At 36.9% G+C, this 576,716-nt stretch overlaps 1 pseudogene; it reads left to right on the forward strand.

Annotated features, from left to right (window-relative positions):
• Nucleotides 1–27,835: 27,835 nt before the first annotated feature.
• Nucleotides 27,836–30,296, forward strand: LOC133750730 (actin-related protein 3-like; annotated as a pseudogene).
• Nucleotides 30,297–576,716: the final 546,420 nt, after the last annotated feature.

Genomic DNA, 576,716 nt, shown 5'->3' on the forward strand with positions numbered 1-576,716 from the left:
AGTTCCACATACTATCCAGATAGTAAACACCAAAAACACTTTTGTTCATTGAAGATATCCACGCTCCTTCAGCAGCCCAAATACACGGAGATTCTTACAAACTATTTGTTGAATGACTGCATATCCACTGGATATGTTAATTACTTTTCCTGTGCGTTAGTTAGGTAATGGTACTCACCTCACTGAGTTTTTACAAGAATTAAGTAAGATAATACACAAATACACTTAGCAACTCTTTTAGATGAATTTGAAAGCACTTGATGCAATCATTCAGAATTCGTTTTGGGAGAACTCTTTGTTGAAAGGTTTTAAAAATTTGAGTTTGGGCTCCAGGTTAGACTGTGATAAGGTAACAAATCTGGGCACAGTTTTTCCTGTGGACTTTGAAGTAATAAAATAAAATGCCTCTTCTGCTTCTAGCCAAAGATGAATCCTAGTGAAATTTATGAATGTTAATGAGTTAACTATGTGATGGGAATTGTTAAGTACCTTACCAACAATAACAGTTTTAATTCTCCTTTTAAAATTTTTAGTATATGCCTTATATGTGCAAAAAATTAAAATTAGTTTAAAGGATGTATCCTATTTAAGTCAATAAATTGAACTTATTATTTTAATATTAAATCAAGTGATTATTGATATGTCTTATGTTATGTTGAACTTGCTCTTGACAGTATGTACCTGCAAGATATTTCAATTAAGATGCTAAAATTTCATGAGGACATAATTGATCTGCAATTAAATTAAATTAAAAAAATCTTACCATATGTATTTGCTGAGAAAGCAAGAACAAGGTCTCAGCAGAAATTGATTCTTCTTGGTCATTCAGCTGATAACACAGAGGTAAACTTCAAGAAAGATAATGGTTCATTTACTTACAATTTTTAAAAAAAATTCTTAGGCATTAAATTAAAATTGTTAGAGTGTTGTTAGACACTGTAAATTACAACTACAAAATGTCTCTTCTATGCCCGGTCTGAATACCCAAATCTTTCCAGTTTTGTGGTTTCCTATAAGCTACTTATCCGCTATAATTCATTTTTCTCATCTACAAGATGGGACCAATGCTAATACTATTAATGAAGCAGATTAAATGTGAAACTAATACATAAGCTAGTTTTACTTATAGCTAACATTTAATACATATTTATTAAATGTCTGGAATAGCCATGTGGAACAGTGAACAAGTTATTAGATAAGGATGTCTGAATTCCATATTAGAACTCATGACTGGCTGAGATTGGCTAAGTATTGGCTTTTCTGCTTATGATCCAGCTTCATACTAATGTGCTGGGAGGCAGCATATGACGGTTCATGTAAATGGGTCCCGGACACCCACTTGGGGGATCTCCATTAAGTTCAAAACTCATGACCTCAGCCTGGTGCAGGCCTGGCTGTTGCGCGCATTTGAGATGTGAACAGGTGGATGGAGAATCTCTCTCTCTGACTCTCTGTGTCTCTCTATCTCTCTGCCATTCAAATAAAATTAAAACAAATAAATACAAATTTTTAAAAAACTCTCAAATTAGGCTAAACAATTCAAAGGATTATTTCATATGATTCTAATAGTATGTATTTTAACTAGAAAACTCATTTTAAAGGAGAAAATGCACAATTTTAAAGTTTTGTGGAGAGCGGCAAGATGGCGGAATAGGAAGGGAGCACACTATTAGTCTGGGCGAGAGACAGGTTAATAAAAGTGGAGATACTGCAGGGTCAAGGAAGAGTAGGGGAAGAAACAGCAGAGGAAACTCTTCCGGAACTAGTGATTCACAGTGGACCTGCGTGGAGAGCATGGGAGCCCAAGTTCGGGACACCAGCAGCAGACTCAACACACCAGCGCTGGAACGCGAGGTGAGCCGAAACCTCAATAGCCCGAGACACCAGCGGGAAAGCAGAAAGAGGAGACTAGAGGGAACGAGGCTTGAAACTCCGTGGGGAAAAGTTCACCAGGCTAACTAGAAGAGAGAGAGGAAAAAAAAAAAGCGACCGATATGGACACGAGTTTCTCTCTCTCCGCTCACCCCTCAAAGGCAAAGAAGACAAAGAGCAGGCGCCATTTTGGTCATATGTCATAAGCAAGGCGACCTCAGGTCTGCACCGGCCCTGAGCCTAGCAGAAAAACCTGACTCTGGGGGGAGGGGTGAAATAACAGGAGATTAGCATCCAACTTGACAACCCAGTGGGAGACAGGAGGAGAATTGGAGCCCACACTGATGGCAGCACAGATTCCCTGTGTGGTCCTTGGGAAAGAGCTTCCAATCTCTGGCTCCTGTGGGTATATCATTTGCCTAACTACCTCCAATTACGTTCAGCTGTGCGGAATTACTTCCCTTTTGAATCAAAAAAAGAAAGAAAGAAAGAGAGATTTACCACACCTAACCTGGGAGTGTCATCTTTGACACACCCTCAACCCTGAGGAACCAAACACAGCTCTCAGTCCACACTCATCTCAAGCCTCTAAGGCTCCACCGAAAGCAGACAGTCCACTTAATATAGAGCCATAGTGTAACAAGAAAAAACACCACGGTGAAGAAACCAAATATCTCCAACATGCCAAACAACAAACGCAAAAACCGAGGTAACAAGAACAAGGAAGATACTATGACACCCCCAAATGAAAAAGACACCCCAATTCAAGATTATGAAGATGATGAGATAGAAGCAAAGCAAGAAGCGGATCTCAAAAAATTGATAAGAACATTAAGAAGTTCTCAAAAACAAATTCTTGAACTACAGAAATCCTTAATGGACAAGATAGAAAATCTCTCTCACGAAAATGAAATATTAAGGAGGAATCAAAATGAAATGAAACAACTAGTGGAACAAAAAACTGTGATAGTGACGAGAAATCATAATGAAATGAAGAATTCAATAGATCAAATGACAAACACAGTAGAGAGCCTGAAAAACAGAATGGGCGAAGCAGAAGAGAGAATATCAGACTTAGAGGACAGAGAACAGGAAAGGAAACAGGCAAACCAAAGAAAAGAAGAAGAAATTAGAAATCTAAAAAATATTGTCAGGAATCTACAGGATACTATTAAAAAACCCAACATTCGGGTTCTAGGAGTTCCTGAAGGCATGCAGAGGGAGAAAGGATTAGAAGGCATTTTCAGTGAGATACTAGCAGAAAATTTCCCAGGTTTGGAGAAGGACAGAGGCATCTTAGTACAGGAAGCTTATAGAACCCCCAATAAACATGACCAAAAGAGATCCTCACCACGACATGTTGTAATCAAACTCACCACAGTGAAACATCAAGAAAAGATCCTAAAATGTGCAAGAGAGAAACGTCAGATTACTCTTAGAGGATCTCCAATTAGACTCACAGCAGACTTCTCATCAGAAACCCTACAAGCTAGAAGGGAATGGTGAGACATAGCCCAGGTACTAAGAGAGAAAAACTGCCAGCCCAGAATATTATATCCTGCAAAGCTCTCATTTGTGAATTAAGGTGAAATTAAGACTTTTCATAGCAAACAGAAACTGAAAGAATTTGTTGCCACTCGTCCAGCCCAGCAAAAGATGCTTAAAGATGTGTTGCACACAGAAACACAGAAACATGGTCACCAATATGAAAGAAGGTAAAGGAAGGAAACCTCACAGCAAAAGATCACAGGAAGCTCAATTTCTCTTTGACATAGAATTAAACTCTGATGCTCTGTTAAAGCAATGTGTTAAAGTAATCTATTATGTTCTCTTGATGTCTGTTAAATTCTAATTGTTCAAAAACAGCTGAATTTTTATTAAGAGCTATGGGTTATTTAAATATGTGCTTATTTTCAAAGATTTGAATAATTACCTGTAACAATGATCAAATTTGGTCTATGTTATGTCATGATTTTAAGGAATCTTATTTCAGCCAGATATTTTGGATTTTGAGATTTCTTGGCATTCTTGACAGGCATTCAAAAAATCAAAGTTTCAAACAATCTGGTCTCTAAAATTTCCAGTAAATCCTGGACTTTGGTTTTTCCAGTTTGGGCCCAACTGAAAAAATCAAAGGACCTATGTCTCTCATCTTATAGAGACACCAACTAATCAGGCTATTTGGATTATATTAGAAGGACTGTCAAGATGTGATGTGGTACCAAACTTTAAGTTTCTATAATGGAAAATGCTATTAATACAAATGTTTGAGAATTAAAAAGTCTAATGATCTTGTGTTACTAGACATGATAGTTATCTTAATGAGAAAGTCCCAGAGGCCTAAAGGGTTAAATAATTGTAAAATCCTACAGGTGATTTCAAAAATACTGTGAAGTAAGCAAGTGCCCCTTGTTGGTTGATAAGTTTATAATTTTAAACATGGCGGCTTAAAGTCTTTTGTCATCCACAGTTATATATGATTTGCTGCTCATAAAACTAAAGCGTTGTTGGTTCTGTGTTTAGCTGTCCTCCTATAGGTTCCTATGGACTTTTTCCAGCCACTTCTATTGTATTCAGTACTTTGGGATGGCTCTGTAAACAGATGAAGCCAATAATGTATTAATAGTACCAACTGAGAGAAAGTATGGTTAACTGAGGTTACTAAAAAGAAAAAGCAATTCAAATCAATTGGCAATCTACAAAAAGAGTTAAAGATTTTAAAAGCTATCATTAAAATTGCTATATTGGTCTATTATGATATGTTATATGTGTGTACATACTGTATGTCCACATGGGGAAATTTTATTAAGAGTTTTATTTTAAATGGCTTATGGATAAGATTGTCCATAAATTTAAGCTGCTAAAATCAAACAAAGATACATTTTAATTTGTGTGACCTGAATCTGTGTATCATATGTTTTAAACGTGTTGGTAGAAAGAAACTAAAAACATTTTATATGGTTGTGCTTAAATTTACTGGTTAAACAAACTACACCATGTTAGATATTTAAGAGGTGTTTTCAAATACATGATTCTTAAAATTTATAGAAGGCATTGGACTTTCTGGTAAATGTTTTCTTAAGTTGTTATCTAATGGTTGAAACTGTTTGCTAAGTATTCATGTGATATTGCTAATATCAGCAAGCGATCTAGGACTTGCTCCCTCATTTCTCTATTCTAAGCCCAACTTGTTCTTTCATTTCTGTATTCTCTTCAAGGTAGGAAACTAATTCTATTATGAAGGAATCTGTAGGACGCACAATTTAATCTTTAGACCTTATAAAAGAGATGGCTAACATTTTCCTGTAATAGCATAGCCAAAATAAGAACTTAAATAATAATCTCATAGCTAGATTCACTTCGCCATCACTGAAGTATACAGTAAGTAGAAAAAACCTCCCTTTCAGCCCAAAGGGAAAGAAAGTTTTAAAGCGAGAATATAATTTTCCTCATGGGCATTGTCTACCTTAGAAAAACTACTACAGAACATGCCTGTGACTATAGACTTGTAGTTCAGGCCACTGAAGATTAGAGATGGGATAGGGACACTCCCTTGACTTGCATCCTCTGGTCTGCTTGAACACAAACCAGGAGGAAAAGAAAGCTCGGTATCAGAAGCAATGGGTGGCAGGCCTATTAATGGCTGATCTGTACAGTGATCTGCCCTCAAGGAGACCCAACAGGCCAGTCCACTGCAGTGGCTTTCAATGTGGTAAGCCTGGGCTTCAGCAGAAGTCAGCTTGTGAAGAGCCCTGGCAGCTCTGCCAAGAGTTGGATCACTGGAAATGGACCTGCCCTGGAGTCGAAGGATGCCCAGGTCAGAGCCACAGATCTTATTGGCTCTAAGCTGAAAAGCCCTTCACTCAGCCCAACTTCCAAAGTGACCACTGCAGCTGAGGGGACAGCCAAGTAGGGTCAGCAACATTGCAGTTAGAACTGTAAATTTCTTATTAGAGATGCCACCTGCCTTTACCTGGCCAGCTCTCCTCCCAGGCCAGCCAAGTAATGAAAGTCAACAGAGTGCCTTCCCCTAGGAAGTTCACACCTTCCTTAGGATATACCCCATGTGAAGAGATAGATAGGTCTGGGCCTCTTAACTTACAAGGCCTAAAGCCCAACAGATTATTATCAAGCCCCTTCTGTGAGGTTCTATTTGCCTCTCAATCAGAAAACTTAATTGTAGCTTAGACAGCACCTTTCTTAGCTCCTCTAATAATGACTCTGTCCTTTGTTCTAGACCCTGTCTAGTGTACTTGGGCCTCATTCCTTTGTAATCATAACCTCTACTCTACCACCAATGGCTCTACTCCCAACCTGTGTGTACTGATGGTCCTCTTCCCCACTTAATGCTGTATAATTGTTCAAACCTGGTAAATGCCACTCTTAGGATCATTGGTTACTATCCTCACTCTGTCTTTTATGACCTTGTCTAAATATGATCAGAGTCGGCAAACTTGGAAGGCTTCCATAGCCTTGGCAACTCATGACAACAGCCTAGGATGGTTACTGGCGCCATAAACTAGAGTGTCAATTTGTTGGGTCAACAACAGGAGCCACAGTGCACTTGCTCCTCATGTGGGATCTCTGTCCTTAATGTGCTGTCCATTGTGATTTAATGCTATAACTAGTACTCAAACAGTATGTTTCACTTTGTGTTTCTATGTGGGTGCAAACTGTTGAAATCTTTATACTAAATTGATCTTCTGTATATAAAGAGAATTGAAAATGAATCTTGATGCAAATGGAAGGGGAGAGGGAGCGGGAGAGGGGAGGGTTGCGGGTGGGAGGGAAGTTATGGGAGGGGGAAGCCATTGTAATCCATAAGCTGTACACTGGAAATTTATATTCATTAAATAAAAGTTAAAAAAATAAAAGTTTTGTATTTTCCCGAAGCCAAAAAGTCAATTAATGGTAAAGTTAGTATTCAGCCAAATGTAGTGGAATTTCAATTTCCCTGTCTTCAACATCCTATTATAAATACAATAAAGACTTGGTTCTCTGTGTGTAATATGCACCCATTCATTCTGGTAGTAATTTCCATTATTTTTTTTTGGAATGTTTCCTTTGAATATACATTCAAGAAAAATATATAAAATCACAGTATCATTGATGCAATGAAAAAATAATGTTAATAATACTTTTTCATAGAAAATATTAGATTATTTATGAAATTTTGCACTCTCTTTTGATGCAAAACAATTCAAGTTAGACACTCAGAAATGCTGTAAGCTCTTATGAAAATGCAGAGGATAATTTTTACTGAGTTTAGTTTATGAAAACTTAGTTTTACTTGAAATTATAAGTAGTTTGCATAAAAACATATTTTTCATGTTATTTGAAATGAAGACACACACACACAGAGAAGAGTGGGCAGAGAAGAGAGAGATAGAGATAGAGAGAGAGAGAGAGAGAGAGGTCTTTCAGCTACTGGCTCCTTCCTCAAATACCTGCAATAGCCAGAGATGAGCAAGTCAAAGCTGGAAACCCAGAGCTCCCTACAGGATTCCTATATGGGTGACAGGGACACAAGTACTTAAACCTTTAATGCTGCCTCTCAGGGTGCCCATATCCAGGAAGCTGGTTGGAAGTGGAGGAGGGCGGATTTGAACCAGGAACTTTGACATGGATGTGGGTGTCCCAAGCAGCATCTTAACCAGTGCTCCAAAAGCTATCCCATTATTTGGAATATTTGGTGGTTAATTTTGTGTGTCAACTTGACTAGCTAGATGCTAGACACTCTTGCTTCTCTTTTTTCTTTTTTTCCATGAAGGTATTTTATAGATGTAATTAACAGTTGTCATCATTTGAGTCTAAATAAAGCAGAACACTCTGTGCATATGGATGGTCCTCACCTGATCAGTTCAAGGCCTTACAGTGAAAAGTAAGGTTTACCTAAGAAGCGGTCCTGCCTCAAGGCTAATGTAGAAATCCTGTCAGTTTTTTCCAGTGTACCAGCCTGCCTTCAAGTTTCAACTTTTTCAATCAATCGCACTCTCTCTGGAGAACACTAATATCATATGTAAGCATACTTTATATATAGAATCTCACTTTCAAAAAATGATATTAACTCTTGTTAAACAACTGCAAAATTTACTTCAGAAGCAAAATAAGACAAGTGATAGGAAAGGAATGCTTATAAACTATCTAGCATGTTAACTTACTTTACATAGTTCAATAATGTTGCATAGTACAAGCGTCTGGATTTTTTCCTTATTCTTTGCTGTAGAGTTTTAGGGACACTCAATAGAGGCACATTAGCACAAGGGCTTTGGCATTTTACTGTTAATTTTTGTACTATATTGTTTTCACTTTTAATTTTTTTTTTCACAGGTAGAGTTATAGACAGTAAGAGAGAGAGACAGAGAGAAAGGTCTTCCTTCTGTTGGTTCACCCCTGAAATGGCCGCTACGGCTGGCGCTGTGCAGATCCGAAGTCAGGAGCCAGGTGCTTCCTCCTGGTCTCCCATGTGGGTGCAGGGCACAAGCACTTTGGCCATCCCCCCACCCTGTTCTGCCAGTCCACAGCACAGAGCTGGACTGGAAGAGGAGCAACCGGGACTAGAACCTGGCACCCATATGGGATGCAGGCACCCCAGGTGGAGGATTAACCAAGTGAGCCATTGCGCAGGCCCCTGTTTTCACTTTTAAGAAGAGTGAAATTGCACTGGAGGACTCGTAGGAAACTGATACTAACCTCTGATAATCACATATGTTCGGTTTGGTAATGACAAAAACAATCATTTTGTATTAATATTAATCACGAGTATTGACTAACTATGAATCCTTACTTTGTGTATGTCTGAAAAATTTACGTTTGTTTCCTCAAAAAATAAATGACTACAGAGGAGAAAACTTAAAGTATGTTCTCACAAAAATAATAGGAACGATGGAGCTGGTTAGAAGAGAGGAGGGAGGAGGTATCATTATATACATACATTATATAGGAGGTATCATTATATACATACATTATATACATACATTATATACATATGAAAAACCAAGGAAGATAAATATAATGAAATTTTTCCAGGATCATTTCTATTATATAATAAATAACCAGATATCAATGCCATGTTCTAAGAACTTCCCATTTCTTCCTTTACCTTTTCCTTTTCATTATTGCACAAATTCTTATTAAGGTCTAAATCATTGTATATAATAAAAATAGAGATAAAGGTATCAACTTTTAGTGACAGTACAATAAAAACTAATAATCCAATTATGACATCAGGGATTCAGATAGTGCTATCACAAATTACAAACTGGGAAAAATAACAATATGTATTTAAAATGCAACATTATATTATGAATTTGCTCCTAGTGGCTATTATACTTAACGGTCTATCACCATTTCATTCCAAACCCAGTAAGTGAGATGCATGTAACTCATTTTAATCATCCCTGAGTTGAAACTCATTAAACTGGTTATACGCCGTCTTCCAGATAGATTCAGAAACTTTTCTCATCCCCAAAAACATTGTATAAAAATTAAAATTTAAAAAAGATCCCAAAAAAGGTTTTTCATGTGGCCTTACTGGTTTTCTGAAGATTTTAATAAGTAATAGAAAATATATTTGAAAACATGACTATGCTTGTTATTTGCCCAATCAAATGAACTGGTTATAAAATGCAACTGACAATGAATTTTAAAGGCAATGTACCTTCCAGAAAGGTACTGTCAGACAGCCAATAGATAATTGTGCTTGTTTGTTTTGAGAAGGTATAAAAATATTGAAAATATGATATAACATTGCCAGCAAAATAAACAAACTGAAAGATGCCTTAAGGGAAAGGTCTGTTGTTTTGGGAGAAATATACTATACAACTGGAAGGAAGAGAATTGAAAGATATTTGAAAGCTGTGTGCTTTGAAATAAAGATTTCTTTTGAGAAGGATATACATTAATTTCATAAATATCATTTCATAAAATAATAATTTTCTCTAGATCACCCCTTGTACACTAAAACATTATTGTTTTATAACAAACTTAATCATTATTACTATAAATTTTTTAATTTTAATTATTGTTCTGCAGTTAATGTTACAAAACATGAGTAATGTATACTATACATTGAAGCTGATATCTTCAAATACATTGCTAAACAAATAGATCAAACTTACTGAACAGGTTTCATCAATGATGTCTTCTTCCCAGTTAAGAAGTTTTCATATCACACACACAAAATTGTCCCTAAAGTATCATTATTTAATTCTACATGATTCCATAGTTTAATGTCAGTCTACCCCAAGACTTTAAACTGACATGTATTTTAAAGGGAGAAATTTAATCTCAATAATTAATGAAAATGGTATGATCAGTATTATTTCATTAAATGTTAGTGAATGATTTGTATTTTTCTATAACTTTATTAGGTAAATCAATAGCAAAGATCTAACAGGAGTCATTAGCAAGCATGTCAATCTTCCTTTTACTCATCTGCTGTTATAACCTGTCCTTTCTGTAATTATTTTGACTTATTTTCCTGGCACTTGGGAAATAACTCCAGTTATACGCTGCACACTTCATTGATGACTACATTTAAGTGGAGACATTTTTATTTTCAAAATTTACATTCGGGATTATAACTCTTCTTAACCGTATTCAATAAATTGTCACCTCCTCTCTTTTCTATCTTTGAAATAGTTACAATATGGCCTTTTCCAACTTCACAATGCCAATGAAATTCAGATTTGATCTTTGGCTTAAATTTCTTGGATACACTTCTAGCTGATTTCGTGTCTTTACAATACTTATTTCTATAATCTCTTTCAAAAATAAAAAATATCTTCATAATACATGCACACAATCATTTATTCTCACTTATAAAAATCACTTAACAACTATCAATCACTTCAGAAGACAAGAATTTTAGATACATATAAATTATGTACCAAGTTACCATTTCCACCTAATTTTAACCCTAGCCCACAAAAATGTACTTAGTTAAGATGCAATTGACAAATAAAAATTATAAAATAAGTGATGAATGACCTAATGTTTATATATATATATATATATATATATATATATATATATATATATACACACACACATTGGGGCTGGCACTGTGATGCAGTGGGTTAATGCCCAAGCCTGAAGTACCGGCATCCCATATGGGCACCAGTTTGAGACCTGGCTGCTCCTTTTCCGATCCAGCTCTCAGCTATGGCCTGGGATAGCAGTGAAGATGGCCCAAGTCCTTGGGTCCCAGCACCCATGTGGGAGACCTGGAAGAATCTTCTGGCTCCTGGCTTCGGATTGGTGCAGTTCTGGCCCTTGTAGCCATCTGGGGAGTGAATCATCGGATGGAGGACCTCTCTCTCTCTCTGCATCTCCTCTGTGTAACTCTGACTTTCGAATAAATAAATAAATCTTTAAAAAAATTTGAGGGTGGGAGGGAAGTTATGGGAGGGGGAAACCATTGTAATCCATAAGATGTACATTGAAAATTTATATTCATTAAATAAAAGTTAAAAAAAATGTATACATTGTAAAATGGTTAAGACAAATTAATTAAGGGATTCATCAACTCAAATATTATTTTTTTGTGGCAAGAGCAATTAGATTCTACTTTTGTAACAATTCTCAAGTACTCAAATATTATTGACTATAATTATTGTATTGTACTGTTGGTCCCCAAACTTATTTTCCCACCTGAAAAAAGCTCTCATTCCTGGTATTGGCCTGGCCCAGCCCTGGCCATTGTAGCCATTTGAGGAGTGAATCAGTTGATAGGTCTCCCTATGTCTCTCTCTCCCCTCTGTAACTCCGACATTCAAATAAACAGATAAATCTTAAGGAAGAAAAGTCTTCTTTTTTAACTGATACTTTGATAATCTCCATCCTCCAATAATCCATACAGCCCTTTGCAACCATCATTATACTATCTGATTTTCTGAGTTCCAGATTTCTAGACTCATATATAAGTCAAATAATGAATATTTATTTTTAGTTGCCTAGTTTATTTCTCTTAACATAATATACTTCAGGATCTTTAAATGATGGAATTTGTTTCTTAAGAAATAATTGTAGGGCCGGCACCGTGGCTCAATAGGCTAATCCTCCACCTGTGGCGCCAGCACCCCGGGTTCTAGTCCCCGTCGGGGAGCTGGATTCTGTCCTGGTTGCTCCTCTTCCAGTCCAGCTCTCTGCTGTGGCCCTGGAGTGCAGTGGAGGATGGCCCAAGTGCCTGGGCTCTGCACCCGCATGGGAGACCAGGAGGAAGCACCTGGCTCCTGGCTTTGGATCAGCGCGGTGCGCCGGCTGCAGCGTGCTGGCCGCAGCAGCCATTGGAGGGTGAACAAATGGAAAAGGAAGACCTTTTTCTCTGTTTCTCTCACTGTCCACTCTGCCTGTCAAAAAAATAAAATAAAATAAAATAAAAAAAGACATAATTGTATTTCATTATAAATGTCAATAAACAAACACAAGAGAACTTCCAAGGGTTTGTGAAAATATATTTAAAAGGTAAGTTTATTTTGGTTCAAAGAAATTTAGAAATTCATGCACTTTTTCAAAGCATGCAATTTCATAACATTAACTTTTTGAAGACCCTTCTATGCATGGATTTCAAAAATTTTTGCTCCAAAATAAACATTTTATTTACATTTTCACAGACTTTTTAAGGTATTGTATGTGTATGTACATGTTTCTGCTGATTTTAGCATAGTCTTTGATGGACACATAGGTTGGTTCCATATTTTGGTTATTACGAATGTTGATATGAACATGGGAGGACAAATACATCCTTAACATTCCTTAATCCAAAGAGATTAAGAAATTTGGATTACTGCATATATATATATATATATATATATATACACACACAGTAGTGAAATTGCTGAATCATGTTTTAGATCTAGTTTTAATTTACAAAGAAATATTACTTTTTTAAAACAAATTGTTTCTATTTCCCCAGTGGTTTGGCCATGCAAACAAATTCTGGCCAAGGGAACATGAGCAGAATATTTGGATAATTTTTAGCCCAACTTATACAATTTTTTTTTTATTTGACAGGTAGTTATAGACAGTGAGAGAGAGAGACAGAGAGAAAGGTCTTCCTTCCGTTGGTTCACCCCCCAAATGGCCGCTATGGCCGGCGCTGTGCCGATCTGAAGCCAGGAGCCAGGTGCTTCTCCTGGTCTCCCATGCAGGTGCAGGGCCCAAGCACTTGGGCCATCCTCCACTGCACTCCAGGGCCACAGCAGAGGGCAGGACTGGAAGAGGAGCAACCGGGACTAGAACCTGGCATCCATATGGGATGCAGGCACTGCAGGAGGAGGATTAACTAAGTGAGCCAAGGCTCCGCCACCCCCCCCCCCAACCTATACAAATTTAACAATCATTGGTAAGGGCTGGAGCTTCTAGCAATGACAGACTCAATGGATAAACTAACATTTGTGTTCTCAATCATTGACTAGAACAAAGTCCCTCTAACAAATAGCATAAACTGAGTTTAAATACGTATTGCTTTATTGTACTGTGTTAATGTTTATTGTGAAAATTAGTTAGCTTACCCTGAACCATACTTATGCCCATTGCCAATAGTTCATGGGTGACATATATATTTCATTATCCCTCTATATGAACTCATGAATATTGTGGCAACAAACTGCAGTAAACACAAACTATTGAGACCATTTATTCATTTTTTCCGCATCTATCTAGGATCATCTACTTGTCATTTACCTATCAACGTATCTCTTTCTGTATTTACATCTATTATGATCTATATCTGTGTCTATAATTGTACTCATCCTTTATATAGTTATAATTTGACTATAGACTAAAATACATTATATAGACATTAATAATATTTAGTATATGAGTAATAATATTTATATTTATAATAGGTTTAGTATTAGGTATTTAATGAACTCTTTTTTTAAGGATTGATTTATTTCTGTGAAAGTCACAATTACAGAGAGAGAGAAGGAGAGATCTTGTACCCACTGATTCACTCCCCAGTCGTCCACATAGGCCAGGGCTGGGCCAAGCCAAAGCCAGGAGTGTCATCTGGGTATCTCAAGTGGATGCCATGGCCCAAACACTTGGACCATCTTCTGGTGCTGCTTTTCCCAGGCCATTAGCAGGGAGTTGGATAGGAAGTGGAGCAACCAGGACACGAACTGACACTCAGAGGTATGCCAGATTCACAGGTGGTAGCTTTATCTAGTATGCCACAATGCTGGACCCCATAATGAATTCTTAAATTACAGGTTAAATTTCTCTGTTTGCTTTAATTGTGTTTAACTTAATTTAGAAAGGTTTGTAGCATAGCGATAAGAGCATGTATTTGATTTTGAGAATTTTGTTTAAATTTATAATGCCTCAAATTCACCAACCTTAAAATGATTATGTAGATTTGATGAAGATTATTCATATATGAAATAAAAGATAGACTGGTCACTAATTTTCTAATTACTTTCCGATTTATCATAACTACCTTTACTTTAACTACATAACCTAGAAGTTATTTCCAGATGAGTGACTACTTTGATAAAAATAAACAGGTTTCATTATAAATATGATGTAAAATAAACAAACAGTATATGTATTATCAAGCCTCAACTGGTATGAAACATTGATTATCAGTTTAAAAGACTTACCTTGTTCCAAAATACAGCTTTACCATCTACACGTTTCTTGAAACTGATGTTTAATCATTCTTACTTAATTTTCCTCAACTAACAATATTTATAACAATATTTAAATTTCAGATCCTTAGATGTAAAGTTATTTGAAAAACACTGAGCATATCTTTGTATCCCACTCACCTCCCAAACTGAAGCTCTTTGACATCACAGGCCTCCTATTCCTTTCCAGAGCTAATTTCCCCCAATTGTTTCTCACTAACTGTTCAACATAAAAATTCATATTATCTAAATATCTTGATTCCAAGTAACACCACAGAAGAAAAGTACTCTACAAACTTATAGTTCTATGAAATGGAAATATTTAAAAACCAGTTAATGTATTGGCCTTTTATGCCTGTACATGGAGGACCTATTACTTACTAGGTCAAATTGCCTTTAATGTCATCTCATGGCTAAATCTGTAGTCACAACAACAACAACAAAAAACCTAGTACCTTAAGCATTTTTTATGTGTAAAGCATATTTCTAAATGCTTTTCATTTATTGACCTATTCAATTAGCCCCTCACATCCTCTGAGATCAGTAAAGCAGACTCAGTTATTTTTTAATATACTGGCAAGCCATTCTACATGCATTGAGTAAAATAGTAGCTGGTTAAATTTTAAACATCTTTTTCCATAGATCAGCTAGCTGGCATGAAAGTAAGGGATAAATAATTATGCTCCTAAATGAAATGAATCTGGCAATACCAGAAGGCAAACACAGATGCCAAAGCTGATTCTCAGTCTGAGGATTTTCACTGAACCCTGAATGAATTAAACTTCTGTTGGATGACTGGTTTGGAATGGGAGATAGAATTCAGGGATACCCATGCTGGGAAAACTAATAGGGTGACACTAAATAAAACACAATTTCTTGAGAACAAAAATATTATGTAAGGATAAGTAGGAAATTAATCCAGCTTCAGGGAAGAGGAAAAAAGAAACCTGCTTCTCTTCTTGGCATTGAATAGAGGAATCTATTTGTATCGATAGCTATATATATATATATATATATGTATATATATGTATATATATGTAACTGTGTTTGAATGTATATATGTATATATATAATGTATATATGTGTATATATGTATATATGTATATATATATGTAACTGTGTTTGAATGTATACATATATAAACAGACTGAAAAATCATTTACAGAATATCGTAAATTCACGAAAAAACCATGTAGATCAAAATAAAAAAAAGGATATCCATCTTTTAAATCACATTGCTTGGCTGGCATTTGATGTAGTTATTAAGATGCAATTTAGGACACAAGCATACTGTATTGCAGTACTTGAGTTTGAATTCTGGCTCTCTACTTCTCTCTCTCTTTTAAGGTTTCTTAAGTAATTAGAAAGACATACAGACAGAGACCCACAGAGAGATCTACACTGGTTCACTCCTCAAATGACCAGTATAGCTAGGTCTAGGGCAGCTATGTAGACAGGAGCTTGGAACTCCATCCTGGGTCTCCTGCATGGGTAGCAGGTCAATTTCTCTACTTATTCACCATGCTATATTGATAATGTTTAACTTCAAGTACAAGAATTATGATTCCAAGTTGTCAGGTTACTTTTTGACTCTTTATGTTTGAATTATTCATTTTAAATTCCTCCCTTTCTTTTTTTTTTTCTTTTTTTTTTTTTTTACAGGCAGAGTGGACAGTGAGAGAGAGACAGAGAGAAAGGTCTTCCTTTTGCCGTTGGTTCACCCTCCAATGGCCGCCACGGTAGCGCGCTGCGGCCGGCGCACCGCGCTGATCCGGTGGCAGGAGCCAGGTGCTTCCTCCTGGTCTCCCATGGGGTGCAGGGCCCAAGGACCTGCGCCATCCTCCACTGCACTCCCTGGCCACAGCAGAGAGCTGGCCTGGAAGAGGGGCAACCGGGACAGGATCGGTGCCCCGACCGGGACTAGAACCCGGTGTGCCGGCGCCGCAAGGCGGAGGATTAGCCTAGTGAGCCGCGGCGCCGGCCAAATTCCTCCCTTTCTTTCTTCCTATTCTTTTACCAGTATCAACTCAAATATTCTAAGATTCATATATGTTGGGGTCAACATTGTAACAAGGGGTAAGTTGTCACCTGTGACACTAACGTCCCATATCAGTCTCTCTTGCCCACCCTCTGTCCTGTTTCCTGCTAATGTAGATGAGCAGGCAGCAGAGGATGGCCCAAGTATTTGGGCCTCTGACAGCCACATGGGAGAAACAGATGGAGTCTCCTGGATTTGGCATGGCCTAGCCTAAACATATGGGGTATGAAACAGTGGATAGAAGACTTATTTCTCTCTCTCTCTCCATCTCCCTCTACCTCTCTCTCTCTCTGCCATTCCCCCTCTCTCTGTAACTGTCTTGCAAAAGAAATTTGAAATTTCAAAAGAAATAACTCATATATACAGATTTCTATTAAAGAATGTCTTCTCAAACTATTTCTTTAGAATACCTCGTATATAATTTCTTATAACAGAAGATACTAGAAAAAGAATATATACCAGCATGTATGAAAACACAGAAAATATGAAAATAAATATGAGTGTGGATTTTGGCAACTGCTAAATCAGGGTATCCACTAAACAAACAAGTTATATTTGAACTGCAGAATGGATTCAGAGGAATTGGTTTCTTTACACATATTATCAGAAAATAAGGAGATGTAATACATTATAAATTATGAAACAAGCACTGGTTTGAAAGTGACATGAGCTGTGAATTGTGTTTGAGGGGTGTAGATTGCAATGAAAGGCTGTATGCCATCACTTGGGAGCACAATGGGTGTTCTGATCATTCAGGTCAATTTAGTGAATTAAATGCAGTAGTGAAACTTCCTCATTGTCCTTCGGACAAGGCAATATTCACTACAGTGCATCCCAATAATACCAAGAACAAGGTTAATGTGTTTGACCCATATTAGTATTATCTCTTGTTCGGTCTATATGTCATGGGATCCATTGGTTAAGATCTAAATTAAAGTTGTAAAAGCAAAGCATACTGGAGTTTTTTTTTTTTTCTTTTTTGAAGCAGTTCTAAGAAAAGTGTCTATGTGGTATATTTTGGGTTGATATTAATAAAATATTAATAAAATATTTTGGATTGATATTAATAAAAAAATAATAAAAATAATTAATGTCTTCTTTGAGTAGCTGAAGGAAATGAGTTAAAACTTATTTTTGCACAACACTTTAATATTTGCAAGTGATCCATAGATTATAAACACTTCATGTGTGTAGATTTGATATTCTTTTATGTTAGTTTTGTAATTTAGGGATTGAGAGTTGGAGAGTTTTAAACTATGAACCCATGATTTATGCCTTTCTCAGCACTGAAGTAGTCAAAATAAATTTTTTAATAATGTATAGTTTCAAGTACTTTGACTTGCCTGCCTTTTATCTACCTAATTTGTAAATATTTCAGAAATATTGTTATTTTGAATATTTAAAACATTTATTCTATAGTTCTAATGGGTAGTGGGGTCAATGTTTATTTCACTGTATTTGTTAACTATTATATGACTTTCCTCTTTTGGAAACTATTACTTAATGCATTAAACATTCATAGCATTTCTCTGAAATTTGTCATAGCCTTACTGGAGCTACTTTATATGAAATTAAACTGTATTTTACCTCTGATTTGGAAGAACATGTGTTATATGTATTATATTAGAAATTAGCCTCCTTGGAAATGTCTAATACAGTTAAAATTTCTATCTATCTATCTCTTGGATGTATTACCAATGCTTATAATTGATGTTTCCTCATGTTTTTGCTTCTTGTTAAAAATGATAATATCCCAGATTATTTTTGTACTTTTTTTTTTAAGATTTGACTTATTTATTTGAGAGGCAGATTACAGACACAGAGGAAGAGACAGAGAAAAAGGGGTTCCATCTGCTGTGTCACTCCCCAAATGGCCACAACAGCTGCCACTGGGCCTATCCAAAGGCTAGGTGCTAGAGCTTCCTCTGGGTCCCCCATGTGGATGCAGGGCCCAAGCACTGGGCCATCTTTCACTGCCTTACCCAGGCAATAGTAGAGAGCTGGATCAGAAAAGAAGCATTCGGGAGATGAACCAACGCCCTTATGGAATGCTAGCGGCACAGGTGGAGGCTTAGCCTACAATGACTATAGCGCCAGCCCCTATTTCAGTACTTTTTTTTTGTAAATAAAGATTTACCTTATTTGAAAGACAGAGCTACTTACGTACATGCATGCACATACACACACAGACACACACACATACATACACACACACACAGAGAGAGAGAGAGAGAGAGAGAGAGAGAGAGAGAGAGAATCTTCCATCTGCTAGTTCACTCCCCAAATACCACAACCACTGGAGTTGGGGGCCAGGCCAAAGCCAGGAGTCAGGAGCTCCATCAAGGTCTCTCATGGGGGTGAGGGAGCCCAAGCTCTTGAGCCATCATCCATTGATTTTCCAGACAAATTAGAAGGGAGCTAGACTGGAAGTGAAGCTGCAAGAACTTGAACGGTCACCCGTATGGGAATGCCAGCTTTGCAGACAGCAATTTAACCAGTTATGCCACAATTTCAACCCCTATTTTAGTACTTTTATCATCAGTACTGAGAAGTAGAAAAATTTGCTACTGAGTTAGTAAATTTTAAGTGAACAACTCAATGTATATGTATGTATGTACTGTATGTTACTAGTAACTGTGTACTTACTAAAAATAACATAAAGTCATTGTAAAAATGAAAATATCTATCCATTCTTCATCAATAAGTAATCAATATGAAGGATAGACAGCTCTCATTTTGCTTGACATTGCAAGTCTGTAAAACAGGCCAGTCAGCCTAAAAACATGCAAAATTATCTTAAAAGTCAATGGGAAAAAGTATAATCATTTTGTTATTTTTGAAAATTTTAGTCCAGGAATCAGCATTATGGTACAGTGGGTAAAGGCACCCCTGCAGTGTCGGCATCCCATATTGGCATTGGTTCTTACCCTGGCTTTCCACTTCCAATCCAGCTCTCTGCTGTGGCCTGGGAAAGCAGTGGAAGATGGCCCAAGTCCTTGGGTCCCTGCACCCACAGAAGCTCCTGGCTCCTAGCTTGGGATGGACCCAGCTCCAGTCATTGTGGCCATTTGGAGAGTGAACCAGCAGATGAAAAACCTCTCTCTCTCTCTCTCTCTGCCTCTGCCTTTCTGTAACTCTGCCTTTCAAACAAATAAATAACAAAATCTTAAAAAAAAATAGTCAATATTAAACTCTTATTGCTGTTTGTAAATACATAAGGAAATGAAAACTAGTAATCTAATATTTGTTTAATGCAATGCTTTTTGAAATATTAGCAACATTGAGAGTTAAACAAAGTTTTTTATGTGTCTTCAAAAACGTTACGAAGCTTGAAGGTGTTGGCCATCTTGTTTTGTAATACATGATACAGAATGGGCATCTTTCTTATGCCTTAACCAGGTATTACCCTCTTTCAAACCTGAGTCAGTTTCCACCATCTGATTTTTTGCGCTCCAACATTATGCAGTGTCCCCATGAGATCTTTTAATATGAAGCATTTTTCTGGAATTGCTTCCTCTGAGGTGTGTTCTCCCCTTTATCACAGTTTCTTTCCTAATTTGTGTTGACAAATTTACTTTATGTTTCTCTATGTCCATATGTAGGCAGCAGTGCCAATGTCAGTTTTATAAAATATCACATGGGTTTCTACTGAGAACTGGGAAACAACACAGCTAGATGCTTTATTGTTTATGTATAAACTAAATTATAGTTTGAAGACTGTGAAAAATTTTATTTTTTGGTCTTTATGTTGTACATTTGCTTTTACATAATAACTTTGGACTACAAGTCAATAGTAAAGTTTGAGATTGTTGAAATTAATTAATATAACATGATGCCCAAAATGTGAACCTTCTTTGGGGGACTGGTGTTATTTGCCTGAACCACTAAACCATAGTAATGGAAATCCGCATGTATTGGGACTATGAAAAATAAAGCCTATGGAAAGTTCTGCAGTTTGCTGTGATGCTCTTTTTTCTTTATTGATTACCTTAGGCATATATATTGTAATGCTTTTCTCCTGAATGACTTACCTATTTACATTTTTAAAATTTACATTAGTAAAGGAATTTGCCCATATCCCCTGAGATCATCTGTTTGTTAGATAAGTGGTAACTAATTCAATTAATGTGACAAAAAAAAAAAAAAAAAAAAAACTTCAGTTCAGACTTAGTAATAAAAGAAAACCCATACACTATTCAGTTGGTCAAAGAAAAGGAATGGATAATTTTTTCTCTAATCAATGTACTTCATTACTCCAAGTAGTACAAACACTGATTCAATGATTCTTGCTGAGATAAACGTATTTATATTTATTTCTTTACTTTCGGTTATATTAAATGTTAATGCTTATCAAATATTTTATTTGAATGAATTTATTTACTTTTTTTTTCTAACTTTTATTTAATTAATATAAATTTCCAAAGTACAGCTTATGGATTACAATGGCTTCCCCCCCCATAACTTCCCTCCCACCCGCAACCCTCCCCTTTCCCGCTCCCTCTCCCCTTCCATTCACAACAAGATTCATTTTCAATTCTCTTTATATACAGAAGATCAATTTAGTATATATTAAGTAAAGATTTCAACAGTTTGCACCCACGTAGAAACACAAAGTGAAAAATACTGTTTGAGTACTAGTAATAACATTAAATCATAATGTACAGCACATTAAGGACAGAGATCCTACATGAGGAGTAAGTGCACAGTGACTCCTGTTGTTGACTTAACAAATTGACACTCTTGTTTATGGCATCAGTAATCTGGGTCATTACCATGGTTTGAACTCATATCTCAAAGCGAGAGGTTTTTACATTGTAGTTCCTTTTATTGAAGGTAACAGTAAGTCGTCCAAGATTAAATTGTTTTTTGCCTTACTCATGTTTCTAACTTGTTAAATTGCTATTAATTGATTGACTTGAGAGACAGGTAGAGAGTAAGGAGAGATATCCTATCCACAGGTTCATGGACCCAAAAGCCCATGGCATCCAGGTCTAGGCATTTAGAACTAGGCCTATCACATCCAGGGCTAAAGCCAGGAGCTGAGACTTCAATCTAGATCTCCCTTGAGGGTGTCAGGAACACAAATACTTGAACCATAGCTGCTGCTTCCCAGAGTGTATATTAGCAGAAAGCTAGAATTAGGAATCAGAGCCAGGCAATGAACCCAAATACCCCTGATAAGGGATGTGAGCATGTTAATCGATGTCTGAATTTCTAGGCTAAACATTTGCCTTCATTGGTTCTTTTGCTCTAAATGCAATGAGAAATGATTGCCTATTGCAAGCAGATTGATTGCACCAATTTAATCAGATGGTTTCAAAATCACATGCTGCATCATAACTTCTATTTAAAGGGTATCAGGCCAGCGCTGCGGCTCAATAGGCTAATCCTCCACCTGCGGCATAGGCACACAGGGTTCAAGTCCCGGTCGGGGCGCCGGATTCTGTCCCGGTTGCCCCTCTTCCAGGCCAGCTCTCTGCTATGGCCCGGGAAGGCAGTGGAGGATGACCCAAGTGCTTGGGCCCTGCACTCCATGAGAGACCAGGAGAAGCACCTGGCTCCTGGCTTCAGATCAGCACGGTGCGCCGGCCACAGCACAGCGGCCATTGGAGGGTGAACCAACGGCAAAAGGAAGACCTTTCTCTCTGTCTCTCTGTCTCTCACTGTCCACTCTGCCTGTCAAAAAAAAAAAAAAAAAAAAAAAGGTATCAGTATATGAGAATCTGTCTTAAGTGCTTTCTTCACTATGATCTATTTGCTCTCTTCAAGAGCTCTCTGAAGTGGAAAACTTAATATTATTTATATTCTCCATGAAAGGAAACGGAAGCATAAAACATTGAATAACAGGACCAAGTTTCTTACATTGGTAAATGTGAGTGTTGATGTTATCCTATGCTTCCTAATCCCATAGTCTGTGCAGTATTATGTCTGTCCATCAATGACATTAATGACAATTTGATTTTATAATGTGCAATAAAAATGAGTAATGAAAAACACAGCAAATATAATATTTAGTCTGGATTTCAGTTTCCAGACATTTTAATAATGTTATTAAAAATAGATTGTTGTAATCTTGCTGAATGGAAAGGAAATTTAAAACATTTCTCTTCTTTTGGATAATCTCAAATATTCTTTAGTGTCACTAGCATATTAGAGTCCAAGTTGTATAACGTGAATGTTATCCATGAATTAAAATGCATGTAAATAAAATTGGCAGAGGTACGAGTACACTATATTGTTTAAGATAGTGTTTGAGATGTTCACATTTCATATCAGAGTTCCTTAGTTTGAGTCCAGGCTCCTCTATTGATTCTAATTTCCTGTTAATGTTTACTCTGTTTGAATAGAAGGTAATGGCTCAGGTTTTTAGATACTTTCCTCTATTCCCTTCACAGAACACCCATATTGGGTTCCTGCATCCAGGGCCAGCCCCCGACTGGCTATTGTGGAATTTAGGGAGTGAACCAGTGGCTGAGAGATCTCTGCCTCTCTCTTTTTGCCTTCAAATAAATAAAATTTAAAAGGAAAAATAAATAAAATAAAATTAGTAAATTGCAAAACTATTTGGTTTTTAGAAAGGGTCAATTGCATGCCTAAATATTTTTGTAAATTTTCCAAAAATGTAGGTTTCTTTTGTCTATTTAATAACCTTGTCAAAAGGCTTTTAAGTTATTCTGTTTAACCACTCTTAACAGTTTGCTAGAAATCTTCTGAACTGCTTTTTAAATTTATTTATATAAAGGTAACAAATTTCGTGTATTTCTTAGATATAGTTTTAATAGCATAATAATACTTTCTGCCCTACCCTCCCTCCCTCCCTTAGTCTCACCCTCTTTCCTCCTCGTTCCTTATTTTTCTTTCAAAAATTTGTAAAAAAGTAAAATGAACTACTATAAAAGGAAGTAACTGCATTGTGACTTTTAGTTGCATTTCCACATTTTTTAATTAAAACATTCGGATAATAATTCATTCCAGTTGTTGGAGCAAAGTTTGCTACCTAGACTAAAATTAATTAGAAAAAACTTGATCTTAACTCCATCACTTCCAATGAAATAAGTGATAGATATAGAGTTTGCTTGAATATAGGAATTGTTGGTAAGAAAAATATGATAAAAATATGATAAATCAAGAGGAGCACATTTAGAATGTTGATGAGATTGGAATGTGTCTTGGGATGTATAGTGAATATTCATTCAGCCAAGAAAACTCATCTAATCTCCATCTAATAATTCAACATTCCAATTACATGACTGCATTTGAATTAATATGTTTACCAAGGAGATGCATTTTAATTTTACTTAACCCCATCATAATTTGATCCAAAAACATGAATGATTTTAATCTTCTACTGAAATAGGTAGCCACTTTTTGCCTTTATATAAATGGTTAGAAATTAGAAATCAACTTTGGATTTTGAAGCAAATCTCATCTCTGCGTTGTTTTTAAGTCTTCATGTAGTAATATTGTAAACAGATTTTTGAAATATTATAAAACAGAGTTGAAACATCAGTTTTAGTCTTTAATAGAAGCTTTTATTACCAGATTCCCAAAAACCATACAATTTTTGTAATACTAGATTTATAGATTTATTTTCTATGAATGGAAATACATAAGCAATAAGGTAAACTTATAATAGGATATCAAAAAGTATAGAAAATGGAATTAAACAAGTTTACTTTGGTTACCAATATTTAAAATTCATTGATTTATTAAATATAAATTTCCATGAACTTTTTGAAGACTCCTAATAGTCATGGTTTTCATTTTTTTACCAAATTAATCGTATTTTAATTCCATTTCTCATGTACATTCATACCTGAAGATTAAATTAAAGAGAATCTATATAATTGCCAATAACTTGGTAAAGGAAGGTGAGTACACTATGACCATAATCATAAAATTAAATCTTTCTCATTACATATCATTAAGTCTTATAGATTTAGTATTACACTTGGACAAAAATAGTAAAACTATACATGTGCTTTCATTTGTGGCTATCCATGGAACTTCATGAACATAGATTTCAGCCATTTTTCCATGCCAAACTGAAAGGAGATTTTTGTATATCAAAATTATTCTATCACAAGAAAGAACAATGTTTTCAACTATGTTATCATGCTTCAGTTAGCCTTTATGCCTTCAGAACTAAATACATAAGCCAAGCCCCAGATCTATGCCATTTCCTAGTATTCCCAAATCCTTGGTTTGCTCCTCAGCAACTGAATTGTTTCCTAGCCATAGACAGATAAATCATTATGATTTAAGTATGATTATTTATATTTCAAAAATTGAGTGGAAATCGGCCGGCGCCGTGGCTTAACATGCTAATCCTCCGCCTTGCGGCACCGGCACACTGGGTTCTAGTCCCGGTTGGGGTGCCAGATTCTATCCCGGTTGCCCCTCTTCCAGGCCAGCTCTCTGCTATGGCCCGGGAAGGCAGTGGAGGATGGCCCAAGTACCTGGGCCCTGCACCCGCATGGGAGACCAGGAGAAGCACCTGGCTCCTGGCTTCGGATCAGCGCGGTGCGCCGGCCGCAGCGGCCATTGGAGGGTGAACCAATGGCAAAAAGGAAGACCTTTCTCTCTGTCTCTCTCTCTTACTATCCACTTCTGCCTGTTAAAAATAAAAGAAAAAAAAAAGAGTGGAAATTGAATAAGATTTCACTGTTATTATGAAAAGGAATGATAATATTATTATAAGAAACAATCCTACAGTGCAAACTGTATTTTATAATTGAAAATCCTTGCACTCTTTGATACTTACCACTGATAATACCTAGACATTTTTGTTTCTCTATCTGCATCATAGTTTGAATACTATTTTCATTCATTCTTTTGGTCTTTTAGTAAATGTTGCATTTTGAAATCATGATGTAAGCTATAACCATTGTGCAACCAAGAAATAATTTCCAATTACCTGAATACAATTTTCCAAATGGGGCAACTCATGGGATAAATGCAAAAAATGTATATAAAATTAATATAATGCTCAAAAAATCAAATATTATAATTTTATAGCAGTTCATTGAGAATGAAGATGACCAAAATAAAGGATTAAATTTCAGAACAGTCACATTAATATCATTTGTATTGTAAACTCAGGCTGGTTTATTCATTTGTCATTGATTCATCTAAACCATATTTATCTTTTTAAGTTGAGCCTTAAAATGTTCATATTTTTATGTATTTCTTTCTATTAACGCACTGGATGAATTAATGATATTACTCAACAATTTATGGAAAGGTTTGGATATTCAATAGTTCCAGTTGATAATCATTTTTCATCCTTAGAAATTTCTTTTTTTTCCATATTTGTTTAAAATGTTGTATGAAACATTACAGTTTTCCTGTCTCAGGCTTTGAAACAAATGCTATTTATGACGGGGCAGTGTTGCATTTTATTAATACTGTTATGACTCTATCTTATCACCCATTTTGGTGCAGTTGGTTCATTTAATTTATGCATGTGTCTTCAGTATTAATAATTTAACAAAGTATTAAAAATCAATGATAAGTTCAAATAATATTCTAGAAAAAATTCTCTTTGTAATACAGGAAAAGGTCAATTCCCTTACAATAATTTTTACAATGGTTATTACACTTTAATCCTAGATGTCCTTTTGAATAAGCTACCTGCCTGTCAGCCTGGTTTACCCAGGCACAGAATAACATGTTTATACAAATTATACAATGTGTATACACTTATATACAATGTATACATTGTATACAATTATACCTTTAACTCAGCTGCCAATTGATTGCCTTTTCCTTCATAACCCATTTTGATTGCTGTGCTCATTACTGTAGGTTAAAAAGATTTTATATAAAGGAAATTAAATTAATGTGAGTTTTGCATTGTAAACTTCATTAAGCACTTCATAAGCTAACTGAATATTGGTACATGGAATTATTTTATATTTTATTATATTCATGATATAGAAAGCAAAATATTCAGATACACAGTTTTAGGGCTGTGAGATGTTATATACAAACAATACTTTTAAGAAATTGCATTTATTGCTTACTTGCATGGGAAAAATAGTTTTCATTACCAGACATAGTAATGCATAAGAGCAAATTTTGTCTTTCACTGTTTATCTCTCCTGGTTCCACAGAATCTCATATCATTAAAGTGACATGATAGCAACTCCTTTTACTTGGATTGATATTTTCATGTTCACGGCACCACTCTGAAAGAAATACTACATTCTGTGTAAATTGGAAGCCTTTCTGAGAAATAGAGCTAAGCTGATTCTCATTCCCTCACACGTTGCTTGTGACACTTTGAATGTACACATATGACTTTGGGTATTCAGAAAAAAATTTCTATTTTTACCTAAGTTAAATATATATTAAGGTCAGTGCTTTCAGTTGATCTCAGTGGCGTGACTGAATTTCAACTTGCATAATTACTATTTACCTATGCAAATCATCACTTCAAATAAAATTACTTAATACAGCTCTGGTTTCCTAATCTAATTATGCCATTTTTAATCATTAAACTTTATCAAGAAACAGTCATTCTTATGCTACTAGAGTTTCATGAATTTATTTATAGCTTATGTAACTGATGAATTGAGAGGCCCAGCTCCCATTCTGATGCAGCCTGTTTGTACATGTTATCCTATGATGATATAAACACACTAGTTTATATCAGAGTAGAATAGACAAAAGACATCTGTCATCTATATCCCTATCCTAGCCTCAAATTTGATACTTTTGCTTTCTTTTAAAAAAATGTTTAGTTATTTATTTTCATCTACTTGACAGGCAGAGCAACACAGAAAAAGAGGAATAGAGGGAGAGGGAGAGGGAGAGGGAGAGGGGGAGAGAGAGAGAGAGAGAGATCCATAACTATCAGGGGTGGGACTGAGGGACTGACTGAAGCCAGGGGCCCAGAACTCCATCGGGTCTAAGTGGTGGCAGGGACCCATGCCACCCCAGATGCATTAGAAGGAATGTGAATGGGAAGCAGAGGGACTGAAATTTTATCTCAGACATTTGGAAATAGGATGTGGGCACAGCAGGCAACAGCTTAACCTGCTTCAACACTTTTTTTGTTTTCTAAGTGCTTATTTTGTCAACTTTTTATAGAAATAAATTATTTATTTAAATAGACTATGGTAGTGTTATGGGTTTACTTAATCCAAAATTTAATATTTCGGGTTCTTGCCGTTTCCTTAGATAAGAATTCTAAGCACTGGCCCAAATGAGACAGGCAACATGGTGAAGTCCAGGATTGATTTGGAAAGTGAAGACTTTATTTAGGGAAATAGGTCAGAAAAAATAAATGGGGACTTACATACCAGCCTTTTCCAGGGAGCAGGCCAGACAGCAAGTGAGAGAGGGCACATGGGCAGGAGAGTGGTGGCAGGTGGCAAGATGGGCAGTGCAGGAGAACAAGCACGGGTGGCCAGCTGAGCCCTCTCCAGCCTCTTATCCACTTCCAAAAGGCGAGTGGTTACATAGTCTGATTGACAGGTGGTTGGATACAGGTGAGATCTCCTAGGGGTAAATTCAGTCGCCTCCAGCTCATTGACCTAATCCTATCTCCCTGATTATTCCCATATCAATAGAAGTAGGCTAATTTTTAGGATATTATCAATCTATTCTTCCCATTATTATTCTGAGAAAGTACTACAAAAGTTTCTGGAAAAAAGGAATTGAAAGATACCTTTATTTTGGTTAAAAGAGATCTGAATTTTGGTGGAACAAGGATGTGAGCCTCAGCCATTTTGGACCACTGCCTTTTATTCTTTTTTTAAGATTTATTTATCTTTTGAAAGTCAAAGTTACAGAGAGGCAGAGGTAGAGAGAGAGAGAGACAGAGAGACAGAGACAGACTGCCATCCAATGGCCAGAGCTGGGCAGATCCAAAGCCGGGATCCAGGAGCTTCCTTCAACTCTCCCACTGGGGTGCAGGGGCTCAAGGACTGGGGCCATCCCCTACTGGTTGTGGCATTTCTGTTAGTGTGGAGGAATCAATGCAGTTGAGGAGAGGGTTAGCTCTGCCTGAGGAGGTTATATTTTGGCTGTTGACATCTCTAAGGAAGAATGCTGGGAATTTCAATGTCTCCCAGTAAGGTTGGAGATTGAATTTTGAGTGTTAGACAAGCACTGACAATATTCTAGTCAGAAACCTGAAATTTTTTGTGTTCATCAAACTCCATTTGTGACTTGTGACCAGACTCAATCAGAACTCTGTTTTTCGTATGTGCTCTTAACTGTGATAATGCAAAACACATTGGTTTACTTGTACCATATGTAACCAAATTTTCCCTAACTGTTGAAATCTTGTACATAGCATTGGAGTCACATTTGCTGTATACAAGAATCAGAATTCAGTTTCTGTAGCTGCTCCTTTGTTTCTACTGCTTCAGCTTGCCAGCTTTCCCCACGACGGAGGAGGCGGCCTGCCTGTGGATGGTTAGATAGTACCCATCTCCTGCCACCAAGCCTTGGACTCAAACAGCACAGAGCAGAGGGTGGCAGCAGCAACAGCAGCAGAGGAGGAAGATGGCAAGGCGGCCGCAGGCCTGTGTGTGGACTGTGGCACAGGGTATACAAAACTAGGATATGCTGGAAATACAGAACCGCAGTTTGTCATTCCTTGCTCTATCGGTATTAAGGAGTCAGCAAAAGTGGGTGATCAAGCACTAAGGAGGGTGATAAAAGGTGTTGATGACCTAGACTTCTTCCATAGTGATGAAGCAATAGAAAAACAACAAAGCGGTCAATTCACCATGGTATAGTTGAAGATTGGGATTTGATGGAAAAGTTTATGGAACACATGATCTTTAAATATTTAAGGGCAGAACCTGAAGATCCTTATTTTATATGGACTGAAACTCCATGGAATACTCCAGGGAATATACTGCTGAAATAATGTTTGAGTCTTTCAATGTTCCAGGCTTGTAAATTGCTGTGCAGGTTGTTCTTGCCTTAGTTGCATCCTGGACAGCAAGACATGTAGGAGAACGAACATTAACTGGTACGGTAATAGACAGTGGAGACGGTGTCACTCATGTCATTCTTATGGCTGAAGGGTTTGTGATTGGCAGCTGTATTAAACACATTTGAGTCACACAATGAGATATAACATACTTTATTCAGCAACTGCTGAGAGATGAAGAAGTAGGAATCCCTCTAGAACAATCCCTAGAAACTTATAAGGCTGTAAAGGAGCGCTATAGTTAATTCTGCCCAGATTTAGTGAAGGAATTTAATAAGTATGACATAGATGGGTCAAAGTGGATTAAGCAGTATACTGGGATCAATGCTATCTCTAAAAAAGAATTTTCCATTGATGTTGGTTGGGAGAGATTCCTGGGATCTGAAATCTGTCTTCATCCAGAGTTTGCTAATCCAGATTTACACAACCTATCTCAGAAGTTGTAGATGAAGTAATTCAGAATTGTCCTATTGTTAGATGCCCTGTCTACAAGAGTATTGTCCTCTCTGGAGGTTCAACCACGTTCAGAGACTTTGAACTTTGTTGGCAAAGAGATTTGAAAAGAACTGTAGATTCCAGGCTGAAATTAAGTGAAGGATTGAATGGCGGTAGATTGAAGCCAAAATCTATCACTATACAAGTCATTACACATCACATGCAATGATATGCAATTTGGTTTGAAGGATCCATGCTGGCTTCCACACATTAATTCTGCTAAGTATGCCACACCAAAAAGGATTACAAAGAAATTGGACCTAGCATTTGTCATCACAGTCTAGGGTTTGGAATCATGTTGTAAAATTGACTTCATGGTTCTTGGGGTTAGGGAGGTGGAAAAGAGAAAATCTTTGTGATTATCTATTTTGTCTGGATAGTTGGTTTTGAGGTTGTAAACCTGACTTGAAATAGTGAAGACCAAACAGGTTTATACAGGAATATTTTAATAAGTGTATCAACATGCACATGTAAAAGAGAGCCAAAATGATTGTTTTTCTTTATATTGAATATTTGAATCTTATGTGTAACAAAAGAAGTGGGTTTTAGTGTTGGGAAAATGGCAGTTTTATCTATGGCGCGATCTATACCCTGACCCCATCCTAGGCTCTAGCGCCCGCCACCATTGCTGGAAGTCAGGTGGCCACATGGCCTAATCACTGTCGTCAAGCTCCACCCCCATCCTAATGGGATTCTTTATTCCTACTTCCCTGACCGCCCCCTGGAAAAGGGATATTAGACCCACTTCCCAGACATGCGCTCTCTTGTTACATGTGACTCTCTCTCACTCTCTCTTTGTGCTCTCTGCTCTCCTCTTCTCTCCCCCTCTCGTCTCTCTTCTCTCTGCTCTCTCTCTTTTCTCATCACTAGCTGCTCTCCTCTCTGTCTCTCTCTTTCTTATACTTTCCTTTTCTCTCTTTTTTCCCTCTCCACCCCTTCCTTCCCATCTGCTGGGTTTTCCCCAATAAACCCTTTCCCTTACTCTGGTGTTTTGTGTGTTTTGTGATGGCCTAACATTTAGTTTTCTGTGCCCTGATATTTTGTATATTATTAAATAATCCAAGATTTGATGGGTTTTATCAGTAGGTAGATGGCTCTATAATACTTGAATTGCACACTGCTAAATGTACAATGTAAGAGCTTGTTAACATTTCATACTTTTTATACTTTGAGGAAAAAAGTCAAAGAAAAATGGTAGTATTTGAGGAAAAAATTGACCAAGTAAAGGATAAATTTAAAAAATAACCTCATGAGACTTTGTGTACACACTGATGGGATTCCAGTTATTACAAATTGCTCCCCTCACCTTATCCATTCCTTCCCCATAAGTGGTTTTCTTTGCAAATGCTATTGGAACTAAGAAGCTGTATCTTCAATTAACTGATTCCTGCTAGTGCTTTTTAATACTTGCATTCTGTTTCTTCTTTAAAAGAAAATACAAGACTGTCAGAACAGTAAAAACAAACAAACAAATAAAAAAACAAAGAATTCAGTTTCAAGGAATTTGAGCATCTGAATGTGTATAGATAGTTTAAGCAGAAATCAATTTCTGAGGGTATTAATTCAATTACAGAAAATGACAAAGGGAATAGACACAGATGGGAAAACAAACTTGGATGAAACAGAACCAAGACCACAAAACAAAAGTGGGTATAAATGGCATCGCTCTTCCCAAAACAATTCTCAGCTCATTCAGCAATATTATGACACTGATGTTGGCTTTATAACCAGGACTGTTTTGCCTCACATTTCACTTCTCATCTAATTCTATTTGATTGCAAATCAAAATCGCACCTGCAACTTCAGGCAGTCAGGAATCTAGGAAAGGTAAGATTTATCATTTTGACTTCTCCAGAAGAGCAGAAGGAAATTAGAAGGAGATATAAATTGACATTGAATGACACTATGAAATCATTTAAATTTCAATAAGTACACTCAAATGTTATTTTAGATTCTCCAACTTTCTACACAATAATCAACAAGTATTTCTTATAACATCATCAGACACTTCTATTTTATTCGTGTATTCTAAGTTCTCTCTCTAGGTGCTGCTTGTTTCACAAAGCTTTTGTGATAACTGAGTTTTGCAATAAAAAGGCAAATATTGTTGCTTTCATAATTGAGTCACTGTATATAATTTTTCAGAAATCTTTTCCTTGGATTCAGCTATCTTGTGCTTATTATTGCTAAAAAGTGCTAATGATCATTTTCAATTATCTTTATATATAGAAGACCGATTCAGTATATACTAAGTAAAGATTTCATCAGTTTGCACCCACACAGAAACACAAAGTGTAAAAATACTGTTTCAGTACTAGTTATAGCCTTACTTCACATTGGACAACACATTAAGGACAGATCCCACATGAGACATAAGTACACAGTGACTCCTGTTGTTGACTTAACCATTTGACACTCTGGTTTATGGCATCAGTAATCTCCCTAGGCTCTAGTCATGAGTTGCCAAGGCTATGGAAGCCTTTAGGGTTCGCCAACTTCGATCTTATTCCGACAGGGTCATAGTCAAAGTGAAAGTTCTCTCCTACCTTCAGAGAAAGGTACCTCCTTTTTGATGGCCCAGTTCTTTCCACTGGGATCTCATTCGCAGAGATCTTTCATTTAGGTCTTCTTCTTCTTCTTCTTCTTTTTCTTTTTTTTTTGCCAGAATGTCTTGGCTTTCCATGCCTAAAATACTCAATGCCTTAAGGACTGATTCTGAGGCCAGAGTGCTACTTAGGACATCTGCCATTCTATGAGTCTGCTGTGTATCCCGCTTCCCATGTTGGATTTTTTTTTCCTTTGTGATTCTATCAGTTAGTATTAGCAGACACTAGTCTTGTTTGTGTGATCCCTTTGACTCTTAGACCTATCAGTGTGATCAATTGTGAACTGAAATTGATCACGTGGACTAGTGAGATGGCATTGGTACACGCCACCTTGATGGGATTGTATTGGAATCCCCTGGCACATTTCTAGCTCCACCATTTGGGGTAAGTCCGATTGAGCATGTCCCAAATTGTACATCTCCTCCCTCTCTTTCTCCCACTCTTATATTTAACAGGGATCATTTTTCAGTTAAAATTTAAACACCTAAGAATAATTGTGTGTTAATTACAGAGTTCAACCACTAGTACTAGAACAAACAAACAAACAAAAAAAGCAACTTGGTGTTACATTGGAAATTGCATGGAAAATTAATCAATTTTTTAAAAATATCATGTAGGATCTCTGTCCTTAATGTGCTGTACATTGTGATTTAATGCTATAACTAGTACTCAAACAGTATTTTTTCACTTGGTGTTGCTATGTGGGGGCAAACTGTTGAAATCTTTACTTAATATATACTAAACTGATCTGCTGTACATAAAGAGAATTGAAAATGAATCTTGATGTGAATGGAAGGGTGGGTGGAAGGATGTGAATGGAAGGAGAGAGAGAAGGAGTGGCAGAGAGAGAGAGAGACCTTCCATCTGCTGGTTCACTCCCCAATTGGCTGCAACAGCCAGAGCTGTGATGATCTGAATCCAGGATCCAGGAAGATCTTCTTCCAGGTCTCCAATGCATGACCAGGGGCCCAATGACTTGGGCCATCTTCTATTGCTCTCCCAGGCCACAGCATAGGGCTGGATAGAAAGTGGAGGAGTATGGACTCGAACTGGTGCCCATAAGGGATGCTGGCACTGCAGGCAGTGGCTTTATCCACTACACCACAGCACCAGCCCTGATGGATTCCTTTTAATAACAGATTTATTCTTGGGAATTGGCTTCTTTGGGTTGGTGGAGTGTCTTACACATGCGCTGGAGTTGCAGGAGTATGTGCTGGGTGGAGACTGGTAGCTCTGGCCACTATTTGTGTGGGTGGCAAAAGTCCCATGTGGCACTCAAGTTGGAAATGGTATAGTATCTATGGCTACCTTCAATAGGAAAGAGGGATATTGGAGCTGGCTACTTTGTTCAAAATCCTAGCCCTTTTGCATTCCAAGGTGAGCCAGTTGAATCACGGCATAGATGAGCTCATCATGCTAAGGCTGTCCACAAACCCAGACATCCACACCACACAGAACCCTCACCCACCCAGTTATAGAATCCTGGGGTGGGAAAAATCCCTTTGTTACAACAGGCACCAGAGACAGTTGGGGATTGAAAACAGTTTATTAATGCCAGCGGGCTCAGTGGCAATCATTTCCTGAGAACTGAGGCCTGAGCCTAGGTGTCTTTCCATGTTTATAGGTTCTTCAGTGTCATACCTTAACCATTACAACATTTGGTGGGTTTAAATTGCAGCCTAAGTGACTTAGGACCACACTTCCAGGGGTTGGTGGGTCTGGTATATTTATAAAAGAGATACCTGGGGCAGATTTATAGGACAGGTTTATGACTGAAGTTACAGCAAGCAGAGCTTAAGACATCTTCCCTTCCTAGACAAGATAACAGCTCACAGCTACTTCACCAGATAATTGGGGGCAGTCACTTTTCACGGTTTGTGTTGGGGATCCACTTTCCTTCCTTTATCTCTGATTGTGGCTTTATATACTCTACAACCCAAGTCTTCCATGAGGTGTGTCCCCATTGTCTAGGGAAATCTGAGTTTCTTTTGTGATTCCACATGGGTGCACAGGAACCCTGCCACAACACATGTCCCTCTTAGTTCTGTGGCCTATGCCAAGGACTCTCACACAGAGTGCAGTGGGTGCACTCTCCACCCTGCAAACTGCCCCATCCCTAGCTCAATCTCAAGTCAGCATAGAGGTGAGCTGCAGCTCCAATACAACAAATTGAGACTGGTTAGGGTGAAGGGGGAGAAGGAAATTTGTCTTCCTGTAGGGGTTAAGTAGTTATTCCATGCCCTGTGAGTTCCCCAGGCCCAACTCAAAGTCCGTGAGGACTGTCAAAGTCACCCATGGTATAGGCCATGGCAGAATCCCATCACCTTGCATGGTAAGATGGCACTTCTTAGCTGGGCACCAGGCATGTATATGTAAGAATTATTTACAGTACATGAACAGCTTCTGTATTCTGTCCTCCCCCATCACTGCTCCATGGAGTCTCTGTTCTGTTCTATTTTTGGTTGAAAATTTCTTTGCTTTAGGCCCTGTGAATGTAGTCAATTCTTTGATTTTTCTGGTGAACTTTTCTGTAGCTGGTGTCAATCTGACTTCCATCTACTGAACCTTCTTGGATCTCCAAAATTGCTTCTATTTGACATTGCTTTTGATCAAAGTTTGGAGATTCTCTCTTCTATTTGTTGTTTCAACATATACTAGGTTATTATGAGGTATAATATACTTACTATGCTATGTAACATTACAAACTCATTCCTTGATAGGACACTAATTTGATTACCACCATCCAAACTCCTTCTATCCCCCGCCCCCCGCTCACACCCCAGTCTCCATCAGTCATAATTGACTGTTCTATTGGCTGAGTTTCAGTTAGCTCCCATGTATGAGACAGAATATGTTACATTTATCTTTGTATGCCTGTTCTATTTCACCTAACACTATGTTTCCTGTTTCAACCATTTTGATGCAAATGATAAATTTCATTCTCCATGTGAATGCATAGTATTCCTTGTGTGTATGTGTGTGTGCATTTCCTTCATCCATTTTATCTGATGATGAATGTCTTCATTGATTCCATGTCATGTCTAATGTGAACAGTGCAGCATAAATATGGTAGAGTGAGTATCTCTTTGATACAACGAATTCATGTCTTTTGAGTATATATTAAGTTTGGATACGTATTCACTACATACTTTTGATCTGTTCCTAGATCATTTGAAAGTTCCACTTCTAATTATTTTTTACCAATCTCTGTACAATTTCACTCAGTGGCTAAATTGATTTACATACATGCATGTATAAGAATCCTCCCTTCTCCACATACTCACCAGCACTTATTCCACTCCATCTTTTTAATAATGGCCATTCCAACAAGGGTGTGTTAATATGTCATTTTGATCTTGCTTCATATTTTCTGTATCGCTAGTGATGTTGGATATTTTTCCATATGTTTATTGACCATTTGCATTTCTTCTTCTGAGAATTGTCTATTCAAGTTCTTTTCCCATTTCATCTATAGTTGTATCTTGAAGTGTCCTCCCTGTGATTTCTTCTAGCAATTTCAGAGTTTCAGGTCTTACATTTAGGTCTGGTATCCATTTGAGTGTATTATATATGGTGAGAGGTAGAGATTTAATTTCATTCTTCTACATGTTTATATGCATATGTATGTGTAGTTTTTATAAATTTATTTGAAAAGCAATAAAAAGGACAGAGGAGATGCAGAGACAGAGAGACATCATCCATCTGCTGATTCAGTTATTATTTACTTTGATTAGTGCAGATTGAGGCAGGAAATTAAATTAATGATATCATGTATCAGTGTAGTACACATTTTTTATGTATGTATGGTTGAGTTTTCTTTTTGCTTACACAAGAAGCATCTCATATAGATTGTTATGTTGGAATAAACCAGTCAATATGAGAATCGAAGTCAATACATTACAAATTTTCTTATTTTGAGACTATATACACTAAAAGAGTGATAAAAATAAATTTCTAATAAGACATATGCACCAGTATTAAGCATTTTAAAGTTTTATTCATTTATTTCATTTAGTGCAGTGGTAGAAAGACAGAGAGAGAGAGAGAGAGAGAGAGAGAGAGGGAATATCTCTCATCGACCAATTCATTCACTAACAGCTCACAACAATAAGAACTGGTCCAGGTTGAAGCCAGGAGCCCCAAATTCAATCTGAGATTCCCACATGAGTGACATCATCTTCTGCCTTACAGGATGTACATTAGCAGGAAGCTTTACTCAGGTACAGGACCAGGATTTAAAGCTAGGCATTCAATATGGGATGTGTACATAACATGCAGCATCTTACCCACCTCATCAAACCCCTGCCCCTAGTGATGAACAGTATCATTTTTGAAGCCATCCCAGGCAATGTCTTAACTGCTAGGCCAAATCACTTTACACCATACCTTTTGAGAATTTGTTACCTTTAAAATTATTTAGCATTGAATTTTTAAAATTGTAGAAATTGTAAGAATTGAATATATTTATTAACTTCTAGATCTAAACGATATGCTGACACTTCAAATTAGTAGTAGATAGAAGTTAAATGAATATGGAACACAAAGTGCAATAGATTTCTGTTGGTTACCTACAATCCAATAATAAATAGACCATATAAAATGTTCAGATAGTCTTGACATTAAATTGAATAAAACACAATGACAACCAGACTTTTACTTTGTTAAGCTACTGATACAACCCCTTAATTACTATCTTGAATCTCCTCATCTTTCCATTCTATTTCTTTCCTTCTAATTTCATTTAGAGGGGTAATGGATCACCTTTAAAAAGTGAGAGAAAACTAAAGGCCAATATGCTTATCTGTATACAAGCTCCATTTCTAATAGGGTTATCTATCTCCACAAGTTCTCTTACTACAAGGAAGAGAATGAACTTAAAAAGTTCATTGAAAATGTGTATTATGAAAGAACTATGAATGAATTGCAAAAACAAAATTGTACCAAGATGAATTTAAGTTCTATTGTTCATGAAATTTTTACATGAAACACCTTCATATAATACAGTGCATAGGAGCTGAGTTAATATACAGCTGATCTGATGTAACTGTTATGTCCAGGGATTTATGGAACTACTGATCAAGAGAGCACTGAAATGTACTAATATTGATTTACAATATATTACTTAAAACCCTGAGACCCTGCTAAAGATTTCCTAACCAGATTGTCTAAGTTATTTATTCACTATGCATAGAAAAAATTGTTCTATATCTTGTTATGACCTGTTATGCCGCAGAGCCTAGAACAGTTAAACCCACACCCAGTAAAATCAGGTGCATAAAGGTAATCTAAAGGCTAGTGGAATTTTTATTGCAGAGCATAGACTCTGACTTGTGACATTCCAAACTGTGACGACAATATGTTGGAAATAAGTGACATTACCAAGAAGCCTTTCATCACATCCACATAATCTCCCCAGTAAGTGACATAAGTAAGCCAATGTCCTCTGCCCAGGAGACTGGACATTCACTTTAGCACTCACATCCAATCTCCAGCAGCCTACAGTCCTGTCCTAAACTCCACTATGCCATATTTTCTAGAATAAAAGTCTTAAGTACTTTAATTGGCTGCCTCTTACTTTCTTTTTTTTTTTAATTTTATTTAATGAATATAAATTTCCAGTGTACACCTTATGGATTACAATGGCTTCCCCCTCCCATAACTTCCCTCCCACCCACAACCCTCCCTCTCCCGCTCTCTCTCCCCTTACATTCACATCAAGATTCATTTTCAATTCTCTTTATATACAGAAGATCAATTTAGTATAAAGATTTCAACGGTTTGCACCCACATAGAAACACAAAGTGAAACATACTGTTTGAGTACTAGTTAGAGCATTAAATCCAAATGTACAGTACATTAAGGACAGAGATCCCACATGAGGAGCAAGTGCACAGTAGCTCCTGTTGTTGACCCAACAAATTGACACCCTAGTTTATGGCGCCAGTAACCACCCTAGGCTGTCATTATGAGTTGCCAAGGCTATGGAAGCCTTCCAAGTTTACCGACTCTGATCATATTTAGACAAGGTCATAAAAGACAGGGTGAGGATAGTAACCAATGATCCTAAGAGTGGCATTTACCAGGTTTGAACAATTATACAGCATTAAGTGGGGAAGAGGACCATCAGTACACACAGGTTGGGAGTAGAGCCATTGGTGGTAGAGTAGAGGTTATGATTACAAAGGAATGAGGCCCAAGTACGCTAGTCAGGGTCTAGAACAAAGGACAGAGTCATTATTAGAGGAGCTAAGAAAGGTGCTGTCTAAGCTACAAGTAATTTTTCTGATTGAGAGGCAAATAGAACCTGATAGAAGGGGCTTGATAATAATCTGTTGGGCTTTAGGCCTTGTAAGTTAAGAGGCCCAGACCTATCTATCTCTTCATATGGGGTATATCCTAAAGGAGGTGTAAACCTCCTAGGGGAAGGCACTCTGTTGACTTTCATTACTTGGCTGGCCTGGGAGGAGAGCTGGCCAGGTAAATGCAGGTGGCATCTCTAACAAGAAATTTACAGTTCTGCCTGCAATGTTGCTGACCCTACTTGCCCGTCCCCTCAGCTACAGTGGTCACTTTGGAAGTTGGGCTGAGTGAAGGGCTTTTCAGCTTAGAGCCAATAAGATCTGTGGCTCTGACCTGGGCATCCTTCGACTCCAGGGCAGGTCCATTTCCAGTGATCCAACTCTTGGCAGAGCTGCCAGGGCTCTTCACAAGCTGACTTCTGCTGAAGCCCAGGCTTACCACATTGAAAGCCACTGCAGTGGACTGGCCTGTTGGGTCTGCTTGAGGGCGGATCACTGTACAGATCAGCCATTAATAGGCCTGCCACCCATTGCTTCTGATGCCTAGCTTTCTTTTCCTCATTTTAAGTTTCTATAATGGAAAATGCTATTAATACAAATGTTTGAGAATTAAAAAGTCTAATGATCTTGTGTTACTAGACATGATAGTTAGCTTAATGAGAAAGCCCCAGAGGCCTAAAGGGTTAAATACTTGTAAAATCCTACAGGTGATTTCAAAAATACTGTGAAGTAAGCAAGTGCCTCTTGTTGGTTGATGAGTTTATAATTTTAAACATGGCGACTTAAAGTCTTTTGTCATCTACAGTTATATATGATTTGCTGCTCATAAAACTAAAGCATTGTTGGTTCTGTGTTTAGCTGTCCTCCTATAGGTTCCTATGGACTTTTTCCAGCCACTTCTATTGTATTCAGTACTTTGGGACGGCTCTGTAAACAGATGAAGCCAATAATGTATTAACAGTACCAACTGAGAGAAAGTATGATTAACTGAGGTTACTAAAAACAAAAAGCAATTCAAATCAATTGTCAATCTACAAAAAGAGTTAAAGATTTTAAAAGCTATTATTAAAATTGCTATATTGGGCCGGTGCCGTGGCTTAACAGGCTAATCCTCCACCTTGTGGCGCCGGCACACCGGGTTCTAGTCCCGGTTGGGGTGCCGGATTCTCTCCCGGTTGCCCCTCTTCCAGACCAGCTCTCTGCTATGGCCCGGGAAGGCAGTGGAGGATGGCCCAAGTTCTTGGGCCCTGCACCCGCAAGGGAGACCAGGAGAAGCACCTGGCTCCTGGCTTCGGATCAGCGAGATGCGCCGGCCGTGGCGGCCATTGGAGGGTGAACCAACGGCAAAAAGGAAGACCTTTCTCTCTGTCTCTCTCTCTCACTGTCCACTCTGCCTGTTTAAAAAAAAAAATGCTATATTGGTCTATTATGCTATGTTATGTGTGTGTACATATTGTATGTCCACATGGGGAAATTTTATTAAGAGTTTTATTTTAAATGGCTTATAGATAAGATTGTCCATAAATTTAAGCTGCTAAAATCAATCAAAGATACATTTTAATTTGTGTGACCTGAATCTGTGTATCATATGTTTTAAACGTGTTGGTAGAAAGAAACTAAAAACATTTTACATGGTTGTGCTTAAGTTTACTGGCTAAACAAACTACACCATGTTAGATATTTAAGAGGTGTTTTCAAATACATGATTCTTAAAATTTATAGAAGGCATTGGACTTTCTGGTAAATGTTTTCTTAAGTTGTTATCTAATGGTTGAAACTGTTTGCTAAGTATTCATGTAATATTGCTAATGTCAGCAAGCGATCTAGGACTTGCTCCCTCAATTCTCTATTGTAAGCCCAACTTGTTCTTTCATTTCTCTATTCTCTTCAAGGTAGGAAACTAATTCTATTATGAAGGAATCTGTAGGATGCACAATTTAATCTTTAGACCTTATAAAAGAGATGGCTAACATTTTTCTGTAATAGCATAGCCAAAATAAGAAGTTAAATAATAATCTCATAGCTGGATTCACTTCACCATCAGCGAAGTATACAGTAAGTAGAAAAAAACCTCCCTTTCAGACCAAAGGGAAAGAAAGTTTTAAAGTGAGAATATAATTTTCCTCATGGGCATTGTCTACCTTAGAAAAACTACTACAGAACATGCCTGTGACTATAGACTTGTAGTTCAGGCCACCGAAGATTAGAGATGGGACATGGGCACTCCCTTGACTTGCATCCTCTGGTCTGCTTTAACACAAACCAGGAGGAAAAGAAAGCTAGGCTGCCTCCTACTTTCTTTCAACTGTAAAAAATTCAAAAACTAGCATTTGATAATGAAGTTCAGGACATGAGTTAGAGGTGACAAGTCCATGGAGGGCCTCCACCTCTCCAATGATCCTTTGACATGCCATACCAGTCACAATCCTGGGAAGGAAGTTGAGTTCTTTTGAATCTCATCTGGAGAGCCTTGCTACATTTCTGTTCCATCCATCTGTTTGTTCTGTAAAGTTCTGTCTCCCTCTTCCTTTAGTTTTTGACTCTCTGGAACTTACCCCTACTCCCTCTCCATGTGGAAATTTCACACTCATGGCTTCCTGTGTGTCTCTTTCATAACATTAAAACAATTAAGGCAAAGAAATACATATTTTTCTATAATTCAGTTTGACCACAAGATAAACCAGATAGTAGTCAGTAGTCCAAAAATGAGACTTTTGACCCCTGAATTCCCTGAGAATTATATAACCTCATCAATCACTATATAAAATGGCCTAAGACTCTGTATGTACAGGTGTTTTTCTATATCTGTCAACTTCCCACACTATCACACTCTCCTACTCAGGGAAAAGATAAACACATTAAAACCTAAGTCTCATGGAAAGGATTTGAAACCTCTAAAGCCTAAACCTCTGAAGTCTGAATTGGAGATGACCCTCCAGATCATGGCCCCACACCCCATTCCCATCCACCTCCTTACACCACCTTGGCTCCCTCCATGGAATCTTTTTCACCCTTTGAACTCTTGTCCCAGTCTCTTCATCCCTGCCCCCTCCCTCTTGCTGTCTCTTTCCCTGTCACCTGTTAATCCCCCAGCAGCCACTCTAACAGGTGTTGTTCTCTCTTCCCAAAACTTTTTCTCAGTTCCCTTCTCAATGTCTTCTTTCTTCTCTCCTCCTATCACCTGACCATGCTCACAATACCTCCTGCTGCTCAGATCCTGCCACCTGACACTATCATGCCTCTCTGTGGGTGCTGATGTGGAGGGTATCATTAATATCCATGTTCCATTTTCGCTCTCTTTTTTTTATTTATTTATTTATTTTATTTTGACAGGCAGAGTGGACAGTGAGAGAGAGAACAGAGAGAAAGGTCTTCCTTTTGCCATTGGTTCACCCTCCAATGGCCGCCACGGTAGTGCGCTGCGGCCGGCGCACCACACTGATCCGATGGCAGGAGCCAGGTGCTTCTCCTGGTCTCCCATGGGGTGCAGGGCCCAAGGACTTGGGCCATCCTCCACTGCACTCCCTGGCCACAGCAGAGAGCTGGCCTGCAAGAGGGGCAACCGGGACAGGATCGGTGCCCCGACCGGGACTAGAACCCGGTGTGCCGGCGCCGCAAGGCGGAGGATTAGCCTAGTGAGCCGTGGCGCTGGCTCATTTTCGCTTTCTAGTATGGCTCAAATCAAAAATGTCTCAGCTCATACACCACAGACCCTGCCCAGTAAGCCAAGGAATTCTTTACCTTATTTACTCCTAAACATTACTTATAGGATGTTTATTGTTTCCTCTTTAACTGGGCTGTCACTATGACCAGTGCCAATTCCTTTTACACCCAGAACCCATACCAACACTCTACTAGAGCAGATGAAGTTTCCCTTAATGATCCCAAAGCAAGTTATAAATCTGGTTCTAGGGCCTGAGGCAAAAAGGCCCATTTTCTAACCTGTAATTTGAGGAAATTATAAAGGTTGCCCTTAGGGCTATAAATTATGGTAAAATTCAAGAGGTCAGAAAAAGCCTCATGAAAACCCTGCAGCTTTTCTGAGCCAATTCATGGAGGCAATCCTCAAATATACCTACTTAGATCCAGAGTCATAAGTGTGGAGACTGTATCTCCACACTTGTTTTATTTGCTAGGCATCTCCAGACATCAAAATAAACTCTGAAAATTAGAAGATGGATCACAAATCCCTCAAAAGGACCTCAAAAGAGCTACCTCCTAGGTCTTTAATAATAGAGAGGAGGTATAAAATACCCCAAATCTTAAATAAGTTCAGGTTAAATACCAACTACCTGCTTCTGCACTTCAAAGTGGGCAGAACAAAAACCAGAGATGATGTACTTCAGAGCCTCTGGGGCCTTGTTTCAAGTGAAACAAGGATAGAGCTTGACCCAATCTCCTGTCTCCACTGCGGCCATGCCTGGCGTGTAACACAAGAGCACCGTGAGAGTTAGAATGCCCCCTCCTTTCTGGAATCAAGGTCACTCCTTCCCATTCCAGACCTCAGCAAGAAGGGCCTCTTTTTAACCTTCTTGGACTGGCTGTCAAGGACTTACTAGGCCCCACAATCACCATCACCAGTGTGGAACTCAAAGTGTGACTCAAGGTAACAGGTAAATCGATCTCCCTTCTATTAGACACAGGGACAAAATATTCAATTTTATCAGAATGCAGAGGGCATTTTGTCCCCTTGTCTCCCTCTGTTATGTGGATCAAAGGTCATATTTCAGAGCCACTCAGGACACATCTCATCTGCTCAATAGGATCTACTCTCTTCACTCACAACTTCCTTGTCTCACCAGCCTGTCTGATGTTGCTATTTGGGCTGGACATATGACAAACAACACTTTGTCATTTCCTTGTAGTCTTCCAACCATTGTTTGCATACTCTGCTTTTGCTATCCCTTCCTCTGAAGCCCAAACACCTTTTACCATCTCTGTATATCTTTTCCAGGTGAGTAGACCCCTTTATCAAGAACACTCAACAACCCTCATCTACCCTCCACCACAGCCTCTAAAATATCCCTTAAAGACACCCTCTTCATTCCTTTAAAAATTTCAATATCCCCTCAACCCACAAGCCTTGCAAGGATTTCAATATACAATCACTAGATTTCTATTGTCTGGGATATTCAGGCCAGATAATTGTTTTTATAATGTTCCAGTTGTTCCTGTCAAAAAATCTTATGGAAGACAGTACCAGATTTACATATCATAAATGAGGCTATACTACACAAAGTTCCACTTGTCTGTAACCCATACACCATCCTTTCTCCTATTATCTGCACATTACTCAATTCATTGTTATAGAAATTAAAGATGTTTTCTTTACTATTCTTCTTGATGCTTCCTCCTAAGATCTTCTTGCATTTACTTGTACAGTTATATACTTTTGTACTGTACAATACAAAAACAAACTACTTACAAAAGACCACATGTTCTAGCAGTCCATTAACTGGAAATGTAAAGAAAAGGAAAATATGTTAAAGAAAGTATATTTCTGGTTACATAGCTCTTGAGGGAATGGCCTTGAGGGATGTAGGATGGAACATTAATATGGATGAAAATTATTTTTAGACTGATGTAAATGTTATAAAATTATTTATATGCAACTCTATATAAAATCTTGAGGCTATTTCATTATGTGAATTATGTTAATTATTAAAAAGTAATAATTTATATTTTTATAACTATTCTGTAGTATTGCTTCCAGAGTTCTTGCTAAAATTAACTAACAAAATGCAAAAAAAGGTATATTTAAGCTATGATAAAGAAAAATACACGGATATACCCCATGTGAAGAGATAGGTAGGTCTGGGCCTCTTAACTTACAAGGCCTAAAGCCCAACAGATTATTATCAAGCCCCTTCTGTCAGGTTCTATTTGCCTCTCAATCAGAAAAATTACTTGTAGCTTAGACAGCACCTTTCTTAGCTCCTCTAATAATGACTCTGTCCTTTGTTCTAGACCCTGACTAGCGTACTTGGGCCTCATTCCTTTGTAATCATAACCTCTACTCTACCACCAATGGCTCTACTCCCAACCTGTGTGTACTGATGGTCCTCTTCCCCACTTAATGCTGTATAATTGTTCAAACCTGGTAAATGCCACTCTTAGGATCATTGGTTACTATCCTCACCCTGTCTTTTATGACCTTGTCTAAATATGATCAGAGTCGGCAAACTTGGAAGGCTTCCATAGCCTTGGCAACTCATGACGACAGCCTAGGATGGTTACTGGCGCCATAAACTAGAGTGTCAATTTGTTGGGTCAACAACAGGAGCCACTGTGCACTTGCTCCTCATGTGGGATCTCTGTCCTTAATGTGCTGTACATTGTGATTTAATGCTATAACTAGTACTCAAACAGTATATTTCACTTTGTGTTTCTATGTGGGTACAAATTTTTCAAATCTTTATACTAAATTGATCTTCTGTATATAAAGAGAATTGAAAATGAATCTTGATGCAAATGGAAGGGGAGAGGGAGCGGGAGAGGGGAGGGTTGCGGGTGGGAGGGAAGTTATGGGAGGGGGAAGCCATTGTAATCCATAAGGTGTACACTGGAAATTTATATTCATTAAATAAAAGTTAAAAAAAAACAAAAAAAATAAAAATAAATAAAAAAAGAAAAATATACTGTATAGAAACAATGTTATAACTAATTGCATAAAATATGTAGCTGATAAAGGTTCAGCTATTCTTTTTTATATTTTTCACTTTTAATATTAGTTTTCCATATAATGATTAACACATTGATTCAAAATTAGAGAACTACACACATCAAGTAATGGATAATAAAAACAGTGGAATTTAATTTAAACTTATCTAGTTGACAGAAGAAAACATACCAAGTGTTTGCCTATTAAATTCCCCTATATGTGGATCTGAGCCCATTTTGTTTTGGCTAAGAGAACAGAAAAAAGTCATGATGATTTCTAGAGTCCTGTATTAAATTATGCAGAGTATGAAGCAGCCTACATAAGGGTTCACTACCTGTTAAAATAATCTATACCCAGAGCTCCATGTCTCCTTTGTGCCTAACAAATTTGACTTCTACTTAATAGTCAGAAAGAAGTATTTGTAGACAGAGACAGTTGAGAACACTGCTGGCAAATGTTTTCAATTATGGAGTAAGAGAAAAAAAGTGAAAATCATTAAACGCTTGATATAATCCTCCCATGGGACTGCTTTTACAAAAATAAAACAAAACAAAACAAATAAAAGATCTTGTGTTAAGGCTATTTGTTCCAAGTAATGCAAAGCTTTTAAATAATATATTTTCCTTTTTATTATCCTGAAAAGTCCGTTATTCCTCAGAGGAAACTCAAATATGCATATTTGTTTGCCACCTGCCAATATAGTTATATAAACATCAATGCCAATGAAGCACATTTTAATAATACTCCTGATAAGTTAAATTCTACATGTCTTTCAAAGGTATTCACTTTTTCTCATTAAGAATTTCAGGTAGTTTATATTGAGAGTAGTTTAGAAATTAGCCTTGGGACCAAATGGTGAGCTATTTTTTTGGCTAATATATTTATTCTTACATTAATTAAGAGCATAATGTGTATTGCTCTTTATTTCCCAAGTTTTACTTTTCTTTTTAATTTTAATCAATATTAGTTAAAAATAGAAAATAGATATTAGTAAAATAAAATAGACTTACCACTTACACAAATACATCACAAACATAGTACAGATGGTAAACTTTAATCATCTTGGTGTGTACATCCATACAGCCAGTTAACTTGCAATCATGTAGTAACTTGATTTCTCATTCAAAAATATAAATTTTACAACTTACACACATATATATATTCTTTATTATTTCAATAGTCATCAAAATTTCATCACTTGTTGTATATACAATTTCAGCCAAACAGTTATAGTTGAAAATATAGATCAATTTTGGAAATCACGCAGAGAGTCTATTATAATCTCATTTTACTCGGTTGGGTCTCTTATGTGGTGGGTTGGTCCTCTGCCTGTGATGCCAGCATCCCATGTGGGCACCAGTTCAAGTCCCAGCTGCTGTACTTCTAATTCTAATCCACATCGGTGCACTGGGAAAGCACCTTTGCCCATGTGGGAGACCCAGAGGAAGCTCCTGCCTCCTTGTTTAAGTTCAGCCCAGCTCCAACTGTTGCAGCCATTTGAGGAGTGAAATGGCAGATGAAAGATCTCTCTCACCTCTGTCTATAACTCTGCCTCTCAAATAAACAAATCTTAAAAAAAAAAAGAATCTCATCTTATGCCAACACTAAAGATTCTACAATCCGGATTGCATAATTCACTACAAAAGAAATATAAATATTCATGAAAGCCAGGAAAGTATTTCTGGAAGCATTGTTAATATTTCAGTATTAATATTTTAAAATAATAAAAATACATAATTTCACTTAGATAATTAGAAAAATATTAGATAATTAGATCATAAGACAGTTTTGGCAAAAATTGAGAAGAAACTCTATGATCAGTTATGCTGTAAGATGGAAATTTCTTTAATATTTTGAAGGCTGTCATGAGTATTTTAAGTGATAATATCAGTGCCATCTTTTGACAGTCATTAAAAGGGATTGTCAAAGAGGAATGATTAGTAAAATTTATGAAATTGTGAAGATAACTTAAAGAGCAAGTAGGTATTGTGAAGCAAAGCTATGTTATATCTAGGATTGAATTAACTAGAGATGCAATACCACATCGTGATTAGATTAATAAGTCCTGAAGTCAGTTACGAAAAAGTTCAGTTTTACCATTGTGAAAGTCACTCACTGACCCACTCAGTAGCCATTCCTTCTACTTTGTTCTTGCAAAGATAGCATTCATAGCCTTCACCTTCTTCCTGGTCTTTCAGGGCACATAGGACCTCTTTCTTTCCCCAGTAGTAATTCTTGATTGATCTAAGCCAATGATTTTCAAGGAGTGAAGGTGGGGGGATGTGACAGTGCCTGAGTCATTTTAAAAAGGATGTGGTGAGGAAGCGAAGACAAGGACATACAGTAGTTTTAGGTGCTGCTGAATATACTACAAGGGACAGATAAATCCAAAAGACAAAGAATTATCTTTTCCAATACTTAAATACTGCCTAAGTCAGGAAAATCTATTCTAATTTACCATGAAAGTCTTAATTTTTTGGTTTGTGAGTAGATTATGCACAGACTTTATCAAACATTTCTGTCCACTAGAAATAAGGATAGTATCTTGGGGGTTTCCTCTAAACTTTCTGGTCACTATTAGAATTGGATGTGAGAGATGAGCACCACTTGTTTTCCTTTTGACATAGAGGTGAATTGCAGCTGCAAACATACTTTGATCAGGAAAAAATAACAAAAGGAATTTAAAGAGCTTGAAGCCTGGAACTGTGGTCATTCTGCTTCCCCATATTATTTATCTAATCAGACTTGTTACAAATACATGGAAATTGAACAATATACTCTGGAATAGTCAATAAATGGTTGAATAATTTAAAAGGAAATTTTAAAAAATAGAAAAAAAAAACCCAAATGAAAACACTATTAAAGTCTATAAAATACTGCAAAAGCAGTATTAAGATAAAAATATAGCAATAAATGCTTATATTTAAAAATAGAAAGATATAAAATAGTCTAATGATGCACCTCAAAAACATAGAAAGGCAAGGAAGAAATCAAACCTAAAATTATCAAGAGTAAAAAATCATAAGGATCAAAGCATAAACGAATGTATTCAAGCTAATATATCTAAATGAAGAAAATTAAAGGGTCATTTTTTAAAAGATGAACAAAATATTCATTTAGCAAAACTAACTAATAAAAAAGAAGGAAAATCTCAGAAAAATAAAATTAGAGATTAAAAAGAATACATTAAAATAATAACACAAAATATACAGAAGCATTCAAAATTACTATGAACAAGCAATGTGTCAACAAATTGGAAAACCTTGAAGAAATAGATATGACATTATAATTAAAGTAATGACAAAGTAATTAAAGTAATCTCAAGTAAAATACAGAACCTGATGGTTTTTCCTCTAAATTCTACAGAAAACTTAAAATGGAACCCACTGCAGTATTTTTACCCAAATAATTCCAAAATATAGGATAGTATGGAAATCTGTGAAACTCTGTTAATAAGCCAACATTATTCTGATACAAAACTCAACCAAAGATGCAACACAAAAAGAAAACTATATATTAATATCCTTGATAATCATAAATTCAAAAATATTCTCAACATTGTAGCAAACCAAATCCAACACTACATCAGAGAGATCAAACATCATGAAATGAGATTAATCCCAGAGATGCAAATATGGCTCAAAATTTGTAAATCGATAAAGTAGTAAATCACTTACTTACACATAACAAAAGACAAAATACATATGGTAATCTCAATAGACATAGAAAAAGATTTATTATAGATTCAACATCCCTAAACAATAAAAATTGTAAAGTATGAATCATATAGGAGACATACTTTCAAATGTTAAAATCTATTGAAGGCAAATCCATGGCAATATCGTACTAAAGAGGGTAAAATTGAAAGCTCTTCCTCTAGGGTCTGAAACAAGACAAAGATGTCCATTTTCAGAAGTCTTAGTCAATATAGTATTGAAATTATTAACAAAAGCTTTCAGAAAAAAGAAAAAATGGCTTCAAAATAGGAAGAGAATAAATAAAATAACATGATGTTATATATGGGAAAACCTAAATACTCCACCAAATCTGTTCAAACTGATAGACCATTTCAGTAAAGTTGCAAGATACAAAATCAACATACAAAAAATAATATTTTATACACTAATAATGATCATTCAGAAAAGGAAGGAAATCAAAAGAGAAATCACATTCAAAATAGATTTGAAATTAAATATTCAGAAATCAAATTAACAAATAAGAAAAAGTTCTCTATAGTGAAATTTATCAAACACAAATGATAGAACTCATCGTGATTCAAAACAATGCAAACAAATTTCTTGTTCATGGATTGGAAGAATCAATACTATAATAATGTCCACACACTAAAATAATTCACAGACTCAATGCCATTTACATAAAAAATTCAGTGATGTTCTTTATAGAATTAGAAATAAATCCTAAAGACCTAAAGACCTAAAATAGCAAAAATGATCCTGATAAATAAATAAATAATACATCAAGTTATTGGCATTAAAATAACTAATTTCAAAGTATGAAAGCTATAGTAATTAAAACAAAAACAAGATGACATAGGTATAAAAGCCAGCACATAGGTCAACAGAACAGAAAAACCAACCCAGAATTTAATCTATATATATACAGCCAACTGATTTTTATTAAAGGTGCCAAGAACATGCACTGTACAAAGGACAGTCTTTAAACAAATTGTCCTGACAAACTTGGTATATAGGGGCTGGGATTGTAGCATGAAGCCACTTAAGTAGCCTTGTTGGAATGACAACATCCCATATCAGACTGCCTGGATTTCATGTTGGATTGCCAATTCAAGTCTTCACTACAACTCTTCTTATCCAGCTTTCTATTAAGAAGTTTGTGAAGGCTGAGGATGATGGCCCAAGTACTTGGGCCCCTGCAAGCCATGCAGAAAACCAGAATGGAGTTCTAGGCTCTTGGCTAGTATGGACCAGTCCTGGCTGGATGGACTCTTGGTGAGTGGACCAGTTGATAGGAGATGGCTCTCTGTCTCTTTGTCTTTCAAATATATGAATGAATGAATAAATGAATGAATGAAAACAAAGATATCAATAATTGCTGGTGATAATGAAGAAATATTTTATGTTAATTAGCAATACAAAAGTACTCAATAAAGTTCTTCAAAAGTGTGAATTATTAAAATTTTCTTCATGAATTCCAAATTGTTTTGACAGTAAAATCAACTTATATTTCATGAATTTTTAAAGTACCTTTGTATGCAAGTATAATTATCCCATCAAGACTGATATTTATCCTAGAAACAATAACAGTTTTGTTATCGCTTAATTTAAAATGGAGAATGTATTTTCCTTAAGGATATTTAATAGATTTATGAAATGATAGAAAATAACTGTAAAAGTATGTATTAACTCAATTGTGTAGCATTTCTACTATTTATTTGATACATTATGATTTCTATATATACTAAAGCAGCTACTGAATGCTTTTATATTAATAATAAAAATCTATGCAGGTAATTACCTTAAAGTCTCATTTAAATGCAAATCAATTCAGTTGAGATAAAGGGCATTCAACAATTAAATACTACTTTCTGACAAGGACTTTATTCTGATATAATTCATTCACTACACATTAGGGTTATTACTAGGCTCTGGTAGCCTGAATTAACAGCAGGATTTTAAAGGCATTAGCTGTGTTTCTTACCCCATATATTATTTCCATTTCTTTTTAATCTAAAAAATAAGAATTGATTTCTACTTTTACTTATATAATTAAATTTTCTGAAATAGCACAAGATTAAAAATGTATATTTAATTTATTTTTAAGAGTTTTTATACTCCTCTGGAAATTTGATAGTTTCTCCCAATCATGTATGATTTGACCATAAAGAAACCTTTTCTCCCCTTGTTTTGGGCCAAATTGAAAAGTGACCTCAGATAATCCGTTCCTGTTAGCCCCTTCCTCCTGTACTATTCTCCATAGGACCCTCCTCAAGTCACAGTACTATTTTACTTACACACACACACACACACATATATTAAGTTTTATCTCATAAGAAAAATATCACTATAGATATGCTAATATATTTTAAGCATTATACATTGTAAATGCACTGACTTAAAGAATTAAAGTTACTGGTGGCCCATATGTTTAAAAGATGTCAGTACTTCCAAATATCTTTAAGCCAAATTATCTCAGTGTTTATTACTTCCCAAGTAATTTCATCCTTCATAATCTTCAGAATGCGAGCCTATTAAATCAAAATTGGTATCGCCAAAGAATCCTGAAGTAGTTCTTACTTTTTTCCTTAAAATTTAGAGACTTTAGATAGAATCTGAATCCAAATGTGTTAGCTATAATATAAGCAGCTATACATAGGCCTGATCAGACATCGGTATTGATAGGTGCAAATCGGCAAACGCTCTTTAAATATATAGCTATTTCTCTTTACGTACCTTGGGGCAAAGAGAAAAGAAAGGGCCAATGGACATAATTACTATTGATTGCCCAACAAACTGTATCCTTCTTTATTATAATGTTTCCTTTTTCCCTTCTGGTAATAGTGTATTGGAAAATCATTTGAAGAATACAATAGCTCTCTGGAAACTTGAATATGAGTTTAATTCCCTGTGGTGAGAATAGGCATATACTTCCAAGAGTTTTCATTTTCTTTAAAAATGTTTGATGAAATTTTAATTGCCATTTTAATCATTATTTTCTTGCACTGGTTCTGTAGATCTGACAGTGGAGTCAATTCTGTTGGGTGTTGAGATTGGTTGACAACATTGGATGTGATTGCCAACTTCTGATCTTGTCTATATTCCCTACATTTTCTTACACATTCAATATCCCTAATTTTTGAGTCTAGAAAACTATACTCAAGTTAGTCCCCTGAAAAATAACCAGGGAAAATCCCAGAGACTGGAACAAAGTTATGTGTGTATGTGTGTGTATTTTTGGATACCAACATAGATAGGTTGAAAGGATATGGGATAAACAATAGTTGTTTACCAGATAAATTTGAAAAATCTATTTTTCTGGAAGTTAAAATTATATAGTAATCAGGATCCCACAAAATTTAGTTATAGAAAACCATGGTACATAAATGACAGCACCTGAATAACAAATCATATGGTGCTCATGATCTAGAAACTAAGAGTCAAAGGACATATAGAACTACAAAGCACTGAGATGACACAACAGTCGACAGTAGTTATGGTTCCCCACTCTGCTCCTCCACAACTGGTAATCTCATGCATAATGTAGAAGAAATATTATGTGACTTGTTATATTACAGGGTTTCAATAATTGATACTTTAAATGACTTTAAAATGATTTAGGGCAGCGAAGGAAGTGTTTTGCCTTCCTGTCTCTCCTGATTCCAGGGTTCTTACCTTAAGGTCCTGTATCTGCTGAATTAATTACTATTGGTAATGCTACAAATCACATCATCTGAATTTCATTCTTTTCTGTGGCTGAGTAGTATTCTATAGTGTGTATACACCACGTTTTCTTTTTCTAGTCTTCAGTTAATGGATATATGGATCTAACTGGTGTACTCTATGAATTTTTCCATGTCCTTCTTATATATTTGTATCTATTTTAAGTTCCTCTACCTGCTTTCTTTTACTGTAAGCAAGATTCTTGCCAGGTTTTAACTTCTAACCTTGGAATGCCTGCATCGTATTATTGTGAAGGATGATCATGTCCTTATTTGAAACTAGCAACAGTATAGCAATCAGTACAAATAGTGTGGACAGTTTTGATGCAGTAGCAATCTCATAAGTTTCACAAACACTACTGAGAGAGAGAAGCAGATGTTAGTGATGGGGGAGAAAGATATATATATATATATATATATATATATATATATATATTCATGTTTAATCCTACCTCAACTGGAAAAGATATATATTACTCCTAACCACATTTCCTTGATGAGAATTATGCACATAATCCTATCTGAAAAGAAGTGAGAAGAGAAATATAATGTTCTATGTTAAAGAACAGAAGAATGAATTATTGTTCAGTGTCATTAATATTCTTCACAAGACTCTGCACATATCCCACAAAGGTACTTTGTTTGTAGTTGGCAACAAGTTTATGACATAAGATATAAAGTTGGGGCCGGCGCTGTGGTGTAGCGGGTAAAGCCACCAGCTGCAGTGCCGGCATCCCATATGGGTGCTGGTTTGAATCCTGGCTGTTCCATTTCTGATCAAGCTCTCTGCTATGGTCTGGGAAAGCAGTAGAAGATGGCCCAAGGACTTGGGCCCCTGCACCCACGTGGGAGACCCAGAAGAAGCTCCTGGCTCCTGGCTTCAGATTGACACAGCTCCGGCCATTGCAACCAATTGGAGAGTGAACCAGCAGATGAAGGCCTCTCTTTCTCTTTCTCTCTCTTCTCCTCTCTGTGTATAACTCTGACTTTAAAATAAATAAATAAATCTTTTAAAAAGGATGTAAATTTTACTCTTGTACATTTAGGAGTTTTCTTATACTCTAAATCAGCTACCACAAATTAGAGAAAACATGATGTTTGTGTTTTAGAGTCTGGCTTATTTCACTAAGCATAATGGTCTCCAGTTGCATCCATTTTCTGTGGCTGGGTAGTATTCTATAGTGTACCTATACCATATTTTCTTTACCTAGTCTTCAGTTTATGTATATCTGGGTTGATTCCATATCTTGTTAATTGTGAATTGATCTATAAACATAGAGATATAGGTAAATCTTTTATATGCTGATTTCATTTCCTTGGGTAAATTCCCAGAAATGGATGAGTAGGCCAAATGATTGATCTATTTTTGGATTTCTGAGAAAACTCCATATTTTTCTCCACATCCTCACCAGCATTTATTGTTATTATTATTTTATTTTTTTGATGACAGACATTCTAACTGGGTTGAGGTGAAACCTCATTGTGGCTTTTAAAAAAAAGATTCATTTATTTCATTGAAAGTTAGACTTACAGAGAAAGAAACAGGGCAAGACAGAGAGAAATCTTCCATCAGCTGGTTCATTCTCCAAATGACAGCAACGACCAGAACTGGGCCAATCAGCTCCTGTGTGGGTGCAGGGACCCAAACACTTGGGTCATCTTCCACTGCTTTCCCAGGTGCATTAGCAGACAGCTGGATCAGAAATGGAGCAGCCAGGACTTTAACCAGCACCCAAATGGGATTCCAGCACCTGGGTGGCAGCTACTAGCTATTCCACAGTGCCATCCCTTCATTGTGGCTTTTATTTGCATTTCCCTGATTGCTAGTGATCCTGAACATTTTTTCATGTGTCTTTTGGTCACTTGTATTTCATTCTTTGAAAAGTGCCTGTTTATTTCCTTTGTCCATTTTTTAAGCAGACTCTGTTTTGTTGTTGTTTCTGTAATTCCTTATATATTCTGTATATTAAACCTTTATCGGATGCATAGTTTGCAAATATTTTTCGCAATTTCTCAGTTGCCTTTTCAGTTTGTTGAATGTTTCCTTCACTGTAAATTGTTAGCTTTATGTAATTCCATTTGTCTATTTTTGCTTTTATTCTCTGTGTTTGTGGCATTTATCCAAGATGTCTTTTCCTATGCTAATGTCTTGCATTATTTCCTCTGTGCTCTATACTAGCAATTTGAAGGTATCAGTTCATAGAATAGATCTTTGATCCAATCAGATGATTTTTCTATAATGTGTAAGGTAGAGGTCTTGTTTCATATTTCTGTATGCAGAGATCCAGTTTTCCCAGCACCATGTCGAGGAAACTATCCTTTCTCCAGAGAGATATTTTAAGTTGTTTGTCAGCCAGTACCTGGCTACTATGATTATACTGTCCTGTATGTCTTGCAGTCTAGTACTATGATTCCTCTGGCTTTGGTTTTGTTAATATTGCTTTAGCTACTTGGAGTCTCTTGTATTTCCAGATGAATTTTAGGATCTTTTTAATATTAATTTATTTATTTCAAAGGAAAAGTTACAGAGAGGTAGAGGAGAGAGAGAGAGAGAGAGAGAGAGAGAGAGAGAGAGAGAGAATCTTCCATTCTCTGGTTCACACCCCAAATGGCTGCAATGGACAGGACTGGGTCAGACCAAGGCCAGAGCCAGGAGCTTCTTCAAGGTTTCCCACATGAGTTCAGGGGTCCAAGTACTTGGGCCATCTTCCACTGCTTTCCCAGGCACATTAGCAGAGGAATAGATTGGAAAAGGAGCAGCCAGGATTGAACCAGAACCCATATGGTATGCTGGCACCGCAGGTGGCAGCTTTACCTGTTATGATACAGTACTGGGTCCAGGATTATTATTTCTAGATCTGAGAAGAAAGGCCTTTGTATTCTTCTTAAGATTGTATTGAATCTATACAATGCTTTGGGTAGTATGGACATTTTGATGATACTCATACTTCTGATCCATGAAAATGGAATTTTTTTTCATTTTTTTGTGTATGTTTTCTTGTATTTCTTTACTGTTTTGTAATTGGCATTGTAGAAATTAGTCACATCATTGGTTAAATTTATTCCAGTATATTTTTGTGGCTATTATGATTGTACCTGATCTTAAGTTATTTCTCAGGCCTGGTATTGTTTGTGTATACAAATGCTATTAACTTAATATGAATATTTGACTATCTCCTTTCCAATTTGTATCCCTTTGAATCATTTTTGTTGCCTAATGGCTCTGGCTAAAACTTACAGAAATATAATGCTCTTATATATGTGTTCAATATTTACATGGTTTACCTTGGTTTTAATTTTTTGATATAATTCTCTTTAAAAAATTGGCCAACATAATTAAGAAAATCCCTGATAGTATTTTATAAGCATATATTTAAATCATAGTAAAAATCAAATGAACTTAAATGCTTCTCACAGAAAAGCATTTCATAAGTTACAGATTATTTAAGTGACATATAAGGCAAGAGACTCAACAATAAGAGGAATTCCTCATTATATGTTTTTTTCATTAAACCATAAGATGTCCCATATTAAAGAGCCTAAGCTTTGATAACAGATATCATGAGCCATGTAATTTATATCCATTATCTAATTTTTCACTGAATACTTAAACAGATGAAAAATATAATATTATTTCTGTAGATGCTATAAATTGTTCAGAATCATATACCTAATAAATGGTAAAGCCAAAATTTAAACATGGGGCTGCCAGATTTCAGAGCCTACACTTTTCTCATGATAGACTGTTTCCCTTGAGAAAGTATATTTAATGACCAAATTCCTACAAAATCAGCATTCGTTTTAATTAAGGAAATATTTATCTGCATTTCAGAAAAAAAGATGCAATATTTTTCATGACAGAAAGCAATTGATGATTTAGAGGATAATAATGTTACCTATATCACAAAAAAATATAATCGAAGTATTTATATTAGAAAGTTTCTAATGAGTAACTATTGTCTTTGGTAATAAGGATATTAAAATATAATTTTAATCATTTTATTTTGTGTCAGATTTGTCCAATTTGGGTTGAAACAATGAAAATTCATAAAATATTTTAATTTTATCTAAAACTCTAATTCATTTGAAAATGTATCTTTAGCATAATTGTGTCATTAAATCACAAAATGGAAATTTCATTAACAGCAGGATGTTATCTTTTATTGAGGGCAAACAGCAGGGTTCCTGCTAATGAGAACATCATCAACTTATCAGCAAAAGGTCAGCCTAAAGGGCTCTTTACCCAACATCTCCTTAAGTAGGTTATTTTTTCCCTTTGATGGCATACGGCACAGACAAGCTGGACTCACACATGGCTATGTTGTAATGAGTCAGTCTCTCTTATGACCAGAGTTATATAATTGCAAGACGATTGAGGTTTGTAAACAGCATTCAAATTTAATTTCTTTCCCTATAAGGGGTATTATAATTATTTTCCATAGCATTGTTATTATAGTTCATTTATTTTTAACATTTTGAAATTATTTTTTTAAGTATTATGGGTCTCCTTTTAAAAATTAGAAGATGTAAAGGTATTTTGAGAAATGAATAAGGGCATGCATTAGTGTAAGATAGTTCAGATTCACCTCATTTTTCTTCTAATTCTACTCCTTGCTTTCTCTACAAATGAGACAATAAACTAGTACTCAAAGTAACAATATTATCGGTTACTTTATTTTTGCCATGATGTACTCTTAGTGTTTTTATATTTACTTTTTATTTTAAATTTATGAAGAGGTTGTAACAATTACAATGGTTAATTTTGTTTGATTTTCTGCAGATATTTGATAATTGTCTCAGAACTTCAAATGCAATTCAAACATCTCAATCTTCCAACCCAAATTTCTCTATTGCTTATGTTTTAAAATGAATGAGTCTACAAAATTGGACAAAATGCTTATACATACTTAAAGAGAGAAAACCAATTCAAACCTCACTTTTCTAGCACTGTGAGGGTTTATTTTATATATCAACTTGGCTTGGCTATGGTACCCAGATATTTGTTTCAAAATAAGCCTAGATTTTCTTTTTAAAGATTTATTTATTTATTTGAAAGTTAGAGTTACACAGAGAGAGAAGGAGAGGGGGAGAGAGAGAGAGATCTTCCATCTGCTGGTTCACTTCCCAATTGGCTGCAATGGCCTTAGCTGTGCCAATCTGAAGCCAGGAGCCAGGAGCTTCTTCCAGGTCTCCCACGTGGGTGCAGGGGCCCAAGCACTTGGGCCATCTTCTACTGCTTTCCCAGACTATAACAGAGAGCAGGATCAGAATTGGAGCAGCTGGAACTCAAACCAGCGTCCATATGGTAACCATGGCCCCGCAAAGCCACAGCGTTAGTTTGACTTTAAATAAATAAATTACACAATCTCTATAATGTGGGTATGCCTCATCCAATAATCATTTGAAGAAGTTCAGAGAAACATTAATGTCTTTTGAGAAAGAGGGAATTGGCACAGTAGAACTATCTTTGAACTCCAACGTCAATTTTTCCAAAGTTCTCCAGCCTGCTGCACAACCTTGCAGATTTGAGACTTGCCAGATACCAAAATTCAATTAGCCAATTCCTTAACATAAACTCCCTCTTCATTATTTGCTCCGTTTCTCTTTTCACATATATGTTCACACACACACACATACACATTTCATTGTCTCTGTTTTTTCCCTGGGGAGTTATAATAAAAATGTATAACACAATCTATAATGCTAACAATGACAACACAATGTTTTTCTGGAGATTTGTGAACTGAGAATTATACCTATGTGATTTCGGACAATAACCTCATGAATTTGGGCACAATTTTAAAGAGAAAAGATACATGTGGATGTTCCAGATATGAATATCTTCCATTAAATGTGGCTATTTTGATAAAATGTTTAGATGCTTTTCTTATTAAGTGTAGGCTTTAAATAAAAATTTGCCCAATCTTAGCTATTTAACTAATGCTTTTTATTGGTCTAAACTTGTTAGCTTGAAATGCTATGGATAAGAATTATTTGTATAATGAATGGACAGATATTTAGCTGCCATTCTCTTAGATATCCTGTTACAGAAGTTCAGATTGTTTCTTAATGAGAGGTTTCCACTAACATTGGACAGATGTAACACTGATTCAATACTGAAATAAATATAACTTATCAACAGGAGGCAATTTTGATTCACCGTTCCCCTGTTGCAAACAGAAACAGAAATACAGGGCTGGCTCAGTGGCATGACAGGTAAAGACAGGACACTGGTTCTAATCTCAGGTGCTCTATGTCTGATCCAGCTCCCTGCTAGGTGCCCCTGGAAGGGCAGCAGAGTATGGTCTTCGTGCTTGGTCCCCGGCCACTCACGTGGGAAACAGGGAAGAAGCTCCTGGCTCATTTCTTTGGATCAGCCCCGCTCCCGCCATTGCGCCCATTTTGGGAAGGAGCCAGAGGATGGAAGATGTTTTTCTTCCCCTCTCTGTCTCTCCGTAGCTCTTTCAAATATTTAAATATATCTTAAAATATATATTCTTTTAATTCAGAAAGTAGAAAATTGATTTCACAGCAATGTGAAATATTTTAAAGAGTCGATTATTTAAGTTTAGGAAAATTTATATTGCTATTATTGAAAAACTAGAGTTTCCCTTTCCTTATTTAGTATTTTGAATAGTGTTATTGTTACAGTTGAGTGTTTCTCAATTCATTATTTCCCATTAGAAACACATGGAGTTGTTATTGTTATTATGCTTTACATTCTACACCTATAAGAATAACTAAAGTAGCTAAATCAGATTACATATGAATTGTACTCAATATCATTAAAATAACTGCCCACATGATTCTACCTTGAAGCCAAGACAGACCTGTTGTTCTATGGCCTGTCTAGGAAGGGGACAAATGTTAACTGGAATTTTTGGGACAAACTACTTTAAAAAATTCATAGGAAGTCTAAGTTCTTAATGACTAAGGACTGTACAATCAAAGGATTTCAAGAAATTTTTTGTATGGCACTTGCTATGAGAGGCCACGGACATATTACATATTTGTGACATAACCCCACTATTAGAGGGAAAGGAGACTTCAAGAAGAAAGGGATGTTTAGGTAGATATCAGGAGGATGAATAGTAATATTGATAATCATGTGTCTTATAATTCACAAACTCCAGTCAGTGTTCAAGTGTCGTACATGTGTTAACTCAGTTAGTGCTCACCAAATAATGGGATACTCTCTCTTTAAAAGTAAGATATTCACAGTGACCACAGATCCAAAGGGATAAAAAGGATGAAGGAAAGGAGAAAAAAGTACTCTTGATGAGGCGATCAGAATGGGTAAAATTACTGAGACAAGAAACAGCAGGGCAGAGTTCAGCAGCTGTATTCAACATGCCCTGATGATGGTAGCTGACTTTGTGTTTGTGTGTGCTATGCATGTACTTTATTTGTGTTTTAGAGACTGCAGGGGCAGGAATACTCAGTGATATTCAATGAACCTGGCAGGAATCCTAATGCTTATATTTTGGAACTGTATAATAAATTTGCTAATTTTAGATTATAGAGATTTAATATTTTATTTATTATATCTTGCATCCTGGTTTTTAAGAAAATTTCATAGTGATGATCTGTTTATATCAGCAATTTCCTCTTCTGTATGTGAGTATTATAAAGAAGTACCACCTACATTGTGCTATTTTCATGAGGATTACAGGTAGTGTTTTAGAGACATTGAAATTGCTTAATAGTGTCACATATTTATATTAGAAAATTATTTTTATCACTCTCTTTTCGGTACATGAAGCTTGAAATAAAGAAAGCTTGTCACGTGTTGACTTTAGCCACACATTAACTGGCTTATTACATATTATGAATCTTAATCTGTCCATGAGATGCCTTTTATGTAAGACTCAATCATACATACGTAAAAAATGTGTATCACACTGATACATGATACCACTGATTTAATTTCCATTTAATTAGTTTTGGACTAATCAAAGGAAAGAATAACTATCCTTCACTCTGATGAAAATGTTAGTAAAAATGAAGGAGGCTGTGCTTGAATTCAGCATTTTTCTATGGGAGAGCACTGCATGATGTATGTTTCTGTGGTAGTGCAGCTCTCACTTTGTGTATAATTTGTGTGATATTCTCTGCCCATGAAGTTTCACAAATGAGCCTCTGCCCTAACAGAATATTCAGAATTTCATTTCAAAGATAATTGCTCTGTGAAAAAATAATTTCTAACCTTAAAAAATATGAGATAATATCTTAGTTAAAAGGACTTTTTATAAAAATTGTATCAAAGTTTATGCCAAATCAATGACTACATCATATAAGAACAGGTAATATGCTCTGATTCAAAGACCTTAGTTCTGCCATACATGTCAAATTGAATTTCAGCTTGATAAGAGATATTAAATCAGTTGGAGTTTAATAAATAAAAATAAGAATATTGTGCACATCTTAGAATCACATACCATATATTTTTCTTTGTTTTATTTTTTCTTTTTATATTTTTTTAACTTTTATTTAAAAAATATAAATTTCCAAAGTACAACTTTTGGATTAGAGTGGCTTTTCCCCCTCAAAACCACCCTCCTACACACAACCATCCCATCTCCCACTCCCTCTCCTATCCCATTCTTCATCAAGATTCACTTTCAATTATCTTTATATGCAGAAGATCAATTTAGTACACTAAGTAAAGATTCCAACAGTTTGCACCCACACAGTAACACAATTCCTGAGATAACATACTTTAAAGTCCATTATAGTCAAAGAGTTGCAGATTGAAGATTAAGTCCTTATATTGTTGTTGAAAATGTAAGGATTTAATCTTTCATCTGAAACTCTGTTGCACTAATAAAAATTATATTAGTATGCTTTTCAACCATCTATCTATATAGCTCCAAAACAAGATTTACAACCAGGAATGGTTAGAGTAATTGAAAATTTAGGAAAAATATGTCTAACATAATCTATTACATTCTTAATGTAGATATTACTTATCTAAGTAGTCAATGTTATAACCTGACAGTAAAGACCTAAATACTACATCATGTTCTCTCTAATCTAACCAATGTTAATATAAAATCACAAAACACTACTGGAAAGAATTTCAGAAGTTGTGGTCAGGCCGGCACCGCGGCTCACTTGGTTAATCCTCCGCCTGAGGCGCCGGCATCCCGTATGGGTGCTGGGTTCTAGTCCCAGTTGCTCCTCTTCCAAACCAGCTCTCTGCTGTGGCCCGGGAGGACAGTGGAGGATGGCCCAAGTGCTTGGGTCCCTGCACCCACATGGGAGACTTGGAGGAAGCACCTGTCTCCTGGCTTTAGACCAGTGTAGCTCTGACTGTGGGGGCCATTTGGGGAGTGAACCAACGGAAGGAAGACCTTTCTCTCTGTCTCTCTGTCTCTCTCTCACTGTCTAACTCTGCCTGTCAAATAAATAAATAAATAAATAAATAAATAAATAAATAAAGTAAGTAAGTAAGTAAGTAAGTTGTGGTCAAAACACTGATGCAACTGATTTCTTTGATGCTTCTCTCGTCTGTATTACATGTTTTGCCTAGTCTAAAGCAATATACCTCCACAATGTGTAGACCTATTTCAGCCCTTGGCTCTATGTTACTTGGTCCAGACAGTGAAGCAGAAGTAAAAATAGCAGTGCTAACCCTAGGATTTAGAAGATAATCCATGCATTGGGTTTCATTTGCTCTGCCATTGACTTGTGGACATGACTAGGAAATTCTGGTGTCCTAGAGGAGAACCTGCAACACAGGGGGAAAAGCCGAATTAGGCCAGCGGCTGGCCTAGGTCAGCCAGATTGAATAGCTTGATTTTTCTGAGGAAGTTTTTATTTTCCAATTAACAAAAAGGTTCTCTGTAGCTATGAATTTGCTTGTTAGCTATAGACAAGTCAGTTTATCCCAATGTATACAACTGTGACACCTGAGGACCCAGATAAAATTGAGAAGAAACTTGTCATTTATACAGGCAGGAAACATAAACAAGCCACATGAAACAGTTTGGTCTGCTCTTCTTCTTCTTTTTTCTTTTTTTTTTTTCTACAGGAAGGGATATACTAGGGCTCTGTTCTAATAGAACCATTCCAGAATTTTTTCAGAAGGAAGAATAAGTAATATTTGGAAAAGATATTGTACAAAAAGGGATTTGGTAGTACAAGCCCTTCATTTTCAGATCAGCCACTATTTAGATGTGCTTCATAGAAAAGTGTTTTGATCTTTACCCAGGAAATCAGGCAGTTTTTCAAAGTAATGTGGATCTTAATAATCTTTGTGTAAACATCATTATCTGTTTTTATTTTATGGGAAGACCTTTCTCCCTTCTTCATGTGTGAAAGGAAAACAAACATTTGAAATTCCTACCTAAGGCAATAATTGCTACCTACAAAGTGTCAACTCATTTGTGAGCTGTTTTATATGCTTGTTGACATAAAAGAGATATTTAATAATATCTAGGAAGGTTGCACAGATGATCCTTCTCAGCAAATTCAAGTACCCACCAAAACTGACTTAGAATATTAGTATTGGCATTGCCTTTTTTTCTTATTTTTTTCTTGTTTAAGTAAAAGTGTTCACTGTGGTTTAGATTCACCTATGTATTATATGTTGTTGAGGAAAGTTGTGCATTTATGTGATATGACTCCAGATGCTTATTTATTTGAATATGAATACTGTTCCTGCTTACATTATCATTAACATATTGATGACACATTATGTGAATGAAAAAGTAGCAGCTAACCTAATATAATTGGGCAACTATACAATAGCAGAATTTCACAAATAAGTATATAATACTTATTAACTTCCAGGCATTCATTTTATGTTAATAATAGTACAAATTCTCTCCTTTACAAGTAATTAAATTCTGGTTAGAACTTTTTACAATTAGCATGCATTTTTATGATTATTTAACACATGTGAAGCTAGACACCATCTTAAGTCCCAGGTCTAAAAGCAAATTTAACATAATACTGGATTCAGAGGGTGTAAAAGTTTAGGAGGAAAGGACGATGTTTGAGGATACAGACCCCATAAACAAAAGAAGCACTAATATTCAAGAATCATAACTTGGGGCTGTTATTGCTGTGCAATGGGTTGAACAGCCACTTGCATACCATATGAAAACCAGTGTGAGACCTGGCTGCTCTGCTTCTTGTCCAGTTCTTTGGTGGTGTAACCAGGAAAGTATTAGGCGATGGCTCAAATGCTTGGGTCCCTGCTGCCTATGTGAGAGACCTGGATGAATCTCCTGGCTCCTGTCTTCTTTCCGTGATTTGCTTATTTTGTTTGGCTTTATCTTGATTTGCATCCCATCCCATTCCCCATTAGGTGGAATACTTGTATTACCCATCAAAGCAAAAGTTGCTAACGGTATACTATAACACATAATAAATCCTTTCTATTCATAACATATTTGAGGATATTATTTACAATAGATTGAATTTTGGATGCTGTACTGTCTTCTAGAGTTTATAGTGAAGTGTGAGCTGAATTCCATTTCCTTGAAGAGATAACTTATTCTGCTGCTTAAGATTCATCTTCCTTAACATCTTTTATTCAGTTCAACTGAAGGACAGCATGGAATGAAACACATAATGAGCTGGCTGTGCATAAGACTAACCTTTTTGAATAATAATAAAAAGAGTACATTTGTTCCCTTAGGTTGTCTTTCAACAGAAAAGACATGTATCCATGTAGTCAAAAGCCAATGTTAAGGAGTCTCTAAACATTAGAAGGAATGATTCAGAATGTATTATTGTTATAGGGAAAAGAAAATATCTGGCTAATGTGTCTGTAGGAAAGATTGCATTACAGTACTAAGAGAAAGCGGAGTACTTCTGTGCATTGATGAAGTAAAGAATTATCATAAGAGAAAAACACAGCAGTAATTGATAGTCTATCTTAAATTTTAAATAATAGATCCTAATTCACAATAAAAACTAGAGATTGATTAAATTACTAGATAGGAAAACAAAAAGAAAACCAGAAAATGGACCACAGATAAAAATAGTGAATTTCTTACACAACATCCCCAAAAGGGATTTGTTTAAACATCCACCAAATGTGAATATTCCAAGAGTAGTAGTACAGTATGAAATATTTAGTGCAAAAATTTATAATTAACTGTGTATCTATTTAATTTAAAAGTTATTTTTAAAGTATTTACTTGACAAAGAGAAAGGCAAAGAGAGAGAGAGATTCCCAACGTCGGTTTGCTTCCCTAATGCACACAATGGTCAGGACTGTCTGGTCCAAGCCAGGAGCCAGGAACTCAATCCCAATCTCCCATGTAGGTAGTAGGGACCCAGTTACTGGAGCCATCATCACGGTTCCCCCAGGGTCTGCAATAGCAGAATGAGGAGCTGGAGCTGAGTATCTAATCTTGGTAGTCTGATGTGGGAGGCAGGCACCCAAATACCCACCTTTGTATATGAATTATATAATTAGTAATACATAAGTATTGTATTTTAAAAGTGGCATTCATTTTTTCCCCTAAAACTGACATATCTCTTAATGTTCATTATGTGGGCCATTAAATTGAATTACAATGACTTTCTTAGATGTACTATAGAAACTAAGCTACTGTCAATCTTTTTGTGTTTTTAATAAATGGATTATCCCTAATTTAGTTAAGTACTGAAATGACAAATAGTCTTAGAGCTTAATTATGTGATAAGAAGGAATAACAAAATATACTTCTTTTTAAGAAACTCACTGTTTCGGAAATGTTAATGTTAAGGAAGGATTCTATGGAAGAGAAAGTCCTTTCACTGAAGGTCAAATTATCACTAAAAATATTAAAGAAAAGGTCAGGTCTTCCAGTTGTCATTTTGCTGCTTCTTGATAACACTCTTTGTTCCTATTTCTTTTAGTGACTATGAATGTGAATAATTTATAAATTTATAACTAGAGAAAATATCCACAATGAATAGTGCTTCCTGAACTTAAATTAGAAAGTAGCTGAGTTGATTGTGTTACAGTCTTGAAACAATTAGCACAGCATTCTATGAAACTGCTTTTCACTTGAGAATGTCTAGAATAAAGGAAAATTGAAACAGATATGAAATCTTAAGTAACTCAATTTTATGTAAATTTATGTATGAAACAAAAAGCAGCATGGCAATGAAATCTTCTGGGCTTTAATTTGATTTGAGGTCTGATACATATTTTGACCATCCTTCCTTCATGCAAAAAGGAAAATACTCCAGACAGAGCAAGTCATTGACTGCCTAATGTACATCAATCAAACTTACTAACTTATGATGTTTCTCAAGGGTATTGGCTCTTTGGTAGTCATCAGAAATATAAATGGACAACGTAGCATGGGTGTGCTGTGCAATGGAGCAGAGAGGCGTGATAGTCTATGTGCCATATCCCTTCACTTCCAGCAACTAATTAATGGGCTGCTATATATCCTGTTTCTCAAGGGTTAGAGGTATTGTTAAGAATCCTCAATGTTGCCTGTTTAAATTAATAGAGATGACAGACAGATTCATCTAGGGTGTTAAGCATAAAGGAAGATGAAGTCCTTGTCTGGAAAGCTCCTGCCAAAGAATGTGAGCCCCAGAACCCAAAAGAATGTTCCTTTTAATAAATATCATCACTAACCTTTAACCCCTTAAAGACAAGACCAAAAGTAGTTCATTCACAGAAAATAATTAATTTGATATATTTTGCCCGGGAAGCCACTTGGCTGAATCAATTTGCTGATTAAACCACTTGTAGTTTAATCAACAGAATATTTTAAAAAAGAAATTACATTATTGGGAAAAATTGAGTTATCCATTGTAGTTTTCTTTATTTTCTTTTTTATAGCAAAAAGCACATTATTAAGAGAAAATGAAAGTATTTAAATATTAAAGTTTAGATTCTATAAAAAGAAAATTGATAAATTTAGGTCAGAGAGCATTCATTAAATAGGGTTAAATTCACAGTGAACTTGGTTTTTACCAGAAATATAAATTTTGTGAATGAACATATTTAACCATTTTATTCTTTTGTGTATTAAATATTACTTTTAATTTATAATTTTAAAAATGAATTTATTTGTTATTTATATCAGTGGCAGAGAGACAGAGAGATATCTGACATCTACTGGTTTACTTCACATATGTCCATAAAAGCTTGGACTTGCCCAAGCTGATGTACAAGCCAGGAATTCCACACAGGTCTCCCACAGGTGTTAAAGGAATGCAGCTACTTCAGCCAATACCTACTCACCCCTAGGGTGTGCATTATCATGAAGATGGATTTGGAAGTGGAGCCAGAGTCAAATCTAGGCATTACAATATAGTATGCAGATGACCCAAGAGATGTCTTGTCATACCAAATACCTGCCTCTTAAATATTATTGAAAATTTGGATTCATTCATCTTTTTCCTGCTTGTATCATCAGGATTGCTCAGTATAGAGGTAGCTGGTAGAAAACTAGAGATGAATGGGCTTCAACAATAAAATTAATGCTACAGACACCTCTCTTCCATATTAGGCATTCTTAATGCTGGAATTAAGATGTTGTTTATGTTTTATACCAATGACAAACACAATGTAACTAGTAATACATACACTTATATAATTATAGATGACAAAATTATAAATTGCCTAAAGATAGAAACCAGATTAAATAGCGTTCTCAGAAAGCCTTTGTAGGAGACAACATTAATTAACAGCAAGAATAAAAGCAGAAAGACAAATTTCTGCATTATACAATGAGATCACATTATGAAAGCTTATGTGGAAACTGTCCTTCAAATCCCACTTTTCCCTGCCATTTCAAATCAAGTAGCTTACTGGGAATGTTTTTGAAATTTCTTCTAATTGGTGTTTGTGCCAAACCAAGGCTTCATGCTTGCTTACCTATTCTATTTGGTTGTTATATTATTTGCTTCCACTGAATGTCACATTCTAAGCAGATATATTTGCATGAGAGGAGTTCTAAAAGTTTGTGGGGAAATGGAATTACAAGATAAGTTTATTTGATGCAAAACAAATTTAGAATTCTCTAATAATTTTAATACTACACATTTTCCATGAACTTATTAATACCCCCAATATGTTTTCTTATTTAATTTGCACATCAATCTAGCAATGTGTAATTTTCACCATCTTGATAGAAGTTTCAGAAAGTTTTAATTTATACCATAATATAGAGCTGTCAATATAAAGGAAATGAGTGAAGAGCCAAATTCAAATTTGCAAACTTTGTTTTCTGTTCTTTGATTTTCAAGTTGTCACATCGGCATATAAGAAATACAAAAGTGATTTATCATATAATGATTTTATTTTCAGTTAACTTACTGAGTATTCTGATCACTGATGTTTTATAGGGATGGACGAAATCACAGTGTCACCATCTGGGTAATAAAAAAGTTCAATGTCTCTCTCCTTTTCCTCCTCCCTCCCCTTCTCTCATTTTGGGAGCTATGTTAAAGATCATCTTTTAAATTATGGTATCTAATAATATATTGCTAGCATGTAGAAATATAATTGAGGTTTTTGTTGTATTGACATTATATCCTGCAATTTTCTAGACTCACAGAGTGATTTCTTTTGTAGATTCTTTTGAATTTTCTATGTAGTTTGTTATATCATCTATAAATATGGATGATTTTTATTTTTTAACTTATTTTTGTTTTTATCTTATTGCACTGTCTAGAACTCCTAGTAGGGTGCACAAAAGTAATCTCAAGTGTGTATATTCATTTCAAGTCCCTAAACATGAGGTAGGGGAAGGGTTGCATTCAGAATTTCATTATTTGTATATTGTTAGCTGTTACTATTTTTACTGTTGTGTTTGTTTTGTTTTATTGATTCTTTTTTATTTAAACCAAGTAAATTATATCCCTTTTGCTAATTGTGCAGGGAAATTCAATTATTTATGAGGATTTTTCTTAATTTTTCCTACTCCATTGATGTGATCCGCATTTTTTTCTTCATAATTTTAATGGTATATTACATTGATACACCATTTGACCAACTTACAAAGCAAAAAAAAAAAAAAGACCCAAATTTATGAAATCAGAAATGAAAAGTAAGATGTTACAATGGATACAGCATAAATAAGATGAATCATTAGGAGCCTCTACAAAGAGTTACATAGCCACTGATTGAAAAATACAGAAACAATAGATTTCTGGATATACACAATCCACCATAATTGAGTCATGAAGACATAGAAGACCTAAATAGACTGATAACCAAGGTGGAGATGAATTAGTTATGAAGTCCTTCTCAACAAAGTAAAGCCCAGGACTGGATGACTTTACTGCTGAATTCTACCAAACTTTTAAAGAAGAACTGTGTCTAACTATTCTAACTAGCCCAAACAATTGAAAAGGAATCATCCCAAACTTTGTCTATGAGGTCAGCATCACCTCAATTCCCACACCAAAAGAACTTACCACAAAGAAAGAGAAGTATAAACCAGTATCCCTGTTGAACATAGATGCAAAAATCCTCAACATGCTAGTCAATTGATTTCAACAACACATCAGAAAGCTCATTCATCCAGATCAAGTGGGATTTATCTCTGGTGTTCAGGGATGGTTCAACTCATTCAAATCAATAAACTTGATACATCACATTAACAAATTGAAGAATAAAAACCAGAATGTTATCTAAAAAAATGAAAAGAAAAACTTTGTTAAATATAACATCCTTTCATGATAAAAACTTTAAGCAAATTGAGTATTTAAGGAACATTCTTCAACACAATCAAGGCAATTTTGACAAACCCACAGCCAGCATCCTATTGAATGGGGAATAGCTGGAAACATTCACTCTAAGATCCAGATCCAGACAATGATGCCCACTCTCAAAATTGCTATTCACTATAGTGCTGGGCCAGAGCCATTATACAAGAAAAAAGAACTCAAAAGTATACATATTGGAAAGGAGAAAGTCAAATTATCTCTGTTTGCAGGTGGCATGATTCTCTATGTAGGAGATCCAAAGATTCAACTGAGAAAATATTGTAACTCATGAAAGAGTTTGGTAAAGTTGCAGAATATAAAATTCTCACAAAAAATTATTCTACATACAAGGAAATAAAAAATATTCCACTAAGAGACTGTGGAACTCATAAGAGAGTTTGGTAAACTTACAGGCTATAAAATCAACACACAAAAATCATTAGCATTGAGAGATTCCAAAATGATGGATTAGGGAATAGCATACTGCACTAGGCTAAGGGTAAACAGTAAAAAAAAAAATGTGTAAGAAGTGTACTTTCTGGGGAAAATCAGAGAATTGGAGAGAAAACCACACTGGGAATCCTAAAAGAGGAAGGGGAATGCTGTGGTCTTGTGTGGAGAGTGTGGATGTGCAGACCTAACATGAGCAGTGGTTGAAAACTGGGATAGGTGGGATGTTTGGAGATAGAGGTGAGGCAGGACTGGTGATATAGCTGGAAGGAGAGCATGACATCGATACAGATGGGAGCCCTGGGGGCTAGTGGCTGCTAGTGGGTGCCCACGGACCTAATGAAAATTAGAGAGGGCAGGCATGTTTATATTGCACAACCTTTCCCACAATAGCACCAGTGCCCCAGATGAGACATAATGGGTGCCATTTTAGGATTAGTCATAGGAGAACTCAAAAGCAACCATTAATATCCATAAACTAAAGAAAACCATACATGACATGAATGAAAATTTTCCCATGAATGAGATTTTAAAAATAATTCAAAATGAAATATTAGAAATTAAGAATGTAATAGATCAAATTGAAAATGCAGTGGAAAGCCTTAATAGCAGACTTAGTGAGGCAGGAGAAAGAATATCTGAACTAGAACACAAATCTTTGAAAAACTTACAGTTGGACCAGAAAAAAAAAAGAAGAAGAAGAAGAAGAAGAAGAAGAAGAAGAAGAAGAAGAAGAAGAAGAAGAAGGAAATAAAAAACTTAAAAACACTGTTGGAGATTTATGGTATACTATCAAATAACCCAACATATGGATTGTAGGAGTCCCTAAAGGTGTGGAGAGAGAGAATTGGCCAAAAAGCCTATTTAGTGAAATAATTACAGAAAAGTTCCCCCAAAAATATGAAGAAAGGGACATCCAAGTAGAGGAAGCCTTAGAACTCTTAATAGACTGACCAGAAAAGATCTTTACCAAGAGATATTAGTCAAACTTGCCACAGCAAAACATAATAAAAGATTCTAAAATGTGCACCAGAAAAATGCCAGATTACTTTCAGAGGTATCCAATTTGACTCAGCTGTGAGTCAAACCCTACAGTCTAGTATGGAATGGTGAGACATAGTCCTAGTCTTAAAAGCAAAATCTGTTGGGGCTGGCGCCATGGCACACTAGATTAATCCTCCACCTGTGGCTCCAGCATCCCATATGGGCACCTGGTAGTGGTCCTGGTTGCTCCTCTTCCAGTACAGCTCTCTGTTGTGGCCTGGGAAATCAGTGCAGGATGGCCTAAGTGCTTGGACCCCTGCACCTGCATGGGAGACTGGGAGGAGGCACCTGGCTCCTGGCTTAAGATTGGCGTAGCTCCGGCCATAGCAGCCATTTACATTAACATTACATTAACAACAGAGTTAATCAATACTATGGTCCAAATGGACCTAACAGTTATCTACAGAACTTCTTACCACACAGTGGCATAATATACATTCTTCACACTAATCCATGGAATTTTCTCTATCATAGAACATACACTAGGCCATAAGGCATGTCTCAGCAAATTAAAAAAAAAATCAAAAGCATACTGTACATCATCTCTGACCACAATGGAATAAAGCTGGAAATCAACAACTCAAGAATCTCTAGATCCTATGCACAGTGAGACCGAACAACACAGTCCTGAATGAACAATGTGTCATAAAGGAAATCAAAAGAGAAATCAAAAACTTTCTGGAAACACATGCTTTGATGTATCCTGTTAGTTTTGATATGATGTATGGTCATCCTCATGTGTTCCAGGACTATATTGAATAGTAATGGTGTAGTAGGCATCCTTTCTTTGTCCAGATCTTAATGGGAATACTTCCAACTTTTCCTTCTACAAATTTGCTGTTTGGTTCATTGCTGTTTTTTCTAGGTCCTTTTGATGCATTGATAGCTCATTTATTTGATGCCTTACTGAAAATAGATCTCTGTAAAAATTAAGAATGGGAATGGGGGGAAGACTTGGAACATGGGCAAGAGGGAGGGTGGGGGGAACTGCCACTATGTTCCTAAATCTGTGCATATGAAATACATGAAACATGTATAACTTAAATAAAATTGTCCAAAAAAATCAGTAGCCATTTTATATGCAGACAATGTCATGGCTGAGAAAGATCTTATAAGATCAGTCCCATTCACAATAGCTCTATAAATTTTTAAATTCCTTGCATTAAATTTAACGCAAGATGTGAAAGATCTCTACAATGAAAATTATAAAACATTTAAGAAAATATAGAGGGGCCGGCGCTGTGGGGCAGAGGGTTAACACCCTGGCCTGAGGTGCTGGTATCCCATTTGGGTGCTGGTTCGAGTCCCAGCTATTCCACTTCCCATCCAGCTCTCTACTATGGCCTGGGATAGCAGTAGAAGATGACCCAAGTCCTTGAACCACTGCACCCTCGTGGGAGACCATGAAAAGTTTCCTAGCTCCTGGCTTCGGATGGGCGAAATTCCGTCTGTTGTGGCCAATTGGAGAGTGAACCATCGGATGGAAGACCTCTCTCTTTCTCTGCCTCTTCTCCTCTGCATAACTCTGACTTTCAAGTAAAATAAATAAAGCTTTTTAAAAAATGAAAATATAGAAAAAAATGGAAAAATCTTCAATGTCTGTGGATTTGATGAATAAATATTATTAAATGTCCATACTACCAAAAACAATTTACAGATTCAATGATATCCCAATCAAAATACCAACAATATTCTTCTCAGATCTAGAAAAAGTGATGCTAAAATTCATATGGAAACCCAAGAGACCCTGAATAGATTTATCATCATATATGAAATCAACTTTGTATTCATTGTATAAGCAAGATCATGATGTATTTTATTTTTTATCTGAAATGTTTTAGAGAGGTATTGTTTGAGGATTTTATTTTATTTTAATCTGGAATATCTGTGCACATAATGAGATATCTTTGGGATAGGAATATGCCAAAGCACAAAATTCATTTATGTTTCATAGATACCTTATACACATTGACTGATTGAAATTTTATTAAATATTGTTTGTGTATCTATTTTTCACCTTGATTCATCACATGAGGTCAGATGTAGACTTTTCCTCACTCTCTTGCTCTCTCTCTCTCTCCACACACACACACACACACATACATAAACACACACCCACACAACACAGAATTATACATGATTCACTGCATATATTCACACATATGTACTTTGAGTCAAAGTAGGTAAAATAAGAGGTTACTGAATATAATTATTATTATTATGCATTAGTATCTGTTCTTTTAATTGTTGACAACTATTTTGACAAATTGCAAAGGATAAGAAACTTTCAAAATTAATCAATTGTCTGCTTATCCTCAGTATGTATTCATAAACATACATAGATTTTGTATTTAGAAAAATTACTAATTATGTTGTTAGAAACAGGACTTCATACACAAATATCCTTGAAAATAATGTAAAATTACACAAATTTTTTTGTTATTGTAGTTCTATAGTTTTTAAAAGTAAATTTATTTTGTCAAAGCTCCTTTTATTTACATAGGCAGTAGCAATGGTGAATTATAACACCGTATTAAAAATACTCCAATGACACTGAGATCCAGAGATTACCCATGAATTTCATGTATTAGATTCAACATTGTAATGAGGTAGTTACATATGGAGAAGTACAACTATCTGAAAAAAAAACGAAGAATTTTTCAATTTTTGTTATTTTCACTAGTGTCATTGAATTTTACATGCTGTGCAAGTTTAAGTTTTCTTAGTGACCTAAAGGAATTACAAATAAATACACACAATTTTAGTATATTTTATAATGTTTTATAAGATTGCATATATGGACTGGCATTATCTATGTATCTTAATGATTATTGATGACTTATAAGTCTAATTAAAGTGTCAAGAAGCTCAAAGATACAAATGAAGATAAATCATCCATGACTTTATTTCTGGGACCATAGAACCCTTCTTTTCTTAAGATTATGAATATTTTATGATCTTGTCATGGTTAAAAAATAAAACAAGGAATTACAAAAGTTTCATTGATTGGAAAGAAAACATACATGTGTACATTTAATATTTAATCTTGTGAAATCTTGTTCAGACCAGAGAAAAAGCAAGTCATATTAAATTTGCTTTGAACTCAACCCTCTCAATCTCTGACATTCTTCATTTTACCACAAAGACAAATGAAGGAGCAGACATTGTAACATAACATTGGTCATTTTATCACTGTCAACTGCAACCAAAATCATTTACTTAGAATAGGTTTTCAAAAATATTTATTTTATTTTTTATCTTGCCTATTAATATCTCACTGTAAAAATGTTTTCTGATGGTAAAGCTATGTCAGATGGATAAATCATTTTACATTAAGTGGATTTTAAATATTATTCTTGAAATCCTTTCTTCACACAACAAAGATTAACCTAATGAGTATTATATGTATACACTTTTTATTTAAATGGTTACTTATAATTCATGCTTTATTTTGTAATAGGCAATGCCCTTCTATATTACAGCTGATAAAGCATTTGTAAAGTGGTTCTGAGAAGGAAGCTTTCAGGGACAAGATTTCCACATAGAATTTTCTTGTAGCTAAACATTCACCTCATTTTTCAGATTCATTTAATACTATTTTAATAAAATTGAGATTTTAATCATTAAAATTGTATTAGAACCATTTTGAATAAGAGCATTAAGGAAAGTCAATTATATAAACACATTCAAATATTGAAGAAAGAGGTTTTGTTTTTTGTCTTAATGGAATATCAAAATTCTTTTGCTCCTTAAAGGATGTTTCTAAAATAATGGGCTGAACTTCAGTATAGCAGTTAAGACAGTCATATCCCACTTGGCAGTACCTGAGTGAAAATAGCTGCTTTGTATCCCAATTTAATCTGCTGATACAGACTCTGGGAGTAGGAAGTGATGCCTCAAGTACATGGGTTACTGCCAATCAACTGGGAGAGTTCACTACCCTTGGACTCAGCCCAGCAGAACCTCTGCCATTGCAGGCATTCAGGGAGTGAACCAGTGGACTGGAGCTCGCTCGCTCTCTCCCTCTCTCTCTCCTCCTCTTTCCTTCGCATGTATCTATCTGTCTGTCAAATAAATGAAGTTTTAAAATTGTTTTCACTATTTAATATTTTATATTCTACATTCAAACTCAAAAACTTTTGAGAATAACTTGTTATAAAATAAAATGAATATATGTAAATCTATATTTATGATCTTAAAGGTTGTGATGAATTTGGATTTCCTAAAAGGAGAGAGATCTTGTTCACATCATTCATTTTTGATAAGGTTGTACTCTGTTTATTCAGTCTCTGTCCCCGTGGGCTCCTCTCTTTTTAAAAACTACATTTATGGGTGCTGTGGCGTAGCAGGTAAAGCCACCGCCTGCAATGCCAGAATCCCTTATGAGTGCCAATTCAAGTCCTGTCTGCTCCACTTCCAATCTAGCTATCTGCTGTGGCCTGGGAAAGCAACAGAAGATGACACAAGTCATTATATTGGAGAAATTCCTGAGGCAAATCCATGGCCATCCTTCCCTGCATGTGCATTGTTTTTAAGATTTATATATTTATTAAGGCAGAGTTGCAGAGAGGCAAAGGTAGTTACAGTGAGGCAAGTGCAGAGAGAGTGAGAGAGAGATCTTCCATCCACTGGTTCACTCCCCAAATGGTCATGACATGGAACTGAGTAGATCTGAAGCGAGGAGCCTGGAGCTTCTTCTGGGTCTCCCACAGGCGTGGGGACCCAAGGTGTTGGACCATCTTTTGCCACTTTCCCAGGCCATGGCAGAGAGCTTGATCAGAAGAGAAGCAGCTAGGGCTTGAACTGGCACCCATATGGGTTACTGGCACTACAGACGATAGCTTTAGCCACTAAGCCACAGTGCTGGCCCCTGAAAGCGAATTTTTTCAGGTGATCACCTGCCTTGATTTTGGTGTTTTCTCTGAACTCCTCACTTGAGTTCCAAATCATTTTGCTGCTCTTTGTTACTCACTGATGGACTTTTGAAACTCATCACGTCTCCTGTTCCTTGTTTTTCTTGACACCAGCAACTTCTATAACGTAATTCAGTGTGTGCTGAGCTCTTAGAGCGATGTTCTCTTCAAAGGTGAGCGGTGCCCTCAGGTATCCTTCACCTGTACTGGGTACAATTTTCTTCCACTATCTTTAACTCCCAGCTCTCCCTCTTTTCTTCATCTTTTCTGCTGTCTTTTCATTTCTCTTCTTCCTGAGCCTGAGAACCTGTTATTAAGATTCTATTATTGCTGGCACCACAGCTCAATAGGCTAATCCTCTGCCTTGCAGCGCTGGCACACCGGGTTCTAGTCCCGGATGGGGCGCTGGATTCTGTCCCGGTTGCCCCTCTTCCAAGCCAGCTCTCTGCTGTGGCCAGGAGTGCAGTGGAGGATGGCCCAGGTGCTTGGGCCCTGCACCCCAAAGGAGACCAGGATAAGCACCTGGCTCCTGCCTTCGGATCAGCGTGGTGCGCCGGCCACAGCGCACCGGCCACGTGGCCATTGAAGGGTGAACCAATGGCAAAGGAAGACCTTTCTCTCTGTCTCTCTCTCTCTCACTGTCCACTCTGCCTGTCCAAAAAAAAAAAAATTCTATTATTTTCCTAGACTTACAACTTTTGAGTAAAACTAAAAATCTATTTATACATGGACATTTCATTGAAAAATATCATAATGCATCAGCCCATATTCTATCTTTAATACTGGACTTACTTTTTATATATATACATCATAGAAATCCCTATACTTAATTTTAAAAAGGAAAAAGATCTTACAGAAGTAAAGTGCAGTTATCTTATTTATACAACTCAATACATCTTGACAAATTTATAAACCAATGTAAACATAGATCACATTGAACACATAAAATTACATTGCCTGAAATTTTTCTTTTTGCTCTACTCCACTTAATTCTACCTATTTAGAGACCTAGACAATCACTTATCAACATTCTGTCACTATGTTCATTTATGTGCATAGTTTATTTTCATTTAGCTAAATGTTCTGGTGATTTATTAATGTTTTTCAATTGTCAACAGTTTGTTTTTTTTTTGCTTATTAATAATTCATGGAATTGATATAATACAATTTGCTTATCCATTCACTTGCTGATAAAACTGTAGATGTTTCAGTCTTTACCTGTTTAACAAAAAGTTACTATAAACATATGTAAGGAAGTGTTTATGTTGATAAACTTTCATTTATTTTGAGTAAGTGACAAAGGAAGGAATTATTTGTTCTTACAATAAGTGCATGTTTACTCTGGCCTCAGAATCAGCACTTAAGGCATTCGGATCTGGCTAAAAAGCCCATGAGAGTATTTCAGGCATGGAAAGCCAAGACACTCTGGCAAAAAAAAAAAAAAGAAAGAAAGAAAAAAGAAAAAGTATGACCTAAATGAAAGATCTCTGTGAGTGAGATCCCAGTGGAAAGAACGGGCCATCAAAGAAGGAAGTACATTTCTCTGAAGGGAGGAGAGAACTTCCACTTTGACTATGACCTTCTCTAAATAAGATCGGAGTTGACGAACTCAAAAGGCTTCCATAGCCTTGGCAACTCATGACAAGAGCCCAGGGTGATTACTGATGCCATAAACAAGAGTGTTAATTGTTAAGTCAACAACAGGGGTCACTGTGCACTTACTCCTCATGTAGGATCTCTGTCCATACTGTTTGTACTATGTGAATTAATGGTATAACTAGTACTCTAAGAGTACTTTACACTTTGTGTTTCTGTGTGGGTGCAAACTGTTGAAATCTTTACTTAGTATATACTAAATTGGTCTTCTGTATATAAAGATAATTGAAAATGAATCTTGATGTGAATGGGATGGGAGAGAGACTGGGAGATAGGAGGGTTGTGGGTGGGAGGGAGGTTATGGGGGGGGGGGAAGCCGCTATAATCCAAAAGTTGTACTTTAGAAATTTATATTTATTAAATAAAAGTTAAAAAAAAGACTATTTAAAAAGAGCCACTATAGGGCCGGCTCCATGACGCAGCAGGTTAATCCTCTGCCTGCAGTGCCAGCATCCCATATGGGTGCCGATTATAGTCCCAGATGCTCCTCTTCCAATCCAGTTCTCTGCTATGGCATGGGAAAGCAGTGGAAGATGATCCAAGTCCCTGGGCCCCTGCACCCACATGGGAGACCTGGAAGAAACACTTGGCTCCCAGCTTTGGATCAGCACAGCTCCAGCCGTTGTGGCCATCTGGGGAGTGAACCAACGGAAGGAAGACTGTCTCTCTGTCTCTCCCTCTCACTCTCTGTAACTCTACCTCTCAAATAATTAAATAAAATCTTTTAAAAAAATAAGTGCATGTTTGATGATACAAGAAACTTCAAAACTCCTGTCCAGATTTTTACTTAATGATAGTGATGTTTGAGCATTTTTGTTGCAATTTGTCCTCACTAATGTTTGCTATTTTTTCAGTAAATCTTTCACATAAGCAGAAATATATATATTGTCCTGATAAATAATAAAATATCTTAGGTTTTCATAATATCATTGTAGAATTTAAAAAGAAATGTATTTGGAAAGCTAAGTAACAGAAAGTGAGAGCCATACACATTCAGAAACACTGCAAACTCGCTCCCCAAATGCCTTTAACAGCCAGGGCTGGGCCAGGACAAAACCAGGAGCCCAGAACTCAACTGGGTCTTCCATGGAGATGGCTGGTACTCAAATACTTGAGCCATCAGCTGCTGCCTTCCCAGCATGCCCATGTGCCTGAGAAGGCAGCAGGTGACGGTCCCACTACTTGGGTCCTTTCAGCCACGTGACAAAGATGGAGCTCAAGGTTCTTGGCTTTTGCCCTGGTTCAGCCCTGGCCTTTGCAGCCATTTGAGGAAAGAAACAACAGTTGAAAGATATCCTCTCCCCTCCCCTCTCCCCTTGCTCTCACTGTTACTCTCTGCCTAATACATAATAATTTTAAAAGAACAAAATAGTGGTAAATTCAGAATAACTTTGGGTAATCAGGCATTGGAATGCATGTCCTTTACAGAGATCTACAGAGCTGTTTCCCTTTTAAAACACAACTCTAACAGCTGATTCTTTGTTTGGCATTATGTTTTGTAAAGTCAGTTTACAACAGCTATCACTTGACTACATTCTTTCTTGAGATTTTTTTTTTTTTTGGAATTAAAAGACAAGTTTATTTTATGTAAAAAAAAAAAAAAAGAAAGAAAGAAAAATCCACACCTAGCTTTCTCATAATATGCATTTTCCCTGAACTTTTTTTTTTCCCAATTCCAGTTTTTTTTTTCATTTATTAAACTTTTATTTAATGAATATAAATTTCCAAAGTACAGATTATGGATTACAATGGCTTCCCCCCTCCCATAACTTCCCTCCCACCCGCAACCCTCCCCTTTCCCACTCCCTCTCCCCTTCCAATCACATCAAGATTCATTTTCAATTCTCTTTATATACAGAAGATCAGTTTAGTATATATTAGGTAACGATTTCAACAGTTTGCCCCCATATAGCAACACAAAGTGAAAAACATACTGTTGGAGCACTAGTTATAGCATTAAATAACAGTGTACAGCACATTAAAGATAGAGATCCTACATAATATTTTTTAATTAATTAATTTTCTGTGCCATTTCCAATTTAACACCAGGTTTTTTTTTTCATTTCCAATTATCTTTATATACAGAAGATCGATGAGAGACAATAACACATTATTTTCTACTCACAATCAAATAAGATTTTATATATATATATATATATTTTATTTTTTTCAGTTATTAAACTTTTATTTAGTGAATATAAATTTCCAAAGTACAGCTTATGGGTTACAATGGCTTCCCCCCTCCCATAACTTCCCTCCCACCCGCAACCCTCCCCTTTCCCACTCCCTCTCCCCTTCCAATCACATCAAGATTCATTTTCAATTCTCTTTATATACATAAGATCAGTTTAGTCTATATTAGGTAAAGATTTCAACAGTTTTCCCCCACATAGCAACACAAAGTGAAAAAAAATACTGTTGGAGTACTAGTTATAGCATTAAATAAGAGTGTACAGAACATTAAAGACAGAGATCCTACATGATATTTTTTAAAAAAATTAATTAATTTTCTATGCCATTTCCAATTTAACACCAGGTTGTTTTTTTTTTTCATTTCCAATTATCTTTATATACAGAGATCGATTCAGTATATAATTAGTATAGATCTCATCAGTTTGTACCCACACAGAAACACAAAGTGTAAAAATACTGTTTCAGTACTAGCTATAGCATCACTGCACATTAGACAGCACATTAAGGACAGATCCCACATGGGATGTAAGTACACAGTGACTCCTGTTGCTGACTTAACAATTTGACACTCCTGTTCATGGCGTCAGTAATCTCCCTAGGCTCTAGTCATGAGTTGCCAAGGCTATGGAAGCCTTTAGAGTTCGCTGACTTTGATCTTATTCCAACAGGGTCATAGTCAAAGTGGAAGTTCTCTCCTCCCTTCAGAGAAAGGTACCTCCTTCTTTGATGGCCCCGTTCTTTCCATGGGATCTCACTCACAGAGATCTTTCATTTGTGTCTTCTTCTTTTTTTTTTTTTTTCTTTTCCATGGTATCTTGGCTTTCCATGCCTACAATATTCTCATGGGCTTTTTAGCGAGATCCGAATGCCTTAAGGGCTGATTCTGAGGCCAGAGTGCTGTTTAGGACATCTGCCATTCTATGAGTCTGCTGTGTATCCCACTTCCCATGCTGGATCCTTCTCTCCCTTTTTGATTCTATCAGTTAGTATTAGCAGACACTTGTCTTGTTTGTGTGATCCCTTTGACTCTTAGAGCTATCAGAGCCATCAATTGTGAACTGAAATGGATCACTTGGACTAGTGAGATGGCATTGGTACATGCCACCTTGATGGGATTGTATTGGAATCCCCTGGCACATTTCTAACTCCACCATTTGTGACAAGTCCGATTGAGCATGTCCCAAGTTGTACATCTCCTCCCTCTCTTTTTCCACTTTTATATTTAACAGGGATCACTTTTCAGTTAAAATTTAAACACCTAAGAATAATTGTGTGTTAATTACTGAGTTCAACCACTAGTACTAGAACAACAACAATAACAACAAATACTAAAAACGATAACGTATTACATTGTGCATCTAGAGTCAGGACAAGAGCTGATCAGGTCGTTGTTTCTTATAGTGTCCATTTCACTTCAACAGGTTTCCCCTTTGGTGCTCAGTTGTCGCGGATCAGGGAAAACAAATGGTATTTGTCTCTTTGGGACTGGCTTAATTCACTCAGCATGATGTTTTCCAGATTCCTCCATCTTGTTGCAAATGACCGGGTTTCATTGTTTCTTACTGCTGTATAGTATTCTATGGAGTACATGTCCCATAATTTCTTTATCCAGTCTACTGTTGATGGGCATTTGGGTTGGTTCCAGGTCTTAGCTATTGTGAATTGAGCTGCAATAAACATTATTGTGCAGACAGCTTTTTTATTTGCCAAATTAATTTCCTTTGGGTAAATTCCAAGGAGTGGGATGGCTGGGTTGTATGGTAGGGTTATGTTCAGGTTTCTGAGGAATCTCCAGACTGACTTCCATAGTGGCTTAACCAGTTTGCATTCCCACCAACAGTGGGTTAGAAGATCAAACACATAGTCTTATGCATTAAACCAAGTGCTGAACACTCAGTATTTACTATTACACTTATTAATATTCAAGTCAAATAATTTTGGGGGTGGCACTGTCGTTTAGTGGATAAAGCCACTGCCTGCAGTGCCAGCATCCCATATGGGTGCCAGTTTGAGTCCCAATTGCTCCACTTCTGATCCAGCTCTCTACTGTGGCCTGAGAGAGCAGTAGAAGATGGACCAAGGCCTTGGGACCCTGCACTCACATGGGAATCCAGGAAGAAGCTACTGGTTCCTGGCTTTGGATCTGTGCAGCTCTGGCCTTTGTGGCCATCTGGGGAGTGAACCAGAGGATGGAAGACCTCTCTCTCTGTCTCTGCCTCTCCTTCTCTCTGTTTAAGTCTGAGTTTCAAATAAATAAATAATTTTTTTAAAAAAGTTAATTTTTCAATTTGAATATTCCATCTTTGTAATAAAGCTTATTTTGGTGATTGTTTTATGTTTCATTTTCCTTTTGTTTCTCCTATAATGTATATTTTCTATATATAGTATATAATAAATTTTCACTATGTACAATATTTTTTATTTAAAATCGTTTGTATTACTTTGATACATTGATATTCAGTAGCTTTTGAGTCATAATATTATGCACAGTAGTGAATTTAAAATATATTTACATATAATTTGATTTTATAAAGTTTTAAACCTTTATAAATATTTTATTAACTAATGAATAAATCTGGAATTTATTTTAGCATGTTGTATAAAATAGAATTTTAGGTTGTTTGAAAATTTATTCATTGAATAATATCTCTGTTCTCTTAATGCTTTTTAATGCTCTTCTTTTCATTCATATACATTCATATATATATATATATATATATATATATAATTCTTTCCTCTGGAAACATTCATTAATTTCATTATTCTCTTTAAAAAAATATTTATTTATTTGAGGGGCCGGCACCGTGGCTCACTTGGTTAATCCTCCGCCTGCAGCGTCGGCATCCCATATGTGTGCCAGTTCTAGTCCAGGTTGTTCCTTTTCCAGTCCAGCTCTCTGCTGTGGCACGGGAAGGCAGTGAAGGATGGCCCAAGTGCTCAGGCCCCTGTACCCCCATGGGAGACCAGGAGAAGTACCTGGCTCCTGGCTTCGGATCGGTGCAGTGCCAGCTGTAGCGGCCAATTGGGCAGTGAACCAATGGAAGGAAGACCTTTCTCTCTGTCTCTCTCTCTCACTGTCTAACTCTGCCTGTCAAATAAAAAAATCAGTGTTTTAGAGAGAGAGAGAGAGAGAGCGAGCAATTTTCCATCAACTGATTCATTCCCCAAATGTCCACAACGTCAAGGAATGGGCCAGGCGAAGCCAAGAGCCAGATACTTCTTTCAGGTCTCCCAGGTTGGTGTAGGGGCACAAGCACTTGGGCCACCTTACACTGCTTTCCCAGTCACATTAGCGGGGAGCAGGGTCATAACTGGAGCAAGAAGGCCATAAACCATTGCCCATATGGGATGCCGGCATTGCAAGTGATAGTTTTACACCCTACGCCACAATGCTGGACCCAATTACTTTATTCTTAAATCATTACTGACATTCTTTTATGGTAACCAATGTGTCTCTTTATTTTATTGTTAAGAAACCTATGATACATTCGCTTTTTCTTTTAGTAAAATAATTCTTAAGTATTTTTCCAAGTTCCAAAAGTAATTTTACTGTCATTTTATTTTAAATTTTCATAAGCGCTTAATACAAATAATAGGCTTGTGTATAATAAATTTTTCTCACAGGAACATAGTAGATTTATCTACTTATGTACATGTTTTAAATATTTTATACATTATTTGATTAAATCCTCAGAAGAAAAACTGTTGGGAACGCCATCAGTAGCAGCACATAGACCTTTGCTTGCAGGGTTGTGTAGAAGCTTACCTTGGGCCTAGAATGTTTCCTTACCTGGAGAAAAGTAGCCCCCAGAATCAGTACTGGGCATATTGCCTTGTTTAGAAATATCATTCCTGGCCGGCGCCATGGCTTAACAGGCTAATCCTCTGCCTTGTGACGCCAGCCCACTGGGTTCTAGTCCTGGTTGGGGCGCCGGATTCTATCCCGGTTGCCCCTCTTCCAGGCCAGCTCTCTGCTATGGCCCGGGAAGGCAGTGGAGGATGGCCCAAGTCCTTGGGCCCTGCACCCGCATGGGAGACCAGGAGAAGCACCTGGCTCCTGGCTTCGGATCAGCGAGATGTGCCGGCCGCAGTGGTCATTGGAGGGTGAACCAACGGCAAAAAGGAAGACCTTTCTCTCTGTCTCTCTCTCTCACTATCCACTCTGCCTGTCAAAAAAAAAAGAAATATCATTCCTTGTTTTAGATTTGATGTGAGCTTCCTAGTTCTGCCTAAAGCACAACCGTCTTAGGACATTTTGCCAGCCCCTCAGCTCTGTGTATTCTGGCTGGGAGGGAACAAGGAAGGCCCTTCTCCAGCCACCGGAGATGGGTACATGCTGCCGTGTGTGAACAGTTGGATGAGATACATGGCATGGTAGATCAACACTCACTGCTGAAGCTCAGCTTACTCTGCCTCTTCTCCGTGTGAGTAGATCGCTGTTCCAGCCAGTGCTTATGTGAGTGTTTCTTGGTGACCACAACACTTACAAACCATCCTGTAGCTCGACACCCTGAAACCTCTGCTCCTGGGGGTGGGGTTTGCTATGCTCTTATTTATCCTCTTTTCATTGGAACTTCTTCTCTGATTGTAGTGACAGCTGGCACTTGCTCCACAAAGCCTATATATTACTGTTTTTTTTTTTTTTCAAATTTATTTATTTGAAGGCAGAGTTACAGGGAGAAAGAGACAAGGAAGAGAGAGAGAGAGAGAGAGAGAGAGAGAGAGAGAATCTTCTATCGTTTGGTTCACTCCCAAATGGCCTTAATGACCAGAGCTAGGCCAAGACAAAGCCAAGAGCCAAGAGGTTCATCTGAGACTCTCACGTGGGTGCAGGGGACCAAGCACTTGGACCATCTTTTGTTGCTTTCCTAGGCACGATAGCAGGGAGCTGGGTGGAAAGTGGAGCAACTGGGACTCAAACCGGAGTCCATTTGGGAAGCCAGTGTAGCAAACGGCAGCTTAACCTGCAATGCCATAATCCCGGCCACTAGTACTATTACAACATCCATTTTACAAATAAATTAAAATTATTAATAACCATCCAATATCATGAAGCTATTACAAAGTGTTTTTTTCAGCTTCAAGTCCATTACTTTTTGAATCAAATTGTCATTATACTTCCCCTTTTACTTGAATAACTGTGGTGCAAAGATATTCTGCTTATTTTTTCTTTCCATAATGTTGTGGCTATTGTGTGTATTGCCTCTATATGTTTTCTTTTAGAGTACATTAATGAATAAAAATCACTAGGTAGAAATATGGAGGATGGTAGATGCATAATTGACTGTGAAAACCTAAATGACAGAAATTAATATTTATATTTTCTGAGCAATTGTTAATAATTGGAATTTTGGTTTTAATTGCATAAAAGAGCCTTGCTTGGGTCACACTAGAAATGAGATAATTAAAATAAGTTCAGACAGAATTTTAAAACATTTGCCTTTTTTTCTAACCTTGCAAAAATAAGATTGGATATCTCATCAAATTGTTCCTGTCTTATATGAAACTACTAATATCCAATCTGAGGAAAGTGATTTATATATGTAAGGCAGTTTAAAAGAGAATAAAATATGAATAGTGTGATAAAATGAAAATCTAAAATCTTGCAAAGAGATATAAAGGTCAAAGAAGTAGTCCTAGAAAGGACACCAAACTTTCCCGGTAATGTGCTCTAATTCATAAACTATAATTTCTTAATAATGTCATAACATATAATATGACTCATAAATCAGAATGATTTTTGAATTATTTATAAGATTAAAAACTTTATTAAATGAGATTTCAAGTGGGCTATTGTCTCTAATCCATTGCTATTAGTACACAAGAAGAAATGATGCATAATTATTTTCAAATTTGAATAAAACTGAAAAATACAATAATATTCCAAGAACAAATAACAAGTATTTCTGAAAGGGATCTATATATTTTCTGTACCATATCAGGGAGTTACTAAATGATCAAGAATCAGCTGTTTCTTGTCCTAACTTTTCATCTCAAAATTAAAATAATGGTGCACATATCTTGCTTTTATTTATTTATTTATTTTTTAAACTTTTATTTAGTAAATATAATTTTCCAAAGTACAGTTTATGGATTACAATGGCTTTTTTCCCCCCATAACTTCCCTCCCACCCGCATCCCTCCCATCTCGCGCTCCCTCTCCCATCTCCCGCTCCCTCTCCCATTCCATTCACATCAAGATTCATTTTCAATTATCTTTACATACATATAAATTGTTTATGTATATAAATACATATATTTTGCTTTTAAACAGGCCTTGATTTCCAATAACTTTTGAGTTAACTAAGTGTCATGGGAAACCCTGAGTTGATACCTCTTATCTATGTGATTTTCTGGTAATATGCATGCCTGAAAGAAGAAAAAGAATCCTTTTAAAGGTATATGAAGCCAAAAAGTAAAATGACAGAATGCAAAACAACTAATGTTATACTCACAACTGAAGATCCATTTTGTATCATTTACAACAAATACTTTAGTTCAGTGAAGTGTTGACAACTGGGAGCCAGTGTTGTGGCACAGCAGAATGGACCACTGCCTGCAATGCCAGTGTCCCACATAAAACGCTGAGTCAAGTCCCTGTTGCTCTGCTTACAATCCAGCTCCCTGCTGGTGTGCCTTGAAGGGCAGAACAGTATGGTCCAAGTGCTCAAGCACCTGCCCTCAACTTGGGAAACCAAAATGGAATTTCAGACTAGGGGCTTCAGGGTGACTCAGAGCTGGTCATTGCCGCCATTTGGGAAATGACCAGCATGTGAAGGATTTTCTTTCTCTCTCCCCACCCACCTCAGGCTCTGTCTTTGAGATGAATAAATAAATCTTTTTTTTAAAAAACATGTTGACAACTGGGGCCAGAGCTGTGGCGTAATAGGCGGTGCCAGCATTCCATGTGGGTGCTGGTTCCTGTCCTGGCTGCTCTTCTGATGCAGCTCTCTGCTTAAGGCCTGGGAAAGCACTGGAAGATGGCTCAAGTGTTTGGGCCCCTGAGCCCATGTGGGAGACCGGGAAAAGGTCCTGGCTCCTGGTTTCAGACTGTCCCAGCTCCAGTCATTGTAGCCATTTGGGTAATGAACCCGCAGACCAAAGAACTTTGTCTCTCCCTCTCCCTGTCTGTTAAACTACCTCTCAGATAAATAACTAAAATCTTTTAAAAAATGTTGACAACTAACGAAAAATCAAAGGCAATAAATCAAAGTCTAAGGCCCACTCTTGAGGGGCCAGCACTGTGGCATAGTAGGTAAAGTCCCTGCTTGTGATACCAGTATTCCATATGGACACTTGTTCGAGTCTTGGTTGTTCCACTTCTGATCCAGTTCCTTGTTAATTATTCTGGGCAAATACCTGGGCCCCTGCAATCAAGTGAAAGTCCAAGAAAAATCTCTTGGCTCTTGGCTTCAGACCAGCCCAGCTCCAGCTGCTGGGGCCCTTTGGGAAGTGAACCAGCAGATGGAAGATCTCTCTCTCTTTCTCTCTCTCTCTTTTTTTTTCTCTCTCTCTCTGTAACACTGCCTTTCAAATAAATAAATATTTAAAACAAAAAGAATCAGTCTTTACTGTCAGGTAGACTTCTATTTGCATAACCATTCTCAAATGAAACTTCACTAAGCTCCTGTTTCCTTCTTTACAATACATACTCCACAGGTAGGCTAGAATCATTAAACAGTACATTGCATATTTAGGTTTAATAGATTCAAATCACTCATTAGCTGTACTGTATTAATTTAAGAAAACATATTGTGTTAATACGTAAGCACGCTCTCAATTATGACACTACTAAGTCATCCACAAATGTTTATAAAAATGTGCAACCGGAAAAAAATGAATTATTGTCTCAGGAATATGTTGATGATAGTTCACAATTTAGTGAAGGGTTTTTGCCTGTTAAGCTTTTTATTTGGTGAAGTATTAGGCCTTTTTAACTGTAATGTGATTTAAAAATGTTATCTCAAAATCTAAAAAAAAGTTGAAACAAAAGTGGAAAGAAGGAGAGTGGAAGAGAGGGAGAGAATAACATGGTGACCTTAGACTTAAGTGGATAAATCATATTGAAATCTGTCAAAAAGTAATCATTTAATTAAAATAAAAATGAAATAAAAAATGTTCCTTAAGGTAGAAGATCTGAAACTGAATTGAACTGATAAAAGGCATGAACTTAAAAAAAAAAAATCTATTACTTAGTAGTCTATGATTAAGTGTAAGTGATTGCTACCCTTGGAGTAACTTTTCAATAGAAAAGATTATAATTAAATATTATTGATAGAAATAATAGGTTGGAAGTTGAGGAATAATCTCACTGAGTGGGCTAATGATTTTGATAAAGGACAAATTCTCACCATATCCTACATAATGGTTATACAAATTTACCGTATTCCAGTAATGAGTAAAACAATCATTCATATTTGAATAACCCTAGGTAAATACTTGTAATTATATTAATAATTTAAATTTTCATTTAACAATTTTACTGCTATCGTAGCTGTATAAAATTGTGTAAGACTTTCTAATTTTGAAACTCAAGGCCTTATTCCAATCCTTTTCACCCCAATCACAAAGTCAGTAATAGAGAATTTTTAAAAATTGACTCTACTTCATTATAATTTCATCTGGTAAGCAATTAATATAAAATTATAGTTTATCATATTCAGCACAGCATTTGTTTCAACAAATATCATTATGTAATAAAACCCGGTTGGAAGAAATTTACATCTGGATTAATATGAACCACTATTCTGTTCAAAATTTTATTGAGGAAATTGGATAAAGAAATGGTAAGCATCCTCTGGTGTTTTATAATGTGTTACTTATAAAACATCCCCTTGAACTTTCTTGTGGTCACTTGTTCTTACTTTATGTTTATAAATAACAAGGTGAAGTTTCTGAAATTCATCCACATTCCCAAAGTAAACACAGTACATACAAATTGGCACTAATGAAACCTTAAACTAACTTGCCTTTATACTGAGAAAATGCACATTTCAAATCTGACATTATCAATAGTGCCAAGCTATACTAATTTAATTCATCAAGGAAAATATTGACTCCATCTTTTAGTTTACTTGAATTGCTACATTCTACTATATAGAAAATTTTTATTCTAGATATTAATTATCTGCTTTTTTCCTTTTAATTTATTATACCCTGTCTTGTTTCAAATTAAAATGGAAAAAATACCACTCTCTTCAAATAACTATAGCTTTTTATGTAATGATCTGATAAATTAGTGCTTGCTTGATGGGTATATGTACTGCCTTTCCAAACTCAATAGGAAGTTGCCAGTGCTTTTATGGAAAGGCAATATTTTCTCTTGTTCTGAATTTCTCAAAGGATCAGCAGTTAATATAGTATTTTCTGTAACAATTAAATTAAAGTGCTGGAGATTTGTTTCCCCATATGTTCAATTTTTTTGATTAAGTAATGCCTTAAAGGACCATTTTAATACGGTAAGTGCACTACCTCCATGTGCCAGACTTCACTTGTTAGATGATGAGTGGCTTCCTGCCATGATATTTTCATACAAAAATGATGGTTATATCAGCAATATGTAGCAGAAAAAATATATTTGTCTTTGTAGGTCAATCTCAAATACAAACACCAAAAGATTGTTTTCATTGGTAAACAGAGAAACATTAAAAATTATAGCTAATAAAGAGTAGTAGTAAAAATAAAATTGCAGCATTTATGAAGTTAAAGGTTAAGCAGGAAACGTAATATTTCTGAAATAAAAGTTTGCTTAACTTGTCATTTATTTGCCAATTCATAATGTGATTTCCCTGAATTTGAGGAGATTTCTATTAAACAACATCATGAGTAATACTCACTTCACTAGATTACAGGAGACTAATTTTGAAATCCAGGCTAAACTAGAAAGTCAACCAAAGGCTTTTATAACATTTATATATTTTCTTGATTCAATTCCAAGAAAATGAAGCATAACAAGATTTAAAAGTTTTCTAGCTGTGAACATAATGTAATTCTTGGCATCCTCCTTACCTCCGTCTGTGAGCATTTAGAAACCTGTAAATATAATTTTAAAAATCAATTGATCTTAGCATATTAATTCCTCAGCAAAAGAGTTTCCTTAATAATTACTCAATCATATGACTTCCTTGAAGATAATTTCTAAATAACAATACAGGACAGCAGGCTTGCTGAATTGAGGAGACCATCAATATATAAGAAGGTAGACACACCTGTAGTTTGCAAGGCAGAGGAACACTAAAGAAAAAGTAAAAGAGAAAAAAAAAAAAAAAAAAAAAAGGTCTGAAAGCTGGATGAATTTCTTCTTGGATTTGTTTCCCAAAAATAAGCTGCAAATGAGTAGGATGAAACCTCATTATGATAAGCAAAGAATGACTTGGGTAAAATGAGGTGAACAGTTCTAAGAATGAATACTGGACTAGAGAGCAGTCTACTGCTCTGATTATTCAGAATACAGAATCCTCACTGAACACCTGCCATATTTAATGGGTACATGATAATGATCTTAGTAAAACTGACATTTTCCTGGAGTGAAGCCTATGTTTATCTCATCATATATGTATGTGTTTATATATATAAGTGGTTATATATATATACACAGACACACACATACATACACATATTTGAGAGGTAAAGTTACAGACAGAGAGAGGGAAAGACAGAGAGAAAAGTCTTCCATCTGCTAGCTCACTCCCTAGATGGCCTCCATGTTGAAGCCAGAAGCCAAGAGCTTCTTCTGTGTCTCCCATGTGGGTGCAGGGGTCCAAGCACTTGGGGAAATTTCTACTTTCCCAGGCCATAGCAGAGAGCTAGATTGGAATTGGAGCAGTAAGAATTCAAACCAGTACCCATTTGGGATGCCAATGTCACAGGTGGAGGCTCGGCCCCCAGTTTATCTCATCTTAAAAGAGCTGACGATTGCTCAGTGACATAACTGCCTTTCAGAAATAAATTCCTGTATTCTTCAAAGAGAGACAACAACATCTAGCACTGGATACTGTAAACGTTATTGCATCCTAGCCTACTGTCAATAACTACTAGATTTGTGAATGTTTTGGTCAGGTTAAGTTGAGAAAAGCTTCAAGACAAAGTCACTCTCACTCTGAAAGTGAAAAAATCTAAACAATCTACAAAATATGTTTTGAACAATGAGAATCACTAAGAGTGCAAAACAGTAGGTGAACTGATTTCAAAGACTGATGAACTACTGATAACAGAGGGAATATATAAACATATGGTAGACCATGGAAGAAGCAGGTACCAGTCTAAAAACAACATGTATCAAAAGACAATAGTAACATTGTCTCTGTTGATATGAAAGTTCATAAGCTTTCTTTTTTCTTTTTTGACATATTTAAAAATTTTTTATTAATATAAAGAGAACAGACTTCATGTATTTCATAGGTATAATTCTAAGAAGATAACCATATTTCCCCTCCCTTACTCTCTCCCTCAGTCAACAATTTATTAGTTGGTTGATTGGTCTTGGTGTATTTTTATGTGTACAGCAAAGATAAATAAATATTGTTTTTCATAACATTAATTTTACACTGATTTGTTAACATTATTCTGGATGAATTGGCTGTGCATGCATGGATTGATGGAAAAACACTGGCAATAAAACAAATATTAGGAAGCTACTGAAATGATTTAAATAAAATGTTTTATGAGATTACATTAAGTAACAGCATAACTTACAGTGTAAGTAGACTACCACAGAATTTGAGGTGGGCATCCAAGCAGATTTATACAGTTCTTCCTTTAACAGTAAGAAAACATCTTCTCTTAGTGTTTCCTATTCTTAGATTGATATCATCTGTTTATGATTCCTCAGGCATGGTAAAATGTCATTTATTTTCTGTGAGTCTTGACTTAGTATGATTTGTGTTATTGCCTAAGAATTTTCCATATGCTGGTTTGAGTCCCCTGGGAAATAAGTAGTGCTCTAGTTGGACAATGTTGTCAACAGAAAGGGATCAGTGATGCACATAGCTGAAGAAAGTAAAATAAGAAAGTCCTCTTGACTGTGTTTTTATAACAAAAGACAGTAAAGTTGACAATTGCTGCAATTACCTGGATACTGATTCAAATAAATCACTACACTACTGAAAAAAAGATTGTGTAAGTAAAGCAGGGTACAGGTTTCTTAACTACTAAGGTAGAAGCAGCAAGGAAACAAAACACTTGTTATTTGAGTTTTTAAGAAAAGATAATCAAAAGGATGTGGGAAATAGAATGAAGTAAATGAAAGTTGAAATTAAAATCACAGGTGGAGGGGGCTGGCGCTGTGGCTCAGCAGGTTAAAGCCCTGGCCTGCAGCACCAGCATCTCATATGGGCACTGGTTCTAGTCCTGGCTGCTCCACTTTTGATCCAGCTCTCTGCTATGGCCTGAGAAAGCAGTGGAAGGTGGTCCAAGTCCTTGGGCCCCTGCACCCATGTGGGATACCTGGAAGAAGCTCCTGTCTCCCGGCTTCAGATTGTCTCGGCTCTGGCCACTGCAGCCATTTGGGGAGTGAACCAGCAGATGGAAGACCTCTCTCTCTCTCTCTCTGGCTCTACATTTCTCTATGACACTGTCTTTCAAATGAATAAAATAAATCTTTTTTTTAAAAAAAAATCACAGGTGGAGTAAAGGAATGAAATATTTCTCAAGTAGTACTAAAGCATTATTTTTTTCTTTCAAAATCCCTTTGTTATATTCAGTCTATTTGGAATTTTATCAGTCTTAGGATGTCTTGTAAGATAAAACATTAAATATTCTTATATGTTAATTAAATTTTAAAACCCTACTCTTTCCAAATAGCAAAAATCTGCGATTAGAATCATATAAGTTAAATATTATTAAGCACATTGTCCATGAAATAATATATTTTTCATCCTAAACAAAGCACAAAATCAAAGAATTTGAAAGCTGACCTTGACAGGAATTAAAATAATAGTTTTGTAGGCTGGCGCCACGGCTCACTAGGCTAATCCTCCGCCTTGCGGCGCCAGCACACCGGGTTCTAGTCCCGGTGGGGGCGCCGATCCTGTCCCTGTTGCCCCTCTTCCAGGCCAGCTCTCTGCTGTGCCCGGGAGTGCAGTGGAGGATGGCCCAAGTCCTTGGGCCCTGCACCCCATGGGAGACCAGGAGAAGTACCTGGCTCCTGCCATCGGATCAGCGCAGTACGCCGGTCGCAGCGCCCCAACCGTGGTGGCCATTGGAGGGTGAACCAACGGCAAAAGGAAGACCTTTCTCTCTGTCTCTCTCTCTCACTGTCCACTCTGCCTGTCAAAAAATATATATATATATAGTTTTGTGAAGATAGCTAGTTAGGTGGCTTTTATAGAGTTAATATGAGTATCTGTGTGCTTCTAAAGTTTGATAGGTAATGATCTCATCAATAATATAAATTTTATATTGAATCTTATGTTTAAATTAATGTAAAAAGGAAATCAACAATTTTAATAATAAACTATCAAGAAATCATGAGTTTCAAAGTTAAGAAATCTAAGTAAATCTTTCAAAGAGGCTGTCAAGATGATACTTTTTCAAGGAGATTATCAAGGTTAAAGTTTTTAATATGTTTTTTAAATTTAATTTTTTTATATAGAAAAATATAATTTATTTGCACTAATCCTTATTCTTGAATTCTTGAGGTTCACAATATAATGTTTAAATGAATACAGCTTTATGCAGAACGTTTCCCAATACCCTTTTAATTATTCTTGAATGTTTATTTTTTTAATTTTTATGTTAAACCAGAGAAAGTGAGAGGACAGAGAGCAACCTTCCATGTGTTGCTTCACTTCCCAAATGCCTGCAACAATTAGGGCCTACCCAAGCAATGTCAGGATCCCACCACTCACTACAGTTTTCCTGTGTGGATGCCTGGAACCTGCCTCATTCACCCATCATCTGTCACCTCTCAGGATGCACATTAGTAAAAAACTGCCTTGAATGTGAAGCTTCTAGAACTTGAATCAAACATAGCAGTCAGGGATAGCATCTTAACCACTGTGCCAAATGCCTACCCCTCTTTCATTTCTCTATCATTATGTAAAACTTCCTTTCACTCTCTTTCTCTGCCACCAACTTCTCTTCCTTATTATCTCTCAAGAGACTAAGAGCTAATTTACTCATTTATATATTTATTCATGTTTATCTTAGTCATAACTTGTGCACAAATCAGAATAGTATTTTATAAATGCATGTAATAATTAAATTGACTTTGCAATCAATCTTAAGAAATGGGTGACTTTTTATTTGCATCATCTTTTTTTTTTTTAATTTTTTTTTGACAGGCAGAGTGGACAGCGAGAGAGAGAGACAGAGAGAAAGGTCTTCCTTTTTGCCGTTGGTTCACCCTCCAATGGCCGCCGCGGTTGGCGCACTGCGACCAGCGCACGGCGCTGATCCGATGGCAGGAGCCAGGTACTTATCCTGGTTTCCCAAGAGGTGCAGGGCCCAAGCACTTGGGCCATCCTCCACTGCACTCCCGGGCACAGCAGAGAGCTGGCCTGGAAGAGGGGCAACAGGGACAGGATCGGCGCCCCCACCGGGACTAGAACCCGGTGTGCTGGTGCCGCAAGGCGGAGGATTAGCCTAGTGAGCCGCGGCGCCGGCCTATTTGCATCATCTTTTCAAAAAGCTTCATGGTGCTATGGGAATCATCTACATATCCTAAAACACAGCCAAAAAAAAATTGACTCAAATATGACTTATAACTAACACTTTCCTAAAAGCTTGCTATGAAATAATAATTTTTGGCTAGATGGCACATTACCTTCACTTAAAATTATCATATTCCTTATATTATGAAGTCAAAATCAAACTAAATATTTAAGAAAAATAGCCCAAGAATTCTAGAGTGGTATGAAAAATAAATTCCTCCCTAACTGTAGGGAGTCCAGAATCCCTGAAATATGTTGTTACAAACCTCCCATTGAATTTTATCAGCAAAAGAAATCAAGTTTCTGACTATTTGAGGGTGACTTTTTTTTTACATGTTTTGGAAATGAAAATTATTTAAAAGACTCCTTTTTGGGGCCTCTGTTTTGCAAAATTTAAGGGGAATATTTAACTAGCTTGACCATCAATGAGTCAATCACTTTGACCAGTAGACTGAGGGTGCTCCTGACAGAGCTTACATAAAGGCTATCACTCTCATTAGGACAACTTGGCTAGAACTAACAAGGCCCTGTTCTCTAAATACTGAAGGGATATTTCTAAAGAGGTGATTGTATTAGAGTGAGAAATTAATTTATGCCAATCTATAAGTTAATTTATAAGTTTTTCACATATATGTTGACCATGGTTTTGAATATTACTACCGTTTTTAAATAAATGGGAAAGTGTTGAGCAAAGTCTCTTATATTTGAGAAAGAGACAGAGAAAAGAGTGCTCCCACTGGCAATGCTGGAATTTAGGTTGCCAGGGAACAATCTAAGGTGTGACTACTCCTTGATGATGGCATAGAGGCATAGGTTTATGATTTACAGCTCCAGCCAAGCTAAGTTTTGACAGCTCCAGCTGAGCTGGGTTCTGACAGCTCCACTCCAACTATTGCTGGAAAGTGACTCATCAAATTGCACAGCTGTCAAGACCACTGTTGACAGCTCCTCCCTGACTCACAGTGGTCCTTTATTGACAACTCCAGGCCATTTTTCTTTTTCTTGACAGCCCTGGCCAACTCTCAGCAAGACAGCTGCCACAGCCCCAAATAACTGCTTAGCCCACCCCTCACCCCCAACTGTCCCCCTTCTCTGTACCATCCATGCTCCCCTCCTTTCTAGTGCTTAGCCAGGCACCCCTGTCTGTGCACAATGTAAACTCACCTCCCCCCAACACACATGATCAAGCCCCCACCTGTTTCCAAGTAGCATAAACCACAAGCTCCACCATATGGTGAATTTGCAGCCAATGCTAGCTGCAGATATCCAACATGGCTGCAGAATGCAGCCCCTCCTGACCCTTCGGTCATTAAATATTATTTTAATAATAATATTACATTTTATTGGGCCTAAGAGGACTACCACTACAAAAGGATGGGTAGACATGCTCACTGCTGTCATTCACCTGACACCAAGGCACTTAGAATATTTCATAAAATAGGCACAGATATAAACAGTGATCAAACCCCACCCCTAACTCTATCCCTTTTGAATAGTCAATTGCATTCCACTAGGGCATCACCCCATATTCCTTGGGAGAATAATAAGTGTAGACCTAACCTTATTGGAGAGAATTTTTCCTTTGTTGAAGGCTGTTTTCACTGTTGGAAATTTATCTTTGGAGATAAATTTTTTTTTTTGTGCCTTTCCATTTTTGGCTGTTTGTACACACATGAATTTATTCTTGAGCTTGCAATTTTGATCCAAATAAATCTTGCTTTCATGTACTTCTTTATGACTATACCTTTGAATCCTTTCACAAATGGAAAGTGGTTGCACGAAGCCACAGCCCCGATTCCACAACATTACTTCACTCCCCAAGTGCCCACAATGGCTGGAACTAAGCTGGGATCAAATTGGTAACTGGGAAGACAATTCAGTTCTCCCGTGTAAATGGCAGGAACCCAATTCCTTGAGCCATTATCTTAGCCTCCCAAGGTCTCCATTAGTAAGAAGCTAGAGTCAAAAGCCATAGCTGAGAATCAAACCAAGGTACTCTGATGTGGGACATTAGCATCTTTGCTGCTAGGCTAAATCCCCTCTCTTAGCAAACTCATAAAGAAAAATATATGAATGTTAGTGAATAATAGAATTGTCAAATATACATATCACAATGAATTAAAGTATATATGGTATTAATAACAGCTCCAGTATTTGACTTTAATTATATTACCCAAAAACAATCCATGGGAACAACCTTGAAATTTTGTGTTTGTTTTCTTATGTAGCAAAGGACGTCATACCAAATATAGCATATTGCTACTTATTTCTATACTTATTGTAATAGGATACTATTTCAATTTTATGTAATAGAAAGCATCTTAATACTTCTGGAGCATTTCAGATATGAGAATAAAAAAGTAATTATACAATGTACTGATTCTGTATATTTATTTTAATTCCAATATAAAATGCTTTTCTAAAAAGATTTACCTATTTGAAAGAGTAATCAACTAAGAGAGAGAGAAAGAGAAATCTTTCATCTACTGATCCTGTCCTCATTGGCCATAACAACCAGTTATGGGTCAGGTGGAAGCCAGGAGCCAGGAACTCCAGCCTGGTCTCCCATGTGGTGCAAGCAGCCCAGGAACTTGAGTCATCATCCACTGCTTTCTCTGGCACAACAGCAGGAAGCTGAATCTGAAGTGGAGAATTTGGCACTTGGACTAGCACTCTGATATAGAATGCCAACATTGCAAATAGTGGTTTAACCCACTGCAGCACACTGCTGGCTCCCAAAGTAACATCATAAGGGAAATCTTAATGAACAGCCGTACTGGTTTTTAATGATGCTTATGTAATTATTATGTATTTCTCAGCTCAATAATGAGTAGTTACTGAGTAGCGGCATTTGGAGACACTTAAAATAAAATACTTTTCCAAATTGTCTTCCAGGAAATTTTGAAATCATTTACATGCCAAATATTATTGGAATAAGTCAAACAGGAAAGATTTTTCCAGTATGAACTTAAAACCATCAGCTTCAGGGGTGGGTGTCTGGAAAAGCAGTTATGATACCACAGGGGGTGCCACATTCTATATCTGAATGCTGAGGTTCATGTCTGGCTCCACTCCTGATAGCTTCCTGATGATGTTCACTATTGAAGGCAGGAGATGATAGCTCAAGTGACTGAACCCCTTCCACTCACATGGGGGACCCAGATTGAGTTCTTAATTCTTGGCAATTTAGGCCCAGGCCTGGGTGTTGTAGGCATTCAGAGACTGAACCTGTGTATAGGTGGGTGAACTTTCTTTTTCTCCCTTTCAAGCAGTTAAAAATAAATAAATATTTTAAATCAGCTTAAAAAAATCACACATCAAAACTGCATAATGATCCAATGATATTTGTCTAACTCATTCATTTTCCTCATCTGTGCAAAACATATTCCATGTTAGGGTATTTGGTTAGGATATTTGGTTCAGTGGTTGTGATACCACTTAGGACATCCACATCCTGTTCCAGTCAATCTTGGTTTAAGTACTTTCTCTATTCCAGCTTCCTGCTAATGTGCCTGTGAAGGCAGCAGCAGAAGTGCTTGGGTTCCTGCCATCCACATGTAAGACCTACAGAGAGTTCTGTGCTCCTGGGTTTGGTCTGGCCCAGCACAGGATGTTGTAGGCCATTGGGAAGTGAAATCAGTGGATGGAAAAATCTCTCTGTGTCACTCTGCCTTTCAAATAAAGTGAAAATAAATACATACTTTTTTTTTTTTTTTGACAGGCAGAGTGGACAGCGAGAGAGAGAGAGACAGAGAGAAAGGTCTTCCTTTTGCCGTTGGTTCACACTCCAATGGCTGCCGCGGCTGGCACGCTGCGGCCGGCACATCATGCTGATCTGAAGCCAGGAGCCAGGTGCTTCTCCTGGTCTCCCATGGGGGGCAGGGCCCAAGGACTTGGGCCATCATCCACTGCACTCCTGGGCAATAGCAGAGAGCTGGCCTGGAAGATGGGCAACCGGGACAGAATCCAGCGCCCCGACCGGGACTAGTACCTGGTGTACCGGCACCGCAAGGCGGAGGATTAGCCTATTGAGCCACGGCGCCGGCCCAACATACTTTTTTTTAAAAAGAAGGGGCTAGTGTTCTAGCATAGCAGGTAAGGCCACCACCTGCGATGCCAGCATCATATAAGGGCACAGGTTTGAGACGCAGCTGCTCCACTTCCAATCTAGCTACCTGCAAATGTGCCTGGGAATGCAACAGAGGATGGTCCTGGTGCTTGGGCCCCTGCCCCAATTGGGAGATCTGGAAGAAGCCCCTGACCCATGGCCTTGGCCTGACATAGCCCTGGTCATTCAGGCCATTTGCAGAGGGAACCAGAGGATGAAAGATTTCTCCCTATCTCTCCCTCTCTATGTATAATTCTGCCTTTCAAATAAAAATAAAGATATCTATTAAAAAAAAACAATTCTACATCTTCTCAAAACTATGACTTTTTATTTTTGCTTTATGTCCAACAGAAAAGTTCATCAACTTCCTACAGAAAATCAGAAAGAATTCTCTCAAGTCCCTGCTTTTCTAAATTCAAACTAAAAAAAAAAAAAATGGGACCCATTGATCATTGCTTTTGTTTTGCTGTTGTGGAAGATCTTTCCATCTTTCTAATATCACTATGTGTACTTTGGACCTTAGTTGATCAAGTCCTCTCTAGAAAACTAAGCAATTGAATCATTATCTGACTTGTTTATTTTAATAATCCCTCTTTACTGGAATATAACTTTATTTGTTTAGATATGTTTAATTACTCGCTACTAAAAACTATCTAAAAATGTAACCGCAGTAAGAGTAGTTCACTATGTATTGCTGGCCAGTTATATCTGAGTCTAGTGAGACAGAGTACACTCACACACGTTACATGAAGTATATTTATTACTGGCAGATAGGCAGAAAGGGACAAAGGAGCCTAGATCCCTTGTGAGCTAGAACTCCAAGGCTCAATAAACCTACTCTTGATGGATAAAGTATTGACTGTGTATGCCCCATTTGCCCCATAACAGAGAGTCACTGAAGGGTAGCCCACTCTATGTCATATGCCCAGGGAGTCCACAAGGCATTGGGCAAGCATTGGAGTACATCTTGTTTCCAAAGGACAGAGGAAAAAAATTTCAGGTTGTCTCTGGCATTTTTACCTGGATTCAAGATGTTGTATCCCCTATGATGGACAGGAGCTTTCTATCTCAGAAAATTGCATTTCCAGGACATTATATATTTATTCTTGACAACTGCAAGCAAGAAAAGAACACAAGTCATCAATTCAAAATCAGAGAATTGTCTTGTAATCCACCCACTTTCCCAGATATCTCCCTTAGCAAAGCCAGTCTACTTCTCCAACTTGTCTGGATGTGGAGCTGAAAATCCATCTTTTCAGAGAACACATTGACTGACACAATTTCATCATAACATCATTGAGTAAAAACCAGAATACATTTTATTGGGCCTAGGATGACTACCACTTACAAAAGGATGGCTAGACACTCCCAAAGTAGTAGCCTATACCTGAGTCTCAGAAACACAGAGAAGATATTTTAAAAGAGTTCAAATAAAGATATTTCTGGTGGCCCCAGACTCTGAATTTAAGTATCTGCCAGAGTTTGGGAGGCAAATTATATTCAAAGTACAACACCCGGTCTTCATAACAAGGTAGTTTAGTAAGAACACTGAAGGCTCATACCCATGTTCAAGTCACTTTCTCCTTTATTCTGCCTCTTTAGCTGGATTATATCTTTGCTAAGACAATAGTCACCACTTACATATTAAAGCCTCACACAATATTCAGTCTCATAGTACCACATGTTTTTTCATCAGGACAGGAATCATAGCTGAAAAATTGCATTGCCTCTGTTAATAGCTACTAATGATTTTCCTTTCCTGAAGACTATAACTTTGCTGAAGGCAGGTAGCACATCACTTTTTGTTAAGATTAATTCATTTATTTGAAAGGCAGAGTTAACAGATGGAGGAGGGGACAACAAAAAGAGAGATCTTTCATCCACTAGTTCATTCCCCAAATGCACAATGGCCATGGCTGTGCCAGGACAAAACCAGGAGCCTGAAATTCTTATAAGATCTCCCACATAGATGGAAGGGGCCGTTATATGTTGCTTTCCCAGGCACATTATTAGGGAATTGGATCAGAAGTGCAACAGCCAGGACTTGAACTGGTATCCATATAACATGCTGGCGTTACAGACTGCAGCTTAACCAGCTGAGCCACAGCTCCAACCCAGGGTCCAGAACTCTCAATATTGTCCTCAGTATTTTTCAGTATATGTGGGACATTTTAGACAGTCAATAAGTATTTGTTGAGTAATGAATCAATAGAAAATTCCCAGTGCCCATTTACTCTCCAAAAGTAGTACTTGTTGAAATCTTGGTATGTATGCCACTGTAAATCATCTCAAAGTCATTAAGTCCAAATATGTTTTATTATTATGTCCATCCTTCTTAATCCTGAATAATTTCTAGTGTCCTTGTCTCATACAATTAAACCAAAAACTTAGGAGTCAGAATTGATGGCTTCCTCTTTTAACACCCAATATTAAAATTTGGCATGAAGTTCTACCTACATTTTCTCTTACATACTGCATTCCATTTCCACTAACACTCTTGTTTATGCTATTACTATCTACTTTGGTACTAATATTGTTACTTCTTGAATCTAGTGTCCAATTTCTAGGAAAGTTGACATTTTCAAAATTTAAATTTAGTTAACATGTGCTTACATATTTCAGAAACTTTACATTGCGCTTAGGGTAACTATCAATTTTCTAATAGTAGATCTAGTGCTTAAACCAGTACTTATATTTATTTTTTAGATTATAGGACTTTTCTGTAATGCTTTCTTTTGTTAACCTTCTATGAGTGCATGGATACTTTCAATTTCTTACATATTTGATGCTTCCTCCATGTAGAGTTTTTGCACATTCTGATACATTTTCTATAAGAAATCATGACTTCTTTTGTACTCTCATTTTAAGGAAGGAGATGATCAATAATAAGTGATCAGTGAATGTTTGGTTAATGGAAGAAAACTGTGTCACATAGTGAGAAAGAAAATTTGAGGATATGAGCATGGTTTTATGTAACATAAAACTTAAAAGAAATACAGTGATAGATGTAAGAAGGAGAAACATAGCTATCAACTATTTTACAAGGAAGAAAAGGGAGGAATGAATCAAAATTAACATTTTGATCAAAACCATGGTTTGGTACATAAAAAAAGTTTAGCTAAGCATGGGAAATGAAGATGATGATGGGGACTCTACTACTGACCGATTTCATATAACTCTCTTTTCGAAACTGTAGCAAAGTAAACTATATGACTGAGAAGGCATTTATGCTGTGGTTGCAAATGTATCACCAAGGGTTAGCTGTTGGATGTACTTCCCCTCTGCCAATATGGTTGCATATTTGTTACCCCTTCCTCCACAATCTTCCAGAAACAGTTACTTATACATGGACCTTTTATGATTCTGGTAAAACTTCAGTCTTCCAACTTTTTCAATACTATGGATTCTGCAGAAGAAAGGACAGATTTGAACTTTGTGGAAATTAGTTTTGGAACGCTTCTAATCCTCATTTAGATTCATTTCAGCAGCTTATCTTCCAACATTTCCTTCAAATCACTGAAGGCATGAGCCAGATGTCCTTTAAATTCTCTATTACCACCTCCATTGTTTATGCCTTATCAATACTGTTCAGTCTATGACCAAAATGAAGATAATGTCACTATTAGTAATAAACTCAATATCACTATTGGAAGTAATGGAATTAAATGGACAAATACAAAGAAAGACTGAGGGGGAGTTAGATCAATAATGCAATGTCTAGATTCATCTTGAGCACTCAAAATGCCCTGTCACAATAAACTAATTGCACAATAACATCATAAAATAAAATACTTCACAGATGACTGTGATGGTCAGTCACTGGGCTATTATCCTTTCTCAAAGTGAAAGCCATTCTCCATTGTTTTTCCTTTGACTCTATAATATCACAAAATGCAAACACATCCCAACTAATCCCACATTAGAAGGAAACTATCTAGCTATTGACAATTTTTTGTCTTCTTTACATAAAAGTTCTATAAAAGAACTTTGCATAATTTCTGTGTCCTATTTCACTCCTAATTATTTTTTAAATCCTTGTATACACATTTGCTCCCTACTTTTCTAATGGAAAAAAATGCATGTGAAGATGCAACTCAAAATTGAATTACTATTCAGATTTTCTTTGGATATTTAACACTGATAGAATCAGCCAATTCCTTTCCATTTTTCTGTCAATGCAGTGAGGATGTTAAATCAGATAATATTTAAAGCTAGAGATTTAATATTATATGATTATAATACCTTGATTCTATGGTTGTAATATATTTTATAATGCATTTTGATGGCTTTATCTTCCATTGATATTTGCATTAACTTCATTAACAAAATACCAAATATATACACTTTCTTAGGGTTATAATCCTGATTTTTGGGGCTTGCACTGTGGTGTACTAGGTAAAAAGCCACTACCTGCAGCACCAGCATCATATATGAGCAGTTAGAGTCCCAGCTGCTCCACTTCTGATCCAAATCCTTGATTATGCACCTGGGAAACCAGTGGAAAATGGCCCAAGTACTTGAGCCCCTGCACTAATGTGGGAAACCTAGAAAAATCTGGATCCTGGCTTCAGATTGGCCCCGCTCTAGCCACTGCAGCCATTTGTGGAGTGAACCAATGAATAGACAATCTGTGTCTCGCTCTGTCTCTCCCTCTCTCAGTAACTCCGCCTTGCAAGTAAAATAAAACTCTAAAAAATTCTGATGTCATATGAAAAAGACAAGAAATCAAAATGTCTTCTACAAAAATTCACAGTGAAGGAATTTAATTAAAATATATCTAGGCCGGTGCCGCGGCTCAATAGACTAACCCTCCGCCTGCGGTACCGGCACACCGGGTTCTAGTCCCAGTCAGGGCACTGGTTCTGTTCCAGTTGTTCCTCTTCCAGTCCAGCTCTCTGCTGTGGCCCGGGAGTACAGTGGAGGATGGACCAAGTGTTTGGGCACTGCACCCGCATGGGAGACCAGGAGAAGCACCTGGCTCCTGGCTTTGGATCAGCGTGGTGCACCGGCCGCAGTGCACCGGCCGCAGTGGCCACTGGGGGGTGAACCAATGGTAAAGGAAGAAAGGAAGACCCTTTCTCTCTCTCTCTCTCTCTCTCTCACTGTCCACTCTGCCTGTCAAAAACAAACAAACAAACAAAAAACAAACAAACAAAAACACAGCCACAGATGTAGCCTCATCTTTCAAGGAGACAGTTTAAAATAAATAAATAAATAAAATATATCTAGATTACCATTTTAAGCTTCTAAGAGTCTCATTACCATCATGTGAATTGCTACTTTCTATATTTTAAAGTGTTAATATTATAGATTTTCTTTAATTATTATCTGTGTATATTTATCAATGCTGACATAAGGGTTCTATGTAAAATTATACAACTTTTTTAAGCTTCTGAAATTCTGCTTTTTATTTAAAAGAATTAGCAAAAATATGAATAATTTTCTCTACTTAGTTCAAATGAATATAAAGGAAATACTCCTCTGTATAAATAATACCTCTGAGATTTGTGCTTAACAAGAGAAAATTGAAAATATCAACACAGACTTACTGGATTCTTGGTATTATCAATCAATGCCCTTGTGAAAAATACATGGCAGTAAATTATAAAATATTTACACTATAAAAATAACATCTTAGATCATCGAGTTCAATAAGGAACCAAATAACCTTATGATGTTAACATGCACATTTTGTTTAATACTAAATTATTTAATGTATATGAGCAATTCAAAGAATGTTAAGTAGCTATGCTGTTCCTCTGTTAATTTAAATTGTATTGATTCTGCTGCTATTCAGGTAAAGCTAGTCATAGATGATGAAGTGTTGTTTATTGTTCATCTTTTGCACTTTTCTCAAAAGGGCACAAATGAACCAAGCATCAATATACAGGGAAGAAACAAATTCATGTCTTTTAGTTACTCTCAGTTTAATTTACAGATTCCCAAATATTCCAAATCTCAGTTTTCCCCTTTGTTAAAAACTGAAGAAAATAGAACATTTTTTGTTGAATAAATTCAGTACATCATTTTGAAGAATACTACACTCTGATTTTCTAAATTATTTCCAGCCTTATTCATGTTTTAACAGCTGTTGCTTGATCTCTCACTTGGTAAAAACAGTTTATTCAAATTGTATTTTTAATTTAGTCTTACTTTCTATGTCTAATGAACAATAGGATTAAATTTTCATCTTTATTCTTTACCCTTAATAATTTCATTCTTGTCATCTCATCCATAAACAAATACTCTCCCATTCCCTTTAGTTTTTCTACATTTCAAAATCATTAAAGCATTTCAAAATCTGACTTGATTCAATTGTAATAGATTTTTGTGTTCATTTGAGTAAGAATCATTTATTCAAATCACAGTAATAATAATGATGTGTAATAACAAAAGACTAAATACCTAGTTTCTTCATAAATTATTTTAAAAAACTGTTTGAACTTTGTATATGGCACATATCTCACTTTATCCTCCCCACATCATTCTCATACTTCAAGTCCTTTCATCAATAGCTTTATGAATCATTATTGAAAAAATGATAAATTTCCAGAACTAGAAACAAAATTAAATATCTATAAATGGACCCAAGCAGCCATAAAGCAGTAAGGGAGCTTCTCTGACTTCATATGGAATATGAATTTAGGAATTAAGTACATTATCCACTTGAAGATCTCATACTACTATCCTAATTTCCTTTAGATATACCTGTAAATTATTTTTCCAGAAAATCCTTTAACACAAAATTCTGCTATTTTATGCATTATTCAAGGTAAATATTTTATTTTGTAGCAATTCTTGCAGTTAATTTTTTATATTGTATCTCCAACCAAAATCCTATTGAGCTTAATTTACAATTTTGTATTTTTATTCATTTAGTGACTTTATTCTCCCATTTTATATATATATATATATATATATATATATATATATTAGTTTTAATGAGTATATTAGGTGCAAAAACAACAATGTGTGTATTTCAGAGTAGAACTACAGGAACATCTGGGCTTTGCTAAACTACTAAGATAATTAATGTTGAGAGTAAAATTTCTTACTGCTTAAAGCAGATGATTCTGTAAATAATGCTGATAGTCATGGTAGAGAGGAAGTGTATTATAAATTATTTATTGAAACAGTATAGGTTTTGAGATTTTCTTCAATATGGAAAAATAGAAAATAGTAAGAGTTTATCAGAACAACTCAAAGGAGGTTTCCTTAGATGGGCGTATGTGCCTAGATAGTGTTTGGGTGTGAGTTGATGGACTACACTTTAAAGAACTTGACAAAAAGTAATATACTCACAGACTATTAATGCAATAGACCATAGTTTTGCTTAAGGGCCCATGATGAATTTCAGAGAAGATAGTGAGAGATATGGAAATCAAAGAAAGATAGAATATTAACTTAAATTAGATATATGAAAGAAAAAAGAGAAATAAAAATCTGATGTTTGATCAAAAAACTTCATAATTCAGATTATAAGTTAAATAATTATTGAAAGTGTGGTAAAATTTTTTCGTATCCTCTTTTATGGTTAGCAGAACTCTCTTGGAGCCAATTTCTTACAACTTGTGAAGGAGGACTGGTTGAGAACTTGGGAAGGGGAGAACAGATAAGCCAAGAAGTTGAAATCTACGACAATCACATATATTTGTCTGTGAGTGATGTTATCACGGGAAAAATCTTCTAACATTGAATCTCTGAATATTTAGTTTAAAATCAACTGTATTTGGGATTCTATGAATTCCTTTTGTAGACATGAAGTCAATGCTAGTAAACACTGATTAATGATCAATAAGTCAAGAATACCAAGTGTTTCATATACTTCTACCAATGTTGTAGGAGAAAACTGATTGGAAACACTTATATGTCTCAATACGATTCTTTCATGAAGAAATATAACAAGGAGAGAATATAAATAGTTCTACCTTGTGTTCAGGCAAAAACAAAGTGCCTAGTTTATTATTATTTATTCCCTTTCTTTTACTCCTTTCTTTCTTTCCTTCCTTCCTTCTTTCCTTCATTTCTTCCCCCCTTATTCCTTTTTTACTACCCTTTTATTTGTATTTTATAGATGATATCAAGTTTAAATAATTATTTTAAGGATGGAAAAGTATCATAAATATCTGTTGTGGAGTGGTGTGATTAAAATGAATAGTCATGAATTCATATTTTGAAGATCCTTGCTAAAATGTAGATGTGTGGGGACAGCACAGTGACATAGTTAATTAAGACTCCTTCTGTGGTGCTAGCATCTCAAATGGGCACCATTTTGGGTCCTAGCTGCTTTGTTCTGATCCATCTCCTTGCTAATGGCCTGGGAAAGCAGTTGAAAATGGCCTGTGTGTTTAGGCCCCTACACCAGTGTGAGAGACTGGAAGAAGCTCCTGGCTCCTGGCTTCAGATTGGTTCAGCTTGGGATATTGTGGCCATTTGGGGAGTGAACCAGTAGATGGAATACCTCTCTCTTTATCTCTTCCTCTCTTTGTCTATAACTCTGCATCTCAAACAAATAAATAATTCTTTTAAGAAATGCAAATGTGTTACTTGGGAAAAGCAGAAGCCATACCTTTTTTGTTCATTAGCATTTTAACTTGAATTGGTTTGTCAGCTTAATCAAAATTTGTGTGTTGTAATCATTCAGGATGATAGACTAACATGATAATTTTAAAAGTTTTGAAAAAATGACAAAAATAACAAAATAAATATAATGAGTGTTCTGTCCTTGAAACTTTTTCATAAAGTGTTCATTAGTGCTACGTTTTTCCTTATTTTCCTTATAAATACATAAGAAATAAACTATCACTTATCTAGTATTTAGATGCCTCACGCAAATTTCTGAATACTTTGTTAGCATTGAATTCATTAATTTATGAAGCATCCTTGAGAAGGCTGTATTTTTGTTTATATTTTACAAAGCAGTTATAAATACAGCTAAGGTAAATGTGACACAGGTGTGAATGAGTAAATTTGAAGCCACATATCAAAACAGCCAGGACAGGGCCAGATTAAAGCCAGAGCTAAGAACTGAACCCACATTCTCCCAAGTGGATTGTAGGTGCCTAGGCACTTGAGCCATCACCTGCTGCAGGATGCATTAGCGGGAAGCTGGATCAGAAGTGGAACAGTAGGGACATGAACTAGCACTCCAATATGGGATACAGGCATTTCAAGTTGTAGGTTAATCCATTACACCACACATCTGCCCCATCTTATGTATTTTAAGTGGTCTTAAGATAGCCTGTAGGCATTGGTACCTGCTGATGTTTGCCCTAAATATAAAGAGGCAGAATAACGTTCTAAAGTTAATGTTTTTATTTGTATTATCATAATTTATACAACATTAATAGCAAAAAGCACTCACAAATAAGCATTTCAGGAATTTCTTCACAATGTACATATGGAGGATACACAGCATCACATAATAACCACCAACTAGAAACTAATATTTATTTTAGAATATTATCATATGATAAAACTTAGTATTTCATTTCATTTCTTTCATTTTTCTCTTTTCCTTTCTTTTTTAAGCTTTTGAGGATTGCTAATTACTTTGGCTGCTAAGATTGAGTAACATTGTCTAAGTTCATCCTCCTGCTTGAAATCTCCACAGACACAACATAGGAAACAATGATATGCAAGATGTTAGACACTAGATATTGAAGGAGAGTGATTCCTGAGCAATGACAAATGAACAAGGTGGGCTCTGCTATTGCCCCGGATTCTAGCCTTGAGAAATTTTCAAATATATTGCAGAGACTGGACCACACTGAGTTGAGAGCACATTCTGCAAATGTCAGGAACAGAAGGTAATGAAAGTTTGTTAGGTATGATATTGGAGTGGAGAGAATTGCCCAGAAAAGAAACTCTGAAACATAGTATTCATGTGTTGACTATGGATTAACAGATGAGAATGGATAGTTTAACCAAGACTAAGGGAAAAAACCTCCTGAAAGAATGATAGGAATCAGACTTGACTGGAAAAAAGCCCTATTCTCTCCAGCCATACTGGGGAGCACAAGATTCCTGAGGTTTTGGAGAAAGTGTACAGAAGAGTCCTCCCCTGTAGTAGAGAATAATGGTTGGCACTTATAGCAACCGCAAACATGATTTGGGAATTCAGAATCTCAGGCCCTGCTCTGGATTTACTAAATTTGATTTAGCATCTTCCAAAAATGTGTAGCTAGTAGGCATGAATGTTAAATGTTGAAAAGTACAGATTTATGCATTATTTCCTTTGATTTACTGGGCAACATGCATTAGGGTAACATGCCTAACTTACAGGGACGTACGATGAAATGTGAGATGAAAAAACAGGGGAAAGGAAGGGATTATTGGAGATTGTTTAACAATACTAAGTATAATGAACAATGAGAGGATAAATTTCAGAGTGATAACCAGAACCAATAGAAGTTTAGCTAAACATTTTAGGGTGAGAAATGGATCCCTTATAGTGGCCACAACTATTTCTTATAATGTATACCTTTGTTTAAGTTTGAAAACTTAGTTCATCTTTCATATTCAGCACTAGAGGTTGGTTAAATTCCTATTGTATGATGTGCTAAGTAAGTGTTTAGTATATTAAAGGATAGCAGTATTTTATATATTTTATCATTTCAGGATTTATTTTTCTGAATGGACTACTTAATGATTCTAAGAAAATATTAAAAATCAAATAGTTTAGTTTAAAGATGTCATTGGTTGTGCTGGTGCTGTGGAGTAGCGGGTAAAGCTGCCTCCTGAGGTTTATCCCATATTGGTGCCAGTTGAAGTCCCAGCTGCTCCACTTCTGATCTAGCTCTCTGCTATGGCCTGGGAAGGCAGTAGATGTCCCAAGTGCTTGGGCCTCTGCATCCACGGAGGAGACCTGGAAGAAGCTCCAGGCTTCTGGCTTCGGATCAACTCAGCTCTGACCATTGCAGTCATTTGGAAAGTGAAAATGGAAGACTCGCATCTCTCTCTCTCTCTCTCTCTCTCTCTCTCTCTCTCTGCCTTTGCCTCTCTCTAACTATGCCTTTCAGATAAATAAATAAATCTCAAAAAAATATGTCATTGATTAAAGTGACTTTGGGGTATTTTTAAACTTATGATTATAGTGTTTGGGCTCTGCGCCCCATGGGAGACCAGGATAAGCACCTGGCTCCTGCCATCGGAACAGCGCGGTGCGCCGGCCGCGGCACGCTGCCGCGGCGGCCATTGGAGGGTGATCAGCGGCAGGGGAAGACCTTTCTCTCTGTCTCTCTCTCTCTCTCACTGTCCACTCTGCCTGTCAAAAATTAAAAAAAAAAAAAAAAGAAAAGAAAAAACATAGTCTGATAAGCTTTACTGATACTTTCACTTGTTCAGATAAAATATGAAAACATATCACTTAAGAAGCTATGGTGTATGGGGCTGGTGCTGTTGTTGCAGGTTAAGCCACTGCCTGCTAAGTCAGCATCCCATATGGGCACCGGTTCAAGTCCAGGCTGTCCCACTTCCTATCCAGCTCCCTGGAAAAGCAACAGAAGATTGGCTAAATGCTTGGCCCTCTGCACACACATAGGGTACCCAGACGAAATCCCTGGCTCCTGGGTTAGGCCTGGTCCAGGATGGTAGTTGCAGTCAATTGGAGAGTGAACCAGAGAAAGGAAGACCTCTCTCTGTTTCTCTCTGCTTCTGCCTCTCCCTTTCTGTAACTATGACTTACAAACAAATAAATAAATCTAAATAAAAAAAGAATCTACAGTGTAGTCAACATTTGTATGTTATGTGGCTAACTTCCTACTAATAATAAGCTTATTAGTACTTAAAACTATGATCCTCATTAACACTTATTATACAGCTTAATGTTATTCTGTAAGCAATAATATATGAAATTAATGCAATCTTTTAAAATTATATTTATTCTATTTTAATTTTGGAACAATATGTATCATATACCTTATCTTTCAATCTTGCATTTCCCAGTGCACTCATTTTGCAAGCAGAACAGCTGTTTTTTTTTTTTTTTTAGATGTGTTGTTTATTTATTTGAAAGACAGAGTTACAGAGAGGCAGAGGCAGAGAGACAGAGAGAGAGGTCTTCCATTTACTCCCTACCTGGCCACATGGCCAGAGCTGCACCATTCCCAAGTCAGGAGCCAGGAGCTTCCTACGGGTCTCCCACATGGGTACAGGGGTCCAGGGACTTGGGACATCTGCTGCTTTCCCAGGCCATAGCAGAGAGCTGGATCAGAAGTGGAGCTGTTAAGTCTCAAGTCGGCGCCCATATGGGATGCTGGCACTGCAGGCAGTGGTCTCATCAGCTAAACCACATTTCTGGCCCCGAATAACTGTCTCTCTACATAAAACAATTCTACCTATTCATGTGAAGGGAAGTAACCTATGTAATACAAAGCAGAAGCTATTCTAGGGACATGTAAGTTACTAAAAAAATGTTTATTGAATACATAAATAAGTACATTCAGAATAAATTAATAGATATGTAGCCTATGAAGTCTGTGCAGTAGGGGAAAATACAAGTAGTGAATTTCTTTTTATGGGTTGGTAAGATTTTATATTGATAATTTTTATGATAATCTGATTCACAAATGATCATTTCTTACTGTCACTCATTTGAATAGTTGTTGATTAGTATTTCAGATATGATAAAAATATGCTACATCTACTAATTTAAAGAATGAATTTATGTAAAATAATACTTCACATTTACAATGCAGGCCTTTTCGCTTTTCTTTTTGTTTTCCCAACTAATATTGCTATCAGTTTATTATGTATAGCCTTTAAATAAACAATAAATGCAAAAAATCTCTCCTAAAGTCTGTGCTGCGTATGTGGCAGGTCATACATAGTTCACAATCAGAGTGAAAAAATAAAAACAATATTATAGTATGTATTTCTCAAAACACTTATTTTTCTAAATATCTTAAAACCGGGTCATTATACTTGATATGATTAATATATGCATTGAAATCTTATATGTAATTGTACATATAAATTTTCCTGAACATATGTTATGCATGCAAAAATCATGGAAGGTCAACTTATTACTTAACGAGAACTAGAGATAAAAAGCATATCTTAGTGGGAAGTGAAGAATACACGTTATTGAGTGTTTTGTCCATTGAGATTTCCCTGTAAATCAATATAGTTTCTTTAAAATGTACTTTTGTTGTCTGAAAAGCATAAAGATTTATTTCTTCATTTATTTTCTACAAGACAAAAACCTTATTCTTGATGGGTTGTGTGCAATAATTATTATCTGTTATCACTAGAGTTGTTTTTTGAATTTTGTTTATGTTGTCAATTATGCAATTTTTTTGAATTACTTTATACTTTCCAGTTTTAATCTATTTTGTTTTTGAAACTAGTGTAGTAATAATCAAATTTACCGGAGGTGACTGGTGATTCATCCTTAGGAGAGAGACCCTTAAATTAAATAAGTATATTGCTTTTAAGAGAGAAGATAAGTTTAAAGTTACTGACCAAAGTATATTGGCTCTAAATCACCCTTAAGTGAATGCCATGAACAATGTCTTGGCCTGCAGTATGAGAGACTTATCATTCAAAATACCATGGCAGATAGAATAGTGAGCTAATTATTGAGCATTACTGGGTACTGAGCTTTCTGGCATGTATTTACCTTATTTTATCTACTTTGGCCTACACCTACAAAGAACTACATAAAAGAGATATTTTACTCATGAGAAATCTCTAGAAAGTAACTTTTGCAACTCACTAACAGTTTGAAAACAGAGCAAGCAAATGATAAAGGCAAAATGGATTTACAATTATGAAACTGAATATTGGTTCCAGATATAGAAATAGATCCACAGAAGAAGTTGTAGTTGATACAAGTTTTGGGCTGGATGTAAATATCATTAGCAAAACATCTAAAAGAACTAAATGAGAACAAATAAATCTGTGTTTACTTATGCACTTCATTTTGCAAGCACTTGTGGAGTGCTTACATGGTGCAAAGCATTCTTAAAGTTCTTGAACTATTAATTCATTTAATCATTGTAACTGACATATGAGGTCAGGGCTTTTATTATCATTATCTTGTTATAGAAGAAGAAATGTAGACTCACAAGGGAGAATGCAGCAAGTTTCTAAGGTCTTATAGACATAAGGGGTCCAAACTCTGACAGTTTTGTTCCAGAGACCAGACTTCCATGCATCAGGGTGCAAGCAACAGAATTTTTAGTTAAACTTTACTGGAGATTGTAAGGCGTGTTGCAGAATAGAGATAGTCAGTCTACTTCCTAGTGTCTACACTGCTTGGGATGTAGGGGAAGGATTTCATCCCATGGGGAATAAGATCGAAAAATAAGAGGTGAGTGTAGGATGCTCTGGTACCACAATGCAAGAACTTTACTTCTGAGGAGCTAAGGTGCAATTCTCAGGGTGAAAGAGTGAGCTTCCTTATGAAAGGCTGACCCACCAAGGGAGGGGAAAAGTTAGTAGTAACTCTGCATCAGAGATGAGCTATTCATCTGTTGAGATACAAAATAAACAATAAAAGGGATAAAATTTGTTCAGAAAGCAGAGTAGTCTGCTATAGGAAGCAGCACAGCCCCAAGCACAACATGATAGAAGTATGAACACCTATTAGGGTATGGTATATCAAGAATACACTGCGCTAATGTACACCACAGCCAGGGTTGAGACAAACAAACTCAGCAGCCTGGAAACCAATACAGGCCTCTAATGTGGATGACAGGGACTTAAGTACTCTAGTCATTATCTCTGCCCCCCTATAAGGTGTACAGTAACAGGAAGCCAGATTAGAAGCAGAGTAGCCAGGATTTGAACCAGATATACCACTATGGAAAGCAAACATCCCAAATGATGTCTTGATTTACGTGTAATTTCTATAATACCATAAACTTAACAATTATTATATGTTTGATCTGGTTTTCAATATTTTATTAGGAATTCCACAGTTTTATATTTTTGCCAAAATTCTCTGAATAGAGAAACTAGATATTAAGTAGTATCTTTATTTGAAATGTGCATAGATTGTGATAACCATATTACAGAAAGGAAAAATCTCAAAAAATCTTCATAGGATGTTAATGAATGTGCTACATGTGAAATCATTCAGATGATTTTCTATCCCTTGATAAGATTAAGAATCAGAGGGCACTGTGCAAATTATATATTAGAGTACCAAAATGGAAGAGTTATTTCCCAGCCCATGTATGTGACTTCATACATATATTGCCAAGAATATGAATCAAAATGTCAGAGAAGTGCAGGTGAAGCCAAATAAGCAAGTTGTAGATTCACTTCATACATCATTGATCAATGAATGTTATCAATTTTTGCACAGCCCAGGATCCTGATAACTTTCCCGTTGAGTGCGTAGCATAAATTTTAAATGACCTAGGGCTCACCATGAGGAGAATTGCTAAAAAGCACTCTCAGTGCTCTAAAAATATTCTGAATCACTACTCCACATAATGGAGGAGACTTTTAATAAAATTCTCAAGTCACCTAAAATATAGAGAAACATGCTTCATGTTTAAATTTTCTAAAATTTCACTTAAAAATAAATGTTATGATAATGTAGGTAATTAAAATGTTTATTCATAGTTGATTACCTTGAAGTTTGATACTCTGTTAAATGATGATTAAAGTGAAAATAAATTGAGATTACAATGACCCAAAAACACTTTCTTGTATTTCATTGTGTTTTGAAGACAGAGGTAATCAGTAAACACTATGAAGATCATTCAAAAAGTTTGGAATTGAAATATAATTTATATTGGTGCGATCAATTTTTCATAATATGCATTATCTATGAGCATTTTAAAACCAACTCCTTATATAGTACCTGCCTGTCTCATCCCATCCATCTACCAGCAGTTGGAATGCCTTCCTAAGGTTCACTACAGTCAAAGAGACTGTCCTTATCAGATCATTGAAACCTGTTTTTAGATCAGCAACCTGTTTTCCCAACCACCAGCTCTACTCTTTTACAGGAAAACTTAATGTGTAGATGATAGCTTGCTTCTTACTATGTGTCATTCCTGCATAACTTGTTCCATTAGTGATTCCTGCATAACTTGTAGTTTATAGCAACACAAAGTGAAAGAAAAAATACTGTTGGAGTACTAGTTATAGCATTAAATAAGAGTGTACAGCACATTAAAGGCAGAGATCCTACATAGTATTTTTTTAAAAAAAATAATCAATTTTCTATGCCATTTCCAAGTTAACACCAGGTTTTTTTTTTTCATTTCCAATTATCTTTATATACAGAAGATCGATACAGTATATAATTAGTAAAGATCTCATCAGTTTGTACCCACGCAGAAACACAAAGTGTAAAAATACTGTTTCAATACTAATTATAGCATCACTGCACATTAGACAACACATTAAGGACAGATCCCACATGGGATGTAGGTACACATCCTGTTGCTGACTTAACAATTTGACACTCCTGTTCATGGCGTCAGTAATCTCCCTAGGCTCTAGTCATGAGTTGCCAGGGCTATGGAAGCCTTTAGAGTTCGCTGACTTTGATCTTATTCCGATAGGGTCACAGTCAAAGTGGAAGTTCTCTCCTCCCTTCAGAGAAAGGTACCTTTCTCTGATATATAACTTGTAGTTTATAAAACTTACAGAGTGAAAAGAACATCCAGGTATTCCCTAAAGGTATCAGGACTCCTTTACAAGGTAGCAAATGAATGTCAACACTATGGAGTCTACGCTCATTCTACTTTGAATGTTTTACTCATGATTTTTTCCTGTACATGGCAGCGTAGAATCCTTTCTCCTGTGTCTGTCCAAAGTTAAAGTCTTTCACTCCATTATACATCTAACTTTGTTTTCCATTTTTCTATGAGTTGCAAAAAACCCTCATGCAATAAAAATGCAGCATAATGAGGTGGTTTTTTTTTGTTTGTTTTTGTTTTTGACAGGGAGAATTAGACAGTGAGACAGAGACAGAGAGAAAGGTCTTCCTTCCATTGGTTCACCCCCCCAAATGGCTGCTAAGGCTGGCGCACTGCACTGATCTGAAGCCAGGAGCCAGGTGCATCCTCCTGGTCTTCCATGTGGGTGCAGGGCCCAAGCACATGGGCCATCCTCCATTGCCTTCCTGGGCCAGAGCAGAGAGCTGGACTGGAAGAAGAGCAACTGGGACAGAACCAGCGCCCCAACCGGGATTAGAACCTGGGTTGCTGGCGCTGCAGGCGGAGGATTAGCCAAGTGAGCTGTGGCGCCAGCCGCATAAAGAGTTTTTAATAAGTATGTTAACTTTTCTTTTTTTCTTCTTTTAAAATGTATACATATTTATATAAAAGAACAAATTTCATGTATTTCATACATACAATATTAAGGACATAATGACATTTCCACCCTCTCTCCCTTCCTCTACTCTCTCTTTCTTACATCCTTTCTTATTTTTCTTTTAATTTTTGTAATAGCATAATTACAAATTAATTTATAATCAGAAGCATAATCCTCCATTAACTAGAGAATTCAGTAAGTAGAAAATGGAGAGACTAGTGTCCCTAGTAGAGACAAGGGCAATAAAGAATAGTTAAATATACAATATGAATTTCTTTAATGCACATTGCTTTATTTGTAGTCTATGTAAAAGCTCCCACATAACAGAGAAAACATCATATTTTTTCTTTTTGAGGTTGGCTCATTTCACTAAGCATAATGTTCCCCAATTGCATCCATTTTGTTGAAAAAATACAGGATATCATTATTTTTTATGACTATTATTCAAACATATATATGTATATATATATTTATTTATATTTACAAGTATATATATTTTCTTTATCCAGTCATAAGTTGCTGTACTTATGGTTTGATTTCATATCTTAGCTATTGTGAATTGAACTGTTATAAACATGGGAATATTGATAACTCTTTCATATTCTAATTTTTTTTTTGGAAAATTTTTGGAAGTGGGATGGCTGAGTCACATGGTAGATCAATTTCAGGTTTCTGAGGAATTTCCAGACTGTTTTTCACAATGATTGCATTAGTTTACAGCCTCACCAACAGCGTATTAGTATATATTTTTCTCCACATACTCACTCGCCAGAATTTGTTGTTTTCTGGGAGAGTGAGGTGAAACCTCATTGTGATTTTTATTTGCATTTCCATGATGGTAAGTGATCTTAAGCATCTTTTCATGTATCTGTTAGCCATTTGTATTTCATTCTTTGAAAAATGCCTGTTCATATCATTAGCCCATTTCTTAATTGGATTATTCATTTCATTGCTGTTGTGTTTCTTGAGCTTCTTATGTATCCTCGATATTAGTCCTTTATCAGATGTATACTTTGCAAATATTCTCTGATTTTGCCAGTTTTCCTCTTCACTTTGTTGAGTGTTTTGCAATGCAGAAGCTTCTATCTTGATGTAATTCCATTTGTGCTTTTGGGATCTTATTCAAGTTTTTTCCTTGGCTAATGTCTTCAAGTGTTTCCTCTATGATTTCCTCTCCTTGATCTATTTTAAGTTGATTTTCATACAGACTGTAAGGTAAAGGTCTTGTTTCACACTTTTGCCTGCAGAGATACAATTTTCCCAACATCATTAGTTAAGAGGTTGTTCTTTTCTCAGGCAGTGATTTTAGCTTGTCAAAAATTAGTTGATTGCAGATGTATGAATTCATTTATTGGGTTTCTAATCTGTTCCATTGGTCCGTCTATTTTTGTGCCAGTACCAGGATGTTTGGATTATATCTGCCCATAATATGTAGTGAAAATCTGGTATTAGGATACCTCCAGCTTTATTTTTATTGTTCAAGATTGCTTTATCTACTCTGAGTTTCTTGTGATTCTATATGAAGTTTGGTGTTATTTTTTCTATATTTAAAAAGAGCACTTGATATTTTATTTCAGTTTGCAGTGAATCTATAAATTGCTTTAAGTAATATGGAAATTTTGATAATATTAATTCTTCCAATCATGAACATTATCAAAACTATTTTAATATCTCCCCTTAGATTTGCAATATTTTATACTTTGTTTTTCCTTGTTGGAGAACACAGCTTTCTGTCTAGAAAAACAAAAGGCATATATATAGGTGTCAATAAGATTAGAAAGACATAAAACTTATTCTCATTAAACTTTACCTGATTGATTTCAATCTGCTATTAGATAAAAATTTAAGCAATCAATTGCTCAGAGAAATGTGCTTTAGACCATAAAGACTAGAATTCTCTATCATCTCATTAGTACATAATTGTATGCTTATAAAGTAACCATACTATTTTGTGTGTTACAATGATATGCTAGCTTACAAATTCTATGGAAACTGAAATGAGAGATTACTTTTATCTTATTTTCTTTAGTATCCATACTTAGAAAACTGCTTAAATCATTGCTAGTGCAATTGATTACATATTTCTCAGTAAACACAATTGATATTTAATGTAGTGAAGATTCATTTTTTAAATTTTTTTAAAGTTTTTTTATTTATTTATTTTTTTTATTTTTGACAGGCAGAGTGGACAGTGAGAGAGTGAGACAGAGAAAGGTCTTCCTTTGCCTTTGGTTCACCCTCCAATGGCCGGCGCAGCCAGTGCGCTGCAGCCGGCGCACTGTGCTGATCCGAAGGCAGGAGCCAGGTGCTTTTCCTGGTCTCCCATGGGGTGCAGGGCCCAAGCACTTGGGCCATCCTCCACTGCACTCCCGGGCCAGCAGAGGGCTGGCCTGGAAGAGGGGCAACAGGGACAGAATCTGGTGCCCCGACCGGGACTAGAACCCGCAAGGCGGAGGATTAGCCTATGGAGCCGCAGCGCCGGCCCATTTTTTTAATTTTTTTAAAGATTTATTTTATTTATTTGAAAGACAGAGTTACAGAGAGAGGTAGAGACAGAGAGAGGTCTTCCATCTGCTGGTTCACTCTCCAACTGGCCGCAATGGCTGGAGCTGTGCTGATCCAAAGCCAGGAGCCAGGAGCTTTTTCTGGGTCTCCCATGTGGGTGCAGGGTCTCAAGGACTTGGGCCATCTTCTACTGCTATCTCCGGCCATAGCAGAGAGCTGGATCAGAAGAGGAGCAGCCGGGACTAGAACCGGTGCCCATATCGGATGCAGGTGCTTCAGGCCAGGGCTGCGCCACAGTGCCGGCCCATGAAGATTCTTATTCAAATCCTGAACCTTTAACATAAATGTCAAATGTTTTGAACAAAGAATATCGGTGTCCAGAATCAAATATTTCAATTGCATTTAAGCAATTGACCAAAACATAAATGTCTCCTCATATAGTTAAAACTTTTTTCTTTTATGTTTTAGCATGGCATTTAAATATCCCCACTTTACAAAAGTTAAGTATAGTCCACAAATTAGTTTTAGTTTTATTTGCAAAACTAATTATGTTAGCAGACATATTTATCCTTTTGTACCTTCACTTTAATCTCTTTTGAGACAAGGCACAGATTTCATGTTGTTCTTGTTTGGTTTGGTTGTTCGTTGTTTTATACCAAGCATGCAGCAATTGCTCAATAAAAATTAATTGCTTCTTCTAAATATCTCAAAGCTCCCTTTAAAATTTATTCTATAAGCTTTTTAGCAGCTCATGTTTCTAGAAAAATGTTTGTCCTTTTTTCTTATCTATAAGCCTGCCGGAATGAAATGGAAGGTTCAATATCACACAATAAAACAAAGGTGAAATAAAATGTAGCCATCCTTAATCTTGGCTCCCTACTCCCATCACAACACCAAATTTCCTTGTGGAATAATAATGGGAAACCGTATTATATCTTGAAAGCCAACAATAACTGAGATCATAATAGAATGCATAGCTCCAAAGAAAAACGCCAAATGCATCAGCAATAAACCAGTATAGATCCCTGAAATACTGCTTTCCTTGGGATTCAGAATTTATATTCAAAACATTGCAGTTGCTGTGAGACACCACAATAACAATTCTACAGCACAGTTTCAAAGGTCTAATAAATTAGATTCTTCCTTGGCTCAGTCAAAAATACTGTGTTCAGCAGTTTCAACAATAGAAGCCTCCTCTAATTAAATTAAGTGCTGTAGAGGCTCCTGCCAGCACACTACCTCGAGCTGATAGCCTCAGGTTTGCAATATTGCTAATCTGGCGTGCAGCCACCAGGATGATCATAGACATTGAGCCAACAATTCGATCTTAAGTAACTGAAAGACAAGGAAGGCGTAATTTGCCTTTTAATGGTAAAGCAGTTCTTACATGAAAATTTATACTTAACCTCTACCATATAGCTAGACAATTTTTTGAAAGGCCTATTTATTACTAAATTAGACATTTAATTTTTAAAAAGACTGTGAGCTCATCAGTATTTTAATGTGGTAGATAATTTTCTTCCAAATACATCTGCATTGAAGATAGTAAATTTTGCTTAAAGATTCAGTTTTTTATACTGATAGTTCTCAGAACTATGGATGATTTACTGCTTTGTTTCTTGTGGGTTTGCTTTTTTAAAACTTATTTTTGCTTGCTGGTGTGTTTGTTTTGATAGTTCAAAGGATAAAATTCAAAGTAAAATGTCATGATTATAATATCTAAGTATTCAACTAATTTACTTACTGTAAATTAATCATCCATATGGTGATGTTTCCAATTCAGAAACACATTATATTTTTATTATCTTAAAGCACTGTATATTTTGGTGACCATCTGTGTTTATGAAGTTTTATTTTCAAAAACTTATAATATAGAGTTATCCAGTATTTTATTATAATCAATAATTTGATTATATTTAAATCATTGTTTATTACCAAATTACTGATTTGACCTCTAATTTAATTAAGGCTGATTAGAGAATTGTGAATGATTTGTGCTAAAATAAGTATATTTTTATACTCATTCATTCCACACAAGATCTAACCAAATTGCCAGAGTACATAAAATAAAGTAAAAGGCATAGTCCATAATCCATTACTTAATGAGATTAATGATAAAATAAAGGGGTGGAAATATGATAAAGTTGTCACTGTAGAATAATTAGTTGCCTGAAATCTTACTCTGGGTTTTAAAACACACAAAAAATATAAAGTTTAAAAAGGAGTCAGGAGGAACCTGTGCATTGTTGGCACAGATTGTTAAGCCTATGCTTGGGATGCCAGCATCCCATAGCAGAATGTGTGTTCAAGTCTTGGCTGCTCCACTTTTAGTCCAGTTTCCTGCTAATGCTATTGGGAAGGCAGTTGCCGCCTGTGTTGGAGACTGGGATGGAGTTCTTTGATCCCCATTTCAGCCTGTCATGATATATTGAGGAGTGAACCAGCAGATGGAAGATCTCCCTCTTTGTGTGTGATGCTGTCATTCAAATAAAGTATGTATATGGCACCAAACAATCTAAGAAACAAATCATGGAAAAATGTGTCAAATATGTGGAGCTTCTTGAATGTCAATGCAAAAGAGTAAACCATTAAGCACGGGGATAACTTTCATTAAACCCCAAGATTCAGGAAAATGCATGAAAAGATTTTGATGCTATTAATTAGAAATGACTGTCATGTAAGAAAATTGAATGCTTTACCATGGCATATAGTGACTGGACAACAAGCAAATCACACTGAAAAGGTCAAGTATCAGTGAATTTCAGAGACAAGGGCAGATAGAGTGGAGTCATCTTAAAAATGTTTAATATCAAGTTCATTTGAGTAGCATTCATAGTTGATTGGTTTAAAAGTTAAAGGTGGGGAAGCACAAGATTATGCAATGTCTTCTTTAATTTAATAGAGTATGAAATCCATTATGACAGCATTCAAATACTACCATTTTCATATTCATATATTTAAGAATGAATTAATTCTTTCAACAAATAATCTAAAATTAATGTTAGTCTATTTGTTGTTACATGGAAACACGTGGCACCAAAGTGAAGGAAAAAAAAATGGTCAGATACGGGAGATTGTTTAACAGTAATAAATGCACTGAAAGTTCTTTCTCTAATCAGTGCTTAATGCATCGTTATCCTATTTTATTGAGACAGGCTATATCACTATATAATTTTGAAGGTTCACTGTACCGAGATGAGTCATTAGGAGGGTTTTTGATTTAATACAGTATACTTTCCAAATAGCATACTTTAAATGGTTCTTCAGATATTAAATCAAGATGGTAATAAAAATGGCCAATTCTATACAGCTTGATGACCAAACCAAAAATTGAAGAATTAAGAAAAATATTATAACAGTATTTAAAGTGTACTTGAAAAAAATGTTAGAATTAGTGTTGATTATCATCAAGGCTATTGTCCCTTTAGGGCTATGGAAAAAAAAAAAAAAAGCCTGACACCTGCCTTGTTGATCACTCCTCTTTCTTCAGGCTCCTGACCAAATAGAAATAGATGAGTAACGGTAGAATATAGGTATGAAAAATAGCTTCTTGTAGAAATAGTAAGATTTAGATTGAAAGATGCTACAATCTGAATGTATTGTGACCTCCAAATTCATATGTTGAAACCTAATTCCAATGTTAAGGTCGTATAAAGGCATTTGATATTGATTATGTTATGAAGATGCAGCCCTCATGAATAAGACGAAGTCCTTCATAAAATGTGCCCTCGGGATCCCTTGTGCCTTCCACCATGCAAGGATATAGCTGGAATACACCGCTTAGTGACCAGTGGATGCTCAGCAGACACTAAGCCTGCTGCCACCTTGAACCTGGACTTCCAAGTGTCTATATTTGTGAAATATAAATTTATTTCATCCATAAACTGCTCAGATTCTAGTATTTTGTGATAGCAGCCTAAACAGATTAAGAGATTAGGCACCCAAAATACTACAGCCTTCATATTCCTTACCTCATCCTAAAGTGCAGGGCTCTCTGATCAACACTGGTTTGGAGAGTATGGTTTTGCAATTAAAATTCAATAGAAGTTTCCTTCCTGATACAAATGTTTCTGCTGAAATACACAAGTAATGGAATGGAAAACAGTGAGCATGCATGTATATCACACCAATGACCTTCCTTAAAAATAGCCCAATCCATATCTGAGTTTATGCTCAAACATATTAGCCACATCGCCTTCATGAGGGCACTGGGGGAATGTCAGATATTGATGTATAATGAGTTCATTCTGCATATATACATCATAAATCATTAGTCACATACACATTTGCCTAGCTACTCAAAGCATGTATTTCCAAACTTGAATAATTAGTGTTGAAGATATATTTTCCTTCATTCTAATTATTCAGGGAAACAGTTTTCTGTAAAAGATGTTCTTATACCATCTAAACCTTCTGTTATATGTTTAAATGTCATATTGTTTTATTTTATTTTTTTTTTTATTTTTGACAGACAGAGTGGACAGTGAGAGAGAGACAGAGAGAAAGGTCTTCCTTTTGCCGTTGGTTCACCCTCCAATGGCCGCCGCGGTAGCACGCTGTGACTGGCACACCGCGCTGATCCAATGGCAGGAGCCAGGTGCTTCTCCTGGTCTCCCATGGGGTACAGGGCCTAAGGCCTTGGGCCATCCTCCACTGTACTCCCTGGCCACAGCAGAGAGCTGGCCTGGAAGAGGGGCAACCGGGACAGGATCGGTGCCCCGACCGGGACTAGAACCCAGTGTGCCGGCGCCGCTAGGCGGAGGATTAGCCTAGTGAGCTGCAGTGCCGGCCTTAAATGTCATATTGTTATCTAAATATACAATTCTATGGGGCCAGCATTGTGGCATGATGGGTGAAGCTGCTACCTCCAATGCACACATCCCATGAAGGATCCTGTTTGTGTCCCATCTGCTCCACTTCCAATCTAGCTCCCTACAAGTGGTCTAGGAAGAGCAGTAGAAGATGCACCAAGTGTTTGGGTCCCTGTCACTCATGTGGAAGACCCAGAAGATCTTGGATCCTGGTTTTGGCCTGATCCAGGCCAAATCTGACTTTTAAATGAATAAATAAATCTTAATGAATAAATAAATGGATATATATATATATATATAAAATTCAAAATCTTTTTTTTACAAATTTGTATCAAAAATGAGAGGCAGAAACATATTTTAAATGTAAGTACATACTTATGTTTCCAAGTGCTCTCAATGAGAATTTTATCAATAAAATAATAGTAAAAAATTTCAAGTAAATGTTGTTATAATAAATGCATGTTAATTATAATATCTTCACAAAGAAAAATTCACATTCTTTTGCTAAACATGGACAATATGCTAAAATGCTAAGGAACAAATATTGGGTTAAAATACTAGCATATTTTAAATAATTTAATAATGGTAGGCTATAAAAACTAGAAAATATAAAAGTAATATGTATGACAACATAAACTGTAAAATGAGGAATATTTCCCCAGAATCCAGGAAGATTAAAGCATGTAGACAATGAGCACAGAAAAAATTAAGCTGACAATTTGAATTTCACGTAAAATTGATATCATGAATTCTTTTTATAGGATTATGAATTACTTAGATATATTGATGAGACAGCAAAATTATTGAAATGAGAAGCTCAACAACATCATAGGGTACTCACGTAAACAGAAAATGACAAAGAGTGTGTTTTAGTTGGTGTCTTCAGAGAAACAAAATCAATAGAATAAGCAGAATATATAATAACCTCCCTTCTCTCTGGAGAAAGAGAGTGAGGTTTCTTTTATATATTTGGAGGCTATCAAATTTGAAATATTGGGACAGGCTTGAAGTTCAGGTAAGAGCTGAATAGTGCAGTTTTGAGTGTAAATTATGCTATAAGGCCATCAGGTGAAAATCTCAGACATAATTTCTATGTTTCAATATTTGGACACATTAATTATTATTTTGGAAATCGCAGGTTTTACTCTATAGTCCTTCAGCAGATCAAATGAGACTCACCCAGCATTTGAACAGTGATCCGCTTTATTGAAAGGCTAGTGTTTATAATGTTAATCACATCTGAAAGATATCTTCACCGAAATATCAAAGCATATAATGCTCAAATAATTAGGCACCACAGTTTAGTCAAATGGACACAAAATGTCATCTATCAGAAACAGAAAAAAATGTGAGGAATGATTAAGAAGCACAAAGATATCATAAAAGTTAAACTTATATATGATAGCAAAATAAATGCAATTGTCATAATGGTGCTGTCAACATTAAACTACTGTTTAGTACAGTGAATGCTAACTCATGTTGGTATCAGAAAATTGAACAATTCCATTTTTCCGGAAATCTAAAGAAATATGACTCAATCTCTTATACAACACGGACATTGGGATGAAAGACTTCTCATAATGTTGATATCTGTTGTATAATTGACAGAAAGTATAAATTATAAAACTATTGTGAGAAATTATTTTTGTTAACGGAGTGTAATACTTTTGTTTGATGGCTCTTTTCTATTCAGTTCATTATTCCTGCTCCAAACTATGTAGCCTTGAATTAATAGACAAGTAACCATATCTTCTTAATACAGCAACAATTATAATCATGGTATATAATGAAGAGAGGCAAATGATTTCCTGATTATTAGGAAATCAGAGGTCTAGCAGTAGACAGTAGAATATGTAGAGGCTTTCTTTCTATCTCTGTTTAGTTCAAATAATTATCAACTATAATTTAACTGAAGAGTAAAGTTTTTAGCTCCTTTATCAAAGAGAAGTTGATTGTAGATGCTTGAGTTGATTTCTGGAGTTTTATTTTGTTCCATTGGTCTATCGATCTGTTTTGTGCCAGTAACAAGCTATTTTGATTATAATGCACTGCAGTATGTCTTGAAATCTGATATTGTGATGCCTCTGGCTTTGTTTTTGTTGTATAGAATGCTTTAGCTATTTGGTGTTTCCTGCATTTCCATATGATTTCCAGCATCATTTTTTCCAATATTTAAGAGGACTGTCCTTGATAATTTTATTTGTATCACATTGAATCTCTAAATTGTTTTTGGTAGTGTGGATATTTTGGTAGTATGGATATATTGATTCTTCCTAATCCATGAACATGGAAAATTTTTCCATTTTTGTGTCTTCTATTTATTTCTTTAATGTTTAATAATTATCATCATAGAGATTTTGACATATTTGGTTAAATTTGTTCCAATGTATCAATCCCTGGAACAATAGTCTCTTCAATAAATGGTGCTGAGAAGAAGAATGAAGCAAGAACCCTACCTTACATCTTACACAAAATCCACTCAAAAAAGATCAAAGATGTAAATCTACAACCCAGCACCATCAAATTATTAGAAAAAAAATGGGAAACCCTGAGAGACATTGGCATAGGCAAAAATTTCTTGGAAAAGATCCCAGAGGGACAGGAAATCAAAGGCAAAATTGATAAATGGGATTGCATCAAATTGAGAAGCTTCTACACTGCAAAAAAAAAAAAAAAAAACTCAGCAGAATGAAGAGGCAGCTGACAGAATGAGAGAAAATATTTGCAAACTATGCAACTGACAAAGGATTAATATCCAGAATATATAAATAGTTCAAGAAACTTAACAACAACAAAACAAACAACCCAGTTAAGAAATGTGCAAAGGACTTAAACAGACATTTTTTCAAAAGAAGAAACCAAATGGCCACCAGACACATGAAAAATTGGAATAGACATTAAATTTATAACATGAATATGTGTTTATGTATATGAACATATGTAGACACAATATACCCATAGGCATGTACCTGACAATAAATTTTTGTTGATCATTTCTATTATCCGAGCAGTATAAATTGTTTTCATATGTAGAAGTAACTCATTTAAATTTTGCAGTGGTACTTTTTGGTAATGGCTATTATTATGCTTTTTTACTTCCCTGATGAAGAAATTGAAAGAAAGAGAGCTTAAATTATTCATTTCAGAGTCAGGCAATTGATACACCTTTAGTCAATGTGAGCTATCTCCTTCCAGAATGTGCATCCTTGGTCATTCTACAATCCAGTCACTGCTCATTCATTCCCACTTTAACACAGATTCTGATTCCTAAGTCAATTTAACAATCTGCATTAGTAAACCTCATCTAATTTGACAGTTTATACATATAAACTTTGAAAATATTATGTTAACTATCTTATCCTCAAACAACTAATTTCTTCATCTAAATATGTTTGCTTAATTTTTATCACTTATTAAGAATTCAATTTCACATGTAGATATTAATCTACCATAGTTACCTTGCTAAATATATTGTAATTATGTCTAAATTTTTTAGTTTAAATTTGAATTTCTAATGTGCACAATGAGTAGTTAATGTAGCAATTCATGAAAAATATTATGTTGTTATATTTTCATGCAAATATATGAGTGTATGATGTTGAATGACCAAGCAAAATATACTTATGAAACATGAAAATATTAACACTGTTTAGTGACAGGCATCATATTCCATTTGAAGTGTCTATGGGTCCATTGTTTTATTCTGTATCAAATTGTTATTTTATTTAAATCTAAATCAAAAAACTGTAGGAGTCTGAGATACTATAAAGCAAGTGATGAAAAGAAATCAAAATTGCTATAAAACTAATAACAACAGTCAAAACCACAGTAAGAACAGAAGGTAATGACTAAATTGAAAGTTGAGTGAAAATGAAAAAAAACATTAAAAAGAAACACTAAAAAGAGTGAATAAAGGGGGAAACCTATAATAGAGAAAACAGAACAATTGTGAGCATTGAAATAAATTAGGATACAGTTCTCCTTCCATGTTTATATTTCATTTTATCTATAAAATGTTTATAATATTCTAAGACAATCATTTTTCTTTTTTTTAACTTTTATTTAGTAAATATAAATTTCCAAAGTGCAGTTTATGGATTACAATGGCTTTCCTCCCCCATAATTTCCCTCCCACTTGCACCCCTCCCATCTCCCGCTCCCTCTCCCATTCCATTCACATCAATATTCATTTTCAATTATCTTTATATATAGAAGATCGATTTAGTATATACTAAGTAAAGATTTCATCAGTTTGCACCCACACAGAAACACAAAGTGTAAAATACTGTTTCAGTACTAGTTATAGCATTACTTCACATTGGACAACACATTAAGGACAGATCCCACATGAGGAGTAAGTCCACAGTGACTCCTGTTGTTGACTTAACAATTTGACACTCTTGTTTCATTTTCTAAAGCTGACTTTCAGGTGAGGGTTATGGTGCAGCAAATGAGGCCACCACTATATCTGAATATAAAATGGGATGGCGTCCCACCTACACTTGCAAAATAGTTTCCTTTCAATGCACCTGAGTGACAGTTCTTCCCTGTTGAAGAACCAATTGGAATACCAGGTTTTTTATTTTGGCCTCTCCACTCCCTGCCCCCATCTGTGTGTGTGTGTGTGTCCCTGTCACTCTGCCTTTTGTATAAATAAATAAAGATTTTAAAAGTAAAAATATTCTACCAATTCCAAAAAGCTCTAAGAAGTCTTCGTAGTAGGGAAGATTTTACACAACATTTTTTCACCCTCCAAATATCATATTTAGGTTTAGGAAAGTCGGCATACTGTCATTAAACATCCTACATGCTATACTGGTGAAGAGTAATATTGTTTATTGTGTTTGACATGGCTAAAGAAGATACAACTAAAACTAAAACTGTATGATTGCTTTATCATGTATTACTAGTAATTGATAGTTATCATATATTTTAATGTTAATTTTTTCTAAAATTCCCATCAGTATGTATGTGTTGAAAATAGGCTACAAAGCTGAGATTACCACTTCTGTACTTCATGTAGTCATAAAATATTGACTCACCTTCTCAGAAAGCAAAACATTACTAAATTAATTTTTCATATAAAAATCATTTAATAAAAGTACAGGCATAATTTTTAAATAACCTACATATTACCAGAAACGAAGGGTACCCTTGAAATAATTGACATCAAACATTGATGAATGTCTACTTCCTGTGATTAATTTTACAGTGAAGACTCTATCAGACCATTACACTATTGCTTATAATATCTTCTTGGTCTGACACAGCAAGGTTGTGACATATTAATGCCAAGCAGGCTCCATCCTCCCTGGCACAGGGTAGCTCTTGCCTAATACAGAGTGAATCTTCATTACTGTTCCAAGGCTCCTGTGACCCTGCAATGTGGATCAAGTAGGGAACACACACACACACACACATATATATATATATATATATATATATATATATATATACAATCTTAAAAGCAATGATTTATTTCAAATGACTACATTTATTCTATGGCAGAATTGAAGCAAAAAACTAAATGCCTTCCTTTTCTGTCCCTCAGGCAAACTATACTGAAATGCATTTGTGCAAGTCTTCTCAGATCTTTCGATAACATCAACTGCCACTTACATGTGGCAGCTTCAAAATGCAAAGTGGATCATACATCCTCCTTTTCTCCTTTATTTTAGTATGTTCTTGTTCCTCACTTACCATTCTTTGGGTCACTTTCTTTTTTTTAATATTTTAATTCAATACAATATACATACCAAGAAATGCATATGAGTGTACAGATAAATGAGGTTTTTGTTCTTTGATGACATTCATAGCCAATACCACAAGTAAGAAGAACAAAACATTGCTAGTACAAGAGTTCTCACTATCCCCATCCCTATTTCTTTCTTTGTTGTTTTTTTTTTAAGATTTATTTATTTATTTGGAAAGCTGAATTACAGAAAAGCAGAGGCAGAAAGAGAGAGAGAGAGAGAGGAAGAGAGAGAGAGAGGACTTCCATCTGCTGGTTCACTCCCTAAATGACTACAATGATCAGAGCTGTGCCAATCTGAAGCCAGGAGCCAGAAGGTTCCTCAGATCTCCCACATGGGTGCAGAGGTCCAAGCACTTGGACCATCCTTCACTGCTTTCCCAGGCCACAGCAGAGAGCTGGATTGGAAGTAGAGCAGCCAGGATTCAAACTGGCGCCCATATGGGATGCCGACACTGCAGGCAGCAGCTTCACCCCTATGCCACAGTACAGACTCCTCTTTCTTTGTTTTCAAGGCTCATTATTTGAAAGAGTTACAGAGAGAGGAAAAGAGGGAAAGAGAGAACAAGAGTGAGAGGGAGAGAGAGAAAAATTCCCATCCACGGGGTTACTCTCCCAAATAGCTGTAACAGCTAAGGCTGGGCCAAGTCAAAGCTAGGATCCAGGATCTTTATCCAGTCTCTACATGGATAGCAGGGACCTAAATATTTGGGCCATCCTCTGCTGCTTTTCCAAGGCCATTAGCAGAGAGTTGGATTGGAAATGGAGCAGCTGGGGCTTGAGCCCATATGGGATGCCTGATACACAAGCAGCACCTTTACTAGCTAGACCACAGTGCCAACCTTCAATGTTTATTGTGGAAATGGAGAAAAAATGTGATATTCATCTTTTGGGGTCTGGCTTATTTTACTAGCATAATGATGTCTAGCTGCATGGGCTTTATTGCAAATGTCAGGATTTCATTCTTTTTTAAAAAAATCTGAGTAGTAGGGCCGGCTCCGTGGCTCAATAGGCTAATCCTCCAACTTGCGGCGCCAGCACACCAGGTTCTAGTCCCGGTCGGGGTGCCGGATTCTGTCCCAATTGCCCCTCTTCCAGGCCAGCTCTCTGCTATGGCCCGGGAGTGCAGGAGAGGATGGCCCAAGTGCTTGGGCTCTGCACCCCATGGGAGACCAGGATAAGTACCTGGCTCCTGCCTTCGGATCAGTGTGGTGCGCTGGTCGCGGCGGCCATTGGAGGATGAACCAACGGCAAAAGGAAGACCTTTCTCTCTGTCTCTCTCTCACTGTCCACTCAGCCTCTCAAAAATAAAATAAATAAATAAATAAATAAAATTTAAAAAATCTGAGTAGTATTCCATAAATTGTACATACCACTTTTTTCTTTTTAAAATTGTATGTTTTATTTGAAATGGGGAGAGAGAGAGAGAGAGAGAGAGAGCGAGAGAGAAAGAGAATGTCTTGATATCTCCAAATAGCTGGGTCTGGGTGAGACTGAAACCAAGGGCTAGGAAGTCCATCAGAATCTCCCACATTGGTGAAAGGGAAATAAGTACTTGAAGCATCATCTGCTACCCACAGGGGTACACATTAGCAGGAACTTAGATCAGAAGCACATACAGAGTGGCTGGTGCTGTGGTGCAGCGGGTTAATGCCCTGGGCCTGAAGCGCCTGCATCCCATATGGGCGCCGGTTTGAGATACGGCTGCTCCGCCTCTGATCAAGCTCTCTACTGTGGCCTGGGAAAGCAGTGGAAGATGGCCCAAGTCCTTTGGCCCCTGAACCTATGTGGGAGACCGGGAGGAATCTCCTGACTCCTGGCTTCAGATCAGAGCAGCTCTGGCCGTTGCAGCCCTCTGCAGAGCGAACCAGCGGATGGAGGACCTCTCTCTCTGTCTCTACCTCTCTCTGTAACTCTGTCTTTCAAATAAATAAAATCAATCTTAAAAAAAAGAAGCAAATACAGAGGTGGGATTCTATTCCAGGAACTCAAATGTGGAATGCAGTATCACAAGCAATGGCTTAACCAACTGTGCCACAGTGGCTGTGCCTGAAGCACTTTTTAAATTCACTGCCCATAAACAGTCTTTTATTGTGGGCTCAGCTTTTCAGATACGTAGATATAAAGTACATATATTTTCATATACATGCATATGAAATAAATGTATTTTAAATGTATTCATGAAAATATATTGACACATGTGCACATTTATGTATAAATATGTGATTACATATATATATATAAAAATTTTCATTTTCAAGTATTCATTTCTTCCATGCTTTCTCTCTCAAATATTTTCTTTCTTATGGAAGCGATGAAAAATACCATCTCAGTAAAAATTCTTCCCATTTCCTATTTGGAATTATAAAAGTCTTAGAGCAATATGTCTTTGTAGTTTACTGACTTTGTGCTTCTCTTTCCTGAATGCTGAATTTTTCTGGGTATGACCCTCTTTTGACAGTCCATCAGATAAACCATCAAAGGAATCTCATAGATGTCATGAAAGAGCTTTCTCTTTCATTACCAAATTTAAACCTTTTCAATTTCAGGCTTATTTATATATAGTAGAAAGCAGTAGCTGAAATCAATAAACCCCTCCATCAAGCTATGAAATAACAGCACATCCTCAGACAGATGTAATGGAGTTGGGAAGGGTCACTATAGGGCAGCAAGAATGATGAAATGGGTGAAGTGGCTTTCATATGAGTTTAAACTACATCATCTGATAATAATATGACTTAGGTATAAGTTTTTCTGGAGCCAAAAGTCTATGCAAAGTTAAGACTTTTCAAGAGTACAACACATTCTCTGAATTGTTGTCAGAATTTTAATTGATGCTTCAACCATTAAAATATACATCTTGAAAATACATTATTAAAAGTGCCTCTTAACTTACAACTTGTGTAGTTATTACTATCTCAAGGGGATCTAGCTATAGGAAATATTGATGGGAACACATTAAATTTTGGCTGAGCTTTCTTTAACTATGTAATATAAGAATCTGCCATCTTGAATAGAATATCATGGACCATTCAGATTGTTTCCATGATATGCAATACACATTCAAAATGTAGTTTGGAGAAACTGGTAGGGAAAGAATTTGAGAATACTGTGTGACATTGGTGGGCTATACTCTGACAGACAAAAACACATTGACTAGCGATTGTATTGAATCAAAGTCAAAATCATTACTTAAAAAAATCTGTTTATATTTCACTTATTTTCTTCAATTTCAGATGCTGACTATCAATAGATTTTATCTGGAGAAAAATCAGAGTTCCTCCAAATGAAAGAATTCTATCCTGGCATTTTAGATTCTGTAGATTTTGGGAGCTGTAACTTTATGAAGTGTCATGAGTGAATTGTGAAGAGGGAATAAAAGAACTAAGATGAACTGTTATAGAGTGTTTTACCCACTGAATTTTGAGTGTTTGGTAAATCTAGTTATCATTTGGTGAAACCAGATGGACTATGTTTTAAAATAAATCGGATCCTAGATTGTATCCATTTATACTTCACTGACAATTTCAAGTCCATTTTAGGAAGGATGAAAGAAGAAATTTAATGAGGTACCCAAATAGCAATTGCAAATTATTTCTCAAATATAATGTTCATATCTAAATAAAATATTATATGCATATTGGACCCAGCTACAATATTTTGTAAGTCTAATTTTTTGTGGTCTGTGCATTCATGTGTTCCTATCTGAAGGCAACTGATGTTCACATTGTGCACTTCACAAGTTCATTTTATGGATATACAAGACACTATTTATTTAGTTTGTGGGGTTTTCGTATAATAACTTAGAGACAAGTAGTAGATTTTTCAAACAATCTTAAACATTTTTCTATTTTACTCATTCTCTGAACAATAAGGAAAATTAGTGTATTTTTTATCCCTTTTCTTTAGTAATCAATTATTTTTCATAGTATTGACATTTGGTATTAAGGTAATTATTTATGCGCACATCAGGAAAAAATCCTCTACAGTTTAGTGCAACACAGGTTCACTTCCCACACACACAGAGATTGATGGAGTTTGTAAAACCTCTTTCCATCTGGTAGGGGCACCATCTGGAATCTGTGGCCTCCAGGGACTGTATCCGGTGAAAGAGAAAGATGGAAGACACTAGCTCTTAAGAGCCTCAGCCCAGAAGTGACACCTGCTACTTCTATTCATTGTCTTTTCTGCTTAAAACTCTCAAAGTACCTGTAAGGCAGGCTGGGAAATTAGAGGGGAGCAGGTAACAGCATAAACTATCTTTGCAACAGATTTACATTACTGATGTACTTACAACTTTACTGTATTGGCTTTATTTTGTTGATGTTTATTTATTTACTTATTTGTTTGGGGGGGGGAGAGAATCTCCCTTTTGCTGGTTCATTCCCCAAATGTTCACAATAGGCAGGACTGGGCCAAGTCACAGCCGATAGCCAAGAACTCAGTGCGTGTCTAGCAGTGACCCAGTTACTCAGGCTATCCCTTGCTTATCCCAGCTCCAGGAGGCTGGAGTCAGGAGGTGAAGCTGGATATTAAACCTGAGTTCTCTAGTGTGACCCAGTTGTCTTCACCAGCTTCTTAATTGTTAAATTTAAATGCCCACATATGGTGTCTTTGTAAATTTGTGTTTGTTGAGTACCTAAGTAGCACAACTGATCTTCATACATTGCTGTAGTATTTAGTAAATTTTTCTAATGATTTATTTTCTTTTTTAATAAATAAATATGTAATCATATTTGTAATAATGTCACCTTAATTTTATTTCTTCCTAGTATCCAGTTTTTAAAATCTATTTTCTTACATAGCTGTATTGGTTGGCAGTTACAGTAAAACTATCATCTCCACTTTTACATAGAAAAAAATCAATATTTCTCTTTTAAATCCATCTTTTCATAAGAAGAAACAGAACAAAGTTAGTATTTTAAAGGTCATTTAAGAGTTTGCAAATTTTTGAGTATACCATAAGGAATGAAAGCAACAGTCTGTATCCTAGGACTTAGAGAACTGTAACCAGACCTAGGTCTCATGAAGCCATGAAGGAAACTGCTTTCTGAATTCAGGGTGATAGACCTAAGTTACAAGTAACCATCACTTTTGACAGATGACCCTCAGGATCCCATAAAGTTGGGATAGGAAAGAGGCAATTGTGGCATTAGGAATAAATTCTGTGAGTGTTTTGACTTCTTGTTAGGAAATTTACTAGTGCTTTCTGGTCAAACTTTCCCTTGGTCTTTCATATTTCAATTCTTCAGAAGAAAAATACTGTTTGTATCTAATTTTATGGCTTAGTGGATCTTGGGAATACTCATTGGGTGTCCCTCTATCAAATATTCCATTCTTCCAGGAAACAAGTAACAAGTTGGGGGCTGCTTGATAAGAAAAAAAGTTTGGCATAGAAGTGTGTATGCCACAAATTATTATGTTCTTAAAACTGTATATATATGGCCGGCGCCATGGCTCAATAGGCTAATCCTCCACCTGCAGCGCTGGCACACCGGGTTCTAGTCCCGGTTGCGGTGCCAGATTCTGTCCCGGTTGCCCCTCTTCCAGTCCAGCCCTCTGCTATGGCCCGGGAGTGCAGTGGAGGATGGCCCAAGTCCTTGGGCCCTGCACCCCATGGGAGACCAGGAGAAGCACCTGGCTCCTGGCTTCGGATCAGTGCCATGCACCGGCCACAGCGCACCGGCTGCAGCAGCCATTGGAGGGTGAACCAATGGCAAAGGAAGACCTTCCTCTCTGTCTCTCTCTCTCACTGTCCATTCTGCCTGTCAAAAAATAAAAAAATATAAAAATAAATAAATAAATAAAACTGTATATATATGAAATACATGGAATTTGGTCTCTTTATATAAATAAATTTATATTTAAAAATAATCCAAATTTTTATAGTTTCTTCTGGAATTTCATTTTTGAAGCTTATCATAGGGTGACATAGAACATCGTTGTGCGGTACATATCTGAAAATATTGGGTTTATTGCACATTTCATGTTTGGTGAGATATCTAGCACTGAAGGTAGGTAAGGGAGATTTGGGTTTCTCATTTGCTCTCAAAACACCTTTTAATATAGGTAGTATTAAAGGTTTTTCCAAATGTGATAAATTTCGCCATCAAAATCCTAAACCAGCCTCCTTTTTCATGGTGGGCAGTGCAAAATTCATCAACTTGTCTCTCACTTTAAAGGTAACATCGCAACATGCTACAAAACACTGAAGCCTTGGCAACTTAATTAATCTGTCCGACTGCTGCAGGTTCCTGGGAATTAGCTCGTATCCTCTGTCAGACATGTATTTTAGTAGAGCCTTTAAAGTGTTCCTACTTCCTTCTCTGTAGGACTTAGGTAATCTCATCAGCAAAATGGATTTATACTCTGAGATATGTATTAGCAATCAACTTCTCTTCAGAATGTGTTGTAATGGAAAGCAGACCTGGAATTCTCCTGCTGAACATATATGAAGGCACACTTTTGTCCTTACTACAGGAAAGCAAATTATTTCTCATTATTGTTCCCAGTAGTGATAAGAGAATAAACCAGAACACCAACTGCATTCCTGGTTCCAAAGTCGATTGGATTTTCTGTAACAAGTATAACAGTTCCTTAGCATAAGGTTAAGGTAGTGTCACAAAATGAAGGGGTTTCAGTAATCTATAGAAATTTTTCCCATAACCCACCTGATTTTTCAGTAGCATAATAGTCAAGTTGATTAGGTACTTAAAGAATTGAATGATAGTACTAAATTCTGCAATCTACTCCATGGATATAGAATTGTACCTATTATCTAGATTGAGGGGGTGATATTTTAGGTTCTGTTTCCCCATCCTGTCATATGTGGGGGTCAGGAAATTGATGCAGGGATTCTGGCAGTTATAAAGAACATTTCTTCATTTATATCCTCTATAACTGGAAGATACACCATCAGATAAATTTCTGCATCCAGAAATAGAGAGGAAGACAGACTCTCCATGAAAACATGAACTCAGTAAGTCCTCTTTTAGTGGATATTGAGTGGACCAGTTAGTCTAACACTGGAGTAACTGGGTTTGATTTCCAACTGCAGCTCCTGACTCCAGCCTCTTGTCAATACAGACCCAAGGGGTAAGTGATGATGTCTCAAGTAACTGAATTCTTGCCCACCCATATTGGGCATCCAGATTGTGTTCCAGCTTTAGCCATGGCCCAGCCCCGACACTGCAAGTAATGGGAGAGTGAACTACTACATGGGACAACATTCTCTCTCTCTCTCTCTCTCTCTCTCTCTCTCTCTCTCTCTCTCTCTCTTTCCTTTTTTCTCTCCCTCTCTCTCTCACCATCACCCTCCCTATCTCTATCTCTCTCCACCTGTCTCTTTGACTCTCAAATAGATACATTCCATTCCTTGCATTAATGAGACACGAGGAAATATTCATGTCTTTTTTATATTAAGCCTTTTGCTTTGAAATAATTGTAGAGCCCTTTATAAATCAGGGCTCTCCAGGGAAGCCAAACCAATTGGAGATACAGATTAGAGATAGACAGAAATACATGGAGAGAGAGAGAGAGAGAGAGAGAGAGAGAGAGAGAGGAAAAGATCTTGTGAGATTGGCTCACTTAATTAGGCAAGGAGTCTGATTATCAGCCTGGAGGCCCAAGAAAGCTGAAATTTTAGATCCATTGAAACCTGGAGGATTGAGAACTTGGAGAGCAATTCTGCATTTTGTTATTTGTGGCCACTTAAGTATATTTTTCTTTAGCTTAGTAGTAACCAAATGTTTCGATTGAGTTTCACTAAATACCTGGATACAAGAAAAAAAAAAAAAAAATCAGAAGTTGTTACTTCTAATAGGATAAAGAAATTAAAGGAAATTGTTAAAAGGAGGCTTGTTTGTTTATTTGACTTCAATTATTCATCCTTTTAATAAATCTTATTCATAGGTTTTGTTAGCAGTCCTTTCATGAATGCTACACAATCAAACTTCAAATGTAGCATATTGGCTCTGTATGCAAGAAGCACTATTTTACTGCTCAGCCATCAATTAATTGTTTCATAGAACCTGATGTTTCTATCAAGTCTTTCCTATGCACGCTGCTATCCCTACGCATGCAGGTGAGCTTCTCAATTCCTTGATCATGGATTTTTTTTTTTTTTTTACAGGCAGAGTGGACAGTGAGAGAGAGAGACAGAGAGAAAGGTCTTCCTTTTTGCCGTTGGTTCACCCTCCAATGGCCGCCGCGGCTGGCACGCTGCGGCCGGCGCACCGCGCTGATCCGATGGCAGGAACCAGGTGCTTTATCCTGGTCTCCCATGGGGTGCAGGGCCCAAGCACTTGGGCCATCCTCCAGTGCACTCCCTGGCCACAGCAGAGAGCTGGCCTGGAAGAGGGGCAACCGGGACAGAATCTGGCGCCCTGACCGGGACTAGAACCTGGTGTGCCAGCACTGCAAGGCGGAGGATTAGCTTAGTGAGCTGCGGCGCAGGCTGATCATGGATTTTTTTTTTTTTTTTATAAAACCTTTAATCACCCTGTATCATCATTCCTAATCTCATTGTCCCAGTATTTGCGTGAGTGTGTGTGTGTGTGTGTGCACCTGTATGCATTTTTGTCTTGATGTTGTCTCTTTCTCCATTGATCCAGTCTTTATAGCTAATGGCAGCTCCATGAGTGCTTTAAGTTGTACAAAACTATGCCTTTGTGCAATTCCTTAAGGAAGTATCCAGATAAGTAGAAGCAGAGCACCATAATATATATATATATATATATATATATATATATATATTTTTTTTTTTTTTAAATAAGCTCTGTTTTGTGAACTGTGCTTTTCACCGCCTACGCTGGGCGTGAGGCTGCTGTCTTCACGGCTGCTGCCCATCTTGGTGGAGGAAGATGATAGGCAAACATTTTATTAAAAGGCAAAGAGCTCTGACCGAGTGCATCCATGTGCTTACTCTTTAACTTTTTTGTGGGTTGTTTTCATTTCTGAGTGGATGCAATAGTCTGCAGAAGTTTATTCTGAGGCTTTCTGCTCACTAGGTTGTTTTCGTAAAGAAACAGTCTTAGGATTCCTAGCTCTGCCATTTTTTGCAATATTGTTCTAATGCTCACTTTTAGTTCTTGACTTCTGCGTAGTCCAGTGAGCGTTGTGATGCTCAGAAAACATTGCCATTCCTTTTGTTTTCTACCACATTAGCATATTTTCATTTTTACCAATTCCAATTCACTCAGGCACTGTTACTATTTACATTAGAAAGTAAAATAAAAGATCATTACAATGGAAAATCATATTTTTAGCTCAGCTTGCAGGAAATAATTGTAATAAGGATAAGATAAGCAGAATCTATAATTCAAAATAAGATAAAGTGAAAATAAAATGGTCAGGTGATTTCATCAGCAAAATATAATTCAAAGATTGCATTATACATTGACTTTGCCTGTACTAAATTTAGTGTTCCCTGTACTCAGGTCTTGAATGTTTTTTCAACTGATATCAAATTTCCCCAAGGTTAACTTCATGTTAGAAAATGCGTTGGAAATTAGTGCTGATATTTCTTTGGAGTATTACACTTATGTATGGAGAAATTACATGATCTACAAAATCAAAACCAATTTCACTTGCAATGGTGTTACTTCTGATAGGATAAAGAAATTAAAGGAAATTGTTAAAAGGAGGCTTGTTTATTTGACTTCAATTATTCGTCCTTCTAATAAATCTTATTCATAGCCTTTGTTAACAGTCTTTCTTGAATGCTACATAATCAAACTTCAGAGAATTTAAAAGAACTTTAAATTCAAATTATTTTATAAAATGTAAAACTATATAGTATGCAATTATATAATATTTTCATAATTATAAGTCAAAATTAACATTTATTAGTGCTTTTTTTTAAATGAAAGGGATGGATGTTACTAATGTTTTCAAGGATAAATATTTTTATCTGACTACATTTTATGGTTGCCAAAATGCTATTCTAAATTTACATTGCCTCATTATTTTGTCAATTTCAATTAAAAATAAGTGTATAATTTCTTGCTACTGTAATAATATGGAAACAGAATTTTATAGTAAATTTTACCAAGAATTTTGTTCCTGAAATGTGATTCATTAATGTCACCATATATTTGATATTATTTCTTTCATGAGCATTCTTTGTGAAGTAAGAGAGATAAAGAGCTTTGAATGGTGAGAATGATCTTTTAATTTTTTCTCTTGATAGCTTAAGAGAGGATTCTCACCTCACAATCCTGATTATCAAGATACAATGTCATCTAAATAAATACTAAATGAATGCATAGAGATTTCCTCTCAATTTCTAAAAGCTATTGTATATATTCCTACCAGAGTAGTTAGCCATCAAGCTACTGAAGCACAGCCAAGGAATAAGCAAGACCCATTTCCTCCCTCCCTCCCTTGTTTTATCCCGTGAACCACCTTTCTTTTCTCTCTCTCTCTTTCTCTCCTCTGTTTCTGTCCTTTTTCTCTCTATTACTCCAATTTCCTCAATTTCTGTTGCAGTTTCATGCCAGAGTTTTTGAGAAATTCTCTACTACCAATCAGCCCTGGAAAAATCATCTTCTGTATTTCAGTACTGTGTTTGGTAGTAATTTAATTTTTATCAATATTATTTTCATGTTGAGATCTATAGTTGATTTCAAACATAGAAAATGGATTTTTTGAGATTAATTTGAATAATATGCATGTATTTATACTTAAGTTTTATTCTGGGGCTTCTCTTATAGGAAGTTTATTTAAGATATAATTGAACCATAGGTGGCATTTTGGCTAATATACTAAGCCAGCACTTGCAAAGCCTGCATCCCATACCAGAATGTCTGGTTTGTGTCATGGCTCGTCCATGCTTCTGATCCAGCTTCCTTCTAATACCTCTTCCTTCAAGCAGGTGATTGCCCAGATGCTTAGGTTCCTGCCACCCAAGTGGGAGACTCAGATGGAAATCTTAGTTCCTGATTTTGGCCTGACCCAGCCCTAGCTGTCACTAGCATTTAGAGGATGATCTCATACTGAAAGATCTCTCTGCCTCTGTCCCATCCTTTCTCTCTATGAATTATATTCAGTCTCTCAAATTAAATAGATGAATAAATACATTTATGAGAGAAGTAACTAGACTATAGGGACCATTTAGTTTAGCAGTTGAGACAATGGTTAAGACACAGCTATGTTCCACACCAGAGTGCGGGGAGGTTTCCAGCTTGGCTCTGGCTCCTGATTCCAGCTTCCTGTTAATGTACCCTCTGGGATGCAGCACTGATGAGTCATGTAAATGCATTCCTGCCACCCACATGGGAGACTGAGATTGAATTCCTGGCTCCTGACTTTGGCCTGGCCCCTGTCCCAGCCATTACCAGACATTGGGGATTGGGCCAGAGTAGGGTTTCTCTTCTCTTCTCCTCTTTTCTCCTCTTCTCTCCTCTTCTCTCCTCTTCTCTCCTTTTCTCTTCTCTTCTCTTCTCTTCTCTTCTCTTCTCTTCTCTTCTCTTCTCTTCTCTCTCTCCTTTTTTCTCTCCTCCCCTCCCCTCTCTTCCCCTCCCCTCTCCTCTCCTGTCCTCTTTCTTTCTCTCTCCTTTCTTTTTTCTCTTTTTCTTTTCCTTCCTTCCTCCCTTCCATCTTTCCTTTTCTTTCTTCTTTCCTTTCTCATTCATCCTCTCTTATTCCTCATAAATAAGCATATAAATAAATATTTTTAAAATAATGGCATAACCATTTGAAAATTGGAGAGAATTAAATATAAGATAAAAATAAAGAGAAAACAGCATCATCAAAAACAAAGATTAAAAATAAAATTTAATAGAGAGAGAAGAAATATAACCTGAACATCAATTAGAAATACTGTGTTGGCTTACATATTACGGTCAGCTGATTGGCTGTTGGGTAGCAAACAACCCAAATTGTCTTGTCTTTCCTTAGTGGACTGAATATGGAAATCAATAAAGGAATCCCAACTGATGTGAACATTCATCTCGGATTCTTAGATGTCTAACATTCTATACTTTTTGATATTACAAATTTGTTTCCACTAATGTTTTCACCTTCCTGTAATATTACACACTCTCCCCTCATTGAGACTGTCTTCTAGATGAAGTCTGATGCTTTAATTGTTTTTCAGCAAATTTTCACTGCTTCTTGAATTCACTGTAGGCTAAGTATACTTCTATTTCCAATTGTGAAGTTGAGAATTGAGTGGCATTAATCAATAACATTTTCTCTGAGACTAAAGTTTATTTCATGAAGAGGAGGGGAAGAAAGAGACTGGAATCATGAATTTGGAATTACTCAATGTGTTAGCTATTTATCACTGTAATTAAATACTTGAGATAGTCTAACATTATAAAGGAAACAGATGTATTTTGCCTTGCAATTCTCGAGGTTCACCATTGAAGAATGGGTGGATTCGTTGGTTCAGCCTCTGGTGATGATATTTTTCATGGCACAATCAGAAGGAAGCACAGAACATCATGTGACAAGAAACAGCAGGGGCCGGTGCTGTGGCGCAGCAGGTTAACGACCTGGCCTGAAGTGCCTGCATCCCTTACGGGCGCCGGTTCTAGTCCCAGCTGTTCCACTTCCTATCCAGCTCTCTGCTATGGCCTGGGATATCAGTAGAAGATGACCCAAAGCCTTGGTCCCCTGCAGGAATGTGGAGACCCGGAAGAAGCACCTGGCTCCTGGCTTCGGATCTGTGCAGTTCCGGCAGTTGCGACCAATTGGGGAGTGAACAATCAGATAGAAGACCTCTCTCTCTGCCTCTCCTCTCTCTGTGTAACTCTGACTCTCAAGTAAAAAATAAATAAATCTTAAAAAAAACTCAAAATAAAAAAGAGACACAGCATCCATCTGTCTATATTTGTGTGATCCGTTATAAATTCACCTGTATTCAATCATGAATACTCTCTCCTAGTTATCTGATCTAAATTAATTATTTTCAAAGGTCTTATGTTTAAATATCATGCTTGGATAGTTTCCACTCTTAGTACAATTTTTAATACTTTGTGGATCACCTATTGAATTCAGGGGGAAATATTTAAAACATAGTACTTGATATCTTAGGTTAGGGCTATTAAGAGAAGAACTTGACACTGGAGTTTTGTTCAGATAACTTATTGTCAGAGTGTAGCCAAGAGAAAATTACTTAGAAAAATAATGTAAGATAAGGACAAAGAAAAAAAAAAACAGGAGAGAAGCAAGTGTGTGCTTCCACTTAGTGTCTAGTTCCAGCTGGATAATATAGAATGCTTTGAAGTATGAATTATACATTGAGGAGGTCACACATTGAAACAAAAACCTCAAGACATTTATACCTGTATGCTAGGCAATCCCAACCACCACTGAGAATTATGTATCACAGCTTCTCATTTGCACATTGAAACATTATTAATTCATGTTAAAGACAGCAATGTCATAACTTCTGTTTTAAGATTGATTTTTAATTTATTATAGTGGAATAATAAAAAAGTATATATTTGTGTTGCAGAGCAAGATGCTTTGAAATGTGTATATATTGTAAAAAGGCCAAATCATGCTAAGCAACATATTCATCATTTGACATTTATTTTTATGGTAAGATTATCTACAACATATATTTTAGCAATTTTCTAGTGTACAATACATTAACTATAGTTGCAATGTTGCACAATAAATTTTTTTTTATCCCTACTTTGTGTTCTTCGAGTGACATCTGCATGGACTCTGAAAACCCCAATTCTAATTTCTGATTCTGTGAGTTTGTCTTTCTTAGACTCCACATATAAGTGAGGCCGTGCAGTAATTGTCTTTCTGTGCCTAACTTATTTCATATAATGTAATGTCCTCCCAGTTTACCTATATTGTTGCAAGTGATAGAATTCCCTCCATGCCATATCAGAAGCCCAGCCACTATATGCTTTGGAAGCAGCTCTCTAATAATGAACCTATGGGGCAATGGATGTCTTAAGTGTTGATACACTGTCTACCAACTTGGAGGCTCTGATAAAGTTCCAGGGTCATGATTTACAACTGACCTAGCATAGGCTGTTTTGGGCATTTGGGAAGTGAATTAGAGAGTGGGATCTCTCTCTCTTTCTCTTTGTCTTCTCTTTCTCTCCCCTTTTCTCTCTCTCCTTCTCCCTGACAGTACCATTCAAATAAATAGATATTTTTAAAAAATAATGAGTACTTGTCTCCTTTTAGCAATATGTAAAATTATGACTCTTGAATGATACACATAGGAGAGATGCAAGATGGCTCAATAGTGGGATGATGCACTAACATCAACAGTGAAAGTCAAGTGATACGCTCGATTCCATCTAAATCATATACTCTTCTCCAGCAAAATTTACTCCACAAAGAAGAAACTGTTGTACCAGATGTATAGATGTCAACCTAGGGAGACAGGACATGAAGAAGCAATATAGCAAGACACATCCACAAGAAGACAATAGAGCTCCAGAATTAGACCCTGATCTGAAGCAAATCTATGAAGTTCCAGAAAGAGAATTAAAAGTAATCATTGTAAGGGAATTCAATACAATGCAAGAGCACACAGACAGACAGCTCAGAGAAATGAGAAATCAATGGGTAAATTGAAAAATTTATTAATCAGATAGAAATTAGTAGAAGAACCAAATAAAAATTTTGGAGATGAAAAATTCAATCAGTGAAATTAAAAAATATGCTTGAGAATTTCAACAAAAGCTTGGACTAAGTGGAAGAAATAATTTCTGGCGGAAATTCTGGAAGATAAAACCTTTGAAATTACCCAATCAGACAAAAGCAAAGATTGAAGAATGTCTATGTGGAGTACTGGGTACTTTTCTGACCAAATACTCATAGGGATCCCAGGAGGAAAAAAGAAGGAAAAAGTCATTGAGAACTTGTGAAATGAAAAAATAGTTGAAAATTTTCCAGGTCTTGAAAGAGACATGGATGTCCAGATGCAGGAAGTTCAAAGGACTCCAAACATACTCAACCAAAAAGATCTTCTCCAGTGTTAAGGACAGGAAAGAATTCTAAATACAGCAAAGGAAAAGTATCAAGTTAAATGTACAGGAAAAAATTAGACTTCTTAGCTGAGACCTTACAGGCCAGAAGGGAACTTCCAACTATGAATATTATATCCAGAGGTCAGCATTATGGCAATAATGTGTTAAGCCTGCTTGGAATGCTGGAATCCCATATGGGCAGCAATTTGAGTCCTGGTTGGTCCACTTCCTGCCCAGCTCCTTTCAAATGTCCGTGGGAAAAACAGCAGAAGTTGGTCCAAGTACCTCGGCCCCTGCACGTGAGAGACTTGGATGAAGCTCCTGGCTCCTGGTTCCTGGCTTCAGATCGGCACAGCGCCGGCCATAGTGGCCATTTGGGGAGTGAACCAACGGATGGAAGACCTTTCTCTCTGTCTCTCTCTTTCATTGTCTATATCTCTACCTGTCAAATAAAAAAAAAAATTCAAGCAACACTATCTTAAAGTATTTCAAAGATAAGCAAACACTGAAATTATTCATTACTATTAGACCAGCCTTACAAGAAAAGGAAGCCCTATGTTAGAAGAACATATTATGAATACATATAACTCTAACAAATTCACTAATAGAGCAAATGTAATCAGTAACCAATTAGCAAAATGATAGGTGTTGTTTCTTATTATTTCTTACCTATCAATACTATCTTTGAATGTAAATGGATTAAGTTTCCTAGCCAAAAGATTTAGGTTGGTTGGATGGATAAAAAACAAAGATCCCACCACAGGATACATACAAGAAAATTATTTCATAAATAAAGATACACATACACAGAAAGTGAAAGAATGGAAAAAAGATATACAAAGAAAATGGAAACTAAAAATTAGCAGGAGTAGCTATACTAAGAACAGACTTTAAATCAAAATCTTTATAAAGAGACAAAGAAAGATGATATATGTTGATAAAGTAATACATACTGATAAAGGATCTTCCTCAGCACAAGGACAGTAATAAATCTGAACACAATCAAGACAAGAATACTCAGAGATACAGAGCACATACAACTACACCTAAAGGGAGAGATAGACAATACAACAATAATAGAGGGTGACTTCAACATTCCACTCTTATCAATGTACAGGTGATGCAGAAAAGCAACAAAAATACATCAGAGTTGAACCATACTATTGAGAAGATGGATTCTTCTCATTAGCACATGTTCCAGAATAGACCATGTATTGGACCACAAACCAAGTCTCAGTAGATTTAAAAAACTGAAATCGCACCATGTGTCATCTCAGATCACAAGGAGTAAAACAAGAAATCAACAGGAAGCACAACAGAATATTCACAAATAAATGAAAATTAAACAACATGCTACTGAATGACCAAAGATGCATTGAAGAAATGAAAAAAGGAATTCCACAACTTTCTTTAGGTCAATGAAAATGAAAATACAACATATCAAAATCTGTGAGATTCAACAAAAGTAGTATTAAGAGGGAGGTTCATAGCACTAAGCCCTTATTTTAAAAAGAGAAATGTCTCTCAAAAAATTACCTAATGATTCATCTCAAGAATTTAGAAAATTGAGAACACACAAACCCCAAAACAGAAGTAAGAAATAATAAGGATCAGGACAAAAATAAATGTAACTTAATCTCTCTATATACATATATATATACACATATTTCTGAAAGATCAACAAAAACTAAAGCTTATTATAATCAAACAGATAAAATTATAACCAGAATAACAAAAAATAAAAAGAAATAATCTCAAATAAATTCAATTAGAGATGATAAATGACATGTTACAATAAACATCACTGAAATATAGAGGATAATAAGAAATATTATGAAGGAATATATTCTAACAATATGAATAACCTCAAATAAATAGATACATTTCTGGATACATATACCCTGCCAAGATTAAATCAAGGACATATAAGAAAATCTAAACAAACTCATAACAAGAAACAACATGGAAACACTAATTAAAAGCCTTCATTGGGGCTGGTGCTGTGGCACAGTGGATTAATGCCCTGGCCTGAAGCTCCAGCATCCCATATGGGTGTCGGTTCTAGTCCCAGCTGCTCAACTTCTGATCCAGCTCTCTCCTATGGCCTGGGAAAGCAGTAGAAGATGGCCCAAATCCTTGGGCCCCTGCACCCACGTGGGGGACCCAGAGGAAGCTCCTGGCTTCGGATCAGCACAGCTCCAGTCATTGCGGACAACTGGGGAGTGAACCATCAGATGGAAGAACTCTCTCTCGAGCTCTCTCTCGAGCTCTCTCTCTCGAGCTCTCCCCCTCTCCTCTCTCTGTGTAACTCTGATTTTCAAATGAATAAATCTTAAAAAAATAAAGCTTTCATTAAGGTAAATCCAGGACTTTATGGCTTTACTATTGAATTCTACAAGACATGCAAAGAAAAGATAACTTCAAAAGATTTCAAACTATTCCAAAATACTGAGCATGGAACTGTGCCAAACTGTTTGCATGAAGCCTGCATCACTCTGATACTAAAACCAAACAAAAACACAGCATAATAGAAAACTATTTATCTATATCTTTGATGAACATGATAGATATATACTGCTATTCCAGGGTCATAAGAGGGAGCTGGATCGGAAGTGGAGCAGCCAGAACTTGAACCTCTAAGATCATGGAACAGTAGGAAAAGCCCTTGGAAACAAAAAATGAATGTGAGTTGCTAAAAATCTAAGGTAGTAAACTGATGCTGAAGATACTGTTCAACATATAGCCCTCTCCCTGTAACAGCATATAGCCCTCTCCCTTTGTTAGAATACTTCGTCTTAGATAAAAGCTTCACATTGTAAGGAAGTATAAACTTATAAGGATGAACTGTGGCTAGGCACCTCAGCTACCAGCTAATATACCAGCTGACAGCCAGTCTGAAGCATGGAACTGTGAGTGAACAGACCTTCAGAGAGTATTGGCTACAAGGCTTGGAGTCACCACAGTTTACAGCAAATAGAGCAGAGGAGGCTGTACCCACTGAGCACTGCTCAAATTACATGTTTGTGTTCCAAGTAAATGCTGTTGCTTTCAGCCAATATTTCAGTGTGATCTCTCTTTTAGACAAGAAGAGAAAACTGACAAGTTACACAAAGAAGACTTTGGGGAAAAATGCACTCTACTGCTACTATAATTCAAACTGTGTAATTTCACCAGAACATTTTAAAATAATATAACCTCAAATGAATCATAAAATAAATATTCAAAATAAATGTGAAACTAAAATATGGTATGTCAAATACAGAATTAAAAAGAGATAGTTTAAAACAAGGACACTTCAAGATTTCCTTGGAATGTTTTTCTACATACTGCTTGAAGGACTACCATATTTCATATTTTTAGTTGATTTATCAAGCAGTTTTAAATAGAAAACAATTAAAAAGAAAACAATATAGAAAATTTGACATACAAACATACCTATATGAGGGGTGTTTCAAAAGTTCATGGAAGTGAAATGTACTTATGAAAAAAAATGCACAGATTTCAAATTTTTGCACCAAAATAAACTGATTTTTAATTTCATTCTCATTAACCTTTTGGAATACATTCATATATCCAAAAATTAAAATGTCTTTAATTGTAGTTATCAGTCAAACAAAATTTGGTTTCCCAAACAAACCACCAAGCCTTGTGTTCAGTTAATGGATTAATGTCAATTATGGATGATTTAGGATTGAGACTTGTTCTCATTATGGTGGCTAGAAGGTGGAGGGACTGGAAATTTTTAGGGCCTGAGGGTCTTGCCCTGAGAAGGTAGTTCATCTGAGAGAGTTGGCCAGTGAAGCTGAGCTTGCCCCAGCTTCCGTTTACTTTCCCAGCTCAGCAAACCATTATTTTGTGCCCATGCTCCACCATTACCAGCCTCTCCAGTCAGCAGACTAATAGGTTCATCTAATCCTAACGTGTGAATCTCCAAACTATAGGCTAAAATTCTTTGCCCCTCCAGAAAGCTGCTTTGATTTTTTTTAGTTGAAGTCACAAAAGACTAACACAGTTCTCAAGTTTGTATGAACTTCAGACCAAAAAAGATCATATAGAAAACTTTTTTATAATTGTTTAACTAACTGTAATGAATTATGATACAGATTAGCATATCTAGGTTTATCATATAATAATTGATAAATCCCTTGCAATTGAAATCAGCAATACCATTCTGCTAAAAATTTTACAAATCACCATTTAGATATTTATAAGTAGCTGAAATTATGATCCTAATTATAATATATGTGCAACAAAAACAAAAATGCTGCATTGCTTATTTGTGGATTACAGGTTAATAGGCACTTATAGGGATATGTAAAACCTCAAATGGCAATTTAGGAAAAGAGGGTTTTAACAAAAAGTTTTTTAAATCCAATTTTTCATATTTTTGAGATAACTTTTCTGACTTTAAAATTTTTTCATAGGTACAATTCTAGAAGATAATCATATTTCCCTCCCTCCCCTTCTTCCTCCCCCAGTTCCCCTCTATTGTTCCTTTCTTTTCTTTTCATTAATTTTTGCAGATATATTAATCCACTCTATAATCACATGCTTAATTTACCAGTAACCATACTGTTGTACCTGAGCGGGTGCAAACAAAGGAGCTCCACACATAGATAAAATTTGATGGTCCTTTATTGCTGGTGGTGGAGAGTGGGCTCATGCCCTAAAGAACTCTCGACCCTGAAGCCCAAAGCAACAGGGTTTATAAAGGCAAAACCCACAAAATCGGGAGGGGAATTCATGATTGCTAGGAACGGGGGGAATACATGGTTACTGGGTCAAGCTGACCTAAAACCTATGGGAAACTAGTATCAATTATAATCTTGACAATACCAGTTACAATCTTAACAATTCCAATTATAAGCTTGACGTTAATCCAGGTATTGGTTTTAATAATATGTAGGACATAGACAAATTACATTTTATCATTAACCCAGGTGCAGCCTATCCACTTCCAAGCTTGAGTGATCATGCTAGGGAGTTTCTATGCTCTGCCAAGTGTGATGTAGTGGACTGCTATTGTTCAACTGTTTTAGATCACAGTTTCAAACCAGAGTCTCATGGTGTGTGTGTGTGTGGGGGGGGGGGGGTGGGCAACTTCCCAGAATGGAATCTCAAGTGCTCCAAAATGGAGTCCCTACTGTCAAGGTGTTATTTCAATATTACTCAACAAGTAACAAGTAAGAAGACCACAGTTTCACAAGGCTAAAAAATTTTAGCAAAGGCTAAAAATGGCAGTCATATCACAAGATGTTTACTTCATTTCTATAATTTTTTTGTATTCTATATTAACTGCACGTATCAGAGAAAACATCTGATATTTGTCGTTTTTCAGACTGTCTTATTTCAAAAAGCATAATGGTTTCCAGTTGCATCCATTTTGTTGCAAAATAGGATTTCTTTCTTTTAAAAAGTATATACTATGGGCCGGTGCCGCAGCTCACGAGGCTAATGTTCCACCTGCGGCCCCAGTACTCAGGGTTCTAGTCCTGGTTGGGGAGCGGGATTCTGTTCTGGTTGCTCCTCTTCCAGTTCTGCTCTCTGCTGTGGTCCTGGAGGGCAGTGGAGGATGGCCCAGGTCCTTGGGCCCCGAATCTCCATGGGAGACCAGCAGGAAGCACCTAGCTCCTGGCCTTTGATCTGCGCAGCGCACTGGCCATAGCAGCCACTTTGGGGGTGAACCAATGGAAAGAAGACCTTTCTCTCGGTCTCTCTCTCTCTCACTGGCTAACTCTGCCTGTCAAAAAAAAAAAAAAAGTATTACTATGGAATACTACTCAACATAAAATTTAAAAATACTTCCTTAATTCATATCAATTATATAGTGGAAAAAAGTTAACAAAGCTGAGGAAAGAAGTAGTGAAATCAAATATTACAAGTGAATCTTCAGCCGGCGCCATGGCTCACTAGGCTAATCCTCCCCCTGCAGCGCCGGCACACCGGGTTCTAGTCTCAGTTGGGGCGCCAGATTCTGTCCCGGTTGCCCCTCTTCCAGGCCAGCTCTCTGCTGTGGCCCGGGAGTGCAGTGGAGGATGGCCCAAGTGCTTGGGCCCTGCACCCCATGGGAGACCAGGAGAAGCACCTGGCTCCTGCCTTCAGATCAGCGCAGTGCGCCGGCTGCAGCGCACTGGCCGCGGCGGCCATTGGAGGGTGAACCAACGGCAAAGGAAGACCTTCTCTCTGTCTCTCTCTCTCACTGTCCACTCTGCCTGTTTAAAAACAAACAAACAAACAAACAAACAAAAAACCTGACATATTTATAAAATATATTCAGAAAACAAAAAGTAATGAAACAGGAATATCTTCTAAATTTTTATAGTATTTGAGTCAGAAGGTTTTTATTGAATATACACACACTTACATAATCAGCATCAGACCAAGATAACTGTTTTTCCAAAGAAACAGGAAACATAAAGTTATTTAATGACAGCTGAAATTCTAGGGATATCGCTGAAGATTTTACACAAAAATATATTATACATGAAATATAAGAACGTTTTTATTGATTTTAACATTTGTCACATTATATATATATATATATTTTATAACCATTTGTAAACTGAACATATTCAGATGCACAACATCAATATGTAAATATTTTAACTTGGGCTGTGACATTATACTCTGGATTTCAGTTTCAGTTTTCATAGTTTACTCATTCTATTATATAGAATTACTGAGCATATTTTTAAAAGTGAGGATTTTTCTGCAATTTTTACACAAACCTATTTCATAGAAAAACTGACTTTCTTTTCACACAACAAAATAATTCAACCTAGAAACTCTCCAAATGCACACAACAGCCAGAGTTTGACCAGGCCAAAGCCAGAGGACAAGGTCTCCTGGGTGGCTGGCAGAGACTTGGGTACTTGAGCTATCACCTGCTGCCTCCCGGGGTGTGTGTTAACAGGAAACTGGAATTGGTAGCTGAGCAGGAAATCAAATTCAGGGACCCTGACATTGGATGCAGGTGTTCAAAATTGTGTCCTGTCCAGTAAGTCAAATAACCTGCCCCAGGGTACAGATCAATTTTCCCTTCATGCACAAAAGGACGCGTGGACACAATTCTGTGTTGTTCCCCTTCTGGTAGCTATTGTATAATCAGGCTCACAAAAATCAAAAAACCCTTGAAATCAGAACAACAAAAAAAGAGAGCTTAGCTGACAGTGAGTCAAAGTTTCAAGACTATTACACCTGTTGTGTTGGAGACGGGATGATTCCCACAGCTACTTGTTTCTAGGCATGTTCATCGACCATCACTGCAAGTTCTCAGGCGACTTGGCGGAACCTCTTATGTGAGAAATCTTTGGATTCCTCACAATTGTTATTTTATGCTTAATTTCAAAGAGGGAATTATTTGCCTCCTCATGTCTTGTTTTAGCATAAAAGAGAAAATGCACATACATAAAATATATTATTCACAGTTTTAATCTGTGAATCTTTGAATAAATAACATTTATGTTTACAAACACCCTAACATTTATGTTCACAAATCCCCAAATGCATTTTGCAGAATAAGAATTCTCACTAGAAAATATAAGAAAGCCCTACAAGTCAGTTGGGTTGAACTATGAAAATTCTTCCAGATTTTTTTCCATTGGTTGGGTTCATTTACTTTTTTTTCAGTTTCCAAAATCATTTTTAATTTGGTTTATCTTCATGTTATTTTCAATGCTCTATCTCTTCACATATTTTGTAGCACATTCTTATATTTTACACAAAGCATTATAATGTCCTTTGAAAAATCTAGAATTAATAGCAATTCCTAGCATATATTCTTTAAAAATCATTGTAATCAAAAATACTCCACATCTGAGTATTCATCACATAGTAATTTCTTTGTTAATTTCTTAAAGTTTCCTAAATAGAAGTCAGTCTTTTTTGCATAATTTTATTACTTATATATGCAATTATTCTGCTACACAGATATTCTGATCATCGCATCTGAATAAAATGAATTTGCCTTTAAATTATACAGGAGGGGTTTCTAATTTGCAAAACCTTTCATGAAATAAAAGAATAAGTTTGACTTATTATCATCATAACCAGGGGCAACAAATTCAAAATACGAGTTGAGAGAAACTGGATTGTTTTGCAAAAAGAATAAACAATAGTGCACTGATGGTATCTGCAACCCGAGACTAGAATTATGAAAAGTCCCCGAAGCAAAATGACATAATTGGATAAGAGGACAAGGCACTAAAGGAAACAGCTTGGTGGCTGGCTACATAAACAATGTTCCAAATACTCTCCTAGTGGGCTGTCAGAAAGTGGATCTAGAGCATGGGAAGAAATTCCTTTGGAAACTACTCCAAAATATTTAGTCAGGAGGACTGATACAATATTAAAGAATACGTAGAGAGAAATAAAATCTGGTTGGTCGTTTATTCTTTTTTTCAACTTTTATTTAATAAATATAAATTTACAAAGTACAGCTTTTGGATTACAGAGGATTTTGTCCCCCCATAACTTCCCTCTCACCCACACCCCTCCCATCTCCCGCTCTCTCTCCCATTCAATTCACATCAAGATTCATTTTCAATTCTCTTTATATACAGAAGATCTATTTAGTATATATTAAGTAAAGATTTCAACAGTTTGCACCCACACAGAAACACAAAGTGCAAATACTGTTTGATTACTAGTTACCATTGATTCACATAGTACAACACATTAAGGACGGAGATCCTACATGGAGAGTAAGTGCACAGTGACTCCTGTTGTTGATTTAACAATTGATACTCTTGTTTATGGCGTCAGTAATCACTCTAGGCTCTTGTCATGAGTTGCCAAGGCTATGGAAGCCTTTTGAGTTCCCTAACTCCGATCTTATTTAGACAAGGTCATAGTCAAAGTGGAAGTTCTCTCTTCCCTTCAGAGAAAGGTACCTCCTTCTTTGATGGCCCATTCTTTCCACTGGGATCTCACTCACAGAGATCTTTCATTTAGTTTTTTTTTTTTTTTTTTTTTTTTTTTTTTTTTTTTTTTTTCCCATAGTGTCTTGGCTTGAAATACTCTCATGGGCTTTTTAGCCAGATCCAAATGAATGAAATAAGCCAGTCCCAAAGGAACAAATATCATACGTTCTCCCTGATTGGTGACAACTAACCGAGCACCAAAAAGGAAACCTGTTGAAGTGAAATAGACACTTTGAGAAACAATGGCTTGATCAGCCCTTGTCCTGACTGTCGAGGAACAACTTAATACTTTATCCTGTTTAGTATTTTTTTTTTGTTCTACTTAATACTATTGGTTGAACTCTTTAATTTTCACACAATTATTCTTAGGTGTTTAAATTTAACTGAAAAGTGATCCCTGTTAAATATAAGAGTGGGAATAAGAGAAGGAGGAGATGTACAGTTTGGCACATGTTCAATCGGACTTGCCCCAAATGGTAGAGTTAGATATGTGCCTGGGGACTCCAAATCAATCCCATCAAGGTGGCATGTACCAATGGCATCTCACTAGTCAAAGGGATCAGTTTCAGTTCATAATTGATCATAATGATAGGATTAAGAGTCAAAGGGATCACACAAACAAGACTAGTGTCTGTTAATACTAACTGATAGAATAAAAAAGGGAGCGAACGATCCAACATGAGAAGCAGGATACACAGCAGATCCATAGAATGGCAAATGTCCTAAACAGCATTCTAGTCATTTATTCTTTGATCAGATTATATTCAGGCACATTTCTACCTATGCACATCGGATTACTACTGTTTCTATCATACATATGGCACTTTATAGGCAGAATATTATTATCTATATTTTGTGAATATTAATTCATTTAATCCTTTAACAAATTATATGAGGTAGTTTTTATGAATATGGGCCGAAGTACCATTTAATTCTTTATCTATTGTATCCACTCATTTACTTAAAATTGTAATTTGCCATTATATAAAAATGCTCCCCAAACTGTTACAAATTAATATACATATATATGAATGGTAACAAGTTGCTCACTTTTGGTGTCCTGTATACAAAATTAGACATGTAATCCATTTACATGTATTCCTTTTGTTCAACATCTCTGTTTATTTAGCTTATGGGCAGGGAAATTTTCCAAATAACCATTAATATCTGCTGGCAGGAGCTATGATTTGAATGTTGGTGCCATTCAACATCAGGTTGGAACCTAACCCTCTGTATGATCCATCTAACTAAAATATGGGGCTTTCACGCTGTGATAAGGCCATGAGGGTGGAGTCGTCATCGATGGATCAACACCCTTAGAAAGAGTTTTGAGAGATTGTTCACATCCTTAGTGTAAGGACACAGCACCAAGCCATCATCTTTGAAAGGACAGCCATTCTACAGGACACTAAATTTTCTGTGACTTTAATGTTGAACTTCCCAACCATCAGAACCAGAAGTAATCAATATCTGTTGTTTATAAATCCCCTAATGCTTGGTATTTTGATACAGCAGTGTCCATGGACTAAGATGGCAGTTAAGGGGCCGGCACCGTGACTCATTGGTTAATCCTCCACCTGCGGTGCCCGCATCCCATATGGGCACCGGGTTCTAGCCCCAGTTGCTCCTCTTTAAGTCCAGCTCTCTGCTGTGGCCCAGGAAGGTAGTGGAGGATGGCCCAAGTGCTTGGGCCCTGCATCCGCATGGGAGACCAGGAGGAAGCACCTGGCTCCTTTCTTTGGATTGGCGCAGGGCCAGTAGTGGTGGCCATTTGGGGGGGTGAACCAATGGAAAAGGAATACCTTTCTCTCTCTCTCTCACTGTCTATAACTCTATCTGTCAAAAAAAAAAAAGATGACACTTAAGAGGACTTCTGTTTGTATTGAAAAAGTAAATGTTTTTTGCAATTTTGAGTGTTTTATTGTATTTGCATATGCTTATGTGCATGTGCATACATATATATATGTGTGTGTGTGTGTGTGCAGCAGTCTGAGCCGGAAGTTAGGGGAGACAAGGATAACGGAGGAGACAGCACTTCTGCCAGTTTTTGATCTGAGGAAACTTTCTAAAGTCTCACCACAGAGCATTGACGTCTGGCAGCAAGTTTAATGAGTGCATTTGTGATCTAAGGTGAGTCCATTTGGAACCAATGGCACAAACAATAATTCCAAAGCAGACAACAAGAATTGTGAACAGGAATTTTTTTTTCCTTTAAATTTCCCTGCTTTGGTGAGCTGTGGGCCCAGTTAGTTCCCTGGGAAAGCCACAGCTTGTAGTAGACAGGTGTGAGTATTTATGGGCAATAGTGGACTGAATTTTTTTTTTTTTTCCATAGGGCACTTGGAGCCATGGAAGCAAACAGTCCCTTCAGGTGAAAAGCAAATCTTTAATTACAAGACTGAGACCAAATAACATGATATCCCCAGTTTCCAACAAGAATGATTGGGGAAAATTAACTAACAAATTCACTGAAGTTCAAGGTGTGGCAAGGGCAATGTGTGAACACAATTTGTTTGAAGTTAATTTTACCTCTTATCTAGTAGATAGGAATAAGTCTGTGTACATTTGGGTTACAGTTCTAAGAATTTAGTCTTGTGAACAGTAATAATTAAAACATCCGATATACTCAATTATATTCCATTATTTTTCAGAATGTAAATTTTTAAAATTAAATTTGAGTTAGCCAGAAAAATATAATACGGTAGGATTTTAAAAAGCACACCAGCTTGCTGAATGTTTGAATGTCCTTTCTGACGACTAAGTGATTTTCTACTATTAGATTGTAGGAACTGCAAAGTGTGTTATGTCTTCAACTCTCCACAGCAGACATGTAATTCAGTATGACTGTTATGTAAATTAGTTTACACTTTGAGCCTGGTTCGATAAGTGTCTGTATATTGTTGCTTTTATTAAAGAGTAGTTCCAATAAAATTGGAGGTTCTCTTTTCTAGGCAGTAGCAACAGCATTTAGTGTAGTTTGTGTTATTATCCTTTTTAGAACAACACATCAATACATTACTTACTGCATTTGACCGTAAATTAGGGATCAATTTTTTACCACTTACATCATTGCACATGTAGAATTTGGAAAGGAAAGCAGTCAGAATGCATATCTCAATAATCTATAGCAAAACTCAGTTACTTTCCCATTCATCTTACATTATTAATAAAAATTCACATCAACAAATATGAGAAAATTGGAACATTTATGACATTTAGCAGTTTCAATTTCAATTATGTTTTTCTTCTCTTAGTTTAGGAGACATGAATGGTCTCTCTCTCTGGCTCTCCCTCTTTAAGCCAAAATATTTACATATATTTGCATGTCTATGTGCTTTACTTATACACACACACAATATATATATATATATATATATATATATATATAGTTTCTTTTTCTAATAAATTCTATGCTTTTAACTAGAATATAATGTGAAGTAGAATGAATTTAACTGCAATTTTTTCAGGTATACAAGAGCCTTGAAAAATGTCTCTTATTATCGGCAACATCATTACATAGATTTTAACTGTCTTCCCTCCTTCCTTCAACAGATGTTACTGTGGACTGAATGCAAGATAGTCTTCTAGGAACATAAGCATTACAAAGATATATTAGTAAAACAATTATTATCATAGACCTCTAAAACTTCAAGTGAAAAATCCGAATCAGAAACAAAATCACCATAGCAAAGTGTGATATGTAAAAATTTATAAAAATATATAGGAAAGGGTAATTCACTAAGTTAGGACAAAGAAGTCTACAGAATATCATTTTTGAGGAACATCTGAATTATTAACAGGGGGTAATCAGGCAGAAGCAGATAGAAAAAGGCATTCTGAGATGCCAGGGGATGCCAATACAATCCCATCAAGGTGGCATGTACCAATGCCATCTCACTGGTCCAAGTGATCAATTTCAGTTCACAATTGATCACACTGATAGGTCTAAGAGTCAAAGGGATCATGCAAACAAGACTGGTGTCTGCTAATACTAACTGATAGAATCAAAAAGGGAGAGAATGATCTAACATGGGAAGCGGGATACACAGCAGACTCATAGAATGGCAGATGTCCTAAATAGCACTCTGGGCTCAGAATCAGCCCTTAAGGCATTCGGATCTGGCTGAAAAGCCAATGAGAGTAATTCAGGCATGGAAAGTCAAGACACCTTGGCAAAAAAAAAAAAAAAAAAAGAAAAGAAAAAAAATTACCTAAATGAAAGATCTCTGCAAGTGAGATCCCAGTGGAAAGAACAGGTCATCAAAGAAGGAGGTCCCTTTTCTCTGAAGGAGAGAACTTCCACTTTGATTATGACCTTGTGTAAATATGACCAGAGTCGGTGAACTCAAAAGGCTTCCACAGCCTTGGCAACTCATGACAAGAGCCTAGGGTGATTACTGATGCCATAAACAAGAGTGTCAATTTGTTAAATCAACAACAGGAGTCACTGTGCACTTACTCCTCATGTAGGATCTCTGTCCTTAATGTGCTGTACATTGTGATTTAATGCTATAACTAGTACTCAAACAGTATTTTTCACTTTGTGTTTCTATGTGGGTGCAAACTGTTGAAATCTTTACTTAATATATACTAATCTCATCTTCTGTATATAAAGAGAATTGAAAATGAATCTTGATGTGAATGGAAAGGGAGAGGGAGTGGGAGAGGGGAGGGTTGCAGGTGGGAGAGAAGTTATGGGGGGGAGCCATTGTAATCCATAGCTGTACTTTGGAAATTTGTATTCATTAAATAAAAGTTAAAAAAAAATAAGTAAAAAATAAAATGAACCCACATGAGGAAAAAAAAGGCATTCTTGGTACACTGGAATACAAGTAAGATACACAGGAGTAGGAGCATGAGTTAGGTTTTCGGAGATAAAATTCAAATGCGTACAGGTGTGTGGGGCAAATGGCTGGAGCTAGGTTGCAAAGGAACGTTTTCTCAGAGACTATCAGTGACGTTGCATGCTGTGCAACACCCCTATTAATCTCACTTTCTGAAATAAATTTATCTAAATTCATCTCTCCTATCCTCACTGGATTGTCTTTTCTTAAATCTGTTAACTTTTAGACGCTTCAAACATTATATAGCACATGAAAATTGATCACTTCAAAGTGGTAAAATAATGTCCTCCATTATATCAATTCTGACATACTTAATTTCTATTTTATGGCTCTCATAATGTAATCACTTGTTTCTATAATCTCTGCAACATGTAACATTTTTCTAAGCCAGTATATAGATGGAGATAAAATAGCCCACACATTGAACATAAAAGGCTCTCAGTAAATATCTATAGTGTAGAGACTTCCACTAATTCCCATGTCATCATAACTCAAGCAATTTAGCAAATTAAAGTGCCTAGGTCGTGATAATCATGCTCAGTAGCTTTAAATGCAGCCTTGCAATTTCTGGCTATCTTTCTCTCCATTGCTATTCAACACCCTTGCTTTATAGCAGCGGCATTGTCAGCTGCTGCTCACGTATATAAGAATGTGTACTCTGGAGCCAAGAACATTTGACTCACTTGGCTTTCACCTACATTATCCCATTTCTAGGCACAAAGAAGAAGTTCAGCAATGTGCTCACATATTTTGTGAAACATTTAACAGGAAGATGATGACTGCACTCAGTTAAGACTACTTCTTCATATTCTGATTTTCCTTCTGTCTTGCTTTCAAACTACCTGGTATGATAGAAGCTACTGCTGAAGTTGAGTCAGTGGTTCATGTAGTTTGAATTCTGTGTCATATATTTTAATGTCTCAAAATCTTTATTTCAGTTATGTTATTGCTAAACATCCTCCTAACAATAGAAATTGATCCAAGAAAAACTTCTAGCACTGTTTCAACTCCTTGTTTGTTGTGAAGAGAAGTTGCAGAGTAGGAGACCGTGGCTCTCACTCTGGACTGCAACATTCGGAATGCAAGATTATATTGCTGGTCCAGGAGGTTCCACCTCTTGTCCATGTTGGCCTCCATGAGTTTCTACCAAGTTAGGACCTAGCCTTTTGTTTTTGAATATTACATTTTCCTCTCAGCTCATAGCCCTAATTCTTTTACTCTCATATAGTAAATCTGAGTTGTAAAGTTATCATTGTGGTTATTCTTATTGAACCGAAGTTGAAAAAGATATGGTTTATGGGTATGAGTGATTCAATATGCAGAAATAAAACTAAAATTGGAAAATATTGACAGATTTAACAGCATTGCGTCTTCTAATGCAATAATGGTGTTCATTTCTAAAATTTCAGAGCCTTTTATTTATCATGTAAAATGTCACAAATGAAATAAGAATATTTATACTTGTTTAACATAAAACTTTATTTTTGGACTCCAGTCAATAGGTTGCAAAGTTAGATATAAATGTTAACTACAGAAATTTATTGGTAATGATTTAAGTTTTCAAAATTAATATTTCCAGATATCTACCTCAAGTTATGAGTTTTTTTTTCGTTGTTACAGAATCAGATATTTCCTTGTTAGATTGTAAGTTAGAAAGAAAGCAACGAAATCTCAAGTGTGTCTGTTCTGTCTTTCCATTCACAAGCTTATCCACCAGTCAGCAATATGGTCTACTCTGTTCTTTATGATTATTAAGATGAAAACTCTAAAATCATTAAATTTTTAACCTTAACTTATTTCTTCTGCATCAAATATGTTTGTTTTAATATTTTCAAAAATAGAAAAGAGTAGACCAGCATATCCAGAGCAATTGAGGTTGATATCTTGTCTCTTCTTTGTCTCCTATCATCCACATCTACCCTGCAGATTCTGTGAATGCCGCATCAAGCTTTTTGGTATTCATGAACGTACTCTGCCCTTTCACTTTCCAGAGATGCTTTCTCTTTCTTACCACAAATACAATGTTTGCTCAACATTCATGACCAACACTAAAGGTCATCTATGTGAAAACATTTCTATCTTACCCTGGGAGATTTCCCATTCTTCTTGCTCAACATCAGAGCAAACTGTTATATTGAATTGTTTGTTTAGATGCCAATCCTTGCCATAAATTATATGCTATTTTAGAGCAAAGGCAAACTTCTCTACAAAGACTTTTATATGGGTTCTTGCACTTTTGTGGGTACTTAATGAATGCATACATTCTTTCTCCTTCAATGACTTCCAATCCAGCTATGCTTGTAAAATTTTTCCTACTCACATAAGTACCCTAAGTTTTTAGTTTCAAGATAGCATTTACCTTTAACTGAAGTGTAGCAGGCATAAGGAAAGGAGGAAACTCTGTAAGTTTTTTACCTCCATATTTTGTTAGCTTAATTAATCACTTAAGCATTATTTCCAGCAATCACTTTGCTGGATTATGAGTGGCTAACATCAAATAGCTGGCATTAAGAAGCTTATGATTGATAGATGGGGCAAAATGGCAGCTGATTCAGACTGTATTTCAATTATATTGCATCAGAGGCACCAGCTTGAAAGGCTATTCATTCTCCAATGATCTGGGAAGCCTGGTGAAATACCACAGTTCCTGGTTTTATGATAAGAAACAATACACTGAAGAAAGAATGAAGGGAAGCATCACCTCTCTCCCAACTCCACACTTCTTGGAGGGTAGAAAGAAACATCTGCTTCTTGGGAGAGGGAATGGAAGTTCAGATCAAGTCTGAGTTCTAGGCCAGCATCAGGCCTGCCCAGTGAGATTCAGTGTTGGGCAAGAGTACCATGCTCATTGCCCCCAGACCATTACTCAAAATCCGAACCTCTGGAATCAAATCATAAAAACAAACACTGTCTCTGCCACCCATTCCGCAATCTCAGGCAGCATAGTGCAGAGAATTAGCACATTCCCTTTAGGGTCAGGAAAGTGAATTTAGAACATATAAATACATGGTATTCATGTTAAGAAGGGTGCTACACACAACATTTGCTGTTCACCTCTCTAGATCAGTTTTCTGAACCATGACTCAACCTTACAATTATTAAGTAAACTGAAAATAGATCTTTGTAAAAATTAAGAGCGGGAATAAGAGATGGAGGAGGAAAAAGAATTGGAGCATGGGGCATGAGAAGGAGGGAGTATAGGGTGGGTATCATCACTATGTTCTGAAATCTGTATTGTGAGTGTGTGTGTGTTTATAAGCAGGAATATCTTTTTTAACATTGTTTTAGAAAACTGTATCCATTTTATGATTTGAGAAGCAAAAAGTTAGTTCATGAATTTCAATTTTACTCTTCAGAAATATTTGCTTTGATTTTATGAAGGCTCAACTTACCCTAAGTATTTTTTCTTGTTTTTTAATTTTATTTAAGGTACACAGATTTCATGTATATTCATGTATTTCACCAACCATGTCAGAGTCACAGGAAGAAGTTAGATGGAACACTTTTAATGACTCAATTTCCTGTGCCCCCCTCAAAACAGTTGTATAACCCCAGGCAGCTCCACTCAAGTTTTTGCTTCCTTGGAAATATCCAGGATATTTTGCCCACTCACCCTTGGGCCCAGGAAGCAACCAGTATCCTTACCCACGGATCTTCCCTAGAAGCAGTGGGGTGGCCTTGCCCACACAACAATTGAGAAGGCTTCTAGAAGCTCATACCATTAACATGATAAGCAGAATTTTCAGCTCTTTCTAACCTGTCATTGGCACAGGAAAGCAGCTTTGCATAACTATTTGAGCATGTTGTCCTATGGAGACTCATGACCTGACCTGCACATCCTTTGGGTATGATGGGATCTGGTCCCCATGCAACCCTCAGATATTGACAGGTACTACACTCTGCTATCGGGTATAATGCATCACACCTTTTTTTTTTTTTTTTTTTTTTTTTTGACAGGCAGAATTAGACAGTGAGAGAGAGAGACAAAGAGAAAGGTCTTCTTTCCATTGGTTCACCCCCCCAAATGGCTGCTATGGCTGGCGCACTGCATGGATCTTAAGGCTGGAGCCAGGTGCTTCCTGCTGGTCTCCCATGCGGGCGAAGGGCCCAAGCACTTAGGCCATCCTCCACTGCCTTCCTGGGCCACAGCAGAGAGCTGGACTGGAAGAGGGGCAACCAGGACAGAACCCGGCGCCCCAACCGAGACTAGAAACCGGGTTGCCGGCGCTGCAGGCGGAGGATTAGTCAAGTGAGCCAGGGCACCAGCCACACCCTTTTTTGTCCGCAGAGGTGACTCTACTTTCTCTTGACACAGAGAATTTGATTAGCACTCCATACCTTCAGCTTGGCAAACCACACCCCATCTGCCAGCGAAGCCCCCACACTTTGCCGAGCTGCATCCCCACTGGCATTGTAATCCCACTACTGGAACCTAAGCCATGGAACTGTTAATGTTGGTTACAGCTGGAAAAACTCTACAGTGAGTACAGTAAACATTTCCACCTGGAATCAAAAATACACAAGCATGTCTGACCAGAACATTAAGACACATCAGCCATAGGAAGTCTTTTACCACTAGAGTGACCCTTAAAGTTTGTAGGAGACACTGATATATAAGATGAACAATAGTCAATTTAGTGACACAAGAAGAAAGAAAAAAAGTAACATGACACTTTTAAAATTAATTAGCTACTGTTTAATTTTTATTTATTTGAATTACAGAGAGGCAAAGACAGAGAGACAAACTGAGGAAAACTTTGATTGCTGGTTCACTCCTCAAATGCCCACAATAACAAGGTTCAGGCAGGCTGAAAACAGCAACATAGAGTCCCATCTGGTCCTCTCATCTTCATGGCAGGGATCCAGGTAAATATGTCATGACCTACTCCTTCCCAAGGTACACATTAGCTGGAAGTTGCAATTTAAAATGAAGCTAGTATTCCAATATAGGCACTGTGAAATGGGTTGTAAGCATCCCAACAGACATGTATCCCTAATGTGATATTCCCAAAGGAGTACAGTAACTTTGTAGCAACAGAATACACATCAAAAAAGGAACCTGGTGAGCTGTGTGAGAAATAATTCAAAAGAAATATATCAAGGGAATTTAATGAGATGTAAAAGAACACAAACATTATTATTTAAAACTAGGAAGATGATTTATACTATGAATGAAAAATTCAGCAAGTATGTAGAGATCATGAAAAAGGCCCAATCAGAAACACTACAGAGAAGGAATTCAGTAAATGAAACTAAAAGTGTAATTGAGGGACCGCATTGTGGCATAGAGGGTAAAACCACTGCCAACAGTGCAGGCATCCCGTATGAGTGCTAGTTCCTGCCCCAGTTGCTCCACTTCTGAATCAGCTCCCTGCTAATTGCCTGGGGAAAGCAGTGGAATATGTCCCAAGTGTTGGGATCCCTGCTACTCACATGGAAGATCCGGATGAAATTCATGGCTCCTGGCTTTGGCTTGGCCCAGCACTGGTCATTGCAGCCATCTGGGGAGAGAACCAATGGATGGAAGACCTCTGTCTCTCCCTCTCTCTCTGTAACTCTTGCCTTGCAAAATAAATAAGTATTTTTTTAAAAGTGTAATTAAAATTTTCAATGGTGGAATTCAACAGGCAGAGAAGGGGCCGGCACCGTGGCTCACTTGGTTAATCCTCTGCCTGCAGCACCAGCATCCATATGTGCACCAGGTTCTAGTCCCGGTTGCTCCTCTTCCAGTCCAGCTCTCTGCTGTGGCCTGGGAAAGCAGTAGAAGATGGCCCAGGTCCTTGGGCCCCTACACCCACATAGAAGACTGGAAAGAAGCACCTGGCTCCTGGCTACAGATCAGGCAGCTCCGGCCATTGTGACCATTTGGGGAGTGAACCAATGGACGGAAAACCTTTCTCTCTGTCTCTCCCTCTCACTGTCTATAACTCTACCTATCAAATAAACAAATAAAATCTTTAAAAATAAAACAGGCAGAGGAAAGAATTTCTGAATTTGAGGAGAGTTCTTTTGAAAAAAACTCAGACAAAAGAAAGTTGGAGTAAGCAAAGAAAATCTACAAGACTTATGTAATATTATCAAATATTTCCATTATAGCATTTCAAAAAGAGAAGGTAAAAATAAATGGTTAATTTGCATAATGAATCATAGAGCTGGACCTATTTAGGCTGGAGAAGTTCTAGCTGATAAGGTCAATTTAAAGTGAGTACCACATGATTCTACACCAATTTCTAACTTACATGTTGAAAGAATTTACAAGCACAAAAACATTAAAATTACTTTAAAAATGTTCCACATTGCAAATAATCTCCAAAAGAATTGCTCCCTTCCTTGTTGACTATTTTGATGAGAGAAGATTTTTTGTTTTTAATTTTGGATTCTTCTTCAGGCACCTGGAAAGTGATATTTAGTCACTCATATGATTTAAAATGATTGTTTAGAGAAGGAAGGAAAAATGGTATTCAAAGATATTTGAAATTTAAGATGCAATCAATGTATGAAAATGTGTTGCAGCTCCGGATCCCTTCTGCATTTGCTGTGTGACCTTTCTCCTCTGGTCTGTTACTAACATTTTCAAACCAATTGCTGAGGTTGTTTTATTCTAGGAAGATGAGGCCTCGCGTTCTAGTGATTGAAAGATACAAAACAGGATATTATAGTTTGCATCTGATTCCTGATCTTAGATTAGACTTGAAATGTGGATGGTAGAAGTAAAGGAACAATATAAACTGCAGGGGATGGCGAAGAGGGTGTATAGTTCTCGAAAGTGTAATATCAAGATTTTCTCTTAAGAGAACTGAGGAATAGAAAAGAGAGGCATAATTCTAGATCTTTCATTTCTGTTTTCAGCTAAGCAATCCACATTTGATAAATATAGATACTTGCTCCTCCTCAGTGTGTGTGTGTGTGTGTGTTGGGAGAAACATTTATTTTCAATAAATCCATAAAGGAAAAGCTAAATGGATAAAGTGGAACTGAGTATAACCAGTTATCCAAGCAGCAGTGGGAGTTTCCTAGTGTTGGTCTCTGTTTCCCTTGTGTTTTGATGTGGGGAGTAAACTCAATCACTATTGGGGTGTCACTAATCCATTTGCCCTCCAGAGGTGCCAAATATCAGTTTTGGAAAAGAAATGTTAAAGAAAACATCTATCAGGCTACCTTTGTCTTGTGGACAATTTGTTTGCTGCATCCTTTACTGAGAATTTATGCAGAGCTTCTCAAAATTAATTGTACAAAATTACATATGCATTAACCAAACTCCTTTATTTCTAAGAATCTATTCACGGTAAAATGAAATAAAGCTGAAAAAGTTGTCTCTACATTCCCATTAAGGGTGAATAATATTATCTATGTTTATTTAATACACAGGCATACTTGTAAAGGTTATAAGATTTCTGTGTTCCTTTAAGACATATTTCATCTACAACATGTTATTAATGATCATCACATAATTGTGAATGAAAAAATGATTTCAATATGTCTCATAAATTTTGCCTGATGTTATAAAATCTCCTATGTAATCAGTTATAGAAACAAAGTTTTTTTCTATATACTTACAAAGGTATCCATCTAAAAGAATGAATAAATCCAACTTTGTCCAGAGTATGAAGTTTAGTTCAAAACACAAGCCACATAGTTCTGTCAATGTCTATTCTTATAAAATACACTATCCTACAATTGTTTCTCCATATGTGCGAGTTAAGCTGAGAACCTTTAATGGCAATGTTTCTTCCTTTCATACAAAGTGTCAGGCTTTGTAATTCTATTCATCCTACATGTGGCACAGGAATAATATAAAATGATTTGTTGATATCTTCACAACAATCCTGCGTGAGATTCAGGGTATAATTTCTGGATTTTTTTTTTTTTTGTAGAAAGAGAATCTGTCAAGAATTCCTAACAATGATGAAGTGAGAAGAATGACAGAAAACTCCGTAATGCACTCATTCCCCTTGCCTTTCTAGTCTCACCCTTTCTACTTCCCCTAAAACTGACCTCAGCTTGAATTTATTTTAAATTAATTAAAAATTCATTTGAAAATGAATTCATTTTAAAAATTCATTTTTAATATTTGAATTCATTCAATATAAATGAGTTATAAGTCAAACTTCCTGAAGGTAACGTGTATCACAAGAAAAGAGTGTACTATCTAAAAAGGATTTTTATTTATTTTCAATTTATTTGAATTGTGTGTGTGTGTGTGAGAGAGAGAGAGAGAGAGAGATAGCACTTATACCTACTGTTTCCATCCCCAAATGCCTGTAACAGCCTGGACTGTTTCATGCCAAAGCCAGAGAGCCTATAACTCAATATTGAGCTCCTATGTGGAAAACAGGGACCCAAGAACGTAAGACATCATCCAATACCTCCTAGGGTGTGCATGAGCATGAAGCTGGATTGAAAGCAGAGTCAAGACCTGAGCTCAGGCACTGTGAGCTGGGATTCAGCAATTCCATGTGGTGAATTAAGGGCTGGGCTAAATGCCCACCTCCCAAAAAATAATTTTTGATTTACCAAATTTCTGAGTCAGAATTTGGGGAAGTGTCATATCTTATGCTGTTGCCTAATCCAATACTATATATTTTTTAATGTTCTATAACCTCTATTCTGTCAGGAGAGCAAATAGAAATAGATACATTTGGCTACACCATAAACTTGTTTTCATTTACCAAGCACCAATTTTTGTTTTACTTATTTCTCACTGATTCAATGTGTATTGAGTTCCTGCTTTATACAATAATACACAAGAATACCTCTGGAATTATGAATGTCCAACTGAGTTGATTCCTTTTTAACAGAGCTTATACACAGAATTTCTCTTTAGTATGAGTGGTATTATATATACCAATTATCCTCACTCAGATGACACAGATGTATGCTTAAGTTAGTGCAGAAGTAAGGATTTTCAGTTAGGTTTTATATTTGGTTGGATGGTTACTGTTATGGGTTGAATTGTGTCTCAAGTTCAAATATTGAAGTCCTAACACCCAGTACCTCAGAATATGACTATACTTCATGGAAATGTTCATTATTTAAAAACAATGCAAATATTTAAATACAATTTCGCATCAAAGTAAACATCTTTTAATTCAATTTTTCATTTCAATCTTTTATTTCAATTTTCAAAGTAGCCTCATATTAGTATACAGAATCTTCAAATAATTAAGTTAACATTAGGTCATTATGTTGGGTTCTAATGCAATATAATTGATATGCTTATATGAAGAGGAAGATTAGAGATAGTAATGAAGACACAGGGAGAAAATAGTTAACTCTACGGGGAAGAAGCCTCAAAAGAAGCCAAATTAGATCCCCCATTGACCTTTGGATTCTGGCCTTCAGAATTAATGAAAAAGCACTTCTGTTGATTAAATTGACTAAATAATTCAGTCTGTGGTGCTTTGCTATAGTAGCCCAAGAAAACAGTAATTCCAAAAATCATCCATGTCCTCAACTCTGGAAACTGTAAATGTGACTTCCTTGAAAAAGGCTATTTGCTGTTGTAATGAAATTAAAGTTCTCAAAATAAGATCATTATAGTTTTAACATATGAGCCTTAAATACAGTAAATAGCCTTAAAAGAAGATAGGCACACATGGAAATGAAAAAGACGGCCATGTGAAAGCAGAGACAGGGATTGGAATCATGCAGTCACAAGACACTAGACACTAGACATTGCAAGAGGCGAGGAATTGTTCTCCCCTGGAGAAATTACAGGAAGTCTGAACCTGAAAATACCTTGATTTTGGACTTCTCGGCTCCTGAACCACGAAAGAAATTTTGTGGCCATGTGCTACAGCAGCTCTGGGGTAAAGAATGTATTTGAAGAATGCTCCTTTGGACTGCAAAGCCTGAACTCCACAACACTGATCTTCCTTTTAAATCACTGCAAGGTGCTTGTTGAAATTTCTGAGAAGATATTATCATTGAATTGGTAAACTGCCAAGTGTGATTGCTGCTTTTATATGTGCCTATAAAGCAAATTTTATTTCCTAATGTACTTTGTTATTTTAATGAAATCTTGGTTCTGTCATTTCTTCAACTGTCAAAATCTTCTAATGAGTCTGAGCAAGAAATAAGCCTGTTATCACTGAAATTAGATTAAAAATTATTTAAAAAATTTTTCTGAGTGGGGCCGGCATTGTGGCATAGCAGGTAAAAATATTTATGAGTCTGCAAACAATGCCTTATTCACTATTTGCAGTTCCCTTCACAAATTTGCCCTACCAACTCAAATATTATTTTGTATGATGATACCAATTGTACTCAATCATAAAACAAAATATTTCAGATTCTAAATCCAGAGAGTGTACTCTGAGGAAACAAAGGCATGGGATGAAAGAAATGTGAGGAAGTTTAATAATGAGTTATTTGACCACTTTTCTTAATGCTCTAAAGAGAAATCAAATAGAAATAAAGGAGAAAAAGTAATCATATTCTAATCTAGTTTATTCTCTGAGTAGAGAATATTAGAGTCTTTATGACCAGAAAGTTTAAATGAATTGACTGTGGTTGAGTAGCTCTTAGTAGAAGAGCAGTTACTGGAATACATCACCGTTATGGAAGGTAGCACCCAAAATTTAGATGTTAAAGACCAGAGAGAAGGGCTCTGGTTTACAGCCCTGATTCATATGATCCAGACAGGGCAGTCAGCACGAGGACCTGGCTTGCTGGAGCACTTCTTAATGGATTTGCCTTTAATTGAGGATCTTGTCTTATTGAAATAAGTAAAGTAGGGAAGGAACAGTCATGGACAGAAAGACAAATACTGCAAGTTCTCTCATATCTGTGAGTTAAAATTGAAAAAGAAAAAACCCTGTGTGTATCAGTATTGTTGTAAATATAGTTTTATTAAACTTTGTTTTCTGTCTTTGTCAAGAAAATGGTTAAGAATGATATACTACTATTGTCTTATGCTGTGATTATCTTTAACATTTATTGTATCTGAAGGAGAATATGATGTTTTATTTTAAAATAAGAGAATGGATGGAACTAAGTAGTAGAAAATAACAAAAATTTTGTAAACAACTTGTCATGTTAGCTTTACCATTAACTAGCTTTGCAACCAAAGGCTATCTTACTTCATTTTTTCCCAAGCTTCAACTTACATTATACCTATTTGAAAGAACTAGAATTACAGATTCCTGGCCAGCACCGCTGCTCAATAGGCTAATCCTCCACCTGCAGCGCCTGTACACCGGGTTCTAGTCCCAGTCAGGGTGCTGGATTCTGTCCCTGTTGCCCCTCTTCCAGGCCAGCTCTCTGCTGTGACCCAGGAGTGCAGTGGAGGATGGCCCACGTGCTTGGGCCCTGTACCCCATTGGAGACCAGGAGGAAGCACCTGGCTCCTGGCTTTGGATCAGCACAGCGCGCAGGCAGCAGTAGCCATTGGAGGGTGAACTAACAGTAAAGGAAGACATTTGTCTCTGTCTCTCTCCCTCACTCTTCACTCTGCCTGTCAAAAAAAAAAAAAAAAAAAGAATTACAGATTCCCAAAAGACAAAGAGAATGCCTATAAATGCACAAAAAATAAAATTTTGTGATACAGTGTCATTGAGGACTTAACTAGATGATAAAACACTGTCACTGTCAAACTAAAGAAGACATCAACAGGTAACAGTGATTGGATTTCTATTTTGTCACTTCTCATTTTTTTTCATGATAATGGTTACTTTTCTTTTTCTTTTTTTTAATTAAACTTTTATTTAATGAATATAAATTTCCAAAGTACAGCTTATGGGTTACAATGGCTTCCCCCACCCAAAGCTTCCCACCCACCCACAACCCTCCCCTTTCCCGCTCCCTCTCCCCTTCCAATCACATCATGATTCATTTTCAATTCTCTTTATATACAGAAGATCAGTTTAGTATATATTAGGTAACGATTTCAACAGTTTGCCCCCATATAGCAACACAAAGTGAAAAAAATACTGTTGGAGTACTAGTTATAGTATTAAATAAGAGTGTACAGCACATTAAAGACAGAGATCCTACATAATATTTTTTTTTAAAAATTGATTAATTTTCTATGCCATTTCCAATTAACACCAGGTTTTTTTTGTTTCATTTCCAATTATCTTTATATACAGAAGATCGATTCAGTATGTAATTAGTAAAGATTTCATCAGTTTGTACCCACGCAGAAACACAAAGTGTAAAAATACTGTTTCAGTACTAGTTATAGCATCACTGCACATTAGACAACACATTAAGGACAGATCCCACATGGGATGTAAGTACACAGTGACTCCTGTTGCTGACTTAACAATTTGACACTCCCGTTCATGGTGTCAGTAATCTCCCTAGGCTCTAGTCATGAGTTGCCAAGGCTATGGAAGCCTTTAGAGTTCGCTGACTTTGATCTTATTCCGATAGGGTCACAGTCAAAGTGGAAGTTCTCTCCTCCCTTCAGAGAAAGGTACCTCCTTCTTTGATGGCCCTGTTCTTTCCACTGGGATCTCACTCACAGAGATCTTTAAGCAAGACCCATACCTTTCACCTTACACAAAAATTCACTCAACATGGATTAAAGACTTAAATCTACGACCCCAAACCATCAAATTATTAGAGAGCATTGGAGAAACCCTACAAGATATAGGTACAGGCAAAGACTTCTTGGAAAAGACCCCAGGAGCACAGGAAGTCAAAACCAAAATTAACATTTGGGATATCATCAAATTGAGAAGTTTGTGTACTTCAAAAGAAACAGTCAGGAAAGTGAAGAGGCAACCGACAGAATGGGAAAAAAATATTTGCAAACTATACTACAGATAAAGGGTTGATAACCAGAATCTACAAAGAAATCAAGAAAATCCACAACAGCAGAACAAACAACCCATTTAAGAGATGGGCCAAGGACCTCAATAGACATTTTTCGAAAGAGGAAATCCAAATGGCCAACAGACACATGAAAAAATGTTCAAGATCACTAGCAATCAGAGAAATGCAAATCAAAACCACAATGAGGTTTCACCTCACCCCGGTGAGAATGGCTCACATTCAGAAATCTACCAACAACAGATGCTGGAAAGGATGTGGGGAAAAAGGGACACTAACCCACTGTTGGTGGGAATGCAAACTGGTTAAGCCACTATGGAAGTCAGTTTGGAGATTCCTCAGAAACCTGAACATAACCCTACCATACAACCCAGCCATCCCACTCCTTGGAATTTACCCAAAGGACCTTAATTTGGCTAATAAAGAAGCCATCTGCACATTAATGTTTATTGCAGCTTAATTCACAATAGCTAAGACCTGCAACCAAGCCAAATGCCCATCAACAGTAGACTGGATAAAGAAATTATGGGACATGTACTCCATAGAATACTATATGGCAGTAAGAAACAATGAAACCCAGTCATTTGCAACAAGATGGAGGAATCTGGAAAACATCATGCTGAGTGAATTAAGACAGTCCCAAAGAGACAAATATCATTTGTTTTCCCTGATCGGCGACAACTGAGCACCAAGGGGGAAACCTGTTGAAGTGAAATGGTCACTTCTCATTTTTAAAGAAACAGAGTACAAATAGTGATAAAAGGTCTCCTCTCTCCCAATATTCTTCCCATAACACCAGTTACACTTCATTATATTTTCTTGTGTAAGTTAAAATTCAACAATCAGGAGAAAATTGGGCATGTCATAGCTTTGATTAACTGATCACCAACTGCAGTATTACCAAAAGGAAGGTCAATAGGGTTGCACATAATTCAGCTCTCACATCTTAAATACATGGAAACCCTTTTATAAAAACACTTCATAAACAATATCTCAGGAAGCTGACAGCCTTGAGGCACGAAACAACCCTTTGCAAGTTTCCTGGAGTATAAATTAGGATGGAGAAAGGTCAAAACTGCAAAACTAGAGCAGGTAGCAATTCAACGTATTCCCAAATGTGAACCAGGGTGCCATCAAGGAATACAGTAGAACTTGACAATCTCCTCAACTTTACATAAGCCAGTAACGTTAGTTTCCAATGACTGGATGTTCTAAAAACCTTCAGAGTTTCTGACATACTGAGATCATGATAATGTCAATGTCTTTATATTAAATATATGCTCATTTTGAATACACATGCTAGGGTAATGTTGAGAAACTCTTGGAGAGAAATCAATATATACAAAATTTCTATGAAGTACACCTAAACTCCAATTTAATATTTCACTTTTGTTTCTAATGACAACATTCAGAGAACAAAATGACAAGATGATTCCAGAACAAAATGGTTCTGACATCAGGTTCAGTGTTAACTTTATTTACTTAGTGATTTATTTATACAAATATTTGTAAGAAAATTATATTGAATAAATATGAAAACTGGCTTAATTTTTACTAATATTTCAAGTCTTCGTAAAATAATCTCTTTCTTGTTATTTTGGTACCAATCATCAACCGTACCTGAAAACAGCAACAATATTTGAAGGGATTAAAATTGTCAAACTGATTCCCATGTTAAAAATATTTAAATATAAATGTATTTAACTTTGTTTAAAAAGTAGCAGTCATAAAACAGCAATTTATTATTTATACTAAAATAACTAAGTTAAATAAGTAAAACTGCTTATTTATTGAACACTGAAAACTTTGTTACAAGTTGTTAAAGTTCATGTAATAAGTTCTAAATATAATGAGTTTTGAAAGATGAACATTTTTTTTCCTGAAAACACTTTGTGTAAAATAATGATAATTCAGTGAGTCACTGTACTAAAACCATGAAATAAAAATGATTACAATAAGAAAATATACTTCTACTTCAATCTGCATTTATAACCCCAGGAATAAATTCCACTAAAACAATCAAGAGGCAATGGAAAAAAATAAAAGAATCTTAGTAGAAAGTTAAAATCTATCTTTTCTGTTGAAAATAGCAAATCCTGAAATATCAAACTACAGACTGCAACAATTATAAATGAAAATCTGGGCTTTTTCTTTGTGCTCATTGATTTTCCAACATCCATTGGTCCCTTCAACTTTTCTTATTGTTGTTTTTGCTGCAAGATATTTTGACCTCATTTAAGAGATTTCCTGATTGACAGACGTATCTGTGGTTTGGAGAACACCATTCAGCACAGACGCATTAGGGGATTCAGTGAGCAGGTGTTAAGCTGATTGCAGAGAACATTTCTCTTTATCAACCTCTAATCTTCTGACTTCAGAATTTTTAAACAGATGTTTTAGACAGATTTTTCTACACTTTTCATGTTTCCATGGGGTTGTTTCTCACCTGCTTAATTGCATCTTTGCCAAATAAAGGAAAACAAAAAGATCATGGAACACACATCTTAACTTCCCCAGTGAGAAGAAAGTCGACTCATTTTCACACTTTTGTTCACTATTCTTTGAAAGATGAAGCATTAGTATGAAGCTGAAATGAGCTTCCTGACTTCATTATAAGATGCTTGATTCTAAAATTTATCAACGCTCTCTCCAAGCCTAATGTTTCTTCAGTTTTTGCAGGGTCTTTTGTACAGCACAGATCTTAGCTAAAAGTCTCTCCTTTGTCCAGCCTCACAACCATAGATTTTATAAGATTCATGTCTAGCAGCAGACTGGGAACAAGAACCATAAGTAGAGACACAGGGCTGTGACCACCTGGTTTATGAAGCGGATATTTGTATGAAAGGAGACATAGGGAATTAGATGTCATGAATTTAAATTCCTAATTTGATAACACAGAGACATAACATTTTTATGCCAATGTGATACACTTGTAGACTTGCCAGAATATTCTACATAAAATATAAAGTTTATATACAACACACACATACATATGTACTATAAATATATTTGTATATAATATGTAACTATAATTATGCAAATTTATATAGAGGAAATATATAACCTTGCATATACTTTGAATATAAACTTTGTATATAGGGGTACTTTCTTTTACACTGCCTCATTCTATAGTGCTTTGAAGATGTTGCAAATTTTTAGCAACCCTGTATTGAGCAAGTTTGTCAGCATGATTTTTCTCCCAACAGCATTTGCTCCATTCCTATTTCTATGACTCATCTTTGTGCAACTCCAATAATATGTTGAATTGTTTCATTATGGTTACATCTGATGTGACCTGTGATCAGCGATCTTTGATGTTTCTGTGGTAATTGTATTTGGATACCATGAACTGCACTCCTAAACATGGTGAACTTAATCAAAATGTATTAATGTGTTCTTACTGCACCTGAAACCAGTGGTATTCTTTCTTTCTCTCTCTCTCTCTCTCTCTCTCTCTCTCTCTCTCTCTCTCTCCCCTTCCCCCTTCCCTCCCATACTTTAGGCCTCCCTATTTCTTAAGATAAGTTAATATTGGCATTAAGCCAATTAATCACAGTATAATGGATTCTTAGGGTCTAAGGAAAGGGAAGAGTCACACATTTTTCACTTCATATCAAAAGCAAGAAATAATTTCAGAAACAGATATCAATAGCCAGAATAAGTGAAAATATAGACTTTGGCACAAAATGCTTAGCCAATTTGTGAATACAAAGAAAAGATATTGAAGGAAATTCAGAGTGCTACTTTTATCAACACATGAATGATAAGAAAATAAAATAGCCTTATTGATGACATGGATACAGTTTCAGTGGTTTGGGTAGAAGATCAAACCAGCCACAACCTGCTAAACTAAAATGAGAGACAAACTATTCCTCTAACACCCTTCATTAAGATGAACAAGCTCCTGAGATGGACTTAAAGTTCTTAATGACCTATTCTCTATGAATTTCAACCTTTGTAAATAATAATAAATGTTATGTACATTTTCTTGTTTAAAAAAAAAAAAGAGCATTCAAGATTCTAACAAGAAGGTCAAATAGCAATGTTAGCAGCTGTTTGGAATAAGTTGATCCAAACTCTCATGGAAGACTTTGAGGATTTTTAAGACTATAAGGGAGGAATTAACTTGATCTCATGGTAGGTGGACCAGAACTAAGTGGAAGTGAAGCTTAAAGATAGAACAGAATTGCTGGAAATTCAGGACAAACTTTATTAGATGAGGGATTCCTTTTTGGGTTTAAACAAAGGAATTCATTTCTTGAGGGGGAATTTGTTCCTGCTGAAGGTGTTGTAAGCATTATTGAAATTACCAAAAAAGATTTAGAACATCACATAAACGTTGTTCATACAGCTGCAGCAAGGTTGAGAAAATTGACTCCAATTTTGAAAGAAGTAATTCTGTGGATAAGTACTATCAAATAGCATCGTATGCCACAAAATAATTTTCCATAAAAGAAGGAGTCAATTGATGTGACAAATATCAGTGTTGTTATATTCTAACAGATTGCCACAAGCACCCCTTCCTCCAGCAACCACCACCTTGAGCAGTCTGTAGCCATCAAGATCCAGGCAAGATGTTCCACCAACAAAAATATGACACTTCTCCCAAGATCATTAGCACTTTTATTTTGTAACTTTTATTTAATGAATATAAATTTCCAAAGTACAGCTTATGAATTACAATGGCTTCCCACCCCCATAATTTCCCTCCCACCCACTCTCTCTGTGTAACTCTACCATTCAAATAAATAAATAAATCTTAAAAAAAAGGAATATATCGAAGGGGATAGCACCTACATTGAAACCCAAGAAACATGAACACAGAAGGCAATATAATTCTCCAAAAGGAACCCAATAATGCATTAATATTGGACTATGAAGAAGGGGAAATTGAAAAAATGCTTGAAAAGGAATTCAAAACAATGATTATAAGGTTACTCAAGAACATAGAGAAAGAGCTACATGAAATAAAATTCAAACATGACATTGATGACAAAATCTGCAAAGACAGAGATGTTAAAGAAAAAAAATATAGAAGTATTAGAAAAGAAATATTCAGAAAGGCAAGCAAAATACTTTAGAAAGCCTTAACAACAGAGTTGTTGATGCAGAAGAAGGACTATATGATCTGGAAGCCAAGTATTTTGAAATAATGTTAGTCTGACTAAAAAAGAAAAAAGAAAAAAAAAGAAAATATTAGAAAGACTGAAAACAGGCCGGCACCGTGGCTCAATAGGCTAATCCTCTGCCTGCGGCGCTGGCACACCGGGTTCTAGTCCTGGTCAGGGAGCAGGATTCTGTCCCGGTCGCTCCTCTTCCTGTCCAGCTCTATGCTGTGGCCCGGGAGTACAGTGGAGTATGGCTCAAGTGCTTGGGCACTGCACCCGCATGGGAGACCAGGAGAAGCACCTGGCTCCTGGCTTCGGATCAGTGTGGTGAGCCAGCCACAGCACGCCAGCCGCAGAGGCCATTGGAGGGTGAACCAACAGCAAAGGAAGACCTTTCTCTCTGTCTCTCTCTCTCACTGTCCACTCTGTCTGTCAAAAAAAAAAAAAAAAAGACTGAAAACAGCAATCAGGATTTATTGGATAACAACAAATGACCAAATATATGAGGATCAGGAGTTCCTGAAGAGATGGGAAATAAAAATTGCTTAGAAAAAGCTTATTCAGTGAAAACACAGTAGAAAGTTTCTCAAATTTGCAGAAAAATTTGGACATCAAATTACAGAAAGAACATAGGACACCAAATAAACATCACCAGAAAATCTGTAAACACATAAAATTATAGTCAAACTTTCTTTTTTTAAGATTTACTTATTCATTTGAAAGGCAGAGTTACAGAGAGAGAGAGAGAAAGAGAGGCTTATTCACTCCCCAAATGGCTGTAACAACCAGGTTGGGCCAGGTTGAAGAGCCAGGAGTTTCTTCTCAGTCTTCCACATGCGTGGCAAGGGTCCAAGGATATGGGCCATCTTACACAGAAAAATGGATCAGAAAGGGGACAGCTGGGATTTGAACCAGTGTCCATTTGGGATGTCTGCACTTCAGTCAGTGGTTCAGACCACTGAGCCTCAGTCTCCACTCACTACAATTTGCAAAAGAAAACCAAAGTCAATTTTAACGTAACTCCCTTCAGATTGACAGTAATTTTTTTTTTAATAGAAATGCTACAGGCCAAGAGAGAATGCAGAGATATAATCTGAGAGAGAGAAACCTACCAATACAGAATAATTTGAACAGTTAAGGGCTCATTGCTAAATGAAGAATTAATAAGAACTTCCAAGAAAAACAAAAATTAAAAGAACTTGTTACCACTTAGCAACCTTACAATGATACCTAAGAGTGTACTACAAACAGAAACAGAGAAAATTACCATTAAGAAAGAATGTGATGGCAAAAAATGTTCTAGCAACAAAGCAAAGGAGAAACAAATAAAAATAGGAATACTTGATATTTGCAGAGAAATGGCAAAACCAAGTCATTACTTATCAATAATAACCTTGACTGTAAATAATTTAAATTCTCCAATTAAAATATATAGACAAACATGACCCATGTATATGCTGCCTACAAAGCATACTTCTTACCAATAAAGATATCCACAAACTGAAATGAAAGAATGCAAAAAGGTATTCCATGGAAATGGAGGTCAAGAACAATCAGCAGCAGCTATACTTATATCAACAAAATAAAGGGTTTTTTTGTTTTTGTTTTTTGTTTTTTGTTTTTTTTTTATTTCTTTACAGGCAGAATGGACAGTGAAAGAGAGAGAGAGGGGGGGGGGGGCTTCCTTTGTTGTTGGTTCACCCTCCAATGACCGCAGCTGCCAGTGCAAGAAGGCAAGAGCCAGGTGCTGCTCCTGGTCTCCCATGGGGTGCAGGGCCCAAGCACTTGGGCTATCCTCCACTGCACTCCTGGGCCACAGCAGAGAGCTGGCCTGGAAGAGGGGCAACCGGGACAGAATCTGGCACCCCGACCGGGACTAGAACCTGGTGTGCCGGCACCCCAGGCAGAGGATTAGCCTATTGAGCAGCAGTGCCAGCCTACAAAATAAAGTTTAACACAGAAACTGTTATAAGTGACAAACCAGGTCATTATGTAATGACTCAGGGATGTGACCAAGGTAAATGTAAACACACCCAATGCCAAGGGATCCAGTACAATAAAACAAAATGTGAATGGATAGAAAGGCAGATATAAACTCCAATACGCTAATAATGGTGACTTCAACATCTCACTTTCATCAATAGACAAACAAAATAGACAAAAAATCAATAAGGAAACAACAGAACTAATCTACATTAGAGACAAAATGAATCCAAAAGTTATTGATGGAATACTTTATCCCACAGCTGCAGAGTGTACATTCTTGTCATCAGTGCATGGAAAATTCTCTGGGGTAGATCATATACTAGAAAATAAAGCAATCTCAACAAATAAAAAAAAAACTGAAATCATATCATATATCTTTTCTGATCACAGTGGAATGATGCTTGATATTAACAAGTGAAGAAACTGGAAAATATTTGAACACATGGAATCTGAACAACATGCTTCTGAATGAACAATAGGTCCTATAAAAATCAAAATGCAAATAAAAATTATTTGAAATCAGAGAAAATTTAAATACAACATAGTAAAACTTATGGGATAAAATGAAAGCAGTATTAACAGGAAAGTTTACAGCTTTTAGTGCCTACATCGGGAAATTGGAAAGGTATCAAAAGAATTAGCTTCAATACATCTCAAGGAACTAGAAAAACAAAAACAAATCAAACCCAAAATTAGTAAAGATATCCAAGATATCAGTGAAAAGAAGAGTTGTTTTTTGAAAAAAAAAAGTGAAAAAACAGAAAGCAAATTGATAAACTAAATCCCAAATAACCCCCCCAAAAGGAAGAAGACCCAAAATAACAAAACCAGAGGGGCTGGCACTGTGACATAGCAGGTAAAGCCGCCACCTGCAGTTCTGGCACACTCTTTGGGTGCCAGTTTGAGTCCTGAGTACTCCACTTCTGATCCATATCCCTGTTAATTTGACTGGGAAAGCAACATAAGATGGCCCAAGTGCTTGGGCCCCTGTACCGACATGGGAGACCCAGAAGAAGCTCCAGGCTCCTGGTTTTGGATTGGCCCAGCTCTGGCCATTATGGCCATTTGGGGAGTAAACAAGTGGATGGAAGAGCTCTCCTTCTCTGCATCTGCCTCTCTGTAACTCTGCATTTCAAATAAACAACTAAATCTAAAAAAAAAAAAAAAATCAGATGAAAAAAGATGTTAAAACTTATACCATATGCCAACAGATTGGAAAATTTAGAAGAAAAGGGTAGATTTTTGGCTCATAAAATTTACCAAAATTGAGCCCTTAAAACAGAAATCCCGAATAGATCAATAGCCAAGACTAAGATTGAATCAATAATAAATAGCCTCCCAATGAAGAAAAGTCCAGTGATGGGTTCACTGATGAATTCTATCAAACATTTAGGGACAAACTAACCCAAATCCTTTCTGAATTATTTAAAATAATTTTAAGGCCAGGAACCATTTCAAACTCATTCTATGAGGCCAGCATTACATTAATTACCTAGCCAGAGAAAGATACAACAAAAAAAGAAAACTAAAGACCAATATCCCTAATGAATATAGATTCAAAAAGCTTCAAAGTGAGGGGAAACATAATCCAACAGCAGATCAAAAGGGTCTGTTGCTGTGGATTCATTCTGAGAGGAGAAGCATGGTAGGGGCAAGAGGTGCAGAGTCATGACACAGACACCAGGATTCAGGTGAAAGCGGGTTAGAGGCGAGCAGCTCGCAGACTTGTTTATTTCAGTTGGTGCAGCAGCTTATATAGCCAAGACAGCCAATCTGGTCAATGGGCAGTTTACACTATAACCAGACACTGCCTGTTGCCAGGCAGGCTCCTTTGCCATGTGGGTTCCAAAGCCATTTCCTGAGTAATTGACACTCGCTTGCCAGCACCATCTTGGCACAGCCTTCTCATTCTACCACAAGAGACCTCCATACAGATGAAGTGGAATTAATCCCAGGGATACAGGGACATAAAAATGAAGAATATAAACCATATGGTTATCTCAACAGAAGAATAGAACGCATCTGATAAAATACAGCATTCTTTCATGATAATAACTTTAGGCAAATTGAGTACCGAAAGAACCTAACTCAACATGATCAAGGTAAAATATGACAAATCATGGCTAGTGCTGTGGCATAGTGGGTAAAAACACCATCTGCAGTGCTGGCATCCCATATGGGCACCAGTTCAAGTCCTGGCTGCTCCACTTCCTATCAAGCTCCCTGCTATTGCCTGGGAAAGTAGAAGAAGACAAGCCAAGTGCTTGGGCCCCTGCACCCACATGAGAGTCTCAGAAGAAGTGCCTACTCTCACCGTTATCATACAATGTATTTCTAGACATTTTAGCCAGAGCCATTAGGTAATAAAAAGAAATCAAAAGCATACAAAATGGAAAGGAGGAACTCAAATTACCCTGTTTATAAATGGTGTGGTTCTTTACATAGAGGAACGCTTTATACTGAAAGACTATTGCAACTCATACAAGAAGTTGGCAACTTTGCAGGATACAAAATCAGCACAAAAATCAATAGTTTCACTTCTCTCACTGAGAAAGAACCTATAAGATCAATCCTATTCACAAAAGCTACAAAAACTTTAAATACCTTGGGATAAATTTAATCAAGGATGTAAAAGATCTCTACAACAAATATTATAAAGCATTAATGAAAGAAACAGAAGCCACACACAAAAATAGAAGCATCTTTCATGTTCATAAATTGGAATCATTAATATCATAGAAATGTGCATACTACCCAATAATATACAGGTCCAATGCAATTCCATTAACAATACCAAGGACATTCTTCACAACCTAGGGAAAACAATCCTAAAGTTCATGTGGAAACACAAATGATCGCAAATATCCAAAGCAATTTAAATAATAAAAGCAAATCCAGAGGCATCAAAATACCAAATTTAACAACATTCAGTGCTATAGAGGCAAAAAAAAAAAAAAAAGATATGTAGACCAATGGAGCAGAATAGAAATCACACAAATTATTCCACTCATCTACATAAAACTAGTATTTGACAAAATGAGCTAAAATCTCTCCCTGGGTGAAAGTCAACCACTTAAACAAACAAATGATGTTGGAAAAATTATATTTCCACATGTAAAAAGTTAGAAATGAGACCCCCCACCTTAAACCTTATTCAAAAATCAACACATAATGGATAAAATATAGAAACCCAAGACCTGAAAACCTTAAATTACTAAAAGAAAACTTAGAGGAAATGCTGCAAGATTTTGGTGGAGGCAAAAATTCTTGGCAAAATATCACAGAAGGACAGGCAAAAAACCAATGGACAATAAAGTAAAATGGAATTATTTCAAGCTAAGAAGTCTCTGCACATCAAAGGAAACAATCAAGAAAGTAAAGCAACAACCAGCAGAATTGGAGAATATATTTGCAGCTATGCATCAAAACACAACTATGTCAAAAAAAGCAATCCAGGTAAGAAATGGGCGAAGGATATGAACAGGTATTTTTCAAAGGCAGTAATACAAATGGTCACGAAAAACATAAAAACCATGCTCCGGATAACAAGACATCAGAGAAATGCAAATAAAAACAATTGCATCCCATTTAGAATTGCTATCCTCCAATTTTTTTTGTTAAATTGTGGAATATTTTTGGAAGACAGTATGGAGATTCCTCAAAAATCTAAAAATAGTTCTACCATATGACCTAACAATTCCTCTCCTGGAATATACCAGAAGGAAATTAAATCAGGATATTACAGAACTTTCTGTATCCCCATGTTTGTAGCAGCTCAATTCACAATAGCCAAGATACAGAATCAACTTAGATGTCTGTAATATGATGACTGGATAAAGAAAATGTGCTTTATATACTCAATAGAATAATATTCTACCATTAAAATTAATGAGATCATTACAGTATCAACAATATGGATATATTTTGAGATAAATATGCTAAGTGAAATAAGCCAGAAACAAAGAGCAAATATCACATACTTTCTCTTATTTGTGGCAGTTAATATATAGAGATGATAAAAATTGTATGGGTGTCAGATCATTTGGGATATAAATGTTGCTTCACTGAATCATTCCATGTAAATGACATTGTATTTTGTTTTGCACATGAAAAAGAAGAAAGGGTGATGGGGTCATAGTGAGGACTCTTGGGGTATTAGTAATTTCTTACTGTTAATTTGAGTGTTGATTATTAAGGTGATAAGAGAATAAAAAATTATTGATGACTAAACTAAAGTACATTTTTGATATGTATATTGTATTTTAATAAAATGTTTAAAAATGAAGAGAAGATACTGATTATCCTGTTTTGATTAATACACATTATATACCTTTATTAAAATATCATGGTGAAACCCATACCTATGAATAATTATTGTTAAGAAAAACACATCAAATTCTTGATCTATGTCTCATATGATTGATAACAAATTATCAATGGCCTAAGACAAATGTCATGTTTCTCTAATATGTAGCAGTTAATATAGAATACAAAAAATGTTTATTAATGAAACGAACATTTTGTGTTATGACTGTTTTTTTGTTTGTTTGTTTGTTTGTTGTTTGTTTGTTTTGACAGGCAGAGTGGACAGTGAGAGAGAGAGACAGAGAGAAAGGTCTTCCTTTTGCCGTTGGTTCACCCTCCAATGGCCGCCGCAGCTGGCGCGTTGCTGCCGGCGCACCGTGCTGATCCGATGGCAGGACCCAGGTGCTTCTTCTGGTCTCCCATGGGTTGCAGGGCCCAAGCACTTGGAACATCCTCCACTGCACTCCCTGGCCACAGCAGAGAGCTCGACTGGAAGAGGGGCAACCCGGACAGGATCGGTGCCCCAACCGGGACTAGAACCCGGTGTGCCGTCACAGCAAGTCAGAGGATTAGCCTGTTAAGCCACAGCGCTGGCCGGATTGTTGTTTTTAGTCCTTGTTTATACTTTTGTGAAACTGTGATCTCCCAACATTTTACTTGTAGAATATCATGGTTTGAGTGAATTATGCCTGTGATTATAGAGGAGATTGAAATTATATCTTTGCAAGAATTTAAGAAACAAAAGGAATGAAGGAGGAGGGGGGAACGAGGGAGGCAAGGAAATACAGTTATAATATTAGAACTGTACATATGAAATACAATTTTTTTGACAGGCAGAATGGACAGTAGAGGGAGACAGAGAGAAAGGTCTTCCTTTTGCCGTTGGTTCACCCTCCAATGGCCGCCGCGGTAGGTGCGCTGCGGCCGGCGCACCGTGCTGTTCCGATGGCAGGAGCCAGGTGCTTATCCTGGTCTCCCATGGGGTGCAGGACCCAAGAACTTGGGCCATCCTCCACTGCACTCCCTGGCCACAGCAGAGAGCTGGCCTGGAAGAGGGGCAACCGGGACAGGTTCGTTGCCCCGACCGGGACTAGAACCCGGTGTGCCGGCGCAGCCTAGTGAGCCGCGGCACCGGCCTGAAATACAATTTTTGAGGGGGCCAGTGCTGTGGCATAGTGTTTAAACACATTGCCTTTGATGCCAACATCTCATATTGGCACCAGTTCATGTCCTGGCTGCTCCATTTCTGATCCAGCTCTCTGATAGTGCCTGGAAAAGTAGCAGAAGATGGCTCAAGTCTCAGGACCCCTGCACCCATGTGGGAGAGTTGAAGAAGCTCCTGACACCTAGCTTCAGCCTGGCCAAGACCAAGCTGTTTGGACCAATTGAGGAGTGAACCAGCTAATAGAAGAAACCACCCCTCCATCCTGTCTCTTCCTCACTATCTGTAACTCAGATTTTCAAAAGAATAAATATTTTAAAAATTCTAAAAATTGGGGCCAGTGCTGTGGCACAGTGGGTTAACACCCTGGCCTGAAGCGCCAGCATCCCATATGGGCACCGGTTCGGTATCCCCTGCTCCTCTTCCAATCCAGCTCTCTGCTGTGGCCTAGGAAAGCAGTGGAGGATGGGCCAGGTCCTTGGGCCCCTTCACCCATGTGGGAGACCTGGGGGAGGCTTCTGGCTCCTGGCTTCGGATCAGCCATCTGGGGAGTGAACCATTGGATGGAAGACCTCTCTTGCTCTCTCTTTCTCTCCTCTCTCTGTGTAACTCTGACTTTCAAATAAATAAATAAATCTTTAAAAAAATTCTAAAAATTTTAGGCTGGGAATCATATTCATAGAGTTTTATTTGTACTTGAAATGAGTAGAAAACAAAGTTGTCTTTTGTTGAGTCCTTGATGTTTGGAGATTTTTAGTTCAACAGGTGTTATTATTGACAGTCTCTAATTCAAATAAAATACTAATACTAAGAAGAATGAATTCAACCAAGAAATCTTCATATCCAACTTCTCCTCTTTGTTTACATCATCTTATTAACATTTTTTACTAACAATGCAAGTTCCTAAACCATGAAATGTATTAATCATGTATCTTATAAAAGTTCTCATGTCTCAAATAGCCTAAATGTATAATGACTGTGATGCCTATGTTTGAGAATTTTGTAGGATTAAAGATTATATACAGGTTAGATTCAATTTCCTGATTAATTATATAGTGGCTATAATATTTATTTACTATAATGTAATGTTATATAAATAATGTATAATATGCATAAATTTATGTATACTTCATAGGTTATATACATTTACATATGCAGAGTCTGCAAATATTTCAAGAAAAATAACTATTATGAGAAAGCTCCACATGGATTTCAAAATTTATTTTGATGCAAAATAAGTTCATACTATTTATAACACTTTGGTACAGTATCTAATCTAAGGCATCAAGAATTCAGATATCCATTTGAAAAGAAAGTCTGTCAAAGCTATACGAATTCTGCTGAAATTGAAGCAACAACAAACATCAAATTTTCTGTGAAGTTTAGGTGTCAAGAGTGAAATCACTGATGCTTTATGAAAATAATCATAAGAACAGTGCACCCCTCAAAACCAGTGGTTATATATAAGTAACTCATTTTAAAAAAGAATTAGATAATGTTTGATGATGAAGACCACAACAGAAGATCCTCCATATCACTTTAGGAGGGAAAAAGTTCTCTATGTGCTCATTGAAGACGACTGTGAACAGCAGAAACAATAGCCAACAACATAGACATGTCACCTGATTCAATTTACACAATCTTGACTGAAAAATTAAGACAGCGCAAACTTTCTGCTCAATGGGTACCAAAACACTTGCACCCAGATTAGCAGCAAAAGTTGAGCTTTTAATAGAAATTCTAAATAGTAGGGTAAAAATCCTAAAGTGTTTCTTTGCAGAATTATGAGCGATATGCCTTCATTAATACATCCAGGAAGACAAAGCACAATCAATGCAATGCTATGAAGAGGTGAAATTGGTCAGGTTAATAAAAAAGCAGATAAATCAACAGCAAAAGTTATGGCAGCATTTTTGGGTAAAGCTCAGGGAAGCTTGATGGCTTTCTGGAGAGCTTAGGAACAATAACATTCGCTCATCAGGAGAGAGTTTTGAGGAGGTTAGCCAAAGCCTTAGGAGAAAAATAAAAGCTTTGTACCACAACAATGCTTTTGTTTATCCCTGCCATCAGGCAAGGGCAATTTTATGAAGAGAGTTTGAATGAGAATTCCTTCAATATACATTATAGTCCTGAATTGGCTCCTCCTGTATTCATTTTGTTTCTTACTGTTAAAATGCATTTAAAGTGAAACCATTGTTTTTCAATTAATTATGAAACAAAGACAGCATTGAAAATTGACATGTTTAAATTCCCAGAAGCCTCAGTTGTTTAGATACAGATTAAAGTGATATCACATACTAAAGTGTCTGGAATTTGATGGAGATTTGGTTTAGAAATAAAGTTTATATATTTTTTTATTTTTATTATTTGTTTCTATTTTCCTATGAACTTTTGGAAGTATCATCATATATATATGCATATATAATAGAGCCTCAAGGAATAAATAATTGCGGCCGGCGCTGTGGCTCAACAGGCTAATCCTCCGCCTTGCGGCACCGGCACACCGGGTTCTAGTCCCGGTCGGGGCACCAATCCTGTCCTGGTTGCCCCTCTTCCAGGCCAGCTCTCTGCTGTGGCCAGGGAGTGCAGTGGAGGATGGCCCAAGTGCTTGGGCTCTGCACCCCATGGGAGACCAGGAGAAGCACCTGGCTCCTGCCATCGGAACAGCGCGGTGCACCGGCCGCAGCGCGCCAACCGCGGCGGCCATTGGAGGGTGAACCAACGGCAAAAGGAAGACCTTTCTCTCTGTCTCTCTCTCACTGTCCACTCTGCCTGTCAAAAAAAAAAAAAAAAGGAATAAATAATTGCAAGAAATACACTAGAATATGAATTCTGTCCTGTGCTGCTTATTATAGATGGAACTAGATATTATTTAAATATATCTTTATGATTTTTACTTCTTATGAAATATCTCTATATTGTATACAATTTATGAATATCAATGCAGTGCCATTTAATATAGAGTAATTGTTTTCAGAGTTTTATTGTTGCTTGCGTGTTATTTCTATCATTGTATACAATGGGCAGTATAATGGCCTCCTGAAGCTATCCATATCCTAACATCAGACACCTTGAATATATAATGCAAAAATAATGAAAATTGAGAATTGGAGATTATTCTGTATTATCTGGTACATCCAATCAAATCATGTGTGTTGTTAAGATAACCTTGGTGGACAAGTTCAGAACCAGAAAACATGTGATTACTAACAAATAGACAAATGCAACATACTGGATTTGAAAATTGAAGAAGGCATAGGTAATCCAAGTATGTGGATGATTTCTCCACTCTGCAAAACACCAGGACACCATTTCTTTCTAGACATTCTAGAAAGAGAAACACAGCCTATTGACCTCATAATTTAATCCTAGCAGAATCCATCTTAGACTTTTACAGAATGTAACATAATAAATTTGTGATACTTGTAATCTGCTACATTTGTGAAAAATTATGGATGCACCAATGGAAAGTTAACAAACTGATGCAAGGACTTTTATTCAGTCCTGACCACAATATGATCTAAATAAGGAAAAATTTTGGAGATATGATAGTGCTTACTGCCATGTATCCTCTCTGCTTTAATTCCCAAGACAGAAGAGGAATACATTATCTGGCAAAGGAACTACATAAAACGAAAAGATTAGAGAGTGGTCGTGACAACTAAATGTGAATTCCATCTTTTAACAAATAGATTTACCAATTTTAGTTTTATTAATTATGTTAGGTCTCAAATTCATATTTGTGTCTAATTTAGTTTACCCATGAGGAAACACTTATAATAACTCCAATAAGAAAATATCTACAACTATAACATTCTGCTATAACCATATACTTGATAAAACCTCTTCTCAACACTTTAGAAGCCATAATCAGACATGGCAAAGGTCACTCTATCTCTAACAAGATTCTGGATAAGTGAGGATCTCTTCAATTTCTTAATATTCTGAGTTTATTATTTTTAACAAAAGTTTTAAGATGGATAAGAGAATAATGGAAAATATTTTTGTTGGCTTGACTAATCAGAGTTCTCAGAAAAACAATACCAGTAGGATATAGATGGACAGATAGATAGAAAGATAAGAAGGCAGATTTATTTATATTATGAAGTTAGCTAATGTGATTTTTTTTTTTTTTTAGCTAATGTGATTTTGTAAAAGCAAAATCTGATGAGGTCAGATCAGTTGTAGACTTTGGAAATAGTTGCAATGCAAGTCTGAGCTAAACAAGGCCAATGTTGAAGATAATATCTGAACGTAGTCCGTGGGACATTTGCTCATTTGGGGTGACAGCAGTCTCTTGTTCAAGTTAGGGCTTCAACTGACTGTGTAAGATCCACACACATCATGAAGGACCTTCTGTTTACTCAAAGCCACCAACTTAAATGTGAATCTTATCAAAATCATCTTCATATAGTCATTCAGGATAACAGTTAATCAATTTTCTGGGCACCGTGGCTCAGCCACATTCATACATAAAACTCATTATCATTATGATCAATAGTTGCTATATTGACAGTTCAAGAACAAAGGGATAGGCCGGCACCATGGCTCAATAGGCTAATCCTCCGCCTGCAGCGCCGGCATACTGGGTTCTAGTCCCAGTCGGGGCACTGGATTCTGTCCGGGTTGCCCCTCTTCCAGGCCAGCTCTCTGCAGTGGCCTGGGAGTGCAGTGGAGGATGGCCCAAGTGTTTGGGCCCTGCACCCCATGGAGACCAGGAGAAGCACTTGGCTCCTGCCTTCAGATCAGTGCGGTGTGCCGGCCCCAGTGCACTGGCCGCGGCGGCCATCGGAGGGTGAACCAACAGCAAAGGAAGACCTTTCTCTCTGTCTCTCTTTCTCTCACTGTCCACGCTGCCTGTAGAAAAAAAAAAAAAAAAAGAGGGAATAAAATTTCTGCCTTATAAAAGAGCATTGCCAATGATCTGAATGACAGTCCAATATTATTTGTTATTATTCATTAATTTGAAAACGCTCTTGGAGCACTTTCAATTAAGAGCTTGCAAGGATACTTTAAAAGAAGTAAAATTCTCTATTCAGCTTTGCATAACTTCATCATCATTGCATTGTTTCAAATCACATAATCTAAAGCATTGCTCTTAATGAAATCAGTACTTTTGACCTTTTCTGTTTAGATTATTTTCCACAGTGCCAATTTTGTTGGCAGTGCATTGTCTTTCTTAGAAGCAGCTGAAAGTGCAGCAATTAATTACCTTTCTTTTCATTCTAGTTCACAATGTTTTTTTCTTTCCTTTCATAACCTTATGCTAATTTTCCACTTCAGTGACTGTAAGACAAAGTGAATTTTTCCTTTCAAATAGATGAAAATTAACCCAATACTTATTTTAGTAAAAGACAGAAGCACTTTTTCATATATGTAAGTTATTATATTATTATAAATATAAAATCAAATTTCAGACAATAACTCATTTATTATTTGCATTTTTTGTCACCCTGTATCATTTCAAGGACTGTTCTTTTTTTAATTAATCAGAATTATGAAATTCCCTATAATCCTCATGCAGCCATGACGAGATAAAGGTGGTGGTTAGCAAGACCAAGACTGCCACTAAAGGCCCAATAGAGGTCAATTTCTTGATGTAATCACCTAGCAACAGCATGTCCGTTCCAGTCCTCATGTAACAGATCAAACACTTAATACTATTCAGATCCAAAAATTGCAGAGCGTTTTTCCTTTCTTACTGTCAAGGAATATCATATCTTGCCAATTTTGGATATTAAGGAAATATAAGCAGGCTGTGCTGGAAATTGAGTATATCTACTTTTGAAAGGTGACAGAATCTGGAGCTAGAGTTTTTGTGCACCCACTTCATCTGTAAACACAGAATCAGAGAGTGTGGCGTGAAGTTTTTACAGATGGTGGAGAAACCTGCTCACTCATGTATTTCATATACACAGTTTTTAGAGCATATGATACTTCCCAATGTTGCACAGAAAATAAATCACTGGGTAGCATGTGTCTGCTAGATTCATTCTTTTTTCTTTGAATGAATACACTGAGTTATCAGTGTCAGGTATTGGGTCTTTGTTATGGTTTTTCAAGACCGTATTATTTTGTTATAGTTATAATGAAATGCCACAGCTAGGGTGAGCCATCTCATTTTGATATTAAAATTATTTAAGGTTTTTATCTTAAAATAATATCTTTCTCAGGTACTGGGGATTATATCACCAGCATGTGAGTTTAAGAGAATGGCCAGTTTATCATAGTAGTCAAGACTCATTTGGAATACCCACTTGTTATGTTGGAGTGCTTGGATTCAAGACCCAGCTCCACTCTTGACTCCAGTTTCGTGTGAATGTGCATCTTAGGAGGCAGTGATGATGTTTCAAGTTCTTGATTCCTTGTCATCCACGTGGGATACACAAATTGAGCTCCAGCCTCTTGGTTTCAGCCTTGCCAAGCCTCAAGCTGTGGCAGGCCTTTGGGGAGTGAACATACAGATGAGAGATCCCTGCATGTCTGACTCTGTTTCTGTCTTTCCCTTTCTATTTCTATCTCTATTTCCTCTCTTTGTAGTAAAAAAGATAATAATTTTAAAAGGGATGTAAAGCAGAGAGCATTTGTTATAGATATCCCATAATATCCCATGAGACTCCCTGTTTAATAAAAGTCATCCTTCTTCAGGCTGGGTTGGATAGTTGACATAAGCAAAGATCTAATCAAAATGAATAAAACTCTATATAACAAAATTCAATTATAATTTAAACATATTATTTCTATGAAGTTGGGAGTGATACTACTGACCAAAGACATTATAAAAAAATAAGTTTGGGCATTTTATAGAAAAATTTAGTTGTATCACTTACAATTAATGATCTACACATCCTAATAATCCTATTAACTGAAAACCACTAACAAAAATTTATATTGATCTATAAAAGAAAAAGTAATAAATAAAGTCTTGCTTAGCAAATGGTGAGTCATTGTCTATTTCTTCTTTAACCGTAGCATATTCATATTATAAAACACAAGGCAAATGTATGGAACGTAGAATGGAGTTACTGAGTTGATCATAGTTGGAGATGTGGTCAGAGGTTTAGGAGTTAAATGCAGGTGGTGAAGTCAAGCAGAAGCATGTAAGGGATTTCAGCTTAATCCTACAATGAAAACCCCATGTCAGCATTTAGCAGATAATAGTGACTGCAGAACTCTTTGTTTAACATCTAAAATAATAATTCCAATGCTATCAAATACTCATTATTTGAAATGATAGAATTTAGTAATTAAGCAGGTACATAAAATATAGTAATGTAACAATATAAACGTGTATTACTAAAGTACCTTCTATAAAGCCATTCAAATCATCTGTTAAACAATCATGGTATTGATAAACCAAACTAGCAGGTATCAAATTTGTAGATAAATTAGTCACAGAAACAGCTTGAGTAAATACATAAGATTGACACAATCAGAAGTTAAAGAAGAAATTCGGAGGGTCAAGATGCTGGGGAAAAGACCGAAAATATCATGCAAGGAAGGTAAAGCTCTGAGGTCAGGAAGCACGCTCACACCCTTGTAAAGGTGAATTCTGAACCTCCAATACTTCAGATGGTGACCTTATTTGGAAAAGGGGCCACTGTAGATGTAATTACCTAAAATAAGGTCCTCCTGGAGAATAGTTGGCAACTAATCCAACATGGCTAGTATCCTTATAAAAAAGATTATGGGTCGGTCATATGAAGATAAAAACACAACGAGAAGGCTGTATGATGACAGAGACAGAGGTGGAGTCGTGTGGCTGCAACCCTAGGAAGAGCAAAGGTTGCCAGCAAAGCAGCATAGGCTGGGAATAAGGAAGGGAGGAAGGATTATCCTACACGTTTCTCAGGGGGTCCGGCCCTAAAGACACCTTAATTTCAGGCTTCTATCCTACCGATTTGTGAAATAGCTGGCCTAGGAAAATAATGCAGAACCTAAGATATTTCTCTAGGGAGTGCTTAATCCATTAATGATGATGTTTAGGTAAGGGGAGTTAGCCACATTTCTGAAACAGAATTGTTTTCCTGTGGGCCCAATTTTAACTTCTGAAGGCAGCACTGGTCTAGGAAATGTGTGTAGTGTTACTTGCAGTGGTGCTGCTACATGGATCATGGGTGAGAGAAGAAACAAAAGAGTAAGGAAACTGCAGAATCATGTTCACAGCGATCTCCCCTTATCAGTGATTCCACTTTCTATGGTTCAGTTATCTGGGTTCAACTGTAGTATGAAAGTAGTATGTAGTATTAAAGAAATAAACAATTCGGAGTTTTAAAAAACTGTGTGTTAATTCATTTTCAGTTTATTTCATTTGAAAGGCAAAGAGACAAAGAGACAGAGAGACCTTGCATCTGCCAGTTCATTCTTTCAATACTCACAACAGCCAGGAATGGGCCAAGCCAAAGTCCAGAGCTCAGAACTCCATCTAGAGCTTCCATATTGTGGCAGGGGCTCAAGCACTTGAGCTATCATCTGCTGCTTCCCAGGATTTGCATAAGCAGAAAGATGGATTGGAATGGCCAGAAGTCAAACCAGGCATTCCAACATGGGGTGTGAGTGTCCCAAGAGGTGACTTTTCCACTGTATCAAAAGCCCACTCCAATTTATAAGTTTTAAATTGCATAGCATTCTGAGTAGTGTGATGAAATCTTGTGCCATCCCACTTAGGATAAAAATCACACAATTATCCAATTATCCATGTTGTTTAAGCTACCTGACTGTTAGTCACTTAGTAGCTGTGTTAGTTATTAGATCAACTGTCAAGGTACCACAATGCCTGTGTTCAAGTCATTTATATTTTGCTAAGTATTGGCAATGGTCCTCAAACACAAATTTTATTATAGTATATTGCTATAATTATTCTATTTTATTGTTATTGTAGTTAGTTATTGTTGTTAATCTTTTAACTGCTTAATTTATAAATTACAATTTATAATAGTATATATGCACAGAAGAAAATATGGTGTATAAATAGGGTTTGGTACTATTTTCAGTTTCAGGCATCCAATGGGGGTCTTGGAACATACCGCCTATGGATAAAAGAGGTGCTATCGCTAGTTGGAAATTTTGAGCATAGTAAAAGAAGCATCTCAAAATCGAGGCGTCTTCATCGGTTTTTGCAGTAATTGATACTTACACAACTAGGTAGCCATTCAGAAAAATACTAAATATATTTAACACATTATACCAAAATAAATTAAATCTATATCACAGATTAAAATGTGAACAAATGCTATAGAACTGTGAGAGTTTTAATTTAATACACCAAAAAAGCAGTCTATTGAGTTATAAGAGAAAGCTTAAAAACCATAAAAAATCCTGATGAATCTGATGAAATTACAGCAAAATCCAGGGTAAATATTTACAGAAAATTACAAATTAAAAAAAGAGTGGGATACACAGCAGACTCATAGAATGGCAGATGTCCTAAACAACACTCTGGCCTCAGAATCAGCCCTCAAGGCATTCAGATCTGGCTGAAGAGCCCATGAGAGTATAGCAGGCATGGAAAGCCAAGATATCATGGAAAAAAAAAAAAAAAGACCTAAATGAATGATCTCTGTGAGTGAGATCCCAGTGGAAAGAACGGGGCCATCAAAGAAGGAGGTACCCTTCTCCGAAGGGAGGAGAGAACTTCCACTTTGACTATGACCCTATCGGAATAAGATCAAAGTCAGCGAACTCAAAAGGCTTCCATAGCCCTGGCAGCTCATGACTAGAGCCTAGGGAGATTACTGACGCCATGAACAGGAGTGTCAAATTGTTAAGTCAGCAACAGGAGTCACTGTGTACTTACACCCCATGTGGGATCTGTCCCTAATGTGTCGTCTAAAGCCAAGTGATGCTATAACTAGTACTGAAACAGTATTTTTATACTTTGCATTTCTGTGTGGGCGCAGACTGATGAGGTCTTTGCTAATTATATACTGAAGTGATCTTCTGTATATAAAGAGAATTGGAAATGAAAAAAAAAAAAAACAACCTGGTGTTAAAATGGAAATGGCATAGAAAATTAATTAATTTGAAAAAAAAATTATGTAGGATCTCTGTCTTTAATGTGCTGTACATTGCTATTTAATGCTATAATTAGTAATCCAATGGTAGTTTTTTCACTTGATGTTGCTATATGGGCAAAATGTTGAAATCATTACTTAATGTATACTAAACTGATCTTCTGTATACAAAGAGAATTGAAAATGAATCTTTACATGAATGGAAGGGGAAAGGGAGCGGGAAAGGGGAGGGTTGAGGGCGGGAGGGAAGTTATGGGAGGGGGGAAACCATTGTAACCCATAAGCTATACTTTGGAAATTTATATTCATTAAATAAAAGTTTAATAAAAAAAAATAATAATGAAAAAAAAAAAAGAGTGTAGGACACTGATGCTGTGATGCAGTAGGTTAATCCTCTGCCTGCGATGCTGGCATCCCATATGGGCACCGGTTCTAGTCCCTGCTGCAGTCGAAGATGGCCCGAGCGCTTGATCCCCTGCAATCACGTGGGAGACCCAGAAAAAGTTCCTGACTCCTGGCTTTCGATTGGCTCAGCTTCCGCCATTGCGGCCATCTGGGCAGTGAACCAGTGGATGGAAGACCTCTCTTCTCTGTCTCTCCCTATCATTGTCTGTAATTCTACCTCTCAAATAAATAAAATCTTTTTAAAAATTTAAAAAATAAATATAGTGGTTAATTTTATGTGTTAATTGATTGTGCCACAGGATGCCCAGAAATTTGATTAAATATTATTTTTGGGCCAGTGCCGCAGCTCACTTGGCTAATCCTCCGCCTGCGGCGCCGGCACCCCAGGTTCTAGTCCCAGTTGGGGTGCCGGATTCTGTCCTGGTTGCTCTTCTTCCAGTCCAGCTCTTTGCTGTAGCCCTGGAAGGCAGTGCTTGGGCCCTGCACCCATGTGGGAGACCAGGAGTAAGCACCTGGCTCCTGGTTTCAGATTGGCGCGGCACACCAGCTGCAGCGGCCATTTGGGGGGTGAACCAACAGAAGGAAGACCTTTCTCTCTGTCTCTCTCTCTCTCATTTTCTAACTCTGCCTGTATAAAAAAAAAAAAAAATGATTTCTGGATCTGCCTGTAAGGATGTTTTAGGTGGTTAAACTCATTTAAAAACATTTGAATTGGTAAACTAAATAAAGCAGGCTGTCCTTGCAATGTAAGTGGGCATTATTTAATCCATGGAAATCATAAATTGTTTAAGAAGAGTGAGTAGGAACACATTTCCTCCATCTTTAAACTGAGATTGTGATCTTTTGCTTCAGATCAGACACAGACTGAAATGTGTATCATTAATTTTCCTAGTTTTGACGTCTTTAGACTTGGACTGTAACTAAGCCACAGATTCCCCTAGGTCTCTAGCTTGCTACCTGCAGATCACAGGACTTCTCAGCTAAATGCTCTAACCATGTAAACCAATATTTTTAATAAATCATAAGACATATGAGCATATGTTATATATCTATGTATGGGTGTTTACAAAACTATCATATATACATATTTGATAGGATATGTATGCAGAGGTATTTCATAAAGTTTATGAAAATGTGTTAAAGGATAATCATATTTGATGCAAAAAACTTGAAATCTATGCATAATTTTTCTTAATATATGCTTGCCATCAGCTCTTTGTAGTAACTAATAGCACACATGTTAATACATATATATCAATATTGATATATTGAATGTATATATATATATATATATATATCTCCTACTAATTTTCTTAATCTGGAGAATTCTAATATATTTTAATTAGTTTATTTATTTGAAAGGCAGAATTATTAGAGAGTGAGCTTTTCTATCCATTGGTTCACTCCCCAAATGGCCGCAAAAACTGGAGCTGGGCTATCTGAAGCCAGGAGCCAGGAGTTTCTCCCAGGTCTCTCTGATGGGTGCTGGGATGCAAGCACTTGGACCATCTTCCACTGGTTTCCCAGATGCTTTAGCAAAGAGTTGGATCGGAAGTGGAGCAGCCAGGACTCAAACTGACACCCAAATGGGATGCTGGAACTGCAGACAGCTGCTTAGCCCACTATACCACAGTATTGGCACCAAATTCTAAGATTTTAAGGGATGAAATCACAGAACATAAATGTCTTATATATAAAAGTTTCTATAAACCAATGAGAGATAAATCATACAGCCAAAAACAAAGGATCATAACATGTAAGCAATAGAAAATGAAACATAAGCATTTTAATCACCTAAAAGATGCCCCATGTTCAATTCCCTACTAATGCACCTGGGAAAGCAGCTGAAGATGGACCAACTTATTAGGCCCCTGCCACCCAAATAGGAGACCCGGATAGAGTTCTGGGCTCCTGATGACGGCCTGCCCAGTCCCACATATTGTGTCCAATTGGGGAATGAAATAGCAGATGAGAGATTTTCTCTTTCTCTCTTGTTCTTGCTCTCCTCTCTGTCTGTAAGTCTGCCTTTCAAATCAGTAAATAAGTTTAAAAATTAAATTTTTAAAAGTAGGAAAATATTGGAAACATCTTAATTGCCCATCAATTTAAAAAGTTAATCTGTTTACACAGCAAAAAAAAAAAATGGCATACTCTACAGCAATAAATAAAGCAAGAAACAACAAACAAAGCAGAGTGAAGAAAATTCTTAAAATTAATATGGGACACTTTCCAGGTTGTTTTTTATCATCTAAGAAAGGGAACATATGCTACAGCATGTACACTTTATGCTATTTATAAGAAAGGATACAAACCTCTCAACATGCATATTACATATATCTATACATATATATATTCTTCTAAACATATGTATGTATGTACGTATGCACAAATATATGTACAAATTAGCTTTTACTTGCTTATATGTTTCTTTGTTTCTGTTTGAATGTTTAAGAAGTAAGCAAACTGCTAACTGTAGTGTTAATCTTTCTATAATGTGAAGTCCTTGGGCTGAGCAAAAAAATACAAAATTTTCTTTACCTTTTCAATTTTTGTGACATCTATAAGTATTAAGTATTCTAAAATTAGAATTTTTTAAAAGATTTATTTATTTATTTGAAAGTCAGAGTTACACAGAGAGAGAAGGGCAGACAGAGACAGAGAGGTCTTCCATCCAATGGTTCACTCCCCAATTGGCTGCAACGGCCGTAGCTGCGCTGATCCAAAGCCAGGAGCCAGGAGCTTCTTCCAGGTCTCCCACGCGGGTGTAGGGGCCCAAGGACTTGGGCCAGCTTCCACTGTTTTCCCAGTCCATGGCAGAGAGCTGGATTGGAAGTGGAGCAGCTGGGTCTCGAACTGATGCCCATATGGCATGCTGGCATTTCAGGCCAGGGCGTTAACCCACTGTGCCACAGTGCTGGACACTAAATTAGAATTTTTAATACAGAGTAAATGGTGGGATTTTTCCTCTCTTAAATTCAGAGCCCAGTATTTTATACTCCTCAAATGATTAGGGTTCTTTTTTCCACTTACCTGGGCATGAGAGCATTAGATCAAAGAAATAAAGAACAGAGTAATTTGAGATTCTAGAAAAGTATTTAAACAGAGTCTAATTACACACTGGCTTGTGAAATACAGAATCAGCAGGTGACTTTTCTTGTAGGAATATCAGGTTAGCTACAACGACACACATGTTCAATCCTATCTGTTCTGGCCTTGAATAATTCATAAATCTGGTAGAGAAACTAAGGCATGTATTGGTAAATACTAGTTAAAAGAACAGAATTTAATTCTTGTTCAAGAGAAATTTCTTAGAAAGAAGAGTCAAAATGCCATGTCCTGGATTAAAACTGGTACTGTTATTGCCACTTTTCCCATTAAGATTTGAAATTTATTCCCTTTAATTTGAATGTGGACTTGCTCTGTGAATACTTCACAAGTGAAATGTGGTTAAAAGAACCAATACAGTTTGTCAAGGGGATTGCAATGTTAGATTTTTCCATCTTAGCATATATGTTCTTGGGAATGCCACCTTTGTGGGAGTCTGGGTGGGGGAGAGGGTAGGGTGGAAATTATTACTATGCTCCTAAATCTGTAACATAATTTTTGATCTTAAAAAATGAAAAAATAAAAACACAAAAAGAAGTTTGGGAGCACTAAAAGTGACATGTGTTAAGGAAACCTTAATTAGTCACATAAAGAGGCCAGAGAATGGGGCAGGAGTAGGACAAAGAGGAAGACAGGAGACATCCTCACATCCCAGATGTTCCAAGAATCCAATATAAGCTTGAAGTCTTGTGAATAAAGAACACATCTTGCCGGCGCCGTGGCTCAATAGGCTAATCCTCCACCTTGCGGCACCGGCACACCGGGTTCTAGTCCCGGTCGGGGCACCAATTCTGTCCCAGTTGCCCCTCTTCCAGGCCAGCTCTCTGCTGTGGCCAGGGAGTGCAGAGGAGGATGGCCCAAGTGCTTAGGCCCTGCACCCCATGGGAGACCAGGAGAAGCACATGGCTCCTGCCATAGGATCAGCGCGGTGCGCCGGCCACAGCGCGCCAGCCGCCGGCGGCCATTGGAGGGTGAACCAACGGCAAAAGGAAGACCTTTCTCTCTGTATCTCTCTCTCACTGTCCACTCTGCCTGTCAAAAATTAAAAAAAAAAAAAAGAACAAATCTTGCCTATCCAACCCAGTCTGATTTTATAACAACTCCAGCCCCATCTGGCATCTATCTGAGAGACCGTGTGCACGAAGCATCCATCTGAGCCAATTAACTATAAGAAACATGAGAAATTCTGACAAATTGTTGTTTTGAGTCACTAAGTTTTGGGAATGGATTGTTAAAGAGCAATAGACAATCAGAAAAGAAATTGACTTATGAGAGTGGATTACTATTGCAATTTTTAAAAAATGAAAATATGCACAATTGGTTGAAAATGTGCAGCAGACAGATGTTTTCAGGACTTTGAAAAGACTTTCTGAATGATGAAATTATAAAAATTTATTATCAGGCTGATTTAAAAATTGTGGCTTTTCTAGTGGAAAAATTAGTCATAATCTTAAGGGTGTTAAAGTGACAGTGGAACGCTCTCTATTGGATTTTTGGATTTGGCTAAGTAGGTTTCCTGCAGATGCTTAAAAGGGCTACCTGGCTAATCTACAATCCTTATCCTTCCCATGAAAAATATTATTAAAATAAGAAATGCCTTCAATGCAGTTCAGTATTCAGAACTTCCGTCATGTTTTCAAGAGTGAAACTTCAATACCTTAAATTAGACTCTCAGAAACATGTGGAGAAGTGGTTGAGTAAACTAGGACCCTCGGGGCAGTGGCCTCTAGTATTTTGACTCTCAGGATGAATATCAGAAGAGATTTATGAGGGGAACTTATCTAATCAAGTGGGTTACACTTTCAAGTAATTCTATTTACAATAAAAGAATGGGACAGAGAGTTGGAAGTATAATGAGGTGTTTCGGCATCTAACATTTTATAAGAAAAATTAGTCAAGGGTAGCTACTAAAGAAGGAAGGAAAGAATTAAGGAAGGGAGAGCGGGAGAGAGGATAAAGATGGAGAGAGACAGAGAGCAAAGGAGTAGAAGGAAGAAGAAAGGACTATGGTGTAAATATTGGTATCCTCCCAAGATTCAACCTGAAACCCAACCCCAGGTTGGTAGTATTAGGAAGCAAGGAGTCTTTGGAGACAAATTAAGTCATAAGAGCAGAGTCTTTAGTAAGTGCCTTATAAAATAGGCCAAAGAGGATGCCTTATCCTTTTCTACGTGGAAACATGGGGGAAAGACTACTATCTAACACTATATCTTGAACTTCTTCTCCATTGAGAAACAGTATTTGCTGCTTATGAGCTATCCAGCTTACTGTATTTTGATATAGCAGCCAAGTTTAAAGAAAGACAGAAGGGAGAGGGAAAAGGAGGGAGAGAGGAAAAAAGAGAGGGACGGAGGGAGATCTGAAAGACAGAAAAAGAGGAAGCTAATCACCTTTTATTACAATAAAATACCTCAGCAACTAACTTTGTAAAGGAAAATGTCTTTTTTAGGTCACAGTTTAGGAAGTTATGTCCAAAAATCAGGAGCCACCATTGATACTGACCTACACCCAAAACCATTAAAAATCAAGGCTGAATACAGACTGGGCTCTCAGTTCTTTTATTTATTTTTTGAAAGGTATAGTTACAGACAGAGGGAAGGTCAGAGAGAAAGTTCTTCCATCTGCTGGTTCACTCCTCAGTGGTCGCAGTGCTGGAGCTGAGTTGATATGAAACCAGGAGCCAGGAGCCTGCTCCAGGTTTCCCACGCAGGTGCAGGGGCCAAAGCACTTGGGCTATCTCTCACTGCTTTTCCAGGCCATAAGCAGAGAGCTATTATCAGAAGAGAATCCAGGACACGAACCAGCGCCATACATGATGCCAGCATATCAGGCAGAGGCTTAGCCTACAACATCACAGCACCAGTCCAGGGCTGGCAGTTTTTAATGAGAAGACTGTCTCGTCTGTCAGGTGTACCCTTTGCCTGGTAGAATCTTGTTTTCTTCCTTTGATTGTCTTGAGAAGATTTTACAAAGACACATGTGATTTTATCAGTTCATCGGGTAACACAGAGTATTCTTCCTTATCTTAAATTCCTTAAGTTAATCACACATGCAAAATACATTCATCATATAGTCTCATACTGCTAGGATAATTAGGTATAGATTTCATTTTTTTAGAGGGAAAGCGGAATGCTCTAGTCTACCATACCATCTGAGGCACCAGACATGTATGTGATGTTAGTATGCAAACTATTTTGGCTTATTCGGCCAAACTTGACCTTTTGCAATAATATAACTTTAACCTCTATCTGCCGGCAAACTCATTTCACATCATAAACAAGAAATATTTAGTTTAGTACACTTCACAGAACTGTGAAAGTTAAAGTTAAAATTTTGTTTTAAGCCTAAGATTAATATTGTCTTTTTATTTAGCAATAATAACCATAAGTCTATTACTGATAAAACTAGAATTTCTTCTCTATGAACCAAGAAGAGAAGTAAGGCCTCATACTAGGTCTAAGTTAAGCTGATTTCAGAGTGGAGAACAATATGCCCTTGAGATTCTGTATGCTGGGACTTCATAAATCATTTCAGGACACTGTGATAAAGCTTGCAGGGTTACATAAGGGAATATGAGGATATGCAGCAAAAGTAAGCAATCCATACAAAAATCGGTAACATGTACTTGGAGGAATGTTGTTGTTATTCCATTGACATACTACCATTGAGGTGTACAAATGAATACATGAAAAAAAAAATGTCACTGCCACCTCAGTGAACTTGGTGTGTTGCCTCCCTAACCTGTACTAATTGGTCCTGCTGAGTGGAAATGCATGAAAAATACAGACTGTGGAACACACAGAACACTATAGATTCCTTTCAAAACTGCTTCTTGCTCTTTAATATCTGTCTTTCCATTTTACTATAATGATATTTGAAGGCTGGACATATACCTACCTATGGACTACATTTTCCAGGCTCATTGTATAAAATGATAAAAACTGGATTGATACACCCTACTTCTGAGTCTTGGTCATAACACATGAGTATTCTTTTAAATTATTTTTTCTATTGTAGATACATATGCATATGCATATGGAAGCCACATGTGAGGAGAATGTTCATTATTGAGATAAAATAAACTAGGAACTTCAGAGATTTTTGAATTTGAGCTGAACTGTAAAACAGAGCCATTAACTTTTAGACTATAAATGAAAGAGAAAGAAACAAGTTTCCATCTTATTTAAGCTATTATATGGATGGGCCAGGTCGAAGCCAGGAGCCTGGAACTCCATCCCTTCCATCCATGCAAGGGATGAGGACTTCAAGCATCTTCTTCTGCTTTCCCACCCACAGCACCAGGAACTGGATGGGAACTTGAGCAGCCAGGACTCAAACCAGCCCCAATATGGGATCCCAGCATTGCAGGTAGCAGCTTAACACACTGTGATACAACGCTTGCTCCAAAGCATTATATTTTATAATAAGTCAGTTTTAAGGTAAAATGTAAGTAATGTAAATGTATAGTAACTAATCTAAAAGCTATTTAAGCTAACTGCTGGCAACTACAGGGAAGATTTGCCAATTATTATTATATTCTTGAAGAAAAATAAGTATAAGACACTTTTAAAGAAATGATGACTGCAGTCATCTTTTAATATATCTTGGTTTAGCTAGTTTCCAGGAGCAATTAAATAAAACTACTAGAAGAAAATAGTAGTCATTTATCTAGTTATGGCAACTGTGACTGTATCAGTTTTATGTTATATAAAAAATTACTCACGATTTATCAGGTTGGATCAACAAAGATTTCATATCTCTCGACTTCTGAGTGTCAGCAACCCAAACACAGCTTAGTTGAAATTCTCTGATTTAAGATCAATCATCTCAAAAATTTACTGAGGCTGAAGACTCAGCTTCCAAGCTCACTCACATGACCATGTGCAGGCTGTGTTCCAGGCTGTTGGGCTAAGGCCTCACTATTCTATTTTGACTTCCTACAACAATAAGATAGCTTACTTCTCTGAATGCTAATGAGAAAAATGAGAGAAAGGAGCATTTAAGCAGAATCCACTGTACTTTTGGACGTGATATCAGAAATAAAATCTCATCACTTCCCCTGGATTCCTTAGAAGACAATCAATAGCTCGGCCCAGTGTCCACTGGGACTTCTCTCAGATCTACCACTTGCGATTCAGTGCATAGTAATGGGACCCACTGATCTCAGCAGTGGAGAATCACGCTCAAATGGAATCCAATATTCGCAAGCCTTCTGACTTCTCATTTTACAATTAGTATAGAGAAAATTCTACATTTTAAAAGGATTACAAGATTGACTAAGTCAGGCATATCCAGATATTCTCCCTATTTTAAGTAGACTCATGGCATATGAACTAATCACAAGAGCAAAATTCATCAAATTCCAAATTCCAGGGGCTATACAGGGCAAGTTCAATAGGAATAGGAGACGATGGTATAGGTCCCTTTGAGTAATGCATGTAACAAACTATAGCAAAGGAAACAAAGTAAACTACTCTTCTACTTTTCCCAAATTGTCACCAAAACAAGCCAAGGACTTAGATTTTAATGACTTGAGAAACATATCCTACAGCCCAAAGAATGCAAAGCAACACAAAAAAACTAAATAAGTGAAAAAAAGGAAACCAATATTTATGTTTATATCACCTAAGAATTTATTTATGTTTATATTACCTAAAAGGAATTAAATTAGCATTTTATTACTCCATCATTCAAAAACTAATGGCAGGGAATGAAAAACTAAAACAAATGCAACACAAAATTTTATATAATAAGCTTGGGAAAGGAAACAAGTACTTCCTTGGATTGATAACTATGATACGATCAATCTAAGTCTACATTTTACAAAGGAAGGTTACTGCTTGAATGTTTCTCAGAGGATATAGTTGAAATGCATAGAGTAAAAAAGTATTGTAAAACTGAGAGAATACAGAAACACTTTTTTGCAAAACATTTTATTAAGGTTTTATAATTTTTTCATGACTAACATATAGAATGCATTAGCCAAGGAATTCTCTTGTGATTCAGAATCCCAAACTGTGCCTGTCATCGTAAAGTAATTGCTGCTGTATGTTCCACTGCCATGAAGAGCCTAAAAATGTCCAGATAAAAGTGTAAAGATTTTTAAAAGGTATAGCTAAGCATGCTTCTTAGTCTACTCTGCTGCTATTCCTTGTGTTTCTTGTGAACCCCAAAGAATTATGACTTAGTCCCTGCCCTACCATCCAAGATTCATATCCAAATTCTCTTCCATCTCTGCCCCTCCTTCCTGGGGAAACCCTCATCTTTCAAGAGAAACATAATAAACTCATTTTAGTTGATTATGTAATTAAAAGTGAAAACCCTCAGAAAAAAATCTGTCCCTAACTTCCTTTTGACTCCAGGTACTCAGATAACAGTCACTTTTTTATTTGTTAAAAGCAAATTTCTCAAAAGGATTGTTTCCACATTGCTACTGGGTACTAAATGATAAGGTAGATTAAGCCATTCCAAGCTACCTAATATACAGGAATAGAGGAAGAACTATAACAAATATTAATTATCCATCATGCATGAAGTATTAGATTCTAAAGATTAAAATAAAGACTATAATCCACACTCTCTCTCGATTAGGGAATGGATTTTCATCCCACATGGACGCAGCCCTGTCCTCTGTGTGAGGTTGAGAAGTATCAGGCCCATACAGGAAGAAGACATGACTGCCTAGTCACAAGCGCTAACTGGCTTTGGCTGGGAACTCTGTCCCCTCAACTGAATGAACAGTAGAAGCCCCAGATGCTGAAGATGGAATACACACACATCAAAATAGGCCTGCAAGTTTCTGAGTGTCAAAGGGACCACAGTTCACAAAACCTGGCCAGGGTCTGTAAGATACACAGGATGACAACCTGCACGTATTAACAAAATTTCCAGGGTAAAGTGGAAAATCACTCACTATACCAAGATTCAAGAAAATCTCAACTTCAGAAAGAAAGGATAATCAACTGTAGCCATCAGTGAAATGAATTAGAAAGTGGAAATATTTTTCAAGAGTTGTAAAACAACCATAAAAGACTTCAACAACCAATTATAAATTCTTTAAAAAAAAAAGAAATCTCATGCAAAATTATAAATTCGAGAACGGACTCAATTGAAATTATCTATGTGAAAAACAGAAGTGACAAATAACAGAAAACTTGAAACTACATTAATTGTAAAATGATTGTAGAGAATAGAATAAGCTTTTTTTGTTTGTTTATTTGACAGATAGAGTTAGACAGTGAGAGAGAGAGACAGAGAGAAAGGTCTTCCTTCCATTATTTTACGGAAGGAAGTTCACCCCACAAATGGTCACTACGGCCAGAGCTACGCCTATCCGAAACCAGGAGCCAGGTGCTTCCTCCTGGTCTCCCATGCAGGTGCAGGGGCCCAGGCACTTGGGCCATCCTCCACTACCTCTCGGGCCACAGCAGAGAGCTGGACTGAAAGAAGAGCAACCTGGACTAGAACCCGGTGCCCATATGGGATGCCGGTAATGCAGGCAGAGGATTAACCAAGTGAGCCATGGCATCTGCCCTATAAGTTATTTTTTGAGGTTTATTCATTTCTTTGAATGACAGTGTTACAGAAAGAAGGAAGGACACACACACACACACACAGAGAGAGAGAGAGAGAGAGAGAGAGAGAGAGAGTACTTTTATCCTCTGATTCACTATGCCAAATTGTGGTGGAATGAGAAGGCTGTGCCTAGATGGCCACTGGCAAGCAAGCATAAGTTACCCAGGAATAGCTTCGGAACCCACCTGGCAAAGGAACCTGCCTGACAACAGGCAGTGATTGGTTAGGGCATAAACTGCCCTTTGACCAAATTGGCTGCCTCGGCTATATAAGCTACTGTACCAACTGAAATAAACGAATCTGCGGGCTTCTCGCCTCCTGCCCACTTTCACCTGACACCTGGTGTGGTGTTTGTGTTGTGACTCTGGGCCCCTTGCCCCACCGCGCTCCTCCTCTCAGAACGAAACCACAGCAACACCAAATGGCCACACAGTTTGGGCTGAGTCAAGCTGAAGTCAGGAGCCCAGAATTTCCTGTAAGTCTCCCATGTAAGGGCGTCAGGGGCCCAAGCATAAGCACTTGGGCCATCTTTTGGTGCTTTCCCAGATGTATTGTCAGGGAAGTGTACAGGAAGTGGAGCAGCTGTAGTTTGAATGGAAACTCATATGGGATGCCAGAACCACAGCTGGAGAATTAACTCAGTGTGCCTCAACACCAATGCCAAATAAAGTTTTTTTTTTTTTTAATATATATATATATCAGCATAATTAGCCTAATCTGAACTACATAGGGAAAAGGCTGAGAAAAAACAATAGAACAGAGCCTCCAGCACATTTGGGGCAACAACCAATTTTCCATCATTTATACCATCAGACTTTTAGAAGAAAAGGTGACATATAATGTAACAAGAATGAGTATTCATGGCCGGCGCCGCAGCTCACTAGGCTAATCCTCCGCCTTGCGGCGCCGGCACACCGGGTTCTAGTCCCAGTCAGGGCACCGGATTCTGTCCCGGTTTCCCCTCTTCCAGGCCAGCTCTCTGCTGTGGCCAGGGAGTGCAGTGGAGGATGGCCCAAGTGCTTGGGCCCTGCACCCCATGGGAGACCAGGAGAAGCACCTGGCTCCTGCCATCGGATCAGCGCGGTGCGCCGGCCGCAGCGCGCCTACCGCGGCGGCCATTGGAGGGTGAACCAACGGCAAAGGAAGACCTTTCTCTCTGTCTCTCTCTCTCACTGTCCACTCTGCCTGTCAAAAAAAAAAAAAAAAAAGAATGAGTATTCAAAAAAACCTCTGAATTCCCCAAATAATTTAGTGATTAATAAGAAGGCAATAAAGAAGCAAATTTATTCATAATAATCAATACCTGTTAACAATCCTGGTGTCTTTCAGTCAGTGAATGGTTTAGAAACTGTGGTATATCCATAATGGAATACTAATGTGTGTGTATATATATATATATATATATGTATATGTATATATAACACATATACATGTGTGTATACATATGTATATATACATATGTGTATATATAAATATATACATTATATTTACATATTTTATCACAATTTTGGAGGAATCTTGAAAAGTCACTACCTTCATGTAGTTACTGATTTATTGATGCCATCATTTGTTAAACAAACATGTATTTCCCACCTGCAGGGCTCAGAGCACAGTATTGTGACAAAAGACAAAAGTGAATCAGACATGGACTAGATCCCTAAAGACTAGAGCAATAGGTACTCTTTAATTATATATACTGTATATAATCTTTATATAATAATATATAATAATATAATATATAATATAATAATAAATTTAATATATATAATCTTTTATAAACTTCCAGGGAGCTATGCTGGGTATCAAATCAAATCACTAAATCTTAATTATTGTAAGATTCTATTTCTGTAACACCATCAACATGACATTTTAGAAATGGAAAACAGAGTAATGCATACCAAGAGTGAAAAATGCATAGAGATGTGGATGAATCTTTCAAACAGATCCTCGTGATAATGGCATAAAATGTATTTTGAGTGTATCAATGTCAGTACTCTTATTGTGGCTTTGGATTTTTTTTACAAGATGATTATTCACATGGGAGAAACTGGATAAAGGATATACAGGCCATCACTGTATTATTTCTTTACAACTGAATGTTTTCTTTTAAATTATGGAGTAATGTATACAATTATCATCACCTCCCAAATTTTCCACGGGTTGTTTTAACTTTCTGTTTCTACCTCATAGATGAACAGTTCAAACTGAATATATTCACATATCCCCTATGTGTGAAATGAAGATTATTCTGAATCTGTTCATAAAACTGCAAAAGCTATTGATTTTCCACAAAGAGCTTAAAGATGCCATCTCAAATCCCTGTGGAAAAGATGCCTGGAGACCCAAGTGCAATTTTCTTAAGTCCAAACATTTGTTGAATCGAGGTTATTCTGTGAATTAAACATGAAGTCTGACTTCTCTCAGCTCTCAAGTGAAAATGTTATTTTTGAAGAGAAAAGCATATCCAGATGAAAAATATAGATATGAAGACCTAGAAAAGACACAGAAAAAAAAATACAGAAATCATAAGTATCTCATAGTCTATAACGTTTCACCTAAAATGAATTTATTGTAAATTTCACAAAATAAGAACATGTGAATTGTAAAATATTTTCTTATTTTTTATGAGAAGCATAACTTAGTAACCTGCTTCAGGATTGATCAACTTCATCATGCCCATCAGTTTTAAGTTAATCATCCATCTAGTAGCAAAACCTGAGGACACAGCATAGATTTGAATTTCCATATTAGGAAAAATATGTAAAATATGTCTAGTGATATATTCAAGTAGTCAAAAACATACCAAAAAAAGTTCTTTGAAAATACATTCCTATATTACATACGTGGTGATAATTAATAAGGCTTGACAAGGAGGTGATCCACTCAGATAATATTTTTTTTTGACAATGGACATTTTAGTGATTTCAGCCATTTCATTATGTCACAATTTTGGAGGAATCTTGAAAAATCACTACCTTCATGTAGTTACTGATTTATTGATGTCATCATTTGTTAAACAAACATGTATTTCCCACCCGCAGGGCTCAGAGCACAGTACTGTGACAAAAGACAAAAATGAATCAGACATGGACTAGATCCCTAAAGACTAGAGCTATAGATACTCTTTAAAATAGCCACACATTTACATATAATTAATTATATAAATGAAAATCCTATTGGAATTTAAAGGAACAAAGAGTTTTTTTCTGACAGAAGGGATGATGGATGATAAGGAAGGGAAGGTTTAATTCATTTTAAAAATAGAATTTAATGGGACTAGGACCCAGAACAATGCCATCCACAGGCTACCATTTGCCACAAGCAATTACTAGCTTTAGAAGGAATCTTGGGAAGAATATTCACACAAAATCCCCTCTATTGGAATCTCTGAAAGATAAATTTACAGACTAATGCCCTCAAATATTTGATTTACATAAAACTATATACCACTTTACATGTGGAGGTACACACGTAAAATGTCCAACAAAAATATATTTATTGTGCAATTTGCAAATATGTTTATAATTATGTGAAATTAATTATGTAAAAAAAGAAGATGGCCTGCTAATTACTGAGCAAAGAGAATTCCTGAAGACTGTAAAGTACACACCATAAAATGTCATTATAAATGGTGTGAAAATCTACAGCAATTATGTGTTAGCTTTTGATACTGTGGAGGAAATGTCTACATTTTTCTCTGTTTCTTATTAAGATAGAAGAAATTACAGGAAATGTTAGCCTTATTTAACAAAACTCCATTACGAGATGTTTTTATTTTTAGAATGGTTTAAAAGTTTGTTGCACCATCAAAGCCAGCATTCTTTAGTAATATGGATCTTAATACATTTTTCCTTAATGTTAGTTTAAAAATCTTGATGGAATTACCTAAGGTATGTTTATGCACAAAGAGCAACATGTTTTTTAATCTATTATTTGAAAATTATAATGCAATGTGCATTATTCCAACTCTTTCCCCCATGACTACCTATCTAAATTGGTTTGAAATGAAAAGGTAAAAGAAGTTTAAATGGCTTTTCTTGTTCAGAAATTTCAAGAGATGCGGCTGCTCCAGTTAGAGCAAATGATTATGATTTATTAGTGTCAATCAAAGACGTGATTTCCGTCTCCTGATTAAATCTATACAAAAGAGCTTTAAACGCGCAGTTCAGCTGCCACCAAATGACAAATCAATCAAGAAAGACAATGCAAGTGTGTGATTAGGCTGTAGGGAAAGACAATAGTGTGTGGGTGGCATTTCCCCCCTCATTCCAAGGCCTGTTATTAATCAGAAAATGGGAGTGACCATTTATTGACTTTCATTTAAATATTAAAAGGTTTCAATGTGAACTTTTGGTATTCTGCAACATAGAAACAACAAAGGAAAAGGCTTCAATGGCTTTTAAATCTGCTTTAGAAAAGAACGCTTTTGAAGGCATTCAAAAAATAGGGTTGGTTAGCAATTGTTTTGAAGCAGAGCAAAACAAAACAAAACAAAAGCTCCACAATTCACATAGCTAACAAAATTGTCAGGTGCGTTCATGTTTTCTAGATTGACTTAAGACTCTTATCAAGCCAGTTATCCTAGCAATGGAGTTTGGTTTCTACTACTGTAGTCAAAAGACTTCAGCACCAAGGCAAAGGAAACTGACAAAATGCTGGTAACATTGAATTCACAGAGAAACTATGATTTTAGGAAATTAAGTATATGTTGTAAAACATCTTGGTAATAATCTTTGAAGAATCATTATCCTTCTGACATATTTAAATTTAAATATATTTCAATATTTCAAACAATCTGCATATGTGTTAAAAATTAACTAGTTTTAGTACAGATTTGTCACTCAGATATATACTTGGGTGCAAAAATTTTGAAATATATGCATAGTTTTTCATAGTCCATTTTTTGCTAACACTACTGCTTTTTGTGATTTTTTTACATATAATATATTGAGGGGCCTTTATATATAAATGTACATATATATATAAAATTATTTTTGGCACAAGTATGAAATCAGAATAATGCTGCACTATTAGGAGTAGCTAAGCCTGCATATTAGTAATACTATGAGATAGCTCATTATTCTCATTTTACAGATTAGATCTATAACCTAAAATAAATTATGTAACCATTTCAGAGTTAAATAGCTAACTAACTAATTTTCCAAGACATTCACAGATCTGTTTTTAACATACAAAAAGTTCCTAGGGATTTTTCTAGAAATGTGAGCAAGTAAGTGATACATATGAATAAATGTGGAAACACAACTGAATTTTTTTCATATACATAAAAGGACAAAAAATCCCCATATTATTTGATATGTCCATCCCTTTACCTATTTTTTTTTTCTGTGACAGGCAGAGTTAGACAGTGAGAGAGAGAGACAGAGAGAAAGGTCTTCCTTCCATTGGTTCACCCATCAAATGGCTGCTATGGCCGGCGTGCTGTGCTGATCCGAAGCCAGGAGCCAGATGTATCCTCCTGGTCTCCCATGCGGGTGCAGGGCCCAAGCACTTAGGCCATACTCCACTGCCTTCCTGGGCCACAGCAGAGAGCTGAACTGGAAGAGGAACAACCAGGACAGAATCCGGCGCCCCAACTGGAACTAGAACCCGGGGTACCAGTGCCACAGGCGAAGGATTAGCCTAGTGAGCCGCGGCACCGGCCCCTTTACCTTTTTCACAAATGTTTTTATTTATTAATTTTTATATTATTTGAAAAGCAGAGAGAGACAGAGAGAGGGAGATTTTTTTAATTTGGGTTTTTTTTTTAATTTTTATCTATTTGAGAGGTAGAGTTATAGACAGTGAGAGGGTGAGACAGAGAGAAAGGTCTTCCTTCCATTGGTTCATTCCCCATACAAAGCCAGGAGCCAGGAGCTTCTTCTGGGTCTCGCATGCGGGTACAGGGGCCCAAGTACTTGGACCATGATCTACTGCTTTCCCAGGCCATAACAAAGAGCTGGATTGGAAGAGGAGCAGCCAGGTCTAGAAGCAGTGCCCCATATGGGATGATGCCACCACAGGCGGAAGATTAACCCACTGTGCCACTGCTCCATGGAGCCAGCCCCAAGAGAGTGAAATCTTACATCTACTATTGCATTGCCAAAATGGCTACAATAGCCAGGCTGGATCCAGGAGCCAGAAACCCCATCCAGGTCTCCCAATGGCCTGAAAGGACCCACCTACACAAGCTATCATCTGTTGCTTCCTAAGGTATTTATGAGCAGGAAACTAGAAAGGAAGTGGAGATGGAACTTAAAACACCAGTTAGCCTCCATATAGCAAATGTGGGCAACCAAAGATGAGATTTAACTACTGTGCCAAATGTCCACCCAGTCATTTCCTTTTCTAAAAACTGGTCTGTAATATGACCAATGTGAAACCAAGCAGATTCATCCACCACTGACCTAGGTAACCACTTTTACTATTTTTGCCTGCTTTGAAGAAGAAAGTGAAAAAAAAATTAAATCCAATTTGTTCAAAATTCTCCCATGCCATTATGATTACATCTCTTTGAAATGTCCTTATTTTTCTTTTCCCAGATGAAATATTAGGAAGTATTACTAATATGAATTTCTGGATTTTGTAGGCCCAGAACATGAATGAGTCTTAACTACTTGTTTGTGTGTATGTGTGTGAATTTGTGCACCTACATCATGCACAAAAAGTGTCAGTGTGTTCTGATCACAGAATGACTGCCCTCTTAACACTATATTTTATAACATTTTATTACAATATCACATTGAAAACTTCAACTTATTATCTACTTTTATGTAAAGTGTATTCAGCACATAGTTTACTGAGCTTATGCCTTATAGTATATACTTAAGTGAAGATAGCTAATAACATGAAATTTTCAGTTCCACCTCAATGAACCTATATTAGCAACAATCACAGTTCTGGGCCAACTACTGATTTATTATTTAAATACTAGCTAGTCTTAAAAATAACTGGTAGAGAAAACACTTCCACTCTCCATAATATCTGCTTAGAATTAAATATCTTTGGAAATCTTATTATTTATCTTGTATGTGTACCATTTATTATAAAGAAAAAATATTTATACTCAATTTTTGGATCAAAAAATAAAACAAATATTAACCTGGATCACTGAAGATTTAATATTAGGTTTTTGTGATAGATTATCATTTATTTAAATATCTCCTTCCCTTTCTCTTAAGCATTTTTTAATTCACCACCTATTGATGTTGGAGCTGGTAATGTAATGTGATCTGTAGTATGAGAATTCGGAGCAGAAATTTTCAAGTCCATGTATTAGTTCCACCTTCTCTTTCCTCTGAAACATGGTACATGCAATGCTCCAGGTAGAGCCAGCTATTCTTTAGCCTCAGCCTCCAGAGAAAAGAATTACAGCAGAATCACAGCCTTCTCTGCATAGACATATTTTTTTGTTGTTGTTGGAAACCTCTGAAGTTTGGGGATTTTGAGCTAATATATGACCCTGATGTCTACTGAGTGAGTGACACAGCCAAAAAAAGGGGGGGGGGGATTTTTAATTAAAATACTTATTATTTCTAGGCATTTAAATTTATTTTGTCTTAATAATACACTCAAATTTATATTGTCTAAATAATGAAATAGCATTTGGTTCCATTGACCAATCACAGCAGTATGTATTTGAGTGCCTACTACTTGCAAAGAACTGGGCTAAAAATTCAAATGATATGAAAAGCATAGACAGTGGTACTTTTATACAGGACATAACAATGCAATTTGGTTGATAAGACATGATCATGAACTATAGGAAACATCACAAGGCAATTTGTGCATCTTTGCCTATTAACTTGGAAAAAGGAAGCCTCCAAGGGCTGGAGAATTGCTGACAAAATATTCCTGAACATTGTGGGAAGTGAGAAGGAATTTAAAGGATGGTAAATTTTTGATGCAGAGTGCAGAATGCATTGAGTCACCAGCAGAGTGAAGAAAGGCCCAACAAAGAGAAAGAATGAGGCCTGATCAAGGCTAAGTGGGGGATTCTACGGGACAGGACAATAATTGAATGCAAGACTGGATACTCTGTCTTTGTTCCTTGTTTCCCTAGTTGTTCTACTAGATAACACTGTTCAATAAATATACTCCAAAATTAGTTTTGTGATTCAATTATTTCCTGAAATATGAATATAGTGAATACTTTTATTTAAACCTAGCTTTTCAGAGCATTCAATACACTAATACAAATTGTGAATCTCTAATATGTATAAACAATGTTCAGTTTTCCTTAAAATTAAATGACCATTAAGAGTTCTGTGCATTATATATTCGTTATTTTTTTCCCTGAAACAACAGTATTTGAAATCCAATTTAGGAATTTATTGCTGCACAATTGTCAACATCATACTAAGAGTTCTTGGATACTTAATTCATTAATAAATATTGGCTTTTGAAATTTCAAGGATGTGGATTTTTTAATAATGAAAAGGTTCATGTACTCCATAAAATAGTAGTTGTACTAGGTGTTGATTAAAAGTATTAATAGCTGAACTGAATTCCTGGTTTGAAGTCCCAATTTATTACTTACATGATAAGCAACTCTGTGAAGTTGTTTAATCTCCTTTTACTTTACTTCCCAGCTGTAAGTTGAAGATAGCAATTGTATCTATATATTCATTCGTGTGTGCTTACATGTTTGTTGTGGAGTGGATGCATTTGTAAAAGCGTCTGTGCAGGTATGTGTGTGTATTTTAGGAATAGAGATTAAACTATGTAATTGCTACTCATGCCATATAACTGCTCAAGAATACTAGCAAAATTTATTGAGAACTATGTACAATCTTAAAAAATTAAAGCTAAACAGTATTGTAAGTTGATATGTAATTAACGGTAACACATACATTTGGGATAATGTTGAATCTATCTGTTCAGGATATTTATTTAGTGCACCATCAGTACAAGGTGTCTATGGATTTACAATCCTCTGTGACACTCTAGGGAGTAACTGCTCTAGGCATTGCAGTGAGTGAAGGCTTTGGAAGAGAGGAGTGACAGAAAGAAAGGTGTATTTTAGAAGATAAATTTTGTGAAGAGAATGTAGTAAGTGGATTCAGGCAATGTGAGAAAGGTGGCAATGAGATCAGTGAAAAGACTGCACTATTTCCCAAGGGCTTTGTGCATGCTCCCATTATTTCACTTACATAACAATAAATGGCTTCCAGGCAAGAATTTTATCATATGATTTAAAAATGCTTAACTCTTCTCAGCATAAGTGAGATAAATCAGAGAAAGTTTTATAGGAAATTACAGATAAAGAAATGAGAGACAAAGTTATGAGGTATCCAATTCCTGACATATGCAACCAGTGCTGAAACTAGTCCTCACTACTGCTGTTGCATTCATGCCCCTGTAGTTGGAGTACTGTGGTCCTATGTGACCCATATTCAGGCCAATAATTAAAACTTGGACATGCATTGAAAAGGGAGCAAAGACTTCTTAAGGCAAGTTTGTTGGAAAATCAGTTATAATCAAACATATTTGAACACAGGATATGTGTATCATATCTAAGTTTAGTAGTTTTTCAAGACATCTTTCTAAAACATAGAATTAGTGCATTGCCAACTTACATTTGAAAAAAGAGAAAAGGGTATGAGTAGAACCTGTGTGCATTTTTGCTGAATCATGGATTGCAGAGAACATATTGAAATTCATAAAACATCTTAATAAATGAGATTAACACAAATAATATAAAAATATACAATTTCTCAAAGAAGAGAAAACAAAATGCTTATTGTTGCCTCTCTAAATCCCAGCTTTGTTAATTGACAGATAAAGCAATCTACTTTGATTTCATTTAATTAAGATAACTTAGACTCTAGGGTATTCTATATTGTTGAAAAAAAAAAGGAGAGGAAGAATAAATAAAAATGTTAGGGGAGATAAGTCTCTTTTTTTTCTTATAGACATTTGTTAAGATAATAGATTTTTAATTTAAGCATTTTCATTAGTAATTCAATTGAATGATTTAATATAAATTGGAAAACACCTGGAAGAATGGTAATTTTATCCTAAATGTTTATTTGGAAATGTAAACACATATACTTTCTTTTTTTTAAAGATTTATTTATTTACTATTTGAAATTCAGAGTTACACAGAGAGAGAAGGAGAGGCAGAGAGAGAGAAAAAGAGAGAGAGAGAGAGAGAGAGAGAGATCTTCCATTCACTGGTTTACTCCCCAATTGGCTGCAACGGCTGGAGCTGTGCTGATCCGAAGCCAGGAGCCAGGAGCTGCTTCCACATCTCCCATGTGGGTCCAGGGGCCTAAGGACTTGGGCCATCTTCCACTGCTTTCCCAGTCCATAGGAGAGCTGGATTGGAAGTGTAGCAGCTGGGTCTTGAACCGTTGCCCATATGGGATGCCAGCACTGCAAGCGGCAGCTTTACCCGCTACCCATTATGCCACAGCGCCAGCCCCTATATATTTTCTACATTATTATAGTGTGTTTAAATTTATTTAACAGAATTTTAATTGCTTTTATTGCATCAAAATAATGACATTTGCTGACAGTGCAAATGTGAGATTTGTTTTAGAATATTCTATTGCAAGCAAGCCATGAATTTTCTTGAGTTACCTCCAATTAGAGGAAACAATGCATCTGCAGAGAAACTAAGAAAAGTACAAATTAACATGTCTCATAACAGAAGACATTCTAATAAATAGAACTAGGATTTATAGAAATGGAAACTGTTCTGGAAAATGATGCAAAACTAAAGCTCTATCTTTAATAGGCCTTTTTTATAGCTCTTATGTTAGTCTAGCTATATTGTAAATGGCTTCTTATGACTCTTCCTCATTGACCCTTTTCATAAAGTCATCACAATTGCAAACATGGTTGGGTCTAGGTGGGTTTGAGCCATGGCCTGCAGACTTTTAATTTAATGAACTCTGCAGTAGTTTTAGTAGAGTCATTTTCCTCAAATGGGGAAACAATCCCATTTGATATACTATATATATATATATATATATATATACATAGTTTTCAAAGGTGATTAGAAATATCTTCTGCCTTTATTATACTTGCAAAACACTCTAAGGTTTTAACACTCCTTAGAATGCCTCCAACATTCCTACTGTGGATGTAGTTCCTAAACCCTAGAATCGCAGATTTTTTTTTAATGTTCTATCTTATTACAAGAGAAACCCAAAAGATAACTTATTTTACAAAGACATTTTAGCCCAACAAATAAAACATTTTTTTTTTCAGAAATCAGTTTTAATTCAAATAGAAAATGCACCTGCAAGTAACTCAAAATAGATATTCAATCATTCATATCTGGTTTAACCTCTCCAAAAAAAAAAAAAAAAAAAAAAGGAAAGAAGAACACAAAGGAATACTATATGAAAACCTGTCATTTTCAGCAAAGTGGATGGAATTGGAGGACATCATGTGGAGTGAAATGTGCCAGACACAGAAAGACAAATATCACGTGTTCTCCTTTATATGTGGGAGCTAAAACAAACAAAGAAATGAAACCTCAATGTGAGCACAGAATGTTGATTTCTAGAGGCTGGGATGGATGAAGCAATACAAGATTTTGGAAAAAAAAAAGGGGGGGATGAGTGTGGTTCATTAATTGAGACAAAGATACTAGTATAAGATTGTAAATAAGGAAAATGGAGTGTGGAGTATTTGAGAACACTTTGTATTACTACTTCACAATTTCTGTTTTAATTTTAAACTATTCTCAAATAAAATGTTAAATGGGGGAAGGAAGGGGGAGGAAGAAAGAAAGGAAAGAGGGAGGGAGGAATAATGGAAAGTGAAGAAAGTGAGAGAGGGAAGGAATGAGAGAGAGATAAAGAAACAGAAGAGAATGAGGAAAGGAAAGGAAAAGAGAAGACAGCAAAAAAAGGTGGATAGGTGAGAGACAGAGAAAGAGAGTTGGGGGGATGGATTTTGGTTCATTCATTTTAACACCATAAAGCAGGAATAACTCTCAGAATAGCTGATGTAGTGTCTTTACTTCCAGGTTTAGAGGAATAGAAAAAGAATTTGCAATTATTTTTGGTAAATTGTTCTAATATTTTCAACTACTACTCAACCATAAAGAAATGAATTCTCATCTTTTGCAACAAAATGGACGCAGTCAGAAATCATTATTTTGCTTAGTGAAATAAACCAATTCCCAAAAGACAAATATCATGTTTTCTCTGATATGTTGTAGTTAACATGCAATAAAAAAGAAAACAATGTATAAGAATGAAACAGACATCCTATGATTTGATTATTATGTATAGCTTTCGTCTATATTCCTGTGGAATAGTGGTCTTTCTACTTTTTACTTGTTGATAATGGTTAGTGGTGCATTAAGTTTGTAATTAAAAATAAATTGAAATTATGTTATTATAAAAATAAAAGAATAAGGAAGAAGGGGAAATTGAGTGGGGAGGGAAGTGTTTTTCACAAATTGTACCTATGGAATACATTAAATCTTTTCTCTTTACATTAATAAAATAATTTTAAAAAGAACCTTGAAAGTATTTTGTAAAAAAAAAAAACTATTCTTTTAAACACTAAATTCAGAAACAAAAAGAAAAAATATTAATAATACATAGCAGAGGGGATCATAAAATGTCATTTTGATATATTCCTTGAATCAGATTCAGACAAAATAAGTTACTCATCACCTGTGTTGTTTCACTGATCCCAGCATTTGGTGATTGCTTTTCTTTTCAAGCCTCACAACAACTCTACCAGTAAGTTAGTTTTCTAATTTCATAGATGAGAAAGCTAAGATGCAGGCATGTTTCAGTTGCCAATATCATGAGCTGGTGTGTGGTGGAGCCAAGACTCAATGTGAAGCCTGTTGTCGAAGCCAATTTTAGCTTCTTTGTAACTTCTTTTTCCTAAGACATGTTGGTGGAAGCAGTGAGGGGTTTGTAAACAAGGCCCATTATTCTGTTTCACAGGAACTTCTTATATAGAGAAGTAGAAATGAGTACTTAAAGTCATAAAAATACTGTATATCGTCAGGGAATATACCACAATTTAGCAAAGTGTATGCTCAATTTGGAGACCCAGGACATTTTTTAAGATTCGAGGAAAACCTATAGTTGTTTTATTTTATTTTGTCTAAGGCTTTATATATCAAATAAAGATATTTCTCAGCCTCTGAGAACCACTGTTTGTAGATATACTTGTTAAGAGTTAATCAAGGTTACCTAATAAGATGAGGTAGGTAACAGGAGCATCTCTAAGACCACTGATAGATTTAGACTTTTTATTGAGGAAACTGTTCTGTTCTCCCTTTTGCACTCACACACATATCATCTCACAGAGAAGGATACATCGATCTTCAGGGTGAACTCTGGCTGTTTCTGACCTGTCTTGGAAGACGAGGACATTTTACTGTTAATCGTTCTGTAAAATCACCGAGAATACAGAGAGGGTGTTGTCTAGCAGTTAAGATGCCTGCAACCCCCATGAGAGTTCCTGAGTTCAATTCCTTCCCCCTCCCCAGCTTCCATATCCTGCAAACCCTGTCTGAGAGCATCTGATGGGAGACCCGGATTGTGTTACTGGCTCCCAGCTTCACAGCCCCGCCCTGGTCAGTGCAAACATATCCAGAGAGAACCAACTGATAGGAGTTCTGTCTCCTCTTCTGTTTCCATGCATGCCAAATATTTAAATTTTTTAAATAAATAAAAAAAAAAACTGCTGTGTCTGTCAAATCTCTTCTAATTATTATATGGGAAAGTTGGCCGGCGCCGGGGCTCAATAGGCTAATCCTCCGCCTGTGGCGCCAGCACCCCGGGTTCGAGTTCCGGTCGGGGCACCGGATTCTGTCCCAGTTGCCCCTCTTCCAGGCCAGCTCTCTGCTATGGCCCAGGAAGGCAGTGGAGGATGGCCCAGGTGCTTGGGCCCTGCACCCGCATGGGAGACCAGGAGAAGCACCTGGTTCCTGCCTTCGGATCAGCGCGCTGCGCCGGCCGCAGCAGCCATTGGAGGGTGAACCAACGGCAAAAAGGAAGACCTTTCTCTCTGTCTCTCTCTCTCTCACTATCCACTCTGCCTGTCAAAAAAAAAAAAAAAAAAAAAAAAAGAAAGAGATAAAGAAAGTCTTATTTCTTTTGTCAAATCAGTGCGGGTGTGGAATTAAAGACAGGGCCCAAGGGTTTGGAAGGTATGGCATAGAACAGTAATGCACAGAGATGGGACTGCCACTATCACCATTTGGTGACTGAACTGAACTGGCTCATGAGAGGTTCACTTTCTCTCTCTCTCTCTGTTCCTTTCTCTCTTTCTCTGTTTGTGTTTGTATGTGTGTGTGTTTCCTTTCCTCTCAAATACATTCATAAAAATTTTAATGCACAATATTTTATTATTGTGTAATATTCCATATATGCATTGCTTATTTTGATGCTCTTTGTGTTCTGTAGAGGTTCTAATTGCATGGGCTAGGTGGAATTAAGTTTGATTCTATGCACCCAAGGTACACAGCTATAAAGGCAAGCAATATTCTAACCACTCCTCAGGTGTGTTAGCTGCAGTGCCAATTAGCATGAGGTCCTTGGGGGAAGAAGTCTTGGAATTATAGTTAATATTGCAAATTTCAACATTTGGTTACAAAATTGAGTGCCACTTTTAATGACAAAGAGGAACTATTTTATAAATTTTTCGTATATTTGAGAGGTAGAGAGAGAGAGAGAGAGAGAGAGAGAGAGACTGCCTATGGCTTTCTTCCTAAATGCCCACAATGGCTGAGTTTCGAGCAAGTCGAAGCTGGAAGCACTCAATCCAGACCTCCCACTAACTTGCAGGCACCTAATTACTTAAGCCACCACCACTGCCTCCCTGCTGCAGTCAGGGGCAGCATTTGGTAATTGAATCTTGAAAATCTGATGCAGGATGTATGCATCTTAATCTGTAGGCTAAATACCTAAACTAAATGATACTCTGTTGAGGAAGATGGCAGTGTTGTTCACATCTAAAGTGGCCAGTGTGTTCTGGAAAATCAAAATTTCACATTGCTTTCAATGTGTGTCTCATGCTTTGCCACATTCAATCCCGAGTCTTCATTAATGAATGAGATATTGTGAAGTATTTCCAGTGCTAGAATAATATATTTCATGAAAGCACTTAGCATCATTACATTATTTGTCTTTAAATGATGTATTTTAAAGAAATATTTTTACAGCCTAGGATTGGTAACCTTGGGTAAAGACTTTCTTTTAAAAACAGATTTTAGATGGGAATAATATGAGGCTCATTCAGTGTCACTACAGGATTCAGAAAACACCAAAGGAGCACTATGTGCTCAAAAGGGTTCCCCTAAATTTTTAGTGCCAAAATAAGCTACTGGAGGAGCTCTTATTTTTTGAAATTCATTTCCAAGTTTTGTTATGCAGATTTAGAATGCTCTGAAGCAGCAGCTGGAGATTTTGTTTTCATAGACACCTAAACTAGACAGATCTGACTTTGGAAGGAGCTATTGACTTTCTGTATCCCAGGCAGTTTCATATTGATCTTGAGGCAACTCAATTACCTCCACCTGGAAGAGGCAATGAATTTGAATAGTGTTCATGGCTTTTCTTATACATCTTTTTCCCCCTTTGTGAAGGGCAATGACTTACACTTTGCAAAATGAATCAGCAAGGAGATACTCTTGTTCTCTTCTTGAATGTAATAGAAAAGCAACTTTAAGATAAAGCACTTTTTAGTCAAGTGTGAAGATTATTTATGAACACCTATTCCATTCAGTTTCAAGAGGCTAAATGATTAAAGAGTTTTCATTTTAAAATAAATATATATATATATATATATATTCTATACTAGCTACATGTTAAAGCTCAAATAGTTGTGGTTTAAGGAGCAATTAATGCTTCTTTTTTGAAAATTAATAAAAGGAAAAAAAGCATTACATCCAGAGGAGAGGAAAGACCTATAGCAATACAATTGAATTACTTTTTATAGAAAAATGACTTTTTTTCTTTTTTATATAGAGAACTATAGAAATTCAGAGGTGGAATGCCACTAAAGAGTGGGTTTTCAAGTAAGAACAGGGTATCTAGGTATGAATTCACCAAATCTTATGGATCTGATTGTGTCAGGTAAGTTATTGACCCTGTGAATCAAGTAAATTCAGGGCTCCCAGAAACAGTGTCATATAACCTGATGAATTTTAAAATTGTATTTTAAATCTTGGCTTTGCTTTAACCATCTGTACCTATTACCCTTTTCTCCATAGCTGATAGACTTAATCAGGAACACCTCTGGTTCTTTCAGCACTTCGGTCACAGAATTCACCACGCTGAATGGCCATGATATATATAAGTGTGTGTGTGTGTGTGTGTAAAACCATTTTCTCAAATATTGAAATGTGATCTATGGGAAAGTCGAGCCTGTTTTCTTTACTCTCAACAGTCAAAAAATGTTTTCTGAATGGATGAATCAAACAGAATTATTTTTCCCTTAAGAATGAGAAGCTACCCAGCATAACAAGAGTACAAAAGAAGTTAAGTGGAGGGGAGTTGGGGGCAGAGGGGAGAGGAAGACCAAAGACCAAAACTATAGTAGTCTAGGTGCAGGAGTCAGATTAAGGGAACAGTTAATATGTTGCCTTGCAAAATGACATATAAGTACATACCCAGTAGGAATTGTCCTGAGAGAAGAGAAAGAAGGGCAAAAGTATGAAAGAATCTAAGCTGCTAGTAAGAAAAGCGTTGAAATGGCTAGTTTGGTTCAATTTTATCTTTTAATTACAATATTCTTATCTATTCAGTATGTTTGAATGAATAATATTGTTCAAATATATTTTATAAATATTAGAGCTAACAAAAGTAATAATCATGCAGAGAAAAACTTATGAAAATAAAACTTTACAAGGAAATTTTCTAAGAAGCTTTGAATAGAAGCTATGATGCCCTCTGGTGTACACATGCTTTAAAACCAGCCCAATACATATTTTATATATAAATTTTCTCTAAGTACTAATTGCTAAATAAATTCCATTAGAAAGTGCAGCGACTTACAATATGCTTAATTTTAAAAGGCCCAAAATACTAACATGAAGCTATTTAATGAATTTTTAAATATAAATGCAAATAAGCTTAGTGTTTTTGTTTTTGGGTGAAGGTACTAATTTCTGACTAAAATGCCGAAGCCTTAACTTCTCCAGTAAGCTTGTCTGCAACTCATCAGAGGATTATGAATAAACATGGCTGGAGGAGTATGCAGATTTCCTAATAGAAAAGCCATGAATGTTTTAAAACCCAAGGGTTCAAATTATAATAAAGGGATAGCACCTGTCACTGGAGGCAAACTACAAGATCACCTTTGCAATCCCTGGAGCAATTAAATCACTGACAATTTAGCCTTTCTCTGGCAAGTAGAATCTCCAAAGACATCCACGCGTATATAGATTTCAGAGTGCCATTTGTATGGAAGTTGCTTTAAATTTCAGCTGCTCAATTTTTATGAGCACTCTTTTCCACATTTCTATGGAAAGGCTTTCTCCCTCCCAAGGATAAGGTAATTTTCTGTATTTTATTAAATTATGAGGGGAGAAACTTACATGGCCTCTTCTGATCATCATAGTTGATCACAATCTGATATGCCCTTTCCACTTCATCAAAATGACTTTATGTAGTATGTGAACAGATGTGGTTTCTCTATTGATTCTGTTATTGAAATGTTTCAATTCATTTATCTAATGATGTATTTACATAGAAAGAAATACAGAGATTATATTCAGTGCTCTGGAGGAACTATCCAGTATGTTCATTAGGTATGTGCATCCATTTGAGAAAACGTAAGCACTAGTCATGCTTACAGCGGGAGTCTGAGAAATTACTCAGGCAGACTCTCCTATGTTTTTGACATCGACATGCCACCGTTCTGACCACAGCTTCATGTTCTAGGGACTTGTGGTATAGGAGGAGCTACATGGTATTGAGTCTGATTCCCAACTTCTTACCAACTGATGCTTGAGAGGTATGAAAACCAAGAATGCAGAATTCCCAATGCCTTGGGAATTCAAGACAAAAAGATCCAGGGAGTAAGCAGAAGCACTGAGATAAACACAAGAAGAAGACCCATAGAACAGGAAGGAAAACACAAGCAGCTTAAACAGTATCTGGTGGAGCACTGTGTTGGCTTCCAAGGCAATTCTAGGTTGCAGTAAGGCACCTGAGCTTCTGAAATATGACCTACACTACTGATTTTATCTTGCAAAGCCTACAAAATGTATTTGAAGGGAGAGGAAGAGGAAGAGGAAGAGGAAGAGAAAGAGAGAAAGAGAGAGTGAGTGAGCGTGAGAGAAAGAGAATCTTCCATTCTCTATTTCATTCCTCAGATACTGCAATGGCTAAGGCTGGATCAGGCCAAAACCAAGAGCTCAAAACTCAAAACTCAACCTGATTGTCCTACATGATTGACAGGAATCCAAGTCCTTTACCCATCATCACCTACTACCTCCCAAGGTACACATTAGCAGAAATGTATAGTTGGAAGCACAAATAGAACTTGGACCCTGACACACTGATATGGGATATGGCCTCTCAAGGGATGTCTTAACAGCTGGGCCAAATGCCCTGACATACACTAATTTATTCAGTATAACCTCTACTCCCTGAGATCTGGTAGGGCAGCAACACAAATGGTTTTCTCTTTATCTTACTCTCCTCAGTAAATTTACCTTAACTGAAGTTTACATTAGCAACTGCATTCAGTTGCATCAATTCTTTATAGCGTAAAATGCCTACAAACAGTATTTCCCTGTTCTCTAGTGACTGCATTGGTTTGCATCATATATTCAGTAGTGTCATCTTCAAAGATGGAAAATTATGATGAAATAAAAGTGTTATGAATACCAGAAAATTAGTTCTGTGAGAGCATGTACTTAATCATATTTCAAAAAACATTGAGAAATACATTTTTAAACAATGCAGTGTTGCTTAATTTATTATATGTGATGGAAATAAAAAATAAGAATCAGGAATTTATTTGCCACAATAAACATTTTTAAAACTCTTCTTATGCATTAAACTCCTTGCATTAGCTACTAAAAAATCTGAAATATTGTGAGATGTAATACTCCATTAAAATGTTTTATTCAGGGAAGGTGTTTGGCACAGTTGTTTTGGAGCCACTAAGGGTGCTTGCATCCCATATTGGAGTCCCTGGGTTCAAGTCCTGAGTCTGATACTAACTCAGTTTCCTGCTAATGCACATTGTGGGAGGTAGCTTTCACTTATCAAATACTTGGATCAATGACACCCATGAAAGAGATCTGCATTAAATTCTGGGTTACTTGCTTGGGCCCAAAACCCACTATCTATCTATTTATCCACCTTTCAAAATAACTAAATAAATAAATAATTTTTTAAAAGTATTATTAGTGGAACCATGATGAAGTAATGCTAAAAGCGATATATAGATGTGTCTTTCAAATATACTAAAGATACAGTCTATTAAATCTCCATATACAGAATAAAATAAATAAATATATAATTATATTGTTGAGTTGTTTTTGCCTAAATTTGTCTCCACAGTTGAGTAATAAAATATGTTCAAAGCAGTATCTGTACATAATGCACTGTACCCTATCATCGTGTGTATCCTTGTAATCAAGCAAATGAATCTCAGTTAAATTTAGCAGTTGTACTTGTGACCATTCATAGGCTTAACCTGTCATAATATAACCATGTAAGACAAATACCAGCTGCAACCAATCAGGGTTTTTCCATTTATATTTCCTTTCCTGTGTCTGTAAAGACAAGATATACATGGGATACAGCAGGCACCAACTTCTACCAGGAGTGAAGCAGCTTTGATCATTAAGGCTGCCTGTCTCTAGAACTGCTTTCTCACACAAATAAATTTAGCAAAATGTAACTCATCTTGGATTTTTCTTTAACTCATCTTGGATTCTTGATACAGTATATAATAATGTAGACAAGTAACTTATGCGTATAAGTGACATTAGAGATAGGAGAGTTGGTTAAACATGTGCAGGCATTCATAAAAAAGCCCAGTGGGGTGCTTTGGCAACAATGGATTTGCAGGAATTCTTCATTTTGATTGAATTAAAGAGTGGTCCAAGATCATCCAATAATAATTAACATAACTATCATCATAAATCTTTGCAGACATCTACTAAAAATGTAGAAAGATATTGACTTTCTCCTGCTGTTACTTTGCTAACCATTATCATATGTGTTACTCCTTTTGTGCTGCTGAAACAAAACACTATAGGCTCAAGAAATTTTCATTTCTTGCATTCTTGTAGTTGGGAAATCCCAGATCACAGTGACCAGTGGATTTGGAATATTCTGAGGGCCTACCTCCTCATAGACCGCCATCTTCTTACGTTAATTTCACATGACAGAAAGGGAAAGGAATCTCTTCTGACCCTCTTTTTAAAAACACATTTATTTATTGGGTGGGGGCACTTTCATCTCTTGATTAACTCCTTAAATGCCAGTAATGGTCATAACTGGGCTGGGCTGAATCCAGAAACCTGACTCAATCTGTGTGGGTGGCAAGAACCCACCTATCTGAGCCATCACCTCTGCCTCGCAGAGCCTGCATTATCAAGAAGGCAGAGTTGCTCATGCAGCACAAGAATTATGACATGAGAATGGGTATCTTAACTGATATATTAAGATTATATGATCATATGGTCATGAAGCACTTGACTTTCTTTTATAAAGGCAATAGACTTGTTGCCAACACTGTGGCATAGCAGGTAAAGCTGCTGTCTGCTGCGCTGGCATCCCATATGGGCGCTGGTTCGAAACCTGGCTGTTCCACTTCTGATCCAGCTCTCTGCTATGGCCTGGGAAAGTAGTAGAAGATGGTCCAAGTCCTTGGGCCCCTGTACCCACATGGGAGATGTGGAAGAAGCTCCAGGCTTCTGTCTTTGGATATGCCCGGCTCCAGCCATTGCGGCTATTTGGGGAGTGAACCAGCGGATGGAAGATATCTCTCTCTCTCTCTCTCTCTCTCTCTCTCTCTACCTCTGTAACTCCTCTTTTCAAATAAATAAGTTAATCTCTAAAAAAAAAAAAAGGCAGTCTCATTCATGAGGACCCTGCTCCTATGATCAAATCACTTCTCAAAGTCCCCATTTTCTAATGTCTTGGGAATGAGGATTTAGCATATGAATTTGAGATGACCCAACATTCAAACTCTAGCACTGTACTTATAATTGTACAGTGCTAATATTTAAGAATGCTAAATTCAAGTTTAATTTGTTAAAAAATAAGAGAGACCTCAGGGTCAGTGTTGCAACATAGAGGGCAAAGCCCCTTCTACAGCATCGATATCCCATATGGGCACCAGCTCAAGACCTGGCTGCTCCACTTCTGATCCAGCTCCCTGCTAACGCAGTTGAGAAAGGTCACCCAAGTGCTTGGGCCACTGCACCCACATGCGAGACCTGAATGACACTTTGGCTCCTAGCTTCAGTCTGGCCTACCCCTGGCTCTTAGGACCATTTGTGAGGTGAACTAGTGGATGGCAGATCTCTCTCTCTGCCTCCACCCTCCCTCTCTGAATTGAATTTCAAATAAATAAATAAATAAAAGACCTAGAATGATATTGACAAAAAGAAAAAAAAAAGACCTTAGATTCAGTAGTTTTTCAAATTAACATAATCTTTTTCATCATTTATTTATTTTTAATATGCAAGACACTTAGGTAATGGCAATTGCTATTATGTACTGGGTGTTTTCATTTTCTAGCTGATTTGTATGTAGGAATTACCGCTTTTTAAGTATAGAAGCTGGACCTACATACTATTTTTAAAACATTTCAAATATTTTAAAACAACAGTCCAATAAAATAGTCATTAAGAATAAAGCCTTGATCTAAAAACAGCAGCCCATATGTGTATATATATGGATATACACATGTATTTGTTCCTATGTGTTGGTACATGCATGCTGCAATGAAACAGGTTCATATTTAATGTCTGTTTAGTAGGGAATTAAAGATTTTGTTGCCCTGAAATGATAGTTTAGTTGAAAATGTTTAGCTTTTCTGGTTGTAAAGCTTAATAATTAGGAATTAATAATGCACATATTACAAATTATCTCATCAGAATGAGTATGCCAACTATGTCATTAAAGCAAGCTAATTATAGTAGGATTACTTAAATCATTGCATCATTACAACAATCATAAGATGCCCCTTTTCTGGGTGCTAACACCTACCTGAATGAAAATATTCCAAGAAAGAATCATAAATGTGTATTTGGAATAATTTCCTCAGATGAGTTCATGCTGTGATAAAATTGGGAAACGTTTTTCTAAGAGACAGTGACGCATGATTACATTTATGTTTTCTTCTTTGGTTAGCAACAATACCAAGCAGGTTGTATTCAAAAAGGAACCTTATTATTCTCAAACCCAACAGCTTATTAGAATCATTTGGGAAGCCTTTTGAAACCTAATTTTCAGGGCTCTAGTATAAGTATAACGTATAAGGGGACTTCGAGAATTTCATAGAAAAGCAGAATTAAAGGTAAGTTAATGTTGGTGTAAAATAATTGAAATCCATTCATATTTGGTTCATAATAAGCATTGCCCATGACATTTTTCAAGAAACCTTATATTAAGAAAAGAATCTTCATCAACTCAGCACTTGCTCACTAATTTATTCATTCATTTTGTTTTTTTTCCAACAAAGACTTATTATCTACTATGGGCCAGGCAATGTTCTGGGTGCCACCTACTGCTTGGTAAACAAAACACCAAGCCCAAATTCTTATGGCATTGTATGTTTAGAGGCAGGAAATGGAAAATTAATTAAACAACATCAACACATAATGAACAAGAATTATAACTATTTTCATCATTCATTTAGTATGGTAACCAACTCAATTATAGGCACAGTATTTAATGTTTATGGAATTCTTCTTTTTTATTATTATTATTTTTATTTATTTGACAGTGTTAGACAGTGAGAGAGAGAGAGAGAGGGAGAGAGAGAAAGGTCTTCCTTCCATTGGTTCACTCCTCAAATGGCCACTATGGCCGGTGCTGCACCGATCCAAAGCCAGGAGCCAGGTGCTTCCTCCTGGTCTCCCATGCGGTTGCAGGGACCCAAGCACTTGGGCCATCCTCCACTGCCTTCCCGGGCCACAGCAGAGAGCTAGACTGGAAGAGGAACAGCCGGGACTAGAACCCAGCGCCCATATGGGATGCTGGCGCAGAAGGCAGAGGCTTAACCAAGTGAGCCCCGGTGCCAGCCCCAGTGTTTATGGAATTCTAAGGAATCTATAAAACAGTAAGACTAGGGATTTGTTAAACACCGAAATTAAATGGAAACATGTGTGCATGTATACATGTTCAGAATTTTGGCAAAGAACATTGGTCTCTGCTGTCAGATTGTTCAGAGAGGTTATCTGTCCCCAAATGTTGAAGTATGATCATATAGAGGAACTTTTTACAAATTAAAAAAAAAAAAAAAAAGATTTCAGTTCTTAGTCCAAGGATGTCTTGTTTCCTATCAATGTCTTAACCAATTGTCATGAATTTAGTGATTTAAAATCACATAAATTTATTCTCCTACAACTCTTGACATCAAAATTCAGACTCAGTTTCAGTGGTTTAAAATCAAAATGTCAGCAGGCTGTTTACTTGTTAAGGTTTCAGATGGATCCTATTTCTTTATATTTTGTGTCTTCTAGAGATCTCCGGTATCTGTGGCTTGAGACTCTTCCATTTTACAGATCTCTCTCCTTATATCTCATGATTCACTCTGATCTTCTGCTTCTGTCTTACACGGACACCATGTGATTGCACAAAACCCCCCTGGATAATTCTCTCCACCTCAAAATCTTTCAGTTAATTACCCCTGAATATCTCTCTCTCTCTCTCTCTCTCTCTCTCTCTCTCTCTCTTATAAGGAAATATTAACAAGTTCTGGGGGAATTAGGATGTGTACATTGTTTTGGAGTGGGGGAACTTTTACTCCTCTACCATGGGGTGTAAGAGATGTATTTAGGAAAGTTAACTATGTAGTTTGTAATTGCCCATCTCCTCCATTTAGATATAAAGTCATCTGGTACCTTCTCACAAAAAAGCTGACAGCACAAAAAGGACAGCACACTTTTTCTATAAACTATTTTGGGCTTTGTGGGCTGTATTATGTCTGCTGTAATTCCTCAATCTGCCATACTATTGGGAAAGCAGGAAGAGGCAGAGAGAATCTGTAAATGAGTGAGCAGGGATATCGTAAAGCAAAATTTTATTTACAAAAGTAGTCAGTGAGCTGGGGCCGGCGCTGTGGTATAGCGGGTTAAAGCCCTGGCCTGAAGCACCGGCATCCCATATGGGCGCTGGTTCCAGTCCTGGCTGATCCTCTTCCTATCGAGCTATCTGTTGTGGCCTGGGAAAGCAGATGTCCTTGGGCCCCTGAATCCACGTGGAAGACCTGAAAGAGGGCCTGGCTCCTGGCTTCGGATTGGCTCAGCTCCGGCCGTTGCTGCCACTTGGGGTGTGAACCAGTGGATGGAAGACCTCTCCCTCTGTCTCTACCTCTCTCTCTAACTCTTTCTTTCAAATAAATAAAATAAATATTAAAAAAAAAAAAGCAGGCAGTGAGCAACAAGTGACCTGTAATCCCAAAGTGGCTGAACCCTGGTTAGGTAAGTATAAATATAGTAAACATCTATTTATGTGAGATTGTTTAATAGCCTGGTCTATGAACACAAATAGCCTTGGGTTCAAATCCCAAGTCTGTCAAAAGCATGCATCTGTAAAAAGTAACATTTACTTACTTAGATTGTGTGTTTAAGATGTGATATTATATATAGATCCATGTCCATAATTTTGCAAATGTTAACACTCAATAAACTGATTTTATAGTATATGGAGATTTATATGCTGGATTATGAACATAATTTCACTGGACTATAGTTATATCCTACATACTCAATCAACAAGAAAGAGTAAGTATATTATGATAACCATCAGATAGATGTTAGCATTAAAGTTATTTGTGGTTCATATTTAGCTGCATGCCTAAGTTCTTAAATTAGGTTAAACATTGCTTAATAATTTCTAAAACCAAAAAAAATTCCCTGGAGTTTAAAAATATATACCACCTAGTAAAAATAATAATTTTGTAATTCTGGTTTATGAATAATTGAAGATACATACACACTTGATTTAAAGCCTAAAATTTGAAGCTGCATATATTTTCGTGGCTTAATAATTACAATGACATTATGTAGAATGGACTTTAAAAACACTTAAAAGTCAGACCATCTATCCTTTTATGATAATTGAAACTATTCAGACACTCTTTGTGGAAGATTTTATTTGCACTAGACAGTGTTGATAGGTGATTTGGTATTTCAGTATGTATTCTTCTCTAATTCAAATGTCACAGTCCACTTATTCAAATTTTGGCATTATTCATATCACTCCCTTTTCATATCACTCCAAATTAAGTGAAAATTTGACAATGCCCAATTGTTTTCCTACATTTGTAACGTTTAGACTTCCTCAGAAAATATTCACTTTTTAATAATATTTGAAGTTGTTTTGGCAAAATCATCTAAAATATGAAGACTTAAGAAAAAAGGACAAATAATTCCTACATCCCTACTTAAAATAAAATATTATTAAATTTTTGTCATCATTTATTCAGTAGCTGTAAAACAAATCAGAATATTGCAACCTTACGTTTATGAAGCATTTTTCTTTATAGAAAATTACCATCTTGTAAACTTTGGCTTGGAACATAAATGGTGTGGAGTTTGGGTTTTCTCCCTATTTATTTTTGTAAATGTTGGCTTACAGGACTTCATATGTTTTTTTGATCCCTAGCGTTTCAGATGCTATTGATAAAGAATTCTTCATTTGAAAATACTATAAAATACTATAAAAGCATTTGTTATAGCTTGGGTCCATTTCAAAAATACATTTAAGCATAATATAAGGGATAAATCATTTTATTATATGTTAATTCTGAAATCTCACTATATTTATAGTCTAATAATGAGACATTAATTTTTATCTAAAGAAGATATCATTGGAATTTTGTGCCACTCAATTTTTTTTATTTTTATTAAATATCACTAATTCTAAGCATGCAAAGATTTGTAAAGTATAAGCTATTATTTTGATATTTGACATTGTGGATACCAAAACTCAAGCAAGCCATAATTCTTTAACTTAAGTCAAAAAGAATATAGTGTGGTAATGGAAATAAAGTTAAGTAAAGTAGTATTTTTCACTCATTGTCAATGCTAGGTGAGGGAAAAGAAAAAAATAAAATAAGAAAACAGCATTTCCTCTTGTTACAATTATATCCTAGGTAAAAAAAAAAACATTAGTACATGAGAGGTACATTAAAGTGTTATGAAAATAATTCTAGGAATGTTTCATACATATGTGCTTACATATAAGCAAGTGTATGATACAGTAAACTGTTGAAAATTGTAATTTTTTTTAATATGTCACTGAAAGATACATGTCAGAGTTACACTTTGATATACATACATATTATTGTATATATACTTATTTGTATATACACATCAAAAGTATACAAAAGTACTTCAAAAGTTCATGGGAAATGAAATTATATTTGGTTATTTTACTTGATTTTTTTAAGATCAACAAATACAGAGGATATTCCAAGTTAATGAAAAAATGCAAAGATTTAAAAAATACTTTGCACCAAAGTAAGTTTATCTTTTAATTCTATTTTTATGTGAACTTTTAAAAGTGTTCTCATATACATTGCAGAGAATTTTGCATGTTGCAAGGATGAAGTGGCATTTGAATTGAGTCTTAGAGAGTAGACAGTATTCTTATAAACCAAAGTGAAAGGGAACAATAGAATAAGTAAAGCAATGAAAATGAAGACAACAAAAGGGGGTCAAGTTTGAGGTAAGGTAAATGGATCAACTTTATTTGAGTGCATAAATATGTAGTGTGTCCTCAGTGTACACTGTGTGAACTCAGGACAAAGGTGATTGATACTGACACAATTTTGTACTTTATTCCATACAGATGGGCAATTCTCAAATTTTTGTGGGCAGAAATATGATACAGAAAGATTACTCTGACAACATTTAAAAGGATGGATTACAGAGTGACAGAACTCAGAGATGAAGAAATGATTTCAAAACAAGGTATAAATACTTTCAAAACAAGCAGAGAAAAAAAGAACAGAGATGCACAGAGTTGGATAAAAAAGAAAAGTTGTGAGGACGCCTCAGGTTTCAGCATCTCTTGGCAGTTAAAACAATCTTGGAGGCAGATAGACCTTTGTCCAGGACCTTAGTTCTTTCATTGACTCAGCTTAGGGAACTTTAGATTTCATTTTTCTCTTCTGAGATCAAAAACTACTAACAGAACTTAACATTACAGACATGGGAGCATGACAAGAGATGTTGTGTGTTTAGAAAGTGTTCAGTATATATTATTTCTTCCAGCAGGTGGAAGTGTAAATAATATTAGACTATGTAGTGACAGATTAATGGAAAGGGAGAAGCAAAAATAAAAACAAACTGAATGCACTTGTAGTTGCAAGTATGTAATTGAGCCATAAAGCAAGGAGAACTAAACAGATAATTAAAAATCTCTACCTATTCTATCAGCTTGCCTTATTAGTTCTCATCATGTGTCGCTTATTTTTTTATTTTGACTTTGGTATAGCATAATTAACGGATGAAGTACGTTATTCTAAATTACAATTGTTTTTATTTAAAACTTCAGTGTTTGACCTACTTTTACCACTACAAAGAACATTTGGCTTGCTTCTGTCCACACAGGTTTACTGGTTGTTCATCACCTTTTGCTTTATTGATTAAGTGACTTTTTGTGAATTTGTATTCAGTTCAACACCTTCCTTTCTAAGAGGTAGGACCAAGAAAAAAAAAATGCAGTTTATGGGGCCAAATAGATTGTGGCACAGCTGATGCCCTGTTCAAAATCTATACTGATTGCAATAACTGGATCAATCACACAGCCATCTGCATCGATTTGTAAAAGTGCTGACAATTTGAATGGACTGTCATTTTGCATGTAAAATCATTGCCAAAACCTAGATAATTAAAACCAGCTTCTAAATAGAGGGCAAAGGAAAAACAAACAAACAAAACAAATCAGGGTAGTTAAAGGATACTATCCATGGACAAGAAAAATAACACCACTTTATCAACATTGGAACTACTAAAGAAAATCATTGCTAAGCCAATGGCATTGTTTAAGGAATTTGAATATATTTTAAGAAAGATAGTTTTAAAAATATGGAGATAGATAATAGTCTTTATGAAAGGTGGTTAGAAATATAAAGCTCTACAAAACCACATACAGTGAAATATACACAGCTAAGGATACTCATTTATGAAATAAAAATGATTAAAATAATTTTAAAAAGCATCCCAGATGTCTTAGCTTTGCTTTTTACTAATAGCAAGTGCATGTTCTACCTGAAAACTTGTATAAATTTCTATCTCAATCCTAGTGGGCAGAAAATAATTTTATATGGGGCGATAAACTCCAGAACTAAATTCTTGGAAAACAGATTCATATCTTGTATTCTGTTAATATTTGTTTATTTATGAGGGGTGATAATACATTTGTATCAGTTAGCTTTTCATTTCCCCAGGCAACTAACTGATAAGAAGGAAAGTCTCTTTTAGTTTAGTTTTGGAAAATTACAATCCAGTTAGTTAATGCAGGCTTTGGCAAGGACCCAGGGTGGAGGTCACAGACTATGTGGAGGAAGGATCAAATAATAAGGTAAGAACATAGACAGGCTGGGTGGGGCCAAACTCAGGCTTTTTGAACAACCCTCCAGCAATAGCTGCCTTGTTAGCACTCACTTTCAATGATCTCAGGACCTCCCAGTAGGTCCCATCTCCTGAAATGTCCACCACCTCCGGAAATACCTACCATCCTAGAAAACAAGCCTTTAACCATGGCCTACTGAGGGGCATTGGAATTATATGACAAAGCTAACTCTATGAACTAAAAATTAGTATTAATCATACTAGAGGCTAGTGTGGTTTTAGTTTTAGGGATATCAGAAGTCGTTTGTGGACAATAGGACTACTATTATATGCTGTTTCAAACAAATTTCCTTAATTTCTTGCTCACAATTCAGATAATATTATCTACTTCTGAGACTAGCAAGTTTAAAATGTCTATATTTACCAAGACATCTTTAAAATAATTAGAAATTTTATTCAAAAGTACAAATTAAGTTATTTGATTTTATTAATTCATCTCTGATTATGATATTAAAGTAAATGCTTTACTTATTTACTTCTTAAAATTTTTCCACAAGTGTTTTGATTTGTCTGCAAATTGTCTGTGCATATACATATAATAAATCGACTACCTGAGTGTAATTTAAGCTTGTAAATGTTTTGGTTGATTGCATCAAAGATTCTGTACTTTAAAATGTCCAATGTTATTTAATCAATATTTTAATTTTAAGCAAAGGAAAGCCATCATTGCTCTTTTTAAATTATGACTGAGCAATACAAGATGCATGTCATTAGTAGCTTATAGATTTTATTAAATAGTAATTTGAAATGTTAAAATGTGTAATGTACAAAGAAATTAGTCAAAATTAACAAAGGTCATATTTGGTATACAAGATTAGGTGAAAATTTAGGTTTCAATTTCTATTTAATTTATTTCTCTCCTTTCTTTTCTCATGAAGCTTAATTCAATGAGTGATTTCAAAATTCAACCACATACTTTCAATCCATTATGAATTTAAACTAATCAAAGGTTTTCTGTAGACAGCCTTGTATTATTTTAACTTTTTAATGATGAACATAATCTAAATTAAATATATCATTTCTAACATTCAGTTTTCATAACATTTTTGAAAAACAATTTAAATTTGAAGGAAAACCACTCTCAACATATTTATATTTATAATTACAGATTATGAATGACTTTCTAAAAATGAATTTTGTTTTTCTGGGTGAAAATAACCAGCATAAAGAATACAAGAATATGTACGATCAAATTTTGCTAAGCCTGACAAAGTGTGAATGTCACAACTTATATATTCATATATTCTATCATGTGATCTTCTGTTGTAAACAAGCACTATTAAATACTTATATACACCTTATAATGAAAGAGTGTTTCTCTAGCATCTGACAATTAGATAGAACATAATTTTTATTAAATATTTATTAAAATAATATTCTCTACACTTGTGAATTTGAAGCAATTTAATTATACAAAGATAGCCAGATACATTTTAAAATCCAGCAGACTGAATTGATAGACATGAGGTCATTCCTATGGTTGTCAGATCAATAATATTCACTAATGCCCCTCATTAAATAAGAACAAACAAAACACAGCATAATATAAACCAAATGAAAGTATTTGAAATTAAAATAAATGCATGTATTCTTATTGAACTTCATATTAAATTTAAAAATCTTTATTTCAATCATAGTGAAAAATCACTGTTTGCATGAGTCGATTTCTTTCTTTTAAGTATAATTTTTAAAATGCTTAATAAGATCATTTATATAAAAGTATTTTACAATTCCAAAATTCACTCTGTCCTCTTCCTTTTCTTTTCCACATACAAACACACTCATATGTACACATTATTTTATCTATGTAAGAGAAGTGCAATTATTAAAATTAAAATCAAAACATTTTGTTCAGTTCTATAAAATTAGAAGTTATAAAAACACAGGAAATACATATTTATTATAATGAAAATAACTTGTTACAGATATAAATGCATAATTGTAAAGAAAACAATTGAAAAATAAATTGCAGAAGGTGATGAAGATAGATTACAGAATGTTCACATGTCTTTTCTTTAAAAACCATTCACTTTTTTAATTTATGGGAATTTTTCGTTCATAGCTAATTCCACCAAACAAATTTTTCAATTTAGTTTAATTTCTTTTTTTGGTTGAGGGAGCACATTTCTCTTCACTTTTGTTCCTCAAACTGAGAAAGCAACACACATTTATGGAAAAATATACCTAGGATAGTAGTTTGACTTTTCTTCATAGTAGGAAATGAGTGCCCTCTGCTGTCGATTTGTAGATTACTTTAGCCTGTGTGTTCCTTTATCTCTGAAAATATTCAGAAACGAAAAATTCCATCCTGATGTTATTTATAATGCATTCTATTATAGATACATATATTGTAGTATGTATGTAATAATATATGCATATATATTATTAAATATGCAAAAGATCACAGGAAGCTCAAAGTATATATTAGAAAATATCTTTGGCAAATGGCAGGGCAAAGTTACTACTTATCAATAGTCACATTGAACGTTAATGGCCTGAACTGTCCAGTTAAAAGACACAGATTGGCTGATTGGGTTAAGGAACAAAACCCATCTATTTGCTGTTTACAAGGAACACATCTTTCCAACAAAGATGCATACAGACTGAAAGTGAAAGGCTGAAAAAAGACATGACAACAGAAATGAAAAAAAGCTCAGGCTAGAATTTGTGTTACCTTATTTAAAATGTTATCCTAATTGTGTTACTAGACATGATAGTTATCTTAATGAGAAAGCCCCAGAGGCCTAAAGGGTTAAATACTTGTAAAATCCTACAGGTGCTTTCAAAAATACTGTGAAGTAAGCAAGTGCCTCTTGTTGGTTGATGAGTTTATAAGTTTAAACACGGCAACTTAAAGTCTTTTGTCATCCACAGTTATATATGATTTGCTGCTCATAAAACTAAAGCGTGGTTGGTTCTGTGTTTAGCTGTCCTATAGGTTCCTATGGACTTTTTCCAGCTACTTTTATTGTATTCAGTACTTTGGGATGGCTCTGTAAACAGATGAAGCCAATAATGTATTAACAGTACCAACTGAGAGAAAGTATGGTTAACTGAGGTTACTAAAAACAAAAAGCAATTCAAATAATATATGCATATAATATGTTGCATTATATAGAAATAACAATATTTAATTTTAGAATCAATACATTTTCCAAAATTAAAATTTGGTACTAACACATGGAAAAGGGCTTAGCCCAGGAGCTGCATGGGGGGATGCATACATTGCATGCACTTGTTTACTCAGGAGCAAGCATAGAAGATACAAGCACAAGCACAAAGCCTACAAAGTGTATAGCTTATATACATAATGAAGACTTTTTTTTCTCATCGTTTAATTTTCAGATTTCCAAATGTATTTTTAGTCTTTCTATTTACTTCAAATTACAATATAAATAGGGAAATGTAATGCAGAATCTGAAAATATGAACTGGTACAAAATCCAAATCTTTTTAAGCACAAATGAGATGCCACAAATAGAGAATTTCACACCTGATCTCATGTACTGGTCGGTAGGCAAAATGAAGGCACGCTAAAAATATTTCATAAAATTACTTTCAATTTATGTGAATAAGGTGCACTTAAAATTTGTTTAGACTAGAATACCAACCACATGTTATATGTGTTATCAGGTATACACAAATATATATATATGTTATCAGGTATACACAAATATTCTCATCTCATGATTATCAGAAAAAGTGAAATGAAACCTCTATAACTAACCAACAAAGCTCACATTTAATGATATACTGTCACAAAATATTATGTAAATATATTTAAACAGTTGTCCCCTATTAAATATCCATTTTTTTCAAGCACTCATATATTTATTCAACAGGTTTTTATCTATCTGCAAGCTAATTGTTCTGATAAAATCTATACATAAAGCTATGAGTTAGTCAAGAACCTGGTTTCAATAAGCATATGCAATATTGTTTATTCATGCTATTTAAAATATTACCAGCCACTGTCTATAAAAGATTAGAATAATATTTAAATAGGTACAACACAAAGTTCTATTTTTCACCTCAAAGTGACTTCCCCTCCAGTTGTAAATCTATTAAAGATGTAGATAGGTGATAGATGACAGATACGGATAGAAAGAGACACAAAGAGACTGAGATATAAATAAATGTTTTTAAAGTTTTATTTATTTATTTTAGAGGCAGAGACAGAGAGAGGAAAAGAGAAGGAGAGAGCATGTACTCCTGCCTGTTGGTTCATTCCTCAAATGCATGCAATGGCCAGCACTGAGCCAGGCTGAAGTCAGGATCTGGGAACACAATCCAAGTCTCCCTTGTTGATGGAAGGAACCAATTACTTCAGCCATAGTCACTGCTTCCCATGCTCACCCTTAGCAAGATTGTCAGGAACAGAAGCTGAGAGTTCAAACTGCATTTTGATGTGGGTGTGGACCTCCTAACCAGTGCCTTTACCCCTAGGCCAAACATTCACCCCTGGGAAATTATTTTTGAATATACCATTTTGCCATGAATCCAGAAACTTGAAATATGATAATATATTCAATATCCCAATGTTTATTCACAAGATTAAAAAGGATTTTTCAACTGTTCCTATGCAGCTTAGGAAGAAATATTCTCATCTCCATAATGATCTAAAATAATTTGTCATGCTTTCTAATAAATAAGCATATCTTCAATGATTTATTTCTTTTTAGAAATATTACACTTTCTGAGACTTTTTTCTTAAGTCAGGAAGAAAAGAAACTATGTTTCAAATATGAATTAATTCAACTCTCTTTTGTGTTTATTAAGAAAAATGCCTTCAAAATTCACTGCCCATATACTTTGATATCCTTTCGCCTTAAGGGACATTAAACTCAATATACCAGGATTTCATGCACTGAACAATTCATTTTAGAATTATGTATTCTGAATAAAAATGTTTCAAGCAAAAATCATTTTAAATAAATCTTTGTATGGCAGTAGAGTGAATTTAACTTTTATAGTAAGTTTGCAGTGAGTGATGTATCAGCAGAAAGTATGATAGTCTACTGGCAAAGAAATTCATGCCTTGGAAGTGCTAATTAGCAGTAATTTAAAGATGACATAATCTTTAAAAATAAAAGTATTTTGAAATGCAAAATTTAAAATAAAAATTATTTTAAAAAGTATATGACAGTTGCCTTCGCTGTGGCTCAACAGGCTAATCCCCCGCCTTGCGGTGCCAGCACACTGGGTTCTGGTCCCGGTCGGGGCGCCGGATTCTGTCCTGGTTGCCCCTCTTCCAGGCCAGCTCTCTGCTGTGACCCGGGAGTGCAGTGGAGGGTGGCCCAAGTCCTTGGGCCCTGCCCCCTATGGGAGACCAGGAGAAGCACCTGGCTCCTACCTTCGGATCAGCACAGTACGCCGGCTGCAGCGTGCCGGCTGTGGCGGCCATTGGAGGGAACCAACAGCAAAAGGAAGACCTTTCTCTCTGTCTCTCTCTCTCACTGTCCACTCTGCCTGTCAAAAATTTTTTTAAAAAAAGTATATGACAGTTAAGAAACTGGTTGAAAGCCACATTCATATCTGACCACCTTCGTTGGCGTTCCAGCTGTACTCCCCAACCCAGCTTCCTGCTAGTACGGATTCTGGGAGGCGGCAGGTGATGGATGGCTCGAGTAGCTGGATCTTTGTTACCAACAAGGATACCTGGATTGAGTTCTTGACTCTTGGCTTTGGCCTGCTATAGTCTCAGCCATTGTGGATATTTGAGAAGTGAATCATCAAATGCAAGATCTGTATCCTGTCTGTCTGTGTTTGCTAAGTGTAAATCACAACCAAACAATAAACACACACATTATAGCAATCTTCCAGTACATATATGGAACTAAAATTTTATTTTAGTGTGATTATTTTTAGTAAGTTCTCTGAGAGATATATTGTATTTTCATGTGTTTCTATGTCTTTCAGGAAGTAGTCATATTTTTATTTAATTCCTTGATATTACTTGACATAACTATTCTTTTATAGTATATAATGAAAAATTAGTTTCTTCTTCTTAATTTAAACTGATTTCTAAGTTCTCATCCAGTCTCTTCCAACTATTATGTATCTATTTTGTTCCTGGAACATTAACCATGAAGTACATTAAAAAATAGGTTACTTATTTTTTCCATTTCTAATGATTATTATAGTACAAAGGGAATTTTACAAGAATATATTACCTCTTAAAATGCATATTTATTTATTTTCATATACTTAAAAAAGGCAGAGTGACAAAGAAGGGGAGAGAGAGAGAGAGGAGAGACATTGTCATCCACTTGTTCACTCTCCAAACACCTTCCACAAGAAGCACTGGACCAGGCTAAAGAAAGGAATACAGAACTCCATCTGAGTCTTCTATATGCATATCAGGGGCCCAAACATTTGAGCCATCATCTGATGCCTCCTAGAACACATTAGCAAGAAGCTGGATCAGAAATAGAGTAACCAAGACTCAAACCAACATTCAGAGATGGTTTACAGGTATTCTAACTAGCAGCTTAATTTTCTGTGACAGAATGCCTGATCCAAAAATATTATCTAATGCAATATCTTAGGGTTATCAGCATTGCTTTCTACAGCAGCAGGAGTTAGAAGTAGAATATGGCTCAAATTGTCATTATTATATATATATATATATATATATATATATATATATATATATATATTTTACAGGCAGAGTGGACAGTGAGAGAGAGAGAGACAGAGAGAAAGTTCTTCCTTTGCCGTTGGTTCACCCTCCAATGGCCACTGTGGCCAGCGCGCTGCGGCCGGCGCACCGTGCTGATCCGAAGGCAGGAGCCAGGTGCTTCTCCTGGTCTCCCGTGGGGTGCAGGGCCCAAGCACTTGGGCCATCCTCCACTGCACTCCCGGCCATAGCAGAGAGCTGGCCTGGAAGAGGGGCAACCGGGATAGAATCCAGTGCCCTGACCGGGACTAGAACCCGGTGTGCCGGCATAACAGGAGGAGGATTAGCCTGTTGAGCAGCAGTGCCGGCCCTATATATCCTTTTAAAAATCAGTATATGATGGCTTCAAAACACAAAGTTTCATGTAAAAAAGGGATATTTAGTACTAACATTTTCAAATATGCCTACCTTTCCAGCAACTTCTTCAGTTTTACCTTAATCTCCCGTGATCCTGCATTGGTGTGTTTGGTGGCCAAGATAACAACTGTGAATCCTTATAAATCAAAATGCAAAAAAATTACAATCTTGAGAGAAAGACAATGTCACTGAGAGACCCAGGACCTCTCCTTAGCTATATTACAAATAAATAATGGAAACAAGAGACATTTTGAGTAACTGTTAAGTCAACCTGCTCCAGCCCAGTAGCTGTGTACCTTGGTTCTATCTTGCAAATTATTCCCTCTGCACTAACCTTCATATATGATATCTATCATCGTATCATATCTACAGCAGAAGCCAACTGTCGATCCCAAAGCTTGAGAACTATAACAAGTTTTACATGCAAATTTACCATCCTTAGCTATATAGTGATATTCAGAAGTCCTCAGATCTCAACTGCCAGCATCAGAATCCTAGCTCAAATTTTAATAAATTTTTAAACTTTTATTTAATGAATATAGATTTCCAAAGTACAGCTTTTGGATTACAGTGTTTTTTTTTTCAACTTCCATAGCAGTCCTCCCACCTGCAACCCTCTTATCTCCTGCTCCTTCTCCCATTCCATTCACATCAAGATTCATTTTCAATTATCTTTACATACAGAAGATCAATTTAGTATATATTAAGTAAAGATTTCAACAGTTTGCACCCACACAGAAACAGAAAGTGTAAAGTACTGTTAGAATACTAGTTATAGCATTAATTCACTTTGTACAACACATTAAGGACAGAAATCCTAGATGGAGATGGAGTAAGTGCACAGTGACTCCTGTTGTTGACTTAACAATTGACACTCTTGTTTATGGAGTCAGTAATCACCCTAGGCTCTTGTCATGAGTTGCCAAGGCTATGGAAGCCTTTTGAGTTCGCCAACTCTGATCTTTTTTAGACAAGGTCATAGTCAAAGTGGAAATTCTCTCCTCCCTTCAGATAAAGGTATCTCCTTCTTTGATGGCCCGTTCTTTCTTCTGGGATCTCTCTCGCACAGATCTTTCATTTACGTCTTTTTTTTTTTTTTTTTTTTTTTTGCTGGAATGTCTTGGCTTTCCATACCTAAAATACTCTCATGGGCTCTTGAGCCAGATCTGAATGCCTTAAGGGCTGATTCTGAGGCCAGAGTGCTGTTTAGGAATCTGCATTCTATGAGTCTGCTGTGCATCCTGCTTCCCATGTTGGATCCTTTTTAATTCTATCAGTTAATATTAGCAGACACTAGTCTTGTTTATGTGATCCAATTGACAATCTTATCATTAAATAAAATTCAACCAACCATGAACATATTTAACCTCTGTGAGCTTCAGTCATTGTTTAAAACGGAGATATTGTGTAGTCATTCAGTGATATCCTTTGTCTAGTGCTCTTGACACACAACAGCAATATACGTTAAATAGCATTAACTATGGCTTTTATTGGCCTTTGACAACTGAGAAAAGGAGTAACTGAGTCAACTGAGGAAATTATTTAAATTGTAAATATGTGGTAGAGCGTATTATCTTTCTGAAATGTTGCTTATGAGAAATTACAAACTAAAAGGAGGCAGCATTAGAACTGTGGTGCAGTGGCTTAAGCCTCACCTTGGACACTGGTGCATCCTGTATCTGCATGTCATGGTGAGTCCTGACTGTTCTACTTCTTAATCAGCTTCTTGGTAATGAGCCTGGGGAAGCAGCAGATGATGTCCCAAGTACTTTGGGTCCCTGCCACCTTCTTGGGAGACCTTGATGGAGTTCTTGGCTCTTGGCTTTAGCCTGGCACAGCTCTAATTGTTGCAAGGGCTTGCAGAATGAATCAGTGAATAGAATATCAATCTCTGTCATTCTGTCTTTCAAATAAGTAAAAACAGAAGTAAGTATATACATATTTTTGAAAAATAAAGCACAAGGAAGCAATAAGTTTTTTTTTTTAATTTGTTCATGAGGTTTGTGTTAATAACATTAAAAGAAAATAGTTGGACATGTCTTAGGATAGAAGTCAAAATAAATGAGTTTGATTTGTACTATTCTGGGTTTGATAGCATCATAGAATGCTGAGAAAGTTATCATTGTTAAACATTGAAAGTATTGGCTTGGACCTTATGAAATGTCCCTTTAAGTAGACTTTAAGAGAATTTCTCATGGTAGGTAAGTTGCTTTCTTCTGTTACACTAACAATATTTTTTGCTTAAATTTCTCCCTCATATCCAATTATTTGTAAGAATTTTATGTTGCTATTTATAAGAAAAATCTATTTTACATAAAGCACTTGTTTAAATAAAGCCCTATTTTACAAGCAACCCAACTATCCTCTAAGTTCCACCTCTTTTTACCTGACACTATACAATTGTTAAGAGAGGACAGCAAAATGTTCATTGAAGGGTCGGTGTTGCTGCAAGGTGGGTTAATCCACTGCCTGTCATGCCTGCATCGCATTTGAGTGCTTGTTTGAGTTCTGGCTTCTCCACTTCCAATCCATTTCTGATCCAGCTTTCTGCTATGGTCTGGGAAAGCAGTAGAATATGGGCCAAATCCTTGGGCCCCTGCACCCACATGGGAGACCTAGAGGAAGCTCTTTGCTCCTGGCTTCAGGTCAGCTTAGCTCCGACCATTGCAGCCATCTAGGGAATGAACCAGCAGATGGAAGACCTCTCTCTCTGTCTTTCAAATAAATAAAATAAATCTTAAAAAAAAAAGAAATTCTGTCTCCTAGATTCTGCCTGGTCCAGCCTTAGCCATTGCAGCTGTTTGGGAAGTGAACCAGCAGATGGAAGATCTTTTTCTCTCTGCCTCTGCCTTTCCCTCTCTGAACTCTGTCTTTCAAATAAATAAATAACTGTTTTTAAAAAAAAGTTTATAGAAAGTAAAGATAATTTTTGGAAAAATATTTTTTTTTGAAATCCCTACGTATTCTAATTTTTTCCCATAACATTCGCTTTCTATGAACTTTTTGAAGATTTCTCAAATGATCAAATCTCTCTAGGACTCCAACTAAAGGTTACCCAAGGTTATGTTTGAAAGTCTCTAACAGCTTCATCTGTCACTGTGAAGACATTGGCTTAATGAACATCCACTCTGTCTTACTTTACAAATCTCCAAATAATGCTGCTTTTGACCATGTCAACTGTAAAGTAATAGTTCTGTCACAAACTGTTACTTCTAAATTCTCAGATTCCAAAACTGCATTATGTCTTAAGATTGGTTTGTTGAGAAATGGAAAATCACTTTCTTTATAACTCAGTGTCACAGTTTGTCCCCTAACTTCTGATGCATTACTGTTTAAATCCATACTCATAATTTTTTTTTGACAGGCAGAGTGGATAGTGAGAGAGAGAGAGAGACAGAGAGAAAGGTTTTCCTTTTTGCCGTTGGTTCACCCTCCAATGGCCGGTGTGCTGTGCTGATCCGAAGCCAGGAGCCAGGTGCTTCTCCTGGTCTCCCATGCGGGTGCAGGGCCCAAGCACTTGGGCCATCCTCCACTGCACTCCCAGGCCACAGCAGAGAGCTGCCCTGGAAGAGGGGCAACTGGGACAGAATCCGGTGCCCCGACCGGGAATAGAACCCGGTGTGCTGGTGCCGCAGGCCATACTCTTATGCTTTTTAATGACTACATAAGTTCATGGTCCTAAAAAATTCTCCAAACACATTCTATTTTCAGACACATTCATTTATTCAAAAGATATGTATGGTTTATAATGGTTCCTAGTCTTTGATATTTTCTGGTTATACAATAGTAGCCAAAATACAAGTATAATACTTCCTATAGCTGTGGAGATGATCACACAGATGTGAAAACCAATGTTAAAAAGTAGTAATTAAAGACATGTGTTTATTTCCTCAATCCATGTAACTAACATGTTTTCATTTCATTCAACAGATATTCAGCTCCTAGGTGCAGCTGGATTCTATCCCTAAAAAATATAAGTTCTTAATAATGAGATTATTTGATAAAACAATATGAAAGAACTTACATTCTGTGATAATAAAATGTCGTGATGTCTACATTGCTTAAAGAAGTTACATCAACTTCTATCTTATCTAATTATTCGCATTTAATTAACAGCATCTCCAGATCCACACCTGGCATGAGAATACAGTATGTATTTATCAGTTAAATCCAAACACACAGTCACGGTCCTCTGAGAAAAAAAAAGCCTGCTCCACCTGTTTAGACACAAAATTCTATTTGAGCCTTCATTACGGTGCATCATAAGTATCAGTTTCCATGTTTGGAGGCAGGGATAATTATATCAGCACACAATGGATGATAGCTAAGAGCTGTTAATACCTGAATAGCCAATGTGTAGAAGGAAAGGAATCTTCCCAAAATCATCTTCGCTGTAGTTTGAAATGTGATCTGATGTAGCTTATTTGACAGTAGTGAAAGAGTCCTACTCAAAGTATCTCTCATTATGACTTATTATTTAGTGGATCTCTCTGTTTTTAAATATTATTTGAAAGGCTCTTTCTCTCCCTTTTTGATTCTATCAGTTAGTATTAGCAGACACTTGTCTTGTTTGTGTGATCCCTTTGACTCTTAGACCTATCAGAGCCATCAATTGTGAGCTGAAATTGATCACTTGGACTAGTGAGATGGCATTGGTACATGCCACCTTGATGGGATTGTATTGGAATCCCCTGGCACATTTCTAACTCCATCATTTGGGGCAAGTCTGATTGAGCATGTCCCAAATTGTACATCTCCTCACTCTCTTTTTCCACTCTTAAATTTAACAGGGATCACTTTTAAGTTAAAATTTACACACCTAAGAATAATTGTGTGTTAATTACAGAGTTCAACCATTAGTACTAGAACAAAACAACAACAACAACAACTAACTGATAGAATCAAAAAGGGAGAGAAAGATCCAACATGGGAAGTGGGATACACAGCAGACTCATAGAATGGCAGACGTCCTAAACAACACTCTGGCCTCAGAATCAGCCCTTAAGGCATTCAGATCTGGCTCAAGAGCCCATAAGAGTACTGTAGGCATGGAAAGCCAAGATACAATGGAAAAGAAAAAAAAAAAAAAAAGAAGAAGAAGAAGACCTAAACGAAAGATCTCTGTGAGTGAGATCTCAGTGGAAAGAACGGGGCCATCAAAGAAGGAGGTACCTTTCTCTGAAGGGAGGAGAGAACTTCCACTTTGACTATGACCCTGTTGGAATAAGATCAAAGTCAGCGAACTCTAAAGGCTTCCATAGCCCTGGCAACTCATGACTAGAGCCTAGGGAGATTACTGACGCCATGAACAGGAGTGTCAAATTGTTAAGTCAGCAACAGAAGTCACTGTGTACTTACATCCCATGTGGGATCTGTCCTTAATGTGTTGTCTAATGTGCAGTGATGCTATAACTAGTACTGAAACAGTATTTTTATGCTTCGTGTTTCTGCGTGGGTACAAACTGATGAGATCTTTACTAATTATATACTGAATCGATCTTCTGTATATAAAGATAATTGGAAATGAAAAATAAAAAAAAAACCTGGTGTTAAATTGGAAATGGCATAGAAAATTAATCAATTTTTTTAAAAAAAATATTATGTAGGATCTCTGTCTTTAATGTGCTGTACACTCTTATTTAATACTATAACTAGTACTCCAACAGTATTTTTTTCACTTTGTGTTGCTATATGGGGGCAAACTGTTGAAATCGTTACCTAATATATACTAAACTGATCTTCTGTATATAAAGAGAATAGAAAATGAATCATGATGTGATTGGAAGGGGAGAGGGAGCGGGAAAGGGGAGGGTTGTGGGTGGGAGGGAAGTTTTGGGAGGGAGAAGCCATTGTAACCCATAAGCTGTACTTTGGAAATTTATATTCATTAAATAAAAGTTTAATAAAAAATATTATTTGAAAGGCTAACCGGCAAAGTGAAAGAGAGTAGACATACATACACACACAGAAAAAAAAATGAAAATATATAGAGAGAAATCCTTTCTACTGGTTCATGCCACCAATGCCTAGGAGCATTTCGGCTGGGGCTGAAAGTGACTGCTGAGATTCGATTAAGATCTCCCACTTGGTGGCATGAACACAATTATTGAGCCATCACCAGTGCCTTTCAAGGTTTGAAATAGTAGGTAGCAGGAGTCAGGATCTAGAACCAAGTATAATAATAATATTTTAGAAATTAATTTACAGAATAGGAGGCTATGGTCATACTTTTGAGTATAAGCACTGCTACATTTTGACTATTAATCAATTGTTTTTACCTTAGCCCTACTGTCTCCTATGTTCTTCTCATCAAATATGGAGTGTTTTCCTTAGCTGAAGCAGAAAAGACATTTTCTCTATGCTGTCACTGGATAAAGGAGCTGGCTGTAGCTTCATGGAGCAGATGTGAGAATTTGAGATTCTAACTGATGTTTAAAAAAACTTTGACCCAATCTTTTTATATGCATATCTTCCTCTTTCAGAAGTGTTTAGGGACTTCATTTTCCAAAACATTCCATTGTTCTATATGTGAATAAGGTTGCACTTTTGGACACCTGTTTGCAAGCAATTGCCTTCCAACTTTCTTTTCCCAGCTAAATAATTATTGTGAGCAGGCTTACTAATTATCAATCCCAAGAGAGTACTCCCATTGAGTGGAGGATAGAAGAGCTCATCACTATGCCAACTATCAGAAAAAGAAACCCACATCCATATGCCCACTACATCCTGGGTTACTATTTAGATACATTGTGCATAGATGGCCTATTTAACTAAATTCCTTGAAATAGAACACATTCACAAACAGGTATGAAAAAGCAAAAGTATGACTTACAGTTAGGCAGCAAGTAACAAAAATGTTCCAATCATTGTGAGCCATTTCAAGGCTCAAGAAAGCTGCCCAAGATGTATGGAATCTTGACTGCAAGTGCCTGTAAAACTTTGCCCCAAAAGTGAGTGATCCAAATGATAGATCACCCCAGGTTCTATGTTCCAGTGAACATTGGCTCATTGGGAGAAGCTTTCTTAAAGTCCATTTTTTGAAAGATTTATTTATTTATTTGAACGGCAGAGGCAGAGAGAGAGAGAGAGAGAGAGAAAAGTCTTTCATCCACTGGTTCACTTCTCAGATGGCTGCAATGGCCAGAGCTGGGCCAATCTGAAGCCAGGAGCCAGGTGCTTCCTCCTGGTCTCTCATGCGGGTGCAGGGCCCAAGGACTTGGGCCATCCTCCACTGCCCTCCTGGGCCACTGCAGAGAGCTGGACTGGAAGAGAAGCAGCTGGGACTTGAACAGGTGCTCATATGGGATGCCAGTGCTGCAGGTGGCAGCTTTACCTGCTACACCACAGTGCCAGCCCCCACAGTAGTTTTTTTTTTTTTAAGATTTTATTTATTTATGTAAGAAGCAGAGTTATAGACACAGAAAGGGAGAGATAGAGAGAAAGGTCTTCCAGCTGCTGGTTCACTCCCCAAATGGCCTCAAAGCCTGGAGCTGGGCTGATCAGAAGCCAGGAGTCAGTAGCTTCTTCCAGGCATCCCATGTGGGTATAGGGGCCCTAGAGCTTGGGCCATTCTTCAATACTTTCCCAAGGCATAAAAGAAAGCTAGATTGAAGGAGGATCAGCCGGGACAGAAACCAGCACACAAAAGGGATGCTGGCACTGCAAGCAAAGGCTTAGCCTACAACCCCACACCACTAGCCCCAGGCTGACTCCATATAAAGAGAAACAAAAACATCAAGGCAGACAAATTCAAAACATGTCTCCTAATGTCTACAAAGGCATTACTAAACAAACCCAAACATACCACCAATAAAAAATAAAGTCACACCCTGAATCTGGACCATAACAGGACTAAGGGTAGACATTTTTCACAGCAATTAGGAAAGCTGCTTGGGACACTTGCATGTCACATCAGAGTTCCCGTCACAGCCAATATGTACTGATTTGCAGAACACACATGCTATGACTCCCATGACCCAGACATTGGTAGTGGAGGATGACCCAACTCATCTGACTTCCTTGCAAGACAAGGACCAATGTCAGACCTTTCCAAAGACTCTCTCTCCCTCTCTTTCTCTATTTAGGTTAAGGATATAAATTAAGCATTATGCATATAATTATTATTACATATCTAGTTGATGTACATTGGTGATTGCTGATTGCATGTACCTTTTCAATTTGATTCAGCAACTATTGAATGAAATGGGGACTATCTGAGGTCATTGCATACTCAATGAAGCCTACATAGCTCACAGCTAAATTAATGTGTGGTTTACTAACAAAGCTTAGCATTGTGTGAAAACAAAAGTGTAGATGACCTGTTTCTTATAAACAGCATCTACTTATGACAATCTGATTCGTCAAAAATGATTTTTAGATTTAAATAATATAATGTCACTTTTAAGTAGAAAAATTGTGTCTGGATAAGTTCTCAGAAAATTTTCTTGGGGCCAGTTCTGTGGCATAATAGGCTAATCTTCTCCTTACGGCACCAGCAACCCATATGGGTGCTGGTTCTAGTCCCGGCTACTTCACTTCCGATTCAGCTTTCTGCTTATGGCCTGGGAAACCAGTGGAAGATGGCCCAAGTTCTTGAGCTCCTGCATCTGAAGCTGCTGGCTCCTGGCTTTGGTCCAGCACTGGCCTTTGCAGCTACTTGGGGAGTGAACCAATGGTTGGAAGACCTCTCTCTGTGTCTCTACCTCTCTGTCTGTAACTCTGCCTCTCAAAGAAATAAATCATTTTAAAATTTTTTGTTAAGGTATTCTCAAATTAAGATTTGCATTAGGGACTATTAAACATATAGAATTTATTTTAAAAATATGCATTGACTCTGAAGAAATGTTTGTTCAGGATCCTAATAGGAAATAAATGACATAGACAAGCCTTGTGTTTGAAGAAAGTTTTTTTTTTTTTTTTTTAAATAGCATTACAAGTATTTGAGTAGAGGGGCTGGCGCTGTGGCACAGGGGGTTAATGTCCTGGCCTGAAGCACTGGTATCCCATATGGGCACCAGTTTGAGGCCCGGCTGCTCCACTTCTGATCCAGCTCTCTGCTATGGCCTGGGAAAGCAGTAGAAGATGGCCCAAGTCCTTGGGCCCCTGCACCCACAGGGGAGACCTGGAAGAAGCTCCTTGCTCCTGGCTCCCTTCGGATTGGCCCAGCTCCAGCTGTTGCTGCCATGTGGGGAGACCTCTCTCTCTGGCTCTACCTCCCTTTGTAATTTCAAATAAATAAAATAAATCTTTAAAAAAAAACACAAATATTTGAGCAGAGCTTAGAGAATTTAAGAAGAAAAACTTCAGAACCATCACCAGGAGGTGGTTTCTTCCCTCAGTTCAGAAGTGGCAAGACTATGAGCTGGTCTCAGAAGGAAGGTGTATCTGGAAGGAGGCAGTTTGGAAGGAGCCAGACCCACATAAAGGAGTGTAGTCTGCAGTGGCTTAGTGGAAAGGGATCTGGAGTACAAAAACCCTACCTCGCTGTCCATCAGTCTCTTGTTTCCTACCAGTTCCTCCCATTGTCTGTTCTAACTAGGAGCCTGCCTAGAGTCCCTTCTAGCTAACCTTCAGAAGTAGACAGCAAGATGGCAAATGATTCTGAGTGTATGCAGAGAGGGCAGACGTTAGGCACAGCTGGTTAAGCCACCATGTGGGACCCCTGCTTTCCAGATCAGAGTGTGGGGTGGAGCCCCACTTCAGCCCCTGCTTCCGAGTCCCTGCCATCATGTGAGAGACCTGCACGGAGTACCTGGCCCCTAGGTGAAGACTGGCCCAGCCCTAGCTGTAGTCAGCTGGGGAAAGATCAAGTGGATGGGAAATTTCTATCACCTCTGACTGTCTGCCTTTCAGATAAATAATGAATAAGCAACTTTTTAAAAAGAAGGTTTGTGGACAGCAAAGAGAAAACATCAGCAAAAGCTCCATGTCTAAAACCCATGTTTACAGGGAATTCAAATCAGTGTGAAACAGTAGAAAAAACAAGGGCAATGTAGTCCAATAAATCTGGTTTTCACCCCGGGTCACCACTGGCTCTCCTTTTTTTTATTTTATTTTTTTTAGTTTAACCCCTTTAACCTCCTTATATTTTCGATGGGTATTTAAGATAGCACATGTAGAGCATTGTGCTCAGTTAGATACCTAATGCATGTCAATTGCTCTAATTATTTCTGATTAATGAACACAATCACAATTTAAATTGCTTTTATGTAAATCCTACTTATTCCTTTGCCAGCACATTTACTTGCAACACTGAAATAACATGAAGATGATGAGTACAACCTAGGGTAGTGATTTTGAAACTAACACTGTAAACAAAACTATGAACAAAAAATTTTATATAAGTACATCAAACCAAATACCATTACATTTACAGGAAAGGAAAACGAGAGATAGTTTCAATGAGATTTTCAGTTTCTGTCAGCCACCTGCACACAATGAATAATTGTCATGTCTTCCCTCTTTTAGGCACTCTGATAAGGTAACGTTAGGATTACCCAGATGGATTTAAGAGGAAACTGAAGAACAAATCTCAAAGGAGCATATGGAAACTATTTTGTGCCAGGCAAGGCAATGTGTGTGTATATATAAAATTTTATGAAAGTGGATTCCCTTAGTGATATGTGATTATAGGTTTCTGTCATTTTCATGGTCACTATTTTCTGTTTTTTCCCAGCCCTGTTTTTGTGTAGCTGGCAACGTTCACTATAGATTCCACATATAATCTAACTGAAGAGAGGCCCTACCTTTTTAATACACTGCCATGCTTTTGTCACATAATAAAGAAGCATAGAACTGCAATATGTTGCTTCTGGTGATCCTTTCCCCTACAATTTACATAAGGTGATTGATAACACTAACAGGCATCTTTATTGTGGCATGGTTAAGATTAATAATATCAGTTTAATAATGAATTCCTTAGTGTGGGTGTATTTGAGGGAGATCATCGTAGACAGAATAATTCTCAGTGAAAAAATTCCTAGAACATCAAGATTGTAAGTATTGCAAATCATTGAAAACGTATGACTGTTACAGTTTCATAAAATTTATTGTAGCATTTTACTCCAATTAAAATGAATACAAAGTATTCAAATTTTTTTAGTGTTTGTAGTAGATAATTAATTGATTTGTATTCATTTTTATCCATTCATCATGTGCTTATTGGGCACTTAAGTAATAATAGAGATATAACCTGTAGAATACAATAAAAATTAAGGAGGCTAAAATAAATAATAATTACAATACCTTACATGCCTATGATACATACATTTTAAATGTGTTATTATATGTCTATACAATTAGGTATAGTCTCTCACTGTCTATCCCTCTCTATCTGTAACTCTGTCTTTCAAAGAAATAAATTAAACATTACAAAAGAAATAAGCAGAAAATCACTGATACACTTTATTTCTAGCATCACAAGTACTATTTTTTTTTATTTATTTGACAGATAGAGTTAGACGGTGAGAGAGAGAGACACAGAGAAGGTCTTCCTTCCATTGGTTCACTCCCCAAATGGCCGCTAGGGCCAGCACTGCGCCAATCCGAAGCCAGGAGCCAGGTGCTTCTCCTGGTCTCCCATGTGGGTGCAGGGCCCAAGCACTTGAGCCATCCTCCACTGCCTTCCCGGGCCACAGCAGAGAGCTGGACTGGAAGAGGAGCAACCAGGACTAGAACCTGGAGCCCATATGGGATGCCGGCGCCGCAGACAGAGGTTTAACCAAGTGAGCCATGGCACCGGCACCACATTACTAATTTTTTTAAAAAAAATGGATGGGGGGATTTGAAGCAGAGTAAGGTTTATATGTCTGTCTTTGTAATTGTTTGACTTACGATTGATGGAAATACATCAAGGAGCTAATTAATCATGTCAAGAGTTGTAGTTGCATTATTTATGCAATTTTCAGGAATATCTCCATATATTAAAATTATGATTCTTTAATTATATTCCAGATAAATTAGTGCTTTTAGAGTTTTATGAAAATACCTTTGCAAAGAATATTATTGGCTGTTTTTTATATAGGAATTTGTTCACTAGTACTTCACATCTTCTTTTTTTTTAATTTTGACACAATTTGTAAAATGAACCTCTACAATATATTAATATCCCCCCAAAGAGAAAATAAGGATTTTCATGGAACTTATTTTCATAAAACAAAATTATAGAATACGTGAGTCAAGAAAGGTGCTTTTATGACCTTGTCTAAATATGATCAGAGTCGGCAAACTTGGAAGGCTTCCATAGCCTTGGCAACTCATGACGACAGCCTAGGAAGGTTACTGGCGCCATAAACTAGAGTGTCAATTTGTTGGGTCAACAACAGGAGCCACTGTGCACTTGCTCCTCATGTGGGATCTCTGTCCTTAATGTGCTGTACATTTTGATTTAATGCTATAACTAGTACTCAAACAGTATGTTTCACTTTGTGTTTCTATGTGGGTGCAAACTGTTGAAATCTATATACTAAATTGATCTTCTGTATATAAAGAGAATTGAAAATGAATCTTGATGCAAATGGAAGGGGAGAGGGAGTGGGAGAGGGGAGGGTTGTGGGTGGGAGGGAAGTTACGGGAGGGGGAAGCCATTGTAATCCATAAGCTGTACACTGGAAATTTATATTCATTAAATAAATGTTAAAAAAAAAAAAAAAAGAATACGTGAGCCAGTGCTGTGGTGCTGCGGGTTAACGTCCTGGCCTGAAGTGCCAGCATCCCATATGGGCGCTGGTTCAAGACCCGGTTGTTCCACTTCCAATCCAGCTCTGTGCTATGGCCTGGGAAAGCAGTAGATGATGGCCCAAGTCCTTGGGCCCCTGTATCTGCTTGGGAGACCTGGAAGAAGCTCCTGGCTCCTTGCTTTTTATTGACGCAGCTCTGGCCATTGTGGCCAATTGGGGAGTGAACCATCGGATGGAAGACCTCTCTCTCTCTCTCTCTCTCTCTCTCTCTCTCTGCCTCTCCTCTCTCTGTATAACTCTGACTTTCAAATAAATAAATAAATAAATCTTTTAAAAAAAGTATAGGGTAGAATAATTGTGATCTACTGTGACAAAATCTAATAAAGAGAAACACAGTCAATTTGATATGCAGAAACAAAGAAAAATAGTTCAAAATACATTCATGAAGTTTCAGGTGTTTTATATGGCAGTTAAGAGGCCACCTGGAATTATCACATCCCCTACCGGGATGCCTGAGTTGGAGTCCAGGCTCCACTCTCTTTCCAGATTCCTACCAAAAATGACCACACTAGGACATGGTAGATGATGTGTCAAGTATCTGGTTCCCTGCCTTCTACATAGGAGAATCAAATTGAATTTTTGGCTCCTGGCAACAGCCCAACCTTGGTTGTCATAGCTATTTGGGTAGTGAACCAATGGATAAAAACCACTTCTCTCTGTCTCTCTCTCTTTCTCTGTTTTCTCATTCTTTGTGTCTCTTCTTTTCAAGTAAATAAAATTAAGACATTAAAAATATATAATTTTAAACTACTACCTTCTGAAGCATTATCTACAAAGAATACAATACAAGAAAATTAAATTTGACATTAAACTCCTTAGATTAAGGATGTACTAGGAAAGAAAAGAATGGGAAGGGTAAATGCTTCTGAAGGTTGGCAGATAAAAAGCAAGTGCTAATTTCAGATCAACTCAAAGAGGACTTGAACACACTCAAGACTTAAGAAGCTGAAGGAGGGCCCAAAACTGTGGCACAGTAGGTTAATCTTTCTCCTGCAGTGCCGGCATCCCATATGGACACAGCTTCTAATCCCAGCTGCTCCTCTTCTCATCCAGCTTTCTGACATGGCCTGGGAAAGCAGTAGAAGATGACCCAGGTGTTTGGGCACCCATACCCAAGTGGGAGATCCAGAAGTAGCTCCTGGCTCCTGGCTTCAGATTCACACAGTCCCAGCTTTGGTGGCCATTTGGAGAGTGAACCATCAGATGGAAGAACCCTCTCTCTCTGTGTCTCTACCTCTCTCTGAAACTCTGTCTTTCAAATCTTAAAAAAAAAAAAAAAAAAAAAAAAAAAAAAAGTTGAGGGAAACAAAAGTTTATCATAGATGTGATACAGTATTAACAATAAATAAGTTGTTGTCTTTTCTGGAATATTACTCATGCTAAATATATACCTGATTATATGGAATGACTAAAATTGCAGAGAAGGTTTGGTGCTGTGGTGGGTTAAACTGCTGTCTGCAGTGCTAATATTCCCATATGGGCACAGGTTCAAGTCCCGGCTGCTCCACTTCTGATCCAGTTCCCTGCTGATGTGCCTGGAAAAGCAGTAGAAAGTGGCCCAAGTGCTTGGGCTCCTGCAACCAGGTGGGAGATTTGGAAGAAGCTTCAGGCTCCTAGCTTCTGCCTGGCCCATCGCTGGCCAATGCGACCATTTGGGGATTGACCCAGTGGATGGAAGACCTCTCTCTCGCTCTCGCTCTCGCTCTCTGTGTGTGTCTTCTTCTTTCTCTGCAATTCTGACTTTCAAATAAATAAATCTTTTTTAAAAATTGCATAGAGAGAAGCCATGCTTTTTTCAGTGAATTTATAATTAATTTTACTCATAAACAATTTTGCTTCTAAAATAGGTTATTTATTTCTTCCTTTCACTCAGTGCTCTTTCCTAAATATCTCTGTCATAGCTTGAAAAAAAATTGTTGACTGCAAAAACATATTTTTATATTATAGCTGATGTATGATAATAATACAGTATTCTATTCATTCTAGCTAAAAATAATGATCTTTGAAATATAAATTAAATTTTTAATAATTTCTTCAATGCTTGTAATTACAATGAGGCTACATATATTATCTTTACCTGACTTTAGGCTTAGTATCTGTAAGACCACCACAGAACACACCAAACACAGGAGTTAAGGGAAAGGTTTATTGTTGGGTGGGGGAAACCCAACAGGCCAGAGGGAGAGGGCAAGAGAGCAAGGGAGAGAGGGAGCATGTACGTGGGAAGCACATCCTGTTATTCTCTTGCAGGAGTTGGGAAGTGGGCCTAAATATGTATGTTAATAGAGTTATCTTTTTTCTATAATTTTGTTTTTTGGATGTACCTTTAAGAAGCAGAGTCAGAATAAATCTCTGTAGTGAAAAAATACCAATCAAATATTTCAAAATTTTCCTCCCAGAATACTATAAGCATGAGAAACTTGCAGATCATTTTTTTTTCTTTTAAATTTCACAAAATAAGGTTAATTGCTAGACTAACAAAACAAGGAGAGGCAGTGAAGAGTAATAATAATAGAAACCCTTCCAGAGATTGTCATTTTACCAAATGATTTGTAAATTACAGAATCTTTCATTATCAAATGTATTCACTGCATGTCCTGGGGCATGCTGTTTGAACACAGTTGCTTTTCAGTGTTTGCCCTGTTGGTGTCATCCCTGCAATCATAGAAAAAATAAACACCTCCTGTGATGAAGAACCCTAAACAATATATTTCAGAGAGTTGCTTTGGAAAAAAGAAAAAAAAATGAGGAATTTTATGTGAATATTCAAGAGGGAACAATGATGCTGAAAGGTTACAAAGAGCAAAGAGAGGAAGAAAGGAGAACTTGAGAATGCTAATGAAGGACTTTCTAATTTGCATATTCTGCAGAAACTCTACCCAAAAGATCAGCCTAAAGTGCTGTTACTTGCACACTTCTGATTGCCATTAGTCTGGCTCTGGCATCACCACTCACATCAGTACACAGATGGCCTAGGAGAATGGCATAACCAATTGCTCATATGAATATGGCCATGGCTGATCTCTCTTAATCAGACCAGTGGTATAATTAAGATAATGCCCCTCCTGCCATGGCATCAGCTGTTATCTGGCAAAACTTCTCTGATGTTGCTATTTTCACAAATTAACCCATGTTAAAAGAAAATGGAGATTTTATTTATTTAGAAGACAAAGAAAGGAATATTTGCCAAGGTTCACAAGTCCTGATGCTTATTTCTGGGTTAAAATTTTCCTAATTCCTCATATTCTCTCCCTTTCTCTCTGTCTCTCTCCCATCTCTCTCTCTCTCTCTCTCTCTCTCTCTCTCTCTCTCTCGGTCTGTCTCTCCCACTCTCTGTATTCTCTATCTCTAAGTATAGATACACAGATTCACAGAAACATACACCTACATGCTCACACACACAGACACACACACACAAATGCACATAGCTATTCTACATTTCAGAGCATCGATTTCTAAAAAGTGAAAGCATAAAATCACTTCCTATGCCACGTCCTGTGAGACTTAGTCATAGTTGCTAAAATATACAGCAACACCATTTGGATGTAACCTGTTATTTCTGTCTGGAGGCATTTTCTTTGAGTGTCACAAATGAATTATAAATGATTGAGTATTTTTGCAGGTGTATTTTTTAATTACTAGCAAGTAAAATGATTTATCAACTCACTAGGACACCTACTCATTCATTCGTTTCCTGGATAGTGATTGATTTGTACTTTTCAGCCACTGTGATTGGTTTTGGGATATACAGATGAACACAACAAAGGCTATGTCTCCGTGGAACTAATACTTTGGACAGACAATAAAGAAATAAGTATTTGCTGAAGTGTCCACTAGTTACAAATACCGGTAAAGCAGGTTAAAATAGTGATAACCTGGGATAATAAGCTAGGAAGAAAGACCCCTGCGAAGAGGAAGAGAAAGAATTTGAAGAATTGAAGCTCTTAGGTAAAGCCAAATTATGGGATGTCATAGAGTTAAGTAGAACTGCAACATGTCTACCACTAAAATAATATTCATTGTGTGATACTTGTTCCCAGTGTAATATTTATAAAATATGAATTATGTGAATAGCCAAATGCAGAGTTCCAAAATATGGAAAATATTTTATGTCATTTAATTTCTCCTGTTATCCATTGATGGCTTCTTTGTCAGATATCAAGAAGTATTTTACATAGAGTGCAATTTTTATTTCTTAAAATACTTTCTTGATTATTATTGTAATACTAACCACCAACAAAAAATCATTAGTCTATATACAGTGATACAAAATCAACATAATTCTATTTTTTTAAATATTTATTTTTTTGAAAGTCAGAGTTACACAGTGAGAGGAGAGGCAGAGAGAGAGAGAGAGGTCTTCCATTTGATGGTTCACTCTCCAGATGGCTGCAACGGCTGGAGCTGCACCGATGCGAAGCCAGGAGCCAGGAGCTTCTTCCAGGTCTCCCATGCGGGTGCAGGGGCCCAAGGACTTGGGCCATCTTCTACTGCTTTTCCAGGCCATAGCAGAGAGCTGGATCTGAAGAGGAGCAGCCAGGACTAGAACCGGAGCCCATAAGGGATGCCGGCACTTCAGGCCAGGGCGTTACCCCCTGCACCATAGTGCCGGCCCCACTATAATCCTATTTAAGAAGATTTGTGATACTGACAACTTGGCTGAAAATACAACTTAAATATAAGGTTAATACATACTGTTAAGGAATTCAGAGACAAAGGTAGTAAAATTTCTTGGAGGACTGTAATTGATTATGGAGACTGCAGATGAACTTTGGAGGAGATGTCATTTCAACCACGTACTTGGAAGAATATTCAGTAGTTTTCCCAATTTGTGCATTACTGTTCTCATTAGAGAATAATCTAATTCCTTTAAACAAGTGTTAAAAGTCATGTCTATTTTTATTTCCCAATGTCATAATTTTGTCCTCACGTTATAGTGACACCTTTTCAAAAAATTTAATTCTCTATGTTCAATATTATTTATATACTTAGAACTGCTTAGACAACTTCAGTTTTCTCCAGCATCAATAATTGTTAAAGAGTCTGAAATAGGCTTATATGCAATCTTCCTCCCTTTTACCCTCATACATCCAAAGTATTGACTCGGTAACTATGAGCACTTGTTTTTTACTTTCTTGATGATTTGAAGTTGAATTGTCAAGTGGTTTACATATATGTTCAAGCTTGTGTGTGCATGTATGCCTCTGTATATATGTACATGTGCAATATGATTATGTATATTAATATTTCTTGACTTACAGTGGTATTACAGATCAATAAACCCATCATAAGATATTATAAGTCAAAAAAGTACTAAAAACATGTATATATATATATCAATTTAATACATATAATCTATCAAATTTAATACCTTATCATAGTCTATCATGCATGTGCTCAGAACACTTTATATTAGCATACACTTGCAAAAAGTTCTTTAATAGTCTATAGTGATGTGTTGAATATCTCCATATAGTTTATTGGATGTTTTTCTCTTGTGCTAATTCCAAAACAATCAAAATTTAAAATTCAAATTATAGTGTCTTCCTTGTTCTTGTTAGCTCGGTTTTTGCGTTTGTTGTTTGGCATGTTGGAGATATTTGGTTTCTTCACTGTGGTGTTTTTTCTTGTTACACTATGGCTCTATATTAAGTGGACTGTCTGCTTTCAGTGGTGCCTTAGAGGCTTGAGATGAGTGTGGACTGAGAGCTATGTTTGGTTCCTCAGGGCTGAGGGTGTGTCAAAGATGAGACTCCCAGGTTAGGTGTGGTAAATCTCTCTCTTTTTTGATTCAAAAGGGAAGTAATTCCGCACAGCTGAATGTAATTGGAGGTAGTTAGCAGGCAAATGATATACCCACAGGAGCCAGAGATCGGAAGCTCTTTCCCACGGACCACACAGGGAATCTCTGCTGCCCTCAGTGTGGGCACCAATTCTCCCGCAATCTCCCACTGGGTTGCCAAGTTAGATGCTAATCTCCTGTTATTTCACCCCTCCCCCCAGAGTCAGGTTTTTCTGCTAGGCTCAGGGCTGGCGCAGACCTGAGGTCGCCCTGCTTATGACGTATGTCCAAAATGGCGCCTGCTCTGTCTTGCTTGCCTTTGAGAGGTGAGCGGAGAGAGAGAAACTTGTGTCCGTATCGGTCGCTTTTTTTTATTTTTTTCCTCTCTCTCTTCAAGTTAGCCTGGTGAACTTTTCCCCACGAAGTTTCAAGCCTCGTTCCCTCTAGCCTCCTCTTTCCGCTTGCCTGCTGGTGTCTCGGGTTATTGTGGTTCGGCTCACCTCGCGTTCCAGCGCTGGTGCGTTGAGTCTGCTGCTGGTGTCCCGATCTTGGGCTCCCACGCTCTCCACGCAGGTACACTGTGAATCTCTAGTTCCGGAAGAGTTTCCTATGCTGTTTTATCCCCTACTCTTCCTTGACCCTGCAGTATCTCCACTTATATTAACCTGTCTCTCTCTCCAGCCTAATAGTGTGCTTCCTGCCTATTCCGCCATCTTGCCCTGCCAAGTAGGGTCAGCAACATTGCAGGCAGAACTGTAAATTTCTTGTTAGAGATGCCCCCTGCCTTTACCTGGCCAGCTCTCCTCCCAGGCCAGCCAAGTAATGAAAGTCAACAGAGTGCCTTCCCCTAGGAGGTTCACACCTCCCTTAGGATATACCCCATGTGAAGAGATAGATAGGTCTGGGCCTCTTAACTTACAAGGCCTAAAGCCCAACAGATTATTATCAAGCCCCTTCTATCAGGTTCTATTTGCCTCTCAATCAGAAAAATTACTTGTAGCTTAGACAGCACCTTTCTTAGCTCCTCTAATAATGACTCTGTCCTTTGTTCTAGACCCTGTCTAGTGCACTTGGGCCTCATTCCTTTGTAATCATAACCTCTACTCTACCACCAATGGCTCTACTCCCAACCTGTGTGTACTGATGGTCCTCTTCCCCACTTAATGCTGTATAATTGTTCAGACCTGGTTAAGGCCACTCTTAGGATCATTGGTTACTATCCTCAACCTGTCTTTTATGACCTTGTCTAAATATGATCAGAGTCGGGGAACTTGGAAGGCTTCCATAGCCTTGGCAACTCATGACGACAGCCTAGGGTGGTTACTGGCGCCATAAACTAGAGTGTCAATTTGTTGGGTCAACAACAGGAGCCACTGTGCGCTTGCTCCTGATGTGGGATCTCTGTCCTTAATGTACTGTACATTTTGATTTAATGCTATAACTAGTACTCAAACAGTATGTTTCACTTTGTGTTTCTATGTGGGTGCAAACTGTTGAAGTATTTATACTAAATTGATCTTCTGTATATAAATAGAATTGAAAATGAATCTTGATGTGAATGGAAGGGGAGAGGGGGCGGGAGAGGGGAGGGTTGCGGGTGGGAGGGAAATTATGGGAAGGGGAAGCCATTGTAATCCATAAGCTGTATACTGGAAATTTATATTCATTAAATAAAAGTTAAAAAAAATAGAAAAAAAAATAAATAAATAAAATTCAAATTATAGCTTCTTTTTAAAAAGAATTAATTTATTTATTTGAAAGGCAGAGTTATAGAGAGACAGAGAGACAGGAAAAAATCTTTCATCCACTGGTTCCCTCCCCAGATGGCTGCATGGCCAGAGCCTGACTACACTAAAACGAGGAGCCAGGAGCTTCTGCCAGGTCACCCACATGAGTGCAGGTGCCCACGTACTTGAGTCATCCTCCACATCCTTCCCCAGCACATTAGCAGGGAGCTGGATCAAAAGTGGAGCAGCCGGGACACCAAACTGGTGATTTATTGGATGCTAGCACTGTTGGCAGCGGCTTTACTCACTGCAAAACAAAACCAGCCCCTACGTTTTCCTGAAGAGTCCTAATAAATTCCAGCATTTCATCATAGTGTTATTAGAAGTAACATTCTAAAACAAAATTTCTAAGGTGTCAGTGAATTTCAGATAGTCAAAATATTAACAGATCATGTTTTGAGAATAAAAACTAAATGAGAACATAGTTATTGACATAAAGAGCAATTTTTGAATGCTTGAAATTCTTTAAAATTTGAAACCTGAAATGCCAAGATTACTATAATAAACCAGAGATTTTGGGCAACATATTTCTTTATATATACGAAACTAGGTATAACTATTATATTTGGATATACCTACTACTAGTTAGCTAAGTCAAATAGAAATTCTCATCAAACAAATATATAGGGTAAGGTGTTAAGCATAATGGTTAAGACATTGGTTAATATATTGCTGTCCCATGTTGGAGTGCCTGGATTTGATACCTAGCCCCAGATTCTAACTCCAGCCGCCTCCAGTGTAGATCCTGGAAGGCAGTGGCAATAGCAGAAATAATAGCATTCTTGACACCTTTTTGAAAGACCTGGATTATCCTTCTCCCAGCTTCGACCCAGTCTAGCCCCAGCTGTTACAGGCATTTGGGATTTGGGGAGTGAACCAGAAGATAGAAGCACCCTCTGTGTGTGTGTGTCTATGAGTCTATCTCTGACTTTCCAAAAAAAAAAAACTATTAAATATACTCAAGTCCACGTAGTGATAACATTGTAGTTCCCAAAATGTATGTGGACCCTAGCGTGAGAAATTCTTTCAATTAATTTACTCAATTAGCAAAAATAAATTGTAAATTTTTACAATATGCAGAATCTAAATTTCTATAGTGCTGACTCTAAACAAAATGAAAATCTAAATATTTCAAGGCTGTGAATTATATATATTTGACAAAATATCCCATTAAAGTTCTTCTCTTTCTCTCCTATCACTAATAAGATAATTATAATTGCTGAAACCAGATATTTCCTAACATTTAAAATGAATGTAATTTTACTGTCAAAAATAGTTATAGAGTAGTATTATTCATAAAGATGTGACTATAATTGTAAAAATGATTAGAGATCGAATGACATCTGACCACACTAACATGAACAGTATGGCAGAGAAACAATGAAAGAAAAACAATATGGTAATCTTAAAGGCCCTTTCTATCACAACATGTGAGTCAATACCTCTGTGTAGTTAAACTTCACATATTAAATGAACATTTGCACTTCTAATGTACTGAGAAATCCAAAAATCTAGACATTTTGTAAAAAAGTGGAAATATATTTGTGTTATTTTATTAGATGCATTTTACCAATAGTAAAGAAAAATAATTTTTTCACCATTTTTTTCTGTTGCTAATAGTGTTAAGGGCATAATATGATTTTAATTACAGTATCAATATGAATAAGGACCATGATCCAACATTTTTTCTGTTTAATTTTAATGTGGCATAGATATCACTTTCCAGGACATCATGATGCAAGAAATATAATTTGACTAAAGGTCTTATTATTTATCTTACATATGCTATAGAAACTATTTAATTTGCTTTCATAATCTACGATGCTGATAGAAAATTAGCAATGAAAATTGTCAGCATGGGTCTTCTAAATATGAGCATTATTTTTAAAAAGAAATTATATTCTAAGTACTTTGGAAAACAAATTTATCCCCCTTGGTTTTCTTGGTAACAGCTAACAAAACACATTTAAGCACATATTTCTGGAAGCAGTATATATCTATGGGTGTGATAAAGCAAGCTGCAGCAAAGAGATACATATTTTAATAAGGCATTTAGATTATATTCCCATTGCATACATACAAGTGTTTGCCAAAGTAAATTAAGCGGAAGGCTATCTTTTTCTTGTTACTGATAGCATTCATCTATATTCAGTTGTATTTCCTTTTTAATATACGTTTTATTATCAAATTTCTTCAATCTCATTCCATCCTTTGGACTAATCTTCCTTTACTCTCTGTCATTATAATGGCTTTACGGTGTAGAGCATATCTTATGAATACTTACAAGAGGACTGAGCATGATAATAAACTTTGTTTTTTGCTCCCAAATGTTGGTGGGCGTTTTAATAAACATAAGCCCAATATTAGGTTTTATTGTTTTAATTATTTAGAATGTCCCAGTCTTCTGCATGTCCAATTAACAGCTAATGTCAGAGCCACATTATTTTTGAATTCTAGTTGAGTATTACAAACACCAAGAAAAATTATTAATATTCTGTATATAATAAAACATTTTCACAGGTTTTCATTTACATCTCTTGTAGGATTTTCATTTATGTGCTTCATACATTGCCATCTGTGATTTTCTAATGAAAAAATAGTAAGTTATTCATAACTGATATCACCAGGGATATCCATGTTTAATACACAGGAAGTATGTAAAAATTTTGTTTCATTAAATGGGTGGTGAACAGATGGATTTATAGATGACCACAATTAAGTCTCCAAAAAAGAATTTTTTTGAAAACTACATATAGACATGAAAATACTTTACATAATGTATATTGTCAGAGAAAAATAATGTAATAATACTTAGCATAGATTTGATCCACATTTTTCAGCATAGAGAATAATTATATATAGTAAGGCATCTGAAATATTTCTGAAAAACAATCTAAAATAAAATCATTTTATTCACTTATGTCATAATTTGAAAAACAGCACTTAACATGTAATTACATAAGTCAATCACTTATATGAGGAGAAAAAATCATTCTGTGGAGGCAGAAAATTGAAAGGAATCAACAATTAACTTTATTTTACCTATTCAAACATCTTAGGTATTGAAATATAAGTTATCACATTTTACAATACCATTTGAAAATTACAGTGATGGCAACAAGGAAAAAGAACAATCTTTTTTCTCTCTATTCATAAGTATTGAAAGGAAGAACAGAAATCAGAGTCAACTGTAGTTCTAGAAGACACATTTTGGCTGACCGCTCCACTGTCTTTTATATCCCTTGAATTAATCTCTCATTCACTTTTATCCTTGTTTCCTTGCTCCTCATGATGTGACTATAAGCAATGGTCTGACATTTGTGACAAATATGATTTCTCCATATTGGCCAGCAGAACAACCAGGGAAGTGTCCATTTAATAATGGCAAAGGAGAATGACTAACCCACTTTTATGTCAAAGTCAGCACAAAATTCTCATTATTTTGCTCTGTACCTCACAGATTATAATTGGCTTCCACTGCTAAAAGTTGCATATACACCCTCTCTCTCTAGAAATTAAAGAAAGTTCTATAAAGTTTGCCTGGAAGATTAATTAGTGAGGAAGTTGATGAAACCTTTTCACCCCAAGATGTTTTTTCAGGGAGGTAAACAAATGTTCTTCTTTTCTTTAATATAAAAATTTCTGATGCAATTCAATTCATGGGAAAACTAATTACCAATTAATAATCACATATACTTCTGTAACAAATACTTAATGTGCTAGGCACATTGGAGTTTACATTACTCTGTCACCATGAGGTGAGCACAGACAGTGAAATCAATACACAAAGAAAGTATCAGATACTGATCTGTGTTTGTTTGGAAAAGGGAAAATAAGAGTACACTGTCTTTGACAAAGACAATGTGCAAACTGCGTTAGAAAATACAAGATCTCTCTGCCCTGTCTACAAGTGACTTATTCCTAGACATATTTGACCATCAGAGTTATATCTCTCACATGGACAAAAAGAGTTGAAAAGGAAGAGGTGTATATTAATGGCAAAAGCCAGAATTTGAGTCTCTTCAGGCTCAGGGATGGAGAAAACGTTTGGGTAAAGAAGTAGGGAGGCAGCCAAAGACCTTACTGAGATATCCTAAAGACTAGGAAGGCTGATGGATTTAACTAGACTAAAAATACTCACCTGTACGAAATAAGGATATTTAGGCTGAAAAATAAATACACAAAAGACAATGTACATCTTCAGAAGAGGAAAGCCATTTCAACAAAGAAACTTAAATGTGGAGGCATTTGGTAGGAATAAAATGCAGAAGGTTCCAGAAATTTAAAGACCAGTGTGTCTGTGGTGGTAGAAAGAAACTATACGATATTAAAATAGGATAGAGAGTTGTAATATGTCCAGGCACCACGATAAGTGGCTAAGATACCATTCATGATGATCAGAATCCATTGGATAATTTTAAGAACAGCTGTGACATAACATTACATGATATCAACAACATAATAAAGATCATTCAGGATACCATACATGAACTGGATCAGATTGGAATGAAGATGGAAGCAGGAAGGCCATAAGGGGACTACATGAAAGTTCTAGTAAGAACTAATAACATAGTGCACATCCTATGTACATACTGCATATACTATGTACATACTGCGCATACATGGCATTGATAGTTGCCATTATTGATGCAAACACTGACAGACAGTGTATAAAACACGGAGAGAGGACAGACCTGGAATGAGTCGTGTAGTGTATGATGCTCTGCATGGCATTCGTTAGCTATCACAGCTACAATAAATCTCCACAAACTTAATGACTTAAAGCAATACAAATGTACTTTCTTAAAATTTTGGAGCTTACAAATGTAAACTAGGCAAGCAGAGCTTCTAGATGCTATAAGAACAAATTTCCTTACATTTTGCAGCTTCCGGAGACTATTCACATTCCTCGATTCTGCATTGCTCCTACCTCAGATTACATCATTGTATCTCTGCTTTCCTTCCTCTTCTTTCCTCCCTCCCTCCCTCCCTCCTTCCTTCCTTCCTTTCATATGGTCCTTTATAACTAGATATGACTCACCTAGATAATCGACCTCAAGATATTTAATTCAATCACATATATAAAACTATTTTTCTGCATAACATGTTCACAGGTCCCAGGAATCCAGATATGGGTGTCTGCAAGAAGAGATCATTTTGTCTACTATGTGCAGACTCATCCTGTGAGGCCCACACTGTTGGGATAGTGGGGTGTTGGCGTTCTTTGACAAGAATCACTGGAGACAAGTTTCAGTGAACACGTCCTTTTATTAACAATCAGGCACAAGCTTTTAGAGGGCACGGGAGGCAGAGTAGCTAGTTCAGGTAGGCCACACTAATTCTGTAGGATAAAGCAGATACTGGGGCCTCTACGTTTCTCCAATCAGCTTGAAGGTCCTGTAGCCTACATAGCTTTTCAGGTGCTCCTTATTGGTGTGGGCCACGCCAGGGAGCTGTTTACCTGATTGACAATTACAAGGCCCTTCAACAGGAAGGGAAATGTGTAGGGGAAATGTGCCCAGGGCTCATGCCACCTGCCAGCAGTCAGGTCATAGGTTCCTTCCTGGTAGACACAGGCAAAGTGTGCCATGCCCTCTTAACTTCCTGCATGGGCTGCACCAGCAGTCTCCCAGCCAGGCACAGGATCGCCCACAACTATGGGCGTGCATGCACTGTGCCCTCAGACCCTAGATATGAAAGCCTTTCTAGGCATCAATTATTTTTGGAAATTTTTATGGACTGAGGTAACATTTGGAGGAAATCATTTTAGTGAAGAGTAGTATATTTGTAGGATTCTTAAATTGAATGAGATATTAAAGGTCATCTGAAACTCAATATTCCTTGTAAAGATGAGAGACATAATAGCAAGAGAAATTACATGAGTATAAGAGTCAGTAATCAGAGCTGGCACTGTGGAGTAATTGGTAAAGCTATCGCCTGCAGTGCCAGCATCCCATATGGGTGCTGGTTCGAGTCCTGGATGCTCCTCTTCTGATCCAGCTCTCTGCTATGGCCTGGGGAAGCAGTTGAAGATGGCCCAAGTCTGTGGGCCCCTGCACCCACATGGGAGACCCAGAAGAAGCTCCTGACTCCTGAATTCGGATTGGCTCAGCTTTGACCATTGCTGCCAATTAGAGGGTGAACCAGTGGATGGAAGACCTCTCTTTCTCTCTCTCCTTCTCTCTTTGTGTAACTATGACTTTCAAATAAATAAATAAATCTTAAAAAAAACAAGAGTCACTAATTAATGATTAAGATAACACTTAAATCTAAGTTATTTTATATGCACTTTAGTATACTCCCCTCTAGAAAACAGAAACCTAGTTTTTAAATAAATTCATGTTAGATTTTAGAATACCATTTGACAGGCTGCTTGGGCTTGAACTTTCAGCTTCATCATTTTTTTTTAAGATTTATTTATTTATTTGAAAGGCATACTTATTTTTTTGTTTGTTTGTTTTGTTTTGTTTTTAAATTTTATTTAATGAATATAAATTTCCAGTGTACAGCTTATGGATTACAGTGGCTTCCCCCTCCCATAACTTCCCTCCCACCTGCAACCCTCCCCTCTCCCGCTCCCTCTCCCCTTCCATTTACATCGATTCCTTTTCAATTCTCTTTATATACAGAATATCAATTTAGTATGAAGATTTCAACAGTTAGCACAGAGTGAAGGACAGTGAGGCCATGAATAAGATAACCAAGCAATTTGTTTTCAGTACATCTTGGCATTAAAAACATCTCCTAGGCTGAGGTCCTGAGCTGTGGCTCAGTGGGTTAAGCTGCTGCCTGTGATGCTGGGATCCCATTTGGGCACTGGTTTGGGTTTCTTACTCAATGTCCTTTCCAATTTATAACTTTTGTGATATGTTCTCTTTTTTTTTTTTTTTTTTTTTTTTTTGACAGGCAGAGAGAGTGAGACAGAGAAACAGGCTTCCTTTCCCTTGGTTCCCTCCCCAGATGTCCGCTACAGCCGGCATGCTGAGGCTGGCTCCAAAGCCAGGAGACAGGTGCTTCCTCCTGGTTTCCCATGCGGGTGCAGGGCCCAAGCACTTGAGCCATCCTCCACTGCCTTCCCGGGCCACAGCAGAGAGCTGGCCTGGAAGAGGAGCAACCAGGACAGAATCCGGTGCTCCGACTGGGACTAGAACCCGGGGTGCCGGCATCACAGAAGGAGTATTAGCCAAATGAGCCACGGCGCCGGCCTTTTTATTCAATTTTCAACATGAATTATGTTTCAACAATTTAAATAACGATTATTTTTTATTACAGAAATACTTAAATTGAACATAAGTATTTTAAAGTCACTTGCTGTATTTTGGCAAATGAATTCTGAAATATCAAGCATAAAACAGAAGGATAGTAATGAATCTAGTATATTTTCTAATGTGTCAAAGTATTTTTTTGTACAATAAAAATGTACTTGAAAATAGATGCTTTTGGAAAGCCAAGATACTGTGGCAAAAAAATGACCTAAATGAAAGATCTCTGTAAGTGAGATCCCAGCAGAAAGAACAGGCCATCAAAGAAGGAGGTACCTTTCTCTGAAGGGAGGAGAGAACTTCCACTTTAGTTTTTTTTTTTTTTTTTTTTTTTTTTTTTTTTTTTTTTTAATTTGACAGAGTTATAAACAGTGAGAGAGAGAGACAGAGAGGAAGGTCTTCCTTCTGTTGGTACACTCCCCAAATGGCCGCTATGGCCAGCCTGCTGAGCCTATCCGATGCCAGGAGCCAGGTGCTTCTTCCTGGTCTCCCATTTGATTCAGGGGCCAAGCACTTGGGCCATCCTCCACTGCCTTCCTGGGTCGCAGCAGAGAGCTGGACTGGAAGAGGAGCAACTGGGACTAGAAACCGGCACCCATATGGGATGCTGGAACCGCAAGGTGGAGCCAAGTGAGCCACGGTGCTTGCCCGGAGAACTTCCACTTTGAATATGGCCTTGTCTAAATAAGATTGGAGTTGGTAAACTTAAGAGGCTTCCATAGCCTTGGCAGCTCATGACAAGAGCCTCGGGTGATTACTGATGTCATAAATAAGAGTGTCAAAATAAAAATAAATAAATAAAAAAATAAGAGTGTCAGTTGTTAAATCAATGACGGGAGTCACTGTGAAATTATTCCCCATGTAGGAACTCTATCCTTATGTGTTGTACTATGTGAATTAACGGTAAAACTAGTTTCCAATAGTACTTTATACTTTGTGTGTCTGTGTGGGTGCAAACTGTTGAAATCTTTACTTAGTATATACTAAGTTGATCTTCTGTATTTAAAAATAATTAAAAATTAATCTTAATGAGGAATGGGATGGGAGAAGGAGTAGGAGATTGGTTATGGTTATGCTATAATCCAGAAGTTGTACTTTTGAAATTTATATTTATTAATAAAAGTTATGTGTCTGAAAAAAAGAGATGTTTTATCTCCAAAATAATTACATTGGCCTCTCATTTTATGGAACTATAGAATTTCTTAAATATGAATTTTACCATGTGGAGCTTCATGCATTCCTCAGTACCTGTGTGGTTTTAGGCAGAGATATTCACAGATCACTAGTCAAGTGCTTGCTCACATTTCCCGTCTCCACTTGGAGTTGTGTTGGGGCAATGACACCAGGTTTGGCTAATGAGTGAAGAGCAAAACTACTAAGGTGAGTTACACAGGAGCTATTGTGTCACTTACACCATGTATTTTCCATGGCTTTGGTGACTAAAACTGTCTTCAAATAAGAATATTTTTAAATTTTTTGCATTAGTCTAGTGATGTCTAACTTGTTACCACAGCATAACATATATGAAGTTGGAATCCTGGTAATTGAAAAATGATTAAATACAACAATTTCACATGTTACATCCTATTAATGTAGTCAGATGAATGTAACATCTTACATTATTAAGGAATGTTTAAGAAGGCATTTAATATAATGAAATGCTAATTAGTATACTAGTAGCTGTGAAATTGGTTGCATTTAGCTATTAATATTGTGGTTCCACAAGGGGAGAGGGAGCAGGAAAGGGGAGGGTTGTGGGTGGGAGGGAAGTTATGGGGGGGGGGGAGCCATTGTAATCCATAAGCTGTACTTTGGAAATTTATATTCATTAAATAAAAGTTAAAAAAATATATTGTGGTTCCACAAACATGAATCTTAAAATTATTATTTTTTCATCTGGGTTCTTTTGAAAAGAAAAGCAAAAAGAGAGAAATAAATCATAATTATGGAAAAATAAAATAATGTGGAAGACACGACTCCATGGCTACTTTTCTTCCTGAAGGTAATATTACTAATGGAATGTTAGTATTCCTTATTACAGTGTGGTGACTTGTGTCCTCCATTATTGTGTTGCATAATATGGAGCTAGTATTAGTCTGGATATATTTTTTTTCCACCTGATGTATTTTTTCATGTTAATATGATATTATTACAAAGAGAACAATTCAATGTATTTATAGATATAATTCTAAAAATATAATGTTATTCACTTCCTCTCTCCCTCCTACCAAGTCTAGATATATTTTCTAGGTGGAAATATAATACAAATCAAAAGGCTTAGAACTAATGTCACCCAGAGGATGAAGCTCTTTGAAGCCTGTTTTCTCAGTACATCGTTGTTCCATATGTCTATATAGCCTGTATTTGGGCATTTCCGGGAAAGGAAACTTAACTGTGTAAAAAACAACTTTCTCACTTTGGCCAGTATTCCATGGCACAGTGCTTAAGACAAGGCTTGGATGCCTGTTACCATGTCTGAGTTCCTGGATTAAATCTTGAGTTCTCTTCAGATTCCAGGCTGCTCACCCTGAGAGATGGCAGTGAGGGCTCCAGCACTTGGTTCCCTGCAACCTATGGAGGTGACCTGGATTGAGCACAGTTGTCCTGACTATGACCTGACCTAGCACAAGCTATTGCAAGAATTTGCATGGAGAACGCGTGGATGGCAGATCTTTGTCTCTCTCTGCATTTCAAATAAAAATTTTTGAAAAATTGAAAATCTTTCCATTATTCAAAATCAGAATTATTTTACCTTGTTTCCATAGATCCTATTTTCACTCCTTGCAAATACTTAGAATAAATGAATTCTTCCCATTAATTATTTGTAGCACCAGTGAAATAAGTGTGACTAAGTTTATCACAATATAAACTGGCACTGCGTCCATTTATGAGTGACTACATAATATCATGAAATCATCTAGTTTTCACAAAGAAGCTCCAAGCAAATATCAGCTCATTTTTCACTTACCAACTAACTAGAAGGTCAGAGTTGTAATGGCAATCTTCCACTAACAGTACTTTTATCTTTTAGGAAATAGAAGAGAGCATTCTGCCTTTTCAAATGGTAAAGACACCAAAATAAACCAATATAAGAAACAAATAAATGAAAATTTCAAAAGACAGAACTGAGATAAAGAACCATAAGTAAGGCAAATTCATGAATTAATTTGTTTTTGGCTAAACTACAGCCCTGCTCAAATCAGTCTGAAGCTGTTTGCACGGCAGGGCGTTTCACCTACTAATGATTTCGCAACTGGCACACACGTGGCATCAATGTTTATTGGCATCCTCCATGTCAGTTATTTTTAAAAAGCTCTCTTCTAGGACTCTGAATAAATTATCTATCAAGTGCAGCAGTGCATGGCAACACCCAAGACACAATTTGCAGTCTTGCACAGGCTCTCATTATTTGGTGTAAATGAAATCCCAAGTCATTAAACTTTTTTAAAAATGAAGGAAACTTGTATTAAAAATAGGAGCAATTGAAAGACCTCCTAGGTCATTCGCTCAGTCCATCACATGCATAGTAATGAGCCTGGAAACAGGTTCAGTCCCTCAGCAATTGTTTACTTTCCTTTGAAAGACAAAAGTTGTTTTCTGTCAAGCACATCACAGGAAAAGTTCAAGCAGGCTAGTTTCATCTGTTCTACAGGGAATACTCCTAGAAAATTGGCCCAGAGAAAAGAGAGTACAAGCAAAGATGGTAGGAAATAACGTAGGCTGGAATTTATAAAGTTATATGTTATAAGCCACCAAAATGTAATTCAGCCGCCACTGAATAACTGCGCTTGCTTCAAACTCCTATGTCTCTGAAGTCCCCTACCCCTCCGAGCACACCTACACACACACACACACAGTATAAGCTTTAAAAATATATTAAGGAGATGGAAAAATCTGGTTATATGGGTTTTATCAATTCAGGGACATAGGCAATACTTTTTTGACAATGAGTTTAAGCCTATCTGCAGTCCCTCCTGCTGAGTTGACTATGAATTTTGATGATGCTTTACATAAGCCTCAGAGCTATTTGAGGTTGCTATACTTTTAATCCATGAACTGAGATTCACAGCCCATCAGAAAACATTTAGTCACAAACCAACATAGAATAAATGTTATCTATGACAGTTTGCTGTGTTGTCGGTTTACCAATGCAATAAACACAAGAAGCAGTGTTAACATCTTTATGATGTGAATGTTGAGGAAAAGCCGTAAACACTCCCTCATGAGTTAACCAAGCACAGATGCAAATTCACTGTGCAGTACCAATCTGTTATAGACACAATTTAACCTATGTATCTGAAACTGTGCAATTAAAATAAAATAATAACAATAATAAAGGTAGTATTTGATTTGTCCAGAAAATGAAATTTTATAAAGTTCTCTGGATGCAGACAATTTCTGTTTTTCTTCATCAACATATTTACATTACTAAACATATTCCAGGCCTATTCAATATACAGCAAGCATTTGTTAAATGAATGCATGAATAAATAAAATTAACTGACATTTTAATTCTTGGGACTCCCTGAATTCAAATGACAATGATAGAGCTGAGGTTATTTTGAAAATGTGTCTTTGGGTGGACACTTGGCACAACAGTTAAGACACTGTTGAGAAGTCCATATCCCTGGGGCTGGCATTGTGGCAGAGCCAGTAACCCTGCCATCTGTGCATATAGGTGCTAACTGGAGTCCAGGCTTCTCCTCTTCCAAGTCCAGCTCTCTGCTAATGGCCGGGGAGAGCAGCAGGGGATGGTCTCTGTGCTTGCGCCCCTGCACCCATGTGGGAGACCTGGAGGTAGTTCTGGGTTCCTGGCTTCAGCCTGCCACAGCCATCTAGGGAGTAAACCAGTGGATGGATATCTCTCTCTATCTCTCCCTCCCTCAGCCCTTCTCTCTCCTATCTTTCTCTGTCTTCCCCCCTACCCTTAACTTTCAAATAAATAAAAAACAAATTAAAAAAAAAAAAAAGAAGTCTGCATCCCCTAGGGGTTAGTTGAGTCTGAGTTCTAGCTCCACTTTGGAGTCTAGTCTCTTGCTAATGTGCACCCTGGGAGGCAACAGGGGATTGCCCAAGCACTTGGGTGTTGGTAGAAACAGATTGAGTCTCAGGGTCCTGGCTTTGGACTGGCCCAGTCCTGGATGTTGTGAGCATTTGGGGAGGGAAGCAGCAGGTGTCTGTATGTAATTTCCATCATCCTGTCTCTGTCTCTGCATTTCAAAGTGCACACACACACACACCCCTATCTATCTATGTATCTATCGATCGATCTATCAATCCATCTATATGAAAATGTACTTCACAAATAATTGCTACATGTCTTTGGTGTTTCAAATATTGTCATGAATTTTTTTAAAAAAATATTATTTAATTGATGGAGAAAAAAGAGAGAGAGAAAGAGCATCCTCATCTGTTGGTTCACTCCCTCAAAAAACTGCTGCAGCCAGGGCCAAAGCCAGAAGCTCAGAACTCCACCCAGGTCTCTCAGGTTGGTGGCGGAAATCCAATTTTTGCCTGAGACATCACAGCTGCCTCTCAGGCTAGGCATTAAAAAGAAGCTGGAATCAGTATCAAGAGCCGAGAGTCAAACCCAGGTACTTCAGTGTGGGATATAGCCATCTTGATTAGTAGGCAAAATACCTGCTTCTGTGATGACAAATTTAACAGAACATACACTATAGAGGAAAGAAAATTGGAGCTAATGTAGTGTAACCCAGAATAGTCTTTACACTATCTGCAACTGCAGTAGGCAAATTCTGTGATGACCCCAGCATCTTGGTATTATCGTTCATGAAAATTTCCTTCCCTGATTGGTTTCCAAATTGGCAACTGTGATGGAATATCACTTCTGAGATCAGATTGCCAAAGCAATGCCTCAGTCTCTCTCTTTTCATGCATGTGTGTGATTCTATTATGCATTATTAACATGTTTTAGAGATAATATAACCTGTGGTACATCTGAACTTGCGGATTTAATAAAACAAAGGAAGCCAAAAGCTCTTACTCTGTAAGAACCTTTTCTTTTTCTCCCATTCATCAGACAAGGAGAAATTAACTACCATATTTGAGTAGCCCCTTAAAAAGTACATGGGGATTGGTCCCAAGCTCTGGGAAAATTATAGCCTGAAAGCAGCCATGTGAGAGGGTTTAGAAGTGGATTGTCCATCCCCAACCCAGTCTTGAGGTGACCAAAGCTCTGGCCTAAAAATTGTCTGCAAATGAGATCATTCAAAATGGTCCAAACTGCACCAAGATTTCTGCCCCATAGACACTAGAGCATACTGAATTAATGTTGTTAACAGTCAATGAAATATGAGCAGCTTTGTTAACCACCTCAGTAATAAACTGAGTGTATGATCTTTACTCTCAGTGTAGTCATAGACTAATTTAACAGTCAATCTGATAGGAACTCCTGGATATAGGAGACCCCAGCTAAAATAAATGTCTTTTTTAGTTTCATAATTTTAATTTGCAGTATGCTACCTTATTTTTTCATACGTTGGTTCCTAAATACTAGTAAGACACTGACAGATAAATTGTTCTTTTTTTGAAATATTAAAGTTTGTGTTTTCTTAAGAGAGTAAAGATAAGCCTGTCTGAAAATAAATAAAATAATTACTGATTTTTTAATGTTTTAGTAAGGAATGGGCAAGATAAAGGCATGGTAATTTTAGAGAAGGGATGTGATCAATGAAGACATCTCTGAGTAGTTTTTGTTTGAATTGGGTTTTAAAGGATAAGAATGGGTAAATCATGTGAAGTGCTGAAGAAAGACTAAGTACAGAAAATGCTGCAAAACATAAACTATCGAAAAGGTGAGAAAAGGCTTGATAAGGCTTGAGGAATACAAAAATTCATGCAGGTAGAAGCATAATGGGAAATGAGACAATTGTTATGGATAAATCAGGTTCTAGGATCTGGATATGGTTTGATTTTGTGTCCCAAAGGTTCACAGATATACTGGAGTCTTGGCCACTAGTGTGATGGTGTACAGGTGGTGGGCCTTCAGGAAGTAGGATCTAGGTGGAGGTAATTAGGTCCCTGAGGAAATCATCCTGAGACAAAATTAATGAAGCTGTCATTGGACAGGCTACGTCAAGAGATCCTTGCACTGCTCCTCAATCCCTCTTCCATATGCACTGCTCACCACATGTGCACACATTTATTGAGACACTCCTCACCAGAGGGGAAGAAATGCCAGTGTGGCATGCTCTTGAACTTACAGAACTATGAGCTAAAAACACCTCTTTTCTTTATAAAGTATCCTGTCTCGGATATTTTGTTATAGCCATAGAAAATGGGTTTAACCCTAACCCAGTATGAATATTTCACAGGGATAACATATTGAAAAGCTGGGTTATTCAACAAAAGGGGTTTAACGCAACTGAGCCATTAAAACATTTTGATCAAGGCTATCAGAACTTTCTTAAAACCCTTACACTTGGGTTAATTCAGGCCTTATTAAGACTATGCCTACGTATGCATTCGACTATCACAGTATCAGTACCCAAGAGTTAGCACTAATGAGTAAGTACATAAAAATCAATAAATTCACTGTTATGGTTGGTGGAGTAATTTCTGGCTCTCTTTCCGTAAAGAAATTTCAGTCAGCAATATGAAAGAAGACCCTGTCTAGCGCACTTGGGCCTCATTTCTTCGTAATCATAACCTCTACTCTACCACCAATGGCTCTACTCCCAACCTGTGTGTACTGATGGTCCTCTTTCCCACTTAATGCTGTATAATTGTTCAGACCTGGTTAATGCCACTCTTATTGGTTACTATCCTCACCCTGTCTTTTATGACCTTGTTTAAATATGATCAGAGTCGGCAAACTTGGAAGGCTTCCATAGCCTTGGCAACTCATGACGACAGCCTAGGGTGGTTACTGGCGCCATAAACTAGAGTGTCAATTTGTTGGGTCAACAACAGGAGTCACTGTGCACTTGCTCCTCATGTGGGATCTCTGTCCTTAATGTGCCGTACATTTTGATTTAATGCTATAACTAATACTCAAACAGTATGTTTCACTTTGTGTTGCTATGTGGGTGCAAACTATTGAAATCTTTACTTAATGTATACTAAACTGATCTTCTGTATATAAAGAGAATTGAAAATGAATCTTGATGTGAATGGACGGGGAGAGGGAGCGGGAGAGGGGAGGGTTGCGGGTGGGAGGGAAGTTATGGGAGGGGGAAGCCATTGTAATCCATAAGCTGTACATTGGAAATTTATGTTCATTAAATAAAAGTTTAAAAAAAAGAAAAAAAAAGAAATATCAGTCAAAATATCTTGCTTATGTTCTGAAAGAATGGAGAGCTCCTCTCAGAAATCTCTTATTTTAAAGCAGGCTCTTAAAAAACCCGTTATGGCAGTCTAAATTTCTATGGGCTGAGGAAGTACTGCAGAAGTAATCAGCATAACATCGAGAACATAAAATGAGATACAGGTAACAGACTGTGTCTCCAATAAGTGAAGAATTCTGAGCCTGGCACTTGAAAATATCGGGGAATCACCACACAGTGTAGAAGGATCTGTACATTTCAGAGGTTTCCTTGGATTTCTCATATCACCTTCTTAGACTTCACCCAACATGAAAAATAGGCTATAAAGTTAATGTATCTGGGTTTATTCATTAAGTTTTGCTGTGTTAAAATGACATCAGGAACATACATATGTAATAATAAAATACAGGTTGGATAGAGCACCTCTGCTTCAGGCTGTAGTCCAACTAGACCTTGTTTCAGACCATGTGCCTGCTCCATGTGTCCCCTTCTGGGTCTAAGTTCAGAGGATGAAAACTCCCTAGGCAGCTTCTCTTTGCAAAGGTTGAGAGAAGTAATCTGATTGCTAAGTGAAACAAATCTTAATAATTGAGTTCATAACATTGTGTTGTCCCTTGTACCCATATTTCTGTGGCAACCAAGATACATGGCAAATTCTACATCAGCAGTGGTGAACAGTATCCTTCACCTATGGACAACTAGGTTGAGGAAGGAGTGATTAATTTCTGAACACTAACCTAAGAACACTACAGGTAACCCTTGTTAGACCCCAATAGGAAAATATGATCCAGTTATAATAAACCTTGAAGTGAATATAGGCAAAAATTTTAGGCTGAAATCTGTACTCTGAAGGTCTTCAGGGCCCCACAGTCACAGTATTCATTCTGAACTCCTTTCTTTCAGTCTTATTATACAGTTCTCTCTGTTAAGCTGTCAATTATAGCCATTCAAATGGTTCATTCCTTATACCCAACATTTGTTACATTCTGTATTATGTATCATGTCAAAGACACCTGCAAAGACAGGTGAATTGCTGACACAGGTGAGCAAATATACCAGTTACAAAGCTAAAATAAACAAAAAATAGAGGCTTGTGATGTAATAATTAGAGGCTCTTCATCATATGGAAGGAGGAGGTGTCTATGTGCAGGGCAGAAGGAGGCTCAGCTTGTGTAGTGATCACACTGAGACATGCTCCACTGAGGAGTTAACTCACTGCCTTCTTTCCTTCCAGAAATATGCTGGGATACTATTGTTGCTGCATTTGAGCTTGGTGCCGTGAGGAATGAAAGGGTGTTTACTACCTTTGACAAGCAGACATCTATGGTATTTATGTGGCTTCTGACACAAATTAGATATATCTTTCCCTACACATGCATGACTGCAACTTTTTCAGCAACTCTTTTTATTTTCAGAGGAGATAGTATTTCGGGGCATTTTTAAGCAAATTGGACATGTTTTCCTTAGATGCCAAACTATAGCTAAGCCCTGAAACTTCTGTTTTAAGTTCATAACCCAGTAACAAAAAACATACTGAAATATCTTACCTGAAAGTATATCTTAATGTGTAGAATAACTTCCTGCTTATAGAAAGTGAAATTCCATTTTATGTACTTTATGGATACATCCTGTAAGACTTTGATAAGTCAACCCCATCTACTGTTTGGTGGCCACATATATAGTGCACAGATATGAGAAAGAGCCTTTCAAAGATCTATGAAGATATCATTCCTCTAAAATCATTTATGGCATCAGATAAACATGCCATCCTAAAAGCCACTTACTTGTTTCTGAATACTTTTGAAAGAAACTTTTGTCTTATTAGGTTTATTTATTTTATTTGAAAGGCAGAATTTGAGAGAGAGTGAAGGAGAGAGAGAGATTTCTCCCGTCTGCTGGTTCATCCTCCAAATGGCCACAAAGCCAGAGCTGGGCCACAGAAAATGCCAGGAGTTTCTTTCACATCTCCCACGTAGGTGCAGGGGCCCAAGCATTTGGGCCATCCTCCACTGCCCTCCCGGGCCACAGCAGAGAGCTAGAATGGAAGAGGAGCAACCCGGACAGAATCCGGCACCCCAAAGGGGACTAGAACCCAGAGTGCTGGCGCCACAGGAGGTGGATTAGCCAAGTGAGTTGCGGTGCCAGCCCTACCAGTGAATTTTAAAGAGAATTGGCTTATATCATGCAATTACATAAAATGTTCAAGGGTGGGAAACGTCCAGCTTGCAGGTCTATTAGAATCATTTGGCATGTCCTGGTCAAGGGAACCTGATATAAATCTCTAGCAGGCTAATTTTAAGGTAACAATTTTGTACGGACCGTGAGTGATGTTATAAATATCCAACCAGTCCTTGGCAGAAAAAAGTTTCACCATCCCTGCTTTATGCAATTTTATCTGGCATCCATCCTGTGTGTAGTTTTATAAAACATATTTTGGAATAGAGAACCTAAAAGGAAAACTGGTTAACTGAAATCGACACTTTGAGAAGCAATGACTTGAACAGCCTTGTCCTGTCAAGGAACAGAGTTTTTTGTTTTTTGTTTTTTGTTTTTTTTCCTTAATGGAGAATGGGATTGGGAATGGGAGAGGGAGGAGGAGGAGGTGGGGGGTGAGAGTGGGGATGGGAGGGCAGGTGTGATGGGAAGAATCACTATATTCCTAAAGTTGTGCTTAAGAAATTTGTACTAATTAAATAAATGGTTTCTTTAGGGGAAAAATAAAATACTTTGGAAAAAAAACTATTTAGATTTTTATAGATAGCTTAATTGACTTTTTTGTCATTTTATATATTTTTTATGGGAAGAAGAGGTTTATTTCACTAAACTTGAAAAGTTTTTTTTTTTTAACTTAGATTCTTAACTTTCAATTTTTTTTTAAATTTAAAAGAATATCTTTCTACATTGGAAACTCTAATGTTGAAGAATAAAAGATTGTGAGTACTGATCTTAATCTTATTTTTAGGGGGCCGGCGCCATGGCACAGTAGGTTAATCCTCTGCCTGCGGCATTGGCATCCCATATGGGCGCCGGTTCTAGTCCCGGTTGCTCCTCTTCCAATTCAGCTCTCTATTGTGGCCTGGGAAAGCAGTGGAAGATGGCCGAAGTCCTTGGGCCCCTGCGCCCATGTGGGAGACCCAGAAAAAGCTCCTGGCTCCTGGGTTCAGATCCTTATGGCCATTTGGGGAGTGAACCAGCAGAAGGAAGACCTCTCTCTCTGACTCTCCCTCTCACTGTCTGTAACTTTAACTCTCAAAAAAAAAATTTAAAAATCTTTTAAAAAAACTTATTTTTAAATATTTTATTTATTATTTATTTATTTTCATCTTATTTTAAATGTTGATAGGTCCACAAAAAGAAGCAAAAACAGATACACACAGAGGAAAACTGACCTTCTGGTGATTCACCTTGCAAATGCTCACAGTAGTCAGGGCTGGGTCAGGCTGAAACCAGGAAACACGTCTCTCACATGGGTAAGAGGCATCCCTGTACTTGAGCCATCACTACTGCTTCCCGTAGTGCACATTAGCAGGAAGTATAAATGGAAGCAGCGCCAGGATAAGAATGATACAATGGTACAATGATACGAGCTTAGGTTTCTCAAGTGAAGTCTTAATGGCTGCCACACATGCCCAACCCATGAGCTTAATCTTAAAGAACACATTTCAATGACATATTACCAAAGAGGAACAAGTAGAAGAAATAAACTAAATGGCTTGGTTATGAGCACAGGCCTAGATCCCAGGCTGGAACCAATGGAAATTGCTCATCCATTATCCTCTGTTATTTCAATTTCTCTGTGGATTCTTTGCTATTTCTTTTTCCCCACAACTCTGGTATCAGTTTCAAATATATCATAATGTTCCCTCACATTGATTTCACTGAATGTCCCAAGTATTCTCAGTTTTATTGTCTTCTTCTTTGTGCCTGGGACACAGGAACTAATATCTTAATCATAATTATGCTATTTATATAAATTACTGTCATTTTTCTATGGTTACCTTTTATTTCTTTCATGCCACTCCTTTTTAAAATTTTTATAAAATTGTTACTAATATAAGGAGAATGAGTTTTATGCATTTCATAGATACAATTCTGAGTAGATAACCATATTTCTCCCTTACTCACCCCTACTCCTTCCTTGCTTTCATTTTTTTCCTTTAATTTTGGTAAAAACATGATTTTAATCCACCCCATATTCACAGGCTTAATGCACCACTACCCATAATGTTAACAAAGAAAAAAATAGAAAGACCACTGTTTCACAGGATTACAGACAAGACTATGAAAAATAACCAAATCAAAAGATGTCAATTTCACCCTTTTTTAACTTTTATTTAATAAATATAAATTTCCAAAGTACAACTTCTGGATTATAGCAGCTTTTTCCCCTCATAACTTCCCTCCCACCCGCAACCATCCCATCTCCCACTCCCTCTCCCATACCATTCTTCAAGATTAAATTTCAATATCTTTATATACAGAAGATCAATTTAGTATATACTAAGTAAAGATTTCAACAGTTTGCACCCACACAGAAACACAAAGTGTAGAGTACTGTTTGAATACTAGTTATACCGTTAAGTCACATAGTACAACACATTAAAGACAGAGATCCTACATGGCGAGTAAGTGCACAGTGACTCCTGTTGTTGATTTAACAACTGACACTCTTATTGATGGTGTCAGTAATCATCTGAGGCTCTTGTCACAAGCTGCCAAGGCTATGAAAGCCTATTGAGTTTGCTGACTCTGATCTTATTTAGACAAGGTCATAGTCAAAGTGGAAGTTCTCTCCTCCCTTCAGAGAAAGGCACCTCTTTCTTTGATGGCTCGTTCTTTCCGCTGGGATCTCACTCACAGAGATTTTTCATTTAGGTCAATTTTTTTTTTTTGCCAGAGTGTCTTGGCTTTCTATGCCTGAAATACTTTTATGGGCTTTTTAGCCAGATCCGAATGCCTTAAGGGCTGATTCTGAGGCCAGTGTGCTTGTTTAGGACATCTGCCATTCTATGTCTGCTGTGTATCCCCCTTCCCATGTTGGATCATTCTCTCCTTTTTAATTCTATCAGTTAGTATTAGTAGACACTAGTTTTGTTTATGTGATCCCTTTGACTCTTAATCCTATCATTATGATCAATTACAAACTGAAACTGATCACTTGGACTAGTGAGAGGGCATTGGTACATGCCACCTTGATGGGATTGAATTGGAATCCGATGGCATGTTTCTAACTCTACCATTAGGGGTAAGTCTGATTGAGCATGTTCTGAACTGTACATTTCCCTCTCTTATTCCCACCCTTATATTTAACAGGGATCACTTGCATTTTACATTAACTACCATATATCAGAGAAAATACGTGATATTTGTCTTTTTGGGACTGGCTTATTTCACTAAGCATAATGATCACTAGTTGCATCCATTTTGTTGCATTGAAATATCCAGAATAGGGGCCAACACTGTGGCACAATCAGTTAAATTCTCCACCTATGGTGCAGGCATCCCATATAGGCACTGCTTCTATTCCCGGCTGCTCCACTTCCCATCCAACTCCCTGCTATGGCCTGGGAAAGCAAAAGATGGCTGGAACACTTAGGCCTCTGCACCAACATGGGAGAACTGGAAGAAGCTCAGGGCTCCTGGCACCTGGCTTCAGATTGGTGCAGCTCCAGCCATTGCAACCATTTGGGTAATGAAACAGAGGGTGGAAAAACTTTCTGTCTCTCCTTTTCTCACTGTCTGTACATCTACCTCTTAAATAAATATTTTTTTAAAAAAGAAATATCCAGAATAAATAATCTGAAAAGCTGCACCTCTTGGCTCTATAGTATCTTTCTTTTTTTCTCTTATACACACACACACACGTACACATACATGCACACACACAAACACAAAACAAGAATTACCAGATCCATGTTTATTTTTTTAAGATCTATTTATTTGAAAGGCAGAGTTACACAGAGAGGTAGAGCCAGAGGCAGAGAGAGAGAGAGAAGTCTTCCATCCACTGGTTCACTTCCCAAATGGCTGCAATGGCTGGAGCTGCACTGATCCAAAACCAGGAGCCAGGAGCTTCCTCCAAGTCTTCCACATGGTTGCAGGGGCCCAAGGACATGGACCATCTTCCACTGCTTTCTCAGGCCATAGAAAAGAGCTGGATTGGAAGAGGAGCAGCCAGGACTCGAATCGGTGCCCTTATGAGATGCTAGCACTTGCAGACAGCGTCTTTATCCACTACACCACAGCTCCAGCCCCCAGATCTATGTTTATTAATAGTCCCCATATCCTTTCTATTATCAAGCTTGCAATCCTGTTCACTTTGACTGTGTGTCCCTTTCACATCTATCAATTAGTTATTTCTGATAATTGACACAATTTTGTCTTCTTTATCCCTATAATTACTATGTTAATCTAGTAGTAATTTGTCACTAGTTTATTGTGATATATTTTAAAATAATCTATTATTTTGTAACCTCTAGTATTTTAACACATCAATATTTTAAAAAATATTTATTTACTTATTAGAACGGCAGAGTAACTAGAAAGAGAAAAGGAGAGTTTAGGAGAGAAAGTGAGAGAGAGAGAGAGAGCACACTTTCATCCACATCTTTGCTCCCCAATAAGCCACAGCAGCTGTGAATGATCCAAGCCAAAGCCTGTAGACTGGAACTCCATCAGAATACCACACATGGTTGACAGAGCCCAAGGACTAGGATCATGTCCCTCTGCCTTCGCAGGTGCAAAAGCAGGGAGCAAGATTGAAAGTAGAGCAGCTGGGACTTGAACTATCCCTCATATGTGATACCAGCATCACAGGCAGTGGGCTAGCCTGCTTGCAACAATGCTAGTTCTTTAACAGTCTTTTTGAAATATATTTGCGAAGATATTACTTTCTAACCTACCAATATTCACTTCTCTGTGTACTGTGAAATAAAATCCAAACTTCCTGAAATGACTTTGAAAGATTCTCCAGTTGAACCTAATTCATCTTGCCAACAATTTTCTAATTTTAACCTTTTCTTTTTGTTGGTGATGTACACTATGTCTGATTTCACACCGCTATATCTAAATTTACTGCTTCTGCTTCGCCAAGTGTATCTGAAACAACTCTCCATTAATCTCTATCTTCCCATTGTTCCCCACGTGTTAATGCCCAGAAAATATGACATTTCCTTGTGATTCTTTCTCTTATATGTTCTGTGGAGCTCCTCTGTAATCTACTATAATGTATTAGGTAATGTATTATGTATTATCTCTCATTAGGGCATATTCTATTTGATATTCCTTCTTGGTAGATGTTCAAATATATCCTAAAATATCATTGTTCAGTGAATGAGAGAATTAACAAAATTTTAGATTTATAATTCAAAATAAGTAAGATTCATTTCAATATCAATTAAAATAAAACATTTTTGAAAGAATTTTTGATGAAATAACTCTCAATCCATAATTTACTCACTACATTTTCTTGTTCTTATGTTTTTAAAAATGCATTATTATTATGCATCAGATTTTATAAAATTGACTCCCACTAATTTTCTACATAATTAAATGTATATTAGGTAGTTCTAACTGATAAGTAATTTATTATTTCTTTCTAAATATAAAGAAGAAAATCTCATATGATTCAACAGAACTTGTTCATCAGAAAAAATATGCTATATGATGCTCTTAGATTGATTAACTCTGAGTTTTTCTCATACCAAACATATCATAGCAATGTGATCATCTGTTACAAATGTCTTGAACAGTAATACAAAATGATCCTATGCTCACTTTTAATGAGTTTTATTGGAATATAATGAACATCACATCCCACTAACCCAATTAAATCTCAGTATATTTAGTATATTCACGGATCTTTGCAATCAATCAGTTGATTTCATACCATGTTATTCATCTTAAGAAGAAATGCTGGGAGCTGCTGCTGTGGCTTACTGGGTAAAGCCACGGCCTGCAGTGCCTGCATCCCATATGAGTGCCGGTTTGAGTTTCAGCTGCTCCTCTTCCAATCCAGCTCTCTGCTATGGCCTGGGAAAGCAGTAGAAGATGGCTCAAATCCTTGGGCCCCTGCACCCATGTGTGAGACCTGGAGGAAGCTCCTGGCTCCTGGCTTTGCATCAGTACAGTTTCAACTATTGCAGCCATTTGGGGAGTAAACTTGTGGATAAAAGAACCCTCCCTCTCTCTCTCTCTCTCTCTCTCTCTCTCTGCCTCTACTCTTTTTGTGTAACTCTGACTTTCAAATAGGTAAATAAATCAATAAAAAAGAAGAAATACTGTTCCCCAGTTATCATCACCTATTCTCAATTCTATCCAGTCATAAACATGCACTAATCTTCTCGCTTGTCTCTGTAGAATTGTGTATTCCATATATTTACAGGGGTGCAATTCTACAATATGTAGGTCCTTTGTGTTTGGCTTCATTTACTTAGCATAGTTATTTCAAAATCCATGTGTGTTGTGGTATGCATCAATAGTCCATGTCTTTGGGTTATAAAATAGATTCCTTTATATGGCTTTTCAATATTTTATTTATCCATTCCTCACTTGATGGCCACATTACCTCATTTTGATTAGGGACCACAAAGAAAGTAACAGCAAAAACAATTGTTTATAAGTGTTTCAATGTTGGCATTTTAAATTGCTTTACTTACTTTCAAATGTTATGTGTAGGCCTTAAAAGCCTTTGGTTCCTAGACAAGAAAAACAGAACTGATGCTTCAGTTTCACCTTCGATTGCTAAGTTACCGGAATAATTTAAAAATGGAAGCTGATTACAGTTGCTACGCTTCTGAAAAGTAGAGAAACAACAGAGGGAAATTGTAGGCAGCCTTTGGACAAATCAAGGCCGGTCTTGGCTTGTGGAGTTCTTGGGATAAGAGACCTCACAGCAAAAGATCACAGGAAGCTCAATTTCTCTTTGACATAGAATTAAACTCTGATGCTCTGTTAAAACAATGTGTTAAAGTAATCTATTATGTTCTCTTGATGTCTGTTAAATTCTAATTGTTCAAAAACAGCTGAATTTTTATTAAGAGCTATGGGTTATTTAAATATGTGCTTATTTTCAAAGATTTGAATAATCACCTTGTAACAATGATCAAATTTGGTCTATGTTATATCATGATTTTAAGGAATCTTATTTCAACCAGATATTTTGGATTTTGAGCCTTCTTGGCATTCTTGACAGGCATTCAGAAAATCAAAGTTTCAAACAATCTGGTCTCTAAAATTTCCAGTAAATCCTGGACTTTGGTTTTTCCAGTTTGGGCCCAACTGAAAAAATCGAAGGACCTATGTCTCTCATCTTATAGAGACACCAACTAATCAGGCTATTTGCATTATATTAGAAGGACTGTCAAGATGTGATGTGGTACCAAACTTTAAGTTTCTATAATGGAAAATGCTATTAATACAAATGGTTGAGAATTAAAAAGTCTAATGATCTTGTGTTACTAGACATGATAGTTATCTTAATGAGAAAGCCCCAGAGGCCTAAAGGGTTAAATACTTGTAAAATCCTACAGGTGCTTTCAAAAATACTGTGAAGTAAGCAAGTGCCTCTTCTTGGTTGATGAGTTTATAATTTTAAACATGGCGACTTAAAGTCTTTTGTCATCCACAGTTATATATGATGTGCTGCTCATAAAACTAAAGCATTGTTGGTTCTGTGTTTAGCTGTCCTCCTATAGGTTCCTATGGACTTTTTCCAGCCACTTCTATTGTATTCAGTACTTTGGGATGGCTCTGTAAACAGATGAAGCCAATAATGTATTAACAGTACCAACTGAGAGAAAGAATGGTTAACTGAGGTTACTAAAAAGAAAAAGCAATTCAAATCAATTGGCAATCGACAAAAAGAGTTAAAGATTTTAAAAGCTATTATTAAAATTGCTATATTGGTCTATTATGCTATGTTATATGTGTGTACATACTGTATGTCCACATGGGGAAATTTTATTAAGAGTTTTATTTTAAATGGCTTATAGATAAGATTGTCCATACATTTAAGCTGCTAAAATCAATCAAAGATACATTTTAATTTGTGTGACCTGAATCTGTGTATCATATGTTTTAAACGTGTTGGTAGAAAGAAACTAAAAACATTTTATATGGTTGTGCTTAAGTTTACTGGTTAAACAAACTACACCATGTTAGATTTTTAAGAGGTGTTTTCAAATACATGATTCTTAAAATTTATAGAAGGCATCGGATCTTCTGGTAAATATTTTCTTAAGTTGTTATCTAATGGTTGAAACGGTTTGCTAAGTATTCATGTGATATTGCTATTGTCAGCAAGCGATCTAGGACTTGCTCCCTCATTTCTCTATTCTAATTCCAACTTGTTCTTTCATTTCTCTATTCTCTTCAAGGTAGGAAACTAATTCTATTATGAAGGAATCTGTAGGACCCACAATTTAATCTTTAGACCTTATAAAAGAGATGGCTAACATTTTTCTGTAATAGCATAGCCAAAATAAGAACTTAAATAATATTCTCATAGCTAGATTCAGCGAAGTATACAGTAAGTCGAAAAAAACCTCCCTTTCAGACCAAAGGGAAAGAAAGTTTTAAAGTGAAAATATAATTTTCCTCATGGGCATTGTCTACCTTAGAAAAACTACTACAGAACATGCCTGTGACTATAGACCTGTAGTTCAGGCCACCGAAGATTAGAGATGGGACACGGGCACTCCCTTGACTTGCATCCTCTGGTCTGCTTTAATACAAACCAGGAGGAAAAGAAAGCTAGGCATCAGAAGCAATGGGTGGCAGGCCTATTAATGGCTGATCTGTATAGTGATCTGCCCTCAAGGAGACTCAACAGGCCAGTCCACTGCAGTGGCTTTCAATGTGGTAAGAATGGGCTTCAGCAGAAGTCAACTTGTGAAGAGCCCTGGCAGCTCTGCCAAGAGTTGGATCACTGGAAATGGACCTGCCCTGGAGTTGAAGGATGCCCAGGTCAGAGCCACAGATCTGATTGGCTCTAAGCTGAAAAGCCCTTCACTCAGCCCAACTTCCAAAGTGACCACTGCAGCTGAGGGGATGGTCAAGTAGGGTCAGCAACATTGCAGGCAGAACTGTAAATTTCTTGTTAGAGCTGCCACCTGCCTTGACCTGGCCAGCTCTCCTCCCAGGCCAGCCAAGTAATGAAAGTCAACAGAGTGCCTTCCCCTAGGAGGTTCACACCTCCCTTAGGATATACCCCATGTGAAGAGATAGATAGGTCTGGGCCTCTTAACTTACAAGGCCTAAAGCCCAACAGATTATTATCAAGCCCCTTCTATCAGGTTCTATTTGCCTCTCAATCAGAAAACTTAATTGTAGCTTAGACAGCACCTTTCTTAGCACATCTAATAATGACTCTGTCCTTTGTTCTAGACCCTGTCTAGCACACTTGGGCCTCATTCCTTTGTAATCATAACCTCTACTCTACCACCAATGGCTCTACTCCCAACCTGTGTGTACTGATGGTCCTCTTCCCCACTTAATGCTGTATAATTGTTCAAACCTGGTAAATGCCACTCTTAGGATCATTGGTTACTATCCTCACTCTGTCTTTTATGACCTTGTCTAAATATGATCAGAGTTGGCAAACTTGGAAGGCTTCCATAGCCTTGGCAACTCATGACGACAGCCTAGGGTGGTTACTGGCGCCATAAACTAGAGTGTCAATTTGTTGGGTCAACAACAGGAGCCACTGTGCACTTGCTCCTCATGTGAGATCTCTGTCCTTAATGTGCTGTACATTGTGACTTAATGCTATAACTAGTACTCCAACAGTATGTTTCACTTTGTGTTTCTATGTGGGTGCAAACTGTTGCAGTCTTTATACTAAATTGATCTTCTGTATATAAAGAGAATTGAAAATGAATCTTGATGTGAGTGGAAGGGGAGAGAGAGCGGGAGAGGGGAGGGTTGCGGGTGGGAGGGAAGTTATGGGATGGGGAAGCCATTGTAATCCATAAGCTGTACACTGGAAATTTATATTCATTAAATAAATGTTAAAAAAAGTTAAAAAAAATTAAATACAAAAAAAAAAGAAAGTCACATACTCCCATCCTGAAGGAGGATGATAATCAAGAACGCTCTGTTAGAATTGTCTGTGTTACCGGAGGCCCAATAAGTTGCTTACATATGTTGTTATCTTTTGTGCTTCTTTGTGTTTCTTTGTGCTGGTTATGTATAAATACCACCGAGACATTGGAATAAATGAACCTTGATCAGCCTTGTTGTCTTGGCTCCATTCTCTGTGCCCTTGTCTCTCTTTTCATATCCGCTCCCTCCTTCAGGTTCCATTTGACTCGTGCGGCAGGCCCGCACAGCAAATTCAATATAAGTAAGTATTAATTTTAATGTACCATTTCCTCCACCAATCTCTGCATTTTTGTGAGTAACACAGTTATGTATATTCCCTATATTTTTAAGTTCTTTCTAGGTTGAAAAAAAAGTGTCAAAAAGAATACATTGTATATTAGAAGTAGGCTGACTTTTATGAATTTGCTCTTGTTGTGCATGAAAAAATATTATCTAATATGTTAACCCTAATTAGGAATGCATGAAATGCATAGTAGGAAGAAATGCTTTTTTTGTTTACCTTTCTATATATGGTGGATTGATATTTAAATGAAGGAAATATACAAGTTCTACTGTTATAATAAATATCACATAAAATCGCATTAGAAATATTCAAAGTGTTTTTTTCTCCCTATTTTTTTCTGGGAAAATTCACAAGCATACTCCTTTGAAATTAGAATTCAAACTTCATGGTACTCAATTCTGCTCAACTCTCCAAAAACTTTGATTACATAAATACAAATTGGCTAATTTATAGGCTGGTTGGTGACTCAGAACATATAACATTGGGTAAACAAATTCACTAACAAAAAATTTAAATAATAAGAAAGTGAATTTAAAAAAACCTCAGGCAGGAAACAGGAAAGAGGAAATTAGCTCAAACTCAGACTCTATTATAAAAAGCCTATTTCACCATCTCTGGAGTCTCATAAGAAGTTTATGTATCTAAAAAGTAAATCTACATTTTCTTATTGATCCTTAGATACAACTCTGCGTGAGGTGTATAAATGGCATAGGCAAAGTCTATTTTTCTTTGATTGTCAGTGCTTCTGTAGTATTATCCAAGAAGACTTTGCCTATGCCATTGTCTTGCTGAATTTCCCCAATGTTCCCCTCTATTAATTTGTTCGTAACAGATCATAGATTCATGGCTTATAAAGCAGAATAAGAAAACTCAAGATTTTTAATATTTTATCAAACTTAAGTCTAAAGAAAAACAACCTCAACTTTCAGAAATGGCCAACACAGTTCACTAACTTGTTTCAATGACTCACAAAAAATGTTAAAATGTTTTCTTTAGAAAGAAGCATTACTCAGAGAATATTTTATTTTATGAATTGAATGAATAATTGTGATGTGCTTTAAATAAAGTAATTAAGATTTTTCTTAGTACAAAACTTCCAAAACTTTCCAAAGATCCCTTGTATGCATGCATGGGTTATGAAATTTCTCACACCAGAATAAACTTATCTTTTAAGTCCATTTTCCTCAACACTTTCTTAAAATATGTTTATTTATATAAATATTTATTTATTTATTTGAATGGTAGAATGACAAATAAAAGTGAGAGGGAAAGAGAGAGAGAGAGAGACGATAGAGGGGTCTTCCATCCACTGGTTCATTCCCCAAATGGCCACAACAGCCAGAGTTGGGCTAATCTGAAGCCAGGAAGCAGAAACTTCTTCCAGGTCCCCACTCAGGTGCAGGGGCCCAAGGACTTGGGCCATCCTCTACTGCTTTCCCAGACCATAGCAGAGAGCTGGAGTGGAAGTGGAGCAGCCAGGATTCAAACCTGGGCCCTTATGGGATGCCGGCACAGCAGGCAGCAGCTTTAGGTGCTAGGCCACATCACCAGCCCCTGAATATTTAACCTAATTAAAATAAAAGTTCATAGAATTCAAATAGTAAAGAGAAATGCAAAATTACATGCACTTTATAACTTACTGTCACAGGAATAGTTCCTCAAAAGGAAGAATTACAGACAAAATGTAATATTGACAGGGAAGTAGTGCTTTATAATCTCACAAATCAATATAGTATATTCAGATAATTTGTATATAGCCCCTGTTTTTTTTTTTGTTTTTTATACCCAAAATTAATATTTCCTATTCTCTGGATAGTCACTCTCATGTGATAAAGACTGACCAATTGTGTATTTTTCTTTGATGGCCAGTGCTTCTCTAATATTATCCAAGAAGACTTTTCCTATGCCATTGTCTTGCTGAATTTCCCCAGTGTTCTCCTCTATTAATTTGTTGGTAACAGGTCATAGATTCAGAACCTTGAGCCACTTAATATTGATTTTTGCATAACATGAAAGGTTGCAGTCTTGCTTAATACTTCTGCACACAGAGATCCAATTTTCCCAACACCGTTTACTAAAGAGATTTTCCTTTATCCAGGGATTGATTTTAACTCTTTTGTCACAGATTAGTTGGTTGTTGATGTGTAGATTGATTTCCAGAATTTCTATTCTATTCTGTTGGTCTCCATCTGATTACAGCAAGCAAAGATGCTTCTGCTCTGCAAAGGTATGACTCACCAAAATGAATCGGCAACCAACAGAATGAGAAAAAAAATATTTGCAAACTATTCAACTGATAAAAGATTATTATCCAGAATCTATAAAGAGCTCAATTAACTCAGCAACAACAAAACAAATAATCCAGTTAAGAAATGGGCAAAGGAATTGAATAGATTTTTTTTCAAAAGAGGAAATTCAAATGGCCAGACACATGAAAAAATGCTCAGGATCACTAGCCATCAGGGAAATGCAAATGAAAACCACAATGAGGTTTCCCTTCACCCCAGTTAGAATGGCTTACATACAGAAACCAACAAACAATAACTTCTGGCAAAGATATAGGGAAAAAGATAACCTAATGCACTGATGTTAGGAAAATAAAGTAGTATAGCCACTGTGGAAGACGGTATATATACACCTCAGAAACCGGAATATGAACCTACCATATGATCCATCCATCCCACTCCTGGGAATTTACCCAAACCAGAATAAATCAGCATATGAGAGAGTTATCTGTACCCCTGCATATATAGTAGCTCAATTCACAATAGCTAAGATATGGAATCAACTCATATGTCCATCAATTGGTAGTCTATATACACTATGGAGTACTACTCAGCTGTAAACAAGAATGAAGTCCTGTCTTTTGCAATAAAATGGATTCAACTGAGAACCATTATACTTATTGAAATAAGCCAGTCCTCCCCACCCCCCTTTCAAAAAATACCATATGTTTCGCTGATCTGTGGTAACTAATAGAGTATAATGTGAAGGAATGAAATTGATGTTTTGATATTTGATGAATATTTACAGCCCTGTCTCTACTGTTCAGGAACTGTTTTTTTTTTTCTTCTTAAAAAAAGAAAGGCCCAAAGGAATATATGACTCAATAAGGCATTAAAAACAAGACTCTCTTATCTACACACCTGTTCAGCATCTCAACTTCCCTCATCTCATTTTTTGAAAATATTTATTCATTTATTTGAAAGTCAGAGTTACACACAGAGAGAAGGAAAGGCAGAGAGAGAGAGAGAGAGGTATTCCATCCGCTGTTTCACTCCCCAACTGGCTGCAACAGCAGGAACTGGGCTGATCCAAAGCCAGGAGCTTCTTCCAGGTCTTCCACATGGGTGCATGGACCCAAGGAATTGGGCCATCTTCTACTGATTTCCCAGGCCATAGCAAAGAGCTGGATTGGAAGTGGAGCATCCAGGACTTGAACCAGCATCCCATATGTGATATGGGCACTGTAGGCAGTGGCTTTACCCACCACATTACAGCACCAGCCCCAACACTCACTTCATTTTGAGGAAGAGTGTCTGCCTCCTATTAAAGCTAAATTGTCCTCACTCCAAACTGTTGTGAAAGGATTGAAGTGCTTACAGCTGTGATAAAGCAGGAGCGAAGCAATAATAATAATAAAATAGTAGGTGGGGGAGAGAATCAAATAAGTGATTTTGCAGAGTCTGTGTTACTTTATACTATGAAAACCTAGCTCTGGAAAGCTTTTCATTAAGCAATGTAGTCAATTTTATTTTAACTAGTTTTTAGTTTATTAATGAGGCACATATATTTAAAATAATCTGTGAAACATTGTTGAATAAGTGAAGTAAACATTTTCAAACCCCAAATTTTAAAGCATGCAACCTGAGGAGGGAAAAAACAAGCCGAAAATGAATAATGATCAGTGTGGTATCAGGGTAAAGTGTACAAGGCATAACTTTATTCCACGTACCAGAAAGTAATTTCAAAGCATCACTGTGAAAGATTTAGTGTTTAATTGTGCTGCAGGCTGCAAACACTGACTAGAATTTTCCTTCCTATTTATTCAGACAATCTATTGTTTGTGCACTAATCTATGAAATTTCATAATGAGTTTGCATTTTTCAATCATGTTAACTTCCTGTGTCTTTTTTTTAAAGTGCATCCAGCCAAGAAAAACGACAGCTGATGAAAGGAACACTGGTGTGATAATAATGCCTTTGCACATACCCACTTTTTAAAGCTTGAAATGGACATAATGAAAAGACGAAAAAAAAATATTGCCATTTTCTTTGAAGAAAATTCTTTCAGAAACATTTAAAAATCATCCCGGCTTCTTTTCCTGAAATTGTCTGAACAATTGAAAACATCAATAGAGGGCACCAACAGGCTGTTCTGTAAGACTTTCATTGTATTGCTTGTAAGAGTGAAACCTTGCTGGAAAACTTGCAGTGTCTTACAGCTGCATAGAGTTGAAGGTCTGATTTTAGGAATAGCAAAACACAACACAACAAGCCAAAACAAAACAGAAAAGCCAAGCATCTATCTTATCCTTGACAAAAAGTTAAATCCACAAACTTATTCATTAATATGTTATTCACTTTTCCTGGATCAGAGCTTATCTACTAGTTCTAAATAGTTTCTTTCTAAGGTCTTTATTTTTGTCCATGTCCCTTACAAGCTGTAGTTGTCATTGCAGAGAAGTAAACTCAACCCAAGAGAATAGTAGGCATACAGTCAAGCCACAGTGATGTGCATTGATGGAAGTCTACAGGGGTTTTCCCAAAGAACTGTCCACAAATAGCTAGGATTGATATCCTCTCACTATACTTTGTTTTTGAGGTCAATTTTCATATTTATTCTAAAAATATAGAAAGAAATTTTAGATGTTAAATAAGTGGTAAAAGTGATATAGAGAGAATTGTTTAACAATTGTGGCCTGAAAATGACACAGGGAAGGTAAAGAGCAGATCCTGCTCTACAGGATGTAATTTCAGGAACCGAAGGGAATTTTCACTTCCTTTTTAACCAAAACAACAAACAACTCAACTCATTCATATCCGGTATTTCAACTGCATTGTTTTCTCCTGTTACCTGAATACTTAGTCTATTTGTAAGAAGCAAATTTGTGTTAGAGGAAACCAGACTTTCTCATTTTCCTTAACCAATCCCTTTCTGTTTATCTCACTTCAAAGGAGCAGTTGTCTGTATTAAGGAAAGAAGAATGCATATGAAGCCTCAACTGTCTCATGGGAGGGGATGGCAAGAAGCAACTTTTATGAAGAACAAGTATGGTTAGGATAGTACAGTAATGAAAAATATATTTTTTATATTTGTAGATTCTGGAAAGAAGGAGCAGAAATGAAATACTTTACAGTGTATATCTAAATTATGTAACCCTCAACATTAATTAAATAGAAATATATAATTAAGATACGCACTCAAAATCTGGGATAAACAATAATAAAAAAGATTGGTTCATGTCAGTAAGAGAGACAGATGTTATTTATAAACACAAACTTTCAAACAGATAATGAAATCATATTGTTATTTATAATGAAGGACAAGAGTAATTGATTAATTTTAGTAGGGATCTTTTAAGGCTCTTTGCAGAGATAGATATATCTAAAGTTGGATACTGGAGGTTTTTTAAGGGAATGGCATACAGAACACTGAGTTCACACGCAGAATAAAGTACTTTGTGCAGCAAGTCATGCACAAATACATGGCTGGTTTAGGCAAAAACAGGAACCTGACTTTGTAAGAAATCAATAATTGGTTTTGGGTTACAGTAGGGAGTGAAGTTGAAAAGTGGTAAATCGCATTCTCAAAATTTCATATATGTGAACATTCTCAAAGCATTGTTTAAAATATTCATTTCCTACAATTTGTGCGTCTTAATTTTTATAAAATTTGACAGTGTGTTATGCAAAAAAGTTAACATATTCAAGCATATATTTAAACAATTATGAAAAAGTTAATATTTTCTTTTCATTTTGCTAGGATTGTTTTACACAGTTATTTTTTCTGTCTGATTTCTAGCATTTTTTTGTATGCACAATTTACAAGTACTATACATATATATTAATTGCTGTGTTTTAGCTGATGATGCTTCATAAATAAGTCCTGAATTTTTTTTTTTTTTTTGACAGGCAGAGTAGACAGTGAGAGTGAGAGAGACAGAGAGAAAGGTCTTCCTTTTGCCGTTGGTTCACCCTCCAATGGCCGCCTCAGCTTTTATTAAACAATAAGCCTCAGTTACTTTTCATTGATTATAGGTCTTGGGATTGCCTGGATTTTGACAAATTTTGCCTGGTCAAGATGGGGCTCAACTTTAGTCTGTAAATAGATTTTTAAAATCCTTCTCAAACCTCAATCAAGATCATGTCATCTATGTGAGCATGTCTTGCTCCTTTCTATGAGAAAAGCTCAATAGAATAGCTGCGAGGCCGGCGCCGCGGCTCAATAGGCTAATCCTCCGCCTAGCGGCGCCGGCACACCAGGTTCTAGTCCTGGTCAGGGCGCCGGATTCTATCCTGGTTGCCCCTCTTGCAGACCAGCTCTCTGCTGTGGCCAGGGAGTGCAGTGGCGGATGGCCCAAGTACTTGGGCCCTGCACCCCATGGGAGACCAGAAGAAGCACCTGGCTCCTGCTATCAGATCAGCACGGGGCGCCGGCCGCAGCACGCCGGCTGCGGTGGCCATTGGAGGGTGAACCAATGGCAAAGGAAGACCTTTCTCTCGGTCTCTCTCTCACTGTCCACTCTGCCTGTCAAAAATTTAAAAAAAAAAAAAAAAAAAAAAAAGAATAGCTGCGACTTCCCAAAGATATTTAAAATCTGTTTTCAGAAAGCATATGCTTTATGGTCCTTCAAATAACACTAATTAAAGCAAGTTGTTTGCCCATGCCCAAAGTAATACAAATAGTCCAAAAAAGTAGAAAAGGGAAAACATTTATAAACACATCATTCTATCACAAGACTGTGAATGTTTTCTTCCAATCAGATGTTTATGCTGTTATTTTATACATCTTTTAACTGATGCACTCCAATAATCTGTTTCTTAATAAACTGAGTTTTGTGACTTGCTTAAGCCATCATTCTGATGATTAACATTGTTCTATATCTTATCTTAATTCTATTTCAGCATTGCCTTTTACATTTGCATTCATGTTCCAATTGGAATTTATTGTATTTTTAAGAAAAATAATTATATGATCTAATTTTTCTTTGCAATTATTAAAGCATAACATTTACTAGCATATTTCCACATAAATTTAAAATGATATCTAATCTGTTTGCTGAATTGCATATATAAGTTGGTTTCTTTTTGCTTTTTTATTTTTTCTATTAAACTACTTCGGTATCATTGCACCCAAAACACAAAATGAGTTCTCAGTTCTACAGCTTTATAAGATGTTTCACATAGTGTTTAGTCAAGTATTAGTTAATCATTTTTTAAAAAAGTTTTTGCCCATTTTTTACACCTTTCTGTATGCTTTCTTTTGTGGCAGATACAAAGACTAAGCCATCATTATTCAATTTAAAAATACTTTTGAAATTTTGAAAGAACATATATTTAAACTGAACAATGTTAAATTGCTAATCTCCTTTTAGACTCACACACAAGTCAATCAGTTGTGAGCAAACTAACATATAATGTCAGTTGAAAGATGATACAGCTATGCAATATTGATTTTCCCAATCAGAATTATAATATCTTTTCCATTAAATAATTGATTTCATTTGGTTTCATTTTCATCTAGTCTTTCTTCATTTTTAGATGTATTTGTTATATCTATGAAGTTTAATTTGCTATTAATGAATATCAATTGCTTTCCATTGTATTTTCCATCATGTAAAATCATCACCAACACCTAAGCAACTCTTAATCTTCCCACTGCCTGTGTATTTTTCTGCTCTGGACATTGCTTATAAAGAGCACACTGTGATTGCCTTCAGATTCCATCCAAGTCACAGCATGTATAAGCACTTTCTTCCATTTTATGGCTGAATAATAAGCCATTGTACAACGACATTTTGTTTATCTATTCATCAGTTGATGGATACTTGTTATTTATACCTTTTGGTTATCATGAATAATGTTGCTGTAAAAATTCATTGATGAGGTTTTATTTGGTAGTATATTTTTGTTTGTTTGTTTTTTTTCAATATACCTAAAAATGGACTTGCTGGGACATATATGACAAGGTTTCAAAAGGTTCAAGGAAAAAAGAATCAAAGGCTAATGCAATTTTTCTTGGAAAATCTTGAAGGCCCTCATTAGTAACTCCACATTTAAATCACTGGAAGAACTACCAGAATATTGGCCAAACTGGCTGTGTCATTGTCCATTCCTAGTAGCAATGCGAGCATCTTCTCATTCCCCACATCTTTTCCCTGTTTTAATTAGTTCTAGCCATCACAGTTGATGTAAAATAATATATTTCTGGAGTTTTTACTTGCATTTTACTGGTGGCTAATGATAGTAAACATCTTTTTGCATACTTATTGGTCATTTGTATAACCTCATTGGAGAAATCTCTATTAAAATAATTTTAAATGGATTATCTTTTCATTTATTGAGTTCTAAGAGTCCTTTATACAATCCATAATATAAGCCCTTATAAGATATGTGATTTGAAACTGTGTTCTTTCAAAATAGAAATAGTAGAGAGAGAGAGGGAGATCTTCCATTTGCTGGTTCACTCCCCTAAATGACTGCAATGACCAGCCCTGGGCCAGGCAGAAGCCGAGAGACAGGAGCTTCTTCTGGGTCTCCCACATGGGTAGCCGGAGTCCAAACACTTGGGCCATTTTTGCTGCTTTTCTCAGGTCATTAGCACAGACCTGGATCAGAAGTGGAACAGCCTTTGCAAATCAGTGCCCATAGGGGAGGGCTGCTTCATAGGCGGTGACTTTACCTGCTATATCAAAACACCAGCCCTGAAATTATATTCTTACATTCAATTATGTTTTTGGTTCCTTTCCTTGATAGTGTCCTTTGAAGCAGAGAGGTTTTTAAAAGCAATGTTCCCTCTTTGCAGTTATTCTGTTTTATGTTTGTAAGTTATTGTAGCACATAGATGCTCAATAGATAGCTAGGGTTGCCAATTCAAAGTGCCGTAAACTACGCACATACACAGTAGAAATTTATTGTCTTGCAGTTCTAGATACTAGAAGTCCAAAATCAAGGTGTCGATTACTTTTGAGTATAAGGAACAATTTGCCATATCTTTCAGCTAGAATCAGGAAGTTTTCTGGTAATAATTGGTGTCCTTTGTCTTTTAGAAGCATCACTTTAATCCCTGCTTTCAGATGCATTATTCTTCTGGGTGTCCTTATCCACATTGTCTCATTTTTTAAGGACATCAGTCATTTTGAAGTGAGATGAGTTTACTCTACAGCAATATGAACTCCTCTGTACTTAAATACTAATACATGCAATGACCCTGATTCCAACTAAGGGCACATTTTGAGGTACCTGGACTTTGAATTTCAATATAGTAATGTTTGTGGAGGAAAAATTCAATCATGAAACATGCATTGTCAAAAACAAATGTTTAATTTTTAGATGAAACTTAATCAGATCTTAACATTTATATAACTCTCAATATTTTCAAGGTGTTTTCCAAGCATTGTCTTATTTAATTTCTTTTTTTAAAGATTATTTATTTGAAAGTCAGAATTACACAGAGAGAGGAGATGCAGAGAGAGAGAGAGAGAGAGAGAGAGGTCTTCCATCTGCTGGTTCATTCTCCTGTTGGTTGCAACGTGCAACGGCGGGAGCTACCCTGATCTAAAGCCAGAAGCCAGGAGCTTTTTCTGGTTCTCCCACCTGGGTGCTGGGGCCCCAGGACTTGGGCCATCTTCTACTGCTTTCCCAGGCCATGGCAGAGAGCTGGATTGGAAGTGGAACAGCCAGATCTCGAACCAGCCCTCATATTGGATGCCAGCGCTCAGTCCAGAGCATTAACCCGTTGCACCATAGCACCAGTCCCAGTCTTATTTAATTTCTTATAACTACCTGGTATGGTAAGCGGTAATTATATTTGATCCCCATTTATAGGCAAAGCAACTGGCATCCAGGCAGATGACCAACTTGCCTGCATTTATTAAGTTTTTATGTCACAGAAACAGAGGTATGGTCTCTCATTCTGTGTTCTCACCTGGTGTTTCACATTCTTATGGACATTTCTTTGACTATAGCCACACATTTGAAGGAACTGGCAACACCAATAACAGTTAACAATATTAATGACATTCTCTGAATATGTAAAAAATAAGCGAACTATAGTAATGGCATAATATTTTATATTCCAAGACTTGTGCTTATTTCTATGAATTATATTTTAATTGATAACCTACAATATGCAGAATAAATTTAAAAAACAATACATCCACTTTAATGTGTTTATGATCTTATAGGTACATTAGATAATAAAATATAAAATAGTGAATGAGACAACAAGATCAAAGAAAATAAATGAAGTGCTAAGTATGTGATTCAGATGGTGAAAGTAGACTTTGGGTAGGTTGGAGTATTCCAACCTACCTCTGAGTAGGTTGGAGTAATTTTATCGGAAAACTAGAATTATTTAAAGACCAATAAACAACAGAGCCTGAAGTTCTAGAAAGTAATGAGCATATGAGATAAAAAAACAAACATTTTTACCAAAGTTTCATAATCTGTTTTGTCTTGCTAAAAAAAATATCTGAGGCTACATAGTTTATAAAGTACAGATGTTTGGGGCCAGCACCGTGGCTCACTTGGTTAATTCTCCGCCTGCGGCGCCGGCATACCATATGGAAGCCGAGTTCTAGTCCCAGTTGCTCCTCTTCCAGTCCAGCTCTCTGCTGTGGCCCGGGAGTGCAATGGAGGATGGTCCAAGTGCTTGGGTCTCTGCACCCACATGGGATACCAGGAGGAAGCGCCTGGCTCCTGGCTTCGGATTGGCTCAGCTCCGGCCGTAGTGGCCATTTGGGGAGTGAACCAATGGAAGGAAGACCTTTCTCTCTGTCTTTCTCTCTCACTGTCTATAATTCTACCTGTCCAAAATAAATAAATAAATAAATAAAGTACAGATGCTTATGTGACTCATGATTCTGTGGCTGAAGGGTTCAAATAGTACGGCACTGGCATCCTGGTGAGGTTGTGTCACTGTCTGGTTTAGAAGAAAAGGAAGCTGTTGCTTGCAGAATGGTCAAATCACATAGACTACCTTACTCTTTTAACAGCTCACTTTTTTAAAACTTTTATTTAATAAATATAAATTTCCAAAGTACAACTTTTGGATTATAGCTTTTCCCCCCATAACCTCCCTCCTACCCACAACCATTCCATCTCCCACTCCCTCTCCCATCCTATTTTCCATCAAGATTCATTTTCAATTATCTTCATATACAAAAGATCTATTTAGTATTTACTAAGTAAAGATTTCAACAGACTGCACCCACAAATACACACAAAGTATAGAGTACTGTTTGAGTACTAGTTATGCCATTAATTCACATAGCACAACACATTAAGTACAGATATCCTAACTGGGGAGTAAGTGCACAGTGACTCCTGTTGTTGATTTAACAATTGACACTTATTTATGATGTCAGTAATCACCCTAGGCTCTTGTCATGAGCTGCCAAGGCTATGGAAGCCTCTTGAGTTCACCAGCTCTGATCTTTTTTAGACAAGGCCATATTCAAAGTGGAAGTTCTCTCCTCCCTTCAGAGAAAGGTACCTCCTTCTTTGATGGTAACAGCTCACTTTTGAAAGAACGGTTCCAGTCACATGAGATCTAACCACTCACTCAAGAGGGTGGTCAGGGACCCATTGTATTCCACAATGGTCCATCTCAATACTGCTATATTAGGGACAAAACTTCCAGCACATGAAATTTTGGGGGACTTGCAATATCCACCCACATCACAAGGCAATGAATTGGAATTGTGCAACTTCCTTCTGATTGAACAGGACAGTCCAGATTATACTGTCTGAAAAAAAAAAGTAGTAATTATTACCTTAATCATAATTAACAAATAAAGCTTATCATTCTGCTTTCATTATCAAATGTTCATTGACTATTTAATGACTATACTAGTGGTATACAAGTTTTTGTTGATTTCAAAGAATCTAACAAAAAGAAAGTGGTTCTCAATAATATCAACTTTTTGATTCATGATCTTAAGAAAACGTAGATCATATTAAAAGTAATAGGTTGAAATCGCTAGTACCTTAAATGCTTCATTAGCCTACCTACGAAGTAGGTACGGAAGAGTGTGGGCCAGGAAAGAGCAAAGTTCCCCTCTAGGGAAAGTCAGTTCTAATCTGGAGGGTTAGTACTTTAACCTTACAGCCCCTTCAATCCATCTCTATTTTTCTGGAGCTGCCAACAAGGATGCCAAATGTGATCCATGCACTTGTCCACTAGAAACTGAATGGGAGTCATCAGCTCGTTTCACACAGGTCAGCAAGCAGCAATCAAAGGCTAATGGCTTTCTGTCACCACCAACCCTGTCCAGGTGCAAAGGTCAACCAGGAGGTTAGAGGCTCTGCATCCAATTACCTATCCCAGGAGCTATCTGGTCCCTTTCTAAAAAGTAATTTGCTTGGTGCAAAATTGAAAGTATTACCTGATTTGCTGTTTTCCCAGTGCTGCTTTCAAAAATGCCTGCAAGTTTCCAATGTGGCAGACCTTAAGGGCCAGGCTCTTTGTTCAGTATTCAGGAGGTTTGAGGAAGCAGTGATAAGAGAGCTTATAAAGTGAAAAATCAAGTTATGTTGTTTCAAGTAGTGAATCAAACTTCAATACATAATAAAAACTCATGGGATAAAATCCAAATACAAACATTGTTAAGTGCAAAATATATTGTAACCACAGGTAAGCTCTTACAAAAGTCTTTTACAAAACCACCATTAAATGATATTAATGATTAATGAGATTAATTAGTTGAAAATAATCACTTTTTTGGATACAACTATAGCTATTAGGAATTGTATAATATGTTGTTGACTTAAAATATTTAGGATAGTATATTATAATTCCAGAAATGTTTGTTTCCAGAAATATTTTGTTTCAAAATGTTAAGGGAATGGACTCCATATGGCTTGTTTGAGGTTTTAGGGTAGCATTGGCTTAAAATTAACATAAAAATCATCAAAAATGCAATATAAAAGCTAATAAATTAATATACTCTGCAGTTAAGCTCCCGGCACCCCCAAAATCATAGGTGATAGTCAAAGCTATAGTAGTTTTTTTTATTCACTTTATTATTTCTCTTCAGGCACAAAGAATTTAATGTACCCCAATTAAGTGAGTAATAAAATTACGAATCTATCAAAGCATACACACAATATGTGTAACTATGCTTCTTGAAATCACCAAAAAACTTGTTCAAACAGATTCCCCTCTGTGGGCCTCTGGGGGGAGACACAGCCCAAAAAGTCACTGCAGTGTTTTCTCATTCTTGTTCCCATGGTAACTACACAGAGACACACACACACACACAAAGGCAAACACCAATTCAAACATAAAGTTAGTGAAAAAACAGATACTAAGATCCTGAAATTACTCAACAGTTCTACTGAGAAAGAAATCTAAACTATCTAAATCTTGTTCAACTAGATGTCTACTTGCATTTAGTACGATATATAACACTGCATATACTTACACAGAAATCACATGTCTTTGAACTTTAAAAAATTCTAACATATCCAAAATATTTCATAGGGTGAAATAATTTTCATAATTCAAAAGAATTACAGTATTCTGTATTATTTACTTCATAAGTTATTTCAAATAATAAGAATTAATCATAATCATTAACTTTCCTATAAATTGTGTATGTGTACTCTATTATTCAAAGTTAATTCTGGGGGCCGGCGCTGTGGTGAAGCAGGTTAAAGCCCTGGCCTGAAGCACCAGCTTCCCATATGGCGTGGTTATAGTTCCTGCTGCTCCTCTTCCAATCCAGCTCTCTGTTGTAAACTGGGAAAGCAGTAAAAGATGGCCCAAGTGCTTGGGCCTCTGCACCCACATGGGAGACAGGGAAGAAGCTCCTGGCTCATGCCTTCGGATCAGCGCAGCTCTGGCTGTTGCGGCCACCTGGGGAGTTAACCAGCAGATGGAAGACCTCTCTCTCTCTCTCTCTCTGTTTCTGTCTCTACCTCTCTCTGTAACTCTTTAAAATATATAAATTAAAAAAAAAAACGTTAATTATGTGTGGCTGCTGCTGTGGCACATCAGGTTAATCCTCTGCCTGTGGTGCCAGCATCCCATATGGACAATAGTTCTGGTCCTGACTGTCCCTCTTCCAATCCGGCTCTCTGCTATGGCCTGGGAAAGCAGTAGAAGTTGGAGGGAAGACATTTCTCTCTCTCTCTCTCTGTTTGTTTTTTTTTTTTTTTTTTTTTTTTTTGATAGGCAGAGTTAGTCAGTGAGAGAGACAGTGAGAAAGGTCTTCCTTCCATTGGTTCACCCCCCAAAATGGCCCCCACGGCCGTCGCACTGTGCTGATCCAAAGCCAAGAGCCAGATGCTTCCTCCTGGTCTCCCATGCAGGTACAGGGCCCAAGCACTTGGGCCATCCTCCACTGCACTCCTGGGCCACAGCAGAGAGCTGGACTGGAAGAGGAGCAACCGGGACAGAATCTGGCGCCCCAACTGGGACAAGCGCCTGGGGTGCCTGCGCCGCAGGTGGAGGATTAGCCTACTGAGTCATGGCGCTGCAGCTGGAAGCCCTTTCTCTTTGTCTCTCCTTCTTACTGTCTGTAACTCTACCTCTCAAATAAATAGATAACATCTTTTTTAAAAAAGTTAATTATGTATCACCAGGAACAGGCTAGTCATCTTTTCACCACATTGTAGAAATCTATTTCTAAAATATTTTACAATTTATACATATATATGTATATATATATATATATAATAGCTCAGATTCAAACCAATGTTTAGGAGTATCTTGAGCATTTCAATTGAAAAAACATAAAATTTAAGTTCTAAAATAACTTTCTTTGAAAGGTACTCTTTTGATTCATACATATATTTTAAAGATACCCTAATACACTTTTGGTGGGAAGATAAACTCGCACAGCTATTGTGGAAGACAGTATGGAGATATATAATAAATCTGAAAATAGATCTACCTTGACTCAGCCATTCCACTCTTGGGAATTTACCCAAATGAAATGGAATCAGTATAGGAAAGAGTTATCTGTACCCCCATGTGTATGACAGCTCAATTCACAATAGCTAAGATATGGAATCAATCCAGATGTCCATCAACCAATGATAGATAAAGAAAATATGGTATATATACACTATGGAATACTACCCAGCCATAAAAAATGAGTGAAATCCTCTTTCAAAACAATATAGCTGCCCCTGGAAACCACTGTACTTGAAATTAACCAGTCCCCAAAAAAGCAAACATCATGTTTTCCCTGATCTGTGATAGCTAATAGAATATAAAAATATGGAATATATGAGTAAAATTCACATTTTAAAACCTGATTATTATTACAGCCTTTGTCTCTATTTTTGAGGAACATTTCTTTCTTACTATTTGTTAAATCTTTACTTAGTGGAGGGTTAAGGTTATGATTATTAAATAAACTGAAATTACTCTATGTAAAAATTGAAAGGAAGAATAAAAAAGATAGAAAGGAGGGTGGGAGCATAGGCAGGAGGGAAGGTAGGGTGGGAAGTATCACTATGCTCCTAAATCTGTGTATATGAAACGGATGAAATTTGTTCACCTTATACAAATTAAAAAATTAGAAAACACATATTATTTTAACTACTTTTAGGCTTAGAGAAAAATCTAGAAAAAGTACAGAAATTTCTTGCAATTTGAATATCACTCAATTTCTCTTTTATGTATCATCAAAGAACCAATTAAAGAGCTCATATATTTAGTTTTTGTCCAAAGATCCAATGTACAATGCAACATTATATTTAGGTTTTGTCTCCTTACATTACTCCAATCTGTGAGCTTTACAGATTTTTTTTTAGTCTTTCATTCAACTGTTGCTTTTTTAATAGGACTTTCATTTATTTTCTGAAGCAGGAAAACAGATTTATTTTCTCTGTATATTCACTGAGACAATATTTTAATAGTATGCAAATCATTAAGTTAAAATGAAAACTTCAATAATTCTGGAAAATATGTAAAATATGCGGATGATATAGAAATAAATCTTTTGAACATATACAATGTGTAGGAATTATATGGTGTATCTTTCTGTTACCTCATTTTCATTATATCTGCTAGAGCTAAGTATTGATGCATCTTATTTTATGTGCACTGAAATCAGGGCTCAGAGAAGTCCCTTGACCTAAAGCCCTAAGTACATAAGTAGCACATGAGGATTTTTCAAATGATTTTTACAATTACTATTATTCGTGCAATCCATATGTTATAGACATTCTGTAGTGCTTGAGTTTTGCTGACAGGTACATATGATTATATCTTTATAGAATGTAATTGTGGAATCCTCAAGAACCTATTCCTTTATCACCTGTCTTCACAGTTTCAAATGATGACTCATAAAAGATTGTGGAACAGCTCAATAGAAGTGTTAGCTGCCAAACCTTGTGTGATCAATAGATCCTTAACTTTGCACTTAGCATTTACATTATTCATTAAGTAGTGACTCTCTTACACACACTCACATACACACACATCATCTGGCATGGAGAGTAATTACAATCTCTATTTTCTAAATGAAATAAAGATAATCCCAAGAAGTTAAATAACTTACAAAAAGGTACATGGTTAATGAGTGCTAACAACTTGATTTAACAATAGAATTCTGTTGAGGGACCCAGTATTTGAACAAAGTTGGATATGATAAAGTAGACAACTTAATGATCATTTTACTCTATTGATTTGTCTCCTTATATTTCACATGATAAGAATTAATTCATTATGGTCTTCAGAAAAATTGATTACATATATTTTAATCTTATACTGATAAACATATTAAAAATAGAAATAACTCAAGAGACTGTTCTTAAGGGAAATATATGATTTCAAAAAAGAATTATATTTATGTATGCACACACACAAGGTGAATTTTATCAAAATCCTTAACCAGTTTAGAAAATTGAAGAACCAAATAAAAATTGGATTTTCTTTTAAATATCAAGCTTTAACCAAAAATAAAAATGAAATAATAAAGATTAACAATATTAAGAATTGCTGGCCATATTTTTATAAGATTTATTTATTTATTTGAAAGGCAGAGTTACAGAGAGGCAGAGACAGAGAGAGAGAGAGAGAGAGAGAGAGAGAGGTCTTCCATTTGCTGGTTCACTTCGCAGATGGCCACAATGTCTAGAGCTGCACAGATCTGAAGCCAAGGGCAGGGGCTTCTTCCAGGTCTCCCACATGGATACAAGGGCCCAAGGACTTGGGTCATCTTCTACTGCTTTCCCAGGCCATAGCAGAGAGTTGGATTGGAAGAGGAGCAGCTGGACTGGAACCGGTACCCATATGGGATGCCGGCACTGCAGGCAGCACAGCAGTGCCAGCCTCATGACCATAATTTTTAAAGCCCGCGTAAATATAGCTATTTTCTAACTAAACATAATAATTAAGTTTTTATTGAAACATAAAGAAATATTGACAAAAATTCAATAGTTTCTTGAAAGGTATTGTTTTACAATTCACCTTAACTTTAAAGATTCTATCACCATGTTTTGAATTTTTTTTTCCTTTCAAAAATATATAGGTTTAAGTAGCATCTCTGTGTCAGTTTTGCAAGTTGAATAAAGGTAATAAATTTAGAAGAGTAATTCTAAATTTAATTCTAAATTCACAAATATTTGTGAATACTCTTCTTCATAAAGAGTATTCACAAATATTTGAATAGCAAATTTCTTCTTGTAGCATCATTAATTATCTAATCAGTTATATATGCATCATAATTTTCCACACCATTGCAAACTAAGATTTAAAAATTTGTGTATTGAGATTAAGTGCTTATAATGTATCACTTTTCTTCAGAAATTCAACCCTTTTTACATTAACTTCATTTATAATCCTACCTATATTTACCACCCGTAAGAAGTCTAGTGTGAATTCTCAGTACATTATATATTTTTGCACAAAGATATTAGCAATATTTCTGTAGCAATAATACTGTTTCAATAATATATTATTAGTATCCTATAAATCATGCTTTGAATCATAATATGAATTTAAAATACTTTTTTTTCATTTATTAAACTTTTATTTAATGAATACAAATTTCCAAAGTACAGCTTATGGATTACAATGGCTTCCCCCCTCCCATAACTTCCCTCCCACCCACAACCCTCCCCTTTCCCGCTCCCTCTCCCCTTCCATTCACATCAAGATTCATTTTCAATTCTCTTTATATACAGAAGATCAGTTTAGTATATATTAGGTAAAGATTTCAACAGTTTGCCCCCATATAGCAACGCAAAATGAAAAAAATACTGTTGGAGTACTAGTTATGGCATTAAATAATAGTGTACAGCACATTAAAGACAGAGATCCTACATAATATTTTTTTAAAAAAATTAATTAATTTTCTATGCCATTTCCAATTTAACACCAGGTTTTTTTTTTCATTTCCAATTATCTTTAGATACAGAAGATCGATTCAGTATATAATTAGTAAGGATCTCATCAGTTTGTACCCACACAGAAACACAAAGTGTAAAAATACTGTTTCAGTACTAGTTATAGCATCACTGCACATTAGACAACACATTAAGGACAGATCCCACATGGATGTAAGTACACAGTGACTCCTGTTGCTGACTTAACAATTTGAATTTAAAATACTTTCAATGAAAAATGATAAAACAAATCAAGACTGTAGGTGGAGGATTAGCCTATTGGGCTGTGGTGCCGGCCTTTAGAATTATCTCAAAAATAATTTTGTCTATGAAGATAAGTACTATTCAAGCAGTTAAGAGATATGAGTTTTGATTTGCTTCAACTTATAATACATGCAACACCTGTTATGATATCATTCCTTTTGTCATCATATCTTCATTGGTAAGTGAATAATTTTTGATTAATTATTTTTATCAAAAAATTGTGACTCATTTCTTGCAAAGTTTGGCTAAGGTTCTTTTTCTATATACTGAACTTAAATACAAAATTATCTTCAAACCAGTTAATTTTTTTATAATTTCAAACTATTACCAAGATCCAAGAAATATAGTTTTCTCTTAATTTTTCAGAAAACAAATAAGATCTTCTAAACCATTTTTAGAATTTTCAAGAAACTGTTATCTTATTTAATCATTTTTGTACCATGTTTTCCAATTAAGTATAGTTTTACTATAACTTCTTTTCCCTAAAAAAGTGATTTTAATTGGGTTGTTTTCTTTCAATAATCTGTAACAATTATTACAATATATTGAGGATTTCCAATGTAGAAATTTTAATGAGCACCCTTTTTATTTTTTGTTTTGAAAAACATTGTTCTAGATTTTATTTCCTCTCATTTTTCTAAAGATTTTTCTAAGAAGTTCAACAGATATCTATTTATAACTAACTGACACAGAATTTTTTGACATCTTAAATTATTTTAATTTGGAGCAGTGAATCATGGAAGTATAACTGGATAGAAAAGCTGTTGTGTTTATTTGATGAAAGGTGGAGAAACCAAGCATTTTTCCAAAGTGCTTCTATATATCTTACATGCATATTTCATTACAGATCTGAGTTTAACTCATTATTGGAGAGTACATTTGAATAAAAAGGAATCTAGTTTGGAGAAGGCACTGGATAAATCGTGATGAAATAACATTGAGGCTTCTAAATTATTTTTCTGCCTGCTTTAATGTGAATATGTGATACTTAATTCATTTCTCTTGATAATCTAAATGCAAAGTGGTATGCTCAGTGAAGCTTTTACCAACACTGAGCACTGCTTGGTTTAGAATTATCAGAGTTTATATTTTACAGAGTAGGTAAAACCTCACTAGTAATCATTTATAACATGATATGCTATCACATACATTTATGTGGTAGTGTGAAATTAATACTGAATTTATCTTTGCTGGGAGTGTTTGTGTTTAATCTAATAACTTTTGGATGAATAAGAAGATTGATATGTGGGCTATGAGTACACAGTATGAGAAGGATTTAGGTAGACGTTAGAACATCTTAGATGCCCTAAATTTAAACTATGTATCCCAAATGTGTTCTACTTTTAACAATTGTGCTTATTTAATGGGGACATTTGTTGAATTTGTATGAAAATATTTTCTATGGCTGCATAAAACAACATCAGTCAGAATAACTTACAAATCATCTATCACTTTTCCTCCTCCCATTCGTCAACAAGAATTTCTCTCAGTTCTGTGTAACATCTTTCAGTTGAAAGGACATTTATGGAAAAATATGTACATGCCATAAATTTCAGAATTCACCAAGAAACAATCTGCCTTCATAATTTAGTGTGCAGGCTAAGTTAAAAACAGAACCTCTGGTGAATTACTGCTCCCTGGAGTCATAATGTGCCTTGTTTCACTGCTCATAAAACAATATGAAAAGTGGTACTGTGATGGATTCAGCAGTTATACCATATGCCAAGATATTTTCCCGGAAATATCTTCCCTTAAATATCTAACAAAACAGGTAGCTCATCACAGGCTGACACAAACTGATGCATATGCAAGTTTTAAGCATTTGCTGCATACTTGAGAAGGCCCTAGAGGATAATAACTTGTTAGTATTATTTCAATTAGCAAATGATCAGGAAGTTAGATAATGTTACTTGTTAGATGAAAGAATATAATTCATAATCAAGTAATCATATCTTGCTGTATATGTGCTGGCAATTTTATTAGGGCTGTTTGCTAATGTGCCATTGGTGCCAATAATTCTATAGTTTGTCAGATGTTTAACATTTAGAGTAAGTGCAACTCTGAAACAATAGTAATATATTCTAAACTAATACAATCTTTGAAAAAGAAACCCCTTTATCACAGAATTAGCCAGTCATAATAAGCAAGAAAAAAAATCTAAGCAAGAGCCTGTTGTTGAGGTGATAATTCATTTTTCAATAATGGCTTCATAACAAATATTATACAAGGTCTGATGCAACTTTTCTTTAGCCTCACTCTGGAATTCAGAGAAGACCACAGTAAAAAGCTAGTAGGTGTTATGTCCTCAATAATCACCCTCAATAATTGATGAAAAACTCAAGTAAAATTTTCCCCATCTCTTCTTCCCACTATTTTAGCTCCACATAAAACGGAAAGCCAGATCTCCATGAAAGACTCAATTAGTAGACTTCAAAACTTGAATGAGTAAATGAATCAAATGTTTCCTATCATTAAAAACGCTTTTAAAAGTATTTATGGACAGACAGACAGACTCTTCCATCGCTAGTTTACTACCCATATGGCTGCAATGACTCAGTTAGGCCAGGCCGATGCCAGGAGCCAGGAGCTTCTTCCAAGTCTCCTACACAGCTACAAGGTCCCAAGTACTTGGACCATCTTCCATTGCTTTCCCAGGCACATCAGAAGGGAGCTGTATGGGATGTGGGGCAACTGGGACTCAAACTGGTGCCCATATAGGATGCCAGTGCTGCAGGCCATGGCTTTAACTCATTACACCACAGTACCGACCCCTAAAAATCCTTTTTCTAAAAAACAAGAATACCTCCCAATTGTTTCAAGACCTTCATTAAACTGATGCAATCTGATATTTCTTTTTCTAGTCTTATCTAATTTTCTATCATTTCTGTATTTGTTTGTTTTTCTTTCCCTCTCCACAGTCTCTGTAAACAATTGGTGGAGAAAATCTGAAAGGATAGCACTTGAAATGTTTTATGCATTAAAGAAATATGGTAATACAAATATTAGAGTAATTCAACTAAATTACTATATTTCAGATTTCATTTTAAAATCCTGTGTGTCAGCTGGCGCCGCGGCTCAGTAGGCTAATCCTCCGCCTTGCGGCGCCGGCACACCGGGTTTTAGTCCCGGTCGGGGCACCGATCCTGTCCAGGTTGCCCCTCTTCCAGGCCAGCTCTCTGCTGTGGCCAGGGAGTGCAGTGGAGGATGGCCCAAGTCCTTGGGCCCTGCACCCCATGGGAGGCCAGGATAAGCACCTGGCTCCTGGCATCGGATCCGCGCGGTGCGCCGGCAGCAGTGCGCCTACCGCGGCGGCCATTGGAGGGTGAACCAAAGGCAAAAAGGAAGACCTTTCTCTCTGTCTCCCTCTACTGTCCACTCTGACTGTCAAAAAAAAAAAAAAAATCCTGTGTGTCCATGTATTAAATTTAGATGATTGCTCTTTGTAGAAGAAAACATCTAAATTTTTGCTGTAAATATACTATTCAGGTTTTCTTTGGAAAATGTATAAAAAGTGGGAAACAAACTCGAACATCTTAGTTTTATTTTTCTAGTGTTTTTAGAAATTTTTAAAAAATGAATAAAAGAGAACAGATTGCATGTATATTATAGAAACAGTTTTAAGAAGATAACCATACTTCCTTCCCTCCTTTGTTCCCACCCCTAGTTCTTTCTTCTTCAATTTTTGCAAAATTGTGATTTCAATCCACTCCATAATCACAGGCTGAATGCAGTACTAACTGTAATCTTCAACAAGTCAAAAATAAAAAGACCACAGTTTCACAGGTGTATAAACAAGGGCCAGAAGCAACAATCAAATCACAAGATGTCCATTTCATCCTTCTACATTTTTTGTATTCTATATTAACTACCACATATCAGAGAAAACATGCGATATTTGTCTTTTGAGACTAGCTTATTTCACTAAGCCTAATGGTTTCTAGTTGCATCCCTTTTGTTGCAAGACAGTATTTCTTAGTTTTTTGTGGCTGAGTAGTATTCCATGCTTTAAATATACCAACATCTTAATTTTAAAACTTTATTTTGATTGTACTTCCATAGGAATTAAGGTGATGCTTGGTATATAAAATAAGGACTTCATATTTTAAAATTGTGAGTAAATGCAATATTAATTTCAATATGTATATATTTATTTATGATGTTAGCTCACAGTACATATTCCCATACGCTTAAATTTCATCAAAATGGTGCACAGTTATCAGTCCATTGTAAATGTAATATGGAGCAAGAGATTTGAGTTGAGTCATGTCCCGGTTGGTTGCGTAAATGTGGGGAATTCACCTAAGTCTCTCAGATTTTCTAATTTTAGAAGAGCAATATTATCAATATGTTCTTCCAGAACAACTGTAATGATGAGGAAGATAATGATAAACAACTCTGTCTATCTTTAAACTGCACAAATACATTTTACTGAGAAGATATGTATGTTTACATTCTTGGGAAACTTGGTCAACACTGCTTAAGATAAAAGAGGTTCTTGTCTAATTTCCCTGAGATGATCTTACGCTTACCCAAGAGAAAAACATAAACTGAAACCTGGAAAACATAGTATAACAAGGCTTGGCCAAGTCAATCTCCAAGAGGTAGAAAATATGACATATTGGAAAGCCTGATATATTCATAAAGTGTTTATATCCCATTTTATGTTGTGATAGATCCTGGAAGCTTGCTACTTTGTAATACTTTTATAGGACATTAAGGAAGTTGTTTTTGTCTGCCATCAATCCATGGAAACCAAAAGGATAAAGCAAAGGATGTAATAAACTATCAATCACTTTGGGTATAAAAAATAGTGGCAAGTGACTTCACTCAGAAAAACAGCCAGTATATCTTGTACCTACAATTTTTCAACAGAGAATCATTTCATTTTTGTCCCTGCTAAGACAGTATAAGAGGAGTCTTTCTAGTGCTTATAAGCTTGAAAGTTTTGAATAAATTTTTTTCTTAGTAATCTAAACTATGAATCACTGTGTTCTTTAGTAGGAAGTCAGTTGGCTTTGTTGAAAATGACTGTGACTGATTTTTCTTCCTCATAATGCTGAACATAAGACTTCCTGGAAAAATACATTTAGTAATTGTCAAGAAATTGTCATTTCCAAATGATTGAAAGTTTCTCTTCATTTCACAGGGTGATAATCTTGTGGTCAACATTCTTGCAACTGCACATTATATGAATTAGATCCTGATCTCTTTTTTTAAGTATTTTTTTAAAAGATCTAGTCATTTATTTGAAAGTCAGAGTTACATAGAGAGAAAGAGAGGCAGAGAGAGAGAGAAAAAGAGGTCTTCCATCGCTGATTCACTCCCCAGTTGGCTGCAATGGCCACAGCTGTGCAGATCCAAAGCCAGGAGCCAGGAACTTCCTCCAGGTTTCCCACACAGGTGCAGAGGCCCAATGATTTGGGCCATCTTCTGCTGCTTTCCTAGGCCATAGCAGAGAGCTGGATAGGAAGTAGAGCAGCTGGAACTCAAACCAGCCCCATATTGGGATGCTGCCATTGCAGGTGACAGCTTTACCTGCTGTGCCACAGCGCCTGCCCCTTTTTAAGTATTTTTAAATTTATTTATTTACTTGATAGAGTTATGAAGAGAGGGAAAAAGGGCGGGAATGGGGGGTTGGAGGGAGAGACAGAGAGAGAGATCTCATCCACTGATTCACTCCCCAGATGGACATAACAGCCATGGCTGGGCCAGTCTGAAGCCAGCAACCAGGAGCTTCTTGCTGGTGTCCCACGTGGGTGGCAGGAGCTCAAGCACTTGGGCCATTTTGTGCTGTTTTCCTAGGCTCACTAGTAGGACCTAGATGGGAAGTGAAGCAGCCAGGATCCAAACCTGCACCCATATTTGATGCCGGTTTCACAAGCAGCGGTTTCACCTGCTGTTCCACAATGCCAACCTCTGATCCTGATTTTCAGCTTAACATTTTTCCAGGTTTTCAAATACGTCCACAGTTTAGGAGGATTCCACCTTTGTTTATTTCTTATTTGAACTGATTTCTTTTTCATGAATTGTGAAATTAGTTCATTGTTGAATTAGACTTTATGTGAGGGTTTCTTATGGACATAATAGGAATTAATTAATTTTTTTTCCCAATGTGTATAGGACCCCCAGTTAGCACCATGTCTCAACCTAGCTGGATATGAAGATAAAATAGGAAGCAGTTCTAGTAATTTTATTTGTCCTATACAGCTGCATATTTACAAATTAAGTTTTGCTGGGCTTGCTTGTAGTGCTCATTTTAATTTCAGACACAGAGTACTTCACTTCTTTGTTATAAAAACAGTCATTATAGAAACATGACTTCTAGATATTTTGAAAGACACCTACTTCTCTTAATAATAGTCATTTTATTTTTTTTGGCCTACTGAGATTCATCATTATGAGGACACTTAGAATTATTAACAGCTGCAAATAATGTATCTGTTACTTCTAATAAATTACTTTACTGTAAGTTAATAGCTAGTTATTATAATAACTGAAACATTATGAAGTAAATTTTGTGATGCCAAAAAGCACAATGAATGAGATTTATAATATACATATTTGGTTGGGGAATAAGTATGATATATCATTGCAATTTATGTGCATGTAGCTGATTAAAAGCAATGTTCAGGATGATTATTTCTGATGTCCTTATGCATTTGGGTGTTATGGAAATTTGATTTGAGAAGTTTCAAAACAAATACTTTATTTATCTTCCTATTACCTTTCACTAGCCTTCTTGAAATGAATAATATTAACATTAAAAGAAACTACTTGATTTTCTAAATTGTTTTATTATAAAAATATTACTTCCTATTAAAAAATACCAGTGTCATTTGTCAACTTCTTAACATCCTGGAGGTAGATTGATTTTATTTTGAAAATTAGCAGACAAATTCAAGAATATTATTCATAAATGCATTTAATATACATACAAATGGTCTCTAAAGTATATTTTCAGAAAAGCGTATTTATCCACTTCCACTTTGTAATGGAAGCTCCACTAATAATTCAAATAATTCTAAGAGTTGGTCTTGTGTCACAGCAGTTTATGTGACTGCTTGCATTGCCAGCAACAGATATTAAAATGATGGTTTGAGTCCCAGCTACGCTGCTTTCAATTTCAGCTCCTGCCAATGTGTGAGATGGCATCAGATGATGACCCAAGCACTTCAGCCCCTATCACCTGTGTGGGATACCAGGATGGAGATTCCTGGATTCAGGCTAGCCCGACCCTGGCTGTTGTGGCTACTTGGAGAGTTAAGCAATGAATGGAAGCTCTCTCTATCTCTCTTTCTCTCTGTCTCTTCTTCTCTCTCTGTTGCTCTGCTTTTCAAATAAGTAAATAAATAGTTTTTTTACATTTTTTTTATTTGACAGGTAGAGCTATAGACAGTGTGAGAGAAAGAGAGACAGAGAGAAAGGTGTTCCTTCCATTGGTTCACTCCTCAAATGGCCGCTATAAGCCGGTGCACTGCGCCGATCTGAAGCCAGGAGCCAGGTGTTTCTTCTTGGTCTCCCATGTAGGTGCAGGGGCCCAAGCACTTGGGCCATCCTCCACTGCCCTCCCGGGCCACAGCGGAGAGCTGAACTGGAAGAGGAGCAACCGGGACTAGAACCCAGTGCCCGTATGGGATGCTGGCGCCACAGGTGGAGGATTAGCCAAGTGAGCCATGGCACAGGCCCCCTACATGTTAAATTAATAGAACACACCCTGGTTTACTGACTTCTCTCTGTCACTAGTCACTCTGGGAACCTTGAGCAAGTTACCTACCATCTATTATGTATTTCTATTTTTAGATAACCAAAATTTCTAAGGTAAATATTGTTTTTCCTTCTCCAGCATTTTTTCAAAATGCTGATTAAAACAGAATAAGCAAAAGAGATTGCTAAATTTCAAGATGTGTGGGAAGGAACAAATTTGCCCACTCATTTGAAAAAACAAATCTAAAGAAAATACAAGAAGCAATTCTGTACAGATTTGAACATTAGTCAAAAAAGGAAGTTACTCAACAGAGGGGAAATTATCAAAATAAAGAAGCACTATCATTGTTACTTTTTAATGTCTAGTGAGTCTTCAGTTGCCACAATGAAGGATTATTTTGAGAGGGACTGACTATCCACTAAGTTGAGAAAATAGGGTAATGATGTTAGCAAACTGTGTGTGAGAGGCCTGATGAATGGCTAGAGTTTGAGAAGTACCAAAGAGGAGAAAGAAGCCATGTTAATTAGAGAGGGTCCTATCTAGTCCTCAGTTAAATAGTCACCTATTCCTATATGTGAGGAAATTACATGAACTTGAGGTAAGAATCACATGAAGGAACGAGAGAGAGAAATCCATAGTTTTTTACAAGGGCTAGAAATAGTTGGTGATTTCACTAGCAAGTGGAAAATCATCCTCATATTTTATAGGGTATCAAATATTTATACAGGCATCACCTTTTTATCTGGGGAATATTCATACATGACGAGGGGCTGCCTCAATCCTGCCTAACTAAGTTAATATGTAAGTTTGAAAAGATCAACCCATTTCAAGTAATTTAGTCCCCAAAGTAAAGTTTAAAATTATTTGTAGTACAGAAATATTCAGAACCCAACAAAGTAGAATTCATTGTATTTTTCCATCTGGAAAAAAATTACAAACTTAGTAGGGAAGTAGTACTTTAAGGGGTAGACAAATCCACTCATGGATAGACACAGAAAAGCAATAGATAATGGATTTAGTAGCCAAGAAAGTTACAAAAGCTTTCTTATGGATCATTTGTTCAAAAAGACTTAGGAAAATAAACATTTTAAGTAGAAACATTGAAGATATAAAAATGTTTAAAATCAGACTTCTAATGATAAAAATCACAATGTCTGAAACTACAAAAATAAAAATACACCAGGAAAGATTTGGTAGATTAGACACTGCCAAACAAAGATCAGTAAATTTAGAGACACTGTGAGATAAACAATTCAAAGTAAATTATATGTGGAAGAAAATGTCTATGAAAATATCATCAGAAACTCATACACTGAGGATACTATTATACTGACATCAAAGCTGAGAAAACTAAATAAAAGTAAAATATACACCATATCTCTCTTGAATACAGATGCAGAAGTCCTCCATAAAATATTCCCAAGCCAAATCTTACAACATGTAAATAGTATAATACATAATGACCAGTTTACCAGAGCTAGGAAGTTAAGCATGATCTAAAGATCCATTGTAAATGCACGGGGTGATAAAGAAAATGAAAATAAAATGTAGAAAACAATTCTATTAGCCATAGTATATAAAAAAGTAATGAGAAATATACTTAAATATAATGGAGAGAGTATATAAAAAAACTACAAAATATTACTGAAAATTTTTTAAAGAATATAAATATTTGAAATTATATTGGGTTTTCATTTATCCAAAGACTCATTATAACTATAATGGAAATTATCCCCAAATTGACTGAAGATAATACCTTTAGAACTCTCAGCTTGCTTTCCTCACAGAAATGCACCAGGTAATCTTATGATTTTTGTAGAAATTAAAAGCAACAAGCATAGTAAAAAGAGATTGACAAAGCTTTAGATTACATACTTTCTGATTTCAAATCTTTCTACTGGCACAAAGGCAGATATAGTTTAATTGAGTGAAATTTTAGTAAAGAAATAAACCTTTATATTTGTGATCAATTATTTTCTGACAAAAGTGATTAGCAATTCAAATGGCAGAAATATATTTTAAATTTGACTCTGGGACAACTGAATGTCCACAAGAAACAGATAAATTGACACTCGCATGATACAGTAAATGTATTTAACTATGACTCAGGCTTAAATATAAGTTTTAAAACTATGAGGCTCAAAACAAAGGGAAATATTGTTATGACTTTGGTTTAGGCAGATACTAAATATAACAACAAAATATAAGTGGTTGAAAATTGAAAAGAGTGGCTGGCGCCTTGGCTTACTTGGCTAATCCTCCACCTGTGGCGCCGGCACCCTGGGTTCTCGTCCTGGTTGGGGCGCCGGGTACTACTCCTGGCTGCTCCTCTTCCAGTCCAGCTCTCTGCTGTGGCCCAGGAGGGCAGTGGAGGATGGCCCAAGTGTGTGGGTCCCTGCACCTGCATGGGAGACCGGGAGGAAGCACCTGGCTCCTGGCTTCGGATCAGCTCAGCGCCAACCGTAGCGGCCATTTGTTCTTTTTTCACCATGAGAATTCTTAAAATACAGACCGACCGCCGGTGCCGCGGCTCAATAGGCTAATCCTTCGCCTTGCGGCGCCGGCACACTGGGTTCTAGTCCTGGTTGGGGCGCCGGATTCTGTCCCGGTTGCCCCTCTTCCAGGCCAGCTCTATGCTGTGGCCAGGGAGTCCAGTGGAGGATGGCCCAAGTGCTTGGGCCCTGCACCCCATGGGAGACCAGGATAAGCACCTGGCTCCTGCCTTGGATCAGCGCAATGCGCCGGCCGCGGTGGCCATTGGAGGGTGAACCAACGGCAAAAGGAAGACCTTTCTCTCTGTCTCTCTCTCTCACTGTCCACAAAACAAAAATACAGACTGACATGTAGGTTACTCCAAATACCAAGTATATCATTCCAAACTATGCACTCACCCCAGGAGAAATGACCACTGGACAAGTTTACAGGATTTGAGGACACACTATAAGCTGGATTTTAGCCAAGATTCCAATTTTTACCTATGCATTGTGGACCTCTAACTTAATAATCAGGTCAAAATTATTTAAGTATCAAAGAAACTAAATGGTCAAGGAAGTATCTAGGTTGTAACATTTTTCCTTGTCTCCAGGGACCATTAATCTCAAAAAGTAGTTGGAGGTCCTTTTGCAGAAGGATTCTGGGGAACAATCTTGGTTTATATTCAGTGCAGTCTTGCACTGGTCTTTTTATTCTTGCTTAGTACTTTAGAAAGTTGGTAGTTTTTTTTTTTTAATATTTGTTTATATATCTGAAAGGCAATTACAGGGAGAGGGAGAAGACAGAAAGACCAAGAGTGAGAAAGCAAGAGAGCAAGAGCAAGAGAGAGGAGAGAGAGAGAGAGAGAGAGAGAGAGAGAGAGAGAGAATCTTCCATCTGCTGGTTCACTCCCCAAGTGGCTGCAATGGCCAGTGCTGGGCCAGGCTGAAGTCAGGAGCCAGGAGTTTCATTCAGGTCTCCCCAGTGGGTTCAGGAGCTCCAAGACTGGCAATCGTTCGCTCTTTCTCAGACTCATCAGCAGGGAGCTGAATGGAAAGTGGAGCAGCTGGGACAGGATTTGAACTGGCACCCATATGGGATGCTGGCACTGCACATGGCAGCGTTACCTGCTGTGCTACAGTGCTGGCCCCCAGGACGTGGTTTCTGAATGTGAAAATTTGCTCATATTTGAGACGTTAAAAGTCATTGCTGAAAAACAATTTGCCCAGAGCTCTAACATTTTTATATGCAACATGTAAAGATGTTTTCTGTATTGTAATATCTTCTCAAGGGTGTTTCCACAGAAAATGGCCTTTCAAAATAGAGATGTTTCCCTCTTCAAACCCCAGGGTTGATTGGTTACCCAGGTCACCAAAACACAAACTTTCTTGTATATGCAGGTGTCACCTAGGTTTCTTGTTATCACAGCACACAAATTAGGACTTGGGGAAAAAATCTCCAAAATGCTTATATTCTTATTATTACTATTGCTATGAGTAACATTATTACTAGTGATCCAGAAATATTATATCTTGTAGCAGCTTGTATAGATCTGTAGTAGACTGATTTGTTATTGTGCAATTGTGGTAAAATATCACATTCTTTATACTTCTTAAATGTTGTAACCTTTTTGTTATGGAAACAACTTTACTATCTTGCTCTACAACTCTTTTTTTTTTCTTTTAATTTTAGAAATCAAGTAGTACTGTTGTTGCCATGATATTCACACCTAGAGTGACTTTAAAGTAAGAGGTAAGGTGAGGAGGTGTGACTGTTTTACCAATTTCTTCACTTACAATGGGAAAAAATATTAGTTTCCTTCTCAAAAAGATTTAATTCACTAAATAGTATGCTAAATACAAAATAATGAGTCAAGCATGTGCACTTGTGAAAGGATTAATGTAGTATTCTAATCATAATTATTTGTAATATCAAGTATAAATTAATACATTTAGGTTAGTTAATAACCGCTAATGCTGTTTATTATATATTATGTGTACACATTAAAAAATCTAAAAAGAATCTAAGGGTTTATCTTCAGATAAAAAGTAGATGATATTTTTAGTCAAAGTTCCCATAGCCAAGTGTGCATTAATAATTTTCCCCTTTTTTGTTTTGAATAATTGTCATCCAAAAAAGATTAATGAGAATTTGCATTAAATTCAAAGTGACATATGATTGTATGAGCAACGTATGAGAGAACTGTAATAGATAAAATAATTAAATATCTTGTCAACTTTAATTTATTAAAACAAATGTGACTAGATGTGTGTATGACTTAATGCTGGAAAATTAATTTTATTTCTGTCATTATTCAAAGATAAACTGCATTCTTCCTATGTTTCAGTATCAGTGCTTCCTGAAGAATAATACAATGGATTAAAAAGAGAAGTAAAATGAAAGCAAATAGACATATTAAATAGTAAGACACTCAGTGCATTCTTCCATCCAAGTTGTGTTTTTCTCCAGCATTATTGATTTTGGCCCAGAGATAAACCCAGTCACCGTGAGTGATAAACTATCACCAAATCCCATTGACTTTTTTCTCTTCTTGCTGAAGTTTTTGTCAGGTCAATGAATTATCCTTGGCTTCTACTTTGTTCTCTAAGGCATAAATCAAGATTTAAAAAAAAAAAGGTTGGTGCCTCACAAGTTTGGAGGGATAAAGGCCAAAGAAAGACTGAAAAGAAAATATAAGCTTTTGTTTACTTGATATGTTGTTGCTATAATTCTTAGAATGACATTTTCATTGCTATTTATTAATTATTAGAAGTAGACTATTTTCATCAAATTTTAATGTTAATGAAGAAATGTTTGGATTTCAGCAGTATTGATATAATACGATGATTCATATGATTTGGATAAGCAAATATTAAACAATAGAGTTACAACAGTATGAGCAATCACAAACTATCATTAAATTTTAGTTTTTGCCAGATGCTTATGAAATACTATATGTATATAGGTACACCTATTTATCATTTATTTATTCATCCAAAATCCATCCAAAATCATTACCTTTAACTCTAAGAAGTAGATAGCTGGTAGTATTATTTATGTTTTGTAAAATTCAAAAACCCCATAACTTATTCAAGTCGATAAACCTAGCATGTGCCTATGTAAAAATCTGAGTCTTGGCAGTCTTGTGCACCTGGTAGGTACGGTGGAAATCTCATTTCACATCTTGTTGTGGCTCAGGGTCCTTGAGAGCCAGTGTACATGGCCAATGGACATCCTTTCCTTCCGTGTGGAATCCAGGAAGTTTTCCTTTGAGACTTGCAGCTCAGGGTCTGAGGGTGGCAATGCATAGGCCCCAATAGTGTCAACGGTACTTACCCCAGGTTACCTTGGGAAGGCTTTATGTGCATTTATCAGCTTCATGCTCATCACTGCAAGTGCACAATCCCAGCTATAACCCACACTCACCCCACGGAATCTCAGCAAATTTCTCTTCCTGTTGTGAAATACTGGGACTATGGCAGTAGGTTTTTCAAGCCCCAGAGCCACCCACAATTACTCAGTGGGTCTTTCCTCAACATACCTCATTCCTGAGCCTGCTCCACCTTTGATGGGTTGGTAGAAACACGAACCTGCCATACTTTTAGGCTCAGTATTGTCATGACCCTTGCACAATCACAAGGATCTGCACAACTTTGCTGGATTCGAGAGAACCCCCAAACAATCCCTGACTTTGCTGCCATCAAATGCAATGGAAGAAAATATAGGGGAAAAAATTATTCACTGTCCAAATGGAAATAAAGTCAAAGTAGCCTACCAAACACTCAGATACACACCTCTAAGAAAATTTAATCCATGAAAGCCATTCCTTAAAATAAAGATGGTTAATCTGCCAGATGTACAAATATCAATATAAGGACACCAGAAGAAGAAAAAACAAGATGATATGATATCATGAAATGAACAAAATAATATTTTAGTGCCAGGCTATAAATAAAGGAAGTTTAGTGAAATTCTTGATAAATGATTCACAAGAAGCATTACTACGATACTCAAAAGGATAAAAAAGAATACACAGTTAAATAAGGAAACTCATGTATAATATAAAAGAGCAATTCAGCAAAGGGACAGAGATCTTGAAAAGGAATCAAATGATATCTTGTAACTGAAGAACTCAAGAAATGCAATTTAAAAAAAAAAAAAAACAACTTAAAACCCTCAACCTAAAACTAGGTCATACAGAAGAAAGAATAACATATTGAAGACAGATCTTACAAAATATCATAGAAAGTTTCTAATTTTGTCATGAGAATAACAAGCAATTAGTGATGCCAATCTTTTGAGTTCCTAAATTTATCATGAGAATGGAAAGAAGTTACCTATCCACGGTCCCAGCCCCGGGGAGCGTGCGCGGGCACTGCAGCGGCGGCGGCGGCGGCAGCGGCGGCCTGAGCGCCTCTCTCCACGGTCCCAGCCCCGGGGAGCGTGCGCGGGCACTGCAGCGGCGGCGGCGGCGGCAGGGGCGTACCGAGCGCCTCTCTCCACCGTCCCAGTCCCGGGGAGCGCGCACAGGTACTACAGCGGCGGTGGCGACAGCGGTGGCGGCAGCGATCCTGTGGCCCGGCTGGCCCTAGGCGACAGCGCCTAGGGAGGAGGATCACGGGAGAAGCCCCAGGTGGTGCCTTGGATCACCAGCTGAGACAAGGCTTCAGGAAAAGATTCAAGGAAAAAACTGCAGAAGAAACGCTTCCAGATAACCAACTGCGGGAGACGACCCGCAAAATCTACCCAGCGCGCTTTTACACAGCCTTAAACCTCAAGAAACAAGCATAGCTCTCTGGCCACACCCATCACAGCCCCGAAGGCTCCAACAAAGCAGACAGCTCACTTAGAGGCATAGTATAACGAGAGAAAAAAAAAAAAAAACAAAAACAAAAACACCACAAATTATCTCTAACATGCCAAGCAAGAAACATAGAAGCGGAGGTACCAAGAACAAGGAAGGCACTATGACGCCCCCAAGTGAACAGGACACGCCAATGCAAGATTATGAAGACGAAGACATAGAGGAACTGCAAGAAGCAGATTTCAAAAAATTGATAAGAACATTAAGAAGTTCTCAAAAACAAATTCTTGAACTACAGAAATCCTTAATGGACAAGATAGAAAATCTCTCCCGTGAAAATGAAACATTAAGGAGGAATCAAAATGAAATGAAAAAACTAATGGAACAGGAATTCTCGATAGTGACAAAAAACCACAATGAAATGAAGAACACAATGGATCAAATGGCAAACACATTAGAGAGCCTTAAAAACAGAATGGGTGAAGCAGAAGAGAGAATATCGGAATTAGAAGACAGAGAGCAGGAAAGGAAACAGTCAAATCAAAGAAAAGAAGAAGAAATCAGAAATCTAAAAAATACTGTCAGGAATCTACAGGATACTATTAAAAAAACCAACATTCGGGTTCTAGGAGTTCCTGAAGGCATGGAAAGGGAGAAAGGATTAGAAGGCCTTTTTAGTGAGATACTAGCAGAAAATTTCCCAGATTTGTAGTAGGACAGAGACATCCTAGTACAGGAAGCTCAGAGAACCCCTAATAAACATGATCAAAAGAGATCATCACCACGACACGTCGTAATCAAACTCACCACAGTGAAACATAAAGAAAAGATCCTAAAACGTGCAAGAGAGAAACGCCAGATTACTCTCAGAGGATCTCCAATTAGACTTACAGCTGATTTCTCATCAGAAACCCTACAAGCCAGGAGAGAATGGCGAGATATAGCCCAGGTACTAAGAGAGAAAAACTGCCAGCCCAGAATATTATATCCTGCAAAGCTCTCATTTGTGAATGAAGGTGAAATTAAGACCTTTCACAGCAAACAGAAATTGAAAGAATTTGTCGCCACTCGTCCAGCTCTGCAAAAGATGCTTAAAGATGTGTTACATACAGAAACACAGAAACACGGTCACCAATATGAAAGAAGGTAAAGGAAGGAAACCTCACAGCAAAAGATCACAGGAATCTGAAACCAGATATTAGAAAATATCTTTGGCAAATGGCAGGGCAAAGTTACTCCTTCTCAATAGTCACATTGAATGTTAATGGCTTGAACTGTCCAGTTAAAAGACACCGATTGGCTGATTGGGTCAAGGAACAAAACCCATCCTTTTGCTGCCTACAAGAAACCCATCTATCCAACAATGATCCATACAACCTGAGAGTGAAGGGCTGGAAAAAGATATACCATGCCAATAGAAATGAAAAGAGAGCGGGCGTAGCCATCTTAATATCAGACAACATAAACTTTACCACAAAAACTGTTAGGAGAGACAAAGAGGGGCACTATATAATGATTAAGGGATCCATTCAACAGGAAGATATAACGATTATCAACGTATATGCACCTAATTACAGGGCACCAGCTTATTTAAAAGACTTGTTAAGGGACTTAAAGGGAGACTTAGACCCCAATACAATAATACTGGGGGACTTCAATACTCCACTCTCAGAGATAGACAGATCAACAGGACAGAGGATCAACAAGGAGACAGTAGATTTAAACGACACTATAGCCCAAATGGATCTAACAGATATCTACAGAACATTTCACCCTACATCTAAGGACTTTACATTCTTCTCAGCAGTACATGGAACCCTCTCTAGGATTGACCACATACTAGGCCATAAAGCAAGTCTCAGCAAATTCAAAAGAATAAGAATCATACCATGCAGCTTCTCAGACCACAAAGGAATGAAATTGGAAATTGGCAACTCAGGAATCCCTAGAGCACGTGCAAACACATGGAGATTGAACAACATGCTCCTGAATGAACAATGGGTCATAGAAGAAATTAAAAGAGAAATCAAAAATTTTCTGGAAGTAAATGAGGATAACAACACAACATACCAAAACCTATGGGATACAACAAAAGCAGTGTTAAGAGGAAAGTTTATATCAATAGGTGCCTACATCAAGAAATTGGAAAGGCACCAAATAGATGAGCTTTCAAGTCATCTCAAGGATCTAGAAAATCTGCAGCAAACCAAACCCAAACCCAGTAGGAGAAGAGAAATAATTAAAATCAGAGAAGAAATCAACAGGATTGAATCCAAAAAAACATTACAAAAAATCAGCCAAACGAGGAGCTGGTTTTTTGAAAAAATAAACAAAATTGACACTCCATTGGCCCAACTAACTAAAAAAAGAAGAGAAAAGACCCAAATCAATAGGATCAGAGATGAAATGGGAAACATAACAACAGACGCCACAGAAATAAAAAGAATCATCAGAAATTACTACAAGGACCTGTATGCCAGCAAACAGGGAAATCTATCAGAAATGGAAAGATTCTTGGACACATACAACCTCCCTAAATTGAGCCAGGAAGACATAGAAAACCTAAACAGACCAATAACTGACACAGAAATTGAAGCAGTAATAAAGGCCCTCCCAACAAAGAAAAGCCCAGGACCAGATGGATTCACTGCTGAGTTCTACCAGACATTTAGAGAAGAACTAACTCCAATTCTCCTCAAACTATTCAGAGCAATCGAAAAACAGGGAATCCTCCCAAATTCTTTCTATGAAGCCACCATCACCTTAATTCCTAAGCCAGAAAGAGACGCAACATTGAAAGAGAATTACAGACCAATATCCCTGATGAACATAGATGCAAAAATCCTCAATAAAATTCTGGCCAATAGAATGCAACAACACATCAGAAAGATCATCCACCCAGACCAAGTGGGATTCATCCCCGGTATGCAGGGATGGTTCAACATTCGCAAAACAATCAACGTAATACACTACATTAACAGACTGCAGAAGAAAAACCATATGATTCTCTCAATAGACGCAGAGAAAGCATTTGATAAAATACAACACCCTTTCATGATGAAAACTCTAAGCAAACTGGGTATGGAAGGAACATTCCTTAATACAATCAAAGCAATATATGAAAAACCCACGGCCAACATCCTATTGAATGGGGAAAAGTTGGAAGCATTTCCACTGAAATCTGGTACCAGACAGGGATGCCCTCTCTCACCACTGCTATTCAATATAGTTCTGGAAGTTTTGGCCAGAGCTATTAGGCAAGAAAAAGAAATTAAAGGGATACAAATCGGGAAGGAAGAACTCAAACTATCCCTCTTTGCAGATGATATGATTCTTTATTTAGGGGACCCAAAGAACTCTACTAAGAGATTGCTGGAACTCATCGAAGAGTTTGGCAAAGTAGCAGGATATAAAATCAATGCACAAAAATCAACAGCTTTTGTATACACAGGCAATGCCACGGCTGAGGAAGAACTTCTAAAATCAATCCCATTCACAATAGCTACAAAAACAATCAAATACCTTGGAATAAACTTAACCAAAGACGTTAAAGATCTCTACGATGAAAACTACAAAACCTTACAGAAAGAAATAGAAGAGGATACCAAAAAATGGAGAAATCTTCCATGCTCATGGATCGGAAGAATCAATATCATCAAAATGTCTATTCTCCCAAAAGCAATTTATACATTCAATGCAATACCCATCAAGATCCCAAAGACCTTCTTCTCAGATCTGGAAAAAATGATGCTGAAATTCATATGGAGACACAGAAGACCTCGAATAGCCAAAGCAATCCTGTACAACAAAAACAAAGCCGGAGGCATCACAATACCTGATTTTAGGACATACTACAGGGCAGTTGTTATCAAAACAGCATGGTACTGGTACAGAAACAGATGGATAGACCAATGGAACAGAATAGAAACACCAGAAATCAATCCAAACATCTACAGCCAACTTATATTTGACCAAAGATCCAAATCTAATCCCTGGAATAAGGACAGCCTATTCAATAAATGGTGCTGGGAAAATTGGATTTCCACATGCAGAAGCTTGAAGCAAGACCCATACATATCACCTTACACAAAAATTCACTCAACATGGATTAAAGACTTAAATCTACGACCCGAAACCATCAAATTATTAGAGAGCATTGGAGAAACCCTGCAAGATATAGGCACAGGCAAAGACTTCCTGGAAAATACTCCAACAGCACAGGCAGTGAAAACCAAAATTAACTTTTGGGATTGCATCAAATTGAGAAGTTTCTGTACTTCAAAAGAAACAGTCAGGAAAGTGAAGAGGCAACCAACAGAATGGGAAAAAATATTCGCAAACTATACTACAGATAAAGGATTGATAACCAGAATCTACAAAGAAATCAAGAAAATCCACAAAAACAAAAGAAACAACCCACTTAAGAGATGGGCCAAGGACCTCAATAGACATTTTTCGAAAGAGGAAATCCAAATGGCCAACAGACACATGAAAAAATGTTCAAGATCACTAGCAATCAGAGAAATGCAAATCAAAACCACAATGAGGTTCCATCTCACCCCAGTGAGAATGGCTCACATTCAGAAATCTACCAACAACAGCTGCTGGAGAGGATGTGGGGAAAAAGGGACACTAACCCACTGTTGGTGGGAATGCAAACTGGTTAAGCCACTATGGAAGTCTGTCTGGAGATTCCTCAGAAACCTGAACATAACCCTGCCATACAACCCAACCATCCCACTCCTTGGAATTTACCCAAAGGAAATTAATTTGGCTAATAAAAAAGCCATCTGCACATTAATGTTTATTGCAGCTCAATTCACAATAGCTAAGACCTGGAACCAACCCAAATGCCCATCAACAGTAGATTGGATAAAGAAATTATGGGACATGTACTCCATAGAATACTATGCAGCAGTAAGAAACAACGAAACCCAGTCATTTGCAACAAGATGGAGCAATCTGGAAAACATCATGCTGAGTGAATTAAGCCAGTCCCAAAGAGAAAAATATCATTTGTTTTCCCTGATCGGTGACAACTGAGCGCCAAAGGGGAAACCTGTTAAATGAAATGGACACAATAAGCAACAATGAACTGATCAGCTCCTGTCCTGACTTTAGATGTACAGTGCAGTATTTTATCCTTTTTAGTATTTGTTGTTATTGTTGTTGTTCTAGTACTATTGGTTGAACTCAGTAATTGGCACACAATTATTCTTAGGTGTTTAAATTTAACTGAAAAGAGATCCCTGTTAAATCTAAGAGTGGAAAAAGAGAGGGAGGAGATGAACAATTTGGAACATGCTCAATCGGACTGGCCGCAAATGGTGGAGTTAGAAAAGTGCCAGGGGATTCCAGCACAATCCCATCAAGATGGCATGTACCAATGCCATCGCACTGGTCCAAGTGATCAATTTCAGCTCACAATTGATAGCTCTAAGAGTCAAGGAGATCACACAAACAAGACAAGTATCTGCTAATACTAACTGATAGAATCAAAAAGGGAGAGAAAGATCCAACATGGGAAGTGGGATACACAGCAGACTCATAGAATGGAAGATGTCCTAAACAACACTCTGGCCTCAGAATCAGCCCTCAAGGCATTCAGATCTGGCCGAAGAGCCCATGAGAGTATAACAGGCATGGAAAGCCAAGATATCATGGGAAAAAAAAAAAGGCCTGAATGAAAGATCTCTGTGAGTGAGATCCCAGTGGAAAGAACGGGGCCATCAAAGAAGGAGGTGCCCTTCTCCGAAGGGAGGAGAGAGCCTCCACTTTGACTATGACCCTATCGGAATAAGATCAAAGTCAGCGAACTCTAAAGGCTTCCATAGCCCTGGCAACTCATGACTAGAGCCTAGGGAGATTACTGACGCCATGAACAGGAGTGTCAAATTGTTAAGTCAGCAACAGGAGTCACTGTGTACTTACACCCCATGTGGGATCTGTCCCTAATGTGTCGTCTAAAGCCAAGGGATGCTATGACTGGTACTGAAACAATATTTTTATACTTTGCGTTTCTGTGTGGGCGCAGACTGATGAGGTCTTTGCTAATTATAGACTGAAGTGATCTTCTGTATATAAAGAGAATTGGAAACGAAAAAAAAAAAAGAGAGAGAAAAAAAAAAAAAACAACCTGGTGTTAAAATGGAAATGGCATAGAAAATTAATTAATTTGAAAAAAATTATGTAGGATCTCTGTCTTTAAAGTGCTGTACATTGCTATTTAATGCTATAATTAGTAATCCAATGGTAGTTTTTTCACTTGGTGTTGCTATGTGGGCAAAATGTTGAAGTCTTTACCTAATGTATACTAAACTGATCTTCTGTATGTAGGGAGAATTGAAAATGAATCTTTACACGAATGGAGGGGGAGAGGGAGCGGGAGGGGGGAGGGTTGCGGGCGGGAGGGAAGTTGTGCGAGGGGGGAAGCCATTGTAACCCATAAGCTATACTTTGGAAATTTATATTCATTAAATAAAAGTTTAATAATAAAAAAAAAAAAGAAGTTACCTATCCAATCTTTCTGATTTCCTTTCATAATGAGCATGATAGACAGCATCACAAGTCTGGCCTTCTGATGGTTTTTGTCTCCACCCTTTGATTGTTTGTTCCCTGTACTATGCTTAAAAGATTCCATTTCAACCAGTTTCTTGGGACGTCCTCTCTTGGAGTTCCTTTCCTGGCTGCTGTAGTAGGAGATTTCTCACTTAAATAAATCTGGTTTTGCTTACAGCCTAAATAAATAAAATAAAGGGAGAATATCAAGGGACTGCAACACAACAGTTTTGCCAATGGACAAGCCATCTTAACAAAAAACTCAAAATATAAACATCAGAGAGAAGATAAAATATATCTATAGGACATTCCATTCAGCAATGGATTAATACACATTCCTTTCATCAGCACATGAAACACCCTCTGGAAAAGATCATATATTAGTCAGTAAAACAAGTCTCAACAAATATGAAAAATTATAAATCACATCATATATTTTTTCCTCACCACAATGGAATAAAACTAATAATCAACAACAAAAGAGAGTCTAGAAATCATACAAATATGGGAGACAGAAAACCTGTTCCCGAATGACTGTTATCAAAAAAATCAAAGGAAATTTTTAAAAAATTGTTGAAACCAATAAAATGAAAATACAACATATTAAATTTATTAAAGCAAAGACTGTAATAAAAGGGAAGATATAGAAATATGTGCCTTCCTTCATCAAAAATATATCTATGTTACACAAAGAAACACAGTAACATCATATCATTATGAAAGAATGCCAAGGCAGAAAATCTCCCAGTAAAAGTAAAAGGGAAATCCACAGTAAAAATTGGAATATTTATGGAAAAATGGCAGGGCCAAGTCATTACGTAGCAATAGTCACTTGAATGTGCATGGTCTCATAGTTGAAGAACTATGCAATCCTCAATATAATCATGGCAATTTATGACAAACTCATGGCCAGCATCCTATGGAATGAGGAAAATTAGAAAGCATTCCCACTAAGATTCAGAACAAACAAGGATGTCCACTCTCAGTGTTGCTATTCATTATAGTCCTGGACGTTTTACCAATGGTAATTAGGAAAGAAAAGGAAATCAAAGGGATATATATTAGAAAGGAGGAAGTCAAACTATCCTTATTTGCAAAAGACATGATTCTATATATAAGGGATCCAAAAAAACTCCATTAAGAGACTATTGGAATTCATAAAAGTGTTTGGTACAGTTGTAGGATATAGATTAACAAAAAAATCAATAGCTTTTGTATACACAGACAATGCCATGCCTGAGACAGTATGTCTAAGATCAATCACATTCACAATATGTACAAACATAATTAAATACTTTAGAATAAAGTTAACCAAGGACATCAACAATCTCTATGATGACAATTACAAAACTTTAAAGAAAGAAATAGAAGATGACACAAAAAAATGGAAAAGTTCTTCCATCTTCACAGATTGAAAGAATAAATATTATCAACATGTCCATAATACTAAAAGCAATTTGCATGCATAAGTATGAAGCAAGACCCCTACCTTACACGTTATACAAAAATCTACTCAAAATGAATCAAAGACCTAAATCTATGAACCAATATTATCAAGTTATTAGAGAACACTGGGGAAATCCTGAATGACATTGGCATAGGCAAAGATTTCTTGGAAAAGGCCCTAAGAATCACAGGCAATCAAAGCCAGAATTAGCAAGTGAGATAACATCAAGTTGAGAAGCTTCTGAACCGCAAAAGAAACAGCAAAGTGAAGAGACAACTGAAAGAATGGGAGAAATTATTTGCAAACTATCCAACTGATAAAGGATTGATATACAGAACCTATAGAGATTAAGAAATTCAAGAATAACAAAACAAACAATCCTTGTAAGAAATGGGCAAAGGACTTAAATAGGCATTTTTTCAAAACAGGAATTTCAGAAGGCCTACAGACCATGAAAAAATGTTCAGGATTCCTAACCATCAGGGAAATGCAAATGAAAACCACAATGAGGTTTCACCTCACCCTCATTGTAATGACCTTCATCCAGAAATCAACTAACAACAAATGCTGGTGAGAATGTGGGGGAAAAGTACCCTAATCCACTGTTGGTGAGAATGTAGAGTGGTCCGGCCACTGTGGAAGACAGTATGGAAATACATCAGAAATCTGAATATAGATCTATCATATTATCTAGCCATCCAATTCCTGGGAATTTACACAAAAGAAATGAAATCAGGCTATGAAATAGTTATCTGTATTCCATGTTTATTGCAGCTCAATTCACAATAGCTAAGATATGGAATCAACCCAAATGTCGGTCCACTGAAGACTAGATAAAGAAATTATAGGATATGTGCACCATGGGATACTACACAACAACAACAAAAAAAAATGAAATCCTGTCATTTGTAGCAAAATGGATGCAACTGGAAACCATTATACTTAGTAAAATAAGCCAGTCCCCAAAGACAAATACCATAAGTTCTCCCTAATCTGTGGTAGCTAATAAATTACCTAAAAGGTAACCTACAGATGTGAAATTAACAATCCCATCAAGGTGGCATGTACCAATGCCATCTCACTAGTCCAAATGATCAATTTCAGTTCACAATTGATGACTCTGATAGGTCTAAGAGTCAAAGGGATCACACAAACAATACTAGTGTCTGCTAATACTAATTGATAGAATCAAAAAGGGAGAGAAAGATCCAACATGGGAAGCGGGATACACAGCAGACTCATAGAATGGCAGATGTCCTAAATAGCACTCTGGCCTCAGAATCAGCCCTTAAGGCATTCAGATCTGGCTGAAGAGCCCATGAGAGTATTGTAGGCATGAAAAGTCAAGACACCATGGGAAAAAAAAAAAAAAAAGAAGAAGACCTAAATGAAAGATCTCTGTGAGTGAGATCCCAGTGGAAAGAATGGGGCCATCAATGAAGGAGGTACCTTTCTCTGAAGGGAGGAGAGAACTTCCACTTTGAATATGACCCTATTGGAATAAGATCAAAGTCGGTGAACTCAAAAGGCTTCCATAGCCTTGGCAACTCATGACTAGAGCCTAGGGAGATTACTGATGCCATGAACAGGAGTGTCAAAGTGTTAAGTCAGCAACAGGAGTCACTGTGTACTTACATCTCGTGTGGGATCTGTCCTTAATGTGTTGTCCAATGTGAAGTAATGCTATAATTAGTACTGAAACAGTATTTTTACACTTTGTGTTTCTGTGTGGATGCAAACTGATGAAATCTTTACTAAGTATATACAGAATCTATCTTCTGTATATAAAGATAATTGGAAATGAAAAAAAAACCCTGGTGTTAAATTGGAAATGGCATAGAAAATTAATTAATTTTTTAAAAATATCATGTAGGATCTCTGTCTTTCATGTGCTGTACACTGTTATTTAATGCTATAGCTAGTACTCCAACAGTATTTTTTCACTTTGTGTTGCTATGTGGGGGCAAACTGTTGAAATCTTTACCTAATATATACTAAACTGATCTTCTGTATATAAAGAGAATTGAAAATGAATCTTGATGTGAATGGAAGGGGAGAGGGAGCAGGAAAGGGGAGGGTTGCGGGTGGGAGGGAAGTTATGGGAGGGGGGTAGCCATTGTAATCCATAAGCTGTACTTTGGAAATTTATATTCATTAAATAAAAGTTTAAAAAAAACACTTTGAAATGCAAAGACTTTTTTTTAAGATTTATTTGATTTATTTGAAAGCTTTTTAAAGAGAGGTAGAGACAAGAAGAGAGGTCTTCCATCTGTTGGATCACTCCCCATATGTCCGATCTGAAGCCAGGAGCCAGGAGCTTACTCCAGGTCTCCCACGCGGGTGCAAGGGCCCAAGGGCCCAAGGACTTATTCCATCTTCTACAGCTTTCTCAGGCAATAGCAGAGAGCTGGATCAGAAGAGAAGCAGGTAGGACTAGAACAGGTGCCCATATGGGATGCAGACACTTCAGGCCAGGACTTTAACCCGCTGTGCCACAGTGCCAGCCCGGAGATTCAAAGACTTTTAAAAGCCCTTGTCTCAACTCTTGAGGAACAGCTTTTTTTGTTTCCAAACTATTTTTTAACTCTTCATTTATTGTAGGGTTAATCATATCTATATAAAGTTAATTGAAAATTGATTTTAGGTAAAAGTAAGGGAGATAGTAGAAGAAGGTAGAAGGGTTGGAATGTGGGTTGGAGCGAGAGTAGGCTGGTAAGAATCACTTCGTTCCTAAATTTGTTTTACGAAATGCATGAAGTTTGTATACCTTAAATAAAAAGTTTCTAGGGAAACAAGTTAGTATAAGAAAAGAAATAATAAAAATTAGGGTAATAATAATCCTAAATATAATAAACCAAGCCAATGAAAGGAAATGAGGTATTTTTAAAATGGTATAATCTATAAACTTTTATCTCTATTTAGAATAAAAAGAGAAGATTCAAATGAAATAGAAGTGAAAAATGAAATATCTCAACTGATATAATAGAAATATAAAGGTCATTAGGGACCGTTATGAATAAGTATATGCCAACAAATGGAAATACTGAGAGGAAATGAATACATTTCTGGATACATATAAGTTATTAAAATTGAACCACAAAGACATAAAAAATCTAGGCAGACCGATAATGATAATCAGATTGAATCAGTATAAAAAGTCTTTCAACAAGGAAAGGACAAGGTTCAAATGACTTCATTGCTAAATTCTATCAAACTTCCAAGGAAGAATTTATGTTAATTCTTGTCAAACAATTCTAAATAATTGAAAAGAACAGAGTCTTTCCTACCAGGCAGCATTACTTTGATTCCAAAATTAGACAAGGACACAACAAAGAAAATCATAAGCCAATTTCCTGAATGAATATACATGCAAAAGTTCTCAACAAATTCCTAGCAAATTGAAGAACATATTTAAAACTTCATTTATTATAATCAACTGGAATTTGTACACAGGATGCAAGGATGAACATACATAAATCAATAAACATTATATCACATCAACAGAATGAAATATAAAATATCATATGATTATATCAATAGATAAACAATAAGTATGGCCAGCGCCATGGCTCACTTGGTTAGTCCTCTGCCTGCAGCGCTGGCATCCCGTATGGGCGCTGGGTTCTAGTCTGGTTGCTCCTCTTCCAGTTCAGCTCTCCGCTGTGGCCCCGGAAGGCAGTGGAGGATGGCCCAAGTGCTTGGGCCCCTGCACCCGCATGGGAGACCACAAAGAAGCACCTGGCTCCTGGCTTCGGATCAGTGCAGCTCCAGCCGTAGTGGCCATTTGGGGGGTAAACCAACGGAAGGAAGACCTTTCTCTCTGTCTCTCTCTCTCACTGTCTAACTCTATCTGTCAAATAAGAAAAAATTTAAAATAAATGGATGATGACACAAAAAGTTAAAAAATAACATTAATACGGGGCCTGTGCTGTGGTGAAGCAGGTAAAGCTTCCCCCTGCAGTTCAGGCATCCCATATGGGTGCTGGTTCAAGTACTAGCTCCTCCACTTCTGATCCAGCTCTCTGCTATGGCCTGGGAAAAGCAGTAGAGGATGACCAAAGTCCTTGGGCCTCCTTCCCTCATGGGAGACCCAGAGGAAGCTTCTGTCTCCTGGCTTCGATCAGCCCAGCTACAACGGTTGAGGCCATTTGGGAAGTGAACCAACAGATGGAAAACCTTTCTCTCTCTGCCTCTCTGTTAACTATCTGCCTTTCAAATAAAATAAATTTTTAAAATGTTAATACTTCTCATATTCATGGAAGAATTAATAATATTAAAATATCCACATCACCCAAAGTGATTCAATAAAATTCCTATAGAAATATCAACTGGAATAAACAATCTTTAAAAAGATGTGAAAGCAAAAAAATCCCCCCCAACGTTGAACAAAATAAGCATAGCTGGAAACATCGCAATGCCTACTATCAAGATTTACTATAGGGGCCAGCACTCTGGCATAGTGGGTTAAGCCACCTCCTGAAGTGCCGGCATCCCATATTAGTGCCAGTTCAAGATCCAGCTGCTCTACTTCCTGTCCAGCTCTCTGCTATGGCCTGGGAAAGCAGTACAAGATGGCTCAAATCCTTGGGTCCCTGCACCCATATGGGATACCTGGAAGAAGCTCTTGGTTCCTGGCTTTGGATGGGTGCAGCTCCAGCCATTGTGGCCAACTGGGAGTGACCCAGTGGATGGAAGACTCTTTCTCTCTCTCTCTCTCTCTCTCGCTCTCTCCCTCTGCCGCTCCTCCTCTCTGTTTGTAACCCTGACTTTCAAATACAATAAATAAATATTTTTTAAAAAGGGATATACTATAGAGTTTTGTAACCATAATAACATAAAAAGAGACATGCAGACCAACAGAACAGAGTAATTATCCCAGAAATCAGTTTCATCTACTGCCAACTGATCTTCAGCAAAGGCATTAAATGCATACAATGGAGAAAAGATGGTTTCTTTAATAGAGGGTACTGGGAAAATATATTCACATGAAAACTGAATTTTGCCCCTAGCTCTCATTCTTTTCATAGTTATCTTTGAGTAGTTCAAAGATCTAAATGTTATTAAATATATGAAATAATGGATGATATTTATCCTAATTTGATCACTAACATGTATGCACATATCAAAGTATTACATTGTACCCCATAAATATGTACAATTATTGTTTGTCATCAAATACAAATAATCTTACAAAAGATCATGAAAACCAAAAAAACTAAAATTGGATTTAGGCTCAACATTTATACATCAATGACACAAACATTAATGCTTAGGATTGTTATAAATTTTAAATGAGATAAGGGATATGCATGATATACTCAGCTTAAAATTAAGAAAAAATCACTAATAATCAAAGAAGTATGCTTAAATAAGTGGTTATGTTTTATTTATCAAGTGTACTTTTACTGTAGTATGTAAAATATTATGTCCAAATATTCTATTTCCAGAATATTTTAAGATTAAAAAAACAAAACAATCTATATGCTTGTTGAAATTTGATGCTCATAGATATGAAATAATAATACATGCAAGGATATAGCATGTAATCATTGAAATTATGATAAATTATTTTAAGCAACATTGTAAAATTAAAAGCATAAAGTCTGAGGTAGTATTTAATATATTCTGTTTTTTCTTAAAAATAGAACTCAATAGAAATATTTTTGTTGTTAGATGGTCAGAGAGAAAAGAAATGGTAAGTTTAACAGTATTCTCTTTTACTTGTGGAGACTTATGCTTTTAATTTTGCTTGATTCCAAATAGATTCTCTACATTGTATAATATGCTTCCTGCATAAAGACACAAGATTATTGCTAGTGACAAAAATGAAAACATTTAGTACAATCTTGCAATTATTTTGATACACATATATTTCAAGTAAATCTTTATGATAATATTGTATATTAGTGAATATTACTAATCAAGGGTCAGTCAAGAAAAGTTGTGACTTGTTCAAATTTATACATTTAGTGAGTATATAATATATATGACTAAAATTATTAAAAATGTAAATTGAAAACATAAAACTTGTTTTCCTTTAACAATAGTCAAATTTTAGATGAAAATATGAACTTATATTTTTCTGCCTCAATATATAATATTTTCTTGCATGTCACATCATTATTTGAGGTTACAATAAAGTAAACTATTTCTTTTTTAGAAAAGATTATTTACTTGAAAGTCAGAGTTACACAGAGAGAGGAGAAGCAGAGAGAGAGAGATCTTCCTTCCAATGGTTCACTCCCCAATTGGCCTCAGTGGACGGATCTCGAACCAGTGCTCATACAAGATGCTGGCGCTTCAGGCCAGGGCATTGTTAACCCACTGCGCCACAGTGCCAGCCCCTAAAGTAAACTATTTCTACAAGCTATGAGAACTCCAAAAAAATAGACATCCAAAATTGAAAGTAGACAATATTTTGTGTAACAGAACAATATTAATTATTTTTGTAAAGTTCTTTCACATTTCTTTTATGCTGATATCTCTATTTATTATTTCATTGTTAAAAAGTAACAAATTGCATTAGAAATTTTAAGTTACCTGAAAAAGGTCAAATGCATTTTATTTTAAGATACTTATATTCTTGGCTAAAGTTAGTGTGGTAATATATGGTGAGGATGAATTGAAACAGATTATGATCGCCTGATATAGCAAAAAACTTCCCAGAAAGATTGATGGGATGATGAAATTTCTAAAAATGCAAGGAGCAGAGATATTTGTCTAAGTTACATAGAAAGCAATTTCATAGTCAAATTGCTAGCACTTCTCTTGATTTCTTTGTTCCTAGTAAATAATATATTTTTAAATGCAAGCAAGAGAGATTATGTTGAGAATTTACATACCAAGTTAATTTTTGGTAAGATTTTTTAGGTACAAAGTGTAAAACAGAATTAAAAATACATTATAAAATTCATGGAACTCTTATTTGATAGTGAATTCCATTTCAGTTCAGGCAGTGGGATAAGTGCCAGAGATAGGAAAAAAAAAAAAATGACAATCTTTTCTAAGTCCACCCATCCTGGCTTGAAATAGATAGATAGATAGATAGATAGATGATTGATCAATAGATACATAAACATATTTTTCCAATATGTTTTGGTAGATTCTGCAATAGAGTTTCTATCATGATAAGATGGCAACATGGTTCATCTTCTGTGATTTGGATACTGAAAATTATATTCAAAAGGGAGGTTTGTGCAATCATCTAAAATAGTTTTTTAAAAATTAGGATTGATGTAAGGAGAGAGATATTGAGATTGTAACTGAGACTAATGCTGATAGTTCAGTTTTTCCTCAACAGAAATAAAAGCAGAATCAAATATTAGTGGTGGTGGGGGCGGGGGGTGGCGCTGTGGCATAGCAGGTTAATGCCCTGGCCTGAAGTGCTGGCATCCCATATGGGTGCTGGTTCTAGTCCCGGGTGCTCCTCTTCTAACCCAGATCTTTGCTATGGCCTGGGAAAGCAGAAGAAGATGGTCCAAGTTCTTGGGCCCCTGCAACCATGTGGGAGACCTGGAAGAAGCTCCTGGCTCCTGGCTTCTGATCAGCGCAGCTCTGGCCATTGTGGCCAACTGGGGAGTGAACCCAACAAATGGAAGACCTCTCTCTCTCTCTGCCTCTCCTCTATCTGTGTAACTCTGCCTTTCAAATAAATAAATAAATCTTTAAAAAATATTAGTGGAGGTTTGAAACAGATGGTTATTTCTACTTTCATTCGGTACAAATAATCTTCCTTCTTAGTGCAAATGTGGATAGAAGGTCAATTGAATCCTTTAGTAATACAAGATGTACCCTAAATATTTATGATTCAAGCAACACACACTTTTGTGGTCATAGAGCATAGCTCTTTTTTTAAAAAAAAAATTATTTATTTCTTTGAAAGACAAAGTTAGAAAGAGAGGGAGAAACAGAAAGGGAGAACTTCCATCTACTTGCTCACTTCCCAAATGGCCACAATCACCAGTGCTGGGCCAGGCTGAAGCCAGGAGCCTGGAACTATATCTTGGCCTCCCATATGGGTTGGCCCAAGTACTTGGGCCATCTTCTGCTGCTTTACCAGTTATATTTTCAGGGAGCTGATTTGGATGTGGAGCAACCACAATTTGAACCATTACTCATATAGGTTGCCTGTATCTCATGCAGCAACTTAACCAATTGCACCACAATTACTGGTACTGACTCTAACTCTTTTAAGAGTTAGAAATTCCATAGTCATGAGTTATCTTGATTGAAAGTTGCAATCCCTCAGAGGAGCAAACATAAGAAAGCATTGCGAGGCCTTTTCATAGCTAAGAAATGATTTTGCTAGCATGTACTTTAGCAGAGTTCATTTATCAAATCCAGCTGAAGTTTTGCATACAAAATCTGGGGACTTTTTTTTTCCTATAAATTGAAGTAGTAAGCAAATTGTTTAAGGAGCTGAATCATATAAAGTGTTACCTATTAATAAACTTTCTTTTTTTATAAGATTTATTTATTTATTGAAAGTCAGAGTTACACATAGAGAAGGAGAGGCAGAAAGAGAGAGAGGTCTTCCACTTGTTCACTCCCCAATTGGTCGCAACAGCTGGAGTTGCACCAATTCAAAGTCAGGAACTAGGAGCTTCATGTGGGTTTCCCAAATGGTTGCAGGGACCCAAGGACTTGGGCCATCTTCTACTGTTCTCCCAGGCCATAGCAGAGAGCTGGATCAGAAGTGCAACAGCTGGAACTCGAACCAGTGCCCATATGGGATGCTGACACTGTAGGGGGCAGCTTTACCTGCTACGCTCAGCTCCGGCCCCTCCTATGAATAAACTTTCCAGTTATCTGTCTTTAGAAATGAGATGGAGACATGTGATTGTGTGTATGCGTGTGTGTGTGTGTGTGTACATTCACACATATATGTCTAGTGTCTGAATATTCTTATTGGATGTTTATCATTCTAACCTGTGTGTCACAAACCAAAGCAAATCACTATAACAATATGAAATACATTCACTGTAGAATATAATTTTAAAGTTGAATTTCCATCCAATACCTACTAAAGGTTCAGACACACACATAGACACACACACAAAGTGCCCGGTGTTAGGCATTTAAGAACTCATGCCTCATGTGGATCTTAGATAAACATAAATCAAAAAAAAAAAAAGACATTTTCTGCTCAGAGGTTTAGGAGACTTTTATCCACAATTTTTTTTTTAATTTATTTGACAGATAGAGTTAGACAGTGAGAGAGACAGAGAAAAATGTCTTCCTTCCGTTGATTCACCCCCCAAATGGCCACTATGGCTGGTGCTGTGCCAATCCGAAGCTAGGAGCCAGGTGCTTCTTTGTGGTCTCCCATGCGGGTGCAGGGGACCAAGCACTTGGGCCATCCTCCACTGCCTTCCCAGGCCATGGCAGAGAGCTGGACTGGAAGAGGAACAACAGGGACTAGAACCTGGCACCCATATGGGATGCTGGCACCGCAGGTTGAAGATTAACCTAGTGAGCCACGGCGCCAACCCCATCCACAAATGTTTTGGAAGGCAAACATCAGGATGCCTTAGGCTTGTCTGAAAAATAAATATTTTAACTAAGATGTATCATGTCTAAGACCACAATAATTTCATCATCCAAAGAATTACATAATCATCCTCATGTTAAATCTCTCTCAAAACTCGGGGGAGCGGCAAGATGGCGGAATAGGAAGGGAGCACATTGATAGTTCAGCAAGACACACAGGTTAATAAAAGTGGAGATACTGCAGGGTCAAGGAAGAGTAGGGGAAGAAACAGCAGCGGAAACTCTTCCAGAACTAGTGATTCACAGTGGACCTGCGTGGAGAGCGTGGGAGCCCAAGTTCGGGACACCAGAGGCAGAATCAACACACCAGCACTGGAACGCGAGGTGAGCCGAACCTCCATAGCCCGAGACACCAGCGGGCAAGTGGAAAGAGGAGACTAGAGGAAACGAGGCTTGAAACTCCGTGGGGAAAAGATCACCAGGCTAACTAGAAGAGAGAGAAGAAAAAAAAAAAAAAGTGACCGATACGGACACGAGTTTCTCTCTCTCCGCTCACCTCTCAAAGGCAAGCAAGAAAAAGAGCAGGCGCCATTTTGGAAATACGTCATAAGCAGGGCGACCTCAGGTCTGCACCGGCCCTGAGCCTAGCAGAAAAACCTGACTCTGTGGGGAGGGGTGAAATAACAGGAGATTAGGATCTAACTTGGCAATCCAGTGGGAGACTGCAGGAGAATTGGAGCCCACACCGAGGGCAGCAGAGATTCCCTGTGTGGTCCTTGGGAAAGAGCTTCCCATCTCTGGCTCCTGTGGGTATATCACTTGCCTGCTAACTACCTCCAATTACGTTCAGCTGTGCGGAATTACTTCCCTTTTGAATCAAAAAAAAAAAAAAAAAGAAAGAAAAGAAAGAGAGATTTACCACGCCTAACCTGGGAGTGTTATCTTTGACACACCCTCAACCCTGAGGAACCAAACACAGCTCTCAGTCCACACTTATCTCAAGCCTCTAAGGCTCCACCAAAAGCAGACAGTCCACTTAATATAGAGCCATAGTGTAACAAGAAAAAACACCACAGTGAAGAAACCAAATATCTCCAACATGCCAAACAACAAACGCAAAAACCGAGGTAACAAGAACAAGGAAGACACTATGACGCCCCCAAATGAAAAAGACACCCCAATTCAAGATTATGAAGATGATGAGATAGAAACAATGAAAGAAGCGGATCTCAAAAAATTGATAAGAACATTAAGAACTTCTCAAAAACAAATTCTTGAACTACAGAAATCCTTCATGGACAAGATAGAAAATCTCTCTCGTGAAAATGAAATATTAAGGAGGAATCAAAATGAAATGAAACAACTAGTAGAACATGAAACTGTGATAGTGACAAAAAACCACAATGAAATGAAGAACTCAATAGATCAAATGACAAACACATTAGAGAGCCTTAAAAACATTATGGGCGAAGCAGAAGAGAGAATATCAGACTTAGAAGACAGAGAACAGGAAAGGAAACAGGCAAACCAAAGAAAAGAAGAAGAAATTAGAAATCTAAAAAATATTGTCGGGAATCTACAGGATACTATTAAAAAACCTAACATTCGGGTTCTAGGAGTTCCTGAAGGCATGGAGAGGAAGAAAGGATTAGAAGGCATTTTCAGTGAGATACTAGCAGAAAATTTCCCAGGTTTGGAGAAGGACAGAGGCATCTTAGTACAGGAAGCTCATAGAACCCCTAATAAACATGACCAAAAGAGATCCTCACCACGACACATTGTAATCAAACTCACCACAGTGAAACATAAAGAAAAGATTCTAAAAGGTGCAAGAGAGAAACGTCAGTTTACTCTCAGAGGATCTCCAATTAGACTCACAGCAGACTTCTCAGCAGAAACCCTACAAGCTAGAAGGGAATGGCGAGATATAGCCCAGGCACTAAGAGAGAAAAACTGCCAGCCCAGAATATTATATCCTGCAAAGCTCTCATTTGTGAATGAAGGTGAAATTAAGACTTTTCATAGCAAACAGAAACTGAAAGAATTTGTTGCCACTCATCCTGCCCTGCAAAAGATGCTTAAAGATGTGTTACACACAGAAACACAGAAACATGGTCACCAATGTGAAAGAAGGTAAAGGAAGGAAACCTCACAGCAAAAGATCACAGGAAGCTCAATTTCTCTTTGACATAGAATTAAACTCTGATGCTCTGTTAAAGCAATGTGTTAAAGTAATCTAAAAACAAAAAGCAATTCAAATCAATTGGCAATCTACAAAAAGAGTTAAAGATTTTAAAAGCTATTATTAAAATTGCTATATTGGTCTATTATGCTATGTTATATGTGTGTACATATTGTATGTCCACATAGGAAATTTTATTAAGAGATTTATTTTAAATGGCTTATAGATAAGATTGTCCATAAATTTAAGATGCTAAAATCAATCAAAGATATATTTTAATTTGTGTGACCTGAATCTGTGTATCATATGTTTTAAACTTGTTGGTAGAAAGAAACTAAAACCATTTTATATGGTTGTGCTTAAATTTACTGGTTAAACAAACTACACCATGTTAGATATTTAAGAGGTGTTTTCAAATACATGATCCTTAAAATTTATAGAAGGCATTGGACCTTCTGGTAAATGTTTTCTTAAGTTGTTATCTAATGGTTGAAACGGTTTGCTAAGTATTCATGTAATATTGCTATTGTCAGCAAGTGATCTAGGACTTGCTCCCTCATTTCTCTATTCTAATTCCAACTTGTTCTTTCATTTCTTGATTCTCTTCAAGGTAGGAAACTAATTCTATTATGAAGGAATCTGTAGGACGCACAATTTAATCTTTAGACCTTATAAAAGAGATGGCTAACATTTTTCTGTAATAGCATAGCCAAAATAAGAACTTAAATAATAATCTCATAGCTAGATTCACTTCGCCATCACCGAAGTATACAGTAAGTAGAAAAAACCTCCCTTTCAGACCAAAGGGAAAGAAAGTTTTAAAGTGAGAATATAATTTTCCTCATGGGCATTGTCTACCTTAGAAAAACTACTACAGAACATGCCTGTGACTATAGACTTGTAGTTCAGGCCACCAAAGATTAGAGATGGGACTTGGGCACTCCCTTGACTTGCATCCTCTGGTCTGCTTTAACACAAACCAGGAGGAAAAGAAAGCTAGGCATCAGAAGCAATGGGTGGCAGGCCTATTAATGGCTGATCTGTACAGTGATCTGCCCTCAAGGAGACCCAACAGGCCAGTCCACTGCAGTGGCTTTCAATGTGGTAAGCCTGGGCTTCAGCAGAAGTCAGCTTGTGAAGAGCCCTGGCAGCTCTGCCAAGAGTTGGATCACTGGAAATGGACCTGCCCTGGAGTCGAAGGATGCCCAGGTCAGAGCCACAGATCTGATTGGCTCTAAGCTGAAAAGCCCTTCTCTCAGCCCAACTTCCAAAGTGACCACTGCAGCTGAGGGGATGGTCAAGTAGGGTCAGCAACATTGCAGGCAGAACTGTAAATTTCTTGTTAGTGAAGCCACCTGCCTTTACCTGGCCAGCTCTCCTCCCAGGCCAGCCAAGTAATGAAAGTCAACAGAGTGCCTTCCCCTAGGAGGTTCACACCTCCCTTAGGATATACCCCATGTGAAGAGATAGATAGGTCTGGGCCTCTTAACTTACAAGGCCTAAAACCCAACAGATTATTATCAAGCCCCTTCTATCAGGTTCTATTTGCCTCTCAATCAGAAAACTTAATTGTAGCTTAGACAGCACCTTTCTTAGCACATCTAATAATGACTCTGTCCTTTGTTCTAGACCCTGTCTAGCACACTTGGGCCTCATTCCTTTGTAATCATAACCTCTCCTCTACCACCAATGGCTCTACTCCCAACCTGTGTGTACTGATGGTCCTCTTCCCCACTTAATGCTGTATAATTGTTCAAACCTGGTAAATGCCACTCTTAGGATCATTGGTTACTATCCTCACTCTGTCTTTTATGACCTTGTCTAAATATGATCAGAGTTGGTAAACTTGGAAGGCTTCCACAGCCTTGGCAACTCATGACGACAGCCTAGGATGGTTACTGGCGCCATAAACTAGAGTGTCAATTTGTTGGGTCAACAACAGGAGCCACTGTGCACTTGCTCCTCATGTGGGATCTCTGTCCTTAATGTACTGTACATTTTGATTTAATGCTATAACTAGTACTCAAACAGTATGTTTCACTTTGTGTTTCTATGTGGGTGCAAACTGTTGCAATCTTTATACTAAATTGATCTTCTGTATATAAAGAGAATTGAAAATGAATCTTGATGTGAGTGGAAGGGGAGAGGGAGCGGGAGAGGGGAGGGTTGTGGGTGGGAGGGAAGTTATGGGAGGAGGAAGCCATTGTAATCCATAAGCTGTACACTGGAAATTTATATTCATTAAATAAAAGTTAAAAAAAATTAAAAAAAAATTAAGAATGTTATTTGAGGTTGAAGAGCAGGGTTACATTGTTTGGAAGGACTTGACATTGACTAAAAGCCAAGATGCCCATTCTGAAATTCTCAAAGTGAGTCTTTCACTTAATTCATTATAATGCAAATTTGAAATGAAGAAACTGCTTTTCTAATAAATGATAAATTACTCTAAATTAAAAAAAAAAATCTCTCTCAAAACTCCTGAATACTGTCCACATGAGTATGAGTAGAAAAAGATGGCAGAAGATAAGGAGATGTGTGTGAAGCCTGGACGTTCATATGTGCTGGTGGAAAAAAATCCTATGAGAAAAAAAATCATCTCTCTGATTTCCAATTGTCGGGAATTCTCTCATGGTTGTGAGTTAAAGTTGATAATTTACTTTTGCTGACCTTGTTTTACCTACTGAAAAATGTTAGATTCAGAGAATAATTACATCAGTAATCAGCAGATATAATGCCCTATCTAATTAAATTGAAGGAAAACCAAACAGAAGCCTATACAAAAATCTTTAGGCAATTATATTATTGTTCTGTATTAAAGCAAATATCAGCTAATGAAGAAAACGAGTTAAGTCTGCTTAGTGTTCTTATAATAATTAACACTAGGCCTCTTAGAATTGGCATTATACACCAATATCTAGTTTATAGAAAATCTTGCATATTTGTAACTTGCATTTCTCAGAGCATCTATTCTTTTTGTGTGCAAACGTAAATTTTCATCAAACAAATTATCAATATATTTGTATTTAGAAAGAAATATTTTGACACAATATTTTAAAGGTTTTTTTTCCTTTCTATTATCATTTTATTAAGGAAAACTCATAAATTTAATTAACAAGTTAAGTTTTAATTTTAAGGTAATAATTGGATTTATTGATCTGGCATTGTGTGACATTTTGATCTGCATGTGCATTACTGAAAGAGTAATTCAATCTAATTAATATTTGTATCACCTGACCCATTTGTAATTTTCATTTGGTGAGAATAAAAATATATTTTAGCAATACTGAAATATGCAATACATTATTATCAATTATGGTCCCTATATAGTGAGATCACAAAAATATGATCTTCCTATCTACCTCTCTCCTTTAATCAACATTTTCACTTCCCCAACCATCTCTTTCCTCTCAGCCTCTGGTAACCACCTGTATATACTCTGTTTCCATGAGATGGACTTTATGATTTTCCACATACAATTAGATTATGCAACATTTTCTTTTCCATGCCTGGTTTATTTCATAAAGCATAATATCCTCTAATTTCATGTTAGCACAAATGATAGAATTCTGCTTTAAACAGTTTGTGTTTGTCATTATATAATATATACATCACATTAAAACATTATGTTTTTATTTGAAATGCAGGGTAAGAGAGAGCAAAAGACAGAAAGAGAAGGGGAGAGAGAAATTGTCCATCTGCTGGTTCACTAGCCATATGGCTGCAATGGCCTGGGCTGGCCCATGCTGAAGTCAGAAAACAGAATCTTCATATGGGTGGCACTGGCCAGGTACATGGGCCATCTTCTGCTGCTTTCCAAAGTGCATTATCAGGGATATGGATTGGAAGTGGAGTAGATAGGACTTGAACTAACACTCATATGGGATGCTGGTATTGCAGGCAGCAGCTTACCCAATGTGCCATGACACCACATTTTTATATATAATTATTTTATTTTTAAATTTTAGCATTAATTGTACATTTTATGGGGAATATTCCTACATTTCTCTATATATACATACATAAATACACATATTTGTGCATATACACATATAAACATACACATACATACACACATGTAAGTGTGTATATACACACAGAGAGAGAATAAACTAAGCATACCTGGCAAAGCCTTTACATTCCCTTTTATTTTCATCGAACTTGGAGCCTATCAACTCTTGTTGACCAGGTCTGTAATCAGTATGAAATTCATTGTCATGAACAATAGACATTCCAAGTGCTATAGAACTCCAGAACCATTAAATTGTGTTTTGGTACCTACTATTTAATTCCCCCCATCTCTTTTCTGCTGAATCCTCAAACTCTACTAATTAGTATTTTTAAGTTCAGATGGACTATCATCTTTAAACTTCCAAATTAAGAGGGAGCATATTTGGTGTTAGTCTTTCTGTGCCTGGCTGACTTCCCTTAACAATAATGATCTCCAGCTCCATCCGCTTTACTATAAATGTCAGGATTTCATTATATTTGCAGCTAAATCATATTCCATTTTTTTATATTTATGTATTTTGTTATCAATTCAACCAGTGATTGACACCTCGGTTGATTATGTATCTTCAATAGTGCTGCAATATACATGAGATGCAGGTATCTCTTTCAAATCTTGATTTCATTTTCTTTGGATATATATATACCCAGAAATGGGATGTGGTAGATCAGTTTTTAGTTTGTTTAGTCATTTCCATACTCCTTTCCACACTGGCTATACAAATTTGTCTTCCTACAAACAGTGTAGTAGGGTTCCCTTTTCTCCACAATGTCACCAATATTTGCTGGTTTTTGTCTTTTTGATAATATCTATTCAAATTGAAGTGAGATTGTACCTTATTGTGGTTTCTGTTTGCATTGCCCTGACACTAGCAATATGGAGCATTTTTGACATATTGGTTGGTCATTTGCATGTATAGTTTTGATACATGTCTGCTCAGAACTTTTGCCCATTTTTAACTATATTGATTGCCTTTTGTTGTTGAGTTTTTTAATCTATTCTGAATATTAATCCTTTGTTATATGAGCAGTTTTCAAGAATTTTCTCCAATTCTTTCCATTATCTTTTCATTCTGTTGATTGTTTACTTTGCTATGTATAAATTTCTTAATTTGATATAGTCCCCTTGTCTATGTTCATTGGTTGTGCTTTTGGTATCTTATTGAGAAAACATAATTCTTTATATTTTTCTTCTACTAGCTTAATTGTTGATTTCTTTGTAGTGTGACATTCAGAAGTCTTTCTTCTAGCTATTTAGAAAACTGCAGTATGTTATTGATAACTATTATTACCCTACTGTGCAATAGAACACCAATAGTGTTATTTTTACAATAAGAAAAAAATTAATTTTTAATTCAATAAAAACAAACTTTTCTGAGGTTTAATTTATGTATTTTTGAGAAAATTAACTTGGATGAAGAAACCAAGAGTGGTACATCATTTGCGAGCACTTAGACATTACTGTAGCTTATGAAACACAGATAATATCCTCCAATTAATACATTAAAATGAGGTAAATCTTTGCAAACAAGTTTTCTTATTAACTCTCATGATGAAACTCTTTGAGGACAGAAGGCCTGCATGAGAAATTAGTGAACAGTGACTGTTGCTGTTAACTTAACAATTAACACTCTTATATATGATGTCAATGGTCAACCTAGGCTCTTGACATGAACTGCCCAGGCTTTGGAAGATTTTGAATCCACAAACTCCTTCCACATTTAGAGAAGGCCATTAGCAAAGTGCAAATTCTTTCCTCTTTTCAGAGAAAAGTGTATACTTCTTTGATGACTACTTCTTTCCACTGGGATCTCACCCACAGAGGTTTTTCATGTAGGACATGTTTTGACATAGTATTTTGGATCCCATGCCTGAAACACTATTGTGGGTTTTTCAGAAGGACCAGAATGCCTTAAGGGCTGATTCCTGTGTGGGAAGATTGGAATAGCGACTGGGACAGAATCTGGCGCCCTGCCCGGGACTAGAACTCAGGGTGCCGGTGCCGCAGGCAGAGGATTAGCCAAGTGAGTCCACAGTACCGGCCTCAAAGTATCAATTTAACTTCTAACTGATGATCTTTTAGGTGTTCTATTAGTTATTGCAGGTCAGGGAGAACATATTTTATTTGTCCCTTTGGGGTGAGCTTACCTCTCTAGGTGTGATATTTTCCAGTTTCATCCATTTTGTTGCAATTGACCAAATTCCATTTATTTACAACTATGTAGTATTGCATGCTGTACTTATCCGATAAGTTCTTTATTCAGTCTTCAGTTGACAGGCATTTGGGTTGATTCCCTGTCTTAGCTGTTATGAATTCAGCTGTAATAAACATGGGTGTACAGAAACACGCTGATTTCATTTCCCTTGGGTAAATTTCCAGGAGTGAGATGGCTGGGTCATATGGTAGGTCTATATTCAGATTTCTGAGGTATCTCCATACTGTCTTCTGTAGTAGCTTTACCAGTCAACATTCTCACCAATAATGTATTAGGTTACCTTATCCCCCACATGCTCTCCAGAATTTGTTACTTTTTGATTTCTATATGAAAGCCATTCTAAAAGGGGTGAGGTAAAACCTCATTGTGGTTTTGATTTGCATTTTTCTGGTGGCTAGTGGACCTGAGCATTTTTTCGTTTGTCTATTGGCCATTAGGACTTCCTCTTTTGAAAAATATGTGCTTAAGTTTTTGCCCATTTTTTAACTTAGTTGTTTGTTTTATTGTTGCTGAGTTTCTTAATCTCTTTATATATTCTGGTTATTAATCATTTATCATTTTTATAGTTAGCAAATATTTTCTCCTATTCTATCAATTGCCTTTTCACTTTGTTGAGTGTTTCTTTTGCAGTACAGAAGCATCCCAATTTGAACAGAAGTATCTCATTTGCCATTTTTTTTCTTTTATTGCCTGTGCCTCTGGGGTCTTTTCCAAGAAGTCTTTGCCTATGCCAATGACTTACAGAGTTTCCTCAATGTTCTCATATAATTTGATGGTATCAAGTAGTAGATTTAGGTCTTTAATCCATTTTGAGAGGATTTTTGTGTAAGGTATAAGGTAGGGGTCTTGCTTCATTCTTATGCATGTGGAGATCCAGTTTTCCCAGCATCATTTGTTGAAGAGTCTGTCCTTGATCCAGAGATTGGTTTTAGCTTCTTTGTCAAAGATAAGTTGTTTGTAGCTGCTTGCAATGATTTCTGGCATTTCTATTCTGTTCCATTGGTCTATCATCTGTTTTTCTACCAGTACCAAGCTGTTTTGATTATGACTGCTCTTTTAGTATGACTTAAAATACGGTATTGTGATGCCTCCTGGTTTGTTTTTGTTGTACAAATTGCTTTAGCTATCCAGGGTCTCCTGTGTTTCCGCACAAAATTCAGCATCATTTTTTCTGTATCTGAGAGGAATGTTCTTGGTATTTTGATTGATAATACATTGAATCTATAAGTTGCTTTTGGTAATAAGGACATTGTGATAATGTTGACTCTTCCAATCCATTAACATGGCAGATTTTCCCATTTTTTTTGTAATTTCTATTTCTTTCTTTAGTGTTTTGTTGTTCTCATCCTAGAGATCTTTGAAATCCTTAGTTAAATTTATTTCAGGGTATTTGATTTTTTTTGTAGCTATCATGAATGGGATTAATCTTAGAAGTCCTTTTTCAGTCTGTGTATACAAAGGCTGTTGATTTTGTGTGTTTATTTTATATCCTGCTACTTTTCCAAACTCTTCTATGAGTTCCAGTAGTCTCTTGGTGGAGTATTTTGGATCCTCTATAGAATCATGTCACCTGTGAATAGGGATAGTTTGACTCCATCCTTCCCTACTTATATCTGTTTGTTTCTTTTTCTTGCCTAATGGCTCTGGCTAAAACTTCTAGGACTATGTTGAATAGCAATGGTGAGAGTGGGCATCCTTGTCTGCTTCTGGATATGAATGGGAATGCTTTCAATTTTTCCCCATTCAATAGGATGCTGGCCATGGGTTTGGCATTAATTGCCTTGATTGTGTTGAGGAAATTTCCTTCTATATCCAACTTGCTTAGAATTTTCATAATGAAAAGTTATTGTGTTTTATCAAATGCCTTCTTTGCATCTACTGAGAAATTATATGGTTTTTATTCTTCAGTTTGTTAATGTTATACATCACATTGATTGATTTCTGAATGTTGAACCACCCTTGCATACCAGGGATAAATCTCATTTGGTTCAGGTCTATGATCTTTCTGATGTGTTGTTGGATTCAACTGGCTAGAATTTTATTGATGATTTTTGTGTCTGTTCATCAGGAAAATTTGCCTGTGGTTCCTTTCTCTATTGTATCATTTTCAGGTTTAGGAATTAAGGTGATGCTGGCTTCATAGAAAGAATTTGGAAGATTCCCTCCCTTTCCATTGTTTTTGAATAACTTGAGAATTTAAAGTTCTTTTTTAAAGTTCTTTAAATGTCTGGTGGAATTCAGGAATGAAACCATCTGGTCCTGGGCTTTTCTTTTTTGGAAAAGTCATTATTACTGATTCAATTTCTGTCTTGGTTATGGGTCTGTTTAGATTTTCTATGGCTTCATGGTTTATTTTAGGTGGGTCATATCTGTCCAGGAATCTACCCATTTCTTCTAGTTTTCCCATTTTGCTGGCATATAGCTTCTTGTAGTAATTTCTGATGATTTTTTTTTATTTCTGTGTTGTCTGTTGTTACATTTTCTTTTTAACCTCTAATTTTATGAATTTGGGTCTTCTCCCTCCTTTATTAGTTGATTGGGTCAATTGTGTGTCAATTTTATTTTTTCTCCTTTATTAGTTGGGTCAATGGTGCAACAATTTAATTTTTTCACAGAAATAGCTCCTTGCTTTGCTGATCTTTTGTATTCTGTTTTTGGTTTCAATTTTGTTTATTCCCTAATTGTAATTATGTCTTTTCTCCTATTAGTTTTGCGTTTGGTCTGCTGTTGTTTTCTTAGATCCTTTAGATGCATTTATAACTCATTTATTTGATGGCTTTCCAATTTATTGATGTAGACACCAATTGCTATAAACTTTCCTCTTAACACTGCTTTTGCTGTGTCTCATAAGTTGTAGTATGTTATGTTGTCATCTTTTGTTTCCAGAAATTTTTTGATTTGTATTTTGATTTCTTCTATGATCCACTGTTCATTCAGGAGCAGGTTGTTCAGTCTTCATGTTTTTATATGTTTTATGTGTTATAGTTTTTATATGTTCTTTTTTTTTTTTTTTTTGACAGGCAGAGTGGATAGTGAGAGAGAGAGAGAGAGAGAAAGGTCTTCCTTTTTGCCGTTGGTTCACCCTCCAATGGCCGCTGCGGCCGACGCATCTCGCTGATCCGAAGCCAGGAGCCAGGTGCTTCCCCTGGTCTCCCATGCGGGTGCAGGGCCCAAGGACTTGGGCCATCCTCCACTGCCTTCCGGGGCCATAGCAGAGAGCTGGCGTGGAAGAGGGGCCACTGGGATAGAATCTGGCGCCCCAACAGGGACTAGAACCCAGTGTGCCGGCGCCGCAAGGCGGAGGATTAGCCTGTTAAGCTACGGCGCCGGCCTTTATATGTTCTTGAGACTCATGAGTTGTCGATTTCCAACTTCATTCCATTATGATCCGAGAAGGTGCATGGCATGATTTTGATTTTTTTTAATTTGCTGAGACTTGCTTTATGGCTTAGCATATGGTTAATCATAGTATGAGAAGAATGTGTATTCTGCAGCTGTATGATGGAATGTTCTGTAGATATCTGTTTTGTCTATTTGGTCTATAGTGTTAAGTAATGCTTTTTCTCCCTTGCTGATTTTTTTTTTTTTTTTTTTTGGACAGGCAGAGTTAGACAGTGAGAGAAAGAGAGAGAGACAGAGAGAAAGGTCTTCCTTTTTTTGTTGGTTCACCACCCCCCCAAGTGGCTGCTATGGCCAGTGTGTTGTTGCTGGCGTGCTGTGCTGATCCGAAGCCAGGAGCCAGGTGCTTCCTCCTGGTCTCCCATGCAGGTGGCAGGGCCTAAGGACCGGGGCCATCCTCCATGGCCTTCCTGGGCCACAGCAGAGAGCTGGACTGGAAGAGGAGCGACCAGGACAGAATCTGGCGCCTCACCCAGGACTAGAACCCAGGGTACCGGCACCGCAGGAGGAGAATTAGCCTAGTGAGCCATGGTGCCGGCCTCCTTGCTGATTTTCTATCTGTTAATCTCGCCATTGCTGAAGGTGGGGTATTGGTGTCCCCCATTACTATATATTTGAGTATATGTCTCCTTTTATATCGCTTCAGCATTTATTTTAAATAGCCAGATGCCCTGTAATTAGGTGTTTATTATAGTAATTTCTTCCTGTTGAATTAATCCCTTAATCATTTTATAGTGCCTATCTTTGTTTTAACAGTTTTTGCATTAAAGTCTATTTTATCTGATATTAAGATGGTTATACCAGCTCTTTTTTGGTTTCTGTTAGCATGGAATACCTTTTTCCATCCTTTCACTTTCAGTTTGCAAGTAGCCTTCTTGGTGACATGTGTTTATTGTAGGCAGCAAATAGATGGATTTTGTTTTTTAATCCATTCAGACAGTCTGTGTCTTTTAACTGAAGGCTTGAGAACATTTACATTCAAGGTGACTATTGGTAAGTAACGATTTTGTCCTGCCATTTTTCATAAATATTCCTAATTTTTACTTTGGATTCCCTTTTTGCTTTTGCTGAGAGATTTTCTGCCTTCACCTTCCTTTGTAGTCTTTATTTCATATTAATTCATAAATGGGAGCTTTTCAGTGTACAGTATTCTGGGTTGACAGTTTTTTCTATTAATACTAGGACTATACTTGTTGAGTTTCTGATGAGAAGTCTACTATGAAGGGAAACTGATGTTTCTCTTGTGCACATTTTAAATTCTTTTCTTTATATTTTATTGTGGAGTTTAACTACAATATGTCATGGTAAAGATCTTGTCCATTGAGATTTCTATGTGCTTCCTGTATTTAGACGTTCCTTTCTTTTCCAAATTAGAGAAGTTTTTTGTTACTATTTCATTAAAAAGGCCTTCTAATCCATTCTCTTATCATGTGTTCAGAAACCCCTAAGACCCATAAGTTGGGTTGTTTGATGGTATTCTGTAGATCTCCAACAGTGTTTTTCAGCTTTCTGATTTATTCTTCTTGTTTTTTATCTGAATGTAAAACTTCCAGAGATTTGTTTTCTATCTTGGATATTCTTTCTTTGCCCTCACTTACTCTGTTGTTAAGATTTTTCACTGCATTTTTTATTTGATCTATTGAATTTTTATTTACTTAAATGAATTTCATTTCTAGTATTTTATTTTGATTTCTTTTTAAAATCTCAATTTCATGTGAAAAATTTTCATTCATACTATATATAGTTTTCTTTATGAATTTACTTCTGAAAGCTTCTGAGCAATCCAATAATTAGTTTTTTGAATCCCATTTCCTGCATTTTCTTAATCTCTCCATCTTCACATTCTAACATTGAAATGTTGTAGTTCCCTTGGGAAGCTCATAGTGCCTTCTTTATTTTTGATTTTTGCATTTTTGTCTTTCTTTTTCTAAATTTGTAGAATTTTTTTCTCTGTGATTAGATCTGTGGTCCCCAAGTGCTCAATGTAGCTGCCTACTGAAGCCCCACTCACTTCTCAATTGTGCTGGGTGGGTTGCAAGGACCCTCAGCCAGCTCTTCACCTCTGGAGAGGCAGAACCTCCTCTCTTCCCATTGCCAGGCAACTGGAAGATTGCATTTAGTGCAGGAGATGGGGCAGTTGCCTGCTACCTGTGTCTAACAATGGTGTCAGCTCTACCCTTGCTGGCCACAAGTCTCTGCTGTAATGGTGATGGGGAAAGGGAGAGAGACACAAAGGGAGAGAGACACAATTTACTAAGTTTTCTCTTCTGTTATATCAGCAGTGCCCTGGACCAGTTGTATCCCCTCTCACCTAGCTTGCCAGGGTGGGTGTCTTCCTCCCTGAGTCCAAATTGATGTATCTCCTGTTTTGTTTTTTGTTTTTTTTTTTCCTCTCTCAGCACAGTTCTGACCTCCATTACTGTGGTTGAGTCTCCCACCGTGGTTCTTCCACAGTTTTGTTCTCAGAGTGTACTCTCTCTTTTGTTTTAAATATTAAATTTTATCCCTTGTAAATCAGACTGTTCTGTCACTATTCCACCATCTTGGAACCCAATGTTAAATTTTTATGCTATTAAATAGATTAAATCATTTTTGTTGCTAGCTAAAGATGTATATGTATGTATTTCAAGTTCTATCTTGTGGAATTTCTAATTTTATGAACTTCCATGGGATCTAAGCTATTGGCACTTTTAATATATTTTCAAGTTAGTTTCCCCCTTCACACAAATAGTCCAAATCCTGAATAATCACTGCCCTAAATCTGATGTTTTTAATCAAGATGTCAATAGGATTAAGCATTTACTACTACTACTAATAAAGTTAAAGAGGATTTGATATAGGAACTGACCCCCTAAATTATATACAAAAATATGGCCCCTTAAAGTTCCCCAGAAATGCCATTTGGGATGTTACCAGAATTGTGGGTGTCATGTGATATCACCATATGCTTATTAATAAATCTCTAATATTAATAAGCCTGAAAGCATTCTTCCAGTTCACAAACCTAATCGATTTTAGCCTGTATGCTTGCCTACTTCATTCCCCCCTCAGAGACTCCATCCCTTAATCCGAAGGGAAGTTGATGGATGTCTAATCATCTCTTCTGTAACAGCTTTCTGCTTATGAGGAGCGTAGTGCAGGCCCTGCCTATCAGGGTCTGGAAGTCTCTGTCTAATCCTATCTAACAAATTTAATTTTTGAGCTAGAGTAGTCTCAGTCATTGCCAATGTCTGTGTCCCCTGCATGGTCAGTTACTCCCAGAAGTTATGAAACATATACGTTCGTTAATTAGTTCAACTGGAGCAAAACCAATTATAAGTGGAGTGCCCCTTTAGATGGAAAGAATGTATCTTAACAGATTCCCAGAGAGTGGGTAGTGAAAGACTACCCTTATACAGATTATAAACCCCAATTAGCTTGAGCATAAAGATTCATAATACAAGAATTCATTAGGTAGATTTATTACCAATAACAGTTCCCAGAGATAATCAAGGAAGCAGGTACAGTATGTTTGTCTTAAGGTGTAGCAGTCTTGATGTGACAAAGATAAAACTTTACTTATCTTTTTTGCTTTGAGAGGTACTTAAGGTTTCTGATTGGCTTACAGGAATAATTAGGCATGTCTTTCATATTCACCTGTGAAGACTTAAGAAGTAGAAGTTTAATCCTAATTTCATGGAGGTAGTCGTGCTCACTAGCACCTGGTAAGGTCCCTTTCATTTAAGTTGAAACTGATCTGAAGAGAATCTTCTTATGAATGGCTTGCTCAGGAATTTCTAATGTTGGAGTTTTTGTCAAAGACTCCTTGATTCCTTGGGACGCCTTTTGTAGCTCCCCTGTCCAGCACAGTGTCTGTTTCAGAGGCTTTTAAGCAAACACAAGGCTTAGAATCTAAATCCTGGAATCCGTAACAACTTTTGTAGCTACCCTTTTCAGTACAGAGTCTGTATCAGGCCCTCTTTAAAGCTATATTCAAACGTTTGGAATCCAAATCTTGGAATCCAAATTCCATAGAATCCTGTCATCAGCAATTCCCAATACCGGAACTTTAGTTCAAAGCTCCTTAGTTCTCGGGAACAACTTTTGCAGCTACCCTTTTCAGTATGGAGACTGAATCAGGGCTCTTTAAAGCTGTGTATAAAAGCTTTGAATCCAAATCTTGGAATCCAAAGTCCACAGAATTTTGCCATTCTCAGATATCTCCTTGGCTGCCTTTAAATATTTGACCCTATGTTAAAACATATGAAATAGGAATTTCACAGAGAGACATGTATCGCAGATTTTACATTTGAGGTACTTAGTAAACTTTAATGAAATACCTAGGAATACAGGAAATGGAGTCAAACACTTAGAAATAACTAGAACTTGGAGGAATCTGGAAAACATTATGCTGAGGGAAATAAGCCAGTCCCAAAGGGAAAAATATCATATGTTCTCCCTGATTGGTGACAACTAACTGAACACTAAAAAGGAAACCTGTTGAAGTGAAAGGGACACTATGAGAAATGGCGATTTGATCAGCCCTTGCCCTGACTGTTGATGAACAACTTAATACTTTATCCCTCCTAGTATTTTTTTTTTTCTACTTAATACTATTGGTTGAACTCTGTAATTAATACACAATTATTCTTAAGTGTTGAAACTTAACTGAAAAGTGATCCCTGCTAAATATAAGAGTGGGAATAAGAGAGGGAAAAGATGTACAATTTGGGACATGCTCAAGCTGACTTGTCCCAAACAGTAGAGTTAGAAACATACCAGGGGATTCCAATTCAATCCCATCAAGGTGGCATGTACCAATGCCATCTCACTAATCCAAGTGATGAATTTCAGTTCACAATTGATCACACTGATAGGTCTAAGAGTCAAAGGGATCACATAAATAAGACTAGTGTCTGCAAATACTAACTGATAGAATAAAAAGGGGAGAGAACAATCCAACATGGGAAGCGGGATACACAGCAGACTCATAGAATGGCGGATGTCCTAAACAGCACTCTGGCCTCAGAATCAGCCCTTAAGACATTCAGATCCAGCTGAAAAGCCCATGAGAGTATTTCAGGCATGGAAAGCCAAGACACTCTGTCAAAAAAAAAAAAAAATGACCTAAATGAAAGATCTCCGTGAGTGAGATCCCAGTGGAAAGAACAGGTCATCAAAGAAGGAGGTACCTTTCTCTGAAGGGAGGAGAGAACTTCCACTTTGACTATGACCTTGTCTAAATATGATCAGAGTCGTTGAACTCAAAAGGCTTCCATAGCCTTAGCAATTCATGACAAGAGCCTAGGGTGATTACTGATGCCATAAAGAAGAACGTCAATTTGTTAAGTCAACAACAGGAGTCACTGTGCACTTAATCCTCATGTAGGATCTTTGTCCTTAATGTGCTGTACATTGTGATTTAATGCTATAACTAGTACTCAAACAGTATTTTTCACTTTGTGTTTCTATGTGGGTACAGACTGTTGAAATCTTTACTTAATATATACTAAACTCATCTTCTGTTTATAAAGAGAATTGAAAATGAATCTTGATGTGAATGGAAGGGGAGAGGAAGCGGGAAAGGGGAGGGTTGCGGATGGGGGGGGGGAAGCCATTGCAATCCATAAGCTGTACTTTGGGAATTTATATTCATTAAATAACAGTTAAAAAAAGAAATAACTAGAACTTATGATGCATAATATCACACAGTAGAACAAAGTAAATCTTTGGGATTAAGTCTTACCATTAAAGTTAATACTGTAGCTCTTTTGAGAACAGAGTTCCTGCATGAGAAGTTAGTAAACAGTGACTCCTGTTGTTAATTTAACAATTAACACTCTTATGTGTGACTTCAGTTATCACCTGAGGCACTTGACATGAGCTGCGTAGGCTATGGAAGCCTTGAGTTTCACAAACTCCATCAGTATTTATACAAGGCCATATGCAAAGTGGAAGTTCTCTCCTCCCTCTGGAGAAAAGAACATCCTTCTTTGATGGCCACTCTTCTCCACTGGGGTCTCACCCAGGGAGGTTCTGCATGTAGGGACACTTTTTGCAAAAGTGTCTTGGCTTTCCACACCTGAAATGCTCTTGAAGGTCTTTTTAGCCAGACCAGAATGCCTTTAGGCATTTGAGGTCACTGAGTGCTACTTAAAGCAATTGTCACTCTATGAGTTTGCTGTTCAGACTCCTTCCCATGTTGGAGCATTTACTCCTCTTTAATTTTATTATTAGTAGTTAACACTTGATTCTATTGACATGATCACTTTAGCACTTAATCTCACCTATATGATCACTTTAAAACTTAAGATGTTACCATTACCATCCAGCCCAAGGGGATTTGTGATCCCATAGCAAGTTTTAAACTGTCCCCTTAGAAGTAAGTTTGTTGGAATGCATGTAGAGCTATACCGCTTTACAGTCTCTCTGTAGGACCTGAGAAAATAAAAACAGACACAGCTCTTCACGAGCTTAGTTATTCTTAAGCATTTTACATGGGTACATTGTGTTAGCTATATTTTCTTAATCCCATCTAGTCGAATGGTCTACCAATTATTAAGTGTAGATCTTTCAGGGAGTCTCCAAAGGAGTAGATGCAGAACTACTCATAGTTAAATCACCTTGTAACCTGAGGAGACAGGAAGTGCAGCTCCCTGTGGGTCACCCTCTGGTGGACCTGAAACAGATTCGCAGCCAGCACTGGGCTGAAGAAAGTGATGTGCCCTTTCCCAGCAGAGTCCGTGAGCACATCCCCACCAGGGTGGGCACTTTGGAGCCCAAAAGTGGCTGGGCGCACAGGGAAAGCACCAACAGAGATGGAAGAGGGAAAGTGTACAGGTAGAGAGATAGGGTCAGAAGCCACAAGAAGTCCACTCCCACCATGCTGCCTAGTTTTAAAATTTCTTAAAAATTAATCTCTTTAAAAATTTTACGTGCTGGCCGGCGCAGCAGATCACTAGGCTAATCCTCCACCTGTAGCGCTGGGACTCTGGGTTCTAGTCCCAATTGGGGAGCAAGATTCTGTCCCGGTTGCTCCTCTTCCAGTCAGCTCTCTGTTGTGGTCCGGGAGTGCAGTGGAGGATGGCCCAAGTGCTTGGACCCTGCACCTGCATGGGAGACCAGGAAGAAGCACCAGCTCCTGGCTTCAGATCGGCGCAGTGTGCCAGCCGTAGTGGCCATTTGAGTGATGAACAAATGGAAGGAAGACCTTTCTCTCTGTCTCTCTCCCTCACTATCTAACTCTGCCTGTCCAAAAAAAAATTTGTTTTACATGTTAAAATCCCTTCGAAAAATTGTAAATCCCTTTGTAAAAATTTCATGTTTTATGTCCCTTCATGGTCACCATATGATATTAGAAATGAACCCATAAAATCTATGCAAAAATGTGGCCCCTCAAAGTTCCCCAGAAGTGCCATCTGGGATACCACATATGTTACCAGAATTTGGGGTGCCATATGATATCACCATATGCTTATTAATAAATCTCCAATATTAATAAGCCTGAGAGGGTTCTTGCCTAACATTTAGAAAAGAATTCTAAATACCGGCATCAATAAATGAGGCAGCATCTTACATTTTAAGCTTTATTTAGTGCGAAAGGTGCATAGGAGAGTGAGAGCTTTATCTAACAGAGAGAGAGGTAAATCTCAATTCATACCGAGGACCAGGAACCAGCCATGTGGAGGAGCATCTAGGCCAGGAAGCCTAGGGTGGGTGCCCTGAAGGCCACGTGCTCTGGAAGTGCAGGGCTACAGCAAGCCCCCTCCTGGCAAGAGGCCAGGGAAAAGAAGAGAAGGACAGGACACATTGTGTCCTAGGCTTTTAACCCACTTTCCAAAAGCTTGTGGTTAATTAACCTGATTGGCTGGTGGGCACTCAGGTGTGGCCAGGTAGGGGAATGAGGTCACCCAGGGGCATGGTGAAGGCATGGTCTTCCAGCTCACAATTCTAATTGATTTTAACCTGTATGCCTGCTTACTTCATAGCCACAGAAAATCTGAAAGTTTTAATGAGAGTGGTTTTGTAAATATCTCAGAAAAAGGTGAAGTTCCATTAAATAGTTTCCTAAAAGCTTTCAGTTACCACCTGTTACCATGTCCATTTGTCCATTCTGTATTTTTAAGAGTTTTTTTTTTTTTTAACTCAAAATACTGGGTAAGTAAAATATGGTAGTTATTTAAATTTATACATGAAATAACAATGGTTGGGGCTGGCGCTGTGACAAAGTGGGTTTAAGGCCCTGGCCTAAAGCACTGGCATCCCATATGGGTTCCGGTTTGAGAGCCGGCTGCTCCACTTCCAATCCAGCTCTCTCTCTGCTATGGCCTGGGAAATCAGTGATAGATGGCTCAGGTCCTTGGGCCCCTGTACTCATGAGGAAGACCTGGAAGAAGTTCCTGGCTCCTGGCTTCAGATCAGCACCGCTCTGGCCATTGCAGCCAGTTGGGGAGTAAAGCATTGGTTGTAAGACTTCTCTCTTTCTCTGCCTCTCATCTGTCTGTGTAACTCTGACTTTCAAATAAATAAATAAATCTTGTAAAAAAATAACAGTGGCAAAATAGCAAAAATCCTTTTTAACTGAAGTATTTCAATTATTGTGGACTTGAGATTCTTACTGAGTCACTGACCTTACAGACTTCAATGAACAGGTTAAAGAATAATGGGTTAGGGAACCTAGTAATGTAATGTATTTAGAAATCTCCATAATATGTTAGAATAAAGCCAAGATAGATTTTATCAATTCTCAATGATTTTCTCAAGGATACTTAGACAGTTAATGACAGAGGTATAACCAGGATGCTGGACTTATGGTATCTTTTTTAAAGGTTATCATTTTACAAATTATTACAATACTTTTAATTCAATTAATATGGTGTTTTAATATATCCAATGCATTTTCTGAAAACCAGTGATGTTATTGAAATATTTGGGGAACTTAAATATACGTGCTTACTAGAATATTTACTCCCTTATCCTCTCTGTTTTTTTTATAAGATTTTCCATTGCATTCCATAATATTTTTCTTACTCCAAAGTAGACTCCAATATGTTATTTGAAATTTTTCTTTTGAAATACATTATAGGCCGGCGCCATGGCTTAACAGGCTAATCCTCCGCCTTGCGGCGCCGGCACACTGGGTTCTAGTCCCGGTCGGGGCGCCGGATTCTATCCCGGTTGCCCCTCTTCCAGGCCAGCTCTCTGCTATGGCCCCGGAAGGCAGTGGAGGATGGCCCACTGCACCCGCATGGGAGACCAGGAGAAGCACCTGGCTCCTGGCTTCGGATCAGCGTGATGCGCTGGCCGCAGCGGCCATTGGAGGGTGAACCAACGGCAAAAGGAAGACCTTTCTCTCTGTCTCTCTCTCTCACTATCCACTCTGTCAAAAAAAAAAAAAAAAAAAAGAAATACATTATAATACCATCTCACCTTACGTATTCTTTCTCCTGCTTTGTTTAATTTTTCTACTGCTTCTTGCTTATTCCATATATATTTCCCTTCGATTTTTCATAATCTTTGAATATCGGTTTATTTTCCAAAATTATATGAAGGTCCCTATGTAAGTCATTTCTAAATTTATGTTGTTTTCTGGGTTAGAAATGCTATTTTGTTTTGCTTTTCTTCCTTAAGGGCATATTTTCTAGGGACTCATGTATTGCTCATTGAATTCAGCATCAAACGAGAGGAGATAGCCAAAGCTTACACTTCTAGTGGACACGTTGAATGCATCAGTCACAGTTTGGTCATTTTTGTTATTCAGGGGTCAACTACTTACCACTGATGCACGTGTCTTTCACTCAAATTTCCACTTTTCCCTGAGAGTCTAAATCAGTTTTTCCAGACTGAGATGGGAATTTATCCTGTATGTATTATAGGGATGAAACTTTACAAATTCCATATTCCTCACATTTTCTTTAATTTTGTGTTTAGCTTTTAAATTGTAGATCCTGTATTTTTAAAAATTGCATGCACAATTCCTCTTACATGCCTCTTCAACTTCCAGTTGTGTTTTTTTTTTTTCCAGGTTTTGCTATTCTTCAGAGGATATGGAGAGGCTACTAAAAGGAGAAAGAAGAGAAGGTACTAGTTATACGGTTGCCTCAGTGAGGCTACATTCATAAAATAGGAAGTTTGGTTTTTGATATAATGTTTAAGGCAAAATGATTTCTTCTACTCAGAATAGCTAAGAAGCTGTAATCTATCAATGGTTCGTTTTACTTAACACAATAATATTTGTATGATTCCTTGATAGAATTACAAAATTCTGGAGAAATATAAGTAATATTTTAGATTTTCTTCTTTTTTGTTTTTATGATGGTCATAATTACGTTCATACTAGTACGATGTTTTTATGAGGTTTTCATGAACACATTCAAACAAAAAAGTATTTAAAATGAAGAAAGAAAAAAGGGAGAAGAGAGTACCAGAATCATTTCTTAAACATCCTCAAATATGTGCCTTAATCTTTCTTCCTATAAATCTGGTAACATATTCTTTTTCTTAAAGCATCAGCATTGACAGAAAAAATTTGAACCGTTAAGTAGGCCATTGAATATTTAGATGATTCAGCCCCCACAAAATTGGCCAATTTATCCTTCTCTCCAAACTCCTAAATGACCAACACATAGATTTATGAGATATTATATTTAGTACTATGTTCTTCCATTTTTTTCTATATGCCCTGGTTCAGTATATATCTTCCCATGTAGTATTTATATTGAAACTCTGCTTGTCTTCAAGTCTTCTTACAGATGACATACATAATGGGAAGGCCTTTTGAGTTTGCTAATTAATGTGACTCTATTCCCTGTATATGCCATATCCTGATTCTTGTAACACTATTCTGTACTATTCACAAATTAACACTGATTCCAGTGCATATCCTCATTAATGAGTTGTTCTTCTCCATCTCTACAGTAGTTATTTTAAGAATCTCACACTTGTCAAACAGCCTGTTCCACTACTCTCCATTCAGCTTTGGAAAAAACAAAATAACAGAGATGAGATAGGAACTACATTTATTCTCAAAACCTTTACTTAATGTAAATCTGTCTTCTTATCTCTAAGAAAGAAACTTCCGATTTTACTGCCAAATGCTAATACTTTACTAATGTTTTAGGATCTATCTACTCTCATTATGTATTAACATTATTAAATAACAAGTAGTTCATTTTAATAGGAACCTTTTCTTTTTAACTAGCTGCTCAGTAGTTTTTCAAAAACTTAAAATCTCCTATCTTACCCATTATTCTCATCATGTCACATAATAATTTATTAATACAAAAGCATACTTAGTGTCTATAATTTTCTAAATGTATAAATGTAATAGATTATTTTCCATTTAATAATTCTTTTATGACTACCATGTTAAAAATAGTGAAACATAATTTTTTGTCCTTCTGTCTCTCTTAAATTAAAAAAAAAAAAACTAACAGGGTCTCTAATTTTTCTCCAAAACACTCAAATGATTCTTCTAATTGTGTTATTTTTTCAAAGTCTTTAACTTTAGTGAATACAGACACAATCTACCCCATTGGGAAAATTAGAAACTTGTCTATATTATTTGACTTTTCTTTCTTCCTCAACACTAGCTCCCAATAATCACAAAGCCCTGTTGTTTCCTTAATACCATCTTTTCAGACTTCTCGCTTCTCTTCTTCTCTTGCTTATGGTTGAAAACACCATAATTCATCATCTGAATGACAACATTCTCCTAAGTATTCTCTTTGCGTAACTAAAATATATAATTTACAGACCAACTAGAGTGATGTTTCTATGTTACAAAACTAGCAGTACTGGCTAAAAACCTTAACATGTGTCAAAGTCTCATTGCCTTCAGAAAAAAATCCGAATTCCACAGTGTGGTACAGGAAGCTTTTCCTAACAAGAAACTTAATTTCTTCTGCAGTGACTTGTACTTTCAGATGGTCCCTGAAACCTATTTTGAAATTCTTCATAATGACTTTCATTTGTCTTTTTCATTGTTTGCCTTGGAGATGCACAAGACCCAGTGGACACTTCAAGGATTCTAATGAATGGCTGAGCCACAAAATGGGTATAATAGACAACCTTTAAGTGATTGGTAGTGAGAAATATGAAAATTAAAAGGGTGTGTCTGTGTGTGTGTGTAGTCACCAATATATAGTATTTATTTGTTAGAGAATTTGCTAATAAAAACTTGTTTTGCAACATGTAAGTTATACTACCATAACTAACACATTTAGGAGAAGAATTTTGGTTGCAAAATATTCAATATGTGTGGTGATTAGCATACCAGACTAGATGAAAAGAGGATGTTTTTGTCATAAATGCTGCAAGACAAATACTCCCAAAATTTAGCACAAAAATAGAAATAGATAAATTTTATGAATTAAATGCTAACAGTGATGGAAAATCACAGATACACTTACATGAATGTAAAATTACAAGTTAGCTTGGCATTTAAGCTTGGCAGTTAAGTCACCTTAATATTTCCTGGGATTCAGTAGTAGTTCCAGCCCTTGGTTCCTGTAATTATTTCACTGCAAAGGGCTTCTAAGCCATTCTCTTTTTCCATACGTTCAGGAACTCCTAAGACCCATATGATGGGTCATTTGATAGCATCCCATATATCTCCAACATTGTTTTTAATTTTTTAAATTTCTTCTTCTTCTTTTTTTGATCTAGCTGAAAAATTACCAAAGATTTGTTTTCTAGGTCTATTGCACAAGATGTCGAATATAGTTAGTCACCATTATAGCATATTTTGTTCTCACTACAAAACAGATGTAAGGTAATGCTTATGTTAATTACTTGACTTGGTCATTCTGCAATGTGTACAGTAGCAAGATGTCATGTATAAATGTACTTAATTTTTATTTTTCAATTATAAATAACAGATTTATACAAAGCTATTTCAATGAAGAATTAAGCTTACTGAAATAAAAGATGTAAGTTTTTAACTTTAAGACACATTCTTCTATTAGCATTGCTTTACATCAAAAAAAAGCAAACACTTGTACTATAATTTGAGAACTGTCTCTGAATATGGCGAAATAATTAGAATTTGGCAGGTGTAAATTTAAAAACATTTTACTTCAAACAACAATGAGATCATGTGTTTCACTTTATAAACTTCAGAGTATTTTCCCATTTACATAGGATTTCTTTACAAAATCAATGAGAAATATATGGTTTGCTTACTGACATTGTGTTGTCTGTTTTTACAAATAAAGCCCAGGGCTGGTGCTGTGGCACAGCGGGTAAAATCGTGGTCTACAGTGCCAGCATCCCATATGGGCAACAGTTTGAGACCCAACTGCTCCACTTCAGATCCAGCTCCCTGCTAATGGCCTGGGAAAGGAGCAGATGATGGCCCAAGTACTTGGTCCCCTGCACCTGTGTGGGAGACCTGGAAGAAGCTCCTGGCTCCTGGTTTCAGATCAATGCACCTTCCACCCCCACCAGATATCTGGGGAGTGAATCAACAGATGGAGGACCTCTCTCTCTCTGCCTCTGCCTCACTGTATCTCTGCCTTTCAAATAAATACATAAATCTTAAAAAAGCCCTACATTTTAAACAATAAATCGTATGAGTTTTTGCATTTATAGGATACAATTATTGGATTCATAATTAAATATTCATAATTATCAGTAAAAATATCACTAGAAATAACATTCTGCTTTCTGTTTATGGCATATAAAACCAATAATAGTTGTAACCTTCAATTTAAGGGAATAAACTGTTTTTGCACTGATATAGAAGATTTTACTTGTTTTTTTTAAACTTTTTATGAGTGAAGGATTTGTGATTAAATGGGAATAAGGAATATATTTCATATCTATGGAACACACAAAAATGAGTATGTTGATTCTTTTTTATGTCTAATATGAAGATCTTTTTTGCCATTAATGTTTTGGCCTTTATAAACATGTGACATGAGTTCCAGCAATTGAAACAAGTTTTTGTGCAACATAAATCCTAGGGTCTCTATCGCTACAGCCTGTTTTCTGTTGTACAAAATTTCATGACAGGAATGAGTAAAATGATATTTGATGACAAGGAAGAAGATGAGGATATTGTTGCGCTAAATCTATACCCTGATATGTTCTTTTAGGGGAAAGATCTGAAAGAAGATAACTAGTAGAGTTATCATGACATCCATCAGATGCAGGGGGGTAAAGGTCATGAAAACATGTAACTAATGGAGCCTAACAGAAAAGATTCTATTCAGACACAGAGATAAATCCTAAAGCTAAGACATAAACACAACCATATTTATAATATAGTAGAAATAAATAATATTATAGAGAGCTCTGAAATAAAAAAGAGAATTGAAAAACTAATCATGTCAATTTGAAAGATATTATCCTCTAACATTTATTAAACCTAAACATTTTAAGGAAAAAAGATCAATGTTAGAAAGAACTAATGCATAACTTAGTAATTTACCATTTTTGAACAGCTACCTTGACCAGTGTTCATTTAAGCAGGCAATAATTGTGGGGAGGGGGTAAAATTATTAACAAGTTGATGATCACACCATTAGTAAATGGTTGTGTTACACCAGAACCAACATGCTTAATTACTATAAGGAATGACATCACCAAATGGGTGAGTGTAGAGGATACTGCCTAAGTGTTCTCCAAGGGGCTATTGCCCCCTGGAATAGGGCATGGTGACAGTCCTGTCTGCTCATGGAAACCAGGTGAGGGCACACCCTCCCAATGGAATGTGGCAGCAGTGGGCAGAAGGGAAATCATTTACAAGGGTGCTTAATGAAAAAATGCAGGTTTCAGGAACCTGTGATAGTAATCAAGATGATTGATTGGGATGATGATATCATTCTGGTCACAGAACATGGAGGCCTAATTATCCTGTATCTCCTTTCTAATGATGTATGCTTGTTAAACTTTTACCTGGTCTATTTTTTTGGTCCCGTGCACCTGTTTTTATTCACCTCAATAAAAAGTGTTAGTCAAGAGCTAACTGGTGGTGCTCTTCTGATGGAGACTCCCGTGTCTTGTCTTTTCATTTGAAAACTAAACAGGTGAGCAGTTGTATATCACCTCTTCAAATGATTAAAAAGTAATTTAAGTGATTTGTTAACATTTTCTAGATAGTTTTGAAGATGTCATATTGTGTGATTTATTTTCTTTATATTTAATCTTTCAATGAAACTTTGAAGGTTAGGTGAATGTGGCAAAAAGATATTTGTTGAACTTACCCAGGAGCCTGAGCAGTGGCAGGTTAAGCCACTGGTTAAGCCAGTGGTAGATTAAGCCCCTGCCTGCAGCACCAGCATCTTATATGGGTGCTTGTTCTAGTCTGTGCTGCTCCTTTTCTGATCCAGCTCTCCCCTATGGCCTGGGAAAGCAGTAAAAGATGGCCCAAGCACTTGGGCCCCTGCACCCATGTGAATGACCTGGAAGAAGCCCCTGGTTCCTGGCTTTGGATCAGCCCATCTCTTGCCATTGTGGCCATTTAGGGAGTGAAACAATGGATAGAAAAGCCTTTCTCTCTATTCCTCTCTCTCACTGTCTATAATGCTACCTTTCAAATAAATAAATAAAAATAAAATATTTAAGAAAAAAAAGCAATGGAGGATGGCCCCTGTGCAGGCTTGGTACCCTTGGGCCCCTGTACCCACAAAAAAAAAAAAAAGAAAGAAAAGAAAAGAAAAGAAAAAGAAGAAGAGGGAAGGGAAGGGAAGGGAAGGGAAGGGAAGGGAAGGGAAGGGAAGGGAAGGGAAGAAAAAAAGAGCCAGGGACGTCCAAGATGGCTGAATAGGTATAGCCACACTAACTTCAGCTGCTCTGGGATATGAAAAGAACAAAGAAACAGGTGTCTGACTGATGGAAATTTTTGGCAAACAAAGTGAAAAAAACAACAAAGATGCTGTGGAACAAAAGGAGAGAAGACAAAGATACTAATGCACCCAGCAGCGTGGTCCAGCCAGCTGCCCGCTGTGTACCACCATCTTTCCATGTCAAACAGGAAGAACATGCTTCCCCACCACTAGCAGTTTTAGCTGAGAGAGAATTCCCCAGTCACCCACTTTTGTTTCAGCCTGGGGAGCTGACTGGGGTCTGAGCAACTGCCAGGTTTGAAGCAGGGAAACCGACTTGCTTTCTTTTTCTCACCCACTCCTGCAGAACATCATACTCAGCAGCTAAATGTTGGGTAGTCAGGAGGAGAGCCCATCTTCTTAGAGAGAAGTGAAAGGCATCTGTGATACGCTGTGTCACTGCTGACATTGCCTCAAGGAGAACCTTGCAGACTACACTGACTTTTAGTCTGGCCCAGAGCATGGGAGGGAGGAAGGGTGCCCCTTTAACCCCATGAAGAAAGAGCACATTGCATGCTTTCCACCATCAGCACCCAGCAACACACAAGGGTTCCAAGGGAGGAGGTGCCATCTTGATAAGGCGAGCGCAAGCAGTTGCAGTTTTTGCACATGGAAATAGGGGATTTTATCTGAGGGATAAATCCATGGTCCCTACTGACTGAGTCTGGCCTGGAGGGTTTCAGGGGGCAGGGTGCCCACTTAAGCCTGCAGGATACTACTCTTCCCTAACTCTATCATGGGAGACGATATTCAAAGTGCCAAGGTGAAACACTGACAGACATTAAGCTCTGGCAATGCCTCGGCTTTCTCCATGGACACAGAAGGCCCACAGGGATGATAGGATCCCCTGCTCTCTGTGACTGTGAGAGCCCTGCACACTATGACTGTGAACATTCTGTGACTGCACAATAGGCTGAGCAGGGGGGAAGGGTCTCTGGGCAACCACTGTATCTGAATTCAAAGGCTCACCCCATATGGGCACCAGTTTGAGTCCCGGCTGCTCCACTTTTGATCCAGCTCTCTGCTATAGCCTAGGAAAGCATTAGAAGATGGCCCAAGTCCTTGGGCCCCTGTGTCCACATGGGAGACCTGGAGGAAGCTTCTGGCTCTTGGCTATGGATGGGCACAGCTCCGGCCATTGTGGCCAACTGGGGAGTGAACCAGCAGATCGAGGACCTCTCTCTCTCTGCCTCTCCTCTCTCTGTGTAACTCTGACTTTCAAATGAATAAATAAATCTTTTTTTAAAAAAGTATAATTATACTCTTTGATCCCTACATATGAGGGATCGGTGTTGTGGCCTAGTAGGTTAAACTGCTGCCTGCAGTGCCAGCATTCCATGTGGGCACTGTTTTGAGTCCTGACTGCTCCACTTCCAAGCCAGCTTCCTGGGAAAACTGTAGAGGACAGTCCAAGTGCTTGGGTCCTGCATCCATGTGGGAGTCCTGGAAGAAGCTCCTGGTTTCAGCTTGGCCCACCCCTAGCCATTGTGGCCGTTTGGGGAGTGAACCAGCAGATGGAAGACCTCTATGCCTGTCTCTCCCTCTCTCTGTAACTCCATCTTTCAAATAAATAAAATAAATCTGTACATATAAATATATGAAATGTTTGAAATGTTTTCACCTTATATAAATAAAAATAATAAAATGTAAAAATTATCTCGAATTAAGCAATAGAAGCAAACAGGTACAAGAGGACAAAATCAAAGTTGCTCAGTTTTCAGAAGAGTGATTCAAGTGATCTGGGGTTTATGTTAGAGAAGTTGAAAGAGTTGTACAGAAGGATGTAATCACAGGAGCAATAATGTTAGTTATACTTACAAATTTAAAAGTTGGAAATGAAGCATATGTGGTTGATTTAGGGGTGTGGTCTCTGAATAAGTAGCAGAAATTGAATGTGCTGACCCTAAAATACAGACCCCCAAACTTAGGACCAACTCACAGCAGAGCCAGAGCTATAGTTAGAAAGGGGTCTATCCATCAAAGACAAGCTTAGCTTTGCCTACATTAATAAAGCTCCATCTCTCCTACAAATATTAGTTATGAGTGATTCTTATACAGAATTGCTACAGCAGAAGTTAGTTGATAAAAGATCAATAACAGTAGTGTTACATAGGTTTCAGTGGATTTGGTACCTAATTGGGAAGTCCAAGGAATTTCACAAATATATTCCATCTTACGAAAGTATGGAAAGATGGCTTGGGTGAACTTTAGTGGGAGAACATTGTGACCAAATGGTATACACTGTCAAATATTTGGCAAATTATCATTCACAATAATGTATAATGCAAAAATCCTACACAATGAAATTGTTCCATTGAAGTAAAAAATCATGAGGCACTATGTTGAAAATTTGAACTGGTTGATTTTAACTGAATGTGATACTTGACGGTAAGAACAATGAGTCCAGGGGGGAGGAACTGGTTTTTGGTAATAAAAAAAAAAAATTTAGGCCAGCGCTGCAGCTCACTAGGCTAATCCTCTGCCTGTGGCGTGGGCACCCCAGGTTCTAGTCCCAGTCAGGGCACCAGATTCTGTCCCGGTTGCTCCTCTTCCAGGCCAGCTCTCTGCTGTGGCCTAGGAGTGCAGCAGAGGATGGCCCAAGTGCTTGGGTCCTTGCACCCGCATGGGAGACCAGGAGGAGGCACCTGGCTCCTGGCTTCGGATCGGTGCAGCGCGCTGGCCATAGCAGCCATTTTGGAGGGTGAACCAATGGAAGGAAGACCTTTCTCTCTGTCTCTCTCTCTCACTGTCTAACTCTGCCTGTCAAAAAAAAAAATTAGAGAAAATATAAAATACTTAAAGCATTGGGGTTATCTGCAACTGGATTAAATTTCTAGGGCTATCCTGACAAAATGCACCACACCAGGTGATTCAGAACAACAGAAATTCATTAACCAATGTTCCAAAGACCATTAAGTCTAAAATAAATGTTTTGGAAGAGTCTTTTTTTAACTTTTTAAATTTTTTGTAAAAATTTATTTTGTTTATTTGGAAGGTAGATTTACAGAGGGGAAATATGGGGAGAGATCTTCTATCCAGTTATTCACTCCCCAAATGGCCACAAGAGGTGGGGATGTGCCAAGCTGAAGCCAGGAGACTGGAACTTCTTCAAGGTCATCCAAGTAGTTAAAGGGGCCCAAGGAATTGGGCCATCCTCCACTGCTTTCCCAGGTGCATTAGAAGGAAGTTGAATGGGAAGTGGAGTAGCTGGAACTCAAACAGGCACTCATGTAGGATTCTGGCATTGTAGGTGGTAGCTTTGCCCATTGCACCACAATGCCAGCCCCGAAGATATTAATGTCATCAATGCAGAAATGGGTGATTGCTCATGAATCTGGGCTTATTTCTTATTTGCTTGTTCTTTCATGCTCTCTTGTCTTCAACTTTGCACCATGGAATGACACAGTACAAGGCCATATTATATGCAGTCCCTCAACCCTGCACTTTCCAGCCTCCAAAATGGTAAGAACTAAATCTCTGTGTTCTATAAATTTCCTAGTTTCAGGTATAGTCATAGCAACAGAAAATGGACTAAGATGCCATACTTGCTTCCAGCTTCTGGAAGACCCCAGCGTTCTTTGATGTCTAACAGCCTAATCCCAATATTCATATGGTGTTCTTTACATCTGTTTTCATGGTCTTCTCCCTGTGTCCAGATTTCTCCTGTTTAAAAGCACATCAAACATATTGGACTAAGGTTCGACCTAACGGCCTAATTTTATCTTGAAAATAATCTCTGTAAGACCTATGATGATCTTGAAAAAGTTCATGAAAAATGTGTGCCGAGAAGAAATGATAAATGAATTACAAAATATTCTTCAGTCAAGAAAATGTATATTTTAATTCTATGTTCCAGAAAGCTTTTTGAAGCCTCACTGAATTTCCAGATAAGGTCACATTTCAAGGTACTAGGGATCTATACTTCAACTTTTTTTTTTTTTTCTTGGAGAGACACATTTCAACCCATAATATCAATGTTTCCAAATAGGGTAAGATTTCATCTTACTAATATCATACAGAAATATTAACAGCATCAAGTTATACAATGTAGTAAAAACATAAACCTTTTATTTAAAAAATCATTCTACCTTTGTTAAGATTTCTTAACAAACACTAAGGTGGCCTCTATTAGGGACTGTAATTGGGTACAATCTATTTATAGATAGATTAAAAACATAGTCCGACCAGACTAATGTGCTCAAAATATCCATACTCAAGTTTATACAGAGAGGAATATCCTAGAAAATTATGTGATTACTTTGCAATAGCTAATACAAATACTTGAAAAAATGTAAAGCTTTTGAAATAACTATATTGCAAAAGCACGGCAAACTTTCTATAAGAGGAAATGACATTAACATAAAGAATTCTGACACCAAAGTTTCTATATCAAAGGAAACAAGTTGAGAGGCAGTTCAGATTACATAGACAATATGATTTGAAAATGTTTCAAATGTTACTAAGTGAGATAATTAAAAAACTTCCAGACAGAAGGGAAATGCACTATGGAGAAAAATGGATTAAGGAGAATGCAGGGTTGACTGACCAACATATCCTCACTGAAGTATTGGACTTGTAGTAAAATATTGATTTCTATGGTCCTCCCATTTTTTCCATCCATAAAACAAGTATTATTATTATTAATTTGTTTTCTCTATTTCAGAATTTTACAGTATTTTTAAAGATAACAATTTTACTTTAAATAATAGGCCGTCACTTCAAAAGTAGCACTATAGTTTGGATAATTCTTATCTCAACCTCACTAGTTTACTTCTCCAAGTTTTGTTAATACTCCTAAGAAGGTGGGAATACAATCCAATTATGGTGAAAACTTTAGGAAGTGGGCCTATTGTGAGGCCTTTAAGTCATCAAGGGTTCTCATAAAAGGATTGTTGTTACCAAAGGTCTAGTGTTAACAGTGCTAAATCAGAGTAACAAGTACATGGTTTAAGGATAAAGGGAAGAGAAAGTTTAAAAATCTATCCAAAGGTGCCTTGTGGCTTAGCTTAAGCCACTACCTGTAATGTCAGTATCCCATATGGATGCTGATTTGAGACCTGGCTGTTTCGCTTCCTATCCAGCTCCCTGTAAATGTGCTTGGGGAAGCAGCAGAAGATAGCTCGAGTGCTTGGGCCCCTGCACCCACACGGGAGACCCCAGAAGAATATGCAGTCCCTGACTTCTCCTGGCACACTCTTGGCCACTGCAGCCATTTGGGGAGTGAAGCAGTAGACAGAAGATTCATTTCTCTCTCTCTCTCTCTCTCTCTCTCTCTCTCTCTCTCTCTCTCTCTCCCTCCTTCAGGCTATCACAAAACCCACTGAAAACCAGAGTTAAGGGAAAGAGTTTAGTGGTGGAGAAATTTGGCCAGAGGAAAGGGGCAAGGAAGAAGGAGGGTGGGGTTTCAGAGAGAGAGAGAGAGATTAGGAGAGAGAGCACATGTGCTGGAAGCAGGTCCTGTTATACCTTTGCCGGGGAGCAGGGAAGTAGGAGCAGTGAATCCCATTATGGTGGGAGTGGAGCTTACACATGTGGTTGGGCCATCTGGTCACCTGGCTGCCAGCCATGGTGGCAGGGACTAGAGCCTAGGATGGTGTGGACGTAAATTGTACCACAGACAAGACTGTGCCATTTTACGAACAGCCCCCCCCCCTTTTTTTTATAAAGCAGGTGTCATATGGATTACATTAGCCCCCAAAGTCCAGGAGGGGTGGAGGGATGATGATCTGTCTTTAGAGCTACTTCCTGCTGACATGGGGCGATGAGTTACTCTCTGCAGGCATGCAGTGATGTCTCAAGCTGTGATCTCCTGGGTGGGGAGCCGAGTATATCCCTGTAGCAGCATTTGGTTGACCACCTGGTTGGTGAAGGCTTTGGTTTGTTCCATTGTCACCTCCTGTAAACACTTAAACAGACAAGATAGTATAAAAGCCAGAGTGAGAATAGCAGCCAATGTTCCTTATAGTGATATTAACCAAGTAATGAGAGGATTTTATGGAGAGGAAATGAGGGACTCTGTGGACCCTAGTGAAGACTATTAGATGGATGTGGTTTTATGTGGCCTGATTTGTTAACATAATTAAGGTCAGTCTGCTCTGTAGTACCACGCCTATTAGTGAGGTGATATGGCTTTGGAGATGTCAGGTGGCATCAGCTGAGGTCTCAGTGGATCTACTGACCCCGTCTTGTAACTGCTAGAGCTGTTTTGGAGTTGGGATAATGTTGTGGTCCAAAGCTGTTCCTGAGATCACTACTGAGGAGAGAGAGGCTGCAAAGCTTATCCCAACCAAGACTTGGAGAAAAGCCACTCATCTCTTATGGGTAGAGGGGTTTTCAAAAAAATTCTGAACAACCATACAAAGTTAAGTGAGGGGAGAGGACCATCAATACAGATGAGTCAGGAGTAGAGCCATTGATGTTAGAGTAGAGGTTATGATTATAAAGGAATGAAGCCCCAAGTGGGCTGGACAGTATCTAGAACAAAGGACAAAGTCATTATTGGAGGAACTAAAAAAGGTATTGTCTAAACCTCGAATAAGTTTTCCCATGCAGAGGCAAATAGAAACTGACAGAAGGGGCTTGATAATGATCAGGTGGGATTTAAGGCCTTGCTATTTATGAGGCCCAGATCTGTCTATCTCTTCACAAGGGGTACATCATAAAGGAGGTGTGAACAGCCTTAGGAAGGCACCCTGTTGACTTCCATACCTGGCTGGCCTGGGAGGAGTGCTGGCCAGGTAAAGGCAGGTGACATCTCTAACAGGAAATTTACGGTTCTGCCTACAATGTTGCTGACCCTACTTAGCCATCCCCTCAGTAGTGCTAGATACTTTGGAAGCTGTGCTGAGTGAAGGGTTTTTCAGCTTAAGCCCACAAGATCTACGGCTCTGACCTGGACATCTTTAGATTCCAGGGCGGTTCCATCTCCAGTGATACAACTCTTGGCTGGCAGAGCTGCCAGGGCTCTTCATAAGCTGACTTCTGCTGAATCCCTGGCTTTCCACATTGAAAGCCACTGCAGTGGACTGGCCTGTTGGGTCTACCTGATAGCAGATCACTGTACAGAGCAGCCTTAATTGGGCTGCCACCTATCTTTACATTGTTTCTCCTGCCTAGCTTTCTGTTCCTCTGATTTGTGTTTAAGCAGACCAGAGGAAACCTTTAAGAGGATGCAAGTCAAGGGGGGGCTCAAGTCCCATCTCTAATCTTTGGTGGCCTAAACTAGAAGTCTATAGTCACAGGCATGTTCTAATAGTGGTTTTTCTGTGAGGTAGACAATGCCCATGAGGAAAGCTATGTCCTCTCTAAAACTTTCTCTCCCTTTATTTGATCTGAAAGAGAGGTTTTGTGTGTTTACTGTACCCGTGGCAAAGTAAATCTAGCTGTGAGATTATAATTTAAGCTCTCCTTTTGGCTATGCTATTGTTACATAAAAATGCTAGCCATTCCTTTCATAAAGCCTAAAGTTCAAACTGTACATCCTGGGGAGTCCTATAGAGTCAGTTTCCCACTTCAAAGAGAATAGAGAAATGAGGGAGCAAGTCAGGCTTCCCAGATTACTTACTGACAATAACATCAGATGAAAACATAGCAAGAGGTTTTAACTATTAAATAACAACTTATGAGAACATTTACCAGCAGGTTCAATGCCTTCTATAAATTTTAAGACAAGAATACCTGTATTCTGAAACACCTCTCTTCAATATCTAACATGGGGTAATTTGATCAGCAGACTCAAGCACAAACATGTCAATGACTTAACAGTTTTAGTTTCTTTCTACCAACAAATTTAAAACATCTGATACAGAGATTCAGGTCACACAAACCAAAATGTATCTTTGCTTAACTTAACAGTTTAAATTTAAAAGGAGTCTTTTATCTACAAGCCAATTAAAACAGAGTTCTTAAATTTCCCCATGTAGACATACAATATATATACATACACAAATAACATTCAAGTTAGAATAATAAATCAGCTTCAGTAATAGTTTCTTAAAATCTTCAACTGTTTGTTTTTTTAAATTACCAATAGATTTGAATTACTTTCTGCTCTTAGTAACCTCAATTAACCATGCTTTCTCTTAGTTGGAACCTATGGTGTATTATTGGCTTCATCTGCTTACAGAACTGTCCCAAAGTACTAAATACAATAGAAGCCACTAGAAAAAGTCCATCAGAACATATAGGAGGACACAGCTAAACACGGAACCAATAATGTTTTAGTTTTATGAGCAACAAATCTTATTTTTAGTGTTTGAAGGAGTACACAAACTATGGATGATAAAAGACTTTAAGTAGCCATGTTTTAATATTAGAAACTCATTAGCCAACAAGAGGCACTTGCTTACTCTATGCAATATTTTTGAAAGCACCTGTAGGATTTTATAAAACATTTAACCATTTTAGGCCTCTGGGCCTTTTTCATTAAGATAACCATGATGTCTGATAACAGAAGATCATTAGACTTTTTAACTTTTGGGCATTTCTATTAGTAGCCTTTTATATTATTATAAGTTAAAAATTAAGTACCACTTCACATCTTGACAGTACCTGTAATATAATCCAAATAGCCTGATTAGTTTCTGTCTCTACAGGATGAGAGACACATACCCTTTGATATTCCCAGAAGCCCAACTAAAAATATCAAAGTTCCAAGAATTTGGAACTTTGATTTTTTTGAATGCCTGTCAAGGGTGCCAAAGAGCTTAAATTATCTGGTAGAAATAGTATTCCTTAACATCATGAAATAATATAGATCAGATTTGATCACTGTTACTAGGTGATTACTCAAATGTTTTAGAAAAAACATATATTTGGCCGGCGCCGCGGCTCACTAGGCTAATCCTCCACCTTGCGGCACCGGCACCCCGGGTTCTAGTCCCGGTCGGGGCACCGATCCTGTCCCGGTTGCCCCTCTTCCAGGCCAGCTCTCTGCTGTGGCCAGGGAGTGCAGTGGAGGATGGCCCAAGTCCTTGGGCCCTGCACCCCATGGGAGACCAGGATAAGCACCTGGCTCCTGCCATCGGATCAGCACGGTGCGCCAGCCGTGTCGGCCATTGGAGGGTGAACCAACGGCAAAAGGAAGACCTTTCTCTCTGTCTCTATCTCTCACTGTCCACTCTGCCTGTCCAAAAAAGAAAAAAGAAAAAGCATATATTTAAACACAACATAATTCTTAATTTAAAAAAATCAGCTGTTTTTAAACACTTAGAACCTAACAGAGACATTAAGAGAACACAATTGATTACTTCAACAGAACACAAAATCTGTGTATCTTTGGTCATTCCAAAAATTGGAAATAAAACCTTAAATGTAAGAGCTAGTGCGTGGAATCATATCCCATAATTTGGAACAGTCTTAACAGAGTCAGAACTAGGGAAGAGAGAATAGCTTACTAGAGCTGGGTAGAAAACTGACAGAGTCACCAGTTACATAAAACTATTAAAGGGAGATGCTGCAGGTTTTAAATAGACTTTTAGGATGATTTCAAAATATAAAAACCTCATTGCTTTAACAAAGGATCAGACTCTATTTCTATGTCAAATAATAGCTTTTGCTTTCTACCTGCTGATTTCCTTGTTTTACATTTTGAAATAACCCTTTAGAAATCTCCAAATTAAGACAACATTTTCTAAATAAGAAACATCAAATTTCAATGTTAGTAACTTTTAAGTAGTATTGAACTGTTTTTATATGGACAATTTATGAAAACATTAGCAAACCCAGTTTTTCTATAGAATATAAAATGTTAAGAGTAGCAGTATTTACATTTAGACACATTTATCTCATTTGCCTTTACCCAATTTACATTTAGCAATTACACTGGGATGACTGAGGATGCTGGTTTTATATCATAGCTCTAACTGAAATAAGGTCCAAATTGCATTCATATGGAATCCTACCCATTTTATAAAATTCTAGCTATAAATCAGTAACATTAAACCAGAAACTATAAAATCTACCTTAGGGGCTATAAGGAGTACTGATTATCCATTGCTATATCATCGGAAACCTGTTAAAACAAATTGCAAAATAAGTTCTGCCAGTTACAAAGCAATATTTCTAAAGACAGTGATCTCCCTAGATTCAAGGAGAGAAATTCACTTAAACCCAACGTTTAGCTACAGCTGAACCAAATTTTCATGACCAAGATTGTTATTTACCAAAGACTTCTTAGATTTTAATTGAATTTGGATCTAGATTACTTCTTACACAAAGAACACCTTAGGCCAATAACGCCCTAGTTAATAGACAGTTACTTGGGACTGCTTCTGAAACAAAAGTTCAGGTAGCTGCCAGACAGGTCCCAAGGGTGACTATGGGTTAGGGGCTGATGTTTAAGGGGCAAGAAGCCCACTGGAGATTTTCACTATTATGTTAGGTTTAATGGGAGAGGGCATCCGCCAGAGCTGTGGGCACCCTCCAGAGATTCCTAAGGAGGAGAATCTGGTAGGTGATAGAATAAAGGGAAATTAGGAAAAGGAGATATGTCTGGAAATAGTAATTAACCTGGTGAGCCTGCTGGTTTGAAGGTCCAGTCTAGGAAGGGCTTGCTAATGGAACCAGTGAATTGAGTCTGTAGGAATTGAAGAGACCTGGTGAGGTCACCTTGATATTCAATTACAAGGCAGGGACTAAACACATCAAAAGCCTTGATTATCTTGTCTGGCGTGCTCATGATAAAACAAAAGAGCCATCCATTGGGGCCAGCACTGTGGCACTGTGGGTTAGTGCCCTGGCCTGAAGTGCTGCCATCCCATATGGATGCTGGTTTGAGTCACAGCTACTCCACTTCCAATCCAGCTCTCTGCTGGGAAAGCAGAAGATGTCCCAAGTCCTTGAGCCCCTGCACCCACATGGGAGACCTAGAAGAAGCTCCTGACTCCTAGCTTCAGATTGGCACAACTCCGGCCATTGTGGCCAATTGGGGAGTGAACCATCGGATGGAAGATCTCTCTTTCTCTCTCTCTCTCTAACTCTGATTTTCAAATAAATAAAAATAAATCTTTAAAAAAAGATTTATTTATTTATTAAAAAAAGAACCAAAAGAGCCATCAAAAAGTTGGGATTCCTATTTTGCTTTGAAGTAAATTGGGAGCTCAGAAGGATGAAATCACCATTCCTTTGCTTTTCTTATGGTAAAATTGCAATAGGGTGGGGGAGGGGCAAATACTAGTTACAGGATGAGGGCTGGAGGTTGATGGCATGGAGACAGGGCTCCTTCCCAAACTCACCTTTGCTTCTCTGGGAGGAGCATGTTGGAGAGGATCATAGATAAGGCATGGGGAGTAGACTTTGGACAAGTCTAAGATATGATTGGAATTCCCAGGCAGGAAGAAGAGGTATAGTGAATGAGATAATAAGAGCTGGTGTTTTGGCTTTTTAGCAAGTGCTTTGGAAGTTAAGAGAGTTTGAGCCAAAAAACATGAGCAAAGATAAATGCTTAGACATAGGAACTCTATTTCCACTTTTCCAAACATTCACAGAAGTGGTAGAGTTCCTAACAATGCTGGGGTTCAATGTGCCAGTAAGCAGTAGGAGACAACCAAGAGAAGGATCAGACAGATGGAACAAAGAAGCTGCTATGGAGACCCATAGTGTTGGATTGGAGGACATTGGGCATCCCTGATTTCATGGCCATCCAACGAGAGGATATGGGAATGGAGGGCAGAGGTTGTCACCCATGCACCTACTGGAGCCCAGGGCTTAGCCTATAGAAAGGAAACAGGGGGTTGGGCCTTCATCCAAACCCACTGTTTCTCAGACATTGAGTCTAAATGCAGGAGGCTGTAGGAATTTTGGTGCCTGGTATCAAAACTTCAGGGCAAAGTTGAGTAGAATTACAACCCACCCATAGAAAGTCCCATTGAGAGGATCCTCCACCTGCTCTATCTTACCTCAAGAATTTGAAAGAACAGTGTGTGGATAGGGATCACAGAGCATTTGGTGGTGTGGAAGGAAGTCTGGGAGTGTGCCTTGTGGTTGGCAGGGCTCCAGGATCCCAAAGCAGCCCAAATCCCCAAGGGCAGAGCAAGGTTGATGAAAGAGCCTGAATCTGAGTCACAGCACCAATGTAAGGCAACCAGAAAACACACCAAACACCAGAGTTAAGGGAAAGGGTTTACTGATGGGGAAATCAGACTGGCTGGAGGGAAGGAGCAATGAAGAAAGAGAGGGAAATAGAGGAGAGAGAGAAAGAGAGAGAGAGAGAGAAAGAAAATGTGTGCTGGAAGCAGGTCCTGTTATGCCTTTGCCAGGGGGCAGAGAAGTAGAAGTGGTAAATCCCCCTAGGGTCGGGGTGGAGCTGAGAGCTTTGGTTGGGCTTTCTGGTCACCTGGTTTCCAGCAATAGGATGGTGGCAGGGACTAGAGCCTAAGGTGGTGTCCAAGATGTAAATCACACCAGACAAGACTGTGTCATTTTACTCTCTCTCTCTCTCTCTCTCTCTCCCTCTCTCTCTCCCTTTGTGAAACTCTGATTCTCAAGAATCACTGTTCTGGGGCTGGTGTGTTGCAGCCATTTAAAGAGTGAGCCAACAGATGGAAGATCTTTGTCTCTCCTCTCTCTATAATTCTGCCTTTCAAATAAATAAATAAATAAATTTAAAAATGAATTTCTGATTGGTGCCGCAGCTCACTTGGCTAATCCTCCTCCTGTGGCGCCGGCACCCCTGGTTCTAGTCCCTGTTAGGATGCCAGATTCTGTCCCGGTTGCTCCTCTTCCAGTCCAGCTCTCTACTGTGGCCTGGGAGTGCAGCGGAGGATGGCCCAAGTGCTTGGGTCGTTGCACCCGCATGGGAGACCAGGAGGAGGCACCTGGCTCCTGGCTTCGGATCAGCACATCACGCCGGCCATGGCAACCATTTGGTGGGTGAACCAACGGAAAAGGAAGACCTTTCTCTCCTTTCTCTCTGTCTTTCTCTCTCACTGTTTAACTCTGCCTGTCCAAAAAAAAAAAAAAAAAAAAAAAGAATTGCTATCCTTCTGAGTTCAGAAGGGGAAGCTATGCTTGGAAGGCCATACTAATGGCATGTCAGGGATTACTGTTAGGGACTCAGGAGTAAGCAGCCAAACACAGAAACTGGCTGCAGGTCTAGTTACAGGGTGTTGTCATAAATCTCAAACAACAGTGCAGTTTCTTCAGAAACATGCAAAAGGAAAATTGATGGGCTTGGTATTGACACAGGTGGAACATAACAGTATGCGGGTGAGTGGCTGTAAAACAGTAGTTGGAAGGAATCTTAAAAAAGAGACTATGCATTGTGTTAGGAGGGCCATCTACTGTTTCATTAACTATAGTGAGATTCATTCACCCCAAAGTCTATCATTAGGTTTATTGTGCACTTGTCACCCACACCTCATTATACCCTGTTTAGTTACCTGCACTACATTGTACCCTTTTATATTATAAAACCCTCAGTTTGAACCCAATTACTCTGTGCTTCACCATATGACATTTTCTCTGCCTTCAATCCATGCATAATTGCTCATGGAGCTAAAGCAGTACCATACTGTTTGGACATCGAAGTCCTCAAATGGTGAATTACATATACCTTCCTTTCCTTCATATGTATTTTGCATTTTGCATCAGATATTTAATTGTGGTAAAAAAAACCTAAATATTAGAAGTAGTTTCCTAAATAGAAATTTATCACAAAATCTAAACTTCGAGATGACACTGAAATTAAATGAAATGTGGGCCATCATGGGATAAGGTGAGTAGATTGTGCTGATGGAAAGTGCATATTTTTTTGAAATGATGACAAAGTATTGTAATTAGATTATTATTTTAAAAAATCACCTTTCTCCTTCAAGAGACCAGAATGTACTGCTCCCGTTCCCTCTACTTTGAGCTTGTCCATATAATTTGCCTTGCCAAACATGACATGAAAGACTTAATGTCTTGTTGGAGTTGAATTCATTCACTTGTACCTCTCCCATTGCTATAAGAAGGACTTCCCTGATGTCCTCACTGCTGTTCTTCAGGCTGGATCCTCTGATGTACATACATGAAGCAGAAAAATGGCTTACATCATTGAGGAGTCAATACTCATCAGAACTGCTTCTTGAACTAGAATTGCTTGGGCAAGATCCACAATTGTCACCTCAGCCCCAGCAAGCTCTTTGACACACAAATATCCCAAGCTAAGACAAGAACTGTACTAGCTTACTCAGTGTAAGGTTGCTTTGTTTTACAGTTTTAAATTAGCAATACCTAAATAATGCTTTCTCAGCAACAATAAAAATGTTCAAGCATTATATAATATCCTATATAAGCAGGGTAATTTACCCTCTGTCTCTTTCATTTGTCTAATCAACTTTCCAACACAAATGTTTTAACTTTACATGCACTAGTTAACATGTTTTCTTTATTGGTCTCTCACTGAATGCTATTTTAAATCAATGAACCTCACTTCAAAAAGAAATCATAAATGATTCTTATGTTACCTTCTACTATATTTCTTTCACAATTTTGTATTTGTCACTCTGATATAGTGCAAATATACAGGCAGCTTGTTAGACCTAGGTGAGCTGAAATCCTTGTAGCCCTGTAATATATAATGTTATCCCTTTATCTGTCAGTTTAAAATGCTACTTCCAAGGGCACATCGTTTTCTCTTCCAGGATCAAGCAGCGACACCATGATGAACGTATAAATATTAAACTCCAAGTGGAAGTGTCATAAAATTCCAAGATGAATTCACAAATGCTAAGGCACCACACTCTATCTCATACAGGAAGGTGAGAAGGGCATTTTATTTTTTTTGCCTCTGACCAAGGTTGGCAGTGCTATTTCTCTCTCTCTCGCTCTCTCTTTCCCTCTCTTTTTCTTTCAGGAACATTCTGACCCATTCATGACAGGTATTTCCCTGTGTAGGGTGTCCCACACTCACTTGTGAATGTTTGTTTATTCTCTCACTGTTGAATAAATACATTCTCACTTTGTGTACCTATCTATGACTCTGCTTATAATTCTTATCTTTGTGAGGGACAAGACCCTTGACTGAAAATAAAGATACCATGCCCAACACAAGTGGCGAGCCAGTCAGGAGTCATCATTGTAATAGGACTATAACCTCAGGAAAGGCAGTGGGTTACTGAATCTCCAGCTCCCTCTTGGCTATGGTTTCTCCAGACATAAAACTGTTATTGCAATCATTTTAAACTTTCCATTGCTTTTGGAGTCTTGTGCAGACCTCTGAATTGTGAATCTGGGTACTTTTTTTTTTTTTTTTTTGTCCATGTGCCTGATGATCACCAGTAGTGTTCCAGTGTGCTGGTAAAGAATGAGCGATGGCCGGCGCCGCGGCTCACTAGGCTAATCCTCCACCTTGCGGCGCCGGCACACCGGGTTCTAGTCCCGGTCGGGGCACCGATCCTGTCCCGGTTGCCCCTCTTCCAGGCCAGCTCTCTGCTGTGGCCAGGGAGTGCAGTGGAGGATGGCCCAAGTGCTTGGGCCCTGCACCCCATGGGAGACCAGGATAAACACCTGGCTCCTGCCATCGGATCAGCGCGGTGCGCCGGCCGCAGCGCGCTACCGCGGCGGCCATTGGAGGGTGAACCAACGGCAAAAGGAAGACCTTTCTCTCTGTCTCTCTCTCACTGTCCACTCTGCCTGTCAAAAATTAAAAAAAAAAAAAAAAAAGAATGAGCGATGTGATATCTCTGCAGATATCCCTGTTTGCAGTTGATCACCCAGTTTTGGTGCATGGATGTCCATTTTGTGGCAGCATTATACTTCTAGAGTTTGTGGGAACCATAGAACAGAACAGCTCTCATTGAAACACAAACTACTGTTTTTCACATGGTCCTTTGGGGTATATACTCCTGGAATAGGTTCAAAACCCCAAAGGATCAGAAGCCGTAGGTCTGGTGGTACAGCTACTGTGAATACAGAGATAGCCCTGAGTTGTGAATAAATATTTACCAGGCAAGGTAAAAATGTCTCCTATTGTAACCTCAGGTATGGTGGTGCCCCCTAGAGGTCAAAATCCCCAAGTGTGGTAGTAAAAGCACCAGAGAACATTTGACGGGTTTAGCGATTGTATGTTAGATCTGGGAAAACACACCAAATCTAGACCAACCTGTGCAGCGTCTGGCAGTGAGCTGGGGTAAAAACCCCCACAACTGAGGTACAGAACATAGATTTTGAGTTTACACACATCACCTAATACGAGGGATTCATACCACGTGCTTGAACATACCTGGGCTCATACAGAACCACTTCTAACTTTTTTTCTTCCAGTTTACTGAGATACTTTCAGTTTTGGGAAACTCGCATCCAGTCCCATAGACTTGCTTCCATTAGTGACTCATGCTTCATATTTGGGAAACTAAGCTAAATGATATAATTATTGAGAAATCTGTTCTCCTCTGCAATAGCATTTGGCCAAAATACAAGCTGGAGAATGTAGAGACCTGGCCAATAAATGGAACTCTCAACTCTAATATTATCTCACAACTTGACCTGTCTGTAGAAAGTACAAAAATCATCAGAAAGTACAAAAATCAATCAGAATATACACAGATTTATTGCATTATATCAACTCTTTACTCATGAAAGGAACTACATACTGTGTTAAGTCCCTGCTCTCTTAAAGACAAATGAGCAACAGAGAGATATAATGGAAGACCTTTTTATTGGTTGGTCCTCTACCATGCCAAGTTGAAAGGATCCACTCTGGGGACCACCTAACAGTGGAACTAGACCTTCATATGCACCCTTAGAACCCAATTTCTTGTTCCTTCCTTTCATACCATGACCTCCACACTTCAACCTCCTGACCCCTACACCAGATTGTAGTTACTCACAGTGGGTCCTCCCGTCAGCCAAATACTCTGTCTTCTGAGAGAAGTGGCAAATGGAGCTGCTAGAACCAACAAAGTATTTGTCCCTTTCACTGGGTCTTAGGTCACTGTAAAAAAAATCTAGAGAAGTTTTCAAAAACCCTGACAAATTCACTAATGAATTTCAAGCCCTAACTGTAATTTTTGTCTGACTTGGAACAACGTACATATTGTTTTATTCACTTGTTGCACCCCATGAGAGAAACAAAATATCTGAGCTGAAGCTCAAGCCAATACTGATTCTCTGGCAGTTTACCAGCCTGAATTCTAAGCTGCAGGGGCTTCAGCAGTCCTAAGGCTGCACCTGATAGAAATTATCAAAAGAGTCATGAGTATTTATAGCACTAAGACCATATGATTTGATGACTACTGCTAGGGAAAAGAAATGCATTATCATACCTGTGAATCCAGGAAATAAACAACAGAAGGATGAAAATCCAGGCTTATTGCAGGAATGTCTGGCAAAAGTGTTAAAGACATATGCCAATGTAGACACTGCCGATGAGCAGGTCCTTCTTAGTACCCATTTTAACAGCACCAAGAAGAAAGCTTGGGGACCAGCGCCGTGGCACAGTAGGTCTATCCTCAGCCTGAAGCGTTGGCATCCCAAATGGGCACCGGTTCTAGTCCTGGCTGCTCCACTTCCAATCCAGCTCTCTGCTGTGGCCTGGGAAAGCAGGCCCACATGGAGCTCCTGGAACCAACAGAGTGTATGTCCCTTTCAGTGGGTCTTAGGTCACTGTAAGAAAAAATTTTAGGTCACTGTAAGAAAAAAAGGGATGGCCTAAGTCCTTGGGCCCCTGCACCAACGTGGGAGACTGGGAAGAAGCTCCTGGCTCCTGGCCTCGGATTGGCGCAGCTCTGGCAGTTGCAGCCACTTGGGGAGTGAACCAACAGATCGAAGAACTTTCTCTCTGTCTCTCCCTCTCACTGTAAATCTACCTGTCAAATAAATAAATAAAATCTTAAAAAAGGAAGGAAGCTTCATCACCTGGCCATGGGATGCCAGACACTCATGAGAGATATGGTACAAATAGAGACAGGGCTGAAGAAGAAAAGGTACTCCAACATGGGAAGTGGTCCAGAAAGCAGGCTCATTGATTGGATGAAAGTGATATCAAGGCTGTTACAAATAGTGCCTGACAACCTCAGTATCAGCTCAAGCAGCATTCTGCTATGGCAGGAAAATGTTTCAAGTGTGAAAGGTAGGAAACTGGTATAAGGAATATCCTTCCCTGAAGGACCCTCTGGGTCCTTGACTTCAATGTAAGAGTGATAAATGGTTATTGGAAGAGGGCCTGTCCTCAGAACTGAAGGGAGAAGGGAACGCCTGATTCCCTGAATGAACTTGTCTGAAGAATGATGGGGCCTGGAGTTTCAACCTGCTCTGTAGGAAATAAATATCTCAAGTTAGATGTTCCAAGTGATTACTGATGTCACAGGTAAGAATGTTGTTTGTTTTTAATTGACATGGGAATCAATTACTCTACAATTTCCTACAAAGGAACCCTATCTTCAAAGAGTTGTATTATTGTGGGAGCGTATGGCAAACCTTGTTTTCAATCTGTAGCAGAGAAGCAGAGAATAGCTCTGGATGTGCTCACGGAGAAATTGGGTCAATTTTCATGGCCAGTGGCCTAATTTTCTAAGCAACTAAATTCAGTAGCTACATGATGGCCTGTACATTTATGTGCACTCACTACATTGGTGCTTCCAGCTAATAATATTCTTAAAAGGATTCTGGCTAAGCTTTGCCAAGAGACTTCAGAATCATGGTTAAAGTTATTGCCTATTATCCTGCTCAGGATGAAGATAACGTCTAAGGCTACTTTAAGACTTAGCCCATTTAAAGTGTTATGTAGGAGACCCTTTCTTACTTCTGACATCCTCTTCAATTCAGATACTCAGGATCAGATAAAGTATATTATCAATCTAGGTCAGGTACAGAAGGCTTTGACAGAGTACGGTCCTAAGATTCTCCCAGTGTCAGATTCCAAAAGAATGAACAGTTAAATTCTAGTTTTAATAAAATATTGGAAATAATTATTCCTTTTCAGGCCAATTGCAAACTAAATGGAAGGACCTTCACTAGGTATTACTTAGCACTCCTATTGCAGTTAAATTACAAGGAATTTCAAGTTGGGCACATCTGTCAAAAACTAAACCTTTACCTCTTGAGAATTCACAGGTGAATGCAGGGGATAGTTCTGCCTTCTTTTGAGAGGAATTACAGACCTTATAAACCTCTTTAAAAAAGCAAAAGATAAGTAAAATCCTTGTGGTTTTTTTTTTTTTTTTCATATCAAGGCTGTTGCATTTTATGGCAAACATTTTACCTACCTCTTCCCCCGATTCGCTCAAGAAGCTGCTATTGGCATGAAAACTCCCTGGTGAATTTTTCTACTTTAGTAGGAAAATATTCTGTTATACCACATGGAATCACTTTATAACTGTATACCTCTGGATTCTCTTAGCTCAGACTACAGGCAATCAAGTCTGTTGATGCTCTAGCTCAAGTAGTCATAGACAGTAGTCTAGGGTAAGAATACGTACTGATAGAAGAAGGTGGAGTGTGTACAGTAATTAATACCATCTGTTGTATTAACTTTAACAGTATGCTCACTGAAAGAGTCATTGCAAGGTTTTAAAGCCAGACTACATTGCTTTATAATTTGGGCAAGGAAACTCTCATCGGTTCCCACTATTTTGAAAACAATAGAATATATTATAGAACAGGGACCCTACCCACAATCTGTCTTTTTCTAATATGCTCACCTTGATTGACAATTTTTTTTTCTTTCAGGGTTTGGCAGCTTCCCAAACTGGTGATGACTACACAGGAACCACAATCACTGATGGTAACTGCTGAAAGTCTTCTGGCTCTTGAGATGGACACACTAGATCAGATAGGCAGAGATTTCCATTGCCTGGAATGGCAGGGCCCATGACTGACTCAGCATCAGGAAGCTTCAGAAGACAGACCATCCTCCTGCAGTTTCTCCTGAAGATTTTATTTTATTTTTTTTTTAATTTTTTTTTTATTTTTGACAGGCAGAGTGGACAGTGAGAGAGAGAGAGAGACAGAGAGAAAGGTCTTCCTTTGCCGTTGGTTCACCCTCCAATGGCCGCCGCGGTAGCGCGCTGCGACCGGCGCACCGCGCTGATCCGATGGCAGGAGCCAGGTGCTTCTCCTGGTCTCCCATGGGGTGCAGAGCCCAAACACTTGGGCCATCCTCCACTGCACTCCCTGGCCACAGCAGAGAGCTGGCCTGGAAGAGGGGCAACCGGGACAGGATCGGTGCCCCAACCGGGACTAGAACCCGGTGTGCTGGCGCCGCAAGGCGGAGGATTAGCCTGTTGAGCCACGGCACCGGCTTGAAGATTTTATTTATTTATTTGAAAGTCAGAGTTACACAGAGAGAGAACGAGGGGCAGAGAGAGAGAGAGAGAGAGAGAGAGATCTTCCATCCACTGGTTCACTTTGCAACTGGTCACAATGGCCGGAGCTGTGCTGATCCGAAGCCAGGAGCCAGAAGCTTCTTCTGGGTCTCCAGTGTGGGTACCGAGGCCCAAGGTCTTGGGCCATCTTCTACTGCTTTTCCAGGCCGTAGCAGAGAGCTGGATCTGAAGTAGAGTAGCCAGGACTCAAACCGGCACCTATATGAGATGCCAGCATTGAAGGTGGCGGTGGCTTTACCCACTATGCCACAGCGCTGGCCCTTCTCCTTAAGATTAAGTTACACAGGGCTGACACTGTGGCTCAGCAGGTTAAAGCCCTGGCCTGAAGTGCTGGCATCCCATATGGGTGCCGGTTCTAGTCCCAGCTGCTCCTCTTCTGGTCCAGCTCTCTGCTATGGCTTGGGAGGGCAGTAGAAGATGGCCCAAGTCCTTGGGCCCCTGTACCCACATGGGAGACCCAGAAGAAGTTCCTGGCTCCTGGCTTCGGATCAGCGCAGCTCTGGCCATTGCAGCCATCTGGGGAGTGAACAAGCGGATGGAAGACCTCTCTCTGCCTCTCCTTCTCTCTCTGTGTAACTCTGTCTTTCAAATAAATAAAATAAATCTTTAAAAAAAAAGATTAAGTTACAAAAACTCTGAGAGTGGAATTATATGGTATAAATACACAAGCATCTAGTTAGGCCTACCTAGGTGTGTTTGAATATCTGCAGCTGGGCAATGTAATGTTATCTCTCTCCTGTCAGTGTAAAATCCCCAGCTTCCCAGGCAATACCTCTGTTTTACCCAGGGTCAAGAAGGGATGATCCTGTGAATATTAAACTCAATGTGGAGGTGTCATAACACCATGACTTCCCACATGATAAGGCACCACCCCTACCACAAAAAGAGGTTGAGAATGGGTGAGAGCACTCTTTTTGCCACTGGTATGGTTGGGGGTGCTATACTTTTCCCTCTCTTTCTCATTAAGCAAACCTTTGGTCCACTCATAACAGGTATTCCTCCATGTGGGCTGGCTCCTGTCCCCCTCCCTTATACATATATGAAAAGTATGTTTATTCACTCACTTTTAAATAAATCCTGTTCTCAGTTTTTGCTTAGAATTTTTATCTCTGTGAGAGACAAGATCCTTGATTGACAATTAAGACACCAGGTCTGGGGTAGGTATTATGGCATAACCGGTTAAGCTACTGTCTATAACACACATCTAATATGAATGCTGATTCGAGTCCTAGATACTCCACTTTAAATCCAGCAGACACTTTAAATCAGCAACATTGCAGGCAGAACTGTAAATTTCTTGTTAGAGATGCCACCTGCATTTACCTGGCCAGCTCTCCTCCCAGGCCAGCCAAGTAATGAGAGTCAACAGAGTGCCTTCCCCTAGGAGGTTCACACCTCCCTTAGGATATACCCCATGTGAAGAGATAGATAGGTCTTAACTTACAAGGCCTAAAGCCCACCAGATTATAATCAAGCCCCTTCTGTCAGGTTCTATTTGCCTCTCAATCAGAAAACTTAATTGTAGCTTAGACAGCACCTTTCTTAGCTCCTCTAATAATGACTCTGTCCTTTGTTCTAGACCCTGTCTAGCACACTGGGGCCTCATTCCTTTGTAATCATAACCTCTACTCTACCACCAATGGCTCTACTCCCAACCTGTGTGTACTGATGGTCCTCTTCCCCACTTAATGCTGTATAATGGTTCAAACCTGGTAAATGCCACTCTTAGGATCATTGGTTACTATCCTCACTCTGTCTTTTATGACCTTGTCTAAATATGATCAGAGTCAGCAAACTTGGAAGGCTTCCATAGCCTTGGCAACTCATGACGACAGCCTAGGGTGGTTACTGGCACCATAAACTAGAGTGTCAATTTGTTGGGTCAACAACAAGAGCCACTGTGCACTTGCTCCTCATGTGGGATCTCTGTCCTTAATGTGCTGATTTAATGCTATAACTAGTACTCAAACAGTATGTTTCGCTTTGTGTTTCTATGTGGGTGGAAACTGTTGCAATCTTTATACTAAATTGATCTTCTGTATATAAAGAGAATTGAAAATGAATCTTGATGTGAGTGGAAGGGGAGAGGGAGCGGGAGAGGGGAGGGTTGCGGGTGGGAGGGAAGTTATGGGGTGGGGGAAGCCATTGTAATCCATAAGCTGTACACTGGAAATTTATATTCATTAAATAAAAGTTAAAAAAAAAATAAAATAAATCCAGCAGAGGATGGCCCCAGTCTTTGAGCCCCTGTACCCATGTGGGAGACCTGGATGAATTTTTTGGCTCCTGGCTAAGTTCTGGCCCAGTCCTAGCCATTATGGCCATTTGGGAGTGGACCACGAGATGGAAGATTTCTCTCTATCTCTCCCTCTTTCTCCATGTAACTCTGTCTTTTGAATAAATAAAATAAATCTTAAAAAAAGATACCAGGCCCAAATAAACTCCACAAAACAAAGGGATCAAAGGGATGATAATTCTTTACTTGTACTTTGGATTTGATCAGATAACTAGTTTCCTCTACCACTCATTTTGCTGTTTTCCTACATAAGCACTATATTAAAAATAATAAAATCCCCACTGTGTTTTTTACATCCCATTTGTTAGCTAAAGCAATGCTGGCATAGACTAGTTAAGTTTCTACCCCTACCCTAATATTGCTTTTATTCAAGGACATAATGGCTTAAGCACAGATTCCCAGGTCAACTATTTTAAACTGGTAAGATTTAAGATGGCTGCCAACATGACCTCAAGCAACCCTCAAGACTTATTTCAGGGCTGGCACTGTAGTGTAGTGGGTAAAACTACCACCTGCAATGCTGGCATCCCACATGGGTGCCGGTTTGAGATCTGGCTGTTCCACTTCTGATCCAGCTCTCTGTTATGGCCTGGGAATGCAGTGGAAGATGGCCCAAGTCCTTGGGCCCCTGGCCCATGTGGGAGAACCAGAAGAAGCTCCTGGCTCCTGACTTCAGATTGGCGCAACTCTGGCCATTGTGGCCAAATGGGGAGTGAACTGGCGGATGGAAGACCTCTCTCTCTCTCTCTGCCTCTCCTTCTCTCTCTGTGTAACTCTGACTTTCAAATAAATAAATGAAATATTTAAAAAAGACTTATTTCAATGTCATTTTCTTGCTAAAAATCATTCCTACTCGCACAATGACAGTTGGCTATCATCATGATAACCATGAAAGAGACCAGGCAAGACAAAAAGGAGGCGATGCCTTGATTCTAAGAATTACAAATATTCCTTCCCAGAAAATCTATGAATAATCCACCCACATATTAGCATCTCTCTGACCTATGTCTGTGATTCTTCAGCCCTCATAATGCTAAGAATTTGATGTGAACTAGGCTCCCATTTTTCCATTTTTTTTTTTTAAGATTCATATACTTACTTGAAAGACACAATTACAGAGAAGCAGAGGGAGAGAGAGGGAGAGAGAGAGAGAGAGAGAGAGAGATGGATTCTCCCATCTTCTTGGTCACTCCTCAAATGGCCAAAATGGCCAGAGCTGGGCCTATCTAAAGCCAGGCGTCTGGAATTTCTTCCAGGTCCCCCATGTGGGTACAGGGGTCCAAGGTCTTGGGCCATCTTTCATTCTTTTCCAGGCCATAGCAGAGAGCTAGATCACAAAAGGAGCAGCCAGGACACAAACCAGTGCCCATATGGGATACCAGCACTACAGGTGGTGGCTTACCCACCATACCACAGTACTGGTTCCTGCTTTTCCATTTTTTGAGTTTGAATAAAGCTCTTGCTGCTGATGCTCAGTTTTGGTTTGCCATTGGCTTAGCAATACTGAGTGGACAAAGGACCCAACTAGGGGTTCCTCGTGATTAAAAACATGCCAATAAAATCATCCTTGTTTTTCCCAAAATGACGCTAGATAGAACTGAAGCTTACCTCATACTCATAAAAAGAGAGATGCTCGAAATATTTAGGTTTATTTAGAATCATTTACATTTTAGCAGCTAAGTAGTATTTTTCAAACACACAATGTGGGAAGTTAGACAAGAAAGACAGGAACATCTTGCTTTAACTAATTTTATAGGGTAAACTATTGCTAATATAATTGTGCTCTACCAGTTACCTACTTGTTTGTATATTAGTGGAAACATCATAAGTGGGTGATACTGTACCTGACAGAGAGTCTGCTTGCCCTGCCCATGCAGGAGGTTGAGAGGGTGTGGTACACCATCCTTTCTGGGAAGGATCCCACAACCTGACTGTTGGCAGATGGTGGGCAGGAGCCCCAGGCACTTTTCCCCACCCCTGCTTCCTATTAAAGGACCCTGTAATTGCCAATCTGGTAAACAGCTCCTGGCTGTGGCCCAGGCCCATTAGGACCACCTGGAAAGCTATCCTAGCTACATAACCTTCGAGCTGATTGGAGAAGCCTAGCGGCACCAATACTGGTTCTATCCTATACAATTAATGTTGCCCTGAATTAGTTATTCCCCTTCTGCCTGCCCTTTAAAAAGTGTGTGTGTGTATTTGAAAACACCTCTTAAATATCTAACATGGTGTAGTTTGTTTAACCAGTAAACTTAAGCACAACCATATAAAATGGTTTTAGTTTCTTTCTACCAATAAGTTTAAAACATATGATACACAGATTCAGGTCACACAAATTAAAATGTATTTTTGATTGATTTTAGCAGCTTAAATTTATGGACAATCTTATCTACAAGCCATTTAAAATAAAACTCTTAATAAAATTTCCCCATGTGGACATACAGTATGTATACACATATAACATAGCATAATAGACCAATATAGCAATTTGAATAATAGCTTTTAAAATCTTTAACTCTTTTTGTAGATTGCCAATTGATTTGAATTGCTTTTTGTTTTTAGTAACCTCAGTTAACCATACTTTCTCTCAGTTGGTACTGTTAATACATTATTGGCTTCATCTTTTTACAGAGCCATCCCAAAGTACTGAATACAATAGAAGTGGCTGGATTCTTAAAATTTATAGAAGGCATTGGACCTTCTGATAAATGTTTTCTTCAGTTGTTATCTAATGGTTGAAACGGTTTGCTAAGTATTCATGTGATATTGCTATTGTCAGCAGGCGATCTAGGACTTGCTCCCTCATTTCTCTATTCTAAGCCCAACTTGTTCTTTCATTTCTCTATTCTCTTCAAGGTAGGAAACTAATTCTATTATGAAGGAATCTGTAGGACCCACAATTTAATCTTTAGACCTTATAAAAGAGATGGCTAACATTTTTCTGTAATAGCATAGCCAAAATAAGAACTTAAATAATAATCTCATAGCTAGATTCACTTCGCCATCAGCGAAGTATACAGTAAGTAGAAAAAAACCTCCCTTTCAGACCAAAGGGAAAGAAAGTTTTAAAGTGAGAATATAATTTTCCTCATCGGCATTGTCTACCTTAGAAAAACTACTACAGAACATGCCTGTGACTATAGACTTGTAGTTCAGGCCACCGAAGATTAGAGATGGGACATGGGCACTCCTTTGACTTGCATCCTCTGGTCTGCTTTAACAAAAACCAGGAGGAAAAGAAAGCTAGGCATCAGAAGCAATGGGTGGCAGGCCTATTAATGGCTGATCTGTACAGTGATCTGCCCTCAAGCAGACCCAACAGGCCAGTCCACTGCAGTGGCTTTCAATGTGGTAAGCCTGGGCTTCAGCAGAAGTCAGCTTGTGAAGAGCCCTAGCAGCTCTGCCAAGAGTTGGATCACTGGAAATGGACCTGCCCTGGAGTCGAAGGATGCCCAGGTCAGAGCCACAGATCTTATTGGCTCTAAGCTGAAAAGCCCTTCACTCAGCCCAACTTCCAAAGTGACCACTGTAGCTGAGGGGACGGGCAAGTAGGGTCAGCAACATTGCAGGCAGAACTGTAAATTTCTTGTTAGCGATGCCCCCTGCCTTTACCTGGCCAGCTCTCCTCCCAGGCCAGCCAAGTAATGAAAATCAACAGAGTGCCTTCCCCTAGGAGGTTCATACCTCCCTTAGGATATACCCCATGTGAAGAGATAGATAGGTCTGGGCCTCTTAACTTACAAGGCCTAAAGCCCACCAGATTATAATCAAGCCCCTTCTGTCAGGTTCTATTTGCCTCTCAATCAGAAAACTTAATTGTAGCTTAGACAGCACCTTTCTTAGCTCCTCTAATAAAGACTCTGTCCTTTGTTCTAGACCCTGTCTAGCGCACTTGGGACTCATTCCTTTATAATCATAACCTCTACTCTACCACCAATGGCTCTACTCCCAACCTGTGTGTACTGATGGTCCTCTTCCCCACTTAATGCTGTATAATTGTTCAGACCTGGTTAATGCCACTCTTAGGATCATTGGTTACTATCCTCACTCTGTCTTTTATGACCTTGTCTAAATATGATCAGAGTCAGCAAACTTGGAAGGCTTCCATAGCCTTGGCAACTCATGACGACAGCCTAGGGTGGTTACTGGCATCATAAACTAGAGTGTCAATTTGTTGGGTCAACAACAGGAGCTACTGTGCACTTGCTCCTCATGTGGGATCTCTGTCCTTAATGTACTGTACATTTTGATTTAATGCTATAACTAGTACTCAAACAGTATGTTTCACTTTGTGTTTCTATGTGGGTGGAAACTGTTGCAATCTTTATACTAAATTGATCTTCTGTATATAAAGAGAATTGAAAATGAATCTTGATGTGAATGGAATGGGAGAGGGAGCGGGAGAGGGGAGGGTTGCGGGTGGGAGGGAAGTTATGGGAGGGGGAAGCCATTGTAATCCATAAGCTGTACACTGGAAATTTATATTCATTAAATAAAAGTTAAAAAAAAAATGTGTGTGTGTGGTCGTTAATAAAGCAGGCATGTTTACCAAAACTTGTCTCAGGTGCTTCTTGAGGAAGAATGCCAACGCCCCACCATCCCAGCAGTGCATGGACCTTGTTGAGCCTGCAAATATATATTTGTATGCAGGAGAAAATGTAATGACCACTAACAAATTAACTTATTTAAATATTGCATTTCAAGACAGCTTACCATTTTTTCAGGTCAAATTGAAAGGTCCTGGAAATCTGTCTCCATCTTTCGAGTGTATAATACAGTACATTCTCAAACTCAGGATAATTATTACTTGGTTCCTTTATACAAATAAATCCATATGTTCATATATTTCACATAATATAGAATTTGACTTTTTATATTTGATATTGCCATTTCTAGAACCAATTTATAAAATACTAGTGGTCAGTTCCATGTTTGCCAGGGTCAAATAGTTTCATCTTCTGGGAGAAACATCTATAGTCTTATATGAAAATATAATATTCTAGAATAATGTCAGTAAAATAATAGACTACTTTCTGCTAGGAAACTGGAATTTAATACGTTCAGAACTTGAAGTAAGTAGTGCAGTAGTTAGATTGCCACTTGGAATGTCTGCATCCCATATCAGAGTTTCTAGTTCAAGTCCTGGCTATTCCACTTCCAATTCAGCTTCTTGTAATGCATAGCCTGGTAGGCAGTGGTGGTGACTCAAGTATTTGGGTTCCTGCCATCTCTGTGGAGACCTGGCTTTGACCTGACCCAGTTACTTGGGAGTGAGTGATCAAGCAGATGAATTATCTTTGTATGTCTCTCTCTCTTTTTCCCTCTGCCCTTTAAATAAAATGAAAACAAAGAAATCTTTTTCAAAAGAACATGAAATTAAAAAATTAGTTATCTTGATACATTTTGAATAATTTTGTTTATATTTTGTATTGAACAGCCTAACATAGATCTTCATCAACAGATGATACACAACAATCTAAGTCATGTCCTGTCTAGCCAAGCTGAAGTATAACTGCAGTTGGAGGTTCAAGGTATATAAAGCTTACTTGTAGGCAATTTTAACCTGTGAATTAGGTGGAGGAGAATCAGAATCATAGTATAAATCAACACAAAATTTAATACTGTGGGACTAAGCATCTAGTGGAAGAGTGTGATGCCTCATTTTGTCTGTCTACTTCACTATACTATGGTACCTAGTTGTGTGGTCAAGCACCAGTCTGAATGTTGCTGCAAAGGTATTGCCCATAAGTGATTAATGTTTAAATCAGAGTTTTAAAGAAGACTGCTCTCCATAATGTGGGTGACCTACATTCAGCCAGTGGAAAAACCTTACTAGCTAGGACTTAGATTTCCTGGGGAGGAAGGAATTCAAATTCAAGACCACAACACAGAAATCTCTCTGTGGCTTTTCCAGCAGAATTTTCACTCAATGCCACACCTTTAGTGCTTTCCCGAGTCTTCAGCTTGCTGGTTTATCCTGAGGTTTCAGGAGTTGCCATCTCAAGACACTTTCAGCTAATTCCTTAAAATAAGTTCTCTGTGTGTATCTGTGTCTCTCACACACATAGAGACACCCATACACCCACACACCTTCTCTATTATATATTTATATGTATGTGTATATATGTATGTGTTTATGTGTATAGGATGCGTAGTCATAAAATGAAAAATTTGGTTTTAAAATATTCACATATGTAAATAATTGCAGAATTTTTAGTTAAACTTAGAGTAGTAAAACAAGCTATCCATCTCACTGTTCCTTTGTCTCTGAGCTATTGGATTTTAGGCTGTTAGCATTTTACACTAATTTGATTGGATCCATTAACCCTCAGCATTTCTATCCTCTGCATTTCAATTTTTGAATTAATCTATGGGATTATCAAGTGATTTAAATTGCTCTTACTAATGCTTTCTAATGGTACATTTATACAAGCAGGAGCTATGAAGCCAGGAGCAACACATCCAGAGAAAATAGCTGACAGAACCATGGGATTGCGATAGAGGAAATCATCAATATGACCACCACATACTAATTTGCAGCCACAATTCTAGAGAATGGCTGTCTGTAGAGGAACTCAGGGGAAATAGATACATCTATCATCATGTTTACAAGAAGTTTCAGCCTCGCAAAATTCATCTCATCTTGTTCCCTTCTATACCAAACTTCAAGAGGATACATTTACATCCAGGCTTCATGATAATGTGGAAAATGTATTATTTGCATAAATCAAATAGCATAGAGAATTAGAAGGTGTAGATTGGATGTTGAGTAAGGTAGCCATCAGTACTTTTTCAAATTTCTCAACTGTTTTTTTATTCTTTTTATTTTTAATTTTTAATTTTGATTTTAATTAGTTCTTAACACATTCAATGTGATTTGTAGATTTAATTTTAAGGACAAAATGATATAAATGAACACTCCTCACTCACATTTACACTTAAAAAGTGGTAACACAAATATAGCCTTGCCTAACATAAAGCATGAACATTTTTAACTGTTCTCCAAGTTTGTCTTATGTAGGAGTTTCTCATGATTTTATTGAATTTATGCAGTTTTATAAAAAAACTCAAAGGTAATGTGATCTTCCATGTGCAACGGCCAAGTGCTTATTGTTGATTTGTCTCAGAGGTCACTGTTCACCTGAATCATGTCAGGGAGGTGGAGACTCCCAGGATTCTTCACTCTGAAATCGCTAATGTTTTCTTTGTACTTCACCAATAGTTTGTGGGAGATGTTTTAAAATATCCCATTACTTTGTAAACTTTTACTCACAGATTTGTTTTAGCATGAATCAATAGGTCTCACCTGTAACAATTACTACTGTGGCTTCTTCTGTTAATTTTTACCATTGACTCATCAGTACAAAGGAGTGACAAAAACAGGGCTTCAGGACATACTTTTCTAAGTAAATACAAAATAGTTTTGTGTAATTATTTTTATTTTCCTTGAAAATACCAATATTTTCTTTTTTTCCCCTTTCTGATCCAGTGATAGGAAGAATCCCAAAAGTCATTTTGTAGTCTCTGTGTCCAGTACAACAAAACAGTGATTGTGTTTGGAAGCAGAAAGATGGCTGATTTTTATTATTCTGCAATTTCCAATCATCCGATGAGATAGTCCTGGGAAGAAGGCATTTTACCAATAGTTCCTCAGGAGAAATAGTGCCAAGATAATGTATTCTGTAATTAGGAGAGAAAACAATGTGCACTGATCACTAATTTGAAGCACCTTCTACATCCTGTAGTGAGGATCCATAACCTTATAAGCCATTTTCTCACTGATGGTAACCTAACCAAGGTATTTTTCTAACAATTCTGTAATGATGACTGCTTCTGATAGCATGTTACATGGTATGACTATGAAAGATATAAATATTAGCCTTGATTTCACTTGTTTTGGTTGTGAGATATATGTTTTTATAAGAAGCAATATTATGCTAGATTAAAAAACCATGATTACAGAATGTAGTAATCTACAGATGATGTTGCTACCTGAAGTATGCCAATACCTTTTGTGATGAAAGTTCATTGTAATAAACATGATAGCAGGTGGCTAATATAGCATGTTGGTTATCCACATCAAACATCTGACACAGATCCCTGTTGTTAGTTCTGGATAGCTGTGATGGAAGCAATACACTAACCTTATGAAAGAAATCTATATTGTTGAGCACCTCTAGAACCAATATTCCTAATGTTAAGCCCACAAATTCATGAGTTCAGGGTGGCAAAGAAAAGGGCAGATCATCAGATTAAATGCTTCCAATGTGATGGGGAAGGGACAGTCTAAAAATACACAAATACATTCAAAGTCTAGACCCAAAAATACCTAAATGTAAGAACTGGCACTATGAGGTTTCTCTGAGAAGATGTACAGGTAACACTTGAATAAATTGGTGCAGGTGATGATTTCTTGTATAAACCTACCAAAGCAAAAGAAACAAAAGACAAATGGGATTATATCAAACTAAGCAACTTCTGCACAGAAAAAGAAACAATCAACAGAGTGAAGAAAACATACAACAGAATGGGACAAAATATTTGCAAGCTAGCTACCCAATAAAAACATTCACATTAAATCAGCAACAACAACAAAAACGTCAGCAGCAGCCACAACAACAAAACACAACCAATCCAGCTAAGAAATAAGCAAAGGACCTGAACACACAGTTCTCAAAAAAATAAATACAAACAGCCAAGAAATATATTAAAAACTGCTCAAAATCACCTGCTGTAAAGAAAAACACAAGTCCAAACCAAAATGAGATATCATCTCACCTCTGTCAGAATGGCTATTATCCAAAAGACAGAGTAACAAATGCTGTTCTGGATGTGGAGAAAGCACATAAAGCTCTCACAAACTGTTGGTGAAAATGTAAATTAGTGAAATAGACCTGCCACATGACCTAGCAATCCCCCTTCTGAATATATACCACAAAGACATGAACTTGTGATATCAAAGAGATACCTGCGCCAGCGCCGTGGCTCAGTAGGCTAAACTTACGCCTTGTGGCGCCGGCACACCGGGTTCTAGTCCCGGTCGGGGCACCGATCCTGTCCCGGTTGCCCCTCTTCCAGGCCAGCTCTCTGCTGTGGCCAGGGAGTGCAGTGGAGGATGGCCCAAGTTCTTGAGCCCTGCACCCCATGGGAGACCAGGATAAGCACCCAGCTCCTGCCATTGGAACAGTGCGGTGCGCGGGCCGCAGCGCCTACCGCGGCAGCCATTGGAGGGTGAACCAACGGCAAAAAGGAAGACCTTTCTCTCTGTCTCCCTCTACTGTCCACTCTGCCTGTCCAAAAAAAAAAAAAATTACCTGCATTACCATGTTTATGGCAGCACTGTTCACAATAGCGAAAATATGCAATAAACCAAAGTGGATAAAGAAAATGTGATATGCACATATATTGAAATTATTGTTCAGCTATAAAAAAGAGTGAAATTCTATCACTTGCATTAAAATGGATGCAACTAGAGAACATCATACTGAGTGCAATATCTCAGACATAGAAAGATAAATACCTCATATACCCCTTATACGTGGGAACTCAAATTAAAACAGAAAAAAAAATAAAAAACAAAAACAAATGCTTGTGTGTATCAGTATTCCTGCAACTATAGTTTTGTTACCTTTGTTTTATATATTTGTCAAACCAGCGGTTAAGAATGATACACAAGAAGCAGGCAATGTGGAGTGATGGGTTAAGCTACTTCCTGTGGTGCCGGCACCCGATATGGGCACCAGTTTGAGTACTGGCTGCTCCACTTTCAATCCAGAGCCTAAGAAACCAGCAGAGGATGGCCCAAGTACTTTGGTCCCTGAACCATGTGAGAGATCCAGATGAAGCTCCTGACTCCTGGCTTCAACATGGCCCAGCCTTGACCATTGCAATCATTTGGGGAGTAAATCAGCAGATGGAATTTCTTTCTCTTTCTCTTTCTCTCCCTACCTCTGCCTTACAAATAAATGAAATAATTCTTTAAAACAAAGAATGCTATACTACTATAGTTTTAATGTTCTGTGATTATTAAAAATTTACTGTATAAGACTGAAAAAAACAAGTCTGGATCCATCATGTGATCATTACCCACATTCCTGTTAAGATGTTTCTTTTTTTGATCTTTCTCTTTTCATTCTCAGACTTTCCTCTGTTTTGAGGAGCAGAGAGACAGGAAAAAGAGACAAACAGAAAGGTGAAAGAGAGAAAAAGAGCTCTTTCATGTTCTGGCTGTCTCCTCAAATGCCCAGGAGGTCATTTTCTTCTTTAAATTCCCTGTTAATGCTTCCAAAGTGTTTACCACTGCTTATTGTCCATGCAGTTTCACATTTATTCCATCTTTCCTTAGAGGCAAAGAGGATCCTCTTTATAATCCTCAGGTATATTCAGGAACGTTTCTCTTACTCACTGTCTTTCAGGGTCATACTGAAGCTATGTTCTTTCAGCTGTGAATATACTACTTAAAAAAGAAAACCCTCCAAATAAGTCTTGAATTATTTTCTCTCATTCTTCCACTGCACATGAGGATTTCCTATGCAGCCATAGATGAGGGTTTAGTTGCTGGTACAGCAAAAATATGCTCATAAAGAATTCATCTGCTGATGCAATGTCCTTGTTATTTCTCCACCTGCTTGAGCCAGAATATATATTGCTGCTGGCTGTACCTGTTTCATGTTTTATAGTTTGGTAGGAAAGAAAACATCCATTTTATGAAGCTATATGACCATTTTATATAATGTGTGTGTGTTTTATAAAGGAATATCAGTAATGAGATTTTAAAAATGAATTTAATGAATTTATTTTTATTTATTTGGAAGGCAAAAAGAGGGACACAGAGATAGATAGATGATAGATAGATAGATAGATAAATAGCAAGATCTCTTTGGGTTTATTCTCCAAAGACCACAACAGCTGATGTTGGACCAGTATGAATCCAGGAGACCTGAACTGCATCTGGGCCTTTCATGTGGTACACGTATCTGAGCTTTTGGGTTAACATGTGTTACCTACTAAGGTGTACCTTAGAAATAATATGGAATCTGGGGCCAGCGCTGTGGTGCAGCAGGTTAATGCCCTGGCCTGATGCACCAGCATCCCATATGGGTGCCAGTTCGAGACCTGGCTGCTCCACTTCCAATCCAGCTCTCTGCTATGGCCTGGGAAGGCAATAGAAGATGGCTCAAGTCCTTGGGCCCCTGCACCCATGTAGGAGACCCCGAGGGGGCTCCTGGCTTCAGATCGGCATAGCTCTGGCCATTGCGGCCAATTAGGGAGTGAACCATTGGATGGAGGACCTCTCTCTCTCTCTCTGCCTCTCCTCTCTCTGTGTAACTCTGACTTTCAAATAAATAAATAAATCTTTAAAAAAAATAATATGGAATCTAAAATGGAGTCAGAACTCAAACAGTACTCCAATATGCGATGTGTGCATATCAAGCACTATTTTCTGCTCTGTACAAATACCTACCCCATATCAGGTTTTTAGGTATGCAGCCTCTACTGAAGCACAATAATACCCAATAATACTGCCGAGCTTCTGTCAATAAATAGGATAATTAGGGTGGGCTTTTGGCCTAGTTATTAAGACACCAGTGTCCCATGTCAGAGTACCTAAGTTCAAGTCTCAGCTCCGCTACTGATTCCAGCTTCCTGCTAATACAGACCTAGAAGGCAGTTGGAGATGTCTCAAATTGTTGGATTCTTGGGGTCAGCTTTGTGGAGTAGGTAAAGCATCCACCTGTGATACTGGGATCACATATGGGTTCCAGTTCAAGTTCTGGCTGCACTACTTCCCACCCAGCTCCTTGTGAATAGCCTGGGAAAGCAGCAGAAGATGGCCCAAGCACTTGGGCCCTAGCAACCATGTGGGAGACCTGGAAGAAGCTCCTGGTTCCTAACTTCAGCCTGGCCCAGCCCCAGCTGTTGCAGCCATTTTGGGAGTGAACCAGCAGATGATAGATGGAAGATTCTCTCTCTTTCTCTCTCTCTCTTTTTCTCTGTGTGTGTGTGTGTGTCTCCCTCTCTCTCTCTGTAACTCTGCCAAATAGATAAATAAATGTTTTTAAATAATTGTTGGATTCTGGCCACTCATATGGCAAACTATATTGAATTTTTGGCTTCTAGCAATTTTAGGTATTTGGGGAGTGAACCAGCAGATGGGAACTGTCCCTGACTCTCTCTCTCTCCATCTCAAATAATAACATTAACTTTTAAAAAAAGGAGAAGAACGATTATTTAAATTTTTAAAATTTATTTTAAATTAAATTATTTAAAATTGTTTTAAAATGTGCTTTTATTTTGTAACTCTAATAGTCCACATTAAAAATCTCCTAGGTGTTTCCACATACACAATAGAACAAAATGGAAATATATATATATATAGTATATATGTAAAATATATGATCTAAAAGTCTACATACATTGGAATATGTTAATAAAAATTGATTTAAAATAAACGAATCATTTGTTCTATCATGCCATCCTGTATTGTCACACGCTGTGTCCTTGATCACTAAATATATGTGTATAACATTTCTTCCATTTTACAGAAAGGAGATAGGAGTCTTGTTCATGACAATAGCAATTGTTAGGAAGTGTGTTATGTAGGTAAACTTACCATACTGGTGTTACTCTGCATTTCTTCCTCCCTTCTTCTCAAGATTCATCCTTTAATGGTTGATGACATTCCTAGCCCCACCCCAAGTGATTGAGTGGTGGTCTTTAGTTTTTCTTTCTCAGAAGTTCTCCCTTACTTCATAATGTTGTGGATACAGATGATCAATACAATTTCCAGGACCCCCCAGATAGAAACAGCTGATAAGGATTTCAGAACTGAGTGTGTAGATGAGAGACATTACATTACTACGTGAATAGTATCTTATTCTAGAGGTGAGTATGAAGACTTGGTTAGATACCCTTAGTTATAAATCCTTCTATTCTTTCTTCATTTTCATTGCAACTATTTCATCTTTTGTTGTCCAAACTAAAATATTGAACACAATTTCACAGTGAAATCATAGCACTCATATTCTAGTCTCCCTCCTTACCTCCTTTTTGACACTTGCATCAATAAATATGTGAAATACATTTTTCACCTTTCAGCCCCAAACAAAATTACAATGAATATTTTAACAGCAGCACTCTGTGGTATAAATGGGCCACACATGGTGCCTATGCATTAGCCTACAATGACCCCGTGCTGTTTTCCACCTTTACAGTATCCTATACCATTAATCCAAAGTCTGGCAGCACCCCATTCAAATTCTTCTTTTTCAAAAAACATTTTCTTTATTTGAAAAGCAGAGTTATACACACACACACAGAGAGAGAGAGAGAGAGAGAGAGAGAGAGAGAGAGAGAGAGAGAGAGAGAGAACTTCCATTCTGTAGAGAAAAGACTGCAAAGGGCCTTCAGTGAGACCATAGTCTCCAGAACATACGGCCTGATTGCAACAGTTCCTGCAAAGCACTCTCAGCGAAGACATACTGTCCTGGCCCAGGGTGCTGCAGCAGAATACATATTAATCTGGCAACTAGAATGAACAATTGGTTTCAGGGGACTTTAACAGGATAAATTATGAGGTACCAAAATTGTATATGGCTCACTGATCTTAAAGGCTAACCTGACATTTACCTTCGAGTCACAAGATGTTTTGATACCTTGATTCTTTTACATTTACTAACCTCATAATCTGCATGTATAATTGTAATTTCAATGCTACCATAACAACCTTGCCCGATAAAAGATGCAGATTAAGAGCTATTCAGCAGAGCTGTTCTGATAAAGGTTCTTGTGTCCCAGCTCATTACTCTAAACCATCCACTGGCTTTACCTGCTATGCCTCAGTGGCCAGCCCCCCAATGCAAATTCTTACACTTCTAATTGTTTTAATGACAATCTGGATTAATGTATTTTAGCTGTGTATGGGGTATCCATAATGCATGCACTGCAAGGGTGCGTCCATCATTTGCTAACATTATAGTTTTGAAAAAGCCTGTAGCTCTAACAGACCCCTTTTTGAAACCTCCTGCCTAGAGTCCCCTGCCCTGCCGCTGAGCTACATCACCTAGAAAGATAAGCCTCCTCTGTGATCTCCTTGTCACTCCCAAGAGGACCCAGGACTAATTCCCCTTTATGGTTATGAACTTTGGCTGTTGTATCTGACAGGTCTGTTGCTAGCAGGTATTTCCTTTTCCAAATAACCATTTCCAAGTAACACTCAGTAAAACATCGTGTGTTCATGTGTCACATGGCCCTGTCTCTTGTTCAACTCTGGGAACCTCTCATTCATCAGACATTCCTAGATTATAGACCTCTCCATCACTTAGCAAGCATTTACAATCTTTTGAGGTCATTTTACCCACTCTTGCCCTCTTCAAATACTCACAGAAAGGGATGGTCCTAGTTACAAAGAGTTATTAGGAGAAATGAGAAGTCTAAGGATATGAACTGTGAAGGGGCAGATAGACAGATTCTACGTCTCCCTACAATGTGAAGTGTTTTAATTATAAAAATAATTGGTAGACTGAGTCATAAAAACTGTTGTGGTAATAAGAACACAGTGTGTGCAATAGAAAGGAACTATATACAGAACTGAACAGTAAGCCCAGGGTGACTTTATTGCAGGGAAAGGAGAGCAAAGAGATAGTATCCAATGGCAGTGGGAAGAGAAATGTGTCCCCAAATGCTCCCTCTGATGTTAATTACAATATTTCTTTACAAAACAAATGTAATTTCTATTTGTGTCAGGCTTTTTCTTTTTTCCAGGGCTGTTGGCGCTATGAGTCATGTCCTGAGTTTCCCTGCTGGAACAGTGAAAAAAATTAACACAAACATTTTTGCTTCCTTTCTCTGAAGCACTGAAATGATAGAGGGGACAAAAACGAAGATGAAATTTTGATTATATGGTAGTACAAGATGGGCGCAGGAAACATGATTTTTATGAGCTCATGTTCTTGCAACCCAATTCATCAGTTTGAAATTCAAACACTTGTCAAACAGGACAAGTTCTGCATGGTTATATCTTGGAAGCACTATAGCCATTGATTTTTAAATTTAGATTCTTTGTCTTTTTTTATTCCTCGGAAAGCACTGAGTTTAGTAAAATTTACTGCAGTTTCAGTGGGAAGAAAATGATACAGTAAATATAAGAAAATAACTCAAGAAAAATGCTCAAAAAGTATTTTTCAGAGAACTGTGTATACACACAGAGCAAAATTATATGTCAGATTTTTGAGTACAGAGTTGGTTCTAATATTCTTATTTTTTGAGACAACACATGGGATTGCATGTTTCAATTTTCATCTCAAAAGATCAAATTGCTAAATGTAAAGTTTCAATATTTTCTACAATAAGAAATCAACAAAAGCAATATATGAATAATATTCAATATGTTTGTTGTTATTTATCAGACTATATAATCTTAAAAATTACATTTAATGGCTTTTGATAAGGCTTAAATAAATGACAACAAAATTTACTATGGATTTATTGAAGATATAAGGATATAATTTGAAATTTAGCTAAAAATAAATGCAAAATAATAACATTCTTATTAAGGCATTCAAGTAACTATTATTTAGCAACATAATTCAAATTATAATATGCAAATTTGTTATATAAAATAAGGGAGGTCTAGTTATAACCGATTATATAGACAGTTGAATTAAAATACAAAAGTTAAAGTAAATTGCATCATCAAGGCTTAGGAGCTCTCTCCCATTTATATTATGGCAAATATTTGCTCACCCAGAAATTTTAAGGAGATTTGGAGACTAATTGTTAGGTAAAATATAAACAAATATCTTTATATATATTGTTGCAAGATTTTCCTCTGCACGTTGGTCCTTCTATATAGTTTCCCAGTACTATCTTAACTGTATCTGAATACTATATTTGCAAGTCATTCAATATTTTATTCATAGACAAATATAAGAAAATTGACCTACCACCTTTCTTCTTTTGAATAATATACAAAGAATGTGACAAGATGTAGCTTCCAATATTATCTTGTGAAACACTCTGCCTTCCATTTCACTCACTTCTCTTGTTCTTTTATTTGCCCACTCTGTAAGATAATGTGATTTCAGTTTTCCTATAGACAATCCAGTGTGGCCAATGAAAGTAAAAACAAAGCCAAAATATTTAAATTGTTCCCCAGGTTAGAACTTAGAGAAAAACTGAAGCCTACAATTCAATAACTTTTGAGGATTGAATATTACCAATATCTATGTGAGTGAACTTGGAAGGAGATCCTCTCTCAATCAAGCCTCTAGATGACTATGACCCTGATCAAGACTTTGATTCTACCTGTGTGTGATGCTGAGTCAGAAGCCACAAGTCAGCTGGATTCAGAATCCAGACCCATGGAAGCTGTAAGAAAAAAATCTACATTTGTTGTTCATTCAGCACATGAAAATAGGTGATTTCTATGCATATTTTCAATGAAAACTTCAAAGCAAAAGAAAAGAACATGTTGGTTTGGGACATATGTAGGATTCATGGGACTGTCCATGCAACTGTATTGAAATTAGGTATGTTGTGCAACATGATATTGTTGGTTAAATGTCTACTTTAGCCCACTCCTTGCATCTTTAGATTCATTTGTTCCTCACAGTAAATTTTTATAATCAATGGCTATGTGAAGATATAGTTCTTTAGATAGACAGCAAAGAAATGGAGATGGAAAAAGATTAGTTAACCAAACTAGAGACCCCATATGTGTAGCTACTCCAAAGACAAATATTAGTATGTATCATATGACTTCTCTATTACTCAACTTAGAGTTCCTTCACCCTTTCTCAGCCCTTCAAATAGTTTAGATTGGTTGATTATTGGGATGGTCCAGCTCTTCCAGTTTGAGAGGTCTGAGTACTTGTTTTCATCTTAACTCCTTTAGAGCTATCAAAAGAGATGAACCAAGAAATGCTCAAGTGAGTAGCTCAACTTCCACATTTATTATCCTTTGATCCCATTTTATTTCATCAACAATATTTCCTAATAATATGATAATCATAATGCATTATCATTGCTAGTAAAGAGAGAAAATGATTCACTAGCTTCAGAATCCAAAATGATAGTATGATAGATGTCTGGATCAGTTGTCCAGTTTGGTAAGGAAAATCATTATCCCATTCATGATTAAAAAGAGAAGCAGAGTTGTCTTGATTTCATGTGACTGACCAAAACACTTAATGGATGGTGAATTATCAGTATGCTACTTTATTTTCTACAGTTGACTGATGAGTGTGCAACTGTAACATTAGCACTAGTCAAGTTAGCTATAAGATAAAAACTTAATTTTATTAAGTTACCTCTAATAAAACCAATCCCTTGTTATTAGAATCGTAGATAGGTTCCTTCCATAGTTATCAGTTTGGTATCACATTGATGTATTTATTGTGCAAAGAACACAACACTGTTAGAAAGGAGAGGAAATCTAATCATAATGGGACAAATCATTGTAATACACAAGGCATTCGATGGATTACAACCTCCTCTGTGATGGATGCTATTTAGTGTCCATTTCCTGGAAACACAAAAATCTCTGAATGTTTATAACTACTTTCCATAAGGTACTTCAAAATCTTCTTCTCTAGACTGCTTTGTCTAAGAATTTGCAAAGTGGGCCAGCATTATGATATGGTGGTTTAACTCAGATCTTGTGACACCAGCATTCCATATTTAGTCACTGGTTCTAGTCTAGGTTCCTCTGCTTCCTACACAATTTTTTCCTGAAGTGCCTGGATAGGCAACAGAAGATGGTCCACTTGCTTAGCCTATGTAATCCATGTGGGAGATCCAGATGGTGTGCCTTGCTCCTGACTTCAGCTTGGTTCAACCCTGACTCTTGCAACAATTTGAGGAGTAAGTACGTAAATGGAGGATCTCTCTCTCTGTCTCTCTCTCTCTTTCCTTATTTCTGCTTCCCTCTCTTTCAAATAAATAATCTTAAAAAAATAATTAACAAACTTTGTTTTGCAGATTCTGACTAGTAGAAACATGATTTTCATTGTTAAGTACCCTTTGTACATAACAGTACCAGGTTACTTATTGTTCTATATTAAGTTGTTAACCTAGCAGATCTCTCAGTACTGCCTAATAAAGGGTCTGTCCTACATTTTACAGTTACTCTTCATTGAACTATAAATACATGTCAAAGTCTCATCTGTGAACAACGTCGATATTTTTCTCCTTCCCTTATTATATTATAGGGAACCAGCATTGATTCATATGTGCACCCGAGAGAGTGGTCACAACCTGTAGATCTGAGTAACCCTGTATTTGCCCCGTGTATACGTCCAGGGAAGATTTCTAACTTATTTTTTATTTCATAAGGATTGCCACTGCATCTACTCAACTTTATAACCAGAAAAGCTTAATAAAATGCAGTTCATAATGTGTACCTTGGATTGCACAGTCACTTGATTTCCCACAGGGAAGTATTCAGGCTTCACTAGGCACAGTACTTGCAAGAGCTACATTTGAAACAAAGAATGATCCTTTGCCAATGTACTGCAGAACCCAAGGTTTTGTCATGTATATCTCTTAATGCATCTTTCCACAGACTCCATATTATATCTTTATGCATGATGAACAATTTAAGTCCATCAGATCTGCTGTGTCATGGGAACTGTTGACAGGAAATTTGCACCGTATCTGAGCATTCTGTAGAACCCTCTCTTGCTGTGGTCTCTGCTTAAACCTGGGGCCTTCTAAATCATTTGTTATGTTAGAACAGTATTCTGAAGAGAAAATTTATGTTCTCAAACAGGCCCACAATTACTATGTCCCTTTCTTTGTAATAGAGACTACAGAATGCAACAAATTATCTTGAATATTAGATGAGATGTCATTCCATTCCCCTAGATCATTGGCACTGTAACACTTTCATTGATATGGCAAAACATAGAAACTTTACAAGTATTTTTTTTCCCCTCCAACACTTTGGGACTGCATCCAGAGTTTCTGACACTGGCTGTTTACAGAGTGTAATAGCGTGTTGCCAACATTAAGGTATAAGGTATATGACAAAAAGGTATGAGGGATTTCAGGGTGATGAAGTACTGTAGATTATAAAGAGGCACAAATAAAAAGGATGTGAGGATTCAGTGAAATGGGAGTGAATGTATATTTTTTGATTACTATGTAAAATCAATGTAGTTTTTATTATTTTAAGGAAGGTATGGATCAAATCAATAGATCAGTCTGTCTTTTTCCTGGGTTCTCTGCTCTTTGAGGCTATGAATCATGGGCTTCCAGATGACATCTTCCCTGTGAAGCAGATAAAGCCTGTCCACAAAACAAAGATAAGAAGAGTAAATCATAAATAAGACATGGGGGGAATGGAATAATTCGAAAAATCCTCTGAGAACTTGCATCTGCAGCTCTAAAACCATTATTTTGAATTACCCCAGTGCCATTCCAAGATATCTGATTCTGTAATAACTTTAATTTTTCTGAGCCTGTTTTAATTGAGATTTTGTTGGTTAAAAAATAAATTCTGACTAAAACATAAAATATAACATAAATCAAGAGTTTTGCTCAAATGAAACTAGTAATTTCTCCACCTCTAAATAAATAAATATAAATATATTAATATGTAAGAGACTTAACTTCAAAAATACTCTAAATTGGTGAAAGTAGAGGAAGAGATGCAGAGTAGCTAATGTTATTGACATTTTGGGAGTAGGAACCATGCCAAATGCCCTTAGAACTAGTGTGACTAATATTTGAGAAGCTTAAGTTAAACATTAGGTTACTTGTATACATTTAAGTATAAGATTTGGATTGTATTTGAATGTAAATTCTTGAACTTATCAGGTCAACTGAAGGTAATGGCTCATTAGGTACATACATATTAAGAGAGTGAAGTCAAAATGGAGAAATAGCCATGAAAATTGGAAATTGACACGAAGAATATAGTGCTCCAATGAGCATAAGAAGTTTAGAATGTCACCAATATTAGACAAGACCCCTCATTGTCCATATTGAAATCATGCAAATATAAAAATATTATTCAACCATATCTTAAGGTGAAGAAAAGGAAAATGTACCATCAGAAATTGTATTCTCCAAAGCACCCTGGGTATAGACTAAAATAACTAACACTGCTTTTTTACCAGTTGTAAATCTAAACTTGCTTCATTTCTTCCATGTGTTAAGTAAGACAAATATTTGTATAGTCAATCTCCAAGTTTCCCACTTTCTGGTGACCACAAATGCATAGCAAACCCTTAATTAAAGCATCACCTCCAATCACTCATCACAAGAGCAAAGTCTAAAAATCTGAAGTGACTCCATTTCTGTAAGTCACTTAATTTCCTCAAATGTCTCTGCCCACCCTTGTGGCTACAAGTTAATAAATCTAAATTTGTTTTAGTATGTTCTTACTAATCTTTGTGACACTGATCCTCATGGATAGATAAAGATATGCTTGTGTGTATATGTTTGGGTGTTTCTGTTTGTGTGTATTTAAATAATATATTAGAAAATAAAGACAATCGTAACATGGATTATTTCTCATTTTATTTTTTAACATTTCCTTATCTGTCACAATAGTTTACTTATTTCATTAATAATTTAAATACAGTTATAAAAATCCTTAAAATAGAAACCTAAGTGAAAACTCATGAACGTGGAATATCCAAAACAATTTTAAAAAAGAAGAAAAATCCATTGTAGCAATTACAGTTCCTGAATTTAAAACTACTACAGTCAAGACAGCATGGCAATGACAGGGAAAATAGACATAAGGAGCCCAAAGCAATGTAACAGTAGTCCTAAAATATAAGTACAAATTTGTTCAATTTTTAAAAATTTTTTTTTCTGTTTCTTCATTTTTATTTTGAATGGAATTTATTTTGAATGCGTACATTCATGACAACAAAGGTCACTTCTAGTGCTAGAAATTTGGAACTGTGATTCATTATCCAGATACAGCAGCCATTGTTCAACACAGAAGTGGGATTAAAAGGAGAGGAAAAAAAAAAAAAAAAAAACAACGCAGGACCTTCAGACTTTTCCTGTGACACTCAGCCAATTGAACCTCACAGTGCTAAGCTGGAGGATATCTAAAACAGGATCATCTTGTCACATTTCAATCTGGAGCACTTCTTTCTGAATATCAACTGGATTCCATCCTAAATATGTAGGGAAATCTTAGTTTGAATTTAAATAGGGTCACTGCGGGATCCGGTAAAAGCCTATTGTCATCGGATTATTTTTTAACTTTTATTTAATAAATATAAATTTCTATGGTACAGCTTTTGGATTACAGTGGCTTTTCCCCCCCATAACTTCCTACCCACCCACAACCCTCACATCTCCCACTCCCTCTCCCATTCTATTCACATCAAGGCTCCTTTTCAATTCTCTTTTTATACAGAAGATCAATTTAGTATATATTAAGTAAAGATTTCAACAGTTTGCACCCACACAGAAACATAAAGTGTAAAGTACTGTTTGATTACTAGTCATACCATTGATTCACAAAGTACAACACATTAAGGACAAAGAGTCTACATGGGGAGAAAGTGCACAGTGACTCTTGTTGTTGATTTAACAATTAACACTCTTGTTTATGGCGTCAGTAATCACCCAAAGCTCTAGTCATGAGTTGCCAAGGCTATAGAAGCCTCTTGAGTTCTCCAACTCCGATCTTATTTAGACAAGGCCATAGTCAAAGTGGAAGTTCTCTCCTCCCTTCAGAGAAAGGTACCTCCTTCTTTGATGGCCCGTTCTTTCTGCTGGGAGCTCACTCACAGAGATCTTTCATTTAGGTTTTTTTTTTTTTTTTTTTTTTTTTTTTCCATAGTGTCTTGGCTTTCCATGCCTGCAAATCTCTCATGGGCTTTTAGCCAGATCCAAATACCTTACAGGCTAATTCTGAGGCCAGAGTGCTGTTAAGGGCATTTGCCATTCTATGAGTCTGCTGTGTATCCCGCTTCCCATGTAGGATCATTCTTTCCTTTTTAGTTCTATCAATTATTATTTGCAGACACTGGTCTTGTTTATGTGATTCCTTTGACAATCCTATCTTTTTGATCAATTATGAACTTAAACTGATCACTTTAACATGCAAGATGACATTGCTACACGCCACCTTGATGGGATTCAGTTGGAATCCCCAGGAATATTTCTAACTCTACTGTTTGGGGCAAGTCCTATCGAGCATGTGCCAAACTGTACATCTCATCTCTCTTTTTTCCCTCTCTTATATTTAACAGGAATCACTTTTCAGTTAATTTTAAATGCCTAAGAATAATTGTGTGTGAATTAAAGAGTTCAATGAATGATACTAAGTAGAACAAAAAATACTAAAAGGAATAAAATATTAAGTTGTTTCTCCACAGGCAGGCCAAGGGCTGATCAAGTCATTTTTTCTCATAGTGTCCATTTCTCTCAACAGGTTTCCTTTTTGGTGCACAGTTAGTTGTCACAGAACAGGGAGAACATATGATATTTGTCCCTCTGGGACTGCCTTATTTCACTCAGCATGATGTTTTCCAGATTCCTACATTTTGTTGCAAATGACTGGATTTCATTTTTTTTTACTACTGTACAGTATTCTATAAAGTACATATCCCGTAATTTCTTTATCCAGTCTTCTTTTGATGGTCATTTGGGTTGGTTCCAGGTCTTAGGTATTGTGAATTGAGCTGCAATAAACATTGAGGTGCAGACAACTCTTTTATTTGCCAATTTAATTTCCTTTGGGTAAATTCCAAGGGTGGGATGGCTGGGTCATGTGGTAGGGCTATATTTAGGTTTCTGAGTAATCTCCAAACTGACTTCCATAGTGGCTTTACCAGTTTGAATTACCACCAACAGTGGGTTAGTGTCCTTTCTTCCCTACATCCTCGCCAGCATCTGTTGTTGGTAGATTTCTGTATGTAAGCCATTCTAACTAGGTGAGGTGAAACCTCACTGTGGTTCTGATTTGCATTTCCCTGATTGCTAGTGATCCTGAACATTTTTTCATGTGTCTGTTGGCCATTGGGCTTTCCTCTTTTGAAAAATGTCTATTGAGGTCCTTGGCCCATCTCTTAAGTGGGTTGTTTTTTTGTTGTTGTGGAGTTTCTTGATCTCTTTGTAGATTCCTTTATCATTTGTATAATTTGCAAATATTTTTCCCATTATGTCTGTTTCCTCTTCACTTTCTTGACTATTTCTTTTGCAGTACAAAATTTCTCAATTTGATGTAATCCCAATTGTTAATTTTGGCTTTGACTACCTGTGCCCCTGGGATCTTTTCCAAGACGTCTTTGCCTGTGCCTATACCTTGCAGAGTTTCTCCAATGTTCTCTAATAATTTAATGGTGTTGAGTTGTAGATTTAGATATTTAATCCATGTTGAGTGGATTTTTGTGTAAGGTGTAAGGTAGGGGTCTTTTTTCATGCTTCTGTATGTGGAAATCCAGTTTTCCCAGCACCGTTTGTTGAAAAGACTGTCCTTGCTCCAGGAATTGGTTTTAGATCCTTGATCAAATATAAGTTGGCTGTAAATGTTTTTGATGGATTTCTGGTGTTTCTATTCTGTTCCATTAGTCTATCCATCTGTTTCTGTATCAGTACCTGATGTTTTGATTATAACTTCCCTGTTGTATGTCTTGAAATCTGGTATTGTGATGCCTCCAGCTTTGTTTTTGTAGTACAAGATTGCTTTAGCTATTTGAGGTCTTCCCAGGAGCATTTTGAAGAAGCTGGATGGAGCCTGGACAGCCGAGATTCAAACCATCCCTCTGATGTTGGATGCTGACTTAACACACTGCGCCACAATGCTGGCTCCAGAAAGCAGTACAGGTTCTTTTTAAAAAATATCTGTGTATGTGTTTGAATGTCAGAGTTACATTGAGGGACAGAGAGAGAGAGACAGTGAGAGAGAGAGAGATCTTCTGTTCACTGATTCACTTCCCAAATGGCCACAATGGCCAAGGCTGGGCCAGGCTGAAGCCAGGAGACAGCAGCTTCTGCCAGCTCATCTACATGAGTGCAATGGCCCCAGCTCTTGGGCCATTCTTTGCTGCTTTCCAGGCACCTTAGCAAGGAGCTAGGTTCAAAGTAGGACAGCCAGGACTCAAATCGGCACCCACATGGGATGTCAGCTTTGCAGGCATTGGCTTAACCCACTATGCCACAGTGCTGGACCTAATAAAGTTTCTTTAGAAGAGTTTAGCAGAATTTTGTTTGCTTTTAAGTGAAGTCAGACATAAACTCACTATATGCCCCAATAACCCTACTCCTACATATTTACTTCAGAGAAATGAAAATATAAACCTATATGGACCTAAAGATCTGTACAAAAGTGTACATTGTGGCTTTACTCATAATCTCCAAAGTGAACAATTTACATGCACATCTTGACTGACTGGTTAGATCCTTATATTACATGTGTGCAATAAAACACAAACAGGGAATTACTGCTATATGCATTGCAAAGAGCTGGTAATCCAAGTCATGACTGGCTGAAGAAGCAGGATATGGAGAGAATTTAATTCAAAGGTGCTCAGAAGAATTTTTTTTTTCTGATGGAAATATTCTATATTTGATTGCAGTATTTCCATACCACATATGTATAAACTGGACAAGTACGTAAAACTAGAAACCTTTAAATAGTAGCTTTAGCTATATGAAAATTATACCTCATTCTGACTTTAAAAGTCAGTAAGCCATTTTACACATGAAAAAATGCTCAGTATCTCTAGCCCTCAGGGAAAAACAATTCAAAATCAGAATTAGGCATTTTCTCACACCAGTTAGAGCTGTTATCATCCAAAAATCAAAAAAAAAATAATAATACATGTGGTGAGAATGTGAAGAAAAAGATATTCTATTTTTTTAAAGATGTATTTATTCACATGAAAGTCAGAGTTACATAGAAAGAAGAGAGAGGCAGAGAAAAAGAGAGAGAGGTCTTCCATCTGCTGGTTCACTCCCCAGTTGACCGCAACTGCTGTAACTGTGCAGATCCAAAGCCAGGAGCCAGGAGTTTCCCCCGGGTCTTCTCACACTGGTGCAGGGGCACAAAGACTTGGGCTATCTTCCACTGCTTTCCCAGGCCATAGAAGAGCGCTAGATCAGAAGTGGAGCAGCCAGGACTTGGGACATGGGACTTGGTATGGCAGCACTGAATGTGGCGGCCTTACCAGCTATGCCTCAGTGCCTACCCTGCAAAAGGTATTCTAATACACTGTTGGTGGGAATGTAAAATTTCATTATGGAAGACAGTGTGGAGATTCCTCAGAAATTTACAAATACATCTACCATATGACTCAGTCATCCCACTCATGAGAATTTACTCAAATGAAGTGAAATCAGCATATGAAAAGTTTGTACCTCCATGTTTAATACAGCTCTGCTCACAATAGCCACAATACAGAATCAACCCAAATGACCATCAACTGATGACTGGATAAGGAAAATGAGTTTATCTATCTGTTTATCTGTCTGTCTATCTATCTACATAATGATGGAATACCATCCAACCATTAAAAAGAATGACACCCTGCCTTTGCAAAAAAATGGATGTAACTGGAAAAATAAGCACATTCCTAAAAGCAAATATAATATATATTTCCCTTATTAGTCATTATAAAATACAAAAATATGAAATATAAAATGAAACTGATGTGTTATCATTTGATTATTAATCACCCATGTCTATATTCCTGTGAAACAGTTGTCTTCCTATTTTTCACTTGATGAACATTATGGTTAATGGTGCATCAAGCCTGTGATTCTAAAGTAAATTGAAAGTATATTATTGCACAAGTTAAAGGAATAAAGAGAGAAAGGAAAGAAGAAAATTGAAGCAGGAAGGAGGGAGGCAGGGAAGGAGGAGAGAAACATTTATTTTCTTAGAAGTGTATTTATCAAATACATGAAATCTGTTCTGTTTATAATAATAAAAGAAAAAATAATTTAAAAGTTAGTAAAAACTATGTTATGTAAACTTTGCAAATAGCTTACAATTATGTTATAGAGGGGCAAGAGCTGTGGTGAAGCAGGTTAACGCCCTGGCCTGTAGCACCGGCATCCCATACAGGCGCTGATTCGAAACCTGACTGCTTCACTTCCATCCAGCTCTCTGCCATGGCCTGGGAAAGCAGAAGAAGATAGTTCAAATCCTTGGGCCCCTGCACCTACGTGAGAGACCCAGAAGAAGTTCCTGGCTCCTGGCTCCTGGCTTAGGATCAGCCCAGCTCTGGCCATTGCGGCCAATTGGGGAGTGAACCATTGGATAGAGGACCTCTCGCTCTCTGCCCCTCCTCTCTGTGTAACTCTGATTTTCAAATAAATAAATCAGTCTTCAAAAAATTATGTTATAGATAAGCAGATAGTAAGATGTCAGAGACAGAGCAGGAGCAAATATATTACCACAGCCTTCTCCTGACCTAAGTTTGCCTCTAAAAACTACCGCCATGGCCAATAACATGAAATCTCTATGTTAGCAAAGCCACTGCACAGAATCAGCACTGACTGCATCCCCATGATGACCTATAGGCTATTACAGTATCATTGTGATAAAACCTCCATGATGGGTAACCCCATTCCCGTTATATGCTTGATGCCATGACACTTCTGGGACTTCCTACAAAAGGACAGAAAATGGGCAGCCATCAAAATTCCTGGAAAACTCTCTCCAAAGCACCATCCTTTTGGCATCTGCATCACATAATGGGATGATCCTAAAGCTCCTGGGTTGCAGCTCATTCTAGGGTGAGCCTGCACTCCCTCTGAATGTATACTTTCACTTTGCTAATACATTTTATTCCTCTGCTAACTTTATCTATGTCTCCTCTCACTGTGTCAAGTATCTGAGACAAGAACTCAAATCTTTCACCTTCACAAACAATTAGAAACAGAAAAACTCTTAACAACTGCAATAATCCAAGCATGAAGTTGTTAAAATCCAGACCTTCCTGAAAGTAGAAAAGGAAGAAAAAGATAGAATAGAAGATAATTTTTTAAACATTGTCAGTCAATGAATTTGGTGACTGGATATGGGTTATGAAAGGAAAATAAGCAAAAATAAATATTTCTCATATCAGTGACTGTAGCTAGTGGATGCTATTGATAGTTGGAGTAAAAATCACTTTGAATATTGAAGGAAAATTTTTAACTTTTGATAATACTGATAAAATTGTGGTGCCTTAAAAGATTAGAAAATGCAGGATTTGCAATGAGATAAGTGTGTTGGGTGTTGTGGTACAGCAGTTAAATAGCTGTTTGGGACCTCCTCTTCCCATATAAGAGCACCTTGTTTGAATCCTGGCTTCCCAGATTCTGGAAGAATCAACTTCCTGCTAACATACACCCTGAAACACAACAGTGATAGCCTAAGTACTTGGATCCCTGCCACCTAAGTGGGAAATACAGAGAGAGTTCCAGGCTCTTTTCTTTGACTTGGCCTGATATTGGCTGTTGTGGGCATTTGGGGAGCAAGCAAGTGCACCATCTGTTTGTCTGTTTCTGTTGCTCTGCATTTTGAAAGTAAAGAAAAAAAAAAGAACCAAGATAAATAATCAAGAAGAAAATGCATATTTAAAAATCAGAGATTTAGGAGGCTGCCATTGGGGCATAGTGGGTAAAGCTACCCTCTGAGACACCAGTGTTCAATGAGGGCACTGGTTCGTGTCCTGGCTGCTCCACTTCTGATCCAGCATCTTGCTAATGGTCTGGGAAAATCAGCATAAGATGGCCCAAGTGTTTGGCCCCCTGCCACCTGTGTGGGAGACCAGGATGAAGTTCTTGTCTCTTGGTTAAGTCCTGGCCCAGCGCTGGCTGTTGCCACCCTTTGGGGAGTGAATCAGCAAAAAAAAAGAAGATATGTCTCACCTCTCTCTCTCCCTGTGTGTGTGTGTGTGTGTGTGTGTAGGGGGGTGGTCCTCCTCTCTCTATAACTCTGATTTCAAAATAAAATAAATATATCTTCAACAAAATCAGAGATCTAGATAGAATTAAGAAATGGCTTACATATTTTTCATCCAATTCATCTATTGACATATGGCAAGGAGGATGGCCAGAAAGTTATTTGCTTTGCAATATATTCTTCCATCATTTAGAGGCCTAGAATTGGAGTTCCTAATGTGATTCAGTGCACTATATTAGTTCATTCTCTAATTGACATCTCAGATAAGAATGAGCTCCTTGAAGGACATAATGTGAAGAGAATGGAATCAATTTAATAAGATTTAATTAGGACTAAGTATTTATCACATGTCATTCATGTGCTAAGCACTTTATTTGCATCATTTCTTAGTGCGAACTGATAGATATAACTTCCAATGATAGATAGTGCAACTTTACAGATAAGAAAACTGAACCTTAAAAACAATTTAATAAATTTCCACAACTCAACAGCCTATTTGGCTTTGACTTGGGAAATCAAGCGTTTCAAGCTAAATTTATCAGATATGAATCTTCCATTCACCAGCTGAAAAAAGTAAAGACTGTTATGAAAAATCACACAAAACAGTAGCAACATTTCAAAGATTAATTTGCTAAGTCTACATACCAGAACTCATCTGAATACTGCCCTCAAAAGTAACAGATTTCAATTCCATTTTCCTTGTTTCTAACATTCAATTTCCATTTTCACCAACATAGTTTGATCTCTAAATTAGTATTTTTACTGATCTAATTTTAGTTCAATTTAAGATACACTTGTAAAATAGTGAAAATATCCCTATTAAATTTTACATTATATAAAGTTATAAAAATGAGGTTTAATCAAATAATCTAAGAGATATTTTTGACAATTTCTCTGAGTAAAGATCATAATGATATGGGAAAAGTCAGGGAAATAGATTATGTTCAGGAGCTGGAGGCCACCCCCATGTAATCCTATCTTCTATCAGATGACCCCTGACCAAGATGCACCTCCCCTTACCTGGGATCTGGGGGTGACACTATGTAACCATTCTCCATTTTGAAGCTCATAAGAAGCCTGGTGATGGGCAGAAGGGGTTCTTTTTCTCTCTCTTCAGCTCATGGACCCAGAACTAGCACAGCAGGTTATGAAATTTCCCTTTATCTTTCCTGGCCCACTCTCCCTAAATGAAAACCTTCCTGTGCCCCTGTATTCTCTCTTTCTAAGTAAACCTTATCATGTTAGATGTCATGTTTGTGCATGTAGTTAGAATTCTTCTCTAGGTGAAAAGCAAGAATCTTGGATATTAATTTTGGTGAAACCTAGCCCACATCAAGAACTTTGTCAGTTGAAGGGAAATAACTTTTCTATTAATTAATATTAATATACACATCCTTATGAATGATTTCTCCTTTCTAAAAAGTGAGTTATAACCTCAAATATACCTGAGATTCCTTGAAAGAATTGATTATGAAGACATGAGAACAAGAAAATATTCATTTTTTTAAAAAAGCTTTCTTTATTTGAAAGATAAAGTGACAGAGAGAAAGGAAAGACAGATATAAAGAGAGAGAGAATCTTCCATCCATGGTTCACTCCCCAAATTCCTGTAGCAGTAAGATTAGGCCAGGGGATGGGAACTCCATCTGGGTCTGCTAGATTAGAGGCAGGCAGCTAAGCATTTGGGGTGTAATCCTCTGTCTCTAGGAACACTAGCAAGAAGCTAGATTGGAAATGTTATGTGGAGTAGCAGCAACTAGAACCAGGAGCTAGTAATGGAAAGCCGAAGTGTTAGTTAAATGGTACAGTCTTATCTATTGTGCGACCTATACCCCAGACACCATCCTAGGCTCTAGCCCCCGCCGCCATTCCTGGAAGCCAGGTGACCACATGGCCCAACAACCAGTGTCAGCTCCATCCCCACCCTAATGGGATTCACTGCTCCTACTCCCTTGCCTGCCCCCTGGCAAAGTTTTAAGAGGACTTGTTCCTGAACATGTGGCTCTTTTTCTCTCCTCTTCCTGATCTCTCTCCCTCTCTCTGTCTGTCTCACTTTTTCTCTATCTCTGTCTGTCTCTTGATATCTCTCTTACACTCTCCTTCTTTCTCTTTCCTTCTTCGCCCCTTCCCTCCGGTCTGTTGGGTTTTCCCCAATAAACCTTTTCCTTATCTGGTGTTTGGTGTGCTTTGTGGCGGCCTTACAAGAAGTTCAAAGTGGTGTCTTACCCTACTGTGTCACAACATCTGTCCCCAAAACATTCATTTTTTAAAAAAAGCACTTTATAAAATGGATTACTTAATATTATTATCAACTATCTTGTTCATATTTTCACAAAAGGAAATATGCAATGCCTTTTTATTTTATAGCACCATTAAAGTAGTGTGAATCAATTATTTAAGCATTGAAATAAATATTTGTTTCTAGGTCTTGGTTCTGAAGATATTCTGATGTTACTTTCTTTAAGACTTATTTGAAAGGTAGAGTGACAGAAAGGGGGAGAGATAAAGAGAAATATAGACATAGATAGAAACACAGATTAGACAAATGAAAGATAGATAGGCAGATATGGAGATAGTGAAGTCTTCTATCTGCAAGTTCACTCCCCAAATGTCTACAACAGCATGCAGTAAGAAACGCTAAAGCCAGGAGTTAGGAACTCCATCTAAATCTTCCAGATGGGTGGCAAAAGCCCAAGTACTTGATCCATAATGCATTGTCTCCCTGGTCACTAGTAGGAAATTAGACCAAAAGCAGAAATTCTTTTTTCTTAATTTATCATGTTCAATGTTATCTCTCTAAGCCAGTGGCAGTTTGAACTTCTTAATGAGGCAAGGAAAGAATTATCAGTTGCTTCTTTTTCCTCACAAATTATAAGTCACTTTTGCGTAATTCACAAAAATACATTTGTATGTGTTCATTCATATTTTAAAATGCTTGCTAACATTTAGGCTTTTAGTTCTTGTGTCTTTTTGAATTATAAATTTAAAAGTATTTGGTAAAGGAGCTGGTGTCATTGCATAGCAGGTTAAGCCACTGCCCATAATGCTGGCATCCCATCCAGGATGCTCCACTTCTAAGCCAGTTCCTTATTAATGCACCAGGGAAAGCAGAAGCCAGATGACACAAGTGCTTGGGACCCTACCACACACAGAAACTCCTGGCTCCTGGCTTCAGCATGGTCCAGCCCTGGCCATTGTGGCCATTTGTGAAATGAACCAGAGGATGGAAAATCAGTGTGTGTGTGTATGTGTCTCCTTCCCTCTGTAACTCTGCTTCTCAAAAATAAATAAATCTTTTTTAAAAAAGTGTTTGGTTAATGAAGTTATCAGTGAAAGAACAATGCATGTGTCACTTTTTTACGTTATTACCTAACCTACAAGGTAGACAATTTTCACCATTGTTTCAGATTTTGGAATTAAAGAGCTTATGCTTCATTGATGGACCTGTAAGTGCTCAATAAATATTGACCAAGTGATTGAGACAAATTTTGCATTTAGGTTTGAGCAATATAACCTTCTTAAGGACAAAAACTAACACATCAGTTCAGGTAGATGAATTATTTTCCAATACGTGTTTATTTTTACTCAGCCAGAATTTATTAAAACAGAAAAGGAAGAAAGGATTAGTATTCATGAACCCAAATGAAATTTTGTGCAAATATAATTCAACCAATTTTATAAAAGACATCAATGAGCTGTTATCATTATCATACTCTACCTAAATGTGAAATGTGGATTCTAATGAACCATTCCATTTGGCTTATTAGGTAGCACTGTATACTTAGCTCTCGAAATGTAGATGATTTAACCTTGACTATACTAATAAGGTGATATGAAGATTATATTTTGGAATTGCTGGGTTTTTTTGTTCAAGTTTTTGACATGACCAATATATTTTCAATTAATATTTTTCCTATTAGAGATTTCATTTGTGAATTTAATTTTATTCAGTTGGGAGGATAGTAGTAGAGGCTTGAAGATACGATTATGCAATTTGCAAGTTCCTAATGAAAATGTGTATTTAAATTTCTGCCCATCAGTGAAATGCACTGCCAGTTGGAACTTCCACATCTGTGTTATCGGGACTGTTTCATATGCATACCTTTTCACAAAAACACATTACTATTTAAGTTTTAGTTAACAGATATCTCTTGGTAGTTTAGGAAAGCCAGGACTGCAAGGCTAAAATCAGGGTAAACAGCTTGGTTAAGACTGAGACTCAGATGAATGGTGGGATAATGATGGTAGCTCAGGTCTTCAGACACCAAACATTCTTTCAAACTCATCTTCGCACTACAGCTTGATTTGTTTTTCTTTTTAATTTTTAGCTTTTTAAATTTTTTTTAATTTATGAAAGTGAACAAATTCCATAAATACAGATTTAAGAGCATTACAATACTTTCTTCCTGCCAATCCTCTCACCCTCTCTCATCCTTTCTTTCTTATTTTTTCTTTTAATTTTTACAACAACATACATTCATTGTTTATTTTATAATCACAAGCTTAACCCGTCACTAAAAAAGGAATTTAACCAGAAGTAAGTAGAAAAAAACACTGTTCCTTAAGAGTATAGACAAGGACTGTAAACTATCATCAAATTTCAAAATTTTTATTTCACTCATATACTTTACTGTTTTTATGCTGTATGTATTAGTTACTACAAATCAAGAAAAATATGATATTTGTCCTTTTGGGATTGGCTTATTTCACTAAGCATAAAGGCTTCCAATTACATACATTTTATTGCAAAAAACAGGATCCCACATGCCGTTTTGAAAATAATCACATTGCAGATAAATTTACTCATAGAATGATCTTGAGCATACATAAAATAGAAATGAAAATATTAAGTCAATTTCAAGTTAATTTTCTGCTAAAATATGAAAAGCCATAAATGAAATACATGTATCACTGTGTTTAACAAACTTTTATTGGATCTCAGACTTAAAATGTATTCATTATATATAGTAAAAGTGATTGCATTTTTACATTGGATTTTGCAATAATATTATTCCTTCTCTAGATGAAACATCATGCAGAAAACCTATATCTGAAAATTTGTATATTTATGGCAGATCTAAACAATTCATCATAGTTCCCAACCTTAGTTGATTGGAGGTTGTGAGGAAAAAGAACTTCAATTAAATTTATAATTTCTAACTTGGTTTCTTGCATTTGGATCTAGTATAGAAAATGTCAATCCAAGGAGATAAAAAAAATTATAGTCCAATAGTTAAATTGAAACATTTCTATCATTTCATATTTGTTATTAGCAGTTTTTAAAAAGCCCGAAAGATGGAGTTATCAAAGTTCAATTTTAAAGGTTTAGTAAAGCTTCAAGCAGCTAACACAGATAGCTGTTTACATTACCACCATGTTACATTACATTTAGTACTTTCTGTTCCATTTGGAGCATTTGGAAGAACTGTAAGGAGAGAGAGAGAGAAAAGCAATGAGGAAGAGAGAGAGTCAGGAGAAGAAAATATAATTTTACTTTGGTAAACAATAAGACATCTATGGTAATAGGTAATACACAATTTTTATTTAAGTTTAATGTAGACTGTTGAAAATAAGGAATTATTTACATGTTTTCTACACTGAAAAAATGGTTTATGACAAAATCCAGTTGATAATTTTTATTTTCTCTATATAAGCAATACAAAACACAAATATAATGCTATAATTTTGCATCACTGATACAGTAACAGTTTAAGAATGTTTTCAAATTATTGCTCTAATACATAATCTGTATCAAGCAGATTTAAATTTCTCTAATGAATAATTAATGTGTCATTTTCTAAAGAAAGTAAATATTTTATAGATAAAAATTATAATTTTAAACGCCTTTAAATAATAGACAGTATAATTCCTTAGATTCATTTAATTATTCAATACTTTTCTGAAGTTTTCTATACTTAACTTAGAATAAAGTTGGTTTCTGAAACATTGTGAATTGAATATGTATTTTCAATTTCTAAATAATTCAGTCAAGAATAATCTTACATGTCAGAAAGCATTTACCTAAATAACACATTTTATGTAGTTTCATATTTTCTGGCATTGGAAGTGCTTGTTCCTTTAAAGATTTCAAATGACTAAGATAAAATACAGCTTCTGAAATGTTTAGTTGTCTTAAGAGCACAGTATGAATTTTTACTATTCAAATGAAATTACAAGGAGAAATTCTCATATAATAGCACCTTATTTATATTCAGATGGTATATGAGTACCTATGCTATGCTATCTTTTCTGTGATAACTTCATTTCAAGAGGTAATTGGAATTTCAAATGTTCATAATTCTATGTATATTTTAAGTCTGCAATGCCCCCAAACATACTAAAATGACAAATATATACTTTAATATTTACAAGAGAAATGATAAAATCTTGTCCTCTTTGTAGAATGACTTATCTGTAATTTGTTTATAATTATATCAGGTTTAAAAGGTTTAGAAACCTCTATTTAAATACAGTATTTACAGAAAAGTAAAAACTTCACTATTAGAATACTCTGTCAATAAGCTGTTATAAACACACCCAAAATCGTTTACACTGAGGGAAAAAATGACAGTCAAGTAAGATTTCATTATAAATTTACTTATTTTAATCCCCCAAATCTTGGAACTATTTCAAATCTCCAATTCCCAACATAAGATCTATTAACTTTGGGTGTACTACCCATAAGTTAAGATATTTGCATAGATCATAAAAAATAGAACCATAATACTTATAATTAAATTCCATGGCTAGTAGATATCAACCCAAATCTACATGAATGACTAATGACAAATATTTACCTTTTTTCACTAACATAATATGTTGGATATTTAAGTATTATAGATTCAGTTTCAACAATATCCAATGAAAGTAAGAAAATTGCAAAAAAATTAGAAAAAAAGGAATAAGAATATTTTGATTGTGGTATTCAAAACAAACCAAAATTTTACTTTGTTAAGACTAATATTTCAAGTATGACTTATAGTTAATATTGCATCTATAGATAAATACAAATATCTTAAATATTAAAAAAAATTACATCTAGTACCAAGGTGTCTTTATATAACTTTTACTTTTAATTTAGTTCCACTCATGTGGCCTAAATCATACACTAAACTCTCAAAATTGTGGAAAATTAGTTAAAATTGTGTTACAGCAATTCCAAAACCTAATACTCAATAATCCAAATGCTTATCAAAAATGCAAATCAGCATCTTGTTGCAAAAATAAATACCATTTTAAAACCATTTTCTAAATCCTAAGACCGAAGAGTGTTCTTGCAATCTACAAGCTATGACTTCTGAGAAATCAATCTCTTTATTTGCATAATGTCATTTCCAGTGCATAACACACTTAATTAAGTATATTGAGCCATATGGCTTTTAAAATACTCAAAAATCCAATGCTTAGTTGACTGCTAATGGCTGCAAAACTATTAATTCAATAATTCAGTAGTTAGTGGAATAGTATCTTTAAAATAAACCTGTCTTGACTGTAAAGAAATGCCACCTTTGATTTTAATAAATATATTACTCAGCTTTTCCCACTACAATTTTTTATAAAGAAAATAAATTTACTTGAGCTTACAGTTCTGGAGATTCAGGGTCTAGGGGTCACTTCTAGTCATGGTTTTCTTGCTATTTAGTAGAAGACAGCACACAGCATCACAAGTTAAGGGACAGAGAGCTTGTTTGGTGTCTCTTCCTGTCCTTATAAAGACCCAGGTTCAATTGTGGGACTCTGCCTTAATGAGTATTCTATTCAATTTCCAAAGGTCCTGCCTCTGAACCTCATAATCACATTAACTTTCTACCCTCTTAATACCACTAAAAGGCTTTGAGGACTCAAACTTCTGCATGAGTACAGGGGGACAATTCGTAGCAGTAAGTATGAGGAACTGCTCATGATAATTCTTTGAAATATATATGATATTAAAACATTTATTGAAGTTTTAATGATAGAAATTTTTAAAATTATCTAAGATATGTCCCTATGACTTTCGGGACAGCTAAAAATGTAATAATAAAAACTAGACTGGAAAAATTCTGCTAACGCAAATCAGATACAGTACTTAAAAAAAAAAAAAAACAGCCAAAAGAGAAGATTGACAGTAGCTATGTTGGAAGGAAACTGGAACTGCCAAAAATATTTCAGTTAAAACTGACATACCTAGGAAAAGTCTTTAAAGAATTTCAATTTTTTCTTTGTATATGATAAGATGGTTAAAAACAAAAAGAACCCAAATAAGGGTTGAAATAGTAATTTACATAAAAATGTAATGGAGTTTAAATTTAATCCCATCCATATAAGTATTTCAGAAACCGAATATAGCTGTGAAATTAAATGAAGTTTTTGTAAGCAATAAAACTTGCTTACAATTTTAATCACTATGTAGAAGGCAGCATTTGAAAATTCTTCAGATAAATCTTAGGATTTGTTTTCAGAATGATATTAAATAAACAGGTATGATTTATTTTCTTCAAATCGACACATTGAACAAAAAATTTTCTTGAAGCCTGCTGAAGTGAATTAAAATAGTTGTATTGAAATAATAGGCGGGGCCCACACTGTGACATAGAGAGTAAAAGCTGCCGCCTGCAGTGCCGGCATCCCACATGGGCACCAGCTCCAGTCCTGGTTGCTCCACTGCCGATCCTGCTCTCTGTTATGGCCTGGGAAAGCAATAGAATATGGCCCAAGTCCTTGGGCCCCTGCACCTTCATGGGAGACCCAGAAGAAGCTCCTGGCTCCTGGCTTTGGGTCAGTGCAGCTCCGGCCGTTGCAGCCAATTGGGGAGTGAACTAGCGGATGAAAGACCTCTCTCTTTCACTCTCTCTCTTTCTCTCTCTCTCTCTCTCTCTCTCTCTCTCTCTCTCTGCCTCTCCTTCTCTCTCTGTGTAACTCTTACTTTCACTTCCCCTTGTTAATTTTTATATCCATTCTCACATTTTTTTCAAAACAGTATGCTTCAAATTATTCAAACAACAGTTGTCAAAATGACCATTTCACCAATATATAGTAAATTTTAAAGTACTCACAGCTCATTAGAACTATAGTAGTTTAACATTCTTAACTATTGGTTTCACAAAGGTATAAAGCAAAGTTTAATCAAACTATACTTGCAGCAATACTGGTCTTCTTTCCATTCAATTATTGCTTATAGCTATTATCTGTATTTCCACTACACTAAGGTTTTTTTGCTTTTTACTTCTTTTTTTTTTTTCTTAATTTGACAGATAGAGTTAGACAGTGAGAAAGAGAGGAAAGAGAGAAACAGAGAAAAAGGTCTCCCTTCCGTTGGTTCACCCCCCAAATGGCCGCTACAGCCGGTGATGCGCCAATCCGAAGCCAGGAGCCAGGTGCTTCATTGTGGTCTCCCATGTGGCTGCAGGGGCCCAAGCACTTGGGCCATCCTCCACTGCCCTCCCGGGCCACAGCGGAGAGATGGACTGGAATAGGAGCAACCGGGACTAGAACCCAGCACCCATATGGGATGCTGGTGGCGCAGGCGGAGGATTAACCAAGTAAACCATGGCACCACCCACTTTTTACTTCTTAAACTTCTTATTTGATAAAGTATTAAGCCTTTTTACTGTACTGTAAATTTAAAATGTTATCTCAAAAATTAAAATAAAAGAAGAAGGAAAGAGGGGTGAGAGGGAGATGGGAGGATGGAGGGAAGGAGAGAGGAAGGCAACATCATTATATTCTTAGAATTGCATCTGCAAAGCACATTGAATCTGTTAAAATTAACTAAAAATTAAAATAAAGAAACAGTTGTCAATTCTAATCTTCTGTGGTTTTACATTATGTTTCCTACTTTGGTATGAAGCAATTTCTTTCTTTAAATAGACTTATGGATGTAAAATAACTGCTTTTTCTTATTAATAATAATTTTCAAATATTTAATAATTGATGTTAAATTATAATTGACTCTTTCCTCCAATATTTTCTCATGAGCAAACATTTACTGCAGGTCTTGATAGAAGAGAATAAATTGGATACTTGTGAAGTACAGTCTGCAGGGAATGGTTGGAACTATTAAATCACCATAGTCTTTTGTCTAAAAGCTGAATTATCAGGTCGTTTCTTTGTACTTCCTTCAAAGCTTTAGAAATTTCACCTGTTAAATTTTACTCTCCTTGACAATAACTTTACTTCACACTGTAACTGAAATTTAGGATCAAAAACATGGTTCTTGGTGAGTGTATTTCTAAAGATTTATTTATTTATTTGAGAGGCAGTTACAAAGAGAGGTTCTTCTGGGTCTCCCACATGGGTGCAGGGGCCCAAGCACTTGGGCCATCTTAAACTGCTTTTCCAGGCCATAAACAGAGACCTGGATCGGAAGAGGAGCAGCCACATGAACTGGTGCCCATATGCGATGCTGATGCCACGGGAGTAGGCTTAGTCCACTACACCACAGAGCCGGCCTTGAGATATGTATTTTGAGTTTGCACAATCATTAAAGTATAAGTATATTTTATAGCATTTATATGTGTGTTTCTGTGTGTGTGTAGCTTCTATAGAACTCATTCGAAGGCAATGATTTTCTTTGTGGTATAACTCAAAATTAGCACTTTTTTAATTTTTTATTTTTGGACAGGCAGAGTGGACAGTGAGAGAGACGGAGAGAAAGGTCTTCCTTTGCCACTGGTTCACCCTCCAATGGCCGCCGCGGCCAGCACACCGCGCTGATCCGAAGCCAAGAGCCAGGTGCTTCTCCTGGTCTCCCATGTGGGTTCAGGGCCCAAGCACTTGAGCCATCCTCCACTGCACTCCTGGACCATAGCAGAGAGCTGGCCTGAAAGAGGGGCAACCGAGACAGAATCCGGTGCCCCAACTGGGACTAGAACCCAGTGTGCCGGCGCCGCAGGTGGAGGATTAGCCTATTGAGTTGTGGCGCAGTTCAAAATAGCACTTCTTAATCAGATCATTAATTATTTAATATCGTGCAATGGCCTAGCAAAGATAGAATTGTCAGAGAACAACACTGACTGCTTGTAAACATGGAAAAATCTCTATGCCTATTCTATAATAACTTAAAGAATGACAGCAAATTTTTTTAAAGAAAGATTTATTTATTTATTTGAAAGAGTTACACAGAGAGAGAAGGAGAGGCAGAGAGAGAGAGAGAGAGCAAGGTCTTCCATCTGCTGGGTCACTCCCCAATTGGCCACAATGGACGGAGCTACACCTATCTGAAGCCCGGAGCCGGGAGCTTCCTTCAGGTCCCCCATGCGGGTGCAGGGGCCCAAGGACTTGGGCCATCTTCTACTACTCTCCCAGACCATTAACAGAGAGATGGATCTGACGTGGAGCCACCGAGACTGAACCAGAGCCCATAAGGGATGCCTGCAGTGCAGGTGGCAGCTTTACTTGTTTACACCACAGCACCAGCCCCGACAGCAAATTTTATGATAAATATAAGCTATGAGAATTTCTGAGTTTCCAATAATTGGAAAACTAATATTAATTGGAAAGTTAAAAATTTAAATGAGAATTCCCCCAAAGTAATTGTGATTATTAGAAATTCTCAGATGTTTCAGAAGTACATCACTAAAATTGCATCTTTCTTGATGAATTGCTTTTCAAAGTCAGGATAATCTTACATTACTTAAAGTGGGAAATGCAGGGTTTCTATGCTAAGGTATGAAATATCACATTTGAAACTGGAATACTTCAAGAGCACGCCATGGAGTAACTTACAAGAAGGGTCTCTTCAGTTTCATGAGCAAGGAACTATAAATGGAATGTTTCTTCTCCTAAGTCTCCCACAACTTGAGCTCCTGAACTTCCAGGAACAATATTTGAATCAACTCTACAATATTTGAAAATGCACTAATAGGACATGACAATCTCAAGGAGTATTGGTGTGTTTCCATTTAGTCTAGTATTCAGATGTTGTTTGGTACTGGAATTCCAAAAAAACATTGTTACCAGGATCTTGAAGGACTTTTGTCTAATACAATAATTCCAAAACATTATTTCATTTTCTGAGATTTTGCTTTGAAATAAAAGTGAATACTTTTAATGCAATTATAAGATTAAACAAAATTTATCCTGTTTACCTAATTGACTTATTTAATAATTTATAAGGAAAAATAATATTAATATTTATCATGCACTAGATGGTAACTAAATGATGTCTTAGAAAAATAATTTAATTTAAAAAAGCAGGTTATGAGGGATGGCGCTGTGGCATGATTTTCTAAGCCTCCTCCTGCAGCACTGGCATCCCATATGAGGGGGTCCAGTTTGTGTACTGGCTGCTTTTCTCCCGATCCAGGTCTCTTCTTACGTCTAGGGAAGCAGTGGAAGATGGCCCAAATATCTGGACTCCTGTACCCACATAGGAGACCTGGAGAAGGCTCCTGGCTCCTGGCTTTGGATCGGCACACCTCTGACTATTGTTACCATTTGTGGAGTGAATCTGCAGATGGCAGACTGCTCCCTCTGTCTTTCCCTCTCTCTGTCTGTAACTCTACCTCTGAAATAATTAAATAAAGTCTTTAAAAAAACAACTCTTAGAAAAATGATCACAGCTTAATTTTTATTATAGCTACATGATGTAAGCATTCCTACCATAAGATACTTCTGAAGGCTAGGTATGCAATGCTTCTAGAGGTATTACAAGCACTTTATGCAAAGTCTTACACATGGAATGAAGGAAGTAGATCAAAACTAGTATTAACTGAACACATACTGAAAAAATTAATATTAGTGCATGAATATTGTATTTGTTACTCTTTGCTGCATAACAGCATACTTCAAAATTTTGTGCCATAAAACAAGGAAATTCATTATTTCTGTAAAATTTTGTATATTGGCTGATGTTTTTCCTGCGTTGGGCTGACTTTGATGGTTGTGTGGGCTTATTCACCTACTGAAGATCACAGATGGTGGCATATCTAGGATATCTGCTGGGCTTTTCTTCGTATGCACATGAAAGGGAAAATATTTCCTATATTTCACACACACAATCCTTTTAAAAATATTTGTTTATTTGAAAGGCAGAGTTACAGAGAGGGAGATACACCACACACACACACACACACACACACAGGGGAGAGAGAGTGAGAGAGCGGAGAGAGATTTTCCACCTGCTGGTTCACACTCCAAATGACCACAAAAGCTGAGACTAGGCTAATCTGAAGCCAGAAGCCAGGAACTTCATCTTGGTCTCCCACATGGGTGTAAAGACCCAAGGACTTGGCCTTCTCCCTCTGAATTTCCAAGTTCATTAGCAGGAAGCTGGATCAGAAATGGAACAACTAGGACTCAACCGATTCCCATGTGGAATGCTGGTGTTTCAGGAGGTGGCTTACCCATATCGCCATGCTGGCCCCAGCATATTTACAATTTTAAGCACATAATGATACACTGCATCCTTACTCCACCCACCTTCTTTCCTTTAATTTTTTTCTTTGATTTTTGCAATAACATACTTTGTATTTATTTTATAATCACAGGCTTAATATCCACTACATAAGCAATTTAACAAGTAGAGAATAAAAAGACCACTACTCCTCGGCAGTGTAGATAGGGGCTATAAACAATAATCAAATCTCAAGATGCCAATTTCACTCATATTTATTTTTTGGTTATTTATTAACTACCACAGATTAATGAAAACCTATGATGTTTGTCCTTAAGGTCTAGCTTATTTTACTAAGTATGTGTGTGTCCAGTGGTATCCATTTTGTTGGGTATCTTTATTATCTAGAAATTTAGCCAAGGCTTCATCACATGACCCCTTCTGTTTATACATTCATTAGTGCTCTCTCCAAAGCGAGCCACAAATTGCTGAGTTGAATTGTGTCCTTTCCAAAAGATATGTTGAAGTCCAAAACTTATTGAAAGGTTCGACTTGTGTTTTAAAAAAAAAAGTAGCCCAAAGAAATAATCACTGAAGACACAACCTCTCATATTCCTCAGTTCTTTTGGGTGTGTGTTTGTGTGTGTGTGTGAATGTGAATGTGTGCATCTTGTTTTCCAATACAAAACATTTGTGAAAGAGCTATAAATATATAAAGAGAAGCAGAAACAGAAATAACCATATCTTATGCTCCAGGTCGAAGCCAAGAGCCAGGAACTTCATTCAGGTCTCCTTTATGCATGCAAGGGCCAAGCACTAGTGCCATGTTCTGCTTCTTTACCAGGCACATTAGGGATCTGGGTCAGAAGTGTAGCAGCAGGGACTTGAACCTGCACCCATATTGGATGCCAGCTTCACGGGTGGTTGCTTTACCCTCTGTGCCACAACACTGGTCCCTAAATCATTCCTTAAATCTCAGAAATATGATTTTGTTTCTCAGCTCTTGTAGTTTACATTTATACTTTTTATTTGAAAATGAAATGTTGCCTTTACATTTAAAAACATTAAATATTATCTTTTCAATAGAAGTTTATGATATTACAATTAAGTAATTTTCAATTGAACTAACTTTTTAAATTTTCCTGGTTGTAGCAGGTTTAGAGATTTGAACACAATACTCTAAAAGAAATATCGAGGAAAAGAAAACAAATTTTTAACGAAGGAAAATGTATATATGGCAATAATGCAGACTTTTTTTTCATTTATTAAACTTTTATTTAATGAATATAAATTTCCAAAGTATAGCTTATGGGTTACAATGGCTTCCCCCTCCCAAAACTTCCCTCCCACCTGCAACCCTCCCCTTTCCTGCTCCCTCTCCCCTTCCATTCACATCAAGATTCATTTTCAATTCTCTTTATATACAGAAGATCAGTTTAGCACATATCAAGCAAAGATTTCAACAGTTTGCCCCCATATAGCAACACAAAGTGAAAAAAATACTGTTGGTGTACTAGTTATAGCATTAAATAAGAGTGTACAGCACATTAAAGACAGAGATCCTACATAATATTTTTTTAAAAATTAATTAATTTTCTATGCCATTTCCAATTCAACACCAGTTTTTTTTTTTCAGTTCCAATTCTCCTTATATACAGAAGATCGATTCAGTATATAATTAGTAAAGATTTCATCAGTTTGTACCCACACAGAAACACAAAGTGTAAAAATACTCTTTCAGTACTAGTTATAGCATCACTGCACATTAGACAACACATTAAGGACAGATCCCACATGGGATGTAAGTACACAGTGACTCCTGTTGCTGACTTAACAATTTGACACTCTTGTTTATGGCGTCAGTAATGCAGACTTTTATAATTTGTTTCTGTACTAGTTGTGGAATTCAAGACATTATCTTTGTTTGACTATTTAGTCTAACTATATCATTTATTTGGGAGTATACAAGGCCCAATCACATTGCATGTTTCAAAAGATAAAGGAAAGTGCCCACATGTACGCTCCCATGCATTCCTCACTCTCTAACTTCCAGATTTTCTTTTCAGTGATAACCACAGTTTGCAATATCCCATGTATCCAATGAGAGATGTTTTATGCAAATACAAAGTATTAAAATAATTTAAAGTAGATATTCTGTCATACCAGGGAGAGGAAATATATTCTAATAGGATATAGATTTCCATAATTACATTTTCTTTTCCAAATGTTTGTTTTAAGTGCTTACTTTATTAGAAATGAAATGCATCTTATTTTTTCATCTTATTTTTCTTGGGTAATGTTGAAATTATTAGGATATTTATTATAAAAGATAATTATACACTAAAATATTTCATAGGCTTTATATATTTTTGTTTTTGTGACTTATTTCTTTATGAAGTAATGTCAACTCAGATATTTACATTGTTTAAAATTTGACTTTTGAGTAAAGATTCAGGGACTAGCATCATGCTGTGGTCTGTAGAGCTGCTGCCTTCAAGCCACCATCCTGTATGAGCACTGGTTTGTATACCAGCTGCTCCCTGTTAATGGCCTGGGAAAAGTAGTGAAATGTGGCCAAGTGCTTAAGCACCTGCCACCCACATGGGAGATAGAGATTAAGTTCTTGGCTCCTGACATCCTTGACTGTTGCACCCACTTGGGGAGTAAACCAGTGGATAAAAGAATCTCTCTCTCTCTCTCTCTCTCTCTTTTACTCTCTCTCTCTCTCACTTTTTTTTTTACAGTCTCAAAATTTTAATCATGAACTACATATGCCAAACCAATGTAGGTAACACCAACTTCTCTACTATATAATTTAGGTAATTTTTTTAGAAACCTTGTATTTAATGAGTACAAATTTCATAAGTATACAACTTTAGGAATATAGGGGTTCATCCCTCTATACTCACCTACCCACCCCCCTCCCATTCCACCTCCTTCTCCCTCTCCCATTTCATTCTTCATTAAGATTCATTTTTTAATTTTTTTATTTATTTATTTTTATTTTTGACAGGCAGAGTGGACAGTGAGAGAGACAGAGAGAAAGGTCTTCCTTTTGCCGTTGGTTCTCCCTCCAATGGCCGCCGCAGCCGGTGCGCTGCTGCCGGCGCACTGTGCTGATCTGAAGGCAGGAGCCAGGTGCTTCTCCTGGTCTCCCATGGGGTGCAGGGCCCAAGGACTTGGGCCATCCTCCACTGCACTCCCGGGCCATAGCAGAGAGCTGGCCTGGAAGAGGAGCAACCGGGACAGAATCCGGCACCCCGACCGGGACTAGAACCCGGTGTGCCAGCGCCACTAGGCGGAGGATTAGCTTGTTGAGCCACGGCGCCGGCTGTACCATTTCTTTTGTAGTACAGAAGCTCCTCATTTTCATGTAATCTCACTTCTTAATTTTGTCTTTTATTGCTTGTGCCTTTGGAGTCTTTTCCAGATACCCAATTTGCTTAAAGTTTTCATCATAAAATGGTGTTATATTTTTCAAAAACTTTCTCTGCAACTATTGAGAAATCACATGGTTTTTATTCTACAGTTTGTTAATGTGATGTATCACGTTGATTGATTTGTGAATATTGAATGATTGAATGGTTCTCAACCATTCTCATATAATGCTTTTATTTCAAAATTCCTAAATATAAAGATGTTTCCCTTAACAATTTCTGAAAATTGATTTTATTTATATAACATGTTTGCTGTTATAATTTATTACACATTTAAAACTTAGATGCATTCAATAAATTACCACTTTAAGGAATGTGCTTCTGAAGTTTTCTGTTCTGCCTGTAGGGTCACCTGTGAGTGACCCTTCTGATGCATAGAAATTTTCTGATTTCCAGAAAAAAAAAATTGTTTCCTATTTTAGGGGAAGCAAAGCATGTTTGTTCAGTCAGGAAAGATGGGGAGTTAGCATTCAGGAAGTATGGTCAACAAGCCTCGGTGGCAGAGGTTACTCTGAAATATAGTCTCCATGTTTCCTCAGTTGGATACTGGTGCAATTCAGCTTCAGTTGTCCATGGAGGTATCTGGCTCCATAAAACATACCTTAACGATTTCTTTCAGAGAGGAGTCACACTTTTCCCACTCAGTTTAACTACATTTCTTGGATCATTTTCCAAGTAAATCAATTCCACTCAAGTCCTTGTCACAGGCTTTGAGAGAAATCAAATGATGATATAATATTATGACAGGCATTCCTCCATATGTTTCCCTATGACTTTATGTTGGATTGAGGATGGCAGAGTATGAATACAGTCAATGTGAAATATTGGATTATTCATAACTCCTTCCTGTAATAGAATTAGATACAGCAGTAGTCACGTGATCTTGCAGTGCTCTCACTACCATCTGTTCCAGTAGGCTTACTCTTCATGTATCAACACTGTATCAATTCAATACTACATCTATGAAATAGCTCTCAAATGTCTGGTAGAGCAGCCTTTCTTCTTTCCCACCTTCAGCCTGTGGGGCATCTTTCATAAAATTGTTTTAGTAATTCATGAACATTTATTACTATATTCCAATTTTATAATCAGTTTTCGAGGAGTTTTTAAAAATATCTTTCTGTCTAGTGGGTGAAATTGCATTGAATTCTATAACAATGGTGTGTGGGAGAGTGTGCATCCTTATGATGTTAGTTTCCGTTTAATCTGTGTATTTTGTTCTTTCAAAAATAATATTTAATGAAGTTAATTTCCACTCTTCATAGAGTTCTAATTTTAATCCTGATTCCTCAGGGGTATATTTCTTTATCAAATTTACTATATATATAATGTCCTTATTTATATTCAATGTGTATCATAACTCCTGCTTTATAGACTTAACATAATATTGCTGCTACAAATTTTACATAATTTTCTGATTTTTAGCTTCCCTAGACTCAAAGGTTCAGGTGAGGGGTCTTCAAAATTTTTATATAAAATGTCTATTATGAAAAACTGCATATATAAAAAAGTTTTCTGCATTAAAGTAAATTCATCTTTTATTTACATTTCCAGTGAATGTTCTTGATGTACTCTCATATGCCCACACTGAATAAATTAAGTTACTTTAGATATGCATTTAGAATACACAGTCTGTTGATCTGATTATAGTAATAATTAATGATTATATATATAATACAAAAAGGAAGACATCATCACCTAACAGGTACATTCATTGATCTGAATCTGGTTGCTGTAAAGTTATATTTGTTAAGCTTAGTAAGAAATCTCATACTAGCTTTGTTGATATTTATAAATGACTATTACATCATATTTTGTTTCAAACCTAGAGTAAGTGGCTTTGTTATTTACATGAATAAAAATGTTCATCTATAATTAAATCTGCTTTATCTTTCTTCTATGTTCCCTAGAACTTGTTTAATGGGTCATTTTTATTCTTTTCTTTTCTTGGTCTTTAATTGCCTTAAATACCCCTTTTATACAATTAGTTTCCCTCAGTTACAAAACATTGTATAAACAAACAGTTATGGATTTGGGGTACTGGATGGAGCATAGTGAACAGTTTTAACCCCTGTTTCTGTACAAGGCCACTGAAATCCAGGAAAGTAGATTAACCTATTCAAGGCAGCATAGTTCATTTCTACTGTAAGAGGAGTCACGACTTTTCCATTATTTGTTCACAAATGCTAAACTGTGAGATTTTACCAGGATTCTGAATGCTTTCTGACTAAAATCATTGACCTTTGCTCTCTTTTCACCTTCTGTTACTTAAATCAATACTTGTCTCCCATGGCCACACAGGTTTCTTGGATTCTATTGTTTCAGTTTCTCTATTCTGCTTTATACTTAACACTCTCTTTCGTATTTTGTGCTTGCTTTCTCACCGGTAGAAAAAAAGGTGACCTTGGGTGGCACAGATTCACTAGGAGTTTTATTTAAAAATCAAAGGCAAATCAGTGACACTCCTCCACATGTATTTGCTCTAATATCTCATCCATTCTGATAAAAAATAGTGAATATAAAATATATTCAAATGTATCATGCTGCTTTACTTAATTAAAATTTTCAATTGATCTGTAAGATCTTTGAATTGTGCAGATGAAATACTTTGTTATAGTTGATCATGAAATGGCATTCATTTATTTATTATATTTATTATTTGAACCCAAGAACATTTGTCAATGGAGAAAAAACAGGCAAAATACATAATTTATGTTTTTCTAATATTTTCACATATTTCTAATTTTAATCAGTTTTATATTCAGTTTTAATTCTCTCTTTTTCTACCTCAGGAACTCATCCAATATATTCTTTCACAATATAGTATCGTGTTCTGAAATTGTCATGGAAAAGTCTCCTTCAATAACAAAAATGAAAAAAAGTTGTTATGTTATGTTTTCTGTAATTAAAAAAATGCCCTTTTTCTCTGTCTCTCTCTCTCACTGTCTATAACTACCTGGCAAATAAATAAGAAAAAAAAAAAAAAAAGGATGCAGTCTGGCATTGTGGTGCAGTGGGTTAAGCTACCTCTTACGATTCTGGCATCCCATAAGGGAGCATGGATTCAAGTCCCAGTTACTCCATTTCCTATACAGAACTGGATCCCCGCTAATGCGTCAGGAGGCAGAGGAAGATGGCCCAAGTGCATGGGCTCTGCCTGGTTCAGAGCCAATGTTCTGTATATGTTTGTTCATGGTTTCCATATTATTTAATTTTCATAGTAAGCAGACAGACACAATAAATCATTATATAGAATTCATTCTAATGAGGAATCTAAGAATGAACAAAATCAACAACTTTCAATGAGTACATACATATGAATTTCTGAAGCAGATACTTAGAATTAGCTAAATTTACATCTTATTTGCTTAGCAGCTATTTGACAGGTAAGAGTAACTCTGTTGTATTATATGTCATAGAAAATGGCCTAATTTATGCTAATAAGATTAAAATAATTTAATTATTATTGTTTTAATTTATTTGATAAGCAAGAAAGAAAGAGCTCCTACCAACTAGTTCACTCCCCAAGATGCCTGCAATAGATAAGAGTGTGTCAAAGCTGAATCAATCCAAGAACTAGAACTCAATCCAGCTCGCCAATTTGGGTGGCAGGAATTCAAGCTCTTGACAGCTGTCTGTCAGTGTATATATTAGCAGGAACGTTGAGTCCAGAGCCAGACCTGGGTATCCAACTGAGACATCTGATATGTAATGAGAGGAAATTAACTGTTTTCTTGCACACCCTTCATTATTTTATATTTTAAAAATACAATATGGAATCATTGTTCTTATGGCTATATCCATTTTAATGTTTGAAAATTAAATCCACTGGGGGGCCGGCACCATGGCTCATTTGGTTAATTCTGTGCCTGCGGCGCCAGCATCACATACAGGCACCAGGTTCTAGTCCCAGTTGCTCCTCTTCCAGTCCAGTTCTCTGCTGTGGCCCGGGAAGGCAGTGGAGGATGGCCCAAGTCCTTGCATGGGAGACCAGGAGGAAACACCTGGCTCCTGGCTTCGGATCAGCGCAGCACACAGGCCTTAGCAACCATTTGGGGAGTGAACCAACGGAAGGAAGACCTTTCTCTCTGTCTCTCTCTCTCACTGGCTAACTCTGCCTGTTAAATTAAAAAAAAAAGGGGGAGGGTTTAAAAAGAAGAAAATTAAATCCAAAAGTAGTATTCTCAAAACCTTCTCCATATGGAATAATATAGATACAGGATAACTTATGTAACTGTAAAATGTGACTGTGAATTTTAAAGCTGCAAACAATTCTCAAATTTAAGTATATTTTCCATTTTGAGGCAAAAGCACAATGTTAATAACTTTCATATATTCAATGTAGATCTTCATGTAGAAAAATGCATGTGATATTAATAGCAGAATATAAATAATAGTACAACATTAGTCTATACAGATGTTAGAAGATATAACAATTAAGGAAGAAATATTATATTCTCATTGAAAAGGCAAAGGAGTAAACAATCTTTTGCATTAAAATTTTTTCTTAATTTACTTATTATGGAAGACACAGAGACAGAAACAGGGAGACAGCTCTCACCTGTAAGTTCATTCCCCAAATGACTGTTACAATTGGGGAAGCGCCAGTCTGATTTCTGATGTGGTTGGCAGGGACCTAACTTCTTGATCCAATACATGCTGTCCAAAACGGTATGAATTGGGGCGACTCTGTGGAGCACTGGGTTAACACCCTGACCTGAAACGCCGGCATCCCATATGGGTGCAGGTTCGAGACCCGGCTGCTCCTCTTCCAATCCAGCTCTCTGCTATGGCCTGGGAAAGCAGTAGAAGGTGACCTAAGTTCTTGGGTCCCTGCACCCGCATGGGGACCTGGAAGAAGCTCCTGGCTCCTGCCTTTGGTTCGGTGCAGTCCCGGCCATTGCAGCTAATTGGGGAGTGAACATCGGATGGAAGACCTCTCTCTCTCTCTCTCTCTCTCTCTCTCTCTTGCTGCCTCTCCTCTCTCTGTGTAACTCTGACTTACAAATAAACAAATAAATCTTAAAAAAAAAAAGGGGTATGAATTAGCAGGAAGATGGAGTTGGGAGCAGAGCTGGAACTCAAACCCAACGACTCCTATTTTGCGATGGAGGTGTTCCAAGTGGTATCTCATTGGTAATTGCGCCACTAAATGATCACATTCCCCCTTTTTTTGGTTTACATTTCCTGTCTATTTTCTGCTTAGTATTAGTATTATACACTAATTATTGTATTGCAGTTAATTTTAGTCCTAACTATTTTTTTATATTTTTCCTTAAATATTTTACTATGAAAACTTGCAAGCATATAAAAAGTAGAAGAATCATTAAGTGAATACACTATGTAACAATTTAACAATTGCTATATATATATATGTGTGTGTGTACTTTTTGAATTATGTTGTATTTGGTGTATTTTTTACACCTTATTGCCAAATAGTTCAGAGTGCATTTATGAAATTGAGTGTCATACTTTAAGGGTAGTAAAATTTACGTATTGTGATATGCACAAGATTTAAGTAGCTCTAAGTGTAATTTTAAGGCATCCAGTTTTTCTTGTTTCAACTCTGTTTTACATCCTTATCCTACACCAGATGTCCCTGTTTCACCATAATTCATACATCTAAACAGAAAAAAATTCATAGCTTCCTGTAGCTCCCCAGCTCTTAGTCAATATGCTACTTATTCTCATTGGGATACTAATATGTCATTTAGCTTCGTGCTAGGCTGTTCTCTGTCATGTTCTTACAAGAATATTGAACTAAAGCAGGCAGCTATCAACATTTAACAGTAGGCAGAGGAAAGTAGAAACAAACACGAAAATGCCAAACTTTAAGATAATTAATCCCCAAATGAAAGGTCATTTATAATCAGGGAATACAAAAATGACATTATTAAAATTAATAGGCAGTATTTCATACACAGGATCTATTTTCCTGACAAAAGATAGCCTATATGTACCTCAGTTATATTATTATGTGTTGTTAAAGCCGACATTGTTAGCCTAAAGGCAGAGTACATTGCTAATGTGAAACGTTGCCTGGGGTTTACAAATGATAACACTTGATTTTTAACAGGCCACTCTATAAAATCAATTACCTCCACTAGAAATAAATTCTTTCTGACTTTATAAATAACTTAAAGTAAAAGCTATGTAGTATCAGAGTATTTCTATCAGCCTCAAGAATAATTTTTTTTTCAGTCTTCAGTCTTCACTAAAGGGCATTTTTCATAGAGTAAAAGTTGGTAAAATATAGTGCATAAAATTTTATTATCTACAACTGTTCTGGCTTTTTAAATCCTCTAGACATTTCTATATTCTGGAAATACTATTTTAGGAGCTTAATCACCCCATCCAAAGCTCTGTAATGGATTAGACTTTTTCAAAGGAGCTCAAGATATATATGAAGAATATCACTATTATACCATTTGCAAAAAAAAAAAAAAAAGTTCCAAAACAGCAGAATGAATAGAACTCACAGTGTATGCTATACAATCTTAGGGAAAATTCTAGATAGCTAATATGGACAATATGAACTAATAGTCATAGAACCTTGATGATCCATCTTTATACATTATCTTTGCTTGAATGGTGCAAAAACAGTTAAAACAAGTGCCACTTATAAATACAGTGCTGAACTTAGGAGTTTATTTTTTATTCTCAAAAGGAAGTATCATCAGGATTTAGAAACTAAATGTTGGTGCCAGCATTGTGGCATAACAGGTAAGGATGCCACCTGTATGCAGGCTTTCCATCTGAGCATTGATTGATTTTTTTGGCTGCTCCACTTCTGATTCAGCTCCCTGTTAATGGCCTAGGGAAAGCAGCATAAAATGGTCCAAGTACTTGGGGCCCTGCCAACCACGTGAGAAACCCAGATATAACTCTTGGCTTCTGGCTTCTGCCTGCCCTGCCCTGGTTCTCACAGAAAATATCTCAGCAAAAAACTAAATATAAGTATTGTCTAAAACCGTGCAATAGCTTCTTTTCCCCTTTTAACTTTACAATGTTTATTTAGTAATAGCCTTAGAGGCAGTATGGCATTTGATTTTCAGGGAACAGCAGGAAGAGTTGAAGGAGGTGAAGCTATATATGTTAATAGAAACTTTGAAGTAGATCAGAAATAAAAATGCTGCTCATCCATCCATTCACTCCTCCATCCCGAAAATGATCTATGTATCTTATTTGTAAATGGATTGTGTAGTAAATACCATTACAAACTACCCTACCCAGAAGTTGATTTACTCATGACCTGAACCAATATTTCAGAGCCGGCTCAACTCAGCTTGGGAAAGACAGTACGCACCCAAGTGGATCTGGCATTTGCCTATTATCTAGCCTTTCACATTGTGGCCTGACCCTAAATATCGTTTCTCCTCTCTATCTTCTGTCTTCTGACAGATCTTATGATTGTGGTGTAGTTTTTTTTTTTTTTTATCAGTAGTTTTTTTAAGTTTATGAGTACATGGGAATAGTTGTAACCTAAAAGCTCCAATATTATGCTGTATATTTGCAAATGGCCAGAAGGGCAGAGGCATAACTTCAGAAGTAAGAAAAATGCACTGCAACCAACAGAACGGATCAAAATTCTGCCTATACCACTTGCTAGCAGGTGTCTTTAAAGAACCTCTTTGCTTTCTCATCTGTTGAATAATCATACTTAGAAGCCCTACCACTTAGAACTATTGTGGGAAGCCAAAACAGAGAACAGTCCATATTATATACAACTTTGTTTTCATTTTATACAGACAAGATATTAGGAAAACAAAAAGGTAATAGTTAACTACCGAAAACAGGTTACAAAATGTATAACTTTTTATTAGACTGAAACTGCAAAACATCTTTGTCTTTGAATCTTAATATATCAGGCATAATGTGTCATTTTATACCTTTATTCTTCCTTTTGATCAACTTGCAAAAGGATATTCTTATATAGAGATCTCTTAGAGAAAGATTTCCTTTAAAATGGGCCTCAGGTTCAGAAGAGCTCTTTTAGAATTTATATCCCTGAAAACCTCCCTGAGGCTTCAGGAGTAAGTGAAGTATTGTTATATGTAAATGTACTGATTGATACATAGGTTAACAATTATATTTATTTATCCAAAATTACATACTCATTTAAGAATTTACCCTCAAAGAAATTATATTCCATTAAGAATCAAAAAGAAAGTAAATATTCAAAAACTATGTGATTTTACTACAATGGCAGAATTCACAAGGTAACTTAGTAACACATCACAGAGGCATACAAACAACTGAATCACGGGTATTCAGGGAGCAAACAATTGTTCACCAAATGAAATTGTAAAGGGTGGAAAGCTTAGTAGGCAAGGGAACAACATATGTAAACGCAGTTATAGTATAAAAGGAAAACAAACTGCAAGACTGAAGTTAAAGCTGTGGTCATGTATTCGGAAAAGAAAAACAATCAGGCATGACTCTAAGGTCACAAAATGATCAAGCTGCGAAATGATGAAGATACTAAGCATAAAGAAAGACTTATGTGAATATTTGACTGTAGCACTTGCATAAGAAAGGATCTTAATATGTTGTCAGGCAAGAAGGGGAGAGTCTGCTCTAGGAAGAGTCAAGGCCATATTCATTTTGGCATAAATAGAAAAGCCTAAAACAACAAAGTGTACTCCAAGTTATTTTATTTTTATAATTCTACTTAGTTTTAAGTATGGGATACTAAGGGAACAGGAAGTAGAAACTGTTTGGAGACTAAAAACAAAAGAATATTAAATGTTAAACATCTAAATGGAGAGTCTGTCAAAGAAAATACCTTGGCATGAATATTAACTACAAGAAAGAAAACAGTCAATAGATGTAGCATGGTAGAATATAAACTATAATGGTAGATATTGATTAGAATTTTTACCAAGTTATCAATTAAGTCAGACAGACATCTTAAAACATTAAGAAAACATTGCACATTTTTACACAAAGATAGTCATTACATCATTTGTCTCAAAAAGATTTCTCTGGAAGCATTATCAAAGGCATATTACAAGCATTGAGGCCAATTTTGTTGTTGTACCATGATAGTGGTGAGAAATGATGAATGAGCTAAATCACAGATTACTGATAAATTTCTAGGAGGAAGTCGCTATATTACATTAAAATATTAGGCTTTGAACTACATGTGCTCTCTCACCTTGAACTCCACATAAGTTCACTGTTATTGATATTCATATGTGAATTTTTAAATTAACAATTAAAGAAATAAAAACAAGAAATTTAGTTGACCCTAAACTCAGGAGAAAAGATGATTGCAATAAAGATAAAGCCATGATATGTGAGTCTTCAAAACGGGACTGTTATTTAAAAGCCAGATTCTTCCACTGGTCTTTCATTAATTGTGTTTGATGTGACTTCTTTGATGCCACGTGAATAAAGATGGGGTGAGAGCCTCACTGTGTGAGCATCCCTCAGCCTACTTCTCAGACCTGAAGTCTGATGTTCCCTGATGTACTGGGAGAACCAACAGCCCTGCTCCGCATCTGGAGTAGTAATCGATGAAGCATCTATGAGCAGCTAAGACACTAGTGAATAGTAAAATCTGAAACTAAAGAGAGAGGAAGCACAAGACAAATTCATCACTGCAGCATGAAGGCTACTAAAATTCATTTTTCATAAAAGAAATAACAGTCATAGGTTTAAAATAAAATGAAGCAGTTTTTATAACACTAAAATGTATCCTTATTTTTGTGTCTTCAAGTCCTGCTTTTAAAATAGTACCACCATGCATTGTTTTGTGTTATTTCATTAGGAATATCTGCATTTCTAAATAATATGTTTATTTGATCATACATCAATTTCAAAATTTTATATTGACGTTCTTTTCCAAGATTTCTATTATTTTATTTCCCACTATCCCACTTCCCTTTTTTATTCCATTCTCCTGTATGCTTTTTTTTTTCCTTTCTGACAGATGAATGACCAATGTTTACATTTTTAAAAAATTTTAAATGCTGTTTGCTTAACTGTCAAGTAGTTTACTATGATTACAACTGTTTCATTTATCTCTAGTCACTTTTTCTGTAGCTGAATTGCTTCTTTCATATTCACAATCGGCATAGTTATTATTAAGTACCCTACCACATCATGTATTCAATTTGTCCAAAGCTTAAGATTTTCTTTCTTAAAGAAGCAATAATAGGGCCGGCGCTGTGGCACAGTGGGTTAACACACTGGCCTGAAGCTCCGGCATCCCATATGGACGCTGGTTCTAATCCTGGCTGCTCCTCTTCCAATCCAGCTCTCTGCTATGGCCTGGGAAAGCAGTAGAAGATGGCCCAAGTCTTTGGGCCCCTGCACCCACGTGGGAGACCCGAAAGAAACTCCTGGCTCCTGGCTTCGGATCAGCACAGCTCCAGCCATTGTGGCCATCTGAGGAGAGAACCATCGGATGGAAGACCTCTCTCTCTGTCTCTGCCTCTCTGTAACTCTATCTTTCAAATAAATAAAATAAATATTTAAAGAGAAAAGCAATAGTGATCACTAAATAAAGTCAGAATTCATGTATGAAATAAATAAATAAATACTGTATTTATGTATAGTCTAACCCTACTGGAAACAAACTTCAGTAAGCTGCAATTCTTATCTTTAATTGAATTAATTAAGCTTTTTTCTTGGGGGGGGTGTATGGTAAAATCTTTGTATTTTATAAATGTATGCTCACTGTAGCATTTGTTTGCTGTGAGATAGTTTTCTTCCTAAAAGTTAATTATAATGAATACTTAATTCCATGCCTAGAAATAATAATTCAAGGACAGAAACAGAACTATACCCATAGTAAAAGTCAGTTTTACAAGAAAAAATACCATTCTTTTATCAATGAAAATATGTAATGTATTTATCCTACCCGAAATGTAGCTGGTGGTTTCCCTAGAGGCATGGAATCAAACTGAAGAGTCAGCATTAGTCTGCCCCTAGCAGGTTAAATATTCAACAGGGACATCAACCATGTTGAAATGGGATTTATGTTTGTTTTGATCTTATATATAGCCCTTATAACAACAAATCCTACTTGTTATTATGTCTGCTTTCCTTTCAGGAACAGAGGAAATAATTATATAGTCACTCTACCAATCCAATGTATTTCCTGACTTTTGAATCTGGAAAAATGTCAACTAAAAATTATAATTATTTTATTTCAAATGAAGAGTGACAGAGAGATAAGCACAGAAAAAGAAAGAGAAAGAGCGTGAGAGATCTTCCATGCATTGGTTCATTCTCTTACTGCCTGCAACACTAGATGGAAACCAGGATCCAGGAATTTTGTCTTGGACTGCAATGTGGGTGGCATGAACCCACATACTCGGGCCATCATCTTCTGCCTTCCAGGCACATTATCAGGAAGTTAGATTAGAAGCAAAGCCGTGGGGGCTGCTGTTGTGGCATAGTAGGTGAAGCTTCCACCTGGGGTGCCAGAATCCCATATGGGTACCCAGATGTTCCACTTCCAATCTAGCTTCCTGCTAATGACCTGGGAAAGCAGTGGAAGATGGACCAAGAGCTTGGTCCCCTGCAGCCATGTGGGAGACCCAAAAGAAGCTCCTGAGTTCAGATGTGCCCAGCTCCAGCCATGACAGCCATCTGGGGAGTGAACCATGGATGCAAGACCACTCTCTCTTTCTCTCCTCTCTCTCTGTAACTCTGCCTCTCAAATAAACAAATAAATAATAAATTTTTAAAAATGAAGGCAGGACTCAAATCAGGTACTCTGATCTGCAATGTGGGTATCTCAAACAGTGGCTTTCTCTACTATACAACAATGTCTGCCCCCAGATTGTCTTCTTTTTTTTTTTTTTTTTTTTTTTTTTTTTGGACAGGCAGATTTAGACAGTGAGAGAGAGAGAGAGAGACAGAGAGAAAGGTCTTCCTTCCATTGGTTCACCACCCCCCCCCCCCCAAATGGCCACTACGGCTGGTGCGCTGCGCAGATCCGAAGGCAGGAGCCAGGTGCTTCCTCCTGGTCTCCCATGTGGGTGCAGGGCCCAAGCACCTGGGCTATCCTCCACTGCCTTCCCGGGCCTCAGCAGAGAGCTGGACTGGAAGAGGAGCAACAGGGACAGAATCTGGCGCCCCAACCTGGGCTAGAACCCAGGGTACCGGTGCCACAGGTGGAAGATTAGCCTAGTGAGCCACGGCGCCGCCCCCAGGTTCTCTTCTAAAAAAAAAAAAAAATACAAGACATCTCCAGATTTCCTGGTAGACCCCATTGTCACTTGTAGTCCTCAATAACTAGATTTAGTTTATTTCCATTGTAAATCTTTCTGCTTCATTGTTTTATTTCCCAAAGAGAGAGTCACAAAAATCTATTGTCAAGTCTATTATAAATTTTATGTCCACAAACTGGCACATTATTAACCACATTTTAGGGAAATCTCATCAATTGCAAAATCACATTGCAAGAATAATATGAATGTTTATTGTTACCTTAAACCTAACACAAATAACCAATGTCTCCCCAGAAATCAAGGATATAAAATCTGTGGATCAAAACATTAGAAGGTACAAGAGAAAATGTTTCCAAAATAGGTAGGACCTTGTCATAATACCATAAAGAAATTCCTGTTACTAAATTTGGATACTTTTGAACAACCACAAAAGGATTAATTCAGCAAAATTCATGTCAGGAAAACCCAATAGTAGCTTTAATGAGTATCTCTTATGTCCACAAATATTTTATGATCATCTTCTATCATCCTTATAGAAGAGGATTACAAATAAGAGTTCAAATTAAAGAGGGAGTGTTTGAAATAAAGATAATGATCTGCCTGATGTTTCAGGTTTTGACAGTAATCAAATAAATCAGAAAGCATAGATATACCATCATACAAAGAAGATATTCTTCATGGGAGGAAAATCTCAATTCTTACTCAATTTTGATTTCTTTCATTTTTTTTCTCCATCTAAGTATTATTTTCAGTGATCACTCTCTGATCACCAGACATATCAGGTATAAGAATTTTTGTTATTTACTTATTCTTAGGAGAATTGAGCCATATATTAATAAACTAGATATGCTACATGAGATAAACTTGTTTTCATATAACATTATTTAAAAATTGAAATAGAAATAACAATGTCATTTTTTGTGCATAGGAAAGTCAAAAGACTATCAAACATACTGGATAAAACAAAAATTCATCTGAGTTTGCCTGGATGTTTCTGATATTTCCCCACACAGATACTTTCCATGAACTGTAAACGTGCAGTGCATAGTAAAAAAAAAATTGTTTTAAGAACTGGATTCAGTATGAGAGCTACTACTTGACCTGTTGTATCTAAGTCCTGCTGAAACCAAAGGGATACATATTTTAAGACTATCTGTGACAGTGGTTTCTACTGATCTGAATGCCCAGAAGAGCATGGCACTAAAAACAACTGTGATCTTAAAATGAATATTTCCTTTCATATTTGAACAAATATTCTTCAAGTAATTACAGCAGATGTATCTGAACTAGTTCAGCAAGAAAAATCAAAGTTGGTTATGGCTTGGTTCCTGATCTTGATCAGCAGAACAATAAAAACATGAGGCATGTCAATCAAGGAAAGTATATTAATACATCCTTTTGGGATAAAAGTATGAATAGTGCTGGATTTCTGAAAAGATTGGAAGAGGTTATTCTGGTCATTGTGAGGGCATTATGAAAAGTGTGGGATCTGAAAAAATGGGGATTGTTGTAATAAACAACAAAGAATGTGGAAATCACTATAGGAAGCACATAGGCGAAAGCAAAATGAAGGAGACTTAAGAGCAGCATATCTACTGGTTTGACCCAATAAAGGTTTCTGCTCTCAAACAGCATATAGCAAAGCTGACTGAGTGATGAGGAGGACGGAACATGATGGCAGACTAAATAGACTTCCTGCAAGGTTGGAAAGGGCTCCACAGAAGGCAGATAGTTATGCAGCTAGGTTTTTCATACAGTGGTGCATGGGTTAGATTTAGAGAAGTTTACAGAGTAGGAAAAGAGTAAATATTGTCCAGAAAAAATACCAATAACTCTCAAAGGTTGCACAGATAACCAATGATTAATAAATATAGTTTATAGTTATAAATATAGTTCATGTATTTGGGGTCATTGAGGAGAAACTCTTCAAAGCTGCATATCTGCAGAAATAGAAGGAACAATAGGGCAGGATCATTAATTTAAAGCTGTGTTTGAATAGCAGAGTTAATCTTGACTATTGGCTCTTAAAGAAAGGGAAAGAAGATATTTCAAAATTCTCAGAAAAATGTAATATTTCAGTTTTCTTAGTTTCCAAATCCTACCACATTACTTCCTAAAGGTATGAACTTGGAAAAAATAATGATGCTTATATTTCCTCATGAATAGAATAACACAAATGTCACCTACCTCAAAAAGTTTTCGAAAACATTGAGTGAAAACTTCCTGTAAAGTATAGGCACACAAAGAGCACTAGCTTACATAATTATTGTATTTAAATTTTATTAAATATTAATATTGAAAGTACAACTTTTGGATTAAAGTGGTTTCTCCCCATAACCACCCTCCCACCACCCACAAACCATCCATCTCCTACTCCCTCTCTCATCCCATTCTTCATTATGATTCATTTTTAATTATCTTTATATACAGATGATCAACTTAGTATATACTAAGTAAAGATCACAACAGGGTCGGCCCCGTGGCTCAATAGGTTAATCCTCCATCTGCGTTGCCGGCACCCCAGATTCTAGTCCTGGTCGTGGCACCGGATTCTGTCCTGGTTGCTCCTCTTCCAGTCCAGCTCTCTGCTGTGGCCTGGGAGTGCAGCAGAGGATGGGCCAAGTCCTTGAGCCCTGCACCTGCGTGGGAGACCAGAAGAAGCACCTGGCTCCTGGCTTCAGATCAGCGCAGTGTGCCAGCTGCAGTGTGCCAGCCGCAGTGGCCATTGGGGGGGAACCAACAGAAAAAGGAACCTTTCTCTCTGTCTCTCTCTCTCTCTCTCTCACTGTCCACTCTGCCTGTCAAAAAAAAAAAAAAAGAAAAAAAAAGATTACAACAGTTTGCACCCACACAGACAAGTATAAAGTACTGTTTGAATACTAGTTTTACCATTAATTTGCATAGTATAACACAATAAGGGCAGAGATCCTACATGAGGAGTAGGTACACAGTTACTCTGGTTGTTGATTCAACAATTGACACTCTTATTTATGACATCAGTGATCACCTGAGGATTTTGTCATGAGCTCCCAAGTTTATGGAAGCCTCTTGAATTCACAAACTCTGACCTTGTTTAGGCAAGGCCATAATCAAAGTGGGAGTTCTTTCCTCCCTTCAGAGAAAGGTATCTTCTTCTTTGATGGCCCGTTCTTTCCACTGGGATCTCACTCACAGAGATCTTTCATTTAGGACTTTTTTTTTTTTTTTTCAACAGTGTCTTGGCTTTATATGCCTAAAATACTCTCATGGGCTTTTCAGACAAATCCGAATGCCTTAAGGGCTGATTCAGAGGCCAGAGCGCTGCTTAGGTCATTTGCCATTCTATGAGTTTACTGTGTGTCCTGCTTTCCATGTTGGATCATTCTCTCCTCTTTAATTCTATCAGTTATTAATAGCAGACCGGTCTTGTTTATGTGATCTTTTGACACTTAATCATATCTTTATGATCAATTATGAACTTAAGCTGATAACTTTAACTAGTAAGATGGCATTGGTACATGCCAACTTACTGGAAATTGGAATCCCATGGCACATTTCTAGCTCTATCATTAGGGGTACGTCCAAGTGAGCGTGTGCCGAACTGTACATCTCCTCCCTCTCTTATTCCCTACTTATTTTTAACAGGGATCACTTTTCAGTTAAATTTCAACACCTAAGAATAATTGTGCATTAATTAAAGAGTTCAACCAATGGTATTAAGTGGAACAAGCAAATACTAAACATAATAAAAAAGTAAGATTATCATTGACAGTCAGAACAAGGGCTGATCAAGTCATCGTTTCTCATTGTGTCAGTTTCACTTCTATGGGTTTCCTTTTAGGTGCTTAGTTAGTTGTTACAGAACAGGGAGAACATATGATATTTGTCCCTTTGGGACTGGCTTATTTCACTCAGCATGATGTTTTCCAGATTCCTACATTTTGTTGCAAATGACCGCATTTCTTTCTTTCTTTCTTTCTTTCTTTCTTTCTCTCTTTTTTTTTTTTTTTTTACTGCTGTACAGTATTCTATAGAGTACATATCCTGTAATTTCTTTATCCAGTCTTCTGTTGATGGGCCTTTAGGTTGATTCCATGTCTTAGCTATTGTGAATTGAGCTGCAATAAACATTGAGGTGCAGACAACTCTTTTATTTGCCAATTTAATTTCCTTTGGGTAAATCCCAAGGAGTGAGATAGCTGGGTTATGTGGTAGGGCTATATTCAGGTTTCTGAGTAATCTCCAAACTGACTTCTAGAGTGGCTTTACCAGTTTGCATTCCCACCAGCAGTGGATTAGTGTCCCTTTTACCCCACTTCCTTGCCAGCATCTGTTGTTGGTAGATTTCTGTATGCGAGCCATTCTAACCGTGTGAGGTGAAACCTCATTGAGGGTTTGATTAGCATTACCCTGAAGGCTAGTGATCCTGAACATTTTTTTCATGTGTCTGTTGGCCATTTGGAGTTCCTCTTGAAAAATGTCTATTGAGGTCCTTGGTCCATCTCTTAAGTGGGTTGTTAGTTTTGTTGTTGTGGAGTTTCTTGATCTCTTTGTACATTCTCATTATTAATCCTTTATCAGTTGCATAATTTGCAAATATTTTTTCCCATTTTGTCAGTTGCCTCTTCATTTTCTTTTTTTTTTTTTTTTTTTTTTTTGGACAGGCAGAGTTAGACAGTGGGACAGAGAGAGAGAAAGGTCTTCATTTTTCCATTGGTTCACCCCCCCAAAGTGGCCACTACATTTGGCGCATTGTGGCCGGCGCAATGCATTGATCTGAAGCCAGGAGCCAGTGCTTCCTCCTGGTCTCCCATGCAGGTGCAGGGCTCAAGGACCTGGGCCATCCTCCACTGCACTCCTGGACCACAGCAGAGAGCTGGACTGGAAGAGGAGCAACCAGGACAAAATCAGGCGCCTCAATCAGGACTAGAAACTGGGGTGCCAGTGCCGCAGGTGGAGGATTAGCCTATTGAGCCACTGCACTGGCTGCCTCTTCACTTTATTGACTATTTCTTTTGCAGTACAAAACTTCTCAATTTGATGTAATCCCAATTGTTAATTCTGGCTTTGACTGCCTGTGAAGTCTGGGGACTTTTCCAAGAAGTCTTTGCCTGTGCCTATATTTTGCAGGGTTTCTCCAATATTCTCTAATAACTTGATGGTGTCAGGTCGTAGATTTAGATCTTTAAGCCATGTTGAGTGGATTTTTGTGTAAGGTGTAAGGTAGGGGTCTTTTTTCATGCTTCTGCATGTGGAAATCCAGTTTTCCCAGCACCATCTGTTGAATAGACTGTCCTTGCTCCAGGAATTGGTTTTAGATCCTTGATCAAATATAAGTTGGCTGTAGACGTTTGGATTGATTTCTGGTGTTTCTTTTCTGTTCCACTAGCCTATCCATCTGTTTCTGTAGCAGCACCATGCTGATTTAATTATAATTGTCCTGTCGTATGTCTTGAAATTTGGTATTGTGATGCCTCTGGCTTTGTTTTTGTTGTACAAGTTTACTGTAGCTATTCGAGGTCTCCTGTGTCTCCATATGAATTTCAGCATCAGTTTTTCCAGATCTGAGAAGAATGTTTTTGGTATTTTGTTGATATTGCATTGAATCTATAAATTGCTTTTGAGAGAATGGGTATTTTGATGATATTGGTTCTTCCAATCCATGAACATGGAAAATTTTTCCATTTTTGGTATCCTATTCTATTTCTTTCTTTAAGGTTTTGTAATTCTCATTGTAGAGATCTTTGACATCCTTGGTTAAGTTTTTTCCAATGTATTTTTTTTTGTAGCAATTGTGAATGAGATTGATCTTAGAAGTTCTTTCTCAGCCATGGCATTGTCTGTTTATTCAAAGGTTGTTGATGTTTGTGCATTGATTTTATATCCTGCTACTTTGCCAAACTCTTCTATGAGATTCAATATTTTCTTAGTAGAGTTCTTTGTGCCCCCTAAATAAAGAATCATATAATCTGCAAAGGATAGTTTGACTTCTTCCTTCCCAATTTGTATCCCTTTAATTTCTTATTCTAGCCTAATGGCTCTGGCTAAAACTTCCAGGACTATATTGAATAGCAATGGTGAGAGTGGACATCCCTGTCTGGTGTCAGATCTCAGTGGAAATGCTTCCAATTTTTCCCCATTCAATAGGATGTTGACCATGGGTTTTTTATAAATTACCTTGATTGTGTTAAGGAATGTTCCTTCAATACCCAATTTACTTAGAATTTTCATCATGAAAGGGTGTTGTATTTTATTAAGTGCTTTCTCTGCATCTATTGAGATAATCATATGGTGTTTCTTCTCTAGTTTGTTAATGTAGTATATCACATTGATTGATTTGCAAACACTGAACCATTCCTGCATACCAGGGATAAATCTTTGGCCTGGGTGGATTATCATTCTGATGTGTTTTTGAATTCTATTGGCCAGAATTTTATTGAGAATTTTTGCATCTATAATCATCAGGGAAATTGGTCTGTAATTCTCTTTCTCTGCTGCATTTTTTCAGGTTTAGAAATTAAGGTGATGCTGGCTTTGTAGAAAGAATTTGGGAGGATTCCCTCTCTTTCAATTGTTCTGAATAGTTTGAGAAGAATTGGAGTTAGTTCTTTAAATATCTGGTAGAATTCAGCAGTGAATCTATCCAGTCCTGGGCATTTTTTGTTGGGAGAGCCTTTATTACTGATTCAATTTCTGACTTAGTTATGGGTCTGTTTAGCTTTTCCATGTCTTTATGGTTCAATTTAGGTAGGTTATATGTGTCCAGGAAACTATGCATTTCTAATAGATGTCCCAGTCTGTTGGCATATGCAACTCTATGTAGTAATTTCTGATGGATCTTTTTATTTCTGTGGTGGTTCTTGTTCGATTCCCTTTTCCATCTCTGATTTTATTGATTTGGATCTTCTCTCTCCCTTTTTTGGTTAGTTGGGCCAATGGTGTGTCAATTTTGTTTATTTTTTTAGAAAACAGCTATTTGTTTTGCTGATCTTTTGTAATTTTTTTTGGATTCAATTCTGTTGATTTCTTCTCTAACTTTAATTATTTCTTTTTTCCTACTAGTTTTGGGTCTGGTTTGCAGTATTTTTTCTAAATCCTTGAGATGCATTGATTGCTCATTTATTTGGTGCATTTCCAATTTCTTGATGTGGGCACCTATTGCTATAAATTTTTCTCTTAACACTGCTTTTGCTGCATCCCATAAGTTTTGATATGTTGTTTTGTTATCTTCATTTGCTTCCAGAAAGTTTTTGATTTCTCTTTGATTTCTTCTATGACCCACTGTTTGTTCAGGAGCATGTTGTTCTGTCTCCATTTGTTTGTATGCACTCTAAGGATTCCTGATTTGCTAATTTCCAGCTTCATTCCACTGTGGTCATAGAAGATGCATGCTATTATTTTGATTCTTTTGAATTTGCTGATACCTGTTTTATGGCCCAGTATGTGGTCAATGCTAGAGAAAATTCCATGTAATGCTGAGAAGAATGTAAATTCTTTAAGTGTAGGATGAAAAGTACTGTAGATATCGGTTAGATCCATTTGGTCTATAGTGTCAATTAAATCTGCTGTTTCCTTGTTGATCTTCTGTCCGGTTGATCTATACATTGCTGAAAGTGGAGTATTGAAGTCCAATACTATTGTATTAGAGTATAAGTCTCCCTTTATGTCCCTTAACATATCTTTTAAATAACGTAGTGTCCTGTAATTAGGTGCATATATGGTTATAATAGTTAGATCTGCCTGTTGAATTGATCCCTTAATTATTATATAGTGTCCCTCTTTGTCTCTTTTAACAGTTTTTGTGCTTAAGTCTATTTTGTCTGATATTAAGATGGCTATGCCAGCTCTTTTTTGGTTTTTGTTGGCATGGAATATGTTTTTCCAACCTTTCACTTTCAGTCTGTATGAAACTTGTATTGAAGTGTCATGTTCTTTTAGGACCGTCATGTTTTCTCCTTATTCTTGTGTCTTGGGTTGTTGCATTTATTGTTTGGCATTTGTGGAGATACTCATTGGTTTCTTTTTTTTTTCTTTTTTTTTAAACTTTTATTTAATGAATATAAATTCCCAAAGTACAGCTTATGGATTACAATGGCTTCCTGCCCCCCCCCCCATAACTTCCCTCCCACCCGCAACCCTCCCCTTTCCCGCTCCCTCTCCCCTTCCATTCACATCAAGATTCATTTTCAATTCTCTTTATATACAGAAGATCAGTTTAGTATATATTAAGTAAAGATTTCAACAGTTTGCACCCACATAGCAACACAAAGTGAAAAATACTGTTGGGGTACTAGTTGTAACATTAAATCACAATGTACAGCACATTAAGGACAGAGATCATGTATGATATTTTTTAAAAATTGATTAATTTTCTATGCAGTGTCCAATTTAAAACCAAGTTTTTTTTTCATTTTCAGTTATCTTTATATCAGAGGATCAACTCAGTATATACTAAGTAAAAATTTCATCAGTTTGCACCCACACAGAAACACAAAGTGTAAAAATACTCTTTCAGTACTAGTTGCTTTTCTCGTTGTATGATGACTCTGTAGATTGGTGGACTGTCTGCTGTCAGTGAATCTCTAGAGGCTTATGATGGTGTGGCCAGAGAGCTCTGTTCAGTTCTTCAGGGTTAAGGGTGTGCCTAATTTGACACACCCAGGTTTGGCATGGTAAATCTCTCTCTCTCTCTTTTTTTTTAATCAGAAGGGAACTAATTTTGTTCAGCTGAGTTCTTCTTTTTGATGGCGACCAGTGCCTGAGCACTGGCCCCAGTGAGTATAATATTTGTCTGCTCTGTCCCAAGGACCACACAAAGGATCTGTGCAGTTCTCTGTGTAAGCTCAGATTCCCCTGCAATGTCTCTCACCCAATAACAAGGCCACCTGAGCTTGTGGCATCTCCCACTGAGACTACTCAAAGTCTCGGCCACACACCCTCAGTTTTTGTTTGTTTTTTTTTTTTTTCCATAGTTCGATTTAGAAGCTCCACACATTCATGAGGTCTTAGTATCCTATTTTTACTCTCCATCAGAGTCAGGTTTCTCTGCTCAGCTGATTGCCAGGCATAGCCCTGAGATGGTGCAGCTGTTACCTATGTCCAAAATGGTGCCTTCTCTATCAGCTCGCATGCCTTTGTAAGGTGTGTGGAGAGAGAGAATTGCGTCTGTACCATCCCTTTTATTTTTTCTCTCCTCTAGTTAGGCTGATGTACTTTCCCCCACGGGGCTTCAAGCTTCATTCCCTCTAGGCTCTTTCTGCCACTTTTCCGCCAGTGTCTCGGGCTACTATGGAGGCTCTCGGCAGCTAGAGTCCCAATCTGTGGGCGCATGTGCCTTCCATGTAGGCCCACCGTGTCCCTCTAATTCTAGAAGTTTCCTCTTAAGAGTTTTTTCCTTAACTCTTGCCTAAGACAACACTATCTCCACTTTTATTAAACTATCTTTACCTGGACTAGTTCAGTAAGCTTCCTCCCTATTCTGCCGTCTTCTATATAATTATGATTACTAATAAATCTCACTGAATTAAGATTTGTTGTTTTTTATAATTTTCAAGCTTGACATTTTTTAACACAAAAATAGAGATTTATAAGAGTATTTTCTAAATCAGTTTCAACTGTATTTTTTAAACTACATAATATGGCACTTTAACAGAGTCTTATTTTATGTAAAACAAGTAAAAGATTTGTACCTTCAATTTGAAGTAAAACATTTGACTGCATTGTTATATCTGGCTTATTTCATTTAATATCCTGAAGGGCATTCTCAAGTAAGTTTTGCTTAAATTTAATTAGGAGAATTGATACCCAAAGTAGATTATTTTAATATGTTCGTCTTCATGTTTCAGTGAAAAGTGGATGTTACTGAATTAAACTTTGCATTAAATAAATCTCTTTTGGATCTACTGCACTAAATTAATTTTTAAGTATCTTTTTTCTAAAGCAAGTAGGGGGAAACTAAGTAGTTAAAGAAAAAATATTTAGGCAATCTCAGAGAGAGAGAAGGGTTCATTCTGCCACCCCCAACTTCTCAGGCAGGCTGTTTTAGTTGGATCTAGTCTGAATTAAAACAGAAAGGAATGAAAATTTGTTTATGTGCATAGGGGGGTTCTTCACAGGAGAATGAGGTCTGGTGAAAAAAAATAAAAGCATGCTGTTTTTATTCTTTTAGGGCTTAAATTTGTCCAAGAAACACAAGACAATTAGATATCTGGAAGAAGGTAGTTAATTCTAAGAATGTTACTAAGGATGGAGGGGATATGTAACAACTAGTGGAAGATGAATTTGTTTATTCAGGTTCATTACAGCCTAATTACCAATTTGGCGATTAAAGCTATTTTCCTGCTTTGATACAGAGAGGACACTTCTCCCAAAATAACCTTTATGGATAACTGCATTTAGAAAAAGGCTGACCATATGGCCCTTTCTGAAGTTATAGTTCTTCAAGTAATTTTAGCTTGAAATAATCATAATACAATTTGGCATATTTGGAGATGGTGAGTCTGTAAATCCTTTGGCAATTATATTATCTGTGCAAAGTTTTAGAAGGATAGAGGCTTATATCATGTTGCACTGAAGGAGATGACTAAGAGAAAATGGATATAAGATTCATTTGGAACATAAATATTGACTATAATATTGGTGACTTTTTCAATATACATGGAGTAAAGAGTCAAGATGTCTCAGAGGCATGAAGTACAGATGACTGAGAACAAAGAACTCATTTTTAGAGTTGCAAAGTCAAACTAGAGGTATACTTTTGCTAGACATGGTGGCATACCTACCAAACACTTATTAATTTTCAAGCTCCTAGGGCTATTCTAACTGGTTAGGAATAGTTATCTTAATTTCAGATTTTTGATTTAAAAAGCAATAAGACACAATAGATGTCAAGCAGTAACAAATTTGCACAATTTTTAGAAAGTTGCAGAATAGAATACCCAGAATCTTCTGATCTGAGTTTAATGCAGTTCTTTTGAATCATAGGCATAATCTTAAATCCTCAATCTTTGGGATTTGAAACATAGTCACACAAAGTGTCATTTTATGCATAGTTATTTATGCAGTCTCCCAAAATGTATATGAGAGTCCCCATTATTTTGAGCTTCTGTAACTCATCAATATTCATCACTTACTATTTTATTAACAAGCTTTCAATAGAAACAGAAATTTAATGCACAGTGCTCACATGGATTCTTATGGATTTTGAGACTGAGAAGTGATTTCTTTAAGAATACAAAAGGGAGAGAATGATCCAACTTGGGAAGTGTGATACACAGCAGACTCATAGAATGGCAGATGTCCTAAACAGCATTCTGGCCTCAGAATCAGCCCTTAAGGCATTCGGATCTGGCTAAAGAGCCCATGAGAGTATTTTAGGCATGGAAAGCCAAGACAATCTGGCAAAAAAAAAGGAACTAAATAAAAGATCTCTGCGAGTGAGATCCCAGTGGAAAGAACGGGGCCATCACAGAAGGAGGTACCTTTCTCTGAAGGGAGAAGAGAACTTCCACTTTGACTATGACTTTGAATAAGATCAAAGTCAGTGAACTCAAAAGGCTTCCATAGCCTTGGCAACTCATGACTAGAGCCTAGGGAGATTACTGACGTCATAAACAAGAGTGTCAAATTGTTAAGTCAACAACAGGAGTCACTGTGTACTTACTCCTCATGTGGGATCTCTGTCCTTAATGTGTTGTCCAATGTGAATTAATGCTATAACTAGTACTGAAACAGTATTTTACACTTCATGTTCTGTATGGGTGCAAACTGATGAAATCTTTACTTGGTATATACTAAATTGATCCTCTGTATATAAGGATAATTGAAAATGAATCTTGATATGAATGGAATGGGAGAGGGAGCGGGAGATGGGAGGGGTGTGAGTGGAAGGGAAGTTATGGGGGAGGAGACATTGTAATCCATAAACTGTACTTTGGAAATTTATATTTACTAAATAAAAGTTAAAATAAAAAGGAAAAAAAAGTATATACCAATAAAGAAATGGTTGAATAAATTAAAAAAAATACTAAAGGTTATTTAAGCCAGTTTCCAATTCTTAGGCTTCTTTAAAGCTAGGGGAAAGGAAATATTTTTCAAAACATCAGGAGTGATTTTTTTAATTTCTTCTATTAGTTCACCTTTTATTTTTTATTTTTGAATTTTCCAGGTATTTTGGTTAAGTATATTACTTAATGTACTCTTGAAGTCTGTAATTGAACAATATAACATTGTTTTGTAAGCTTTTTATTATGTAATTTTTCCAAATTGTTCAATTGATGTTGAGCATTTTTTTTCCTTTATTTGCTAGCCATGTGTATTTCTTATTCAACATAGAATTGGCAGTATTAGCAAGAACTATTATTGAATAGAAAGAAATAAAGAGCAATTAGAAAGGAAAAATTCAAAATATCCCATTTGAAGATGAAGTGATGCTGTCAAAACCTAAGGACTCCACCAAAAGTTATTAAAATTGATAAACCAATTCAACAAATCCACAGGAAACAAAGTTATCACCTGGAACAGTGGCATTTTCATATGTCAATAACGATCTCACAGTTAGTTAAATTAAGAAATTCTATTCAAAATAATTACAGAAATTAAAATATTTAGGAATAAATTTAACCAGAGAAGTGAAAGATCACTACAATGCAAATTATAAAATATTGATAAAAGAATTAATCAAGGACACAAATGGAAAAATATCCCTTGTAAATGGATTAGAGGAATTAATATTAAAATATCTATACCTCCTAAAGCAATACAGAGAATCAATGCAATCCCTGTAAAATAACATGACATCCTTTTACAGAATTAGAAAAAAATTCCTGAAATTCATAAGTAATCCAAAAAGACCTGGAATAGTCTAACCAAACCTGAGTAAAACGAAAACCAAGGTGGAAGCATCACAACATCTGTTTTCAAAGCATATTACAAAGTTATTAAAACACCATGGTGATGACATGATAACCAACACATAGATTAGTGGAACAGAATAGAGACCCCATAGCATACAGCCTAGAAATTAATCTACATAGGTAAAGTCCAATGATCTTTGACAAAGTGGCTAAAACATAGATTGGAGAAATGTTAATCTTTTCAATAAATGGTATTGTCCAATTTAAATATATGTGTATAGAATGAAATTAGATCCCTACATCTAACCCAATACGAAAGTCAACACAAGATGGATAACCAAAGATTAAACGTAAGATTTGAACCTATGAAATTGCTAGGAGAAGACAGGGGAAACATTTCAAGACATTGGTGTAGGTGATGATTTCTTGGATATGATCACAAAAGCTCAAGCAACAAAAACAAACGTAGGCAGATGGGATTATATCAAACTCAGAAACTTCTGCACAGCAAAGGAAATGACTGAGTGAGGAAATATGAGAGGATGAGAGAAAATATTGCAGGTTACTTATGTTACGAATGATTAATACTAATATTAATATTCATAATATATCAGAAACTAAAAAAAAAAAAAACCTCTTGGACAAAAGCCCAACCTATTCAGTTAAGAAATGGATAAGGACTGAATATACAGATCTCATAAGAAGATATACAAATGGCCTACTGATTTATTTTTACACTTTTTAATAACTTCATGACCTATATTTTCTTGATTCAACAATTGGCTGTCAATGGTTACATAGTTTTATTACCTTAGCAATCTGTACAAATAGATTTTCTTTTTCAATAATTTTCCAAAGGACTGTAACTATCTCAAATATTCAATAGTTACCAAAAATATCTAGTAAAGACAAAAAGGCAACATTAGTTTTAAAGTATATTTCTTAATCATTCATAAAAGTTAAATATTTTATATTTTTATTTCAATATTAATAGTTTTGTGTAAAAACCATGTAAAAGTACTATATTAAATTCTAAAATCAATCACATTAATCCTCACATTTCTTTGAAGTGTAGATTATCAATACATAATTAAAAACCATAAGAAAATTGAAGATTAAAGAAGAGTATACTTACTGCTGTGTAATCCAAATACTTTTTCCTGTTTATAAATTCTAATTACTCTTTTTTATTATTTATTTGTAAAGCAGAGTTACAGATAGGGAGAGAAAGAGAGAGATACTGGTTTACTCCATGAGTGTCCACAACAGCTGGAGTTGGTCTGTCTTAAACCAGGAGCCAGGAACTTCTTCCAAGTCTCCCACATGGGTGCAGGGGCCCAAGGACTCAGACCATCTTCCAGGGCTTTTATAGGCACATTAGCAGTGAGCAGGATCTGAAGAGGAATAACTGGGTCTCGAACTGGTAGCCATGTGGGATGCTGGTGTTCTCACTACGGTTTCACCCGTGGCACCACAGCACCACAGCACCAGCCCCCCAGAATGCCTTTTAAGCTTTCATTAGTTTAGTTGGGCTTGCAGTTTGCATTGGCAATTCTGAAAAAAAATATAAACTAAAATTAAAAAAAAAAGTACTTTCTTAATTTGGAAAAGAAACATAAATATTTTATCTATCTATCTATTCAACCAAAATCTTTTCTCAAGTTTTTATATAAAGGGACATAATTGCTTTATCTGAGGTCAGCTTTGAGTGTCCATGTTGGTTTTATTCATTATAACCTTTTTTGGAACATTGTAGAAGTCAGAGAAATTTTTCTGTCATCCTTCAGGGTACCTTCCTCAGTTTTAAGAATTCAGTATGGGTCCAGAGCTGTGGCATAGCGGGTAAAGTCGTTGCTTGCAGTGCCGGCATCCCATAGGGGTACCGGTTTGAGTTCCGGCTGCTCCATTTCCAATCCGACTCTCTGCTGTGGCCTGGGAAAGCAGTGGAAGATGGCCCAAGTCCTTGGGCCCCTGCACCAGCGTGTGAGACCCAGAGGAAACTCCTGGCTTTGGATCTGCATAGCTCTGGCCATTGTGGCCATCTGGGGAGTGAACTAGTGAATGGAAGACCTCTTTCTCTCTCTCTGCTTCTCCTTCTCTCTCTAACTCTGATTTTCAAATAAATAAATAAATCTTTAAAAAAAAAGAAAAAGAATCCATTATGCTACCACTGATCAGTAAAGCCATAACATCTACATTAAGGTATTTCAAAATGTTTGTGAAAAAGGTAAATTATGAGAAAACTACATGTAATTTCAAAATTGCTGTCACTAAGACAAATTTATCATTTAATTCCATTTTTTCTTGAATTTTTGAAGTCCCTTGTGTTGATGCTGGCTTTCTTCCCTTCCTTCTCTTCTACAGCCTTGTATATTTTCTTTCCTACTAACCACACCTCACAGCAAAATTAAAATATATGTCATGTTGTAGCTTCACAGCAGTTCTGTTTTGGCAGCTCTCATTTCATTTCCAAAATCACATGGTCACATTATAGTACCCGTTTTATTTATTTAATTCAAGAAGTTAGTGACCTCTTCCTGAAGAGATATTTTGAGGATTACACGGTTTTAACTCATTTCCTCTCACACCCTAGAGTAGCCGTATTCTGAATACCATCCTTCATGACTTCTTTTAAATTTATTTATTTGAAAGGCAGAGAGACACAGAGACATAAACAGAGACATATTTTCCACCTGCTGGATTACTCCCCAGATTGCTATAGCAGTCACAACAGTAGGAGCTGGGAAATTCAGAAGTCAGGAGATGGGAACTCAACATAATATGGGTGACAAGGACCCAATTTTCTGAGCCATTACCTGTTGCCTCCCAGGATCTGCACTGACTGGGAACTAGAATCAGGAGCCAGAGCCAGATGTTGAATCTATGTACTCCCAAGCAGTTCACAGGGGTTTCCAGTGGGTTTTATCTGTTACGCCAAATGCTGACTCCTTTATGACTTGTTTTTAAATCATGTGGTATTGATGTTCACCTTCTCCACCACTCTCCACTCTTGTTCCCCTGAAGAATATTTCGATGCATCTTTCCAGATCACCTTTATCCATTGGTTTACCAATGTAAACATAAACAACTTTAGAACTCAATTCTTATAGTTTTTATACCTGTGTTATCTGAGCTCTGCCTTTTTTTTTTGTTCTCCCCTATAAAATACTAATATAGCTTGCTAGATTCAAGTATTCAAGAGGAATAGTATATCCTGTCGATTTTTTTCATGTCCTTTCAGACTTTTGTTGTCTAAAAGAAGTTCTCTTTTGATCAGAAACTAGTCAAGTTGATTTTTGTGTTTTGCAATCAAAAGATAAGCACTCATATTCCCCTAACAGATATATTTTCACAATTTACTAATATGATTTTGTTTTAAAAAAATCATTCATTTTCTTACTCTTGAGAGACAAAGGAGTGAAAAACTAATACAAATTTGATACTGAGGAACATCTAATTGACTTTAGTTAATGGCCAATTGTAACATCTTCCTCAAACAAACTGAATGGTCCTCATTTGCTTCACCGTAAAAAACAGAAAAAATTATACACCAATTTCTTCCTAAGGTTATTACATAGAATTCAGGGGGAGTTCCTTAATGCTGTTAGAAATCACAAATTGCTGGCAGGGTAATTTCAGCCCAGATGCTGTGTGCCTGACGTGGGAAATGGGACCCTTAAAAGCTCTCCTTCACCACTCTCTTTATTTTCTCCATACCAGTAACAATTAGGAAATCAGCAGCTGCTTCCACCTACTGTCTCACTGTTCCAGAATTATACTGGACATTGATGATAATGCTTTTCCTATTACCTCTTTATGGAACATGCAACTGTGCATGAAAGGGAGTAAGGAAAATATTCATGAAAGCATCTTGCTGATAATTGAATAGTTCAAAAGATCTAGTAGTATCCACAAATGGTTAGAGCTAATGATAATTACAGAGTTGTTCCTTCTGTGATTTATAAAGAGAAAGTGTATGAGACATAGATATTGGAATTTAAAAGAAAAAAAAAAGTGTAGGCATGCTGTCAGGCCAGAAGTGTTTGTAATAAACAAACAGTGACTGTGTGTGTTTGACATACCTGGTGACAGTTTGAAAGGCTTTTTACATTCACCACATTTTCATTAAAATTGAGCATGTAAAACTAGGCATTCTATTACCAGATCATAAAAGCAATATATCCTTGGTTGCTTCTTGAAACAAGATTTTCACAAATTTTCAATCTTAAGAATGTAACCTTGGAGTAGGTTCTTAGGAGCCAATGGAAAGTTAGTACACAAATGTGTTTTAGGAAAACACTTTTAACTTCTGAAAAAGTTGTTTTTTCCTCTACAAAGCATTATACAATAGAGATAGAATATTTAAGTTAGCGCAAAACTACACAATAATCATATGAATTCTGAATCTCAACCATACTTTAATAATATATTAAAGATTCACTTAGAATTCTGTCAGTATATATAAGAAAGTTTTTAATTTTTTTTCAGAAAAAGATAATTCAAACATTACAAAAGTAAACTTCAAAATAAGTAAATTAGATGTTTAGTCCATGGTGGTGCTTCTAATCCAACTCCATTTACCCTTCTTTCATTTGAAATTAGCTCTCGCATCTTCATTCAATCTGTCCCAATTCATTGCCTCTTTCTTCAATCAACAACATGATGCTTGTTTATTTAGCTAGATTATTTCTGTAGATTTCATTAAAAATTTTTAAAAGAGATTTTAGATTAAACAATTATCTTCACAAGAAATACTCCTTTATATTCCATTCACTTAGCTGAAGTTTTACTTTGAATTGAAATGAAGGCCACAGGAAGGGTAAAAGCAAACACAACGGCATCATGCACTCATTATCTAAGATTGTGCTTTTGACATTTGCTTTGATGCTAAAGGAAGTTACCCCAATAGTCACTATACAAACAGATTGTGCTATGGATTAGAGCCATTTCTATTAGTGATTGCTAAAGAATAAATTTGATGCATTGTACTGCACACTAATTATGCAAACTACTTAGCAACAGATTTCAAATGGTGTGATGCTATTTGGGCAGTCAGATTTGCATAGTAATTTGAATTCTACTACACTCCTCAAACTATTAACTCACAAATTTAATAAAAAATATTGATTAGAACCCATACTGGCCCAGGGACTGAGCTTTAGTGTTAAATAAAAATAATTGTCAGTAGAGTTAAGAAAGTTAGAAAAGACCTAGAAAAACTAGAATCTGGGGCAATAAAATTGAATTTAGGGAATTGTGAATAAACAAGAAAGAAATGAGACAACTTGGAATCTTATAGTAAGTCCAAGGCTGCAATATGAAGAGGTCAGTATACCAAACACCCCTGTACAGATTTCAAAATGCCAGTATTCAGAAAACATATAAAATTACTTCTAAAATTATTGGACTCTATTACAAGGAAAATACTCTCTGGTTAATGTTATCATACAATTTAAAAATCTATGGGACCTTAAAATTATTTGGCCTTTAGCTCATAGCAATATTTGGTGTGTATCAGGAATCTGGCATAGGGAGAAATGAACAGAGGTATTGGGATAAGGGAACAAAGTGAAACAATATTTTTTGCCTGTTTTTCTTTTTCACTTAAACCAGCAATTTAAATATGGATACAAGTAACACTACAATCTCATCATCCCACTACTTTCCTGCTTAGTGTTTAAACCAATGAAAATTTATAAAACGCAACCCTCCCTATCCTCTTGTCTTGAGGGAGTTAAACCAAGCACAGGAACTCTCACCTTCGCTGCACACCAAACCTCAATAAAAGCTTCAGAAAGTCTCATTTCCGATTTTCTCAAGTCGCGTTGGACTTGCATGAGGTCCATCCTATTATATCCATTGACATCATTTCTGTAAGAACATTTCATGACTTCTTTATTTGTATGGCATCATCAGTGTGGACATCCAAACCAAATTTGGTAGAGTGTGTCCCTTCTTGCTTTGGGGATTCAGTGCAAGCATCTTGTAAGATAGCCTTAGTCCCTGTAATCATCATACATCTAAGATTTCCTATCCACACTTATCTATTCTCCTGTAAGCTGCTCATACAAATCTGCCCCTTTTTCATGGCATCACTAGTCTGAGTCATCATCAAAATTCTTAAGCCTTTATCACAATCTTTCCATTCATCTCCACAGTCCACACAATTGCATTCATATTTCAAAAATAACTGAAATCTTAGTGTTCCAATGCAAAGCACCATCTACTGATCTTTCATCATATTTAAAAAAATTCTTAACACAGGTTAAGTCAAGCCCACTCACCTGACCTCAACTTCTGCACTCTGCTCACTGCCCCCCACTGAAACTGCTTTGGCCATCCCAGTCTTACTGATCTTTTGTGTACCAAATTCACAGATTCCCTCAGGACTTTAATATTTTCTTAACCAGGGAGGCTTCTCTGAGATAGCCAGATGACAGATTTACAGACAGATGAATAGATAGTGAGGTAGATTTAATATAAGGAATTAACTCACAGGGTCTTGAAGCTTACAATGACATGATCTGCTGTCTGCAAACAGGAGGCCTGGTAGATCCAGTAGCGTAAACCCAGTCTAAGCCTGAAGGAAGGCCCAAGAACTCGGAGTGCTGAGGATTAGTCCCAGGCCCAGATCTTTCATTGCAAGCAGTTGGTAGGGGAGGGGAACACATGTCCTCCATTTTGAGTTTTGTTCTGTTCAAGTCTTCAGTGGATTAAAGCATCCCTTCCCGTGTCTGTGAAAGCAACCTTCTTGACAGATTTCAGTATTATTCTACAGTGCTATTCTCATCCCAAAATAACTCTCACTCACACAAGAAATAATGTTTAACCAAAAATCTGGGCATTCCATGATCAGTCAGGTTGACACAACATATAATTTTCACCCCACTCTTTCCTGAACTACTTACAATTAGCTTCCATCACAATCCATCGTGCTATCCTGTGCTTTTCTAAATATTTATTACTGGCACTGGTGCTGTCTCGTAGCAGGTAAAGCCGCCGCCTGCAGTGCTGGCATCCCGTATGCTCCACTTCTGATCCAGCTCTCTGCTGTGGCCTGGGAAAGCAGTGGAAGATGGTCCAGGTTTTTAGGCCCCTGCACCTGCATGGGAGACCTGGAAGAAGCTTTTGGCTCCTGGCTTCAGATCGGCATAGCTCTGGCTGTTGCAGTCATCTGGGGAGTGAACCAGCGGATGGAAGACCTCCCCCCTCCCGCCTCTCTGCCTCTGCCTCTCTGTAGCTCTACCTTTTAAATAAATAAATCTTTTTTTAAAAAATAAACAATTATTATTGCATTTGATTGCATTGTATTTTTTGGCTTTTTGAATATATCTTCCATGTGATAATGTATTTCAAGGTGCAAAGAAGTTATCACTTTTCATCTGGTATATATCCAGTACCCTGAAAATTGTTTAGGTCATAGTAGACACTCAGTATTTACTGATATAATGAATAAATGAGCAAATGTATCACTGTATCTCCAACTATAAGTAGCAGGTATCATGTACATGCACCACACACACACACAGCAAACTAAATATACATAATGAGAGTGAGAAAATGAGGAAATTTCCTGATTAAATCTGATAATAATCTAAAATATCAAGGCAACAAACTTTTGAGAATGGTGTCAAAACGAGTATATTTCTATATAATTGCACAATTTCAACCTCATTGAACTACTGTCAATACTGTGACCATATGGGAATAGGATATTTGGACAATTTCCTGTGATCTTTTGTGCCCGGAGTGCTCAGCACAAAGGTTAACAGATGGTAAGAGTTATGTTAAAGGAAAGTATTCTAAATATTGATATCCCACTTCTATCTTTTTTGAAATTGTATTGTTTCAAAGGACTACTCATTATGTTTTCTGAAAACTATGTATTCACTCACCTATCCACGTGTACCAATAAACCACATTTAATATTATCATAATTCTTATTTACCCAGAGACACCTATAAACATATGTCAGCTCACACTACTAAATATTTGGAGAGGGGTTGTGGGCAAAACCTACATCTGATAAAAGTTACTATTTGCTTGTTTTGCTCTAAGTTGTGTGTCTACGTTCAAAAAGCTTCCATACCCAACTGATATTGAAAGCAGGCTTTTTCATGGCTTCCTCAAAAGAAAGAAAGTAAAATTATTTGATTTCAAATATGGAAAATTAAGTTTAATATTCTTACTGTATATGATTATCATTTTATATCTAAGCAAAGAAGTCAGTACAGAGAATATTAGGGAGATTAAAATTGGTATAAAAACTACAGTATCCTGCAAATTTGCTTTAAACACATGAATATAAAATCACCTACAAATGTTAGTATGCGACACCCATGAAAGACAGTAGAGGAAGAGAGCTAAAGAAGTGAGCTATTGTAATTGTTTCTCATGGACAAACCAGAGTAAAGCAAAGAAATTCAAGCCAGATTCTGACTATCATCTAAGCACTCAATTAAAATTGTGTAAATGGTATAAAATATCCAAAAGCCACTGAGGAGGATACTTGCTTTGCATCAACTATTTGCTCCCTAGTGGGAGCAGAGAGTTTTTCCTCAATCAATACATTCTTTGCTTTGATATTTTTCTTGCATATTGCAGAAATTAAGCAAGCCTTTACATTCAACTCACTCTCTGTTTAAATCCTTGATGATTGAATACATTTCATAGTAACCCATGCTTAGCAACACGGGAGATGAGTGTTTTCTCTAGCATTACCAAAGCCTTTACTATCATTATCTAATAGATGCAAATATAGTAATCAATAATACTCTTTAAATTTAGTTATACTCAAAAAATTTACTCTCTTATCTCCTGTTTAAAATGCTTTCTCCCTTATATATTTAAACACTGAAGTATAGAATATCAGAAGTTTGAATAGCTTCAAAATTTAATTTCTCAATGCATTGTATGAGACCTACATTGCATTAAATATGTATTTATTATTTAGCACTGAAGCTGCAGATTCAGAGCTTTCCATTTCCATAAGGCCTTTTTTATACAGCTGAATTGAAAACACATCCTCAGCAATCAACCAAATTAGAATTAATTCCTTTGGAAACAATCATAGTTTAATTCAAATGCATAAGTCAATAAGTATCCCTTGAAAATGTTCTTCCTTCTAAATTCCAATTTTAAAACAGAAAAGTAAATGAAGTGTCAACTCCTTGAAATGTCTTCTTAGTCTTTCATGTTTTCCTTCTCTGGGCTCCCACTTTAGGAGCAATGAATTCCTGACTGGTCCTTGGTTTGGTCCACTGGAGTCTCATCCCTGGCATAGCACACCATAGTCTGTTTCCCTCATAAAAAATGAGAGAAAAGGAACTGACGGAGGAGAGTCCTAAGTGAAGGCTGCTCAATGGATGCTCAGTTTTATCAATTTTAGGAATATATGCCTAGAAAATTGAGGATATGGACATTGTTATCTGTGATATAACTAATGAAAACCATCATTTCTTTCATTTAACAGTTGTGGATTAAATTATCTGCTTTGCTCTTTCCTTTTTCTATAATATCCATTAATATCTTACCATGACCATGGAAAATTACTGAGCTATAAAATAGCAAGACAGGTTATGATCTCCAGATATTTTTCCTGAAAAAAGAATGCAAGTGTATTATGAAAATTATCTATAAGTTTGATTTCATTACCTCATTTTTTTTTCTTTACAAACTGTTAAATAGCTCTTTTATGTGCCCTCGAGCAACAGAAATATTTTTTGTGTATATCACATCAACTTAGCCTTATCTCTGATTCCATTCAATGTTTTGGCTAAAGGTATCATGCAAAATTTTCAAGTCATAACTCACTGCAAGCTGACAGAGTTGAGTAATGTGCCTATGACTTTGTTTTCAGGCCTAGAACTCTTTTTGCACAGTGGGTAGGTACTTGCAGAAGCAGGAAGGCCTCAGAGATATCTAAGTTACCATTTGGGGCCCATCCTCACAGTGTGAAATAAGAGCTGATGACAAGGCAAGTAGCTTCTGGATTGATTCTGCATGCTTCTCAGACAGCTTCAGTTGAAATGTTACATTGATGACTTCAATAATTGTGCACTGCACAGATTGAAAATCCTTAATCTAAAAATCTGAAAAAAAACTCTAAAATCTGAAACTTTTTGAGCACTGACATGCAAGTGGAAAATTCCACAGCTGATCTCTAAAAATATTTGATAAAATTACTTCAGATTATCTATACAAAGTGATGTTCACATTTAGGCTTGTGTCCTCTCCTCAATAAATATCATTATACATATGCAAATACTCAATTTTTTTTAAATGTGAATCTGAAATATTTATTTTCCCAAGAATTTTGGATAGTCCACGATTCCATTTTTATAAAGAAATCAGGTTTATTTGGCTAATTGTTTCAGAGATTCTAATGCATGGCTCAAACACTGGCTCAACTCTGATGAGACCTCATAGTGGATGTCATTACAATAGCAGGACTGTGTTCAACAGGGTGAGAGAACATGGCTAGACAGGAAGCCAAAACAAGAGAGAGGAGACAGTTTACTCTTTTTATTACAAACTACATTCTAGAATTAATCAAGTTCCAATAGAACCACCTTAATTACTTCCAAGGGTGATGTCCCCTGTGACGTAATGACTCCTAATAGTTTACAACTTGTAAAAGTCCCATGACCTCTTACTATTGAGTCACTGGGGACTAATGTTCCAATACACAAAATTTTTAGTTACATAGTTAAACTATATCCAGACCATACCAGGGTCAACCTGTGTTGGCTTTGTCTTCCTCCCTGTTTAATCTGCTCTCTCACTCCTGTTCTCTAGGATAATCCAATGAACAAATTTCACAAAAGAAATTGCTTCAAAATGTGCATTCAGAAAACACAGCTAAGATTATGATTAATAAGTGGAATCTCAGGTGCTGGTGTTGTGGTGTAGCAGGTAAAGCTGCAGCCTGCAATGCAGGCATCCCATATGGGTACAGAATCAAGTCCTGGCTGGTCCACTTTTTTTTTTTTTTTTTTTTTTTTTGTATCTGACAAGTAGAATTGTAGACAGTGAGAGGGAGGGACAGAGAGAAAGTTCTTCCTTCCATTGGTTCACTCTCCAAATGGCTGTTCCGGCCGGCACTGTGCTGATCCGAAGCCAGGAGCCAGGTGATTCTTCCTGGTATCCCATGCAGGTGCAGGGGCCCAAGCACTTAGGCCATCCTCCACTGCCTTCCCGGGCCACAGCAGAGAGCTAGACTGGAAGAGGAGCAACCAGGACTAGAACTCGGCTCCCATATGGGATGCTGGTGCCACAGGCGGAGGATTAACCAAGTGAGCCACGGCACCAGCACCTGCTCTACTTCTGATGTAGCTCTTTGCTAATATGCCTGGGAAAGCAGTGGAAGATGGCCCAAGCGCATGTGCTCCTGCACCCATGTGAGAGACCTAGAAGAAGCTCCTGGCTCCTTAGTTTTGGCCTGTCCTGACCCTGATCATTGTGGCCATTTGTGACTCTACCAATAGATGGAAGACATTCTCTGTCTTGCTCTCCAATTCTGCCTTTCAAATAAACAACATTTTTTAAAAATGTGGAATCTTAGAGGGAACACCATGAAGACTCCGTAACTGTTTCACACATTGATTAGACAGGAAGAAACCTCTATTAACCATGAGAAATGAGTTTGTGATAATTTTTTATACAATCATTAAAACCTTCATCTATTACAGATTGGATAATAGATTGGCATGATTATTCTTGGATTATGCACGCGAACAAATTTATATTTGTCTAGCTTTGTTAACTATTTGGATGGCTTTGTTCATTGTTAACTTCTTTTAGAAGTCATGAAAAATTTTAGCCGGTGCCGCGGCTCACTAGGCTAATCCTCCGCCTTGCGGCGCCGGCACACCGGGTTCTAGTCCCAGTTGGGGCACTGATCCTGTCCCGGTTGCCCCTCTTCCAGGCCAGCTCTCTGCTGTGGCCAGGGAGTGCAGTGGAGGATGGCCCAAGTCCTTGGGCCCTGCAGCCCATGGGAGACCAGGAGAAGCACCTGGCTCCTGCCATCGGATCAGCGCGGTGCGCCGGCCACAGCGCGCCTACCGCGGCGGCCATTGGAGGGTGAACCAACGGCAAAAGCAAGACCTTTCTCTCTGTCTCTCTCTCACTGTCCACTCTGCCTGTCAAAAAAAAAAAAAAAAAAGTCATGAAAAATTTTAAAAACATGATGTCATGATATATTAAGTTCAATCAACCCAGAGAATGAAGTGAAAACAGGAAGTTCCATAAGACAGTGTTTACAAAGATCCATGTCAATTATCTTAAGTATATTAGGACCCCAAAAATGGATTGATAATATTTTTCAATCACTCAGGTATTCTGAGTTGTGACCGGTATACTTGGCTGTCCTTTTTAATGTAGAGGGCAAATTATACTATGGTAAATATGTATGTATATGCCTTGGAAGTGATGACTGAGTCAAAGTAATAATCATTACTCATCCTTCTTTTGATTATGTGATGTTTCCTTAAAAGGAAATTAGAGAAAGATAAAGTCTTTGCATTCATTGGTTCAAGACTAGGGCTCCCCCTAATCACTAGCAATAATCCTGAATGATCTGTCACCCAAATCAGTGTATGCAGCACTTGCTTTTTATGTTAAATAAATAAATACAAACTAGGCCGTCCCATTCCAGTTGAGGATCAGTGATATAAAGGGAAATAAAACAAAATATTAGGGAAGGGATGTGGATGTCTTTTTATACAATTTAATAGAAATCGATTTGTGGTAAGAGAAAATTGAAAGAAAAGAAGGGACAAGAAGAATGGATAACTACGGAAAGAATAGTTCAAGAAATAGGAGATTCAAGTTTAAAATTCCTGAAGCAGATTTAACATGTTGGAAAAATCACCTGGAGACAAATTTGGCTAGACTACTGAATGAGAAGGAAATTACTACATGATGTACAAAGCATAGAGAGAAGGATGATTATAAGAACATCTAAAAAGTTCAACACTCATGAATATTATCACAAGTGAAATGGGAAGTCATTGGAGTATCTGAGAAAAGGAAGCAGACCTACAAAAACAATTGAGAAGAATCTCTGTAAGAAGCATCTCCTTCTTGAGAAATTGTAAACTCCAGATGCAGCAAACTTTTATAACAGAGAGATATGGTCCTGGCTTAGCCTAGGTTAGTACAAGAAAAGGTGGTGAAGGAAAGGGGTTGACTTTGGGATACGTTTGCACACACTCGGTTTTGCATATATTATAAAACATCTCTTCCACCAGCTTGCACTCAGACCAATTTAGGGGGAAAAATGCTCACACGTTGTTGCTAATGTACAATTTGAAAATGTCAAGTTTGTAGCTTTAACTTTTTTATAATGAAAACAAATAACATTGGCTTAAGAGATGACGTGAAATGCTATTTTGTAAGGTTAATGTAAATAATCACTTGAGGTCAGCAGTTTGTATAAATATGAGATGCAGCTTCCTCCGTCATTCCCCACCCCAAATCCCTTTTTAAAACTTGAGATGCTTCCTCTGTGCTTTTATTTTAGAATTGTTGTTCTCCATCCTTTGTCTTGCACTTTGTCCTTTTGTTTTAAATAAAAAAAAAATGAGTGGACTAAATTAGAAAGAATATCAGGAAAGATGGGTACTTAAATTTTCTTTCTTAATTTTTATCTATTGTAAAGGCAGACAGAGCTCTCCCACATTCTGATTCTCTTCCCAAAAGTCTGAAGTTGCTGAGAGGAGTGAGGTCAAATCCAGGGACCAGGAATTTAACCCATGGTTTCCCACATGGGTGACAAGGAACCATCACCTGCTGCCTGAGAGGATCTGCATTTGCAGGAAGCTGGAATTGCAGCAGATCCACACACACATTCTGATACGGAATGAATGCATGTTAAGCCCTCTGCTGCTGCTCCAAATGCTCAGCCCTTGAAGTTTCTTTTAACTTATATTTCTTGTTCATATGTCAAATATATATTAATCAGTGAAATGCATTCTCTGTATATATATTTTTTTTTTGACAGGCAGAGTGGACAGTGAGAGAGAGAGAGAGACAGAGAGAAAGGTCTTCCTTTACCGTTGGTTCACCCTCCAATGGCTGCTGCGGTCAGCGTGCTGCGGCCGGTGCACTGCGGTGATCCGAAGCCAGGAGCCAGGTGCTTCTCCTGCTATTCATGCAGGGCTCAAGCACTTGGGCCATCCTCCACTGCACTCCCGGGCCATAGCAGAGAGCTGGCCTGGGAGAGGGGCAGCCGGGATAGAATCCGGCGCCCCGACCGGGACTAGAACCCGGGGTGCCAGCGCCGCAGGTGGAGGATTAGCCTATTGAGCCACGGCACCGGCCTCTCTGTATATTTAATTAGTAGCCATTACTTCTGATTAGATATAGACACACAGAAAGACATACACACAGGAATATGCTAAAAGTATGTATTTCCTTATTAGAGTCATGATTCATTTTTCTTCCTTCTTTAATTATATTTGATCATTTGGGTAAGTGTGACTTATGATTTATATATTTTCACATGATTCAGAGATTCCTTAAAATCTCACTCAAAGCTTTACATTAACAATATGTGTTCTATGTTTCTATTTAATGTATATGTGTTTTATTGACTTTTTAAAAATATTGCTTATCTTTTAATACCACTTCACAAGGAAATATAGCAAAGGATGAAACTCTCTATAACTTACAAGTTACTGTTTTAAAGACAGAGGCAATCTTACTGACTTGTGGTAGATTGCTTTTATGTCATTATTTCTTCTGATACACTTCCCAAAAGCCAGAAACCGACATACATCACTACGATGTGTGAAATGCCATGGATGAGATGTGATTCATTTCCACACAGACACATTGTCTTCAACTTATACCATCAAGTTTATTGAAAAATGAATTTGTAAAAAAAGAACAAATTTCTTCCTGCAAAAATGCTTGTTTTCTTCTTATGAAAATATTTCCATTTTAACTTTTGCACTGGATTTCTATTAGTATTTGAAATTTACACCTGAAATAATTTGCGTGTATAAGAACCCCAAAACCAGTGATTCTAATTTTAGTTCACCTTAAGGAATCCATTCTGAGCTCCTATACCCCAGATCTCATTCACTTCAGAGAGCTACAAACTCCTGGCCTCTAAAACCTCTTGGAGACTTCTACCACTCCAAACCCTCCCATGTGTTTTATTCTAGCCTTCCTTCACAGCTGCTACTTAAATAGTTTCTATCATTTCATGGTTTAGCAGATGGAGAAATTAAAAAATAATGAATTCATAGACTTTAACTCATCACAATAACGAAGTTTCACATAAATGCTCCTTCCACCAAAATACAATATGCATAGTTGGCACAATGGTTGTGTGCTTAAAACATAGAGCAGGAAGCCAATTCTCAATTCTGCTTAGTACATTTAGATTTTTTAATCTTTATTAATTTGGCTTTAATATGTTTATAATTATTGAGGTGATGCATAATATTCACATGAACACAGAGGGCTTTGTGTAGGTTTGTATATCACATTGAGTGAAAAATAATTTCAGTTAATATGTTATCTTCTTTGGTTACCTGTTTTGTCACAGGGAACACAATTTAAAATCAGGAGAAAGAATAGATAGTATCCCTATTGAATGTTCAGTTTAAAGATAAGAACAGCAAAACCCAAGGTGAGGTGACCTAGCCAAGGACAGATCACTAATTATTGGTAGAGCAGGGAGTAGAGCTCAAGTCCTTGGACTTTCAGTTAAGCATCTTACATCCACAGTACCATGGTTACTAATGGATTACAATGTTCAAAGATTACCAAAATAATGGTTTTTCTCTGAAAAATATAAAATTTATAAAATTAAAAGATAAAAATACAGATATTTTCCTATTAGGAAATGTATGCAGCATGAGACATATTAAGTATGCTTGAACCATGAACAAACCTGATCCTCTATATATTAATATCAAATGCAAATAATATGCAATTTCATTTCAATTATTATGTAACATTAAGTTGAGCTTTATATAGGAGTTTATGAATGTCTAAAGTCAGAATATTCCTTCAGGTTAACATTGCATCTGCCTTGAAAACACAAAATTTTTAATGAAACTTCAGAGGGAAGTAATGTAAATTATTGCCCATGTGGATAATGATTCACTACAACATCCTACCTCTATAACAAGGTGTCTTTCTTGCTAAGACATAAATATTAATAAAATCTTTTGTTCAGAAATCAGTGCTAAGATCAGAAGAATATGAAGGACCCAGATCTCCGTAGAGGAGCTAGCCTAAGGGTAAATTTGAAATATTGGGCTATGATGAATCACACTCAAAATTATAAAGGGTTATAGAAAATATTGACAGGGAAGTGGGAAAGTGCAGCAATCAGGGCACCACTTGATAATGAATGCATCCCACATTTCAGTGCCTTGGTTTCAGCTTCAATTCTTCTCCCAGTTTTAGCTTCCTCAAAATGCATTCTGGGAGGCAACAGGTGATGTCTCAACTATTTGCCTTCCTGTTACCTATGTGTTATGTTACTGGGTCTCAGTTTGAAAATTCTAAGCTCTGTTATCTTTCTTTTAAATATAGAATGTGAGTAGATGTAAAATTTATTTTTTTCAGATGAAAATGTCATTAAGTAGTTGGATAACATGACTTTTGCTGAAGATATTTTAGATATATTAGTATTTATATTGAGATATTAAAATTTAGATTAAAATATTAAAATATTTTAGGCATATTCGTGCATATATGTACACCCTCCTTAATTAAATGGTCAATCATAAAGTTTTAACATAAAATTATTAAAATAATAAAAATATATGTTAAATTTACTTAAACCATATAGCAAACATATCTGATATATGTATGATGGTCCATCAGGGCTCTTTTTTATTGTCAATGGCCATTTGAATACTTATAATCTCATTTGTGGGCCATACAGAATTATCAGCTTAAAAAATTTCCTGCTTGCCCCCATTCAAGAAGGCTGTATAGAGAAGTCCAATGTTTGCCTCCTTTTCCGTGGAGACACATCTATAGGTCAATGCCTTAAGAATAGCATTAGATGCAGTAAGAGCAGCAGGAATGTAGTGGGAAATCCATAACAGGCATAGCAGCTTAGAGAGAGGAGAAGAGGAATAAAGTTGTGTCTCAGACCCAAGGGCTAGTGGATTTTTTATTGCTGGGGAGAGGATGAAGAGGAGTAGACAGGCCGAGCACATCTTCATACACCATTTACCTGTGCAATCCTACCCAGAGGAGAATCCTGAAGTCACAGATCAGCATCTCAGTGAGGAGTTCTCCCTTGAAAACTCTTGGCTCCCAGACTTCAGAAGAGAAACCTGCATTACCTGATTCACAACTTAGAGTGAGTGCATGTTGACAGCACACTTCACCCATACAATTTACATGAAGAACAGCAGATCCCCCGCAACTTTGATAATTTTGGGCATGAGCCCACAGATCTGCACTCTCATTCTATTTGATCTATAGAATCTACTGCAGAGTTGAACACTGTGTCACTAAAAGATAAGGTTGACATTGATTAAAGCAAAAGAAATCATTCAGAGGTTACACTTCTGGGTTCACCTAGAAGCAAAGCCAATGCAACAAGCTAACTGATCCCCTGCATGACATGTAAATCATAAACTATTTTCCATGAAATCCTACTTTAAAAAGAAAAAGTCGGGAAAAGGAAAAATGACTATTAGACCACATGCACAGATATCAAGAGGGATCCAGAAAACAGAAAGAAACTTGGTAGCTTGATGAATCTAAGAGAACACAATCATTCTCCAGAAATAGATCCTAATCTGAAGGAAATCTATGAAATTCCAGAAATAGAATTTAAAATAATAATTACAAGGAAATGCAATGTGATGCAAGAGAACACACATAGACAATTTAAAATGAGGAAGTTCAGAAGTAACATGAATAAGACATTCTCTAAAGATATAGAAATCAGTCAAAAGAACCAAACAGGCATTTTGGAGATGAAAAGCTTAATCAATGAAATAAAATATGATTAAGAATTTGAAAAGTGAAAGCATGAAGTGAAAGAAACAATTTCTGATATGGAATATGAGACTTTTGAAATAGCCCAATCATACAAAAATAAAAAGAATAAAGTGAAAAGCTATGAGCAAAGTCTTTGTGTAATAAGTGATAGCATTAAGCCATCAAATATTCATATTACAGGGATTTATGAAGAAAATGAGAAGTAAAAACTATTGAGAATCTACTAAATGAAATAATAGTTGGAAAGTGCTTATGTATTGAAAGAGATATGGGCCGGCGCTGTGGCTCAACAGGCTAATCCTCCACCTTGCGGCGCCGGCACACCGGGTTCTAGACCCGGTTGGGGCACCGGATTCTGTCCCGGTTGCCCCTCTTCCAGGCCAGCTCTCTGCTATGGCCTGGGAAGGCAGTGGAGGATGGCCCAAGTCCTTGGGCCCTGCACCAGCATGGGAGACCAGGAGAAGCACCTGGCTCCTGGCTTAGGATCAACGCGATGCGCTGGCTGCAGCGGCCACTGGAGGGTGAACCAACGGCAAAAAGGAAGACCTTTCTCTCTGTCTCTCTCTCTCTCACTATCCACTCTGCCTGTCAAAAAAAAAAAAAAAAAAAGAAAAAGAAAAGAAAGAGATATGGACTTTCACACCCAAGAACCTCAAAGGATTCAAGAAGAAACAACCAAAAAAATTTTCTTCTCCAAGGTATGTTGCAGCCAGTTTATGTGGATATGAGAGAATGATAAACAGTAAATGAATCAATTTACATATAAAGGAAAATCAAGTCGATTAACATCAGCAGAGTTTTCAGCAGAAAACCAAGGGGCCAGAGAGAGGGGGATGATGCATATCTTTAACATAAAAGGAAAACAAAACAAAACAAACTCCCAACCAAGAAAATTATACTCAGCAAATCTGTCCTTTAGAGGTGATGAAAAAAATATTTCCAGATAACAAAAAACTGAAAGAAGTCACATCCCTAAATCAGCCTTACAAAAAAGTCTGAAGGGAGTCCTTCTTTTAAATTAAACACCATGAAAACAGAATAAATCAACAATTCACTTACAGAGCAGGGACAATCACTATCCAGTTAATAAATTGGCAGGTATTTATTCTTATCTGTCCATACTAACATTCACTGTAAATGAGTTAAATTCTCCAGCCAAGAGATTTAGTTTATCTGAATGTACAAAAAATACAAGTTCCACTATATGCTGCCTATATGGAATTCATAAAGATACATAGATAGGAAGTGAATAGCTGTAAAATGATATACTAGGTAAATGGAAAAAAATGATTAGGAGTAGTTATACCATCTCAGATAAAACTTTAAGTAAAAACTTTAAGTAAAAATAAGTAAAAAGAGAAAAAGAAGGATATTAAATATTGATAAAAGGATCAATTATGCAAGATGATATAACAATAGTAAATATAAATGCAACCAACAAAAACAACACAGATGTATACAGCAAATACTATTAAACCTAAAGCAGAGGTAGACTTCAATGTAGGATTTGTTGGTGAATTCAATACCACTGTCATTAAAGGACAGATCATCCAGGAAAAAAAGCAATAAAAATAAATCAGAGTTGAACGAAATCATTCAGCAAATGGACCATACATACATACACAGGACTTTTCACTAAATAGCTGTAGAGTACACATTCTTCCCATCAGCATATCGAACATTGTCTGGGATAGAGCACTTTTAGACTACAAATCAAGTGTCAGTAAATTTCAAAAGATGGAAATAATACATTGTATCTTATCAGACCACAAAGGAATAAAACTAAAAAAATCAACAAGAAGAATAATAGCACATTCACAAATGCATGGAAATTAAACAACATGTTACTGAATGATCAATGGTTATTGAAAAAATCAAAAAGGAGATAAATTTTCTTGAATGAAAATGAAAACACATCAAAACTTGTGAGATACATCAAAAGCAATATTAAAAAGAAGTTTCTAGTATTATGTGCTTACATTAAACAAGGAGAAACATCACAAATAAATGATCTAATCATTCATCTCTAGAATTCAAAAGAATAACAGATCAAACACCAAATTAACAGGAAGTGAAAATAATATGTACCTGAGCATGAAAAGTGAAATTGAAACTAAAAAATAAAAAAGAAACAAGACAAAAAGTTGTTTTTTGAAGATTAACAAAATCGACAAACATTTAGCCGACTAATAAAGGGAAAAAAGAGAAAAAAATCAAATAAATAAAACTAGAAAAGATAAAGGATGCATTACAACTAATGCCATTGAAATACAAAGGACCATAAAAAAGTATTATTAACAACTATATTCTAACACACTGGAGATCCTTGAAGAAATAGAGAAACTGCAAAGTACATATAAGCTATCAAACTTATTTTTCTTACTCAGAAGAAGACAAGGCTTTAAACAATCATCAAATTTCAAAATCTCTATTTCATTCTAATACATTACATTTTTGGTACATTTTGGATCAGGGAAAATATATGATATCTGTCTTCTTGGGACTGGCTCATTTCACTAAGTATATCAGCTTCCAGTTGCATACATCTTGTTGCAAATGGCAGGATTACAGGTTTTTTTTTAACACCTGAGTAGTACTCCATTGTGTATTTATACCATAATATCTTTATCTAGTCAACAATTGACGGACATCTGAATTGATTCCATGTAGTAGCTATTTTGAATTGCAGCAATGAACCTGGGGGTACAGATAACACTTTCATATGCTGATTTCTTTTAGTTTGGGTAAATTCCTAGGAGTGCGATGGTTGAATCATATGGTAGGTCCAAATTTAATATCTGAGGCATCTCCATATTGTCTATTACAGTGGCTGCACCAGTTTACATTCCCACCTACAGTGGATTACGGTACATTTTCCCATTGTTGTTTGTTGATTTCTGTATGAGAGCCATTTAGGTGGAGTGAGGTGAAACCTCATTTTGGTTTTGTTTTGTATTTCCTTGATGGCTAGTGATCCAGAGCATTTTTTTAAAAGATTTATTTCATTTATTTGAAAGACAGAGTTACAGAGAAAGGTAGACCAGAGAGAGAGAGAGAGAGAGAGAGAGAGAGAGGTCCTCCATTCCACTGTTTCACTTCCTGAATTACCACAATGGCCAGAGCTGAGCTGATCAGAAGTCAGGAGCCTGGAGCCTCCTTCAGGTCTCCCATGCAAGCGCAGGTGCCCAAGGACCTGGGCCATCCTCCACTGCTCTCCTAGGACATAACAGAAAGCTGGATCAGAAGTGGAGCAGCCGGGACCTGAACTGCCACCCACATGGGATGCCAGCTCTGCAGGCTGTGGTTTTAACCCACTGTACCACAAGATTCATTTTCAATTATCTTTATATACAGAAGATCAATTTAGCATATATTAAGTAAATATTTCAACAGTTTGCACCCACACTGAAACACAAAGTGTAAAATACTGTTTGAGCACTTGTTATAGCATTAAATCACAATGTAAAGCACATTAAGGACAGAGATCCTACATGAGGAGTAAGTACACAGTGACTCCTGTTGCTGACTTAACAATTTGACACTCTTGTTTATGGCATCAGTAATCACCCTAGGCTCTAGTCATGAGTTGCCAAGGTTATGGAGGTCTTTTGAGTTCACGGACTCCGATCTTATTTAGACAAGGTCATAGTCAAAGTGGAAGTTCTCTCCTCCCTTCAGAGAAAGGTACCTCCTTCTTTGATGACCCATTCTTTCCACTGGGATCTCACTCACAGAGATCTTTCATATAGTTGTGTGTGTGTGTGTGTGTGTTTTGCTAGAGTTTCTTGGCTTTCCATGCCTAAAATACTCTCATGGGCTCTTCAGCCAGACCTGAATGCCTTAAGGGCTGATTCTGAGGCCAGAGTGCTGTCTAGGACATCTGCCATTCTATGAGTCTGCTGTGTATCACACTTCCCATGTTGGATCGTTCTCTCCCTTTTTTATTTTATCAGTTAGTATTTTCAGACATTAGTTTTACTTATGTGATCCCTTTGACTCTTAGTCCTATCATTATGATCAATTGTGAACAGAAATTGATCTCTTGGAGTAGTGAGATGGCATTGGTACATGCCACCTTGATGGGATTGAATTGGAATCCCCTAGCATGCTTCTAACTCTACCTTTTTGGGCAAGTCAGATTGAGCATGTGCTGAACTGTACATCTCCTCCCTCTCTTATTCCCACTCTTACATTTAACAGCGATCACTTTTCAGTTAAATTTCAACACTTAAGAATAATTGTGTATTAATTACAGAGTTCAGTCGATAGTATTAAGTAGAACAAAAAAATACTAAAAGGGATAAAGTATTAAGTTGTTCCTCGACAGTAAGGGCAAGGGCTGATCAAGTCATTGTTTCTCAAAGTGTCCATTTCACTTCAACAGGTTTCCTTTTTGGTGCTCGGTTAATTGTCTCATAAAAAAATATTTTATGAGTTCCAATAGTCTCTAGTGGTGTGTTTTAGATCCCCTATATTCAGAATCATATAATCTGCACGTAGGACAGTTTGATTTCCTCCTTCCCCATTTATATCACTTTGATTTTTTTTTTCTTGTCTAATGGCCCTGGCTAAAACTTCCAGAACTAAATTAAATAGCAGTAGTGAGAGTGAGGTCTTTCTCTGGTTTTGGATCTTTGTGGAAATGTTTGCAAATTTTCCCCATTATGTAAATGCTGGCCATGGGATTGTCATAAATTGCCTTGTTTGTATTGAGGAATGTTTCTTCTGTACCCAAATTGTTTAAGATTTTCATCATTAAAAGATGTTATAATTTATCAAATACTTTCTCTTCATCTATTGAGATAACCATATGTTATTTGCTCTTCAGTTGGGCAATTTTGTATATCATATTTATTTGAACCATTCCAGGGATAAATTCACATCATCCATGTGAATAATCTTTCTGATGTGAAGTTGGATTTGATTGGCCAATATTTTGTTGAGAATTTTTGCATCTATGTTCATCAGGGATATCATGCTGTAGTTCTCTTTTTCTGTTGTACCGTTTTCTGGTTTAGGAATTTATATGATGCAGGCTTCACAAAAGGAGTTTGGGAGGATTCCCTCGATTTCAATTGTTTTGAATAGCTTGAGAAGAACTGGATTTAGTGTGCTGTTTTCCAGTGAGCTTTGGAACCCTGAGTTGAAAGATGGGCAAGGACTACTGTCAGAACAATCATCAAATTTTATTAGTTTTACAAGAGCTTTTATACTCACACAATCGTAGCAGGCTTCTTTTCTCAGGGGGTTAGTACTACAAGAATAAGACTAGTTCAAGAAAATATATTTTCTCTTAAAGAGATAATATTCATGTATCATATAATCTGAAGGAACAATCCATAATAAAACGGTGGCCAAAATATTTGCCTTCAAGGCAGATATAGCCTGTAGCAGCATGAGAAAACGAGGTTACGGTATTTGACCAAGGGACATTCTCAGACTAGCACATGATACATGGTGACTTTTGCCCCTGTTCCCTGAAGTGTCTCACAAACATTTCAATTCCATCTAGCCTGGTCTCCAAAAATTAGTTCTTCTATAACTGTCTGGTAGAATTCAGCAGTGAAGCCATCCAGTCATGGGCTTTCCTTTGTTGGAAAAGTGTTTATTATTGATTTGAGCTTTGTCTTGGTTATTCATGTGTTTAGGTTTTCTATGCCTTCATGACTCAATCCTGGTAGATTATATGTGTTTGGAATCTTTCCATGTCTTCTGAGATTCCCAATTTGTTGACTTATAGCTCTTTGTAGTAATTTCTGATGATTCTTTTTATTTCTGTGGTGTCTGTTGTTATATTTTTCATCTCTGATTTTATTGATTTTGGTCTTCTCCCTCTCTTTTTGATTAATTGGGCAAACGGTGTATCAATTTTGTTGACTTTTTCAAAAAATGAGCTCTTCATTTCACTGATTTTTTTCATTTCAATTTTGTTTATTTCTTCTCTAATTTTTTCCTTCTTCCCACTAATTTTTAATTTCATTTGTTACTATTTTTTTAGGTCCTTGAGATGCATTGATAGCTCCTTTATTTGGTACCTTTCCAATTTCTTTATGTAGACACTGAATGGTATAAAGTTTCTTCTTAACACTGCCTTTGCTGTATCCCTTGTGGTTTTTTTGTTTGTTTGTTTGTTTGTTTTTTGTTTTTGTTTTTTTTTTTTGACAGGCAGAGTTATACAGTGAGAGAGAGAGACAGAGAAAAAGGTCTTCCGTCCATTGGTTCACTCCCTAGATGGCTGCCGCAGCCGGTGCACTACACCGATCTGAAGCCAGGAGCCAGGTGCTTCCTCCTGGTCTCCCATGTAGGTGCAGGGCCCAAGCACTTAGGCCATTCTCCACTGCCCTCCAAAGCCACAGCAGAGAGCTGGACTGGAAGAAGAGCAACTGGGACAGAATCTGGTGCCCCAACCGGGACTAGAACCCAAGGTGCCAGCTCTGCAGGAGGAGGATTATCCAAGTGAGCCGCGGCTCTGGCCACCATATGTTTTGATATTATGTATTGTCTTTTTTATTCATTCCCAGAACTTTTTTGATTTCTCTTTTGATTTTTTTCTAATACTCACTGTTCATTCAGAAACATGCTGCTCATTATCCATGTGTTTGCATATTATCTAGAGATTCTTGAGTTTTTGATTTCCAGCTTCATTCCATTGTATTCAGAGAAAATGCATGATATAATTATGATCTTCTGAATTTACGGAGACTTGATTCATGGCCTATCATATGGTCTTTCCTAGAGAAAGGACGTGTGTTGATGAGAAGAAGGTGTATTCTGCTACTGTGGGGTGAAAAGTTCTGTAGATATTGGTTAGGTCCATTTGGTCCATATTGTCTATGAGCTCTGTTGTTTCTTTGTTGATTTTCTGTCCATTTGATCTGTCCATTTTTGAAAGTGGGGTATTGAAGACCCTGTTAATATTATATTGGAGTCTATATCTCTCTTTAGATCCATAACATTTGTTTTAAATAGCCAGGCATCCTGTAGCATACACATTTACCATAGTCATATCTTCCTATTGAATTGATCAGTTAATCATAACATAGTGTCCTTCTACATCTCTTTTAGTAGTTTTTGTGTTAAAGTCTATTTTGTCTGATATTAGGGTGGTAACAACTGCCCTTTTTTGCTTTCCATTAGCATGGAATACCTTCTTCCATCCTTTCACTTTCAGTTTTTAGTGATGAGATTTGTTTCTTGTAGGTAGTAAATACATGGGTCTTGGTTTTTAATCCATTTGGGCAGTCTTTCTTTTTTAACTGGAGAATTGAGGCCACATATATTCAAGGTGACTATTGATAAGTAACAACTTGGCCCTGACATTTTTCCACAGATATTCCTATTGTTTACTATGGTGTCTTTTCTATTTTTTTTTAAAGATCTTATTTATTTATTTGACAGGTAGAATTACAGACAGTGAGAGAGAGAGAGACAGAGAAAAAGGTCTTCCCTCTGTTGGTTCACTCCCCAAATAGCCGCAACAGATGGAGCTAGGCCAATCCGAAGCCAGGAGCCAGGTGCTTCCTCCTGGTCTCCCATGTGGGTGCAGGGGCCCACGCTCTTGGACCATCCTCCACTGCCCTCCCGGGCCACAGCAGAGAGCTGGACTGGAAGAGGAGCAATCTGGACTAAAACCAGTGCCCATATGGGATGCCGGCGCCGCAGGTGGAGGATTAACCTAGTGCACCACAGCACTGACCCCATCTTTTCTACTTTCACTAGGAAATTTTCTGCTTCCACATTCTTTCATAATGATGGCTATCTTTTTGTGTGTAGCATATCCTTAAGCAAATTTTCTAAAGCTTGGTGAGTGGTGATAAATTCCTTCAATTTCTGTTTGTTATGGAAGGTTTTTATTTCACCTTCATTCATGAATGAGAGCATTGCTGGGTACAGTATTCTGGTTTAACAGTTTTGTTATTTTTTTTTCTCTTAAGACGTGGACTATGTCTCACCATTCTCTTCTAGCCTGTAGAGTTTCTGATGAGAAGTCAGTTGTGAGACTAATTAGAGAACCTCTGAAGGCAATCTCACATGATTTTCATGAATTTTAGAATCTTTTCTTTATGTTTTACTGCGTATAGTTTGACTACAATGTGTCATGGTGAAGATCTTTTCTGGTCATGTCTGTTAGGAGTTCTATTGCTTCCTCTACTTGGACATCACTTTACTCAAATTGGGGAAGTTTTCTGTAACTATTCCACTAAATAGGCCTTCTAGTCCATTCTTTTTCCAGACCTTCAGGAGCCCCTAGATCCATATGATGGCTAATTTAATACTATCCCATAAGTCTCCAACTCTGTTTATAAGTTTCCTATTTCTTCTTTTTTTTAAATTTTGATTTGACTTAAATATTTCCAAAGGTTTGTCTTCTAATTTGGATATTCTCTTTTGCCATACCAATTCAGCTGTTAGGCTTTCCACTGCATTTTTCATTTGATTTATTGAATTATTCTTTTCTAATATTTCATTTTAATTTCACATAAAATCTCAATTTCATGGTAAAATTTACTTTCATGTCATATATAATTATCTTCAGTTTGTGAATTTGCTTCTGATGGCTTTTGAGTAATCTTAGGATTAATTTTTTGAATTTCAGTTCTGGCATTTTATCAATCTCTTCATCTTCACATTCTTTTTTTAATTTTTATTTAATAAATATAAATTTCCAAAGTACAGCTTTTGGATTACAATGGCTTTCTCTATCCATAACCTCCCTTCCAGCGCAACACAACCATCTCCCACTCCCTCTCCCATCCCATTTATATCAAAATTTATTTTCAATTTTCTTTACATACAGAAGATCAATTTAGTATATACTAAGTAAAGATATCAACAATTTGCACCCACACAGAAACACAACGTACTGTAAATACTTTTTGAGTACTAGTTATACCGTTAATTCACATTGTACAACACATTCAGGACAGAGATCCTACATGGGGAGTAAGTGCACAGTGACTCCTGTTTTTGATTTAACAATTGACACTCTTTTTTATGGCTTCAGTAATCACCTGAGGCTCTTGTCATGAGTTGCCAATGCTATGGAAGCCTCTTGAGTTCTCCAACTCCGACCTTATTTAGACAATGTCATAGTCAAAGTGGAAGTTCTCTCCTCCCTTGAGAGAAAGGTATTTTTTTTTTTTTTTGCCACAGTGTTTTGGCTTTCCATGCCTGAAATACTCTCATGGGCTTTTTAACCATATCTGAATGCTTTAAGGGCTGATTCTGAGGCCAGAGTGCTGTTTAGGACATCTGCCATTCTATGGGTCTGCTGTGTATCCTGCTTCCAATAATGGATCGTTCTCTCCTTTTTAATTCTATTGGTTAGTGTTAGCAGACACTAGTCTTGTTTATGTGATCCCTTTGACTCTTAATCCTATCATTATGATCAATTATGAACTGAAACTGATCACTTTGAGTAGTGAGATGGCATTGGTACGTGCCACCTTGTTGATATTGAATTGGAATCCCCTGGCACGCTTCTAACTCTACCATTTGGGGCAAGTCAGATTGAGCATGTGCTGAACTGTACATCTCCTCCCTCTCTTATTCCCACTCTTATATTTAACAGGGATCACTTTTCAGTTAAATTTCAACACTTAAGAATAATTGTGTGTTAATTAAGGAGTTCAATCAATAGTACTAAGTAGAACAAAAAAAAATACTAAAAGGGATATAGTATTAAATTGTTCCTCGACAGTCAGAACAAGGGCTGATCAAGTCATTGTTTCTCATAGTATCCATTTCACTTCAACAGGTTTCCTTTTTGGTGCTCGGTTAGTTGTCACCAATCAGGGAGAACATATGTTTTCTCTCTAATTGCTTTTATCTTTGAGCTATGCCTCTGTTGATTATTGGAATATCTGTACCTTCAGTGACTACCAAGGGTGTGTGATGGGTGTGGCCAGGGAGCTTTGGTCAGTTCTCTAGGATGGGTAGAGTATCCAAAGTAATATCCAAACTGGGCGTGGTAGCTTGCCTCTTGTCAAGAGAAAAGAAGGAATGGTCACCTCTGTTAGTGTGATCATCTGCTCAACTTCTCAACTCCAACTGAGCAATGCTCGTGTGTTAGTTCCCTGTGTGTTCAACATTTATCGGTGCTGCCATATGAACCACACAAATGATCTGCACATTCCTCACTGCGAGCATGGTTCTGCTGCAAAGACTCACCCCAGGCAACAAAGGAGCTCTGAGTGCCGTTGATTTCTCAACAATGTTGCAGTGGATTCGTTTCTGAGAGGAGCAGCGTGGTGGGGGCAAGAGGCGCAGAGTCACCACACAGACCCCGGGAGTCAGATGAAAGCAGGCTTGAGGCGAGCAGCCCGCAGACTTGTTTATTACAGTTGGAACAACATCTTATATAGCCAAGACCAGCCAATCTGGTCAAGGGGTGGTCTATGCCCCAACCAATCACAGCCTGTTGCCAGGAAGGCTCCATTGCCAGGTGGGTTTCAAAGCCATTCCTGAGTAACTGACACTCGCTTGCCAGAGGCCACCTTGGCATGGCCTTCTCATTCCACCACATATGTGGAACCACATCCAGTGATTTTCCAGAGACAAAGCTACATCTTGAACCCTCTCATGGAACCACCGATTCACTCCTCCCAGCCAGGCTCAAAGACAGTAGGGACTGCACATTTTTCCCTCTGCTAAAGTCTCTGGATCAGAAGCGTACACAGGAGACACTGACTGAATGTTGTTCTCTCCACGCCACTGCTGCCAGTATTAACGAGAAGACGGTGTCCTGTCTTAACCAGTTGTTGTGTGCATGCACAAAGGTTTCTGTGACTCCCACTCAAACCCAAAATGGTGCCCGCCCTTTCTCAGCCTGGCAGTGGGCACTGTTGTGGGAAGGTTGGGGTAAGATAAACATGCCTCCTCTACTTCCACTGGGCCTGCAGGAAAACGCTAGCAACTGCCATCCCCAGGGCTCCAGTCCAGACTCATGCCACACTCTCCCTCCAGCTATATCACCATAGGCTGCTGTAGTCCAGTCTTATTTCCATTTCCAAGCTGCCATAGGTGTCATCTCTCTACTTCAGCAGTCATGTGCTGAGTCCATGTTCATGCAGCACGTCCACACCCTCCATACAGGCCTATCAGGTCTATGGTGTTCCTCTTCCTCTTGTAGGATTTCCAGTGAGTTTTCTCTCCAATTCTCCCTTGAGAGTGCACTTCCTATGATTTTTTTTTTTTACTAATTATCCCTAGCCTAGCACAGCATGTCATTAACTAATGTATCTTCTTGGAATCTCCAAATAAAAAAAATATATATTTCTCCTCCAGAGAAGACATAACAAAAAGAGAACTACAGACCAATATCTCTGATAAACATAGAAGCAAAAATCCTCAACAAAATACTAGAAAATTTGAATTCAACAAAACTACAAGAGATCATTCACTTGAATCAAGTGGGATATATCCCTGGGTTCAGGGATGGTTCCACATATAAAAGTCAATCAACATGATACATCACATCAATAAAATGAAAGATAAAACCATATGATTATCTCAATAGATACAGAGAAAGCACTTGGCAAAATGTATCTTTGCATGATAAAAACCTGAAAAAGTTGTGAATAAAAGGAACAAACCTGTACACAATCAAGACAATATATGACAAACCCACAATCAACATCATATTGAATGGAGAAAAGCCGGAATCATCTCCACTAAGATCTAGAATTGGACAAGGATGCCCGCTCTCATCATCATTATTCAATATAGTTCTGGATGTTTCAGAGCCATAGACAATAAAAATAATAAAGTGACATAAGCTGTAAACAAGGAAGTCAAATTATCTTTGTTTATAGATGTCATGATTGTCGGAGGCCACCCGACAAACCACATGGAGACGCAGCACTCAGTCAATTCATCACCACGTTTATTGTCTCATCGCATTCCAGGCCAAGGTAGGGAGCCTGGCAATGAGGGACTGGAGGCCGTCTCCCTGGGAAAACTCTTCAACCTCCAGCCCTGAGCACACAGAAAGACAAGGATATATACCCCAGGCCCCATACAGATAACATTCATTGTGTGCAATCATGCATAGCACAGGAACAAAACAAGTTTACAAGGTAGCAAAGATCAGGGTACAAGCTCTGCTGATAGAGCAAAGAACATCACAAACCTTCATCAGAAGTCACATCCTGCCTGCAGGAATGTGGGACGAAAAGTCTTGTGCCTTCAGAACAATAAGCACAGGAAACAGGATTAGATAAGGGACAGCCTCAGCCTGCTGCATCTCATGTTGGGCCAGGGCCACTAGCCCCAACATCTCCCCCTTCTTGTTTGTACAAGAATGGCCTGGTGTTTATGGTAACTGGTGTCTACACTGTCCAGAGGGCCGCGGGGGAGGGCCCATCCCCCACAAGTCCCTCACATTAAACGCTGAATGGCATGGACTCATGCCTGTCTTAGGTGCCCTGCAGCGCTTACTCTCCTTACCCGCCATCAAGGATACAGGAAGCATGTCCTGTCCTCTGTCTTAGGTCGCTAGAGAAGCCTGCAAGTGCTTACCCGTCGTTGACTACCGGTCCACCCTAAGAACAGTGTAAGAGCAAGCGGTCAGTGAGGCAGTTAGGAAGAGAGAGACCGAGGCTTCCACGGCATATCACATACCGCAGCCCCCTGTTTTAGAGAGTGTCCTTGAGGGTATGTACTGTCCTTTTGATAGCCTCTCTGCGCACATTGGAATGGTGGGAATGTTTGGTTGTTTTACTTCACATCAGTCTACAGGCAGGGCTAGGCAGACAGGCAGAAGACAGAGGTTGTTGGGGCCGGCTCCCCACAGCTCCCCTTTTTTTATTACTTTAGGACCAGCGCCTGTCTTAGGCGCCCCTGAGCGGAGTGGCAGCTTACCCGTCTTTGCCAGAGGGTCGACTTGCATGAGCAGTCTCAGCCCTCCGCCGTCTTAGGATCATTTATAAAAGTGAACCAAAAGAGTACTCTTAGAGGCTATGGGAATTCATAAGATAACTTACCAAAGTTGCAGGATCCAAAACAAACACAAAAAAGTCAATAGGTTTGAATGACCAATAGACATATAATAAAATGCTCAGGATCACTAGCCACCAGGAAAATCCTGGTGGTTATCATTCACAAATCAAAAAATAACAAATGCTGATGAGGATGTGGAGAAAAAAAGTACCCTTGGGATCAGTGCTGTGGCATAGTGGGTAAAGCCATTGCCTGCAGGGCCAGCATCCCATAGGGTTCCAGGTTCGAGTCCCAGCTGCTCCACTTCTGATCCAGCTCTCTGCTATGGCCTGGGAATCCAGTAGAGGTTGGCCCAAATCCTTAGGCCCCTGCACCCATGTGAGGGACCTGGAAGAAGCTCCTGGCTCATGGCTTCAGATCGGCCAACCTCTGGCCATTGTGGTTATTTGGGGAGTGAACCAGTGGATGAAAGATCTCTCTTTCTCTGCCTCTGCTTCTTTGTAACTCTGCCTTTCAAATAAACAAATAAATCATTTTTTTAAAGGTACCCTAATACACTGTTGATAGGAATGTAAACTGATGCAACTGATATGGAAGACAGTATGGAGAATCTTCAGAAATCTAAAAATAGATAAACCATATGAGCCAGCCATCTCACTCCTGGGAATATATTCAAAGAAAATGATGTCAGTACATAAAAGAGTTATTTGTACCCCCAAGTTTGTATCAGCTCAATACATAATAGCTCAGATATGGAATCGACTCAGATCTCCATCAACAGGTGACTGAGTAAAGAAAATGTAGTACATATACTTGATGTAATACTGCTCCTTGATAAAAAGAATGAAATCCTGTGTTTTGAAACAAAGTGCAATTGGAGATAATCATGCTTAGAGAAATAAGCCAGGTCACAAAAGATGGACATCACCTGTTTTCTCTGATTTGTGGTAACATATGTATGTATTTGTGTATATATATATATATATATATATATATATATATATGAAATTGAAAGCATCATGGGTCTTGATTATTGTTTATAGCCATTGTCTATATGCCTGTTGAATAGTGTGCTTTTTGCTTTTTATTTGTTTTTATCCTTATTTATAGGAGCATTATGTGTATGATTATAAATAAAGTTAAAATATACTATCTTATAAGTTAAAATAAAGGAAGAAGGAACAGAGGAGGGAGGAGTGGAGAAGTATCACTATATTCCTAGAATTGTATCTATGAATTACTTGTGAACTATTTTTGTATTAACAGAAATTTAAATAAATATATGTATTGAAACTGGAAAAATATCAATAGCCTTGTTACACTTCCAAAATTCTCTGAGAAAGAACTTGTAAGAGAGTCACCTTCACAATAACTACAAAACATTCAAAATATTTTCACATAAATGTAATCAAGAATATTAAAGATCTTTACATGTAAAAACAAAAAAAGCAAAAATCTCTCATGTTCAAGGATTGGAAGAATTCATCTAACCAAAATGTTCATATTTCTCAAAGCACTTTACATATCAATGAGTTATGAATCAAAATTCCAAGAACATTCTTCACAGACTTAAAAAGCAATCATCAAATTTATATCGAAATCCAAAGGATCATAAACAATCAAAACAATCTTTTTTTTTTTTTTTTGACAGGCAGAGTTAGTGAGAGAGAGACAGAGAGAAAGGTCTTCCTTCTGTTGGTTCACCCCCCCAAATGGCCGCCACGGCTGGTGCACCACGCAGATCTGAAGCCAGGAGCCAGGTGCTTCCTCCTGGTCTCCCATGCGGGTGCAGAGCCCAGGCACTTGGGCCATCCTCCACTGCCTTCCCGGACCATAGCAGAGAGCTGGACTGGAAGAGGAGCAACCGGGACAGAACCAGCACCCCGACCGGGACTAGAACCTGGGGTGCCGGCACTGTAGGCAGAGAATTAGCCTAGTGAGCCATTGCGCTGGCCTCAAAACAATCTTAAATAATAAAAATAAATCTAAAGGCATCAGAATAGAAGATTTCAAAATACATTTCAGGAATTTTAAAATAAAAACAGCCTGATATTCTCACAAAAACAAACATGGGGAGCAATGAAACAAAATAGAATCTCCAGAACATACAGCAAATTTATCTTTGACAAATGAGCTAAAATAACTTCCTTGATGAAGCAAAGCCTCTTCAAAATAATGATTTTTAGAAAATTGAGATCCCTACCTACATCTTACAAAGAGATAAACTCACAAAGGATTATATCTCTATACCTTATACCTGAAGCCATCAAATTACTAGAAGAAAATGGAGGGGAAATACTGCCAAGACATTGGCCTAGGCAAAGACTTCCTATATGACATCCCAGAAGCAATGGATAAATGGGATTACATCAAGCTAAGACTCTTCTGCACAGCAAAGGAAACAAGAAAGTCAAGACAAATGAGAGACAATATTTGCAAACTATGCCTCTGATAAAAGATTCATATCTAGAATATATAAGAGACTGAAGAAACAATAAGAAAAATCCCAGTTATGATATGAGCAAAGGATATGAGCAGATGATTTTCAAAGAAGGAAATACAAATGGCCAACAGAAACATTAAGTTAAAAACTCAGCATCTTGAATTATTAGGGAAATGCAAACAAAAACCACATTACCATATAATCTCACCTCAGAATATCTATCATCCAAAAATCAAAAAATAACAAATGCTGTTGAGGATGTGTAAAAAAAGATATCCTCATATACTGCTGGTGGGAATGCAAACTGGCATAACCATTATGGAAGATAGCATGGAGCTTCCTCAAAAATTCATGACCCAACTATCCAACTGCTGGTAATACCCAAAGAACATTAAAGTAGCATATGAAAGAGTAATCTGCACTCTCATTCTTATAGCAGCCCAGGGCACAATACCAAAGATACGGATCAACATAGATGACGAGATAAATATGTGATATACATATGATGGATATTACTCGGTCATCAAAAAGAATGGAATCATGACATTTGTAAAAAAGTGGACGTAACTGGGGATCACTCTGCTGAGTGAAATAAGCCAGACTAAGGAAGGCAAATAACATGCTTTCTCTTCTTTGTAGAGGTAAAATAGAAAGTACTAAAATTGTGTAGATGTCATATCATTTGGTGTTTAGTTATAAATATTGTTTCACTGAACCATACCACATAAGTGAAAATGTATCTTCTCTTTGCACATTATGATCATTGTAACGAATCCCTCACTCGGTGATATTATGATTATGATTATGATTTTATTTTCAAGAGTAAATTGTGTAAGTACATATAGTGTATGTATATACATATACATATGTATATAGTGGATGTAGGTTTTCATGGATACATTTACAGTGAATATGGCAAAATGTTTAAAAAATTTATAAAATTCTGAGGCCAGAGTGCTATTTAGGACATCTGCCATTCTATGAGTCTGCTGTGTATCCAGCTTCCCATGATGGATCGTTCTCTCCCTTTTTGATTCTATCAGTTAGTATTAGCAGACACTAGTCTTGTTTGTGTGATCCCTTTGACTCTTAGACCTATCAGTGTGATCAATTGTGAACTGACGATGATCACTTGGACTAGTGAGATGGCATTGGTACATGCCACCTTGATGGGATTGTATTGGAATCCCCTGTCACATTTCTAACTACCATTTGGGGCAGCCCTTAAGGCATTCGGATCTGGCTCAAGAGCCCATGAGAGTATTTTAGGCATGGAAAGCCAAGACACTATGGGAAAAAAAAAAAAAAAAAAAAAAAAAAAAAAACCAACCTAAATGAAAGATCTCTGCGAGTGAGATCCCAGTGGAAAGAACGGGAAGAACGGGGCCATCAAAGAAGGAGGTTCCTTTCTCTGAAGGGAGGAGAGAACTTCCATTTTGACTAAGGCCCTGTCGGAATAGGATCAAAGTCAGTGAACCCTAAAGGCTTCCATAGCCTCGGCAACTCATGACTAGAGCCTAGGGAGATTACTGACGCCATAAACAAGAGTGTCAAATTGTTAAATCAACAGCAGGAGTCACTGTGTACTTACGTCTCATGTGGGATCTGTCCTTAATGTGTTGTCCAATGTGAAGTGATGCTATAACTAGTACTGAAACAGTACTAGTTGCACTTTGTGTTTCTGTGTGGGTGCAAACTGATGAAATCTTTACTTAGTATATACTGAATCGATCTTCTGTATATAAAGATAATTGAAAATGAAAAAAAAAAAAACTGGGTGTTAAATTGGAAATTGCATAGAAAATCAATTTTTAAAAAAATATTATGTAGGATCTCTGTCTTTAATGTGCTGTACATTGTGATTTAATGCTATAACTAGTACTCCAACAGTATTTTTCACTTTGTGTTGCTATGTGGGGGCAAACTGTTGAAATCTTTACTTAATATATACTAAATTGATCTTCTGTATATAAAGAGAATTGAAAATGAATCTTGATGTGAATGGAAGGGGAGAGGGAGCGGGAAAGGGGAGGGTTGCAGGTGGGAGGGAAGTTATGGGGGGGGAAGCCATTGTAATCCATAAGCTGTACTTTGGAAATTTATATTCAATAAATAAAAGTTTTAAAAAATTATAAAATTATAATAATGAAACAATATCATAGTATTTGCATTAATTTTGAAATCATTATACTTTTAAATATTATCTTTATACATCTGTAAATGTAAATATATGCATTTAATATATATTAATATATTAAATAATACATTTATTTATATATGCATTTATATCTATATTAATGTATGTATATGCACATTTATTTAATACATAATATATACATTTAATATATACATTTAATACATATATACATTTATTTAACATATTAATATAAAAGAATATATACATTCAATTTTTAATTAATACATACATTTGATTTTGTGTGTAAAAACAAAAAAATCTTAGCCTGCTATGGAACTATTTAATTTTGAGTCCTGCCTGTAGTTGTCTAGGTCCTACAGACCAGAGGACCCCCACCCAAATAACACATAATTATGTAGCAACATATGAAAACGTTCTGGATTTGCTTTCAGTTACCCATCCCTGCAATAACACCCTGGTTTTACTCATGTATGTCGATGCAAGCCTTCAATGTTAGGTCACTTAGATTCTGATTTAATATGATACGTTTTCAAACTTCAGGAAAAGTCCTGGGAACTTTTCCATTTAAATATTTTAGATTTTTTTAACTTTTGTTTTATTGGCAATTTTTTTAAAAAATCATCTATAAGCTGTTAGAATTTTTATGTTAATGCTACACTTATAGTAAATATGCATTCAATGCTATGAAAAATAAATTTTAGGACAAGGTTTATCGTTTATTTCTTATAAAAGTATTTCCATTAACAATAAGCCATTTGTTACCAAATAGTTAGATTATTACTAAGAAAAAAAGAAAGTTCTTTGAAGATAACAGATCAGGTATGCCCTTGTGCATCGAAAAAAAAAAAAAGATTTGGTGACTATGAGCACTAGGTAAGATGCTGAAATGTTTAATAATTTCTAGATCACAACATCAACAAAATAAAAACACAATGATCAAGGGAACAGAAACGAAGTCCCAATGATGTTAAGAAGAAATATTAGTCTGATTCGAGTCCTTCTGCTCAATTGCAAATTTAGCCTGGTTTCAAATGCCTACTAGAGTATTCTGTGATGTCTCAGGATGCATTTGTTCTCTCTCATTGGGAGATTCCTACTGAAATTCAGGTGGCACACTAACCACCTTCACCTCCCTCTGTGTGTACCAACACATTCAGCTAATTCCTTCTCCTGAGCATACTGTGAGCTGTAAGTGCTTGCAAACTCAAAGACCAACGATGCTTAATGTGGAGGGGGCTGATGTCTGCACTGAGGCATTGTTCTACTTTGCTGCCAAGGCTGCTGGCACTAATATCATGGCTGCTTTGTGCTCTCAAAGTCCCATGGAGATGTTTGAGCTTTTACTTATTTCTTAATTACGGGTTTAAAGACTCAGGCATAAATCTATGAGGGATCAGAGAAGGAAATTCTGAATGGCTAACTCAATTCCAATTTAGGCTGGTCCCTGAACCAAATTTGTTCAACCAATTTTTCTTAATCAGAATGATTTCCCCAGAAGTTTTGCATTCCTCTCCCTCGAGGAATGTCTGAATGTATGAAAAAGATTAGATTTGGGTAAGAATAATCTTAGTTTATAGTAAAATACATTTTAAACGTTAAATTCAATTATAACTTCTTAAATATGAATTTAAAATAATTTATTTAAAAATAAATTTTTTAATCATCAGATACACATGATCATTACTATGATATTACTGTAACAATTAATACCCAATTTGAGGACTAAACACATCTTTAGAGTTTAAATCTACTGGTAGAATTATACAATGAAAGCCTAACACACAATTTTATGTATTTTATATTGTACAGTACTGTGACATTTTGTTTCATAATATTTTAAATGATAATGGACTTTGGGAAAGTGAAATATAACAAGACCATTAGACATAAATCACAAATGTTGTCAGTTTTCAGAATTTTAATACAGGATTCATTTGAGAAAACTGAAAAAGGATAAGTGTTCTATGTTTTGAAAACAGCAAATTGTGGATAACATGGTGATTAGGTATTACTTTAAAGCATATATATATGTATATGTATATGTATATATTTGTTTTAAGTGGTGTATTTTTAAGGCAGAATGTATGACAGAGAGAGAGGGAAAGACAAAGAATGAGATCTCTCTTCTGCTGGTTCACTCTTCAAAACCTTCAACAACCTGAGCTGTGTCAAGAAAAAGTCTGGAGCCAGGAAATTCATTTGGGATAGGCAGTAACCAAAGTACTAGAGTTATTATCGGTACCTTCCAGGCACATTATCAGAAAGCTGTATCAAAAGCAAACATAGGACTCAATTCCTGGCACTCCAATATGGATATTCCAATACTACATTAACAAAGTGCAAAAATGTGTCATTTGATCTTCTCAAGTGTGTTAATTGATCTTGTTACTATTTTTCTTTTCTGTATGTTGTCTATTTTCTATAAATATATATGCTATTTTCTATACAAGAAATTGGACAAAATAAAATCAGTAATATTGAATAGATTGTTTTACGCACAGCATATAGGAACTTTAGAGAATCAATTCCCACTTGAGAACATATTAAAAGTATAATATAAAAGCCAAGGCTCCATGGAGCTGAAAAATATTATGAATCTCCAATTAAATAAAATGATTTTATTTTTAACATAAATATTATTTGCAAATATAATAATAAAGCTTAATTGAAGTATCTTACAATGTTGATCATATAGATCTACAATCAAGCAGTTTTGTTATTGAACATATCATCACAATATTATTGTGTTTATATCATTTTTCACATGTGCTTGTCTGAATGTGTCTCATTTCTAATATGTGTCTCTCCTGTGCATATTTCATTTCTCATGGGAATAAAACTAATACATTGTTAATAGTGCTCTTGCAAGGATACAGAAAAGCAAATTTAGTTGTTTGGTAAATAGTAAAGGATAAATAAACAGTGCCTATTAGTATCATCTGCCAGTAGTTATTTTATAAACATTATAGGCAAAAATCAAACCTCAAATACAGACATAAAAAATCATTTGTAAGGAAAATAAAATTCCCCCTAATGTAACAGAGATGGAGGAATCCATGCTCTTGATGTTTAAATCATAAAAGGATGACAGCTTTCATTTAGAATCACTAAGTCTGTACTTAACCAAGTGTCCCTTAACACTTTCGAATATATGAGCCTCATTATTTTTTTTCATAACGCATGTGTTAAAGAGGATTGGGGAGTCATTTAAGTGGGGCTCTATTTACTGTTCCTGAGGCAAATTGAAAGTGGCTTTAAGCTACGTTCATTCAAGCATTCCTCATTTTCTAATGAGTGCACAAATAACTTTGTAGAATTAAAAAAAAAAAACTGATGGCATATCTAATCTTTTCTAACATTCTGTGCCAATGTGATTATTTGAAGACATTACTCAACAATTTAGCTGCTAATGTACAAAATAGGAAATACAATGGTATGATCTGCAATACTTGGCTCTGTTCGAAAGTCAAACAAGTATGACAGATCATAAAATAACACATGAGAGATCTCTAGTCTTAGCTTATTGCATCCTTGTAAATTAAGCATTCCTCCTTTCTTATTTAGTCTGGTATCACACTTTTTTTGTCTTCCTGTTTACTAGATTTTAGTTGCAAAATACATCTCTGGGACAAGCATGTGGCACAGCATTTAAGATGCTCTAGCAACACCTATCACAGTACACGGTTCGAGTCCCAACTCTTCTGTGATTATGAAGCTTCACAGTAATGTGAACCATGGGAGGCGTCGGATAACAGCTCAAGCACTTGGGTCTTTGCCACCCATGTGGGAGACCTGGGTGGAGTGCTGGCTCGCGGCTTCAGCCTCACCCAGCCCTGGCTGTTGTACGCACTTTGGGAGTCAACTAATGGGTGTAGCATCTCTGTCTGTCTCTCTGTCATTCTCTAATTATCTGCTTTTCAAAGAAAGTGAATATCCTTTTAAAGTATGATGACTTAAATAACAAGTAAATTAATATTTATTTTCTGTGGGGAGCCACCCCCACATATAGCACTATCATATGGAATTTTCCATACCTAGCCCTAACCTCGGGTTAAGGCAACCTGTTTACACCAAGACTTGCCTGAGATATGCAGGTGTTCTAGACCTCTAACTGCATAACAGGATGTTATTGATGTTATCGGTTGTTTGAATTTTATGTAACCTTTTGTTTGTTACACTATATTGACTCTGTGTAACCATCTTTGAGCTTGTGGGGCTGTGGGTATATATACTCGTTTCTTGCTGTGCTCGGGGCCTGTGGTTGAAGAGCCTCTCAAGAAGGCGGCCTGTGGTCCCTTGTCACCAAGCTCCCTACCTTGGCTTGAAGGCTTCAAGGCATTAAACGCTGATGAAAGGACCGAGTACTGTGTCTTCGCTTAGTTTGTCGAGTGGCCACCGACAATTTTCCACATGAATCATTAGAAGATTTTCAAATGTCAAATAATTAAGCGTAGTGGATAACTTGGCATGGCAGACACACATTTGAATTTATTTCTAGATCTAATCTGAAAATTTTTCAAAGAAATATTTTATTTTTTAAATTAATATAGGAATAAGAACATCATAATATATCTACAAGAACAGTTTTAAAATAACTACCTAAATACTGTAGTGTGATACAATCCGTTCTCATAAAAAGCTTTATGACTAGTTTTGTCAGTGTTTAAGTGCTATACCCCACCATTTTCTGATATTTTTCTCATGTTCCTCTGTTGTTTTTAGCACATTCTACTGAGTAAGAAAAAAAATCTGGTTTTGGGGCCGGCACCGTGGTGTAGCTGGTGAAGCCACCGCCTGCAGTGCCTTATCCCATATGCACACCAGTTCTAGTCCCTGCTGTTCCACTTCTGATCAAGCTCTCTGCTATGGCCTGGGAAAGAAGCAGAAGATGACCCAAGTCCTTGGGCCCCTGCACCCGCATGGGAGACCCGGAAGAAGCTCCTGGCTCCTGGCTTCAGACAGACCCAAGTCCAGGTGTTGTGGACACTTGGGGAGTGAACCCCTGGATGGAAGACCTCTCTCTCACTCTGCTTCTCCTTCTCTCTCTGTGTAGCTCTGAATTTCAAATAAATAAATAAATCTTTAAAAAAATGATTTTAATTTGAATAAATTAGTTGATTTAGTAAACCCACATTGAAGGAAAATTTAGTTACCAAAATTGTTCGCACACATATACCAGGTTGACTTCCCATTGCCCAGATTTTTTGGAGAGTTCACACTTTACTATAAGCAGGGTAAAGATCAAGCAGCAAAATAGTGGAAAGTGAGGGCAGTGGGAGAAGGAAGAGAGCTGATTGGAGAATAAAAATATATTTTATGTTTGCTGAATGAAAAAACAAGGGAATGTTATATTAGATTTCTTCATTTATAATCTGTGTGTTGGGATCAACAATTCCTCAATATCTATTTTATTTAAATTTTTGTCTTTTCCAAATATTGTCATTTCTGATGAATGTGAGTTTGTTTATAAACAAGGGAAAAATCACTGGATGAACTCTCGAATAAAATGGTGAGCAAATATACTCACATCTTGCCATTATTCATACACCTTCCTATCTCAGATTTTACTTGCTAGGAAAATAGGAATTTAATGTAATTGTATTTTAGCAATGAAATGAAATTATTCTCTTTTAGAATATTTCAGTTTTGTTTATTTGTAAACAGTAAAGAAGGGTGATATGCCATTGCTAAATTCCTAGCTACTGTTGGGAAAGTTTTCTTACAGAAAAAGGATTTAAAAACTCAGTCAACAAACAGTATTTGTGGTGAATCATTCATCAGTTTGAAATCTGATGGCCTGCTAGGTTTAATGGTGCATTAACATCATTTTGCATTAAGTTTAAATCCATTACTGAGTTATGGGTCCACAAATATCCTTTTTTTTTTTACTAGCATTTATTTGTAAGATTCTTCAGATTGCACTGTTTTTCCTGTGTTGCATTCCAATAATGACATTGTTTCAGCTGTAAGAACTTATTAGAAAATATATGGTGCTTGCAGTTTTGCAAAAAGTCAATTTCCCCCTGTGGAATAATCTCCATTCTAATTTGACTATAAAAATCCTCATAAATTATTTCAATCTCATTTTAGATTGGGACATATTTCATTGATTGGTAATAGCCTTAAATTACTTTTTATTGTGATTATAATGCTTTCTTGTCAAATAGCACGCAACAGTAAATTACAGAGTAATTTAACAGGTGGAAATATACATAAGAAAAATTGTTAGAAACAAAGATAAACCATTAGAACAAATTGCAGTCTGTACAGACCTAATCAGTTCTTTCATGTCTACAACTTAAGATATTAGCTCTTTCTCCCACTGAGTTTAAGTAATCTGGAATCTTAAACTAGGATGCAAAATAAAACCTGTTTATCTGAAAACAATGGAATCATAAAATTAGAATGCAGCAAAATTTATTTAATGACATTTACTTGGGGTGAGATCGCTTTAATTTTAATGCCAGAAAAGCCACGTTGAAGACCTAGTAGTAAAGTCTTCTAGGAGCTCTAAACTAGTAAAGACTCCTTGACCTTAAATGAGCTTTTCCACTACGCACTCAAGACAAAGTGATGCCATCACTCTCAAGGAAACAGAAGTGGATCACATACAAGAAATATAATTGCACTGAGAGTATTGTAAACAGAGGGCTTTCATGGAATTTGTGTGCACACTTCAGATGGAAGCCCTTAGGGATTTCTAGTAGGCTCTAATCGGAAGTGAAAATTTATGAAAATCAGTTTCCTTTCATAGGAAGGCTGAATATGCAAAATCTCCCAGTTATATGCATGGTGCTATTCTTTAATCAAGCATGAGTATTCTATTTCTAAATCTAAATCATATCCTCTTCAGTGTCCATAGAAAATAATTTGACTTTACCACCATTTACTGACAAATTAAAGATGAAAATGTCATTTTGGAGATTTTCAACAATCACTTAGTCATAAATGCTCTTTTGGAAAATTTTAAAATTTACTAAATTAATTAATATAATTGGCAATATTTTTCTTGCATAACCTGATTAGGGAAGAAACAAGAAACTCCAAAACAATGATGTAGTATATATTAAATTATACTTAGTTTGGAAAATATTCAGTGATTATATATGTGTGATGGTGTGTGAATTAGTGGGCTTGCATTTGTATATTTACACATATTAAAACATATCTTCATTTAAATTTAATATGACATGTCATCACTAGAATCGTATAAAATATATTGTCATTAGATTAAGTTAAAGAAATAAACTATAAGATTTTCTCAAGGAAGCAAGGCAATATGGAGAAAAAATAGCAAAGGTTTATATGCCCAAATAACTGTACTGTCTCTGGTCCAAGTATATACTTTCTTAGATAATTTGGTTCATAGAATCTTTTTCTGAATAATTAAAAAGGAGTAGGATAAAATCGACTTTGAAACTGGAACCTAGGTTAATTATAATGCTTATAAGTTTCCTTGAATTCATTCTGAAACAATTAAATGCTGTAAATCATTTAGCATAGTGTAGACAGTTAAAGAGTGTTAACTATATTATTTCACTGAATTTAAACTATAAATTTGTAAGATGCATTATGCCCCCTAAGAAGGGGCAAACAAACATTGGCACTGCAATTTTAAATTAGTATAATGTGGTAAAAGTTTTAGTCTTTTTAGCATCTGAATGCTTTGAAATATAGCTGTTCTTTTCTAAGAGATTTGAAATTTCTCAAGTCTTCAATTTAATTTTAATAAAATACACAAAGCTTTAACTTCCTTTATCTTTCTTTTCAGGGATCATAAACTACTTTGTAGCCCACTTGTTTCATTAATAAAATGGATAAACTACTATTCTGTTCTATGACTATCTACATTCCCATAGTTCTCTCTTTGTTTTAATGTCAAATCAATGAATAGTGGATTTTTTTTTATTTTTAAAAAGTTTTACATTGAATGGTACTCAACTTGTGAAACATCAGTAATAAATATAAATCAATAGAGTGGCTTCAGTATGAACAGTCCAAAACAAAATTGATGATTGGGTAGGCAAAGACAAGCAAATCATGGCCACCTAGTCCAATGTAAATGTATGATGTTGTTGTTGGTGAGTTTCAATCCATTTTTCATATGTTAAAATGTGAGTGTTTCGCATCATAGAACAGCTAACATACAGGATTATATCGGGTCCAAACCATGTGATATCTATTCAGTTTCTAATATATTCCTAAACTCTTTCTAGAACAGTGCCGAATCTTAAGAATAGATAAAAGAAGAAAACAGTTCTCTCATCTAGAGAGTCCAATTAAAATTTGGCATGGTTGTAGCAACAGAATTTAATCTCTTGTGGAACTCAAATCTTCTTTCAATTTACTACTTCCCCCATTAAATAAAATTATCTACTGGTTTCTATAATTGAGATGCACTGCCTGCTCTGGCCATAACTCATAGTATTTAAATGAAAAATTTATTTTTAGTCTTTTGCCTCTGGACTAATCTGCATTATATTATCTGTTTAATTTTTCTTGAGGCTACAGACGGTACAAAGCTGTTTCTTTGATGAGCAGACATATTCACAGGAAGGCAAGACACCGATATTTTAATGCAGGTTAAACAGGATTAGACAAAAGATATCAACTGTCAACCACATATCATGGGAAATAAAAATATTCTGATTTTCTCTAGTAAAAATTCCTGAACTCCAACTTGTTTTAATTTTCATAAACTTTGAAGTTTTATTTACTTAAAAGGCAGAGCAACAGAAAGAGGAAAAGAGACAGGAAGAGAGAGAGATCACCCATCCTCTGGTTCATTCCCCAAAATGGCTACAATGGGTAAGAGAGGATTGCTAGTGTAGGCTGATGTTGGTCATTTTTATTCTTCCATAATGAATGCTAGAGCTGAAGAGAGTGAAGTCTTTTCCTTCCTTCAGGTCACTGAGACTTTCTGGAACACTTCAGAAAATCCAATCCTGGTTAACAAGCTTTTCCTTGTGGAAAGCCTTGTTTTATAAGAAAGTGGGGATTCATTTCCTGGGGGTGAAATTAATAAAAGTGTGAGAGGGTTCACTTTTATTTATTTTATTTTATTTTGAAAGATTTATTTATTTATTTGAAAGTCAGAATTGCAGAGTGAGGGAGAGACAGAGAACCATTGGCTAGTTCATTCTCCAAATAGCCACAATGGCCCGGGCTGAGCCAGACTGAAGCCAGGAGCCAGGAGCTTCGTCTGGGTCTTCCCCTGTGGGTGGTAGGGCCATTCTCTGCTGCTTCTCCCAGGCTGTTAGCAGGGAGCTGAGTTGGAAGTGGAAAAGCCAGGACATGAACCTGAGCCCTCAGGGGATTCCTGGGTAGTACACAGTGTATTTACCTGCTTCACTACAATGCCAGGCCCCAAAGGCTCAATTTTACTCAGCCACCGGGAGTTATAAACTGTCAGAGTTGTTGGGACTGAGCTCCCAGCAATTCAGCAATGCCAATTCAGATTTTTGCATCTTGACATTGGTTGCAGCAGGAGTTCCTGCTCTTAAGGCTGACTGCTTTTATCCGTGTCTATCTATGATATTAGGGGTAGCGGTTTGCTCCAATGCCTCTTCCCTCTTATGGATCCTAGAACTTGTCTGGGACCTTTTACATCTACTGTCTAAGAAGACCATAAAATTAACTAATAGTTACCTGAAAATATATCTAGTATAAATGTACTTCTTCCAAACAATTGGTTTCTTTTATTCAAAGACAAATTAAATATTGTGGAGTTAGAGTAGTTCTGATCTGCATCTTTATATCCTCTGTCAGTTTCAAACAAATAGTATAATTTCATGGGTGTGGCTACAGATTTTTTTTCTCATTGCACATGCTACATATATTAATTATTTAAAAATGAAAAATACTGAAATTGTAGAGGAAAAATTTTAACTTTGTCTCAAAGTATCCTAATGAGCTAACAATTTATTTTTACGAGTTTATGTATTTGAAAGAATTACAGAGAGAAGTAGAGACAGAAAGAGAGAGAGGGATAGAGTGAGTGAGAGAGAGAGAGATTGATTCTCCATCTACTGTATGTTGCAATGTCCAGGGCTAAGTCAGCTCAGAGCCAGAACCTTCATCCAGGTCTCCTACATGGGTAATGAGGGCTCAAGCACTTGTGCTGTCTTCTGTCTTCTGCTGGATCTTAAGTGGAGCAGCTGGGACACGAACCAGTGCCCATATGGGATGCTGGTGTCACAGGCGGTGGCTTTACTCATTTGCCACAACATCTGTCTCAATACTTAGTTTTCATTGTGAAATAAATTATCAAGCACCATCTCTAAATACATAAATCTGGTCACCTCAATTAGAACATTAATATTTTCTATTTCATAAAATTACCATGATCTAGGCCGTTGAGGTTTCCCAGGGTATGACAATTCCTGAGTTCACTACACCTCTATGTCCTTTATCCCTCTGCTGCTGTGTGTCCAATAAATGTTATTCCAACACTCTTGGGCACAACACTCAACAGAGATGTGCATTTTTTTCTCAGAGTGAACCAGTTTACCCTGAAAAGTGTAATGCCTCATCCTTTTAATACCTCTGCAACTGGAGTCTGCAAAACTACTTTTGATTTTCCAGACTTAGCAGTAAAATCTGTACTTTAAAAAGCTTTCAATTTAAGAGAATATTACCTAAGACTTTCCTTCTAGCCCTAACTTAATCTCGTCATCTACTTGATTCCTAAGTCTTATCTCTTCACTGAGAGCTCTCCTTTGCTGGTTCAGCATTTCTAGTGCCCTGCAAAGATTGCTTATCATCAAAGCTCCCATGATAGCTGAGCATTAATAGGTTTGCTTTTTCCAACAAAAGAATTTTAAGTTCCATGATTCCTAGTAAAATTTCAAAATGTCTTTTATAGTATATTCTTTCATTTCACTTCCATTTTTTGCATTGAACTATATTTGGTGCATATTGATGATGTATTTCTGCCTGAGATTATATTTGGTTCTTTGATTTGATGCAAGATATAATTGCTAACTTAGAAATCTGTCAATGCATGAGTTCAGCTAGTGAAAGTAGATAGAAAATCAATCAGTAAACCCAGACACAAGTTTTAAGAATATATTTTATTTTTCTTGTCATAGAAAATTGACATGCAAGAAAAAAATAATTTGAGACATCAAGAGAACTATCATAGTGAATTTCTCTAGGAAGAAAATGAAGAATGCAAATATACTTGACCAAATAAATAGCTTTGAATGATAGTAATAAGAAAATGATTCACTTCTTCAAGAATAATTTATAATCTATTTTCTCATCTTTAGAAGAAGCTAGGAGGAAATAAATACACAAATCTGTTAGACAAATGACACCAAACATCTGATTATCTCAGAAACTTCATGAGAATAATTTAAATAGTTGGCAATATGCAGACATTTTTATTTTATATCTCATACAATATACTTTGAGTAAAGTCCTTGTATAACATATTTAATCCTCTCCTAAAGCAAATTCTACCTTTATTGAATGACTCTAATTGTTACAAAATCCTCTTTAATATTATGAGACAATTATATACTCCTTATGATTTCCAATTATTTATCCTATTCCTACATCCCTGAGAAACATAGAGTAAGTTAACTCTATTTCTGTGTGGTTATTCCTTTAAGTATTTTAAGTCAACTGTGATGTCTTTGCCTTTCTAAAAATGTTTTCTGAATCATTCATATATGTACTACATAATCTGCCAGCTTTACTTAGCTCAGTGGTTCTGAAGTACTCTTATTTATAAAATGTGACCTCAAAAATTAAATGAATATTTCATAAATTTATGAATTCAATATTCATGCAAGGAAAAAGACAATTTGTACTAACAATTAATACTTATTGGGTTGGTATTGTGGTGTAGAGTTAATCTGTCACCTGTACTAACACCAGGTAGTGTCCTGGTTGCTCAATTTCCTAACCAGCTCCGTACTAGTGTGCTTGGGAAAGCAGCAGAAGATGGACTGAGTGCTTGATCTCCTCCACCTATAAGTGAGAAAAGGATGAAGTTCCTGGCCCCTCGTTTCAGCTTGGCTGGGCCAAACTGTTCCAGCCATTTGGGGAGTAAACCAGTGAACAAAAATTTTTCTCTATGCTTCTCCTTTCTCCCTTTTTGAGTAAGGAAATGTATTTAAAAAAAAAAACAATTAAGACTTTATAGATTTACAACAGTATGGATTTATAACAGTGTTATACTGCAAATCCATTCAACCAATATATGGGCCTAAAATTATTCAAGAATCTCAAAGTTATTTTAAAAATTTCCTTATAAGGCACGAGAAGGAAATCCTCTATTATCTAAATACTTCAAAAAACATTGTCTCGAGGCTGGCACAGTAGGTTAAGTCATTGCCTGTGATGCCAGCATCAGATATGATTGCCGGTCCAGGTCTTTGCTGCCCCATTTCCAATCCAGCTCCCTGTTAATGTGCCTGAGAAAACAGCAGAAGATGATTCAAGGATTTGGACCCTTATAACGCACAAGGGAGACTCAACAGGAGCTCATGGCTCCTGACTTTGGCCTGGAGCAGCTTTAATCATGTGGCCACTGGAGGAGAGAACTAAGGGAGTAGATCTCTTTCTCTCTGTCTCTCCCTCTCTTCCTGTTACTCTGCTTTCCAAATCAATAAAATCAATCTTATAAAGAATCTTGTCTTCTCCTTTGCAGGTAGAGTCAGCACAAGTCACTAATCTTCCCTTAGCTTTCTTGCCCTAAGAAAAATCCGGTTCTCTACAAAAGCACTGATTTCTCTGCTCCTCTCTTGAGTCTTTGCAATTTTTTCTTGCACAACTGTGTATGACTTTCCCACCTGCTCTTTATTCAAATAGTTTCCCTTTCTAAAAAACCTCGGATCTACATCTTAAATCCTCACTTTCCACACATAGTTGCTAACTTCTGTGAACCTACACCCATTTCTCAATTACTTAATCTCCTAACACTCAATATTACTTCTTCATGATTTAATAGACACACAGATGGCCCTTTCCAGACTTCAACTTTTTAGTTTATTCAATTACCTTACCCTCTATCCTTCCTCAGCTATGCTTGTTCATGGGCATACCCTAGAATTCTTCTCATTATCAGTACATGCAGCTCTTTCAAAATCTTAATTCCATGCATCTCTGTGACAACCAGCTCCAATCTTTCAAGCCAACTCTTTGCACTTGGTTCCAACAACCTTTTCACTTCACTGCAATCTTTAATTAATTTTCAATTGTTTGTCTTCCCTTCAATGCCTCTGCCTTCCCTTTAATCAATTTGAGTTTAATAGGCAATCATAATAACTATTCCCTTGTAGATGCCTAAGACTGTTTCATCACTCACATGGCTGTTCTTAGTTGGAAAAACCACAAGAAAATTTAATTCATTGGTTGACCTATTATACACCTGTAGATGTACAGATGAATAAGAAACCATACAAGTGGTTTCACTTTATATTTATGACTTAAATCCTAAATTAATCACAATATGTGGTGCCAAATGGTAAATATTTTTGGATCGCAGTACAGATAGTCCTCATTATAAATTCTCAACTGTGCCTTTGTAGCTTGAAAAAATCATAGATAATATGGAAGCAAATGGAGATTGCTATATACTTGACTTCATATTAGTCCTGTGAAACATAGCTTACCAACCTCTACTCTAAGATTACTTCACACTTTATCTCCTATCTTTGAAACTATAATATATTTGCAAACCTATTCCTCAACTGTAGACTATTTTTTTTAATTCAATGAAAATGAGAACAAGAAGGTACTATCCACATAATGCACGCACTACATCTACCTGATTATTCCCAAAACCATCTGCATCCCCTGCCTTCCTCTGTCTTAAAACAGATTATCTGTCCATATCCATTTATAGATTCAATCTCTATAATTATTAAAATATCCCATCGTCTTTCAAGTTCCTAAAGATATATCTACAGCATTTCTTCCTTTCCCTGAGAAAGTTTCAATTATTCATTCCCTATTAAATAATGGCATTCTATTAGTTGTCTTGCTTTTAAGAATCATCTATAATTATCGTCTCCAATTTCTGTGTGCACAACGTCTTTTAAAAACCAGTCCAATCAGATGTTAGGCTCAGTATTCTACCAAATCTTTATTGACATCATCATGGATACTCTCCACGTTGCTAAATCTACTAGTTAATAGTAAACTCTTGTCCTTATCTAACTTCATTCATGGGCAGAGAATTGTATAATTTATCATTTCAATTGGAGACTTTTTTGAGAGTGAAAAGTAGCACTATTATGACTTAAAAACATGAAGATACATCAAGTATGTCTTAGAAAAACTGGATTGACCTTCTGTAGCCCTTGACAGAGTTCATCACTCTTCCCCACTTGATACACTCAGTTTGGCCTACAAGGTGACACCCTTTACCTGCAGAATACCTGCTTGACTCAGTTCATTTCAAGAATGTTGAATCTTTCTTCCCACCTCAGGCCTGGATGGTCAAAGCCTCAGGGATAAATTCTAACCCCTCATTCCTATTTGATCTAATATCATGAATTTCAATGTCATCTATATGTTAGTAATACATAAGTTCATGTACACTTCTTACTCTTTCCACGGCTACAATCTTCACCTGGGCCCCCATGAACACTTATCCAGATAACTGGTCTCTATGATTGTAATCTTACTGTCCACGATCTAGCCAATCAAACTAATTCTTCTAAAATAAACAAAAAATTAGGCCTTCCCTTTACTTCAACATTTGACCAAGGTAAAAGCCAAATACTCTTTTCTAATATTCTTCCTCTAAACATTACACTCATTTTCAACCACAACAGCCTCCTTGTTGTGTTCCTTAAAGACATCATCCAGGGCCTGGTGCTGTGGCCTATCAAGTAAAGCCACTGCCTGCAGTGTTGGCATCCCATATGGGTGCCAGTTCGAATCCAATCCAGCTCTCTGGCATGGCCTGGGGAAACAGTAGAAGATGGCCCAAGTCCTTGGGCCCCTACACCTGAATGGGAGACCTGAAGGAAGCTCCTGGCTCTTGGCTTTGTATCCACATAGCTTTGGCTGTTGTGGCCATCTGGGGAGTGAACCATCAAATGGAACACTTCTCTCTCAACCTCTGCTTCTCTGTAACTCTGCCTTTCAAATGAATAAATAAATCTTTAAAACAAAAAACAAAAAGACATCTTCCAGCCTTAAGGATTTGAAGTTGACTGCTTCTTCTGCCTTGAGTGTTTGAATGTTCTCCTCAAAGATATCTCTAAGGACTTTCCACTCCTTCAAGTTTTGCTCACATATGCCCTTGTCAGTGAGGTCTATTCTGACCATTAATTTAAGATTTTTACTTACCTTTTAACACTTCCATCATGATTCCTCTTTCTTTCCCTTTCTGTTTTACGTATAATGTAGTTTTGATTTTATAATTCCCCCACTATGAAATAATCAATTCTAATCCAGAAATATTGTTGACAATCTTTTCTTTTAAGAATATAACATGCATATAAAATATTGTTCAATAATATAGGCACTGAATTATCTTTGAATATATATAACTTAAATATTAATCATTACAAGATTATATTTCTTTTTTATTCTGAAAATTTTAATTATTTTAAACTAACAGATTGCTACACATCTCTATAAAGAATCTCCTCTTAAAATAAAATGTACCTTATCACTTATGTGAAATGTCTCTGAGTATTCTGTTTGGAGTTGAGAACATTTTAATTCAGAAGTAGAACATACACAGCACATGAGTCTTGTCCTTTGAAATGACATTTTTGGGAGACCAAAGATTATGTTTTACTAAAGTTATTCTGCTGTATTTGGAAATTCTTTTTTTTTTTCAATATCTGCTGTTGTAATGAATTTATAAACCGAAGGAGAGCAGTCTGATAGCTATGCATTCACATCGTATTTTACTGACCACAATTCAAATCGTACTATCAATTTGAAAACATATCATATCTTCTGTGTTCAAAACAGCATTTGGTTTTTACCTAATTTAAAATCTTCCCTCAAGGCATAATTTTTGCTGCCATTTAGACTGTTCAAAAGAATGAGTAAGATATTTGGAAGGCAATTCAAAATAGACATCTCTGGAAATAGCAGCATCATTTGAATGCATTTTAGAGCAAACAATCATTTGAATATTTGAATTTTGGAATGTTTGTTAAAAAATCAGTATCATCAGAGTATAAATACAAAATAGATATTCTCTGTAACCTTTTATGTATACACGACTCATTAAGATGTTCAATAAACCAAGATAGAGAAAATAAGACAAGAATTTTCAATATTGTTTTAAATAATAATGTCCCGCCAGCTCCGTGGCTCAATAGGCTAATCCTCCACCTTGCGGCGCCGGCACACCGGGTTCTAGTCACGGTTGGCGCCGGATTCTGTCCTGATTGCCCCTCTTCCAGGCCAGCTCTATGCTGTGGCCAGGGAGTGCAGTGGAGGATGGCCCAAGTGCTTGGGCCCTGCACCCCATGGGAGACCAGGAGAAACACCTGGTTCCTGCCTTCGGATCAGCGCGGTGTGCTGGCCGCAGCGTGCCGGCCGTGGCGGCCATTGGAGGGTGAATCAATGGCAAAGGAAGACCTTTCTCTCTGCCTCTCTTTCTCACTGTCCACTCTGCCTGTCAAAAAATAAATAAATAAATAACAATGTCAAAATCAGCAAGAAAGCAGAAATATTTGTTCTTTTTTAACTTAAATTTTACATGTATATGAGATTCTTTCTCATAAATCTCTTTACTACTATTATTTTAGAAATGTTGGTTTCAAGCCGGCGCCACGGCTCACTAGGCTAATCCTCCACCTTGCGGCGCCGGCACACCAGGTTCTAGTCCCGGTCGGGGCACTGAACCTGTCCCGGTTGCCCCTCTTCCAGGCCAGCTCTCTGCTGTAACCAGGGAGTGCAGTGGAGGATGGCCCAAGTCCTTGGGCCCTGCACCCCATGGGAGACCAGGAGAAGCACCTGGGTCCTGCCATCAGATCAGCGCGGTGTGCCGGCAGCAGCGCGCCTACCGCGGCAGCCATTGGAGGGTGAACCAACTGCAAAAGGAAGACCTTTCTCTCTGTCTCTCTCTCTCTGTGCACTCTGCCTGTCAAAAATTAAAAAAAAAAAAAAGAAAGAAAGAAATGTTGGTTTCATAAACCTAAATATCTTGCAATACAGTCATATATTCTGTTAGTCTTTATTCATCATAAATCTAATAAATTATTCATTATGTATATATTTGGGAATGTATGTAACAGATAAATTCATTAAAATTCTAACCTACAACTAAAGCAAAAGTTTAAGAACAATAGACTCATAAAATTTAGTGCAATATTGAACTGAAAAGTTCTATACCTTTTTATATAGTTACTCTTATATAATAAATACTTAATTAATATAATTTTCTCCTAAATAATTGAATAATAGTGAATTTCTCCCAAGTTCTTTGTACTTGATTTACCGTTTAGAGATTGTCATCTCCTTCCATTTTATGGCTCAAGTTTAATATATTGAATTTAACTTTAAGATACAAAGGCTTAATAGTATAATAATGAATTTATCTTTATTACCTCATCTGCATATGTACCAGTTTATTAATGTTTTCCCATGTCCCATTACAATTAAAATAATATTTTTAAAATAAATGCATCATCTTGCAAAGATGCTGAATATACATATGTTGATTTATAATGTCTCAAAATATATGTCAACACCTTTATTCTTCAGAATGAACCATTATAATTTATTTGCTGTATATATGAATCTCCTTAGTACATACTTATCTCATCGGAAAATCTTCATATTTTCCAAGAAAAATAAAGGTCACTTAAAAATATGAGCCAATTAGAATTTTATATGTTAGTCTGAGCTTCCTCAACATTTATTTTCAAGTTATCAGTGTATGGACCCAAAATGATGTAACTGGTTAAATTGCAGAGTGTATCTATACTATGATAGATAGATAGATAGATAGATAGATAGATAGATAGATAAATGAGTTTCTGTAGGTAACAAAAGGATATACTGACATTTTAACCAAACAACTGGAGTAGTTACTTCATAAACCCGGGATTCCAGCTAAGTATATTTGAAATATTTGTTATCTATTGCTCTAATACAACTTGTATCAAAAACTACATTTTTAAAATAACTGGCATTTAATATTTCAAAATTTTGCTGAATTAGAAACTCAGGCAAGGTTTAACTGAACTTCTGTGCATCGTTTCTTAAAGAGGACTACAGTTTCCTCTGAAGGCTCCATGGGGGCAGGAGGAGGGATATGCTTCCAAATTAACTCATATGACACTATTCAGTTCCTCTTGGGATGCGGGATTAAGGACTTCTTCTGGTTGAATCTGAATGTTCTTTGGATGCTTAAGTTGCTCACCAAGTGAAACCCTCAGCTGTTGCATGCTTTTAGAAAGTAAACTAGTAGATATTTAGGCTATACTCTGGTAAACTAGAGACAAGCAAGCTTCTCTTCCTCTCTCTTTTCCTCTCTCTCTCTCTCTCTCTCTCTCACTCTCTCTCCCCCATTCCCATCCTTATAATTTACAAATATCTATTTTCAGTTAACCTTATACTCATAAATTTAACCCTACATAAGTGAAGAATTCATAAAATAGCATGAAAACAAAAACAAAAACAAAAAACTAAAAAAAAAATCATTCCTCAATAGTAGAGACAAAGACTGTTCAAAATTTTTGTGCCTCAAAGTGTCAATTTCATTCGTATAGATTACCTTTTAGGTACTCTATTAGTTACCACAGATCAGGGAGCACATATGGTATTTGTCCTTTTGGGACTGGCTTATTCCTGAGCATATTGTTTTCCAATTGCATACAGTTTGTGGCAAATGACAGGATTTCATTTTTTTTTTAAAATCACTGTGTAGTATCTCCATAGTGGTATCATATACTATGACTTTTTTTTTATTCAGTCTTCAGTTGATAGAAATCTGGGTTGATTTAGCTTTTGCAAATTGAGCTGCAATAAACATGGGGGTACAGATAACTCTTTTATTTGCTGATTTCATTTCTCTTGTGCAAATGCTCTGGAGTGGGATGACTGGGTCATATGGTAGGTCTATATTCAGATTTCTGAGGTATCTCCATACTGTCTTCCACAGTGACTGTGCCTGTTTACATTCTCACCAACAGTGGATTCAGTTATCTTTCCCCCTACATCCTCACCACCATTTGTTGTTTGTGGATTTCCAAATGAGAGCCATTCTAACTGGGGTGAGTTGATACCTCATTACGATTTTGATTTACATTTCCCTGATGGCTAGTGACCCTGAGCATTTTTTCATGTGTCTACTGGCCATTTGAATTTCCTTTTTTGAAAAATGCCTCTTCAAATTCTTTGCCCATTTCCTAACTGGATTGTTTGTTTTGCTATTGTTGAATTTCTTTATAGATTCTGGATATCAATCTTTTATCAGTTTCATAGTTTGCAAATATATTCTGCCATTCTGTCAGTTGCCTCTTCACTCTGCTGCATGTTTCTTTTGAAGTGCATAAGCTTCTCAATTTGATATAATCCTATTTGTAAATTTTGACTTTGAATGCCTGTGCTTGTGGGGTCTTTTTCTTTTTTTTTAACTTTTATTTAATGAATATAAATTTCCAGTGTACAGCTTATGGATTACAATGGCTTCCCCCCCCCCCCCCATAACTTCCCTCCCACCCGCAACCCTCCCCTCTCCCGCTCCCTCTCCCCTTCCATTTGCATCAAGATTCATTTTCAATTCTCTTTATATACAGAAGATCAATTTAGTATAAAGATTTCAACAGTTTGCACCCACATAGAAACACAAAGTGGGGTCTTTTTCAAGAAGACTTTGCCCTTGCCAATGCCTTGCAGGATGTCCCCAATTTTCTCTACTAATTTGATGGTGTCAGGTCATAGATTTAGGTCTTTGTCCCAGTTGAGTAGATTTCTGTTTAAAGTGAAAGGTAGATTTTTGTTTAAGGTGAAAGGTAGATTGGAATCACATTGAATCCATAAATTGTTTTTGGTTGTATGGACATTTTGATAATATTGATTCTTGCAATCCATGAATATGGAAAATTTTCCACTTTTTTATGTCTTCTATTTATTTCATTATTTTTTTAACTTTCAATAGAGATCTTTGACATCCTTGGTTAATTTATTACAAGGTATTTATATTTTGTAGCTATTGTGAGTGGGATTGATCTTAAAAGTTCTTTCTCAACAGTGGCATTATCTGTGTATAGAAAGGCTATTGATTTTTGTTTGTTAGTTTTATGTCCTGCCACTGTACCAAACTCTCTTATGTGTTCCAAAAGTCTCTCAGTGGAGTCTTTTGGATCTCCTATATATTGAATCATGTCATCTGCAAACAGGGATAGTTTGACTTCCTCCTTTCCAATTTGCATCCCTTTGATTTTATTTGTCTTGCCTAATGGCTCTGTATAAAATTTCCAGGACTATGTAGAATAATAATGGTGAGAGTGGGAACTCTTGTATTGAAATGAATGCTCAACAAGTGTATTACAAAACGTACTTAGGAAAAAATCTTTAGGTTTTTCCTTTAAAATCCATGTCATGGAAACTGGTGGAAAATGAATACTAAACTAGGGCATTGCTACTGTTATTTTTAGAATGTAAAGCCATGGTTTCTATTCAGTAGTAAACTCAATGAACATATAAGTTAGAAAAATTATGTTCAGATACTTGTTCATAAGTTAGTATAAAGAGCATACAAAATCCAGGACATATCTAAGACATAAAAGATAATAAAAATTAGACACAGTATCTCCCGTATATACTTATATTGTACTTATTTAACACATAATTGCTGTCTTCTTAATGTGCTTCAAGTTCTGTGTCATGATAATGTCATGATAATTACAAGATAAATGTATGGATAATTTAGATGTAGTCCTGCATTCATTGAGTTCTCAGTAATTAAACATTATAAGCAACTATTCAATATCTTACCTAGGAACTTGTGTAAGAAACATCAATGAAAATAATTAAAAGTAAATATGCAGATTTATGTAAGTGATAGACCCATTACCTACAAATTTCTATGATTGTATAGAATGTCTCCTATTCATATCAATTTTATTTCCTATGAGGCTGGCAAGTAATTATCATTTCAGTAAAAATATCCTTGGTTAGAAATACAGAGAGCCCATTTTTCTTAGTAATAGTTGTTTGTTTAATTCTGTTTTGATTATATATTTATTTATATATTTTAAAAATATTTATTGACTTATTGGAAAGGTGTAATTATAGAGGGAAGGAGAAACAGAGAGGGAGAGACAGAAATATTTCCATCCACTGGTACACTCCTCAAATGGCCTCAATGCCCAGGGATAAGCCAAGCCAAAGCCAAGGCTTTATCCAAGTTCTTGGCCATCTCCCTCTGCTTTTCTCAGGTCATTATTAGGGAGTAGAATCAGAAATAAAGAACAATGAACAAGGACTGGTGTCCATAATGGATGATAATGTTTCAGGTGGAGCTTTTACCCACTTCACCACTGGCCCCTATATATTTGTATTTTTATGGTTGAAGATGACATAAGGTTGAGAATCTAGAGAGTTTGGGATTTAGAATGGGAGTATTTCTTGTAAAGAGTGAGCTTCATTATGGAACGCTCAACACCATGTTTGTTCAGGAGGTGGTTAGGATGGTAGGTTGTTTATGAAAAAATGAGAGTGTTCAGTGAGTGTCATTGGGAGTATTTAATATTTTTATTTGATTTTCCATAATTATTCTTATATAAATTTATTTATCAATTAAAACACAAAGTGATAGAAAGTGGAAGAGAGACAAAGAGGGGAGGACAGATGAAGATCTTTCAGTAAAGAAAGTATCATTATATTTTAGAGTTGTGCCTACATATTACAATGAATCTATTCTCTTAGTATTAATATCACAGTAACAAGACAGTGGTAATTATCATGCACTTGCTGTGATCCTGGGGATGTAGTTTATTAATAAATTCCATAAAAAAAGATATTCCATTGGGTCCCCAAATGCTCACAGCATCCAGGGCTGGTCTAGGCTGAAGCCAGATGCCAGGAACTCCATTCTACAAATGTCTTAAGTGGTAGCTTAACCCACACATTGAATCACCAGTGATTTGAAGACTTCACATATTATCCAGCTCTCTGATGTCATTATTATTCTTAATCTATTAATCATCAATATTGATGTTAAGAGTTTAAGCACCTGCATGAGTTTTGGGGTGATATATCCTACTCAATTGAAAACAGTTGACAGTTAACCTTGGAGTTAAATATTGAGGAAAGAAGATCCTCCATCATCATGGAGTTCTAAATGACTGTGAAGCAATATAGTATCAGGGCAATCATGACAACATCCAAAATACACTTAACGATTATACCTTAGGTAGGCAAGAAGTAAAATTGCATTGCATTAATGATTAAAATTTTGGTGATTATACTGTAGCCTCTAGAAACTCCTGAGTCAATATAATAAAAACATTCATACCTACAAGAATGCAGAGTACCATCTTAGAGGTTATTCAAAGGAATTCCTTTAACAGACAAATGCATTTCATATATAAAATGATGCATTTTTTAAAATTTTATGTGTTTGAGAAACAGAAACAGACTCCAGAGCTTATTACTGAAGCAGACTATATTATGGGCCACTGGCATCTTAACTAGGCTAAATGCTCTGCTTTGATGCTATTAAGAGATTCAACATCAATAAACAATGACTTGGAAAATATAACAAAGCTAGTAATTTGGTGAAGGGGTTAGTCAAATACTTGTATGTGAATTGAGGTCATTATTTTTATTGAGATGATAAAATTTATTGAAACTTGTCTTGCTTCTGAATAGTCAGATAGAAACCTGAAGAGCTGCAAAATCTAAAGATCTCATGCCTCTTGGAGAAATCTTCCAGGCTCATGGATTGGAAGAATCAATATCATCAAAATGTCTATTCTCTCAAAAGCAATTTATACATTCAATGCAATACCCATCAAGATCCCGAAGACCTTCTTCTCAGATCTGGAAAAAATGATGCTGAAATTCATATGGAGACACAGAAGACCTCGAATAGCCAAAGCAATCCTGTACAATAAAAACAAAGCCGGAGGCATCACAATACCAGACTTCAGGACATACTACAGGGCAGTTGTTATCAAAACAGCATGGTACTGGTACAGAAACAGATGGATAGACCAATGGAACAGAATAGAAACACCAGAAATCAATCCAAACATCTACAGCCAACTTATATTTGACCAAAGATCCAAATCTAATCCCTGGAATAAGGACAGTCTATTCAATAAATGGTGCTGGGAAAATTGGTTTTCCACGTGCAGAAGCTTGAAGCAAGACCCATACCTATCACCTTACACAAAAATTCACTCAACTTGGATTAAAGACTTAAATCTACGACCCGAAACCATCAAATTATTAGAGAGCATTGGAGAAACCCTGCAAGATATAGGCACAGGCAAAGACTTCCTGGAAAATACTCCAGCAGCACAGGCAGTCAAAACCAAAATTAACATTTGGGATTGCATTAAATTGAGAAGTTTCTGTACTTCAAAAGAAACAGTCAGGAAAGTGAAGAGGCAACCGACAGAATGGGAAAAAATATTTGCAAACTATACTACAGATAAAGGATTGATAACCAGAATCCACAAAGAAATCAAGAAAATCCACAACAACAAAACAAACAACCCACTTAAGAGATGGGCCAAGGACCTCAATAGACATTTTTCGAAAGAGGAAATCCAAATGGCCAATAGACACATGAAAAAATGTTCAAGATCACTAGCAATCAGAGAAATGCAAATCAAAACCACAATGAGGTTTCACCTCACCCCGGTGAGAATGGCTCACATTCAGAAATCTACCAACAATAGATGCTGGAGAGGATGTGGGGAAAAAGGGACACTAACCCACTGTTGGTGGGAATGCAAACTGGTTAAGCCACTATGGAAGTCTGTCTGGAGATTCCTCAGAAACCTGAACATAACCCTACCATACAACCCAGCCATCCCACTCCTTGGAATTTACCCAAAGGAAACTAATTTGGCAAATAAAAAAGCCATCTGCACATTAATGTTTATTGCAGCTCAATTCACAATAGCTAAGACCTGGAACCAACCCAAATGCCCATCAACAGTAGACTGGATAAAGAAATTATGGGACATGTACTCCATAGAATACTATACAGCAGTAGGAAACAACAAAACCCGGTCATTTGCAACAAGATGGAGCAATCTGGAAAACATCAAGCTGAGTGAATTAAGCCAGTCCCAAAGAGAAAAATATCATTTGTTTTCACTGATCGGTGACAACTAACTGAGCACCAAAGGGGAAACCTGTTAAGTGAAATGGACACTATAAGAAACAATGAACTGATCAGCTCGTGTCCTGACTTTAGATGTACAATGTAATACTTTATCCTTTTTAGTATTTGTTGTTGTTGTTGTTCTAGTACTAGTGGTTGAACTCTGTAATTAACACACAATTATTCTTAGGTGTGTAAATTTTAAATGAAAAGTGATCCCTGTTAAATTTCAGAGTGGAAAAAGAGAGGGAGGAGATGTACAATTTGGAAGATGCTCAATCGGACTTGCCGCAAATGGTGGAGTTAGAAATGTGCCAAGGGATTCCAACACAATCCCATCAAGGTGGCATGTACCAATGCCATCGCACTAGTCCAAGTGATCAATTTCAGCTTACAATTGATGGCTCTGATAGGTCTAAGAGTCAAAGGGATCACACAAACAAGACAAGTGTCTGCTAATACTAACTGATAGAATCAAAAAGGGAGAGAAAGATCCAACATGGGAAGCGGGATACACAGCAGACTCGTAGAATGGCAGATGTCCTAAACAGCACTCTGGCCTCAGAATCAACCCTCAAGGCATTCGGATCTGGCTGAAGAGCCCATGAGAGTATTTTAGGCATGGAAAGCCAAGATATCATGGAAAAAAAAAAAAAGACCTAAATGAAAGATCTCTGTGAGTGAGATCCCAGTGGAAAGAACGGGGCCATCAAAGAAGGAGGTACCTTTCTCCGAAGGGAGGAGAGAACTTTCACTTTGACTATGACCCTATCGGAATAAGATTAAAGTCAGCGAACTCTAAAGGCTTCCATAGCCATGGCAACTCATGACTAGAGCCTAGGGAGATTACTGACGCCATGAACAGGAGTGTCAAATTGTTAAGTCAGCAACAGGAGTCACTGTGTACTTACACCCCATGTGGGATCTGTCCTTAATGTGTTGTCTAATGTGAAGTGATGCTATAACTAGTACTGAAACAGTATTTTTATACTTTGTGTTTCTGTGTGGGTACAAACTGATGAGGTCTTCACTAATTATATACTGAATTGATCTTCTGTATATAAAGAGAATTGGAAATGAAAAAAAAAAAACCTGGTGTTAAATTGGAAATGGCATAGAAAATTAATTAATTTTTTTTAAAAAAACTATTATGTAGTATCTCTGTCTTTAATGTGCTGTACATTGTTATTTAATGCTATAAAAAAAAGAGAATTAAGACAAGCCAAACACTTGGAGAAAATATTAAGAATATCAAAAAAAAAAAAAAGATCTCATGCCTCTTGGTGATCATCAAATTCACTGATGATCTTCAACTTTATGTTTCTGCTAAGGCATGTCCCTATGCTAATCATCTTTCTCTTGTTAGTTTGCTAGTTGATAAAAGAAAAGGTTTCATGTACAGTTTTTACTTAGTATATAAACAGTTACTGACATATATATTTGTAAGCTATCACACACTTACATGCATATCACATATGACATAAACACATTCTCATGCAAGGCCTCTCTCTGTGTATAGCTGACATCACTGAAAGTATAGCAAAATACTGACATTACAGAAAACCTAGGAACATAGCTCTGAATAATAAGCCTATCTACTCAAATTAATTCAGCCATCCCACCACCGTGAATGTTTTAGTACCCTTTTCTAATCATGCCAAAGACAGTCTCATCCTCTCCTCATCTTTTGAGGCTTTTATTTTTCTCTGCCTCTCTGTCCTTCTTTTAACTTTAAATGAATTTAGACTCTCCTCAGTTTGGCCTCTTTTTCCAGACACAGGCTTTTTTATACATTCACAGAGTATTAAATTATCTCCCCAAACAAGGCAGTTTTTTTCTTTTGCTGGAAAAATATCTATTTTGTGTCAAAAGAAATTAATTTATATTATTACACTTCAAGAGTAATATAATCTTCCATTCCAGTTGCACACATTGAGACAACATACTACTTTAAAATGTTTAGCATATTCTTTCTTTTGAATACTAATGAATAACATAATTACATACTAAATGCACTATTTCTTTTAAATTTTTATTCTCGATTTCTTAAAAAATTAAACCTATAAAACTAGCAGATTCCTTTAGAACGTATAAAGATGTTACCTATAAATGGCAATGGTTTGAATAGTTTAACTAAAAAGTCAATCATTTTACTGTAAAAACACATCCAAGAAGCATACAAAATTAGTAAACTATTCACATCTTACACGTTTTCTTTTCCAGAAACATGTGAAACTAGGGTTAAGATACTGAAGATAGTTTGAGAAAGTGCAAAAACAAATGAGTAAATCAGATATTCAAAATGACAGCGGACTTGAATCCCACCAAGATTCATGATTTTGCATTTTTTCTATATTCTCATAGAGGCTCTTACATTTAGGTACTGTTTACTGCTCAGCCATACTTAACCAACTGAGAAGAGCTAATTTTTAAATTCTATGCATGTAAACTCACATCCTTTTTTTCCATGTTGTTTTAAATCTTGGCATTAATGAAAACTAATCAAAACGACCCAGTGGCTGATAGCAATTTCTATGCTAAGTTTCAGTCAGAAAAAAGTATTCTATTTGATGTAGTATGTAAGTTATAATATAAGGACTATAGGTTTTTGTCCTACTTCATTGGGAGCAAAGCAGTAAGAACTAGTGTTAAGGAGATAAATACACTGAAAATTCAATGAAATCCCCTCAAACAAATTTTTTCCCTCTGTACACTGCAAAGAAGAAAATTCCAGCATTGGAGTCATTTTCTAGGAACATAATAGTCCCCATATGGGGAAGTTTATTTATTTATTTATTTGAGAGAGACAGAGAAATACAGACCTCTCATCCTCTCGTTAACTCCCCCAAATGTCTGCAATGGCTGGAACTAGAGCAGGGCTAGAACCAGGGCTGGACCCAGGATTAAAAGTTGAATAAACTTTGTCCAATATTATTGGTCAAATATTTATTCCCTAGAAGGGAGATAAAACAAGGTTGGCATTGTGGCTTAGCAGGTTAAAATGCAAACCATGATTCTGGCATCCCATATGGGTGCTGGTTCAGATCCTGGCTACTCTGCTTCTGATCCACGCCCCTGCTAATTTACCCACGAAGGCAGCAGATGATGGCCCAAGTACTTTGAACCCTGCCAGAAATGCGGGAGACCCAGAAGGATTTGCAGAGTCCTGGTTTCTGCCTGGCTCGGGGCAGGCTGTTATGGCCATTTTGGGGAGTAAAACAGGGAATATAAAATCTCTCTCTCTCTCTCTCTCTCTCTCTCTCTCTCTCAAATAAATGAATAAATCTTAAAAAGGAAAAAAAAAACACATGAACAATTTTATTTTGGCCCTAATCTAAGGAATTTCCTACATCTCTCAAATTGACCTGTTGTGGGCCATTTCTTCTCCATGCAGCTTCATATCATCTTCCCTTTGTGGATATCAGTCTCTGAAGCTTTTTTCCTTTTATGAGGACATAAATCATATTAAATTAGGGCTCATCCTAGTGACTTCATATTAACTAATAGTATTTGCAATGACCACATTTCCAAATAAGTTCACACTTTTAGGTACTGGGGATTACAACTTAAATACATGAATTTTGAGATGATGCAGTTTAACCTATAATAGATGGCAATTCAATAAAGGGCTTGTGTAAAAGAAGTAAAATGTATGGTTTGTGGTTCCAGTTGCAACAAGGGTCCCTTGTCAGGTACAGATGTTATTCATCTATGCATTTACTCTTTAATTGTATGGAAGCCTGGAAAGTTTTTAAGTATTGCTTAACTATCTTCTGAAAATAGATAGGAATACAAGATTTTCCAAATACAAAGTATGTTTGTCTCAAATATATCCTTTCACCAAATATGTGTTAATAAGTGCTAATCCAAATACCTACCCAGGAGATATTTTTCTTAAGAAATGTTTTATTATATCATTTGAACTTTTTCATAAATTTCCAACACTTAGATAAAAATCCATAATATCCATCTCTACTGAATACCAAGTTTAGTCGTGTGTCCATGATACAATTCGTATTAGGAAATGTAAATGATGTTTTGACGATTATATGTGTTGAAGAATAAACTAGATGGCAGGAAGGAAAAACTGATAAAAATTGAATAGTCTTTCATTTGTGGTATTATTTGATTCATGACATTTTGCTAAAGAGAGGCTAAATTCTCTAGAGCTATCAGTAAATATTTTTAAAATAAATATATTTAGAAAAATTAGAAGTAAATTTAATATTAGTTGCAAAGCTGTGTTAAAATGAGCATTGACTACTTATTTCTTGTAAGATAAGTATTATGATTAGATGATAACTGAGATTCCATTTGATAAATTGACACATCACACAAAACATTGACAACCCATACTCCAGATGCTCTACAAGCATTAACAGTTATATTATATTTTACCTAAAGAATCCAACATATTCCAATAAGGTATCAGAAACTCAAAAATTGAGTTATATCTTTATTAAATGACAAATATTCCTTGAGATAATCAAATGTTGATAATGTAATGATTTTTTAAAAAAAGATTTATTTAATAGTTACAGAGAGAGAGAGGTCTTCCATCTAGTGATTTACTCCCCAAATGGTCACCAAAGGCCACGGCTGGGCTAGGCCAAACCCAAAAGCCAGGAGCTTCTTCCAGGTCTCCCCAGTGGGCCCTCTATCTAATTTAACAGGTGCATTATCTGAGAGCTGGATTGGATGTGAAGCAGCTAGGACTCGAACCAGTGCCTCTATCGGTTGCTTGTATTACAGGCAGTGGCTTAACAAACTATGCCACAATGCCAGCCCCCTTTTAAGGTTTTATAAATAAGTGTTTTCATGCAAACTTACATCATTTTATACTGCATTTTAAAATATGAAATATAATCATTTATTTACAGATGGGTAGAAATATAATGATTGCTTATATGTTAAAATACATATGAATTTGAATTAAAACTAGTATATATATCACAATTCATAAACATATTTCAAGCATTTGAACCAGGATAAGACTAACTTAGAAGGATAATAGGAGAAACAAAGGAAGGGAAAACTAAGAAGTAGTCTTTCAAGCACCCTTATATATGCTTTCTCAATCTATAAGGAGCATGATTTCTTGTGGAAGCTGAGGCCTAAAAAAGTTTAAAATAGGAAAGAAAATTATAATATCATAAATAAATGCATTTATTTTACTACATCTAACAGTTTGATCTTCATTTTTGTCACAAAATTAATGAAAATAATAAATAGTAAAAATATTATTAAATCCTTTTTATTTTTTACTTATTTAATATTTATTTATTTTTATTTGAAAGTCAGAGAGGCAGATAGACAGAGCTCTTCCATCACCTGGTTCACTTTCCTAGATAGCAACCACATTTCTCAGGTTCTGTTAAGCAGAATGGAGCTTTTGATTCTGTTGGATCCCAATGGGCATAAGTAGCAATGTTATGCACAGTATCCTTTCCATCTCATAGTCACAGAGCTTTCTTGTCTTGGGCTTTTTCTTTCTTTCCCTTCTTCTGAGCTGTACATGGAACCTTTCTCAAAATAAATCATGGACGGCAATCAAGTAATCCTAGTATGACTGGAATTTTTTATACTGTAGGTTGTGTAAATATTGTAGTTTTCAGACTTATGATAAACATTCACAGTTTCATTCAGCACTTCTAAATCTAAAGAAAAATCAAAAGAATCTAAAAAAATCATTTCAAATATATAGAAATTTAAAACAGAAACTAGGAAAGCCAGTGTCCAGGGATCATGTTCAGAGTTTTCCTTGTGAATTGCTAAGAGAGATATAAAATAAGATTGGACTGTCTTTGCAAGGCCCATATGACCTAAAATCTATTTTACATTGACCTCTCTTTTTGTGCAAATTCTCATAAATCAATTTATTCACAAAAGACTTTTTAAACCATATGTATATATTCATTGTCATCATCTTTTGAAATGTAAGGAATGTTACAATTTTTGACCAGCAGGGAGTAGGAACAGCATATTTGGTGAGAAGAATAAAAGGATAAGCAGTGTTAGGAGCCACTCACAGGACAGAAATAGATCAACATAATTGTGAAATATGACATAAATACCTCTCCAAAACTTAGTATATATGAAGATATTTCTAAACAAAATATAGGCAATAATTGATTCATTTGATTACATGATATACCTTGTATTGGTATAAGCCATATAAATATTTGCATATAAGCCATATAAATAGTATGCATATAATCTATGATATAATATATAATATAATATAATAATATTTGCATATAATCCATATAAATATTTGCATATAAGCCATATAAATATTATGCATATAATATATGATATAATATATAATACAATAATATTTGCATATAAGCCATATAAATATTATGGTATAAGCCATATAAATATTTGCATTGGAATCCAAATCCAGACCTTGAGACTTTGGATCATCCACTTTTAGCTATCATCCTGTAATATTTTCCATAATATTACAGGATATCTGAGATACTGGTAACCCACATGTTTATGGGTCTCAAATTAAGGAAGAGTTGTGGGTATTTGGGGTGAGGTGTAGTGGGGGAAAATGGTTGTGAAAGGATGTATTGAATCAGGAGTCAGTCCCAAGTTTCCATGGAACAGTGACTCCAGTATGAAAAAAAACAGTAAGACTTCTAGTATCAGCAAGTCTTACATCAGAAGCAGCAAAACAAAGGTCAATGGAATCACAGATGTCCTTCAGCATCAAAAAGTCAGACACATATATTCCAGCATTACAAGTTAAACTCAATCAATGCATTTTACTAAAGTACCTTAAACTGGTAGAGGAGAGTTTCACAAAAGTAGCCCAGTAGTGCCACATGGTCCCAATTAGAGGCTTACACAGCATCATGGAGAAACTTGTCCTGTACCTATCCAATCTCCATGTGTGGCCTTAATCACAAAGTTCAGACTCCTACATCCCATGACCAAGAGCTTTTTGTTGAGATTTAAAATATAAACAAAAACACTGAGTAAATATTTCAACTTGATCTCTCATACTTTGGAAAGCTAGCCAACATCTACAACCAACATCATCCGTCTGGGCTAAAGGCTTTATCAGCTTTAAGGCATTCAATTAGTCACTCTGCAAAGCTCTTTCCAGACTAATGCTGGCTCTAATTTCTCTATTAGGTGGACCAGAATATTAGGGAGGCAAATATTTGCTATTATGCTTGCAGAGAATGAACTCCCCCAAAGCATATATGAGTGTAATAGCTGATAAAACCTTGATAAATGCAAGGTTAAAATTGTGTTTATCTGCACCATGCCATCTGTATCCCCCAACAGCGTGAACAGGAAGCATTTGTTCTTTAAGCATTACTAGTTTTGCTAAAAATTGTCCTTGTTTTTCACTACGCTGAGGAAATAAATGGCATTGTAAAAATGAATGCACACTTATTATAACCTAACCTATAGACTGCTTTCTCAAAAGCAGTTTGGTCATTTGACATCATATTCCTCCCAGAGAGAATATATAAAAATATGGATTTTTTTTGTCCTATTCAAGTTCAACTTGCCCTTTATGTCAACGTTCCTTTCACATTCTTTTTGTCAGGTTATTCATAACATACTGGCTTACTTTAAGTGATATGTCCCCAAAATCTACTGAACTTATTTGCCAAGTTTAATATTTTGATATTTTATTGATTTATTTCATTAGAAGAGGAGAGATGGACAGATGGTTGAGGATACCTTTTGGTGCTGATGCTGCTGTTGTTTTCACTTTTTGGTGTGGGTTTCGTGCGGGTCTGATTACACAGCTGTGTTTTGCTATATGAAAATTCAGCATGGTGTATACTTAGGGTTTGCCATATTTCTGAAAATGCCATATTTCACTAATATGTACCAAATAGGTCAGCTATTTAATAAAATATAGAAATAGCCAAAACAGGTACAATAAATCTACACAAAATACAATAGAATATAACAGAATATAACAAGAGATACCTTCCAGAAGAAGGCAGAAATGGAAATATTTGTAATTTTCAAGAAATTACAAAATTCTGGAACATTTTATTTATCTGCAACTAAGTTAATGTAGTAAAGAAAATTATTTTAAATTGGAATTTTTACTTCTACAAACAAGTACACACAAGCAGCTACACTACTACTAAATTATGAGGGGGCAAATCCACAATGTCTATATACCCTTCAAATTTTCACATATTCTTAAGAAAATTTGAAAATAGTACCACTTCAATGCATACATAGATTCCTCATAGTGGTAACCCTGCTATGATCAGAGATTGTAGTATATTATGTAAAGAATATAGCTTGCAACCTTTGTTCAAAGGAAATTATGAAGGGCATAAACCCAAAATGCCTTTTTTTGACTAAGAAAGAGATAACCCTCATATTTAAATGCTTGGGGCTGGCTCTGTGGTTTAGTGGGTAAAGCTGGGAGACCCAGAAGAAGCTACAGGCTCCTGGCTTTGGATAGGTGCAGCTCTGACCATTGCAACCATCTGGGGAGTGAACCAGTGGATGGATTACCTCTCTCTCTCTCTCTCTCCTTCTCTTCCTCTCTTTTTCTCTGTGTAACTCTGACTTTCAAATAAAATAAACAAATCTTTTAAAAAATTAAATGCTGTTCAACAGCAGTAGATTCTTTACTAGGTATACTAGTAGCATTCTTAAAAATTCTCTAGCTCAGACTTTAGTCAGTGTGATAGATTACTAGGGGTTCTTGTCAAGGTATAATATAATGTAACTCACACACATTTCTGGGGTAATGACATACCTCATAAAACAGTAGCTTGAAGAGGTAAGGAAGGATCCCTGGAACAAAAAATATTAATAATAACTGCAGATATTTTAATCAGGAAAATTAGTGAAGTGTTACTTGAAGAAGAAATTTCCAAAAATCAAGAATTTGTTCACTAAATATTAGTTTGTGAATGAATGGATAATTCTCCCTGACAGTTCAAGATTCTTGTCAGTTTTTGCAAACATGATTCAAAATTGTTAACACAGTAATCATTTCAAGATTGTGTATTATGAGGAGGTTGTGTGAAGACACATTAGGCAAGTAGGCATAATCTCTACCAATGAAGTAATGGATGCAAAGGAAAGGCTGAAACATATGATAACATGATTAAGAAAAAGTTCCAGGCTAGTGCTGTGGTATAGCGGGTAAATCCGCCACCTGCAGTGCCAGCATCCCAAAGGGGCTCCCGTTCGAGTCCCCGCTGCTCCACTTCCAATTTAGCTGTCTGCTGTGGCCTGGGAAAGCAGTAGAAGATGGCCCAAGTCCTTGAGCCCCTGCACCCACTTGGGAGACCTGGAAGTAGCTCCTGGCTCCTGGCTTCAGATTGGCTCAGCTTTGACTATTGTGGCCATCTGAGGAGTGGACCAGTGGATGGAAGGCCTCTCTCTCTCTCTCTCTCTGTAAGTCTTTCAAAAAAAAATAAATAAATAAATCTGTTAAAAAAAAGAAACGTTCCACATTAGCTTGTCTATCTTTGAAGTAATAAATGAGATATATAATAACCATAGCTAAAATGTTCTGCAAAATAATATAAAAATGACTAATTATAGAAATTGAAGTCAAGGAAGAAACCTAGATAAATATATAGAACTTCCAGTTTCTTCACACTTAGTAGCATGGTAATATTTACTGTTATTATGAAATATTTCACTATTCACTCCCATTAAGGCAAATAGTAAAACTGTACTCTCTTGCTCCCTAGCCATTGCCTATCAATAGGTGAAAAATAAACTGTTGCATTTAATTTTTTAACTTGTATTATTGCTTACTGAAGAATAACGTTTTGACACTTACTGATATATGTACTCTAAGGTAAAACTATCCTGACTTAAGTGAGATCAAGTGTTGCAGTTTTTGTATACATACTACACAAACTTATAAATGCAGCAAAAATGAAGAAATGAGGGTTCACTAATAAAAATCTTTACAAAGTATAATGGGGAAAGTTAAACGATTTTATGAGCATGCATTTATATTTTCAATGAAGGGACTCTACTTAATTCACATCTCCTTATATCTATATGGTTGGTCAAAAACATATAGTGATCTTAGCCATACAATGCATTTTGATCAAAGGATAATTACCAAATAATGTGAAACATACAAGAGCTTATCTGGGGCTAGTTCATACCAGAAAAATTTTTTAAAATAATGAAGAACAAAGTCTCTTCCTGTCCTTTTGAGCAAAATTGGCCATTAATTAAGTCTACTTTTGGACAAAAATAGTTAGAACTTTTACCTCAATCTTAATAATGACTTCAGCCACCCTACAAAAGAACATGACCTCAGCTCAAAAGCAGAAAAGAAACTGAAGGAGTTAGCCACCAGAGACTAAATGTTAACCACATTCCTCCCAACTAAAAAAATATATACATATATATTTTCCTGAAAGAAAATACCAACTGTGCATCTCCAAATCAGTTTCAGTTGTGAATAATTGAAGTGACAGAATGGAAGGAATTACATTGTTGTTTTAATAGCCCCTGATTTCTTCTTATCCTTCTACATCCACATATTTGGTTGCTTGGTCTTTGCCATTTTGATCTATGAAACAATTGCAAATTCATGAGAAAACAAGACTTGAAAAGGAATGCTTTTTGCAGCTTGTTTTCTTGCTGTTCTAAGACCTTCATAAAGTGAATAATCAAGCTAGCCAATTGGACTAGGTAGCTTGCAGCCTAATCACCATCCAAGTCCTAGCCAAAACCCAGCTAAATGTCAGGCATGAGATTAAATCCACCTGGAGGCAGTCAGCACTTTCTGTCCCTCAATCACTCCCTGTTTCTGACTCCCTCCTACTCCTCTAATCTGTCAGCTAATAGTCTTTCAGAACATGAGCAAGCCATTAGGATGCTCTATGGTGCAGCCAGAGTCAATTGACATGATAAGGAAAATTCTCATCACACACAATGGGGATACAATAAGTTAGGTTTAAATAAATTAAGTTTAAAATTGGAGGTATTATAACATCATTTAACTATATTTATAGAATTATAAAATTATTATAACTGTATATAGTTAAAAACTATATAACATATAATTATATAACATGATATATTTAACAATATATTAGAAGTAAAGATAACTACCCTAGGCTGTCTAGGGTGGTCACTGGCGCCATAAACTAGAGTGTCAATTTGTTGGGTCAACAACAGGAGTCACTGTGCATTTGCTCCTCATGTGGGATCTCTGTCCTTAATGTGCTGTACATTTTGATTTAATGCTATAACTAGTACTCAAACAGTATGTTTCACTTTGTGTTTCTATGTGGGTGCAAACTGTTGAAGTATTTATACTAAATTGATCTTCTGTATATAAAGAGAATTGAAAAGGAATCTTGATGCAAATGGAAGGGGAGAGGGAGCGGGAGAGGAGAGGGTTGCAGGTGGGAGGGAAGTTATGGGAGGGGGAAGCCATTGTAATCCATAAGGTGTACACTGGAAATTTATATTCATTAAATAAAAGTTAAAAAAAAAGTAAAGATAACTTAGTCTAATTAAATAAAATACAAATTTTAAAAAGTATTTACATGTGACTAATAGGTATGAGAAGGTGATACACGTAAGACATTTATTCTTTATTTTATTCATTTTTGTGATATTGAATATTACTTTCAGAATGTGAATCATGTTTGTAACAAATGTATAGACAAAAAGAATACAATTCTCTTCATTTATTTAAATGCGAGTGATGAACTAAACATTGTGATGAAGGCTATGTTAATAATTTTAATATATAACACAATATTTTGCATTAGAACAAGCAGAAGTATAAATGGATAGGTTATAAAATCTGCATTTGTTTATACAACTTTAGTGACCTATGATTGATATAAATAAATTGCACATATTCAAAATATATAACATATGTGTTTAATTCATGGAATTCTCACTACAATCAAGAAAGCAAACATTTCAATTGATCTGAAATTTCATCCCCCATCTTGTAATCAATCACACCATCTCCATGCCACCACCAAACAATAATCAAGCTGATTTTGCAACTGTAGATTAGCTTTCATCACTAGAATTTTATATAAAGGGAATCATGTAGTATATGCTGTTTTTAATGTGCTTTTTTTTCTCATGACCATTAGTTTAAAATGTAATCATATTGTTGTACATATTAATAATTTGTTATATTTATTATCATTTTATTCTACATTGATATTTTTCAAAGAATTTTTAATCCATTATTCTACTCAATTTGTGACTTTCCAACTTTTGCTAATTGCAAATATACTTGCCATGAATGTTGTTTACAGGTCTTTCTATGAACATATGTATTTACGACAATAAGTAATTGGTCATCAGTGATCAAATGAAAGAAGATTTCAAACTGATAGAATGAATCTTAGTATGTTTGGGATACCAAAAGTAGTGAATTTTGTTGGAGCACATGAAATTAGGGGACAGTGGCCAATATTAGTATAACAATATTTTTTTCTGAAATAATATTTCATATCAAACAATTCAGAATCTTGTAGTGTAACTGTTTTTCTCTCCTCCTGGAAAAAAAAATCTGACTGGCAGATACTTGACAATGCTTCAGCTAACATCTCCCAGGCTCACTGTATTTAGGCTAAACTACAGACCATGTTCAATTCATCACCATCTTTTTTAAATTTTATTTTTGCCCCATAAACTTTACAGAACGTGTTTTTCTCATAACAGAGGCCGCAACTCCAAGAAGTTAAGGTCTTCCATGTCACCACATGGTTGGAATATATTTGATTATATTTTTGCATCTAGACATGCTGACACAATTTTTTGTTGTATAAGATTGCTTTAGCTATTCGAGGTCTCTTCTGTTTCCATTTGAATTTCAGCGTAATTTTTTCTACATCTGAAAAAAATGTCCTTAGTATTTTGACCAATATCACAGTGAATCTGTACATTGCTTTCAGAAAAATGGACATTTTGATGATATTTTTTTCTCCAATCTTTGAACATGGAAGATTTTTCCATTTTTTTGTATCTTCTTCTATTTCTTCCTTTAATGTTTTAGGATTCTCAATGTAGAGATCTTTAACATCCTTGGTTAAATTTATTCCAAGGTATTTGATTTTTTTTTTGTATCTATTGTGAATGGGATTGATCTTAGAAGTCCTTTCTTAAGGTATACCACATTGTTTATATTGGAACAGCAGTGATTATAAGAATGTCATGTACTAATACTTAGATGTGGAACATGGAGCTAATTGTGCAACCTATTGTTGACCCAAATAGCAAGTTTCTCAAATATGATCAGTCTTTTGATGTATACCACCAGAGATTGTGCTCATCTGTTTCATGAAACTTTAGTCATCTCAGTACCTATTATTACTGTAAAAATGACTGCAAATTTAATGGCTTAAAAACAGAAATGTTTACTTTCCCTATTCGAATGAAGAAAATTAAATCATTCTCTGGCTCAAGCTGAAATGCAAGGGGATCTTCGATCCATCCATTTTCAAGGGCATAATCTCTTCCTTGCCACTTCCAGCATGTGCTTAAGGTTACATCCCTCATTTTTACCTTCATGATGCTATCAATTTTCATTTTCCTTTGAGTATAAACCCCCTTTTGCCTTTGGATTATTAAAGCACATGTGATTGTAGTCAGGGCTACATGAAAAATCCAAAATAATCCCATCTCAAAAACTTTAACATAATCCCATATGTAATATTTTTCAACATAATATGACTAGGTTCCATGAGAAAAACAAACTTAGTTGGGATCATAGAAATATTTCAGCCATGCAATATTGTGGAAAATTAGTTCTGGAAAATATTTTGAAACCTGACCCCAACAAATCAGCAGTCCAGCAAACTACTCAACCTCACTGAAACTGCCAATAGGCACACCATTCATTGTCTTTAAATCTCTGATTATACTGATAAACACTTGGAAAAAAGCTAGAGACTGGATTAGGGTCAATGAGCTGTTCCTTATGGGTAGTCATGGAGTTGGAAGGGATTACATGAAGGATCATTCTCTGGATGGGAAATAAAAGAGCTATTGAAGCTAGAAGATCTTCATACCATTTGTGGCCCAGTCACCAAGGAATGGTCATGTGACCTTGGAAAACCAGTCCATCCTGACTGTATCCTGAGGTTTGAGCTGAATGTAAATCTGATTAAAATCCAGAAAGGACTATAAATTGTGAAGGAATGAAAATATACATTTTCATTAAAATTGAGGATCATCTTTGGGGGAGGGACAATAATACAACCAAAACGATCATAACAAAATCATTGTAAAGTTATAGTAATGGAAAAGTGTATTACTAATTCTCTTTTGAAAAAACTAAGTCCATTCAGACTTTATTCCATGTTCTTTTCTCTGAGCAAGAAAGAATTGAAGGAAGAAAAGTAGAAAAGGGGGAATCATGAATGAAACATTTTAAAAGAGATTGTACACTCAGTACTACAGGCAAATTCAGGAGATGAGTGTTGCAGTTCATAGAATTAGAGGTGGCCCCACTATACAATGATGGTGATGTGTGGGACAACTGTCATTTGAATATTCAAAGAGACCTTGGGTTGTGTAGTCTAATCCACGGGCACCATGGCTCACTTGGCTAATCCTCTGCCTGTGGCACCGGTATCCCATATGGGCACCAGGTTCTTGTCCCGGTTGCTCCTCTTCCAATCCAGCTCTCTGCTGTGGCCTAGGAGGGCAGTGGAGGATTGCCCAAGTGCTTGAGCCCCCCCAAAAAATCCCTGTCCTAAAAATCATTCTTCAGTTCACATGAAGAGACACAGAAATGAGTACACCATAAGTAATCACTCAATTTCTGAGACTCAGCAAATGAAAAATCCTATGACTGTAATGTAATTAGAAAAACATTTACTTTAAGACAATACAAAACATAGAAATATTAAACATGAGTTTCTGAAAACGTATCATGTCTGGAAAAATTCTTTGGGATTATACCTCGGCAAGTATTAAGCAATTCACATGATGAATTGTGATGGACACTGGTTAGCAATTCTTTGGATTTTTTTTTCTCTTATACAATCTGCATTTTTAGTTTCCCATTATTGTGAGTGGTACCAAGTAAATGAACTGTGCTTTCATTTATAAATTTTGCTAGCAAATATTCAACAATTGCAACAGTTGATGCAAGTTACTGTATCAGTTATTCGGAATATCATCTTCAGCAATTACCAAGTTATTTGTTATATGGCAGTTTTGTTGTCTGTCTGTGGTTCTTTCCCCACATTATTTTAGGAACCAGTAATGTAACCACAGGCATGTCAACTAACACTTATTCCAACCATAATTCTTTATTTGAGCACTGGATGATGATTGTTGTGTCTAACATAAGGAATGTGCCTGTAGCGACCTGTATACTCATAAGAATTTTCAGAAGTCCTTTCTTAGCATGAATTACCTGTGTATACAGAGGCTGTTGATTTTTTTGTATTGATTTTATGACTTGCTACTTTATCAAACTCTTCTATGAGTTCTAATAGTCTATTTGTGGAGTCTTTTCGATTTCCTATGTATAAAATCTTATCATCTTCAAATAAGGATAGTTTGACTTCCTTTTTCCCAATTTGTATCCTTTGATTCTTTTTCTTGCCTAATGGCTCTGGCTAAAACTTACAGGTAAATATTGAATAGCAATGGTGAGAGCTGGCATCCTTGTCTGGTTCTGGATCTCAGTGGGAATGCTTCTAACTTTTCCCCATTCAATAGGAAACTGGCCATGGGTTTTTCATAAAATGTCTTGATTGTGTTGAGAAATGTTCCTTCTAGACAATCTGGTTTAGAATTTTCATCATGAAAGTGTTGTACCTTATCAATTGCCTTCTCTGCATCCATTGAGAAAATCATATGGTTTTTGTTATTCAGTTTGTTAATGTGATATATCACATTGATTGATTTGTGAACACTGAACCATTATTGCATACTATGGATAATTCCCACTTAGTTCTGGTGAATGATCTTTCTGATGTGTTTTTAGATTCAGTTGGCGAGAATTTTGCTTTTATGTTCATCACAGAAATTGGCCTGTAAGTTCTCTTCCTCTCTTGCATCTTTTTAGTGAAATAAACAGATGATTCCCACAATTTAGGGAAAGAAAGGGACACCCAAGTACAGGAAGCAAATAGAACTCCTAATAGACATGACCAGATCATTTGATAGTATTCTGTAGGTTACCAACAGTGCTTTATAGTTTTCTAATTTCATCTTCGTGTGTTTGGTCTGACTGTATAATTTTCTGTGCTTTGTCTTTTAAGTCAAATATTCTTTATTCTGCTTAACTGATTCTGTTGTTAAAGACTTCCACTGCATTTTTTAATTTGTTCTATTAAAATCTTCATTTCTAAGATTTCATTTTGGTTTCTCTTTAAGATCTCAATTTTGTGAGAGAAATTTTCTTTCATGTCATGTATGGATTTCATTAGTTTGTGCATTTGCTTCTGATTACTTCTAACTAATCCTATGATCAAATTTTTGTATTCTATTTCTAGAATTTCTTCAGTCTCATCATATTCACAATCTAGTCTAGTATTGCAGTGTTGTGTTCTTTTGGGGGCATAATGTTGTCTTTCTTATTCTTGTTTCTTGAATTGGTGCATTTATTACTCAATATTTGTAGATATACTCATTGGTTTCTTCTTTGTTTTTCCACTGTGGTGGCTTTTATCTTTGGGCTATGTCTGAGTGGATTAATGGAGTATCTGCTTTCAGGAAAAACCTAGAGTCATGTGGTGGGTGTGGCCAAGGAGCTCTATACAGTGCTCCAGGATGAAGGGCATGTCTGTGGTAAACACCTAGGTTTAGCAGCTAAATCTCCTCTTTTTGTAATCAGAGGGAAGGTTTGTTCTTGTCTGTTGGTGTAGATTCAACTGAAAATCTCTCCTTACTCAAACAGTATGTTTCACTTTGTGTTTCTATGTGGGTGCAAACTGTTGAAATCTTTATACTAAATTGATCTTCTGTATATAAAGAGAATTGAAAATGAATCTTGATGTGAATGGAAGGCGTGAGGGAGCGGGAGATGGGAGGGTTGTGGGTGGGAGGGAAGTTATGGGAGGGGGAAGCCATTGTAATCCATAAGCTGTACTTTGGAAATTTATATTCATTAGATGAAAGTTTAAAAAAAAAAAAAAAAGAAAGAAAATCTCTCCTTAAAGGAGTGCCAGCCCCAGGGGTTATATTATCAGTCTGCTCTGACACCAGGACCACAAAAGGGATCTAGGCAGTCCTCAGTGTAAGCTCAGACTCCCCAGCAATTTCCCTCACCATATAACCATGGAGCCCTGATCATGTGGAGCCTCCAACAACGACTGCCTAATGTACCAACCACACCCTGAATCCTCCCACACAGCCTCAGTATTTTCATAGTCCCAGCACAGAAACCTCTCACAGTCAGGAGCACCCAGCTTAATCTGTTCTCCCCACCAGACTCAGGAGTCTCCACTTGCCTGGTTGCTGGGAAAGGACACAAGCTGGTGCTACCGTTAGATATGTCCAAAATGGCACCTGTTCTCTATCAGCTTGTTACAAGCTGCTGTTGCAGGTGATCAGGGAGAGAAAAAAGGTGTCTCACCCTATGTTTTTTTCCTCTAGTTTTTTTTTTTTCTCCTCTAGTTTGGCAGGTAGCTCCTACATAGTAGGGCTCCCAGCTGGATTCCCTCTAGGCTCTTCCTGCAGTTTCACTGTTTCACCAAAGGCTTGGGCTGCTGCAGTCTGGTCTCACCTCACTCTCCAACACTGGTATGGAGGCTTTTGGTTGCTTGAGTCCTGAGTTGTACGTGTCCTCACCCTCCACACAGGTCTATTCTGCCTGTCGAATTTGCGTAGTTTCTTCTGCTATTTTCTCCCTAACTCTTCCCTGAGACTGCACTCTTTCGACTCCACAATGTCTTTTAAAACCAGTCCAATCAGATGTTAGTCCCAGTATTCTACAAACTATTTCTTATCATTATAGATAGTTTCCATGTTGCTAAATCTACTAGTAAACAGCAGGAGACCTCAAATAACTAAAGCATCATTATGCAACAAAAACAAAGCAGGAAGCATCACAATACCAGATATCAAGACATACTACAAGGCAGTTATAATCAAAACAGCCTGGTACTGGAACAAAAACAGATGGATAGACCAATAGAACAGAATAAAATGCAAGAAATCAATCCAAGCATCTACAACCAACTGATATTTGACCAAGAAGCTAAAACCAATCCCTGTAGCAAAGACAGTCTCTTCAACAAACGATGCTGAGAAAACTGGATTTCCACGTGCAGAAGTATGAAGCAGGACCCCTACCTAACACCTTACACAAAAATCCATTCAAAATGGATTAAAGGCCTTAATGTACAAGCTGATACCATCAAATTATCAGAGGACATTGGGGAAATCCTGAAAGATATTGGCACAAGCAAAGAGTTCTTGGAAAAGACCTCAGAGGCACAGACAATCAAAGTCAAAATTGACAAGTGTTATTACATCAAATTGAGAAGCTTCTATCACACACACACACACACACACAAAAAAAAAAAAACACTCAGGAAAGTGAAGAGGCTACCGAAAGAATGGGAGAAATTATTTGCAAACTATGTAACTGATAAAGGATAAATTGCCAGAATATACAAAGAGATCAACAAAATTCCAAGACAACAAAACAAATAACCCAGTTAAGAAATGGGCCAAGAACTTAAACAGACATTTTTCAAAAGAGAAAAATCCAAATGGTCAACAGACACATTAAAAAATGTACAGGACTACTAGCTATCAGGGAAATGCAAATCAAAACCACAATGAGGTTTCAGCCCACCATCACAAAGTGAGTTTCATTTCACCCCAATTAGAATGGCTTTCATACAGAAATCAACAAAAAACAAATGCTGGTGAGGATGTGGGGAAAAAGATACCCTATTCCACTGTTGAAGGGAATGTAAACTGATAAAACCACAATGGAAGACAGTTTGGAGATGCTTCAGAAAACTGAAGATAGTCCTACCATATGACCCAACCATCCCACTCCTGAGCCTTTACCCAAGGGAAATGAAGTTAGCAAATAAAAGAGTTATCTGCACCTCCATGTTTATTTCAGCTTAATTCACGATAGCTAAGACATGGAATCAACCTAAATGCCCATTAACTGAAGAATGGATAAAGAAATTATAGAATATGTACTCTGGAATACAACACAGTGGTAAAAAATAAAATCCAGTGATTTTCAACAAAATAGATAAATCTGGAAAACATCATATTTAGTGAAATAAGCCAGTCCCAAAGGGACAAGTGCCATATGTTCTCACTAAACTTTATAGCTAATAGAGTACATAAAAGGAAATCTATAGAAATGAAATTTACACTTTGAAAAGCAATGACTTGAATAGCCCTTGTCTTGACTGTTGAGGAACAGTTTTATTTTTCCTCTTCTTTGTACTATTTGTTGAACTCTTTATTTAGCACAGAGTTACTCATATGTGTATAAAAGTCAATTGAAACTAGATCTCAGTAAAAAATAAGTGTGGGAATAAGAGAGGGAGGAGAAAGTTTATAACTTTAATGCTGTATAGTTCTGCATACATTCCTATGGACTTACTTCTAAGGGTTCCGTTTAAAAACTTGCCATGGGACCCCAAATTCCATTAAGCTGGGTGGTAAAAAATGCCATCTTAAGTATTAAAATTACCATATTAAGTGTTAAAGTGATCCTATAGATAGGATTAAGTGTTAAAGGGATCACATAAATAAGACCCAAGTGTCTGCTAATAATGATGGATGGAATAAAAAAGGAGAGAATATTCAAACATGAGAAGCAGACCACACAATAGACTCAAAGAATGGCAATAACTCTAAATAGCACTCTGACCTCAGAATCAGCCCTTAAGGCATTGTGGTCTGGCTGAAAAGCCCATGAAAGCATTTCAAGCATGGAAAGGCAAAGACACTGTGACCAAAAAAAAAAAGGATCTCTGTGAGAGAGAGACCCAAGTGGAAAAAAGTAATCAGCAAAGAATGATGTACTTTTCTCTGAAGAGAGGAGAGAATTTCCATTTGCTTATGGCCTTGTGTAAATATTGACAAACATTATAGATTCAAAGGTTTCCAAAGCCTTTGCAGCTCATGTCAAGAACCTTGGTTGATCACTGACATCATATAAGAGTATTAGTTGTTAAATTAACAACAGGAGTCACTGTGCATTTATTTCCCATTAGTACTTCTATCCTCAATGAGTTGAATTACAAAAATTAACTACAAAACTTGTTCTCAGTTTTGTTTTTCATGTGTGGATGTCTGTGCGCATTTTTGAAATATTTACTTAGCATAGAATTCATGTTTTTTTCTATAAAGTTAATTGAAAATGAATCTTAATGGAGAATGGGTACTTAAGAAAGTTGTACTCATTAAATATAAGGTTTCTTTGGAGAAAATGATGAAAAAATTGCAAGAATTTCAAAATTCTTTTGAACCAAAATGAATATATATATATACATATAAAAATTGCATTTTCCTATGAACTTTTAAAGATACTCTGTGAGGTCAATCTAACCAACATAAACTTGATTTATTAGCAAATGTTGGTTATATTCTCAGATATATGGCAGTAACATGCACTATAGGAATAATCTCACAGTTCTTGTGCTTGAATGGGAAAGCACACAAGACAAAAAGTACTGAAAATTTAATAAATGCATAAAATTAAAAAGAGAGGAAATTCTGACACAGGTCTTCTAACTGCTGCTTCACTCCCTAAAGGCCTGCGACAGTTGGGGCTGGGCCAGGTCAAAGCTAGCAGCCTATAATTCAATCCACATATCCTAAATGGAAGTACCTGCTGCATCTCAGGAGGCACATTAGCAGGAGGCTGCAATCAAAAGTGGAGCCAAGTGGTCAGAACTGTGGTGTTGTTGGTAAAGCATCTGCTGCAGTGCTGTCTTCCCAAATGGATGCAGTTATGAGTCCCAAGTGCTGCTTTTCCAATCCAGCTCTCTGCTGTGGCCCAAGAAAGCAGTAGAAGGTGGTCTGAGTCCTTGGGATCCTGCACCATGTAGGAGACCTGGAAGAAGCTCCAGGCTCCTGGCCTCTGTGGCCATTTGGGGAGTGAACCAGAAGATGGAAGACCTCTTTGTCTCTCTCTCTCTCTAACTCACTCTCTTTCTGTCTCAGCCTCTGATACTCTGTAACTCTTTCACATAAATAAATAAATCTTGAAAAAAAAAGTGGAGCCAAGGCTCAAATTCAGGCATTCTTATATGGGTGTGGGTGGGATGTGGGTATCCCAAGCAGCATCTTAACTACTGCACCATCTACCCACTCTGACTGTACTTGATATATATTATATTCACTGTCTTTCCATTTCTTAAAGGAAGACAAATGACCAAATCCAAATCAAGTAGATCAAATGGAAGAGATGTCATGGAATAATGTTGTTAAGTGAGAAAGGAAACAGATGAGAAAAGTGATCCAATCTATCACATGAACTGGGACAGAGAAACCTCAGCAACTCTATTTAAATGTTCTGCATAACATTGTAAGGGTTTTAAGCAGCAGAGTGATATGATCTGATTCCTGTTTTACTCAGATCTTACAGGCTCCTTGAGGAATGGACTACATCACGATGATATGTCAAGTTAGAATAATAAGGACGTGATTACAGAAGCCCAGATTAGAACTGAATAGCTTAGTCTAGAAAGCTGTCCTGGTGACAGAAAATTTTACCCCACGACTATTTGCCAGCCTTCCCTGCTTTTCATTGTGACCAAATATAGGACCCCTTCAAACTGTCTCACACAGGCTTTACAACTTGCTGTCGTCCAGTTGTATTTGACACAAAGCACCCCCACACCAATGGAAGACACAAAGAGAATGGTAAGGTTATTTCATGCATCCATTGCCCCTTCAGTACAGAGGTTCTAGTGGTAGCAACTCCACCTCTGCCCTGACAACCCCTTTTTTCAAGTGACCAGATCTCAGCAAGTTTCAGAGCATTTCTTTTCTTGACAGTTCAAGCCACACCATTAAATTTAAAGACAGCTTACTGCTGTTCATCTTGAGTCTTGCAATAACCCATTTTAAAAAAATATATTTTATTTATTTATTTGAGAGGTAGAGTTACAGAGAGAGGGAAAGAGAGAGAGCAGTCTTCCATCCAGTAGTTCACTCTCCAAATGGCCACAGTGGTCGGAGCTGGGCTGATCCAAAGCCAGAAGACAGGAGCTTCCTCCAGATCTATCATGCAGCTGCAGGGTCCCAAACACTTGGACCATCCTCTCCAGGCCATAGCATAGAGCTGGATTGGGAGAGGATAACTCGAATATGGGATACCGGCACCACAGTACTGGCCCTCTCAATGAGAACCTTTTAAAGTAGACTTATTTTCCATTTAATGATCCTGACAAATAAAAGAAAATTATATACAAAGAAAAATATCAACCAATTTGTGATATTTACAGGAAGAATTGCCTGATGGGCTGGAAGTTAATGAGTAAGCATATGGCAAAAATCAAAGATAAAGATCCCAGAATCTGACTTGAACTGTTGGATGATGGTGGTAGCAATTAATGGGTTGGGTTAGGCTGTGAAAAGAATAATTATCAGCAAATACCTTTGAGATACTCATTACACATACAATTATAGACATTAAATCATCATTGGATACTTGAATTTATAGTTATTTGCATGTCAATACCATTTAAAGTTATGAGTCTATATACATCATCAACATGGACAAAAGATAAAAGAAACCGCTGAGAGAATTTTAGTCCATATTAATATACAGAAAAGCAGAAGCAAGCAGATTCTTTTGCTGAAACAGAATAATACGATGTCATGGTAGGAAAGAAGAGAATAGTGTATCAAGATATCAACCTAAATACCAATCAGGGAAAGCATCTCCAAAGAATAATGTCTATTTGGATGTAGCAAAACATTGTAATGTGAATATACATGACATAAAAACTATAGGTGTACAGGAATGTCTTGGAGCTATTGTAGGTTTGAATCCATATCACTGCAAGAAAGAGAATATATCAAGAAAGCAATATATCCATCTGCTGGTTCATTCCCCAGATGGCTGCAAAGGCCAGAGCTAAGCTGATCTGAATCCAGGAACCAGGAGCCCGGAGCCAGGAGCTCCTTCCAGGTCTCCTACGTAGGTGAAGGGACCCAAGGACTTGGGCCATCTTCTACTGCTTTCTAAGGCCAGGTTCCCAGTGCATATCAAAGTTTTGTTTACAGTATAGTGTATTCTGTTAAGTGTCCAATTGCATTATGTCTAGACAACAATATGCATACCTTAAATAAAAATAATTTATTGCTTAAAATGATAGTGATCATTTGAAAAATAGTAACAATAAACTCAATTGATGAAAAGTTGCCACAAATCTTCCATTTGTAAAAAGTATTGTAGCTACAAAGTGTAGTAAATGGTTATAAAGTATGCTTGTATTCAAAGAAGTTGAGGAAAGGACAATGTTTCTTTTAATTGAAAAAAATAGGACTCAGTATCATCATGTTGCAGGTAAAGCCACTGCCTGCAACACCAGCAGCCCATATGGATGACAGTTTGAGTCCTAGCTGCTCCACATCCAATCCAGCTCCCTGCTAATGGCCTGGAAGAAGAATATAGCAGAAGATAGTCCAAGTTCTTGGACTGCCACCATTCACATGGGAGATCTGGAAGAAGTTCTTGGCTCCTGGTTTTGCCTTGGCCTAGCACTGGCCACTGTGGCCCTCTAGGGAGTGAACAAGCAGATGTAATCTCTTTCTCTCTCTCTCTCTCTCTCTCTCTCTCTCTCTCTCTCTCTCTCTCTCTCTCTTCTCTCTGTGTGTGTGTGCATGTGTGTGTCTACCCCCACCTCTGTAACTCTGATTTTCAAAATAAGTAAATAATCTAGCTGACACATAAAATTAGTATATATGTATGGAGTGCCTTAAAATTCTTGAATATGTATATACCTTGTTTAGTATACAGTCTGACAAATATATGTATTTCCTTAACTATTTTAAAGAAAAAAGGGAGAAATGTATTCAAGATTCTCAGGAAAAAATTTCATTGGTCTTTGAGATCAAAGAGTAGCTGGCATCTACTGTTTGGTGGAGACATCATTGTTTAGCAATACTCTGTTGAATACTTTGTCAGCATTCTTTCTTGGGGGCTAAAGCCATGGTGTAGCAGGTAAAGCCACTGCCTGCGGTGCTGGCATCCCATATGGGCACCAGTTCAAATCCTGACTGCTCAACTTCTGATCCAGCTCCCTGCTCTGGCCTTGGAAAGCAGTGGAAGATGGCCCAAGTCCTTGGGTCCCTTCACCTACGTAGGAGACCTCTAAGGAGCTCCTGGCTCCTGGCTCCTGGATTCAGATCAGCTCAGCTCTGGCCTTTGCAGCCATCTGGGGAATGAACCAGCAGGTGGAAGACCTCTCTCTCTCTCTCTGGCTCTACATCCCTCTGTAACACTGTCTTTCAAATAAATAAATTAAGTCTTCAAAAATAATTCTTGCTGTGAAGAATATTAAGATCTGGTTCATATAGAAAGAGAAAGAATGTTTTGTAGGACATTTAGAAAGTTTTGAGAAGAGAGAGGCAGGTATGAGCCCTTCCACCTTCATTACTTCCTGGATTCAATTTTATACTGGTATCAGCAATTTTCACAAATGGTATTTGATCAAGTATCTTTGTGAATACAAAATAAAAATGTAATTAAGTTAGTCAACAATTTACTAGTGACCTTGTTAAGGGCAAGTTTCATTGGGTTTTAGTGGACTACAGGCTAGATGTTGTGCTAGCAAATAGGCAAATAAAGACCTGTGAAGAAGAGCATATTCTAAATGTAGATATATTAATCTAAAAGGAGGACACTTTCCAATTTGATATGTTTATATTTATCTTTCTTCTTTGATTTCTTATTTATTTTGTTTCATTTTGTTCAATCAAGATGGGAGATATCAGAGTGTGTTTGTATACTAGCGTTCAAAATACATCAAGGAATCTGATGAAAAAGATACTATATTGGAAGTAAAATTCTTGAAAAAATAAAGAATTCACATTTACTTGGGTTAACGATACTATCAATATAGTTGGGTCAGCAAATAATGTGAGAACAAGTGCATGCTAAGTCGTTAGGTTTGGTTGCAGGAAGATAAGGCTATCATACTACTCATGCTTCTCCATTTTAAGATGGACAGAGGAGGCTGGCGTTGTAGTGCAGCAGATCAAGTCACCACCTGTGATGCTGGCATCCCATTTGACACTATTTTGGGTCCAGACTGCTCCAATTCCACTCCCACTCCCTGCTAAGGTGCATAGGAAAGCAGCAGGACATAGCCTAAATGATTGGACCCCTGTTCCACATGGGAATCCAGGATGGAGTTCCAGGCTCCTGGCTTCAGCTTAACCATCATGGCCATTTTGGCCATTTGGAGATTGAACCAGGGAATGGAAGATCCATCTCTCTCTAAAGAATAAAATAAAATAAAATAAAATAAAATAAAATAAAATAATAAAAGAACCAGGTGATGGGAGGTTTCTGCCCCCCTCCTTTCAAAAAAAAAAATAGGCAAGTTTAAAGAAAGATCTTAAGGGAAGAAATGTAGGAGGCTTAAAAAATAAGGTATGAAATGTTATGTTTTCCCTTTCAGAAGAACCTTCTAAAGCCCTAGTTGATTTTATGTTTAAGTAGTTATGATAAACCACTGAAATTTTTGAGAAATGATAAAGTTGAATGTTTTTAAAATGTAAATCCCAGCTCTGTTACAAGCTGAAAAACTTTTTACAAGCTATATTACCAAATTTAATGCCAACTTTATCAACAATAAAATACAAATTTAATTTTATTGCTTGGGGCTAGCACTGTGGCATAGCCGGTAAAGCCACTGCAGGCAGTGCCAGCATCCAATATGGGCGCTGGTTCAAGACCCAGCTGCTACACTTCCAATCCAGCTCTCTGCTATGGCCTGGGAAAGCAGTCAAAGATAGCCCAAGTCTTGGGCCCCTAAACCCATGTGGGAGATCCGTGAGAAGCTCCAGGCTCCTGGCTTTGGATCAGCCAAGCTCCAGCCACTATGGCCAACTGGGGAGTGAACCAGCTGATGGAAGACCTCTCTCTCTCTCTGCCTCTCCTTCTCTCTCTGTGTAATTCTGACTTTCAAATAAATAAATAAATATTTTGAAAAATTATTGCTGTGTTCATTATGAGAATAATCAAGACTAGATATAAGCAGACATTTTAGCATAACACCTCAAAATTTGTACACTAAAATCCCACAATGCAAATCAGAACCATGTGAGTAGTTCTCAACACATTAAGTAATAGCTTTCTGTGAATGTTTCCTTCCAAGCATAAGTTCAAAAATATAAGAGTGCTTTGTGGAAACCTGGGTGTGTACAGATAAATAGGAAAATAATCCTTTAATGCTGGTACATTTTCTCAGCCCCAAGAGCCAAAAATGAGCAGAGGAAAGTACGCCTCTTGCACTCTTACTTAGATCTGACTTACCTTCCCTTTGTATCTCATGATTGCTTCCCCCTTTTCCTCATGGGTTGAATTTTCTTCATCATTTTGCTTTGTCTGGAAGATCAGTGGAGTGCCCAGGTGTGGAATAACTGATAGAAACATGACTTTCACATGCTTTCTCAGTACTTACCTGTTGGTGTTCAATAGGAACACAAGAGGCTGCAGCTACTGTCACCTGGAGATATGGTGATTGGGTTCCCACTACCTGGTGGTAAATAAGGCCTCAGTGAGCGATGAGGAGAATACTGGGGACCAATGAGCCTTTAAAGACCCGTGAAACCAAAAATTGCTTCAAATCCTTCACTTTCTAGCTATTCAGCACAATTCCCTGTTTTCTACCCTGCTGAAGGCCCCATCAGTTTGAGTAATGAACCTAAAAATCAACACAAGATTAATTACTGTAAGCCAGGTATGTTTTAGGTTGAAAGCAGCTTTAGATGGATTAACTACCAATTTTATAATAGGTGGCATGGATTGGAGAGTAGATGGAAACAAAGGCACCCAGAAGAAAACTCATGCTGATAATATTTTTGATAATATTTTTAAAAATAAAAATACCCATAACAACTAACAACTAAAAATATACTATCATTTATTTAGAAGTACATTAGGTTTCTAATATCATGATATCACAGAATTTATTGACTGGTAAATAGTACCAAAACTCAAATGTTAAATTCCACACCTTAATTTAGCCCAGAAAATTAAGTGGCTTACTCTTTAGCCACTAACCTACTTTGATCAAATTCTAAAAGAGCAATAGGAAAACTCTGAGATAAGTTAGAGAGAAATTGTTTTTCTCTCATATGATAGTTTTATGTAATAAAATTTAATAAGTTAAATGTCATGGAATTTGTAGAACAAGTATTGATAAATTAATATAAATTATGTAAATTATTGAAAATCATTTTAGGGAGAATATTTGTATGATTTTTAGCATTTTTTAGATGAATGATCTTTAATAAACCATACTAAGTTGCTTTGGCTATATGTAGAAGTTTATTTTAATTTGTAATAATTAACAATTATTCTTTTGGAGACATGCATTATTGTTTAAAATCCATATTTCTTTCCATTTTGTCCTAACCAAAATGAAAGAGAAATGTTAAAACTTTTCAGGGTCTTTTGTCTTATTTGCTGCAAACCACAGCAGAGTGCAAGCTATGAAATATGCACATGCTGCTCAGTTCTTAATCCTCTACCAACCCAAATAAGCCAGAGCCTCCAAAGACAGTAAATGGAAAGCTACAAGGCTGTAATTAATGCTGCATTTGCTCTACTGGTTGTTTTTCTTAACATTGAAGGGTTTCATAGGAAATTAAAGTAGCCATGATATAATTGCCTGTTAGAGAAAATAAACTCTCCAATTACCCTTAATGCCAGGAGCTTGGAAACTCAACTGTCAATACTGCAATAAAATGTCCAGTAATGACATTCTGTATCCTGATCAAGAATAATATATATAAAATTATTCATGGGATCATAAAAAAAGCTTTTCTTATTTGTTTTAATAAGAAACATCCATATAGTGCTTACTGTTATGAGGCACCATTCTTTTTTTTTTCCATTTCACCATTTTTATTCAATAAAGTATTTTTTTTAACTTTTATTTAATGAATATAAATTTCCAGTGTACAGCTTATGGATTACAATGGCTTCCCCCTCCCATAACTTCCCTCCCACCCGCAACCCTCCCCTCTCCCGCTCCCTCTCCCCTTCCATTTGCATCAAGATTCATTTTCAATTATCTTTAAATACAGAAGATCAAGAGGCACCATTCTTATCCCTATTTCTTAATTAGGGTACCCCAAAAAGTGGATACCAAGGTGGGATTGTATGTAATTGACATGCTTTAAAGGAAATGGTTGTGTATGATAAAAGTGAGGAAGCAGAAGTGGGCAAGGAGGGCTTTTAGACCCCAACGCAAGTATGATATCTGAAAAAGGAGAAGGGAAGGAGGAATGATTGGGTGGGAAGAGTATCAGATTGCAACATGTTCTAAAGAGATCCATGCAGTGGATGAGAAGGCTCTGACCCTAAACTATCAGCGACAGGAGTCCCGAGCATTGCAGGAATGACAGGGCGCTGGAACATCTGCCATGGTGAGTGGCAATAATCATCATGATGGAAGCAAGGGCAGTGATGGGCTCAGAGGTTGGCAGCTGCACATAGCCAGCTCTATGCCTTCTAGAAGACATTTTTAGTGAAGGGGAACTGAGCACTGCAATTTCATGTCTTCCATTGCTCACAACAACCTTCATGAGTTATAGTTTAAGATAATTCCACTTTACATATGAGAAAATGGAGAAAGGGACATTAAATAACTTGCCCAGAATTGCATTTCAATGCCCAATCAAGTGAGAGAATTTTCCTTTTTTATATATTTTATGAAAAAAATCACTTATCTGTGGTAGAATGAGAAGGCCATGCCAAGATGGCCACTGGCAAGTGAGCGTCAGTTACTCAGGAATGGCTTTGAAACCCACCTGGCAACAGAGCCTGTCTGGCAACAGGCTGTGATTGGATGGCTTTGGAACCCACATGGCAATGGAACCTGCCTGGCAATAGGCTGTGATTGGATGGCTTTGGAAACCGCTTGGCAACAGGCTGTGATTGGTTGGGGCATAGACCGCCCCTAGACCGGATTGGATGGTCTTGCTATATAAGCTGTTGTACTAACTGAAATAAATGAGTCGGCAGGCTGCTTGCCTCAAGCCTGCTTTCACCCGACTCCCGGGGTCTGTGTGGTGACTCCGCGCCTCTTGCCCCCACCACACTCCTCCTCTCAGAAACAAATACACTGCAACATTGTTGAGAAATCAACTGCAACACTTATCTATATATTTTTTGGATAATTAAATGTATTATTTTAAAAAAGTAGAAAATTCTACCATTCTAGTTGTTCAGGGATAATCCATCCTCCACATGATATATGTTTAAACACCACCTCAGTAGAACCTACACAAAGCAACAGGGTTAGAAATGGTTATGAAGTGATGGAAAAATTATAAGCTTCTTGAAATACTTAAATAATTTTTAAGAAACTCAGAATTATATATATTTGTTTTTTTCATTGTTTTCATCCATGAAATATATGAAGGTAATATTGATAATGCATTAAGTAAAAAAGAGTTCAGACTCTTGAGCTCTCACTTTAGTTTAAGGTTAACAGATCTTACCATTACTAAACTAAACAAATTGGGCCATTTTTCTAGGTCAACATCATGTGATATAAATATTCAGTTTTATTACTTTTAAATTATACTGTTTCTAAATATCGTGTATTCTTTGCTATGTGAAAACAGCTTCCAAGATGAAATGCAGCATAGCAACCCATCGAACTGAGCTCTACTCTTCCATTGAACATTTGTCTTAACTCTCCTGGTTGTCAGTTCTGCATCTATACACCGGGGTGTTGGACTCTATCCAAAATGTGAGAAAACAGAAGATCATCAAACATGAAAAGGAAGCAAGGTGGGGGCTGGGAGGAGATTGTTCCTTCCCTGCTCTAGATAATCAGACTAAGTAGCCCAGCATGGAGCTGGGGGATTTTCTGGGTGTGTACAGCTACAGACTAAATTTGTGAAACAGTGAAAAATTTGACACATAGTTATAAAATACTTTCAAAAAATCTACCTGCTTAATATTAACATTTTAAAATTCCTTTACATTTTTGCATTCTACATTAATTGAGTGCTTACATACAATTATATTGATCATGATTTTTTTCACTTGTACCATGTGATCAAGATGAAGACTAGAATACATTGCAGCTACCTTAGAAAAATATAATATACTAATATATATTGTAAATTGAAATTATAAGCTATATTTTATAGTATGATTTAATTTTCATATAAAATTTTAAAAACATTATCTATTATGATCTATTAAGTGAGTTACAAAATAAATACTTGACATTTCGTACAGATAGAATGCCATAGGACAACTTCTGTGCAGGATATTATTCAAATATGCATTCTTTGTGCTTTTAGAAACCCAGTCCTCTATGACACAGTCTAAAATTTCATTTGAATGATGCTTTTAATTTAAATTCTTCCATTTTCATATATCATCAGTAGGTTACCACTTCCTGGTACAATTACTCACAGTCATTATCTGTCAATGAAATGTGAAAACATGATGTGTATGTAATGCACTGTCAACACAAGCAGAAACACAACTGCTCTTCTATCACACTTTCTGTCAACATGTTGATTCAAAATAGTAAGAAAATACACTTAAAGGAAATAATTTGGTTAAAACTTATGAGAACAACTAGCATTTCCTACTTTTGTGTAACATTTCAAATACTCCAAAATATTACAAGCTGATCCACATTACGTGATGCACATCATAGCTACATTTTCCAATACAGATAAACAGGTCACCAGTTTCTGTTCTTGTCTTTGTTTTTGGCTCCATCTAACACTGCAAATGTACAAATAAAAGAAAATTGTAGCATTTGGTTACTGTTGTTTTGTGGTTCCTGTCACTGTTTAGAGTCCCAAGTAGTTTCATTAAATGGATTCCTTTAAGTTTCTTGAATAATATACATGTCTCCCACTACTGTCACTTCCAGCTCCCTCCCAAAGCATTTGTCTAATTTTTTAAAAGATTTTATTTATTTATTTGAGAAATAGAGTTACAAACAGATAGAGAGAAAGATAGAGAGAAAGGTCTTCCATCTGCTGGTTTACTCCCCAGATGGCCATAACAGCCCGAGCTGGGCCAATCAGAAGCCAGGAACCAGAAGCTTCTTCCAGGTCTCCCACATGGCTGCAGGGGCCCAAACACTTGGGCCATCTTCTACTGCTTTCCCAGGCCACAGAAGAGAGCTAGATTGGAAGTGCAGCATCTGAGCCTGGAGCCAGTGTCCATATGGGATGCCGGCACTGCAGGCAGGAGGCTTAGCCTTCTATGCCACAGTGCTGGTCCCCATTTAGACATTTTAATCTAAAGTATGTCATTCAACTAGGTGAAAGATCACTGGATATGTGGATACTCTGCTAATTGCTTATTTTTTTAATAATATTTATTTGAAAGACAATAAAGAGAGAAAGAGAGAGAGAGATGAGAGAGAGAGAGAGAGAGAGAGAGAGAGAGAGAGAGAGAGAGACTCTTATTCACTAGTTCAGTCTACAAATATCCTAATGTGGAGGCAATACTGGGAGCCAGAAACTCAATTAGATCTCCCATGTGCATAGCAGGCACTCAATCACTGCAGTGGTTACTTCTGCCTTCTAGGATCTGCATTAGCAGGAAGCTGGGATCAGAAACAGAACAGGGGATCAAACCTAGGCACTCTGATTCTGGGAAACAGGCATCCTTTTTGTTATCCCAGTTGCTAGGCCCAACTTTTGTCTCTGTTCTTATCACATGCTCTACTCAAATCCATAATCACAGAGAAATTAAGAGAGAATTGAAATAACCATGAGAAAAAAAAAGGTCATATCAGAGATTGTAGGGGAAAGTATTTTTAAAAGCACATTTGATCTTACATGGGAAGTAGGCTACACAGCAGACTCATAGAACGGCAAATGCCCTAAACAGCACTCTGGCCTCAGAATCAGCCCTTAAGGCATTCGGATCTGGCTAAAAAGTCCATGAGAGTTTCTCAGGCATGGAAAGCCAAGACACTGTGGCCAAAAAAAATGAACTAAATGAAAGATCTCTGTGAATGAGATCCCAGCGGAAAGAACGGGCCATCAAAGAGGGAGGTACCTTTCTCTGAAGGGAGGAGAGAACATCCACTTTGACTATGGCCTTGTCTAAATAAGATTGGAGTTGGAGAAATCAAGAGGCTTCCATAGCCTTGGGAACTCATGACAAGAGCCTCAGGTGATTACTGATTTCATAAATAAGAGTATCAATTGTTTATTTTTTGTTTGTTTTCTTTTTTTTTAAGTTTTTATGTATTTGACAGGTAGAGTTATAGGAAGGGAGAGAGACAGAGAGAAAGGTCTTCCTTCTGTTGGTTTCCTACCCAAATGGCCGTTACAGCCAGAGCTGTGCTGATCCAAAGCCAGGAGCCAGGTGCTTCTTCCTGGTCTCCCATGTGGGTGCAGGGGCCCAAGCACTTGGGCCATCCTCCACTGCCCTGGTGGGCCACAGCAGATAGCTGGACTGGAAGAGGAGCAGCTGGGACTAGAACCCGGCACCCATATAGGATGCTGGCGACGCAGGTGGAGGATTAGCCAAGTGAGCCATGTTGCCAGCCTTATGTCAATTGTTAAATCAACAATGGGAGTCACTGTACACCTACTCCCCATATAGGATCTCTGTTGTGAATTCTCTGTGTGTGAATTCACGGTAAAACTGCTACTCAAACAGTACTCCATACTTTGTGTGTCTGTGTGGGTGCAATATGTTGAAATCATTATTTACTATATACTAAGTTGATCTTCTGTATATAAAGATAACTGAAAATGAATCATAATGAAGAATGGGATGGGGGAGGGAGTGGGAGATGGGATGGTTGTAGGTGGGAGGGAGGTTATGGAGGGAAAAGCCGCTTTAATACAAAAGTTGTACTTTGGAAATTTGTGTTTATTAAATAAAAGTTGAAAAAAAAAACACATTTGGGGGCCAGCCTTGTGCCTTGGCAGGTTAAGCCATCACCTGTTGTGCCAGCATCCTGTATGCATGCTAGTTTTTGTCCTGGCTGTTCTCCTTCCAATCCAGCTCCCTTTAAAGTGCTTGCAAATGTAGTGGAAGGTAGCTGAAGTACTGTGGCCTCTTTACCAACATGGGGGACCTAGAAGAAGTGCCTGGCTCTGGCCCTGGCTAGCTCTGGCCTTTGAGGCCATTTGAGGAGTGAACCAGATGATGGAAAATATCTCTCTCTCTCTCTCTCTCTGTAACTCTTCCTTTCAAATAAATAAATATTCAATAAAAATACAGAAAGTTGAATTTGGCATTTAGATAATTAAGATAATATCTCATGATCTTTACAATAAAAATAGCAATACATTTGCTGAAAGAAAAAATTATTAATCCTCACCTCATTCCAACCCATCTCTCAGGAATGATCAAGATTAACTGTTTAATGTCATTCGGCTTCACCTCTCTTTATGAGCTTTACATATATGTGCAGAAAACTAAAAGTTTTTATGTTGGGGCTGGCAATGTGGCACAGCGGGTTAAGGTCCTGGCCTGAAGCTCTGGCGTGTTATACGGACACTGGTTCTAGTCGCAGCTGCTCCTCTTCTGATCCAGCTCTATGCTTGGCCTGGGAAGGCAGTAGAAGATGGCCCAAGTCCTTGGGCCCCTGCACCCACGTGGGAGACACAAAGGAAGCTCCTGGCTCCTGGCTCCTGGCTTCAGATTGGCGCAGCTCCGGCTGTTCCGGCCAACTGGGGAGTGGGCCAGCAGATGGAGGACCTCTCTCTCTCCCCCTACCTCTCTCTGTAACTCTTTCAAATAAATAAAATAAATCTTTTAAAAAAATTTGTATGTTGATTTGCTAATAAATTTTACATTGCTTTGTAATTTGCCTTTTTTCCATTCCATTAGGCCTTCCAAATATGAACCAAATGTTTTCTAATTAAATCTATAGTTTCATCACAAACCTACATGTATACAGTTCAATATTGAAATTGATTACTTGCCCTACAACAGGATATACCCCATGTGAAGAGATAGATAGGTCTGGGCCTCTGAATTTACATGGCCTAAAGCCCACCAGATTATTATCAAGCCCCTTCTATCAGGTTCTATTTGCCTCTCAATCAGAAAAATTACTTGTAGCTTAGACAGCACCTTTCTTAGCTCCTCTAATAATGACTCTGTCCTTTGTTCTAGGCCCTATCTAGTGCACTTGGGCCTCATTCCTTTGTAATCATAACCTCTACTCTACCACCAATGGCTCTACTCCCAACCTGTGTGTACTGATGGTCCTCTTCCCCACTTAATGCTGTATAATTGTTCAAACCTGGTAAATGCCACTCTTAGGATCATTGGTTACTATCCTCTCCCTGTCTTTTATGACCTTGTCTAAATATGATCAGAGTCGGCAAACTTGGAAGGCTTCCACAGCCTTGGCAACTCATGACGACAGCCTAGGGTGGTTACAGGCGCCATAAACTAGAGTGTCAATTTGTTGGGTCAACAACAGGAGCTACTGTGCACTTGCTCCTCATGTGGGATCTCTGTCCTTAATGTGCTGTACATTTTGATTTAATGCTATAACTAGTACTCAAATAGTATGTTTCACTTTGTGTTTCTATGTGGGTGCAAACTGTTGAAATCTTTATACTAAATTGATCTTCTGTATATAAAGAGAATTGAAAATGAATCTTGATGCAAATGGAAGGGGAGAGGGAGCGGGAGAGGGGAGGGTTGTGGGTGGGAGGGAAGTTATGGGAGGGGGAAGTCATTGTAATCCATAAGCTGTACACTGGAAATTTATATTCATTAAATAAAAGTTAAAAAAAAAGTGACAAAGAGAGGCCGGCGCCGCGGCTCACTAGGCTAATCCTCCGCCTTGCGGCACCGGCACACTGGATTCAAAATTCAAAATTAAAAATTATTGAAACCTTACTATCTATATTTTCTGACCAAAATGGAATAAAGCTGTAAGTTAACCACTTCAGAAATTCCTGAAAGTATGCAAACACATGGAGACTGAACAACATACTACTGAAGAAACAGTGGGTCAGAGTAGAAATCAAAAGAGAAATCAAAAATTTCCTGGAAATAAATGAAGATGACAATACAAAATATCAAAACCTCAAAGAAAAGCATTGTTCAGATGGAAGTTTATCAAAATTAGTGCCGTCAGCAAGAAATCTAGAACACTATTGTCTGCTTTTCTCATTCTTTCCATTTTTTATATGAGATATATCCAAAGATTTGACTTCTAACTCATTTATTCTTTCTACTGCTTCAGCAAATCTATTTTTAGCTTTCCACTTTATTTTTATTGATATGTTGAATTCTTCATTACTAATATTTCAGTTTAATTTCTGTATATATCTCTCCCTCTTTGGAAAATTTTTCACCTATGTCATGTGTGGATTGCTTAAATCATCAATTTGTTTTTCATTGCTTTTGCGTAATCTTACGATCATTCTTTTGAATTTCCGTTCAGGCATTTCATCAATATCTTTCTTCATATTCTAATATTGAAGTGATGTGTTCCTTTGCAGGAGTCTTATTGTCTTCCTTGTTCATCTTTCTCCTGCTTCTATGTCTATTTTAGGCATTTGTGGATAAACTTGTTTATTTTCTTTTTTTAACTTTTCTTTAATAAATAAAAATTTCCAAAGTACAACTTTTGGATTATAGCAGCTTTTTCCTCCAAAACCACCCTCCCACCCTCAACCATCCCATCACCCACTCCCTTTCCCACCCCGTTCTTCATCAAGATTCATTTTCAATTATCTTTATACATAAGATCAATTTAGTATGTACTAAGTAAAGATTTCAACAGTTTGCACCCACACAGACACACAAAGTATAGGGCACTGTTTGAGTACTAGTTATAGCATTAATTCACATTGTACAACACATTAAGGACACAGACCCTACATGGGAAGTAAGTGTACAGTGACTCCTGTTGTTGATTTAACAATTGACACTATTATTTATGACGTCATTAATCACCCAAGGCTCTTGTCATGAGTTGCCAAGGCTATGGAAGCCTCTTGAGTTCGCCAATTATGATCTTATTTAGACAAGGCCATAGTCAAAGTGTAAGTTCTCTCCTCCCTTCAGAAAAAGGAACCTTCTTCTTTGATGGCCTGTTCTTTCTGCTGGGATCTCACTCACAAAGATCTTTCATTTAGGTAGTTTTTTTTTTTGCCACAATGTCTTGACTTTCCATGCCTAAAATACTCTCATGGGCTTTTTAGCCAGATCCGAATGCTTTAAGGGCTAATTCTGAGGCCAGAGTGCTGTTTAGGACATCCGCCATTCTATGAGTCTGCTTGTATCCCGCTTCCCATGTTGGATCATTCTCTCCTTTTTAATTCTATTAGTTAGCATTAGCAGACATAATAGTCATGTCTATGTGATCCCTTTGACACTTAATCCTATCATTATGATCAATTACGAACTGAAACTGATCACTTTGACTAGTGAGATGGCATTGGTACATGCCACCTTGATGGGATTGAGTTGGAATCCCCTGGCATGTTTCTAATTCTACCTTTAGGGGTAAGTCTGATTGAGTATGTGCTGAACTGTACATTTCCTCCCTCTCTTATTCCTACTCTTATATTTAACAGGGATCACTTTTCAGTTAAATTTAAACACCTAAGAATAATGCTTTTTAATCTTTAAAACATGCTTCTTTGTCTTAGTGAAGTGTCTGCTCCTTCATTATATATTCAGATACATGTGCTGGCTGGGCCCAGGGAGATCATGTCAGTGCTTTGGCATGGTGAAAGAGTCCAGGATGATATCCAAGTTAAGCCTGGTAGGTCTCCTCTATTGTCAACAGAAGTAAGGATATAACCTAATGAACTGGTGTGATCAATGTCTCATCTCCTCTCTGCCAAAGTGATCACACACAGGGCTCCCACAATCACAGGAAGCATGGGGTCCACTCTCAGCCCTGTGAGGCTGCTCTATCCATGGAGAAAGCCGAGATGTTCCCAGACCCAGCTGCCTGTTGGTGTTCTGCCTTGGAAGTTTGAGTACAGTCACCAGCGATATAGAGGTGAGGGGAGTACCTCACAGGCTTAAATAGGTGCCCTGTTTCCTGCCAACCTTCCAGGCCAGATTCAAAATCAGTGGGAATCATGAGTTTATCCCTCATAAAGTTCCCATTACAAGCAAATGAGCTGTATCCACTGGTACTTACCTTTTAAGATGGTGTTTTCTCCCTGCTAGTTTCTGAGGGTCCTTGTGGGGAAGTTGGGAAGCAGGCAATGTGGTCTTGATTCATTGGGTTAGGTGGGCACCCTTGACCCACCATTGCTCCAGGCCAGACTCAAAGTCAGTGTGCTCCACAAGTTTCTCATTCAGGCAATATCACCAGTGACATGGCTACCTGCGTCTCCTCTCCTCTCTCTTTAAGAAGATAGTGTCTCTTCCTGATGCTGGTTCTGATACTGATAGAGCAGAACAGAGGGACACTGTCCAACTTTTTCCTGCCAAGAATGGTGCGCTACAGAAATGGGCAAAGGGAAGAAAGCAGGCTGGCTTTGCTGCTCCAAGCCTGGAAGTTGCTCGGACCCCAGTCAGCTCCTTAGGCTGAGGTACAAGTTAATTGCAACTATGGAATTCCCCTCTCAGCTAAAACTGAGAGCACAGTGCACCTAGTTGTTTCCCACTACCTCATCGTGTTATGATGACAGCTCACTACTGGTAGCATGCTGCTCCTCACGGCTGGCTGCAGCAGTGTCTCGTCTCTCCTCTTGTCCCATAGAGTCTTCATTGTTTTCTGACATCTTTGCTGAAAATTCCATTAGTCAGGCCCCTGGAAACATGGTCCTTCCGTTCTGCATTTCATATTGCAGAGCGTTTGAAGTTGGTGTGGATACATCCTATTCAGCTATCTTGGATGTCTTCCCAAGAAAACATATAATAGAATTGTTTAACAATTATACACTCATCCTGAATTTCCTCAATTTCTGTATTTATTTATTCAAAAGGCAGAGAGATAGCAAAAGAGAGAAAAAGAGGTATGGGGGAGAGAGAGAGTGGTCTTTCATGTGTTGGATCAGTTCCCAAATGCACAAAGTAACCAGGGCTTGGCACAGTCCAAACTCAGGTACCAGAACCTAAATCTAGCCTACCACATTGGTAACTAAGACCCAACAACTTTAGTCACACCTGTTGCCTCCCAGCATGCTTACTAACAAGGGACTAGGATCAGGAGCAGAGCAGGGCTCAAATCCAGACAGTGACACAGGGCATGAGCATCCCAAGTATCAGCTTAAGCACTGGAGCAAAAGCTCTCCCAAAATTATCTGCTTTGTTATCTGTATTAATGTAGGAGGAATTATGGCAATATTGCTGAATTGACCATCATTTTTTATTTAGTGGTGATGTCCTAGTAAATAACGTGAAGCTCTGCACTATGTAGGAAGTATAGATGGACAAGCTTCATCTCAGAGTGGTAGGCGAGGTACCAGGCTCTTCCGTTGAAGGGTGCTTATACCTCACTGTTTTGTTTTTTTGTTGTTGTTGTTTTTTTGGTTTTTTTTGACAGTCAGAGTGGACAGTGAGAGAGAGAGACAGAGAGAAAGGTCTTCCTTCCATTGGTTCACCCCGCAATGGTGCTGACGGCCGGCACGCTGCGGCCGGCACACCGCGCTGATCCGAAGCCAGGAGCCAGGTGCTTTTCCTGGTCTCCCATGCGGGTGCAGGGCCCAAGGACCTGGGCCATACTCTACTGCACTCCAGGGCCACAGCAGAGAGCTGGACTGGAAGAGGAGCAACTGGGACAGAATCTGACGCCCCGACCGGGACTAGAACCCGGAGTGCCAGCGCTGCAGCGGAGGATTAGCCAAGTGAGCCACAGCACCGGCCTACCTCACTGTTCTTACCCTGGAATCTTTCCCACACTCTACTCCTGGCAGTTTGAATTTTAACTGCTGCTGAAAGAAAGGAGAACAGATGCTGAGGATAAAAATTTTAAACAGTCCCAACAGTAACATTTTCCCTGTTTTACAAGGTCTTAAAATTTTGCCCATTATAAGAGTCTAGTATTTAACAAGGAAATATGAATATAAGTGCTTTCCCTATTAAAAATCGCTGAGTTTGGAAACAATGTTAAAGAAAGTGTTTCTCAAGCTAATAAATAAATAATGACATTTATTGAGAAATTGTTGTCAGGTAATGACAAGTATGCTATTATTTTTTAAAATATGGCAACATCCCATAAAATTATTTTTTACTCACTTGGCCTATCAGAAAACTCTTTCTGTTCTCTCACATATTTCTTTTCCTCACATTCTAACTTTTAATTTTTGCCCTGGGAAGGTCCAGCACCCACTCATTTCCCTTATTTATATGTAGTTACATTTTTCTTTCATCAGTGAGTAATATCTTCCATTTTCTCATCTCATAACCTAATTCTATTCTCTGTCAAAGAATCTTCCATCACAGCTCCTGGAGTACATTTTGTTTTGTTGTTTAATTACCTCTTCTTAAAAGTTCTCATGATTTTTAATTAAAGTTATCTTTTGATTCTTCTGTGAACTATTAATAGGAATCATACCATCAGTATTTATTGAAACCTTAAGGTATGCCAGAAACTATACCATGTCCTTTACAGACAGTGTCTTGCTTATTCCTCACAACGGCCATTGAGGCTGTTATGATTGTTACGTGAACTTTACAAATGAAGAGACTGAGGTACAGAGAGCATACATGAATTCACCAGTGCCCTCCTGATACTAGTAGGTGAAACTGGAAAACAGACCCACAGTGTCAGACCACAGTCAGTGAACTTTAAATGCTACCTGTACACCGAATTGTGTAGGAGCCACTGATTTTTCCTCCTTGGACTCTCTGAACCCTCTTGTATTTATTTAACTATTCTTTCCTCCTGGCCCATTGTTTTAGAGCCCAGCATATAAGAAAGCATCAAACAGAAAATGGAATTTTAGGGACTCAACAGCTAATGAGCAAAGAAGCTGCACAAATCTTTTTCATAGCCGTTGGCTGCTATGTAAAAATTCTAATAAAAGTGGGAAGAAATAGCAGTGGCATGAGCAGGGGATGCAGGTCTGGAGCTCCTAAGGGATCTCTGATCAGGGATATGCAGCTCTTCTTTCTGACTTGTCTCTTTTAGTACCTGACCAGTAGTCAAAGTGGCTACCTGGTCCAAGAAGTCAGCTACGATTTCAATCAGTTTGTTCAAATTTAAGTAGGATAAAGCGAATGAGGGTAACAATTATTTCTTGGAAGCTTCACCTAGCAATTCTTCCTGAAATTTCTTTCATCAGAACATAGTAACATTTCTGTAATGGTGATTGAGTTTGGAAAGATTGCATGAGTCTGTGTGTGTGTGTCTGTGTGTCTGTGTGTCTCTGTGTGTGTGTGTGTGTGTACATTTTCATACCCAAATTACATAGTGTCTGTCTCTATGTATACTATCACAGTCCACCCTTTTGACAGTGGTGCTGTCAAAGGGGTTACTGCTTCCAATACATTAATACTGATTAGATGCAGGCAGATGTTTAGAACAGCAGTTATGTTGCCATTTGAACACTTACATCCTTTTATTGGAGTGCCTAGATTTGAGTCCCAATTCCTCTGACTATAATCCAGCTTCCTACTAATGTGCACTCCACATGGCAGAAGATGATGGCACAATAGTATAGTCCCTGCCACCCACCTGGGGGGACACAGCTGGAATTCTGATTGTTCTTGGCTATTGGGAACAGTCAGGGCATGAGCCAGATGAAAAATCTTTGAGTGTCTTTGTTTCTCTCTGTGTGTCTCTGCCCTTCACATAAAATGAAAATAAGTAAGTAAGAAACTAAAATAAAGATTAATTCATATTCCAGCTGGCGCCATGGCTCAACAGGCTAATCCTCCTCCTGCGGCACTGGCACATCGGGTTCTAGTCCCTGTCGGGGCACCGGATTCTGTCCCGGTTGCCCCTCTTCCAGGCCAGCTCTCTGCTGTGGCCCAGGAGTGCAGTGGAGGATGGCCCAAGTCCTTGGGCCCTGCACCCCATGGGAGAGCAGGAGAAGCACCTGGCTCCTGCCATTGGATCAGTGTGGTGCCTGCGGCGGCCATTGGAAGGTGAACCAATGGCAAAGGGAGACCTTTCTCTCTGTCTCTCTCTCTCACTATCCACTCTGCCTGTCAAAAAAAAAATACATATTCCACCCACAAGAAGCCCAACATTTTATCCAGTTGTTAAAATCAGCTCACATTTCAGTATATATCATTCCTGGGCAAATGACATCATCAGGATTACAGCATGTATTCTGCTGATCTGAAGCTAAAAGACACTTCCTTTGTACTCAGTGATAATTATGTACAAGGATAAAGACAGAATAGTGTACTTGTAATAAAAAACCCACTTTTAAGGCAGGCCTTGTGGTGCAGCAGGTTAAACCACTGCTTGGGATGCCTGCATGCCCTTTAAGAGTGCCTAAATTCAAGTCCCACTTATCCCTCCAATCTGACTCTCTCTCTCTCTCTCTCTCCCTCTTCCTCTCCCTCTCTCTCTCCTTCTCCCTCTCTCTCTCCTTCTATCATTCTGACTTTCAAATAAATACAATAAATAGGTAAATAAATAAACTTTGAAAATCCCCACTTAGAAGCCATGTACAAATTAATGGGTTTTAGCTTTTGTCCACACGTCTGTGCAGGCAGAACGTAAACACTTGTCCTGAGGCAGGCTCTGGCTCTGCTCTCTGAGAAGCATTTCTTGTCATTATTCATTTGACAATAATTTAAGTGGACTATGTGAAAGATATCCAGGGTTCCTTAGAGACATACAGTTTTAACAGCTTATTTTGTGATTCTGTGAATTCAGGGGCCCTGAAACTGTTTTATGGCACTTATAGGCAGTTATAGGGCAGGAGTCAGGTTTCTTTCACAAAAGTAAAAAAAAAAAAAAATAGTATCCCCATTCTCAAATATAATAGGTTTCAAAAATTCCCTTACAGAGTAACGTCAGTGGCTGAAATTTAAAGTAGGTGATATACCCTAGTGAGAGATGCAGTACCTTAGTAAGAGATTTAAAATATTCTGGCACATGTCATATTTTGAATACCTAAGGAAATATAATAATATACAGAGTCTAGAACCTGACTTCTTAATAACCTATATTCGAGTTTCAACATCTATATTTACTAGATATGTGTCTTTGAACAAGCCAAAGACATTCTTTAACTTAATTTTTCCTTTTTTAAGATACTGTTAACTTTTACAAGGAATAAATGAGATAATATGAATGAAACTGTTTTGTGGGTCATAAAACAATCCATTATAACAGGTATTATTGTTATGATAGCAATCACTGAACACCTACCATAATAGAAAATATGACAAAATATGTCATCAGAGAAAAAATTATATAATGTGCTGAGCATGCTATCAAGTATTGTATATTGCTCAAGGGACATTTAGATGAGAAGTTGGCATTGCTAGTCTCTCAATGTCAAATACATCATGTGGCTGCATTATAGAATACCACTATTTGGGACATCTTTCACAAATTTCACATATAATGAATATATATAATTTTCCTTTTTGAAGTAAAACTAGAGTGCTGGTTTCTTAAGATTGAAAGGGATTATAATTTATGGTAGAAATAAATTCTTATCAAGGACTCTGTGCCCTTGTTTCAACAATTCTTACAAGCCCAGCTCAAATGTGTTCCTTAATGGCTGATGAGCTGTGAAAAACATACTGAGTACTGGGGAAAATCTGAAGCTGTTAAGGATGGGAAAATATAGATGTGCCGTTCTATGCTTCCTATCGTGCAGATGGATTTTTCCCTGGTGAGTCTGGAATGAGTCCATAATATACTGCCACATATGCACATGTGTGTCTCCAGGCCACAGCAGTCCTTTCGTTCTCAGTGTCAAAACACTGGCATCAGATCAGTAAAAAGAGAACAACAAAGCTACATTTTCAACCACTCTCACAGAGAATAGCTATATTGATACTACCTTTGTGCTGGAGGGAATTAGTAGACAAAGGATGATAGATTCAAATTCATTTAACTCAGCAAATTTTCAAGTTTTAATTTCAGAGGTGTATATACTTCAACATCATATAATATGTGGGTGTTTGTGAGCTGTGTATTTGGTGTATATCAAGTTTTACACACACACACACACACATATATATATATATATTTATACAGAGCATATGGATATCTACATTATATCATTACACTTAGTAAAAGAATCTCTTCCATTCCCTCTTTTACATAACACCTACACATACCTAAGCATAAGGGTTACTATTTTATTTCTTCATTTTGTCTACATTTACACAAGCAAAAAAGGATTCCCCTTATTACTTATGAAGTAGAATATTAACAGTCTTCTACAACTCATTTTCTTCATTTAATAGTATGTAATATATATGTAGTAGTGTGTGCATTCCTCAATAATTTAAACATGTATAATTACCAACTTTAGAATGATCTGTAAATTATTTAACTAAACTTTTCTGAATAACTGCTAGCATATTAAGTATCATGTAATATTTCTGAATTAGATGAGTAGAAAACTACTTTAATTTTTTTTTTCTGGAAGAGCTAATTTAAGCAGACATGCTGGTTAAAAGATTTTACACTTGGGGCCGGCACTGTAGCAGAGTGGGTTAAGCCACTACACCACAGCGCCAGCCTCCTATGTAGACACTGGCTCGATTCTGGGCTGCTCCACTTCGAATCCAGCTCCCTGCTGATGCACCTAGGAAAGCAGCAGAAGATGTCCCAAATTTTGGGCCCTTGCATGCGCATGGGAGACCTGGCTTTGGCCTAACCCAGCACTGGCTATCGCAGCCACTTAGAAAGTAAACCAATGGATGGAAGAGAGCTCTCTCTCTCTCTCCTTTCCCCTGTCTCTCTACAACTATGTTTTCCAAATAAGTAAATATATAAAAAGCCTTACTCATCTATAATTTTTATATTGTTAAATTGTTCTACATGGCAATTGTAAAAGTTCATTATGCAAATAGAAATATATAAAATGTTTAGTTCCTCACAACCTTATCAATATAATGTGCAATCTTCCTACAAGCTGTGTCACTCTGTTTCGTGAAGGAGAGGAGATATCTTAGTGTTACTTTAAATTCATTTCTCTTATTAGGTATGAAGTTGAATATTGTATATGTTTATGAACCAGCTGTAGTTTTCTTGTGACTGAATTCTCCCTATTATCTGCCATTCTTAATAAGATTTTGATTCTTCCTTATAGACTTCTAGGAAAGCTTCATAAATAATAATATAAACCTTTAACGAAGTATGAAATACAAATAACTTTTTATTTTAAGTTTTTTGTTTATTCTTTTGAATTAGCATCTAATACCTTGTAACATGTGGAAGTTTTTGAAATTTATTAGGTCATAGTGACCAACATTTTCAAACATATCTCAAAATTTTAACTTATCACTGGAAAATATTTTTAAAGATTTATTTATTTATTTATTTGAGAGGTAGAGTTACAGACAGTGAGAGAGAAAGAGAAAGGTCTTCCTTCCTTTGGTTCACGCCCCAGATGGCCATAATGGCCAGAACTGCGCTAATCCAGCCAGGAGCCAGGTCCTTCTTCCCGGTCTCCCATGTGGGTTCAGGGGCCCAAGCACTTGAGCCATCTTCTACTGCTTTCCCAAACCATATAAGAGAGCTGGATTGGAAGAGGGGCAGCCAGGACAAGAACCAGTGCCTATATGGGACACTGTCACTGCAGGCAGATGATTAACCTACTGCATCAGGGTGCTGGTCATTCATTGGAAAATATTTTATATTGCAATACTACATAGAAATTATTCACATTTTATAATATTATTTCTTCTTTTTTTCATTTACAAAGAGTGCTGATGACTGACAGATTCAACCTTACTCTTTTTTCAAATTATTACTCAATTTTTCCCAAATTCTTTAGAGGCATTCTATTACCTTTAATTAATTTGTCTTTTTAACCTTTTTGGATAACTTTTCCATTCTATTTTTATTTTATTACTTTTTTGTACATACTTAAGGTATAAAATATAATGTTTGAAAATATACCCAAGTATAAATGTATATTTGTGTGTGTGTGTGTGTAATGTGAAATGATTACTACAATTCAGATAAGTAAAATAATTAGCATGTGCATCTACTCTCCTGATTACATGTAAGGGTGTGATAAAAACACTAAGACGTCCTTTGTAATAAATTTTAGTACAAAGTATAGAATTATTCACAACACTCACCATGACATATATCAGATCTCTAGAACTTATTTCTCCAACATAATTGAAACTTTGCATCCATTGACCAAGCATTTTCCCATTCCTGCCCTTCTGCCCCCAGGCTCTGGTCACTACCCATTTTTTTGCTTCAATGAATTTGACATTTTCAGATTCAAAATTAAAATCAGTTTATGCAGTATTTTCCTGTGTCTGGCTCATTCCTCTAAGCATAACATTCTCCAGGTTAATCCATGTTTGCACAAAAGACAAGATTTTCTTATTATTACAGCTGTATAATATTCTACATGTAAACCACAAGTTATTTGTTAAGTCATCCATCAACCAACACTTAGGTTGTTGCCCTGTTTTGATTATTCTGAATATGTAGCAATGGACATGGGAATACAGAGATATATTTTTGACATACTGATTTCAATTCCTTTGGATACCCAGAAATAAGATTGCTGCATCATGCAGTAATTCTACTTTTAACTTTTTGGAGAACCCATCCCCCATACTGTATTTCATAACGGCTTTACTAGTTTACATTCCCATTAACATTTTACAGTGGTTCCATTTATTCCACATTGTTGCCAACATTTATATATTTGTATGTGTGTGTGAGGTTTGTTTTGTTCTTTTAAGATTCATTTATTTATCTGAAAGGCAGAATTACACAGAGATCTTCCACCTGCTGGTTCACTTCCAACTAACTGTACCAACCAGGGTTGGTCCAGACCAAAGCTAGGAGCCAAGGAGCTTCTTCCGGGTCTCCCACTTGGGTGTGGGAAGAAAAGCAATACGCCACGCTCTGCTGCTTTCACCAACTCATTGGCCTTTGCAAGGAACTGGATCAGAAGGGGGTAGCCAGGACTCAAATAGGTGTCTGTATGGGATGCTAGTATTATAGTGGCTTAATCCCCTGGGCCACAATGCCATCTCATTTTTTTGTTTTGTTTTTGCCTTTGTTTTCGCTTTCTTTTTTTATAATGCCCATCTTAACAGTTGTGAAGTCATAGCTCAATACCACACAATTTATTTTTTTATTTTTTTAGATTTATTTATTTATTTGAAAGTCAGAGTTACAGAGAGAGAAAGAGAAGGATCTCTGCGAGTGAGATCCCAGTGGAAAGAACGGGGCCATCAAATATGGAGGTACCTTCCACTTTGACTATGACCCTATCGGAATAAGATCAAAGTCGGCGAACTCTAAAGGCTTCCATAGCCTTGGCAACTCATGACTAGAGCCTAGGGAGATTACTGACCCATAAACAAGAGTGTCAAATTGTTAAGTCAGCAACAGGAGTCACTGTGTACTTACATCTCATGTGGGATCTGTCCTTAATGTGTTGTCTAATGTGCAGTGATGCTATAACTAGTACTGAAACAGTATTTTTACACTTTGTGTTTCTGTGTGGGTGCAAAGTGATGAAATCTTTACTAATTATATACAGAATCGATCTTCTGTATATAAAGATAATTGGAAATGAAAATAAAAATCTGGTGTCAAATTGGAAATGGCATAGAAAATTAATTTTTAAAAAATATTATGTAGGATCTCTGTCTTTAATGTGCTGTACACTGTTACTTAATGCTATAACTAATACTCCAACAGTATTTTTTCACTTTGTGTTGCTATATGGGGGCAAGCTGTTGAAATCTTTACCTAATATATACTAAACTGATCTTCTGTATATAAAGAGAATTGAAAATGAATCTTGATGTGAATGGAAGGGGAGAGGGAGCGGGAAAGGGGAGGGTTGCGGGTGGGAAGGAAGTTATGGGAGGGGGGAAGCCATTGTAACTCATAAACTGTACTTTGGAAATTTATACTCATTAAATAAAAGTTTAATAAAAAAAAAAAAAGAGAGAAGGAGAGCTCGAAAGAGAGCGAGCGAGAGAGAGAGAGAGAAAGTCTTCCATCAGCTGGTTCATTCCCCACTTGGCGGCAACAGCCAGAGCTGTGATGATCTAAAGCCAGGAGCCAGGAGCTACTTCTAGGTCTGGAGCCAGGAGCTACTTCCAGGTCTCCCAAGTGGGTGCAGGGGCTCAAGGACTTGGGCCATCTTCTACTGCTTTCCCAGGCCATAGCAGAGAACTGGATTGGAAGTTGAGCAGCCAGGACTAGAACTGGAACCCATATGGGATGCCGGCACTGCAGGTGGTGGCTTTACCCACTACACCACAGTGCCAGTCTCCATTCAATTAAAATTTCTTGATATTATTTCTTGATATTTCATGAAGCTGTTAGTTATTTGTCTGACTTATTTGGGAAAATGTTCTGATCTTTGGACTGTATTTTAATCTGGTTTGTTATGGCTTCATTTTTGTTTCTGAGTGCATTAGTTCCATATATATATATATATATAATACAATATGTATTATAAAGTAAATATTAACCTCTTAATAGTCTTCAAATATCTTCTCCTGGTCTGTAAGCTAATTTCTCATTTAGTTTATTGTTTCCCCTGCTTTGAAGAGGCTTTCTGGTTGATTGGAGTCCCATTCATTTCGGCTTTGTTGCCTGTGTTTTAAATATCCAATAATAACAACAAAATGTCATTGCCAAGAACAAAATCTAAAGCTTTTGCTCTATATTCTTTTGAGAATATTATGGTTTGTGGCATAATGTTTAATTCAGTAACTCATTTTGATTAAATTTTCCTTTATGCTATCAGAAAAAGATCAAGTTTCAATATTTTTCTGTATGAGTATCCAGTTTTCCCTACGCAGTTTATATATTCTCCATTTGGTTTTCTTGGTGCCCTTGTCAAAGAAGAGTTATTCATTTGGCTGTGGTTTATTTCTGGGTTCTTAATTCTGTTTTCGTAGTCTATGAGTCTATTTTATGCTAATGTCATATTGTTTTGAATACTATAACTTTGGAATGTAACTTAAAGTCATTAAATATGATGCTGCCAACTTTGTTCTTGTTCAAGACTCCTTTAGTTATTTGGAGTCATTTTGCACTTTTTTACAAATTTTAAGTTTTTTTTTTTCTTTTTACTGTGGAGAATGCCATTGGGATTTCGATAGAAGTTGCATTACATCTCTAGATTACTTTGAGTGATGTGGACATTTTAACAATGTTAATTCTCCCAGCTCATGAATGCAAGATATCTTCCCATTTATTTGTGTTTTTTCTGTATCTTTCATCAAATTTTTATAGTTCCACTGTATACCTCTTATGCATCATGATTAAATTAATTTCTAGGTATTGTTTCTCATAGCTGTCATAAATTGCATTTTTTTCTTGATTTGGTTTTCAAATTGCTCTTTCCCACTATTTATTTCAGTCTCTTACAGAATGGTCTTTATCTTTTCACAGAAAATCTAGAATATAGATGTCTAGTCCCCCCAAAATAAAACATTAACATAGAAGAAAATACAACAAAATGAAATTTATCTTTGGTATTATATATGGAAACAATCTAAGCTAATGTGGAAATTAATCTAGGGAAAATTTTTTTTTGACAGGCAGAGTGGACAGTGAGAGAGAGATAGAGAGAAAGGTCTTCCTTTTGCCGTTGGTTCACCCTCCAATGGCCACCGCGGTAGGCGCGCTGCAGCCAGCGCACTGCGCTGATCCAAAGCCAGGAGCCAGGTGCTTCCTCCTGGTCTCCCATGGGGTGCAGGGCCCAAGCCCTTGGGCCATCCTCCACTGCACTCCCTGGCCACAGCAGAGAGCTGGCCTGGAAGAGGGGCAACCGGGACAGAATCCGGTGCCCTGACCGGGACTAGAACCCGGTGTGCCGGCGCCGCAAGGCGGAGGATTAGCCTAGTGCGCCGCAGCGCCAGCCAGAATCTAGGGAAATTTTAAAAATAGCATCTAAGATGCTTTATTTTCAAAATACTATTTTGTTCCAAGTTATAGAAGAGTGAAAGAGGAACCAAACAAGTAATTAAGAAGACTTATTTATTTATTTATTTATATAAAGGGAACATATTTCATGCGTTTCTTTTTTAAAAGGTTTATTTATTTATCTGAAAGGCAAAGTTACAGAGAGAGAGAAAGTAAGTCTTCCATCTGCTGGTTCACACTCCAAATGGCCGCAATAGCCAGAGCTGCACCAATTTGAAGAGGAGCTTCCTCCCGTTCTCCCACATGTGTACAGGGGCCCAAGGACTTGGATCATCCTCCATTGCCTTCTCAAGCCATAGCAGAGAGCTGAATCAGAAGCAAAGCAGCCGGGACTCAAACTGGCGCTCATATGGGATGGCAGCACTGCAGGAGATGGCTTTACCTGCTAAGCCATAGCGCTGGCCCCTCATGTATTTCATATAAACAGCTTTACAGTTTTAAGAATGTAACTGTTCTTCCCATCCTGTACTTCCCAGCATCCCCCTCCTTCCTTTCTTATTTCTATTTTCGTTTTTGCAATGACATAATTTCAGTTTACTTTACAATCACAAGCTCAACCTTCCACTAAACAGAGAATTCAACAAGTAGTAGGTAGAAAGACTTCACATGGAATACAATGTTGCATAATGTTTTTTTACAGCTCTTGTCTGTCCAATTACATCTCAAGTAAAGGCTGAAAATCATATATTAGAGTCTTAATTGTTAAATCACAGAGGGTTGCACTCTTTAATGCACAAAGATTTAATAAGTGTTTATTGGGTTAATTATAAAAATAATCATATGGATAACGCTTAGAGAAATTATGGGCAACTCACCGCACATGTTATAAAGTGCATAAAGTTAGCCACAGCACATAGCTTATAGGTGTAACATGTATGAGTATCATTATGCATTATTTTATTTTTATATGCAAATATATAGAATAAACTATATATAAAATATTACATGTACTTTTACAAATAACTTGAATTTATTATGTATAAAATATTGGATAGAAATAATCAGAATATCTTTTTATATATTTATTTATTTACTTAAGATTTTGATTATCTATTTGAAAGTCAGAGTTACACAGAGAGAAGAAGAGGAAGAGAGAGTGAGAGAGAGGTCTTCCACCTGCTGGTTCACTCCCCAGTTGGCTGCAATGGCCAGAGCTGTGATGATCTGAAGCCAGGAGCCAGGAGCTTCTTCCAGGTCTCTCATGTGTGTGTAGGGGCTCAAGGACTTGGGCCACCTTCTACTGCTTTCCCAGGCCATAGCAGAGAGCTGGATTGGAAGTGGAGCAGTCAGGATTTGAACCAGCACCTGTATGGGATGCTGGCACTGCACCGGGCCCAGAGTACATTTTTATTGATACATGATTCTGTCTAGACATCATGACTTAAAGATGAATGATTACAGATATGATACAAATTACTTTATAATCATTTAATTAACTATTCTAACATGATATGAGAGCTAAGAGGAAAATGGAAAAGAGACTGTAACAGACTACAGTTCATATAAGCTTTATGTAAATAATTAAATAGATTAACTGCATTTTTATTTCTAAAATCTCACTGTATAATTCTTGAAATAAATTTTTAATATGTTCTAATTAAATTCCTTTCAATTGCAATTATATCTCTAATAGGAAATTTAGTTTTATGGAATAGGTAGTACAAGGAATTATCATTGCCCTTCTGAATTTATGCATATACACATAGAAAATTGAGTCATATACATTGTGTTGGTAACTTGAGTTTCCTGTATCCTAATGGCATTATCACTAATGTAACTATTGAGGAAATTAAACATGGTCCGAATGTAGCTCAGTCTCAGAAATACAAAATCAGGGGGCTAGCGCTGTGGAGTAGCAGGCAAGGCCACTGCGTGCAGTGCTGGCATCCCATATTGGTGCCAGTTTGAGTTCCAACTGCTTCACTTCCAACCCAGCTCTCTCTCTGGCCTAGGAAAGCAGTAGAAGATGGCCCAAGTCCTTGGGCCCATGCACCTGCTCCTGGCTCCTTGTTTCAGACTGGCACAGCTCTGGCAATTGCAGCCATCTGGGGAGTGAACGTGGATGAAAATCCTCTCTCTCTTTCTCTCTCTCTCTCTGCTTCTGCCTCTCTGTAACTCTGCTTTTCAAATAAATGTTTAAAAAATTCAAAATCAGGTTCTTGAATGTTATGTGGACTTTCTCTTTCTAATCTAACCCTATTAACTTATCTCTATACCAGGTTTCTCTAACAATAAAGGGGAAAAATGGCTTTTACTGGTTTTGTGGTTTGAATCATCTATAAGAAAAATAATGCACTCTACTTCCAAGCTTACCAATCTCATGAAAACGATTCAATGACCCATTGTAGGTTACTGTGCTCAAGTGAAGAAAGGAGCCCCTGACTCTAGATACAGGACAGGTCATATTTTACAAAGTATGTTTTTTTTAAAAAAGAAATACATTATGAGAAAATTCTATAATTAGAAGAAAATTTGGAGCACAAAAATTAAATTATTTCATTTGTCCATGTTAAAAAAAAAACTTTTTAAGGAACATTCCTGACAATTGTTCACTTTGCTCTATTTAAATAATCTCCATAATGAGTAAGAGAATAATGTTCTGATGTGCAGTGTGCTAATTTACTGTATATTTTGAAAGAGCTAGAAGAACAGATTTTGAATGTTTTCACCATAAAGACATGATAAATGTTTGAGGAGATAGATATTTTTATCTTGATTTTAACATTACACAATATATACATGGATCAAAACATCATATGGTACTCCATAAATATGTATAATTTTATGTGTCAATTTAAAAGTCTAAATTAAAGCATCAAAAAAGAATTTGTTACTTTGCTAACTATTTCTTGTGAAACAGAGGCTGGCAGACTTCAGTCCCAAGCTTAAATTTACCTCATTTTCCATTTAACTTTTTATAAAAACCTAATCTGCATAATCTGTGTCCTTATTATAAATGAGCTTATTGTGCCTTTCTTAGCAGAACTATAAGGATTCAGTAGGAAAAAGTGGCAGAACACCAAGTTCCCATATAGAAGAAGTTTTTGAAAGCATTAATTACTATCCAGTTAAAAATTCCTCCCTCACTCTTCTATCAATTATCGTTATTTTTTGTTTATTTCCCTATTTCTGTAATGGAGGTCTATACAAATCACATCAAAATTCTATTCTATGTAAGACACTTTCAATACCTGAAATAGTTCATATGTTCTTTTCAAGTACACTTGATATTTTTCAATATAGAGTAGGATTGTATCTACATGTGAAATCTTATCTTGCTGTATTTGACCTCTTATTAGAATCTGATGGGATTTTAAAGTATGGATTCTGCTTGATAGAATATCAGTTGTTGATCTCAGCTTTGTATATTTGACAACCATTACTTCTGTACCCATTGATACGAATTAGAAGTATAGAATCAGGATCGATAGCGATCTCACTTCAGAATTCCATCAAGGTTGATATTAATTAATATTTTAATCAGTGTATTTCATAATCGACAAACCTACCTAACGGCTCTATAATCTAACCCTATATCTTTAATGTTGGCAGATAAAACTAAGTAAATGCAGGAACATCTTTACCATCCTGGGCATTCAGTCTTAACAAGAGTAATAAGGTATTGTTTGCCTAATAATCAAAATTACAGGGGCTGGCGCTGTGGCCTAGTAGGTAAAGCCTCACCTGCAGTTCTGGCATCCCATATGGGCGCCAGATCTTGACCCAGCTGCTCTACATCTGACCCAGCTCTCTGCTATGGCCTGGGAAAGCAGTGGAAGATGGCCCAAGTCCTTGGGCTCCTGCATCCACGTAGAATACTCGGAAGAAGCTCCTGGCTCCTGGCTTCAGATCGGCACAGATTGGGCCTTTGAGGCCATCTAGGGAGTGACCTAGTGGATGGAAGAGCTCTCTCTTTCTTTCTCTGACTCTGTCTCTGCCTCCCTGTAACTCTGCCTTTCAAATAAATAAATAAATATTTTTAAATATTACGGTGAATATCACACTAATACTATGCATAACAATTTGTTTTTATCAAGTCAGAATGGTAAAGCAGAGTATTACTATTATGCAAATTCCATTTAGGAGGCTAGCGCCATGGTTCACTTGGCTAGTCCTCCACCTGCGGCGCCAGCACCCCAGGTTCTAGTTCTGGTTGGGGCGCCGGATTCTGTCCCGGTTGCTCCTCTTCCAGTCCAGCTCTCTCCTGTGGCCCAGGAGTGCAGTGGAGGATGGCCCAAGTGCTTGGGCCCTACACCCCATGGGAGACCAGGAGAAGCACCTGGCTCCTGGCTTCGGATCAGCGCAGCACCGGCCGTGGTGGCCATTTGGGGGGTGAGACCTTTCTCTCTCTCTGTCTAACTCTGCCTGTCCAAAAAAAATTCCATTTAGGCTATATGAAATAACTACCAAATAAGTAAACCAGATTAGTTTGCTCCAACTAGAACTAACTGAATTCCTGCTGTATCCTAGTAATTACTCTTCTCCAGGCTATCTCCTGCCATGGCATCTGTTTAATTTCTTCTGAATTCTGTACAGAACTTGATGCCATATATACAGGATAATGTCACTGCTTAGAAACAATGCTAAATATAGTACTTAGGTTCACTAGGTAGCCTCCAGAGGCATTCGTTTTCAGACAAAAGGGAAAGAAAGTTTTTAAGCGAGAATATAATTTTCCTCATGGGCATTGTCTACCTTAGAAAAACTACTACAGAACATGCCTGTGACTATAGACTTGTAGTTCAGGCCACCGAAGATTAGAGATGGGACTTGAGCACTCCCTTGACTTGCATCCTCTGGTCTGCTTTAACACAAACCAGGAGGAAAAGAAAGCTCGGCATCAGAAGCAATGGGTGGCAGGCCTATTAATGGCTGATCTGTACAGTGATCTGCCCTCAAGGAGACCCAACAGGCCAGTCCACTGCAGTGGCTTTCAAAATGGTAAGCCTGGGCTTCAGCAGAAGTCAGCTTGTGAAGAGCCCTGGCAGCTCTGCCAAGAGTTGGATCATAATGCTAATATTTTTAACATTTGCTTCACATTAAAGTACTCTGTGGAATTTCAAAGTTGTAATGATTAAGCAACTGGATGCAACTTGATCACAATAACTGTACAGATCACTTGTAAAGCTATCAAGATTGTGTAGCCAGAATAGAGAAATGCGGACACCATGACTTTCCAGGGTCTAAAGCAACCTTTCTAGGATAGTGTGGAAAGAATACTCTCGTGTATCCTCCAGCACATTTACTAAATATGAAAAGTTTGTCTGACATCCAGCTACCTTATTCCACCTCCCCTTGGTTGTCCTCTCTCCAGGTAACTAGTCTGCTGGCTTTAGCAAATTCTGCACTGTAGGACATTTTCTATTTCCACAGGTAATGCATATTTCAACAAAACTTAATTCACTCTTCCTCCTCTACATTCAAAATTCTCACTCCCTGTTAAACCCCAACATATGTGCTTCTGCGAGTAGCTTGTCAGAGAATTGATTGTTTTCCAGTCCATGTCACATATAAGGAGCTGGTGTCGGAATATTAATCTACCGTGTCACAAAGCATGGTGTTTGGTTCACCTGTCATTCTTTATTTTTAACAATTTTTCCCATGAAGGAAGACAGGTGTTCATTTACATTCTTGCACAAGTTCCTTATCTCATTGAAGAAGAGTGTCAGTTTCTATGTTGCAATAGGTCCAGACACTCCAATGTTGCAGCACTGCTACTATTTAAAGAAAATAAAATTTGTAGACCAGCAGCATCTGTATCAATTGGGAGTGTGTTAAAATAATAAAATTTTGAGTCCTTATCTCAGCCAAAATCTGAATTTTTCACAAGATTCCCAGGAGACTTATATGCACAATAAATTTTGAAAAGTTCTAATCTACATGTACTTTAATAGGAGAATAAGCAGATGGCAAAATTTACACATGTATTACTTGTTGATATGCTGACAGAGGAGTTATATTTCTCAAATGATGTAGTGATGCATAATATTGGGAATAGCATTTTGATCCATGAAGACTCCTACACTTCTGCTTGTTGACTGTGTGACATCAGCCATGTAAGTTAATCTCTATGAGCCTCATTTCTTGTCTTCTAAAATAAGATTAATAATATACTTCATAGTTTCCATTACACTTAGTTCTAATGAATATAAAGCACTCAGTACAGATGTAACATATCATGGATGCTAAACCTATAGTTCTTATAATGTCATAAAACAAAACAATTTCAAAGGCATTTCTTGGACAAGTGTTATTATTTGATTTATCTTTCAGTGATTATGACTCCTAATATGGGGAACTGATGGTTTGATATGGACCCTAGCTCTGATTTGCTTTTACCACAGGCTGCTTTGTGCCTTTCAAAGCCTGACTTTACGGTTTATAGAAACAGAATTTAAAGCAAGTAAATTGTATGTCATTTTGACCTTTAAATTTCATTAATCTCATTGTTAGCTCAATTAATTTCTTTAATTGTATTAGCAGTTTCTGTCAATATCTTCTTTCATTAAATTTAATATTAGAGAGTTGAAGTTATTTTAATTGGCATAAAAATTTCTTTTTTTAAAGATTTATTTATTTGTTTGAAAGCTAGAGTTAGAGAGAGAGAGAGGGAATCTCCCATTCACTCTCCAGATGGTAGTAACGACTGGGGCTGGACCAGGCTGAAGCCAGGAGATAGGAGCTGCATACTACATGGGTAGCAGGGGCACAACACCTGGACCATCTTCTTCTGCTTTCCCAGGTGCATTAGCAGGGAGCTGAATCAAAAGTGGAGCATCTGGGACTGCAACTGGCACCCGTATTTCACCACATATTTTAATGCCCCCTAGCCCAAATATAAGTTAATATATAACAGATTGAAAATATAAAACTCTACCCTTAAAATCTTTTGTGAATATGGGGAGACTCAACAATTTTGGCCCCATTTTCCTTGAGAACTATGTCACAATGCACTATTTTTCTTATTTTCTCCAGTGAGAAATTTCATAACTACACATTTCCCATGGCTAATAATTAATTAAAACAGAATTATGGCTCCCAAATCTTTCTGAATTCTCTTTTAGCAGAAGGGTCTATCTTAATACATCACACATCAACTTGTTAACTATGTGAAGCCAATGTTTTTTTTAAGAAAATAGGCAGAACACAAAATAGATTATAGCTATCAGTCACCACAAGTTTTTCCCAATTTTCTACAGCTTTCAAATCTCATATAAATTTGTTGTTAATTCATTGAAAAAGTACTATTTAATTTTTTACTGAAAGTATCTTTTTAAAAGAACGATATCAAAAATACTATAAATGGTGTTCCTTTGTGTGTGTGTGTGTGTACTCATTTGAATATTCTTGGTTAGGTTTTATTTTTAAAATTCTAACAAGAATCTACACATTGAAACTAAGAAGGATTAATTCCCCTCCAAAGCTATAGGATGATTGAGATTCACTGTAGTAAACATATGTGTCTACTAAAGGAAATCTTTATTTAATTTAAAAACAGAGGGTGGGGAGACTCCATAGCAGTCTCTCCTCATGTTCATTATGCACATGGGTCCTTCTATTGGAAGCTGACACTCAGATTTTCTCTTAATTTCTACAACTACCTAGATAATAGCAACTTTCCATGAAAGCACCTGGGCCTGAACATCAGGTAAATGATTTGTACATTAGTCCCTCATTATCCACATTTTGACTTTCTACAGCTTCAGTTACAGTTGACTTTGGTCTGAAAACTTCAAGTATTATAGAAATAAATTATTCATGAGTTTTGCATTGCATGCCATGATAAATAGCATGAAGAAAATTTGCACCATCTAATTTCTCTGCCTTTGTCCAATGCATCCATGCCATATATTGGTCTTAAGGTGGCCACTGCATTCAACAGGTGGCTTGTGATAATATCACACTGTTTATACTTGAGTAACAAGGTCAACAGTAAACATAGTGCTATGTTAAAGTGTCTACACCATTCATTCACTTCATTTCATCACATGGACACTGTATTATCGCACATTCTCACAAGAATGTTACGAGAAGTATAATAAGATATTTTGTGAGAGAGGGAGAGGAGGAGAGAAAGAACTCATTTGCCTACCTTTTATTACAGAATATTATTATCATTGCTCTGCTTTATCATTAGCTATTTTGTTTAAGTCTTATTGTGACTAATTTACAAAATAAACTGTGTTCAAGGCAAGTATGTTTTAAGAGAAAACATAGTATTAATAGGATTCAGTACTACCCACATTCCCAGGCCTCCACTGGAAGGTCTTGGAACATGTACCCCATGGATAAGGCAGGAAAACTATTATACATTTCATAGACAATTTTATCTCCTTTTATTTATAATTGGCAAAAGTTCTAGGCTACTGTGGTCCAAAAAAGATAACACAGCTATTTGATAA

The sequence above is a fragment of the Lepus europaeus genome, chromosome 2 (genome assembly GCF_033115175.1).
Source record: "Lepus europaeus isolate LE1 chromosome 2, mLepTim1.pri, whole genome shotgun sequence".
Classification (NCBI taxonomy): domain Eukaryota; kingdom Metazoa; phylum Chordata; class Mammalia; order Lagomorpha; family Leporidae; genus Lepus; species Lepus europaeus.